The sequence below is a fragment of the Larus michahellis genome, chromosome 4 (genome assembly GCF_964199755.1).
Source record: "Larus michahellis chromosome 4, bLarMic1.1, whole genome shotgun sequence".
Lineage (NCBI taxonomy): Eukaryota > Metazoa > Chordata > Aves > Charadriiformes > Laridae > Larus > Larus michahellis.
Window position 1 is genome coordinate 51,847,883 of NC_133899.1, and position 576,716 is coordinate 52,424,598.

Sequence of the window (576,716 nt, forward strand, 5' to 3'; positions counted from 1 at the left end):
CGTGGTCAGGCTGCTGGCGCATGAGATCACATCCAGCACGGCTACTCCCTGGAAGCCAAAGTGTTGCTTAGTAACCTACTCATGGAAGTACCAGAAGCATTTTTCAATCTGTCACGTTGGCGAAAAACACTGGCTTCTTGATTTAGAGGCATTCTGCTGCGCGTAGCAGGGCTGTGCTCCATTACCTTGCATCCCGTGCTATCTGCAAGTGAGGAAACGAACCTCCCATTTAATGGAGGGGCTGGGGGGAGGGGGTGAGGCACAGAAAATGTTTGCCCAGGATTGCATGTGAAGCCTTTAGTCGGTTCTCCTGGCATCTAGGCCTCATCTTAACTCCCTTCCCGTGGGAGATATTCCCTCCTTATGAAAGTGCACTCCAGGGTCCTATAGCAATTGGCCAAACAGGACCCTGCAGCACCTTCATCTATTATGAGACATTACTACAATAAAACATGGTGTGTCATACAGAAAGTGGATGAGGTACTGCAATATTTATGTTGTAAGCCTCAGTGTCATGGACAATTGCTACAGAATAATGTATGTCTCTTTTTAATGCAGTGGAGTCACAGCAGCTTCACAAGAGAACACAGACCATCTGGGATTACATGGTTACCTCAGTTATTTTCAAATTATTCTGTGACGGAGAGTTAAATGAAAAACATCCTCTCATTTAAAAATAGACTGTAAAGGCTTTTAGGTTACTTCCCTTCCCCTCTTAAGAGTAATTCGATTTGGGAGCAAAACATCCAAGAACTGTGTTCTGACTTCAGAGGCTTGCTCCCTTATTTGGCAATAGCTTATTCTTAAAAATGGCTTCAAAAAGTAACTTGAGGGCTTTTATTTGAGGTACCTTATTGATTTTGCTATCAAATATCCTCAATTTGGAAGTGAAAAGGTATTTTACATAATGTCTAGCTTTGAACTTTGGGGCCCACCTGAGCTCTTTCCATCCTACTTCTTGTCATCAGAGAGAGCAGAGCCATAGTCTGCTTCCGGCCATGATATTGCCCATTTCTGTGGCTTCCCTCTTTTTGCCAGCTTGTGTCCTGGAAGCCCTTTGCAAAAAACTGAAGGGGTTTTATAAGGGTCATAGAAGGTCCAGAGTGGTCTGAAGACAAGGTCGTTAGACAAGTGTTCCTGAGAAGCTCTTTTGGCCCTCAGAGAGTCTCTTACCTGGGATGATGCTCAATACTGTGGTGATGAAATCATCAAGGTTTGTTTCTTGTGCAAAGCCCTTTTAGTGCAAGGTCAATGACACACACCCCAGTTGTGGGCTAAAGCTTGACTCAGCTTAAAGATGAAAAAATGTCTCACAACGTGAATCATAGAATCATTTAGGTTGGAAAAGACCCTTAAGATCACTGACTCCAACTGTAAACCTAACACTGCCAAGTCCACCACTAAACCATGTCCCTAAATGCTGCATCTACAAGTCTTTTGAATGTCTCCGGGGCTGGTGACTCAACAACTTCCCTGGGCAGCCTGTTCCAATGCTTGACAACCCTTTCGGTGAAGAAATTTTTCCTAATATCCAATCTAAACCTCCCCTGGCACAACTTGAGGCCATTTCCTCTTGTCATATTGCCTGTTACTTGGGAGAAGAGACCAACCCCCACCTCACTACAATCTCCTTTCAGGTAGTTGTAGAGGGCAATGGGGTCTCCCCTCAGCCTCCTTTTCTCCAAGCTAAACAGGCCCAGTTCTCACAGCTGCTCCTCATATAACTTGTTCTCTAGTTCCTTCACCAGCTTTGTTGCTCTTCTTCGGATGCGCTCCAGCACCTCAATGTCTTTCTTGTAGTGAGGGGCCCAAAACTGTACACAGTACTCGACGTGAGGCCTCAGTAGTGCTGAATACAGGAGGACAATCACTTCCCTAGTCCTGCTGGCCACACTGTTTCTGATACAATCCGGGATGCTGTTGTCCTTCTTGGCCACCTGGGCACACTACAAGCTCATATTCAGCTGGCTGTCAACTAACACCCCAGGCCCTATTCCACCGGCAGCTTTCCAGCCACTCTTCCCCAAACCTGTAGCGTTGCAGGTTGTTGTGACCCAAGTGGGGGACCCGGCACTCAGCCTCATTGGACCTCATACCATTGGCCTCAGCCCATCAATCCAGCCTGTCCTGATCCCTCTGTAGAGCCTTTCTACCCTCAAGCAGATCAACACTCCCAGCCACCTTGGTGTGGCCTGCAAACTTACTGAGGGTGCACTCACTCCCCTTGTCCAGGTCATTGATAAAGATATTAAATGGAACTGGCCCCAGTACTGAGCCCTGGGGAACACCACTGGTGACTGACCGCCAACTGGATTTAACTCCATTCTCCACAACTGTCTAAGATTTGACTCACAACTTGATTTCTGAGGAATTTCTGAGGAAGTAAGTACATTCCTGTGGTCCTTCCTAGTCCAACAGATACATTTGGGTGTGGGATAGAGTAGCTTTCAATTTTATTGCACAGTTACTTTTCTATTGCTTGTAGTTTTAGAAATACAGAAAGTTATCAAAAAATGTTCCTGATGATTGGTGTGTGGCCAGTGAAAGAGCAATTGAAGACCCTCTGTTGGTCCAAGTGCAGAAATGTCTACATCACACAAATATTCCAAACGAACTGGCTTCTCTGGGGGCAGGGAGTGTTTTTGACTGGAGAGCCAAAGACTGCAAAGGCTGTTTTAAATCTTAGAACTGGCTGTGCCAGCTCAGGACTGATGGAAATCTTGCCCTTGTGATGCTTCACTCTGTGGAAAGAGGATTCAGAGAATCCCTAAGTGTACAATGCATCATTTGTTTGAAAAGTAGCAGGGTATCTATTTCCAGTCTTCTAATACCTTGACCTTGAAGTTTGTTTGTAATTAAATATTCTTGTCTTACCAGTTAGCCATTGAAGCAAAAGAGTAGGCTGGGGATGAGCGGGTGGACTGGGTAACTTCTAGGCAATATTGAGAAAACACATCCACTCCCTGCATTCACAGTGGAAGAGCATCTCTTTCTTCCGCACTTTCTGCACATCCTGCAAAATAAAATTATTTGAGCTGAGAGTGATTTTAGAGTTAGCTACAAAGCAGAGGGTATTCTACTAATGTTCGTTCTTCCGTAGTTTTTGAGGTTTCTATCTGCTTATACACTTACAGCCTTCTTTTCAACATTGAGGATGATCTAGGTTATCTCTGTCTCACCTAACTGGGATCTCCCTGCCCTTATGGAAACAACAAAATGTGGGTTGGAACCTGCCGCACTTCCTGGCTGTACATACCCCTACCTATACATGATATATGTGTATGTTGAGTGACCGAATCATAGTGGCTTTTGTAATGCATTACCTGTGGTCTCAAGTTGGAGAAAACTAGGAATACTTAAAACTTAACCTGAATAGAAAATCAAAGAAAAGACAATACAGCGGAAGAAGTTTTCTTACTCTGAGCCACCACCAAGTTTTCTACAATATGCCAACTTCTGTATCCCCTAAACAGCCTTTTATTGTCTTTACAGCAGCGGAGAACTTTACTTTTGTGTCTTTACTCTGAGCTGGAGCAATTGGTGCTCAGTCTTTTCATAAAGTGCTGTTGAATTGAAAAACTAACCTTGACACGGCTTTGCCAACTTCCATAGCTTCCCACCAAAATAGTCTAACGCCAGCCAGTGAATAGCTTGGAGGAGTTTTGGGTGCTGCTGACTGAAGCGTGCCATTAAAATTTTGGTCTTCAAGGCAATAGTGGTAAGGAGGTTTTGTATTGATGCTTGTGAGAAAAACCCAGCAGTCTCGGATGAAATCAACTGTCCTGTTAGTCACATGGTAAGTACAGAGGCGAGCCAGAATGACTGAGTAAGGGAGAAAACAAGGACTTCTGCCTGAGGAATCCCCAGATACACTCTCACATCAGAAGAAAAACCCCTTTGTGACCGATCCTCGGGTGGCAAGTGGGCTCACAAGGCTGGAGAGACATGTCACTGTAGTGTGTTTGTCACTGTGTCTTCAATTATGTAAACGTACCAGAATAGGAGAAAAATGCCCGTCATTTCTTTCAAATACCTTTTCAGCTATGTACACTACCTCCAGGTTGCCTGTTGCTACCCCCTGTGAGGCCTCATTGGAGTTTACACTATGCTGCTTGGTATTCGTTTACTTTTGGTGTAAAGCCACAGACTAAAGTTACAGGTTTGGGAACCAGTACATAATTGTAAGGACAGTTTCTTGTGTTATTTTTTTCCCTTTCCCTCCTTTGTACAGTGTGAACCTTTCTTTCGAACTCTGAAGTGACTGTATCGTTACAACGTGTGTATGTAGAGATTTGTTTTGACATGACTTGTGTGGAGGACCTTTGCTCTTCTTATCTCATACTCAGTTTTAGTAAGTGCTTGATAGCTTTCCCAACCTTTTGTGGGGGAGGAGAGCTGGTGGGTTGGGTTCTTACACTTCAAAACGTGGTGGGTTTTGAGGGAGATTTGCCCAGCTTTACCCAGAGTGGCATGAGAATCCAGGGTGCTGCGACTGTTCTTCAGTCGCCCTGATCCGATTTCTTCCAGGAAAAACAGATCAGTCTCAAAACCCTCAGAAAAATATGTTGCTTAATGCTATAAGCCAGCGCTGACCAAGAAGGCCCATCAGTTTGTCACGTATGGAAACTTGCATGGTGTTTCTCCCCTGTCTGAAGGTGTCTATCTGAGCACAGAGTGAATCATAGCCTTCGCTCATGATTACTGACATTGTTCATGGATGCTAATGGAGTTACCACAGCTTGCACCAGCCAAGGATCAGCCCTTCTTTGTTTTGGTGGTTAGGAAACCCATGAGTGAAATCCTACGGGGGTTTGAGAGAAGAGGGCAATGTGTGTTGGAAACCTCTCAACTTTGCAGGATTTCTTTGGTATTCATACACATTTGCAAGAATGTAGTCCAAGCATCTTGTACTGTTATTAGTAACTTGTACTGTAGTTTGTTAGCAGTGTTGACTACCTACGTAGCTAATATTCTGTTGCAACTTAGAAAAAGTGTAAACGATTGCAGAAAACAGGAGTTTAGAACTTGTATGTACGTTTTTGTTTTTTTTTTATATTAAAGCACTTCAATTAAAAGTACAACGAAAATGCTCCCGTAGCCTTTGTCATATGTCCAAACAGCTGTGTGGAAAGAGAGGGGAGTGCTCTCTTCCTGACTTCTTCCCTGTTTGCTTTGGTACTAACAAAAAGACGTGGTCAAACTCTGGGGGAGGAATCTGGGTGTTAAAGTCTATTCAGCAAACAGAAGAGGTCCGCAATGTAGTCCAGTATGTGTTATCAACTAATGGAGTCCCTGCGACTGAAGCCAAAGCATCTGAGGTATCGCCAAGCCATTACTAGGTGGTGATTCACACAGATGTGAGTAGTTACAAAAGGGGTGGTAACTGGGGAGGAGTTGATGAATGACTCCACTGTGTAATATGTTAGAATTCCTTTATTTTTGCCACAAAGTACCTCTGAGGTCACTGGGAGTCTTGTTGATGTAAGAGCGTAGGAAAAACATCCACAGTCCAGGATTATTTCAGCAGTACTGGAAAGTTGTGGGTTTGTGTACCAGAGGAAGGGTATTGGAAAACACACACAAGCAACAAATGGTCCTCACCACACATCCCACCATCACAGAAATTGTTTTTCTTCCCTTTCCCTCTCCCACCTTCCCCCCCTGCCCCCCCCCGAAATGTGCATATCCAAATACTTTTCTGGATCACACCACTGTGGGATCAGCACGCGTAAACAGACGTCTCTAAAGCAGCGTGTGATTTGGTGATCTCAGCTCGGCTCTTAGTAGCCAGATGCCCGTAATATGAAAACAACCATCAAAACCGTCTCTTTTGCTGGCACTGTTTAATCAAAGGGACAATGGGAGAGAATGGCAGTCTTATTTCTACAAAGAGCCCTTCAATGTCAAATTTGCCATACAGTAGAGTAGCATTCACCTCTGTGGCACAGACCACAGCCACTCCAGAGAGGAACAAAAGCTCTCAGACAGCACGCAATTAATCCAGCATCTATTAAACCAAGCACGGGTAATTTTGAAGGAACGTAACAGATTTCTGCTTTAAATTATTCTAAGCACTATTTTTTTTAACTCTACATGGTACACAGAGCTCAAAGTACAAAACAGAAGGCTGTGTTTCTGGCAGCTGTTATCTTTCCGGTAGCTGTTTTACATCCCCAGCATCTCATAATCCTGAGACAAAAATCAAGTAAAGCACAGCAGAGGAACACCATTAAATTGCCGCTGGCTTTCCTGCTGCCCACAGCCATGATCAGGTGCCCAATGCGGGAGCAAACAATTAGTTCTATGACCAAGGGAACTAATGAAATCTGGTTTCCTATGGATTTATGACAATATGTTGCCTTGGTGCCAGAGACTTGAGGAGTCAGTCTTTCTGCTAATATCTTGAATCCAGATGAGGATTTTACCAGCTATAGTCTCTGGAATGGCTTAATGAACTTTGAAGTGGTGACACATTTAGAAAGAAAGATGTATTGCATGCTGTATACAGTAAGAGATGAAATTTAGTGGTGAGAATTTACAAGATAATTTAGAAACACAGATCAAAACAAATATAGCTTGTCTCCGAAGTCCTAAAAATGGGACTGCTGCTGGTTTTATTTCTGTAATGTCTGTCTACACTCTTTCCAGTGCAACTCTATTGAATAATAGTGTGATTGCCAATGGGGTGGTTCCAATAAAAGACACAGAGTAGTTGCAGCGGTAGAGTATAAAGGTGTAAATAAACAATATGTTTTCGCAGACAAGGAAAATTGCCCAGAGATCTAAGCTGGACGTGTATTTTTTAATCTATTTGCAAGTGATTTGGAAAAGAAGATGAAAAGTGAGGTGGGATGTTGACTGAGAATGAAAAACTGTTCCGGGCAGTCAAAACAAGAGTTGACTGTGAAGAGTTGCAGAAGTTTTTCATGATAATGAGGGACTGGGTTGTAAAATTACAGATGAGATCTACTGTCGATAAATGCACAGTAATGCTTCTGGGGGGAAAAAAAACCAACCGCCCTAATTATACATGCATAATGAGGGGCTCTAAATCAGCCATCACTGCACAGGAAAATCATCTCAGCGTCGTCGCTAATTCTGAGAAAATGACAGGTCAAGGCTGAGCAGGTGTCAAAAAAGGAAGTAAAACATTAGGAATTACTAGGAGAGGAGAAAAAAAGAGGAGAAAACAGAAAACATCGTCATGTCCCTGCATAAATCTGTGGTGTGGTCCTGTGCTGGGTAGTGTTTGCAGCTTCTCCATGCCCCCACCCTCCCATCCCCGCAGCCCAGCACGCATCCAAAAAACCTGTAAGAGAGCCAGAAGAGGCACAGGAGACAGCCAGAAAACATTGGCCCTACGGGGCAGCTTCCATGTGAGGAGAGAACAAATGCGCTGGGACCCGTTGGCTGTCAAGAGAGATGGCAAAAGAGAGGCGGGTTTGCTGGTTTGCCAGGAACCAGCCGCCGCGGCGAAGGCGCTTCACCTTCAGCCCCAGGCGTCCTGAAGCATCTGGCTTCTGCAGCTGCGCGGACACAGCCCTGCTGTGGGATGCACGCTTGATATGCACCTTGCTTCTCATATTTTTGGCCCCCCAACCCCCAGCTTCCCTTAGAGGTCGTAGTTAGGGAAGGTTATTTCCCCAGCCAGCCCAGTACTTTGGTTCTCACATCTTACATTAGCAGGGTTTGTTTCTGTTCCTGGGTATGTGCCCGTACCAGGGGAGGAAAATCTATTTGACACTTTAACTGTAGTCCTTCTCGAGCAAGTTACGCTCTGCCTGCTGGCTTCATTCAGTACAGCTGATGAAAGGTTATCAAACAGCTTGTGGTTGAAGGTTTCAGCATTTTTCTGGCTCTAAACCTGTATGAAACAGTTAAGTCCTAACTCAGCAAGCTACATCTAAACTCGGGGGGCGCAAACACAGCCCCACATAAGCAGAGGGTGAACCTCCCATCCACTGCTGTGGGACCAGGATTTCATCTCTAAGTGTAGGAGCTTCCTAAGAAGCCAAAACAGTGATTGCAAACACTGAAGGTGGCCTTTCGCAACAGCAGAAATTAATTTAATGGCTTTTTATTATGTGCTCCCAAAAGGCCCTAGTGCAACTACCTGTTTTGATACCACAATAGCTCACTGCTGTGCCGTCTCTTCTTTAGTGATTTTTTTACATGCCCACCTTATTCCTGGAAAATAAGAATCCATAGGAATTGAAAGACCCTCCTCCCCAAGACTGCCTGCCTGTGCTGAACGGAAGAAAGACCCGTCAGTCTGGAGGAGAAGCTCTGGAGAGCAAAAGTACCTCCCTGGCAGCCTGACCTTGGCAAGGAGACAGGGGACTCAACATTCACGACAGGCAGCAGCTCCCTTTAATAAATATTTCACGCCAGAGAATGGCAGACTTGGGGAGAAAATGGAGGGCAGGGTTCAGCCTGTGACGCAAGGTGATGTGACCGGACCTTGTCTAGCAGGGCTGGAGGCCACCTAATTGGCATTCCCGCACCATGCTTACGAAGAGCATTCTGTAGTCCTCTGGGAACGCAAAAATAATTAAAAGGCCCCTCAGCACGCAGTGTTGCTAATGGGCTATTGCCTGCCATGTGATGTTTTTGTGCTCAATTAGAGCTGAGCAACACAGACTGCTAAAAATTCACGTCTCCCTCCAGGAGACACCTGGGTGGACCAAGCCTCCTCTTCTGCTGCGTGACGGCCCTTGGTTATGCATTGCCCTGCAGCATTTGTGATAAGGAGCTGAAGGGAGAGGCGACGGCTAAGCTTCGTGCAGCAGAGTACACACCACTCTGTTTGCCGTGCTGCAGACTGAGCTCCGGCGTGGGGAGCTGGGGCGAGCGGAGCCGGTGGGTTCAGAGCAGTCATCGTAGCACACCCAGGCACCTCCGCGGTGACCTTGAGCTGCAGAATGACTGTGCATATGGTGTGAAGCAAAGGCCCTGGATCTCTTCCAGGCGAGAGCTCGCTCGCGCATCGCATGTCTGTGCGGACTTCTGGCTTCTCCTAGCGCAATGCGAGGCTTAGCCGGTGCCAGCTGCGGCTGCCTGGCAGAAGAATTCCTCCAATACCCCCCCTTCCCTTGCGCAGATCCTGTACAAGATGATGCTGAGAGACCTATCAACACCTTTTCCGTTTTTCTCAGGAGGGATTTGGCCACCTCAAGGCAATTTCTCTCTGCAATTTCAGATTTGCCTTCTGTCCAGGCACCTCTTTTATTTACCAGCCCTGCTGTGGAGGCTGCCTTGCCAGGTCTGCGTGCCTAATGCCTTGTGTCTGATGTTCTCACAAGCTTCGATTCGCTTTGCAAGCCATTGGTGCTTCGTTCGGGCCAAAACAACAATTTGTCTCCAAGGTATGGTCGGTTGAGTATTCATGGGCTAAACTTTAGGTAATTAGCATTGTTAATGTTCTCTGTGTGATATTACAGCTGTGGGCCTCATTAAAATGTTCTCCTGGGAGAAGCCAGGCGAAGAGTCAGGTGTCAGCTTTGCTTCATGTGGAAAAGCCTGCCTGTTATTCTGCGAGAATTATTTGTTTAAACACAGGATTTACACATGATGGTGTATTTAATCCCCAGTGCTTCTGACAGTCTGAGAGGTGGGCTGAGCTGCTGGCCAGAGGGAGAGACTCAGCAGCCTGGACCTCCGTCTCTTCTGCCGAGGAAAGCCTCGGGCCTGTGGGCTTGTCCCCAAAACACAGGCAGCAAGTCCTCCCTGGTGTCCCCCCCGTCTCACCCCATCAGAAAGCCCTGTCGGGTCCTGTCCGCTGCCCGGCCAGCCCCAGCCCCAGCAGCTGCCCTGAGCAGCCAGAGACTAATGAGCGCTTTTAAAAAAAAGGAGAAAGACGCAAGGCCACCGTGGAGCTCAAGCTGATCTGAACTGAGGGAAGTTCAGACGGTGAGAAGAGAAGTAGAGGTTGCATTTCATTCTCTGGGAGACATTTCCCATTCTTGCTTCCAGGGAGGCTCCAGTGGGGGAGGCAGGAGAAGGTGACAGTTCTCCCCGCCGCGGACTGACCTCCCTCGGCATGGGTCGCCACCCTCACAACAAGTGCCAGGCTGTCCTTTAGCATCATCCTGGGGCTGCACATCCCCTCGCGGGGAGGGGATGGCATGGCCTAGGGCCACCTTGCTGTGGCACCACCAGGACTAGTGCTGACCATCCCACCCTGCCTTCGTATTTTATACAAGAAATGGGAGACTTGAGCATGTTGCCGCCTTGGGCAGGGGACTCCAGCAAGAAGAGGCCTGGAGGAGTCCATATACCGCTGGTACCAGGCATGGCAGGTCTGTGCTCTGCAGGCTGCTCTGCATTTGCTCTGTGACCTTCCCGAGTCCTTTTCCCCAGGCCTGCCAGCAGCTGGTCGGGCAATTGTTTATGAATGAGAGCTGAGCTTCCTCAGCTGAAGGTGGTGGCTGTGGACAGATGTCTGTGCAACACATGGGCACGTACCAGCTGTTTGCAGGCTCTGAGCACAGGCAGGCAGAGATGCCCATTAACAGAGACAGAGATGTAGAGCGATGCGTGCTGGCTCCAGACCTGGCCTGCCAGTAAACGCACAGAATTTAAAGCATACATACTGGTGCTGTTGGTTTTTTTTTTAGGGTTTTTATCTTTTTTTTTTAAGTTTCACTCAGTATACCCCTCCGTATCGCTTACTGGGGTGCCTTCAGGGGAGTATGGAGAGCTCTGCTTGTGCCTGGGCAGAACGGCCACCTATGTGGTGAGCTTGAGTGCTCAGTCCCAGGCAAAGCCTTGTGTTTTGAGATGCACCTGTGACTGTCATCTTCCCACCGTCTGAAATCAATGACTTCAGCCTCTAGGTAGGTTTCTCTAGCAACAGATTTTTGTTGCTATTTTCCTTGGGGGGTTTGGCAGGCTGCTCAGATGGGTGATGACCACGTCTGAAAGTCTCTCCCTTCCTTTCCATTTTAGTTAGTTAAATGTCCTTGCTTCCCACGGATCTTCTTTCTGCCAGTGGGAGTGGTAGGTGGGTGGCTGGAAAAGCAGAGAGTTGGAGAGACACAGTGGAGGTATCGGGTTCCTGGTGTGAAGAGAAGCTGAGGGCCTTGGTGGGAAGGAGGGATGGCGATGGGCAAGTAGGAGGAAGACAAACAGGATGGAAAGTGGGAGAGAAGAGACCGCAGAACAGGGATGGAAGATTACCTGACTAGGGGGAGAGGATTTGTACAGTGGGATGCTGCTTTGCATCAATTATGCAAATCACCTGTACGCATTGTGCATTGTTTTCTTGGGTTTGCTGTTTTGGTAGAGGAAGGCTGGCTGCTCCCCATGCTGCTGCTGCAGCCACTATCAAAGAAACAATGTCCTTCCCAGAGCTCCATCACCCACAGCTTCATCCCACAGCTGACACCATCAGCTGTCAGCACCCAAACTCAGATGCAAATCAGCACAGCCGCCTTGGTGTCTGCTGAGTTAAAAAACAAAACAAAACAAAACAAACCCGTAAGGGGGAAGAGGAAATTAGGCTTTGTCTGATGAAGACCTGTAGTTCAAAATCTTTCCCCAACACGCCAGACAATCCATGGACTCACACTCTAACACATCATTTTCAGGTTGCTGTGGCAGGGCAGAGTAAAAGCGAAGATCCCCATCTCTCTGGAAGAAAAAGTGGTGATGGGGGTGTTAATGGCCATCTGTCTGTCTTACCAGTGTCATTTAATAACTTCTGTTGCATTTCCTGCCTGGTTTTAGCTGAGCTTCCAAAGGAAAGAAGACTAGTGCCGCCATGAAATCATCGGCTTCCAGCTAATGCTTTCTAAGCTCCTTGGTCATTTCAACCAAGTATGATAAAACCATATAGCTGTTAGGGTCTTATAAATTTTATGAAAACAAGCAGATGAGCAGGGGAGGGAGAGGGAGTGCAAACATCTTGTTAGTCCTTTCTGAAGGAAAGGATGCAGCGTGACATTATACCATATTAAACTCTAGGGAACGAGAGGAAAAGATTATCAACACCCCAGCTGAATGGAAAATTGCAATTGGAGCCTGCATCTTAAAGGCAATGGGGAATCCCATACAAAGCAATAGAAAACCCATAGAAAACAATGCATCATTTCTTCTGCTGCTCATGGAGCATCATCTCTCACACTGTGTTTGAAAGATAAGAATGTCTGTTGGAAATTTCACTGTGAACAGCACCAGGCCAAGAGCACAGGAGGGTAAATGTAATTGCCTTGGTCTGCTTTTCTGGTAAACACCTCAGCTGGTTCATACTGGAGTACCTCTGTTGAGTCTGCCATGCTGTTTTACACCTGCTGAAAATCTGACCCATCAAATTTTCAGCCGAGGGAAGTGTTTAGTTCTTCTTTCACTAATAAAGTGTAATACATCAGCAAAATTAGCTGTTATACCAGGCCCTACCTGCTCTTTTATGAACATTTCACCAGAGCTAAATCCAGTCAGCATCCCTGTTCTGGACCTTCTCAGAGCTGGGAGGAGCCTGGGGCAGAGGAATGACACAGTATAAAGCTTAGGAGGATCCAGTTTTTTTCTTGGGCCTGTCCAAATATCCATAGTCCATCCACACCCAAGCCTTCAGTGCTTCCAGAGGTGGCCTGCATTTCAGCAATATGACTTGTGAAAAGAGGCGTCCTTACTCGGGAAGAGAGTTCTGCACAGCACTCTCCGCCCTTGCACCACACAAACGGCTCTTTGGAAAAATCTGAGTCCTCCTGTAGCTAGGGAGTGCAGCCAAATAAAATTGCAAAATTTGGGTCCACGTTTTGGCTGGTGCCCAGTCAGGGTATTCAGAGTAGAGCTTTACTTTGGGGGACATCGCAGAATTCAGAGGCGGCACTTGCTGCAAAGCCTGTGCCATACCCAGACGTTCGTTCACCTGGAGCAGAAGCCATGGACAGAAACTCCAGGTAAGAATGGGAATCACGTAAGAAAAACAATTTTGTTTCAGGAGAATTCAGAGCAGGTTTTTATATGGTGGTAGAGGCCAGAACAGTGCGATATCGACTACTAACATCTTTACTGATAACACTAACTTCGGGGAATCTCTGGGCACAGGGATTTTATCCAATTTAAATGTAGCTCTCCTGCGTTTCCTTTGCTCTGAACTTGCGCAGATGAAAGGAAGAATAATAACTATCTCGCAGACAAGCAGTTCCACGTACCGGAGATTAGCAGAGGCACTGGCGAGGCGCGGGGCTCCTGCCGGGTGCTGACATTCCCGCGGCGCTGAGCAGAGCCTGCATCCAAATTATTCTGAGGAGAGACAGCTCTTCTGCAGGGGCAGCACCACCAGGGCGCCAGGGACCATGCAAAGGGGTGCTCCTTACTCACAGCTTGCCCAGCGCAGGAGCATCCGGCTCATTATCTGCCCGACCGACGGACTCGTGCGTGCATCCTTTCCTGATGCTCTGCTGCACGTCTGCGTTTCCGTGTGCATCTGTGTATCTGTTTCAGGGCTGACATGTTCGTCTGATGATACATATTTAAATAATGTAAATAATTGACATGCAATAAGGAAATGTGCTTTATCAAATGAAGCGAGACCAGGCAAGGCCCAGCGTCAATTCATATTCATACGCTGTGCATTTCCTCCCTGTTTAATCTGTGTTTTAAAGGAACCTGTCCCTACTGGGAATTCCATTGCCAGCCCTCACTGGCTTCGTTTTGTGCATAGTATGCCTTCAAAACTAATCCACCCTCAAAGCCAGAGGCTCATGTCAGCTTCATTTTGAGAGTGAGCATTTAATTTCTGCTTGCTTCTGTCCTTTAAAAAACCCCCAAGATTTAAGGTAATAAAGGGGAAAGAGCAGGGAGGGAGTAGAGGAACAGCAACCTGACTCTCCATCCATCCATCACAGCTAAAGCCAGCATTTTATTACGAAGATGGATTTCTCTTCGCCCTCTCTCTACCCTGTGCTGACATTAGGACTCTGTGTAAGGCTTCCGAGGCCCATTTCTCCTGGGTGTAAATTCAATGCCCCTGCACTTCTTTCTCCTGCCTTTAAAAGTTCTTCCCCCCCCGCTTATTTTGCACTGGTAGCATAAAGTTTTGAATGACAGAACAGGGGCTTAATTTGGTAGTGCCCGGTGATCCTGACGGCAAGCGCTGGGCGAACAGTACAAACGTTCCCCAAATCCAGCTCGCCTTTGATCCAGCCGTTGTGTACCCTTTTCAGCCTCTGTGCCTCCGAACGCTTGTGGCATTCCTTCTTTGTTTTGGGGAATGTGTGGAGCGGCGCTTTTATTAATTGTGCGGCCGCAGCCTGCGAACAAATTAGCATGTGTGCACAAAGGTGCTTTCCTGGCCACCCTATCCGTGCAGCTACGCTTAATTGGTGTGAGCGTGGCGAGGGAGAAGCCGTCAGGCAGGCACTGCATTTAGCTTCTCTCTTTCTTCCCCTCTCACTCAGGAATTCAGCTACGTTATTGTTGAATCGGAGTCTCCAGGCGTCTTGTTTAATTTATGCTGCAACTTTCTTACCGTCCCCGGAAATGCAATTGGAAAGAAAAAATCCATGCGGAGGATCTTTAGGAGAGGGCGAGGGAGGCTGCCGATGGTGATTATGCAGTGAGACAATCAGCATGAAGAGCGGCTAGTGCCTCAGAACAAACAACTTATTGGTAAAAAATGGCAGCTTTGATCAATTTGTGTTTTCATTTGCCTCTGTGCGAGGCTGTAACCCTTTAACTTCAAGTCCAGCCATTAAACTCAGGCAGCTCTTCCTTGAAAAAGGGCTACACGGAAAAAACTCTCTTCCCCTCCACCTCCCTGTTTCAGGCATTTAGGATTAGCACAGCATCTCCGAGGTTATGCCTGGTGTTTCTTCACCTCCTTCTGGCCCCGGGCTTTTGTCTTTGGCCTGCTCTGCTTTCCTGTGCTTTGTCCTGTTTTCACTCGCATACAGACCATGAAGAACCTGCACATCTTCAGTGTTTTGGGGGGGGTGGGTGTGGTGTGGTGTGTGCTGATGGATGCACTGCCGGCCACGGTGTGCACCCTGAGGAAACTGGCTGGAGCAAGACCCGACCTCTTCAAAACAGCGCGAGGGAGTGCTTTTGTGCACTTGGCCTTGGGTATTTGCAAAGCTGCAATCTGGAGGGAGAGCTTCTGTCGCCATGCAGGGAAGGTTCCCCTGCGCTTGCCTCCAGGGTTTGTACCTCCCGTGGGGGTGAGGGGGGAGAAGTCTGCAGCCATCCCTCAGCCATCCCTCATCCCTCCTCTAGGACGTCCCTAGATGGAAACCCTGCCACAGGAGGTGCCCTTGGCACCCCAGCCCTGGCAGGGGGGCAGTTGGCAGTGGAACAGCACCATCCTTTCCCAGCGGCACTGCTTTTACAGAGTCCTCCACGGTCCGTAGGGCTGCAGGAGAAAGGAGGAATTAGCATGCATGTCCCCGTGCCTCTTGGGCCCACAGCATCCAGGTCTCATAACTCTCCCTTTCTCTGCGCTGTCCTGATGCCTCTATTGTTTCTCATCAGCTCTCATTATGTTGATTTAACGTCTTCTGCCTTCCCGGGGCAGAAATAGCACTCGTCCTTCCCCTGCATCTTCAAGACAACGCTGTGCAGCTGCGGAGAGTCCTTGAGAGTGCATTAGTGGCAGCTCTGACCCACAACCATCTCTTAGTTATCTGCTCCAGACAAGAGATTGAATTCCCCAGTCCTACAGACTGCAATGAAATGAACGGGAGACGAGGGTCGTTACCTGGGTAAAGCAGAGCTGTAATGCTCCCTACAGAGGCACTGATTCAGCTGCCCCGCGGTGCTCCCACCCAGGTATGTTGATGGCAATTAGGAGAGTTGGTTTTGGTATTGTCAGAACAGTGCCGGTTGCCTGTTTGGACCATGTGTAAATGAGCCGGACCTCCGCAGGGCACAAAATGCCTGGGAGGTGCAAGACTTGGCTTCTCCACAATGCCTGGTGTTCCGGTGCTGTGTGTGTGCAATGCGGGGTATACTGCCCAGGCACTCAATGGAGAGGGAAACTGAGGCACGCTATGGTGTGCCTCAAGACATGGTGCAAGAACAGCAGGTTTAGTTTGTGCTGAAATGACGCAAACATGTGACTGTCCCAAGGCCATACACAGAGCATTCATTCAACACAAAGCTGTGGCTCACTTGAAATGAAGAACTTATCTTGCCGGAAAACACTGTTCCCAAAGTTGCTCAGAGATATTGCTGGACTCAACAGCTCAACATCCCTTGTAGAGTTCTTCAAAAGGTAACATCAAGCTCATTTGAAATGTGGCCTGAGGCTTGCTTAGAAGCTAGCTCCAGGCTGGGAAGTCTGCTTTGCCCACCAACACCCTGCCGAGTGCCTACTGCAACCTGCCTCCGCCTGAGCTGCCTTGCTTGTAGGGCAGCCCCAGGCTCCCTGCAAACCCAGGACCCCTGTGAAACATTCATCAGACTGAGTTCAGCTTTGTGTCTTGCACAAACTGAAAAGCCGAATCTATTTTCCTTGGTTTCACTGCAACGCCTGTTCTTAGTCTTTGCCTCTCATATGCAACGTTACTGCTACTCGTTTTCTCCTCAGGATGAGCCAGACGAGTAGTGGCATCTTGTCCTGCCGTTTCTGAACCCTCCAAAGTCTTCAGTAGGTTTTTACAGAGGTGGTCCCAGCTCCTCTAGTTTGCAGCTTTGTGCACCAGCTTCCCCTTCCCTCTCCCACCTCTCCCAGGAGCAGGTGCATTTGCCCAGATGTCCATCCCCCCATGGCTGGGTGATGCTCTGTGCTCCCCGGCTGCTGCATAAGCTGGGGCTGAGACCTGCTGTTTCATAAATGGGGCTGTGCAGCTGGAGGAGGCTGTTGCATTAAGGCAGGTACCATGAGACCAATTCAGGGCAACCTGAGCCAGGAGGGATGATTTTGTGTTGGTACTTGAAAGCTGATGGTAAAGCCAGTGTAGGAGCTGGAAGCCGGATGTTTCTGGGCTTTCCAGAAACAGGCACCACTGGGAATTTTGTCAGTGCAGAAGGTCGGGCAGACAGAGGTTCTGGCCTCGGACAAGAACCACCCCGCCAGAAGCTCTTCTTCATCCGTCCCCTTAGGGTTTCTGCCTGCTTGAGGAGGCAGGTAAGTCGTGATTGGGAGGAACTGGCACAAACACAGAGGCAGGGGAGACCAAGGGCAAGCAGATGATGATGGGAGGTGACATGGGAGTAAGTCAAAGACAAGAGGAGGGAGAAAAGAGGGAGGAAAACTCCGATTTAGCTTTTGCTGCAGTTTCTGGGGAAGATAAGCTTATTCTCAGCAGTGAAAAGGTTAATTCCCTTGACAACCTCTCCCCCTCCTTCACAAAGTCTATCTCAGAAATAATCAAAGTATTTAATTAATATTGCACTAGTCCAAATAAGTACAATCATCTTCCAGGAGTATTTACATGTCGGGCTATAATTAGCAGCCTCCTTGGCACCAGCCCACATGAGTTGACAGGTCAAGGTTTCCATTACATACTACATTTTTCCATATCATTGCTCAGTCATGAGTGACTATGAAATGAGTTAACCAGACTCAGCAGAGAGGAGGGATTGAGTGAGCCATGGTGGCGACCAGAAGAAAAGCAAGTGATTTTTCTTGTCAGGAATTTGCTAAGAATCATCAACACCTCAGTTAGATGACTGCCTCCTAAATTGTATTTTTTTCAAGTAAACTGGGAAGTGGAATTTCAACATTTCTGTATTTCCTAGTGATGATGAACCATTTCTTATGTATCCTGGGCAGCACCAAAAGAAGCATGGCCAGCAGGTCGAGGGAGGTGATTCTGCCCCTCTATTCTGCTCTGGTGAGACCCCATCTGGAGTACTGCGTCCAGCTCTGGGGCCCTCAGCAAGGGAAAGACATAGACCTATTGCAGTGAGTTCAGAGGAGGGCCACGAAGATGATCCGAGGGCTGGAGCACCTCTCCTGTGAAGACAGGCTGAGAGAGTTGGGGTTGTTCAGCCTGGAGAAGAGAAGGCTCCGGGGAGACCTTGTAGCAGCCTTCCAGTACCTAAAGGGGCCCTACAGGAAAGGTGGGGAGGGACTCTTTATCAGGGAGTGTCATGATAGGACAAGGGGTAATGTTTTTAAACTGAAAGGGAGGAGACTTAGATTAGATACTAGGAAGAAATTCTTTACTCTGAGGGTGGTGAGACACTGGAACAGGTTGCCCAGGGAAGTTGTGGATTCCCTGTCCCTGGAAGTGTACAAGGCCAGGCTGGATGGGGCTTTGAGCAGCCTGGTCTAGTGGGAGGTGTCCCTGCTCATGGCAGGGGGGTTGGAACTAGACGATCTTTAAGGTCCCTTCCAACCCACACCATTCTATGATTCTATATGATTCTATGATTCCCTGACTGAACTTCTTCCTCCTTCTGAGGTGGAGGGTAGTGCTTTGTTCATCCTACTGGAAGACTTCTCTTGTTCCAACAAGAAACAGATGGATGAAGGAGAGATGGCGCTTAAAAATGCCAAAATGTTCTTGAACGCCTTTTCCTCCTAGACCTTGCTGTTGGGTGCTCAGACACGACATAAGGAAACACAATTAACCTTCAAACCAGAAATGAACTTCTGCCTGCGGAGGGAAGTTATCTGGTTGTGATCAGAGCCTTTCGTAGGCCTTGAGCATTGGTGTCCCCACACTGCAGTTGCTGAGACATACAGTTTGTCATGTCCCATGCACGGCAGCTGTGTCCCATGCATTCCCATGTGCAGTTAGACAATGGTTGGGATATCCTAACACTGCAACTGAGAAGCAAAGGCAAAAATGAAACCTTGCACAACTTAAATACTGACACTCCCCTTGGACTGACCCCATATAATAAAGCTTAATTAAATCAAATAAATAAATTAACTTAAATAAATTAACTTAATTAAATTCTGCAACTATAGTAAAGAACAGCGTCACAACATTGTTTTTTTTTCCCTCAGGAAAGACTCCACTAGCGTTGCAGTGAAACTAGCTTAGGATTTTATTTATCTTTTCAATAACATTGCCTTTTGTTTTTTTGGTAATATTTCTGGGTTTTTTTCCCTTGTTTCAAGAAACCGTTGCTATAGATAATCTATATACATTCAAAGAAGTAACAGCTTTCTTTGGAAATGCCTCACTATAAGTCGGCAAGTAGTACAGGTCATTAGAATAAATAAAGTTAAAATTTTCAGTGAAGAAGTGAGATAAATGGACATTTTCCCCTGGAAAGGGATTTTTTTTCTGTCAGAAAAGGTTAATTCATCTAAACTGAAATTTTCCACAGGAAGATGACAACACGCTTGATAACAAACTGTTGTGAAACAAACCAGAAAACAAACAAACAAAAAGCTGATTAAAAAAGCCATTTCAACTTGAAATGTTCAATTTTGATCATCTTTAATGTCACACTTTAAACGGCTTTCTCTTAATTATGTTAATGTCAAATTGAATTATATAATAAAAAGTAAAGGTAGAATGAAATAATTTCCTTTTACCCAAGTCCAAAACTTGGATCAAAAAATGAAACTCAATTTTTTTTCTAACTTAATTCAGAATTAGTAGGCATTTTCTGTTTCATTGCATTCCACAGCAGAAGAATGTTTAAACCATGAAAGTCCCACCCTCAAGTGAAAAAAAAATAATCATTTGCTACATAGCTCTTGGGAGCAATGATAGCGCCTAAAAGATTCCTTGTGAAAGCATGAGATCTTTGCCTTGTCCCTGGAAGAATCCGAGAGGCATTTGACAGCTTTGTGATGCTGCAGTAAAAGGTACAGGAACTCGGATGAGGACTGCAAGGTTTGATGCTGGAAAAACACAGAGTATAGAAACAAAGGCTTTATTATTGTTATTATTTTACTCAAAAAAAATTATTCATAACTGTTCAAAATAGATACATGCATAAAGCTAGAAAAAATATCAATGAGCAAATCACAGAATCACGGAATGATAGGAGTTGGAAGGGACCTCTGGAGATCATCTAGTCCAATCCCCCTGCCAGAGCAGGGTCACCTACAGCAGGTGATTCCCACCTTTTCTCTTGCAAAAATGTTAGTGACCTTATTTTGTCACTCAGATATGCATGTTGCGTAGAGCAAATGGGTGGACAGAGGCCCAGTGAGGTGGGCACCCACACCAAAGAGAGTCCTCCAGTCTCCCTGGGTGCTTTTTGACTTTCTTGATGGAAATTCAGCCCTACATAATCTACAAGGGTTTTGCAGAAGTGATGGCTCTTGGTTTGGTACCACGTTCACTCCTCATTACCCGAGTTTCTGCTTGGACGTGAGCTCCAAAAACGCCTTTTCTGTGTTGCTCCTCACCGGCCTATTCAGAAGAAGACCCATGCTGCAGTTTGGGTGGGAAGGGAGAAGCAGTATGTTTGAAGGGGGAGGAGGGAAAGGAAGGATGAAGCGTTTAGGGTGCATGCAGATTTCAAGCTGTTGTCCTGCCTGGCTGCTGTGAGGAGGCAGGAACGTTAATTCTGACCCCCATCTACGGTGGCTGCTTTATTGCAGCAGCAGCTGGACAAAGATGCTAACAAGGAAAAGTGCCTCCTAAGGCAAGGGAAAGCCAATGAACATCTAGCTGCTGCGACGGGTGAGGAAACATAAATCAGATGTTTTTACAGTGAAGTTTTCCTTCTGAACCTCTTGCCTGGGCCACCCCCGATGCCTCACGCGTGGCTGCCACTGGTCCCCCGTGCTGGTGGCAGTGGACTGCCCTTCACGCCTCGAAACGCATGGGGCTCTATTATGCGCTCGCATGTCTTCCTCAAAAGTGGCACCATCTGGACCACCACCTGAATGTCATTTTTTCCTGCACAGCTTCTCACATGATTTGCCAGCTTGTGTTTGTGATTTGGAGAGGGGGGGTGTGAAAGGTGGTGAGATCTGGCACAGTTTTTTTTGCATAAGCAGCACTGCTGACAGAACTTTTCTTTAGGATTTAATTGATCTCTGCACCTCTTTGGAAACCTGTGCCACTCATTCGGAGGAACTCCCTAAATCTGTGTCCCTCAGCCTCCAACCAGGAGTAAGTGCAGTGCTGCGATCCCTCTAAAAGAATAAAGGCATTGACCAGCCTAAGGACAACCTCAGAAATAATAAGCAGCTTTTTGTTTGCAGTGCTTCTACAGGGAAGGGAGAGCATGCCAGGACAGGACTTGGAGAGGCCAGTCTGTGCTGGGTGGCTGGTGGTTCAGGTAGCGTAGACACCTACCCAGCAGCCTACACATCAGCTCTCACTGACAACCTGCTCCAAGGATGCTCAGGTAAAGCAAATACTGATCCATCATCTACAGTGGAGTTAAAGCTCTGCTTATACAAAAGTAACCAGGATCAAAACCTTCTTTTTCGGAGTTTGCTGTATTACAGGATGCAGGCTCCTGAATCAAATTTTGATTTCATAAATCTGACAAATCCAGACTGTTGGCCTGTTACTGCAGAGTACGTTCCTGTACCAGTGCTGCCTCTGCTGCCAGCCCGTTGCTGTACGGATGGCGCAAGAAAGTTATGCAAAGGCCACCATTTATAGAGGCTACACTCAGGTGGTACACACACTCTCCAGCTGTACAGGAGCCAGTTAGACCTGTTTCTCTTTCTGGGATGAACAATAACAAGTACATTGGACCACAGGGAGTGAAATTATTCACATACACCAGTAAAACACAAACAGGGCAGACCATACAACATTTAATAACAAAACTTCTAAAATACTAAGGTTTTGATACCAATAAATATACTACTTCATGGAGGGAAGCTTGGAAAGGTAAATTTAGTGCCTGCTGCCTTCACAGAGACCTTGAGGAAATGAGTTTATTGCATTGCAACCAATAAATTACAAAATTTCTAGTTAAAACCTCTTTGAAATCATGCTGCCTCACAGCGTATGTCAACCAAACAAGGGTTTTAAATGTTGTAGCATATGCAGACATATAGTCTCATCACTACATGTGCCATCAGCAGTGAGCTAACCTGAGAGTCACGCATGTCTCTGCTTTCCCTGGTACAGGGCTGTGCAGTTGCCACCATTGTGGAAGCTCTGCAAACACACAGATATTTTCTAGATACCTGTGAGCACTGATCCTCAAGGACAAGGATGTCTAGCTATTGCCTTACCTGTGAAGCTGATGGAGAGCCAGGAGCCATGGAGGGCGGCACCATTTCCAGGTAGGGACTAGTCACGTGGAGAATGGGTGACACCTTCACTGGTATTAAGAGAAGGATTTGCCATTTTCGTTCTGCCTAATGGTCAGCACGTTAAAAAGCAGGAGTGGCCAGTGTTGGATCCCACTCAAGGAAGGAGGAAGCAGGTGCCTTGCTGGGGAGGGCTCATGAAAGAGCCTACAAAATCTATATGCATACTCTATAGAGATACTCCCCATTCATATTCTGACTGCAACATGCACCTGCAGCAAGCCTTCCAACAAACCCAGGGTAAGGCAAACTTCAGGAAGACGTGTTTCTTCCTCTGCTAAGGAAATTCTTCACCATTCTCTGTTCACTGTTAACTCTGTCATTTTATCTGCTGCCCAACTTCTTTTTTTGTGTAAGGGTATCACCCTGCTGCCTCCCCACCTGCTCAGGTCCACCCTGAGAGCTAGGCGTCTGCTTATATACTTTTCTGATTGGGGGAACTGGTCACTTTAGGTCTACTGCGGCTGCTCCTCTCATTTTTCCAGACAGTGAGGCTGTATCATTGGCTGTATTGTCTGCATCCGCCATATTTACAAACAAGCCAGCCCCACCGTGCAACAGCCATGTAGCCTGGTGGCCTTCTGGTGGAGTCTCTGGGAAAGCTCTCCTAGTTTACAGCCAGCATATATATTTTAGAGACCAAGACAAAGAACACAGCCATTCCTAATTACAGGGAGGAGAAAGGGGTGTGCTGGACCATTCACAGCTGACTACGAGTAAGTGGGGTAAGGCTGTAGTCTGCACTAACCAAAGGGTTTGCTGTGTTCCTCTGGGAGCCAAGCAGGTCTAGGTCAGCCAGCAGAAGCTCTGCCAGCGAAGGGCCGTGGGTCTCAGCCTTTTATTTGAAAGTTAACTTCATTGCAATGTCAAGAGCTCAGCTGCTGGTTCAGCACAACCCTAATTAAAACTGTATCTTACGTCCCTTTAATGAATGGTGTAACAAATGGGAGTAGGCATTGATCTCATACCAAAAGTCCCTTAGTTTTGGCTGCTCCAGTAAAATATGAGCAGTACTTGCACATAGCTTCAAAAATAGCTCTTAGCCTGACACACAAATGGATTAAGACACACACACACACAGAGTTAACTCCAAGGAAACTTAAGGAAAAACATGCTTTTGATCAAGATGCTGAGAGAAGAGGTCCTTTTCCTTCCTAGGTACCTGTCCTAAGTTTGAGTAGAGGATGAATGGATGGATGGATGGGTGGATGGATGGGTGGGTGGGTGGGTGGATGGGTGGAATAAGACAAAAGAATTGCTTTAAATCCCTGACATGTTGCTTGTTTTTAAGAGAAGGAACAGTGTTTTGTGGTTTGTTGGTTTTGTTTTGTTTTTTTTTTTTAATAATCAGACACATCTTCCATGAAGTCCAGCGGGCCAACAATTGCTCTTTTCCTCTTAAAAATTGAGTCTTGGAGTGGTGCCAACTCTCAGAGAAGTAAAGTGCTAGCCAGTGGCAAGAAAATGCAGTTTGATTTATTGTATACCTTTAAAGTTAGTGGTAGGCCTTTTCTATGTACATTAAAACCAGCAGCCTTTTAATTATGGATTGGTGATTTCTAGTAGCCTTAAGATACAATTATTATCTGTCTGAATGAAAAACCACCTGGGTGGCAAGGCTGGAATATAGGCTTGCTGGTTTTGCCCAAACAAGGAGACTTTAATAACTTCCATGGAAGTTTTAGCATTATAAATACTGTAGGCTCCCACCCTGCGGCTGGATACAACCCTGTACAGCGCCTGTGTTCAGAGCACAGTGAATGACACTGACTGCAGTTTTTCAGTAAATAAATAAACACTGATTTAAGTTTGACTGTGTTCACACCCCTTTTATTTCCAGGAATGTTCTGACTTAGAACTTGACTTAAAGCAATGTTTATGGAAACAGTCAAATCAAAACAAATATTAGAGAAAGTTTGAGCAAACCCCACTGTAACAGTTGTATCCCTATTTTTGGGTGGCAGAGACAATACCAGGTGACCTGCGTGTCCAAGCAAAACTAAACAAAGATGCTTGAGTTTCAGCTACCCAATGCCAGTAGCAACCACTTTGCAAATGAGCTGCAGATCAAGAATTTCTCCAGGAATAACTCTCTGGCAAGTAAATATTTGGCAAGTATATTCAAATAGTGAATAAATCTTGGAGATACTGCAATCTACTTGCGGGCAATTTGTTAACAGAAGAAGAGATGGAATTCATCAGAGACATCTTTGCCCAGGAATGACAGGCTCATAGGCTAATAGAAATTAATTTTCCATCTCTAATATTGGGCACTACTTCTGCCTGGTATCACAGACCTTGACACTTCTTTGGCGTGTGCTGTTGAAAACAGCCAGTTGCTATTTGTGTTTGCTTTTAAATTTACAGTTTAGCCGAGGGGGTAGAGAAATACTTCCTGTTGGGAGCAAATTCATGCCTCCGCTGGGCCCACACAGAGTCTGCACCATGCTTTGAAGTTCCCTGTAAAACCCTGAAATGTGTGCATGGCCCCACCTGGCCCTGGAGGGAGGTGTGTCACCCGGTACGTGACCTCTCAGGATGTGGCTGGGGCAGGGACAGGTTGCCTTCAGCATGTTTCAGGTTAATGCCTTGCACTCTGCCTGCGTTTTCAAGTCTCCCATCATCACTGTTGTGTAGCTTAGTATGGATGATGGTATCCCCCTCCATGACGATCATAAATTGCACCCCTGATGCAAGCGACGATCCTGTATTCCAGGCCATTATCCAAGCATGCTGGAGAGGCAGGATGTGACCGCCAAGATTTAGACACACAGGCGCTCAGCAGCCTCAGGGGAGCTGAGCTGGTGGGAGGGCAGCAGGCCAGGAAGATCAAAGGACTTTCTGAGTCACAAGCTCATCAACTGGGTCCTTGCCTCCAAAGATGGAGACAGAGGGAGTGGGAAGGGGGCTCGCTGGGACCTCTTTCTCAACCTCCTCTGCCACGGGGATCTTCCATCAGCCTAAGTAAGTGGAGCAGCTCCTTTTGCCCCGCTGAGATGAAGCCCATTGAACCAGGTCGAACTCTGCTCCCTTTGCCGCACATATTGCCAGCAAAGACCCCACTGCAGCAGGTGCTCCTATGGTCTTTCAGGGGAACGAGTAAATTGGATCATTTCAAGTGTGCTCCCACACAAATGCTCAGCTGGGATGAGTCACTGGGAGCAGGCTGGTAATCTCAGCAATGTCTCATGCCTGGCTGCAGTGCTAGTACAGCACCGAGGGGAGCACACATCATCTCCAGATAAAAGCACCTGCAGGGTATACTATAGGAAAAAACACATTTGCCTTATTCACATTTGCCTTATTTTATGAGGAACTTGTGCATAGAAATCCCTACTTGACTTTGGAAATATCTGCTTGTATGTGTGTGTATGTATTGCCCAAGCATGATGGAAGTGTTGTACAAAGCTTTCTCTAACATGACTGCAGGATGGTTGTATTACATGCAAACAAAAGCGCCCTGTGGATATCATGCAAGCCCACTGTGTGGAAAAATGATTCCAGGAGGGAGTGGTCTAGGTGGTTTTAAGACATTTTATTGGAACTGTTTTCAAAAGGACCTTCACTCATTGCAGCCAGGTGCACTAATTTCCATCAGGATAAATGTACAGGGTTTTGAGAATGTCATGCGTGTCAATAATAGAATTATTTTCCGATCCTACAGATATAACAGTTTTAAAACCTTTGACGATCTGCTCTTCCTGGACTGGGCACAACTGCTGATTCCTCTTGCAGCATTGGCCACAACCCCTTTCTGATGGGAGTCAGTGCCCCTTTTCAGCTAGTGTGACAGAATTGAAAATGTGCCCAACAGGAAAGCTGGAGCGGGTTTGGCATTGACTCTGTCTCCCCTTGGCACTCTTGCTAGGGTAAATTTGCAACTGAAATTCCAAATTTGGCAAGAAAAGGAGGACCCATTTTCCTGGCAGCCCTCCATAGGTACTCAAGAGAGTGGATGGGGGGTGGTAGCCACGGAACAGATGGCAGTGTGGGATGAAGGTGGGTAAAGTGGTCAAAGATGTGCAATAAATAGATTTAACAAATATGTTACACCACAACATGTGTGACACATGCATGTAGTTTGCCACAAAGAGCACGATGCCAGGGCAATACCTCACTTACGCAAATAACTGGGTAATTGTGCTGTATGGATCAGCACAGCCCTTCTGTCTTCACATTGTTACATTTTTCCTGAGTGATCTTTTAAAGAAAGAGAAAGGCAGCAAAGCTGATAGCAATCTTTGAGAAACTGGCATACGAGAAGAGCCTCAGCTGTTCTAGTCGAGGCGGGGATAAGGCTGAAAAGAGACGTGATAGTTCACAAATATCTACACGGTGTCACAATGGAGGGTGGATGTTGATGCAAAGTGCAATTAACTCAAGACAATGCAAAAAAAAAAAAAAAAAACAAAACGTGAAGGGAAGTCCTTGGGGGAAAAAATCTACAGTGCTGAACACCTTTGCTATTTGTGGCCTACAGATGGCTCTCAACTGTTTTTAAACTTACTCAGAGATGGCTTTTTGTGCTTTATATCAGACGTTTGGTTTTTTTCCTTGCAGTAAGAATTCTTCAAGTATGGAAAAATGTGTTCCTGAGGGCATCTGCTAAGGTCCCATCCCTGGAGACTTCAGAGGCGTGCTAGATAAAGCAACCTTGGTGAATATTCAGTAGGGAAAATCCTGCTGATTACAGGGAGCAATGCAAGATGAGCTGCCAGGTCTTTTATTATCTATGACTCCATGACTATTGGTAGTGAAGGGAGTGCTTGCACAAAAGCCTTTACTGGCTTTATTTATGCCAAGGCTGCTTCCAGGAAGGGGGAATCCATCATGTCAGAGATGAATGCAAACACAGAGCTTTTTCTCTTGCCCTCTCTCCTTTTGGACTGTCCTTTCGTCTGACATGGAGACTGTGGTGCTCTGTGTATACTCTGCAACTTGATTTGCTTAAGACTCCCCAGAAACAAAGAGACACTGAGGGCAGGATCACCTTAATATAGTAACTTGACTGTTTTCTGGGAACTGCTTGCTTGGTTAGACAAGAAAGTCAGGGAGGGAAGGCCAAGTCCCATGAGAGTGGGCTGCAGCAATGCCCCAGTGGCCAGGCAGGGAGCCAAGAGTAGGACGCTGATCCAGGTCCCTTCACCTGCAGCCAGGGCACATCATTCCTGTGACACATTAGAAACCTCAAAGCCCTGGCAGATGAGTCGAAATGTGATACCCGAACCACAGTTACAGTGATGCAAAATTGCCGCCATATTCATCAGTTTGATAATACCCAGGGTGAGAAAGAGAAAGCCCACACAACCCATTTCGTTTCCTATTTGTTGCAGGTGGCTCTTAGCACTTCTCTTGCCATTGCTTCCACATTTTAGAAGCCTGTGGTTTGCTGTGCTGCTTTCCATAAGGCTCTAACACTCTCTAATTAAAGGATGGCAGAAGGCAGCTAAGCTCTGCCCGGGTTTGGCTGTGAGGGTTGTTTTGCAGAGGGGGTGGCAGGGCACAGCAGGGGAGTTCGGCATTGCGGCAGAGCACCTCTGCGTCCTGAGGCAGGTCACCACAGGAGGACAGGCATTTGGGGTAGAGCAGCTGCCTACCCGAAAAGCACGACATGCAGAAGCTCAGCAGTTTGGCGACAGGATAGGGCTTGCAGATTGCAGGTGGCCTACAGCAGATGATGCATCACACTGAGCAGAGAAAGATGGGTTTTTCCCATGTGTTGGATGTGTGTGTGTGTGTCTGAGCAGGGCTGGCTGAGGGTGTTGCTGGTGCTGGCAATACAAGCTTTTTCTAGACCGCGGAAAGCTCTAGTTTGCTTGAATTGGCCAAACCATGCCCAAAATTTGTCTGTGCCCCAGCATGGAGGATCTAACATCTGGTATCAGCCATCGACTGAGGGAAGGACTTGAGGCCTTCCCTGCTGCCATCTGTATAAACAAATATGCAGCTGCGCAGACAGACACACATATAGAAAATGGTGTCAGAGATTTCAGCTGTCCTGGAGGTGACAGAGCGGCCAAGCAGCCCTGAAAACCGTGTGCAGGCAAATGCTGCAGACGTGCTTTTGCCAAGGCGCTGCCACAGCCTGAGCTCAGGATGTGCCAGTCCTGCTCACAGGCCAAATTGCGCTGTGGGGCTGAGATTCCAAGAGGGGTGAGTCCAAACCCACATCCCCCTCTCCTTGTTTTTGTAATTGCAAAGCAGCTACAGCACTCAGTAGCCTTGCACATGGCAGCCCTTGAGAAGCATTTATTTTAGCGAAGAGGTGGATTCTTCAGACAGCTTAAGCAGGGAAATGTCAGTTTGACAACCCCTTCATGAGCTGCACAGGCCAGGAAGGGTCAGAGAAAACAAGAGTGAAGAGTGACGAGGGGGAAAGGCAGCTGAGAACCACAGGCGCTGAAGCAACGGGACGCAGGGAACATGCGGTGTAACAGTGATCCAGCTTGCCAGCAGCATGACACGTGGAGGAGCACCGATGCTCTGATGAGCAGAGCCACAGGATGGCTTGAAGGTAAATAAACAAAGCAATTAAGCCTGTCCGGCAGGACAAAGGGCTGCACATGGCAACTGTCTCAGTCCGATTCCCAAGATATCAAAGATGGACGCTTGTGTGTGCTAAGCAGGGGGCCTAGTTGGTGAAGGTATTGGTTTCCCGGGTGTGTACTGGTCCGTTGCTTTAGAATCAGCAAAGGTTACAAGTCCTGCAAGGACAAACGGCACACATTAAACAGAGATGTTCTGAGGGATGAAAGCATGTAACTCCCTTCAGCCCAGTGGTCCCCAGCTGCCACGGCCGGGCAGAGTCAGGGGGTCACAGGCAGGTCTGGGTTGCGGCACAGCCCTCGGAGCGGGGTCGCTGGTGGTCGCGTCTCATAGCTCTGCAGCTTCACTTGCACAGGCGTGCACGGGCTGACCCTGCTGAAGAGGAGAGCCTGGGCTGCTAACACTGCTCAGCTCTGGGATCTTTCACACCTGAGAGCTGCAGTCAGCCACGGGTCTCGCTGTCTGGTGAGGCAGCTCACCCAGCTCGCTGATGGGCCGCTTCCCAGCTTGTTTGGGGCGAGCGGAGCCTTTGGCAGGGTGCTGGCGCCAGGGGAAGGGATGCAGGTCACAGAGGAGATGGTAGCTGACAGCAGCACGGACGTGGGCTGCGGGGAACCAGGTGGCTTCAACACCCACCCGGCATTTGACAGAGCGTTCAAGCTCGGAGCGGAGCCTTTGTTTTCCGTGTTCGCAAAAGCTCGAAGGTGCCTCAGGAAGGGTTAACCACCCCCCTGCGGAGGCGGGGGGCCGGCGCAGGCGGCGGCAGGCGGGCTCCCCGCTCCCCGCTCCCGCAGCCCCGCGGCAGCGCCCGCCCGCTCCCCGCAGCCGCCGCAGCTGCGCCCCGGCCCCGGCCCCGGCCAGCTGGCTCCCAGCCCTGCCCGCCGCCGTCCGGGGCCGAAATGACACGTTCCCACTGTGCTGGGAGGGTGGGCGACAAGGAGTTCATGCGAGGGGAGGCTTCTTCTCACCTCCCCTGCCCCGGCTGTTTCACCAGCGCGCTGCGGGGCGGCACCGGAGAACGATGCTTCGTGTCCCCTGCAGCGGGGCTTCGCTGACCCCCTCCGCCCTTTGGGAGCTCACCTCCACCCACCTTCATGCTCCTCGTGGAACAGCCACCACAGCCCCGCCGTCACCCCCACAGGACTCTCCTCCACCCCGGGGCTTGTCCTCTGCCAGCACGGGGGTGTCACCCTGGAGGGAAACCTCTGGTGTTGGGCAAGTCCCCGCAGGCAGAACTTGCTGCCCTGGTCTGGATGCCTTCAATCACACCGTGGAGGTAGGAGGCCCTTCAGATTTTTTTTCCATGTAGAGGACAATCCCACAGGGCTTCATTTTTCCTGTGTTTGGCCCCAAATGACCTCTCAAGAGCAGAGTGCAGCATTTTAGAACCCCAGATGCTTTTAGGGGAAATGATGTTTTGTATAAAGCATCATTTGAATTTTTTTATCTGGTGTGCCTTAATCCACGTGGCATCAGGCTCACGCTGAACTATGACACAAGTCAGATCCCCACGGTGCTGGGCTATGAAACTATGTGGCATGTGGGAATAACCTGCATGTGGATGGACGTGAAAAATCTTGACAAGGATCCAGAAGGGACTGATCACTCCAGTCCAGATGTGGACTTCCTAGTCCATCCATAGAAGGTGCTGCTCAGGGCTGGCTGTCGCCTACTACTTATGGAACAGATGGCATGGTTTAAGTCCCCAAAGGTGAGAGAAAGAAGCTCAGTTTAGTATCTCTGCTGACAGATAGCAATATTCAAGGACCAATGCCATTTCCCACAGAGCACTGTCCTCTGCTACAAGTTTCAGGCTATCTTCTGGGCCCCCAGACAGGAATGCACTGGTAAACCCAGTGTCATTGCTGTCAACCCTGTATGGGTTACCTGGGCACTTTTGACCATCTCAAACAGCATTAGACTTCTTCAGGCACAACTCCTTTTGAGCCCCGAGCTTGCAAATTGCTCCTTAAATTCTGCCCGCTAACACCCACCCTCTGAATGGGGTGAATCTGCACTTTCCTATTACAAATGTGAGAGGGCAACCACACTGACACTTGAGGCAATAGCCATAAAGTCACATTAAAAGGCTTCAAGTAATAGCATTGCTGTGTAAAGCCAGCCTTTTGAAAAGCTTGTTTCCAAATGCTTAGCAGCAGGATTAGAAGGTTGCTGGCTCTTAGCTGTGAGCTTTGCAGATGCTAGGGGCTGGCAAAGCAAAATCTGTATCACATGAAAAAGTTGATCAGGTCTGACTCTCTCCTGCCGTGAGATTACTTTTCTCACTACAAAGCATTTCTCCTCACCAGTAAATTCAAAGTAAGTATGGGCATGAAGATAGCGTATTGTTCATCAGCTCACTGTTCTGCTGAGCAGCCGCCTCGCTTGTTCTCCGTCTCAGGTTATAAACTGTGTTGAGAAGCTGCAAAACTGCTCACAGCTTAAACGACGAAATCATGATAACCTAGCCTATCTTACCCTACTGTGAGCTCTACTTTAATAATCCTGCTTAATCATTAAACCACAATAAGAGCAAGCCAAGGAGTTTAAGGCAAGAGCCAAGCCATGGCATATCAGAACACTGCTCAAAACTTGAACACAGCACAGTCAGCTAGAAACAGAGGAAGCCACACAAAAGGGCTAGCAAGGCTCTTGTGTAAAGGGTCAGAAAGATGTGGCAGAAAATTCGTACCTGTTGGGAATGGCTGAAGGAGCCAGAGCCAGCTATGAGCTGCTCCTGGTAGTCAGGAGTCTGCAGTGCTGCCCTATTTACATCCTTTTCCCGGGAGACCATCTTGTTATCTAGCACACACACTCCATTCAGGCCTGGCTGTTGACATAGATGCTTTGACTAAACCCTTAGGCCTGATGATTATTGAGTATAACAGTGGTTGCTGGTTATTTTCCAGAATGCTTTACCCTTCACTGAAGGGTACAAAGACGGCAAATGGACACAACTTATCTTCTGCCCACCATGCTGCACATTGTCTTATGGCAAGCTGATTTTTTTCTAAGAACATTTCACACAGAGGTGAGGTTAAATTAAAAAAATATATGGAAAAAGCAGGAATAGAGACAATATAAAAAAACAAAACTTGAGAAGACACACTGCTTCTGTCACTCAGCTGGAGACACTGAGACCAGGGTGAGGCCAAGCCCTGCCCACGGATGCACCCAGGACTCGCACCGATTCCAGCAGAATTATTCACGCGCGCATACATGCATGAGAGACAGAACAGATTTGGTCCTTATTGCTTTGACTTTTCCAGGATGCTCAATTTATTTGTGCATTTCAGGAAACAGACCAGTACAGTCACATGTTCTGTACCTGGGTTCCCCTTCCCCCACACCGAAACAGAAATAATTGTAGGCTAAAAGCATCACCCATGCCAGAAGATGACAGAGCCAAATCCTTTCCAAGGCAAAGGACACACTGACATCACCGGGGTTTCACCTGAGTAAGGGCTGACCGAAGAACTTCACCACAGTCTGTGAGAATTTGGCTGAAGAGACAATGAGTCAATTTTGTATTTTCAGACCAAAGTAATAGACTGGATGGGGGAACACTCTTACCTCAGCTTCCTTGAAAGCGGGGAGTGATATGATGGGTATTGCTGAGATCGTTCCAGAATCTGTGTTACCGTGCAGAAAACTGACTCATTTTTGCAGTCCGAAATGGGGCATATTTTGTCTTCATTGTCTCGCTACCACCTCTTGTAGGATTTGACTGCAGCATGGAAGCATCCTGATAGAACTTTACAGTGCATCGTGTTGTTGTTACTGTAGTAACTTATTACTAGGCCACCTTGTGTTATCTTTATTGCTGCAGTACCTGGTACAAATGTACCACCGTTTGTCCGCACGCACCGTTATTACTGCCCGATTCCCCAAACTAATTTACTGCAGCATCCTGTTGTGTCTTATTGCTGCATTATCAAAATGCTACTTTACTGCAGCGGCCTGTGTTACCTTATTGCTACATTTATCCTGGTATTATTATGTCAGCTTACTGCCACTTTTTATGGCTGCCCTGCTACCATTTTATTACAGTACTCCATGGGATCTTAGCGCTGAGTTATACTGAGAGTACATTAATCCATTTGCTTTAGCCTAACGCTGGCTGCACAGGCTTGTCCAACCTTCCTAGTGCTTGTCCTGGTGCCGTTTCGCCACAGTAGCCACGAATGCTCTGGATACTCCATTATCCAATAACAGTGTACAGCCATGTTTCACAGCCATAGTCCTGTAAGCGTGGGAAGCTTTGTAGCTAGCTTGCACAGCATGGACATCATAAAAGCCTTCCAGACTGCCCTTCCTTGAAACAATGCCGTTTAGAACATAAATAGAGGTGGAAAGCTGATTTCCTAACTCATCTTCAGGACGATGAGGTAGTTGGAAGACATGGGGCGCTTATAAAGCAGCAGATTACTGCTTGCAACACCCAATGGGATAGTGGTGAGTGTACAAGAGTAGCATCACTTGGAATAAGCGATGCCATTAAAAAACAAAAATTCAAGAATACGATTCATGCGGAAGTAGTTACACGTTAGCATCACCATACGTGAAGTAAAAGACACGTGAAGAGCAGTTTGAATGTGTTCCCAGGGGGAGGCCTTGTCGACTCTCGTGTTTGTTTTAGAGAAATTTACTCAGGAAATGAGGAACAGAGCTTTCCTCTCTCCAGAGAATATGCAGCTCTGTCCGCTCAGCTAGCCATTACTGAGCAGATTAGCTTGCACGAGTGTGCATTTAAATGGCAAGCTGTTCAGCATCCAGGCCTCTTGATGTACGCCCATATGCATGCTCTCTGTGTCTGTAAAAATCCCCCCTCCATGCACTCAACGGTTCACAGTGTATTCCCCACAGGCAAAACACTGCAGCAGCCAACACGGCCATCCTGCAGGAATGGAGCAGGAAAGACAGAGCTCATGGGGCAGCAGCACATCTCCAAGTTGAAGTCTGGCATTGCCGCTCACTGCACAGACCATAACCTAAATTCCACCTGTCCTGTGTACCCACCAGCATCCTCCAGCCATACCCATGTGCGCATCCATGCTGCTGAGGAGTACCTCCATGGAGCTACCCCATCCTTCCCCCTGGAGAAGACCTGTCTGGTGTCAGGAACTCGCAGAGACCCCCTGGTAACACTTTGCTGTCTCTGCCCCTTGCTACACACCGGAGTTTCATGCTTTACATGTATATCCGGCTCAGGAATGCTCTGCAGACCAGTCTGGGGGTTCACAGGACAGACCTCCCGTCGGAAATGCCTCCGCCTAGACGCTGGGCAGCACTGGCAGTAGAGTAGCTTGGTGTGTGAGGAGCTGTTGGTTTACAGAGCTCCAGTGACGCGTGGCAATGGTGGGTTCGACACAGATAAAAACACCATCAACAAAGCTCTGAGAAGAACCAGTCCTTGCATTTTCCTAGGGACGATGTAAGGGGACATGTATGAATGCGCATGAATGGACAACCAGGCCTGTTATGCGAAGAACCACTATTACCCGAGGGGACCCTTTAGCTGGATGGGGAAGTGGGTCTTGCAAGACAGGTAAGCGACAATTTGGAGGGGACCAAACGTCCACTTCAGAGGCAGGACACCACATGAATGTACAGGCACACCCATGATGGTTCTGTAGTCCTGGAACTCGCTTCTGTGTCATGTATGTGTAGGACGAATTTGGTCTGAAGATGTCAGACAGTAGGCTGTTTATGGGAATAGATGCGTGTAAAGAACAAATATCATACTCAATATTTTACTGTACATTCATGCAGCTGTAGAGGGTCCTATGGACCTTAGGTAAAATCGGTAATAGGAGTTTTCTGGGGGGGGGGGGGGGGGGGGGGGAAATTATCAGAATAAGAAATGTCATGGGTAAAGAGGGAAGGTGCTTTTTCTGACAGAAACTACGCTGGCCTGATTTTGTGCATACATAGGCCTTAGATATTAGAATAATACTTGCCTCAGAAGTGAATATTGTCAATAGCCAGCTGTCTACTTAGCTAGATGGCTTTGCCTAGGTCGGTATGCAGACTTGTAGCCATATAGCAATTTCTACCACCTGCACAAAAAGCCAATTTGCCTTGGCGTGAGTGAAGAAGACCAAGAAATGTCTGTTCTCACATATGCTTCAGATCTGAACTGCTTGCAAAATACAGGAAGTTTTGTGGCACTGACTCAACTGAGTCTTGAAATTTTCATATATAGACAATATAATGCACGTGAATGCAGTCCACTTTCCTATCTGCAGGTAGCATGTGCGGGGTTTTTAATTAAAGTCACTGCAGTTCCATCCTCACCCTAACCTCCATACTCCCAACAGTTTGAAACAAGCTACTGGGTCATGTCCTGCAGCTGTATTCATGGGCTGTAGGTTAGATGAGTTTTAGTGGAAGCTCATTTCCACAAGTGGTACAATTTCACTCTTGCAGTGGTGCTTCTCAGTGGGGTCAGTTATCTGAGCTTTTTATCACAGCTGGGTGTGCTGCTGTTCAGCAAGGGTTTACCTGGCACCCGGCACCCTGCCCATTCACTCCCTGCTTCTGCCGGTCCCATCTCCATCAATTGCCTCCTCTCTGTAGACTGAATTTTGACACCCGCCCACATCAGTGTTGCCTTTCCCTGTATACACGTGAGCAGGTTTTGGCCCTCCACGACTGGAGTTGGAGTTTCCTCTAAGTGGTTCAATCCTATCTACTTGGAGTAAAGCTTGAACATCCGTCATTGAGTAAGTATGCAAAACCTTAAATAAATAGAAAATCAAATACAATATAAAACAACTCACTTTTAAATACCGTGTGTGTGTGTTTGTGTGTGCATTACACATCTAGAACAGGACTTTTTGAGCATCAGGCAGACTCTGATCATGTTTGCACTACACGCACATGCAGAGCGATTCCGCCGACATCAGAGGATTTGCACCAGGATCAGAGTCTGACTCAATGGGGCAGATCCTCAGGCGATGAAAACCACTCATGCTCTCTTGACTTCGGCTGAGGATCTGGCCATCATCTCTGGACATGCTACATGCTATTGGAAGGACAGTGAGTGATGAACTTAAATAGTGCCGTTCTTTTTTTCGTTGCTTTAAAGGAGAGACATAGGAAAGAAAAACAAAGCTAAAGTCAATGAATCTGCAGAAGAAATGCATTTGAGATTTTGTGAGAAGAAGAAGCAGCTTCCAGCAGATATTTTATTGGATCCAGACGACCACAAGAAAGGGAGCAAGTAGAATTGCAGTGGTGTCTATTACAGCCATGTTTGTGCCAGGGAGAGAAGAGATGAAGGAAAAATAACGATCTCTCAGCTCTTCTTTCTCTAAGTTGCGGTTGGGTCTGTTTCCTTAAATAACAAGACAGCAAGCCCTTGCCTTGTCGACCTTCTTCATAGGGTGACGTGTGCTCCTCCAAACTCTGGTGGGAAACAAAGTACCTGCAGGGAGCTCGGCGTCCTTACAAAGCCGCACAGGCAGGAAAGTGTCGATGTAAACTGCAGGGAGAGGCGCTTCCCCGGCGCTTGCGCTGGCTCAGGCTCTCTCCCCGGCGGGGACCCGCTCTCCCCGAAACACCCCGTCCCCGGCGGCGGTCCTGGCTGTCTCTCCTGCGGGGCAGCCGACGGACGCCGTCAGGAGGACTGCATCAGGCCGGTGAGGCGCTTGCTCGCCAGAGACTTTCCCTGGAGGGAGGGAGAGACAGACAGACAGACAGAAGAGACCCGGAGGCGTGAGTGATGCTGTGGGATGGACGGTTTGGCTGCGATGAGGGGCAGGGGCCCGCCCTGGCCCTGCTGACGGCAGGGCAGGCAATGAGGGGGTCGAGCGTGTCCCCAACGTTTTGGGTGCCTGCGTTTTTGCCCCGGTGGGTGGTTTGGCAAGGAGGGGTTTGGCTAGTGATGTTCAGGTGGCTATCGCTCAAAGTAGTCAGCAGTGCCCTGTGACACCACCTCATGAAGATGCCTCCTTTCTCTCTTACATGGGAAGTGGTCAGAGCAAAGCCCTGTCCTACGCTCACCCTGGCTCGTCCTGCCGGCCACGGCTGCCACGCAGGGCACCAGCCCAGCCAGGGGAGGGCTGTGAATCCCAGTCTGCAGTGAAGGCTGGGATGCCCTTCCTACAGCCTATGAATCAGTAACGCCTGCACATCACCATTGGAAACAGATCTAGGAAAAAAAGTGATTTTAGAAACAGCTTAGCCTGTCTCTGCCCTGCTGCCACCCCACTTTCCCCACTCCTTAGACTCTTGTCTCCTCAGTTGCTGTTTGCCCACTACTCCCTGGCCTTCCTGCCTTCCCCATGCCCTCCTCCAAGCCACCACGCAGGTGTGGGGCTGTGTCAGCCTTGCTCACGCGCTGCTGACATCTACATCATTGGCATCTACATCAGCTTTCCCACCGACTGGTGGGACCAAGGACCAGGGAGAAGGACACCTGATTCAGAAGTTCTGAATCCCTTCACTGGTTTAGGTCATGCAGCCCCTGCTTTCACCCGGAGCAAGGGTGGACCTACAGCTGGTCTTCTCCATTGGCACTCAGTGAGAAGGGTACATCCCCATAGGGGATACTGATGGTTTTGCGATTACTGACCCAACAGTGAAAAATTGCTTCAGGTATTGCACCAGTTGCTGTGTTTCTTTGGTTAGCTTTCCTCTTGAAAAATTATGTTTTTCTTAAAAGAAAAAATAGTCTTGGTTGAAATAAACACCCAGGGAATACCAGAGAGCTGTGGAATACCTAGCAGATCTTAAACAACCTCCTCTACATTACTATATTTAGCCAAGATTTCCTTTGCAATAGAAAGCCTTACTAATTGTTGTTTGAAAGACAGATCCACACAAAGAGCAAGAGAAACAGATTATACAGTGAGTATGACTATGTGCAAAATGTAGGGAAATTTGAAATGTAACATTCAGTGGGTCATCTGAATTAAGCCTTGTTTAACAAGTTAACGTTCTAGGAAAAAAGAAACACCCCCACCCCCTCCTTTGATTTCTAATTTCTCCCCATTTAGGGCTGTACCAGAAGGATGTAACAGTTCCCTACAGAAGCCACATTTCATTACTCAGATGTGTGCCTTTTACCAAATAACTTGCTTGGCTGCACAAACACACATGGCCTAATCTGGTCGCTTTTTATGTATCGGCAGTCGGCTGCTGGAAACACTGCCATCATTTGGACTGCCCTGCCCGGGACGAGAGCGCCACGGTCATGGCTCTGTGGCTCCTACAAGTCTCTACAACGGAGCTCGCACCAAGGGCATGGCTTGGGAAGGACTAGCTCCCTCCCAGAGCTCAGCAGACACACCAGCACCGCTGCCCTTTAAGGCATGTGTGCTTTCTTTCACTATAAAACAACATTTTTTATTATGATTATTATTAAATGCACTTCTGGGAAGCTTGGCCCAGGACCACCCCGGGAGGTGGCCAAGTCGTCCGCAGGGCAACATGGCAGCGCACGGTGGGCTGCAACCCCAGCTGCCATTTTGCTGCCGTTAAGCAATACCAGAGAAAGAGTGCCAAGGAGTTTTACCAGTTCCTGAATCCAATTTATAGGAAGAAGAAGGTAAAGATGTGGATATTAATTTCTGGAAGAATAACACTGCTGGTTTTAGGAAAAAAAAAGTCAGTTCCTACCAATAATTGTATATTTCCTTAAGAAAAAAACCCAAACAAATAAGCCTTGGGTTTGTATAATGACTATTCAGTCAGACTCTAACTAACTAATCTGTGACAGGCAGTTTCTCTTGTTATCTTCCCACAGGCAGGCAGCTTGGGGGTACGCCAGCTCCCCGCGTCAGGGTCCAGCGGGGGTGAGGAGCAAACGCTGCTCTACATCCAGCCCCAATTTCGACATGCACGTGTTCAGAGCGGGAAGGGGGAAATGCCGGTGCTGGGCCAGGCCGAGGGGAGGGGGTAGCTGACAGAAAGGCTGCCCTGGAGAAGGTGATGGATTGTATATGGAGCCCATGCCTGTGGTTTGTGCAGAGCAAAACCTCGCTCGTAGGTTTGCCAGTGACAACTGCTTCCCTCTGCGGGCAACGGCGGTGGGCTCCATCTGCAGCTCCTCCCGTCTCGCAGGAAAAGGTGTTAGCCTGGCAACCCAGATCCGCTTGCTGGCTCTGCAGCAAACTTCCCGCCTGCCGGCTGGGATGAGTCCCCAGCACAGAGCCCGGCTGTCCGGGAGGATAACTGCGTCAGGGAAGTGTGAGGTGCCAAACAGCCTCGCGCCCGGGGACACGCAAACAGATGGGTGCGAGAAGCTCTGTCTTAAGACAGCGAGAAGCAGCCAGCGATGTTGTCTGCTCGGCTGTCATATCCACCTCTGTGATAAGACAGATGGCAAAAGGATCCCTGGAATCACATACAGGGATTAATGCTGTGAAATTTTTGGCTGCAACCAGGAGCACTGGGGTGTAAGTAAGTGTAACGTTCGGCTTTGGTACCGAAGCAGCCCCCGACTACAGCCATACTGATGTAGAGGATTTTGTTTCAACTCAACACAGAGACAAGCGTCAGCCTCACAGCGTGGGGCTGAGCGATACGAACATCTGCCAGCTGGAGGTGGGTGCAATGCAGGCAATCAGTTTAGGAGTCTCCCATCTTAGCGATCCTCATTAAAAAAAAAAAAAGAGGATCAGGAAAAACCTGCATTTCATTAGGAAAACTGGTATCTGTTTCCTGTTACTAAAATGCACAACAAGGGAGTAAACTGTTGTGTCACAGGTGGAAATGCTGGATGGGATTGACTTGCTGAGGTAAATCAACATGACTCAGTTAACTGTTTTCAGAGACCTGCTGAGATTTACACCAGTTGAGGGGCTGGTCCGTGCCATCTCTGTTTCTGGTTTAGCCCTCCAGGGCTTCTGAGGCACAAAGTCCAGCAGGAGACACAGCAGCTTTGTGCTAGCTGACTGATAGAAGCCAAAGCGTAGCACACGCAACAGCTCTTTCAGGGCGGCGCAGACGCTCACTCCCCAGGACCCCCAGCCTGTCCCTCCAAACCCACCCAACCCTGCTCGCCGGGATGACATCCACGGCCAGGTTGGCATCAGCGTGCCTTAGCGTCATCACTTTCCTGTGTCCAGGAAAGAGGCGTCCGGGTGACTGGTCAGAGACAGCAGAGGCAAGACGCACCCCTGTATTTTTTGCAACCCTGTGACTCTTCCCTGAGGCTTGCGTGGCGTGAGTGCCCGAATCAGTCAGGTGAAAGGCTGCTCTGAGAAGCTGGAGGTGGCTAAATCAGTTTGTAGTTGGATGCAATATATGCCAAAAATGTTCAGGCCGAAGAGGTCATGTTGGGTCTCATGCGATACTTGGGGATTCCCTTGGGGAGATCTCTGACAGAGTGAGGAAGCTTCGGATTATTACAATGTGAAAGTTTGGCACAAAGAACACCTAGTTTCTTTAAAAAGGTTCAAGGAAAAGAAATGATTTTTTCCTTCCACACGTCTTTGTTTAGCATGAAACCAATGGCTGCCCCTGCATTTCTACCTCTCCTTTCCCCACTGAAAGAAAATGTCAACAGCTCCTGCCTTATTTCCAGGAGAGATTTCACCTAAGCTGTGCTGGCGGGGGATTTGGAAAGCATATGATTTCAAGCTCAGCACATTACAGTGCTTCTTTTACTCTTTCGTATGCATATGCTGAATAACTTAAGGCAAGATTAGAGTGGATGTAAGGAGTAAACTTTTTACATGGGGTCTAAAGCTTATAAAGAAATCCCCAGTCCTCCAGTTGCAAAATATTTGTCACTGCTAATTAGGGTTACGACAATTAAAAACCCAGACTGTTGTCGCTCAAACAGCATAGCACAAGCAGTAGGGCATATGTTGTAGGGCATATGTTGTGTGTCTTGTTGGATGCAGGAAGGCTTTCTTTTCTCTCATTCCCTGCAAAGAGCTGAGCTGTAACACAGCTTTCAGGCAAGGATCACGAGCAGCTTCAACTGCGTCTCGGTAAAGGTAACGTCTGGTTTTCTCTATGCAGCTGAACAAATGATTTCTTTTTACTCCTGAACACTGGCATGACGGAGGCTTAGTTTTTAAAGGCAGTGTAAAAGTCTGAATTTGGAGTAACCTAAGGAAAACATCAGGGAGTTCTCAATAAACCCTACGAAACTACCCCCCAGAATCTGATTTCCAAGTATGTGGCTCATCCTACTGCTTGGCTACATGTCAGGCAGAGGACCAGACCTCAGCACTTGAGGACCATCAGGGCTCTCACTGAGGCCCAGTGAAATGAAGATTAACCTGTAGGTCATGGGAGATGCTTTGCATCTTTGATAGCTGAGCCTTTGCTGAGCAGCTACTAAACTAAAGTGTAAAATGCAATTAGCGATTATTTTAATGAAGCAGAATTCAGCAATTTAATGTAGGCAAGAAGCCAAGTAAGAGGAAGAAAAAATATGTCTGGGATTTGACACAAAAAGGAGACAGCGCTCCTTTCAAACCTCCTGTATGAGCCACTGGAGTTTCCATCTTGCTCTTTGCTTTTATGTACCAAAACCAGCACTTTGCACAGTTGGGAGAGAAGGCATAGGCTGTGAACTATCTTTAAAAAATAATTTTAAATAGGAAGTTTAGTTTTGTCCCGTACCTGTGGTTTCACACAATGTTAACGTGCTCTGCCCAGCACAGATTGCAGTCTGTGTCTCCAGCATGCAGACATTCATCCCCACCAGCATGCACGAGCCAGCACTCCCACGCATGCCATCAACAACTTACCTGAACACCCAGGCAGGATTTATCCCATAGGGAGCTTTGTGGGTGCAGCGATGGGGGAGAGGAAGCATGTGGGGAGCTTCTGGTGTGGCAGCACAGGTTCCCCTTTCTGCCATGTTGATGCAGACCAAAGCGCTTTCGCGCTGACTGTTCACCTCCACGCTCTCCACCCACCTGCTTAAGACTTTGTCTGCTATAGCTGACTCCACTTTTTGCTTTCTATCCCTCTTTTCCATTCAGGGCTGTCCTTTTCCCAGCCTGCTGCCCAAACTGCTCCAGCCAGAAGCATCACCTTCCTGGAGGAGAAGCCATCTCCTGGGGAGCGGCATTGCCCCATCCCTCTGTAAGAACCCCAGCGGAGGACTGGAGCGCATCTGCATCTCCACTAGAGATGAGCAAACCCTACTTCCATCAGCTTGAATATAAGGGGTTTTTTGCATGGTGACAGGCACTGCTCAGATTTCCTACATTTTAGCTAGCTAATTTTCTACAAGAACTTTGGCAGTGGGCAGACAATGTCCTGCCACCAGACTTTATTTCTGAAGAACGAGATTGCCAGGGCCCTAGCCCTGCCAGCACTGTTTGGTTTTCAATGTTATATTCAACGGCAGATCTTGGGGAAATTTTATTTTTATGTCATTTAAAAAATATTCCTTTTATTAGATTTTTTTTTCATGAAAAGATACATTGCAAACATGAGATAAAGTAACATAAATTAACAAAGTTAAATATGAAACAGAGTTAAAAACATAAACAATAAAGGAAAATAACTTAGTTCAACACAAAAAAATAAACACAGAAATGTAAATTATGAACATATATAACATAAATTAGCACACAAAACATGGCGGACCACACCACCAATTACATGCTGACACAGACTGAACACGGGAGCTGCGAAGTGGCTGTAGAGGGTAAGAAGGGGAGCGGCTGCTCCCGGCGTGGAGGGTGCTTACCCATTCTCACCAGCGCCGTCTCACGAGTTATCCCCGAACTCCTGCAGAGTGGGCCCCGCTCCTCTGGTAAGGCTTGGCTGACAAGCTAACCTGAGCTTCTCGCCATGACCGCTGCTCGCAGTGAAGCTGAGCCACCATGGGTTAGGTTCCTACATCTGATATTGCCTTTTTCTCTCTTCCAGCTTACATCGCCATGGGAACTGTTCAGAGCTGCACCCCAATTAAAATGGGTATTGTCCATACCCACTTTATTTTGTGAGGATTTCCTAAGCTCCCTAAGCGAGGTGTTGAACTCTGCTTTGAGAAAACACCACTGTGTACAGCACAAACCGGGAGCTAACACAAGCCCTGTACTCACCCACTCCTAGAACAGCTTCGTAACGGTTGGGGCTCTCCTCTACCATCCCACCAGAACCAGGAGGAAGATCCTCTTCTGCTGTGGAGCAGTCTGGGCTCCTTGTATCTGAGAATGTGTTCAAGCCAATTTTGGCATTAGTTGAAGCAGACTACGGACTGCTTAAACTTACCACACTGAAGGAGGGCACTTCAGCACAGCCCTGCCAGGCGGGCAGCCTTGGGCTATGGATCCAGGGCCCGGCCCTCCCTCCGACAAAAAGAATGGGAAGACAGACGCACAGATGGATCACTACAGCCAGTATAGAATGGTGCAGTAGAGTGTTCTTTCAAGCCACCTCAGAAAATGCCCTTACTGCATGTTGCTGGTCTAGCTCTCGGGCAGGGTGCGATTCTGTTCTTTCCTTTGTGTGCAATGGACTCAGTTTGTTTAATTCCCTTCAGTGGGACTGGGACCCAGGTACCGAAATACTTTAACACAGGAAAGGTACCTTCCTTCAGCGGAAAACAGAAAACACATTGGAAATATCAAACCCCTCTGGAGTATCAGAATAAGCTTGGCTGAAATCACAGCAGGGTCTAAGCCTGCCCTCCCCCCAAACACCTTGCTAAGGTCCTGGTTCGGTATCTGCAGCTAACAGCTAGACCCGCCTGTAGTGGGAAGGTACCAACTTGTATCTTCCAGACTTTGTATGTGGATGGAATAAGACAGTAAATGAATAGTAAGTATATCCTGAACTCCCTAGAGCGCCTTTTGTCCAGAAGGATCCCAAAGCACTTCACAAACTGTACACGCAGGGATCACTCACCCACCGCTGGAAGGTAGCGACTTCAGGGGCGAAAGGCAGCTGCCATTCTGCGCCAGCAGCACTACACAGCGGTGTTTTTAGGAAGGGAAGTGAAGAATAACTTATCCACTAGAAACAACGAATACTTATCTTTCAAAGGAGCCCCTGTATACAGAACAGACTGCAGCGCACATGCAACCCATGCAGCCCACTGCTTACCAAACTGACAAGCGTGCAGCGTAAGCCTACACAGCGCAGAGATTTTCCAGGTAAGCTACTATGCCCAAAGCAGGAATAAAAGCGACGTATTCAAGCATGCAGCAACCAGTCAACACATGCACTGTGCAGGCCGTGCACCCGGTCCTCCGCACCGTTAGCTACTGACACTAGTTATTGCATGTAAGAGAACAATCAGACGACAGGTTGGAGATGTTGACTGGATCCCCTCACGCTTCGGGTACGTTCTGATGCTTTCTATCACCTACGTAATGCAAGTACCTTTTCCCAGTAAAAGCCAGTATTTAGTAATCACTGGAACAGTGGAGCAAGCACATTTTTTTTTGAAGTAAAATGTCTTCCAAAGACAAAAATAACCCTTTTCCCAGATGTCTGTTCTTGGTGCCTAATCTAAGAAACTTTGGCATCTATTCCTATATCCTTCCCTTCTCGCTGTCTGTTCTGATACCCACTTCATTAGCATCTTACTGTATCACCTTTTTATACTTTCCAGTTTTTCTACCACTATTCTCGACCCATAATGGCTTAAACCTTTGTCTTTATTATATTGCAGGTCATGAATACTTTTCATGCCCTCAGATGCTGTTATGCAAGCTGGTAGAGCTGGGAAAATGAAAAAGTGGGAAAGCTGGTAAGTATATGACAGTTCTATGAGATTATCAAGGAATCAGTTAAAAAGTGAGCCCTGATGATATCAGGCAGCAATTCTTTCTCCAGCCCTATGCCTGCTTCATTGTGTTCGTGGTTAGTATTTGTAGATACATCACAGTCATACACAGCTGTGCAAAATATCACACAGTTCACCCAAGAAAGATAAGATCCCATCAACACATTTCATGTGTGTGACAGCATACTCACAAATTAAGAATAGGACCAGGACAGTTAGAATGCGACTTGGACTCTGATCCAACAGCAGACAAACCGAGAGGACATAAAAACCAGCATGAGGCAGTAGCAGTGGCCAAGGGATGAAGCTGAGGATCAGGAAGATGGGAAAGCGGCAGCGGGGAAGAACAAGGGTAACAACACGGAGCTGGAAGAGAAGACTGCTGACATCATCCTGGAAGGGACAGCCAGGCAGGCAGGGTAGACATTAAGGCTTTCATAGCTGTATAATGAAAATTAATAGATATGCATGGAACTGAAACTAAATGTGTTCACTGGGTACTGAACTGGGATGCACTTACAGTCCTGAGCCAAGGTTAGTTCAATAAGAAATAGCCAAAAGATACCAGAAAATCAAAGCAGAGGAAATGTCACCATGAAAATGCCAGTTTGCACCACTGCAAGGAGGAGGAGGAGGGCGTTTCAGGCCTCAAACAGAAAGCATCCTGGCCACTGGCCTTGACAACTATATCAAATACAAGATCTTCAGTCATATTCCTGCTCCTGGAAAAGTCATCCCTAGGTGAGAAACCAAGGTGGGACACTGGCTCTACACTCGGTAAGGATGTCATGTGGGACTTTGTCTCCAGTGCTTCTGGATAAGGATATAAACCCACCCCGCTGCTGCTAATGCAAGGACCACAGCAGTTCCTGCTTACCAACTTTTGCTTTCTGCCTACTGCAGCTCTGTCTTGTATGGCTAATGAAGCTGGGCCAGTCTGTCGATTCAGTTATTCACCTATGCCCGGGAACTGAGACAATCTTCGGTCTTCATTGACTTGCTGTCCTGTACAAAATGTCCCATCCATAACATCCAGGATTCTTTAAAGAAAGCTCATTAGAAAACTTTTATTCTTATGTTCTTGATCTACAGTCTCCTTCCTGTGCAGCTTCAACACAGACCAGCTCTACCTTCACCTTATTCTCGTTTTGCACTGAAATGAATTTACCACCTGGAAAACCTCCCTGCTTCTTCATACCTGACTCCTTGATGCATTTCATACCATAGAATCATAGAATCATAGAATTGCTGAGGTTGGAAGGGACCTTTAAGATCATCAAGTCCAACCTTTAACCTACCCTGACAAAAGCCACTTCTAAACCATGTCCCTAAGTGCCCCATCTACCCTTTTTTTAAACACCTCCAGGGATGGTGAATCCACCACCTCCCTGGGCAGCCTATTCCAATGTTTAATAACCCTTTCAGTGAAAAAATGTTTCCTAATATCCAATCTAAACCTCCCCTGACGTAACTTGAACCCGTTTCCTCTCGTCCTATCACTTGTCACCAGGGAGAAGAGGTCAGCCCCCATCTCTCTACAACCTCCTTTCAGGTAGTTGTAGAGGGTGATAAGGTCTCCCCTCAGCCTCCTCTTCTCCAAGCTAAACATGCCCAGCTCCCTCAGTCGTTCTTCATAAGGTTTGTCCTCCAGGCCCCTCACCAGCTTTGTAGCCCTTCTCTGGACACGCTCCAACACCTCAATGTCCCTCTTGTAGCGAGGGGCCCAAAACTGAACGCAGTACTCGAGGTGGGGCCTCACCAGTGCCGAGTACAGGGGGATGATCACTTCCCTAGTCCGGCTCACCACACTATTCCTGATACAGGCCAGGATGTTGTTGGCCTTCTTGGCCACCTGGGCACACTGCTGGCTCATATTCAGCCGGCTGTCAACCAACACCCCCAGGTCCTTTTCTGCTGGGCTGCTTTCGAGCCACTCTGCCCCAATCCTGTAGTGCTGCATGGGGTTGTTGTGACCCAAGTGCAGGACCCGGCACTTGGCCTCGTTGAACCTCATACCATTGGTCTCAGCCCATCGGTCCAGCCTGTCCAGATCCCTCTGCAGAGCCAATCTACCCTCAAGCAGATCAACACGCCCGCCCAGTTTAGTGTCATCTGCGAACTTACTGAGGGTGCATTCGATCCCTTTGTCCAGATCATTGGTAAAGATATTAAAGAGAACCGGCCCCAGCACCGAGCCCTGGGGGACACCACTTGTGACTGGACACCAACTGGATTTAACTCCATTTACCACCACTCTCTGGGCACGGCCATCCAGACAGTTTTTTACCCAGCGAAGAGTACACCTGTCCAGGCCATGAGCAGCCAGTTTCTCCAGGAGAATGCTGTGGGAAACAGTGTCAAAAGCTTTGCAAAAATCCAAGTAGATAACATCCACAGCTTTTCCCTCATCCACTAAGTGGGTCACCTTATCATAGAAGGATATTAGGTTTGATAGGCATGACCTGCCCTTCACAAACCCATGCTGACTGGGCCTGATCACCCTGTTCTCCTGCACGTGCCGTGTAATGGCACTGAGGAGGATCTGTTCCATGACCTTCCCAGGCACCGAGGTCAGACTGACTGGCCTGTAGTTCCCCGGATCCTCCTTCTGGCCCTTCTTGTGGATGGGTGTCACATTTGCCAACCTCCAGTCAGCTGGGACCTCCCCGGTTGTCCAGGACTGCTCATAAATGATGCAAAGTGGCCTGGCGAGCACCTCCGCCAGCTCTTTCAATACCCTTGGGTGGATCCCATCCGGCCCCATAGATTTGTGCACCTCCAGGTGCTGAAGCAGGTCCCTCACCGTTTCCCTTTGGATTACAGGGGCTTCATTCTGCTCCCCATCCCTGTCTTCTAGCTCAGGGGGCTGGGTACTCAGGGAACAACTGGTCCTACTGCTGAAGACTGAGGCAAAGACTTCATTAAGTACCTCAGCCTTTTCCTCATTCTTGGTCACTATGTTGCTGGCCCCATCTACTAGAGGACAGAGATAATCCTTAGTCCTCTTCTTATTGTTAATATATTTACAGAAACTTTTTTTGTTGTCCTTGACAACAGAAGCCAGGTTTAGTTCTAGCTGGGCTTTGGCCCTCCTGATTTTTTCCCTCCATAGCTTCACTACCTCTTTGTAGTCCTCTTGAGTGGCCTGCCCTTCCTTCCAGAGGCCATAGATCCTCTTTTTTTCCCTAAGTTGCAACACTAGCTCCCTGTTTAGCCAGGCCTGTCTTTTTCCCTGACGGCTTGTCTTCTGGCACATGGGGACAGCCTGCTCCTGCGCCTTTAAGACTTCCTTCTTGAAAATCATCCAGGCTTCCTGGGCTCCTTTGCCCTGGAGGACTGCCTCCCAGGGGACTTTGTCAACCAGGCTCCTGAAAAGCCAAGTCCGCCCTCCGGAAGTCCAAGGTAGCAGTTCTGCTGACCCCTCTCCTTGCTTCTCGCAGAATCGAAAACTCTATCATTTCATGGTCACTGTTCCCAAGACAGCCTCCAACCTTCACATCCCCCACAAGACCTTCCCTGTTTACAAACAACAGATCCAGCAGGGCACCTTCTCTTCTCTACCACATCTCTTCTCTAGATCTGGTGTCTTCTACTATGCTGACATTAAAATAAATGTCCCGAGTCTTTTAAGTCTCACTACAGGCTCACATTTTCTCTAGGACTTAACTGGAGGGCTCCTTTTCCCGTTAAGTATTATGCTCTTTACAGACCTTAACAAAGAAAGACAAAATACAGCCTGTAGCTCACCCTGTGCAAGCATGCATGTCATGCATGCCGTAGCTGCTACGGCAGGCCTGGGCACATCACACCTCTGCATACACTGTGCTGGGCCGCTACTGCTTGAGGAAGGAGATCGGGAAAAGAAAACACACGGAAAGGGATTTCCTACAGACTCCAATATCCAGCCAAAAGTCTGGCATTTGCATCTTTGACCCCCCCACCCCAGTCCCGTGCGGCACACTCTGGCTGAGGCTGTTGGTTTTGCCTGGAGCTGCCAGCTCCTGCCATTGCTTGGGCTGAGTTTCCTAAGGGGCTCTGGCCAAGAAATGCCTCTTGCTTGTCCCAGGTTGTGCAACTCTTCTCTCTGTCCTCAGGCAGTGGAAGAGAGGCACAAGAGCTTCTTTACCTTCTTCAGGTAAAGAGCTTTTTCAGTCCATGAACGTAACGACTAACAGTGTGCCACATCAGTCAGTTCAGACAGAAGTTTTAAAAATTCTGAATAAAAAATATATCACTGGTCTGGCCACTCTCTTGTCCTTTAAAAGCACAGAGATTGACAAATCTGGCCCTCTCAAAAGCTGTACATGTGTGTGCACCTTTTGTTCTTAATGAAATGTCAGCTGGGAATAAAATGCAGGGACCTTCTCAGCATTAGGTCACCACCTCAATATTGAGTCAGAAACTTTAAGACCAGTTTTCTTACAGGGGGAATTCCTTCCTTGGAATATAACAATTTTTGGAAAGTTTGAATTCAAGTCTGAGTATCATACCCTCAGCAAGTTTGTTGATGACACAAAACTGGAAGGAGTGGCTGGCACACCAAAAGGCTGTGCTGCCATTCATCAAGACCTGGACAGGCTGAAGAGTTGGGTGGAGAGGAACCTAATGAAGTTCAACAAGGGCAAGTGTAGGGTGCTGCACCTAGGGAGGAGAAGCCCCAGGCACCAGTACAGGTTGGGGGCTGACCTGCTGAAAAGCAGCTCTGCAGAGAGGGACCTAGGAGCCCTGGGGGACAACAAGTTGACTGTGAGCCAGCAATGTGCCCTTGTGGCCAAGGCGGCCAGTGGTATCCTGGGGTGCATTAAAAAGAGCATGGCCAACAGGTTGAGGGAGATCATCCTCCCCCTCTAGAGTAGGGTCATTCTCCCTCTCTGCTCTGCCCTGGTGGGGCCACAGCTGGAGTACTGTGTCCAGTTCTGGGCTCCCCCGTTCAAGAAAGACAAGGAACTACTGGAGAGAGTCCAGCAGAGGGCTACAAAGATGATCAAGGGACCGGAGCACCTCTCTTATGAGGAAAGGCTGGGAGACCTGGGTCTGTTTAGCCTGGAGAAGAAAAGACTGAGGCGGGATCTCATCAATGCTTATAAATATTTAAAGGGCGGGTGTCAGGAGGATGGGGCCAGGCTCTTTTCAGTGGAGCCTAGCAACAGGACAAGAGGCAATGGACATAAACTGGAACACAGAAAACTCCATCTGAACATAAAGAAAAACTTCTTTACTTTGAGGGTGACAGAGCACTGGAACAGGCTGCCCAGAGAGGTGGTGGAGTCTCCTCTCCGAGATATTCAAAACCTGCCTGGATGCGTTCCTGTGCAACCTGCTGTAGGTGAACCTGCTGTGGCAGGGGGTTGGACTAGATGATCTCTGAAGGGCCCTTCCAACCCCTACCATTCTGCATGATGCTGTGTGTGTGATCACGGCCCAGGCTTATCTAAGTTACCTGCGGAGGGTAGTATCCATAAGCTTAATCCCTGTTATTGCTGGAGTAATCATTGCTGCTTTTAGAGATAATACTCAGAATGATGCAACAAAGGAACCCCCTCCTCTTTCCCCTGTTATTAAATGTAAATGGCCACCAGCACAAGTTAGGCAGAGACTTGGTGGCTTCCTTTGCAAGACAAAAGCAGCAGTGGTTTCCCTAAATGTACTCATTAAAATATATTTTCCTTCTACTCTTGGCCCTGAAGGATCATCTCAGCTTATGAGAACTAAGCTTCTGTCTATCTGATTATTAAATCATTTCTAAAGCAGATGGGAAACTACAGTGGTTTAAACAGCTAGGCTGAGACTGCAGGGCTAAAAATAGTATAGCAGGCTCCTTTTAATTAGTAAGATGATCAAATATGACAGAAGAGAGCGATGTAGATATATGGATTTGTGTGTATGTGTGTCTTTAAAATTAAGTTATTACCTCAATACCAGGTATTATTTATAACATATATGATACATGATGTCTGATTTTTATGATGCCATTTATCTTCACTTGGGAGAGAAGACAGGCTAACTCTGCCTTCATAATGTCAATCCTTGCTGTATTCAAAAGGAAAATTGTAATAAGATAAACCTGCCACCATGCGCAGTGCCATCATTTTTTTAAATGAGGTGGATTAGTAAGTGCCCCGATGCAATAGACTGCCAGATCTGCAACTCCCTGAGATCAACCCTTCCCCGGGGCTCCCGTGGAGAGCATGGAAGAGCCAGTCTAGCTTTACACAGAATCACAGAACCACAGAATGGTTTGGGTTGGAAGGGACCTTAAAGATCGTCTAGTTCCAACCCGCCTGCCATGGGCAAGGACACCTCCCACTAGACCAGGCTGCTCAAAGCCCCATCCAGCCTGGCCTTGAACACTTCCAGGGATGGGGCATCCACAGCTTCTCTGGGCAACCTGTTCCAGTGCCTCACCGCCCTCACAGTAAAGAATTTCTTCCTGATATCCAATCTAAATCTACCCTCTTTCAGTTTCAGGCCGTTACCCCGTGTCCTGTCATTACACATCACACACCTGTGATTTCATGGCACTGGAGCCTGGCATAGGGCCGAGGGGTCAGAGACCATGATGCCTATCCTACCACTGTGCTGCCCACTTATTTTTGAGAACTCTTCAAAGCATGAGGGAGGGGAGAAAAATCTGCAGCCCCTCTCCTCCAGCAGTGCTGGGCGACATGTACCCTGTAGCGATCTGCTCCATCATGCAGACGTGGCCCTTTGGTGTTCACCAGATGACTGATAACCATGACGTTTGGTCCTGGGACCACACAGCCGCTGCCCAGGCTGTGGTGGGGGGGCTGCCATGAAACACACACTGACGCTGCAGCTGCAGACCTCAGGCAGGTAAGCTGGGGAGGTTGCGGATGTCTGGCACGTTGGGCGCTAGGTCAGACAGATGTTTCCTTGCTCCAAGGGGAGCCCAGACAGGGAGGCACTGCAAACTAGGCCCTTAGCTACAGGAGGACCTGGCCAGTGGTGGGCAAAATCCCCTTCTTGGCCTTTGCACAAAGGTATCAGCTGATACTTTGAAAGGACCTGGAAGTAAAAGGTGAACCATCGCTGCAGCAAAACCTTGCTCTCAGTGTCCTGCTTAATGCGGACCGCATAGCACCTGGCTTCCAGAAAGATTTGGTGCAAAAACTCGATGCATTCATTAGTCATGAGCTGCCTTCTCCTGGTCAAAAGTGCCAAGCCAAGAAAGATGAGGCAGTGGAGTCTTGCAGGAATTGAAGAGCAGTATAAAAAAAAATAATCTGTAAAAACCTGTACTTTCTTATTCCCCATTGATCCCCTTGAAGGTGTCAAGCCTCTGGCTGGCTAGTGGGGCTCCATGGTGTCTTTCTAAAGGATGTCAAATGGTCTAAGGTTAATCTCTGTCTCCTGGGTTGTAACTCTGAGATGAGCAGGAGCCCTGTGGGTAAGACGACTTCCACTTGCTCCAAGTCTGCAGTCCCGAAGCCAAGCTGCACAGCTTTCCACACGGCACAGGAGAGCAATTCGGAAGAGCTGAAAGATTTTTCTGGGGAGGGGTTTAACCCAAGTAAGAGACAAAAAGCCTGCAATATTGTTTGCAGTTTGTCAACAAAGCTTTCCTGTTTCTTTTTCTGAAGTGTTGCATTGTTTTCCTGTCTTTCTCAAACAAGAGATGGTGAGATCCAAGCAGCTAGAACAGGCAAAACTAGAGAGTTTAATTTTTTTCACTCAAGTGAAGACTCGCTGTCTAAGGAGTTGGGCATATCTGGCATTCTGGCTACAAAAAGGCCTTCTCTGGTATGGAAAGCACCCCTCCAAGTACAGCATCAGCAGCAAGGAAGGGGTCATGAACCACAACCTCCATGCTCCTGCTCTGGCTCTACACCACCTACATTGTTAGAGGAACCAAGTTCCCCAAATCTGAGTACAGCGATGCAAAAGGAAACCATGACATCATTAGACAGATGTTTTCCCTGTGTTGCTTATCTCAGCTGAAAAGTTATAGCAGATTTTAAACAATTGTAACTGCTTTATTTGGAGAAACAATGAGCTAAAAATTATTCAGGGGAGGTTCTTAAAAGGCCTGAAGTGCTAGAGTACTACAGGAAACAATAACAGATTGACACTGGAAGGGAATTTGCTCTGTATTTTAAAACACGTTTTAAATATTCTTATGACCTTACCAATAATCATGGTGGTGCAGAAAGAAAAAACACAACCAGACTATTTTATTGCCCACTGTAACTGTCTTCGAGCTATTCTTCGACTAATAATTTTTCCTGATGTTTTTGCTAAATGACATAAGTCTTCAATCAAATTCTGTTCTTGAAATCCATATTTAAATCTTGAAATTCAAATGCAATTTACCTTAAAATTCACATTTTTATCCAAACCCAAAGTTCTGCAGTTCCGCCCTGAGTTTTGCATTACAGTTCCACTTCCCATAGCCGCGGCAGGATTCCCTGGGGAGTGGGAAGGCTGAGGGCACGTCTGGCTGGGCAGCACCCACCAGGCTGGCTCAGGCCTCCGGGAGCTGCCCCCAGCAGGCAGCGCATCCACCAAAGCACCCAGCACTATGAGGCCCGTGGCCCAGAGCACGTGCTGCCAAGCCTTCAAGGACCTCAATTCAGTCATTTCCCAAAATGCTGTGTCACCTGCCACAGCGATATCTGAAAATTTCCCTGGAGGTCTACTGTGCCCTCCCAGAGGCAAACAGAGCAGCCCAGCCTGGAGGTGGCCCAGGTCCACAGCCGGTCTGGGAGCCACAACTGCATCTCAGCAACAGCTCTCTGAGGCAAACAAACTTCTAGCCCTGGTTGTTCTGGACATTTCTCTTACAGCCATCACTGGAAATCTGACCTCATACTTTTCTGTTTACAAAATCAGTTTAGGGCCCCCTCCTGAAAAGAGCTGAGTGTTCGAGCTCTGTTCCAGCCAAACCTTAAGCATATGCTTAACTTCAGCACGCCTGTGCAGGGTCAGCTTGAATATGTGATCCTGTAATGAGCAATCACTAAAGTATAGTGGAGCTCAGGGAACGAGGGCCACTGTATTGCTGCACTCCTACACAGTCGGGGAACGACAGTGCATTTTGGAGAACTAGAGCATGCAGAATTAACTTTGTCTTAATTTAGTCCCCTGAGTACGCCATAAAGTTACTGCTTTGGTAATGCTGTCCTCCGAGGACATAATGACATGCCAACATAGTGACTATTTTCTCATCTGATGGTAGTGACAGACTGCCATAATGCAAAGTATAAAAAATTCAGACCCTTCCTAGTTCTGGTAGCCACTATGCCATCAGAAGACAACATTTTATATCTGTATTAAGAAAAACGAAATAAAATTTTTACGGTATGCTATCTGGTAAGACAAAAATGAACTAAAGTGCCAACCAATCTACAACAATTTTCTTTACAGGTACTTACATTATAATTCTACCATCGTAAACTCAGCTTGTCAAGTTACCCTTCAAATCAAATGCAAGAGAAAAATCCATCCTTGGCTGTGTTACTATAAACCCAGCCAGTCTAGTAAAGTGAGAGTAACTCTTCTATGTATTTGGCAAATCTGGAAGCAGAATTTACCACTCGGTGTAAATATTTCTGCATAGTTTGTTTAAAAAAAATATCTTGCCTATTCCTCTTTCTGGCAGACTCTTAGAAAGTAGTAAACATGCAGATGGGCACAGTGATATATTTTGTATCAACATATTTTAAATGTGTGCATATGCATTAGCTATATAAATACATTCCTCAGGAAGTCTGCCAGTGGATATACTACAAAGCTCTGCGTGTTACATTCGGGTTTGCTAGTGCAGTAGCATGGCAGCATCAGAAAGAACCCCTCTGGGCTTATTTGCTCTACGACAGCTCACACTTACCTGCGTGGCTTCCCCTTTTCTATCTGTACGTACAAATGCTTTAATATTTATATGCTGTGTGTATGTATATAGCATACATAAAAATATACATACATACACACACAAATGCAAGCATATGTACTGTATATACACATAGTCCAATGCCTTCATTATAAAGCTGTTACAAAGCCATAACAAGGTCTATGACCTTTCTATGAAATAACTGTTCTGTACAGTAGCCTCTACAGGAATCAACCGCTTGATGACTCTCTGCTGTCCCAGTATCACCTTACAATACCTGAAGACCACAGCAGTATGCTAAAACTATATGAGGTACCAAGTCAAAGTGTTCTTGATACTGAGCAACACAAGAATAATTCCCCACTGACCCAGTTGCTGCATCTCCAGCTCCAGCCCTGTCCTTGTTCTGTGCCACTCCACGCACACAGCCCGTCCCACCCCGCGCTGCCCACTATCCCTGCTCCTCCACCACGCTTGCAGCATCTGCCTCTGACCCTGCCCCCTCTCCCTGCTCTTCCCTTGCTTTAGAAAATCTGCTGCACACGCAGATCCCTGAGAGCAAGTGGGATGAGTGGGTCTTGCTCAAGCTCTGGGGTGCTGCCCTGGGGGGGCTGGAGAGAAGCAGCCCCAGACAGTGCCCGACGCCACCCCATGCTGCAGCATCCCTCTGCAGGCAGACCAGCTTCCCCCACCGTCAGACTGGCTGGAGTTTGGAGACTGGCAAAGGACAAGATAGGAGAGGACATCCGTCTGCTGCCCTTGAGATCCCACTGTCCCCTTATCTAAAAGGTTTAACGGTGTTGCGTTTCTTGCCGTTACTGTGCTCCTTTTCCGGTATCGATATCATGAACGAGTCAAAGGGTATCACCCATCACTATTTACATGAGCACTGGCAGACGGGGGCAATGGAGGAAGCGGCTGCAGAGCTGTGGGTGGATATGTATGTGTATATACATACGGTATCATTAACCATGCATGGAGGTCAATACGGATACTGTTGCGATGGCACTATGAGAACCATGCTCTTCTACTTCATTGCGCAAGGAAAAGCCACAACAAATACTGTAGTGGGAACACAGCAAAAAGACAACCTTGCATTTAATTCTAGACAAAAATCAATTTGCTTTTGCAGTGATGATAAGCTAGAATGAGCATTATGGAATTCTGCTTCCCTTCCCACCCCCCCTTCTTTAGAGCTACTATTTAGATGAGCTAAAGTATTAAAAGAGAAGCTACAAAGATGCTAGCTGCAAAAATAAAGGATGAAATAAAAAGTTAAGCATCCACATTCACCCCAACTAAAAATGAAGTTCTGAGGAAAGGGAGGAGGGAAAAGAAAAGGAACTTACCACACTGCGAGTGAACTTTTCTAGAGAAGTTCTACGACCTTGCTCATTCTCTGGCTTAACAGGGAAAAAAGTGGGGAGAAAAAAATACAGAAAAAAACCCTTCAGCTTAAATGCAGTTTTTTAAATCAGCAGCAAAATATAAGGAAGCAGCAAGGGGAAAATGTTGTAAAAAAATGTAAAAAGCAGAAATCAATGTTTGCAACAGCAAACAGAAGAAACCAAAGCCCCTTAAAGAATGAGAGACATCACTACTTTTACTCTTGGAGAATGTCACCTTTTCTCCTGTGAGTTTTTTGGATGGTTCAAACACTGTCTGTGCATTGCTGTGTCTCACAGCTATTGGTATTGATTTCTTGTTCATTGAATTTTCCTTCTGTGGCTGTTTGAGCTGGGACCTCTGATTCTGGTTAACATCTGCCAAACAGCTGATCAGAGGCTGCCATCTACTTGCTTAGAGAGATGAAAAAAACCACAGCAACTTTTACAATATTAAAAAGCAATGTGTGAGTGAATACAGCGCTGGAAGAAAACCACCATCGCCAGGGAACCTTCACTCCTCTATTTATCCAGAGGGTAGAAGCACATTTCCAATGAATTTGGCTACATCAAACCATAAGACAAGAGTATGTAAGTCTGTGCAAGGCCATGGAAAGACACAGGCAGATTTGGCGCACTGATATTTTTGCGTCTGGAGTACAGGACTATTCATACGCAAGAAGACATTCAACTTCACTGTGAGAAGACAAGCGTGTGCATCATGGCTTTATTAACTTATTCCTGAGAAGGTTGCTTACTGCAGTGCTTCGTTCATTTGGCACAAGGGAGATCTAATTGTCAGTAACAAGGAAGGACTAAATAATTTATTGGCATGTCTGCTAGAATATCTAAGAGAAAAAATTGTTATGAAGAAGAGAAGAAACTCAATAATATGAAGGAAAGCTCATTACAGTCAGAAAGTTGTGGGAACTGCTGATTTGTAGGAGAGAAACTTATTTTAATGTGGCGGGCCAGTGAAATGGAGGTGATAAGATGGAAGTAAAACTGCAGCAAAGTGATAAGGAGGTACATACAAGGGAAAGCCACAGTAATGATGGTGTGTGACAGTGCACTGGAAATAAGCATTGCACTGGAGGTCCTCATCAGAGGTGCCTCCCTGCCATATCATCTGCCACAGATTCAGCTGCAGTAACAATGCCCACGGTAAGGCACCAGCGCAAAAAACAGATAGGGAAGATGTAAGGAAGTCAAAAGCATACCAGATAATTTGGATGAGAACTTGTGTAGGTGAGTCTAGGCAAAGCCTTGTGATTCTTCTGCATGTCCATCACAGCTGCCATAAACAGCAGCCCTCTGACATCTACAAGGTTAGTCTGAAGCCCACCAGGCAGAGATGGGGCTGATTCTCCCTGCCGCATCACCAGAGATGAGACCAGAACATAAGACCCTTTTAAGACAAGTAATATTCTTTGCCTAGAAGGAAGAGTCAAGCAACCTCCCCACTTACAACCATTTGAGGAAACCACACCATCAGCTCTGATGTCCCAAAAGAGGTATCAAAAGTGAAAGCTAGAGGCACATCATTTTAGCCAACACTGAGGATGGAGTCAAGGCCTCAGAGCACGTACCAAGCGACAAACATGTCATACCCAGTTCAGTGCTCCCCAAAGAAGTATTTAACATGCGCTAACAGGAGAGTTAGTTGCCTCTCCCTGCATGTGAGAGAGAAAAGGGAAAAGAAACGTCAGCCTCAACTCTTCTGCTGAGTGTAGCAGTGCAAGTGCTCAGAGCATCACAGATACCCTCCCTGAAGGAGCCTCAGGGGTGTCCCCACACCCTGAGTCAGCAGAGGTGACAGAGCGAGGCTGCGGTCCTGCTGCCTCGGCTGAACACATCACAATGAGCGGGACTGAGGACAGCTGTGCATGGCCATGCACCGGGCCTCTGTGCTGGTCTCCCGCAGGGGTGGCAGGACCCACTGTCAGCCAGGGCAAAGGCACACTTTCACCCAGGAGAAGAAACACCTAGACAAAGGACAGAGTGCTCTGTGAGGAGCATGGAGCAAGGCACTTGGAGTCTGCGGCATTGCATTGCTGCAGGCTGGAAAATCAGTGTCTGACCCAACTGCATTTTTAAGTGGAGCTTTGGCGTGCACTGGGGGCAAAGGAGAGCCAGCTGCTGAAAACAGGACACACTGTGCCTCTGCACTTACCGTCAAAATTTAGCGTCTCTGTTTTTGCTAGCAGCAAGGTGATACAGCTTCCCGCCCAGCAGGAAGGCAGCGCAGCGGTCTCCAAAGATGATGAGCACCTTGTTGGGGTGCTGAGAGCTCGTCTAGCACAGGGGGCCACACTCAGGGCTGCTTCCCTACCATGGCTGAAGACATGCGTGGGGAAGCAGGCACAGAGAGCACCGACAGCGTCCCACAGAATCGCCTTGAGGGCACAGGCTGCCACAACCCTGCGCATTTGGCATGGGGACGGCAGGCGGGGACCAGCTGGATGCGTGGAAAGCTCATCCCCATAGCATCCAGCTCTGAGTCAAAGCATGACATTTTCTAGCAAAATAAAAAGCAGCTGAGGCAGGCTGGCTGAGGAGTGATGAGCCGGCTTGACCAGTGTTCATGGCCGTGGGTGTGGGTGCTGGCTGTACGGCTCTCCGGCTCTTCCTGCCTGCTTGCCCGCAAAGCGTGTGGCTGGCAGCCGGCTGCGGAGGCAACTGCCTGCCCACACCCCTCCAGCGCAGTGCAGAGGTGTGGAGTCTGCCTCGCACAGCAGAGGAAGGAAATTCAAAAATAACGAAGTAAGAAAAGAAATAGAAATAAAAAGAGGCAGAGTCAGACCTTTCTCAGCCCTGTGGGCAGATCTGGGGCCCTGCGGAGGAAGTGTCTGGCAAGGCTGCGGACCCCGGCGCCCTGCCTGCGGCAGCACCACAGCAGCCTTTGCACAAACGCACACCTTTGCGAGTGCAAAGGGCAAAGGCAGAGAAACACATGTGCATGCCAGGTCAAGCAGTCCTCCTAAGTGCAAAAAAAAAGGCCATCTTTCCCACTAAATACACCAACAGACTCTACCAGCTAATGTGCATTTGGATAAAATATGAAACAACCACCCCCCGCTGCAGATGGAAACCTCTCAGCCCAGGTAGGTGCAGAAAAACAGATCTCACCACTTAGGGGCCATTCACTAATTACTGACTGTCTCCTCAAAAATTTCCTTTTTTTCATGATTAATTATTTACCTAGCCATCCCAGTTTTATGTTCCTTTGTGTAGATTTTGCTGGCACAGAGCAGTATAAGTAGAAAAAAACTTAATGAAAACCAGCTGACACTGATTATTAAAAGTAATTACGAGAAAATTGCTCAGCATCTTTACAACGTTCAAGCCAAGTTCTGCTACTGAATCAAACTGGTCGTGGGTGCCCCAATGGGACCAAGTCAGGGACAGAACCTGTGGTAGGAACCTTCCTGGGCAATACAGAGCAGTCAGGACAGGGGGTCTGGATACAAGCAATGCTTCAAAAGGTGTGTGCTGAAAATGGAGCCTGTCCCTCATGGCATGAAGCTCCTAGCCATTGCCTTGCTGACACTTTTTGCCAGGGTTCTGAAAAGGCATTGGGAAATACATCCAAAAGCTTGGTCTTCTGAACTGCAGGTCTGCAGAAATCTCTCCCTGCCTCCCTCTCTGCACCCCAGGACTCATTTTGTTGGCTATTGAATCCTTTTTTTGGTATGAGAGTTTGGGGTGGGGTTTTTTTTTGAACTTGCTGAAATCCACGTGTTCCAGAGGGAACGGTGTCAGCGAAAATAAAGGATAACCACTTCCCTGACTCTGGCTCAGGAAAAGGTCAGGAGCAGGTCTTGGGCTTCTCAGGCAGTCATGTACATCTGTCGAAAGCGAGAAAGCAAAGGGCATGTACACTGCAACCAAATGCCTGGAACAGTATTTTCCATCTGTTTTGTGTCCATTTGCACAGGGCCACAGAGAACTCACCCCTCTCTGAACCAGCTGCAGAGGAAAACAACGCTCTCAACCAAGCAAATACCAACCTGCTCTTCCCCTGGTACGATGGGGCTCACTCTTGTGGCTTTGCAGCTCGTCTGCACGGCAGCTGTGCCTGCCCTTCCGTAATGCTCCCTGGCCTGCAGGCAGGGATGGATGGCAGGGAGCCATCCCGTGCCAGGCTGCCATGAACACCCGAGCCGAGACAGCTCAGCTGCTGCTTCAGCTGGCAGTCAAGTGCCCGCTAACTCGGAGATGCCCACCACTGTCATCAATTCACCTTTACGGGGAGTAATGGGAAGTGCCTCAAGGTCTTTTCTGTTCCTTTCTCTCCCTTCTCCTCAAAAAATAACTAGCACAGTACGTCTGGCTGCTCCTTCACCGTTAACAAAGCTCCTGTGCACCCCCGCCTCCTTTCCATGGTGCACTAACTAATCCACGCTGCTCCTTCCCCAGGGAATAAAGCCCTGCTCTGCCGCCAAGTCACCCAGCCCAAACTCCTCCTTGCCTCAAGCGAGAAGGTTTGTCATGGCACTGGTTCTGACATGAGGCTCGCTGCTGTCTAAGGACATCCAGCCACCACCTTGGCTGCCGTGAAGGAGGGCTGGGGGGCGTCGTGGTGGTGATTACCTGCTGTCAAGTAGCCTGCAGTAACGTGCGTATCAGCAGAAATAGGAGCAGGTCGATGCTTGACTCTGCTCAGCTCGAGTGGGGTGTGTTGCGCAGATACACAAATAAAATGCGATGAGTCGGTCGGGCATCTCAGAACCATCCAGCCCTTCGCTGCTGAGCCGGCCACTTCCAGCGGACCCGTGATTCCTATCTGCTGCAGGGGGACGGCTGGGCATGGAGGCGCAGAGCTCAAATTGGGCCGGATGTACAGCCGTTCCTCCCGAGAACAGGGCTCTGTCCTTGTCCCTCCTCTCCTCCAGCCTGGCAGGGGAGGAGGACTTCTGCGCGAAGCAGGGAGCTACACCCAGCTTTCCCCCTCTGCAGCACACTGCTTCCAATCACACCCTTGCTGGAGGCCAACCTCATGTTCCCCGCTGAGCACCATGAATCTGCAGGATTGAGGCCAATAATACTGTGGTTATTTGTAATAACGACACTGGGAAGAACGAGGGGGAAAAAAATCTAAAACGGATTAACGAAGTATGCATGCCTGGTCTGTACTCTGCCTATGTCCACTGTCTTGCATCAGTTAGTGGTGTGAACAATATGTTCCTTTTATCCTCCCTGGTGCCCCTCATAATTCTGTCATTGTATCTCAGTCCAGACCCATAACTTCTTCTCCCTCCCTCTCCTCCATTGCTGCACTCCCGGAGCAAGGAGGGGAAGCTCCCACATCTGTGGCTATTGTATGGTGTGGAAGAAAAGTAACTCTTTGAACTTAGAGTATCTTACAAATCTCAAAATGTCAAGCATGTTTCGAGGCACTATTCAAGCCTTGCCACCTCTCCACTGAGCAGGTCACTATTATTTTTCCCATTTGATAGGGAAAAGGATATGGAGCAGGCAAAGTTGAACCTTCTTTTCCCCAAGGTCACACAAGAAAGTAAGTGGGGGAACCAGGGGATGTGCATGGATTTTGTGGCTCCCAGTCCTGTGTTTTAGCCACACAGCCAACCTTTTCCCTTCTCCTGCCCACTCAGCTTGCCACAACCGAGTGCTGGAGTGCAAAAGATCCCAAATGACATAAACTTACCCACAAAATATTTATGTGTGAATCTCAAAGTCAGAGAGACATTCATTTCCTTTGTGCAAGCAACTCTTTTAGCCCCAGTGTATCATGCTGTGCTTCTGACAGAACTTATTTTCAGTAATAAAAATCAGGCTATGTCATATCGGTGTGGTATACAGGCAACGTTAGACAATGTCTTTAGGGCAAGACATGCTTATGCCCCAGAGAGATGTACTCATCAAGTCTTAAAAAACTGCAGTGAATTTCTACTCAAAGCAGTGAACCCAGCCCTTTGTATGCAGGCTGTAAACCAAATCCTCCATCCACACAGGCTCTGATATGCCACTGGGTTTCTCTTTTCCTTCCCTCTGCTTTCTAGCTATTTAGAGGAATTTTAAAGGGATGCCTCCTCAAAGCTGCACTAGAGGTACTGAAGATCTTACCATGTAGCTCAACGTACAGAAACTTCATGTTCTTTCTGTCAGCATCTCTGTACCTACACTGCTTCAGAAATGTTCACTGGCCCAACACAATGCAATGAGACTGCAAAGAGCTTTACAGATTCTGGAGTAACATCAACTCCCCTCCCGCATCCATGTGAAGCTGGTGAGCAACCCACCTGCACAGACCTACTCCTGCTTTTCTGTGCACCTCGCTATGTTTACTAGTGCACCCACGGCTCTTTCTAAAAGAAACCTGATTCTTACTTTCACGGCTGTGTTAACATGACACCAAAACCTGCTCCTCCGGCAGTTTGTGGGGGGACGAGGATGTCACGCTGACACATCCAGGGCTTGATCTGACAGCGAACAAGGATTGCAAAAAAACCCAACCCACCTCCGGTTTGAATGGGCTCAGCTGGGAGGAGAAAACTCTCCTGCTTTGCAGCACATGAACCCTCACGTGTTCAAAAGAGACTTGGGGGTGGGACACACCCCGTTAGCTGATAGGGGTAGGAAGATGGCAAAGGTTTTTTATGCTTTATACCATCAGAAGACTTTGCCTTGCACCTCCTTCTTTCCCCACAGCCTCTGAACTCTAAGTCAGGTCTAACCTTTTCAAATGTAAGCAGCACTGGTTGATGCTGTCTCAAGCCAGACATTTTGAAACACAGGGCTGACTGTTGCCCTCCATTACCTTCCCCTAATCCACCTGCCAGTAGTCCCAGGCACAGGAGACATAGGGGTTTGTCTTCTTTTGTCACCATATGCATGCTTTTAGGGCACACAATGACAATCAGGACAAAAATACCACTGGGATTTCATTGTATTGTGCCGATGCAATGTAATTTGGCAGCACACAGAGAATGCAGCAGAAAAACAGCAGGGAAGATGGTGATGGGAAACCACACGCTCAGGCTGCAGGAGTCAGGAGTCAGTTTATGTACGATCCTGGAAGCCAAACGCAAGTGGGACATGTACACGTGTCCACGCATGCACATCCACACAGTCTGACACACAAACTTATGGGAATAAGTCAGGAGGTGCAGGAAGCATTTGAACACAACCATAAAGGCAGAGATCAGTAGCTTACCTCTCAGCCCCTTCAGAAAGAAGGGACACTTGAACAGGAGCTGCCGTAACTCTACGTAACCACTCCTTTGCTACTCTGAGCTGGGGGGTCCTGGCAGAAACACAGAGCTGGCAGAGCACATGCAGATACCAAAAAGGCTAAAAAGAGCTCAAACCCAGTTCTCCTGTGAGAAAATGTGTCTGGTATTCTTGATAACTGCATAGGTTGCAATTATTTCTCATCTCCAAGGAAAAGGAACAATCTCTGGGGAGCCAAAAGCAAGGGAAAGGGAGAAAAGGAGCATGGGAATCACTGCAGGGAGGTCTATAGGTAAGGCATCCAAAGGGAAGAGCACATGGTGAGGCTAGGGAGGTGAACACCAGAATGGGAGAATTTTGCACCAGTAATGAACAGACTGATGGGATTTGCTTCTCATATCACACACCATCTTTGTTATGAGGAAGAGGCAATTTTAATTGCCCGCACTGAGTTTGGGAGACAGCTGTGCGAGACAAAAACTTTTCCATACTATTTTTACCTTGGGCCACCATGTTTCCCCAAAACACACGCTGAGGCTGTGCATATGGATGCCGTACCCTGTGCCCCAGTGAAGAAAACAAAAGTGCTCATTCCTTTCTTAAAAAAAGGAAAAAAAGAAAAAAGGAAACAATATTTTCATTTTCACACTAGCAGCAAGCAGCAGGCGAGAATCAAGAGGTGCTAAGAGATGCAAGCACGTCCTTTCCAACAGATACCTTCTTCTTCGCCAGCAATAAGTCCTGGTAAGCATTCGAACGGAGGAAGCGCGCATAGCTGTCACTCTTCATCAGCTTGTAAATGTGCTCCTGTGGGACGGGAGGAAATGAGAGACAGAGAATTGTTATCAAACCTCATTTAGACATCACAGGGATTTAAAACACAGCGAATTAGAAGGAAGAGAGACTGATCAAAGTTCAAATTAAGTCTGCTATTATTGATTATCTGTGTTGTGGCTGTGTACATGAGGGCCATCCCGGGGCAGGACCCTGCTGTGCCTGGGGCTGTATGAACACAGAACAAAGAGATGGCCCTCACCCCAAAGGCTGGCACACATTATTCAGTAATCAGAGTTATTCTGCAAAGACTGCAACTCTCTGAAGTCCCCAGATTATAAGCAGTTGTCTAGCCAGGCTGAAACTACTGGGATGTCTCATGAAGGAAGAAATAAACACCAGAAATTGTCCCATAGATTAGGCTTCATTTTAACACTCATAGATACTTGAACTACCACCCAGCACTTCCCTCCTCTTCATGGAGGGGAACTGATACTTGGGCACATTTCATCTTCACTTAAGACACACACTTAAAGCAAGCCAACCTGTTAACGTCCTGAAAAAGCCTGTATCTCTGGTGACTATGCAGGGAGGTTTTACGACTAGCTCAGATGTGGATGGCTACATCATACATATAAAGCTATGTCAGGTGAGTTCCTACCACAGGGTCTTTTTTCTCCTAGCAAGTCAAACTACTGTTACCAGTTTGCTCTGAGAGCACTTACTATATGCATCTTCAAACGTACAAAGTCGTGTTTCATTGCAGCAGAACTTCATGCCTAACCTTTTCTGATTTCCTTGCTTAGTTTTACTTTCCTGCTGAGAATCCCTTAACACAGTCAGCTCTTCTTCTCCTAATTATCCCTGGATTTGTAATAGATATTATCCCAAACACCAAGAAAATCAAATCAAAATACTCTTACCAAATAAAGACTGAGAACACATTAAAGGAACTCAAGAGAAAAACAGGCACCCTGGACATTTCTCTTAGACTTTGCCCAAGGAAACGCTTTTATAAAGTTAATGAGCAATTTTATCTATACTGATTTATACAATGTGAAATATTCTCTCCTGCCCTAAAGCCATTGTACATGAAACTTTAGAAGAGCCAAACCAGACTGAAGGCGCATAGCTTATTTCACAGTGTTAACAAGCCAAGCAGAATTCCCTTATCTTCACCATCATGGGTAATTAGTGATGACCTGTCTATACATAGAAGAACTGCTTAATTCAGCTTTCTTGCGCTATTCAGTGTAGTCCTAAGAGGGGCATAACTGCCACCGGTTTTCCTACGACACAGCATAAACGTATCCTTTGAGCTACAACCTGGTGTGGAACGATTTTTACAGGTTAATTTCCATACTTGCTTTTAGACCTGACAAATCCTCATTTGTGTGGCACTATCTAGCTGAAGGATAGCAGAAGATTTTGCAAAGAAATGCTCGTATAAAGCCATTTAGCAACCGTCAAGCTTTCTTGCTGCAGAAAAACACAAGGGAGGGCACAGTTTCATACTTCTCACCTACAGCACTGTCATGAGATTTCACATCCAGCTGTGGGACATTTGTTCTATTTATTCAGGACAGAATGAGCCAAGTATGCACTGAGACAAGAAGAGGGAAAATAACGCATGTCATGGATATGGCCATCGAAAGGTTTCTATTTCTCTGGTGTGAATAAGGATTTACAACACCGGCTGTCTCTCAAATACTTCAACTAGAAGAAACTTGGGATTCAGGTGATTTAAACCCAATCATATTGCAACCAGTTCACTTGTACTGTTACCTCTTAAGGTCTCTCAAGGAGACTCCGTGTACTCCTCATGAGTTCTTCATAATTACGTGGGGAAAAAAAACCACCTAACTGTATACCTAAAAGTCTTGTTCCTTCCTTCTCCAGGACCATGAGGAGACCAATGAATAAGCGGGGCAGCCACCTTGTAGCCCATCAATAGTAAAGGGCCTGAGGGGTCCCCAGAGCCTCCCTCCTCTTAGTGGTGCTCTCTCGCAGCACCCAGTACATGCAGGGTGCTGGTGGGAAGGGGTGTGGAGGTGGCCAGGAAGGTGCTGTGGGGCTGAGGTAAGGCAGTGCATGACAGGGGTATATCGATTAACATTTTGGTAGACAGGTGACTAAATTTTTTTACTACCTTTCGACTGCAAATGGTTTCTTTACCTGTGGTCAGATAACTGGGTCTGCTCTGAAAGGCAATAATAATGTGTTTGGAAAATAACACTCAGTTTTCATTGCCACGCAGACAGATCACATTAGCTGTTTGCAGGCTAAGGAGAACACAGCAGAGCAGAGCCTCGCTGGCCATACAACTCGCTGGCACGCCAGCAACAACTATCATTCTTGCTCATGTCAAGACGACTTCATGTATTTGACCTTAAAACAGTATAAACTCAGTATCTGGCTGTGGGAAGGGGGAAAAACTACTTCGATCCTGAGATGTAATAAACAAACCACAAGCCAACTTCTTAACTGAAGCCCTTCCCTGAAAAAAAGGACTATTGCATACCCACAGCCCAACTGCCACCGCAGTTAGCTAATTGGTATGAAGCATTTTCTCTGCTTTTCACATCTTGGAATCACTAAACAGCAACACCGCTACCTTTCAGCTGTTCGCCAAAGGTACAATCAAAGAGGGAATAACTATTCCTAGGCCTTGAATGCTAATGAAGAAAGAAGGCTGGGCACAGGGGAAGGGAGGGACACGCATAGCTTCAGAAGCAAGCTTTACTGCTTAACTGCAAGACTTGAGAGGGCTTGCTTTCAAGAAGCTCTGGACTGGAGGCACACGATCATTTATTTTACAGCACTGCGTTTCTGAAGCACCTACTGAACGTCTGAGCCAGTTGCTCAGGTCAGCAAAGACTGCCTTCCAATTTGCAACAGCACAGGACAGCTTACGTTGCTGCAGCCAAAATCCCCACTGAGACTGCACCATGAAGGTTCCTGCTAAAATTGTGGCTGCAGTGTGCATTCAGCCCAGTTACACAACAAACCTAGCTGCAGGACAGGAAATGCCAGCGGCTGGGACATTTGTTTTGATCTTCAGCCTACTCTGTTCTTTGCCACCGAGCTATTTTCTGCTACACTTTCTGAAATCTGCAACTTTCTAGGCAGAATTTACAGCTAATGTTTAGCAGCTCCTCATTTCTTAAACACACTGAAAGCTACTGGAGGTCTAGCAACTGAGCATATTCTTCTGAGGAAGCCCAAGCAACGAGCCTATCGACAGAGATGTCTGCACAGATTTAGCTGCTCTGTGAAACTTGGGCGAATTGGCTTGTCCCCTTCTATCGTGGATTTTTAACTCACTTTGGATAATTGCAACCCACTAGTCTCTCACTTCTTATTTTACTGAGCAGCTGCTTTTGTTCCTCCTCTTTATCACATGGTGGAGAGGGAGCATAACCTCACCAAAAAGTGAAATCTCCAACTGCAGCCAGCATTTCTAGTGATGCACTTCATACACATGCACGCTCCCTGACGTACCTGACACTGCTGGCAAGAAATCTGAGCCTTCCCATCCTTATGCTGAGAGAACTCTGCATTTTGTAAAGTTGTTTATTATAGGGTAACGAGCTCATTATTACTGTCTCCGTGAATACACAAAGCAAATCCACTACTTCTGTAATTCTTAACTAAGAGGCTACAGCTCTGGACATTACAGTCCCCTGCGCTGCGAGCAGTCTGGCCAAAATTATCACTGCAACGTTTGTTTGCAAGTGCCATGGGAAGCTCCTGTGCCACATCTGCACAACAGCAGGAGCAACATCTCACGTAGGCAGTGTAGCATCTCCCAGCCATCGCTGGGTACCACTTCCCAGGTAGGGCTCAGACTCCCAGCTCCCTGCTCTAGACTTAAACCAGCAATCCTTCAGGGAGACACGTTGCAAAAACAAAAATTCAAAACAATCCTCTAACAAAAATTGCCCAACTGATCTATTAAACCATTAAACAAGGTAGCACCCTGCTTTTAAAAACAGGCAGAAAGCGGGAAAAAAAAGCCTTTCAAGATTTGGCTAGGAGCTGACAGGCATCATGCGTCCCACTGGCCTCCCCTGCAGCCTTGCCAGCTATTTCTGAGCACCACGCCGCTGTCTCAGGCCACTGCGGTGGCAGCTGTGAGAGGAGACAGGGACTGACTTGACATGTGCGAGCAAGCCCTGGCGAGCTGGCTTTTTGAGCTGACCGGTGACTTAGTCCCCCACAGAGCGTGCCGTTGATGAGTGCTGGCTGCAGCAATGCTCCCCTGTGAGGATGGATGCGCATTTGGAAATGTCAGTCTAACATGGAAGGTGACACAATAACCTGTTTTTGTAATTACGGTGGATTTCGTCTCCAGGAAGCAAACAATTCCCTTACAAGACTCCTGCAAGGAGAGCAGGTTTACTATCAAACATCCCCAGAACTGTTGCTCCCCAGATCCTGAACCAAGGCAAGAGAGGCAATGGGGTCTTTTTGAGAAAAATGGAGACCCCATTTCATGTTTTGGGCACCTGAATCACATCTCCTCCCACATCTATCCCCTGGAAAGAACTACGCAGTGGGCCTGAGGGCTATACAGCTCCACTGGGAATCTTCTCTGTACCTAGGCTTGTATCATGATGGTTACACTTCAGACAGCGTAGCCATTCCACTTGCCATTGCGACTGCATGATATAAAGGAGAACAAACACTAAATTTTAAAAGGGGAAATGTTGTCACTTCTGTGAATTAGAAAATGAAGGAACCAGACAGGTAAATCACAAAAAAAATTCTTTTCTACAGTTACACGAAATCAAGAGGAAATCCCGCCCCAGCTACAGCTGACAGCTTAAGTGCAGGGAACCCTGATAAGATTCAGCATCTCTCTGCTGTTTTCCTTCCACAAGCTCTATCTTTGGAAGGAGATGAAGGACAAGCTCTGCAAATTTTCTTGACAAGAGGGGAAAGGGGGAGGAAAAAAAAAAAAGTAAGTTTGCAATCCAGACGGGAACGTGGGAGGTGGCTGAGATAGCAGAATCTGTCTCAAAGCTGCACCTGCTTCATATCAATGTGCTGCAATGTGATCTCAGGTCTCTCTCCCCCTTTTCAGTCAAAGCACAGTGACCCTGAGGAGGGCATGGGTGGCAGCCAAGAAGGACCTTGGGAACACCTGAGAAATATGTAGGAAAAAAACCTGAATAATAAAAAAAATAATAACACCACCTGACTTGCGCAAAGCACCTGGCAGACCTCAGGAATTGTGTTCTCTGTTAAGAACATTTCTTTTTAGCAGAAAATCTTGCTTCTTTCCTCTGAAAGGTGTGTATGAGACAAGAGCAGTGCTGGTGGTTAAACACCTATTTCTAATCCCACCTGTACCTTACCCACCGTGACATTCTGTGACACACTGGAGACTTTTTGGGGGTTGTAAAGGCCAAGCACAATGTTCTCATGACCTTTGAACACCATCTGGATTCCAGAAAGCCCTGAAATTTTAACTTGCGGATACAAAGTTTTCCCTTTCTGTGCCTAAACACAGCCTAAGCTTCAGATGATGAGGGGGAGTAGGGGGAAATTGCAAACTCTTTGCTTGTTTCAAGCACAGGTTTCCCATTTAGCACACTTTTAGCCCATTACAGGGGGAGTTACACTAAGGCTGTTAAGATTCACTTGAGCCTCAAGAGCCCACTTTGCCCTTCATAAACTGGCAGAAACCTCCTCACTCTAGCTATCCCACTCACGTCTTTTAGATTGTTTTGGAGCCTCCCTTCACCCTGTCACCAAGACCTAGCATTAAACTAGTGAGAGATGACTCGGAGACCCCTTTGTATTGCAAGCATGTGAACACCAGCAACCACCCCTCTGGCCAACTGCAAGGGAGATTTGCAGAATGTCAGACAAATCCATTAGAAGAAAAGCCCACAAGCAACGTTAAGCAGCAGATTAAATAACTAAATAAATAACAGCAAACTGCAATGAATGTTAATGTTTGTTCTACCTGTACACCGGGCACTGGGGAGGAATCTACTGCAGATTCGCCCATGAGAGAGCAGAGCCTCAGTGAATGCTTTGTGGCCTCTGCTGGAAGGATGATAACAGATGCCAGCTGAGGACCTGCCGGGGGTTTGCTTTCCAAAAAGCTGTCTCCATAGCACAAAGAGGACATGGGAAGGAGAAAGCCAGGAGATGCTTTTCTGAGCACACGGTGTGTGATCGCTGCACCTTCCAATTAGACTTGGCAGCAGCCTAGTGCCTTTCTGTCGGCACCTCTGCTCTGCACAGACATCCATGGCAGAGGGGCTACTGGATCTGATTCACTCTGCTGTGCTCTTCCCAGATCACCCTCAGGAAACCTGCCTCACCGGCAGGACCCCCTACCACACCACCACCACGATATTCCAAAAACCCAAGGAAAGGAAAGGAGACCTGCTCCTCTTTAGCAGTTACTGGTGCCACTACTGAATGCAACAGTTTTTAAGAGCAATTACGATCAATTGCCATTCAGTCTGCCAGTGCTCAAACGCACTTTAGAGAAAGCAGGAAAAAATGCAGCATCAGCTCTGGAAATTGAAGTAGTTGGTAACAGGCACAGTTGAGACGAAGCAAGCAGCGAAGACGCTGCAGAAGAAAAGACCTTCACACTTACCCTGACTGAACCTGATGGGAAAACACCAGTGAGGGGGGAGGAGGCAGGGAAACACGGGGATTTTATTCCGATTCCCCTTAATGTCTCCAAATCCCCACTAAGAACGCCTCTGGCTCTGCTTATTCTGGTCCCTGCATTTAGGATTTTACTCTTCTCAGAAATGCTGTACCGCCTGTTTGGAGCTGTTTGCATGTACTGAGCAGGGAGGGCCGCCTCCCGAAGCCCGGCTGGTTCCTGGCAGTACTGCCATCTAGCAGGGCCAGGGGTAAACGGGTGCTCTGGCTGCTCCAGCAGCGCTAGGCTTTCCTTGATTTATAGTTTAGCTAAAGAGATATTTCAGGTTGGTAAATGGCACATAAGGGTCTTGGCCTGAGTGTGAATTGCTCTGGAAAGTCTGAGCAATATCTTTTTGGCCACTCTCAAGTTATTTAAGCGACACAATAATTTACACCCACAGTTTTAGACGGTGCATTTTCTTCACGCTCAACCACGTTGGTTTTGTTACTAAGGAAAAAAAAATAAAAAAGATGAATAATTATACCGTAATATAGACTAACTAAAAAGCATAAAACCTCTTTTCAGGCCACAAATGAAATTACACTGGGCTGAAGGCACAGGAACATAAGAAAGAGCTTTAGCAGGAGGGATAACTGTAAGCAATGAGAGCTCACTTTGAGTAATACACAGAAATCCTTTGTTTAGCCCTGTAGATACACGGTTGGAAACACAATGTAAATCTTTTGGGGGAAAGTGCAGTGATAAAAGTAACACATAAATTTAGCTTTGGCTCCTCTGTAAATGGATGAGAACTGGTTTGCTTCATACCTTCAAACATACAAATGGGAAGGCAGAGCTGCCGGGGGGTCGGTGGCAGACGCAGTGCGGAGGACTACAGAGGTGAAGGGTTGTCGAGCGCTGCGCAGTTAAGGGGTCAGCCTGGTACTGCAGGAGGATTTAGTCCTAAATATAGCAAGGGCTATCCTGGGAGACAAGAGCGGGCTGACGGGAGTCTAACGCCATATGAGCAGCTTTAGATTTTGAGAACAATGATCATGGCTAAGAGGCTGATTCTCGCAATATGGGCCAAATCCTGGCTGCTGGCAAAAAGCCCAAGTCAACAGGTTTTGCTTGGTAGGAGGGGACAACCTGGTATAGCATTTGGAAGATTGGCATCTCTTTTCCAAGCAATACAATATCTAGGAGTTGCAACAACATAGATGGGTTTTTGCATTCCTATACGTGCTGTGGTACAGCCACGAGATGAAACTACTCAAGCTTTTGGCCAACACTCTGACATTTGCAAGGCTGCCTGCAGCTTCCTCTCTCTGTTTTCTCTGGCAAAAATCCTGCCAAGACGCCGAGTTATGCCATGGAGAGGAACACACAGAATCCCTCACATAGGAGAAATGAAATTCTGTTGCACTGGGGCAGTCTGTGTCCCACAGGAGACGGTGACAGAGCAGGACGCAGCCCTACAGGAACAAGGAGCTTACAGCTTCTGAGTAAAGGTGGCTGTGCGGAGGTAAGCATCACCAGCCCTGCCTGGATGCCTACCTAGAAAATATATGCTACATTAACAGCCTTTCACGTCTCATCAATATTTTATCTGTAGAATATCTACTGCTAGATCACCTTTAAGTGATCGAGCTCAAGCTCTTGGAGTCCATGCTACAAATGCAGACCAAAATATTGCATCTGTTTGCAAACGAACATCATCCAGACAGCACAGGACATTCACACCTACTGTGGTCTGAGACAGGGAGATGTGAAACGTATTGTTGATAAATCTCCCCAAGGGTTTTTTTTTCTTTAAATTTAGAAGGGTGAACACTTTAAGAGATAACAAACCCTTAAAAAAATTAGAGACTGCAGTGTTCCTGCAGTACGTGGGTTCGGCAGGTGTGGAACTGAGTCATCTACAAGAACATTCGCCCACTGTCCACAAGAAGTGGACTCATTGAATCCCGTGGAGAAGGGGATGCACTTGCAGGCACTTTCACCCCCTGCCTGGGAGAAACAGAATAGCATCAGCTGCTTTCTGACCTTCACACAAAGAGAAAACGCTCTTGCTCTGGATTTGACATGCAGCCATTTCTTGCACACTACTGGCACAAAAGTCCTCTAGTCTGAGTGCTGAATTCAATTTTTAAGCAAGCTAGAGACTTACCCATATAAACCTTTTAAAGGTATTTTTTGGAGCTAGGAAACATCTGGCATATGAGGCACTGTTATTGCTTGTGCACGTGGTACTAGCCAGCTTGGCAGGATCAACCCCCTGAATAACAGGCAGACTATTGTCCTGTGGGAATACGCTGACTGTTCTTGTCACCCCATTCTCGTGATCTTTCCTTTGGAGAGATCTGCTGTCTTCTGTCACTGTATGTGCAAGGAGAGAGAGAGCTCACTCATAACTTTTTCCTAGCCCTTTTCCTACCCATGTGTAACAGAGGGGTGTTACCTTGGACAGTCGTTTGATCTCCGACGCCTTCTGAGACAGAAAGGCAACAGCAAAACGAAGGCTGGATGTTAGCTGTTTTTCATATAACATGACTGCTAAACCACGAATGAAAATGAAAGGCAAAGGATAAAAGAAGTTCTTTCTAATGTGTGATGTGTATGTACACAAAGAAAAAAATCTCGTGAAAGCAGTAAGACTGAATATCTGCTCCAGTGTAGACCTCTGCTTCAAGCCCTTTATTTCCTGCTTTGTGCAGCATCAGGCACACCAGCATAAGCCTCCACCATCGCTTTCCTATTTTTGCTCCAGCCACCTAGAGTGCTCCTCTGGGTATATTCATGGGGATCTTGGTTTTAGATCCTGTTTGGTTGTAGGTTGCTTTGTGAAATCTACAAGGGAAAGAACTTGCATTTTTGGTTTTGTGTGTCACAACTACACAGCAAGAGTGAGGTTTCAGATAACAGCTGTTTCTACAGTCATTGTAACCTACATAGAGGGAAGGCAATAGGAGTGCAGTGTGAGGAAAGATTTTCTCCTCCACTCCCATAGAATCAGAGCCAAAGGAGAAGAAGAGAATAAAGGCCAAGTCCTTGTGCAGTTCCTAAACTCCACAGGAAGGTCCAGGCTGTCAAAAACCTCAGAAGCCTCAAAGGAGGCTTGGGCACCATCCATGTGCATTATATAGAGATGCAGTGCTGCAGAGCTTTCAATTCCCCACAGCCCAACTGCCAGGTCTCTGTGCAACGCTGGCTCAGGTGGACTTGAGCCCCGCTTCGAGGCAGAGCACCATGCCCCTTGCTGACTGCCCACACTGCCAACCAGAGCTGCTTTGCTGTTACCTCAGTTCTCCATCCTTAGTCACCAGCCTTTACAGACATGCATGTAACTGGGGTGACTGTGTGAAACTTCAAGAAAACAGGAATAATGTTTCTTCAAGTTCTTATGTGAAAAGTGATACAGACGCACAATGAATCATTATTTTCACCTTTTCCTTCCACGCTGTGATTTTGCTCAAGACCTACAAAAGGAGTTCGGTGTGCCCGCTGAACAGGAACCAGGCATACACTCCTCTATATGGCTGCTTTCACATCCTGTGCATGCTTGAAAAAACAAAGTCAGTGGAAGAAAGGTCACCTCTCATTTTCTCTTCTTGGTAGAAAATGACATTCCACTTCCAAGAGATCCTTGCTCACACTTAGAGTTTGTTTTTGAATTCAACAGGATCCTGCCAAGTTCTATCAACGCTCCCACCTTGCTGATGGGACCAGAACGCAACCTGAGGACTGAACACTGATGAATCCTGCAAGGGCTCGTATCTCTGTCACAGTCCAGAACAAACTGAACCAACACCTGGGGCAGCTGAGAGCATAAACTGGGTCCAAATCTGGGGCAGGTACATTTCTGGTTTGAGCAGCCTGGAATTTGGCATTATGGTCTAAATCTGCTCTGGAATTAGCCAAGGATCTGCACAGTACAGTTAAAATCCCTGAGCCGGGATTAGAACTGAATTTCCCTGAATCATCTCCACAGAAACAATATCCAATTAGCTCAGGTAAAGGAATGTCCATCTAAAACTCTGTTTTATTTATTAAAGAAGAAAAAGAAACAAAGTAAACAGGAATGTAATTCCAAAGACAACTATGTGGCTTACCTACTTTACTATACCTGGCTCTGAAGCCTACCAGTAAATGCCCCTACAAGCAAACATTACTATCAGGAGACACAACGCATTCTTGTGATACTAGTTCCCAACACCAAGGGATTAAAGACTTGCTGAAGGCAGAAAGACATTTCAGAGAGGCAAGGAGATGCTTGAAGGTGGGGGGAAAAAAAATGTTTAAAAACTAATAATGTGATGTACAGATAAGCCATAATTGTCACACTCACCACTCTGGGTTCCTATGTTAAAGATGAATTACTTTGGCTGTCAGCAGATTCATTAGCCAAAAGAGGCCTTTTGGATGGACCCAAACCTATTTACTTTCCAGAGCCGGCTGTGCCTGCTTCATATTGCAAGGCCCCACACTGGTTGTTCAATGATGCTGATAACTCCTGTGGGAGCCTACATCCCGCTAAGTAGTTCACTGTTTAATTGAACTGACCTTTCCCGACGGTGCCCCTTGTATTAAAAGCTGCTTTACTCCCCGGGGAAAATGGTTTGATAATCACAATATTTTACTCAGCGGACAGTTGTTTAAGAGCAGAAAATAATCAGCTGAATTGGCAGGCTTGCCTCTGGAGGGGCCCAGCGCTAAAATGACAAAAGGTGCCACAGATCAAGACAACTGGCAGAGCCGACGAGATCAGGACCGAGTTGGGAGTGGGAGCTGTGCTGCTCGGGGATGGGGGCTGCCAGCAAACCTGGATGGCTGGGGGAGGCGAGGGCAGGCTCAGCTGGCACAGCACACCCTGCTCGGAGCCAAGGTGAGCCGGCACAGCTTGATCCCCCCATGGGACACCCAGGGGATGCAGAAAGAGAAGGCGGCTCTGTACAAGCAGAGCGGTGCTGGGCTGCAGAGTGCAGCAGCAGCAAGGGACACAACAGGGCAAATATCGTAAGCTGAGATGGGAAAATGGCAAAACTCTTGCTTCTGTAATACAGAAACCCATCTTAGCCAGAACTCTATCCGAAATAATAAATGCAAGCCAAATTCAGGTTTGGATTAGGAGTCCTTTGGGTATGTTTGGAGCTGAGATTTTCAGTCTCACCTTCTTAAATAGAGGAACCGTTTGCCTTCAGAGCATGAGTGGCCATAGGATGAAGAGGTCTCAAGTGAGAGGTATGTTTGTCGGAAGCCCCCTTTTCTCCCTGTTTTCTTCTAGGCTAGCTGTTTTACCAGATGGCTGTGCAGCATCTGGGAGAGCTCTCTGGGGCTGGAAGCCAAGGCTGTGCAAAGAAGCACATCCATGTAGACTGTTAAGCACCTGATAAGAGATGATGCTTTGCTTTCTACTTACAGTTATTCACTAGCCTAAAGTATACTGTGTGCTGCTACACCTTCCCCTTCCCAAGTACAGCAATGTGTTCTTTCCCAATGCTTTTTAAACAGAATTGGCACTTTGTGGGTCTCCCAGGTCAGCGTAAGGGCTAGAGTGCCACATCACCACCTCCCATTTTTCCACGGCATGAACAGCAATTTCATTTTCTCAGTCCAGCCAACCCTTTTCTCCTCTTGGTTTTAGTGTCAGAGCTGCAGGCATTCAAAGAATGCGCTGTTCAGTAAACTAGTTTTTTTCTTGTTCTTTATTCACAAGGACATTTTGGTTGTTTTCCTCTTTGTGCTAAAGCTACACAGGGCAGGACAACACTCTCATTTTCACTCCCACAGTGGGGTGTTTTGACTGGTTGTGTCTAGTTGAGTCCCCAGGAACGTGGGATGTGTGGGAGCTCTCATGGGCTCCTGGTGCCAGTGTGCCCAGTTAAGGCAGCTGGGATACAACTTGCCACAGATTTGTGGAAAACAGAGCCCCCAAGGTGGCAGAGCCGACCTTGGGGAGACACTGGGATGGAACCTGGGAGATTCAGAGCATATGAGGAGGGGACCTATATTGGCTCCCTGGAAGTGGACATGTGAATAAAAACGTCCCCTCTCCAGAATGAGCCAGTAAAGGCCTACATCGTTCCAGCTCCGCCAGGGCACTACGCTTTTCAGCAATGTCCTGTTTCCCCCTGCTTTTGTTAGACAGCTTGCTTAGCTATCCGGTCAAGCACTCAGAAACAGCTTGCTTGGAGAGCTACCAGAAGTCCATTGCACAAGAAGGTAACTGGGTTCACCTTCCACATTGCCCTATCCTCTCTTGGCACAGACTCAGTTTCCAAGAGGACCACAGCCGGGCCTCAAGGTCTACCTTCACCCCATACTTCTGTTTCCGTGAACCAAAACAGTTGAGTTGAGGACATCCGTCAGCACAAAAATCCTCTGAAATAAAATTAACCCAAGGAGCCAAAATTGCAGTCTAACAGCAAGAGCTCCAGCTTGATTTCATCAACTCCCCTTTGAATGGCAATTACGTTGTGAACTGATCATTTCAAGTCTAAATCCTCCATGTCTTCTTCTGATTAAATACTCATTGTCTAAACATCCATCTTCTTCTCAGCACTTCTACTTATCAATTTAATCAATTCCCCCATTTTTCACCTATCTGCTTCAGCCTGCATTTTGCCATCATAATTTTTTTCAGGTAATGCAAATTTGCAGATGATCTTGTTCACTACAACTGCAAAGCAAAAAACACATCTTAGCCAGAACGTCTTCATGCTCCTGCCTTTCTCAGCTTTAAAAAGAACGTTTAAGTTGCCTGATATTCACAGGGGATTGCCTTGAAACTTTGCATGCATTCCTTCTATGCTGGCCCCAAGGAGCAAGATTGCATTCAGGAAAATACAGTATTTGATGCTGGTTTGAAAAATTCATCGCTTAACGTTGTATAAGTGGTCCACAACATCTCCCCTGAGATGGAAATATTTTGTTAGTGGAGCATTTTGAAGAACTGCCTTTGAATGCCAATTTAAAGAAAATATAAGAACAAGGATTCTTTTCATTTGCTGTTGGTTTTACTACACTCTTTTGATAAAAATGATTACAAGGAGGATATCTTTTAATTGTGTCAGTGGTAATATTTGCCAAACGATCCCTTCCTCCTTTTTCTTTTTTAGCCTTTATAAAATGACATTTTCAGTTTTTCAGAAGGTTATGCAGCTTTATCCTTGCTCGTAGTGGTTTTTCTCAAATTATCTGTTTTCCTAAAGGCATTTTCTGTATACAGTTTATCTGTAAAATTTCCCTGATAAATCTGGGGCCCTTAGGAGGGAAGGATTAAGCTCACTGCACTGCCTGCTGTCCTATCATTATTCTAAGGTATTGTCTGGTGGACAAGTTTCTAGCTGTGTTGGAGGAAGCTGCTGCATCTGGGGTTTGGCAGGGGGTGATATAATTAGCTATAAATAAGAAATGATAAAAAAAAGTGTATTAATTGGGATTTTGATATGATATCAGCCATTCTGTAAATACGACAGAGTTCGGTGACAGGGAGTACAGAGAGCCAAACCGAACTTTATAGCACTCTTCCATCCTTGCTTTCTCTGAGACATGGCTTCAGCTCGCTGCGCCTTGCAGACTTGTAAATTTTGGAACATTTCTTCCCAGAGGAGCATTAGCCTGTTATAACTGATAGATTCAAAGAAAATATCATTTACGCAGCTTGAAGAGGTATCCTCAAAGTCACTTACAACTCTGCCTCTCCTTTTTCTTACAAGTGAGCAGTGACAATGTGATAGTGGAATATCACAGTAAAACAGAGTTTTATTAGCAGTAGTTCCATAAAATCAAAAACAAACCTGTGCGTCTTCATATGTGTATCTCCCTGGGTCTTTGACATTTTGGCTTGTTTTCTCGTAGCTGTGGGAATCCAGGTTGATAGCACTTTGGGCTCCGGGAGCTAGAAACTCTTGCCAGATTTCCTCCACTCTGGTGGTTACGTCCTGTAAAGGTTGTTTCTTGAGATCTTGGACAGCCAACCAAAACCTGTGCTAGGCAAAAATTGAAAGGGGAGAAAAAAGAAAAAGAGAGAAATCTAGGTAAGACTTTATGGATAAGCCTGGGCAGCGTCCCAAAGCACAGACGGAGCACCTAACCCCGCATCTAGCTGAATTCACAGAAGACTCTCCATTTAGCACGATTTCAGGGGAAGGTGTGATATACTTTTACATCAAACCCTTACACTGTGGCTAGGATCAGAACAGCGACTTTAGGAAGTGACACGTTCTCATTCAAACCACCCCTCCAGAAGTGTGACATTAGGCATGCAAACAGGAAACCTCTGGAGCTGATGCAGCTGGAGGAGGGGAGGGGGCTCTGCCTCCCACATCATCATCTGGAGGGGATGCAAAATGCAGAACAAACTTAATGTTCATATCATTTCCAGGGTAGAGTTGTAGCACTGGCACTTAGAGGAATCTTTTTTTTTTTTTTAACTTGTAAACTGACCAGCATCTGACCAGACGGATGCCATGGGAAGAGATCAATAGAGAACAATATAGAATTGTTATGCCCATACTCCAATTTTACTGGGATATTTTCTTGACTAGACCACACTCATGGACTAAAATAAGTTCATAAACATTGAGAACATAATCTCTTCGATGGCCAAGAGCATAATCCACATCTCAATCTGTGAAACAAATATCCATGGAATGTTTTTAAAAGCGTGCCATGCGTTATCTTTTACCCTGGGGAAAAAGAAGGGTATTTTGTTGGTGTTGATGGTTTTGTTTATCTTTGACAGAAATGTGCTCGTTCAGGTGATTAGTTCAGAAGACGCATGGCACCCAGTAGCCTTTTGGTTTGGCCAGCTCAGCCTTCTTGCAAGAAGATATTCTCCGCAGCCTCTGGCCTGGGTATCCATGTCCTGTGACCCAGCTGAGTGGGTACAATAGTGCTCTGCAGGGAGCACGGAGGGATACAGAGCAAACAGGTACAGAAAGGAACCTTTGCACAACAACCAACTTTTTCCTACCCCCCGGCAAAGGAGCCCATGGCTCAGGGATGACAAGGAGGGCAGGGCTTGTCTTGGCCATCCCTGACATGCACTGTGCAGACTGTGCAGTGGGGACAGGGTTTGTCCGCGTCACTGCTTGTTCAGGGCATCTGCAAGAGCTGCACAACTTGGAAAATCCTGTGTCCCCACCTTGTCATCATGTCACTACTAAATAAACCAGTTGAACTTTAACTGAAAGCCTCATTTCTCACCCCAAATGATTCAACGGTCCCAGCCTGCTGACGCTAAGGCAAATGTTCCCCCATGGTGGAAGGAGGAAAATACAGTCTCTCCCAAACTAAAATCCTGTTGGCAGTGAGGGAAGGCGGATGAGCCAGCAGCATGGTGCGTCCTGTGCTGTTTTTGACCCCCACTTCCTTGCAAGCTGCAGCAGTACCTAACCACCCCAGAAACATCGTAATCAAATGAGGCTGCTAACCCATTTAGCCTGGTCCCCCTACCTGCAATGGAGGGAAACGGCCAGTTTGGAAAAAAAGGACATCTGCACCATGTGCAAGGCCAGCCTAAATCCTCCTTGCTGGCCCCTGTTCCTGCCCTGTCAGGCAGGCACGCGGGGTGAGGATGCTCCCTGCACCCCTGCCTCCAATGTGAGTGGGCCGCATTTGCAGGTACACACGCTTTGTCTCTTGCTCCACTGCCACTAAGTCAGCCCCATCTTGCGCTCTCCCGTGCTGCTACCATCCCTCTCGCCCAAATAACGCGCTTGATCCAACTGCGAAGCCTGTGAGACAGAGCAGGAGGCTGTGTCCCTGTGAGGGGGCTGGCACCCCGTCCAGGCAGGATGCACTGCCCGACCCTACCAGTAGCTCGCAGAGTGACTGCCTGCCCTTTGCAGCGCCACTCCAGACTGCTGCAGGACTGCTGCATGCACGGGGACTAATGCCACCGCCCTGACTCATGCAAGCCACGTGGTCATATTCCTTCATACAGTTTTCCCTGCTCCCTAGCAAGCTGTCAGTAAAACAGACTGGGGTATGCTCAGACACTACACCAGTACCAGCAGAGTCCTACACCGGTGGTGCTCATACAGTGATGTTCAGTTTTATAAACTGAAATAGTTTGGGGATGGCTGAGGGGTGTGTGTGGTTGGCCCTTTTCCAGCTTCGAGATGGTAAGCGTGCCTGATGTCCTGGCCCTGCTATTTGAACCATAAGCGACCCCCCCACTTATCACATGCCTGCAGAGTGTAAAGGGTGGCACTCACAGTGCAACGATCTGATGCCATATGTGGCTTTCTTCACTCCGAAAATACTTTATCATTCCATTTCAGATGGGATGGGAACACGTGAACGCAGAAAAGGCATAAAGAGAAAAGATGCTAATCATTCCAGAGTAACTGGGACACTTCAGACAAGCACTTGGCTAGAGAGAACATTTTCTGCTGGCTTATCTTCTGCCCCTGGAGCCGGGGAGGCGGGCTGGGAAAGCACGCTCATGAGAGAACCGGGCACACTGTGAAGTGACAGCTTGCCAGAACAGGAGCACCATCCATTTTAATAACCATTTGGCTCAATCTGAAAACCAACCAACCAGACCAACCTGACACTAACAAGAACAAGCTCTTTTTACTGCAAGCGATTGTGAATTCATGCCCAAGGCTGGATGTCCTCTTCAAGGCAAAGAGGAGTTTTGTCTTGGTAAAAATTTCAAAGTTATTCACTATAGCTGGTATCTGAATATTAAGGAACATCAAAGAGGGGTACCCAGCCCTGCAGCCTCGACTCCAAGGCAAATTCTCCGCCACGAGGAATCATCCTGAAGCCAATGCATAAGCAGGGCTTCCTACGGGATTTATACAGCATTTACAAGAAAGGAGCAGGTATTTCTGTCCAGGAAAAGAGCAGACATACAATAGCTGTGCTGGAATTTGTGCTCAATTATAAAGTGCAAATGTAATCCCTGAGTCAGTACTGCAATTTCTGAAGCACAAGCTCAACTCCACGCTCACAAGGAGGCAGGAGAAGATCCCACGTTGCCTCCCCCTTTCTCCGTGAGGCAAATCTCCGGTGGACTCCTCTTGCACAGGGCAGTGGAGGAAGGAGATGCCAGCATGTGTCCTCTCCGCAGGTGCCTTATAAGCAGAGCAGGACTGGCATGGGGACTGTCTGCACTGAGGGAACAGCAGCATTGATCACAGGTTTTTTGCCCTTTAGAAAACAGCATGTAAGATCTGGAGAAGGCTGATAATATGGTGTCCTAAACTGTTGTCAGAGGTATAAACCATTCCAGCCTCATCCAGCATGTAATTAAGCTGCTGTCACTCGCAGGAGATATCCCGTAATGGTGCTTTATCCTACGCAGCCCCCTGAAGGCACAGAGAGCTCATGGGTTTCAGCATGCCTGCTCTGCCTCCCTGCAGGGCACTGCAGAGGTGCTCTGGCACTGTGGGCTGCTTTTGGCAGATGCCCCTCAGTGAAAAGCCTGCTAGGGAAGGACAGGGGGTTGCTTCTGAGGTATGCTGTAAAACAGAAATTAATTTTAAAACCCGATCAAGAGGCAAAATATGGATGACTGCAGAGACTGAGAAGAGATTGTCAACATAAGGACAGTGTTGTATCCCCAGCTTGGGGGAGGACATGATACACTTGGCTTCACAGTGAAATCACCAAGTGACTTTCTGAGTTCAAAATATGAGCACACTCCTCTCTCCTTGTCTCCACGTAGCTCTACGTAATTACCTGGTGCACCTCCCATCTCACATCTCTCACCATTCACAATCTTGTTCTCCCTTTCACCAAGAGAAAAAACATCACTTTAACATCACAGTTGGGAGGAGAAATGAATGCAGGCAACAGACATAAATCAACATGCAGTTCAGACAGGGGAAATATTTACATCTGCGTGTTGCTTAACAGCCAGGTCCTTGGTATGGGGAGCTTGGTGTGGTTCAGACCAGTAGAAACCAGTCCTGCATGGGGCACGCTGGGGACAGGGGGCTGCAGCAAGGCAGTGTGCTAAGGGCACGGCAGAGCGCTGGTCCTTCACTAACGCAGCATTTCCAAGGAGACCACAGTGCCGGTGCGAATGATGGCAAACTTCCTCCTGCCCAGCCGGCCTCCCCCTCCCTGTCCATCCTCCTCGCTGTCCGCCCACCCCACGTCCAAACTCTAAGCGCCTCTTTCTGCTGCCATTTCGGGTTTTTTTTTGGGGGGGGCAGGAAAGGCCTGTCTGTAGTTAGGCAGCACCCGGTTGTTGGGCAGCAAGTAGACAAGATGCCAGCGTGCCCGGAGAGATGCCAGCACCTCACTCCAGTCTCCAAGCGGAGCCCGGGCACAGCTCCCCCCATCCCATCCCATCCCATCCCATCCCATCCCATCCCATCCGGGCGGCGGCAGCCACGACACGGCTCCGGCAGCGGGACCGGGACAGGCTGCGGCGCGGAGCTGCGGCGCCCCCTGCTGGCCAGCCGGGGAGCAGCCCCGTCGCCCCAGCCCAGCCCAGCCCAGCCCAGCCCAGCCCAGCCCGTCCCCGTGTCACCCCTCGCCCCCTCCGGCACTGCCCCTCGCCACCGGCCACCACGGAACAAGAGCTCAGTGCACAGCCCTGTGCCTGCCGTTCTGGCGGCTTCGGGAGAGGCTGGAACCTTCCCCTGTAAACGCTTTTTGTTTTAGAGAGGAGGGGTCTCGGGTGGGTTTTGCTTAATAGATCTGCTCTCCTCAGCGTCCAAACTTCTCATTTCCTGATGAAAACTAAAGGAAAAAAAAAAACAAAAAAATCCCCAAAAAAACCCAAACCAACCCAAAACTGGCAACAAGTTTCAGCCATTAGGGGTCATATATGATATAAACACCTTCTGCAGGTAAAATTCTTTTCCAGATAACTTGATTTTCAACATATGTTCACAATAACACACAAAAGGCCTGCATTTGTGCATTGCAAGCTTCACAGTGCATTCCCATAAAGCATCATGTGTTCTCTATTTAGGTCTATAAACAGGTGTGCAGCCTCCTTTCCCTTCGGGTAAAATTCCCATGTCCCATATTCCCACTTAGCTGTTTCTCTTTCCAGCTGACACTCTTTGAAGTTGGGGGAAAAAAAAAATAAATCAATCCATCAGTTAGATGAACATCTCAGCAATCTCGAGATGTCTCGTGAGATTTCCAGGTCATAAAAAATGTATAACAACTCTCTGTTGGCTTTTATTTTTTTAATTGAAGCGTGGCATTTTGTCTGCTGTATTTTGGGCACTTCAAAAATCAACAGAGTCAAAACAAATTGTAGATGAAAGATAGCAACAGAGAGGAGAAAGAAAAGAAAGCAAGAAAAAGAGTTAAAATAAAAACAGAGAGAAAAATACCCAACTGACTGACTTTCCTGCTCTCACATAAATAATGGACAGCCAGTAAATAAATAAGTTACAGAGCTCAGACGAGCCCAGGAGACTGGTGGACATGATCCTGCAAGTTTATTAGAACACAGAAACACAGCTGGAAGGAGACCTGGGAGGTCACCGAGTCTAGTCTGCTGCTATCTCTGGCAGTGCCTTGCTCGAGACACCCACCGGGACCAATTTTTCTCAGCTAGGAAGATATGGAAATACCCCACCACAGCCAACCCCGTGACTTGGGACTTGCGCCACTGGGTGTAAGAGCAGAATTTCTTCCTCTTGCTATACCGCTGAATTACATTAATTCAAGGCATTCTCAACTGCACGCTTCACAAAATCTCTTTTCTAGCACTACCAGGAATTTCTGGGTTTTCCAGCATTCACTTTCTCAGATCTGCCTTGAGGACAACGCAGGGGCCTATGGGACTCCTGCCAGTGTTAATGAAGATCATGCTGACGTTCCCATGAGAGAACACATCCCCACTGCAACAGTTCCCACATCTCTACATAGTTACTGGGAGAAGAGTCCTTAAAAGATATCTGAAATCTAATTTTTCTAGCTAGATGCTGCACCCTCAGAAAGTTCCTTACAGCTTCCCAAGGTTTGGGTGGGATGCATCTCACTTAACTGTAGATGTCTACCGTGCAGACACTGTCATTTGAATCAGTCTCTCCAGGCTTATAGATGGTGGAGAGAGACAGGCACATTACAGTGCAAGTTAGGTGCTTTTAGTTTTGTTTCCACTTAAAGCTGAAAAATCCTTCCCTGGTGATTCACTGACTCCTCTTCAGCTTCTCCTCTCTCACTCTAAAGGGAGCCTGGGTGATACGGAAGAAAGCATGTGCTTCCAAGCTGCCGACTTAGGTGAGACAGACGCCAACCTTGCTGTTTGGTGTAACTTAAATTTCACTTGCATGTTTAAGCATCCAGCAGTTGCTTTCCCTTCTTCCGCACGCTCCTAATGAGAATTTAGGAGCTTTCTCTGCCACACGTGAACCTGAGGGCCACTTTCTGCTCTCTAGCACCACTGCTAACAATCCATCCTATTCCAGTTTTCCTCATGAATGCTTCTGCCTTTATGTCCTGTTGTTATTTAAAGCTTTAAGCAGGCTTGCTAATCCTGATACAAAATTAGATAATAATGATACCACACAAGCCAATACCATGATAAAGATACCATAAGAATGACAGCAATGTTACCATATTAACTATAACGATACCGGTGTCTTCCAAAAAGGATGTGGGATTTAACCTCTCTATCCTGATTTGCAGCCTCCCTTTGCTACAAGACATCTCAAAACCAGCAAGATGGCACGTCAGCAGGAGCAGCAGCTCTGACTGACCGAGGAAGGTACGTGCTCGCTTTCTAACAGTGTAACTTTCTCTACCTGCTTGAGCAGGACGAACATGGGGGACACCCTCTAGTCATAAAACCTGCTGGATTTCATTCCTGCAACTGCAGGTATATTTCAGAAAAAAAAAACATTTGAGGAGTATTTCAATACAGTATATTAATTTTGTACTTCAGTACTATAATTTAATTGCAAATAAGCACCACTGTACTTAAATGCAGTAAGCACGTACAAGTGCAGTGATAAATTGTCAAGCTCACTTATGTAATAACTTTCAGATTTTTAAAAATGACAAATTTAAAGGTGCATTGACTTTTCACAGTTTTGCTGCTGGCATGCTTTCTCTATTTCTCCTCAGATGGCAAAAATATGATGAATATGATTGTCAGTTCCAATGTCGTCTAGAGTCACTTTCTGGGATTTCCCTTTCAGATCTCGCAGGCTAGCAGACTGCACTGAAGTGGCAATTGTTCACAAGCTTTAGTAATGTATTTGGATTTTCTAAGTGAAAAAAAATAATGAAACACAAACTTAAAGGCTGTGCAATCAAGTTCTTAGCTGGTGTAAACTGAGAACAACATCAAACCCGCTGCTACCAGCAAAGGCACCAAACCCAACTGACTGCATGTTCAGTCGACAGCAGATTTCCTCATCCCTAGAGCAGGCACGGAAACCACAAGCTCCCTGTCTGTCTCTGCCAACGACCACTGGGCCTCCTGGAACAGGACTTCCCCCGAAGAAAGCTCGTGAACTGGTCCCTGCACCCACCCATGTGCCGAGATGGCACCAGAGCACCACAATGAAGCCTCTGCACTGTTATTCAGATTGTGTAAAAAAGTGTTTTTTACTGGATGCCACGAATAGCTGGGGCAGTCACATTACTGTTGGAACCTTCTGTGTCTCCAGGACTGAGCAGGGGAAGGAGAAGGTGAGGATCGTTGCAGATATCTGTGAAGTGCCTCTGACCTGCTGTACCTCATTTAAGGAGCGAGGTTAAGGATCCCGCACACAAGAGCACAGACTGGCCCCCTGACACCAACTCAAACCCTCGCCTTCAGCACAGGCCCGTGGCTGCAGCCTGCCCTGCTGCCAGCCACTGTCTTCCTGCTTCTGCACAAATGGATGAACGTGGCACTAAATCTGGCTGTTTGTCATGTGCAGGCAAGACTCCAAACCATAACCTCACCCACTGAGTATCAACCTCTACCTGTTCAAGGCTGCCTCTCAGGGCTGGCACAAGCCCTCTCCTGTTTTCTTTGGATTTTGCAGCACCAAGCAATGAAGTTAGCATTTAAATGCCTGCAAGCCCGAACCCCAATTCCAATGTTTGCCCCAGCCCTGTTTCAAGCATAAGCCCTGGAACCCAAATTTCTCAGAGCTCACTGTAGTATATTTGCTTCTGCTGTTATGGGACCTGTCGTGGTTTGGCTGTATCTGGCGGATAAGCAATGCATGAGCTCTTCCATGGACCTCACCCTCTCCACTGCAGGAGAGTTGCTTTCCCTTAAATGAACCTCAGGGTTAGCGTTGGAATTAAAGTTAAGATTCAAGACAAGGATGATAAAACCTGTGGCTATATCCTAATTAATGCTAGGACACGCAGAGGACTTGGATCCTTGTAATGTAGGCAGTGCTGGGGGTTTAGCTTAGGGTCTACAGGGGACATCTAGCTAGGCCTCTCTCTGTCAGTGTGAGAAGATACCTGGTATCAATACGGGAAAATGGCTGAATGCATTAGTTCTCGGGTACACAGGGGTGACTAAAGAATCCTAAGGCGCTGAGTTGAGCATTTAGTTTTGTAGCTGGAAGGGCTGAAGAGACAGGCATGCTCTGAAGGATTGTTACCCCAGAATGAAGCACGCTCTTGGTATTTCCAATGTCTTTTCACCAATTCTGCAATGATTGTGTACCTTGGAGCAATGTGCTAGAGACAGAGATTGGGTTTAGAGCAGTGTTACGGACCAGGCCAGAGGGGCTGGATCTTCTAGGAAAAGTTTTGTCTTCACCTAGTGTTGGTTCACCAAAAAAATGGCAACTTATTACTGCTGCCTATTCCTGCTGTAGTTGAAGTAGCAGAATTGTGCATAATAGATTTACAGACTTTCAGTCTGATGCAGGATCACATGGGTGTCTACATAATGTCTCATAACATAAGTTTTGTCTTCTTCTCAACATGAGAAGCCAGGTACTTGGAATGCCCACACAGAGAGAGTGCTATTAAGGTGAGAGTCAAGCTTTCAAATAGTTAGGAGGTGCCAGAAGGAGAAGTAGCTGCTGTGAACCTGATTTAGTGAGTGCCAGTACTGCAACAGTTTTTAGCCACGTGATCACCATACTATGTTTCCCTCACACAACCCCTGGCACAAACACACGTGTAAATCTTATATATTGTTAGGGGGCTTAATAGCGATATGCCACACCTCATCACATTACTGCAACGTTGCAAGCCTTTGCATATGATACTTGACAACACTGGCTCTGATAAACACTGCTCCTGAGATTACTTACATAGTTCTTGTACAGGCATCCATAGCAGTGCAAGGGACCAAATCCTGCCATTCTCAACTTTATTCAAACGGGTGTTTTTAGCAGTTCAAGACAGAACAAGCATTGTATTTCACCTATGCAAGACAGTAGGATTAGCCCCATTCATTTAGCTCAAGTCAAAAAAGGTTTCACCTGAGGTTTTCTGAGCTGAATTCTGATTCCAGGAAACGAAGGAACTGGTCTCGTCCTACTGGGTCCTTCAGCACCTCATCCATGGAGAAACCCCATCTTTTCACACGCTGCTGACTGGGTTCTTTGCTGTTTGGAGAGAGAAGGGAAAAAACAGATGGAATGTGCATTTCTGCCTGCTGTCCGAGCAGCTGCTGCTGTTTCTGCTAAGCAGCAAAGGGAGGAAGATTATCAGATGAGGAGATGCTGGTTTTTTCCTCAAGATTTTGCAGAAATAAATCTTAGCAAATAACATTAAAAAAAAAAAGCTATAAAGACTAGGGTCATCATTAAAGCAACTGTATTATCTAGGTGCTACATACACGGCAAAATGAGATAGACAGTGAATTATATGATTTTCAGAGTAACTTCTGTAGGTTTCATATGAAGGACAGCATACCACAGTTGAAAGATTATTTATTATGTACTTCTTATATAACTCATTATGTATCTTATATATCTATACCTTGGGAATTTCTTATATGTCAAGGCATGAATTTGCCAGCAGTGTTCCCTGGGCCTCTGGTGAGCTCCAGAACGTGAGGTGAGCTCCTTGTGTCCCACACAGTGCTGGCTGGTCACTTGGAACTGGCTTCAGATTTTCAGTTCCACATTTGCATTAAAAAAGGCAGTTTCACTAAGAAGTAGTACGGACAAGATTTCTAAAAATGATTACTGGTTTGTGGTCTTTCATTTTTCAGTGCCTCTGATTTTTGGATGCCTAAGTTTTGGAAGACTAAGAAGCATCTCCTTCCTCCCCTCCATGTTAATCAGACTCTTATTTTGTGTCTCAGCTGGGACACTGAGATGCAGAGGCACCCAAAATCACTAACAGCCTTTCTCCTAAATTATTTCTTAACACAATCCCACTTACATAAGCTGTTGTTTGAATTGCCAGACATGTTGCAGAGATGCCTATGGGGAGAGGCAGTGCCTGGGAATCACAATGAGGATCCTACGAGACAGTCCGCATCAGAGCGTAATCTGGGCTCACAAAGTGTTGGAAAGCTTCTGGTGTGATGGCGTCATACTATGAGACAACCATTAAAATACAGCTCAGCTGCTCACATCTGTGACAGTAGAGCCATTGTTAACAGTACATATCTATTAAACTACATGTCTCGTCATGTCCACAGCGATTCCTAATCCTGGAGCCTTAGGGGACAGTGGCGATCTGTGCTGAAGACAAATAAGCCAAAGGGGTAAATAAAATGCCTGCTTTGATTTCCTCTTGGTGTAAAGACTAAGCAAAATTGATGGGCATGTCCTCACTCGAAGCGCAGAGCACTCGGGATGGCTTCTCCTGTGCTCACTCAGGAGCCAGCAGCGCTGCGGACAAGGGCGCAGATGCCAGCCTACTTGTTAAGTGAGCCAGACCAGCCACAGGGACACAAAAACCATGTTTGTGCAGAGCTATGCACGAGCTAAGCTCAGGGAATTTCCTGTCGAACCCAGAGATCTGTAGCGTCTCTTCTTAGTGCTGCACAGTGCTCTAGCACAAACAAAAAGGCCAAAGCACTGTCTAAAACTGAAGGCTTTCCATGGCGTTTCCAAGTCCTGAGTGCCCTGAAGGATGAACTGCAGTGGCACAGGGCTGTCCAGACTCAGCAGCTGGCCTTACCATTACAAGTGAGACGCCCTTTGTTTTCCTGAGCAAGGGCTCTGCTCTCCTAACTGAGGAAGCAGCTTTGCAGGCAACACAAGGGCTACCGCAGCTCTCGGGGATCATTTAATTATTCATGCAAGTTGCAACTAGATGCAGATGCAGTGAGTTTTCTTACAATAGAGAATAAAATGGCAATACAGAGCTGTTTGTTCTCCAATCTCCCAACAATACAACTTTCTCTTTTTCATCAGCAGGAAAATCACCTTCCTTAACTCTGAAATCATAGCAGAAGCCAAGCATTTATTTTAAATTCCTACGAAGGCCGTGACATTAGGTTAATTGTATCCTTCAGGGACACAGACATCTTTTCTGGGATTTGCAGCTACCTCAACAGATGCAGAAATAATGGATGCCTGGATTGCCTCGTGGGTTGGGGTTCCTCCAGAGAAGTATTTTGCAGGGGCTGTATCTGGTTCTAGCCCTGCTAGGGAGGATAGAGGAAACGAGAGAAACTGACTAAAAAGGAAACCCAAAATACTGAAATTTTGTGAAGAGGGGTAGAGATTACGGAACTAACGGATTTCTGTAACTACCAGAGAAGCAGCTGAAAACACCTTTCACATCCCAGACCACATGGGTTTTAAACAGGGAAATAAATTGCTCTTTTCCTGGAACGCTTAGGCTGGTAGCATCTTAAACTTTACATTATTATTCAAGAACAGACAGGATTAGATTTGGCATTCTCCTTTCAAAGATTTGCGGAAGTGAACTCCCAGTTCAGATTTGGTGCCGAACAGCAGCAGCTGAACACCAGGAGAAGCTGCTGAGCACTTGCAGTAGTTGGCCACAAGATGTGAGTGAGCAGAGAAGGTGATACGTGGCATGCTGATGTCATTCAAACCTGCTGTGACAGCTGCTAGGCAAGAGGCAGGCAGGACAATTCTAGCCCCACTACAAGGGCTGTGGATAGCCTGTGATAGCAAAAAAATGTAGACACTGGCCAGACTTCCCTTGCAGCAGAATCAGATGGCCAAAAGATAATCTTAATTGCAGTGATGGGTTTGTTTTTTTGGAGAAACTTTCTGAGGTGCAAGGCATTGGAGGTCCTACAGTCATTCCTCCTTCTTTTCATCTATTAGACACCGTAACAGAGAAAAGCCGAGCTTGGTCACTAACAGGTAAGGCACAAACTCACTTTGTCAATCTGTTATAATTTTGACCTGCCAAGTCCCACACATTATGCATGAGCTACACTACTCTGGCTCCTGTGCCAAATCCACCTCTGCATAGCGGCCACTGCCCTATAACCCATCCTCTTCTGCCAGTGACATCTTTCATGGGATCCCAGGACAGGAGCACGGCTGGAGCACGGCAGCTGGGGGAGGACCAGAGGGCAGGCTCTCAAAAGGTCAGAGGAGATGCGCTGGAACAAGTATCTCTTAGGAGTATTGTGTATCTGCGGACTCGTAGACCTGAGTCTGTGCCTGCCCTTGACAGGCATGAGAACATCTGTTACCTGACTTACAGAGTACCACACATCACATCATATGGAAGCGGAAGGGCTGAACAATTCACAGAAGAAGTGATAAAGCATAAGCTCCTGTTTAAATTTTAGCTATGTATTTGTATCTTGTAAAGCTACAGACATCCAATTTCCTACCCAAACAGGGCACTAGGAAGAGCATACAAACAAAATGGCAAGACAACTCCAGTATTACTTAAAACTACCAATTCTTACCTCATTTCAATGTCCCACAACGCTGCATCATCACTTATCCAGGGATTGGAAGGCTCAGCAGGAGTTATAAAGGGGTCATATTCCACATACTGCTCTGTGTAGGCTATTAAGCTGACAGATACAAGAAAAAAAAAAAAGAATCAGGGCCTGGATGCTCAGTCATGTCAGAGAGGTACAGCTTTTAATTTTTATTTTTGTGTGTGTGTGTGTGTGTGTGTGTATGTGTGTGCTTCTTTTTATTTTTGTAGGGATTGGTCAGCAGAAACTACAGGAGTCCCTTTTCCCAGGAATGGTGCATGCAAGGATTTCTCTGCGAACACCCATCAGCTCACTGCAGTAGTTTCTTCAAGCTCGTCTCTGTCGCGATGCTCACAAAAAGCCCAAAGAGGCAACGACTGGATTACTATGGGAGGGTTTCCCCCAGAGAGCCACGGGATGACTATGAAGCGCATGCCCTCCTCTTCATTTGTTGCATGTTGCTATGCCCTCTTGCCTTTTTGGTTTTTGCAGACTTTTGCAGCCACTTAACTTGATGCATTATGAGTAACTCATCTAAACAGGGTCATGTGCTGTAGCTAAGAATACACTTAAGTCTTTGGAAGATCACAGTCCTGAGCATGAAAGCTTCAGGCTATAGATTATTTTTTTTTAAGTTGGCATACCATTTAGTCTAATGTCACTATTGTAAAATACTTCAGCAGTACTTTATAACAATTAACTTAGAATGTAGTAAATGATATGCATGTTGGAAAAACACCTGGCCTTTATACTGGCTTGCTTCATGAGGAGTCAGATAAGACCTATAGCCTCTAATCCTCACTAGGATGAGATTCAAAGAGCTTCCTGGAAAAAGGACTGTGTCTGCTTGCATAAGTGATTCAGGAATTCCACTGAGGTTGGGGCTAGAGGCGCATTTTTACAAAAGAAAGACAGCATATATGAAATAAATCAAAAGAAATTTGTCCTAGTCTATATTGGAAATACTCTAAGGCACTTTTTAATTTTTTTGCCTAGGTCTGCCAAGTAATTAACTAAGTTAATTGAGTCTCATCATACTGAGCGACTAATCTACTTGCACTGTGATTGTCCATGCTAAACTTTACCTCTGTCTTCCACACCTCAAAAAGGCAGAACAATGAAAAGACCCTGTGAAACAAAGGGTCACAAAAGGCAGAAAGTTCCCCTGACCTGCTCTACAGTAATTATTTCTTTTTGTTTGTCCTAGCTCTTATCATGAGGCATTAAAATCATACACTTTTGTAACCACAGCAGGTTCCCATTGCCCCTCGGGGCACTCAGGGCTGTCTCATCTCATTTCATTAATTACATTTCATGACTGCTGTGGGTCAAGGGTTGGAGGAGGGAGCAGCGTCCAATTTCAGAGAACAGCAGCAATCCCTGAGACATCAATGAGAGAAAGGGTTGGTTAAAAAACACCCCAACAAAAAGGATCAATCAGGAGCTATCTGCTGTGAAACTTGAATTGCTCCTAATAAAATAATAAGAAGGCATCAGAGGTGCTAGTACAAGTACTAGCAAAAATAAAAGGGGAAAAAACTAAATTAAATAAAACAAGGGGGAACTGCTAAACACATTTTGCTGATTCAGTATAATGACAGCAGCAGAATCATTGCCTTATTGTCTAAAGGAGGCTACAGGCGGGGGACTCCTAAGGGAAAGCATTTCTGTCAAAATGCACACCTGGATTTTTGGCCTTTCAGGTGATGCAATGTAATTCTGGTAGAAGAGGTGGTGGGAAGAATTCATCAAAGGGTGCAGAGCTTGCCTTGAGAGCCCGACTGTCTCACAAATGCAAGGGCCCTGCTGAGCCCTCACAAAAACCTTGGGAAGCTGAGAGGATAACACAGATTTGTGACACATTTTCATCTAGGGAGCTGAGATTGCTCAAGTTTTCCCCAGCCATTTCTGTGATGCTACACGTACTGGGATCACACCAACACTGCACAGTGCAGTCAGGGAAAACAGTAGGTATAATATAATGACAGTTTTGCTCAATAGTTCTCAAATCTCATGGCCCAGTCCTAAATCTGACAACGTGCAGGTCCCAACTGGGGAGAAAGGATGTGGAAGAAAGGAGGGGAAGACCGTTTCCAAGGTGTCTGGAGCAGCTGAGGGATGCCTGCTCCCACAGTTGGTGCAGATCTACTCCAGGAAGGGGAACAGGGAGCAGGGGGGAACAAACCAATGAAATAAATGCCAGCTACTGAAGGAGTTGTAGTTAATCTTTTGAGAGCCTTTCCATTCCTCTTCAGCTGGACAGGGGCTACCCCATAGCATAGCATGCATTCATGGAAAATGTATGTGATTCGCCTATCACTATTAAAATTAATTCCTATTACAGATTAGACAGCAGCCTGTTTCCCCCACCGCCCCCTGCTTTATTTCCTCCTTGTGACTGCCCTTGTCCTGCCTGAAAGTGCACTTGCACTGTACTGTAAAAATGGCAGGTGGTGCCGCTGTAGGCTTGGCTGTTGAAAGAAGCGTGCCGAGATGTCATCTCCAGCACCCCGACCTGCCACGCTGCCACTTAAACTAGTCCCAAAAGCAGCATCCAGCCTGAAAAGTGACTTGCTAATAACAGCACCTCCTTAAGCAGAGATTTGTCCCTGGCGTGTGCATTCAGCATTTTACATCAGGTTTTCAGGCCACACAGGTTTTTATTTCAGGCAATTGTTTGACTTATGTCATGCACATTCATTCCTCCTCACCTATCCCCACCCCTGCTAAGCTGCTGGACTCAGCAGCCCCTCTACTTCCCTCTTGCCTGCTCCATGACCCTCCACATCCAAGCTGCTCTTCCCACCACTCTCTACACCGAGCCCTGGGACCCTCCAGCAACGCTGCCACCCAGGGTCATCACATAACGAAACACTCTTAACAAGATATAGATATCATGCCTGCCCAGGGAGGTGGTTGAGTCACCAACCCTAGAGGTATTTAAGAAACGTGTAGATTTGGCAGTTCAGGACATGCTCTAGTGACAGAGATTGTAGGTTGTTTTTTGTGGTGTTTTTTTTTTGTGTGTGTGTGTATGGTTGGACTCGATGATCTCAAAGGTTCTTTCCAATCATGAAGATTCTATGATTCTATGATTTTCATTCGTTATAATTTCAAACTGAAACTTTCAAAACAGGAGAAAAGAACTTTTTGATTGTTCTCAACTTATTTACTTTTCTCCTGGTCATCAATTTGCACAGGTTTTGATAGCAACATTTTCTTCTCCAGTTTGGGACCAACAACAACAACAACAAAAAAAAGCCTGAGCCCTTTTAAACCAGGAAAATTTTCTGTCCAGTTTTACTGAAAACTACTAGGGTTTTTGTGGCATCGACAATGTTACATTTATAGTGTCAGTAGCTCCTTATGAACTAGAACAACAGGTATGTTATGTGGAGAGGATTCGATGTTCACAAGTGAATGAGTTTTACTGAGTCCATCTTATTGAATAAATACCTACCGAGAAAAAATTCAAGCAGAACAGACCTGCTTGCTTGTAAATTACCAGCCTGGAAATTACTACTGTCTCAGTATATTAAGGTCATTGTAAGTAAATTCAGTAGAAAATGACATTTTTTGGTAAAGCACAAATGTATCTTCTTAATAAAAAAGAATGAGAAAGCCCAAAACATAAATACGAATGTGCTAATTTCAATCGTACAATGTAGTGTACGTGCAGGATTTCAAGGAGCCTCTGAATATTTTCTATTTAATTGGATAAATTTTCACTTTAGTTGTTAAACTTTATGAGCCAATAGGAACTTACTTTGGGGGTCTCGCCATTTAATTTGCCTAGTTTAGTACACACATGCTAATTACAGGTGCAGGCACTGCAAAGCACATTTCATATGGTTTTTAAATTCCTCTATTATTTCTCTACAAGGCACCAGCCCTTATCAGGTCCCTCATGTTCAACACAGTTTTGCTCTAGAAGTGATGTTACTGAAGAGCACGCTGATCCCTACATTTGTCTCGGTGATTCCCCTACCAAAGAGCATAACTTACAAGAATCTAAGTAAAGGAGCTGTCATTCTCTATTAAATTTGAGCTTGGTCTTTACCTATTCGTACTTTCCTACCAGAACTAAATATTCTGCACGTCAAATTGTGCCTTGATTTGCCTCTGTGAGAAATCCACCTCTTAAAACACTGCCTTGAGTAGCCCAGGAACAACCTCAGTACTTCCCATAGGATTCCATAGGTATAAGTGGGAGCAGAAACCGGCCCTACAACACCAGTATGAACGCGGACACGAACACCATATGCAACAAGACGAAAACGCAGCTTCTTCCCCAGATCTGTGCCAGAAAAACAAGAGATGAGCACAGAGAGTTCACCCATTAAAAAAAAAAAAAAAAAAGGTATTTTCAAATTGAAACAGGAATGCCTTTTCTGCAAATAAACTCTAGGGTTGTGCAGGGGTGGGAAACAAAAGTACTGCAAGGGTTCTTTCTTTTGTGAATGATATTTCTTTTGGTTTTACAGTACAACAGCATGCTCATTTTTCACCTACTTTTTGCCAGTGGCAGGAGAGCAAGTGCAGAAGTGTCAGTGGTCAGCAGACAGGCAGCACAGCCAGTTAAGGAAGGGGAAGGACTGATGAAGGATTGAAGGGGGAACCAGCCTTTGTGCATTCCTGCCCGCTCTCTGTTTCTGGAAACACCAAACTGGAGATGAGGAAATCATGCAAATGGGGACACTCACCTTTCTGCTACTTTGGACATCTTTAAACAATGTCTCTCTATCTGCACGTTCAGAAAAGTTATCTGAGGAGAGAGATGACAAGGACATTTACAATCCAGGAGCTCTACAGCATGCATTGATCATATCCCAACGCACTATTGATTTCTCTTTCCAAACAGCTTGAAAGTAACTTAGAAGGAAATGGGACTCTTCCCTAGGTATTAGAAAAAGCTTATTAACTGCTTCCAACAGGAGTCTCAATTTCCTACGGCAGAGACCCAGGGGAAGCTTCAGAAGACATAATTAAAAGTAGGAAAGGCACATATTTGAGGCCGAGGTTCCTAGACTACTCATGGTGCAACGTGATCCCCTTTTTACACCACACTCCTCTCTTCCATTTCTCAAACTGACTGGCATCACAAGACCAATAATGGTTTTACAGCACATTAGCACTCTGCTATCAACTGGTTCTCAACAGTAGTCTGCAGCCTATGTGCTCATGATGAGTACTTCACAGTACTCATCAGCCTATGATGGAAAAAAGCTCAAGAAATTTAGTGTTGAGGTTTTGTTCAGAAGACCACCCTGAAAACAGCTGCCTAAGAAACATTTAAAACTTTACTAAAATGCTAACCTAGAGATTCCTGCCTGTAATTCAGTGAATGCTGCTCGTTACAGCAAAGGAATTTCGAGGGAGAGCTCCCTGTGCTGGAGCAAAGTTGTGCGAGGGCTGGCCATTCCTTGGAGTGATGGTGCAAATAACTTCTTTCCAGTTCCCTAAAAGTTCTGACTGTACAGTCTAACAGTCATGCACCAAATGATGCCTTTCCTCCCTGCCCATCCCCAGCCTGTGCCCCAGTATGCCATCTTCTTCCCTCGTCTTTGTCACTGCCCACTTTTCAGATATCCTCAGTGATCTGAAAATTAATCTGTCTACTGGTCCATAGAGAGAGCAATACTAGATTCAAAGGTCAGTATTACCCATAACACGTATCATCATACAGCTGCACTGCTCAATTAATATATAAATATATCTTTAAATACTTACTACTTTGCATAAAGTATGTGAAGATCAAGGACAGGTGATGCATAGAACTGGTTTTGCTGATATCTCCATAACTTCGTATGTGGGTTTTTTTTTTCCAAGATAACAGTTCCCAGAGAGTTGTGATACAGACATCTACTTACTTGTTTCCGGAAATCTTCTTTTGTAGTTTTGCGTACAGGTTGTGAGGGCACATGTACAGGGCTTTGGGGCTGAGACTCCTCTGTAACCCCATACACTGACTGTGAGGAACCAATAAACAAACAGAAGAGATTACGGCATTTTTCCCTGTTATGCAATGAGGAAAAGTGCAGTATGCAAACCAGTAAGGTAACAAGCCAGCAATTTCCTACTGTTTATATCCATACAGGTCAATAATCATTCAGCCTGGAGCAAAATTTACAGATCGGGCTGTGCTTGCAGGCGCCTGCACTTGGAAAGTCTGCAGGCATGTTAAGAAATGGGTTTATTTTAAATGTTAAAATGAAGCTGATAATTTTTAGGAGCTCTGAGGGCTGTGTGTGTCAAGGCTTGTAGGATGAACACCGGGAATGGTCATTGTGGTGAACCAAGCAGAGAAAGAAAAGATAAGAACCTAATCCTATGTCATTTTCTTCTGCTCGGTTTAATGTCATATTGTAAAACTACAAATTGAAGAAAGAGCTTAACCAGGTGTCAATGGGTTAAGTTCAAATGAACCTCTCAAAACTAAAACCTGCAGATTGACTTGTAGCCATTCATTTTAAGGACAGAGGCCTGCACTGAAAGTAATATCAGTTCCCCTTTCATTTAATGCTTTTGCTTTTTATTTAACATTTATAAGAGACGTGTGAATAGCTCTGCTGCAATTTAACTTCCAGTGGAAGTTCAGGAGTCTGGTGTCACCTCCAAAACTAATATGTACACAAAAGAGCTATACCTTGCTGGAAGTCAAAGGCACCCAAGTTGCTAATGATCCAGCCTTTGAAATGATTAAGGCAAGTAAACATCTCTGATAAATCTGTGCCCAAATAATTTCTGAAAATGGGACCTAGGTACTTTTGCCAACTGCTTTTAATTTTATGGGAGTGCAGAGCCAGTAGACATCTGCAACACAGAGCTCCTTAATGCCCTTCTCAGCTGTACCCAATCACCCAGACTGTACCCCTCTGATGGCAAAACAGGAATACTAAATTCACAGATTAGAACAAAACACAATTGATATTTGCAAAACACTTTTTTTTTGTTCCTATCGGGAAACTCTGATCTACTGTAGGTGTCAAGTGTGATTTGCCTTTAAAAAAACAAAAAAAAACCCCAGAAACTCAAACTGACCTTTTTCACCTTCTGTGGGTTTTTCATACGACGACATTTTCTAATGTCCATTTCTGTGGTGTTCACACAGCCCGGCTGAAAAGAGATGGCAATCGTATTAGTCCTCCGTTTACAATCCACACACTACCTTACCTTTCTAAAATATACCAAAATATACTTGTCCAAAATTCTTTCCTGAAGTTTGCGTCCCATCAATTATGCTTCCTAAACAAGAGAGTGCATATACCCAAAGTCGGCATCTCAGCATCAAATCCATTTACTCATAACTTTGCCACCAAAAGGAAATCTCTCAGCTAAGAGGAGAGCTTTTTCTAGGAGGTCTGAGCCAAACTGGGTAAGCTGCTTTTCTTTTGTACGCACAATAAATAATCTTCAAAACTTAATGTTTATCACGTATTTCCAAATCAAGCGTTCCATGCATTCACACGCCTAGAAAGTCTTAAAATAATCTTGTAGACACTGAGCTTGTTTTGAACTGAGAGCAAAAATCCACGTGGTGACTTTAAAGGTAATGTCTTTGTGCAATAAATGGCACAGTGTTTACTAGTATCAAAACTTTCCTGTCAAAACCTGGAAAGTCTCATCAGTAAAAAAGAGCTTTACCACAGGCCTGTGCACATCCCAGAATGCTCTTTCCTGGCTGTCCAAAATCTTTCTTTCTGTTTTATCCTTTTTCCTGTCGATTCTGAAAACAAAAGCGTAGACATATGAGTCAACATACAAGTATGCTTTTCTTTGTTACTGTTCCTAGCTGGGGTTTTAACCCCGTGACAAAAAAAATTCATAAATACACTTTTTTGTACAGAAATGTCACAGTCCCACTTGCAAGGCCATGTGCCATGAACAAAATATCACTGATGTTTGCTCCAATATGTATCAAAAGAGATTTTCCTATTAAGGTGGGAAATTTATTTTAACCTCTGCTTTTTCATCTGGTGAGGAAAACGACCTTTCCTGGTACTCCGTTCCCAGACCCTGATTTGGCAAGCTGGGGAAGTTCATGTTTGTCTTTGGCTCTGTCCAGAGACACACAGGGACCTCTTTACTCCAGGTGAAGCTCTTGGCTGCTGCCAGACGGAGGTCCATGTCGGGAGGTCCCGTTGCACCCTGGTGCCCCAGTAGCACTGCTGGTATGACCATAGACTGCGAAGGGGCAGCTATCCCAGGCATTCCCAGCAGCAACATCACAGGCAGCACCTGAGGACACCCTCCTCCGGGCTCTGCCCGCCCGCCGTGGGGTTGGCGGAGGGAAGGGTGACAGCACAGGTGGCCAAACTTGCTGCATGGCCTCGTGCAAGCCAGTGCTCACTCAAGAGACGTGCAACTGGGCCAGCACAACTGCAACCCAATAATTTCATCCCTGATGCAGCCAGTGAGTCGACTCACTCGAAGTACATGCAAAGGCTGCCGGGGGATGTTCAGAGCAACTGCTCCCCTGTCTCTCGGCAGCACTGAGCAATGTGTGTCTGGTGCCCCACTCCCGTGCTCAGCTCTACACAAGCACAGCAAAGTCACCACTGGCTTGCAAGATCTACCTGGATGAGGCACAGGAAAATAGGAACCGCTTTCATCTCCAGAGGAGGATCGAGAAGCTGACAGTGTCCCTGTGCTGGATTCCCGCACTGCTGCCACCCGGAAGAATCAAAAGGGTGGGGAAAAAAACCCATGCGAGCTGGGATTTCTGACCATTAGGTTCTCCCCTCTCCTGTTTTTCTTAAGGAGGGGCAGTGATCCTTAGCTAAGTCTGTGCTGGGAATGTACCAATGGGGGTCTGAAATGGAAGTTTCTGAACACTCCTCCCCATAAAAAAACCCGAGTCCTCCAAAGTTTGGGATCACTCTCTGGATATCACCTCTGCAAGGCTGGGATGAGAAACCAGCTCTGTACAGGCTCTGTACCTGCTGTCAGACAGCAGTCACTGCACTGCGCTGAAGAGCAAACATGGACACCAGCCCAAAACCTCTTGTTTTGGAGTGAGTCCTTCGTGCCCGGCCAAAGGGGAGGGTGAAGTCTTCTGCCAACCTCACACCACACAGTGCACACAAACTGGAGGGGCTCTTTGAAGGCTCCATGAATTGTCTTCATGGGTGCTTAGTGCTGAACCCAGGTTCTCGGCTCAAATCCCCAATTCACATTTTAAACTGCAAAGACACAAATGTGGATGCAGTTTTTGAGCCATGTATGTGCAAACGAAGACACGGAAGGTGAAGCAGAACTTGATATGTAGGAGGAGTGTTTTCATGTATTTCTGTTTGGTTTTCCTTTTCAGATAATTCAGGACGGTGAATTACACTGTGAATTCCAGCATTGCCTTGTTGGAAATCTGATGACTGAAGCATTACGTGAACTGGGAACCAAGAAGCTGAAACTAGCCAGCAAAAAAAGTTGACAGTGGCCAGTCCATACTTACGTTTCAATGAAAACATAATGCAGAAAAGATGACTAAGCATTAGTGATCACATAAAGAATAGATATTTACATTTCTTTCTTAGGTAATAGCTGTATGCTGTAGACAGAATGCAGAATTCTGTTTTGACTTAAGGTTGGTTGTTGATTTTTTTTCTTATCTTGACAGTAAACTTTTAAGTAACTGAAAGTACAATTGCTATCGTAACTTCTAATTTTCTCTTCCAAACAGAACACTGTCATTCTGGTCAGAAAAAATCTCTTAATTACCTTGTAATTTAAAGGGTAATTACTATGTACTTAAATAGTGCATAATTACAATATTATTAAGTAAAGAATTAATCAAAATTCCAAAGAGTTAATCAAAGATGGAGACACATACCTCGGCCACACCCTCAAGCAATTATGTTCCTTAACTTTTTAGCATCTAATGCTGAAAGTGCAAATTCTTTCTAGTGGTACAGAATGTCAGTACTGGTGTTCTCATGCACCAACTTTTCCATTTTATAGGTGACAACTACTCGCATGAAACAGACATGTAGGGGTTTAGACACTAGTTTGTAGACACAAGTCTACCCTGGACCATACCCATTTTGAAGCAATAATGAAAACATGTTCAAAACATTAAGAGGCTTCAAACTATTTTCACAAGGGGAGATGAGGAAAAAAAATGTAGGTTTCAATTATGAGCTGAGAAAAGCAAAAACCCAAATACTAAATCTAAGGAAGTTTCATATAAGTGGTACCCAATTTTCCACACTAATTTAGTAGCACAAGTCAGACTACACAGAGTAGAGGTACAATGGAGTCCAATGGGGACTGGTATAAAGGAGAAAACCAAATCCAGTCTACTGTAAATACCACCCTTATAATCACTTTCAAGTGGCAGTATTTTTAAACTCAGAAATACTTTACAAGCATGGAGTAACGCAGACAGACGATAAAGTTCTGTTCTCGCCATTTACACAAAACAAAAACACTACACAAAAGTAGAAGCAGAACAGGCAAGTGAACTGCCCAAGCTCCCATGATGAATCCAGTTCCAGGAGCTCCTGACCAACATTTCCATGTACAGATAATTAAATCCATCTTTTGGATTCTGGCACAAACCTTCAGAATTGGCTCTCTATTCTTTCTGGTCTGCTGGTGATTAAAATTCACCAACACCTTCTGAGCTTAGTCGCAGTAAAGACTTTGACAGAAAAATATTATCTTTACAGAATCCCCTTCCCTTCACAGCTCTAAATACTGGGGCAGTTTAGTGCTCCAGGATTACTCACTTCACTTGGGCCTCAGCTTGCATGAAGATGAATTCCCACTTTCTTGCAAATGCTCTCTGAAGTCTTGCTAAGTTTTCCTGACAAAAGATGAAAATAGTAAGAACAATTAATCAATTAATCCCTGTAATTATAACTGCTGCTTAAGAGCACAGTTAGTGTGTAGGCTGCTTAGTTTATTCCTTTTTTTTTTTTTTAAGCTGGAAAACTGAAGACACGGAAGTCGGAGTTGGTTTCAGGTGAACTATCCTGCAGGCAAAGCAAGGCTGTAACACATCCTTTCAGGCTGCAGCCAAGAGGGCCCTGTCAGGGAGAAGTAATGGAGCGTGATGAAGACAGCCTGAGCTCTGCTATGAAAATAGTGATGGACTTGTTCCCAAAAGATAACACTGAGAAGCTTTGTGAAGCTGATGACTTTCATTTCTGATAGCAGATGGCTGCCACGTGCACGTTTCCCTCTCATCCCTACTTTCCCTTCCTCCCCCCCCCCCACTCTCTTCTCTTCAGGCTTTTTGCTAAGGTGCAAAGCCTGAGCATCCCTTGCTTTCCCCAGTCCTGCTCACCGCCGAGAGCATCACGCAGCTGCACAGCACTGAAGGCTGGGGATTGCCAGGATGATTCATAAAAGGAAATAGCTTGTTTGTCTGAACAATGAACGTCGCTCGCTGCAAAGACTGGGTCCAGATGCAGCCTCGCTCTGCGTCTGAAGTAAGAGCTCTGGTCCAGACCCATTACAGAGAGCGTCGTGATCTGAACATTTGGAGGTGGATGTGACTTCATCACAACTCAAGATAACTCAGGACGTGAACAGAATTTCAGGCTCAAATAGCCCCCCAAAGCCACATATCCACACCCACCCTGACAAGGAGGCCTAGGAGACCATTAACCTGATGCTCTTCTCCATTACAGCTGGTTCAACTGTTGCAAATTTTCACTGAAATGAACACTATTGATTTTCTTTTTACACCTGTTCCCTTTATTTCAAGAAAGTGCTTAAGCACATGCATTTCAATGCTAGAAGAAACCTTCCTCCTATTTATTTTGAACTCTTGTATAACACAAGGAATAAAGCTTGGCCCTGTTACCACCAAGTCCATGTAAGAGTTTCAGTCCATATAGATGGAAAAAAACAGTTAAGCAAATGATTTACAGCTGTGCTGAACCGTGATGATTTCCTTAACTGTGGCTACAAGGAAGAACTACTTGTAATTATCTGCAAAACCAATTTTTTGTGGGTTTCTTTTTTTTTAATTTTATTTTAAATTATGTTCACATGTGCCCTCTGGAGTAAATATGCTGAAGCCAATGAAACATCCCCAATTGAAGCAATATTTGAATCACGCTTACGTTTGGCCAATTAGAAACAAAATGGAATGCAATTATGCAAGCCTAATCATATCATCAAGACCCCTGCTCTTCCAGTTAGGGGTCTGGGGTTAGGGGTTGTCTATGAATCCTGCAAGCAGAACCTAAAAATGAGAAGATGTCCCCTGAGGTGCTTTGTAGAGACTGTCTGTGGAAACTCCAGGTCAGTGCCGATGCCCACGGGGAAGCATTCTCATATCACATCTCCAAAAATGTGTATTAGATATACAGGGCTCCTTCCCACTCCTGTTTCTCTCCCTTGTGCTCAGCTTATATCTCCATTGCATGATCTGCTTCAGCGCCCATAATGACTCGGAAGAGTCGGTGCCATTCTTATCTGATTGTCTCTAATTAAGAGAGCAAAGTTTGAATGCAGAAGCAGTCTCTAATTGTGCAATGCAATATTCACAAGAAAAATGAGAGATTGCCAAGATCTAATTATTTGCCATCACTGGAGCATTGCTACTCTCAGTAGACAGCGACGTGCAAAAGTACTTAGCCATAGCCTCGCTGCATGTGTGTGGGAGTGTGTGCGCTGCTGAACGGCCTTTTGTTGCTTTATGATAGATCTTTAGAGTACTTACAGTTAATTGGTTGGCTCTAAGCAATTTTAATGGTTTTAATAATGAAATCAACAATATTCAGAAGCAAAAGCTCAGCAAAAGGATGTGTAAATGCATGCAGATTATTATATTCCTTCCTTTATGCCCATACTTCAAGATTAGAACTCTTGGGAACTCCGGATGCATTTCCAGGGTGGACTAGGTAAGTGGTGATTTTTGCATGCTCTTCACTGGAAGGATGAAATGGCATGTATATATATCCACGTGCACAAAAGCCCCAAAATGTGGAAGATAAGGAAGAGGGAAAAAGTTCATACATGGAAAAAAACCCTAAAATATCTGCAATATAAATGTTTTCATTGTAATAAACACAAACCCAGAAGTCCCCCAGAACCAGCTTTATAAACAAACACTCCAACAAAAACCTTCACATTTGAAATTCAGCTGTTACACTGTTGAGCTAGCAAAAAAAAAAAGTCAATATAATAGAAAGAAAAGTTCAGCTGGTCAGAACATTACACTCACACCAGCCCTGCCCCTCCTGCCGCCATCTTCCCACTCCTATCCAACAAAACCCTGCACAATCTGAAGCCAAGGTTGAGGATATTTTTATGGATAATCATTTCATAACAGAAAACATGCCCTGAATAAGCTTGCGCAATAGTTTTTATATGGCATATTGAAAACAGCGCAAGTCTAAAATCTGAAAAATTTCCTTTTAAGGTCTGTAACTAGATGAGTCATCAGCAACTTAATTGCCCAATAATGCACCCGAAAGTCATCATTTTCATGTGTTAATATCTGCTATATAAACCAGGAACTGTTAACTGGAAAGAGGAAACCAATGTAAACCTCTATGTAATCTCCCCAAGTCTTGGCGATCTGGCTGTACAGCAGATGCTTTAATTTGAGATGTTGCAAAGCCGGGGATGTTCCCCAATCATGTTCCAGATCAACCTCAATACAATTTTGACAACTGAAAAAAAAAAAAAGACACAGTAAAGGCTGACCCCAAGGCACAAAATGGCAGCACTCAACTGGCAAGCAAAGCTCTCCCTGCACCCCTCAGCTTTAAACTCTAGCAGCAGTGTACCTACGGCTTCATAATCCGCCAGCTCCAGCCTAGCTTTGTTCTGCATCGTCCGTTTGCAAAGATAGATGGCTAAAGGGAGAAACAGAAAGGAAAACAAATTACAGACAGATTATTAGTACTAGATCTTAAAAAAAGAAAAAAGCACCCCATGCACAGTTTGTTCTCATCAGAAAGCAACATGAGGCAAGGAATGAGAGGGCTGAATACCCAGCTGACGTTACCCACTAGTAATCTCGGAGGCCGTAAACATCTGGGACATCTCATTTAAAAGTGCTGAGAGTAGATGCCAGGACCTAACAAGATGTTTGAGAAAGGCACAATTGCTTCTGGGGCTGGTAAAAGATTTAGCATTAGCAACCTGTTCCCCTCAGCACTTTGGGGATATGCCTGCCAAAGCGAGCAGCCCTGCACTTCTTTTCCCCTTTCGTTTAAAAAAGAAAAAAAATAATCAGGATACTGAAATGAAAACAGAAATACGGGCCAGATCTTAAAGGCAGGATCTGAGCGTTTTTTTTTCATATGCTTCATCCACTTATTCTACGCATTTCAAACTGTTAAGAAAAGCCTTCTCGCATTTCACCATAGGCAGACACTGCAGAAACTGATGTGGTTTGGGATTCTGAGGGTCACGATAAGCCCAGTGCATGACACCAAACCAGTCCCGGGCTGCCTGCTGGGAAAGCCTCAGCTGGACTGCTAGCTCACCCCATTTCCATTAGAGGCTGAAACACAAGGTCCCCAGCACATCCTGGGTATACAGCCAGGTCTGAACTCTGCGCAAGAGAGGTGTCCAGTGCTCTCATTTTGGGATGGATTTAAATGTGCATTCTCGAGCTTCCTTGTGTTGTGCTCTCTCCCGTGCTGCAGGGCCAGGTACTTAACTGCCCATCAGCATACTAAGCTGGAGCGGAGCAGAAGGCAAAGCATCATCTACATAACACTGCAATAAATCTTTTGGAGAAAATTTCTGCTTTTCTTTGAAAACTATGGGGCTTTGGTTTCCTGATAAATACAATTTTCTGACACCGTCATAGATGTTTTCCATTGGAAACCTATTCTTCTATTTAAAAATATATGTATAAAAACATGCTACTCATGTAATTCTATTCTATGCTATTCCTACAATTCTAAGCTTCATAAAACGCGTGGTAACCAGAGACGATCAGCTCATGTGTATGTGTATTTATACATCTGAAGAGCAGTTTCATCTGTAAACCATTTACAACACCAAATAAAGTGAGAGTCAGTCATCTCACAGTATTTCTTCATGTTAGGCAGTGACCTGCCATTAGCAAGTTAGTTCCTGTCCTGTGAGTGGATCCATGCAAATAGAGAAAGTATGAAGAGCTGCTGGGATTTCAGTTTTATTTGGGTCTACTGCTAGTTTGGGATTAATTCCTGGGAAGACTCCATCTGTACAGACCTCTGATATGCAAAGACTGATTATAAGCATATGTTAGAGATTTCTGGGGCAGATGAAAGTCTGTCACTACAGGGCTCAGAGCTAATGCAGTTGCAGCTTGTCCAGCTGTGGGTCAGCTCATATATGGCTTTATTTTGAAGTGTACCATTCCACTCAATGCCCTTGCAGTGCAATAATTTGACTGCAAAAGCAGTCAGGTATTATAGGAAAAAGCAGAACTTCCCTCTTTGGATTGTTATTCTAATATTTAGCACAGTTCAGACAGTTATATATGGTGACTGTAAAATCTGGAAATTATTTTGCATATAATGAACAACATCATGTTTTCTCCTAAGCAGTTCCCTTACTGGGATAAACACGCAAGTCTACGCTAGCTTCCCTGCAGATGAGGGCTGCAAATGAACTATTACATGACAGACACCATTGCAGGCTACTTCTCCACCCCAGCAAATGATTTCCAGAATCCACAATGATGAATAATTATTGCCGGGGAAAGAAAAAAACCCTGATTATTCAGGGAGGAGTTCTAAACTGATCTTAGATTACAAGATATTTCAAAAGAAGCACTTCCAGAAGCTCCTGTTTTATGAGCACACACATGGATTCACTTCCTCTTCCAACACCACACCAGGATGCAACAATTGATTTTATCATTTAACTGTGAAAGAAGTACAGTTCTGCAAAAGACAGCAACATTGCATGCAGACAGCAAAAGATAACAACACTGACATATTTTCTTTATGTATTATCACTGTCTGCAGGCACTCACATGTTTAACACACCATGTTGCAGTTTATTAGCTCATAAACCATGCTCAGTCTTCTCTTTTTTACCAGCTGTCAGCTGGTAATCTTAAAAAAATGGGAAAAAGAAGTCTGATGTTATATATCAAAGAACTTTAACTATAGGTTGCCGTCAGTTATATACTGGTTTATTGATCAGCCAGATGAGTGCCCAGATGAGGGAACTTTTTATTGATCAACATATCAGATTCAGCTACAGATCAGAGTATGTTCTCCCACAAAAGCAATACTGGTATTATTTAAGATTCCCAAGGAGCAGTATTCTGTTTGCCATAAATCCTGCTGAAACGAACAGAGCTACGGGAGAATGAAGGTAATGGTAGGTAAAACCTTGGCCCCACTGAACTCGATGGCTACAGCTCTGTGGGCTTGAGACACCCTGCGATTTTGCTTCACGTACTTGAGATGGGCACAAATCTGCCTCTGATGCTGCAGTCTGACAAGAAATTCTGCTGATGAAGGCTTTAGATGGCCAACAGTAATTATTTTACAGACAATTTTTTCCATCACAAACTTTCTGTACTAACTTTCTACAATGAAGTAAGTATACTCTCACCATAATCTGTGTTTTCTGGTTCCCAGCAGTTTGAAGGCCAAAAGTACGGTGCCTAAGAAACAACATAAGCATTTTTCTAATTTAAGAGATGAAAAACAATTCAGATGCAGAAAAACATTACAAGTACAAAAGGAAGAATCACAAATTCTATGGGCCAGCTTCTGTCCTGAGGGGAAACACTGCCACAGATCTCAGTAAACGCGAGGAAGCTTTTCCAGGAAGGTATCACCTTTAACGTTCCTCACTGCAGGTAAATAGAGATGCTGTAATACAAGCACCTCTTGAGGAGGATGTCCATTATCCTGATGATGTTTTAGACCCTGTTGCCATCTCATCTGAATGTGGACCTCTTATCATCTACTCCAGAACCTCCTCTTTCCCCAGGAGGAATTCAGAGGCACCTAGAATTTTATTTTTTTTTTTTTTTTTTAGGAGCAGGAGAATCCTTATAGCCTTTTATATATGCTAAACACCACTTGTTTTTTTGGAGCAGGTACCAGTGTAGTTGGCAGCCTAGAAAACATTTTACTTTTTAAATATAACAGATGTCAGAGGTCAAAACTCAGCTGATTAGTCTCGTTCTGAATGCAGAAGCCCTGCTAAGCTTACTGCTTTTGTTTTCTATCCAGGTCTGCATATTGCAGTTGTTACAATTAATTACAAGATATTACCTACGTGTGGCTGTATTTCAGTTTTAACATGAATGAAAAATAATGTTCCTGTGATCACACAAATTACAAAACACGGTTTTGTGTTACTGATGTAATGCCACAAACGGGCATAGGATATTACACACACAAAGACTATTCCTTGCACCAAAGTACAGTGAGAAAACATGGAGGGATCAAACAATACAGGATTCAATGCTCCTCACTGATATATATCTTACGAACTTCACAAGATGATGAGCTACTGTTGGAAGGAGGGACTGATGTTGAGGTAGAAAGTGGCAAGAAGAGACTAATGGAAAAGAAAAATGATTCTATCGTGTTATTTTTGCAGAAAACGGCTGAGGAGAACTGTCACAGGAAGTGACAACAGGCAAAGAATAAGCAAAAGTTGTAGAAAAGATAAGGAAAAGAAAAGTCAATAAGCAGTCAAGACAATTTGATGATGTAGTTTACATGGGCTTAAAATAACGAAAAGAAATTAAATTATACTCTGCTTTTAAAATCTAGCTTCTGAGACCTGCACAGGACAACTTCTTACGGTGTCATTCTTTTAAAAGAGAGACAAATACAACTAAATGGACAATCGGTATTATCCCTGCTTCTGTCAAGTCTTGCACGACAGGAGGAATAGGACTTTGAGAAAAGCAAGGGAGCTGTCATGAAAAATCTTAGCCTGAATGATGCCAAGTAACCAGAAGGTGGGGGGAGATAAGGGGAGGTCTGTGATCTCCTGGGCTTCTTTGTTCACGGTGCCATTGGTCTCATGTGATAACACAATACCACATTAGAGCTGCCAGGCTGGTGAGGGGTCTGGAGACCAAGTGATATGAGGAGAGGCTGAGGGAGCTGGGCATGTTTAGCTTGGAGAAGAGGAGGCTGAGGGGAGACCTCATTGCCCTCTACAACTACCTGAAAGGAGGTTGTAGAGAGGTGGGTGTTGGCCTCTTCTCCCAGGTGAATAATGACAGGACCAGAGGAAATGGTCTGAAGTTGCGGCAGGGGAGGTTTAGGTTAGATATTAGGAAGAATTACTTTACTGAAAGAGTGGTCAAGCACTGGAACAGCCTGCCCAGGGAGGTGGTTGAGTCTCCATCCCTAGAGGTATTTAAGAAACGTCAGATTTGGCACTTCGGGGCATGCTCTAGTGACAGAGATCGTAGGGGTTTTTTCTGTGTGTGTATGGTTGGACTCGATGATCTCAAAGGTCCTTTCCAACCATGAAGATTCTATGATTCTATGATTAGCTGTAGGACAGTGAGCATGAGCAGCAGCAACATCAGATGCAAAGAGGAGAACAGGCTTTTCAAATAAAAACTAAATAAGAGAAAATAAACGTAAAGGAGAAATGGGAGGGTGAACAGAAGAGAGGTCACAGGAAAGGTAAGGGAGCTGGCTGGGATCACTTAACAGAAAAATACAAATTCAGCCAGCAGGATTAGGCAGTAGGACTCCAGGTCTGAATTTATTGCTTTTTTTAAAGTTATACAATCTGTCCAAAAGCAGTTGTTGCAGCACAAACAGTTATCTAGAAGGTTGACAGCAGCAGTTTTTGGAAAGGACATGGAACTCAAGTGCAGGATGCTTTAAAAATTGAACACATCTGGAGGCACAGGGACACTGAGGGATAGAGATGTCCCAGCTTAGGTGACTGCCAAGGTTACAAATCTTCTGTAAAAGAGCCAAAGCCTGAAGCTTGCCCCTTCCCACACCAATTGTGACCAAGAGAGGATAAAAATTTGAATTTTCTGCTATGCCAGAGCTTGAATGTCCGACTCCAAAGTTTGCCTTGGTCCATTTTTCACAGGAGGGTGGCTACTCAATTCTGTATCAGAGTTAGAACCTGAAAGTCATTTTCTTTCTCCTGGTTTTGTTCAACTCTGAGTACAACAGTGTTGAAATCACGTATGAAAAACAATCACAGGACATATCAGTTCATTTACGTAAAAACTGGGTCAGAAAGTAGAAAAGAGCAGATCTTTATGAAGGGACTACATAACATCCTAAGGCCTCTACCAAGATAGCTTCAATCCCTGTCTTCATAGACCTAATGGATGCTTAAGGATAAAGAGCGGGTAATTTCAGCAGTATTACTGCAGGGACAGTAGAAGGGGCCACAAGGAAGGCAGAGGGCTCACCAACCTGGAAACGATAGAACGTCCCATCATCTTTCAGGGTAAGGACGTGGTCTGAGATCGGAAAGACATAACCCTGTGCAGCGATAAGACTTCCCAAGTGTATTGCTTCCCCTGTGAAAGAGGGAGAACAGCAGGGATATGTCAGGAAGACACACACTGCACACTCTGTTTGCAGCAGCAGCCCTGGCAATGATTCACATGAAGACCTGGTGCACTCATGCCTCTCCGTACCCACACCGCATCCTGACACCTTCTACCACACAAGGCAGGAGAGCAGAAATCAGCCTTACAATACAGAAGAAACACTGCTCAAATGTTTAACCTGCTGGTTTTACGTCTACAAATTGTCACACACCAGTTCTAGAGTCTGAAATCCAATTCAAAGCACATTATCCACCACAGGTGACAGCTGACAAGAAGCCTGTTCCATCAGTGAACGCCACTTGCCTCTATCAAATGCGACAAACACATACAACACTAGGTCAATAGCAGGATGTTTATTCATAAAGACAAATCCTGACACTGCAGCATTGCCATTTGTTAGAGGAAATGGTGCTGAGGTAAAGGGGAGCATGTATCCAACAACTGTCAGGGCAACCTTCACAACCAGAGGTACATCTGCACAGATTTTCAGCCAATGTCAGCTGTGAAAAGCTACATCAACTTTCTCAGACTTGCAAAATACACATCACCTGCTCATGTGCCCCCAGGCAGATAATAAAGTTACTGTCTGCAGCTGAAATTCAGATTTGAGACTTGACTGGACTCATGAGAAGGGATGTGTGTATGGGGACGCCCTGGGTGAAAAAACACTGCCTCTGTCTCTGCTTTTACATGGTGACAGTAGGCAGCAGAAACAAACCCGGAGGTAAGATGCTGGATTTTTTTTCCCATTTCAGAAAAGGAAAAGAAACTTCTGGACCTGCAGATCTTTCCTCCTTTTTCCCAATCTTTCTTTTCCCAGTAGTTCTTAACTGCGCCAAAACAATTTTCATTTCTCTGAAGAGTGAACTCTTTGAACTGGACCCATACACTGATCACTGTTTATGGCTGATTATCCATTTATCTATCTGCTGTGATAAATTCGCAGCCATCATGTGGTCCCACGATGGTGTCTGTGTCATCCTTGGCCAGTATGTCCTTTCAGTCATGGCTACCTTTCTCCATATCATGAAAACCTGTCACTGCGTTTGCCTGCTTAACCACATCCACCACTTCTTTTCTATGTCTGGGAACAACCTTAAAATCAACCAGGCTTTCTTAGGCAGCAACAATTTCACAGACAGGCTAAGACTCCTACAAAGTGCTTTTTGGTTGTTGCAGTGTAAGGCATTAGACTTAATTAAGATGTTGATTTTTATCTCTTTTCCCTCCTCCTTCCCTCCAATGCTTAAATCAACTTTGTTCTACTGGCATTTTAGACCGCAGCAAAATATTATCTACTGTCTAATGGCAGACACAATACAGATGAAGCAGCTGTTCTTCCCCAGCTGGTCACCTTACCTGGATCCTCAATGCTGAGGTTCTTCATAAGCCACTGCACAATATCAGCACCTAAAAAAAAAAAGTGAAGAAAGCATTAAATGCTGAGACCACAAGGTTTGAGAGCCATAGAAAGAGATAACATTGAGACAGATACAGTAGAACTGATGTGAATTTTATTCCCTTTCCATTTTCATCTCCGCTGGGCTTTCAGAACGTTTTTCCTTCTTGTGCCATACTCTAATTACACAGTTATTGACAGGTACTAAGTCCCAAGAAGGATTCCGTGTAATAGGAGCCTTGATATACTTTAAGGCAGATATTACTCTAATGGTTCCATGTAACTTTTTCTCTCCCAGTTGCTTCTCTCTCATTTTAGCATACAGGGAGTTACGTTTCTGCAGGTGCTAGGTAGCAAGGAGGTGAAGGAAGTTTACTGGTACCTTGCACCTGTTACATCAGGGGCAATAATCTAGAAGTACAGAACCAAGTTATCAGTCAAAAAAAGATAGAGGAAAGTCTCGCTTATGTCAAAGACAAGCAATGTCTTGGAGAAGGAAGTGCGATTCATTGTCCCTTTAACTGAACCACTGTTGAGCTGTCACCTTCTAGCGATCGCACCAGCAGCATGGTGGCCAGGAGCAGAGAAGTGAGTCTTTAAGGCCCATGAGGTAGCTTAATAGGTTTTCAGGGCCCATCAAGGAGTACAAAGCTTGTTGCTATTCTTATAAACAGCACAAAGATCTCTAGGATTGATTCTCTGCATGTATACTACCTCTCTCTTGCTCCCATGAAAGTCATAGAAGTGGAGAACTTGTCGCTGTTCAGTAGAAGCGAAGGCCTTTTATCAAAATACAGCATGACAGGGCACCAAATTTAGTTAAACCCCATATTCAGAAAGCTAAGCCTAAAATGAAACATAATGGTGTGTACAAGTCAGCTAACATGACTTGTCCAAAGTCAAACTCAATCAGCAAAGGCCCTTGGAGGCAATTTAGCAAGCTCGTGCCGAGTTATGGCAGCCTGCAGCACAACATAACGACGTGTGTCTGGATGCAGTCCTAACACTAAGTCCTTCCCAGCATACAGTCAATTTTTGAGAAATATTTGCATTCACATTCTTAATACTTAGTATTACTAAGTAATACTTAGTGCTGTGCTTTGTGAGAGATACATTGGTTGAAGACAGCATATGAGAAAAGGAACTGATCAACCGTATGGTTCCGGCTTACTAAACAAACCCTGGAGAACCTCATTTGCATGGAGCACTTCTGAGATCAGACATGGTGGGTACTTCAAGAAATAGGATACGCCACATGATGCCTGTTCCAGAAAAGGTCTGAAGAACATTTTGCTTTCCATGGGCTCAGAGCATCCCCACACCCTCATAAACTTTAAATACAACGAAGGCCAGGAGTCACAAGTATGATGTGCCACAGAGAGAGAGGAAACAGGCATTGCTAGTGTCCCAGGCCCTTGCAATACCCTCAGGTCTGAGTGACTCTCCCATACAGGTGAAATTCACACTAGAAATGTGGGTTCTAGCCCACGCAGAAGGGGGTGGCAGCTCCCGCTCCCCGGCCAATGCAAGTTGACCCACAACTCTGCAAGGCGCACCAGTAAACCCTCTCCAGGCAGACTTCAGCAGCAAGGAGGAATATGGACCTGACCTCCCTCCTCTCCCACCCAGGGCTGGTGAAACAACTTACTTGTCCCCCACAGGCAATCAACAGAGCTCCTGAAGATGAGGGAAGCATCTGCTTTCACTTAAATACTGGGCAAACAGATGTGACCAACAAGCAGCAGCTGGGCATTGTCTCAATCTGCCTCGTAGGTATCAACAAACCAGATACTAAAGCACCAATCTCACAAGCTTGTACTCTTAGCTCTATAGTCACTCTCCATACTTCCCAACTCCATCTAAGAGCAATTCAAATTGACAAGATCCTACTTGGAAAGTTATTCCAGAACCCTTTTTTTTTCCCTTGATAGTTCCTCCTAAGGGTTTCTACAGAGGGCTGACACATTGCCTCCCTACCTCCACTTCACTCAACCAACCAAACTCCTTTAGTCTCCTCCCTCTACTTTATCATTCAGCAACTTTTCAAATTTAAGTTCCGTTTCTCTGCACTGGGGTCACCAGAACTGCAGGCAGTACCTTGCAGAACATCTAACCAATGCCTCCGGCAATGGTGACAGCACTTTCCTGCCTCTGCATCCTAAAGTCCCATCATTTTTTTGAGAATAGTAAATTTATTCAGAAAAAAGATGTCTGAGGGATCCAAAACTACCTGCTAGATGAGAACACCTCCAGTGAACAGTGCTAGCTGAATAACATATGGGAGAAATGTTCAGAGCCAATAACTGTTGTTTTGGCAAGTTTGTTAATAAAATATTCTATTTTATAAACACTGATGTTTCCTTTTGCCTTTTACAAAACAAAAATATCCTAAAGATAGAACCAAACATTTGAGGTTAGAAAACCAATCTAGAAGACTCAAACTGAAGTGCTTCCGTATTGTTAGAAACAAAACAAAACCTCACAAAATGCTGTCTTTGTTTCAAGTAAAAACAGAATCTTTCTTGCTTTTTTTGTTCATCCCCCAAACTAAGAAGTCCACTATTTCTCCTGATTTTGGTCTCAGATTACAGGCTTGCAGTGATCTCTTAGGCATTGTATTGCCAAGTGATGCAACAGCCGATATCTGAAAATCATCTAGAGTAGCGCATTGCTTTGCTCAAGGGAGGTAAAGTGCATTCTGCATGATCCCTCTTCAGATACACAGGAATACTTAATGCAGGATTAAGTCCCACTCCATTTTTACACAGAATTATCACGTCCCGAGCTCTACACCTCTTTTGAGGAATCTATTCCATTTTCATCAAACTACAATGAAAAATTCAAGTACCGGTGAAAGCCGGTTGCCCTGTCTTTCTTCCCCCTGCTATTAAGATTAAAAAAGAAAGGTTTAAAGGGGCAAGTAAACTGAAGTCACTGACTCAACCAGAACTCCCGTGATCAGCCCAACCACTCCGGAATATAAGCAGGACTTGAGAGCAGGGATTTTAATTTGTCTCCGTTAAAAACATGAAGTCATTCCTGAATGTTGCCAAGAGCCTGGAAGATTTTATAGCTGTTCTCCAGTTGTCCTGAGGCAGACAGATTATCTTTCTGCTGAGTTTGCTGAACCATTATTTATCACCTGCCAAGACTGATTACTCACCCTCAGGACAATGACAAGTCTTTCCTTCCTCTGTTAATTACTGTCATCATTAATAGCCATGTCACTAATTAATATTCAATCATAATGAACACTCTTTACTGCCATCTCCCACACCACCTTCAATTTTTAGGGTTACCCTCACACATTGGCTTTTCCTCTGCTTGTAGCTCTTTCTGTCTCCGCAATCTACTTTTGCCCACCTAGAAACACTACTTACGCCCTTTCTCAGATAAGAAAATTCAGATTTATCCTTATAAGACACGGTGAAGACTTGAGCGAGTCTTTTACAAGGCTCTACTCTGTCAGACAAAGACACAGATTACTTTATCTGTAAATTTTCCAGAAAACTTCATCTTAACCTTTCCTGTAGGTTAAGCCTGACAGACAGTCCTCACATAACTCACCATCCCAAAAAGATCTTTTCTGGCAGATTTTCAGATTCCACAGTTCACAAGCTCTTTCAGAAGACACCCAAGGGAAACACTTGACCCTGACATGTTTCCACTAAACACTAATAGAGCATTTGAGATCTTCTGAAAACAAATAGTTGGGCATGTTTTCATAACAGAAAAAGTTGCTGTATCCCGGTAAAGGAATGGCTCCCATCTCCTCTATGCTCCTCTCCATACATCTACATTTCCTCTGAATCAGTATGCTCCGTTCAAGGATAGTCAACAGCCTGTGAACATCTATTCCTTCTCACCTATAATGAAATGTATCTTTTTGCTTTAGGCTCTTCTTTGAAGCTGAACTAGATCAAGGTGCTTGATACCAACAGAATAGTTGTATTTTTTATGCTCAAACAGATTCACAATGACCATTTATCCATCTACCTGGTTCAGAGACACACTAGCAGTTTTACATTTCTTGCTGTCTTCTCCATTTTCTGTTCGGCCTCAGTGATCCTATAATAGTAGCTAGTGTTCTCAGAACGCCACTGCCTGTCAACGTGACAAATGAGTGGCCAGCCATGAAAAGATAAATTAAAAGAAAAAAAGTTCACAAGGTGTGAGGCCATGGGCAAGATGCAGTTAATCAGGTAAGTCACCACCACTGTATTTGATACCTTTTCTAGGCAACCTAAGTTGTTCTACCTCTTCCAGAAAATCCAGGAATTGCTTGGAAAACACAGAGCCACCTATAATCAGATTCGCCCATCTTCTACGCACTGTGTGAAACAGCAAAGGGAGACAGAACACCATGCTCTCCTCCAGCAATTTCTAAAGATGTGCTGCTGGTTCTGGGCAAAGGAGCCAGGACCAGTGGGGTCTGCTTGTCATCCAGTGGACGGGGTGTGTCCCTGACAAGGCATACATATGTACAAACACACACACATGTATAAAAATAAAAAACACAATAGTATTTCTGACACTTCAGCAAACACGCGCATCTTTTGCATTTCTTCTTAGGCCTGATAAGACAACTGCATTTTTTGCTGAGTGTCCTGAGGTGGCAGAGCTGGTACCCACTGCTGTGTGGAGCTCCACAGTGATTTGACATGGGACATCTCGTGCCACAGGTGCTGCACCAGTGACCAGGGACTAAAGTCTGTCCTCTCTCATGGGAGTCGCTGAGCTGAGCCCTGAGGTGGGATGCTTTGGATCTCAGATTATTCACAGCTTCACATTGCACTGACAAATACTAACATTGAAGAAAATAATGTCTTAAAAACAATTTAAAAAATACTGTCTGATCATGTTATGAAAGAATTTGTCACGTATACATCTCTACAGGAACGGACATAAGATTGCTTGGTTATTTCCTCTGTCTTCTACCAGTGTTAGTGTAACCCTAATATTGCCTGAACATACCTTAATGATTTTTAAAAAACATTACATATTTTTGCATAGTAGTTAGGGTTTTATGTTTGTTTGGTTGGGTTTTTTTTGGGGGGGGTTGTTTTGTTTTGGGGTTTTTTTGTTTGTTTTTTTTTTTTTTTTTAATTTTACAAAAGGAATATGAAAACTGTGAAACCTTCAGCTCCATCTACACACCCCGTGACACACACTATGGGCAAACAAGCTCTGTGCCTAGCCTCTGCTGTCAGTCATCTCCAAACTCAAGGTTCAGACAGTATTTTGTTGAAAAGGTGAAAATGTGTTCTCCTTCCTGTCACTTATTCTTGAAAACAGATGAACCCATTTTAGCAACAAATTTTCCAAACAATTTGCTCCTGAGCTCAGACCAGTCTTATAATATTTCTATCAGAAAAGCGAGACTAAAAAAATAAAAATAATCACAAGCAGTCAAAATGACTCATAAGAATACATGCATAGGTGTATGAGCAGCCACTCAAGCTGCTTCCTACCCTGCCAAACATCGCAATCAGACTATTAAATGGTAATAATGTGTTTTGGTCCCCCCAAACAGCACTGGGTCCTTGGTTAATCTAGGATGAAAAGATTAATTGATTATCCACACTTTTACCACCGGGCTTACAAAAATAAACAAATGAACATCATCCATGATAAAGGGCAAAATGATTTCATACAAAATTTCTCAAGACCTCCAGGACTCCCTGGTACTATTTTTCTTACACAGAGCCCCCCACTGACTCACAGAGCGATTTCAGCTTGGTTGGAAGTGTAGACTCCTGCTCACAGGAGGGATTTAATGCAAACCACTGATTTTTTTTTAATTTTTTTTTTTTTTGGTGGGGGGGAAAGGGGGGAATATCTAGGTCTATCCCGTGTATTCTGTTACAAATATTGGGGAAGCACTTTACAGAATTTGCCTACAATAAGCACACAAATAAATACCAATGCCAACTAAAAATAAAATCTCAGCAGTTGACTCAGAAAATGTGGTAATTGCAGCTCTCCTCTATCAGCATGTGGTAATTGCACCACTCAGTGTCAGCAAGGAGCATCATCAAAGCTACAACAGCTTAGAGCTTCTAGCCATAGCAATTTTCCTTTACATTATATTCACTTTAAATCTTGTTTGTGAATTATTAACAATCAGCAGCAGCAGGAGTGTTACCCCTTTTTGATCAAAGCCGCCAAAGTTTCTAAGGAGTCTTTTTGTTCATCGTAACTTTTGAGTGCTTGAATTTACAATTTACTTTTCTTGTAACAAAAAATTTGAAAATATCATACTTTGTGTGAAGTAAGGATGATGCTTGGTAGAAGGTGGAAAGCAGCACACTGAGCTAAGTTGCACGTGAGCATTCCAGGACGACAAAACGATGACAAGGACAGAATATTTGTAAATTTAATGGGTTCAAAATCTCTGATCCTCTGCCTTTTCCTGACAACGACATGGGTTATTTATCACTGCATTTGGGCTGATACGACATTCCAACCATTTCTTCATCCCTCCTCTGTCTGCTTGACTGTTATCTACAGAAAGCTGTTCGGTATGATTGCGCATTTATACCAATGTCACTATTTCAGAGATGAGTCCCATATAAATACTAATCATTGTGATTTGTATGTTGCTTTGAACTTAGAAAGCACGCTGTACCTCTCTTGCATGAGTGTCCATTTCTGTGTAAGCAAAACCATCACAGATTTATCAAAAGCCTATTAAGATTAACAACTCTGATGTTTGACTCGTGCGCATTCTTGTCCCTGACACCAGGCCCTGAAGCAAAATTAACAGCAAATCTATTCATAAATTCTTTCACAAAAGGGAGTAATGACCCAGACTTGCAGCTGCACTGAGAAGTGTTGATAGACACTTGTGGTGTTGGGAGAGTGACAGAAGGTAACCTTCCAAGGAGAGAGACAATGGCACGGGCTTCGGTAGTCATAGAGGGGAAAGAAGATGAGCAGCTGAGGGCATTGGCTCAGGAACGAGACCAGGGAGAGGGCAACACACTGGAGTCACAGAGCTGCTCGTGTGCTCTAACTAGGAACTGAATAGGCATTTCTAGCAACTGAGTGCTAACACACTTTGAAATAGCTTACAAAGTAATGGGCTGCAAATTCACAATTTAACCATCAGCACTGCAGTGTAAATTCCATCTTTGTCTCCAATATGTCTTTTACACATAATGCGCACACACAATCTCTCCTGCCTGCATTTTAAATATAAACGGATATGAAAGACAGATTTGGATTTGCAAAATCCAAATTCCTTGCATACTTTCACCCTGTTAGTAGCTCCTTCTTCTGAACTGCTATTTGGAGGGACTTCTGCCTTCTCATCAAACGGGCCAGGCTACCAAAGCACGCATACGCTCTATGATGCAACCCATAGAGGGAGATTTTCATAAGGCAGGAATCAATAAACGACCAGACAAGGCAGAACAGAGCTATGCATGGGCTAATTTACCCAGGTAACAAAGATAAATTAGATTGCAAGATCTCAGAGATATCACGGCCAGACCGCTTTCATTACTATGCTGCCCATCTGAAAATCATTCAGTACATGGTGTGAAAGCGAGGAGCAGACAACATACCCTAAGACAGGCTTCTGGCTTGCACCAACAACACTTAAAAGCAGGCAGCCAGTGCTGAGGAGCAGAAGGATGCCGCTAGCTGAGCGCCCTGTGTTTAAAATGATTGTTCTACAGTGGCATTAGTAAGGCTGAGCTAGCAAACCTCTTGATGGACACACAGTTAATCCCAGTGAGAGAGGTCTGCCAGCACAGATTAAACCAGGTCCCCAACTGGAAAAAAGCAATAGCAGCAAAAGGTCTTTTTCCAGTTGACCCGCACCAATATGAAGCGTTTGGTGGTACGCCAGCCCCAGCCTTGTTCTCACTCTGCTTCGACAGAGCTGTGGCACATCGGCCCAGCACCTTTCACTGCTTACGCACCGGCATTTGCTCGCACCAGGAGATACCAAGCAGCGGTCCCACTGCAGGAGCGGCCACACTGATTTATTTGTGCTAAACATTCCTCACCTGCCTTGGAAAACCTGAGCTGCTATCAGGTCTGTGCTACCTAGAGACAGGCCCGGCAGCAATAAACATCCTGACAGACCCAAGCACATACATACACGCACCCTCCAGAACCCAGAATATATCATAACCCCTGCCCTGCCATACCCCCTGCTGTTGCTTTGCTTCACTAGAATTTGGCCTGCTCTAATTTAGAGACATACTGTGTGACCTGTGTCCAAATCTTGTGCCCTCCTCAAATGCAACTCCGAACAAACGACTGTCACAACAAGTACGGGGGGAAAATGGCAAAACAAAACAGATTAACAATTTCACACTTTGCGACGTTCCATGCCGTACCCGTTCCTCCTGTAACACCCCCAGAAGACGAGCACATTGCCTTGAGTGCCATTATAAAGGTACACAAGAGGCAGCAAAACTGTACCTTGCAGTCCCAGCCTCCCGGCAGCAACAGTTAGAACATTTAGCGGTAGCATCAGAAGTTACCTCCTTTTACAAATCGCTAAGAATTGCAGATGTACCTTTACACCTACAATTGATCATACATTTACAGTGGCTTTTCAGGCTGCTCTGCCTTTGCGTTACTCAGACTACTGAGGTGGCTCGTATAGCTTATCAGTTTGGCTCTCTGCCATATAGTAGTAGTTAAATGCCGCTCCTCACGCTGTCAAAATGATTCAGCAACAAAACAGCAAGGGAAGCAACTCCGAGCACTGCTGGAATTGGGGCTTTTGAAGATTCCCGTGTCAGATCTCGTTAGGGCCAAAACATTTTCACTGCTACGCAATTCATGCGCACAGCCTTTAAATCAAAGGCAATTTTTCTGTCATTTCAATCATATATATTAGTATTTTTAATAGCAAATTTCCTTCTCCAGAAGACAGGAAGATCAATAAAATGTAGAAGGTGACTTGTGTATTTCAGCATGTGACTATCAGGTCGCTTCACACTGCGTCCTCGTTCACAGAGCGTGTTCTAAAGGCTGTCACATCAAGGTCCTCCTCGCCCTCACCAGCGCTATAACAGTTTCCCTGCAAAGGTGTAAATGTCACCGACTGCTGCAAGACAGTAAAGTGCTCTGAAAGCTGCAGCATTTTAATGATTTTGGCACAATATTCATTCACTAGGAGATCTGACCCTGTAGCCCTCACCTATGCCGGGTTGCTATGAATTTCCACAGTAATTCTGTTTGCAAAATCACTCCATTTTTAAACCTCCTAAAGAGCTCTGGCCACAACAGATCTCTCTCTCACAAGATCAGAGACTTCCATGTTAACTGCAGCAAAATTATTTTCTGTTCTCTCTATTAGAGATAAGGATAATTAGCATCACCTAACTTTTTAAGAAACTAACTTCATGCTGACACGTTGCTACTCTATTCCCACTCATTTTTCAGGAAAGACTGAGCATCACACTCGGTGTTTGCAGTGATGCAGTAACAGTCACATTACCCGGAAAATGAAATAACCCGACATCTGTAGTTCTTTCCCCTCCAGGAGTTAGTTGTCCTGAAAATGAAATAATCTGTACTGTACAGATTTTTCCCCCCCTTTCAATCACATATAACGCAGGGCGCACTGGAGTGCAGCTGGCCTCACTGGAGCTCTGTACTGGTGCAGCTGTCAATCAGGGACAATTCTCCAGTGAGATTAACATTGCACATATAATTTATTTTAGCCAACGCTAACACCAGATGAATTACGATCATAGAGCAATTGCTGACAATGTACTGACTGCCACGCTCAACAAAGAGACAGTATTGGCACTAATGCTGGATGTCATATTTCAAACGGGGCTTCTTAAACAGTATGTAAAAGGTGCTTATACTGGCAAGGAGCAGCTGATTTTGCTGGCAACAGCTTGATACTGCATTTCAATTTTGGGCAGAGATATGTATCAGTGAGAATTTTAAACGTGCAGAACAATTTAATGATAACACTGAAACAATCAACAAGCACAAGTCTGTTAGCATTCATAGTTAAGTAACAAGTTCAAAATGGGTCAATTATTTGTTCTTTCTTACATTTGATGTATGTCTCAGGGCTGCGCACAGTAAGAGAAGCTGTAAGAACAACAATCAGCTTCTCTTAAATGCCTACATACTAAAGTTGCGTTTCCTGCCTGGTAAATACTCCATTTTATCAAATAACCTCTGAAAGCAAGAAGCATTTAAAAAAGCTGAAAGCTGCATTAAATCCATAACATTCAGTCTAAATAACTGAATCTACTGTCAAAACACCATGTAGCTTAGAACTGCAAAATATCTGTCTGTGAATTTTAGAAGGCGTTTTTGTTTCCATACTAAGATGGAGGGAATCTAGGAAAATATTTTCCTTTCTTCCCCCCAAGAATCTGAAGACCAACATTTTATTTAACTCCTTTCCATGTAAGCATGGGTTTGGACTTGGAAAAGTAGCTCCTCGGAGAACTCGGCGGTGCAACACCCGACAGCAGTGGGACAAACCAGACAGTGCTGCTGCTGCTGCTTTCCTATTTCCATCCAACAACGCCTCGGCCTCAGGCCCAGCGGCTTCACTCGCTTCTTTCTGGAAATCTCATGAGGGTGAGAGAAAGTTGTCAACTGTCGCTGCTGACTCTTGACAAAACCCAGTCTGGCACGTCGGCCACTTTGTGTGCTCTGAACTCTGCCAAGTCCTGGCGAGCGTGGCAGGAACACCCTCAGACCTCACAACGCTTCTCAGCGGGCACAGTTTGCCTGGGCAAATTTGCAGAGAACAGCAAAACACATTCTGGCACTATTCGTTCCAACATAGGTAAAACTCAAAATCCTCCCTCTGTACACCAAAAGCTTTCTTTAAAGCCAGAAACACTGTATTCTGTAAGGGCTTGGGAAATATGATAATTCATCAGATGTTTTGCCATGATAAAGGAGAAAAGGCTTAAAAGAGTTTCAGAGAACAGAGTTTCACAAGTGATCGGAGAAACTAGAACTATGTGAATACTTTAACAAAAAACCTTCCTGTAAATATTTAAAAAAAAACAAATCACAATAAAAGCAAATACATTTCACTTGTGCTCACAAGACTTTTGTATTTGCTTTCCAGTAATAACAACTGTTTCACATTTATATTGTAATATCCTCAGGGTCCCGCCAGTAAGTGCTGTGCCAATACAGAGTTAGTGCCCTGCCTCTGAATTTTATTACAGCAGTAAGCTGACTGACACGGATGTCAGAGCAACTGTTTTTCAGCAAGCAGTGATGGAAAGCAAATGCTGGTTTTGTAGATGTGAGCATATCTGCTGGAAACCTACATTAAAAAGTCCTGGGCACTGACCGCAGAACAGGGACTCTCTCACATGGATTTTTTGTTAAATCAAGGCTTTTTTTTTTTTTTTTTAACCATAGGGTTGGAAGGGACCTCTGGAGATCATCTAGTCCAACCAGATCAACTAGTCCAACCCTCCTGCCAAAGCAGGTTGCACAGGAACGCATCCAGGCGGGTTTTGAATGTCTCCAGAGACGGAGACTTCACCACCTCTCTGGGCAGCCTGTTCCAGTGCTCTGCCACCCTCAAAGTAAAGAAGTTCCTCCTCATGTTTAGGTGGAACTTCCTATGTTCAAGTTTGTGCCTGTTACCTCTTGTCCTGTTGCTGGGCACCACTGAGAAGAGCCTGGCCCCATCCTCCTGACACCCACCCTTTAAGTATTTATAAGTGTTGATAAGATCCCCCCTCAGCCATCTTTTTTCCAGACTGAAGAGACCCAAATCCCTCAGCCTTTCCTCATAAGAGAAGTGTTCCAGTTCCCTTATCATCTTTGTAGCCCTTTGCTGCACCCTCTCCAGCAGTTCCCTGTCCTTCTTGAACCGGGGAGCCCAGAACTGGACACAGTACTCCAGGTGCGGCCTCACCAGGGCAGAGTAGAGGGGGAGGATGACCTCCCTCGACTTGCTGGCCACACTCTTCTTGATGCACCCCAGGATGCCATTGGCCTTTTTGGCCACAAGGGCACATTGCTGGCTCATGGTCATCCTGTTGTCCACCAGGACTCCCAGGTCTCTTTCCACAGAGCTGCCCTCCAGCAGGTCAGCCCCCAACCTGTACTGGTGCATGGGGCTATTCCTCCCCACGTGCAGCACCCTACACTTGTCCTTGTTGAATTTCATAAGGTTCCTCTCTGCCCAAATCTCCAACTTGTCTAGGTCTCTGTACGGCGGCACAGCCTTCTGGTGTGTCAGCCACTGGTGTGTCAGCCACTGGTGTGTCAGCCACATTTTAATTTTTAATTAAAATTAAAATAAATTTTCCCAGGGCTACAGATATTCTTAGAATCATAGAATCATTTAGGTTGGAAAAAGACCTTTAAGATCATCGAGTCTGACCACAAACCAATGTTTGTCTTGAAACAAAAAGGACTGTGCCAGACATTTTACTACGGGGCGGGGGGGGGGGGGGGGGGGGGGGGGGGGGGGGGGAGAAAAAAAAAACAACCAAACAAAAAACCAACCCCACAATCCTATGGCCACCAGCTGAATTATTGAATTATTCTACACTAGTAATTTAATGAAGCCTCTTCAAATACTTTCAGAACACATTCGTGGCCAGCAGGTTGAGGGAGGTGATTTTGCCCCTCTACTCCGCTCTGGTGAGACGCCACCTGGAGTACTGCGTCCAGCTCTGGGGCCCCCAACATAAGAAGGTCATGGACCTATTCGAACAGGTCCAGAGAAGGGCCACGTAGACGATCAGAGGGCTGGAGCACCTCTCTTATGGGGACAGGCTGAGAGAGTTGGGGTTTTTCAGCCTGGAGAAGAGAAGGCTCCGGGGAGACCTTATAGCAGCCTTCCAGTACCTAAAGGGGGCCTACAGGAAGGATGGGGAGAGGGTTCTTATCAGGGAGTGGAGCAATAGGATGAGGGGTATCGGTTTTAAACTGAAAGAGGGGAGATTTAGGTTAGATATTAGGACGAAATTCTTTATTGTGAGGGTGGTGAGACACTGGCACAGGTTGCCTAGGGAAGCTGTGGATGCCCCATCCCTGGAAGTGTTCAAGGCCAGGCTGGATGGGGCTTTGAGCAGCCTGGTCTAGTGGGAGGTGTCTCTGCCCAGGGCAGGGGGGTTGGAACTAGATGGTCTTTAAGGTCCCTTCCAACTCTAACCATTCTGTGATTCTCATTTAAAAGACATATTGCCCCTTCCCTCCTTTCACCTTTTTGCCCATTCTCCTTCCTCCTTGCCCCAAACCCCCGGCAGGTGGAGCTCACCGAGCATCACCAGCTCCGGCACGGCCTCCAATGGCACAGAAACAGCGCTGGGGCTGCCCGCCCGCCACCTGGATCGCCTGCGGCTGGCGGCAGGGGCTGGGCAGGCAGTGCCCCCGGCCGGCCGGCAGGTGGCGCTGTTGCCCAGGGAATCGGGGGCGGTGCGAGGCGGCTCGCCCCGGCCGGCGGGATCGGCGGCTGCCCGGTAGCCGGTGGCCACCGGCCCTCCTCTGGGTACAGCCCAGGCTCAGGGGGCCCGACCCGCCGCCGGCTTACCGCACGCTGCGAGGGGGAGGCTGGGAAATCAGGTGGAGCCCGCACCTGTTCTGAAAGCACCGCTCGTGGTCTCACGGTGTGACTGATTTCGCAGGTAATGACAGTCAACGCAGGCTGCAGGCGGAGAGGAGCGGGCACCGTCCTCTCCCCGCCCGGGGAGACACATGGGAGAGAGAGAGAGAGACAGAACGTCTCCACTGAAGTCACTCACAGGGTACAAGAGAAGCGAGATGAAAAGGTCCCAAGAAATCAACAGGCAGAATTACAACATCACAGCAAAATACAACACGTCACACCATCAGGTTGTATCCGAGAACAAGCGTGGAAAGGCAGAGAAAGGCCTCCTTTATCTCCTGTCTATTTTTCCCTTTCGCATTCGCAAGGGTACACGCTGAGATGTGCGACACTCCTGTTTTTTCCTCAATGGGTCCCCAAGAAAGATGGTGACAGATTGGACACGGTGCTCCCATCGCTGTACCATCCACCTGGGGAGAGCCATGGAGCGGTGGCTGTCGCCCAGCCCAGCCAGCTCACAGCCTCCTCCCACAGTAAAGTACATACACAAATATTTGAGAGACACAATGGGAATGATGAGCTTTTTGACTTCGCCGTAGACCTTGCCTTTTATAAACGTATTCCACTTCTGTTTTACTGGAGAGAGAAAGGAATATCTTCGGATCTCAGAAATGCAATCAGATAAAAAAAAAAGCCTGGACTCAAGAGGAAAAGATGGATGAACATCTGTCATTTGAACTTTTTTTGTCCTCCCAGAGGAACACAACCCACGCAAGCCCTAATGGGTTAAAGTTATGACCTTATGAATTGAACTGAATCATTTAAGAGAGGGGAAACATAAGCAGCGGGAGATACAGAATTCATCAAGAGGAACAACAGTTTTGAAGAAAAAAGTGTTTTGAAAGTACTACAGCATATTCATCCAAAGAACAGTACAACGGAAACAAGTAAAGTCAGTTCCAAAACAGATCATGTTAAACCCGGGGGAAAAAATGAGACAAAAGTCACTTCTACCTAACAAAATATTTTGTCACTTTGAGAGGCAGGCACTAAAAATGAGATAAAAATACAGGAGCCTATGGCTTTGTCTCTGTAAATCCATACAATCTCTCCTAAAGAGCACAGGTCAGAGTAATTTGCTGGATTGCTCATGTATGGTCACAGCTGCAAGAACAAGCATGAAAGTGATGTGTGGAATAAGTGGGACCAGAAACCCCGCTGCACAAAAGCAGGGTAACTCAGTGATGGTTAATCATGACATCCAATCAAGCATAACAATACTGAATACATGTATTAATGTTATAAGTACTACACAGATCTCAATACAAAAAACTTCCAAAGGCCATATAAAAAAAAAAATAAATCACAAATCCAATCAACTGCAACACAGGAAAGGCCTCCCAAGTGGCTTTGTATTTTCTATGAAAATTTACAGTTAGCAAGACCCAAACTCAGAGTTATATTGGAAAAGAACTGTCTTCAGTGGGCTACTGGGAGCAGTACAACTTTCCACTGGAGTCTGTAAGAGTCAGCGCATCTACCTGAAAGTGAATTAGAAACATTTAAGATAACGAAGTCCTTTTCTGCAACTCATTGTACTTGACTTCTTCATCTAGTACACTGGAGCCTGGAATCAGGGACGTCCAAGCTTCAGTTCTGGTACATTGTTGTACAGCTTTGGAAAGAACATAAAATTACATGGCTGAGAAAAGTGTAATAATAATATTCAGGTGTCTCTCAGCAGGGTTATAAAGATTAGTGAATTGATGTTTACCTAGCACTTTGAAAACATAAAACACCATACAACTTCACAGTGTGTTGAACGTTAATACTAATTCCTGCCAGTGGAGTTCCCCAGTCCTGCTCTCCTGTGCAGTCTCTCCTCTGTGAATGCTCATTTCTGGTTTTACTTCCACAGACTGAAACCTGTCGGTGCTTTGCAAATTTTGCTAGCATTATGCACAGAGCAAACCACAGCGGGTCTCAAGGCAGGTAACGCAGAATATTGTTTCCAACCTGAGAGAACAAATTGAAAGCGCAATATTTACATTCCCTTGCCAGCTTACTCGCAGACTGTCTTATGCAAACACGCTCAGTCTATGACAAGGCCATACAAATCTGAAACCAAGATGCCAATCAAGGAACTTTATCTTGACAAGATATTACTGTCTAGTACTGGGCAGGTCCCTTTTGTAGGGCCCACTTACACTACGCTCATTCAGCCAAGGACCATGTCCTTTATTTGACCTATTCTTCTTACAACAGCGCACAGCTTCAATGCTCCAGTCTCAGACAATCAGCTCGCACAGCTTCACTCCATCACTGTGGCTATCTGTGCTGCAAACTTTAAGCAAAGGCTGCTAGATTATGGCTAAACCAGCAACTTGCTGCCGGGAGCTGGTCTGGTGAGAGGAGAAGAGATTAAAGCAAGAGTTGATATTTGATTCTGAAAGTCATAAGAGTCTTCTATTCATTTAAATTTGAAAACACAGAGAGAGGTATATCACAGATGCGGGGATGACAGCCTTATGATAAAGTGCAGTACAGCATGACAAATTATTGACCCACTTCTTAAAGAAGCATCTCTCACACCAGTTTCAGCTCACCTTCCTGCAACACACCCTTCCAGTATCTAACATTGCAAGCCACAATCAGCATCTCCAGCTTTCCCTCTATGCCTCATTGGAAATAAAAACCTTTCTTCAAATTACACCTACAACACCCCAGAACGCTGGTCTAGCCAAATGATTGTGTTTCTGCTTTTGATAATGTGACTAACCCTCCTTAGATTTAGGTCTGGACCTCACAAATACCTGGCTTAACAGGAACAGCTGGCCTTGTGAGGCTCCCCTGAGGATATCGGTGCCCAGTAAACAACAAGCATATAGATACATCAGTCAAAACTGATATCACAGAAGCCTCCAGAAAAATACAGAAAAGGCCAACAAACTTGTGGCCTCACGAGTAGACCATAAACAGATCAAAGAAACACAAACAATTTAAACAGTTTAATGTGGTTGAACTGTTCTCCTCTTCTTCCTCCAGTGCATTGGAAACGGAACTGCGGCCCCAATCTAGACAGGTAAGCCAAGGGAGAACAGATTTATCCCTTGTTTGAAACGTAAACACAAAATGGTAAGATGTGTTTATTTCACAACCATTTCAGATTAAGTTTGCAGAAAAGTGGCTGATTCAGGATATGCAATCAAATCCAGGAAGCAGAGCAGTGACGGCAAAGCAGAAAAACCTACAGCAGGCTTACCATGGGCAACAAAAAAGCAGGTTTCAAACATCTGCAGATGCTCAGGAGCTAGACAGTTGTTGGTAATGCCTGTCTGAAGCACTATTTGCAGGGATGGCCAGCTTATGCCTTCTGGGCCACATGGCACTCCTGTGGGATTTAAGTGAGATTCCCACCCTTGCACAGGAGCTTCCAGGTCATCCGAATCTCTGACTGGAGGAGAAAGGGTGCCTGCACTGCTAGATTGCCAATGGAGCCAGCATGGGGAGGTGGGTACCATGGGAGGCCATGAGCACCTCCACCTGCTAATCGCTCTTCCAACTCTTACAGTTCTGAGGCTCATAAAATGGGGTCAGGAATTTGGCTGCCTCCAGCTTTTTGGCATGATTCCGTTGCCCGCTCCATAGCGCCAGTGCTGCCCAGCTAGCCCAGGGAACGCTCTGACCTGTCACCACATCAGGCTGTCCTGCCCGGGCAATAGCTGGTTGGGTTAAGTCCTGGTATCAAGGAAGAATATAATTGCCCATCAATACAGACCATTTTGACCACTAATGAATTCTTCCCCGAGAGCAGCATACCAAACCCACAATACGCCCTGCAAAAGCAGATGCTAATGAAAACAGCCACACTGTTGATGGGGCTTAATTGCTTGGTATTAATGGAAGAAAAGTTGATCTATAGCAACAACAAATAGGGAGGGGTTATCACCTTGCTGATATCCTTTTTTGCGGGAAAGCTATCAGTGGCTATCAGGAATGGAGATAAGGAGGTCCCCAGGTTGGCTTAGATTCAACTAGAAATTTTTTTCCATTAAGATCTCTGCAATTTTATCATCTGGTTGTTAAATGCACATTTTTGTCTTAAATCTATTTTGGAGTAATTATATGGATTATGCTGGTTTAGAAGACTCCCTTTTATGAAACAAAATTGTTGGGTATTTGTATGCTGTCTGTAATTTGGTATTCTAAAGTAATAATTCTGAGAGCAAAACAATGCCGCTCCTTGCCTGCTTCTCCTTTTCTTCTCTCTGGTTGTTTGCATCCCTTTGCCTCCCTGAGTACACAAAGAAACGGACCTTTCCCTCAGATTATTACTGGGGCGTGGCAGCCTAATAACCATTCATGCTTTTGAGAATTTTCCTTAGAGAGATTTGTTACATCTTTTGACTATAAAAGGATGTCAACCCCAGATAAAATACCAATGCATCAAGAAGGTGTCCTACAGAGAACCTTTCTGTGTTTTTAAAAGATGATGCTGGACACAAATTTCAAAAATACCAAAACAACTTAAGACTCCTTTGTTCCATTTTCAAACTGAAAGGCCCTCATGAGCCTGCATCCTATCAGCTTTCAACAACTATGTATTGACATAATAGTTAGAGCCATTTTTTTAACAGCAGACTTACTTTTTCAAAGGCACTTCGAGTATTTCACCTAGTCACGTAGATATTGGAGAAGCCTGCCCTTGGTCTCAAGCATTCAACCCTTTCTTGAGCTGCCATATAGTCCCAGACTAAATTCCATTAACTCATCAGGTTATACTGGTGAGACACTGGAACAGGTTGCCCAGAGAGGTGGTGGAGGCCCCATCCCTGGAGACATTCCAGGCCAGGCTTGGAGGCTCTGAGCAACCTGATCTAGATAAAGATGTCCCTGCTTACTGCAGGGGGGCTGGACTAGGTGACCTTTAAAGGTCCCTTCCAACCCAACACAATCTATGATTCTATGCTTTCTTTTCCCTTTACAATTCAGCAGTCAGCATTTTTTAAAACAGATTGAGACTTCTGGGAAAACATGGGCATATTTTTCTCTGTTTACACTTCAGTGTATAATTATACATTTTTAAAAAACCCGTCCACAACGTGTAAACATTTTAGTTCATACACAGTAAAATAAACACCTATGTAATTCATATCAGTCTTTCAGTCCTGCAAAGATTTCTTCTAAAATGATCAACGTTATGTATCAAAATTGTCCCTTAAGGGTAAGCAGATAATTTCTTGCATGAAAGTCATCACTAATAATTAGAACATTAAAGGAACAAAGAACTCTATAGTTCCTGTATTTGACTAACTGTAAGCCACACACTTTAGACCCTGGTGGACATTTGGGGTTTTTAGTACATTCCAGGCATATCTATAAATCCAGAATCTAAAAAAATTAACAAGTTTTGCATCAAAATGCCACCATTCAGCATGATCCCAATCAAGCATGAAAGGCTAAAACGCATCCTTGAGACAAGCACAGCCCAGAGGTGAGAAGAGAAAATAGGGGTGATGGCAAGTGGCAAACAAGGTCAGTACAGCAGAACAGGTCGAGCGTGTCCAGGTGGGATGTGTTAGGATAATAAAGGGAAAATAATTTCCTTGAACTACAGGAAAAGATGAAACTTTAAGCATGCCTACACACTAAGGGCAAGACGTCCTGGCTGCTGAAGGTAACCAGTGCAGGATCCTCCTGCGCAGAGCAGCTGGTTCTCCATGGCCCTAGCAGTACCTTCAGCTACAAACGCATATTCTCAGCCAGCCTCTGCATCCTCGGTTAAGTAACTGAGACGGTTACTTGACTGTCTCTCGTTACATTAGTCAGGTTAGAAGCAAAGGACTACTTTAAATGTTAACCTGAATGTTCTTTCAGTCACGTGCTCAAATCCAGCTCTATGAGAGCACACTTTTGTCTATGTCACACGCACCAGGTAAAAAGTACATTATGTGTACATTTACAGGATTTTACATATGCCAATGTAAAAGGCTGAAAAATTTATAATCATATTCCAAACTACTTCCTAGAAGGCTTTTTTCATCTTTACTGTGAGGTAAAAACATTTGTTTTGCATTTTTGAAAAATAAAACCGCAATCAAATCCAAACAGAATGGCAAAACACCTGACTGTGTCCACCACTGAGTCCTTCCTAGCAGACAGCTGGAGACCGAGGAACATACCGCCGCGGTATTGCTATACATGGCTTTTTTTTCTTATATGCTACCCTAGATATCCACTACAGTAGCCACGGCCTGAGAGAATATTGGTAGGCGTTGGTTTGACTCAGAGTGGGCATTACTTAACTACATCACTTAGAGCCTACCTTTTGCAGTTCATACCTGCTAATTGTTAAGAGTCTCACCTCAGAGAAATCTCCCATACGCTCACGTCTCATTAGGTGAGACCAGTCCCTTCAGCAGCTGCAGGTTGTGAGGAAAAAGGCAGAAGCAGGAGGGAAGGGACAAAACTGAAAAGGGCACGCCTTATCTTCTGTCCCTCCCAGCGCCTACAGGGAGCTTGCAAAGGTATTGCCTTCACCATAATGGTTCCAAGGGCAGTTGCATGCATGGATGTCCAGAGCAGCCTGGCTTCACTGGAAGCTACGCTTTTAGAAAACGAGTATCCCAACACCAGTGGAGATCCTGCAGAGTCTCTCTCGTGACTGTCCTGCAGAAACCCACCTCAGAATAGAGCACTTGCAGCTAATTCCCTAAACAGACGCAGTGCGGCCCCTCCAAAGCCCCTTCAGCAAATTCTCACCCAAAATACGGTATTGTACATTATCATCGCTACTACAGCCCTACCTGGCAGCTCTGATTATTTGCAGAGAATAGTCTGTATATTATCTTGTGCCCTCATAACATACCATGAAATTACTATCTTCAACAATCAACGCTTAACCTGTAAAGCTCAATAATAAAAACGGTAAGTTTTATGTGACAAAAAATGCAGCTGCCGTTCATGTTAATGTGCAAGTCTACATAGGCTTTCATTAGAGGTAGGACAGTGGAATTCAATAATACCACTCAGGAAATAAAGTTTGCTATGCAATGAGGCAAAACAGGATGAACTCTGCAAGCAACTCCCTCCCTTAGCAAAGAGAAGGCAGAAACAGGCTCTGAGACTCAGTCAGGCTGATCAGGCACTGCCAAGTGACACAGCTGAAGAGCAGATGCTACCTTCCTTTAATTTAGCAAAGCCAGCAAGGTGGCTCAACAGACCCATGCAGACATGACGCAAACCAGCTGCAGGCTCTGCCTCTCGCTGTGGCAGCATATTAATCCATCTCTCTCAGTACCACCTGCGAAGGACACCCCTCCTGTTCTACAGGGCAAACCTCCAGGTCCATACTAACCATCACTGTTATCCAAAGGTAGCCTGAAGTGAAAGTATGTAATTGCAGGTGACCATAACAATCAAGATGCGATGGCTTTTCAACCACCCGTCGCGTACCCCCCAAAGTTCCCATTCTTACGTGCTGTCTTGCTACACATGCCTACTCTAAAGAAATTTTAATGCCTGCCCTAAGAAATGTGGACTATTTTAATCTGCCTCTGCCCAGGATCCTGCTTGCTGTGTCTCCATCCTTCTCCCAGCCATAGCGAGGAAAGGGACAGTCTTGTACCTAGGTCTCCATGTTCACTTGTGCTACAGTCTTCTTGCCTATCACCAAGCAAGTGTCTTAGACCAGGCAAGTCACTCTTTATCTTCACTACTAGTGTGAATGGATATAACAAAACCTCAGAAGGGTGCTGTCAGGCTGCACAGTTGAGCAATCTAAGAGAGAGAAAGCCCATACAAAACCACAGGCAAGGAGCTCAGCTGCTTGCATCTGACCTGTCTTAAACTTCTTCGTTGGTAAGTTAGGGTGGTTAATCCACATTTTCATTCCTGGGAAATGAAAGGCACTAGAAACACGCAAAGGCTTTCTGAAAGCACTACTTTGATAATCATCAATGTACCTGGTACGCACGTTGTCAGAGGCTGCTCTAAGCACAAGAAATGGCAGAGAAGAAAGTGTGAAGCTGGGAGGAGAAAGAGGACACCAGAAGGTAGTGGGGGTTAATGGTACCCAGCGCAGAATGAAATGCTTGTGGGCTTGAAGCAAACTGCGGTGGATGAGGCTGCACAGAACCTGCCAGTTGCGGGAGGCACCACACCTAAATGCAAATAGAGCAGATGGCGACTGAAAGGTGAACTAAGAGGAGGAGCAGGATTTCTTCATTTTAAAAAAGAAGCATTTTTAAAAGGTGCTGGTAAGGCACCTACTGCAGTACACAGATACAAACCTCTAACAAAGTGCTCCTAAAACGGGCAACCCCTTTTCCATTAACAGACTAGCCCAGGAAAGAGGAGCGGGTGGTGACAAAACCAGGAGGCTTTTTTTTTTTTTTTAAGATCTTTTCTTTTGACAGCATGGGCCCTAACAGAGTCAATGCTACTTAAAACTACAGTATTTGCAGACTGACAAAGCTCCAGGCTGACATTGCACACGCAAAGCTTTTTTTTCCTTGGTCTGGTACTCTACGCCTTGGTGTGACTTTTCCAGTGCTCACACAATCTGCTTTTATAGTGTTGGTACTATTTTGAGTCATATAATGTAAATCTCTGTTTCAGAAAATGCTTCGTGGCCTAAGACTATTTTGAAGAAAATTCATGCAACCCATCCCTGAATCTATCCAAACGGGCAACAAATCCTTTGACTGATGAAGAGAGGTAATGAAAGGGAATTTAATCTTGACATTCCTGGACTAAACAGTTGACAGGCAAGGACTAGAGGACTCGGTAGCACAGAAGACAGCTGTTCCAGAGCTGTGCCTAAATTGACAGAGTCTAGACATTATGAATGAGAGCTCAGCAGAGCTGGAGAAGCTTATGACAGCAGAGGTGGGAGTCCAAATTTTAATGACTCAATTAAAGAATGCCACACTGAGCTATTTCTACCTCCGTGTCCTTACAGCTGCCCTCCTGCTACCGTGGGTGTAATTACATAAGACGCACAATCCTTTACTGGAAGGTGGAATTATTTAAGGAAAACAGCTGGCAAATTTAGAGCTAAGTAGGAGCACAGAAACGTCAGTGCTGAACCGAGAGTGTGTCAGACATGACCCAGATACCTAATTAGAAGTTATGCTGAAATCTAACTTGCACAGGGCTCAAGAAACAGGCTGCCTGAATACAGCTGAAAGGCTGCAAGAGATACGTTATTGAGCTTTATTGCCCTGATTGCATTAGACGCTGCTCTGATCTCTCCTCTCTTTCTCAGCTTTAATTTCACAACACTGACAAAATTGCCAGGGAAGAGGAGGGGAGAGCAGTATTACAGAATAATGATGCAAAGAGCCTTACCTGTGAGCTCCAAGGGGAGTGCCAAGGTTGCCGGAGAGCTTCCCCCAGCACAGAGAGGTGGGAGCTCACTCGGCTTCATGTCCATCCATCCCCACCTGACCTGCTCTGAGCCAGCACCTGGCCCCGGGGACTGAGGAGCCAGGAGGGGGATGCTCCCTGTGCAGTGCTGGCTGTGGTAACCCCTCTGCCTCAAGCACCCCTGCATCCCCAGAAAGTGCTTGAGGAAAAAAAAATGGGGAAATGTGGAGGAACCCGCAACGCCCGAATGCTCCTCTGTCTTGAGTTTATTTATGTTCACACACAGAACAAGAGTCTGCAGCCGAGTCCCAAGCCACCAAAAGGATTAACAGTATAAGGGAATATAACACATTAATTAAGAATGGCTCTACGAAAGCTAACTATAATCAGTCAAAATATTACTTCCTTAAAATACAGCACTCTGCAAGAAGCAAGCTCTGGCTATGTATATTTTAATTTTTCCTTATGCTATTCTCCACCACAGCAGAGAAATACGTTCCTTTGTGTTTTTAAATAAAAGTATCCAAATACAGAAGAATACGCTCATGGATCTCTGCTCAGCTGTCTTCTACAAAAAATCAGGGGAACTCACAGAGATATTCAGTTATCTGAATGAGTGAGATGGTTCCCATGGGACAGCCCATACAAGTTAATGGGGAAGAACAGTCTGCCAAGAAAGATTGTAACATGCCAGTGTGCTCTTTTATTGGAGCCAAGACATAAAATAATGTTTGTAGACTAGGTATGTCTCTTAACTTGATGCTCAAGGACCATTGCTGACAACAGGAGCAAAAAGCTTAACAGGGAACAAATGAGCAGTATCTCATTGTCAGAGATCACGCTCAGATATGCTAACATGCTACATAAAAAGCAGAAACTCATTAATTTGTTTATGTACCATGGATAAAAACAAAGATAACAGAGTGCTTACCAGACTCCTCCTTGATGGGCATCTTCCTGTTGGGAATTTGCACCCAGGGGGAAAACGGGAAACATAAGCAGTCAGTGTGGTGCCCCACCTCTGAGAGGGAAGGTGGTTGTGGAGCAGGATGAGGGACGTTACATTACCCCTGTATTTGGCACTAGCGCAGCGATTAATGGAAAACTTCAGACAGTTCTGGTGCTCACTGTTCAAAAAGGTTGTTAAAAACTTGGGAAAGGGTCCAGGGGAGAAACACAAGAGGAACTGAAGGCCTGGAAAAAGTACTCTGTAGTCAGACACACTTTCGGGGACACAATTTAATAACCTCACAAACAGAAACTGAAGTGGCTATTTCACTGCCAGTGACTAAGTATGTTTTTGAGGAGAACAGCTACCTTCATTGTCAACCCTAACACTAGGTTCAATACCAGAAGGTGATCTGGACAAAGTCAGACCAGAAACAAGAAATAACTTTTGGGCATATTACTACTTTAAGGGTAACAGAAACTTTTCTAAAGGTTACAGCAGATTTTTTTATGCCAGGCGTTTTTAAAATTGGATACTTTCCTGAAAGACATACAGTTGTAAAGAGGATTTGAGGCAGGGAAGCTGTATATAAGCAGACCAAACCAAAGGACCACCACAACCTCTTGCTGCACTGGCCAGCACAATGCGCAAAGGTCACCATCCCTCCTCTGCCCACCTACGGTCAGCCCTCTCCTCCTGGGAACTGCACTGAACAGTTCAAGGACACACCACAAGACTTGTGAGCCTCCACACCTGTGTCATTTATTGCTGGGCATACGGCTGCAGCGTCAGAGCTGATGCCTGTCAGCTCCCACTGGGCACAGCACGGTGCCCAGACACACAAAACTTGTAGCAAAGCAAGTTTCTGACATCAGTAAACAAAGGTGCACTGACAAGCTCATTTTGGAAGTTTTTTTGTTGTCTTTTTGGTTGTTGTTGGGGTTTTGGGGGATTTTTTATTTGTTTGTTTGTTTTAAAGTTTCAAATTGTCATGTGTTTTCAACTTCTAGGCATGTATCATCTCCAAGTACATCTCACAGCTCTCCAAGAAAGCAAGCCTCTGTGTCAGGCACCCAACATTCTTTGGAGCTCTAAAATCAACCCTTCCTACTTTAGAAAAAATAAAATAAAAAAAAATCCATAATGCAATATCCATGTAGCAGTGACGTAAATGATGAATAAAAGATGCTACAATGCAAAACCATAAATCACATTTTAACAGATCTAGTCTTATGAGTCTGTTTTTCCTACTTGACAAAAGAAATAAACTTTGATGTACATGCCACTGCCAATTCATTAGTTTCAGCAATAACAGCCTTGAATAGCCTTGTGATTGAAATTTTATCAGAATACAGTAACCTTTATTTCTTTCCCACAGCTACTGCTTTTCCCTTAGAAAGCGTACCTGTCACTGTGTCTCTAGTAGGAGAAAAACACAGACAGCATTCAACAAAATAATACCAGATATTTGGCAAATCTCTCATTTGCTAAAAAGCGTGGTTTTCAGTCAGTCTATCCGATTCAGGAAATAGGAGTGAAATTTACTGAATACTTAAGGGCAAAGGTAAAATATCAAAAGAAAAAAAGAAAAACCCACCAGAAATTATCCACTCAGGTGAATTTGACAATGATTTTGCCATCAACCAGCAAACTATCAAGTTTAAAAAAAAAAAAAAAAACAAGAAAAAAAGAGACACAATCCAATCCACAATAAAAATAGGTACAAAAATAACAGAATAAGACACATATAAGAAATATAACACAAAACCCTACAATAATTGTATGTAAAACCTTCCACTGCTACGGACATACATTACTTTTCTTATCAGTCTGTGTTCTTTTGTGCATGTGTGAGTATAATTAGCATTTTGTATTTACCAACTTCTCAAAGTTTCCTGCATGTTATATTACTCCTTCCTACGTAAGAGTTAATCTGCAATCCTGGCCATATTGTGGAGGTATCTGCATGGAGAAAATTCTTATTGTGCAAGTGACCTTGTAGTGGAGTACAATCCTGAGACTCTCTTCTTGCAAAGCATGCGCCCATCAAATAGGAATTAACTGAACAAAGACCTAATTGCTTACTTTTATTTCTCTGCAGGACCAAAATATAATTTTCTTCCCTGCATGTGGTAGTGAATCATACATCAAAAATATCCAAGCTCATCAATTCACACCATACTCAAAACAAATCCATGGGAAACCAGCATGCAATTTTGAGAGATTTATCCACATAGAAAAAAAAAAAAGTTAAAGAAAACATTTAAATGTATATTATTTATAATGATGGATATGTGTGAAAAGCCTGAAAGCTTTTTTATTTTTCTGTTTGCCACCTCTGATGGAAGATTCTAAAGCCAAATCTATGGCAGTCTCAGGTGCTGTGTTGCAAATACACAACAGACCAAAGAGCTGAGTATTTCTAGTGGAACAGGCAGAATAAAACAAGTATTCATCAACTGTTCAGGGAATCCACACAAACCAGGTAATATGGTTTGTCCACTCTAGCACTAGGCCAACCCCCTTCAGCTACAGCATCTTCTGGAGACGTACTTTAACTGTCTCCAGTGCAGCTTTTAGCGACAGTGATTTCTGACTGGTGCGCTATTTATGGCTGGTAAAAATAAGCTGGTGCACTATGTAATTCTTTGCACTATTTAAAGTAACAATCCAAACCCAACCCTTCCTTTCCACCCCACCCCAAAAGGTACATTAATGGTAACTTAAATATTGTAACTGAGATATATCATACATAGAAGAATCACTCACCTAATGCATGTGTAAAAGAATAGAAAATAATTCATGAAACTGGATTTACAGTTACTAAAGTTAACTTCTGCATTTCATTAGAACACCACATTGATTAAAGTCAGGAAATTTAAACTCCAGAACAAACTGCTGTGTTTTGCAATATAAGCCCTTTAATTAAAATGCAAGTAAGAATCTGCTCAATAAATAATGCCCTGAAAATCACTTCGACTAAAAAAGCCAAAGAATGATAGATAAGAATGAACGGAATATATGCATGGAATAATGAGGCAGATGTATTCACCAAATAGTGAGAGAGGTTTATTTCTCTAATGGCTGGAATAGCATTGAATTAAAGCAACAGCTTCAAAGTAACAGTTGCCAAACCACACTCAAAGATTTGCTCCTTCACTTGGCTATTGATTACCATTGGGCACTTACATACCATCACTTCTGCAGTACCTCAAGGTAAAAATGGTTTGTCTAAGGGTGAGATCTTCACTTACGCCTCGGTGGGTACGTGGCTTCCCAGGCGCAGCGGGAGCAAAGCTGCTCTGCTGTGTATTTGATGCTTAGCAGCCCGCAGGAGTGTTGGAGGCAGGGCAGAAACAAAGCAAGAGGTGTGAAAAAACAAAACTGTGTTGGTAGAGCCTTCACCACGCAACCCCCAGGTTGCCGTGAAGTGAAGACAGGAGAGGTGAAGTATTGCAGCTTGAGTGCAGTCTGCTCAACACTCGCATCCAAAAAAAATCAAAGCCACGCAGTACTTATAATTAATCTCTGCTCTTTTGCTGTGTCATTCAGATCTGGAAACAAACTTTTGTAATAACGCTGCGCTTTTGAAGATAGCAAGATGAATGCAGAAAAGCATTAATCGTTCATTCCTATGAATTTCTACAGGCATTGAAATATTGTTGACTTTTCTTTTTAATGCTTTATTCATTAGCCACAATATTCCATCAGCTAAATGCTGTGTTTCAGAATAAAACTGCAGTCAGCAACAAGAATGCTCTTAATATGTCACATTTTTTGTTATTGTGGCTGAATTACCAATTCATCTAAACACTGGAGTTCAGCAGGTAATTTATCATCAAATCTGTCTCCATTCCAGCTTGTAGTCTCTACTGGAAGACTGAAAAGGCCTAAAAGCAATTCTTGGAGGAAAAAATAATATTAAAAATCAAACCATTTTTAATAGACTTGCTTTGTTCCAAGCTCATAGCTTCCATTTGATGCGTTCCAGCCCAGTAATTTTTATGCTCATATTCTTCAGTAAGATAAATTATAGTTTCGTGTTGTTCTAACTTCTGCCCAGGTGGCTGGAAGGTCATCTTGGTTTTATTTTCCCTTTTGACAACATCTCTGGTGACTAGGAAGAGCAGACAAGTCACTGCAGAAAGATAAAGCTAGGCCATTTGGCGATTTTTGTGATTTTTCATTGTATTTTTATTGCCCACAAGAAAATCCATGTAGCACGATTGCTTAAGCTTCTGATTTATCATAGCTTCACTTGATGGATACAGAGGTTCAAATCCAGCAACGACAAGTAGGACCAGGAAGGACCTTCACAATTCTAATATAAGGGAATTAAATTCCTCATAATATTCAGGGCTTTTAGATAGCATTTGAGAGGCTATTTTACCGACTGAATACGAAAGTCTTAGGATGTGTTTCATAAGCGTCTGCAGTAGCCTAAGCCAAGCTTTTACACACCCACTGCTGTGATGTGCATTTTGTACAGTGTTTTCCACCTCAGGTGTGTCTGCTTTCGAGTGCTGTCATATGAAAGTGCGTGGTTACGTAAGATGTCCAATCTTGGCAATTTCAAAAGTGATGCTTAATTTCATCTAATCATTTAGGATTTATCCTGTAATGTGTGCACACATTGTCAAGGGATGCGTAAGCTTCATGTGATGTATGATCACGCTGGCTAGTGTGGAGATGAGCAGTCCCAAAGGGAACGGAGAACTATGAACGAGACACATAGAAGTGGCATCAACGGCCAGCTATGAAAACCATCCTTCCTCTGAAAACTCAGACTACCTGTGGAGTCAGTTTGGGCTGGGATCATGCCACACAGCTAGGGAGGACCACTACGTGGCATGAGCTGCACACAAAAAGAACCACACAAGCTCCACCTGAGCTGGGAGAGCACAACACCAACACAGCGTGGCTTGCGATGAAGGTGAGCTTCATGAACTGAACTAGAGCTCAGTCGCAGCAGAGGGCAGCGATGCACAAACACCAGCAGTCCTCAAGCTGCACAGCACCTACAAATGCAGAAGCCTGTCCTTGTTTATTTCTAGCATGCAAACACTAACCTCTCTGGGGCTTACTTTTAAGAAAAATTGCACGCTCTTTATGTGTATATGAGTGTACACGTGCATATGCACAGAGAGATATATCAAATATTCACTGCTTAAAATACTAATTCTAGTTGCTTTCTCTTATTTCTTTGACAACCGTATCTTATTCAATTAATCTGCTATCCCCCTTGTCCTCTGAAAATCAAATCCTTTAGCACCGTAACAACAGGCAAGAATCGCTACACTTCAGAGAGCTGATTTTTGACTTTCACAGAATCATAGAATGGTTCGGGTTGGAAGGGACCTTAAAGATCGTCTAGTTCCAACCCCGCTGCCATGGGCAGGGACACCTCCCACCTCCCACGTCCCCTCCCCCAATCCCTCTCACCCTTTGAAAGGCAGGAAGCTGGATGCTCTTAAAGAGAAAAGGGAGGGAGGAGGGAGCTGTGGATGAAGACAGTATAACTCTTTGGCTCCTTAACTGGGTTAATTTGTCTCCTGGCATGGGAATAGAGAGTTTAAGAGAAAGCTATAGGAAAGAAAAATTGCAAGGCATGCACTACTTGTGTAATAGTTGACATGTCTAATGCGATGTGATTCACAGCAGCTTTGAAATACTAGATTAAAAGGAATAACAGCCTTCTTATTGAGGGAAGGGTGGATTACATTTCCATTGGGTGCAATTTGGAGAAGAGATGCATAAAAGAAAATGTAAGTTGTGATGAAGCAGCCCAGTCTTGACTTGAATTAGTTTAAATGCAACTTGCTCAGAGCAATTGATTTCTGATGAGAAATAAGTGGGTTTGTATGCTCGACCAGCGTTTGCAAGCCCGTTTCCTACACACAATTGCACAACACTGTTGAATTTATTGTGTAGCATCTGCTGTACATAAATGTGGAAAACCACCAGAAATGATACAGTACTATATCTGTGTATACAAATATACGTAAATTTTAACTCAAGAGCACATTCTTTGTGTCATTTATAAACCAGTAAACACTCAAAATTATTTTGGATATTGACCTAAGTTTGGCAAAGGTTTTTTTCTTGTTTTGCTTGTTTTAACTAAATGGGCTCACTCATGTTTAATCAAAAGACTGCATTTTGTTTAGATTTGGGACTACATACATCTACTAACTTTGCCTGAAACAGAGTCAATACTGCATGTCAAGTCTCCTGTTTCTCAAACCAAAACTGCAAAGGAAAGGCAAAATAAAATAAAAGAAAAAAAGAAAAAGAAAAAAAGAGATTGGCCTGGGCTGGAAGTTCAGACCCGGACACTCATTTTGACAAATGTTTTGGCTGTTCAGGTTCAAAGACCGGTGTCACCCCAGACACAGGGATGGCTGGTTTAGATCTATAATGAAACCACCCAAACATTCAGGGAAATCTGTATTAGGCTCAGTTCTCCTATTAAAATCCTATGGTCAGATGATGCAAGCAGCTGGACAGGCAGCCCAGGGGAAGCCAAATCCTTGTGCAGCCAAGTTATGGAGTTATTTGGTCACAGCGAAAACAGTTTCTGTAAGGCACTGAGGCAAGTTCTTCCCCTGAACAAAAGCATTAAGAAAGCGAATGCTGTGGCAAAGTGCTCAGCCTTGGAGCCAGCTCTCCAGGCCCTGCCAGGTGATGGGTGCTGGCTCTTGTCAGCACCGCCAGTCCTAGTCCTGCTCCCCGCACCACCAACCTCTTTCTTTGTACAGTTCCTCAGAGCGAGGACCTTTCAAACCCTGGAGATGAGGAAACTGCTGTCCTCCCTTGCACCTCTGGCTACCACATCTGGATGAGAGATGCATTTGAGCTTCTCTGAAGGGAAAAGGCAATGAATGTCCAGGTTGTTCAGCCTAGAGAAGAAAAGGCTCCGGGGAGACCTTATAGCAACCTTCAGTACTTAAATAGGGCCTACAGGAAAGATGGGGAGGGACTCTTGATTGTGCACTGTAGTGACAGGATGGAGGGTAATGGTTTTAAACTGAAAGAGGGGAGATTTAGGTTAGATATTAGGATGAAATTCTTTACTGTGAGGGTGGTGAGGCACTAGCACAGGTTGCCCAGAGAAGTTGTAGATGCCCCATCCCTGGAAGTGTTCAAGGCCAGGTTGCATGGGACTTTGAATAATCTGGTCTAATGGAAAGCGTCCCTGCCCAGGGCAGGGGGGTTGGAACTAGATGATCTTTAAGGTCCCTTCCAACTCTTAACCATCCTATGACTCTATGAACACCCTCAGGCTGACACTGTGGGAGCTTATTTTGCAATGGGTGTACAAAGTTGTCCAGCAGAGTTTGGCTGTCCTGAACTAAGCCATCAGGGAACACTATCAATAATAAATTATTTCTTTCCCAGCACTATGGGATTTCCATACTCCAGCCAAATTCATTTTTTTTGAGTGAGTGACATTCTGATGTGTTCCGGGACAACTCTGAAGGCATTTGCCAAGACACATGCTGGCTTCTTCGAGACACATGCTGGCTTCTTCAGACAAAGACACATGGCAATTTAAACTTGGTTTAGATCATGAGTCTCGAGTAACGACAGGCCATCTGGCACATTTCAGTAATACTGGCACTTTCTGCTCAGAGACATCTGGGACTTAAGACAGACATGGCAGGTCAGGAGTGAAACGCACTGGCAGGGCTGTGTGCACAAAGCTTGCATGGCAGCACTTAACCCAAGCCGGTACGGCCAGGACATCACCCAGCAACCCATTCACAGCCACAAAGGCAGCTTTGGGGGCAGAGCAAGAAGACAGGCGAGCATTGGGGTAAGGGTCAGCAGCAGCATGTGTGAGCGAGATGCCAGCTAGGGGACGGCTGCTGGAAGGAGGAGGTATCACTCAAAATGAAGCTGCGGGGACAGGCGCCTGCTTGAAGTCAGTGCGTTACGGGTCAGAAAGAATCACAGAATGGTAGTGTTTGGAAGGGACCTTCAGATGATCATCTAGTCCAGCCCCCCTGCCAAGAAGCTGTATCAAAACCTCTTGGGAGGAGGGCAGAATGGTGCAAGGCTTGTAGACTGCACATCTCCCTTGGGTTGCAGTAGCAAAGATGCTGGTACACAGGATCACACACTACACTGGACCAGGAGAAATCTGGAATGAAGTTGGGGGTGGGGGGCAGATTGAGGAGCATGAAGGAGGCTTTTTGCACTGGAAAGCTCAGCTGTCGCAGCACTGACTTCTTTCTGACTTTTCTGGCTTCTTTTGATAATATTGTATAGGGCCAAGTCTAAATCAGTGGGAGAAGAAAGGATACGCATTTGATCCTCCTACCAAACAGGAGGTTAGTTTTAAGATACAATTGTACGGAAAGCAAAAAGAAGATCAGAAAGCCAGTTTTGCTGCTGGTTAGTATAATGAAATGTTCTTACTGCAGTCTGATGACTGGGAAAATAGAGAATTGCCAATTCATTTACAGAAACAAAATCATTACTGAAGAAATTGTTTTCTCACTAAAAGAGAAATGTGCAACTCCATTGGCAGCAGCTGCCACCATGTGCATTGGCTGAGGACCCAGTCCGGGCATGCACTACTCAATACCTGCCCTCAGTCAGTTTTTCATTCCACATTCTAAACTTGCCGTTGGACAGTCAGATACGTGCACACAGATGCCACACAGACTGGTTTCGTCTTACTTTCATTCTCTACGGCTTGCCCATAAATGTGAAGACTTAACCAAGAAGATAATGGTGTGACGTGTCCTCCTTTGACTGACCTACTTTGAGCCAAAAGCTGGGGAGGAGGATACACAAATCTACTTCTAATGCAGATTAAATCATGCCTTTGGCACAGCATTCCCATACGGACTCATCATACATTTAAAAAAAGGTTTTTTCATCCTTTTCCCAGATTCATGTTTTCAAGAGGGGACCATTAATGATAACTCCCCGAGGCTCGTTCTCCCCGTGTTACACAATGCCTCATTCACAACTTAGGCATCAGGACAGATGAAAGCAAAACAGAGATGAGCGGTTCTTTCCCTGGTACTCAAACTTTAAATCAAACACCCCCTTTGCTGTACTATGAACAGAGCTGCCTGTTTAGAGCACCAAGATGCCACTGTAATGTTTCTTTTTCTTTAAGATTTTACATTTCTCCTGTGAGAAGCAATTACAATAGAAGTGTCAAGCAAAAATAAACCCCTGTTAATCACAGTCACTGGGAGCCTGCCAAGTAAATCACGTCTCAGTGTCGCTATTCCATTTTTCAGGTAGAAATAAAAAGTGTGTGAGAATGCCAGAGTCTAGAAATTAAGCTCTTCCCAAGAGGGGGTCCAAAGTTTTTGAAAATACAAGCTCTTCTCTTGTGTTCATGACATTGAGTGGAATTATACAAGTGCTAAAATTGAATATCGGATGATCATAAGAATAATTCAGGTTGGAAGGATTCTCTGGAGGTCTCGTCTACTCCAACCTCCGTCCAAAGCAAGGCCAAAAGCAGAGTTAGGTTAGACTGCTCAGCTCCAGCTGAACAGCTCCAAAATGCTGGTTCCACAGCTCTCCAGGCCACCGGGCCCATGCTCAGCTGCTCTGACCATAAACAACTTTCATCTTAAATCTAGCTGGGACTTCTTCTCCTGCAACTTGTGTACATTGTCTTTTGTGCTTCCACCATGTGCTTTTGAGAAAGGGTCTGACCCTGTTTTCTCTACAGCCTCTCATTCCCTTCAGCCTTCCCTTCTCCAGACTGAACACACCCAGTGACTTCAGCTTCCATTCAAACAGAGGTGCTCCAGCTCTTTACCCATCTATCACAAGTACTGAAATCATATATAATTTTTTTTTGTTTGTTTTGGTCTACAACTAGGCAGGTCTATGCATCTGAAAGGAGAAATGAGAAGTGGAGAAGATTTTGGGCTCTGAGCTGAGCCATTATTTTCCCCAGACTTTTCAAACTCAGAGGTTTCATGCACTGTCTGGTGCCTCACAAGGGAACCGCCTTCAGATCCCTTCACCTGAAGGGAATGGTAGTGAGCTTGTTCCCCTCCAAATCTGAGAATTTTCTGTGAGCTTTGGAGGGATGTTTTCTTCTTATTTTATCTTCATCTTTTCACTATTCCCTGTGCTGTGAGAAAACAGCCATTTCAAGGTGACGTAATTGCAGCTGCTCTTCCAGAACAGCAGAGTGCAAGGGGGCACTTTCTATTGTGCCAATGGGCTGTCAACTGGGGTGGTACCTAAAGATAAGTATAAACAGTTTAAAGCTGCTGTGAGGTCTCCTGTTTCCTTCTTTTGAGTAATGGGTGGTGGGTTGATGACCAGATCAATTGCTTAATCAATGCTATGGATATTAACAGGAATATCATAAACCCATTTTAGCAGAGTCAATCTTAAGACATCCAGTCTGTGTATTGCAGACTTGAGCTTATGGAATGAGTTTTCAAATCAGATAAATAGTTATTTTCCCCAGGAACCGTGAAGAACAGTTAGCTCATGCCTGATCCAGCCATAACCTGCAATTTAGTAATGCAATTTTCACATCTCATTCTAGATTCATGTTTCTTTTCCACTGTAAAACCCTAATCCTGCAACTGTCAGTTACACTGACTCACCACCCTGGAATCAATTTCAGACAGAAGAGCTTGTTGCTCAATAAAAAAAGGATTAACTGGACTGAGCCTCATTTAAGTAAAAACTTAATTCCAATTTCCACATTCCCTGCCTATCCCCAAGAACCCTGTAGATCTGTATTCCATTGCTGGAGTTTAAGTTGGACATTTCTTCTGTTACAAGGATATCAAATCACACCCCTGAATCAATCAACACAACCTCAAACTCTACTAAATCCAACCATTTTCAAAGTAAAGATATTTTTGAAGTGCTTCAGCTCAGATATGCTCCGCTGCAGGGAACCCCCTTTGCAATGGCTTGACACCAGCTGTATTGCCAGCATCCCTGTTGACAAGAGATATTTCCCCATTATTTTACATCAGTATAAAGACCCCAAGAGGGGCCGCTTTGAACTGCCAGTCTTCTCTCAGTTATTGGTGTGCTGTCTATGTGCAACACAACTTCCACATTTTTAGTGATCATCTGAATTTTGCTGCAGTGAAGTTGCAGCCACAGAGAACGAAGCTCTTCACTTTTCAGAATAGGAAGGGAAACTTCCCTAAACAGACTCATCCATGTGCGTATCTGGTCTGATTTGGAAAGAGACTTTGCAGGACAGAAAAAATCATATTTACTTTACAGAGATACACAAAATCATATTGTAAGTCACAGGAGTAGTTCGATATGTCATACTGGATAACAGTCTACTGGTGGAGAGAGGGAAAACAATAGCTCTGTGCCACTGTAGTGAATACTACTATCAAATTATCAAAAACAGGTAACAGAAGCCCAAGTACAAATCCTCCAAGCAATTTACATTACCCTCAATAAACTCATCATCTACCAATGGCAAAGTTCTTTGTTGCACCGGCAGATATTTTGTCTTGAAAAACATGTAGGAACAGTTTTGTACTTGGACTCACAGCTTCTGTACCATCCACACTTTTGTACACATAGCTTGAATAAAGCAGCACACATGCATAAAAGGTATTTCACATTCCTCTACTTAAGATCAAAGTCTAATAAGAGTATCTGGGTACGAGAGAGAAAACAGTTTCAACTTCCTTTCCTGAGTTCTTCCCTAAGATTGTCCTACCTCCATCATAGGGAATGACTCTGACTGGTGACACTGTGATAGCCACAAAAGCTATATAACATTTTTTAATAACTCACCTCAAAGAAATATAAACTCTTCCTTACTTAAAAAGAATTAAGAAATTACTTAAAAAGAATTAAGAAATCTTGGTTCAATACTTCACTCCCTAACAACAACATGCAGAAAAAATAAGCAGAGGGGGGCATTTTTTTTTCCTACGTTCCTTCTTTTTTGTGGCTTTAGCAGTGTGTTTCCTTAGAGCCAGCAAGTACCAGCTCACGTTCTCCTCCCTGCCAAGTGGGATCCTTACCGGTGACGACGCTGGGGATTTTGGACAGAAAGCTCTTGACAGTGCGGATGGGAACTCCACCTGTTTTGTCATCCTGCATTCTTGTAATGATGTCTTCAATCTGTCAAAAGGAAGGAAAGACTTAGTGATGTATGCAAAATGGCGACTGTACCGTTTATAGACCGTGAGTGCTTTGGAGCCCTGCTCATAGGCTGGGCTTCAAATATACCATGTGTATTACTGCACAAACACAGACCTAAAGATGCAGCTACTGCCTCCCAAATTTAAACCCTGAGACTAGAAACCATGTGTCAACATAGATCGTCTTGGAAGATGGTGGTTGGATAGTGACAATCCAACTGCAACTGTGCTTTTTTTGCTGACCAGGGATGACAGAAAGGTGTTGTTTGGTCCACATGTAAATTGGGTTAGACTCTACTGCAACCAGCATAAGGAACTTCGCGTCCAGTCCACTGTCCCCTCTTATCCCACATTCATTTTAATCCTCGATACTGTGACCTTGGGAGGGCTTTCCTTTTCCAAAGCATCCCAGACAGTCATCAACGGCCTACGGCTTGAGAAGAGCATGATACAGAAAAACTGCAGGACAATTTCCCCTCTCTCATGCAGTTGGCAGGGATGATACGTGTCCATCGTCATCGTATGAAGTAAACAACCAAAATTTAAATAATCGTAGAGAAAAAACTTATTAGATTTTCACAGCCAAGCTAACTTTTAATTCACGGGCACATACATAATCCATAACACACAGGAAAATATACAATCAGCCTCAAAAGCCATGGCAATCAGAGGATGTCATTACTGGGGGAAGGAGCTTAATCCTCTGCCCATTTACTTTGAAACGGGAAGGGATTTTTGCTCCTTTTGAGGCTACTCCCCCTGCGTTTACTTGAAGGCAACACCAGGGAGAACAAAAAGCTGAACATAAGTACAGTGCATAAATTCAGTATCTCCAAAAAATCCCTTTAAGTTAATAAGGTCTCAGAAGCTCAACAAAAGTGAACATGAAGTCGCTGGCTCTGTTAGCTTGAGCAGTTGACAGCACAGCCCTGCCCGCTGCTGGTGACAGCGGCCAAGGCCGATGGTCTCCAGACAGGGAGCATAGCTCTGATTTTACCTAAAGATTTTCTCCTCACAGATGCTACAAAACACAACCTCAGCAGATCGGTTACTTGGTGGGAGCACGGCCCCTCTTTCTCCTAAAGGCAGTCCAAAAGCTCAACCAGCTCTCTTCAACTTCAGAAAACCTGCTTCATTTAGATGTGCAAGTGCGTTTCTTTCACACACTTAACACCTACATTTCAAAACAAGTTTAATTTAAAGTCTTCCCAAGGCGGTAAGACAAACTCCCTGCCAACTTCAGACACTGAATTTGATCACTGTGTTTTTAACCTCAGGCTATCACTTAACTGAACTGTTCGCACCTTGTTTATATATTATTTTTAAGTTAACACATGCCCTGAACAAATTGTCAGCGGGAATGAAGTCACAAAGACGAAAATATCCTGAGATATTTAATAGATTACGTGAGGGTTTGGTACCTACAGTTAATTTGTGATAGAATAATGCCACTTTTCCCCCAATCCAAACTCTACAAAAATTAATACCGCCTTTTCCCCTTCCACCTGAACTTTATGCAAGCTTATTTGCTGATCAAAACAGTTTCTTCCAGTCTGAGGATAGCTGGAGGAGGAACGGCTCCTCTCAGGCTGGACCATAAGCATTTCACAGCACCCCATGGTATTGAGAGGAGCCCGACAGCATCGTTCATCGCAAACCCAGACCTATGAGGCTACAGCACTCTGACACCAGACCTGCCACGGGGACAGGACAGCTTGGTTGCCTGCGAAGGGTGGACCAAGAAGGTCAGCCAGACTAAGACCCGCTTCAACAAGGCAATGAAAAAGCGTGTGACCAACTAGTTATATGCCTTCATCTGTATGCACTTGCAGCTGCCATCAGGGAGAGATTTTTCCACGCATATTAGGAGGAAACTACTCTGGAACGCATTTTGAGTCCTATGTCTCCAGGAACACTTAAGGGCTTTAAAAACTGCAAGCATCATTTTTGGTAAAACTGGTTTCTTTTTTTCTATTGCAATGAAAAGTTCAGAATGAAAAATGAGCTAAAATAATTGTTTTGATGCAGGAAAATAAACTTCTTACTCTTTTGCTCACTGTAAACTAAAGGAACACCAGACATGATTTATGTCATTATCACCCCAAGAAAAGTTCCATTTCAATCAAAATAAACTTTTAATTACGTTAAAAGCAAAATATATTGTTTTTACCTAAACTATCCCCACTTCAGGCAATCAAGCAGGCACTGGTGTCTCAAATGTGGCCATTAATTTGAGTTTCAGTAACACTTACAAAAGCCTATTACAATTTTAAATCAAAATTTAAAAAAACTGAGATAACTCCTTCCCAAAAGGCTCCTTTCTTCCTCTTCTCTTCCAGGCTGCCTACTGGCACTTTCTGCTCTCCTTATTTCTGAGCGTTGGATGTTTCTTCTCTCCTTGGCTTTCTGCTCAGATGCCATACCTCCTTCTTTCCCTGTCCTCTCATCTGATCCAGACACGACTACACACGTCATCCTCCTACAGCACGCCAGCATTTGCAGTCTGCTGCCCCTGGGTTTACAGCCACTGGTTGTACATAGTCTTTCCATTCCCAACACGCTTTCCTTGTGCTCTCCAGCAAATTTCTCCACTGCTCAAAGGGGACAGCATAGCCTACTCAAAGAAACATTTGATGATCATTTTATCCTTTCTTAAAGTTATAATCAAGTTTGAAATAAAATATTAAAAACCTATATTTAGCAACCTATGTCAAGTTTTTGTTCAGTCCACTACAAACAGAAGATCTGACCCTTTGTACCAGCCTTTGTATTTTGCATCCAGCCAACATTTGTAGATACTACTACCCTGGATCTAAATTCCTGCCTAGCTATGGAAATGTTTTGTTAAATAAGTGATATAGTGACAAAGTGGGGGAAAAAAGTCATTATTAGAGCTTCAAGTGTGGAGAAAAGCAAAGAGGGAACATCAAGCGTGAAGGTCACTTTCATCGAAGCTTTTCATCTTAACTTTTAACAGAGTTACCTAGACGCTTCACTGCTACTGATTCTCCCTTCGGTTTCTGCATGTCATTAAATAGCCTTTAGGTTTCCCTGACTAGCACTCAGGGAATAAGAGTCCTTGGATAGTTCATTTCACTCAGCCAGGAGGCAGGAACTGGCAAAACCAAGTGTTCCTCATATTTATCACTCCTAAATGAGTGCGCTCCAATGAATCAACTTCTGCGCAACAAAAGTCATGGTAAGAACAAGAGGTAATGGACAAGAGGTAATGGGCACAAACTTGAGCATAGGAAGTTCCACCTAAACACATGGAGGAACTTCTTTACTTTGAGGGTGGCAGAGCACTGGAACAGGCTGCCCAGAGAGGTGGTGGAGTCTCCAACTCTGGAGACGTTCAAAACCCTCCTGGATGCGTTCCTGTGCAACCTGCTCTAGGTGACCCTGCTCTGGCAGGGGGTTGGACTAGATGATCTCCAGAGGTCCCTTCCAACCCCAACCATTCTGTGATTCTGTGAAGAACAGGCATTGTTTTTTTTCTATTATGGCGGTCACTGCTATTTCAATCTGGGCTGATTTTGCATCAGTAAAGGGAATGGTTACTCTTCTCTCCAAGTGGATTCTGGGTCAATATCTCCTGAGAAAGCCAGAGCAATTTATGTATCTGCTGTCACTGTTAGCTACACACTGCAATATATGCCTGACAAACTAGATCTTGCCTTTCCTCCTGACTGGTTGCTGACAACTCTGCTCCCTACATTTGTCCAGAATGATTTTATTTCACATTACCCCACTTTTCAACGCATTGAAAAGGGCTTTTGGCTTCAGGGGCGTGTTATCAGTGGAGACAGGTCTCTACAGTAGGTAGTTTATGAGAGTTTACCAACACATTCTGTTACACAGAATGTGCTGGGGATTTAATGCATACGTGGGATTTGCTGGTACTCATTAGACCTCCTTCTTTTCCACTGTCAGCACTTTTGCTGACCTAAGGAGGGTGAAGGTGTGATGCAGAAGACCTTGAATTTCTGTCAGAGATGAGATGTCTATCACTGGGAGATAAGAAGTCCCTTTTCTGAGGCAAGGGAGAATGAAATATTACATTTGTTGATGTGGTAGAATAAATAAGTCATAGTACAAGAACAAAAGTAACAATCACAGCCTGTCAGCTTTGGGTCAGTGCCACACAACATCCCTAGTGTCACCATTATAAGGGGGAAAACAGCTCTCGACTTTGCAGTCGCTTCTCTTTCTCCCAGTGCCAAAATAAAGCAGGCACCCAGACCGCAGCAGGTCAGCGTGCACAGCCTTGCTCAGCTCTGGAAGCACCCTGCTCACGGCCAGGGCTGACCTTGGAGGCGACATGCTGAGGGAAGAGCAAGAAACACATGAAAAACAAAAGCTAACAGCTTCCACCTGCCATGACCCCATGCGCGGACACCAACAGCATCTTACTGGAGCTACCCAGCCGAACGTGTTTAATTGCGATTGAGCGATTACCACATGATGATGTCAGAGGCCACCAAGGTCCCATTTTGCCAGCTCATTTTTGTGAGCTAGCGAGGGAGGTAGTACCTTTTCATATTCTCGCCTCCGAGTTAGCTGCACATAGTCCCTCGTACCCTGCAGGTGAGGTCCTGCTTCCTATGTCTGAATATTTCAGTACGCACCAGGTTCCTGTCTGATTACTCGCAGCAGGTACCCTACTCTTGGGGATCACTGTTACCAGCTAACCTGTGGCTGGAGAGTCTCTGAGCATCGCTTATCAGTGCCAACATTAACCATATAGGGTTGGATACACAGCTCTGTGCAAAGCCAAATATCCTCTTTGCCCTGGCAGATGAGAGCTCTCATGAATATCAGTGGAGCTGGATGATACATGGAGGAGGGCATCAGCCTGCTGCCAGCTAGCATGATGGCAACAATTATAAATACATTTGATCTTTTACTCTTGACTGAAATATATGTTTAAAATAGACCATTTCTCACGTTGCCAACCCCTATGGGTCCGATAAGCACCCCTGACCCCATCAGCACGCCTCTCTCGTCTGCACCTGCTGAATCCTGCCACACAGCCCCACACATGCACAGACAAGGAAAGCTAATTTGACAAGAAGTCTGAAGCCAACTTGCTTCACCAGTCCAGATAATTTCACTGCGCTCAAACACAGGAAGAGTGGGGGAAGGCACTTGTACACCTCCCTTTGTCACCCTCGAGGGAGAAAGGACAATCTTGTCTCCAAGACAGCGCTGGAGAGCAGCAGAGCGGCACCGCCAGAGAATTGCTGTGTGACCTTCAGCAAACACCTTCATCCGTCTCTGTCCAAGTCTCCTCTCCCGTATAATGGAGATACTACTGAACCACACAGGGGCAGTGAAACTTAATTCAAAGATGTCAGAGAAGGACTTGGAGTGCCTCGGATAGCGGATGCTACATGACTATGAAAGATACGCTCCCCATCTCTGACACCCTTTCAGAATCCCAACACAACGGCAACAAAACCAAAGCGTGTCAGAGCACCGATGTGTCAGCCCGCAGGGCCATTCGGCCACTTCCCACATGACTAATTTCCAAGGACTGCTGAGGGCAGGAGCACTGATGGAACTTGTCCTTTTCCCAATGGAACTTTTATCTCTGCTTCTTTTTAAATTTCAGAGCTCATCTCAGATAGGGACAGAGTATTCCACATAGCTCCCTCATGCTTGACAATGTTCTAGGGAAGAAAGAAAGGAACAACTCTCTTCTTCAGATGTTTATTGGGAAGGTGAAACAGAGCTAATAATGTCACCTTGAGACTGGTAATGTGCTTTAGCATTTATATATCTCTGTGGTGAGCAGAACGGGAGGATACGAGTGAAGCAAAAACCACCAAGGCGCTGGTCATGACTATCCATATACTGCTGCTAACATAACAAGATCTTCACAAAGTGAGTATCTACTCAGCAAGTCATCACAGGTTTCATCACATCAATTGAATTAATCAAAACGATGCTTAGGGAAAAACTGCAACACTTCTTATTCAGCTACTGAGGTGCAACACCAGAGTCTGGGGAGAACCAGGCAGCAGCTTTTTGAGCAGACCGTGCCTCCCGTAACACAGCCTACGCTCTCAGCTCTGCACTGCGCCCCTGGACTGCGTTATAAGAAAATGTAGTGACAGAAAGTGGGAGCTGGAACTATTCCCCTCAGGCAGTATATACACAGTTGGGAAACAGGGTTTAATATTCAGCAGAAAAAAACCAAAGCTTAACAAATTAATTCAGCAAACAGAGATTCTCCAAATGAGCTGAACTAATGCAATTTTCTCCCTCCCCAAAATCAAGCTTTTTAGCCCATCAGTGTCAACAGTTAGAAGCAAAAGACATCAATGCGTCAGTGTTATGCAAACTCAAATTTTTCATTAAAAACACTTTGACAGACAGCTCCCGATGAGCTCAAATTCTACATAAGCTATAATTGCTTAAAAGAGGAGGCTATTTTGGCATGTTAGAAAGCTGTGTAAAATACTAAAAGTGAGCTCTTGTTTACTGATTGTCCAACTGTAATTATGGTAGCAAATGCTTGGGCCTCTGTTGCATTTTACAGCGTAACAGAAGTTTCTTGTGAATGGAGTGGTGCATTTTTTCACTATGCTTTTTACAGTTATGGTAAAGATGTCACATATATACATGTAATCAGCTTGAGAGATCTTACACCACTTAAAGCACGGCTGCTCTAATTAGAAACCTCAGGTTAGCTGCAAATTAGACCAAATATTTACTTTGCTCCATAAGCAGAAGTGTTAAGCTTTTTATGACTGTAGGAAAGTATCATAAATATCCAGTGAAGATGATCTGAATTTTAAATAAAGCACTCCAAAGGAAACTAAATGGCTGTAGAATTATCACTGAGGCATGAAGCAAGTCACATTTCAGTGAAAGAAATTATACCATTACTGGCATACAGTACGTATTGAATCACTTTTGTGTGACTGTGTCACTTTTGTGTGACTTAGGAACTACGCAAACACATATGCAAACCTATGCACAGATACACGCATAAGTGCACAGATTGTTTCAGCCAGGGAAACTGTAGGGTGGAATCATCTATAAACTGTTTCTCTGTGTGCAGTCTGAATTGGAGGAACCACTTCGGAGAAAAAAAGAAGTTCAGTCCCTCAGTCCCCTAAACAGTGCTGCCAAGGGAGCCACTGGTGCTGACAGCATCTGGGCTATTGGTATCCGTCAGCCAGTGACAGCACTGAGCCTCCCAGACCCTTTTACACAGGTCACTGGTCACCTAGTACTAACTACTTCTCACCGTGCCATCCTCAGCAAGATGTGAACGGATAACCCTGAAGGGCTCCGCAATGACTATCTGCAGACAGAAGACCAAATCAAAACAAAGCAGCAGCGTGTGTTGATGTATAAAGGAATAAAGTTATAACAGGAGATTTAGAGCTACACTCATGGTAATATATTCACCACAGTCCCCTTACGTCAGTAATCAAGAGGGGCTGAGGGGGAGCACAAGAGCCTGTGCTTTCCTTTGGCAAGCTTTTACTGAAGTCACCGACTGCAGGGACTGACAGCATCGTACTGCTTCACTCCAGCCAGGGTCCGACGCACGAGTTGCTGTGGAAACAGTAGAGACTTTCTTTTCTGTTGCGTCACTGCACCTAATGTAAAACTATGCAGGTCTCCAGATTGCTCATACAGTGATGAATGAGAGCAAGTGGAGCAGACATGCCTACCACAGCCCGAATGGGGCCTATTGGAGAAGTAGTAAACTCTGTACATGACACCGCAGAGCTCCTTTGTGTGCCCATTCCCATGCGGGCATGCACATTTGGGGGCCCTTGCCATCCCCGCTGCAGGCAGGGCACCAGCGTGAAGTCCATTAATCCAGCCTCAGGAATGCCTACAAGCAAAGCTGTGAGCCAGCTGCCATCTGAAATAACATAGTACAAACTGCCTGAATTGGCAAGAGCCAGAAGCAAGAGAGTTTAGTTCAACATCTTTGATTTTGCGAGTGCTTCTGTAGGGGGTTAGCTCCCACACCCTGAATTTCACTTTGAGTTCTGGCCATCAACTAATTATTCTCATGCAAGACAAAGTTGTGCTGGAATGACCGAGAAAGCTTCAGGAATCTTAAATCCTCCAACAACACTGGGCTGTGTCTCCAATTTGTAACATGATTTGAGGCGAGTTTTTCAAGCCTGGTTAGAAGTAGTACATAAGACTTTTAGTATTACACTAGATTACAAGAAACAATCAATAATCCTAGCCTGTGGAGGTCTATGCATGACCTGGCGTGAGAAAGCGGCACCTCCCTCTGCCCTGTGATGCTGAACTGCAGTTTGATAAACACAGTACTTGCAGAGGAAGTTCACTTTCCTGTGGAGAACCTACTATAATGCACTTCCAGATGGAAAAACACCAAACTTCTGTGGGTCAACAATCTGTTCCTACACAGGAACTTGCAGCTCCCCAATCTTGATAAAAATTAAGAGCTGGTTTTAAACTGCACCCAAGCCACCTCAAATCCACAAACCCAAGCAGACTCCCATTTGCACCTTCCCAAAGCTGGGAATTGGACTACATTCGCAAGGCTCACCATTCCCCTCCGGATGCTGAGCTGCCACCTCCCGCTCCACCTGCCTTCAATGCAAGGCTGGGGAGGACGAGACTACCCTCCAGCCATCTCCTTCACAGCACCACTGGCATATGAAAATGAGCCTTCCCCTGCAACAGGGTGGAAAAAGTTGTTCCTGGGTCTGTCAGAAAATAAATTATTTCAAACAATGCTGAGCAGGTGTAAAAAAGACAAGTTGTTCCTCATAAGCAACATTTTCCCCCCTTGCTACAAAAATGCGGCAATTCCTAAATAATTAATCTGAAGTATTTCATTAAATATATTATTTATTGACATGAAACACAGAGACATAAATATTAAGCAGATAAGAAGTGGGGATAGAGTTGGTGGATGCCTGATCAGTGTTTTGGCATTGCTACCGCTGTCTTTAAAAATCTGAGTAATGATGAGGAGGGACTGTCATTGTATCACCTCAAATACTCCGAGAGGACTCTGTCGTTCTCTGGTTCTCACTTTTTTTAAAAGCAAAACATGTTTTCTACCTGTCTAGCAGATCTTTTACAGGGAGCAAACCCTGCAGTTGAGATAAAAAAAAAAAATTACATTCTGTGCGTTCCTGACTATATTCTGCATACAGAGGAAGAAAACAGAAAGAAACTCACTCCCATGTAAAGTGACTATTCTTTGTTAAAACTGTAAGGCCTAAATTTGCACTTGGATTTAGGCCCCACACCTGAGGGAAGATTTGTGTCCATGCCCTCATGGAAGGGCTGAAAGGTAATGGTAGCAAAAAGAAGGATACGTGAATCATGAGACAAAGACTTCATACTGCAGACTTCTTGCTTCAATCTGAGCTTCCGCAAAGCACTACCAACTGCAGGCAAAATCAGGTGAAACTATGTAGTACGAACTGGAGAATATTATGATATAATAAGAAATGCAGTTCTGTATTCATTTTGCAAAGCTTCATAAACATGTTCCTAAGTTCTCCCACACTAATGAAGCTATTTGAAGCCATTCAAAAAACGGTTCCTAAGCTATTTCCAGTATGAGATGCAGAAGTTTGGTTTTGTTGATCCCTGCAGGAAAGCTGTATCACAGGCACCGAATCTCCACTGCTACCTTCCCCAATGAATTGATGAGGGAAACTATCCAGCATATCCCTTCTTTCTATTTTGGTAGTTGATGGACTCCTGTGGCTTAACTAAAATAAATTATGCAGAAATATATATATACACACACCAAATGTTTCTTTTCAAAACAGCAAAAAAGTGGGGCTTCAGGAACTGTTTTTTCTGCCTTTTTTTTTTTTTTTAAGCAGTCCTCTGCGTATATAATACTGTGTCACATAATACAGTGTGACAGGTCATTTCATGCACCATTTAACTCTTTGCACTGCAAAGTGCCACACCACAATAAAGATTAGATACACACCCCCCCTCACCCCCAAATGCTGTGAAGTAGATACAAAGCAGAGAACTTTGTAAATGACAGGAAAAAGAGGAAACCTTATTCACCATCACCAAAAGGTTATATTTTGCTTCTCTCCCTCTCTACATGATAGCGTCACCTTGCATTTTTCCTTTACACGTAAAACTAAAAAATTACTTAAAATTATAAGGACAAAGACACAGAACCCCCCCCAAACTTTCCACCCAGGATTTAAAGGTATCACTGCAACAGGAAACGTTGTTTTCCTTTGAATTTCTGAACAGAGAGCAGAAACAGGCTTTGCGAAGATTAGTTTGTTGGAGAGTGAAAGAACGTAGATTGGGTTTTATTTTGTTTTCATACCTCTACAAACTGTTTTCTCTCCATATTGCTTTTTAATGCCTTTTAAATACATCTATCAAAAAATCTCTTAATTTTATGACCACAAAAATCTACAAGATCACCACCGCTGAAAACTGAAGACCTCAGTTTAGCCCACGAAGAGACAAAGCTGAAATGTTTCGCACTGTAAGACTTTCTGTACTAGCGCTGGGAAAGAGTTCCAGCCAAAAGGCAGTGATGGGCAGGGCCAGTCTGTCCACCCATACCGTATCTAAACACTGCAAAGTAAAAATGACATTTTTGTAGTGAGGTGATAAGGTTCGTGCATTTGGCAATCGTTGAAAAAACATTTTTCAAGTGCTCTGCTTCACTCTCTGATATGTTAGTGAGCAACAGTAAAGTGACAAATATTAGAGAAAATTTAGAATAAATCTGAGCATTAATCAAACCAGATCTGATACTGTCTGACCAAAGTTATCTTAATTTAGGATTTAATTTATTCAAATATGCTAAGTTATGCTGATAGGCCCATTTGCACAACATAGGAGTCCCAGAGCCTCTTTAACTGAGCCACTCAATTGCTTTGGCCCTTGACTTTGATAGCAGCTATTGCTAGAATGAGAAAACCCAAGCCTTACATATTGCTAAGTGGAAGGCATGCATTAAAACACACATATGAGCCTCATAACATGATCATCATTACCGGATTCATTAACATTCTCATGCACTGCAACTACCATTTATTATTCTAAGACTGACTGGTGCTTTCCCTTTGGCAAAGCAAACGTTGCAAATCAAACAGCAGTTACAAGTTCTGCCGTGATTCAATTATGGTCCTCACCATGGGTGAAGTTATTTACTTCAACACCAATTTTATGATTTATTCAGTGGTTCTACCACTGTTAGCTCTGTACTTTGGTACCAACAATATTGTCAGTTTACTAAGAGGAATACTTAACAATTTATAATAATACTTTGGAAAAAGAATAATTTTCCCTGTTCTTAGAAAAAGAGATATCAAAATTCTTTTTCCCCAACGAAGTTTCTCTTCTTCTGCTAATATTGAATCAAGGAACACATTCACTTGCAGTAAACTTGGGGCAGTTAATAAAAATTATACCAAGTCTGCTTTGCATTCAAATCTCAGCATCAAACTGCTGTTTGATACAACTCTGGCATTTAATGTGTCTAATGCCCAACTAGGGCTCTACTGTTCCTTTTAACCCCCTGTTTTATAATACATATTGGAACCTTTCCAAAAAGAGCCAGAGGTGCCCCAGCTCTGCAGAACACAAGTGCACTTTGGTGGAATAGAAACAGCTACAACTTCAGTGAACCCTGCGGAGACACCAATTTTAAAGACAACTACCTCTTGACACCTAACAAGTATTTTTCTTAATTTGGAGAGCAAGGAGGAGAAGAGTTATCTATAGAATGAAAGTCAGAAATTCTACAAAGAAAGATATTGTTTACTTTTGGTAGATTATTACTATCTTCTCTACAGGGGCCTGTGTAAGAGACAAACAAAGACACCACTCACAACACAGAATTACCCAGCGCTCTCACCTGCCTCTCCTGCCAACAGACAACACAAAAGCCTGCAATGCTAACTAATGCTGTTTTACTCACTGAGAAAGGACAGAACAGAATAAAAAGAGCAGATACCACATCCTGTGGCTACGGCTCAGTGGCTGTTTCAACAGGTGAACATATCAAATGAGAGTGAGCTACCTCCATAATATGAAATAGCTACTCCTGCCCTTTTTTTAATATCACTGTCATGTGATACCTGTATCTATACACGGTTTTGGTTTTTTTTTCCCTATTAAATGCAGAAAGTATTAGCTCCAAATCATAAATAGTAAATAATCCTTTTGCATGACACAGGTAATTTTTTCTCATGGATTTGATGTTCAATTAACTATGTTTTCATGGTGTGGAAGGAGAACATCTAGCACAGGTAATGCCACCATAAACGTATTAAATCTTATTACACATAAACAACTGGTTGTACAACATGGTCTTCACTTCCACTCTGCCTGACTTTCCAAAGCATTGGTTTCTGCAATAGTATACTTGTGCTTGTAGAATATTGTTTGATTAAAAAAAAAAAAAGTTAAATGCCTATAAATCTCAGTTGTATTAGCCTACAACAATGGTTAGCCATAACATCTTTTCCACCACAACTGCTTGCTGCCAAAAGGTGGAATTATTAAATTCACAACTATGTTGCAAAAGTGGATTTTTTTTTTAATTGTTGAATGTCAGCTGAGGGACAGATGGGGTATTTGGTCATAGCTCATAGCTGTCTAATGTACCAAAACAGAGTAACACACTAAGCAGCACACATGAACAACATTTTAAGCACGTAAGTTGCAATACAAATCACAGACCACATTAAAATTATTTACCTTCTTCATTCCAAGATGGAATGGAAGCAGCTCTACACTTGGATGGGATATACATTTCATGGTTTTAGAAGTACACTGAGATCGCTGTTTTATGATGTTTTAAGTTGTTTTCCTGTTCCGTCTTTTTACAAACACACTTAGTGACCCTCAGAGATATGACTTTGACTTTTAGATACAAAGGAGTTACATATTAGCAGGCCTGACTTGTACCTCTATGCTGCTAAATCTTATTAGTGCTCAAGTCTGACACTAGTACTTAATGGTAAATTATTAACAAAAGCGTAAAAGGGGTTTTCACTTTGCTACAAAATCATCTTCTTACCAGCTAAGGTCATTACTAAAGTCACTGAAGTATTGAAATATTCACTATTGAGGCAGACTTAAAGTCTTCCTGTTCCATCATTTTCTCAGAAATTATCTCTTAATTAAGTTTCTTTTCTGACTGACTGCAAAGTAACATAACTATCTCTAAAACAGAATTAAGAGACATCTAACACTTTCCATCAACTCCTCTTTCAGTGGGCTAACATTTTGTAGCAATATAGCTATAGGTCTATCTATAAATGGACAGACACAAAAGTACGATAATAATTACTGTGGGTAAGAACAAAACTTCCTCATCTCACAAGAATAATGTAATTTACCCATAAATTCTACCCCAAAAATAAAACTATGCAGTTCCGTGGCAGTGGGTCATTTGTTGGTTTGGTTTTGGTTTTCCTTTTTTTGTTTTGTTTTGTGGTTTTTTTTGGTGGGTTTTTTTTGTTTGGTTGGTTTGGGGTTTTTTGTTTGGTTGGGTTTTTTTTGGTTTTTGTTTTTGGTTTGTTGGTTGTTTTTTTTTTTATTCACATAGTAAGGAAAAAACCCAACAACAAAACAACCCAAAAAACTTACTCCAGAGCATTTTCTCCTTTACGTTCCTCCCTCCTCGGCAGCCTCTTCTGCCCCTCATCCACCTTGGCTTGCTCCTCCATCCAGCTGACAGTTCCTGTCCCTGAGCCCCCACCACCTCCCTCCCTCCCTCAGTTGTGCAGGCTGCCCAAGGACTTGAGCACGTGCAGCTCTAAAGGAATGAGAGGTATATGCACTGAAATACAGTGCCGCTTTTAAGTCTTAACTGTCTTCATCTTTCTGCACGTCAGAACCAGACAAGCGGCTCAGCAACCTTCAACCTGGAACTAGACTGTACAGCAGCAGCAGCGAGAAAGGAACAGCTGGGCTCTGAGCTGCGTGTTGCCATACAAACTCCAACTGGTTATTAGGTTTGGGAAGCTTATGGATGCTATTAGTCTTTGTCTGTTAGCAGAGGAGATTAGCACACATAAATAATCAAAAACTTGTCTTATTGTTTGTCCTTCCATTAGCTGAACACCATAATTAGATGTTTGCTGTTAAAAGATCCTAATGATGTGACTTGGGGCGGGGAGGGGGCTTTGGTTTTTAACCTACTAGCAGAGAGCATTTAAGCCAGAACCTAGCTTGGATGAATATTTTTCATTGTGACCAGATCCTGAACCTAAAAATTCACTCCTATTTTTCAGGTAGTTCAAGGAACAAGCTTTGCAGTATGCTTCAGTAACTATTCAGAGCAATTCAGCAACTCCCTTCTTTTGCTACCTGCTCTCTACAATCTAAGAGTGGTTTCTTGCTCTGACATGATGACAGTTTCTCTGTAAGACAGGGAAAGACCAAATGTGGATCCTTCTTTTAATGCATGAATATTGCAGCTTGTGTATAGCTAAGAGTACTCATTTCAAATAAAACACTTCTCTAAAGACAGATGCAGATGATTCTCACCTGTGTGAATGTGCATGGCTAATGAAAAATAGATGCACGTGCACATGTGTACACCATAAAAAGAACCCCAAACAACTTCAAATATGAATGTGAGTGAACTTAATTTTTTTTTAGACTCTACCATGTTTGAATGCTATGTCTATTCACATTTCCACAATCATGATTAAATGCAAAGGGTATACAGTGAACTTCTTCTCCTTACAACTTTTAATACAGAGCATTCCTTTACAAGTGACATTTTATCTCCTATATAAATGTGACTAAATAAGAAACTTAAGAAAACTCTGAAATAAGTAGTACTGACAGATTTTTCTCTATTTATTTTACTGTAAGTCAAACAAAAGTGAGTAAGCAGGATTTGGTACTTAATGCTAACAAATTCATCAAAATAACCCAACACCAGTGAAAAATCAACAGGAATTAGACAGTTAGTCCCCATCTAACATGTCTTACGACGCCAGTTGTCTGAAGTGTGAAGGCAGGAAACAAAAGACAGCATAAATCTGTAACTTAAACAGGGTGGTGGGGGGTGGTGGTGGAAATCCCTTATACCTGCCGTCAACTCAGCAAGACACAGCTCTACATTTCATACCCAACCAACCAGGAAGATATTAAAAAGAAAATGAGTATCAACTGAATACCTGGATAAAGAAGAAGAAAAAAAAAGATTCTCTACAAGTCTTCTTCAGTTTCTGTGCCAGTTATCAAGTGGTCCCTATTAGTGCTAGGAAGTATGCATGAAAAGAAACAAGACCTGACAGCCTGGAGATCAGCAGCTCAGGCTCCACGCTGGTCTCTGCACCTGCTTCGTCTCAGCGGTGCACAAGGGCTCCGCAGGAGCAGGGCGAGGGAGGATGGTGGAAGGCCATCAATAATACATGTCTGAGCAGCCAGAGGGAAGAAAAAGGGAACTGCACGCTGCATGGCGATTTCAAAGCTGGTGTTCTTGAGAGCAGTCAAGGCCATTTCTGTGAGCATGGCCACCCTGTATTTAGCGGTGTCTTCCAGTACATAAATGAGCTGCTGGAAAGGGATTACTTTAAGGTACATCCCAGACCCAAGCATCTCTCCAACACGCTTACAGAGAGATGGGACAGTCTCTACCAGAAATTCAACACCAGTTCTCCTTTCACATTCTGGACCTGAGTTCATATGCAGGGAGGTCTGACAGCATTCTCACATTTGACAGTTATCAGAATTTGGCTCCTGCTATATAGGCTACTAACAGGTTTGCAGATCAGGCAGCTAATGCTGCAAAAGCTTTCCAAAAGCCAAACAATCCACAGGTCTCTGTTCTCTGATGTTCATAATCCTTATTCAGAAAAAGATTCAGCGCCAGCTTCCACAAATCGTTTGGTCATTTCCATTGCTATCCTGCATCCTGATGTATCACTCTGTGGAATCAGCAACAGCCTTTTTGATTCTCCTGGGCCTAAGGACTAGTACACTTCAACATACCTGAGAGCAAGCCTTTGTAGCATGTAATCACAGTAGTGACAGCCTCTGAAGTTCAAATCATCCTGAGAGTTTAATGCTCACCTTTCCTGGTATTTGCTGTTTCCCATCCTGTCTAGATTTCTGTCCTTCCCGCTACCTTGTTGCCAGCAACAAGTGACCGGCCACAAGCATTTTGCCTTTGCTTCCAAATGTAACAAGAAAGTAGTTTGGATCCTCTTACTTCAGTACATGCAGCTCCTCCTCGTCAGTTCCCTGGGCTTCAGCAAAGGTTACTTCCCACCTTTTGACATCTTTACCTTCAAGTGCCTCAGTCTCCTCATTGACTTTGTCAACCTGCTCCCACTATGCATTTGCTCCTCTGAAAGTACCGGAACGAGTCACTTCCCAGTCCCAAGCTTGGAGAGCTCTCTGGGGAGTACCACACACCTACAGGAGGAGGAGTGCTCCAAAAACTCAGCTTATTCAGTCTTGCTGACTATATATTTGATTCTCCCTCTAAAACTCACAGTTTGCCAAACCCATTAGCCTACATTTGGTGGTGAGGGGAGATATCAGATAGAATTACAATTCTACGGGTTCTACAAAAACAAGTGATTACATATTAGAGAGACCTAGTTCATCTCTCATGTCAGTGCCACAGCTGCAGGAATTGCTGCAGTGAGCACTCAGCACCCTTTTGCCTGGAGACAGCCCACACACAACTGAGACCTTACGTATGACCCATCTATATGGGAAGAGCTCCTGCTAAAACTTGCGTCAACTTGGAGATGCAAACCTGAGAGAAGCTGTGCTTCTGTTGCTCTCCAAACCACCTAACAGACCCGCCTTTCTTGTCTCAGTAGTCCTACAGTGCACCCAGTTCAAGACCAGCATCAGTTACGTGCTTCCATGCCAGTTCAGAGGTATTTGTTCTTGCCCCTGCATTGGCGTATGCTGCCCTCTCTAAGCTGCCAACACAACTAGTTGTGAATCAGGACACAGAAAAAAACTCTATCTGGTTGTACTGTACAAAGTTGGAAGGCAACTATATCTAAACATATCAGTTTGGGAGTTCTAGGAGGAGGGGTAAGGGAGGGCAAATTCGTGAACCGAAAAACAGTCTAGAGTTCATTATTTAAAACATATCTGTTTAGCTGAGAAAAATTCACAGGAAGCTTGTCCTCAATTTCAGACAATCATGAAAGTTATGTTGTTTTCAGTAAGAACAATAAATATTTCATATCTCAATCATAGAAAAAAAAAGTACTATTATCATCTTGATAGGTAAGTACCACTGGGTACCACCAAGTTAATTCACGTTGGCTTAGCATTAAGCACATTGTACTAGAAACTTCAAACACTGCAGCAATCCATATTTGTTGCTAAATATCTACTGAAATCGGAACACTCATTCACGTAGTATAAAGAGAGGTGTGCCCTCCCCCCACCCGCTTTCCACGCCATCATTTCATATGTCAGATTTAAGAACAAGTGATACTGAATTTTTGACATCTCCAAATAACTTCAGTAGAAGCTAGGGTTCTTCCCTGTTTTTAGAAATGAAACTGTTCAGTCATCATATAGTACCTTTCAGCGGTTCTCTTTCTAATTCTATGTGGGTTTTCACGTTCATGGGAGTTTCAATAGAATTTGACCATGAAGTCTTTCTTTATGAAAGACTAAAATATTTTAAGAAATTATCCCTTTATTATTAAAAAAAATAACTCTTAAATGATGGGTCTTAGATTTTCCACATCATTTACATTCACAGATGTAAATAATTATTTTCTGATCATTTTCATTGACAAGTTTATTAAAGTTTGTTTATGAGCATTTCTATTAAAGTGAAATAACTCATACCACTGCAGGTATATGCGTAGTTTGTTCACTCCTCCCAGCTCTGTTCCTACATACATTGCTCTTACAATATAGCAAACTGCAGAACACTTCCATATCAATTTATTGATAACATACTGACAAACTATTAAGTAGATACTTAATGTTGGGTATTACCCAGCAAATTTAAGAGTTTAAAGGATCTGTGAGAAGTAGGAGGCAGGGATATGTTCATGCAAAACCACCCAACTAGACTGGTTGCCGCTGCCAGCAGCCACGCTTTGGCTGATCAAAGTTTTTTGAGCCAACAACTATTGCTCTGTGCTCTGCACACAGAAATACAGAAATGAATTATCCATTAAGTGGTATTACTCTGAATTGCTTTTGGCTTTTTCTTTACTACAGCCTTCCCCAGATCTTGTGTGTTATTTAAACCTATACTAATGACGTTTCACTCACTGAAATGCTACATGTAACCTGGTGCATTTGCCTCATCTGAATGATGCTAAAGGCAGCTCTTGGCATGCCCTAGTTGCTGAGCTCAAAACAAACAAGTCTTTTAGCAATGTAGACACGGGGGTTCAGTTGTGTATGCCTCTATCCAACGCTTAAATGGAAATATTAAAAAAAGCCTCTTTTTAGATGGAGTCCTCTGCTTTGTTCCTCTAGGAACTGAAAACTAAACTAACGTAAAATATCCTCCCCTCCCCTCTCCTTTGAGGTCCCAGTAAGACACCCGGGCAGTGGCTGCAGACGCAGGCGGAGATGAGCAGTGCCTGGGTGGGGGGACGCTGGAAGAGACACTGCTTCACAGAAACCTGGGCCGATATTTTTAAAAGCCTGCACTTAGTCTCTGATACTTGTATTCCTATCCTTGCTGTTGCTTTACCTGCTAATTCTTTACCAGAATTTCCTCCTGTGGAGGGAAAAAAAAAGCCTCCCTTTCCAGCAGTTTATTCAGCCAGCCTCAGTGGCTGAGGTCAAGTGGGGACAGAGCCCCAGCTCCCTGCCAGCCTTCTCCTGTGGCCTGCGTTGCCCTCCAAAGCAGGGCAAACAGGGCTGCCCAAGCAGCATCTGGGCTCAAGGCGCTGCCTCTTAAAGTGCGCTGTTGAAGGACCCATCTTATGCTCCGTTTTCTTGCACGAGGTCACGTCACAATCTGGGCTCTTAAACCAGTAGCAGCCCTTCTAGAAGTTTTTTTTCAATGACGATATCAAGGAGTTGCAAAAACATGTGATTTAGATGTTTTTTGCTTTTTAAACAAATAGAAATTTAGGAAGAGTCGATGTTCTGTCTTTTCAGCTTTGTCTGTCTGCACAATTTTTAAAATAACTTGTGACTACACAAGTTACAGGATGCTGTTTCGTACAAACTTCTGCTGCTTATACTGCAGTAAATCACATTTATGTCTTAGGGCTATCATCACTAAAGCATAAGCAAACTACAAAAGCAATTACTATTACTATTAACACTGAGAGTCCAAAACTTAGTCCAGGGACATTTTTTATTGCAACTGCCATGAACCTTGGATTTTTGCTCTAGTTAACTGAATGAGAAATGAACCTAAAACTGTATTTTGGGAAAGGAGAGTTGCCTTACAAACCTGCTGCTAGCTAGGTAAGAAACAGTCAATGACCTTCACAGCTGGTTGAGGAGTAACAGAAAAGCAAGCCCCAAGAAGATACAGAGCCCCACCGACTCACACACAGGCCAGGGAATTTAACCCACTGTTTGCTCCGAGTCACAGACAGCAATCGGAGGTGAAGAAGATAATTGCTTGCTCATCTTTTCTTAGATTTTAAAGGTGCTTCGCTAACACAATTAAAATTGAATGCCCAAACATCACTTGAATAAACAAGTAAAAGCTGGAGCAGGCCCTGGGCTCTCACCATCCCCAGTCCTCCCTTATCCCAGCCCGTCTCAGGGACAGGGACAGGCCACCACCGCTCCAGCAGCTCCCCGAGACTGGTGGCTTTTGCCAGTGGGCGTTTCCAGCCTCTTCACAAAAAGAAAAGCACGCACATTTGTGGGTAAGGGTAAGGCGGCCCCCAATTCTTACCTGGGGACAGGCTGTGCCGCCTCCTCGGTCCTGTTCAAACCTGCTGCATGGGTTAATGCAGGCGAATCAAGTTAGACTCGCCCATGTGTGTGGGACAACTAATGGAAACAGATGCAGCTTCCTGCACAGGCACAGCAAGTAAAATGTCTCTCACCTAGTCAAGCAAAGTATCTTTAATTAGAAACACACCTTCATGAGAGTCTTAAAAAGGGAAATTCAATTTGCACCTAACTTGAAGGCTTTTTACATTGCTTAATTAGGAGCAGCTATCCTAGCTAATGAAAACTAAATACCTTCTTCACATGCTCTTACTTGGGAGGTCACGAAGTGCAGCTGCATGTGCAATCATGCTTTCACAAGAGCACACTGGGGACAGAAAGCAGCAAGGAAACCTGGAGATCACCAAGGGCTGATGCTCCCACTGCAGCGGCTTGTTGCAGGGCGCCCATCCGAGCCCTCTGTGCAGCTCTGCTCTCTGGAGGACTTCACTCTCCACAGCTCCTTTGACAGGCTCTTTCAAGAAATGAAGAAATGGCATTTCTCATGCAAGAAACGTTTCCAGCTGAAAGGGGCAGGTTCCCCTAAGCATAACACCATGCCTCAAAGGGAAAGCTGTTGCATTTCCTTGCCCTTTCTCCATCTCACCATACTGACCAGCAGCTCAGTATTTCCAAGCTCCTGATCCTGGGCTGCATCAAAAGAAGCGTGGCCAGCAGGCCAAAGGAGGTGATTCTTCCCCTCTACTCTGCTCTGGTGAGACCCCACCTGGAGTACTGCAGCCAGCTCTGGAGTCCTCAGCACAAGAAGGGCATGGACTTGTTGGAACAGATCCAGAGGAGGGCCATGAAGATGATCAGAGGGCTGGAGCACCTATGCTATGAGGACAGGCTGAGAGAGTTGGGGTTGTTCAGCCTGGAGAAGAGAAGGCTCCGGGGAGACCTTATAGAAACCTTCCAGTACCTAAAGGGGGCCTACAGGAAGGATGGCGAGGGACTCTTTATCAGGGAGTGTAATGATAGGACGAGGGGTAACAGTTTCAAACTGAAAGAGGGGAGATTTAGATTAGATATTAGGAAGAAATTCTTTACTGTGAAGGCGGTGAAACATTGGAACAGGTTGCCCAGGGAAGTTGTGGATGCCCTATCCCTGGAAGTGTTCAAGGCCAGGCTAGATGGGGCTTTGAGCAGCCTGGTCTAGTGGGAGGTGTCCCTGCCCATGGCAGGGGGGTTGGAACTAGATGGTCTTTAAGGTCCCTTCCAACCCAAACCATTCTATGATTCTGTGATTCCCTGAGAAGAGAGAAACATTCACAGAGAGTGTGGGGTTGCTGCACAGTTGCTCTCACACAGCTCTCGAAATCATGCTCATAGTTTCTAGTAGTCCTAATTCCCTTCAGAAATGCCAATGGACACAACATCATGCTGCAGGGATTGCAAATTCACAGGAAGATGATGCAGGGTGCCTGTTGCACACACAGGGTGCTTCAACTCACCTTTCCTGAATGAATCACGGCTGCAGCAGCTTTGGATATTCGTGCCTCCACCTGTGTGTGGGATAGGAGTCATAAACTCCCCCCAGCAAAGTCTCCAGAAACAAATCTGTACTTACACTGCAGTTCACACACTCCTGTCTTAGCGTAAACACCACCTCAGAAGAGATTTAGGGTATTATGCTGGGCTGTGAAGGGGCACAGCTAAGGCTTAGAGCACATATTCTTTCCAGCTCTTGTAGAGAGGGTAACATCCAGAGTAAAAGTAGCTGAAGCCACTCTAGCAAGATCCCCCTCAAGCTCATCCCTAGCACCCTCACCTTGTCATAGCCTGCAGTGGACACACGCAAACACAGGCATTTTTGTTTACGTATTTTCTGTTCCTCCTCTAGATCTGACTTCCGGCAATGCACTGATAAGTGCTTCTGAGGAGGATACCAGTTTACCAACTAAACCCTTAGTTCTCCTGTTTTCAAGCCGTTAACCCACTTGCAATCAGACTGCAACAGGTATGGCTGTTAGTACGTCTCTTATTGTGCAAATGATTTTGGAAACACTAGCCTGTAAGCAGTGAGTCATGGCAGTCAGTTAACTTCAGTTCCTAAGTGGCATAAACCCCAAATTTAGTAACTTGAAGGCCTCAGAAGGCTGGGTAGATCAAACTAGAGCAAATGTGTCTACAGTGTGGGACCCTTCACCTCTCTTCTCCCATAGGAGAAAGCCCATAAGCTCAGAGTAGGTTCACAAAAGCCCCAAACCCCAGCACACGTCTAGGATCTTCATATCTCACGTATGGCACATCCTTTCTGCACAGTGATCAGAAAACAAAATGCCTCACTGCTCTCAGTGCCTCAGCCTCCTTTAGAGCCTCCTGCCACTTGAGCTTCCTTTCAGCTACTCAATTTCAGTAATTTTCTTTTGAGTACAAGTCTTTTATTGAGAGATAATCCGTCCAGGTCATCAAAAAAGTCCACGCTAGCAAAAAAAAAAAAAAGAAAAAAATCAACCATTTCATTTAGAGACCCCATTTCAGAGGATTTGCCAGTTTTCTTTGGCTGCATACTTCCTTGGCCCATGGGGGACATATGTACCATCTTTAGCAACAGTTTGGCAGCGTTGCAGAATCTTTGTCAGTGTTTTGAGAAGTGACTGATTAATTGACTACAGCAAGACTGCAACTTGCTGGTCACATCACTACCCTGGCAGCCCAGATGATGAAAATAAAAACAAGGGGAAACAAAAGTGTAACAAGAACAAAATACAGCACCTTTTTCGTCACTACTACTCCATACCTGTCAGCTTCTTCCCACTCAAACCAGATTTTCACTTTAAGTACTCACAACAGTGAGAGCATACGATGCAATTACATATGCATATGCACTATATTATCCTGAACCCTCTTGTTTTATTCAACACCTAGATAACAGACATTTCCTCATTCAAAGCAGCATCTGAACACTGCATACTTACTTTAAACGAGACCTCAAACTATTTAAATGTACATCAAAACATCAAAGGCTACTATCAAACTATGGTCCATTTGACAATAGCATGTATTTAAACTACTTAAAAGCCTAATGGAAAACCGTAGAGTTACAAAAAGTACCTTTCTAGTGCAATACACATTTCCATAAAATTATTAACAATTAAAAAAACCTCACCTTCCTGTGGCAGCAGTGACCTAAGAAAGCATGTTTATTAGATCTGTTATTACTGGCAATATTCACTACACCAGAGAAAAGAAAATAAAGCTCTTGTTCTCTGCTGGAATTTCACACAGTGTTTCTCAGTGAGACTTGGAAAGCCTGAAGCAAGCCCATGCTTTCACTGGCAGGTGAAAGCCAGCTGGGTCTACCAGGATTCCTCTTGCCCTACGGTTACAGCAACCGAACCACAAGTACATAACAGGAATTTCTCAGTTTCAGAGCACAAGATAAAACTCATACCAGATTTACTCTGGGCTGTTCAACAGCACCTTCCCCTGCCTTGGCACTGTGCTCCATGTAATTGGTCAATATATTACCTTTATCCATTTTCAGTGCTACAGTACTCAGATGTAAAACTACAGATCATAAATAACAGCACAAACATACAAGTGTACCGCTCAAGAAGTGCTATGTTGCTTCATTTTGTTATCAGCATAAATTTCAGCATTGTATACTTCCTGGACTCCTCTTATCACAAGTACAGTGCCCTGCCATTCCTGATTATAATTCTGTAACTACTTTAAGAGCTAAGTGTATATTTAAGCTAATTTAGGCTAATAAAACCAGGTTACATTCCCTTTTCCTCTCCATGTTAATCTATGCTGCATCCTCTACCACAGTACTGCAGATCTGGACATCAGCAGAGTGATTTATGACCAGCGATGAGCTGTGCTGCAGATCAGATCCGAGTTGTGTTGGCAGATCAGTTTGGAAGCCTGGACTGGAACAAAAATGTGGCACAAGGAGGGAGGCACGCTGTCAGAGCTGGGCACGTGTATGCATCTGCTTTTGTGCATGGTGATGGCCACGGTGGGGAGGAGGTCCAAGACTGAAGTAGCACAATTGCTAAAAATCAGGATTAAGATGCATTGGAAGAGCTGTGAGGGAAACTCTGCACATAGGCTGTCTGCATCGTACCTGACTCAGAGCTCTTAGTCCCATTTGTGTGAATGACATTCGTCAAACACTCAAATGCAACTGTTTGTGGAACAATATCGGTGTGACCGGGCTGATTCAAACAGTGTAAGCAACTCTCCCCTCTCCAAGTAATTTCAGGATGAATGCAGTGTTTGCAAAACCTGCAATGGGCTTCAGATACTGCAAGAGGCATACAGAGAGGTATTAGAAAATAAATTATTAAGGTTCTTTAACTGTTGCACCTAAATAAAAATAAACCACGGAGGGAAGTGCAGAGAATGGTGCAGCGGAGGCCCAAGCTGTTCTGCACAGCACGCTCCTCCCTCATCTATTACTCTCCAAGATCACACAGAGCACCTTTTATACTGATCAGTAAAATTTACATTTACTAATGAGCCCCAGACACATATCAGCAGCAAACAGAAGCAAAGACGCCACTGGGAAGGAACCCAATGAAAAAGGTATGGCAAAAGCAAGGCACATGCTGGCAATGGCAAAGCAGCAATGGCTGCCCTGGGAGCCCACCACTGTGGCTTCAGGCAAGGCTGCAGGCAGCCAGGGAGCAGAGGTGGGAGGCCAGGCTCTCAACAGGGTGAGGGACAGTAGGTGCTGTGGGCCTAGATACTGAACCATCAGTCTGGATAATCACTCAAGCTCATTAACGGAGCTGCTGAGACTTCCTTTGTTCCCACACGTCACTTTGGAGGCAAGCTGGCTGTAAGCGCAAAGCACTGTGAAATTTTTTGATCAGGAATCAGACTCTCCAGGCAAACACTGCTCAGTCCCAATGACTCCTCACGGGCGACCCCATCTGCCTTGCTTCCTCCAGACTTCTACCTCTGACAAAATCTTATCTTCTTCTCTCTGAAAGATAACCCCGAGGCAAGAGACTCTTCCTCACCTTTAAAATAGATAACTTGTCAAATCCTCCAGTCCCGCAGTTACTGTGCACTACGAATCTGAAGTGACAGCTTTGCTCTGCCCCACACACGAACAGGAATACCCGACACAGGACTTTTGTTTAATTTTTCACCACAGACCAGAATTCAGCTTCTCTTCAACATTTTCACAGGGGATGATGGGAGGACAAGCAACTGTCTTAAAAGCTTGCAGGTATGAGCTTTTCATGATGACAGCACTCATCTGCGTAGCTTCTTTAAGTAATAACAACTAAGATATTTTATAATAGCTACTGTACAAGATGATTCCAGGGGATACGGCTACTACGGAGTAATCAATCCCATAGGATTAGAGGCAGTCTGCTGAGCCTAATGCCTTAACATCTGAGAATTATTCATCATCTCATGATAACCACATTTTCTCTAATGTATTATTACTTATATGTTAATGGCACCCTTGCAGCATTTAAAAGCCTGTCACGCCCAGCACCACACTGCCGTTTATTTCCTGTATGTATACCGCTTGCTGTCATCAATGTCTCTTCTCAAGCCTTTTTAGCTGTTGACCCAATTTAATGCCTTGCTGGAAATTGTCTTCCTAGCTGTAATTACAGTAAAAAAGGACTTCACAATAAATGCATTTCTCCAGTGCCCATAACATCTGTTAACTCTTTTCTCAATGTATGCGCTTGCCTGCTAGACATGTTCCAAGAAGATACACATTTGGTAGCATAAATTCTGTGTTTCCCCAGTAGAATTCACCTCTGAATAAATATTTAGATCCTAGTAATGAAAACCCAGCTAATGCTTTTGCTGGCAGTTTGCAGTGCTATGGATGCTTAGAAAAGAAATTGGACATTATAGCAATTTGTAGTGTGTTACCCAGAACACTGCAACCCAGCTTTACCTCAGTGGTGATTACAGCATGGCCATCAGTCAGTTTAACCTAATTTGGTCGGTCTTTCTCTGACAGCTTGACACTAAGATTGCAACAAGCCCTATCTACGACATGAGAAATAGCAACATACATGAGAATAAAACAGCTCGTACACTACACTCATTAGCAATCTCTAAGATTACTTTAGCTGAACGACCTTCAGGTATAGCCTTTCTGACTCTATAAAGTAATACATGTTTGGGGTTTAGTTGAATTTTCTTGTGATTCCCAGGATTCTTCCCTTTCTGCAACTCAGATCTACATTAGAAATAGATAAGAATGCTGACAACTTGCTGGATGATCCTGGTAAGTGATCATTCATAGTATCAGATCAGGCATCCCCAAATATTAAAAAGTCAGACAAACAGACCACTACTGCTTATTTATTGCCCACCACTCCCTACAGAAAAAAACATGTTTTGAAGGGAAAAGGAAACTGCATTGAAGGTGCGCTTGTGGGTCTCTTCTTGTGCTCTATGTATTTGTAAGAGGAATATCATCCACTCCCGGCCTCTCTTCAAGGAAAAGTATTTCCCTGCCCATATGAACATATTGGAGGGATGAGAACAGATCAGCCATGCCAGTCCCCACAGCACGTGTGACACTAGACAGCAAAGCTTAGACTGAAATGCTCTCTACCATTTAACTAACACCTTTTTTACGATGGGGTTGCAAAGTGATGAAGCAGTGTCAGGCAAGAAACAAATATTACAAATGAAAACTCACCAGAAGACAGAAAGCTTGTGCCAGTCTTGCACTAGCTCTTGTGTTTATCCCGAACTCAAATAGAAAATCTTTTCTACCAAATAATTAATACAGAGATGAAAGTGGTTACAACAATACAGTCCCATGAGAACCAGTGAAAAAAAAATAATTAAAAAACCTACCAGTCACATGTAGGCAAATGCTTGATTCTGACACAATCTTTGTTACTGCTAACAACTGTTAACTCTGAAGCAAGAACCATTTGTTTACTTTGTAAATAGCACCCAGGGCTTCCAGCCATGCCTGCCACATGCATGGAGAGGTATAAATGCTGCCCCAGGGCAACTGAGTGAGTGTTTGAGGGTTTGTTGATCTACCCAAATACAGCTTTGTGATGCTAGTTAAACAGCGTTACATATAGTGCTGTATAAGCTAGTCATATAGCGTCAGACTGACAAGACACAGATTATTCAACCTGAAAAGGAGTATTAGAATGAACTTCATTTCCTCAGACTTGAAAGAGGGTAGAAAAGACTCATCGTGCCCTTCTTCCTCTTTCACATGAGGAAAAGGGACTGCTTGGGGAAACGAATGCTCAAAACTTAGAATCAAGAGATAAAAATCCTTGAAGTAAATTATTACTGTGTTTCTCCACAAGTTCCTCTCTTCTTACCGTCTTATTTTGCTTTTAAATGCATGCATTGTTTTTCACTTAAAATTATTATAGTGCGACAGGTTAATCAAATCTCATGCTTCAACGCATAATACGATTGCCTACAGGATGAAGAAAGCACTTCTTGCCCAGTGTATTTTACACACAGTTGTTCTTATCCTTCTCCAAAATAGGAAGAAAAATAGGCGTTACAAATACAGCCAAATCGTACAAATTATGACAAATCATATGTAGGACACTAATCTGCACCGAAGAATTATGAGAATCTTTTTATCACTTCTACTTGCTCCTTTTTTAGTAAAAAGAGATAGTTGGAAAACACTGAAGTTCTATGAATTATTAACAGAAAATTGGTAGAAAAATGTTCCTAGTCTCTGCCTTCTCTATTTTTAACATACACTTAACGTGAGTTCATTCACAGCCTGTTGATTAAAACTAGTTACACGCAGGTTTTGTTTCACCTCACATTAAAAGATTATTTGTAGCTACAGCATGACTAAAAAATATCCTCCTCTGCTAAATGTGCAAGTATGAAATAAACACCATTAAAATCAACTTATTTTAAGCAGACATTTTTGTGAACTGTGGCAATATTGGCTAACTTTCATTTGTTACCCCCCACCCACCCCCTGCTCAGTGGCTAGGCTAGAATTTTTTCTTTTTTTAATCCAGTGCCTTGCCTTAGAGGCATGTCCTGTGCAAGGGGTAGAAAAGGTTAAAGTTACACTCAGGCTGTAAAGTCAGACTCTCAGAAATTAAGGAGTTACAGAAAACAAGGAGAACACAGTTAATGACTATTTGTTTCAAGCAATTTGCTCACTGCTACACAGGAACTCTGTGGCAGAGGCAGAAAGCAGCTACATGGGCTACCATCACCCTGCCTTCTCCTTCTGCCCGTTAACCTCATCCTCTACACATCTGTTGCCTTCTACAACAAGTCAGGCAGGGCCTTACGGGCGAACAGCTAAGTTCTGAGAAACTCCTCGGAGCAGGGACACACGTGGTAAAAAAGGTGCAGTTGCAGGCAGAGGAGATGGAGATAGAGGAAAAGCACTGAGATGAAAAGCCATCAGCCTCTTCAGGAAAAACACGTAGTTGAAAGGCCACAGCTGAATAACAGAGAGGACCAGCCCCTTCCAGGTGGCTGCAGAGCTTGTCCTGTCCCCACCTGCTGACAACTGCCCAGCTCATCGCATGACTTACTAGGAGCGCTTCACTAAATAGCTCCCAAGTTCTACCGACCTACCTTGTGTATCGCCCAATAAATAACTGCTTTATGCTTTAACGTTGAGAACACCCTCCTTGCAGAGCCTTCATGCACAGCAAAATGTACCTCAACAAGCTGACCCAGACAGGAATGGTTACAGGGTTGCTGTAGAAAATTTAAGGCTGAAAAGTATGGGAACTGCTCCCACAATAATATCTCCACACGCAAACTGTGGCTAAATACCTATTTTTTGCAAATCTTTTTGCAGAGGAAGGAGTGGAAGAATCTAAATGTACAAGGATCCCGAAGATTTATCAGATTTACATAATAGTTAACAGATAAAATCCATATGGAAAACATCCCCTGAAGAATGAATTTTACTTTTCAAACATAATATGAATAATATATGACATGAAAGTGGGGCAGAAAAATATACCTATTTTTTTTCTTTATAAATATCACTGCACAGATGGCAAGGGGCTCTTATTAACCACAGGGACAATATTCCATCATTTGCACAATAATCTAAAACCTTAAGAGCAAGACTATAATACCAACATTGTGTTACTATCCACAGTTATTGCCTAAATTGCCAGCCAACCTGTAACGGCATCACTTCAATTTTGCAGAAAAAAACCTAGACACAGTGGAGAATACGTACTGGATAGAGTTATTCCAGGCTGTTTACTAGCACCATGTCATACAAACCGTCAAAAGGTTTGCATGGATAAATCAAACTTATGACCAGTGATGAAATTCCTAGAAAAAAACCCAGAATATCTTGTTAAATTAGCTTAGAGGATTTTCATGGTGGGATGTTAAGGTTGTGGTGTTCTCCAGTCCCTCTCCACTCACTGATCTGAGTGCCTGAAATGAGGAGGTTTGGGAAAAATAGTTTTCATGAATACCTGATTTCTGCTTGTATCCTGACCAAAACTGGGGAAAATTTCCCATGCTAGGTACAAGGAGCTAATATAATAGCAGTAATGTAAGATTTATTAATTTATTTTTTCTTACTGTAGGTAATTTGGGACCCAATTCTGCAAGGTTCTCACGTAGTGAAATGATAAACTGCAGAGTGACACTGCAATTGTAAAGAGGATGGAAGAACACATGAAAGCGATTCGCTGCCACTTCAAAACCTCACCCCAGAACAAGAGGTATATGGGGCCTCTGTAGACACTGGAACCCTCTCTGGTGGCTTCTATTAGACAGATGCAGAACGACTCAGGAGAAAGTATAAAGTTCCATTTGGTACAGTCTCAGAAATCATGCTTAAACTCCCAGGGCTCAACTCTGGGCACGACCACGGCTTGCCAAAAAAAGTTTTGAGCATTGTCATAAACTGATCTGAACCCAAGTTCACATCTGGTTCCAAATGCTCACCTGACCACTTTATCTCCTATCCAGTTTTGGTGGAATGGCTAGAAGTGTGGCCGTTTAACTGAAAGACAATAATTAAGCTGTTTTCTGGTTCCTTCCATAAAATAGAAGGCAATCTTGGAAAATGATGGAAGAAAAACTGTTACTGTTAACATATTATTTCTGTCTTGAAGGAGGAGAATATGCTTTTCCCGACACATTGATTTTTTCCCACCCCCTTAATATGCATTTAAAGCAGATTTTAATTTGAAACACTGAGGTAAAACCCCTGGTGACCTTTCAAATTCAGGAAGAAGCAAGTGCAATAATTGATGCAAGTCCCTTCCATCATCCTCTTCATTTTTTCTAAATACAGCATAAAATGCCAATTGATTTTGTTTCAGTTGCAACCCTAGTACACATTCCTGGGAAGCTAAAGTTCAGAGTTCCTTCCTCTGCGGTTCCATAGGAAGCTTTTCCATTTAAATCCAGACACATTTATTGAAAATGGTGCAGAAATGGCAGCTAAGCAGAGTCCAAGACAGCAGAGAACATTTTTAAAAGTCTGCCAATATTAAAACCTGCGAGAAAAACATTCAGGTTTTTTACTTTCTGGAGAGTGTGCACTTCTAAGAATTCCTTCTTTATCTGTCAAAGCTTACAGATCACATCTCTTGGGAACAGCTAGCATTTTAAGACTCTTTTTCTTCTGAGTTTCTGAAATTAGGTCATTCTTTTTACTATTGTCACCTTTTAGCAGAGTCAAGCTTCTTTTATCAAAACCTTATCTTCTCGCAACATGCTTCAGAGAAAACTTCCCATCAACTTCTCTTCAGTTTGGATTTTCTAGGGAAACTTGCACAACTACTAAAAAATTTTCCAAATATAGTTTCGATATTAAAAAAATAAATCCATTATTAGCTGAGTTACTGTGCTTCGAATCAATGTATTTTTCCTCTGGAGCTCAACATTTTACAAAAAGGACCTAGCAGAGCAAGCGCCTCGCAGAATCTGCACTGTTCTCATTAGACTTAGCTGGTACCACATTTCAGAAAGCTGCTGAAATAGTAGGAATGATTCCGACCATATTCATGCCATATCACTAGTATTTTATTGACTTCACCAAACTACTCGAAATTTGCATCAGCATAGGTCAGCTAATACTCAGGGCACGTGCGCCAAGTGGAAACAGGGATACCTGGGCTTATTCTGCACTGAGATTTCTGGGATTTTTATCCAAAGTCAGCTGCGCGTGAACCTGCAGCACTATCTTGTGCTGAACAGGCAGTAAGCCCTGCAGCGCTGCACCGTGTCCTGCTGCCATGGCTCCCTGCTCGTGGGTGGATGCCCAGCCCTTGCTCCAATAAGTACTGTAGACATTGCCTCATGACCACTATCTCTGTGCTGATTAAATATCACAGGATCCAGTTCAGCAGCACAGGAATCCTATTTCTTGTTGATTGAATCCTGTTGGTTTTATTGGAATTAGTCCAGATTTGGACAAGCCTAAAGCAGCGATGAATCAGACGAAATGCTTCCGAACTCTAGTCTGCAAAAGACCAAGCTCTACCATCCCTTGTTTTCAAAACATGTTTGGGGAGGGGTTTTTTTGTTTGTTTGTTGGGTTTTTTTTAAAGAAGATTTTCAGTTCTTTACAACTCAAAGACTTAATTATTCTGCTGGGTAAATTAGGAACACATACTGGTTTGCCTCCTGCATAATCCCTTCAAAGAACTCTAACATATTTCCCAGTCCTTCAAAACAAGTGAGCAATTTCAAAATGTCAAGCTGAATTTGGCATGAGAATAAAATTAAGAAATTGCCTTTTATTTTCATCACATCACTGTAGCAAGGATGCACACTGCAAATATTCTTCCCAAATAAGAAAACAAGCAATGGAAAAGTAACTAGCAATTTCTTCCTTCTGTGTAACTGTAGCCTCCCAGCAAACAATTTTCCAGCTGGCAGCTGGTCTGCTTGTACCATTTTCTTCCTATTAGTCCTGGTTTAATCTCAGAGATATCAGGGCCAAGTGGGACATGGCTGCTACACTGATGAGATCTTCCAGTTCCTAGCTCATGGATGACCCACCAGGGCACAGCACCAGCCCACACACGCTGCTCCACCACCACCAAAGTAAGGCCAGGCATCCTGATAGGAGAGCCTGAGGGGGAAACGCAGGACTTCTGCACTGTGGTTGTTCTCCAGGGAGCACGCACTCTGGTCTAAATAAGAAGCAACAGAAAAGTAAATTTCTCCATTTCCAAATCATACGATGTTCACATTTTCCATTTCTTGGTAGTCTCCACAAAATCCTGCTCTCACTTGGTGGGGACGCGAAGAGGAATAAGTTAGACTGTTAGGATTTAGGAACGAATGTACCCTAAAAGGCAGATGTCTGTTAAGAGGCTATGCATGGACTATATGATTTCAGAGACCCTCCAATGGAATTATGCACTGTATCTTGCACAGGGTAGGCTGAAGCATGGAAAAGTGCTTACAGATATACCATGAGCCATGAGAAATTAACACAGTTATTTTTGAGTTGTGACACTCGCCAACACTTTACTGAAGAGCAGGAACCTTTTGATGGAAATGGTGTCTGTTTCAGGTATGCACAGCAAAGCACGGCTTGCGAGCATCACTCTGCTCCAGATCAGCTCTAAAAAGGAGCTGGGAGCTTTCAAAACTGGAGATCAGGCCATAAATACACCCGTATGTTATTCCGTCTAATTCTTCTAAAATAAAAGCAACCATGTAAGTGATGAGGGGGCCTAGATTACCTTCCCCACATAACCGTTTCCTGCCGAGGACGAAAGAGGCAAGCACAGAGACCAGAGGCTATAGAAGGATCAGATTAAATGCTTCTGTGCAACACTTGAGCAGCTGGGGAGCTCAATGGATGACTTCTCCGGCCTTTTTACGAAGTACAACAGAAAATGCAAGAACACAAAAGCAGTGGTGCTGGGTCAGACCAGAAATCCACCCAGTCCTGCACCCTGCCTAAAACACTGATCGATAGCACATGCCTAGAGAAAACTGCAAGGACTAGGCATTTGCAAAGATGGTTCTTCTAAATCTATTCCTGTGCACTAATTGTGGCTCATGGACACTTTATTTGGTACTCAGGCTCGAAGGAAAATTAAAAAAAAAAAAAAGCCTCCTTCCCACTGACTGCAGAAGAACATCTCTACAGGTACAGAACTGACAGAGCAAGTCTCATCCTTGGTCCAACTGCCCCTTGTAATGCAGTAGTGTTACAGCTGATAATTTCATGCCACTTCAACGTTAAGGTATGCCTTCCAGCACTCAAATGAGTTCATAAAGCTACTTTGACAAACGAAAAAAAAACGAGCAGAGGAAGGAGTAAATCACCTGCCCGCAGCCATGAGAAAAGTCAGCAGGAGAGCAGCAAATCCATAGTTTAGTGGTTTGATTCTGCTTTAAAACCAGAGTCTATCCTTAATTTTATACTTCACTCATGAAGCCTTCAAAAAAAGCTAGAGAAACTGAAGACTATTATTGCTTTCACATTATGCCTGAAAGCGCCATTTGCATGGCTGTAGAGACAATGACATTACAGATGGTGACAAAAATCAAGGTAATGGTTTGTAAAGTGGTGTGACTACAGGCTGTTTAGCTATCCCTTGCCAAAGTCATCATTAAGGTCTTCATTCAGAAAAGCATGACAGCATACCCACACCATTCCTATTAAGTAGGGCATTTAAGTGTGTATTTAACTTTAGGCATCTGCCTAAATTCTGAATCACTTATTTTGGGAGTCAGGTGTAGGCCCTTTCAAAGAGGGATGATTTGCTGACGCGGTAACTACATAAGATCATAAAATGTAAACACAAAGGAAATAATTCGGAATCTTTCAGGAATAATACCATCCCACCATACAAGCTAACTGGGCAGGGCCTCAAGCTGAACCAGTAGAGGGAACCCACATGCTGCACACTCCGGCTGCCACCCAGCAGAAGTGAAGTTATTCATACACAAACACAGCAGTGAGTGCTCCTGCTTTTAAGCTGCAGCACAGCCTGCTTCTGCTAGAACATCCTAGAAAGACACAGCGTTCTTAGCTGCCTCATGGTCTACCATGGATATACAGACATTTCAGTCTACATACATGGAATTTCTTAAATTCATTTTTAAAGGACAAATATATTAAATGTAGTGTGTTTGTACAGCATAATCTGATTTATCTCCAACTTTACTATTTCATTTGCCTTATGCCTGTCTTCTATTACACCACATAATCTAATGTTCACGGTATGCACAATGATGAAGAACACCTGAAAGGAAGGAAGACACGTAAGGACCCAATCCACAAAGTTGCTATCTTAATATTTTATATATAGAGAGCTGTTTGGTACCACATTTGTACTGTTTTCTCACTGTATATATTGTTTTGGGAGTGGGGGGTTGTTGCCATTGATACAGGTTTTTCTGGCACAAAAAATGTACAAGTGGGTGTTTCTCTCGCACTGCCTGAGAATTTCTTCTGCTAAAGTATTTCGGAAGAGCTACAGTGGGTTTCCCATGAGTTTTCTGGCAGCCTACACGAATCTCTTTTCAGCATCTTGCACTGAATTTCCATGTGAAAACAGATTACCCTAAGACAATTACAATGTCAACTGATTAAGAAACTCCTGCACTGTCTAGAGTTGTGGAATTTATTTTAAAAGGACAATGAGGACTTTGTGGACAAGTGAACACACTTGAAAGACTTTAGAAACCTTGAAAATTGTTTTTTTCTTATAGCCTCACATTCTGTGGGATAGAGCTATTGGCTTCTCCCTTAAGTTAAATTCAGTCAACCACAAACCACGTCTTTCCTGTTGGACTGTCCACAGCAAAGTTTCACACACTCTTTCCACAAGAGTGCATCTGTATCTATTCCTCCTGCAGGTGCGAGCACTCCACAGATACTCCACAGAGTGATAAAGGCAGCAGAGCCATGTGAAATGAGTGCATGGAGTCAGAGGAACCCTCCACCGAGTCAGACCAATAGGAACTTCGCAGCCACTTTATCCACTGCCTTCATGACTCTGTAAAACATGATCAGCCCTCCTTCAGCCTTCTCTCCAAACGGAGGAATCTCAGTTATCTCAGCACCTCCTCATAAAATGGCTGCTTTATGTCCTTGATGATCTCAGTTGCCCTTTCCTCTGTATGTTCTCCAATTCCACCATGTCCTCCTTGAGACATGGGCACCAGAAACATTAGCTTGCATAGACTTCATATCAGGGCAAAAGTATTTGCTGGCTTCCCTAATGTAATTTCTATCAAAAAATCTGTAATTCCCTCCAGCCCTGTTCATCCTCAAAGATACTCTGCTGCCGACACCTGTTGTCAGCAGTGAGGGTAGTTTAAAGGGGAGCGAACACGGTCTAGTGAAAATACTCTCAAGGCCACATCGCAGGCAGCTGGATTTCATAAACTGAAATGGGTTATATCCCCCTCCACCCCCAGCAAAATAAAGGAAACAGGAGAAAAAGAAGGATTTTTTGCATGGATGCAAACCCAGAAAATTTGTCACAGGTGTTACTTGCACAACTCCCTGATTCGCCTGGAGGCAAAGGATGAACTCAGGGGGTTAGGAACCATAAAGTGAGAAGTTCATTCTACTAATGTTTATATGGGGAAAGAAAAGTAGAACCCTCTTGTATTTTTAGACCAGAAACACGAGGCCATAACTTATTACATCAAGCACTGATGTAGGTTTGGGGAGGGGAAAAAAATAGTAGGTTCTGGCTTAATTTGGAAGGACACTGGATGAATCCAAAAGCAGCAAATCCAAAAGGTCTGTGCTTCTGTAATTTGTAATGGGATATTGTAATAGCTGGATAAAAGTAGATTTATATGGCCTGTATGTAATTTAGATCCAAAAGGAGAGCTAGTGTCACTTATAACGAGCCTTAGCTGTGAGGTATGTCCCCCATTCTCTTGCTTGTCAGGCATTTCAATTATCTCGCTTGTACTTAGTTATAAATAAAGCTGCAAGGAGATGTTCTAATCCAGGCTGCCTGGAAAAACCAGGGGCTCAAAGGAGCCAAGATTCACGTGTATAATTATTGCGTTTTAACTCAGAACTACTCAAGTCAGTGATTATATTCATACATTTTACTACCACAAAAGTGCAGTTGTATTTATCCCACCAGTGACACTCAATAGTCACCGCTCTCTCTTGATTTGAAAGGCAAAAAACTCTAAGACATCCCCAATTTCCAACAGCTGGCTTTCTGGCCAAGGGAAGTTCAGCCTCACTCTAAAAAAGCTCATCATTTCAGACACTGACAACTGTGCTACTCTCTGAATTGCAAGACACTTGTACTAATATTGACTTAGTTCTACAGCCGCCTTCTTTCTCCTTTCATCTCCTCTCCATAGTTTGTCCTGCGCTTTGTCACATGCAACATCTCTCTCATTTCAAAAGACTATTATATGAATAAAAAATTTTATAGCATTCATAATGTAGAATATATCTATTTTATGCTTCATATAATACTATACATACGTATGAGATAGCACCACTTACATATTACCAAATTAAATGGATTCTATTTTGCTGCTTTGCAAATATATTTCCTGGCAAGTCAAAAGCTTTTTACAGAGAAGATTACATTCCTGAATATTAAATTCAACGTACAGTAACAGGAACATTCTCTAGTCCTTTCTCACATACTTACTTGCAGGCAGCCTTTGCTAAGATTTATCTCTTGTTTGTTAAAACTCTTTTTAGCTTTAATAAGCTACAGTTCCAAAATATTAGCTACAATTACAAAATACAGACGCTCGAAAGTCAATTCTTGAACTGAGAAGACTACTATTTTCTCACCTGCACATCCCTCTAGACCATTGAGATCCCAGGAGATGCAGCTCAGAACAGCAGCTTGTGCACAGAGCCTGCCTAGCAAAGGTAAGGGCAATGAGCGGAGGGGAGTAAATACCCAACCTTAACACCACCCAGAAACAGGGCAGCCTCACCTACCTGCAGTGATTTCACCTGAGCAGTTGCCTTCCGGGAGCTTTCCTAAAGATGATGTCTATAAGTAGCCAACCAAGAACCACAAAGTACAGATAATTTTAAACTGGGCAGACAACCACCTCTACCTTTAAAACGTCTAAAATGCAATCCTGAAAGGTACAAAACAATTTTAAATTACCAGAGGACGCCTTCTGTTTTCACCTCTTGAAATTCAAAGAGCTAATTAATAATGTTTTGTTTTTCTATGACTGGAGGGCAGGTTAAATTTAACCTAATTCCTCTGCCACAGAAGGTGACAGCATTTAAAGGCACCGACACCAGCATTTTCTTACTCTGTTACTTAACACTTCTGGATGTACAACTTTCCAGTAGTATAAGGAAGCACATACTGCTCCACTACTAATTTGTTTCAAATTTAAACTAGGAATGAGATCCCTCATGGTAACCTCAAATATCACACAGCACTTTACCAAGTACCTATCTTCCCAACAAGGACACAGGGCTTGGATCCACTGTGTACTTTTCCATCTGACATTGGTGTGTTTACAAAATTTAATTACCCTTCCATGACAGATGGGAACTGCTACGTCAATAACCGGTACGACTCTGCTATAGTGTCTTTAGGACCACAACAATGCTCTGGCCGGTTACTGTATTTTTCCACCCTGGGGGTAGTTAAGCACTGGAGGAGGGTGTTCCCACAAAACTGAGAATTGTCTAGCCAAAGGGTGTCCTGAAGTGGCAAACAGCCAAGGTAAGGCCAGGCCAGCTCCCAAAAAGGGTTTTTTTGGAAAATGGCCTCATTAGAATGACGGTGCGAACGTTGGTAGATACCTCACAAAAAGGGTGCAACTTGTTAGGAAGCTGTAAAAATATTTTTCAAGAGTGCTGCCGTTCTCAGAAATTACACTTTGCCTTAAAAGGCTGCTGAACCAATGGTTATTATTGGCACTCGACAAATAACATAAACAGTAACTACCGTAGAAATGACCTGGATTTATACCATGGAAATGACCATCAGCTATGCTGGTAATCTGTCTCCTGAACTGTCTGCTAAGCAAAAAAAGGTAACTCCAGACCAGTACAATATTTACACATACACATAATATTGCTAATTGTGTGATTGCCCTGCTAGAAGAAAGAGAAAAATGGAGCTCCCTCATAATTTCTTGAGTTTGGAGCACACTTTGCAGTTGTGCTAAACTATGAAACAACAGGGACAGTGAAGGGATGTGAACGAATTGGTTGCCCTTGCAAGAGATCCGCTCAAACGTACCATGTACTTCCCAGCTTAGCATAAGTGATGAGCAAGCACATATACATACACACACGCGACCCTCCCACCAAGGGATATATATGCATTTTATAAGGATGAAGGTGTGCCCCTCTTTAAAGAATGCTTTGCAAGGAGGGCGGGAAGCAGAGGTTTTGCCATTATTCGTTATTATTTATAACATTATTTTTTATATATATTATAATATTGTTATATTATAATATTATTGCATTTGAAAGCATCTCCCTAAAAACATTTTAATTGCTTACCAGCTACAAATGAATGTATTGCAAGCGGACATAAATATAGATTCATTTTGAGGCAATTGGCATGATTACTTTCCTTAAGTAATGAAAATTACAATATAAACCAAAGTCATAAACTGAATGAAATGATTGACTCCTGAACCACCATCCAAGCATTAAAATCTCCAAACTGGTAGTAAAACACTTTTATGTTCAAGTAAATATTTCTTCCTTCTACTGATGCTTAAACCTAGGAATTCTTGGTGGAAATTGTTACCACGGGAATTTTTTATCAACATAATTAATAATGAAAACAACCACAAAAACAACTGCTAATGATTATGCTATAAATTTAATTAATAGCAATGAAAAAAGTGACACTTTAATTGACTCGAGTGTTATACACAAGTGTAATACAGGACAGTCAGGCAACCATGGGACTATATTAATCCCTGTGATAATAGAAAAACTGTAAGTGGGAGGGTGAGGGAAGACATATTTTTTTGCAAATCATATAAACACCAAGAATGTCATCTATATTATTACTAATTTTTATGCGTTCACTATAAAGAGCTGAAGGCAAGTTAAAAGTTTGATTAGGTGCTGGGAAGACATGTACAGAAAATACTTCATAAAAGTATATAGTATATATATAGTATATATGTACAGTATGTAGAAAGTATAGCAGTTATCTGAAAGATGCTCTAACGTCCCCAAACAAACTCATCGTGAAAGAGAAGGAACTGGAACTGGAAGAGCAAAGAGCCACACATGGTAAAAGTTGTTAGTGCTACTAAAGCTGCATTTATGTAATTTAAAAGATTCAGAAAATTAGTGCAGAAGAAACACAAGTAAGAGTGAGGAAACAATTTCTATCTTTAATAAATGTAGGGAGGATGGATTTGCCCTGAGAGAAGTCAGAAGGACAAAGCAGCCCTGGAGCAGAAAACAGGAGCTTCCCAATCCCCAACGAGTTCATCTATTGGAGTAGCTGGGGGGACCATCTTTCAGAATTACCTAGAATTTCCATTTACAGTTTTAGATTTCCCCTTTGTAACACTGACCGTAGCTTTACATGCAAGAATAGAAACCGATTTGCTTAATTTAATCTGTTTTTGTTTAAGCTTGCTCTGTGATATTATTGCTCTCAGGTAACTTGCAACACTCTGTGAGCAATGTATCTCCTTAATAAAGGGCTGAGAATTCAGCAGCACGTCTTCTGCTGCTGTCTGATTTCACACAGCGCTTACCACTGAGCAGAACTGCTGATGTTTGTTTTTTTTAAATGGGGGGAGGGGCGGCAGGGAGGATTGCACAAGTTGGACTTCAAAATGGCATAGTACATTGCCATGCTCCACAGTTGGCATTGCTTGAGGAGAAGCTGTGGCCTTGGCTCTGCAACCTGGGGTGGGGACCTCAGTTCCACACCCTCGGGAGCACCATCCCCAGAGCATCCCCCTGAAGGCAGCACAGACCAGCAGGAGTCCCCCAAGCCCTCTGGGGTGCCCGCAATGGCTTCATCACGCACAGCACTGTTCTCCCTCCTTCATGTGGTGGCTCTGCTGGTGTGGTAACCCTGCACCTGCCCTTCTCTGCTGTCTCCTGCCTCCACAGGCCCCTCCCGGACTTGACAGGCTTAACAGTAGAAAAATACAGAGATTAACTCAGATCATATTTCTAGGTATGAGTCTGGAAAGACAAGGCCATAAAGGAAACAAACACAAAACACAACCTGAGCATCCACTGAGGAAGGAGCCACCCCTTGGCTGGTTCCACCACCCATTGCCAGGATCTCTTCCATCACGCCAAGCCCCACGGACTCACACTGCGGAGAGTGACTGCACTCTTCCTGAGCTCTGCCTGCACCTCTCCATCCTTAAATTCCTCCAGAGGTAAAGTTTGGATATGAGCGCGAACGCCTGTGGCTGCGAATGCCTGGGACTCAGCAGCTGGGGTCTGAGTTGTGATGTCCCTGCCCAGTACTCCACTGACCAGGAATGTAAGCGCCAGGGATGAGTCTTTACCCAGGGTCCTTACTCTGGCTGCTGCTCTACCCCATCTCCAGTGCTCCTTCTGTTAAAGGACTATCATTGCATTCATAGTAAGTTTGACACCACGCTCAGTTACACAGACTTTCTGCAAAACTCATTTGGGGTTAGTTACTGTATTTCTGGTGTGATCCCGCAGACCAGGGGCTGGGTACCTGGTTAATCCCACTGCCTCATCCGGCTTTCCACCTTCTGAGGCAGGAAATTTTTGCGCAGGTTCCTCTGTCATGCTTATCATCTGGTTTTCTATTTTCTGAATCCTCAACTGTTTAATTAAAAGGAAGCTGATAATTATAGAATTAAAGTTTAAACCTTTGAGTTATTTCTTGACAGTGCTTCGTTTGCTTATTTAAATGAGGTGCCCGATACGTGCATTCCAGCTACCCAGCAATCCTGTCTTACAGTGCTGAAGAAAGGGACCTGTTTTGAAGGTTTTTTTCCTGTGATATTTTGAATCATCATGACAATTCTTGAAGAACAGATAGCTATTTACCTCCTTGACACAAAACAGAGGTGGTTACTGTATGTCTGTATGAAGCAGGCTCAGATAAGAGCTTTTTTCTGGCTTCCCTTTCTGGGGATTGGGTGTGCTGCTAATCCTTACGATTCTCTCAGTTACTCCAGTGACTGACATGTTACAGAAACCATCTAATACCCCTAATCATCTGTGAGACAGAGCTAAGTGAGCCACTATGAACGCTGAGCAAGGATTTGTCGATTTTAAACTTCCAGAATTAGAAAAATTCTGATATTTTGATACAAAGAAGGGGTGTCTGACTGAAGAATAACTGTTCTCACAACAGTTTAATTTCTTATATACTCTCAGCTGCTAAAATATTATTATCCCTTCTTACACAATATTACATTTCGGTGTGTTTGGTGGAAAAGCACATTACTTCACAGAACGCAAGTGTATCATCAGAGGGAGAAGTTACTAGATCTGTGTTTATATCTCTTTTAATGCAACTATGGACACTAAGGCACTTCAGGCAAAATCCTGAGGGGTCAAAGAAAACTCAAAACAAAAATGACCGAAACATAACCAGGTATATACAAGAGAGAGAAAATACTGCCATTTAAACATAATATGCTTGGATATATTTCAGTGCTTTCCTGTTACTTGAAACAACTTGCATTATCTTTGTAAAAATGCAATAGTGAAGATGAGGAAGATTATCACATAAGGTTTCTGTGATATTATATTTTAGAATTAATATTCTGATTTTACATAATTAAATCCCTTATAGCAGACCAAAAAGAAAGACACCTATCAAATAGTTGGCTAAAACAACTTTTTAAACTTTCTCTGATTTCCAGAAAAAAGTTTCCACAGAAATAAAACTAAAGAAAGAAAACATTCACAGTTAAAGTCAAACACCAGAAAATACGAGGCTGTTAAATGATTCTCCCTTTTGCTACCAAACATAAGTAAACAATGCTTTGAAATTATCAAGTCAATGTTTGGATCAAAACTGCAAATGTTTTTTCTCCTGTGAAGGCATTTAAAAAATAAAAGAACAAAAATAAAAATAGTGAATTGTTGTTCCCAGCCATTTGTTACATTAGTGTTTCCCAAACATAAGATGAAGTTAGCCGGAAGACTCTTATGGTAGCCCTCTTATGCAGAATTCCACCAGACTCAGCAAGTTTGCCGTGTCAGGATCCATGCAAACATCTTCCAGCAACTCTCCTCAGCTTTGCTCTGCGGTCCCCTGTCTCCTTTCATCTGCATTTTCTTTAAATCTTGGGATTCAAGAAATTCCAAATCTGAACGCAGCAGCCTGCCCTGGACTTGGTCATGTTGGCCTTTTCTCAGTGCCATCATCTGATCACTCTGATGCTCTGTGAGTTTGATGCCAAGACAAGCCTAGGTAGTTTTAAAGATGTTCACTCTACAAATGACCACTTTGGGTGGACAAGGTCTGAGTTAAGAAGGCCATGACATCCACAGCTTGATAACTAAATAACGAGTGGTCACGATGGTACGGCCCTCCAATCCACAACACCTTGGTAAAATTCAGTTGCTTTCAGGTTTCAGTTCAAACATGTAAATCTATACACCCACCTGATTGTCATCAGCTTCCTTACATAAACACAAACCAGGATTCAATATGTCATACTTGAGACCTCAGGACATGGATACTGTACATATAAGTGAGAGGTGCAGTATCAAGGAATTTACCTTCCTTCAGTAAGCAGAAAATCTGTTCCATGCTGAATAAATTTGCCTTTCAAACTACGTGACATAGCTGAACCACCCTCCAATGGCTGGCGTGCTCATATATAGTTTATTCACATGTATAAGTAAGCAGATAAAAACCTGACTGTGTGCACAGGCAGAAATACTAGATGTAGTTCAAGTGTCTTGTGGGACCACCGACACAAACACCAGCAAGCGCCCATGACACCGTCCTGACTCAAGTCAGCACTCCTGCTCTCACTGCCCCAGCCATGGGGACAGCAATCACAGCCGTGCTCTGCAGTCACCACGGGAGCAGATTGTACGCAGGTGGAACCACCTCCCACAAGAGCTTTGGTTTTTGTCAGCCTACCCCTGCAATTCTTGGACTCCGTTTTTTAGAAGGCTCGTCTGAGCAAGAAGAAACAGCACAAAGGAGAGTGTTTGGGGTTTTGAAATGTTTAGTCACTACTGTCCTCAGAAAAATGTGAACTTGTCAAGCTGCTGAACACAGGCTGGCCACGGTGGGCTTCAAGCTTGGTATTTCTTTTATGGCAATCTCTCATGGGAAGGCAGGAGAAATACTCTCAAGTAATATGCCACGTCACTGGCGTATTTCTGTTGTTTAGACAGTAAGAAATGGGTATGAGCTGTAACAGGCACTAGCCAGCTACCACTGAAAGCCCAAGTAGTATGAGTCTGGCACAGTCACCTTTGTCTCCCTGTACTACCAGTGCTACCAGGTATTGTTGGTGATCACCTGGGGCTCACGGATTTGGAAGACTCCAGGAGGCAGCAGACTCCAGCTCCACAGGCATTTCTGAGCGGCTGGGAAAAGCCCAGCAGTTGCAGTGCCCTCCAGCAGTCCCAGAGCATAAGCTCCTCCAGCATTAGCCAGAGTCTGGTGGGGCAGAGACTGAGAAAGGGAACTTGGGTTAAAGAGTCCTGCCAACTTCAGCTGCCACAACTCCAGCTTCAGTATGCCTGAGGGACTCATCCTTTTCCTTGTTGCATATCTGTAAGACAGCACTCATGTTTGTGCCTGTAAGAAATAATCATAGCCATCATCATGCCCAACTACTTTTTAGTCAAACTAATGACATATCTGGAAAATACAGAAGCTCCTGATCTTCTTACATTCAATTTAAAGACATATATTGGGACTGATCTGGGTAGTGCTGCCACACACAGATTGATGGACAGATACAACAAAGTGGATGACAACCCTTCTTTATGGCCCGAGAACTTCCTGTCCTGTGGTCTCTCTGCAGTTACTGTGGGCAAACTGATTTAGCTGGGTAAGACTGTTGAAAAGCATGACTCCAAGGCTCGTAGTCAGCACCGGCCCTCCTCAGGAAAGTTCTGATGGGCAGTTCAACGATATTCTTATGAACAGAGTAACACTAACGCTCTCTCTCTGCCCTCCCTCCTTTCTCTCCCCTTGCCCTCATCCAAATCCTAGAGCAAGAAGAGTCCACCAGGTCTCTGCCTACTTCTGGCCATGGTATGAGATGGGTTGTTTAAAAGTATCTGTACCTTTGGCAGGGAATGGAGAAATAAAAAGAATCCCTGCTTACAGAGGGTACAATGTCTCCAGAGGAACAGGAGTTGGCTTGTGGTAACTTGGGTTATCTCCTTTCCCAAAGTGAGGTCTGACAGCACCAAAAGATGCAGTCAGATCCCACTGCTGAAGTACACACGCTGAGTGAGTACTCTCAAGTGATTCAACCCAGTCAAATTTTCTCTACAATTTATTATAAAGGAAGCATTTTACACAACAGGAATGTCACCACTCTGCACCTGGCATAATTTGATTTCAGGAAGTCCCTTCTTACTGATCTTAGTTTTAAATTAAACCAAGTTTTGCAAATATTTCTTGCTTTAAGTATTTCCTGCCCTCACCGCACTTTCCCTTCATTTCCCTGAGCAGGCTAGGTATCCTCGTCAAGTAAGAGCCTCTTCAGTAAGCAAGAGCATCACAGGTTGCTACACAACACAAGGACATCTGAATAGAATTTTTCAAAAATCTCCACTGCCCAAGCCTCCTGGTAGCACAGGGCTGTCCCCCCACCTGTATCCCCCTCTCTTCCAATCCATCCACCACAGAAACCAGAAAAAGCAACAAATACTCTTGTGCCTTCTTGAAAATAATAAGCCCGATCTACGCTGATCACACAGTCCTAACACAGTAATTAGCATGACATTTGCTAGCAAAAAGCAAACCTTCTGACCAACAGCCATATGCCAATAGTTTCCAAGTCTGGCAGCTCAAAAAAAAACCACCTCGCTATACCCATTTCCCCTTCAAAGCTGGTAAAAATACATTTTAATTATAAAAATGTACAAGGAAATGCTTAGCAAATAACTTACTGAACTGCTGTGGTTCTTTTGTGTTACACCTATTTAGCAGTCAGGTGTGGCTTCTGGGTTTGAAATATTCAAGGAGAAAGGAAAATTTCTGTTACAAAATATCTGTGGACATTAACCTAAATGACAGACATCCTCAGTGGAATTTCCCTTTCATAAACATCACTTATTACTTATAGCAATAATTCAACCTATAAACCAAAATACTAGTCTCCAAAGACTATTTCTTCATTGCAGTTACAATCTCAATGAAAAGCCCAGAGCTTTGCCTGGAAGATAACTACAGGCAAGGGGACCAAAAAAGCCACGTTACTTATGTGAGCTGTCAAAATGTGAGGCACAAGAGATTTTGCTTCCATTCATACTTCTTATTTAGGACTTTTGCTTTTCTATAGCTCTAGAATCAGTGATTATGTAGGCATAACAATTCAGATGAGATTTTTCTAAGCTGACCCTTACAACACGTTTAGCAAGACTGCGTTATTTTAAACATTGTTCTTTAAATGTGGCTTCTGCCCTTCAAAAGGCTTTGCAGATAACAAGCTACAGGAATTTTTTTCTCCCATTCAGTTTCTCACTCGATATATTAAAATATAAAACCCAAACTACAGTGTAAAGATAAAGAAGCAACTTCATAAAGCATGGGAGGAATTTAAATAAACTCATTACACAAATCATTGTATTAGGCTTACAGAGGCCAATCTTTTGTTTAAAGGAAAGGAGATTTATATTTAGTGAACGGTGAAGATAGGGAAGCAGAAAAGATTTGATGTTACAGACAACATACAGAGTTATTAGACAAATCGTAACTGTGCAAAAAGCTGCAAAGAAAGCCCTCAGCCTTCATCTCCAGAGGTACAGCAACCCCATGCTGAAGCTAAAAGCTTCTGCAGCCCAAAGGAGTAGACCTGGCCTCATCCTCCCTTTGCCCCTCTCTGTCTGGGAGGCACCTCACGCAAGGCTGATCCCTGCTGTGTTTCCCCAGGGAAGATGATGTGTCTCTCCAGCACCTGAAGACCGAGACCACTGCTAGATCCATTTCTCTCCTTTATGCCCTCTAGTTTCTTTACATGCAGACATACACCTGTCCCCACGTAGCCAGCCATACACATGTGGACACCGCGGCAATTCCCCCTCTGACTGTGGGAGCCAGCTTCATGCTCCTGGGGCAGACAGGCTGAATTTACGAGCTAACTGCTGAAACAGGGACAGGAGGTTTCTGTGAATTGGGGTAAATGACAATGGTATTTTTATTCATATACATGTATAAAAGCTATCATTAAGGTGGGACTCTGAGCATTGCTAGGTGCCAGACTTTGCCCCTAAGGTGGACTTTTCCCTCGTTCTTCCTCCTGTGTCATGGTAAGAAGGGTGAGAAATCACCCACCAAATCTGACGCTTGGCTCAGAGCTGTCTTCAAGCTTGTAATTTCTTGCAGTCTCCTGCAACCAAACCATTCTTATTTATAGCAGACGTTAATTATTGTTTCCTTATCATCAGGGTTACATGCAAACTGATTTGTGCGTCTGTAAGCCTCATGTTGGTCTTTGTTACTTCGTTTGTTAGTGACTAATTTAAAATGTTTCATTAAGCCTGAAACAAAAGAACTGAGGCAGGAGGTTAAACCATCACTGCGGGATTCCTCCATTCTCTGACTCCTGTTGGTATTTGAAGAGGACAGAAAATCCTTTGGACGCTGCGGATGTAATCCGACAGGCCAGTCTCTCCCCCACGCTGAATTTACAACTTCCAGTTGTAGCCTTTGCAGTCTGACATCCCTTTAATCCCTCTGCACGATGGAACTGCCATGTATGGATCAGGCCATGCTCTTCAAAACCAAGGCACGTATTCCTGCTCAATGTAACAGAATATACTATGTTATCTTCTGCTTCAGCAGGGCCACGCGCTGGCTTTACACATAGACTGCTATCTTCGCTAAAACCTGAAGCAAGATGTGATTTGTTTTCAAGGAATAGCATGACGTCAACATCCTTCAAAAATCTAGATAATTTCATAGACATCATCTCCCAGGCACCCTTGAGCCACGGCTCTAATGTTACCTATCCCAGATGTTTCAACTTCATACTCCACTAATAAAGGTTGTTCTATAGCTTTCACTTTATGTCTCTACAAACCTCCATCTCCTCTGCAAGTGCATTTGCATGAATACAGGTGCATGGAAAGATGGCAGGAGATTCCTCTCTCTTTTGCTGAATCACCTGTTTGTTCAGTAACCTTTTCTTTTGGGGAGGGGTGGGCAAGGATTCATGTGAAGGGGAAGACGGATCTCTCTCCTCATTATTATTTTGTTTCTGGGTTATGGCAAGGGAAGTACTTGACCTGATCTGCTGCTTGCCGAAATGCTAAAGACATGACCTGAAACCACACAGTCTTCTAAAAATCTCCCCCCGTCTCAGTCTACTATTTGGCACCTATTTCAGATTGTTGGAAGAGTATCCCCCCTGGTGAGTTTCCAATAGCTGCTGCCATGGGCCCAGCATATGCAGTAGAATATATATACACCACCAAGGGCACCATTAGCTACCTGGGGCAACACATCAGTCTAAGTGTCTGTCTTTTTACTGTGGCTCTGGCCATTCCTCTCCCTTTTTCATTTTCTTTCTCTTTCCCCGCCCCCCCTCTCTTTTTTTCTCTCCTGGAATAGGCATCAACTTCCACAACCATGCATCTGGAAAATGAATATTTAACGAAACTTAATGAAAACTTCCTGCTCTAAAAAGCATTTAAGCATTTCCAAACCCAACAAGCTACATCACCCATCATTTTCAACCCATGTAGATGTCCAAGTAATCAGTTAAGGGTGCACAGAGTGGTATTAAAATCCTGATATCAAACGAGTCAGTTGTTTTCCATTTACAATGTGCTCTATAAATTACGTAGGTTTTTTAACTTATCTAGAGAGGTATGATATGCAACTAGGCCTAGTAAATCAGAATTTTACTGTTAACTCAGTATTGGGTTTAGAATTTCAGATTAAGGAGTTCAAGTACTCTTGCCCTATAAACATGTTTTCTTTTTCCAGTCTCTAGGTAGATACCAAGCTATGGGAAAAGACTTACACATCTCAAAGGCATTAAGATTCTTTGATTCAGCACACATACTCCTTTTAGAAAAGGAAGACGGACTGTAAATTTACAGATATTAGTATATTCTACCTAAATACATACTTAAATTTACCAAAAAGAAAAACTGCAACTAAGAGAAATCCTGACTACGGCAGAACTGCCTATGAAAAGTGGTTAGGATTTTGTTGTTCCCTTCTTTTGCCTGTTTCTCTTCTACTTAGAAATCAGCAACATGTCCATATTACTACAGTGTGACCTGTAAATTTCCAATTTAAAAAAGCTGAAAAATCTGAAGAATAACTGTGGATGTCCTTTTCTGAAATTGGCGGTCATGTTCATGTTCCACTATTAGTGCACTTATTTCTAAGCACCTTCTCTATCTCATCAGAACAATAATAGAAAAAAGGTTTATGTTGGAAGCAAAGATTTGTTTCTCCTAGAAATCCATTATCCCTTCTGTCAACCTGTCATTTACCTTTTCCTGTGGAAGCAGTGCTGTGGAATCTGAATGTTCATACAGATTGACAATATTTTCACTATTTTTAACAAGTCATAAGGTCAACTCCTTTCAGAGGAGATAGGAAAAAAGGCCGAAAAAACTTCTGATAATTTATTCACCTCCTATTTCACATTGGTTAGTATTCTCTCTTTCTGCTTCTTGAACTAGCTGAAAATACTTAAAGGGTGTGTGTCAGGAGGATGGAGCCAGTCTTTTTTCAGTGGTGCCCAGGGACAGGACAAGAGGTAATGGACACAAACTTGAGCATAGGAAGTTCCACCTAAACACAAGGAGGAACTTCTTTACTTTGAGGGTGGCAGAGCACTGGCACAGGCTGCCCAGAGAGGTGGTGGAGTCTCCATCTCTGGAGACATTCCAAACCCGCCTGGACGCGTTCCCGTGCAACCTGCTCTAGGTGACCCTGCTCTGGCAGGGGGCTTGGACTAGATGATCTCCAGAGGTCCCTTCCAACCCTATGATTCTGTGATAATAAAACCTGAGACACAGATAATCTACTTTCAAATGCTTTAAAATAAATGTAAATGCATGAAAGCTTAATACAATGAAACAAAACTGTCTGCAACAACAGGACCTATCCTGAGAAATTGTGACTTAGCGCTGCTCAGTTTTCCACAGAATCCTCCCAATCTCTGCCCACGTTGAACTCAGTGATGAGAGCAATCTCATTTGCTGGCATTATAACTTAGTACGGTGACAGCACAAGATTCACCTGCCTTTACTGATGTTATGTTAATGTGCCTTTTTCCTAGACTCCGTGTAAGACCCTCCATGAACTTGGAGCCTTCACCGATGGAAGGACAGTGGTCAGGCTGGTGGGACAAGGCAAACCCAAGATATAATTGCTGCCTGGGGTTGGTCTGTTAATCACAAAAGCGCCTCTAAGCACCTACTTGTAGGGTTTCTAGGAGACACCTCAGCAAAAGGAGCGACAAGAGGTCAAAGTCAACGAAGAACTCGGGAAGCAAATACTTTTTCCTGCCTGTCCCTCCTTAGATGTGCATGATAAATGAAACTCCCACAGGTTACTGCTCCTACACTTTCCTCCAGCCAATAACTGCTCTCTTGAAGAGAGTGATTCAAGACAGAGTATTTAAGCCTGGTTATATAGCATACATTGTACACCGACGTGTGCTGCTTTCCAGACACCTTCTTTCATAAAATGCAATAGAACAATAACAAAAGAATAAAACATTTATGAAATAGGAAAGCTTAAATTAGTGTTTCTTTAAGGGAAGCAAAACGTGAAAGTTCTTGTCTGCTGGTTTGCCAAGAAATCGAACTTGATCTCCCTTACAGATGCTTTATACCAAGGTTACTATGCAGTTTGAATGGAAATACTGTTGATTTCTAGCAGTAGGACGGTGCAACCAGCTCTGCTGAGGGCCCAGCCTCAGTGATGACCTTGATCTGTCGCCAGCCTTGACTCTTGAGCTGTGAGAGGGACAGACAAATACTGAAGCCAGCAACTGGCACTGCAGCTGAGGAAATCAAAGTGCTTTATTTGTCTCCCATCCCTGTTAATTTTAAGTGAACAGAGGAAGGGAAATTATGCTACCACTACAGGCCAAGAGTTGCAGTTCTAACATCGAGTTGTTTTTTTAATTAATATGATTAAAATGCATTTTCTATCTAAAAATAAATTGAATATTCAGACTTGAATAACTGGAAGATGGGGAAAGGAGAACACATGCTCTAAAAGACTTCCAGGAAATCCTTGACAGCTTACTGAACCTAGTTTCCTTAAAAAATACTTCCTTGCTATTACTAGAATTGTTATGTCATCATACAGGATCCATGCAGATGGACATCTCCCTCCCCAACTCTCCGATGCCTCTTTCTCAGCCAGACATCAGATTTTTGTGGAGCCATGAATTCCTGTACAATATTGCTTGCAGGTGATGAAAAAACAACTCTGGCTGCCCTTATGACGTCCGAAATGTATTTAATGATTAAACAATGTCAGGGCTTTCCCATTTTCAGGACAAGACATAAAAGTAATTTTTTTTTTAATTACCTGTATCTGAAGTCACAGTTTAACACACACAGACACACACACACAGAGATACATACAAACACACATGATTAAGGATTTTTTCCCCCTGTAAGGCAGAGAAAAGCAAGGAGGGAAGTTGGCAGATACTGTCATGACTGGCAGTAGCAATGTTGTGGCACTAATGCAGGTAGTCGTTACTCTGCCCTTTTCTTGGTCTTTAGAAAAAGAACATAATGACTAACAGCTGCTTTTTAAATACTTGCAAGGTAATTCAGCCACAACCATGGCAAATGCTATACATAGGGATGCAGTTCTTAGCATCCCCGTAGTACCTGACTTCTACTACCGTATTGGGCACAGAGGAGTTAAGTGTTTTACCCATCCTCACAGAGAGAATCAGTGTCATGGATAAGTGTAATAGGAATACTGGCCTGTACCTGTAATCACTGAGAGTACTCCCATTTCTTTACTCCCTGCATCTCCACTGTGCTTTCATATTCAGAAGTCCTTTCATTTCACCAGTACCGGCCACCCCTCTAACAGTGACATCACTTAAATTAATAGCGAATGACTAAAAAATATTCTCACTGACTCATTTTCCTTAATGAGACAATCGGTCTTATTCAGAGCAGTACACACGAGCTAAATAAACACACACTTATTGACTGCAACCAAATCGTGGCATACACTGTGAACAGATTTATTTTCTTCCAGATTCTTTGTATAAATAAAAAAGCAGATGTTACTTTTCTTGATCAGGTATGACTGCCTCTGTCACTGTGTTATGCTGCATGACGCACATGGAGATACTGTTTTCATTGCCCTCATTAGGATGCTCACATATAAGCCTGTAAGGCTGGTTAACTCTGTCAGCCCTTATAGCAATTGCAGGGCATAAAAGGCTGTTCTGAGCGGGTGTTTTTTCAGCTTTCTGAGCATGTCTCTTAATCTACGTGACCCACCACACAGTGGAAACTGCATTTATGCAGAATGAAAGTATAATTCTCCACCTCAGGAAGAAATTCCAGGACAGCAAAGAGGCATCCATCAGCGAGCAGAAAATTCATTAAGCAGTTCAGATTTAAAAACAAGATCACGACTCATCATGGCAAGTTTTCTTGGGGGTGGCATCCTTTGGCAGAGAAGGGAGAAGGAGCTGGGAGGTCACATAAGACCATATGTTGTTCAGCTAAACCAACAAACATGATTTATTGGGTAATTTACAGTCCTTGTTCAGGTTAGTGCAAACTATACCCAATATTTTACTAGCTCCAGGTACAAAAGAGCAGGGCAGGAGGAATACCTGGCACCTATTTCCAGGGCGTGTAGTGGGAGGTGTGCTGAGGAAGGGGTATGGTGCCATGCCGTTCTGGAAGTCAGCATCTGCTTTAGAGGATTCTTTATCCTTGAAAAAGTGCAAGAAGATGGGTTTTCACACTGCTCTGGCCTCTCAGCACAACTATACTAAACAGAGTGATAACAAAACTAAGGAGTGGAACAACAAAAAGAGCCTTTCCCCAAAACCCAGCTTATGTGCTCAGCCAAGCCTCAGCACCAGCAACGTGGTTCACTCTCCTGGGGACTCCTTGCACATGGGCAAAGAGTATCCCACCAGGGCATTTCAGTGGCTGTGGAAATGTGAAATCTGGAGTTAATCTTGGCCGGCAAATGGAAGACTTCGCCTAACTGAAGTCTGGGAAAGCCTGAGCTCTCCTTACACTTTCCCCATTGCAATACAACCATACCGACAGAAGCATTTTTCTTTTTTAATTCCCCTTAATTTCATCTCAGCACATCTTTGCCTAACAAGCATTTTTCCTCTTTTGATCCTGCTGCGTCTCCGTACTTGCAGGACCGTTCTGCCCCTCATACTTTTAGGTAAAAGTAAGTTAAGCCTGAATGCTATTTTGTGCTGTACAGCAGATACCCTGCAAGAGCAGTAGCTGCATAGTATATAAAGCCAACATCCTCCATGAACTATATTCCTGTGGGCCAATTTGGTCCATGAAGGTCTCCATAAAAAACACAGACATGGGATGGAAGGCATTCAAGAGCCAAAACTGTAGTAGTGGCCAACCACAACCTGTGCAGAGAAAGTGAGACAGGTAGGGATCAGGAACTGACAATTTATCTTTTTTTTAAAGGGAAGTGCATCAGGAAAATAGGAGATCTACCTCCCAAATTAAGCATCTAACTCATCTTCGCTAGATGACACTATGCCATACCCCACCTTCTCAGCTTGGACTCTCGGCATTCTTCAGTGTCAAGGTGAAGACCAGGCATTTCAGAAATTTCAGCTGTAAAACAGCCAATCTTCACATGTTAATAAAAATACATAGTACTAACGACAGGAGATGGATCGACAGCTCTGGAACGCTTTATGTGTTCATCAAAAAGTCGCAACATTAATGCAGACTTCTCTTGTGAATCACGGTCCCACTACTAAATGTCTCAAAAAACAATCTACTGATAAAGTCCGTGGATGAGTGGGGAAAATTCACACCATTGACTAGCCAAGACTTAGAGGCATTCAGCACTCCATGCTTTAAGATAACTCAAATATTTCTTATCCTAGGGATTGTGCAAGGCTGTTGTACTTCAGACAACACAGCATAAGCAGTTCATAATGCAATGCTTCTATAAACAAATCAGAGTCTGCTTTAGAATGAAAATTTGTGGAAGACGGTAGAGATCGGTTTATTTTGTGTACTGCAGAAGTATGACTTAATTTCATTTAAAAACCTGCTTTTTTATGGGTTTACTTCTTTTTTTTGATTAAAAAAAAAGCTAGTACTCACAAATAGCATCTTTTTACGTAAGAAAAAAATGAAACGAGAGCATTCCTATCACACTTTTAGAATTGTTTTCTCTTTACCAGCCTTTGAAACAAATTTAAATATCAAGCTAGTTATTAGGTAATGATGAGAGGATATTTACCTTTCTATGGTGTCTGAAATCCACAAGACTGTCTGCTGCAGCTGGGAACTGCATCCTAAACTCTTGAGGGAAAATGTGTAGTGAAATTAAGTCCTGTGACCAATTCATTTGGGTTCAATGGACTGAATTCAGAGCATCAACTATTTACAGCAGGACTCTTTTATAACCCTTAGTAATAATAGTTTGTCCAGCAAACTAGAGTAGCTATATGAGACGCAGACGCTTAGGTTTAATCCTGACGGCAATTCTGAGAGCCAGGAGAGACGATAAAATAAGTATTCGTGTAGTTGCAGATGATACGGAAAAGATAGGCCTAACTCTCAGCGCCTGGTGCCGGTAGCACACATGGACAGTGAGAACGGGTAGCCCCGTACTTTGACCTCTGGTGCCACGAGTGGTTGGACTGAAATAATTCACAGGGCTACAGATGACTCACGCTCACATACTAAAGATAATTTATTTTGGTAGGGAGGATTTGTTTAACATCAGGCCAATGAGCTTGTTCTGAAATTTGCCACACAGAAGATGAAATCCCTGACTAATTAATGAACTTCTAGTTTTCCACTTCCCGCACACCACAGGCTTCCTCATTAGGACAAAGGTGCTGAATCTCTGCTACAGGTGAGGAAAGTTACATGAAATATTCTGCTTTTCAGTGAACCGCGCATATTGAATTGGCTAATTGAAGTAGCTTTAACAATACAGTAGCACTTTCCATTCCCAGAGCACTTTACTGTTGCAGAAATCAAAACACTTCACAAAGATGCAGGTTACAAAATTCCTAGCTCTGTATGAGGCTTGGAATAAACTAGCATATTTCTGATCAAATGCTCTTGTGTTTTTAGGCTGACTTCCACCAGTCTGTGTGATTTGAAAAATTGTAGCTCACAGCTACAACTTCTGTGAGGACACATTAATTTTGCTTTTCTGACCTCTAAGTAAAAGGGGTCTTTGTTTTTTTGTTTTATTCAAGTAAAGGGAATGTAGTGTATTAGTGGAGCATGAATTATCTAGTAATCTGGTAAAGTGTGATGATGAGCTCGGGCACCTCTGACACCCCAAGTATACTGCATATGAGCGACATTTAGAGTTAGTCACAAACTGGTAGCGTAAAGATGACCCCACAGAACACCCCATTCTGGAGGCTTTAAAGAACAATTTAGACAAGCTTCTGCCAAAATTTGTTGAACTGATTTGATTTTGGAGTTTGGTATGTCTTGGTGACCTTTGCCCTTCCTCAATTTCCTACATTCCAGCAAGCATAGGGAAGCCGTGGAGTAGCAGCAAGAAGGTATAAACAGGGAGATGGCTCCTGCAGCTACAAACTTTCGGAGAACAGCATCAATGGCCACATTTCCCTGCACTGTGGCTTGGGTCAAGGACTAGTTTTTGCTCTGTGTTTATGCTGTGCTTAGCACAACAGGCTCTTAGTCCACTACTGCTCTCCTCAGTAGTACACAAGCTCACATTTCAAGCAGATGAAACACTATCCTGATTTTCCCTTTTTTTCTACTCCCATAGTCCCTACCTCTATCTCCTACCCCATAACAAAGTTATACTGCTTCCTTACCACATTTTCTGCTTGAGTGTTTTACAGACATCTCCCTACCCTTCAGATGCTTGCACCTTTGAATCATAAAGTCTCCAACTCATAGATTTGTGCAAAATTCTCAGTACAGTCAAGCTACAGTTAATTAGGATCTTTAAAGGTTACCATAATTTTTATTCCTGTTATTACTACTAAAATATAATGGATTCTTTTCTCAGTTGTCCCACTGACAAGTCATTTATGTGCACACTGCTTCTGCTAATTACAAAATAAGGAAAATAATTCTGCCTTATCATTACAAGGCACTTCTCTTACACCAAAATCTCAAAAGGGGAAAACAGCTGGCTTACAACTCAGTGGTAATTCCTTCCACAACAGAATAAAAGAGTATGAAGAGAGAAGAAAACCATTCTCTCTTGGTTTTCACTCCTCTGACATTACAAGAAGCTTTTCAGTATCTGGTCTTAAGCGTGTGCCTGCAGAACACGTGTATGTTTGAACAACACAGTAACATCTGTACAAAGAGTTGCTTTGGCCGGGGTCCTTCAAAGTCCCATGTTCTTTATTCATACCAATGGAAAGGATGAAATTAAGATTCTGATTGTTTTGAGTGACAATGGCAAGTGCAATGGAACACTAATTGTATAAGGAAATGTTAATGGTGTCAAGTATGGTATACTGGAAATCACCTTTAAAAACCGAAACACACTGAATGTATAACATCCATATTTTGAGCCAATTCCTCCCTAGTATATTTTAAACAAGGAAGTCTAATCTGGTACAGTAATCGGCAAGCTCTGCAATCACAACTGGAAATGAGCGGGCAGCACTCACCCCAGAGAAGCTGCACAGTAGCGAGGGAGATTCTGCACAGTTCTCAAAAGGTATCATCCAAAGTGCTCTAATGGCGAGACCCCCTGGGCTCTGCCGCCACCTCCCAAGGGGAACAGCAGAAGCCCATCGCACGATGCATTCACGACAGAACTACAGAAAATACAGGGAAACAAGACAGCAGGGAACACAACACAAAGGCTTGAGGGTACTTGGTAAAATGGCTTAGTGGATTTGTCTCATTTTTAATTTCTGGGATTCTGAACGATTGCGTGACTGTATACAGAAGCTTTGCTTTTCTCTTCATGTCCTGCAGCACTATGTACAGCACAAAAAATCGCAGCATGTCTGATTAGAATGGCTTATGGCATACATTAATAAATGCTCCTACGACAGACCAGTATTTCTTTTCACATCAACCTCTCACCATAAAAGTGATCTGAGAAAGACCTGGAACGGTCTGACGCACTGCTGAGTAGTTTTTATTCCAGCCAAATGGAGAATGTGAGAACAAAAGCAATATAATTTTAAAGAGAGAATGAGAGCAAACCCAGAATACGCAGATAAACGGCCACTCTGTTGGCAGACGGTAATAATGAACACGGAAGCACTAGAGTTTGTAATTTCCCTTTCAATTAGCAAAAGGAATGAACACCATCACAAGCAGATCTCTATCCCCAGCCCTGTTTTCAGTGGCCTGTGCTGTACAATGTTTCACTGAACAACCCAACACTCCTACACAAATAAGGGATCCAAATGCTTAGTCAGGGGATGGCTTCCCAATATTCCAAGCAAAACCCTACCTTCCTCATCAGGGCTGCATCTGCAGCTTACGCACCGATGGCTATCGCAGCATCCTCCCACCGACCGAACTCATGCCTGCGAAGTGTGTCCATTATCTTTGACATTTCCATCTCTTCAGGTGTTCATTAATTTAAAAACCACTTATGCTTAAACAGCTATTTCTGCTTCACACTCCACCAAGCTTGGATCTATGTCAAGAAAAAGAATTATTTCACTTTACAGAAAAACACACAGAAAAACATCCAAAAATATCAATGGAACTAGAACTTTTTAAATCACACCAGGAAAAAAAAAAAAGAGATGGACTAACCTAAGAGCAAAAAAGAAAGAGGCAACCAGTTAAGTAAGTTACTCCACTCATTTCACTCCATTTTTGATGTTCACAGGTAAAAAAAACAAACCACAAAAACCACAAATGGAACAAAAAAGTGTAGCACATCTTCCAGCGGACTGAATTGCTTTTGCCTGATGAATACCTGTGAATCAAAGCGCACGGACTACTGCCCAGAACTCATATCAAATGATTCTTGGAATGCATTCACCTTCCTTCTCCAACTCCCTAAAACGCTGCTATCCCTTTTTTGTTGCTGCTACCAACCATGGGAATTTTTTGACAAAAGGATGAAAAATAATGGCATGGGGCCTAATTCATCTTTGCACTCCATCAGTTTTCAGCACTTTAATTGCAGTGACTTCGCACAGATATCCCCCCTTTTGAACGCAGTCACTAAAACAGGCCCATAAATTCTGTTGCTGTCTTGCTGGTGCATTGTTATTTGACTTAAACCAAAGTACTGGTATGAATACCACTACGGACAGAAGAGAAGGCAGCACAGACCACTGACAGTATCAGACAGCAATAGCTCAGGCATTTCTAATGTTAACAGCACTCAACTGATGTGCAAGAGTAAGGTGACAAAAGCCTGTTTATATTCTGCTGTTTGGAAGCAATGAATGAGAATTCCCCATAAAACACGGAGCTCCTGCCTTCTGTTGCTGAAGCCCAGTTGTCTGACCAAGACTCATTTGTAATGTGTATATATATATACACATACACACAAAACCACATATAATTTCCCTTCTTTCTTGATACAATTCCAATTATTTTCTCTTCTGCTGTGTCTTCTTGTGGAGCATTGACCAAAATACTGTATTTTCACTCCTCATATTTCTCCTCCACTGTATTTCCTCGAGCAATAACTATTACTTAAGTGACAGCTTTTACTTTTATCACCCCAAGTAAACCCAAGGGTTCAAGTGTTGGCTTATAGTATATAGCTCTGATCATATGTAACTCGGGTAAGTGAATAGCCTGTTTCCAAATCCTCAACACAGAGAGTCCCACAATACTTAACCTTTTGCATAAAGAACAGAATAAGGTTTCTCTAGCTTCATTTTAGACGTATGAAGAAACACGTGGTTTTTCATGAGACAAGTGAGAGCTCCTAGACCCGCATACAAGCAATGCTGATGGCCAATGGTCATGAAAATCAGAGTAGTGTATCTTTTGTAACTAAGGCACAAAATATTATGGAGTTAATTCTATTATTGACAATAATACACACTTTAAAAAAGAAGAAAAAAAGGCAACGCCATTTCACTTTCAGATCCTAGGCTGAATATGAGAATCTGCCAGGTAAAAAAATTATCTTATGGATGGGCACACCGACAAGAAAATACTGAGGACAAAAAGAAGATAAAATCATGATGTGTCATTTTTTAATCTTTAATTTAACACATGGAAGGAGCAGATCTGAAGGCACTTATACAAGATGCTGATTAAGGAAAATATACAGGCTCTAAGACCTACTCTAGTCCCAGACTGAGAACTATCCCAATCTAGGCCGTGCCCCCCTGTCCTTTCCTTTTTCTTTGCTATTACTGAATTGTGCTGGCTCTCAGCTAAAATGCGTTCCAAGCCAAATACTTCCATCTTCTGTTTAACAAAGTTATTCAAACAACCTTGCTTTCTTTGACTGCTTGTTGCTCTCCTGCAGCACTTCCTATCACCAGCTGGGTTGCTCCCTGCATTTTAGCAGCCCCTGTCAATAACTGACCATCTGAGATAAAGGGTATTTTTCTGACTCAGGCTAGAAGGGACAAGCTACAACAGTGTTTCCCTGGGTCACAATGATGGCATATGCCTGGGATGGTGGACAGCAGTGAACAAATGATGGAAAGCTGGGAGAAATACCTCTTGGCTTTGCCATGGCCGCCTTTCCCACGAGCCCCCAGCTATGACACATAAAAAGGATGGAGAAATACACAAACTGGCACGCAGCAAGAGCAGCGATAGGGGACCACACTACTGGATGACATCTCACCAGTATTTCTGCACTAGAACATGGCAAAGAGATGCATGTAAATGGACCAAATTTTACAGGCAAATATTTAATGAAACCAGGAGGAAACCATGATCTTACTTTTGAAGCCCTACTATCCGCTCTCTACTCCCCATCATTCATCTGGTGTTTTGTCTAAACACTGCAGTAAGCGTGGGATTTACCTGTTACGAACAAAACTGTAATCTGAGCCACACCATCTTTCCAGGTGCTTGTAAAACCACAAGTACGTGCACAGATCGGTAACAACTGCTCACCTCCAATCCCGCATGGCTGGAAGGGAGCTCGCTCTTTTCCCCTTCATGCAGGAGAAGGACCCCTCAGAGAAATGTGAAAATGCATCGTACCTCTATCTCAATTTCCATCTCCGAATCAAGAACTAGTACATGAAGCAACATTGGACATGTCTTATTGTTATGGTTCAGATTAGGGAGCATCGGATATAAGATGAAACACCTCCACTCTGTTCTTGGAAAAGAGGTGATCAGCTCTTACAGCAACTGTTAGTACCATTAAGAAGAAAGGCTTTGCTGCTTGCTAACTGCCAGGTAGCTGGGTAGGCTAAATAAACACTGACACTATGACAGACTTCACTGAGTAACACTGGCAAATGCATGGATTTACATCTGTATTTAAATCTGAGTGCAAACTGAAACATTGCTATTACCAGGAAAATAAAAAGCCTAAATGCGATGATAATACCCTAGACTTGGCAAATGGAAACGGGGGCAGATGGATTTTTCTATTTACTTGGCAAGTGGACATTATACTTTTTGACACTGGCTGTAAACCAAGTGAAAAAAATAATTGGATAAGTAGCGATTTTAAGCAAGACTGCTGCATTAAAGGACACATGCTGAGCAAGTGATGGATTTCATTGCTGAAAAGATTGGAGGCTCTTAATGGATTGTAAAAATGCTATTACGAAAATGGTTTAGAGGTCCACCCTCTAGAGAGATGTCAGGATATTACTTCCTACACACCAATTTGATCCTCAAGGGTGTGCACATATATGCACATAGTTCTTTAAAATGGTGATTTGCTGTGATGAACATAGAATGTACGTCCACTAAAAAGCAATAAAAGCCTATTTGGTACCTCACGTGAAATGAGTTGGTACTCTCAGACATCTTTACAGTTACACCTACATGGATGTGACTTTAAATAACTGAGTGAGATTTCAGCCTTGGAATAGGATCGCACGCCACAAAACTATGTCCAAACCTGATATCCTGCCTTGCATGGCACCGTAAGGCATTAGATGTTAACAATCCACTTTCTTTTCCATCATCCATCTCTACAGTAAAGTGCTGATGGGCTGATGATCTTTTCAAACAGAAAAGATTACATAGACGTATAAAATTTAAAGATAAGAAAACTCCAGGAAAAAAGTGCGCATTTACTACTTGCATGATTGGGAGAAGCTCTCACTCAGAGCTAGGCATCTGGTTTTGGTTGCTAGCCTATATTCCCAAAGGGGTTGGTCACAAGGGGTTGGTCACAAGTGCCAGATACAAGACATTAGATGACTTCTTGTGGATGCAAGTTATTTTTAGTAGCACTTTAAAGTTCAAGAACAGTGATACATTTCTGAGCCTGTCTCCATGTTTGGTACTCTGACTGTCAGCCTATGCAGGGTGGTGAAATATGGAGTGGTCTAAACATATTCACATCTCCTCTGCCACCCCTTGGAGTGGTCACAGTCAAGTAACAAAGGAAGGACAGACTGGGGAAAGCTGGTATCATTCAGCAAAACAATGAATTTATTTCCCCATTAGACTCCTCAGACCTTGTACTAGTCAAAATTGTGGGCGTTTGTTTCCTGAACATCAAGATTTGTTCTAGTTGCAGGTTTTTCATCACCCTCATCAGTACAATGTCTCTCACTCCAAAAGGAGATTCCCCCACTGGCTGCACTTCTAGTGAGTCAGTACAGAACATCAGCTTTTTTCATAACTTATCAAATGTGTTAAAATTATCGTAGAGGTATGTAATCTGCATAGTCGTGCAGATGACTCTCTCCTTGAGAGAGTTATTTTCAGGTTTCATTTTTCCTGAGGAAGCAATGCTCGCATGGTAGTATGGTCTACGCATCTGTCTGTGTCTGTCTGTCTGTTTTCCAAACCTCTTACTCTTCCATTGGCCAGTCTCAACCTAGTTAAGCAGACTGGTAAGAGGCCAAAAAATGTCAAGTTTGTAGATGTATTTGGGCAAATACAAATGACCAAGTGCAAGAGTCTGGAAACCCTATTAGCGCCGCACTAACGGAAAGACAGTGAGGGGAGTGCAAAACTTAGCATCACTGGACAATTACCATCAAAGTAAGTTCTGTGGGTTTTGTCTCATCATCTTTAAATCATCATCTTTAAAGAAGGATCGTAATTTCAAATACTACAGCAAAATCTAACCACAACAATACATCGCAGGCATTCAACCCAAGTAATTATAACTGATGCCTCTTTTCCTCTTTCCCTACCATAGTAAGGTAATGTTTTCCTACTATCCACACAGTATTCACCTTATTCTGAGCCTTAATAGCTCCATCTCATCGATGACAGAGGAATGATATAAAGCTGCACAAGAATAAAATTAGCTCCTACCTGTGCAACAGAGGACATCTGAAAGCCAAGACCTTGAAAAATTCAGGAAAATATTCTAAGAAGAGAAACTTGTAATGTCAGTGACGATACAAGTAAACTTTGCTGTTTATTTTCCCTCTGTCCTAAAGGTGGAAGGTAAAAGAACCTACTGTCATCTGCCAAAGCTAGTCCTAACTTCCTAAGGCCGCCTTGTGGTCACTAGCTTGTCAGTGAAGACGGCATAACTTGCAACAGGAACCAGCACCAGGAGGTTCCCCAGTGGGCAAAATACATTACCCAGGCAAAGACCAGCAGCAGTAGCTGTCTGCAGGCAGAGATTAGAGGAATCAGGGACTGCTCTGCCTGCTTGGCAGCTTCACTTAACACTTTCTGACAGCTGACTTACTCCCTCTGCCAAGCTCTGCAGAAACAGGGTATCAGGAGTTTGCAGAGCAAGGTTACAAAATAAAAGAGCAAAACAAACCAGCCATCTTCAGTCGTTGCTCGTATTCTTTGTGGTTTCATCCCCCCCTGACATTCCTTCAGCAAGACTTCCTCTTCAAAAGAATATACATTTCAAAATAATATATTTAAATGCCGCCATTTTTATTAATATGGCAATTATAGTCATGACTCCTTAAAAGAGCATGGATTCAAAATTCACAGGAATTTGCAGTTCAGAAAATTCACAGTTCACAGGTACTGAACTTTATGCAACAGTTGTTATCACCAGCTGGGAATGCTAAATTGCATTGTAAGAGCCAAACTTGAAATTTCATGACACAGTTTTCTTTCAAAATATGCCAGTTAAAATAAAAAGTATTTGCCAAAACCATGGTTAATTCAATTAAACAGACAGATACAATTTCAAACTAAATAAATGACTATTTGCTCCTGTTTTGTCATCTTTTTTCATCTCTAACTTGTTTTTCAGTAATTCAGATTTTTTTACTAATTAGTTTTTTTTAGTAATTTAGACTTCCATGTGTTTGAAACTTCTTATATAGTGGTTCAAAACATGTCTCATAGCAGATATCTTATACAATCCTAGCAGAAATTAGGAGAGATTTACCAAATAACAGGATCTTCCCTTTCTGGGATGTATACACATGTTATAATGCAGTTCCAGTAATCACATTTTGATATTTTACTAAATTGCAAGGAAATCTAAAATAAAAATAAAATCTTGTGTATTACTGTGCTGAGAACACAGTTCTGGTGTTAAAGGAATACAACAGGCCAAATCAAAAGAGTTTATATAATTACATGCAAAATTACTTTAACCATGACATGCAAAATGACTCTAATAGTCTAAGACTGAATGCTCATGATTTATGTATCCAAAATAGCCACAGGATCTGTGATTTTTCTGGACTGCAACTGAAACCTACAAATTCTCACTAGAACCCTGTACGGGTTTATATTTCTCATATTTCTTCCAGCCGCTATCTATCACTCAAAGGCTCTTCAAATTTTCTTTGATTTTCAGAAAGTTCTGTTCCTTCAACAAGATTTAATTTTAGAACCCTTGGATAAATGTTCCTGCACGAGGACAGGCTACCTGCAATGATCTGTAAAACAATGACATCAAAATTTAGACTCTGAAATTTCATTTTATATAAATAAAATTTATCCTGAGGCAACAGCTTGCAAAGTCCCATACTCCATCTTAGTTTGATTTTGTACAGCAAGACAGCAAAACTATTTGAACCAACATTTTACGTATTCACTGTGTCTACCTATTTTGGTTATTATCTGAGGATATTAAGATTTAACTATTTAAAGTTAACTGAAAGTACTCACTAGTTTAGTGCCAGTACATAAGAGAATAACCATTCTGTAGGGAATGCACCTAACTAAAAACCTAAATTTCATGGAAAACAGAAGCATGTGGATTTAACCCAGGAGATGAGCATGTGTGTGAGTTGTCATCTGTGGGAATGAGCGAATGGTGACAGTGACCCGAGATGAAATTCTAGCTAGTTACTGGAAGATTTACCACCGGAGTTAAAGGCGTCAGAGTTTGTCCCTGGAGCATGAAAAACATTTCGAAGGAACATGACAAGTAGTGCTGCAAGCATGGAAAATAAAAGAGGTGCCAACGTGGCTCATGGGAGGTCCTGATAGAGACTGTCCCTGGGCTCCTCCCTTCCCACCTCTGCACACTGAGTGAGTACCGCTATATCTAATTTAGCGTACCAGGACACCGAGTCCCTCCAGACCAGGGCTGTAGACAGTTGCCTTGGTTTCTACTTGCTTAAAGAAGTTCCAGGAGATCCTGATTTTAGATAGAAGCAGTGTAATCCAGGTTGGGGAGCAACCTGTGGAGGACGTCTGGTCCAACTCTGCTCTCAGAGCAGGGCTAACCTCAAAGGCAGGTCAGGTTTGGAAAGCTCCAAGGACAGAGTGTGCAGAAGCTAGCTAGGCGCCTGTTCCAGTGCTGAACTACTCATGCTTTTGTACATATATTTCCTGTAGGGCATGAAAAAAAACCTCTAAGTCCCATTTACAAACTTACAGACAATAAAATATTTCTATCGGTAGGATACTTTTGGGCTAAATAGATAAAGAATATAAAATCAATGTCACCAAAGATCAAGGATGCAATATAAGCACAAATAATTCACTCTCAGCCACTTGGTTTTTGAAGGCTTTCTACACATATTTTTCTGAAACAATGATATTGCGGCACATCTCAGCAAAAGTAAACTATTAAAATAGCCTCATCTCTGCTTCCGTATGCTTTCAGGACTGCCTTGCTTTTCTTCCACAAAAATAAGCACGGGTTTGATTTGTGGCCTCTAGCCCACCACAAACATCCTAGGGTGCTGCAGAAAGCAGCTGATACTCAGATGACCGTCTGCTTTCCCCGAGCTGATATACAGACAGACACTTAGAAGCACTGCAGTTTTCTGAATCCAGTTCTCCTCACCTGCAAACACGGTTGTTCTAAGGGTGTGGAAACAGAGCCAGGAAAGAAAAGAAACTGAGAACACGCAAGCAACTGCCCAATGAACTTGAAAAAGGCACAAAATCAAAATTTAGGAGCGGACTTCATATCTTCATATGGTGAGGATCCTAGCTGCAAACCTTGAACTCTTAATGGGTTTTATATATGATCCTCCCATGAAGAAGAGAATACAGGCTAAAAAAATACAGGGCTGATCTCATGCTGAACGGTGGGATGCCTGGGGGGACTTTCAGTAGTTAGCAAAGATGACATAGTCATGCTCAGGACATCTTTGTTAGGAATGACACAGACAAAGTGGCCGAATCCTTGGTGAACGAGACAACGAATTAAGAGAAAACAGAGAGCAGGCACAAAATTCCCATTTAATTTTAGTCTGTCGATATTAACATGACATCATTCTGTGCGTTTAAGCAAAATATTTTGTATATTTCAATGCACTGCTGATATATCTAATTCTAGCTTCATATTATACAATAATGCTATGCCTTTTTTTTTTCTCCAAACAAATACATGACTCAATTTATATTCCATAGACATACAAATGGAAATTGCTTTCTATCACAACAGCTAGTAGACTTTTGTAAAGGAAATAATAGAGCATGTTTTCAAAAGAATACATTCACAGAATTGATCCTTCCCACTCCAACCACGCTACTGTCTGGGCTCCCTGGTAATGCTCACTGTTCTAGAGCTGTTTAACGGTTTCAGAAGTACTTATTAGTGTTATACCCAAGCTGAGGCACAGAAGAAGATGGGAGTGATGGGGGGAAAAGGTGTCTCCCACTCCCTTTGCTTGTTGGCCTTCATTCTCCTAGAGCTAGAAATGCCCACATTCCCAGTGAAGCTTCTCAAATTATCACCGCCCCTTGAGGAGCCACAAACGAGCCAGAACATTGTACATGGTCGAGGGAAGGTCCCCATGGGATGCACAGGAAGCCTGTCTTCCCGAGAGGTGAGGAGCAGTATGAACTGTATTTCCATCCCATGTCCAATGCAGGGCAAGGTGCAAATACACCCCCCATACACCAGAATTCCTGCCAGGTACCATCTTCTGCCCAAACACAGCTCTGATCCCAAGGCAAGGTACATAATAATCTTATACTGGGCCACACTGGCACTTCTTGCCCATTAAAGTTTTCTGACTGTGATCATCACCAGATTCTTTGGAGGAAGGAGCTGAGCTCCTGTAAACGCAGTTCTATGCAGAACTCAAGCAGCTCAAAACAAACAGGCTGTAGAGTAGATTTCTTCTACGTTTTTTTATGATAGTCTCAGCAGCTGTGCTGTGCGGTAGAGTAGATTTCTTCTACTCTACAGCACAGCACAGCTGCTGAGACTATCATAAAAAAATTTCTAATTGACAGTGTAAACTTCCTCTCTTACTTTATGGATCTTCAAATGAGCATACGTACACGTAGATTTATGCACTTCTATGTGTACTCATATATATGTATATATGAATATATTCATATATATGTATAGATATATAAATACAGACATACACAAATATTTTGATCTGAGTTAGGTTGGAATATTGTTTTAAAACATTATATGACAGAAAGGTCTCAGGATGTTTATCATCCAATTCTGTTGACAGGCATGTGGATTCCCCCAACTATTTGTGCAGTTTCACTTAGGTCATGTCCTACACCTTATACTGGTAGAAGAAAAAGCTGAAAGCAGAGACCTGCAATGGTCCTGGGACTGTCTGTTCCTCAGAATGCAAACTTGTTAGTGCTTTTTGAGAAACATTTTGCTGATACACACTTAAATGAAACATCTATGAAATGAGAGCCCCTTAAGGACCCACACGGCTTCCCAAAAGGATCATTACAAGGAAGCTGAAATCTGTGCTGATCTGCGTGTAGAAAGGAGGATGAATGCTCTGTGAGACATTACAGAAAGCAGTAAGGTTTCATTTCCAAATCAGGCAAAATAGATGGCAACAACTTCATTAACATCTTATTCACGCAAAGCATCCAGCAGCATATGCAGGACATGGTATGTAACGCTGGCCTCATTCCGAGATCTGTGTTATGAAAGATTATCTCCATATGTCCCTTCACTCCGATACGAACTGTTAGCAGACTTGCAGTGAACTTCTGGCGCTATCTCAAAGCAAGCCACAGTGGCTCTTCTTTATCTTTCAAAGGACAGTTAGGTTTACTAATTGCTTTTCAAAAGGCCAGTTTTCTCCTGATCAAAATTGCTAATGGAAAAGAACATAATCATATACTTCTTCCACCATGGTCATCTCACTAATGTTATCATCTCACTAATTTTATTCAACAAATATGAAACACATGCAGTTTATGCACCAATGCAACTTTGATTACATGTAAAGAGAAGTGTCAATCTGTTTCCATTACCAACAACCTGTATATATTGTGGATTTCTAAGCTGCCTTGTTCACTTTTATCATTTGCTTATATTAAGGGAGCTGCAGCGCATACAAGCTTTCAGGTTTTGGGTGATTTCTGGAAGAACAAAGATGATTTAAAGGCATGAGAGGTATTACCTGGCAAGGACAGATTAAAAATTAGCAAGGGAAGTTTGGCCCAACATGTCCCTGAAAACAGGGATTACAGAACGTACCATCCCTTAGGATGAAAACAAATGGTACATAAATGCAGAATTGAAAATGCTGAAATAGAATTGAGGCAAGGAAAGAACGAGAACAATTTAGGAAATCTTCCTAACAGTGGGGTCTGTTAGCTCCAAAATCTGATCCACCTGGCTGCTTGATAAATGAGGTTTGCAAGTGACAAGGACGTGTTTTTTCCCTTTTCTCCACTTTAAACACAAAAGTCAGCAACCCACCTGAAAATCCCAAACCTTTCCTGAAAATCTACACTAAAAGGTTAACTCCAGCTACTGTTAAAATCCATTTCATAGCAATTTCCCTTGCCTGACTTTGGGAAGTCATCACAGACCAAGTCACTACGTCCTGACACTTGAAGAGTACAAATCAGGAAATTTGTGAATGCGTAAACTACTTTGATTATTAGAAGTCCATCCTCAGCCCTTCTCCACCAATACCATGCTGTTCCTCAGACCATTGCACTGATTTCCATAGGGATGATACAAAGAGATTTGCTGTTAATATAACTGGAGATCACTTATGCAAGTGTTCCTGTGTATATGGCAGCAAAAAATTTGGAAATATTGCAACTGAAATGGAAAGATTTGAAAGTCCCAAAGCTTGCTTTGCCAAGCTGATGTAGAATGCATTTCATGCACAGTTTTACTGAAGTTGCTGTTTTGAGCTCTTATGCGAGTTACAGAGAAATTTTGCCATTCGTGACCATTACACACATCTCTTCCTAAGCAGCCGTTCTTATGTTGTTTTAATTTCTTAGAAGATTTTTATAGGATTACAGGAAAATTCAGGTAGGAAGGGACCTCAGGAAGTCTCTAGTCCAAGCCTCTCCTCAAATCAGGCTCAGCTGTGAGGTGAGACCAGGTTACTTTAGGCTTTGTCCCATTGGGTCTCAAAAAACAAGGACAGATATGGCATGATCTCTCTGGGCAACCTGTTCCCTGTCTGACTGTCCTCACAGGCAAAAAGTTCTTAGCAAAAGTCTGAGAAACACCATTTCTTATATGAAAGGTGTATCAGAAGGCATTTGCGTAGATTTGCTTCATCATAGCTGGCGTTCTCTCTTCATTTATTTACCCGTGAGCTGCTCTCCACAGGGTAGTTTCACTATTCAACAGCTCTGCCAGGTTAAAACGAGGTCAGCTCTGCTGACAAAGGCAGGGCTGAAACGGTCCTGCGCTCCAGCCAGAAACAGGTCATCTCAGAACACCTCCCCATTTTTAGCTCAGCTAAAACGAAAGTTTTTCAGCATTTCAAAGGCTAATCCAATTTAGCACATTGTAAAGCTAGTAGTGTAAGATGGCAAGCAGGCCAGGAAAGAGGCAATTAAAATTAAATTTGAGGCAAGCTTTTCCCAAGTGAAAGGTGGGCCTGTGCTGGCTGCAAAGTCCACTTTCTTTCTGGGAAGCTGGTGGATCATGAGTACCTCTATGTTCAGTCTCCAAACACCACACAGTAGTTTTAAGTTGTGATGTAGTTCACTGATGTTTTGGGTTTTTTTTCCTCCACCAAATATTAGAGCACAGACCCTGTGCTAAGGTGAGTGAATGCATCACGCAACACAGCTTAACATCTGTATTGAGGACAATGACTTCAATCATCTCCACAATGGTGGGCTTAATGGATTTAACATTCCCATCCTCTTCCGCTTTCCAGACAGCCCACACAGGAAAACTTCACCCCAGCCACTTGATTTGTTACAGTCACTAACTTCATAATCCACAGTTTAGGCAAAAGTTACCCTACTCGTAATCCAGAATGACTTTACCTAGAATTGTTCTTTTAATGTTAATTTCATAGAAACATGTCTAAAAACCACTTAGACTTAAGCTGGGGTGCATCACTGAATGTATCAGTATTCAAAAGATCCAACAGTTCAGAGAAAGGCCTTTTACAGCAGTGAATATTATCCTTGATTATTACTGAGCACCAGCATACCCTCTCAAACATCAGACTGGCACCAGTCCTGCAGTCGGCTGAAATAGTATCTCCATGTGTGGCATCACTCACACCCAACCACAAGACACACGGCATAAATTAATCAGGTTTCTGGTCTTCTTGCACATACTTGTTCAGGAGCAAAATGTGTCCTGAATGGCATCTGTTGCTTCTCTTCCTGGATAAGATTAGGAGCAAGTGTTTCTTTCAATAGAAGGATGAAGGGAAAGAAATGAGCGCACAGATTGTTCCCTCTGTCAGCACTTGTGCAGCAGCTACTCGGGAACTTATCAGAGACAAAGCCCTAGTTCAAGCCAGCAACTTTTTCTTCCCCCAAGAGAGCGCATATTGGCATCTACAGTATTTACAACTTCAGCAGGTCATGGTAGGGATAACACAAGGCTTTTCTGCAAGAGAAAAGAAGGCATAAACATGTTGTGGGAGTTGCTTGCTACACCAGTAGCTCTGTGCATTTCTCCCAACAGCAACTAAAAGAGGGGGCTGGGAGGGCAAGAACAGACTCCTTACAGCACAGCTTAAAAAAAAAAAAGGTGGAATAATATTTCATTAATAACATCTTAGATAAAATGCATTCATCATCTTGCTTCTCTCTGTTGACACTGTAGTTATGCATTTAGCAAACTTGTAACAAAGTCTACAGTTTCAGAGGTACGTAACTTGGCCAGAAACAGTATGCCAGCCCTTATTTTCGTAGACAGGCCATTAACTTGGTAACAAGTTAAAACATTTGCATTTTAAATTTGACCATGTTTTGGCAAAATGCATGAATATCATAAGCTCTTTTGTTCTGCATATCATAAAAGCATGTATAAAAGCCCTTATTTTTTAAGCTTATAATCAGTTCGTCAGCCATTACTCTGCAACGTGGTGAGTGCTCCTGGGAGAGCTGGGAGCGTAAAATCAATCAGGATTCTTCACAGCGCCTGTAGTGAAAATTCCTGACATCTCTATGAACTCCCCAAGCTTTTAGTTTTCTTTGTTGTGTCTTTTAGAAATCATTTGCAAAGGCAAAGAACTGAAACGTGCAGAGCTTATACCTAGGCAGAGTCGGGGTGAAGAAGGAAGGAGCACACATCAGTGCAAAGGCCATACATTTCACACTGCTTACTGTTGTTATGCTCTGGTTTTATTTTTAATTGTTTTATTCTTTTGTTAGATGTCCTTTAAACTACCTTTTCCCCTACAATATTATAAACTGACATTCTACTTACATGTCACTGGTGAACTGCACACTGCGCCTTTGGCAGGAATCGTACTCAGTAATTTTTCCTCAATAAATGAATGATAAAACACTGCTGTTAGTGAATAACATAAAAATGCCGGTTATTACCAGCCTTACTGCCTGCAATTATTCCTGTTAGTACTGTAATGGTAATTTACAGACCTATGCTGCCAGTTATAGGCCAGATCAGTGGCCCACTAATAAGCCAAATATACAAGAAAGTCCATAGATAATTACAACTTCACGCTTTGATCTAGGCTAGGCCAGAATGCACAGTTCAGACATGTAAGATGAGACAGTTTTGAGGGCAGAAGCAATACAGGTAGATCCACAGACCAAAATAAATGCACAGAAGTAAACATCAGGGATAGTGCAAATTCTGCCACAGCACAACATTTTCATCTGTGCATTTTATATTTGATGATATTAACATCGTAACTTTCCATTTCAAATGTTTAACCCTTTCTCACATATAACTTTGTTTCTGTCCTTCTGCTTACGCGTATGCATAAATGTAGGAGGATGGATGATGGGATTCAGTCGTCTTCATCTCCCCGCTCTAGTCTAACACAAGTGCAGGAAATGCAGCTGTTGCCTTGGCTCTTACACTCCTAGGCAAACATTTTGAGAGACCCACAGGAGTTAGATGACATCTTCCATTAGATGGAACGTATCACTTGGTTGCTTCACACGTACCTACTTCTTTCAAAACTCCAGCTCTTCTGACTACGATGAGCAAACAGCCATCTCAACAGGAAGGGAAAGGGCTGAGACCACTGCTCCGTTCAGTGGCTGCACTGGTCAGCAGGACAACTCCACTGGGAAACATCAAAAACTTTCAAATGATGTCTGTGATGACATTTAGTTTCCCTTATGTCTTCTGAAGACAAAGAGATACAGATTACTTGAAAGGTAAACTGGAAAAATTCCTAAAGGTCCTGAAAACACAAAAGGCACAACACAGAAGGATTTTTTTCCTTCTCTGTTATGCTTGCAACTCTATACGCATCAGCACCTCCTCAGGTCTTGGACATCACCTTTATCAACACCTTCCTTGCCTTGCTTGATTCCAGCTCACCTTTCAGATTTCGGCGCACTGCATGCATAAACATTCATTCCTTTCCTCCTTCCTTTTGCACAGAAGCACGACCATGTTGCACAACACTCAAAACAACTTCCGAATCACACACCGATTTCAGGCTGTAGCTCATGACAATTTGTACGTTCAGCGTCTCCAGCGTCTCTGCTCTCCATTTCAATTTAACATTTGCTTCTTGTTGGCCCATTCAGTTAATCTTGTTGCTGCTAAATACAGTAGCCTTTCTCTCTGCAAATCCTGCCATCTGGAACAGACTTCTACTTATGTTTCAGCAAATCACTTGCTTTTAAAAATCTGTAAGCATATCTTAACTCCTCTTGATCGAAACTAAATTCCTTTCTTTATCACTAAGAAAGTGATAAAACTGCACGTAGGGCTGGTTTGTCCGTTATACCCAAATATACTCCTAAACTGTTGCCATGAACCAACCTCTTCAAAATTACAGACACACAAACGAAAACCCAGATCTTTCAGACTGGGTTCACCTCTTCTTTTTTTTTTTTTTTTTTTTAAACAGACCATATGACAAAACCATGAGGCATCTGGGGATACAGTTTGCATGAAAGCTTTTACACAAAATAAAGCTGTCTTACTCTCTTAACTGGCCAGTATTGCATGTTCTTGGAATTAGTTGTGATGAAACAAACAGCCTCCAAATAAACAGCAAAAGTCAGTTATTTGTGTTGCCTACTTTGAAAACATTTGCTTGAAATAGAGCAATTAGTAATTTGTCAAACAAATGGTGACAGCTGATAACTGCTGCTGATATACTGCCTGGCATTACTCTCATGTTTTAGAATCAAAAAATAGACAGTAATGTACATATATTTCAACACTTTGTGCATTACTAGCTATCTCTTTCAAGACTCAATATGCTATCAGAATTTTAACTGAACAGACCTTGCTTTTTTAATATCATTACTCTGTAAACATGGCATTATACTAATTCAGAATATAGCATTAGCCCCGGCTGTTGGACAGATAACAACATGGATGGCAATGAAAGATAAAGATGAAGGTCTTTGGTCAAGATTCTCGAGCGGTGAAGCCTGGATGCATTAGGCCAAAGATTTTTATTCGGAGTCATAAGCTGAAGAGCTAATTTCAAAGACAGCATCCATTGCCCTAATGAGTTAGGAATTGAGAGCCATGAAACATATTTGATACAGGTATGAACGGCTGTCAAAGGAAAAGTATAGCAGCTTTAAGCAAGAGACGAAAAGGTATGGGGTACTAAGCCCTTTTCCTAGCTCTCAGAGAAAACCCTTTTATCACACACTGCTGCTCTCCAGTTGATCTGGCCTTCAACCAGGGTATGACTTCAAATCATTGCCATGGAGATAGGTCCATGTGTGAGTTATAACACTGAGCAGCTCCAGTAAGACAAAAAGAAACAGCCATAATAAGAGAAAAGAGATGGTACCACCTCCTGCCCCAGGTGCTGAGGTGCACAGCACAGTCCGCAGTCAGATTTTTTCTGGAGAGCTGCTCCATCCTGGCTGACCTTGCTTGGTGACCTCGTCAAGGGCGAGTGCATCGTGCCAGTGTGTGTAGCTCTGGCTGAGATCCGATGCAGGACTGCAGAAGCCTTCCAGCTCCTTTTGTGGGGTCTTCAGGGCAGGCTGAACTTGTTTTTATCTTCTGCGCTTTTAAAAGCTGCATTCATGTTACAAAGTAAAAATATTAACTTGATTTCCCTTATAGTTATGGTACTATAACAATGGCTAAGACACTATATTAAGAGATCTGTTTTCTACTATATTTTTTCTTATTTTCTTACATTTTTATCTTATCTCTGTAAATCACGGAATGTATGAATCACCTGCCACAATATGACTATCTCCAGTCTCAAGCACAGGAATTAAAAGTACGAAAATAAAACTCAAAGTTTCTTTTCTGCCATAGATGTAAGACTTAGTTCAGGAGAACGCCAATGGAATAAAGTTGCTACTTTTATCCTTCGGGCACACAAAATTCATCATTAAAACTTATCACTAGAGAAAGGCTCTGAAAGCAATATAGATTTTCAGATGGAAAATTCTTCATGAGACAAACAGGGAAAAAAACCCCCATAACACCAGTTTAAAGCTAATCACAGCCTGAGATCTGAGAGAGAGAACAGTACATAGGAGGGAAACAAAATAATTGAAAAGCCCTGGCACAGGACTCTTATACATGGACAGCACAGTACAGTAAGCTTTATTAACACTTGACCTAAAGCAGTGCCTATATGTGAACATCTATACTGCAGTGGATACCTTTTGGATAGGCATGTAACTCTTAGTGTAACTGCCTTTGGAAATCTCAGCCTGGAATAGGCTACAAAATGGGAACATTAAGCCTTCTCTAGAAAACCTCATACAGTGTATGTGCAAACAGTATTATGTATATTTCGCCTGGATTCTAAATTTCTTTGACATCACAAGAAGATCTCTTCCCCTAAGGATCTGGGGATTATAGCTCTATGTTTGGCATGTTTGTATTTGCTTTAGAAATTAACCTGAAAAATAGATTCCAGGTCCTTTTTACAAAGAAAGTAACTTTTACATTACTGTCTATAGATAAAATGTTGCCACTAGCTAAAACTCAGAAACGATCCTTTCGCAGGCTTGTAAATACTATCCTGACCCATTACACAGCTATTCTTCATAAGGAAGGAAATCCCAGCTCCTCAGTTCCATCTCTGCATTGGAAGTAGTAGTCCTTATCAGATGTGAAATGGGCAAAGGGATGAATTAATGTCACTCGAACTGCACAGAACAAGAGAAATGAATTAACATGATGAGTATTTGCTGCTCTCAAGGCAGCAAATTGCAGACTGGCTGAATACAAATAAAGAGACAATGCATTACAAAAGATGGCTGATTGGTTATTCTTGACTGCCAAAAAGCTGCTCAGGATGCACTGAGAGAAAATTTCTGCAGCTAGGAAAAAGGATTTCTGCTGCTGGTAAGAAGAGAGGAAAGGAATTACTCCCCGCCCCCCACAGCTTAAAATTACCTAAAGGTTTTGGTGTTAAAAACAAAGAAAAAATCACATTGAATCCGATTAAAGACAGATTAAATTACTCAGTTGTATGTACTTATTGATGAAAGAGATGCTGTTTGGTGACTTGGGAATTACTTTAAAATGCATATTTTAAAATACCTTGCTTGGACTTTCTGGTATTCTTGCTTGTGCTTCTTCGCAAAGGTAAGAATAATACAGCTTAAGTTTAGTTTTTGTTCATGTGCTGCATAAAAAAGGTTATTTCAATAACCTCACTGAAAAGGCACTGTGACTTTTCTGTTAGGAACACATCTGAAGAGAGCAATTTCTTTTATTTTAGCCAAAGATAATGTTTTAAGTCATTCTTTTTTCATCTGTTTGGAAGAAACACCACTAATTTTACTAGTCTTCTACCCACAGTGCAATATTAGAAGCTGCCCAACAGTGGCACTACATCCGATTTTGAAAACCTTGAATGAAGAGAAGGAGACAAGAAGAAAACAGGAAGAATACTGCAACCCCAGAAATAGCTAGAAATTCTGGATTTAAACCTTGCATCCATTCCTACCAAAGCCTGAAGAAAACCACAAATATCTCCTTTAAGCCTTGTTATTTCTAGGTTTCTCTGTACAAAGAAGAGGTGGAAACATTTAGGCAGTCACATGACTTTAGGACACCGAGATACCTTATGCAGGGCACCTCCACTGCACAAACATGTTCTTGCCAACTTCATCAGTTGATGGCACACTTGGTGATTTAACGGAGTTGCCCAGCGGCATCCCAAGCAGTGCCAACCCACTTGGGCTAAGCGCGGCATGATGGTGCCCAGATCTGTCGTGAGTCCGGGCAGAACAGTGAACTCAGCCTTGCAGCAATCCAATTCCGACAAATGACGTCTTCAAAGCACATAAATAAACTTTGCTAATAATAATACCTGTATTTATAATGTATCCTTCCCCCAGGAATCACAAAGCGCATCACGAATATTAATGCACTCTCTGTAACAGACTTCTTATTAGCAGTCCCAGGATTTATACCCCAGTACAACTGGCAAACAACATGTCACTTGAACGAGAAGTACTTCAGTGGCATCATCACTTGCTGGTTTAATGTAACTACTCTGTCTTCCTTCAAACTAGCATTTAGACACAATCCCTGTGCTTTTTGAAAGAATAAAACAGCTGAAGTCTCATCTTTGGCTTAAAGGCTGTTGGCTAGGTTGAATGAAAAGGCTATTTCACTAGAATTGATAACAGCTGGGAATAAGAGTTATCTAACAGCAACATCTGGGAACACATGAATACCCTTGGATTTCATCCTGTTCTTTCAGTGGTGAAATTCAACTGAAGCTGTAAGGCTATAAATCTGAGTAGAATAATTGGACTGTATTGCCAAACATGTTTATTCTCTTAAGGCCACCTAAGCTTTAAAGCTAAAGTGACATTTGCATCATGATTTACTGAAATCATAGTTCATTTCAGCAGAGTGGTAACTCCCCTCCAGAACTACTGGGACACTAGGTTGTTGCTATTACCCATTTTTATACCCAGAAGATACAATTTGCCCTCAATTATTTATCCTCATGCCCACAGAGCGTCTGATCTAAACAAAGTGATTTTTTTCCACCATTTCATTGACAGGTGTGTTTTCTGTCCAGCCAACCACAGGCACAAAAGCTGGCATCTTCTTTATGACCAACACTTAATGACCTTGAAAAAGCCTGCAACAGCAACCTGTGGGAAGTCTGGGGAGATCAAAGAAAGAATTCAAGTTTGTATTCATTTGTGTGTCATCCTATGTCTAGCACTGTCTGCAGTGATGCTACAAGAACCGCGTATTACTGTTATGCTCAGCAAGCACAGTAACAGAGCTGCAGAGGCCAGCAAACAAAACACACTGTGCTACACTGTGCACTCTATCTCTGTCAGCAAATTGCCAGAAAACCCCGGAGAACAAAAATTATATTGCGTACATCTAGATAAGTTTCTATCCATAAGTGGGACCTACCGCTTGTGATACCTACCAATGATCAAAAAACATTTTGCCAATGCATATTTGAGATAGATGGGGGGTGGGTGGTAGGTTCCACTTCACCTATCAATCAAAATAAATTACTTCCAGGGTGGTACTACATGGAGTGCTGTTATGCAGCTGCTTAACATTAGATTTGGTGAATACTCTAATTCATATAAAGTGCCAGGAGATTTTAGGAAATTAATATGAAACTGAAATCAGGCGCACCCATAGATTTAGAACTTACTTACTTACAAAGCTTCTTTAGTGAGAGCTGTTATCCAAGACCTCAGGTTTATGTTTCAGGCAGGAGATTCCACCCTTTACAACAAAAGGTTGTGGCCCAGGCAGGCTACCTTGTCTGGAGAGATGAGGAAAGAGAAGCCAGGCATGCTGACAAATCTCAACACTGGCTGCTTTAGAATGTTAACAATCATGAATAACTAACTATCTAGCATTTATATTTCTCAGGGGATTTTTAAGTATTTGTCTACTCCCAGCTCCCCACGCAGGACAGCAGACAAGCAGCAAGGTGAATAGCAGGAAGCCGGGGAGAACCCCCGAGATCCAACTCAGGATTACGTGGGCTCTCTAGGAGAAAATAACTAAAATCCATGACTGGGGATAAGGAATTCCAGCCAGAAGCATCCATTCTCTAGAGTAGGGACAGAAAGGTTGCACTTTGCTTAGCGCAACCAGTTTTGTAATAGTCAAACAGTGCTTCAAAAGTGTATCTGGAATGATTCCCAGATTGTACATTTGATCCTTTAATTTAAAACTCCAAGAACGAGGCTGGACACAGAAGCAATGAGAAGGATTAAAAGACTAGTTTCCTTCTCCCTCTCCAGTGCTGTTAGAAGAGGGTGAGTCACGTACATCTTTTCTTAATCACTGAGCTACAGCCCACAACCCCCTTTTTTCTTCCCCCACTTCCCCAACGCATCCCCTCCCAAACCTGTCTGCTATTACCTGGCAAATACAAGACCAGCCCTTCCTGTGACAGATGTGTACAGCTGTCAGTACACAGCAGTAAAATAAGGTGCAGTTTCCATTTTCCATGACAGATCCTATAACTTTTTCTGTGCTAGGCAGTTATACAATTCAGTACTCTTCCTGGAAAGGAAGTTAATTCATCCAATTAGAACAGGAGGTGAATCAACAACGCTGTTATCACAACTGAAATGTGTCCAAGATGCTGAAATGAGCATCCTTACTGTCACACTGAAGGGATGTCTGTGCCATTTCTCATGTTCAGGACACAGAGGGATGCATTCGCAATGACTTCGGTTAATTTACCAGCTCCCTCTCTTGTCACTGGAGAGAGAGAGAGGCTGCTCCAAGGGGAAATGTGAACAAGGAAAGTTAATTTCTTTTTCTGAATTGCCCTTTCTAGGAACCCTACGTATCCTTGCTGTCACACAAAGTAATATCTGTCACCTAAGTCTCAAGGTATCCCTTGTACATATTCCCTGGAGAAAGATTACGGAATTTGTGATTTTCTATGTAGCACCCAGGGGAGCTTGTTTTGCCATATTTCAGGCCTCCCAAAATATTAAGAGCCTATTTTAACACTTTATGTTTTGAAAACTATTCATGCTGAAATTCCTAAAATAGTCTGTGAATCCACTGGGCGTTTTTTTGGAGTAAGAACACAAAGAAGATTAAAAATTACTACTCTAGCCAGAAACATGAGGATTATAAAATAACCAAGCCTTGAAAAAAAGAGTGAACAAGACAGAATAAGAAGTTCACTGTCAAACATGCTTGGCAAATGTGCACGTGATCTCATGGCTATTATAGGTGAAATGGTTGTTTAGATGGTGGTTTTCTGGGGTCTTCAGGAGCAGAATGCACATTCTTTAACCCACGATGCTTCTTCCTAGCAAAATGAAACCTGTAATTCAGTTACCACCAGAGATAAGCAATGTGGCGCATCCCATCCAGCAGAGGGTAGCTTATATGTTTCGTAATAGCTTAGAAAAGTATTTGTAGATGTTCTGATGTCTCTAGAAATGACTGTCCTAATACAAGTGTCCCATTTTCTGATGCACTTAGACGCGCAGCACTGATGTACAGAACCTCCAAGCAAGATTATCCTGATGTATTTAAAACATGCTCACATACGGATATGTCAGCGAATCCGGACTCCTTAGCCTCCTCATTTTCAGCACCATGTCAATTTTAACTGATTCTGGCTGAGCGAGATGGCAGGTTGCTGAAAACACTGTCAGCAACTGGCAGGCTGACTCCATTAAAGTACTCAATATTGCTAACATTCGTTCAACAGGACTTAAAAATGCCTCCCCTGCGAAATCAAATTCATAAGGTTCTCCCTCACGCTGCCCACAGCGTGAATAGCTCACAGATTTCAATCCACACAAGTGCAGGGCTTAAGTGCTCCCCTGACCCTGTTTCAGGGTTCAAACAAAAATAAAATTGCAACTGGAAAAATTACTGGAACCACAGAGGATATCATTTTGACCATTAGTCAAAAATCTGCTTAAGTTCATGCAGAACACAGGTGATCCACACACCAGCTTTGTAATGATATGCACAGTGAAGCCGCGGGTGGGGAGGGGGCTCCCAGGTTTTAATGAAAGATGTTTGTTGAGCTATGGCTCAGCATTCTTGCATTAAAAGCATTTTTAAGGCTCAGAATTGCTCTGCCGACTCCAGACAGCTGAAGGAGATTATGCCACCCAGAGTCCGGGGTTTGTGTTTGAATTTCATTTGCCTTCAAAGTACAAAAGTAAAAATGTTTTCCTGATGCTGGTAAAAACCCACCCAAAACCATGTGTATTTTAAAAACAGAAATTATGAACTTAGCAGCTATATTTAAGAACACCTTATCCCATCACCAAAGACAGAAAGGCTCCACATGGGTGGCCTTGGAAGAGTCTATGAACATGCAGAGGTGGACCACTGAATCTGTGTCTCAATCTCCACTTCCTAATCTGAGATCAAATGAAACCCCAAATCCTCTACTTGGTTCCACTCCATGAAGCTTTATGGCCTGTGACGCGTACCAGCTGGAACAGACAATGCTAACATCCCTGCTTTTAAACCTACTTACTTGAGCTGGAAAACTGCACAAGGCAAACATTTCCATCATCTCACAGAGAGCGTGACTTTGGGCTCACTGAAACCCTCGGAGGCAGCGTCCTCACTTCCCATGCCAGCTGCAGGAACGTAATGACTAATTTATCTCTGTATCGTTAGATCAATAACGTGAGCAACCTACTTCAAGCAAGCCTGACTGTAGCTTGGTAAGAGCTCAATCTTACACCATCTTTCTTCACCCAAAGCATTTTGCATTCTGCTAGTGTTTAGGCTAGACTCAAATACTTAGCTCTTCAGTGGGATTGCTCTATTTCTGTACAGTAAGAGCTCCTTGAAGAAGGAAAGCAATTAACCTCTGTGGAATCTGTGGAACATATAAATCTTCACACATTCCTTTTGAATTTATATACAAGTTTTAAATGTCCAAGTCACAACAAGAACCTTACGAGGAAGGTGACTTGTTTTTTTCCAGAATTAATCTGTTCAATATGTATGTGAATGTCTGAATAGGGTCTCATCAGACAGCAAAGAGAACAGACAGGGTATACGTCATTTACCATCAACACATTCTACAGATAAAGTATAAAATCAACCTGCAAAATGCAGATCATCCACGTAGTACCTCACCTGAAAATTTCCAGCTTTGGAAGGCTGGAGCTTTTCCCCTCCCTTTACTTTTTTAAGATTTTGATAGCATGACCACTTTCACAATGAATTAATTTTTCTGTACACATTCCGTCCTAACTTACCCACTGAAGGGTGGATCCAGTTGTGCAAGAAATAATCCCATTTTCTTGGGAATCTGCTTTTCTGAGTAAATACCCAAGGAAGGTAATTGAATATTTCAGAAAAGTTTGGGTTGTAATTCTGGGGGCAAATCTATAAATGCCCTTCTAGGTCGATTCACATGGACACTACAGGGATATATAGATTTGCTGGATTAAGTCAAGCCTATCTGAAATACTGATAAAAACACACTGTCGAGCAGCACATCATCAATACACAGGAGAACTGAAATGATAATGGCTCAGCTATCAATGCCATCATCTAAGAGAACAGACCACTGAAGCAAAACCTCTGTGATGAGTACACAAGCTCCATCCGTCTTCACACTGAAGTATGAATAATTTCCCAAGCAGTGGTAGGACGTTAAGTTATTGCTGCTGAAGTCTCCATCACACCTACCATAATTCCCCAACTGTCCCCTTCTAAGCAAAAGGAAAAAAAGGCCCTGCAGTTAGCACCCCAGTTTGTTCTTCATCCATAACGTCTTCCCAACCTGCCATTTTGCTCAGAAACAAGAAACTTCTTACTAGTGCTGTAAAAATAAAGACATTTCATTCTGGAACAGACAAAGAAGTCTCATTATCCATTTCTGAAGCAGAGCAAGAGCTGTCCAATCCTTATGACCTTTAAAACAAATCCCAAGAAACATTTGCTTATTAGAAGCTGTCCTGAATTCCCCAAACACCTATAATGAATAAGGGACAGGAAACATTTATATGAATTACAGTTTCACTAATTTACAGATTTATACAAGCTTTTAATAGCTTACTAGTTAATAGCAATAAGTTAGCTAATACTACCTGGCAGTAGCTCTGTGCACGTGACCCTGCCCCAAAGCAGCATCCCACCTGGCAGTGCCCGCTTCCTACCCAGTAACTCCCTCCCCGTCATATCACCCCTTCGGCTCCCAAAATATGCATCACACCCTGCTGGGCCTACCTGGGTTTCTCAAACCAGTGCCCCCATCTACTAAAGCCCTTTAGCCCCAAAAACTTCCAGATACCCTCATGCCTCCAGTCCCCTCTCAGATCTCTCCATCCTTGGCCTCCTCCAGTTAGTCCATACAGCTAGTCAAGCCCACCCTCTCCTTGACTTTCTCTGCAGTGGTTTTAGGGGTGGTTCAAAAAGGCAGAGTCAGGCTGCTGCTATGAAAAACCCACCAAGGCATAAGCTGGAAAGCAAGAAAACCAGAACAGGTCTGGGAGAAACCCCAGGCTGTACAGCAGCCCCATCTGAGCAGCGGTCTCCGTTGACTTGTGCCGCTGCAGCCTGGACAACCAGGCTACAAATTAAGAAGGTGGTATATAATTGCAGATATAATTGGAGACATTACACTTGCAAGACCAGGAGCTGGAATACAACTAATGCATCTAAGAAAGCTGATACATGTCCTGGAGGCAGCTTATACTCTATTCTATCCCTAAGTAAAAAAGCAGGCAGTGCAGGGAAGGAATGATCACAGCCAACCACTCCCCTTTATCCTGACAGACCCTTTTATTTCTGTAGGGCGCCTTTGCCGGCATAAGAGTCTCCCTCTGCTCTATAGCCTGAGGATTAGAGAACAGCCAGGCAGTTTACACAAATGCCTTAACTTGACATCAGCAGTAAGTCTCCTTAGTTTCAGCATCTTTTATTACCTTTGGTTTTTATTCCTTTTTTTTTTTCTTTTTTTTTTTTTTTTTTTTTTTTCTTCTTTCTCTTCAGTTCTGCTGAACTCTTTTCTTATTGGCAATCAGCAAAGAATTGCAAGCAATTATCAGAAGAGAAAGAGGAACATCTGGAAATTGGTATGCATCATACTAAACAAGCTTTACAACGGATTCCTGCATTACTCATCTTGATTTCATTGAATATAGTTGATCAGACAAGTATATTTTATTCTGTATCTAGGCCAAAGTTTTAACATGATGTACTGAGCTAGCTAGCTAGCTAGGTGCTCATCAAACCTCGAAAATAAAATTGGTGAAATCATGCCAAATGCAATTGAGTCAGATGAAGCTGGAACAAAAAACTGCACAGTGGCAGAGTGCTGTTCATGTTCTTCTGAGTCACACACCACAAAAGGTATTTAAAATATAATGAGACTTCATGCATTTGGAAGACAGAAGGCAGTCGGGTTTTTAAAATTATGCCAGCTTTATAATAGAGATGCAATGAAAACTTGACTGCATTTCCTGACCAGCAAACTTTCTGTCTCAGTAATTAAAGCCTCTTGTATTACTGTAAAATAAATGTAATCTAGTTTCAGGCGCTTCCAAAAGCAGCTGGTTGAGTTTACAGGATGAAGCATATAGAATCCCCCTTCCATGACTAATACTCCCAGAAACCTGGAGCCCCTACAGAGATGTGTATGTAGAGACTCTAGTGGCGATAGTATCTGGATGTAAACAGCTGGATCCACTGAAGGCGACGCAATAAATGCAAACACATTCCTCTTTCTCTCTGAGAGTGAAGGAAGACTTAGCATTTCACAGAGGCAGCTCATTCATTTCTGTTGCTGAAGCTCTGCCAGTGGACACTTCGGAAGAAATATGCCAAAGGGGGATGTCCGAGTGACTGGGCTTCCCAAGCTCACCACCTCCCACTGTCCCCACAGCCCTGCGGCTGCCTCTCCTCCAAAGGACCTTCTTCCCCCAAGCACTAACACTCGGGTACCCCAGTATCCACATCAATTTGTCCTCACAGCCAGTCTGTGCAAACAAACCAATAACCCAAGACACTCATGTGGAGGTAGCATCAAACACAGATTTTAAACTAGAACCACAGGTGTATCCAGCCTCCGGATCTACCAGATAATTGTAGTTTGATACAATACATTATAATACTGACAGTAAAATAGTAGAGTTATCTGTTCAACAGCTGAAAACTTTGATGATCAGTACTACAGTGCCCAACCTTCTGGCCCTCTGGATACTCTGTACATTTGTTTGGACTAAAATATCAGTAAATTACTCTCTCTCCAGGAGAAACTGGAAAATTAGTTTTAGCCTCAAACAAATACCCTGGTACATGACAGGCATTGTTAGCCAGTCATGCCAGCAGAGAATTTAGAAAAAAACCAGCATCACCAAGTATTCCTCATCCTCTGTTCTGCAAAAAGTTGCCACAATTAGAACAGCTTGAAATAAAACTCTCGAAGGAGATGCAGTGTTTTAACCATCCTAATTCTCTAGCGACCCACACTTCTCCATCTTGTGAGATGTGACTTGTATATCTATGCATTTGGAAAGTGAAATGCTACTTGGTTCCCCAGGTATGCATAATTCTTCTTGGGTAATGCAGTGGTAGAGGTTTGGATCCAGAATGTTTACAGAGTAAGGAAATGTAATTCTCCCAATCCCCCTCCTGCTACTGTTGGCAGGCCTTTTTGTTAGCTGCAGCCATCAAGCAAACATTTCTGATCAAGAACTAAGCTTAGGAGAAAGTTTCAGAACAGCCTCCTTTTTGCTGTTGATCATGATTGCTTTTCGCAGAGTAACCCATCACTTGAAGCCCAGCATTGCTCTCATGGGGAGAAGAGGGCTTGACAACTTGGTCTCAAGGAAAAGAAATCTTCCTGCCAGTGAGTAAGTGCTGTTGTTTTCCATACATTGTTCTGCTCCACTCTAATCACAGCTCTCTTGTGCAAGAGACCTGGGTGAATTCTGAGGAACAGACAAAAAACCTCAATCAAGCGCTGCTTACTAATATTTACTCAGAGCTACCAGCAACTTCATTTAGTGGCACTTGTGTCCCAGCGAGCACGTGCTGCACAGATGCAACTTCAGAAATGAATTTGCAGGAAAACTCCTCCACACGCAGGTAAATAAGACAGATAAGAGTCTGATGGCATGAAGCTCAGCCTGATCTCTGCAGGCTTCTTCTGCATCAGTGAAAAAGCGATTAATGGTATGAACTGCTTTCCATCACCAACTTTTATGCCAACAAACACTTTTTAAATCAGAGTGAGCAAAGTAATATAATTCCTACTTTATAAATGGGAAACAAAAATTGGAGCAGTGATTTATTCACAGAAGTTAAGGCAGAGAGACACTCCAGCACTGTTCAAGCCTGTCTGCATCCCTAAGCAGGAAATAATAACCTGTAATGTGCAAACAAGGGCTGTTCCTCTCTCTAGATAACAAACTTCTGAGGACATTTCAAGCACAAGCTAAAACTTGCCCCCCCCCCCCCAAATATTTAAGTAAAATTTATGGAGACAGGCCGTAAAATGTATCTGTGAAGGAAGCTAGCTCAGTAACTATTGTAAAATAAAAAACAGAGCCTGTCTCTTGTTACAGCAAGCCCCATATTTCACAAACCTCCAACACTGTTTGATGGAGCATCCGGAACTGCACTATTCATTTACTATGGCAGGGGAAGCATAAACAAACTCTGCCTGTAAAGTACTTTCAGCAGAATTACATGTTTTGTTCCAAAATGTGGAGCTAGATTCCCTGTGACCTTGTATCTTCTGCAGTCATTTACATCAGCATGAAGCATATTGATGGTGTAAAGAACCACTTCTTTGATGTAACAGCATTTACCTACATGATACGTCATAGGCACTGCTGTAAATGTCTCAAATGGTGCAAGCCTCTTGTGTTTTGATGGAACAGTCCAGTCAATCTGTTGGGCAATTCACAGGCATACATATTAAAAAACAAACCCAAAATCCATTGTCATTAAAAATATGCCTATATATTATAAAGAAAGTTTGGATGTGAAGACGACAGCTAGAGAGGACTGTCAGTCTTTATTAATACCGTGTAAAGTTCACAAATATATCTAGCACTTGGAAACACTATTGAAAGAACCCTACATTATAAGACCATGCAAGTTTAAAGCTTCCATTTTAAAGTTTTAAAGAGATGTCAGAATCACAGTTGCTTCAGCAGCCTTAATCCAGCTATCAAGCATACTTTGGAATACGAATTTTAAATGCTCAAATAGTTTTTTTCTATGGAGTCCTTCCCTCAATCAGTGCACAGAAACTATAATTTCTATAGCCACTGGACAACTATTAAGTGTGACTGCTTTCTCATCATACTTTTATATTTAGCCGCAGGTCTTGCATACTGCACACTAGTCACATTCTGCTGAGAAGCTTGAAGTATTAATTTCCTGCTGACCGTGCCTTGTGTAACCATCACAACTGAACGCAACTGCTTCGCAAATAGAGGTTATTTTTTTGCATTGTATCCTCCACGTTTTACATATTTGTAGCTGATGTACAGAGAGAACAAGGTCAAAAATACATCTACTGACTTTCAGGGACCCCAGCTGAGAAGCTTATGATGCTGGTTCATCATCATAAACTAAACGAAGTTTATGGATGACTTCACTTGCATTTGCAGTGCTTAACCTTTCTGCAAACCAGGACCCCAGTCTCATCCAGTAAAAGAGGATCGTATCCTTACTAAGGAGCAAGAAGTTTGGTTCAAGCCCCTTCAGGAAAATGATGCAAAAGGCAGAAATAGGATGCAGTTCTCCAGGGCAGCCCTCACCTACCTGAACCATATCAGTTCTTCCCGCTGACTTTTGCTTCAGTCACTGTGCACTTTTCAGTTGCTGAAGCGAATAAAGTAAGTGAAACAGCCTCTGTTCTGTACTATAAATGAGACCAAAGTATTGTGGGAAATTCAGAGTGCAATCATCCAGTTAGAAAGACTGTATCACAATTTCGAAACAACAGGGGGGAAAGCAGGGTCATGGAGATGCTCTACCTTCTGGCATTTCATAGTTTTGTGAGCACTGGCCTTTATAGGCTTAATAGTATTCTTTGCAGCTATGTTGCTACCTGCACAACAATCTAGGCAGTTCCATGGGTTTTTAATAGAGCAACTTTTTAAAAAGCCCAAAGATTCCATCACATGGCATAAAATCAATACGCAATTCTGTTTTAAATCTTGTGGTAACTGTAATAGAGTTAGCCTTTTCCTAGACACTGCAGGGGAACCCAGGGAGTTCAGGAATGAAGCAGGCTTCATCCTTGGTGCTGGTTTTAGAGTGAGACTCAGCTTTGGAGCCCAGGGCTGCAGAAGTAGGGACAGTGATGCTCAGTCTTGTGAAATCTTAGATATTAAATTCAAAGAATTTAAAGCACATGGCATGGATGTCCACCTAAATGACACAAAGACTAAAACCTTAGCTGAAAGTCATAACCCTTGCTCCAAAGCATGGGACTGCTGGAGTTCTTCAAAGGAGAGTCCATGAAAATATCTACCCGGGGAAGAGAAAATATTCTTTAATTCTGTTTCAGAAATGAGCTGTCTGTTCAGACGCATAATCATTAGCACAGAAAACTTCAGCCTAAACAGTGTGACAAAACAGGGCCTTCATAATTAGGCAACAAGGATAATAGTATATTAGTGTTTTCCGGTCCATAATGTGTTTATACACTGTTGTTTCTTCAGTCTCCTCTGAGGCATCTGATCTAACTACAACAGCAGCCCTGCTTTGAGCAGGAAACTGGACTTGATGACTTCTGGAGGACCCTTCCACACACAGCTCTTCACGTAGAGACCAATCCTGCTTTTTTCATGAGACAAAGCGACATCAGCACAAACTGAAGTATTATAATCAGTGACTCCAAACTCTCAGCATGAGAAGTCATCAAATAAAATGTTTAGAAGCTTGAGCTCATTGATGCCATGAATTTCCCAAAACATGTCTTTTCACTGTAGGTAATTCTAGACAGGAAACTTTGCGTTCATTTCTTAAGTGCCGCTTTGTTAGCCAGTGACTAGGGGTAAAAGTAACTCATCAAGCTCTTATGATCTCTCTCTGCCCTGAATGACTATCTGAGAAAAACAGAACTGTCTAGGATCTCAGTCAATTTACTCAAAAGAAAAAGCAACCCAGGAGGTACCAGATTTACTATTTCAGTGCTGTTTCGCTAAACCCACTTAAGCTGCAATGAGGTTCGCCAATTTGTCATTTGGTTCCCTGTGTACTTGGGGGCAAGGTGCACTTACTCTATATGTAACTGCATCCTTAAGCTTGACTGAAACGTGCTTTTCATCCAACATCCTGCAGAGAATTTAAACTTAGCTGCTTTCATTAATGCAAGCGCCTATGCAGCTAGAATTTCAGATTAAGCCCTTGAAGCACTGGGAATCATTATTCTTCTCTCCTTGGGCTTGCTATAAACAAGCAGAACATGAGGAGAAGGAGGAGGGAAGGAAGAGGGATGGTAAAGAAGAGGAAGAGGAGTTAATTTAAACATGCCTTCCCCATATAAAAAGGCCTTTCTGCGCTATAAAGTAAGTTGTCCGATCTAGAGTTTATCTACAGTGTGAGCTGGACTGTTAGAGTTATTTGCAGAAGATTAAACATATTAAAAACTCCTGATTTTTAACTTTGAGGATACAGTACATTTTCTGTAAATCGATAACAGAACAAGGGAAGCAATGCTCTTCCAACCAACAATAATGCTCTTCAGTTATAAGACATCAATTTCTTGATATTATATATATTGATGAGGGGAACTTAGGTACAGAGTTAAGAGAAGAGTGAGGGTGCATTCTGAACAGATGCCCCCTGAGTCAGGATTGCTGCCCACCTCGCTCACTTTATTACCAGAATCTTAAACTATGCCTCATTACTGCAATTCTCTTCTTTCATGTTTCCACATACAGACAAGAGTGAAACCAACTAAAACTCTAATATTTGGAATACCACAGACGACATCCTCCCCCAATACTATTAACTCTTTCCAAACAGATAAATATTTAATTAGAGCAATGCAAGTGAGAGGGTGGGAGAGAGAATATCCCATAAGGAAAAATTTGGAGATGATGAATGAAGAGGAAAATGGCACAGTGGGGAAGCACATTTCAAAAGAAAGGCTGCACGTGTCAAAGGCAGGATGCTCTTAGGAGGACAAGTTCAAATGAAGAAAGTGGATCTGAAATGAGGGACTGACAAGCATAATGGGATATGAAAGCAACAGGATTTGGCTTAACACAAAAATGCTGGGTCCTGAGTGCTATTATGCATATAAATGTAACTCTTGAAGAAGGAAAGCATGGTCACTGCTAGGCAAAGGAGAAGTTGCAAGGGAAGCATGAAGGATACTTTTGAAAAAAGACAGAGACACATATTGCAAGAACGGTAAAGAATGACGACATGCTAAACAGCAGCTCTCAGTAATCTAGCAAGGCTTTTCCAGGATAGGGGAAGAAGAAGAAAAATGTATATCCTAAAATCATCTGTATTTCAAAACAAAACAAAACAGCAGAGAAGCCATGCACGAACAAGAGCAGGGAAAAATCCAGCTCTAATCTATCTGACAGGAAGCAGAGAGACTCCTGCCTGAGGAATAACGCTCTGGGCCTTATCATAATGAATTTCTCTGTTTAGCATTAGAAGAAAGCTTGTCTTTCTGTGATTCTTTACCACTGTTGCATGACTAATGCTTTCAAGCACTGTTAAAACAAGCTACAGGACAGGCATCCTTTCTGCTGCTTCTTCATATTCATCATGCAACACATACTGTTCTCACTGGGAAGCTGGGTTTCGGAGGTGTTTGAATCGACCTTAAGCGACCAATGTGCAGTATGTGCAGCACAGAGGATTTATACAAAGCACTTGCCCTCCAATGTTTCTCTATTCTCACAACTGAAATGCCAACTAGTGCCTTCTTCCATCATTCCTCTTATTTAAAGCTCCACATCTTCTTTCAGCATCATCCAGAGGCACAGAAAGCATTACAGAAATAACACTACCCAACTAGAAAGCGGGACCTTTCTGCATTACCCCGTTTTCTCTCTCTGCTATCTGAAAACTTCAAGGGCATCTGAAGTATGTGCAAGGGAGCAAGTAGGAAGTCTTGGATGTGTTAAAGGAGGAATGACTGGTAAATGCAATACAAAGAGTTGGAGAGTGTGGCTCCACTTTGCACCACAGCCCGGCTGCTGGGCAAAGCAGCCCATCACACAGTCAGTCCCAGCTTCTCCCTTCAGGCACCCCAAGCAACATGCATTCCTGGAGAGTACTCACTCCTAACACGAATGCACAAGCCTTCTGTTCCTCCTCTTTGTCCCTCTCCCCCTCACCTAGATATTGCTTCTTAGTAAAAGTTTTACATCTTCAATTGTTTAGACTTACTTCCCTGCAAGCAACAGGGACTGACTGGTGCCTTTGTGACACTGGCCTCTTAGTGACATCTGAGTGTAGAAGGCCTTGCCAGCAGGATCAAGTTGCCCCATCTTTGCTCTCAGTCAGAAAAAGGCTTGCTTAGAAAGATTGATGAAAGGGCAAATTTAGTCAAGCATCCCTTGCTCTGGAGTAACAGCAATTGCTCACAAATTTGCAGCACAAGTTATTCAATCACTAAGAATTAAACAAGGTCAGGTGGGAAACTCTAGAAACGCAGGTCTGGGAGAGAGGATAACATAGGATGAGGTCTTCCTTCAGAGCTACTTGGAGAAGCACAGGAGGCACCTGTTTGCTTCCCAGCTAGGAATCAGTGGCTGTGGCAGGGCTGGGTGGGATGGAGCTGCCGAGCAATGGCTATAGCCGGGCAATGGCTGTAGCCGGGCAATGCAGAATGCAGAGCAGTAAGACTGCCAGCACACTGCAGCAGTGGAAAAGGCAGGCTTGCTGCCTCCTGTCTTGTCCCAGTGCTCCAGGCTCTCCAAGTTTGCTGCTTTATGTTGAATGAGAAATGAAAAAGCAGAGCTGGGGAGGAAAAGGGAGCAGAAGGCATTTAAGAGACAACTGATGCTCCCTCCCCTCTATGGGGAAAGCTGTCTTCCAGTTTGGAAAGCTGAAAGGCAATGCAAGAGACCAGTGTCAAAGGGGACCACAGTTGCCAATTTCTTTGTGTGAAGTCTGGCGAATGTTTATGTTTCTCGCTTTGAGGTCAGTGACAACTGTACTTTACTTCAGATGTCTTCAAGAAATAGACTAGATGAAACTGAGCATCTGTACACTATCACACAAGTTTCAATTCTCAGCTTTTGCCCATGCTAGGGAAAAAAAACCAAAAACATTTAAAGTTGCCCTGGAACCAGCTGTGCTGTAACATGGTGGGTTTTGTACCCACAAGAACCCATATGAAGACTGAATGATGCCTCAGCATTTTAAATGAACAAAAGTGCAACCCTGGAAAGAACGAAAAAACACAGTACTCAAGAGCGGATGCTGCCATGCAGCCATAGAGTATGCCATGTACAACACACAGCCTTGCTGTGGTTTATTAACTACATTTGTATTAATACAGACATGAAAACCACAGCGACCGGCATCACGCTGCCTGTCAAAGCCTCTGTTATACAACAAGGTCCCTAAATCGGGATCTCTGCCTAGGATTCGCAGATCTGTTAAATCCCATGCATCTGACACAAGACAGAGAGTTGGCTCCCCTTACATCCGTCTGCAGTGCAGCTGGGACCTCCCGCAATTCAATGCTGGCTCCTGCTCCAAGGCCCCATGCCACAGTCAATCACATACCCCGGCTCAGGGGGCAAGGCATTATCATAGAGGAAAGATGGCCAGGTCTGCATTTGCACAGCACCTTATACAGGGACCAGCACTAAGGGTAAAGAAATAATCAGACAGAAATAATCAGGGGACGTAAAACTGAAAAACGGCTGCAGCTGCTGCACACCACAGTCCCCTCTGTCTCTCCTTGCAGCAAGTACCTGCCTGCAATGGCAATGATAGGGCACTTGTCAGAAAAGCCTTACTTCAGAAATAGTGCTCAAGTATTTGTACCATTAGCCCAGCAGGTTGCCAGCTTGTATTGTTTCTCTCATCTTAGCCCGATTCACACAGCTGATCACTTGAAAGCCGTTAATCAGTGTCCCAAATTCCACCCACTGATGAGCCCTTGTGCACAGTTTTCTTAAGAGGAAAAAATTAAACTTTTTAATTAAGTTTTTTTCATCAAAAATCCAGTCCTGCTGATAAGGGTCAGGAAGGTATGCAAAAGTAATTACTCACACAATCTGTTTTTCACACACTTGCCACTCTCTTCTGGGGCATCTAGCCTTCCTCTTCCAATTCATTAGCACCCCTGCCCTGCCCGCACTGCCTCAGGAACAGCATGCCCCTGTTTTCCTTCTTGCAGATTAAACGCTTCGGTACATTCACAGGTCAAGAATTTGGATGCCTTCCCCCTTCCCACAATCGCACAAATACATCTACATTTGTTGCCTGTTTGCAGGAGGAATCCAAGCCACACACCTGCCTGGTGAGCTTAATTAGCATGTCAGACAAAAAAACAGGGGGGAGAAAATTTATTAAGAAGTTATTTTCAAAATTGCAGCCACCTGCTAGACAGTAAAACTCTTTAGCCTTTCCTCAAACAAGGAGGGACGGCTCAGATCAACCTTCACCTCCCGTCTGCCAAAGGTACAGCACCAGTCACAGTTAGCGCTAACTCAAATGCGAAGTTTTGGAACTTAAGGGAAAAAGCCCAAAGGCAACATGACTACCTACACCACAGTTACGTGTCTCCTAGACCCTTCAGGGAAACATCAAAGATTGATAACAACTCTCGCATTTTATGATGACCATTTAACTTTCAATATTTCCTACAGCAGATGATGGGCATCTCGGTTTATTATTTTTGTCAGAAAACACTATACTGTATGGTTTACTGTATAACTTGTGTTGTTCACCACTGTCAAAAAGAAAGCAAGTTAAATCATCAGGGCAATCTATTTGCACCTCAGCTGGTTTGATTTCATTGCTTGCAATGAAACCACTTCCCCATGAGGGAAGTGGTAAGCACAGTGCTCGGGCATTTCCCCCCCACTGCTCGGCCTACAGATTTTTACAGGGAGAAGCAATACTGCTTCAGCCCATTTATGAAATAAAAACCATATTCCCCCAACTCTGGGGAGGAGGGGCTGCCACAGGAAATTTGCTGCAGGAAATCTTCAGCCTTCTGGCCAGTCTCTGACCTCCTTTCTATGGAAAAGACTGTGTCAAGAACCAGTAAGTTATGCAGCAAGGTATGAGTTCTCACAAATAAATCGAAGGTATGCTATCACTCTGGATATCGATACCTGCACTGGAACATCCCTTCACCAACTGAAAAGTGAAGTGCTCACCTGCCAGTCTGAATTTTCTTATCTTTCTTATTCCACAAGCAACCCACAGGATGAGACTGGCGGCACTGCAAGGTTTCTTGTGCACGTACCCATCATGCAAAGGTAACTCAGAGAACAGCAGCATATCCTGCTTACGAGATCATGGTCGTATGATCTCCAGCAATGTTCCTACCCAGCTTCTTAAGCCAGGCAGCCAGTGCGATACTGTCGCATATGGACAAAGTTTACCAGTCCTTGAATATTTCAAATGAGAGACTGCAAAGTGGCTTCAGACTTCTCAAACACGAGAGGAAATAGGCAAGTTCTAAGAAGGATGGGAGCAAGGTGTTTTTCCCTCAAATCCTTTCTGCCTTTTTGTGAACAATCCCTACATCCTGCTTCACTAGACCAGAAATCCTACCACCACCATTGTAGCTTTGAACTTGGAAGAAAGCTTCTGGACAGAAAATACCAAAAACCTCCATTCCCCTGGCTATTGCTTCTCTAAATTGCTTGGCTGATGTTGCTTCTGCCGACAAATCTGGGCACTGTCTCCACAAATGCACCTTAACACCCAGCAAACTGGCCACTGTCATGATAGCTTGCTGTGTTACACCTCAGCAGTGTAAGAGGAGGCAACATAACCTGCTACCACACAGAGGACGCTCCATGTGTCTCCCATTTTCAGATTACGCAGTCTGCAGATTCCTGCAATGAAACCTATTTCTGGAAACCTATGTAAGTAGTCCTATTGTAGGGGAAAAACAAGTGGCACCTGTCTCCACAGTTCAAAGACACTTCAGGTAGAAAGCCTTCAACCAGTACGTTTAAGAAGGTCAGGTTATGCATTCAATTCCATGACTTCAAGCATTGGCATTTGAAAATTTGGTCTTTGCTTTTATGAGATACAATCTTTATGGTCAAGGTCACAAAAACTTGATGGAGTAGCTACAGTTAGGGTTGCCACCCCAAAGTGTCTTCCTGTTTATATTTCATGTACTGAAAAAATTCTCAGTCTTTTACTCAAATCTCACTTTCAGAATTTCTGTTTAAGGCACTTTAGGGGTACAGTATTCCTTGGCTGTTTTGTTTAAGCTTTCAGACTTCCTGGCATTGGAGGAGAATCTGCAAATTTGAGGTTCATAAGGTGGCTATTAATACATTATTAACATTGAGTCAACGACTCAGCATTCGTCTGCTGCATATATTTCTCTAACCACAGAGACTGAGATTAAATGCTGACTGTACAAATGCTACAGTTTCCTACATAAAATATTCTGTAGATTATGGGTCTGCATGCATTGCTAGATCTGAAATAAGATTAATCCCTTTAGGGTAAAAGTAAAGGAAGGATGAAAGTCTCCTGACCTACTTTTTCCTTCTAAACTTGAAAGCAGTATTTTTACAGTAGCCTTATCTACCTCTTCCCAAAATACACAGCAAATATTATATCCTTGACTGTGTCGTTTAATTTTTTTAAAATACAGCTGACTTCACATCTTTGACTAGATTACTTTCAGGAAAATCTGGTTCACTGATTATGATTATTTTTATTTTATAGACTCCAAATAAGCTCCCTGAACCTTAAGGTGCCCCAGCACCTTTGTGACTCTCCAAGGAGGTTTATTCCACAAACTCATAAATCCATCCACAGACAGACAGCATCAGGGACATCTTTTGTTTGGCTTCTGCCATGTGATTTTTGCCCTGTCTAATTTAAATGATTTCCTAAATGTTTATGTATCTCAGACATGGCTTCACCGTTGTTTGCTAGATGTTACTTTTTATTTGTTTTTAAGGTTTTTTTTACCTTGCTTTTCTTGAATAACTCAGAAGCAGTTATCCAAGATCCTACTAAGTTTTCAAATTCCCAGCTTAAACAATTAAGGATACCTAAGTGCTCAGCAGTCTCATAAGCACAATTCTGCCACAAGTTGTTGCTATTTAATGAACTGCTGATTAGAGAGTGCTCTTTCCCTCTGCCTCTCTCTTTAATAGTCCCTGGATGGCCTTTACACACAATTTCCTTTCCAGTAATTCAAAGCAGACGGTCAGGCACCACTACACGGTGAGCAGGCATGGGAGCACATATATATACATGTATTTGTGTGACAGATATCAAAGATACATAGAAATAAAAATTAATGTATATCAAAGATAGGGAAGACTATTCTATGGAGGCCTTTGATGAAATAACAGCACAGCAAGAAGAAACAAGATGATCGTTTATAGCTATCCATGAATCCAAAGAGCAAAAAATGAAGTGATGGACATAAGAGAGCACACTGGGGCTGCATCACCTGTACATAGTAAAGGATCCTCACTTTTCATCCCCACTATTTTAGCAGGCCCCAGATGTATCCTCTATCTCGAAAATAAGTGATTAAACACAATAGCACCATTTTGGAGGAAGAGAGAGAGAGAGGCAGGCAGGAAGGGAGGGAGGGAGGAAGCACTACCACGAAGCTGCCAGCCCATGTCAGGACCACTACTAGTGCTCCATTTCTCCTAACATCTTTAGATGTTTCTTAGCCCTTAAAGCAGTCCTCTGGCAGGCAGCAGGCATGGCTGCAAGGTGGGAGCTTGATCCTGTGAGCGAGGGCAGAGGCTCACACCTCAGCTGGTCATCTACGCTCCTCCTGTAGGGAGCAAAACAGGGTCAGATGGAGCATCCCTTAAACGTGCCTCTTTCTCTCCAGTAACTACATGGTAATGCAGAAGAAACACAAAAAAGTTATTAAGTGGGAATATTCAAACACCTGCCACACAGATTCTTAAAGTTGGATGAAACTAATTATCTTGTGTGTCACGGTTCCCTTCCCCTCTAACAGAGCACTTATTTGTCCATTAGGGAAATCTGAGAAGTCCTTTGAAGCCCCTGGGTGAGTTGCTGCACCACAGAACAGCACAAAAGTTTGTGCCTTGAGGGCACAAACTTTTCCTGCGACAGGCTGTAGTAGTAGGTGTTGCATTCAAGTCATTTGCCTTCAACCTTTCCCTGGGAATGGATAATCACGTGGCGTCTCAACTAACATCTGTGCAGTTCTGGACAGACTTCTGCACCACTTCCAGCAAGTGGCTCTCCAGATAACCAACCCTTCCCCAATCTCCTAAATCACTTTGTGACCAGGTCAAATGAATGCAATTTTCTTTACTCACAGACATGTAAAAAACTGTTGCACTTTCACTCAAGACATTTCATTTGCCAAGCTCAAAAATACTCACTGTCTTCAGCAGGTGAGGGGAACAGGAATAGAAAATTAAAAATGCTAAGTGTAAATAGAGGGTTTTTATCATCGCTGTTCAGCAGGAAACAAAATTCTCCTGTTGTGACCTGATTCAAGGGATTTAATTCATTAGGAAATATCCCATCTCCTGCACAGAGTAGCAGGAGCCCAACTGACAGCTCTGTGTAGCTGTGCAGACCTTATACCCACCCACTCCACTTGCTGCCAAATTCAAGTCTCTTTACTCAGGCAAAGGTATTTCTCATCAAGTGGCAAATCAAACACCAACTCTACAGAGAAATCTGAAATGGGGGCACTGACAAAACTAAAAGGCAGCAACTTTGAAAACAAATAAAAACGCAGTACTCCTTAAGAGAGCAGAGAGTTAACGAGGGGAAATCACTGCCAGTGGAAATCATTCAGGCAAATAAATTAGAGGGATTTAAGTGGTTTGAACGTTTGTAAGAACATGACTAATATTTGCATTTGAATTGTAGTGGACTCCATTTAAAATAATCAACTTTTAAACCAATGACGCTAAACTGTACCCACAGTGGCTTTATTGAAAAGCAGAGCATGCAGGCATGGGGAAAGGACAAACTTCACAGGACATGAGATGTAGCCCTGCACCATCATCCAGCCATGCCACGCAGCCACCGGTGGCAGCAGCAGAACAGTAAATACGTGAATGCCAGTACATATACCCTACTCTGCTCCAGTATTGCAAAACGTATAGAGTACTTCTGTGTGAGAAAATTAATTGCTTTTCTGTGATTACATGAATGACTGTGCTGAGCTGTGTATACTTGCACATTCAGCATCTTAGTGTAAGAACATGCAAAGTAGGAATTCAGAGTAGAACCTGCTTTTATCTTTTGTTTCCCTATCAGTAAAGCAGGCATAGCAATCTCCTACCCCACAACATAACATGTGGATTTATCAGTACTTATAAATTGGTTTGAGACTTCACCTGCAAAAGAGAGGATGGTGAGAGGGCATTCAGCTCCTCTGAGCAAACCAAGAATGAGCAAGTTTAAAATCAGCAAAAATAACTCCCACAGAGAAACTCCAATAGTGGCAATACTGTACACCTTGATTACCCCTCCAGAGAAACCAGAGCTACAGGCAGGACACTGACCTAACTAGATCCTACTAATAACTATTCTGAACATGAACTGGAGAAACTGTGCAAGGACGGCATACTCGCACAGCAGAATACCAAACTGCAATTTTATTCAACAAGAAACAAACGTTGAATTTTTTAAGGTCCTGGATATTAATCGTAGATTTTAGAGAGGTTTATGGAAACAAAGAGATTTAGCTGATCATACGTCCTTGTATTTAGCAGCTGTCCCTGAAGCCACTGTGGCTACCTCCCTGATCAAAGTCTGAATTCTCCACTGAAGAGGACAGTCAGGGAGACCTGCATTACTGTGCCCCAGTATTGCAGTAATGGAGAGCAGCAAAAGACCTACAAGTCAACAGTTCAACTGCTATTTAAACAGCATCTCATATTCTGGTCGGCTATTTGGCAGTCTCACTGCTAGAAATGTCTGCTCACGTGTGATCTTGTGCCGACAGACAGTACTCTTCTTCACAGTGCTGAGCGCTGTTAAATATTGAGCTTACTATGAAAGCGAAGGAACTACCACCCCATCCACACAACTACACATTGCTATTCACTGCATGCTGTAGCTTAGCAATCTCAGCATAGCTCCTCTATTCCCATCAAATTTTGACCACACAAAATTCTTTTGTACCCGTGTACAGAGGAAGACTGGGGAGGGAGGCACATTCTGGATGGTTCACCTCCCATCGTTGTTTTGTCTGTGGAATTTGTGGTTCAGGGTATACAGAAAAGAGACAGAACAAGTATTAGAACAAGTATACCTGTGCAGAAAGCTTTTCTTTGATTTGTGTTGGTTTGATTATAAAGCAAAAAATGAAAACACTCCCATGCAAACAAAAGGAAAAAAAAAAACACACCACCAAAACAGAAAAAAACCATAACAACCACAAAAAAAACCACCATTTACTTGAACTGTTACCTTTTCTAGGCTTAAATGACTGAGGGGCTCCCACAGGGAAAGCAGCAGGGCAGGACAGACTGGCACAGTGAATTTTGGCACAGCAGCTCCCTCCCACATGCAGAAGCCCTGCATGTCCAGGAGTGCCATTTCCGCAGGAGCTGCAGCCTTCCAGCTCCAAATTCTCCTTACGAGCTCCCGTCCTGCAGTGCCAAACCTCTCCGCTTCCACCACTATTGGGCAAGTACAGAACAAAATTAAAATGCACCTTTCTCATTTCTTTATGGAAGCAGTAGAAGAAACAAACCTGAACAAAGACAGATACTGATGAAACACTGAATAAATTAGAATATTCTTTCTATAATCCTTTACAGTTAGAGTTGTCCTAGTTAGCTTTAATAATTTTTTTAAAAATAGCAGAAATTTAAAAGTGAAAAAGTAATTTTATTATCATTGCTTTTTATTCCCCTTATTTATTACCCCCCTCCCTTTTTTTCCTCATTGTTAGAAAAAGTCTAAGAGTCCCTCAGGTACCAAGACTGGTCAAATGTGATTTTTTAACATTTGTCAATCCAGTTATTCATCAAAATCAATGAAATTTGTGGTTTTTATAAAAGAGAAATATATGCTTTCTTGCTAGTTAGCTGGAATTCCTTCCCTTTTAAAAATTTTGACATAAAAAAAAAAACCACCAATGCCAGTGTAACACAGTAAAACTTTGCTTACAGTTTAGAGCATCTCTACAGTAGGAAAAACTTCCAAAGCTCAGCAGGAAAGCAAATATATGTTCATCTGACATATCTGAAAATCACCTGCGCAAGCATAATGACATTCATGTCACCGAGATGTGAAATTGCATCCACCCCTATCAATTTTCAAGTCAGTCATAATAATTTGTGTAAAATTCAAAAATATCAAATACAAAAAAACAAAATTAGATCTCAGGCAATCAGAGAGTCAACATCTTTTTGGAGGGTGATAGGGAAGGTTGTACCAAAACACTGAAATACGGGAGTGGTCACCCATGGTGAAATCAGAAGTCTGTCCAGCCCAATACTGGTCTTCTGACGCTAGACAGGAGCAAATGTCTGAGGAAGAGTGAAAAAGCCAGGACTAGCATATCACAATACTTTGCCAAAACATTCTCCCAGTCTCAAACAACTTGTCATTAAACTTTCTTTTGTTTGATGGGGGTAGAAATGAGATGAGATCAGGATTCATAGAAAATGTTCCTTTCAATGACAGAATAATTTAAAAAGAAAAAAACCCCACAGAATAAATAGATTTCATTTAAAAAAAAAAAATCCTGTATCAGAACAACTAAGGCAGCACAGTTCACAAAACACCTAGCGTAAAACCCTCAAATGAGAGAACAGCACATGTGCGTTTCAGTTTAATGCAGGACCTATATATAGAAGGAAGTGGGAGTATTAAGTCATAGTAATGCTAAGAGATATTACAGTCAAAGAATATCCTCCTTCCACCTCAAATAACACAGCTGACTTGGTGTCAGTTATAATTGTGTCTGAACATTAACAGAGTTTTCACTAACGTAATGTTATTATAATATATTGCTAGGTGGAAGAAAGAGGAAAGTGAATTCAAATTTCTAACTACTGAGATTAAAGACCCCAGATCAGGCAATAAAAAATACGCAGCTGACACTGGACTGTTAAGGAAAGACCCAATAGCATTTCCTTACACAATATACAGCATGAAACCCTACTTTGCAGGCAGAATTTCCCTACCTTCCCCCCCATCAAAAATAAATAAGCACCTGTAAATGCTGATAGATCTTACGTGAGAGTATTTCACTGAAAGCACTGCCCTGGGATGGGCTATAAAGCATCCCTGAAACAAGGTGATTCATATCAAGTACCTCAAAGGGACTGTGTTTTGAGTCTACCTACAGCCAAAACCTATATCTACTACGGATAAAAACAAAACATTGAAGAGCGCCATTTCTCCTGCAGCTGGGGGGAGAATGGAAGGAAACCGACCCCAAACTACAACACTGGGAAGAAAGAAGAGAGAAAGCAAAGTAGGGGTTGGACTAGATGATCTTTAAAAGATCCCTTCCAACCCAAACCATTCCATGACTCTATGAATTCATCACACATGCCTAGAACTGCACCTCTGTAGCAGATTATTGTGTCCTGGTTACCTGCTAGACTCCAGCGCTCTGCTGGGGTAGAAAAGAAGTTGCCTTGGAGTTCCTAATAGCGATTTTCTAAAGCTGGAGGTGAAATGTTTTATCTAAAGTGCCCATATATATCCATACACTTGAAATTAATGAAAATAGTACTGCTCAATTTTAATTGCTTAAATATTTCCATTTATAATGGCACTGTATTTTTCCACCACCGACTTAAAACGGGAAATACAAGAATAAACAGTTACCAGAACAGATACTAAACATTATTCATTGCAAACCTATATTTAAAAAAATCAAACACAAAGAAACTAGCATACAGTTGAGAGCTTCAGATTCCAGACGGGCATAATTAATGCAGAAAGACTCATCCGTTGTAGTAACACCAACTGCACCAATACTGTGCAGAGATGCAAGATACAGCCCACTGCCCGGACCACGGGCAGAACAACCCACCCAGCTCCACAGCTGCTCAATCTCTGGGCAGGAGGAGTTCCCATGCTGACTGATGCCACAAATGCCTGTGAGAGGGAATGTGCCATCTCCCATTCTCATCTGTGAATTTGCCCTCCCACTGGTGCAACAAACACCGCTCAGGCCACTGGAATGCTTCTGCTTGTGGTGTTTGCTTTGGGGCACAGCAGAGAAGAAAACAAGGAATGGGAAGATTAGAGTGGTGGGACGAAATACCTTTATTAATATTTTTAAATTGACCTTGATTCAATACTGCTTTGGGATTACACACATTATTTCTGCCTGCTCCTAAACACTTACAGCACCTTTCTAACACAGAAATAGATTTTCTATTTAAAACGTACTACTAAGATACTGTGATAAACAATGCAAGAGAAAGAAAATGCAATTTCTTTCTACTCTAACTTCTGTCTTACACTTGGTAGTTTTATTAGTAGCTTGCATGTACGGAAATGCATTAGTGATCATAAACATCATCTTGTATTCCTTCATTTAATTCTACTCTACAGTAACAGGGCACATAACTGTGCACGCTTACTGGGGTGAGAACAAAGTTAACATGACACTGAATTTAAAAAAATATATATGTGCTTTTTATGATTTTAAACATCATAACATCCCAATTCTTCTGCTGTTCTAGCCTTTGTGTTTGCACAAGAAAAGTATTTTTCTGTCATATAAATTATACCGGAGACAGAAGTCTGCTTTGTTATTTTATTTGATTTACCAAAAGTGAACATTAATTATTCAGCCCATATAATTAACTCCCAACAGAGACAATATTCTACATGCAGGAAGACTCTGCTTTGGGCAACTGAACTGAGTTAAACAGTTCCACTTGAGCGACTTACCAAATAATTCAAACCGGGAGTGGGTATAGGAAGCATGCAAGACACCAAAGCCTTCCTTTGTTACACTTATGCTGCGCATCGTTAGAACACTCCATTTTTCATCCTTTCTTTCCATGTGCCCTCCTTTCATTCCTGCTCACTCCACACACAATGGACACATCCTCCTTCATCCCTACCCTCCCTTCAGGCATGCTCCCAGCCCTGAGCAGGTCACCACAGATGCAAGGAAGACATTAGAAAATTCTTTCTAACATAAAGTACACTACAAGATTGGCGTACATTGCTCAGGTTATATGCACCTGTGGAGATAAGGAGGTTAAAAAAAAAGTACATCAGGAATGACGTGGTTATAGTTGATCCTGCCTTGAATGCTAGAAGAGAACTCTCATTTTGCTTCCAGCCCTATATTTCCTATTGTATCTATGATATGTTTTACATGGTTAGGTTTATGTAGGCAGGCAAATTCTATGAGAATAGATATATATAGATATATATAGTATATATGCAGCTGTGTGTATGTTTATGGACAGAGTATCACCATTGGGGATTTTTGTTTTCTCCAAATTTTAGACTAATTCAACTATTAAAAACCATTACTTGCACAAATATGATGAATTCCAAGAAAGCGTATTTGCACTTTGAAAGCTTCTTGAGTTTAGCAAGATCCAGAAAGCCATGAATGATGCTTAGACCTATTCAGAAAACATACTGTCTGCACATATACATGCAAGGATGAGTGAGAAACAATGAAATTAAATAGCGAGACTGACTGGCTCTGTTCTTCCCTCCACTGATTTTATTTAGAACCTCTCTAGTGAGGCGTATCCATAAACCCCTTTGAGCCTAGGTATGCTTTATTTTTCCTGACTTTAACAGGCAATCTTTCTTCCCAAGCCCTGAATTTGGAGCAGTACCAGCTCACTTCACAACAGTGAGAGGTGACACTGAATTTGAAAGTATTCAGACGACCTTTAGTTGAGCTTCTTCAAAGATTCTGCAAAAAGCTGTTAAATTTCAGAAGGTATTTGACAAATATTATCCCTTAATCTGGAGATAAGCAAGCTAAAGTACAAAGCAGAAACATAACTTTTCCAAAGTTACCTGCACTGGTAAGACCTCAGGTTTCCCCAGATACATTTCCAAAATCTAACCCACTTGCAGCATGTGTGACATTATATCTTCAAGAGATGAAGGCAGCTTTGATTTTACTCATACTTTTCAGAATTCCTCCATCCTTGATTTAAATCACTGGCTGAAAATCCTTTTGTCTACCATGACATTTACTTTTTTCACTCATCCTGTGAACACATTTTACATCTCTATTATTAATGATAGAAAGCACAGACAATAATTCTTGCAAAAAACTGAAACACAGCATAGAGTATTTTGAATATAGACGACTGGAGAGAAGAGAGAACACAGAGGATTGACGCAGTTCACCACATGGGTCAGATTCAAATTCAGCTTCAGGTCACAACTGAAGGGAAACATGAATAACGGTATCGTGAGCTCAGTCTACACGTCATTAAGATGAGAAAATCAATTTGGCACTAGGGGTCATCTCTTAGTGGACTAAAACAACAGCTTGTGTTAGAGTTCAGCAAGGAGATGAGCTAGAGGATGGAAGCATAGACTGTGTTAGCAGATAGTTTGCATGCACCAGGCAACAAAAAATTTCTCACGTCAAGAGTGCTACGTTTACTCACAAGTTCTCAACATATAAAAGTCACAAAACCAGAAAGAAACCCATGAAATAAAATCTTTAAAATACATTTAAAAGGGCACAGCAGCAAAAGTAAAGTGTTTTATCCCAACAGCTCTATAATCAATGCAAGGTTTTTGTAAATTATAGAAGAAAACAAGTATAATTCTTCTACTCATTTCTTTTCACGCTTACTGAATAGTCAGTTTTCCATATAATTCATCACTTTTTCTAGTAGTGTGATGTAAAAGAATTTTTTCCTATATCCTCATAATTTACATCTCTTCCAGAAAACATCTTATATACTTTTCTAGCCCCAGCATTTGAATGAAGCCCTTGCTGAAACCAGAAAGCCGTTGTTCTCTTTTATTTATCTCTCAGAATCATCATCTTCTCATTCTACTTGACCAGCGTCTTTCAAGCATTACCTTTCAGGAAACTACCCAAGCCTTGTTTAGCATATCATTTTATATGAAATAATCATAACTGTCTCTAATTCAAACTTCATTAAACAAATTCCTTGATTTTGTTTAAAGGCTGTAACTGAAAATACTTGTACTTGACAAGTTTTGTTAATAATCTTCCTTCTAGTAAGTACCTCTTGGGAACTAATGTTAGCCTTTCGGGTGATCAATTTCTTATCCAATTTCTAATTCTTACATGAATCTCCATCTTCCCCCCTGCATCCCCATTTCAAACGCTTTAATGAAGTCCACAAAGATAAGCACTACTGCACTTCTCTCCATAGAAAATTATTTATTCTCAAAGAAATCTATAAGGAGTTTGGAAGAATCTTCCAAATGCCACTTTTCACTTGGCTTTGTGTCTTTAATTAATCTTCCCTTCAAAAGCGAATCAAGAGCCTCACATTTGCCGAGGAGCACATGCAGCCGCATGGTGAATCCAGCCACCATGGTGTGCAGAACAGAAACTCTGCCAACGAGGCTGCTTCCGTGCCTGACGGTCACTGCCACACACAGCCAAGACCACATATGCATAAAGGCTGAGCAATGCAGAAGGCCAAGGGGCTTTTGGGGTGTGAAAAAAAAAAAAAAAAAAAAAAAGAAACACGCAATAACAGCAAGTTATGGAACAGAATATTATCTTTGCTGTTTAGGAAAATCAGGGAACACATCCTAATTTCCTGCTGTCTTATCTCATTCCTCTTCTGTTGTTTATCTTCCATAAAAATCACAGAGCAGTTGTCAAATTGCTGGTGTAGTTCCCTTGCTTGTGTCAGCACCACATTCAATAAGCTTCATTTGAATGTAACGATTTCAATATCAATAGCAAGCAAGCATGACACTCCTCCGTACTCTCAGCCAGAGCAGCAGCGGCATGGAAAAAGCTCTTTCTTTAGCACCTGGATAAACAGCAAAACCGCCTTTGATGTTTTTCTTTGAAGTCAAGGCAGAATTAGCTTTTTAGTAGCATTAGGAGTGACTCATTCACTCTGGATGCCAACAAGGATACTCTGACATTTTTATTTTTTTAATCTTTGTGCTGTCAGTGAAGAAACAGCTCTCCTGCTAAGTCCTCCAGGAGTAATGATTATTGCCTTAAGGACTCTGCACCCACCTCAAACTTTCTGATCCTCCCTTAAAAGGGTTAAAAGAATCCCCCGCAACCCGTGCATTAGCATTCACTCTAAGCTAAATCCAAACACGGATTGGTCAGACTGTTCCCAACAGTCAGACCCCATGAGCACAAGAGGAGGCCCTTGAATGCACGGCTGGCAGCACCTCCAAAAACTCCATGCTGTGGTAGCCCAAACCACAAATCCAAACAGTGAAAGGGGACACGTGCAAAGAAATTATCACCAGCAAAAGCCCTATATTTCAGACACCTATTGATCTACACTTGCTATTCTGATAGCAGTAAGGATGGATTTAGGACCCTACAAATTCCATTTACATCTGTGGCCCCTTCTGTTCTCCCAGTGTGAAGAAATATGAATCATTGGTGTGGGAGTTCAAAGGTCTGCTGACATTTCTTCAGGGATAACCATCCATGCAACATGCAGGTGTCCAGTCAACATTTGCACCTCTCCACTTAAAACACCACCAAGTCATCAAGACCAGTATTTCTGCCAGAAAACCGATCACTGCAGAGATAAAGGAACAATTTCTTCTGATCCAGACACATGCTCCCACAACACCCGCAGATACACTGTCCTGTACAACTAGGGCCACTAATGATGTTGGTGGAGGCTTAATTAGTGGGTCATGGGAAACGGCTGTTCTTTGCAGCAGATGGCAAGAACTCCTATCCATCGTCAAACCAGGACCAGATTGTTACCGTAATTGCTGTGTTCTAAAGGAATCTTTCAGGCAAAGTAAAGACTGGCATTTCTTCAGATGCAGAAAGACGGAAAACCCCTGCTGCTCTTTTTCTCCCACAATAGCTGATAACGAACCGGATTAGAGAAAGGCAGTAATCCCAGGAAACACAGGATTTGTCACCCATGAAGGACAAGTATTGTGGCTTCTCCTTAGAAAGTGAACAAAATAATTTTTTCTCTACAGTGAAGAAATACTATTACCCTTCACGCCTGAGATATTCTTCCTGTTCCATGGGATTAATTTCTGTGTATTTCAAATTAAAATTTCTGGTTTTAAACATAGCTGGCACCTAGAGAAAATGAAACACGGTGGAAAAAAAATCTATGGATTTTCCTAACTAAAAAAAAAAGAAAATGTCCCAAATCACTGCTTTGCTCATTTTTTTAACTTCTAATATTTCGGTTTGTTTTTGGGAGGAGGCAGGAGTGGTAGTACACATTTTGTTTGGGTTTTTTTACTTGAAAAGAAAGATCCAGTGATATGTCTTATTGGAATTAGGCAGGAACAAAACTTTCACCATACCACTCCATGAACACACCTGCTTTGCAGCTTGCATTCTTGAGCCTGTCCTACCTGGCAGATGTTACTATCGCTAATTCTGCTCTTTTTTGTCAAGTCAGTGTATGAGGTCAGTTCCTACCCTGGCTTACACTCCCATATACTCTACTGATGTCAGAAGGGTCCCAGGTTGTATAATAATGTTGTGCGATGCTGTTAAGTGCCATCAAGTAGTTGGTCCTGATCTTCATCACATTTACTGTGTAAAGAGCAAACATTTGAAGCTCTGACCTTTACTATTCATATGGTGTAGTTTCCTTTATGTTTTGTATATTTACCACAGTTGCTTTTCAGCACGCAGAGAATGGTCCAGGGGTAAAATTAGTTTAAGACTCGGCTTCAGGAATCCCACTGAAAGGTTTTGGGTATCTCAGGTGGGATAGCCTAATCACTGAAGTGTTTTTAAAAAAGACTTTAAAACTGAAAATTATTTTAAAAAGTAACACGACAAAAAACACATTCAAAAATTTTAAGTGTTTCTCATTGACCAAGTTCACAAAATAACTGATAATAGGCAAAGTTGTGCTGCATCAGAACGACGTGGGCAGAAATTATCACTATGAAGATGGCTGTAATTTTCAGATCAGCATCTACTTTGGTACCCCCCCAATTAAAGAGATGGGCAGTTGCTACTGCAGGCAGACAGTCCACCTGATCACCATCTTAAAATTGAGAGCCAAGATAGACACTGATTTATAACCTGCAGGAGCACTCCTCTTCGCCCTACCTACCATTTGGTTACAGAGAGTGGAAGACTTTTCAGAGATTCCAAAAGCTTTGGCTATTTTGTTAAAAGTCCACAGGAGAAGGCGAAATACAAGTTAAAATTATTCAGAAAAGTAAGTTCAATGCTACGAATCAACTGGGAAAAGTATACGAGTTTTCACAACAGGACAACATGAATGAAAACTGTACAGTTCAAACTGACAAATGGCAACACATTGGATACTAAAACCACATGCATTGTGACAACAGCACAAATTGAACATATATTCAGAGTAGATCTATACAGAGAAAACCGATCATGATAGTAGGAAGGCTATCAAAGCCAAGACTGAAATCTAATACAGGGTGAGAACAGAAAAGTTAGGACCAAGACTTATACGAGAAAAAAACCTGACTGTAATAAATCAATACTATTGCCAAACTGACAGAGAATCAGGGGGCAAACCAACATGAAAAAATGAAACAACTTTAGAATTAATTTAAAAGAAAGAAACATCATCACAAATATATCTGCAGATTCTGAAACAAGTTGGCAAACAACAGAACCAAAATTCCGAGTCTAGCTTATTCATGGTTTTTAATAAAACCTGAGGATGTCTCTAATTAGAGATGTCACTCAAACAAGAAACACAGCTTCACATAATACTGAAAAGTATAAGCAGAGTTCTACAACATTTACATCTAAAATGAATGCAAAAAGTTGCCAAGCAAGCCCCACAGGATAAAAACATGAGAAATAAACCATATTGGGCAGACTTCTCCACACTGCCTAAAAATAACGCACACAGAGAAAGCACGCTGGAAGCAGCATCCTTCCTGTGCAGAATCGTGATATTTAAACCATAAAAGAATTTTGCTTTCACCCCTAAAGTTGAAAAATTACTATCTTCACAAAAGGACCATTTTTAATAAACGCTATATTCGTGGCAGATCTGAAAATCAAATTGCCCCTGGCATAGAACTGATTTCTGCAGTGCCTCTAAGGCAGATCCAGGCTTCAGTGCCTCGTTGTCCACACACACCCAAGGAACTGCTGCTGCTGTTGCATCCCGCAGACGGGACTGTGAGAACCACTGGTTCTGAAGAGAGAGGGGAGCCTGGTTTTCAGTTTCTGAGCCACAAAAGCCTTAGAGCCCGGAAGCAAGGGTTGACTTACAAGCAGCCACTTCTACCACACCGCCACCGTCTTACCGCACTACTCTCTTTGGTAAGCCTAGGTACCGACTCTCACAGGTGGTACAAGAGCAACAGCGGACAGAGCACTAACTACAGACATTTTCCAGGAGACAGAAATACATCCTGCCACCTTCCATACGGCTCTGAGCCAGCTCCAAACCATACCTTTTAGCGTGCAATATCTGAAAGGTTCCCAAATGTCAAGAGGAATGGTTAGACAACTGGGGTTGAACATCTAGGAAGCTCTGCAGTCCTTCCAGAATGAAGGAGTATACACATCTCATGCAAACTTGGAGGAACTCTAAACTACAGGGTTACAAGGACTTTCAGAAGAAAGAGCCTCACATAACCTTCTATGCTAATCCAGAAGTCCACTACTTTCCTCCTCACCCCTGTCACAATAGTAGGAAATAGAGATGCAAATCTGGTTTAGGACAAACCTGTAGAGAACTTGGTGCACAGAAGAGCGTGGTAAAAGGCTGTGGACTGCATGGGGCAGAACATGCATTTGGACAGGAATCTGCTACATCTTAGCAGGCTCCTAATTAGCAGGTTATTCTGCAGTTAAAGTATTTTTTACAGAAGGTTACAGCTTTGTCTCAGTTAAGTGCCCAGGAAGATATTTCATTCCAGACCTCAAAATCTTACGAAAACAGTCAAAACCGACACATCCTCATAAAAAGTTTCATTTTCAATGAATCAGCACTTTGAACAAAACTCTTTCCCCCACCTCTATGCTAAACCTTTGTACGAGCATCCATGTTTTCTTGCAGATCTCAGACCCTTTATTGTATAAGCCAAATTCAAAATTTGTGACTAGATCACCTGCTTAGCCTGGTCAAACATCGTCTGTCTCCACTGGAATAGGATCTTTGCAAACAATGAAAGTCACTAATAGAGAGGGAGAACCAGCAATTTATTATATTTGTCTTCCTAGTCAACCTCAAATTATAAAATGAAACAAAGATTGCCCTTGGAAGTAAGCATTCAGAAGTTCAATATTTTCATCTCAATGATATGCTGCCGGGCTGCTCCACTTCTATGTATTTTATACATGGTAGAAAAATGTGGGCACACACAAGCAGTTAAATGATCACTATTACAATTAGATATAAGCTTGCCAGAAAAACAACATTTCTCTTGCCTACTGCTAAATGCAGTTTTAATTACTGATTGCAAGTTACATAGGAGTGCTGAAGTCAAGATTTTCTGTTCCCCTGATAACAGAGTATGTCTCACAACGGCCTTCATGGCCAATTTCTCTCATCTTGTTCAAGTGCATATAGCTGATTTCTGGTGCAAAAATTCTAAAATTACAAATACTCAGTCCAGAAGTTGAAGCTTTATAGCCCCAGACTCCTCTATCTGTTTTTTTCTGAGTTTCTCCCAACAGCAGGGCAGGAATTACATTACTTCATTTTTTCTCATTGAAAGATGTCAATCTGGGAAAACACAAATTGCTGTGGGAAAAGTAGAAAACAGAGAGGATGTGATTAACTGAATACAAAATGAGTTGCACACATTTTCACAATAACTAACCCTCTAACTAAAACTAAACACAGGTTTTCAACCAAATTCGCAGATTGCTCAACAGCTGCTATGTATTTTTAGGGACAGAAAACCAGAAGAAACCTCGCAAGTCTATTCATTCAGTCCCTTGCTTTTGCAGATGATCTTTTGTAAGGAAAGTTACAAATTCCATGTTTTTCCTACTGGAAAGCTCTTGCGCAGCTCACTCCTTAGAAGTGTCCTTAAAATCCTAGCTGAAATTTTCTTACAGCTATCCATTACTGTGAGGGTGGTGAGACACTGGCACAGGTTGCCCAGAGGAGCTGTGGATGCCCCATCCCTGGAAGTGTTCAAGGCCAGGCTGGATGGGACTTTGAGCAGCCTGGTCTAGTGGGAGGTGTCCCTGCCCATGGCAGGGGCGTTGGAACTAGATGATCTTTAAGATATCTTACAACCCGAACCATTCTATGATTTCCAGATAGCCACGCTTTCTGCTCAACTGAAAGGTTCTTCTCTCTTGTGTGGTTACCAGCTCTCAGCACACGGACTTTCCAGTTCTCTGATCCTTGCCTTTCCTGCAAGCCCTCTTCTGCATCACTTCCAGCTTTAGTATACTTTTCTTGAAAATATGAGGTATTAAAGATGAGGCCCTGATGGAGAACTATGTTTATGTACAGCATTTTCATTCCTTAACTAGAACATTGTATGACCTTACGTTAATCTGTTTTGTTATGTCATATTAGTCCTTCATGGCTCCTTTTACAGTTACTACACTCTGATCCTCTTCAAAGGATGCACTTACTACAGATGAAGGAAGAAATATATGGTTTTCATTCAACATGCACTGGCTTGCACCTTGGACCAGTCAGTCAGTTCCATAGATTTTTATTTATTTATGTATTTATTTATTTACTGCTCTAATCCTCAAGCTCACCCAGCTCTTTCCAGCATCCTTCAGTCCTTTCCCACACTGACTATAGCTGTTAACATTGCACCACCTGAGCATTTTGTACTCAGGTCTTCTGGAAAAACACTGAACAAATTTGTTATTTAGAAACTATCTATAGACTTTTTGTTTAGTAACTTTTTTTTTTTCCTTTCATGTTTATCTGCCTGAAAATACAGATGTATCTGGGTAGTAGCGTGCCCAAAGGAAAAAGAGCGCAGCCATAGCAGAGTAGGAACACTGGAACTGTAATGTCTGGGGAATTCTTTCCCAGCGCAGACATGCAGAAAAGCAAAACACTGGACAAGAAGAGCAGAAAGGCTTGCTATAACACACAGATTTAATCTTTAAATAAAAAAAAAAAGGTAAATCTGAGAGGGTAGATTAATTTTCAGCAATCAATACTCATTATTGTATCTGCCTTCAAACAGGAACTGTAATGATTTAGATAAATATCTAGTCAGGTCATCTAGTTTCACTGCAATTTCTGGAAGCACACTTGCTAAGGTCTCCTGGGAATACTATTTTGAAACTTCCTATTGTAATCTCAACATCTTTACCTCCCTCTGGAGTGTGTATGAGAATTTGGTCTGCTCGGAGAGGTCTTGCAATGAAACCTAAAATGTGTGCAATTTATGTTCAAAATGTATCTCTTCAACTTTTACTTCATACAAATCCAAACTGACATGACAGCCAAGTGCAAACTGAGGTAACAAAACAGACCAAGACAATTCTTACTAAATCTTATTTAATTTTTGTTAAATTTATTATTAATTATTATTAAGTTTTAAAAAAATTAATTTAAGGTATTATTTAATCAGGCAACAGAAAACCACTGGAGCCAGGAATGGAAGTGAGGAATTGTGAGCGTGTGATAACAGCTGACATGTTGCAGCCATCAAGTGAGCTTCTGCCACAGACAGTGCAGTTTTGGCAAAACAAATTTATTACCGATCTGTCAGACCTAGAACATACCTGTCTACAACACAATTTTCAAGACAGAGATTGATTGTATTTGTCATTGCTGGAAACATCCTTTTCCAGTCCGGACTAGGTTATTTACTTTCATAAAGATGTTACAAGGTGGAGGGGTTTTTTGGTTTGTTTTTTTTTTTGTTGTTGTTGTTGGGGTTTTTTGACTTTTTTTTTGTTTTGCTTTTTTAAGGTTTCTGCTGGCAGCTGGGCAGAGACACAGTCTGTGAGAAAGGGAAAAAGTTTACAGCTTTTAAGGGATGCCCTCAGTATGTTGCTGGGGGCAGGTGCTGGGGAACTGGTAACATTTAGCCTACTCTTACCCTACTATAAATGCAATACTCAAAGCAGAGTAAGCTACCTCCTGTTTACCATGTGATAAGCACACCTAGAGAGAGGTAGGAACTGGAGTGTAATCAATGAGCTGTGGATCCATGGCATAGCTTTCTTATTACCTACACTACAGACATAGCCATACTGTCAGACAGTATCTCATGCCTAAAATTTTATTTTAAATAACTAATACTATTTTAAATAACTAATACTATTTTAAATAACTAATACTATTTTAAATAACTAATACTATTTTAAATAACTAATACTATTTTAAATAACTGCAGACATAGTGTTTTGACTGAGGCATGTTCCATCTCACCAAGTCTAGCGCTGCATACAAACAGCACCATATGAATGTTAACTAATAAAGAGGCAAAAAAAACTTTTTCAGAGGCCAAAGCAGCACTAAAGAATTAGACATGACAAGGAGGTTTTTTTCACTGATTTAAAACTAAGAAAAAGAAAAACTGCCAAAAAAAAAGGCATTGCTCTTCTTTTCTTAAGTACCTCGTTTCTAGAGGAATCACAAATAGCGCTAAATGAACCCTGCGGTATTCAAGTCATGAGACACACTTGCACCCCAAGGATTCAGCCTGCAAGGTCTGCAGATGAAAGCTTCCTTGGAAGCTCAGTTCCATACCCCTGTAGCCACATGAACTTATTGCCTCCCACGGCTGAACCCCAACTTGGCCAGAGCTTTGAGGTGGAAATGCTTAAGACTTCTCTAACATGAACTTCCCACAATAGGACAGAATTTAGAACTTAAAATCAAAAAATCTTGGGTTTATAGGGATTAGAAACTCAAACCATAATTTTTAAATCAACTCAGGACAACTAGGGAAGATGGAAAAGAAATGAAAAAGTTTGTGCAATGTTTCCCCAAACCTTGAAGTCCTCAAAGACAATTCCTTGCTTCTGTGCTCAGTAGCAGCTGACAAAATCTGCGTAGTCAAACTGTTTGTCTTTCCAAAAACAAACCAAAAAATTGCCTTTTTCTTTATTCACTCTTACTTATTCTTAGCAATACATCCTGTTCTTACACATCTTTCAGATAGTACAGGCAGGATGTGATTTGAATATATGCTGGACTAAGAAAGGGCAGATGGAGGGCTTCTTTCTTTCCCAGTCTAGTTTCTTACTGGAACTCACCACAGAAAGTAATGCTTTCCCTACACCTCTACTTTGTGGGCTTCGCACTGCTCTCAGCTCTGACAACTCAGGGAAGCATAGCCTGTGGCTGCAGTGTTTGTATATCCCTATAAACTGTTCCACAGCTTCAAAAAACAAGCATTTATTATAACAGCAGAATAAAAAACAACTGTTACTAAACAATACCAGAAACAAACAAAAAGCCTAGGCTAAAAGTCACAACAAAGTCCATGAACCACACAGGAGAGCTCAATCTGCCATCAGATCAGCCTAAAAATAAGAAAACACTTCAGAATTAGAAAGCCCTAAAAGATATTAAATAAAAAGGCCTCCCCCCAAAAGCAATGCACCTCTGCAGAAGGTCTCCGTAAAAGCAGAAAGGAGAAGTTAGGAACTAATGGACCCGCAGGTACCAGAGCTCACAGACCAACATGATGGTGATGAATAGCCGCACACGAGCTGCTAACCCACGCCTGACATCCTCCGCTGCATGACGACTGTGGGAGCACCCGGGAGCTCATTACCTTCCCATAATAGTTAGCTCTTGCCCACAGTGGAAGGAAATGAATTTTGAACTGAAAAATTAAATGTTCCTGAACAGATGTGTAATTCCACAGCAGACAATTTCCTGCCCAAAGGCACAAGCCTACATTAATTTCACAGGGCAGCTAGAAAAAGGTGCTGCGGCTGACTAAATCCCCTAAAGAAAGATATACTCAACTGTCATATGTGTTTTAGAAGTATGTCCACACAGGTACCCTCCAGGTTTCTAAATAATCCTAAAACCTAAACCAAATACGCCATCTTTCATGCATTTCAGGCACTCATATACTCAGTACCCCCCAGATTTCTAAATAATCCTAAAACCTAAACCAAATACACAACCTTTCCTATATTTCAGGCACTCATATACTTAGTTTTGCAGGGCCAGAACTACTCAAGCTTTATCTATGCTCACGCTGCCTTATGAAGCATCCACACAACATCTCAAATAAGTCTGCACCATTCCAGGCTCAAAACTTGTTACCACTTCCATGTCCGAAAATTTTTGTTTTGCTGAGCATTGGAGGACCTGGACAGAAGGCACTGGAATTCCTCCACAAAACATAAATTGAGCATGGTTCTTCCCTATCAATCTAGTGAGTCATGCAGGTATTGAAAAATACTGCCATTTTCAAAGTATTCCCACGGAAGATGAAGGTGATGCTGCCAATTGCTGCAACACTGATAGTCACTAACACAAACACGCTCCTGCACTGGCAGTGGCTCAACGATGGCCAGGGTGAGCCGGAAGAACTTGTCTGCGAGAACTTTTGCAGGGACTTCTCTTTGAGCACTGTCAGTCAGTGAGCCGTCACTTCCAGATTCAGCCAAATGGCAAAGTGGGGAAGTGCAGCAGATCTGGCAGTTAAGCTACACCACTAGACGTTTTCGGAGTGCTCAGAAGGTGCTGCTGAGACCGCTCTGATTGTACCCATCCACCACAGCATTCACATGCCAGAGCTCCTCCAAAATACCTCCTTGCAGAGTGGCTTTGCTGCTGTTCCATGGAAGGATTATATGAGCAATTCTGAGATAATAAATTCACAGTGGCAGTTTTAACTTTGATAAAAACCCTTTCAAAATTTCATAAATAGCCTAATTAGCAGGTGGGAAGAAATGATTACCTGAGAAATGTTATCCTCCAAAACAGTATTTGAATAGGCTCATTTATTAACAAGGTTTACGCAGCATCACTTCTGTCTTCTTACTGTGTTTTATCTCCTGAAGATGGAATGATTTAGTCTAATTTAAGGATTAATATGAGAGAGTAATTTTGTAAAACACATTTGCCTGTCATACACAGGTGGTCAAATCAGCTCACCTCACAGCCCCTTCTAGTCTTAAAGTGTATCTACTTACTGGAATTACCACAAAAATAAACCAGATTTTGCAACGAGTCACTAAATAGCGTAGATTGCCACTGTATTTAAAATGATAGTAGGTGGTAAAAACAGAGAAAGTCTCAAGGCAAAATTATCCTCTGCTCAATACAGTTCCCTCTTTCGAGGTCTTCTTTGCTTGGCTTTGCAGTATCAGAAATAAAATGTGTAATCCATTGTAGGAGGTATAATTTCAGTATTTCGTTTTCACTAGTTCATATAACATCGCTGTATTTTAGGAATAATCTTAATTTAAAAAGGGCAGTCAGACTCAACCTGGGTTAGGGCAGAAAGTACGGGTATACTGTTTTTCTGCACAGGAAAAGATCTCACTTTCCAGGCAGCTCTATGCAACTAATTATTTGCTTATGTCTTGATACATTATTGTGCTAACTGGGCTGGTGGTGTAGAAATGGATGATAAATTCTTACTTTAAGAGGACAAATTTGGGCAAAAGCCTTCTACAGGGTCTAGCAGAGTCTCATTCCAGTAAGCCACATGGAAAAAAAACCCCACACATCAACAAAAAAGCAGCAAAGAAACTCTATGGACTGTATGAGATTGGGAGAGGGATAAAATGCCAGAAGGGAAAGAAAACCCCCTGCAACTGATCAGATGTTGCCTATCTGGTGCTATGACTCAGTGCAAAGAAGAAGTAGCCAACATTATTTAACAACAAGAACTACAAGCTTCAGAGTGGTAGTGTGGTGCCCAAGAAGGAGTGCTCAACTAAAAGCTCACTGGGGACTCAAATTGGGCACCATTGCATGAAACTGCTGATAATCTGGTAAGAGATCTAGGAAAGAGAATGAAACACAGAGGGAGGGGAATGACTGAAAGCAATATGCAAAATTCCCAATAGAAGAAATTAAAAATTTGAAATTTAGGAATCTGATCAAAACAAAACAAACACCACCACACTGGCCCATTTTTTTCCTACATCTTTTTCCCCTTTGGGAATGGGAAGAGAACCTAAAAAATAAAAGTTTTGATCACTAATCCATTTTGTAAATATTGTCTGTGTACTTTAACAATGAGAATAATTTGCTTCCATATACCTAAGGTAAATTAGATTCAATTAGTGATCATTTCTATCCCTTAATGCTCCCTACTCCATGACGGATTTCTGCAGTTCAGAGAATATATTCTTACAGCAGAGCTTTGGACAGTACTTGAGGAGGTCAAAAAATAGCTATTCCTGAAGATCAAAGGCCCACTGCGCTATTGGCACCGCTCCCTCTGTTAAAAATAATCTCTAAAATGAGGATTACTTTAATGATCTGTGTCATCACTGTTGCTATGACAAAAAAAAATGGGTTAGGCAGACAGTGAGTGTCACTGTGCAACTCCCACTTTTTCTGTTTCACTTCAGCAAACAAAGTACTAACGACACTCTCCACCAGTGTCAATGAATCACACCTGTAATTGGATCCAACTATGATGAGCTGTTCCTACCTGGCTGATGGAGGATAAAAGTATTCCGAGGACATTCAAAATGAAAAATAATCCGTAGCAGACGCAAAATGTTTGCAGATTACCCTTAAAAATGGGTAGCTGCCCTCCTCCTCTCAATTTGCACCATACCACTGCACAGTCAGTCATGAGATAAGTTCTACCTGGGACACTGAAAGACAGAGCTTACTCACTGACAGAAACCTTCCCCAATTCCCCAAATCAAAGCATCAAAGGGTTTGCAGTTAGAAACAGCAGTGAGAAATAACAGTATTTCTCCCCTGACCCCCACCCCAGCAGCCAGAGGAGAGCAGAGGCGGCTCAAATTTAGCAAAACACTAGTTAGGTTTATATGAACTATGGTACCACCTCAACAGAAAATTACACATTTCTTACTCCTCCCCACAGAAAATGGAGGTTGCAGGACTGAATTCTGAAAGCAACGTGCCTCTGGAGAGTAAGAACTTCTCATCTCACCTCCTGCACCAGTCCTCATGTCCACCAGTCCACCAGTCCATACTCTCCAGTATTCAGAGCAGCCACTGGATTGTTTATCAAACCAGGAGGATGATAAATGGGGATGTACATAACTGGATGGCTGAAAGGGATGGGCATCGCCAAAAAAGATCACCTTTCCCCAAGTCAGTTGAAATACAGCTTTAATTGTAAAAATAGAAGGCATCATTTCTTACAACATAACAGATTACTGTTTCTACAAGTGAAAAAGCTTTAAAAAAAAAAAAAAAAATCGATTGTTATGAGAGTATTAAGGCTACTGCAGCAATCCCATTACCTACTGTCCTAAACTGAAGATGTGTGCCACTTGTAATGTTCCCCTTTTGAGGGTCACACTCTGCCTAACCATGTGGTCATACGTTGTATCTGAAATACCACCATACATCAGCTCCATTTTGCCAGCTATCCTTGATAAGTATTGCAGATTTTAGTATGGTTAATATGGAACTGTGTAAAAAGGATTGCAGGATTTTTAAAAATGAGAAATCAAGCATTTTCCTCATAAAAGTGCAAATTTAATTTTATGTACCATAACTTATTAAGAATCAATACTAGACATTTTTCCCCAGCTTAAGAAGAATCAGTTTCATGTTCAGTCAAGGACCAAACTTTAAAAAATTCAACCTGTAAGGGAAGTTTTGGAACTTTTAAATGTATATTTTGTTAATAAACCTACCTGCCCTTACAGAGTCACCCAAGACAAACGCAGAGAAAAAGCAATATGAGCACTAGAAAAAGGCATAAAAATTATTGCAGTTTACCTTTTTCTTGCCCATCTCTACATAACATGAATAACGTTTGCAGAGCTGGAATACAATCACAACCAACAGGTTTTGTAATTATCAAATGTCTTAGCTTCAATGTACATTTAATCACCTGCAAACACCATTCACTGTCTCACGTACTCCTCCACTGTGAACATTATCCTATAATTAAGCAAGATGAAAGTAAACAAAGTCATAAGAACATGAATCTTATTTTATGCAGTGCAGTCTTAAAAAAACGACTGAAAGAAAATCCAAAACCTGTCATCCCTCACATTCAAAGATGGCAACACGACCAAGTGAGGTATCTAGAGACTGTAAAGTATTTGAAGTGTAAAATGCCAACAACTGGTAAACTTGCAGTATTCATACTGCAAGTCGGATTATAGACTTCTTTAAAAATAAATAAATAATCTATAATATATGTCTGCTCTAGGCACAGCTTTGGGTCTCCCCAGGCTCAACCAATGCAGTATCTTCTCCCTGTAATTGCTTGGGTTAACGATACAGAAATGCAAGTGCTCTATCTTTGTTCATTTTGAATTCTGAGTATGCTATTACTTATTAATCCCTCTATATTTCTTTTATGAAGTGCTTTTGTTAATGATCCTATGCTATATTGGGAACGATAGGACATAAGGAAAATGAAGACATAAAAGCACACTCATGAAAATAGCTCAAAACTTTACAGAATTATATATCCACGTATTTACTGATATGAACGACCTTCATAAAAGGAAGGCAATTGTATAAAGCTACAAAGTTACCCAGCAGCTCTCAGCATATAATATGAATGTACATTTTTGATCTGAGGTTTCATTACCTGAAACAGTAGACTGACTTGGACTTCATTACTCTACAGCTCTGTACATTTAATAATTCCAATATTTGGCTGGCAGTTGTTGATTTATCTGTTAAGAACAACACACCAAAATTACACAAGAAACCACTAGGCGACTAGTCGGTCATAAAGATGACCTCTAGTTAACCTTACAATAGCAAGCCACGTTGATTCCCCCGCCATGTTTTTGGTACAGAGAAATTAGCAGCCAATGACACAACTCTGGTTCCGAAGACTGAGCAGTTGTTTCTGCATCTTTCACCCAAGCCATCACACAGAGGATAACGTACCTGCTCAACGTGAAAAGAAAACCCATGCTGTCTGCCAGCCTTACATGATCACAGAATACCAGGTTGGAAGGGACCTCAAGGATCATCTGGTCTAACCTCTCTTGGCAAATGCACAACCTAGACAAGATGGCCCAGCACCCTGTCCAGCTTAATCTTAAAAGTGTCCAATGTTGGGGAATCCACCACTTCCGTGGGGAGATTATTCCAATGGCTGATTGTTCTCATTGTGAAAAATGTTCCTCATGTGTCCAATTGGAATGTCCCCTAGAGTAACTTATCCCACTACCCCTCGTCTTTTCCATGTCACTTGCAAAAAGGAAGCCTCCATCTTTTCTGCAGGCACCCTTTAAATACTGGAACATGGTGATAAGGTCTTCCCTAAGCCTTCTTTCCTCAAGACTGAACAAACCCAGTTCTCTCAGCCTTTCCTCATATGGCAGACTTTGATCATTTTTGTGGCCATTCCCTGGACCCTCTCTGGCCTGCCCACATCTTTTTTGCACAGCAGGGACCAAAACTGAACACAGCATTCCAGGTGTGGCCTAACAAGCACTGAATAGAGTGGGATAATGAATTCCTTATCTCTGATGGTGATGCCCTTGTTGATACAACCCAGCATCCTGTTGGCTTTCTTTGCCGCAGCAGCACACTGTTCACTCCTATTGAGCTTGTTGTCCACCAGGACCCCCACATCCCTTTCCACAGAGTGGCTCCCCAGGCGGGTAGATCCCAGTCTGTGCTGCACTCCTGGATTATGTTTTCCAGCTACAATACCTTACACATGATCTTGTGGTACACCAAAGAGATGCCACCACACAAAACTTTGGTGAGGCCCCATCTGAAATGCTTTTTAATCAGGTCACTCCTGTTCGAAAAGAAGTATCTGAACTGGAAAAGGTGCAAAGAAAGGATTTCAGGATAATCACCAGAGTGAAGAGCACATTTTTGCTAGAGATTACAAGCTTGACTTGTTCAGTTCCTGTGGACTGAAAGCCAAGAAAAGCCAGGATTGCTCTTCCAGCATAACCACTGGGGAGGGAGGAGGGATGATTAAGTCAAAGGACAATGACAGTAGTGCAGTAAATGGGTGTAAACTTGCCCATTAAGAAGCTTACCCTGGAAACGTGAAAAGGATTTCTAAACAGGCTTAAACTCGAGATTGATTACTTTATGAAAGGCATTATATGAGATGCAAAAGCAGGGATTGGAGTCAGAAACCCTTATATTCTCATACTTTGCTAGTTTTACACAGTTCAGATCAGGGCTTCCTTCTCCCTCCCCACCGGGGCAAGAAAAGGGCAGATGGGCATCCTCAGGGCTCCTGCCTCCTCTAGGCACACTCAGCTCACCCCGCAAGTCCAGGCTGCTCAATGATCCCAGCCACCACCTGAGCCCCAGTTCCTGACTTGTGCCTTCTGCCCAGCTCCTGAAGAACCAGGAAAAATTCCTGCACTGCCATCTGAACCACGCAAGGGTCTGTGCAGACTCATGGCACAGACTCAGGAAAAAATTCCTGAGTTCCTCAATAGTCTGGAAAAAAATGTTCAACAGCAGCGCAGCACAGGATAAAGTCTGTAACACCACCAGGAAAACTTACACCTTCACACTTTGCTTCAGACTTCTTGCAGACTGAATGCTCCAAGGCATCTTCCAGATTGCACACATTTTCAAGCTTTTTTCCAGGAGCATAAGGAACAATTAAGCAAAAAAAAAAAAAAGATCTGAAAATTCAGAGCACAGTTCTGTGACACAGGATGAACTCTGTATCATGAGGTCAGTCCAGAAACACAGGGTATTTTGGATCCTGTTTTCTTTTTCATGTAAAATGACACAGCTTGGATAATATAACTTCATTAACTGGGTAGCTGTATGAAATCAGGCAATGCTTATCATCCTTCTGTATCCAAGACCAAGCACACAGCACCAGGTGCTGAAATCAGAATGTTATTTCACTGTGATTATTTTTAATCTTCCAATAGTGAACAAAAGCTGATCTCATTAAAAGACAAACAGGGCTAGATGACTACTTGAGTTAAAGGAAGAAACAAAATTAAAGAAAATAGGGACCATGAGTGTTTCTGTCGAACTACCACCACTCTTCACAGCCAGCACTTGTGTACTGAACACTGCTTCAACAAGCCAGAGTTAATGTATACCACCCTAACATCTTCAGTGGTTTGTTCAGACCCAGGGGAGCTGGAATTGCTGAGTAACAGAGCTAAATTATTCCTGCTCCTTAATAATAAGCAGCCTAATAATCCCCAAAAGGAGAAACAGTTTCCAGTCATGAGGATGATCTTCACAGGTGGTGTGCAAGAGTTAGCCATACCAGCAGCCATGCAGGGAAAACTAGGGTAAGAGTCCCTGCCTACATTTAAAACTGCCATAGGTAAAATAAAACTGCAGTATATCACATGTAGTAAAGGCAGGGACAGCAGCACAAGAAAGGCGGAGAGTGGAAAGAGCCTTGTCCAGGGCCTTCAAACATCACGTGGCCACAAAAGTCCTGGGGCATAGAGCTTCCCCATCAAGCACCCTGGAACAATACTTGGTTGAGATACTACAGAAGTAAACGTTATCACTAAAAAAGCTCACTGGAGAGATTTTGCACCTTACAGCTATATTATTACACTCAAATTTCTGAACAGAGAAGCATATAAATTACTATTTTATAAACAAAACCTTCCTCAGCCCTTTACCCAAGTCCCAAACCAATGAAGCACACTGGTCCTTTCTATAGGACCCGACCCCGACCCAGATGCCTCTGACTCCCAGAGAGGTATTCAGGAACATGCATCAAGCAAAGGATTCAAGTGGCTAAAGAGCTGCACTGTGGATGCTCTGCAAGGAGAGCAGTGTGTCACTGTGCAACAGGGAGAGAACAGCTGTGACTCATTTCATAGTCTACTGAACATGAAACGAGTTTGTTTCCATCTGTGATAAACTGTGCTACCCACTTGCAATACATATTAGGCATTGCTGCTATCCTGTCTTCTAATACCACAGTAAAAATTAAAGACTAAGCAGCAGTAAGTTCTCCTGTTTCTGTTGCATGAGACAGTGACACAGTGCCACTGGTCTCATTTTTATACTCGGTCATCAGCCCTGCGAAAACAGAGCGCCAACTGTTGGTCCATGGTTTGTCAAAATGCCCCATTCGCATTGACATCGAAGGCTTGTTCACTGCCCATTGCAAATCACCAACTAAGACACAGAGAGGGATGTACATTTCCAATCGTTAGAAAAAAATATTTTAATAGTTACTCAAAACACGCATCATTCTTCTGGCACCAGGTTGCGAGACCTAGTAGCCTGAAATTACCCTACGCTTCTTTCCAAGGGACTGGAGCAAATCTTGCTGTCGCGGCAGCTGAAATACATGAACCCTGAGAACATTTCAAAGCCAAACGTGGCTCCCTCATTAGGCTCCTCTACTCACTCCTGTGCAGGCCAAAAATGATACATCCTCACAAGTTCTCTTAGCCATCTTTCTATCAAGTGGACCTAGCGCAGCACCAGACTCCACGGCAATGAAAGCTGACTGAGCCAGCATTAGCATCAGGTGGACGGTGACCAAAGAGACACTCTCACATGTTCATGGGGTTAGAAGTCTCCACACGGTCGATCTGCTCTTTGAGAGTGAAAATGAGATGGCATGTAAAAGCCTAATGAATACACATGGATTTCAGCAAATATTTAGTGAAGTGGTATTCAAATTAATCATGAAATGATATCATGAAACTAAATATTTTGACAGTCAAAACAGTTGGTTTCGCTACCATGTCACCCTTCTTGTGACACATGCAATTATTATATCATTTCATGTCGTGACAGTCAAAATAATTTTGTGTGTTAGGACACAAGCAGATAACAGCTGCTTTTCTTTCCAGTTCTGAATGGAAAAACCTGAAATATTGTGATTTCTAGCACAGGGAAAATTTCAGTTTATGGCAAACTCTAACTGTCAAATCTTGGCAAATCAGTACACTATCTACCTTCTCCTCAAGAAGTATGTTGTTAGAAGAAAGTTTATTAATGACTAAATAAAGCTTCAACGGAAATTCGCAGCAAGGTTTCAGGGTCGTGTGCATTTGTGCTACCATCGTGCTCGTAGTATACTTGTTTTATTCACATTGCAGCAGAATATCATCAAAATTAAAGAGAGAAAAAAAAAACAAACTACTTTTTCTCCAGACTAGTACATTTAATGGGCCTCAGAAAAACAACCTTTATTTTTCCCTTTGCTCTTCTATCAAATGCCAAAGATGTGACAGATGTGGTATAGCTGTCGGAGGTTCCCAAACTGTGACACAGTTGTACCACAATCTACCTCAAAGTGGTACCCAAACACTGCCTCAACAGCCTAACTTCTCCTCTTAAGCACAAGCTCAGCTAGGTACAGAGCCAGGAGCCGCCGCTCCTGACAACAGTAGCATCTTTAAAAAATTGGCTTTCCTGAATTAAATTTGCAGTGTAGGACTGGAAGTCACAGCATTCTGAAGTTTAACTGCAGTCTAAAAATGATTCCCCAAGCATCCTCAGGCACATCACTGTCTTTCATCTGTCTCTCACACACCCTTACGTTTCCTCACAATTTCATCTTGGTGCCTTTTACAGGCAGACATAAAGTAAGATTTCATATAAACAAATCCAAACACCTCAACAATATTAAGCATTGTGCTTCACAAACCTTTTTAAAAAAGTAAACAGACATTAGACCAAGTGTGCATCCTGCCTTTGTATCACACACTGCACTGGTTTCTCAGGAATCAGAAGGGCTGAATTTCATGGAGTGTTGCCAAAAGTAATTTTAAAAGGAAAAACAACTAAGCAAAATGCAGGGGTCAAATACGGTGGAAGTTTTTAGACATTTAAGAAAATCTTTGCTTTTGGGGGCAGAAAAAAAAAAAAACAACAACAGTGTGCAGCCCAAACACCAAAACAGGGCTTCCCAAGAGCACTACCCCCCAAGCAAGGTACAGTTTCCTGCCAGAGGACCAGGACACGGCAGTGCTGGCAGAAAGCAGAAACGAAAGCCCAGGAAACCCACTTCTTTGTTTCCCCATTTAAGCAGGCTAGATCCTAACAGGCAGTGTCAGAGTGCTGAAGAATACCTTTAATTTTTTGGCATTTTACTAGGAAGACTTTTACTCTGAAACTTGTTAGATACACAGACAAAGTAGAAGTGCTCAAGCTTGGATAATTGGAAGCAGGGTGAAGCCCTGTGCTTGGGAAGGAGTGCCTTCCCTTGAGGAAATTCTGCCCCAGCTTTGCCTATTTCAGAGGCCAAAAATTTTCTCTGGAGACATTATTTTTACGAGCCACCGATGATTCATTCTTGGCAGAGTGATTTAACTTTAGTCAGCAAAGCTGAACTCCAGCAAGAAGAGGAAAATCACCCTGGTCTTTCTGTCATTTTGATGGCAGAACTGAATAGCTTCTTGTTAGCAAGTCCCCTCCAGAGCATCGTTGGATGTAAGGAACTCTACAAACACAATTTACCAAGGACACACTAACGCTGGCAGTAAGAAGCTCCTTTAGGGGGGTAGCTATCATCATTAGACAGGTAATCCCACCTCCAGGATCTTCTGCAGTACAAAGCTCCTACTACTCAGCTCGTCTCCAAAGGTATAATTACCTTCTGGAAATGAAGTGTGGTCGTATGGGAGAAACTTCTGGGAAAGATTTAGTTTCATACAAATCAGTTAAATGCTGAAGGCTTTACATGTGCTAAAAGGCTTTAAAAGTCCATGTCATTTTGTGACCATGTCATTTTGTTTTTAAGCAGCAAATATTTGCTGTATAAAAATCATTACCTGATTTAGTCTTTTATTAGCTTTGTCACCACTCCAGAGAAATGAGATGATCTAAGACCATCACAGTTACTATTTTACTAAGGGACAATATATGCTCAAAATTAGCAAACACCTCCTTCTTAAGACCTATTCTGTGGTCTTATGAAGGTCTATTCTGACTCTGGCAAAAATCATTAGAAGAGATCTGAGGGCATGGTAATCACCTCATTTTTCTTCAGCTAAAATTACTTATATATAGAAAAGAACTTTTGCTGAGAAGGACTAGCAGCGCTAAAGACAGCATGTCAAAGATAATGACTTGCACAGCTAACCCCCATGTATCACACTGCATATTTACCCCTTGATGTAATAAGATCTGTGTTTCTCTAAATAAGAATTCATCAACACTAATATCATTGGCAGAAAGAGGGCAGAGAATGTAAGTCTTGTAAATAGGCTTTATAAATAATATCAGTAATGTTTTTTTCTTCCGATCTAGCTTCCATTCCAAAATCCATTTGTCGCAGTTCAATAACACAGTAATGCTGGCAATCTACAGCACAGGTGATATATTTAAAGAAAACCCTACCTCCAACTAGAAGACCCATGCCTGAGGAAGCCCTTTCATCACCGCAACCTCCTTCCTAATCTCAGATATTTTGGGGAACCTCAGCATCCCTAGGTGAGGCATGGCCTTCCCAAAGCCCAAACTAGACTTTCAGACATCTTTGGTGGGTGCACAATTAGCACGTGTCTACAGAGACAGTGGTCTACAGCTCCCAGATCCAAGCTGGCTCAGCAGCAGCTCATAAGCAGTCAGCACACACGAACACATAGCTCACTCTCCAGATAAAGCTCTTTCCAAAACTTTATGCCTCCCAGCATGATCCCCTGCTGTAATAGAGTTGCAAGGGATAAGCCAGAAGGCCTCATGTTTTCACTTCCAATTGAGGGATCAATCTCAAGTGTTTGGTGGTGAAATTGGGACCTACACTTTCCTTCCTCCTTCCCAGTCATCTTTGCTTGGTCTTGCAAAGCTCTCTCTTCTCCTGGGGGAGTGAGAGAAGAGGATGATAACCCTACAGAACTCAGATCTGCATGGCTGCCTCATGAGCCCTTTCCACAGTGAGTCTGGTGCAGCCCAAAAACATTAGTGTACCCATGTGTCCAGTGGCCACCTGCTCAGTATCCATGATGAGTGCACACAGTCACCAGGGAGTACAGAAAAGGAGGCAAGGGCATTCAGGTGGCCAAGGGCAGACAGGTTTCTGTCAGAGGTCCTCCATACTTGCTCTAGAGCCTCTCATAATAGCAGCGTACTTCCGTGCACGGCATGAATCACAATCTGTTTATCCTTCTTCCCAATGGAAATTACAGACCTGTTAGAATCATATCACTAAAGGGACAGAAACTGTTTGCTGCGGTTAAGGAGATGAGCCAGAAGACAGCTGAGCAAGTTGAAATGTTTGCTAACACAAATATTTCAGATGGTGTAGCAGTCTATTAGGAGAGTATTACATAGCCCCGTTGCTTAGAGCAATTTGAAATAAACTGGAAAAGTTTCAAATATAACAAACACGAGACTATTATCAGAGCAGCAGAGATCTTGGAATTTGTGCCTCACAGACTATCAGACAAACCTGTCCTACAGTCCCCTGTAATGTGGTTATTTAATTCCTTAAACTCTAATACAGAATGGTCTGATTTTGTAAGCATTTTGGAAAGCAGGAAGGGTAGGTTTTGAAACAGCAAGAAAATCCAAATCCAAGTGAATTGTAGACATATTTTGCTGTGGTTCATTATGTTTTTCTATAACTCGACTTTAATTCCATTGTTTAATTGCTTTAAGGTAAGGATTGCCCATTTTCTGAAAATCCACTAGATGGGTCTTCTGTAAAATACTAACTTTTTAAATTCAGAGGAAAGGTGGGGGGTTTCAACTCAGTACACGTTCCACAGAAATTATATGACCAATTTACAGTTATCTACTCTTAGGATAAATGCCTACTCATCTCTTTGCCATACCATGAACCAACAAATGGAAATGAATCCAAATTAGCTACGATCACCTCAGTGCAACCCCCATTCATGCCTGGAACTGCTCTGCCAAGTCAAAGCCCCACATACTTCACTGCATGATAAGGAGTGAAAACATACTTAAGTCACGTTTTCCACTTCAGAATTTAAAAAAATTAATAGCTTATGCTGGCTAAGAAAGTTCATGTAGTCATCCAAACCCCCCATCTCCCAAAAAGGAAGGGAAGGGAGAGAGTGATGTTCTTGCTATAAATTATCACAGAACTGGTACATCCTGGCAAAACATCTTCCAGTATAAATTAATTTTAAACTACTGTACTTTCAGAAGTAGACTACTCTGTATCATGCCCAAGAGCAAATATAAAATCAGCAAATATAAACCAGAAAAAACTTACAAGACTGTTGAAGTTAAATATTTATTTTTCTCTTTTCCCTTCAACATTTACTTTTTAACTGTTTTATTTCTATGTTTGAGGGGCCACAGCAAAAAGAGCATTTAAGTATGAGGTTGAAATTGCATTTTGTTATGGGGTTTTTTTGTGTGTTTTTTTTTTGTTGTTGTTGGTTTTGGTTTTTTTGGTTTTTTTCTGGGAATCAAATTGCTTCTTCCACAAACTCCAGATCTGAGTTACTGACAGCCCATTCTTAGCATCCTGATTTACTGCTAATGATGACAGAGTAGATGAGACCATTCCTAAACACCGGCTAAATAATCAGCAGAACAGCTTTATTCAAAACATCAACTCCTTGCCACTGCATAATTTTTCCCCCCCACTTTTTTAAAAAGCAACACATCATTGGTTTAAACCAAAAAAATAAAATAAAAAAGCAAAAACAAATTCACTCCTACCCTAGGTTTTCTCCCACCTTTGCTGCATTTAGCACAGCAATCAACAGAACATCGAAGCCTTTGTGAATTTGTCCTTCAGGACAGCAACAGATAAAGCCATTATAAATTCCAAATAGAGCTTTCTGGATATAAAAAAATTAAACAGTTGTTATATATAATTATTATTGATATACATATTCTTACAAATCAATACTTACTTTGAACCAGAAAAATAGCTGTAAAATTATATAGTTAATGAGAGAGTTTCTAGTAAGTGGCTATTTTAATCCATGTCAGGACAGCTGCAAAAAGTACCTTTTGAAAGGTGAGAAAACTCAAAGTAATGAAACTGAGCTGACCTGGATTGCACTTAGCAGACATTGCTGAGAAGAATAAACAGTTGCCATTTATTAGCCCACACTTAACCACACATCTCTCCTACTCTATGTCTAAATGGAAACCACATTGTTATTATGCAGTAGCTATTATTTAGCTCCTACATTTCAAATTAGTTTAAAGTGTAGTCACAGAGGTTCAGGCCCATGCAAATACTACACCCATTAGTTGATGTGGATTTCTTCATCATTCTTTCCTGCAAATAAGGGGATCTCCAATGAAGAGACCACAAAGGATTCACCAAAGAGTGGATTCGAGCTGAATGCCAAGGTGATTCGTGATCTTTGCAGAGTAAAAGAATGTTTACAAGCAGAACAGAAGGCCCCCAATCAACCGATGAGGGATTTTCTCCTATCAATTTCACTGCTTACATAGCATTACATGTGCCTCTGTTTCATGAAATGAATAATGAAGATGCATACAGGAGAATTGAGAGCTTTAGGTTGGCACTGGTTGACAGAAGATGCTCACGCACAAAGTTGTGGTTCAGTGATAATAACCTGCTGCATCCCAGGCGCAGGAACGAGGGGCAAACGAAGATGAGGAAAACATGTCCTTGCACCAGTTGAGCTTTCCATTGGGTTACAGTGCAACGACTCTGTGAACCAGCAACGCACACAGCCCTGGCTTCCTGGAGTCCCGACAGGCATCAGTCTTCTGTATCTGGAAAGGCTGCACAGCTATTCCCCATCCTGTAAGTGCTAAATGTCAACATCCATTCTTCCCCATGAAGCATCATGGAGAAGAGAAAACCAGAAATCCTGATCTACCTCCAGAAGGACACCTGTGGCAGCATGACAGCAGCCACACACCTAGAGACCGCATCAGAAACTTCTGAACTGGCCAGCAGCAAAGTCTGTGCCATACTGAGCCTGGCCCAGCACATACCAAACTGAGAAGTTTCAGGATCTTTCCTACCCCCTGCCCAGTGTTTGTCTTCTCAACCTACTTGCGGCTTCATCAGGTGAGAAAGCTCTGAAGCCCTTGTTTTTGGAACTGCTCAGCACAAAGATTTGGCTGCCTGGGACCTGCACATACCCACCAGCCCAGAGACAGTGGGCTCAACACAAACAAAAAACAATGACGACAAAAAAAAAAAAAAAAAGACTTTTAAATTAGTCTGCACCAAAACCTTTCAAGAAGCTTCTTTCGTGAAGGGTTTAAAATCAATAGAGCAGTGCTCTTGCTATAATTACTCACTGATAGTACAGGACAGAAGTACAGGCTGCAATGGGAAGAGAGGCAGAAGGCCAAATTCATTCCTGACGTAAGCAAAGAGGTCGTACAGAGGACAACAAAAACCATAACCTCTCTTATGTGTCTGAATCTGACCCACAGTGCTCAAAGATCACTGCTGCTGATCACTCAGACGAGACCATGGTGAGATTCAGGCATCTAAATTAATCAATGAAGACAGAGAAAACCTGAAATGCACCATTTATCCATTTTGTGATTTAATTATTCTTTTAAGGAATAGTTACAGCCTTAATGGGGTATTTTCAATTAATTCAAATGGTTTCTGAAGGTCTTGCGTATGCTCCATTTTTCTGATATAACTCATTTACAGCTGAGGGAAGCCTCCACTTACAAGGCTACAGCTCTCCTCTTTGTCAGAGTTAATAGCAATTCCTACCGCCAACATTCAAGCTGTCAGTCAGACAGACATTTGCTATAAACATCTTCATTTCCTTTTATTTCTGCAGACACCTTTAAACCGCACCACCTCTCAATTCATAAGCCATGTTAGTGCTGTTACTGTAGTGCAACATCTCTCTAGACAGTCTCGCATGAAATTAAATGCCCATTTAGCAGCTTACGAACCTTACAGCAGTTGGTTTATTTTCCCTCTTTATTGTAACAGAGCAAGAAAGAACAGCAGACTGTTACAGCACCATATAACATAGCTTCTCTATCAACCCAGTGGCATAAAATTAAATTACCATCTGAAAGATGAAGTAAAGCACTCATTTATATCTGACAGTTTTGTGAGGCTACTAGGCAAATAACCGCTGCAGACAGATTTATGAAAATCAGGACAGCTCAACTTGCCAAGGGTTAACCTGTTCATGCACCCAGGCCTAAGCCTTTCTCTTCCTTAAGGACTGTTTAATTATGTATACCAAGCGCAATAGCTCCAGCAGGAAAGATTAAAACAGACTTTCACAGCCTAATGCGAGGACATTTAACCAGAACACTGCAAGGCTACAGACCAACGTCTCCCACGTTCATGAGTCTGGCATAAGAATCAGGGTAGGAATTTCATTACACAAGAAAATAAATAAAATAAATAAGTCTGAAGGGTCTCAGTTACACACTGAAGTGATGCTTGAAAACAGCTTTCATATGAAACAGGATTATCTGTTCCTGAACGTCTCATGAAGTGCTTAAAAAGTGCTTGGATGCTTTTGAAGTACCAAAGAGCGTATGCAGCATGTACATCGAGTGATATTTTTCACCTGCGTGGAAATAATAAGGCCCTTTACCTTAAAATTGATTTTCATGGGGAACAAAAGCCCTCAGAGCCAACCATTTAGGATGCTTCATGGCACCCCTCATCATTTATTCCATCAGCAGTTTGTCCTCAATACATAATGATTAAGAATACTTTTTGAAACACTCTCAACATCACCCACAAATGATACAGGACATCCTTAGCGTTACGTATTTTTATTTCTGCAGTATAGTCTGCATTTAGTACATTCCTTTGACCAAGCCACCTGAATCCCATCCACCCTGTCCAGCCTGATCAATGCTGTTTTGACATTCAAAGTTTCTGAGCGGTTCAATAGTTAATGTCTGGGGGTGGGGGGGAGGGCCAGGCAGCAAGACAACACACAACCCACCTCCATCAGAAAGCCCAAACCAGCTTACTCCTCCTAACAAATATATAATTATGCCATGGGAACCTGCTCCCTCTCTATCCCCAGAGAGGACCGAGGCCTCACAGAACGCCAAAGAGCAGAAGAGAGTTACCCTGAACTTGGTGTATGATGGTTCCATGTTCTGGGTGATGCTGCAAGCCCTGGATGATGCCGAGAAATCAGCAATAACGTGGCACAGCTTTTCTCACTTGTGCCGCTCTTTCTTTATCTGACTACTGTAGCATTTTCTTTTACAAATACTGTAGCTACACATTTGCACCAAGCTGAAACAATCATGCATATGAAGTGTGGTTCTCTGCAGAACGTACTAAAATTATTTCTGGACTGTTTTCCCATTCCAGACAAAATGTGGTTAAAGAAAATGAAATTGTCTATAAATTAATGGAAAGCAAAAAGAAGTCATAAGGTGGTGCAATCAGATAATGGTGAAAACATCCAAAATATTGTAGCAAAAGCAGAACAGGTGCATAAAGGAAAGTCATTCTTTCTGCGTCCTTTCTACCACCTCCCAGCAGAAATGCCAAGCAGCTCTAGATAAAGACCTCCTTTTTTTCTACCCTTTCTACCCATCACATTAAATTTCAGAGAGAGAGAGGAAGCATCTACAATTTTATTTTACAAGCCCTCTGGAAAAATAAGATAGATTTCTCAAGCAACAGGAACTCTTCAAGTCTCTTTCATATCTTTTCTCTCACAAATAGATGCCTTCAGGGAGCCCCCCTCACCCCCCTTTTAAGCCCGAGTACTGATTTAAAAATCACTAACTCCAGTCTGACAAGCAGCAGATTCCCAGAAGCCCAGGGTATATTAACATGAAGCTCTCCAGCAAGGTCTCAGAACTTTCCAGCACAGTTTTTTGTGGGTTTGGCGTTTTTTTTGTTGTTGTTTTTTGTTTTGGTTTTGGTTTTTTTCCTGTAATTTAAGGTGAAACTGTTACAACTAGAACATATGCCCTAAGTGGGTGGTAACATGCACAGGGGACTCAGAGCAGCCTTTTCTAGACTCCGTTAGCTCTGTACTAAAAGCTGCATTTTCCAAACTCTGTTCACTGCAGGGACTCTATTAAAAATTAAAACAACAAAAATATAAAATGCTACACAGAGCCAATGTAAAAATTATGGTAATGGAGCACATGTGCTTATTTAGTGTAACTTTTTAATAAAAATTAAACAAATTCTAAACAGCAAACTACTAGCAAAGCAACAAAATTGCACAGACCCTCTCCGTGCCACCCTGCAGTTTACTGCATTCTCCTCTGTTCTTTTCTGAGCCCTTTTCAAGCATTCAACAGCAACACGGAGCTGACCAAGCACTTCCCTGAACTCATTCATTTCAACTGCAGCTTTCTTCTTCTGAACACCAGAGCAGTGTAGTTTGCTGGCACTTACATTCACAGAAAGCAAAAAAAAAATTAGAGCTGTATGTACGAAAAGTTATTGAAATTACAGCTGGGCTTTATTTGTGGCTCACATAAATTGAAAATTAATGTTACTAGACCACACCAGCCCCTCACACCTGAGTGCTCAATCTCACATCTGCCTGCACACAGCAAGCCCGTATGGTAGAGTACATTCCCATCAGCAAACACGTTATCACCACGAGCTGCTCGCTGTATCCCTATGTAGAGAGCTCTGGGCAACCCAGTTTTCCGTCAAGCAGGAAACCTGCCAAACTTAGCCAGCACTGCACGCCCTGTCATTAGGGGCATACCTTACTCCAGAGATTTAGAAGTGCTAACTGCTGCTGTCCAAATAACAGAGTGCCATCTATTCAGAGGAGATCACACTTCTGAGCACATTACTAACTGCCAGCAAGTTTAATTTAAATCTGACACAGAAGTAAGTAGCTGGGCTGTCAAAAATGCAGGTTCATATTGTTTCCTATGAAACTATAACTATGTTACGTGCAATATAAATGCATTTCTACACTTGCTTCATCTTTTGTGCTCAGATCCGTATCTGAATTCAGTAGGTCAGCTCTGGAAAGTGGTGATAAGTCACTGTTGATGCTTATTCCTATTCAAACGGCAGCATGCCTGAGCATTCCCTTCTAAGGACCTGGCTCTCACCATGATGAATGCTGCAGCAATTCAGTAAAAGAGCAAATTATAAGATGAATAATACATAAAAACAGTTCTCAATAGTGAATATCTCACAACATTTTACACTTACTCTATAGGCTAAGGAAACAGCAAGGAAACAGTTGAAATTGCTTCCTAAAGGGGTGTCAGCTGGTCAGTGGCAAAGCCAGCAACAATTAAAATTTAAGCCCGCTGACTATTCTTCCAGCATTCAAATGACCATGTTTGTGCATAATAAGCACTACTGTGAGGTCTCTCTTCTTTATCCCTTTTTCCACAGCCAGCATAAACCAAACGAACCTGAAAAGCTCAGGTTAAAGGACAACAGTAAGTCAAGAGTGAAGTGCATTCGTACAGCAGAGTAATTCTTTTTTCCAATACAGAAGGAGCACTTAACTGCATCAGCTCATAAAAGATGTCCCCAGGAACAAGGTACATCACAACTCCTGGAAAAGATGCGAACACAAACCAGAAGGAAAATAAATGGAAAACTGAAAGGTTTTGACTAACACCTTGTGTTGTGGTTTTCGTTGTTTTCTTTTTTAAGAGATCCTTCTCTTGTGAAGAGCCCTTGAAAGTGAAAAAGCTCAAACAATCCCAAGTCTTTTCCTTGCATTGGCTTACAGGACAAAACAGGAAAACTGTGAAAAATGTAATTTTGTAAGCTCGAGCTGGCATCAGTTGTGTCTGACAGTGCATCCACGTCACTTCCGTGAGTCCTTCTCACTAAACCTTACCCACAATATGAGGCCCAAAGAATCTCAGCTCATCACAGCAAGGGCACTTCCAACGCATAAGCATGCCCTGCTACAGTTTCCTGGTATAGCTCTCCTGGTGATGAGCAACAGTTCAGTTAAAAGGATCATAAGCAGAGGCTGATCAGCCCCCCCCCTAAAATTTCACCATTTCTAGACAAGCACAAAGCAGAGAAGACAAATTAGATACAGGTTAGCGGGTCTTGCGACATCACAGACATTTTCTTCAACATTTCATCACACAGGTGTGACTACCGGGTCATGTTAAACAGAGAGAAACACGTCAAATGCCTCACCTTAAAATCTGGGATTACTACATCATTATTAGAACACAAGTGCTCCTAAAACATTATCAGAAAGGCCAAAGCTCTGCATAAATATTTTGTGGTTCAGGGTAATGCGTTATCATCATTGCAAAAGCATTCCATTTCCTGGACAAGAACAGAAAAATCAGGGAATTTTTATCTAAAGTTCAGAACTCAAATATTAAATTACAGATGCTGAATATGGCAAAATGCTTACATGCATTTTCTCAGCTATTTGTGGTATGCTAAAGCAGTTTTGTTTACTCTGTTACAATATATGGTAGGCAGGCAAATCACCAAAGTTCAGTCTTATTGGAGCTTGTCCTTTCAACCCTTCCATCAGCATGGAAGTCAGTCCTTTCAGCCTCTCTTGGGTAGCACCACAAATACGATCATCATAGCGTGGAATTTTTCCCCAGCATTGAGGGGGAAGCACTTTGCCACTGGCACTATTATATTTCCTTTAACATAGTTCTTGGTTTTGCATCCAAGTTTGAGAAGGAATAACAACAGTTTATGTTGACACTGTGATAAAATCTTAGCCCTCTCAACTGCCCATTCACCCCGGTTTCTATTTCTGAGAGCACTTCCATGTAGGTGTACCATGAGTTGAATGAAGATCCTATTATGCTTGCAGTTGCATTTATGAACCCTAGCACTGCCCCAGAAAAAGAGGAAAGGGTACAGCCTTGTTACAATATTAAAGTAACAATCTAGGGGTTTGGGGTTGTTTTTTTTTTTTGCTGTAGTTTGTTTTGTTTGTTGGGTTTTTGGGTTTGTTTGTTGGGTTTTAAAAAAATATATATGGTCAAATCATAGGCTGGAAGGAACAAGAGCATGAAATTAGCACTGCTCATATACAGCAACCTGACTCCTGCTTTTATAACAAGACTGAGCCATGGTATATAAAACGGATTTTGAAACTTTTTTTTCTGCATTCATTGCTATGAATATGACTTAGAAAACACAAACTACGCTTGAAATACCATAGCAGCACCATGCTTAGTAGCAATCCCAAGCCAAGCCTGTGACAACTGTGAATGACGCAAACCGTCCTGACAAAGCATTGAAACATACAGATCATCTTCATGTTCCCAGCACCTCACTACCGCCTTTAGGAACATATAGCAAAGCACATTGGGCAGTACTGACAACCGAACACACTCTCAGACCAGATGGCTCCTAGATGTGTTCCCCAGGACAGAAGCAACAGTGCCCTTGAACATCCACCAGAAAAATCCAGCTTTCCTTTGAGGAAGACGTAAATTGTAAACACAATAAGTTACAGCTGAACAAGAAATAAGAGCATGCAAAGAGCACAGCACAGACTTTTGCACTTAGCAGCACTGGAGGGTTTCTCCTGGCTAATCATTTTGATACTCTTTTCATTACAGATTTCCAATATGTCTGTAACAGAATTTCTGATCTGCTGCACCTGAGTACTGCTGCATCCAGCTCCAGTTTGATGCATAGTACAAAGGGCTCTGTTTGCCGCAGAAAGAATCAAACCACTACATTTTAGATGCTTTAATCCTACAAATGTCCATTTGAATCTTTCAGCACAGATCCATTATTAACTAAAATGCACTAGAGTTCATTTTATTTTTAATTTCTGAACATAACTTCATGGTATAAATTTATTTTTATTTGTATTATTTCTATGTTTCTGTTGTATCAACCATAGCATCAAGTGTCACTGCAGTTTCAAAAAAAAACAAAAAAAAAAACAAAACACCCCAGTAAAATAACTGTTAAGCCTGATGATATAAAACTACCAAATGGTAAAACTTGAAATGAAATATGCTAGTGTTGTCAAAAGGAGATATTACGACATGTTTAAACTAAGTTTTCTGAATTATCAATGTGAAAGGCAACAAATTCACAAACCTCCTCTTTATGTTAAGTAGAATTCCCAATTCTCCAGCCTTTATGGATGGCTGGCCACATTCAGGTTTCTCCATAGAGAAAAACACAGATACGTGTGCCATCCAGGAAAGCAGAAAACAAATCTGCCCTTCATCTTTGTAATACAATGTTCAGTAAATAAAGATAACCATAAAGACTTGATTAAATACTGCAAGTTTTAAGATTTCTACTGTTCAAAATGTCTGAAGTCTTTGAAAGTCTCATGCAAGTAACTGGTAAGGGGGGCTTTCAGAAACAGTATTTCAGGCAAAACTTTACTGGCTGCCCAGAGATCAGTCTGTGTGGGGTTTTTTTATCCAGAGTCATTTCATCATGGTGTGAAGGCTAATGAGAACAAGAGTTTGTTGGACTGAAAGGCTCAAAGGTGGTTGAGTCAATTTATAGTCGCTGAAAATTTCTTTTAAAGAAAGTTCCCCAGGTTTAAGGAACTCCACTCAGTGGCAAATTAGGATTCATAAAAGTATTTCAGCACCCAGTTAAAATCAATGGTTTTATGAACAACATTCGAATAGTATGATTTCTGTAGACAGAGCACTTCACCGATGTGTTCTTGAAAAATGCCGCACATTTTTGTAGACCGTTCTGAAATAAGCTTTCTTAGCCTCAGTCTCATCAAAAAAAGGGGACAAAAGAAAAAAGAAAAAGGCTTCAACTAATTCAAGTAGGTGAGCGGCTTAGGTAACTGCAGGCCAGGTACAGAAGGTCACCGAAAAAAACTTTACCCAGTATATAGCGGAAGTCAGAGTTTTCAGATCTTCACACCAAGGAGAGTGGGGAAGACTACAGATGAGCCAGGCGCCAGCTGCTGGCTAACCTCTGCCCCGTGGGAAAGCACTGCACTCGATGCTGCTTGAGAGAGCTACCCTCAGCTCAACAGAAATAAGACATTTCAAAAATGATTAAGCAGAATGAAGAAAGAAAGAAAAAGAAGAAATGCCTTCAAAGACCAAACTTAATAGTCTCCATTAGACTCCTTAGTAGTCAAATGGAGGGATTCAACGACGGCTGCTGGTTTGACTTGTAAGACATGCCAGTGCCTCAGACATTGTTCCCTTCCCAAACAGCCCATGCACACGTGGTGGGGCCCGAAGCATGGTAAGGTAGTGAACAGCAAGCCAAGGAGAGACCTTACAGCTCACTGGCTTTTTGTCACCAATTCCCAAGGATACTCAGAGATGAACATATGCTTTCAAAGTGATGTAAATTAGCACATTTACACAAAGGCTATTTCCACACTGCCCCTGGAAAGGCAGCCAAGGTGTAGGCACACAGCTCACCATACCACACCAGGCACTACCTTGCCTGGGCAGACAAGCCCAAAGCACCAAGATCAAATAGCACCACAGCATACAGGAATGGAGGAGCTCTTAAATTGAAATGGGATATCTTTTCTTCTGGAAGCTTATTTGCATGGCAGAGTCATTCCTGCAAGAGCCATCATATGACACTGTTGATACAGATCAGCTGGATATAATTGCTACAGCCCAGAAATCACCCCTCATACTTTCATCACATCTAACTCAACTCCAGGCATTTTGGTGGTTTCCACTGAGGGGCGAAGGAGCAAAGGAAAAATATCTTCATCCCTTTTGAAATAGAAAAAACCAAAACATTCTTCATAATGATCTCAACGTATCTCCAATACTAACAGTATGCAACAGGCAAGTAACAAAAAGAAGAGCAAGATAATGACGCGATAATTCCAACTCCTTTAGGTCTTGATAACAACCTGTGTACTTCAGCTGCATAGGAAGTTGTGTCTCTCATACCCTTCTTCCTGACAGTCCAACAAGTGAAAGGATTATCATCTACCCAACCAACTTGCAAAGAAGGAAGTGCCACCAAGTCAAAGAAATAACGGATGCAAATGTCTTCAAGAAAATATCCTATATTGTAGTCAATAAATGCAAGTAACCATAGAAACATGTTGTTTTGCGTATATATGCATAAATCTGGTTGTACTTAGGGATATATACAAGTTAGAGTATGTTTCATCAAAGACAAAAGGGCTTCCATTCTTGCCAGGCTCACCATAGGCATACACTGGTGAAAGAGAGAAAAGGAAATGTAACATAAGATAGTTACACATCATCATTGGCTAGACCACATCTCTACAAAATGTGTTCTTCAGAAATGCACTAACAACTGAAACACAAAACATTTCTGAATAAAATAAGCAGTGTTAACTTTGCATCAGTCAAAAGTATCTAAACTCAAATCTTGGTTACACAGATTTCACAGGGAAATTAGCCTACATTTGAAGCATAAGTAATAAGTAAATCTTGCAACTTACTAAGCATGACTACCCCATCCTCAGCAGGTTATGCAAAGGTCAGCAGACACCGGCAGTGCATCTTCAGTGTTACAAGAAAAATCATCAGTTATTTTTTTCTGAATAGATGACAGCTTCACAACAGACATCAGTCACCAAAGAAGTCACCCATAAGGTTTGACCGGCAGTTAGCAGGCAGAGCCCAGCACCTGACACAGTGCCAATGACCCCAACTACTACACCTGATAGAGAACATCAAATTTCTGTGGTTAATCTACTCACAGCCTTTGGGGGAGCAACCTGTCCCCAAACTGTCCTCTTGAGAAATATTTGCTTCTGGTAAACCAACAATATCCATGGTGGTTAAGACACAAAAAACCTAAAACACTAATAGTGAAGTAAAAACACATAGGTAAGATGCATTTTGCGCCACTGCATAGTCTGAAATAGATAATTTTTCTTTTGGTAAAAGTAACTAAAACGCCTCTTCAGAAGAGCATACTAACAACACCAGATGAATAAAGCCACTGCCAATGCACATCGCACTTCTGTTGTACTGATGGTTGGGCTTACGTTCTTTGGTGCAATGCAAATATAAAGCCAGAAAAAGTTTCACAGAATTTCATGTATGGAAAATTCATACTTTGAGGCCATTGTATTTCTCTTTTCATATTTCATACATATGTTTTGTATGAAGTAGAGAAAAGTTTTCAAGAGGAGTCTAAGAACTTATCCACCTAGAAAAAATAATCCAGAAAATTGATTTTCAAATGGCAATCTGTTTTATATTGACACTCTTGTTCCACACTAACTTTTTTGTCTAAGATAAGTTTGTCCAATTTGCAATTGGATTATGTGAAATTACAGAAAGGGAGCGTAATATCCAGGTTGGGAATAATCATAAAATAGCTACTGCACTTGAAATTCTCAACACTTAGATTTCTTAATATCTTAGATACACCTTCACTGTGAAGACAACGTCCCCCGATTTTTACATTCTCAATATCATGAAAAAATGAAAAGATTTTCTTTGGAATCATTTTCTCAGAGTTGAGAGAAAACTGATGAGAGCAAAGGTCAGAGGGTAGTGATCAGGGGCACAGAGTCTAGTTGGAGGTCAGTGACGAGTGGTGTTCCCCAGGGGTCAGTACTGGGTCCAGTCCTCTTCAATATATTCATCAATGACCTGGATGAGGGGATAGAGTGCACCCTCAGCAAGTTTGCTGATGACACAAAGCTGGGGGGAATGGCTGACACACCGGAAGGCTGTGCCACCATACAGAGAGACCTGGACAGGCTGGAGAGTTGGGCAGAGAGGAACCTTATGAAATTCAACAAGGGCAAGTGTAGGGTGCTGCGCCTGGGGAGGAATAACCCCATGCACCAGTACGGGTTGGGGGCTGACCTGCTGGAGGGCAGCTCTGTGGAAAGAGACCTGGGAGTCCTGGTGGACAACAGGATGACCATGAGCCAGCAATGTGCCCTTGTGGCCAAAAAGGCCAATGGCATCCTGGGGTGCCTCAAGAAGAGTGTGGCCAGCAGGTCAAGGGAGGTCATCCTCCCCCTCTACTCTGCCTTGGTGAGGCTGCACCTGGAGTACTGTGTCCAGTTCTGGGCTCCCCGGTTCAAGAAGGACAGGGAACTGCTGGAGAGGGTGCAGCAAAGGGCTACAAAGATGATAAGGGGACTGGAACACCTCTCTTATGAGGAAAGGCTGAGGGATTTGGGTCTCTTCAGTCTGGAAAAAAGACGACTGAGGGGGGATCTTATCAATGCTTATAAATACTTAAAGGGTGGGTGTCAGGAGGATGGGGCCAGGCTCTTTTCAGTGGTGCCCGGGGACAGGATAAGAGGTAACGGGCACAAACTTGAGCATAGGAAGTTCCACCTAAACATGAGGAGGAACTTCTTTACTTTGAGGACGGCAGAGCACTGGAATGGACGGCAGAGCACTGGAACGGGCTGCCCAGAGAGGTCATGGAGTCTCCAACTCTGGAGACATTCAAAACCTGCCTGGACACGTTCCTGTGTAACCTGCTCTAGGTGACCCTGCTCTGGCAGGGGGGTTGGACTAGATGATCTCCAGAGGTCCCTTCTAACCCTATGATTCTATGACTTCTGGTAAAGACAGTAGGCTGCAAAAGGTCCTATAGGCCCATACATGAGGAGTCACAGACCTCCACCTATACAGGCACCCACACCAGACAAAAGTGAATGAGAATGTGGACATTTCTGATTTAGTACTAACTGAACTTTACAAAAGTTGGGGCTACCCAGAAGTTGTCCTCTCTAAGCATTATACACGCCTTACACAGCTTTACTGTCCTGAGACCACAGTGAGTATGATCCCCACCTCCATGCTGTTTAAAACTGGCCACGAGTGAAGCTATTAGAGTCCTTATCAAGGGTATCTGCATTTCAGATAATCACTCAAGCAGTAGCACCACGCTAACGCAACCTAAGGCACTGAACAAATCATTCAGGTCCCAGGAAACATACTCATTTATGGTGCCACCCATTAAGGGTCAAACAACAAGGAAACATGGATAAAGAAAGAGTAGACATACCAAGGCACAACCCTGAATCTTCTTCAGGCTCTCCATGTTCATCCTGCATTTCCACTATAAGAGCATTAATTATCATAAGTTAATCACATCCCCGAGGCATTACAAGGCAGCAGGCAATGGCGGATGCCTCTAATCCCTCTGGGGTGTAATTATTTCTTAACCACTACACTTCAGGGTTACCTGATTGCCATTATGGAAAATTTTATACTCTCTCCTTTCTCAGTCCAAGCCTTTTAAAATTAAATACATCTCTGACCTATTTTACACAATCCCCATTCTTCCCATTCTTTCCTTTAACATGCAGTGTGGGACTTCGTTCTTTTCTTTAGACAGCAGAGGAAAGCTAATCTTTTCTTTTTTTTTTTTTTCCCCTCCACTTCATGGCATATCTGGCACAGCATAAACTACTTGGAGGCAGTATTTTCAAAGGTGACAGACTGGATTTGAACAGGGATTTATTCATTGCTTGATTTAGGAAGGATTATGACCCTCAAGCTTCATAATGAAAAGTTTATAAAAGACTTGTTGCTGTAAGAAACCAGGGTCAAATATATGCAGAAATGTTTTCCCGCTACAGCTTACTACCTTTCTGGTGGAAGGTATTTTTGATGTGATGATTTGTTCCTCTCAAGTTGCTTCCATATAATGAGATAAAACAGGATGTGGATCAACATGAATTTTTTTTAATTATGAAGCCCTCATTGCTTTGTCCATCTGCAATCTCAAAATCCTGAAGGAACAGTCACAAAAAAAAAAAGCACAAAAGAAATCTCACTTGAGAAACAGACCTTTCTATTTTTAGAGACCGCCAATGGCAGGTGAAAATGCCATTTTCCTCACCATGAAAGACGAGGATGGGAATATAAGGAATTTTAGAGAATATCAGAGAAATGAATCCTCCTTTCCTCACCCAGCCCCTGGCAGAGCATGCCGACAACTTCACATATTACACCCAGGCCTCTGAATGGGAACAAGCAGGCCAAAGTCAAGGCTTTCAGACCAGGACATTGGCATTTCTAAGTCTCTTCTGTACCTGTCTATGCAGCTCTGGCAAAGTCTGCAAACCAAAAAACTGCAATGACACAGTTCCCGCATTGACACATGTACTAGAGCCGAAACTGGCAGCGCTCTCATGGCCTTGGTGGGACTGACATCAGAGAGTGTTCAGACACCAGCAGAGAAGAATGAACTAGATTGCATTCGATCTGATGACAGAAATCTTGGAATATGCTAAAAACATCATTCTTCCTCTTAAAGTTTAAAGATCTCAAAAACTGCTAACATTTCAGGCTTTCCTCTCCCCGTTTAACAGGTTTGAGACTCTTATGCATTGTTTTGTTGAGTTACCACATGAGATAAAGGCAAAGAATTAGTAATGAAAGCAAAAGGGTGAAATAAAAAGGGGAAAGTACATTTCAAACTGAGTCTGCTTGCTCAGCAAGAACCCAGGCAAGAACACTGTCGGTCTTTGGCAGAGGCAATAAAATAATCAATAGAACTGTAAGATGTCATTAGATGTCAAGTACCTTAGCCAAATCCTATGGTGTCCACCATCTGATCTTGCATCCTGAAATTTTTCTCTCTCTCTCTAAAGTACATTTTTAGAGAGGTACTCTAAACAAATGCTTTCCCTTGCACTATTCAGCAATAACGCATTGACATTTTAAACTATACAGGAGTCCAAACAGCTGATCACAACTATCTCTTGCTAGCACTGTAGCTATTTGGCATGGTAGCAAACGGATTTATCGAGCATATTTTATTTATGTGATATGCCAACTGGATGGTTACAAATACTGGTTTTATTTGAGTTTGACCATTTTAAAGTATTTATTTAGACACTAAGGAAATCTTAAGTATTTAGGACCTTAAGAGTTCTGATTTTTGAAAACGACACTCAAGAGTTTCCAGTCTAAATTCACTGAGGGCTCCAAGGCATCACATCTTTACAGTATCTAGACACCTAAGTAAAAACTTCGGGGCTGAGTTTTTCAGAGTGGTGTTTTAAAATTCTGATTACAGGATAAACCTTCATCTCTTCTGCTCTACTGCTGGTTGAAGTTGCCACCCACAACGTTTAGAGTAAGCTCTGCCAAACTCTCTCTAAGGATGACTGAAGCGAGATGAGAGGGAAACTGTTGCTGGGAAGGTAATTTGCCTGCACGAATTCTCCTGAGAAACTTGGGCTCATTAGGTAGAAACAAATAAAAAAAAATATTGTCTGCAGTTCATTATTTTCTTTAAGGTATTGTTGATAGATCTCCTATAGATATCCTACAATAAGATTTCAGATAAATTAGTACAATAGAGGCAAAGACATTATTTCAAAAATAACGATCTAGCCTATGTAACATGGACTATGAAGCAGGAATCTTTAGTCTTTAGTCTGTTAGTAAAAAGTTTGAAACGGGATCTATCAATGACTTTTAAAAGTCCTTCCATTTTCTGTTCTCCAGGGATTTCTTGTTGCATTTCTATAAACATTAAAATGAAATGCTGATCTCCTCCATAATGAAAGATTTTCTTTTAAGAATAATGACCAAAACACAGAAAAGTGCTTGAGTTCACTGACTTGCAAGTCCACACCAAAGTAAGGTTAATGTTGTTTCATTACTTGGCTAAAACATGGTGGGAGGGGTCCAGTTTCAGCTAGTTAAATATATATCAACTTGGTATTCCAGGAAAACAGCAGCACTGACAGTTTTTTAAATCATGAAAACTGAAGGTCTTATCTTTCAAATGGCTTCAGCTCCCACAAAATTACACACACCACTCTAGAAGCCTGAAAACAGCATTTTATTAGGTTGTAGGGATTTTTTACTTCTCTGTTTTAGTTAGTTGACAATGTTTCTTTCTCCTCAAATGGAGCAGAAATGAAGACAGCTCACGTGGACAGGAGGAGCTCAACACACTGGTAAAAATAAATGGTTCAACACATATATACAGCCTCCAACCTCCATATAATTGTTCTGAATCTGGCACCACGAGGGTAAATAAGAAAAAAAAAAAAAGGTATTTCGCTTTTATTAAGCCAGTGGTAATCCAAATGGTGTGATTTGGTGGGGTTGTCATTGTGTAATTGAGAGCCAGTCATAACAGCAAGACCGTAACACCTTACTTCCCATCAGAATTGCCATCTCTGGCAGTCTCAGGGGAGAGTGACGGACTGTGAAAAAAAAATACAGATTTTAACCATCTATTGTAAAGTACGTGCAAACAGGGAGGAGAACCTCAATAAAAGGAGAACTCTCAGAAGTTTCACCACAGGACTTTGAACTCAGACACTATCACAGTAGAAACTTCCACGAATACATCAATACTTTGAGGGGGAAAGAAAGGAAAAAAACCAGAAAGCAGCTGTTGGAACTCAGCATCGTCTCCTGTTTCTGTTTGCACACCTCAAGACGGTTCAGGTCCAGCCTGAACCGTAGGAGAAATATTCATTAGTTTCTTCTAGAGAACAAGTTCTCCTTTAGAAATACAAAGTGTTGATCATTTCATACTATTTGCCACTGAAGAGCAAGGACTCAGCAGTTAAGAACATTTAATACCTGGTGGAGTACATACACCTGCTGGCTGCTGAGCACTAGGGAGTATGATGAAGAGGAGAGAGCTGGTAGAGGTCAGCTCCACAAGCCAAAATGCCTGTTCAGAAACACAGTCAATTAATCCCAGTACGCTGCAACCATTTGCTCCACTGGCTTTAAACTGCAGTTCCACAAACCTTAGCTATTCAAACCACAAAGTTACTTAAATATTCAGATTTCTGTCACCACTAGACAGGAGACAGACAGGCAAATTAGCTATGTTTTAAATTTGTGTAGCAGAAAGAATATACAGTTTTTTGTTAATCGGGATTTCAGTTACTCTTTCATTTAATTTCTAGTTCTAAAGGAATACAGGAACAATTTTGTTTGCTTTAAAAATTATATCTATGTGATAAACACCTCAAGAAATCCAAAACATTACAACCCATCAGGAGGTGAACACTACTCTGATTTTACAAGGCAGCTGTAATTAAAGTATTAAAAGCATCTTCCCTTGGGATAGGGCTCCTTCTCTGCCCAACTCGGAATCAGGACTGAGCTCAAACCATGGGCCATTAGGCTAAGTGCTGCACAGGCACAGGGAGAAAGGATGCTCCTCTTCTAAAGAATAGGTATAGAAAATACGCACAGAGGATGCTAGAGGGGATGTAGTAATGCTAACAGACTTCTGCAGAGTTGTTTGGGGTTTTTTAAATGCTTTAGAAGTTAAGGCTTTTAACCTAAGTGAGGTAGGGCCAAAAAGAAATATCAAATGAAAGAGAATGAAGGGAAGTGGTCACAGACAAGAGGCTGTAGAAGGAGAAAAATATTCATATGCACAGCAGGAACTGACTAGTTTAGCTAATAAAAAAGGAAAACGATAGGTTAAAAGCTAGTCTTAGTCTGCCTAGATACAGGAAGATAGAAATATAGTGAGCGATGTCTTCAATTTATTAATGCAGATTTATACTGGTGATTACAGAAGAGAGAGGGGGCTGTGCCGAGGGGCAGAGCTCCTCCAGCAGTGCTGACCCTGGGGGGCTCCTCCTGAGGTCCCTGCCTGCAGGGCCAGTGGAAACCTTGCCTAGGACATGGGGCAAGCTTTAGCCAAGACAGGATAATCACCTAGTAAGTTATCTAGTCTTCAAAACTTACAAGAACTTTATTATTACCGTAAATTTGTAAGATTATACTACTTAAGTACAAAAATGCTTTCATGCCATACAATTATGACTTTGTTTTAATTCCAGGACAGCGACTCTAGAGGCGCATCTTCATTTCATTTTTGCTATTTTTGTAGTGTCTTGGTTTTCCTTGGCATCAGAACAGAAAGAAACGCCAAAGCCTTCTCAAAAACAAAACATGAGTTGTTTTCTGGCAAACTGTACTAGCGAGAAGTCACTGATAGAGGAAGGGAATGATATAGGAAAAGCAGGGCTTTTGATATTTTTCATTGAACAGACTGAGGCAGAGTGAAGTCAACAGAATTGAAGTAAGAAAGAAAAACAGAATCCCAGATCTGTGAAATTTCTCTCTGCTACCTACATCATAGAATATTTCTCCCTCTCTTTTGAGATATGATAAACCCTACACACATGCACACATATATATTCATATACTGTACCTATGCAAAAACCAGACATATACACACGCATAAGTATGCACACACCCTCATGTTATACATGCAGAAATATGAATATTGTACATACCTATGTAGGCTTTACTGATAGAGGACATTTTCTGCACTGCTTATATCTAACAGTCCAATAGTTATTCTTCTTAAATTTCTTCTTCCTGATTAATTTCCTAGCACATTAATATTCAGTAATTACATATAGAGGATTTAAGCTTAAAACAACTAAAAAAAAAATAAATTTGGCCCAGTCTTCTGCTGCAAAATCATGGAGAGAATCTGTACTACTGCTGGACACGACCAGAAGGATTCAATAATCAAGATGTAAAACAATTTTATTGCATAAAGCAAATTAGAATGATGCCCTAGAGTGATACCACCAGCTGCCAGCCCCTTCCCACAAGCTGTGACAGAACATGCAAAAGGTAGTTTTACATATGTCTAGGAGGAGCTACAGCCTTTATTTTTCACAAATCCCTTTTGCCCATTTTCAGAAGCACACCTAAAGAACCACGGACGGGTTGGCCAGGAGGGAGCACAGGAAGGCATTTCAGTTTCTCCCAGAACAGGCTACCACGGACAGAAAAACTCCCTGGACATCAGGTCCCAGCCAATGCAGCACTGTCCTCCTAGAGAAATTCTCTCCCCAGCACCAAACCTGAAATTCACAAGCTACAATTCAGGGCCCGTGTCCTTTGCTATATCATCTGGCATTACCAAGAAGTGCTTGGCTCCACCAGCTTTGCAACTACTCTTCAATCCTCTGTAGGCTGCTATTAGATTTCCTCTTTGCCAGACTCAACAAGCCCAGCTCCAGCAGCCTGCCTTCACGAGACACGTGCTGCAGGCTCCTGATCATCTTGGTAGCCCACGCTATTTGGACTTGAAACTCTCTACTAACAAGCTTGACCTTCCTAGCTACCTTTCACAATGGCTGTTTTAACAATCATATTGTCCTAACTTTGAAAACCACACAAGAATGTGCTGATTCCTACCATACCTGACCTGGCGCCTCAGTAAAAACAGACTAACTTCTCACTTATCTGAATCTCTTATTTCACAGCTGACACTCAAGGATAAATATAACTAAGCAAACATCAAAATACATACTTATACACACATACACACTTCATTTACAAGAAAATTATTTAGAGCAAAATCCAGTAAGCCTTTTCATTTGTACTAGCACAAGTCCTGATCAAAAGCTTCCTAAAGTCAAGGGGAGCATATCCAATGACTTTAATTGGTTTTGGACTAAGCCATTAACAATCCTAGAGACAGCCAAATCTGAATTAGCATTTTTGCAAGGAAAAGTCCAATTAGCAGGCAGGAGAACTCCAAAGCAGATGCGGTGTGTCTCTTGCTCAGTAGGGTATTAAGTCAGCTCTCAGACTTTAATGTCAGCTGAATACTTATTTTTGTTAATGTTAGTAACGGTATCAATCCCAACGTCTGGGACAAATTCCAATTTGAGTTATTAAGTTTTGATCCAGCCAAATCTTTCTACAGCATCTTCGCATACAGAAGACTTTTGCAGCTCTCATATTGTTATTAAGCAACTTTCAGCTTTGAGCTCTATAGGTACTCAACCAAGAGTGGCTGCATTTCAGTAGTCTATGAAATTATTATGTACAGTAAAATCTCCAGAAACATTATAGGTATTTATTTAATTTTAATTTGAACACATTAGTTAGAAAGAAGCCCCATTCTACAGAGGCACATCCAATTCAACAAATTTAGCTTTTATTTTTTAACATTATTACCACTAAATTACTTTCCTCTGGAATTATAGTAGGCTGAAGCAAGATAATAATTTTGGCTGAGACTAAACTACATACTGAAAGCTACTGGCCACTTTAATTAGTTCAGCACTCACAAAATCATTAAAATGAAAAAAGAGTAGAGGAAACTAAGAATAAGCTGCATGCCACACACTTTATTTCCTCTGTAGCTTCACATTGCAAGTTCGATGACAAAGATGTTAGTTCAAGAACAAAAGTTTCCAAAGACGCTGCTTTTGCACAAACAGACAATCCAAAACCATGACTAAAGACACAGAAACTTAAAAGGCAGGGCACAGAACAGAGACAGCAGCATGACCTATAGGGAGAAAAAGCACAGGTGATATGGAAGGCAGCAGGACAGCTTACCCTTTACAGCTCATATTATCAAACCTTCCTCCCCATTCCCAATATACAAAGCCACCCTCTGCCCCCAGCATCACTATGATGTCAAAAACCTCAGCTGACCTTCAGTGTGTTCACTACGCAGAGCCTTTGCATTTCTTTCTTTGAAACTTTGCTCTGGGAAGCTCTGTTGACAGAGCCAGACAGATTACCAGGACCACTGATGCTGTCAGTATTACTGATGCTTCAGCTGCCTTGCATACAAGTAAGTAGCATCAACTTCTTTTTCCTGAGGACTTCAAACATTTTCATTGTGATACAGGCACAGGTCAAACTTCTGTATAAGCTAAGAGACCTGTTAGCTTTAAAATGGGTCCCCAGCTTCCCCACATACCACCCAGGAACCAAGGCAGGCACAGATGGACACAGGTCAGTAACACGCAGACTAAGCAGCCTCCTGGACACCATCCTATACCTATTCTCATGCCACACTACTTACAAAGATCCTCTTGTGCAGATGAGCTGGAGGAGGCAGAGACAAAACATGCATGTCCTAAGGTGACATTCCCTGCACCATCTCAGAGCAGGAAAAGCCACCAACCTGTTTCTCTTGGCTCTTACAGAGTGTCAAAAGAGGAACTTTTGAGGGTGCAGTTGGGAACACGAGCACAGACTCTGGCTGTACTTCATGCACACTTCCTTCAGCTGCCCACCCTGGGGAAGCACTTGCTGCATCAACAGAGTAACCAGGGAAGCAGAGCAAGTTGTCCCCCTGTCCCCTTGCAATCCCCCTGCACGTGCTTCCTTTCCCCAGTGCCCCCATGCTTGTTTACAGAGAGTATCACTATCTCATCAGGCTTCAAAGTATCAAGATTCACTGGAAGGTGGGTGGGCTCTGTCCTCATATGCTCAACCTGCTGCCACGCAGCAGCTGTCTTACCTTACGCTGCCTGCCCAGCCAGTCATAATAAATGAAAAAGGATTACCTACAGCATTTTCCTCATATTTAAAATTGGCTTTGAGGGACCTGTTAACCCATGCCATTATTCTGTCTCCTTGCTTCTCCATGGAGCAAGACGTAATCCTCATGTTTCCGTAAATTATCATGATGAGGTATTTCATGAGAGGCTTCATTTTAGCTCTGCGCATGCACTGCTTCCAAAAGACATATTTTGCAGATTACCACTTAACTACTAGCACCACTGCCAGCAGATTTGTGGTCTTTTTTTGATATGTCCATCCTGCTGCATGGAGCTCAGTACACAGAATCGGACAAACATATCAACTTCATCAGATGCAAATATTTTAATTTTTTTCCCCCCTCCTACTGAAGTCTGCACTAGCCTCTCAAAGAAAAGAAATAACTATATTACACAATGTTCAGATGCTGGAAACTCATGACGGCTTCTCATTCATTCAGAGGAGGCACTAAGGTAGCTGACTTGAAGGGAAGTACTAAGCCACAAAGGAAGTCGAGAGTAACAAATGCAAGACAGGTTGGTGGTAACATTTGGATTACAACACCGAAAAACACAACTTCATGAACTCAGCTGAGCTCTACAGCAGCACTGATAAAGTACATTGATTCTCTGCTGCAGTCCAACACAGCCAGAACAAATATTCTGACCCATTTCATTGCAGGGCCCCCTCTTCACATAATAGATTTGATGCTAGCAACTATTTCCCCTTTAAGAACGAGCAACTCTAGGATGCTATTTAATCAGGCCATCATCTACCCTGTGCATTCCCAAGTGAAGTAAAACCAGCAAATTATTCTTTTCTCTCTATTTCAAAGACAAGGGGGAAAAAAACACAATGAAAACACTAAAAAAAGCCATTAAAGTAAGAGACAACTGATTTTGTCATCAAATTCTTTACACCTTGGACAACAGTACTACCCATCTGGGATTTCCAATGCCTTTAAGAACCTTAGACTTAACGATTCTGAGATGCACTTTAGCAACCAGTACAAAACCCCAAAAATGTCAGATGCGTAAATTGAGGCCACTGTATCCCAAATGATTAACCCAAAGTGATCTAATATTCATATTTCCCCTAGAGTATGTCTCTTTGTTTTCGAGTGCTGTCTTGAGACTCCTTGGCAGAGAGGAAGACTACAAAGTGCAGCTGAGCAGTTCTCTTGCCTGAACTGCTCTCAAGACAGCACTTTGAAACAGGAAGAGACAGGACTCAGGAGAACATATAAATATCTTATAAGGTGCTGGAACACTCAGCAATTAATTTTTCAGCAAGGAGAAGCTTTTATTTCAGCAATGTGTAAAAAATAAATTTTGAATTCCATACCCACTCATGCTCTGACCCAAAGTAGTAGTAGAAATGGAAGAGTCATGATTAAGGAACCTGCATAAAACAGGCCAAGAGCCCCTGCTTTTACTTAACCTGATCTCCACAGCAATAAATGAGAGCTATATTTCCATTACAGAACTCTGTGGAAAATTTTGTTTTCTTTCTGTATGAACTTAAGAGAAAAAGAGCACTCTGGCTTTAATTAGGACAAGAAGGGGGAGTGAAAGATCCTGAAAGCTTTACTTGCTTCAGCACAGAAATACTTTTGTCATCTGGGGTAGGTTAGAAGCCCAAAAAGATTAGCCACAACAAACAGGAACATCCAATTTCTATGCAAGCATTACCTTAAAAGTTACAGTGAGCCAGATTCAACACATGATCTGATGGGGAAAAGAATGCTCCTCCATCCCTCCTCTCCTTCCTGAGCACCAATTTTGCCTGAGGCTCTTTCTACACAATTTTAACCCATCTCTCCTCAATATATTGCTCTTCCAACATGTGGGACTACTTGCCTTGTTCCAAGATCTTCTCTGCTGTCCCGAGTAAACAATTAGTGATAGCCTCAAACAGCTCCCTGATTAGTTGACCTGCTATGTCCGCCAAGATCTGGCGGACAGCTTCGGACATGCACCTAAATGATTTGCTACACATTTCCACTTTCAGTCAGGAAGCCACAGATAAGAGAATCTGTTTCTTGTGATGCTCCTGGAAAAATCTCCAAGATCAAGAAGTCAACAGACTGGAATACGAATTCAGAAAACATTGAAGTTCCCCACTCTCTTGATCTCACTTTAAGAAAGAAAGAAAGAAAGTTCCCACACCACCGGCACAAACTACCACTGATGTAACTGTCCCATAAAAAGGATGATAAAAAGATTGCTTACAAGATTGCTTTTCTAAAAAATGTAATGGTTTTGACATATCGTTTAATTCCACAAAACAGAAAATGTATTTGTAAAAAAAAAAAAAAGTCATGGGAGGAAGGAAAAAAGCCAACAGAAGTCAGGAGTCCAGCTGTGACGAAACGCACCTGATGCAACAGCACTGCATTCAAATAGCTGTTCTCAATGAGGCAGCAAAAGAACTTAAATCAAGGCAAGGTGCTGGGTGGATGCACTGCAATACTTGAGGTAGTTTAGGTTTTCATGTTTGGATTTTATAAACACACCACCAGGAACCCAATAAAAATCCTTACTGATACCTCGTACACAATTCATAAACAGTTTCTTTAAATAAAAAAATTCTCATCCTGATATCCCCAAACAAATGTACCTCACAGCATTTGCTTCCTCTGTGAATTATAAAGCCTTTTTATAATGATTCGACTATTTGTTCAGCTGTTTGCAAATTTACTGAACTATCAATGAACAACAATTCCTACTAAATACTGCAGTTGTTTCTTTCAAAGGTCTCATCCTTAGGAATCCAGGAAGATAATACTGATTTCCATTAGGTAAACATTTTGTCAGGAGTAATTCAAGTTTTGTACACTAAGCATTCCACAGAGGTAAAAAAGGATTTCTTGGATCAGATTCCAGCATGAAGAATGAATGCTTAATATCTAAGGCAGCAATGTTTGAGGGGAAAACACCCCCCACAAAGTTCAAACTTAGTAAATACATATGTACATAGACAGTGAGGTCAGTGGATTACCAAAGACAGAGCATCACAAAACAGATGAAACAGTCGGTGCTCCAGGTAAAAGCAGCCACACTGAGTGTCACCGTGTTGCTCTCAGCAGTTACAAACTCCTCACTATAGGTAGTGGAAAAGTCCTTTTCCAGCAATCCCCAATTACTCGATTAGGCATTTGCAATCACACTCACCACCAGCTTCGTTCTGTTCAGTTGTCACTGGTGTTTTTCTCTGGGTTTGTTTTGTTGCCGTTTTTGGGGGTTTTTGTTTGTTTGTTTTAGGTTTTTGTTTTGGTTTTGTTTTTTAACAGATGCAGCTAGTACTTAGTGAAGCTCTGACTTCATGGATGGCAACAACAGAGACAATGAGGGGTTCCTTGTACACCTCACAGGCGCTCTCCAGCTTCAATCTAGGACTGGGTTTTGACCTTTCCAAGAGCTTTTCTCAAGTTCTGCTGAAGTGAAGTTGAAAGATAACTCAAGATCTGGGTGTGATTTTTATGCAAACTGCTGAGGACCAGGGGCACTAACAGAAGAACTTCTGAGAAGTCTCTTCAGGAGCTAAACCTGGTGAGGTGAGGTGGAGCCTAGGCAACCAGAGAGGTTCCTTTGTGCTGAAGCTTCTGCCTTCTCTTCTAAGTTGCTAATTTCCCATGGGATCAAACTGTCAAGTCCTGTGGATACAGAACCCAAAACCATCAGAGCCAAGATGGACAGACTGGTATTTTCTAGACATCTCAACTCATACTACTTCAGTGTCTCCAGGGTAATGTCTTTTGCAAGGTGTGCCTGTCTGCTACAAAAATCAACTGCAATTAAATGATTTACAAGAGACCCACAAAGAGGTGGCAAATTGTCATTGTTGTCTTGTCTTATGCTTTCGATTCAAGTCTGGCTGCAAGGCGTAAGCCTAGAAGCTAAAACAGCTGCCTCCTCTCTTGTTACAATCTCCATTAACCAGTTCCCCAGCCTAAGGATTTTGCTTGCCCTGTTCAAAATACTCTTGGAGTGGCACAGCTGCCACAGAGAAAACTGGTCAACTGCCATAATAAGTATGCAAAAAATTAAGACACAGGGAGAAAATAATTGAAGTAATGGAACCAGTTTATCCATTCCTGCATGTTTTCGTAATTCATTTAGAAAGAAGCATCTCAGCTGCTTGTCCTTGAATGCCCCGGGGAAGCTCTCTGCAACTTGACATATTTAAATGGTTTCTCTGGTCATTGACTCTTTTTCTCTGCACTTCAACTGAATGCATCAAAACTAGGGGACTAAAGCAGTGCCCACCATGAGGCATGTGCCCCAGGACATGACCATGTCTCCCTTAGCCTGGCAGATGGACTCAGTGCTATTCAGACAACAAAGGCCTAAAGGGCACCCAACCTTCAGTTAATTTCCATCAACTTCAAATAGCTACACCATGAGAATGGTAAAACTGTCAAATGAAACACCTGTGGAAAAAAATTAAAAAAAAAATCAGGAAACTGCAAAATGGAGTAGGATTACGTAGCTTCAGTGTGCCTTCACCTGCACCTCAGAGGTGACTTGGGACCTCATTCTATGGCCAAATGTTTCTCAAATAAAACAAGTTTACACGACTAAAGACAACAACGACAGCAACAGACTAAAATTAGAGCTTACTTTCAGCCCACAAGTGGACTCAGATACTTTTAAGACTGATGAAGAAACGCTTTAAGTACTTATAAATATCTCTTGCAATTTTAAGTCAGCAAATGCTGTTTTTTTAAAAGCAATCTTCAGTCTTAACTCTCTCCAAAATGCATCACCCATCCAGGTCACTTATCCTTTCTGCCTACTTTTGGTGCATTCTACTTCAATCCTCTATTTTTTCCTTTAAACGCTATTACCCATGAATGTCAGACACACATGCACAAAACAGTTTAGCAAAGACAAAACCAGATCATAGACCACCACGACAAAACTTTTAGCCTGTCACAATTTCATGCAAGTTTGGGTCAAGGTCTTTCCTATGCCTCCTGAAACTCTCAGGCATCTCTTAAGTGGGAGGAAGAGAGCACCATTGATGTTAAATACACTATGAACAAATTAAACACAACTTTTACTGTTGAAAGGGAAAACAGAGGTTTCTTTCTTGCATGCAGAAAGGAAAACTTGTTATAACTCAACATGTTTTAAGAGCTTTCCAGTCAAGAATACTTAAAAAAAAAAAAACCCTCTACCAAAGTAGGTCACCTTTCCTTGCAAGAGGACCAAGGAAAAAAGCACTTAGGCTCCCTGTTTCCAAAGAACAGATGCTTTCACATTATTAAGAAAACATGGGTTCAGTCACTGTTTTTTCCACAGATAACTTTCCAGATACAAGGCAACAGCTGGACCATCTTTAGCGTACAGACAACAGTAGTGCCATTATTGTAGCTCTGTTGCTCCACACATAGAAAAAAAAAATAATTAACACAGCTCCAGTTAATTTTACTAGTAAGAGCCCAGGGGGGAACAGTGCAAGTGAAAAGAACCCAGTGCTGCCAAGCTTTATGTGACATTTTGTGCAAGTTATTGAATGAGCTAATTCGTACGTAGCTACAAGCACATGTTTAACAAAATTGTGTGGATCTACTGATGGGGAAAGGCATTTAATTATAGCATCAGTGAACAAAATTCCCTTTATCTGGGGCATCATCAAGTCAGCTCCTGCAGCCATGGTCATGCCAACAAGCAGAGGAGAATTGTGCTCTCAAATACAGAGGTTGTTAAACACCCTCCACAGCCCCCCAGCTCCAGGTCTCCTTGCTAAAACCGCCACCTAATGCAAGACATAAGAAAAAAAAATAAACAAACAAACCAAAAACATGCGAAATGTTAAAAGAGCCAGAGGGGAAAATGTTTAATATGCAACGGCCAACAAACCCAGTTTAATCAAATGGGTAAAAAAACATAACTCAAAATAGCTTGTAGAGGAGGACAACAGAAGTGACACCTGCAGCACTATACTCTGAGAAGACTCTGGTACACAAAACCATTTCCATCTAGAGCTTAGAAACATAACCACAGAACCATTTCTATTTAATTTCAATCTCACAGAACCCCATTTTTACAAAATCAAAATATGAACAAAATTAGAGTTGATCTGCTTTCTCTCTCAACCAAGAAATACATCTGAATAATTCATTAACACGTTCCTTGGTTAAATTCTTCTTCTTGCCTATTCCACTCATTCTACTCTCAATTAAAGCATTAGAAAAATACATATAATATTTTGTCATTTCTTCTTGTGTATGCCACAAATATGTACTACTACCTTCAGAGGCACTGAATTATCGGTCCAAAGTATAATTTCCAAACACTTAAACACAAGGTAATATTAACGAGCTCCATTATCATTAAAGAAAAGCAAAGTAGGGAGACATCTTATTTAAATGAACACCTTTGCTCCCCACACACCGCAGCCCCAACATATAGCCTTTGAACTAAAATATTGAATATACTCAAGAATGCGAATACAATTCTTTAAGCAGATCTGTGTGCTTCAGAGTCTGGTTAACCAGTTACTTTTCATTCTTTTCAGTTCATATAACTTTGGAGAAACAAGGAAAAAGAAGATACAGGACAACAGCAGCAACACAACAGTGTGCAATCACAACAGTGATTAAAAAAAATGAATAAAAGTAACCGCTTCCCCTCGAACATGGTATGACAGCTTCTCATGAAAAAAAGGAAGTGTGTTTCAAATGTCTCAGGGTGCAAACCATGAGTTTTTAAATGGAACTTCATCTGCATATTTTCATGGTCCTGCACATGTAATTCTATTTATTGAAATGAATCCTCCCACTCAAACTCTATCGCAGAACCTTATGAAAGAAGTTCATAATCCTCTGAAGTAATATTTTATTAATCAGGATAGAATAAGGGTTTAGCTGAAGTTCTATTACAAAACAAAAAAACGTGGTTTCATGTGCATTTCATCCAATTCCATCTAAACTCTTTTCTCTTTCATCCTAATACTAGGGTTCAAGACTGCATCTGAAATAGCCAGAAGCTGCTTCCTCGAACGAGTTGGGCTGGCAGCTCTCTACTACTTCACTACTTCATGTTGGTTTGTTTTTAATAAATGAAACAATCCCATGGTTAAAATAATGCTTTAGGCAGAAAGAAAACATTCATATTCCACATCTTGCCCAAAACAACATGCAGAAGTAAATCAACAAACATAGGGAAAATAATCCAAGACCATAACTTAAAATGCTGACAACAACAAATACACAGAGAATTACATGAGAAAGATGCTGGGGGAAAAAAAAAGAGAACTGTTTCCAAAAATGCAAGGCACTATGTGCTACAGCTAGAAGAGCATAATCTTACCCTCTAGCTGAACCTTCCCTTTTTATCTCTGTATTCTAAATTTGCACTGGTAGCTTTGCTAAAAATATACTTTGAAGTTGTCATAGCTATTGGTCCTGGCTCATCTTTTTTCTGCCTCTGAGAACAACTAAAGTAATAGATCACTGTAATTAGACTTTTATGGGTGCAAGAGACAGCTTCTTTCAGTTACAAACAGGAACCAAGAAAAGATGAGCCAGAGAGGAAAGAAAACTACATAAATTTAAGACAGACAACTGCTTCTGAATATGGAGAAAACTACAAAAAAAAAAAATAGGTATAGGCTTATCACCAAAATCTCTAACTACAAGGAGGGATACAATACCCAAGAGCTAAGGCCACCTTTACACTAGGGCTAAGGCCACCTTTTCCAAGAATGGAAAGACAGATTCATATGCGTAAAATGCAAACCAATTATTCTGTGCATTATTTGAATGGAAAGATTTAAGGCATACAGGATAGTAAGAAAATATATCATACATACACACACACACACACACATTTGTATCTTTTTAATATCTTTTATATACATTCTAAGAATGTATCTCCTATACTAGCCTAAACAATATATCCAGGAAAAACATAAAGGTTATCTGTTCATCATCATTACTTCAAAGGCAGGTAAGTGTGTGTGTGTGTGTGTGTGTATGGATTTATATATCTAAAAAGAGAAACAAGAAGATAGTTATTTGAGGGTCTACCTACCTACAAAATTACATGCGTTTCCCTATTTGTAACTGATCTGAATCTTTAACCTCAGCTAAGTCTTAACTATTACTACAAGACATATGACGTAAAGAAACAAACAACCACAAAGTGTCCAAAAGCCCTTGCAGCAGGTGGATCACCTCCATCTGACTCTAAAAACATGTTCCTGCCACTTGTATGACAGCTTTATTTGTGTCTAAACAATGATGCAAGTCAGCTTCTGGAGTCCTCTGGGCACTAACTTCTTGCAATTTTACACTAATGCCTTAGATCATTAATCATTCATACATGTCTAACAGACACAGAAATCAAACCCACCTCCCCAGCTTTACAGCAAGGTTCCCCTGACAGATACAGCCAAGGTCAGCGGCATTAGCTTTGTTCAAGGACACCGACACATGTCAAACTTCAGCAGTACAAATTGTTTGCTATTGCATGAATAAAGGGTGTTTGTAGGTATTTTAGACAGTCCCTATTCAAGGGAATCTGAAGACGGTACAAACATAATGTTAGAAAGACTTCTTGGCTCATTGCCTCTCCTTCTCTACTTTTGCAAGAAAAGATGTCACACAGGCCTCCTCAAAAACATGCCTACACCTATCCTAAAACAAGCTGGCTTCTTTGAACGCACTATTACATGCAGTGGCTGCCCCAGAACTCCACTTTTCTGAGAATTAGGAACCACCTCCTAATTCCCAGACTGCATTTATTCATAGGAAATCTATAAAAAATTTGTGTGCACGCCAGTACTATCCTCAGCTTTGTAACATCTCCCTGCCTGACATTTATCCCTTAGAGCACTCTTGCAGAGTAATGCATCTCTCCTACCTCAATTTTGTTTTGCTCGGCTAAATAAGCCACTTGTTTCTAGTCCCTCCTGTGTAACCAGGTCACGTTTTCTGAAGAGAGGAGATGACAACAGAGAAGACTACACCATGACCTAGATGAGGCCATATCACCGGCCCTTTGCATAATACTACTGACACCTATCACTCCCCTGGAAATATTTCTCCAAGGCACTCTGTGATTGTATTTGTGTTTTTCACTGCCGTTGCACAATGTTGGACCATGACTGTCCTATGACTTACCAGCATACTTGGGTCTCTCTTCTCTGCTGCTCCTACCCCACAGATAGGACTAAATTTAACGCTGTGATTCCTCTCCCCAAGATTTTGTAATATGAGGTATGGAAAGGAGAATTATTGAACGTTACACCTGTTATTATAGGAAATGCCAAGAGGGAACCTCCTAGATAAAAAATATCCATTTCTGCCTTTACTGCAGCCACAATTTAACAAGTAGCCCATCTTGCACACAGGCATTTCCCCCTCTCTGTGCAACACCTTATGCAAAGTTGTTGACACAGTAAGTCAGCTGGATAAAGCAATTAGCAAGGCTTCAAGAAATGGTCAAATTTTGTTTATATCCAAGGCACCTGAGTATTTGCAGGAATAAATTAACCGAAACCTCCTTTTCGATGTGCAGTACAGAAGTGCAGAGTTAAAGTTGTCCTGCTGCCTAACCTGTATGTTAATACATCTTGGTAACATGACTGGATTTAAATTTATTTTCCAACATTAACAATGCTAGTTTGGGGGTTACTTATCAAAAATTGTGTACGTTTCAATTCCTGAAGTACTGATATGTACTCTCAAATTCAGTCCTAGTTTAATCCTGGGTTACTGCTTTTAGACTGGAAACAGAATAAAAATCAGGAAGTGTCGAGCAAGATGGCTTAAAATGCAATAAAGTAATCTCTAACGACAGTACAGGAAAATCTCTGGGTGAAGAGTGAAGACTATAGGTCTGCAGTGTTATGTAGCACAACTTAAGAGCAAACAAATAGTAGTCTTGGTGTTCTGACTAGCTCCAAATACCTGTGTTACTTTTTTTTTAACCAAACAGCTAATTTTAACGACAGTCTCTTCCCCATCTTTCTGCTTTGCAGTCCATACATTTTTTGCACGCTTACATCTGTCTTCCCAACTGCTTGTTCTCCCGTTTTCCACCCTATCACCACGTTGGACCAGGTCTGAGAGCAGCAGTCCAGCTATTTGCCTGGACTGGAGCCCCGGAATCTGCCTAGAGAAAAGCTGCTAATGTAAGGTTGCCTTTTTCTTTTTTTTTTTTTTTTAAAATGATTACAATTCAGATCTTAAACCAGAATTTAAAAAGAGAGTAAGGCTGCCAAGTACCGAAGGTAGCAAACAACTGGGATTTTTCTGAAAGCATCTTGTGGCAGCTGCAAGTTTGTATTACATTTACTTACAACAGTAATTGCCTTCAGAAATTAGATTTTCCTGCTTGTTCAAAAGATTTATGATGAGTAACCATAAAAATTCAAAATTTAACTCACTAAGTGCCAACTTTAGCAAGCAGATATAGAAGATGTGTCTGGCAAAATTAAGCAGAGATGTAAACATACCATCTGATAATCCAGGTCAATTCTTTGATGATACCCTTTGATACCCCTCAGAGCATGCATGCTCACAGGGGTTCTAAACATTCTAACAGTATGGTTTGTGAACTCTTCCCCATCCTAAGAGATCTTTCTCAGGAACAAGTTCACTTTGCTATCCATTCTACATTTTAATTTCTGTGTTTTCATCCTTCTTGTTATATTCCCCAGGTACTCCTAAACAATTCTTCCTTATTAGCATTTTCAGTTCTTATTTGGTCAAGCCCGAAATATTTCAGTTTTTCTTTTCTCTCAGTGACATGACAATTTTCCATCATCCTTTCTGTAAGAGGATTTGATTTGCCAATTTATTTTGGTAACAGGTCGCCTAATAGGTCTAGTGCCAGAAGCTGTTTGTCAACAGTTTGTCTTTCAATACAGTCTGCAGAAGGTGAACTTTCAGACCCAGATTATTGGAATGATGAGCCAAAAGGCCCCTGGGACATAGTAACTAGCACTTGGAAGCCAGAAAGACAATAAAGAGTGGCTGGATTTCAAGAGAATGTGACAGGTGTTTAAAATCAATTGATATTTTCTGTTACTGTTTGCTTGGAGTGTATTTCTCTCCTCTCACTGGCTTTTCATTGCATTTTTTTTTCCTTCCGTGCTGCAGCACCCACACAACGCTCAGAGACTGAAGTGAGGACTGGGATGTCACTCACTTCCACAGAAGCCCTTGTGTATTGACATTACCTGCTCCCATGAAAAGAAGGGTAGCGCATTTCAAATAGTCTTTTTGAGCACTGCATACTACTCTTCCAGTAATAATCCCAACAAAAAATACATCAGCATCTTCTGCAGATGTGGCCAGACTGATTAAAGAGAACATGGCTCCTCTGTTTTACTTGTAGAGCAGCACTTAAATGGTAACGCAATTTCTGCAGAGACCTTAAATTTTTCATTGGATATCACTATGCCACACAAGATAAATGACAGCACACCCTTACTGCGGCACTACCCACAGCCCTGTAACCAGCCCAGACACAGACACAGAATCTTAGTGGTTGGAAGGGACCTTTGAGATCATCAAGTCCAACCACATAAAAAAAAAAAACAAACCACACACACACAAAAAAAAAAAGCACCCACCAACTAAACTCCACACCCACAACCCCACACACAACACCCCACCACAAACCAATAATCTTGGGCACTAGGGCATGCCCTGAAGAGCCATGTCTACACGTTTCTTAAATACCTCCAGGGATGGTGACTCCACTACCTCCCTGGGCAGGCTGTTCCAGTGCTTGACCACTCTTTCAGTAAAGTAATTCTTCCTAATATCTAATCTAAATCTCCCTTGCTGCAGCTTCATACCATTTCCTCTGGTCCTGTCGCTATTCCCTTGGGAGAAGAGGCCAACCCCTGCCTCTCTACAATTTCCTTTCAGGTAGTTGTAGAGGGCAATGAGGTCTCCCCTCAGCCTCCTCTTCTCCAAACTAAACATGCCCAGTTCCCTCAGCCTCTCCTCATAAGACTTGTTCTCCAGACCCCTCACTAGCTTGGTGGCTCTCCTCTGGACACGCTCCAGCACTTCAATGTCTTTCCTGTAGTGAGGGGCCCAAAATTGAACACAGTACTCGAGGTGAGGCCTCACCAGTGCCGAGTACAGAGGCACGATGACTTCCCTACTCCTGCTGGCCACGCTATTCCTGATACAAGCCAGGATGCTATACTATATACATGTTTGTATATACAGGACTAAGTACTGAGACATACAGAGGGATGAGAGGAAGCACAAATCCTAGGAGTAGGATGCAGCTTGCTTAATTATAGGTTTCTACCATATGACATAAGCACCTGACAGCTAGGTGTTGAGGCACCCATGATAGTCAATGGAGAGCTAGTCAATAAAGCTCATGTAGTTTAGGGTACAATCAATTTTAACAAGGGTAGGGTGAGGCAAATCACACCCTAAACACTACTTACCCTAATAAGTGCATCTGCACTACCTAATTCACACACAGATGTCTCCCAGAACAGTAGGGCAACACTGAGCATTTTGGATTAAAAAAATAACATGCCTCACAATTTGATAAATATCAGCCCCCAAAAGGTTAACCCTGAAGGTAGAAGAAAGTAAGACTTATCTCATTGAGACCATCTGCTGTAGCAATCAAAGCAGTTAGAATCCATTTGCTTGCAGGAGTCCATAGAGAATATCACAAACTAATTGGAGTCAAAATAAATTAGTTTATTTTGTTCTGCATGGCCAAAATCCATCCCACTCAGTTTTACCTACCTAAGTAAAGAGAACAGCCTGTTCTAGGCCTTTCTCCATAAACAAAACAAAGATTGCTCCAAAGGGACACTCAGCACCGCCTAAGACCTGATTTGTCCTTCAATGTGTGGATTTCATGCTAGTGATCAAAAGGAAAACCAGGCTACAACAAAAACCCTCTTAGCTTATTAACTTCAAATTGGCTGCAGTAAGTCTCAGTAAAGAAAGCATGAACAATTTGGGGTTGTACTTCTAGGGCTTTCCTCCCTCATAACCCACAGACGTGACAGTTATGACAAGCAACAAAATAGGTGACACTTACAGCAGGAATTACTGTGGTCCTATTATTGAAGCCCACCCTTATTTCCTCTTCCTTAGGGGGACCAACAATTGCATCTCAGGATTCCTGCTATAAGCAAACCTCTTCTTTTACTGTGACACAACACCAACCCTCAACTGTACAGTATGCTGGCAGATCATGGTCTGTATTTCAGGGAGTCCAGTGCAGTGTTTTTCTCATTCATTACTGGCAATCAAGCCACTTGAAAGGAAATGAGAGATGAAGAGCTAAACACTCATTTGGAGAGAGGAGAAATAATCAAGAGAATAAAAGTCTTGTCTCAGATTTTGCATATGATTTCTCAACACTAAGGAACATATAATTGATGTGTAACACATATAACTAATATCAATCAGTAAAGTAGATTTAGAAAGTCAACCAATGGAAGTTAACTTTGAAGAATAGGTAATATTAAGCCTATTCATAAAAGTAACAAAAACCCTCAACAAAGAAAAAAAACAAACAACTGACAGACATACATTAGCTTAATACTGACAAAACAATATAATATTACTGAACAATGCATGGGGCGTGCTATTCTAAAAGATAACTGTGTATTTGACAGAGGACTATTATGAAGGGCTGATGATACTGACGTCTGAGCAATACCAGTAAGGAAAGATGGATCAAATGGTATGAGTACATTCCCCATTGATACTGCAGAACTTGCAACCCTTATTCTACAACAACAATAATTAAACACTAAAAGGCAAAGAAATGGAGAAATCCTTAAGTAGAAATGCCATAAGATGAACAGAAAGTGAGGCCCATTCAAATATAACGTTTTTGAGAACAGGTAAGTGGATTCTCTGCAGAGTCACAGATTTAATGCCCTAATTCTAGATCATGCAACCAGAAACTTCTTTCATATCCCCGTTCCACTTCAACTTGCTGGGGTGTTGGACCTCTCAGCAAACAGGTTCCAAAAAGATAATCTGACTAACCGACTACCGCTACTTCCAAATTAGCAGCCAAAGTGTGTTCATAACACATTCAAAACAAACAAGCCTACACATTACCCAGAAAATTTTCCCATGTTAACAATTCCAGATTCCAAACCAAATATGCAACAACTAAACCAAAATTATGGTTATCAAAAAGTAACACTTTAAACAACTTATGCTCTGTACAAAACCTAAATTATTTTCTCAGCATATGAAAGTCATCAAGATTGCAGTCACGCAAGCAGAAAACAGTACCATGGACACCCAACACATTTTAGATTCTTATAGCTATTTTGTAAGGTGTAAAAACATAAATTTTACCCAGGGCTGTACTACACAAGAAAACTTGATGTGAGATAGCATTGTAGCTCTTGAGTTAACAGAATGTTAGCTTACTTGAGCCATGCAAGAGATTTTATTTTTGTCAGAACCATACATCACTTTCGCATGCTATTTAAGAAACATTCTGCAAGCTAAATAACATATATTTACACAATTTCATTAAATTACAAAAAGACTATATTTCACAGATAACAGATACATCTAACCCAGAGTAAAACACCTTAGAAAATGGGTCAATAGATTGCTTTCCTTCATCTTTTATACTACCTCCAAAGTACTTCAGAATAAGATTTTATCATGGTGAAAGAAAGTTCTTTGACACCGTGCATTGCTATTATTTTATCTTTGTCCAATTAATTTTTCACTAGCACTTGAGAGTTTTCTCTTTTTTAATTTAAGAAATGCAACGGGAGAAGTAATAACAACTACCTGCAAAGAATCGAACTGTAAATTATGCAACAAAACCCACAACATGGAAACAGAAAAAAATGTACTAAAATATTGTTGTATGCCAGCTGCTTTATTCTTAGCGTGATAAAACTTGGAGGGTACATATAATTACTTTAGCTAAACTTAGTAAACTTGAACGATTAGGTAAAGTCACCTCACAATCATTCACAAGAAGTTATAAATTTCAAGTTATTAGTTTGCCATCAAATATTTTATACTAACAAGCTTAAATGCTTCCACTGAACAGAATAAAACTTCCAAGCTCTCAAACACTATGGTTTTAAATACCTACTTTCCTGAAAACTATTTCAGCTATTCATCCAAGCAGCCTGAAACATACCTTGGACTTCAAAAGGGGCATGGGATCCTTTTACAAGTCAACCACATAAGAGATTTTTTTTTTTTTCCCCACAAACAGCTCCAAATCCTTACCTTTCTGTAGACTATCATATTTGGAGAACTGTCCTCTGGGTCAGCGGTTTCCACAGTACTCGGATCAGTGGGTGCTTGGGCCATGTTTGCCTCTCGTTGGTCAGACTGCAAGGACAGGAGCAAAAGTCAGCATCACTCCAGGCTGCAGGGGAGCATGGCAGGGACACACGACTAGCTCCAAGGCAGAGAAATGAGGACGGCAGAGAGGGAACAACACTCCAGACTTCACACAGTGCAGGATTTTATCACACTGTGTCAGACAGTTAAATGCTTTGAACTGATTTGTCTAAAGCACAACGCCCCAAAAGCGAGGACCACCAAGTCGCGTACAGTTGTGGTTTGGGTCATCCCATACACACATTTCTGTGGAGCCACGTGGTGACCTTTCCTAGTCCAAGAGGTAACATTGCCCGTTACAGACACTGGCATTAAAGCTGTTTGACAAGCTCCATTTCTTTAACATTGGAAGTATTGAGATTTCCCATCTCAACATATTTTATTAAAAATTGAGACAAAAAAGTCTAAGTATGTTCACACATGCATAATTTACACATTCATTCCAAAACCACAGTTCCCCACTAAACTGCCTCCCTTATTTAAGGAACAAGATACTTTCCAATTCCTTTCTCTACCCACTTTGCACATTCCCACAGGCAAAAAAGTGCCCCAGCATATAATATACATACACAGCATACAATTATATGTATAATACAGCCCCAAGCCATTCTTGCTGTCAGTTATCAGCTCCCAAGGACAAGTCAACTGCCAGAATTGGACAACCTCAGACCGTACCCCAGCTCTGTCCTGTCTCAGCAGTGAAAAGGCTATTACTGTAACATGGCAGCTTCCACTGGAGCCAGAAGCAGCTGAGATATCCCTTTAATCAAGGGATAATAGAGACCAAGGTTAAATAATTTACATAAATCCATGTAAATTTACTTCTTTCTTATAAAGGATGCATGCACACGCACGACTGTGGGCACAAATGCATTTGTACATGCACTTATCAATTTTGAAACTCAGTAATATAATTCTAGCTCAAATTAAACAATATACATACGTATCACCTTTCAAAGGCATGTTCAGACCAATTTAGACACGACTTCATATTTAAAGGACATAAACTTATTTTAACTCCTATTAAACTCTCATATTTTCCTAGAAGCCCAAACACTGGACTGCTGTGCCAGGTCACGAGCTAAAAAAGAAATGGAATAAATTATCTAAGTAAAATTATTAGATGCAAAAAATTAAATAAAATGGTGAAAGGTAAAGTGTTTTAAAATTATAGCACTTTGAATGATTTACACTAATGTGCATTTTCACAGCACTTCTTAGTCATGATTTCAAGGCACTGAAGAATTAGGCTCTAGGCATCATCACTCAATTGAACAAAGTAGGTGGAGATTTTATGTAACTTTCTGAAGGCAACTACAAAGCAGAGTTGAAAGCCTATGTCAAGTCACACGAGTTTCAGCTTCACCTGCACTACATAAAGACCACGTTCACTCCTTACATTATATCTGAGATTATACACGCATACTTTAAAAGAAAGCAACTGCAACTTTTAATTGAGCAATGCTCCTTTAAAGTAGAAATTTCCAATTTCTAATCAAAAAGCTTTCTGCAGCATTACTTTGTTGCGCTTCACCCGTTACATTATTCACTTTGAACGTCCACGTTTACAAATTCTGTTGCTCTTGTTATACTGTCAGCTCACTGTATCTTCTGTGATACTTCAGGATTTTCCCCCCATAGCACATCTTGAAGCTTTTCATCTACTCCAGTGCAACAAGACAAAAACATCTTGCACAATATGCAGTAGTGGCTGTCACACTGTTTACAGTAAGAACAAGGGAGCCACCAACTGCCTCTGAAGATCTACAAAAGGTACTCAATACAAATAAACCTGTTGTTGGAGGACAGAAATTTGCAAAAGTGCTTCCCACTGGTGGCCAGCATATCCTGGGTTTCAGTCAGGAGCAGCCAGACCAGGGCCGCTGTTGTAGGAGTGACAGCAGGATGGATGTCACAGGGGGCAAGGCTGGAGACAAGGCAGGACTGGGATGCACCTCAGAGAAGAGACAAGTGTGGGCATCCCTTCCATGCAGCCTAGGCACTGCTGGTGCTGGGATGAGTCTTAGTGTGGCCCCTGGACCAGGAGTCCCCCACGGCCCTTGCAGAATTGTCAAGGCTCTGACCATCACCCAAGTTTCTTCTCTTTCTTTTAGACTGCTTTAAAAAAAAAAAAAAGAAATCCTTTACACCTGTACTTTTTAACATATGGGAGTTGAGTGGAGCCCAGCCCACAGTGATGCAGGACTGCTTCCCTGCACTCCTGCCATGCCAAAGCCTGGTTTTCAAACCAATTCACAAACAGGGCATTCTCACCAGCCTGAGGATTGCAGCACTGATTTCACACCCCACAAATGCAGGCAAACCGCCAGCCACACAGCAGCAATACCTCTGACCAAGGAGCAACATCGGCAGAGCCACAAAGGAGCACCGCTCTGCCTCTGCCTGGGCACAGACCACCAGGGAGAAGGGTGGAGAGCCCAGAACCAGGGCTCCAGTGATGGACGCTACCTGCTGTGAACACAAATGAGACCACTCATGTTCAAAGTACAGGGTTTTTTTACCCTAATACTATGTTAACATGCTGCATTTGCAATCCTTTAATTAATATAATGGTATGTGAAAGTCCACATCTGACTTGCAGAGTTCTCTGTTAAAAAACAAATCAACAAAAACCCGTAGCCTGGTGTGAAAGAATTGCAGGATTAAATTTTCAAGGGATCCTATTGAAATCTATTCTTTCTACACAATTTTTTTCCTCACTGACAGCCCAGTCTACTCAAGATGCAAACAGAAAGACAACCCTGTGTCACTAGACAGGTTAAAAAAGAGTCTGCCCTCTGAACCCTTCTCTAAGCACATGTTCACGACGCAACAGCCAGAAGAGAATCCAGCTCACTCTTATACAGACATTTCAGCTACACCGGGATGAAAAGGGCAAAAATAAACATTTTATTCAGGTTTTTAAAAAAATTAAAAGTACACAATGCACAGCCTCCAGTTAAGAGCCTTGCCAATTACTATCTGAAGACTACCATCAGCTCCTTATTCTACAGGCAGCTTACTACATTGCCAGTGGCTAACTCACCAGCCTGCATCCACACATCACCAATCTAAATCCAAATGTGTATCTTCAAAAAATGAATGGTCTCTGAATTCCAACTCCCAGGTTCAAAAGATGCTGTTTTCCCACATCTGTTTTTCTGACAATAGCCACGCTTGCAGTAATCCAGACTCCTCAGCAGCAAAAGTGACAAAAATTGAAAACCATTTGTGCTTGCCATTCTCTCACTCTGCCACACACAAGGAGCAAACCCGCGTCTTCAACTTCTTGTTTATGGATAACACGGCCTATGAAGCCTTTAAAAAAAATACTCCCAAAAATAAGCTAAAAAGAAAGCGTGCATTTGCCCCTTGCCGATTTTTCCTTTTTTTAAATTTTATTCTTTATTCTAGAACAGTTCTGCTTTTTCCTGAGAAACATAATCATACTGCACTAGGTAGACAGCTGTTGACAAAATGCACTGAATCACAAGAGTTTTATCTCTCTCTCATCTGATCAGGCTCCTCAAACCTCTCCCAAAAACCAGAAGCTGCAGAGATAAGGCTCCCATACGTTACAAAAGGATCAGTGAACTCCTTTGAACTGGAATAACCAATTTTAAGAATGCCCTGAAAAGCAAGAAAACAGAAAACCGTTTTTTTTTTACCACAGCTCGCCTCTTTGGAGTTTATGATACAGGGGTTTAATAATAACATTTCAAAGACAACAACCTATATGTTTTTCTGCATAAACACTGTCAGTATTTAATCTCTATGTATATGTAAATTCAGTGAAAACAGCTAAGCAGTAAGAGCTTCTCCTTAATGTTCTAAAATACCTTGACTACTGTAAGAAAAGACTATTGTAAACAACACTTCTGTAAGAAAACTCTTATAGGCACAAACACCCATGCAATTCACAGAAATTAGCCCACAAAGGAGTCCTTATAGACTCCGGGTTTTATAGATAATAGAGAAAGAAATAAGTACAATGTTAGAAGAAATTCTGCAAAACAAGCTATTTCTCGAAAACATCACCAGCATTTAACAACCCAAATACAGGGTCATATTTAGACTCTAATCCTGCATTTTAATAAATAGCCAACTTAATAAACAAAATTCATAGTACAAAACATTTCTTGCACATCAGAGAGAAAACGAAATAGTTTGTTATAATATGCATGAATTTAATCCTGGAAAACAGAATCTACTACATGAATCCCCATGAAAACGTCCATTAGCACCGCCCGGCTGAAATAAAATTTTGGGTGACAGTAAGTGGAAATTACCTTTATGCTATGTATTTCAAGGGCACCTTATCATTCACATGTAGTGCTAATGTCAAATCAGGAGATATTTGGAACTTTAGCACATAACCATAGAGTAAAACATAATTTCATGTCATTAATACCTAGTTAATTTCTAGTTAGTGAAACACATCAAGACTACATGACTTCTACATGCACAAGAAATCACATCACCACATGCCTTGCTGAACTGATAATTACCCAATAGCAAAAATCCCTACCTGCTTTGCTGGAATATTCAGACCTAATAGATCATGTTATTAAGGTGACAGGAGGGAAGAGACAAGGGAAAAAAATAATCAGTCAATCTGAATTCAATTAGTCCCCATTAATATTAAGTCGATATTTCACATCTATTACAAAAGTCTCTCTAGAATTGCACTGGAAAGAACAAAAGTTGTAGCTCCATTTTCCTCTCCTGGTTAACTATTACTTCATTAAACTAGGACTTGGGCACGCCAAGCAAGGTGTGTGTACTAGAGGACAACCAACTACAGCAACCAGAAGATCCCCAGGTCCAACCTGGGCGATGCAGTCTGCTTTCAACCGGTGTAGCTCGGTCAGAGCACTGCACAATTCACCTCTACTCTTCCTTCAGAGGTAAACTCCTTTGACTAGTGAAATAACCTGCCAAATGGGAACTGATACAACATCCACCTGAATCAGACAAAAGCTGGGAAGACTGGAACTGAGATCAAAACTCCACCATCTTCTCCAGTATCCTTACTGGAGAGGAGGGGGAAATACTGGTAGTATACATGGCACTGCTGACCACTGTGCTCAGCCAAACAAGACTCTGCAAGCATGTTCCCCTCCTCAGACTGATGTTGAGGAGGACACAAGGGCTAGTGAAACAGGGGCTGGGCATCCCCATGTAGGGAGCCATACCACAGTTAGTAGTGACAGACTGAAGGGTCTTGTGCCACTCTGGATACTGCAGCGCTGCTCCCCTGCATGCAGAAGCAGCAAGGAGAGTCTGCTTTCGATCAGTGAAGTACAGCTCCCAAAGCATCTAAAAATCCTTGCCATGACTGTTTTGGACATCAAATTGTAACTGAAGTTACTCTGAAAATACTTTCCCAGTGGAAGATCATCCCAGACCTTCTGCCCCTCCTTGCAAGTGCTGAGCACTGCAGTACTATCAACAATATTCAGGCTGTTGCCTTTTTTTAAGGAACCAAGTATAAACAGCCCTAGCAACTGCACTTAATGTTCGAATTTTTGCCAAACAAATTCCTCTTTGTTTATGAGAAAGCAGTTTTGTTTATACTGTGAGAATTCATGGATTTTAAAGGACCCTATTCCTCTTTTTGCTGAGGCTGGAGCTCACAGGGAGCCCCACGCTGAAGTACTGGAGCTCAATGCTTCTCTTGCTCTGCAACCAGCAGTATGAAAGATGGGCGCGCATCTAGGCATGGAAACAGCAGAGACTCTTTTGCCTCACTCTGCCAGAGCAGCAAGAAAGGACCCAATTCTGGGACATTCCCTTTTTCTTACCTTTAAGGAAACTGGGATCCTGATGAAGACTGGGGTTTCCAATTTTGATTACTCTCACGGAGATTTCCTAAAGGTGCAGTCTCCTTCCATACACTTACCTAAGTGCTTCCTGTGAAAAACTTGCCTCAAAACATCTTATAGCTATGTCTACATTTCCACACAGTACTAGGGCAGGAAGCAAGCTCCAGGCTCCTGATCATCGGCACTGCTAAACTGATGTTTTGCTCCCAGGTTCTCTTTCGCAGACCTCCAAACCAGTATGTGGACATAAATCTGGGAACACAGTTCTCACCCATCATCACTTCTTCCCAAGAGTCAGCGTGGATGACTTTACACAGGGTTTGACTTCCTGCTTCTTATCCATTCCTCCAGCAGTCTCCCAATAGATTCTGCAACCCCACACAGCCTCCCACCATGTCCCAAGTCATGTGACATATAACTTCATCCTTCTGGTGGGCTGCAGGACAATCTCACATTTTTTAAAACACTGTACTTGGGGAAAAAACCCACACATAACAATCACTGTATCTTCAGGCCACAGCAATACCATCTGGCGGCCAGAGGAGATCCCTCTGGCCAAGGATATGCACTATGGCCCCAGCCACCTCTTAGACAGGACTAGCTCTCACATGAGGCAATGCAAGCCACTTGTTTTCCTGCAGATAGACACAGTCTACACATTTAAACTCTAATCACATGTAACCTAATGTGAGCAGCTGGTTTCTGTATGTACTCCTCTCCAATCACTTGCTGTTCCCAATCATGCATGTCCTTTATTAAAACGAGTAAATATTCACAGTGTGGCAGTCTAAGTAGAACATTGCTAACCAGGGATCACCAAGGCCTTGTACCACCTCCAAAAAAGGGCGCGCTCTGTGGTGTTGAGCAATTTTCTCTCCATCTGTGACGAATGCCGTAGTAGTCACTCTGTCACATAACTCTATAACAGAAGACACTAAGGATGGATAGTTCCAGTTGTGTTAGCCACAGGTGACCCGTCTCAGTAACCTGGCAGATTATCAGACTGCGTCCTGATAAACGATGGAAGACAACTACCTTCCCCCCCTTTCCCCAGGGAGCCACACCCCATTTTGATTCTATATATTTCTAAATCTGCAGATATTTGTTGCATTTCGGAATGTTGAAAATACTGTCCACAAGTGGTTGTTACATCCAGGAAACCTAGGGGTGGAAGCCAAGACAAAGTAACTTTCTTGGCACCTGACACTGACTAGGTCCCAAGTTCCCCAATGCCCAATTAGAAGCATTCTCTCTCTCTTTTTTTTTTTTAAATAGACATACGCACTACCAATGTTCTGGTCTGACCACCCAAGGTGTACTGGAAGCATTACTGACTTAAAAGGAAGACCTTTCACACTTTCAGAGTTTTCAATATATTATTTGACAGACAGATAAACAAGGTGAACAAGACAACCAAATAGAAAAATGGAATGGGGATGGGTGGTAGCAAATATTGACACACAAATTACTTATCAACAAGGCAAATTTTTCCCTTTATGAAATCAATTGTTGAAATGGGCACTTGCATACCAGATTTACTTTTAATGGATCAGAATGATGTTATACCCAGGAAGAAACTGCCTCAAATACCTCCATCCTTCTTCCAAAGAATTCAGAACAAAATGGAGTATCCACCTGTAATCAGTCTACCTTCCAATAAAAAAATACTGCTGTGAGTGCAAGAGCTCCTGGAAAGGCTCTGAGCCAACACACTGTTACCAGGGATAGCTACAGAGAATATAACAGCAAATATACACTGAATATTTAACTGAAACAAGTGTCAGTACTATACGGATTTAGAAATGCAAAGAGATAGATATAGCCCAACTTTGAACTTCATCTGAATTGGTGATCCTAAACTACTGCAGTATTTATAAAGTGCTATCAGTCTGCAAGGCGCAGTTGCAAAGGACAGCGCTGAAGCTGTGTGTTGCTGTTTTACAACAATGCCAACTTACTGGCCAAAATCATTCCCTGTGGTAAATGAGTAACTGCACTGATGATACAGAGCTTGAGGATAGACTTCTAATCTCCTCCAATATAAGTCCCTCTTCCTTGGATCAGTTAAGGTGTGCTCAAAGCATCTTGTCCATGAAGTTGGTCCGTCAAATACACCATCTCTGAAAGTGCCTTGTACTATACGCACCATAGAAAGTATTAATTACAACTACAGTAAGCTAATTCTAGCTGGTGGACTACATTTTCTATTTTACACTGTATCCAATAAGTTGAAAACAACTGAAGAAAACTGATTCAAAGAGAAAATTAAATGAGAAGCAGCACATACTAATGGATGCTCTAATACAGGCTTAGAAGAAAATCAAAATATTAAAATAAAAAAATACAGGCCCCAGTACCTGGGGGCCTAGAATTACTCCATCTAAACTCCCTGTTCCAAACAGAGCTTGCTAAAATAAATCTCCCTTCAAGTAGTCTAATGCAAGTCGATACAACAACCAAGACACCCCTGCATTGATTAGTGACTGCACAATCTCATTTAAAACACCCCAAGGTGCTCAGAGTTCTTGCTGGTTGTTCATTTTCAAGAGGATGGAAAATTGCAAGTATCCTGCAATCAAATTAAATGTGAAATTTGCTACCCAAAAGCACAGGAGCTTCTGAAGATGCAGCACCATACAATACCCTCGGTATAAATGAACACAACTGGTTGCATCCCGTGTACTTCAAGGACGTGATGCAATACACTATGATTTCACTGCCCTGCTGTTTATCACAACAACACACAGCCTTTTCAGATGCAAACTACGTCCAAATCATTTGGGTAATTGCCATGTAAAAAGCATCTAAGCCACTCCTGAATTAGCTAGCTCAAGTTCACGCACCCACACAGTGCAGCAGAGTCTACAAATCCCAGTGCAGCACTTCATCTACCCTGAACTCCACAATGCCATAACTGTACTATTATAAATACCAATATATGCTACATGCATTATAAATACTAATATAGTTTACTACTACTGCTGTTATACTATAATACTTCTATAAAGACAGTTCCTTTAATTGAGCTAATACGTGGCGATGCCAGACTACCATTACACTAGTGAAGGCATAATCTAAAACTAGTTGCTCATCAGTGACAGAGGCAAATATTATTTTCTCTTACAAAGTGATAAACTAAATCACAATGAAATTAAGTGACTTCCCACGTTCACATAATGGATGACAGAGCAATAAATTGAACATATAAGCCCTGGCTTTCCAACCATTAGTTATCATTTGCTCAACACGCATCCCCATAGCGCAGTAGGTCTGTAGTAATCAATCTGAGGAGCTTTTAACTACTCTGTGAACCTTTCACCGCTAATGCCAGGTTCTATAAGCGCAGTGGAAAAAATGAAGTATTGTCCCTTTCTGCTGGGATGATGACTGTAATGTCTAATTGAAGATTCCTGGCAAAAATACAGCACTAATTCCTCTTCACCGTCTAACTACCTCATGGTCCCCACCACCCCCACATAGGTGAAGTGCAGTACCAGTGCCTTACCCCGATGCTGCTGAGCCTAGGAGCAGATAGCTGTTTCCAGCATGACAATACAGAGCTCACGGGACATCAAAATGTCAGAAACTTATTGCTTACTGAAATTTTAATCTACTTCTCTTTCTCTCTCTCTCCACATTCTTTGCCATCAGCTACAGAAATGTTAAAAAATAGTATGAGATCTGATGTAACACAAGTGGGTAGCAGCAGTCTCTCTTGACTCCACAATCTTCCTAGAGCTTGACAACCAACAAGTAAAATACAAATTAGCTCCTCTTCACAGATAGAGCACAACAGCAGAAATTAGCTCATTCTCCAGTCACCACAATACCCTATCACTCCAGCTGGAAACAGTAACTGAAATCATGGAAAAGTCTTTTCATGGTAAAATTTATGTAGATTAAGAAAACACTATGGATTCACTAATATAATCCTTTAAAAACTTTAAAAGTCACTATATTATTCAAGGAAAATTGTAGTCAAACACAGTTTAGAACTCTCCATGATACATCTATTACTATCTTTTCAAGGGGCATAAACATACACCAAATTTCTCAAAGTACTTCAGACTGCGTGCATTCTAGCTACCTCTAAATCCCCATAAATCCACCATCTCAAGGACACAATGTGCGCACTGGTTTCCTAGCTGCTACGCAGAAAGTTAAGAGACAAAGAGCAGAGGCAGAAATTTGCAGGAAAAAAAGTTGGAGATGTAGGAACATAATAATTTAGTTCAGAGTATGAAGACAGATGTTCAACTATACATAAGTGCTCAAAGATGCAAAGAGGAAATTTCGTAGCCTGAGGAAGTCAGATGTGTAACTCCACCGGAACCAAGAACATTTCAATTCTGACAAGTAGAAGCAATATTCCTACCCTGAAACAGTCCAGAGCTGCTTGGGGAAGTGGACCTGTTTGTTCATACAACCTCCTTTCTAGAGACCCAAGGTGTGCTTGCAGAAATGTGACTGAAGCTCCAGGTGATGAGCACACACAACAGAACACCCGATCATAAGGGCAAAACTGCACTCTTTTAAGATTGGGCATGGGAAGAGCAGCTCACCCTCATTCTGCCACTTTACAACTGCAGGGTTTGATTTAGGTATCAAAGATATCCCTGGCTAGAGCCTCCAGCTTTGTTATCTCTCATTCTTGAAAAGCTAGAGACTCATATGGTTAATTGGGGACGGCAAAAAAATAATCACACCGCAACACCCCTTTATTTCCATTAGGAAGCCTGACCGACACCATGGCAAGATTCAGAAGTTTCACCACAGACTATAGGATGACACACTGCAGCTATTTTGTCTTCCTGCTACTCCACATACAGCAGCTCCTTTTCTTTCCCTGCCATCTGCAAGATTGCTGCAGTCTGCTGGGACAGGGCTGCCCTCTCCTTTTCTCCCCTTCCTGGCTGCTCGAAGGGACGGTGACAGATCCTAGCATTTCCACTCAGCTTTCCTCCAGCTGCCTCAGAAACATTTACCAACACAGAGTTACTCCTGCAAACAAACAGCGCTCGGCTCATCTCTACCATACCAGTGGGCTCCACCAGAATTACATGCTAGACACTGAAACACCTTGTGTGGGGTTAGCAGGGAGGCAACTGCTGCTTTAAGAGGACACACCTTTTCCTCTTATCCTCAGGTGTCACTGATTAGAACAGTTATCTGCACTACCTGCAACACAGGGACCATCAGAGAGAAACTAAGGCAGGCAGTGTCAACAATGACTATATGCAGCTTCTTATTACGCCTTTTCGTAGAAGAGAAGGGTAGTAAGAAGAAACCAGAAAAAAAAAAAATCAGGTAGGTGAACAGCAATCTTTAAACATCTATTACTGATAAACCTCAGTAGGAGATGTGCAGCAAATAACTATTTCTTTCATCTGTTTCTGATCACCACTATAGTTGAAGATGGAAAAAATAAGGGCTATCTAAACTCCACTACACTTGCAGCCTGTTAGGAAAGAAAAAGGGACGTTTGCCATTAATTATTCTATTAGTCAGGTCATTAGAAAAAGGAATAGCTCATCTAAAAATAAAGTCAATAGCAGCTGAGTCTAAACAGTTTCTTCAGCATTTAACACACACATTCAAGCAATGAACACTATTATTCTGTGCTTGTAACCATATGCCCCCAAGTCAATAACTGCTCTTCAACATCTGACCTCTTTTTAAAGCAGATTTACAAGAAAGTATAGTGAAAGTGTTCCCAGTCAGCTGGTAAGAAAGTATTATGGATCATAACTACACAGCAAACAATTGCTAGTCCTTCCGATCTGCAAGATTAGGATAAATCTGTCATTCAATTAAAAAAAAAAAAAAGAAAGAAAGAAAGAAATGGATGATAGCAAATATATACAACCTTCCACTTCAAAATAAACCCAAATCAACCTTGGAGAATATTTATATTTACGATTATATCAAATGCCTTAAATCCCTACAGCTTTGAACTACAGTTAACCTCTTTTGCTATGTTCTTCAGCAAGCAATTACACACAACACTATACCTTTACAGAGCGCTTTCACACTCACAGCTCTCAAAGCACTTCCCACAGAAACACACAAACACAAACGAAACACAGCTTTCTTTGGGATGGGAAGCCACTGATATACAGTGTAATACGCCAACACAAAGGTGAGTTTTACAGTATGGCTTTATTTATCAAAGACAGATTTTCCTGCTTTCTGATCCCTACACCCTGGCAGTTAGCAAACAAAAAACAATCAAGAGCAACCATGCATGCCCATAATCTTTAATTTCAGGGAAGCACCACGCTGCTCTACAGCACGCAGGCTACCATCGGGATGCCGTTCTAGCAAGCCCCTTGCGGGTCAGCTGAAGCAAACCCCGACTTACCCAGGCCGTCCCAGCAAGGGCTGTGTCCAGCAGTGAGAGCAGTGCCGGTGCAGACGGGACGACAAGATCAGAGCCACAGGCGTTGCCTGCTCTTGGAGCAGCAGCCCTGACTGCTATGATGCCCACACCGTACAAGCGGCAGCGTGCCGTTACCTATACAAAAACCTGCATCTTCCTCAAAAAAAAAAAAAAATACTTGAAGCTCCTTGCTGGCCCTGCAAACCTCTTCCTCTACGCCGTCGCAGCTAGCGACTAAGGAGATGCTTTTAGTGTCACAGGAGATTAAGGCTCTGGGAGGAGAGCGCCTGGCAGCTTTACTCGCACACACCGATCCGTCTTCACGCAAACGCACTTTGCCAGCGGATGAAAGTCTATTATTGCCACACGCTACCCAAGCGAAACACTTTCCAAGTTTTCCCACGGGGCACCAGCTCCCCCTTCAAGCCGTACCCCAGCGCTCGCTCGCTCCCCCCCCTCCCACCCCGCCCCGTCCCTCCCCGAGGCCTCCCCCCGAAAAGCTGCGGAGTTTCAGAACCCCCCACCCAGCCCCGTGTCCCCCACCGAGCCCCGGCTCCCCGGGCACAGCCCTTGTACCCTGCTGGGACACCGCCTCCCCCGAAGCCCAGCCGAGCCCCGAGGGGAGAGGACAGCCCCTCTCCGCCCGGAGGGAGCCCAGGCGCCCGCAGCGCCCCGGGCCGTCACCCGAGCCCGGGCCCCCTTCCCCGGGGCCCCCGCAGGAGGGCGAACAGCAGCCGCGGTGCGCTCGGGGGGGACCCGCACGGCCCGGGAAGGGGCACAGTGGCGCGGGCCGGTATATATGGGAACACACACACACATATGTATCTATATATATAACACACGCACCGCCCTGCACCTGCCCGCCACTACCAACTCGGAGCAAACTACCCGCCTCTGGGCCGCCCGGGCAGCCCCTCCCGCCGGCCGGGGCTCCCCTCTCCGCGGCGGGACCGGAGGCTACGGGGGCAGAACCGAGCGGCAACCGCTCCGCCACGCAAATGGGGATAAAGAAGGAAATAACGGGGCCAGGAGAAGCCGCTGCCCCAGCCCTGCCTGCAGCCCACTCCCATTACCTTAGCAACCGCGCCGCCGCCGTCCCCTGCCGCCCCCCCCGCTTCGCCTCTCCTCAGGGCCGGTGGGGGGCCCGCACCATGGCGCCAGCCGGCGGGCGGGGCCGGCGGGCAGCCCCGCGCCTCTCCCAAAAAAGCCTCTCACTCTCCTCAGGCCCCCTCAGGCTGCGGCGGGGACGGCGGCGAGGGTGACGCTGCCGCCGGAACAGCCGCGGGCAGGACACAACCGCGACGGCGCCCAGCCGGCCCCTCGCTGCCTCCGCCCGACCCTCCGCCGGGCGGGAGGGCGGGGGCGGTGGCCCGGGCGGGGCCGCGGGGGCGGTGACGGCCCCGGCCCCGCAGCAGCAGCGCCCGCTGCGGGCAGCCCGGGCCCACGTTTCCGCGCCCGGCACCAGGGGAAGCCACTTCCCCCTCCCCGGCTTGTATCGCCCCCCCCCGCCGCCCCCTTGGCCGGTGAGGCGGGGAAACTTCCGAAGGCGAGTTAAGTCCACCGCGGCCCGAGCTGCCCTCACGGCCGGGAGGGCTGTGCCGGGGAGCGCTGTGCCAGGGCCCTGAGGGCAGGCCTCCGCGACCATCCCTCTGCCAAAATTTCTCGCGTTTCTCACGTTTGGTGTCCACACGCAGGACTTGTTTCTGAAGTTGAAACTCTTGACAGCAAGGCGGCCAGCTGCGCAGGGGAAAGGCAACTTGGCCAGCTTAAATACCCCGTCGCAAAACCCCCGTGCGGTGTCTGTATTCCCCCCTTTCCCAGAATCCCGGGGATTTACCTTATTTGGATGTTACCAAAACCAGGCTTCTATTTGACTAGCCTGCTGATCGACACCAAAACCCACCTTGTGCAGGGATGTCCCATCATGTTATGGTTGTGGCCTGGCCTGGCACGCTGACTTTCTGGTGCCGACTGGTACGTGAAAGTGCTGCAATAATTCAAACCATAAACTCTGAAGAAAAAATTAATTCTGGTGCAACTCTGCATCGTTTCCATTTCTGCTGGATCTGTATCTCCATCTTTCTTCACCCTTCCTGGCTACTCCTTCCTTAGTCTTGCAAATGCCAGGTTCCAGGCTGCGCAGTTTGCCCGTGCTCACTTCTTATAAAAGATCCTTCATCATTATTTCCTGGTTTTTTTGGTCAAAGAGTTTGCACTCCTGAAATGTCACAGGATATTTTTTCAAGATTTTTTTTTTTAAATAAAATTAATCTAAGAATATTTCCATTTATTTCAAGTTTGAGTTTAAACTGCCTGTCATTCCCTTCAAATAAACCAAAGCACACGATACGTTACTTGCCACACAACAACGTTTTCAGGCAAAGGGGGGAGGCAGAGAGTGGCTACCTATGAAACACAGATATTATTCTTTTCCTGAGATTTTCTCAGCAAAGCATTTCAAATCACTAGTTACATGAAGTTATATCAAGTTGTGCTGGGGTATGACTTCATGTCTTATACCAGCTCTATCCAGGAAAAGCTGTTTCTCCTCTGTACTACATGGTCTTTATTCTGCCGGCTGCCTCAAAGGAATGAACATGCAGTAGTTAACAGATCTAAGTGCTTAAGTTTATCAGGTTAACTCAGACCGAAATGCAAGTCCTAGAGAAACGCCATTTTCAAAATACAGGATTGATAGATAACATTTCACCTGCGTCTTAAAATTGCAATTCAAAGAAATTATGCAAGTAAGTTTCCTGGCAGCGTTTCCAGGCCAAATATTACCATATTATGGTAGCACACAATGCTGAGAAAGAAAACTGACTGGAAACATTAAAGCAAAAGTGACCACTGTGCTTTTTTTAAGCATGCTCAACAGAAAAAAATTGTTACCAAAAAAGTACAAATAAAATGAAAGGCAAATGATAAATAAAAATAGGTTAAATGCTGTTTCAGTTTGGGATAATATTTCATATCTTATTTCCACATTTTATACACTAATTAAATGAATCTTTGTCTAGTGGGTTCTCTCAAGTAACAACTACTGTTTGCTCTCTTGAAGACTATTGAAGATTTTCATGCATTAACTACTAAAATACATGATACATAATTAAAACCGAAAGAAACCAAGCTAGGTTTTTATTTGCATTGATCCCTACGCTGAAAACAATGCAGTCAGGCTTGGTTCATCACAGAGATAATTTCTCAGTTTAACCTCTTTCCCAGCGGGAGAGTCCGACAGTTTGATGAGTGTGATTAGAGATGCGGGAACAGTTCCATTTAGATCAGTGGGACATCTCGAGTTGATGTAGAACTAAGCACGTACAGAAGTGTTTGCAGAAAAAGACCTTCCATCTGAAACGCTTTGTTAACGCTCAGTAAGTACTGGGGAAGAATGAGTGGCAAGGGACTGCTACACATTTTTCCAGCCAGGAGGACAGAGTTTTGTTGTCCCCTCTCCGCTGTCCTTTATGATGAGAATTTAAAGCCAGAAGAGACCACCATGGTCCACACCCACTATAGAACATCACCTGTCAGTAATGATACATCATTAAAACCAAAAGAAGCCAAGCTAGATTTTCATTTTCACTGACATTTACACTGAAAATCTTTGGTCAGCTTTACTTTATCATAGAGACTTATTTCAATGACAAAAACACACCTTTTATAAATTTAGCCTATCTTTTACTGGGGACTGCAGCAGCAGAAAACTTCCCCACACCTAGTAATAATCTCCTACAGTTGTACTATCCTCGTGGCTGTAAGGGGGTCATCTTATCACCTTTGAAAGGTACAGCTTTCAGCCGCTGCACATAGCGGCTATGGCACTAGAGTTATACGTGCTCACAGGGCCTGTGCTAACCCTCTTACTCGCAGCTCAACTGTGGGAGTCTCCAGGGCGTTTCACGAGCTTCTTCACATGCTGGAGAGAGTCACAGCACAGCATGGTTCTTCTGTGATTGTCTGGAAAAAAAAGGAGGAGTAGATATGGCTAACTTTCTGCCAGGAGCACCCTCCTCTCCTGGTGCTTGAAGAGAACTCTGTAACGCAGAAGCCGGTACGGCCGCGGAGCTCCAAGATAGAGCCAGTGCTTTCCTCTCAGTTTGCAAACCAACAGCGTTGTTGATCCGATGACTAAGTGTTACCCTGTAGCACTTACTTCATAAATATTCAACAGTTGTTAATTACAAGAAAAAATGGAGCTGCTGGCTCGGGGGTGGGTGCTGAGGCTTCACTGAACCGGTGCTTTTCCCCCATGACGGCAGTAAAGCGGAGTAAGTGCTTCTCTCTGGCTGAGTGCATGTAAAAAGCAAAGACGTTTTCAGAGTTGTTCAAGGTAGGCTCTATTTTTCATAAAATGTTTAATTTAACAGTGACCTAGTTTTACAACAGCTTTCAGTGTCTTGGCTTTTCTTATCTCCTGTGTCTTAGCCTACATCATTAGAACAACAGAGCAATAGGCTTTACAGACTTTGTTAAAGCAAACTAAATAAGACCTTAGCTGGTGGATTAATTCTTCTCTCGTATTTTGTTTCAGGCAGTTGCTATGGCTTGGTTTCTTTGTAGTTTTAAGGAGGTTTTAGCATGTCTTTTATGTCACGTGTTGTAGATTTTATTTCTTAAATGTCAGCTCAAAGCCTTTTGCTTATTTCATGATGATACATTCTTGAGTATCAGGCCATAGCAGCAATCTTGAATTCCTAAGTCTTTTTGCAGAAGGATCCTTTGTTTTGTAAACATTCAATTAATTGTATGGAATTGTTGGCTAGATTACCTAGCAAATCTGGAAGTTTACAAGCAGTACAGACTCATGCTAGCATTCAGTGGGAGCAAGTTGTGGGGTACTGTTAATTTTGCCTACCTTACTTCACCTAACTTGGGCTTCAGAACGAAAAAGTTATTCTCCATCTTGTCATTGCAACAAATAACTGTCAGGTCAAGTGATGTTCACTCTTTCTTTTCCTGTGCACTGCATACAGTATTCTCAGCTATTGTATGTGCTAAGTTCCGTATGGATTCAACAGAAAAAGGAAGTAATTATAAAAAAATCACGTTCATTTCAGCCATGCAGTCGCAGAACAAATTAGGTCTGCAGAAAGATGCCTCTTCCTTCCACCTCCATCTCAGGGACATTCAGGAAATTTTGTCGTTGGAGAGTTACGTACGGGGAGCCTTGCTCTGCTGAGTCCTTCCTGCATCCTTCTATGGAGGGAAAGCCAGCGTAGGAGATGCCACCACATCTGCCAGGTTTACAGGAGTGCAAGTGCTTTCTCTACAGGGAGAATTCTCCTGTGGGAATCTCTGCCCACAAGAGGCTTCCTTTGATCCATGTTAGCGTTGTTTTGCAGAAATTGAACATGTCAGGCTGAAGAACGCAGGTAACATATACTGGCAGTTCTTGAGCCATGAGTTAAACAGCATCAAGCCAAGTGTATACTTCTACATCAACAAGGATCATGCAAGCTAAAACAAAGACAACTTAATAGGAACCATTCAGAGACAGAGTGCACTGGCCTTGCTGAGCTTCACTGAATTCCTCCCTTTTTGCAAAGGGATTTCAGCTGTCTTTGCAAACATGAAATTTGTGTCAGCTCTAATGCTTCTTAAATTTTGCATGACTTCTGACAAAATTCTCCATGACTTGTTACCATCAGGAAAAAAAAAACCACGGTGGTGAAATTCAGGCATGGAGGAACTTGTGCCTTGGATGTAAGGAAGTCACAAAACCAAAAGTATTGAGAATAATTTTTTTGTATAAAGCTAAAAATATCAGAACACCATTAGTAATAGTCCCTCTGTTCATTTTTACCAATAAAGAACACTGTGGAAAAGCAAAATTCACAGTCTTTGCAAATGCACCTGGGACAGTCTCAAAGACCTTGTTTGCTGGAAGTATTAAACGGAGGTTCGTGTAAGAATCTTTGCCTCATACTGTCTTACCTAGAGTCCCAAAATGGACCAAGAGCAATACAAATAATCAGAAGGGGAAAGACTCGGGTTTCCTCAATATTCTGGTTCTTGCTCAAGCATAGCAGAGGCACCCTTGTCTCTCCTGCCTTGGAAATCACACACCTGAACAAATCAGAGGACTGGCTGAGTGAGGAGATCAGCAGGCTCATTCTTTCCTGTGCTAAAAGTGGGTCTTTGGAGGGGATGTTCGGTTTTTCTGTCTTTAACAGGGAGGAATATGCTAAGATCTCTCCACCATTTTTTTCAGTTCTCCAGGAGATCAGTTCCTCAATATCTAACAATGTTTTTTCTTTTCTGTCCTTTAATCAAGAACAGCCTTCTGCCCAGACTCCATCAGCCTTATCAGAACATGTAAAGTTTTCCTGGACCAGGTAGGGCCTCCACTTCTGTCACACTGAGTGGCCAAGTATTATGAAAGCTCACTGCCCTAAGTGGCAGAAATGGGTGCACTTCCATTGAATTCATGCTTTCTCCAGTCAGTCTGTACCTACTGGACTGGAAAAGGTGTGCAAGGAATCATTACTTTGAATAAGTCACAAAGTCCTTGGCTATTTTCTTCTGCCATACTGCAAGTTTCCTGCGGACTTTTTTCTGTTTGAAATAGGTTTTATGATGATTAATTACATAAGCTGTGATGGGAGCTGCTGTGCAGTGGGAATGAGGAGCCTGAAGTGTGGAGGAAGGCATGAAATGTGTTTAAAAAAACCCTTAAAACTAGCAAGACACAGCAGGTGCCTTTCATAGCCCTGATCATGCTGTTTGTATGCGGTATCCCTCTCTCACCACTGTTTATCTGTGTCTTATTAAACCATGCATTTGTAACAGCAGAAACTATATCATCATCTCCAACTTTTGAAAAAGCATTTAACATATGGAAGAAACTGCAAACATCACCATAAAACATGTTTCTTTTCTGTACTTGGATGATTTATAGTACCCACCAACACAGTTCAAGTATTGAAACGCATGTCTGTGTGTTTGTATATCTATATATTCTCTTTGTGTACGCACACGTTTTTATATAAAAAAAATCTTTTCTCTAATAGTTATAAAATTTTGCAGGGTGTTGATGATTTGTCTAAATCACATGGTGCCACTTCTCCCTGTCTGGCTAATTTATGTAGCTAAATATCCCAGTGCATTTTCTGGTTTTGGCAGGGGAGTTTGACATTTGACATTTGCTATTGGTGAACATTCAGATACTTAATTTTGCTTCCTTTTTTTTTTGCTATTAACAGCCTGAGCAGTCAAACATTTCTACAATTTGAATAAGAAAAGTCCCTAAAACTCACTTTCAAATTCAAGTGACTATTAATGGATTACTTTTCAATTATTGTTCCAGCTTGTCTGCTGCTGAGAAAGTACTGCACATGGAGGCGATCTGGCTGAGCGGGGTCAGTTGTTCAGCACTCACTAAAATGAGTGGGAGATGGGAGGCAGGAGGACTCAAAAAACAGATATTAGCCCAGGAAACATAATTTTTCTAGGCTCTCACTGGAGACGGTGGGTAGAGACAGCTGGAGATTCAAGGCTGGAGCATAACCTCAGATGCTCAGAGCTGTGCCAGAAAGAATCTTTCTTCCTCTCTGCTGAGTGCAAGATGACCATAAGAAGGTTTGCCTCACTGGACTCAGTCAACCTTTCCCAGTTTTGTGAATCCCCTTTGCCTACCAAGCCAGGAATCCACCTGCCAGTTTTGCAAATCTCAGCAGTGTGAAATATGAGATGGATCCCAGGGCTCAGTTCTGTTCTCATCTTCCACCTCTCCGGCCAGAAGAACTCCACTGGCAGCTTTCTCCTTGAAACACACTCCTTACGTCAATACTCAGCCTGCGAAGCTGTGACAATAAAGACACTGATACAGCCTGATTCAATTAAAACATGTTTCAAACTGTTCTGCTTTGTTAAACTATAACATGAGAACAACACATTTGCACAATGCATAATCCAAAATAATGCATAGGGCCTATTTTAAAAAACAGGAGTTTAATTATATTTTTTTCTAATTATCCAAGAAACTGCTTCAGACCTGCACCACCATTAACGACTCCACAAATCTTTAAAAGATGTAATATGCATCATGTCAGAATCTCAAAGAGCATTATAAACGCTAATGGAACAGTGAGTCCTCAAATCCACTTGCAGGTAAATAACTATGGCTGAAGTGTTTCATTTCATGGACTGGCACAAGGCTGGCTTCTTATTTTCTATCTTTTTTTTATGTTTCAGCAAAACCACTTTCACTCACTCCAAGGAGATTTGATGAAAAAAGGCTTTTGCCCATGTTAAATATATTCTTATAACTGAATATGCCCATGTTTTGAGGCTATTGTTAAAAATGTATCAGGGAGATGGGCCTTGGTGACAAGGATACGCCGTTCTGTGAAAATCTGCCCAAATTTTGACAAGTTACAAAGTCTGAAATTTTCAACTTGTTCCTGCTTACATTCTTAGAGATTGAAGGCTAAATTTCCCAGAAGCCGTTTGCAGTGATGCATATTCAGAATAGTATAGTTAATTTTAACTAAACATGTAAATTACTCAGGGGAGGGGCGGAGGGGGGGGGTGTTCTGCTTCTTATTATCAAATTGCAGCACAGAAGGGGACTGAAAATCACTGAGTCTGTCCCAGTGCTCAAGGTAGACTCAGCTATGCCTAAGTTACTCTTGACAAGTCCTTAAAGACATTCAGTGCTAGAGATGCCATAGACGCCCCGGGCAATTTAGTCTAACGTTTAGTGAACCACTATCTGTATAAAGTTTCATCCTAATGTTGAATCTCTTGTTAAAATTGGAGCCCATTATTTCTCGTCCTCCATCATGGACGTAGGAACCAGATTATCACTCTTCTCTTTGGAGCAGAATTTCACTTTTTTTAAGACCCATTTTTCCGTATCAGGTTAGACAGCATCAATTTTTTTTCCTTACAGCTTGTTTTTTCAATGCCTCGCCATGCTGATTGCCTTCCTCTGGACCATCTCCACATTTTTCCTGTCTCCACAAGTGTTCACACCGCTCTCACTGACACCTCACCAGTGCCGAACAGAGCACCCTACGCCTGCACCAACAGTCCAGGGTGGCGTCCCTCTTTTTGCACCAGCCCAGCATTATTGCCTCCTGTTCAATTTGTAGTCTAGGAAAATATTCTCACTATTTTCCCACGGATTTGCTGTGACAACAGTTCTTTGCTGTCCTGCGTTTCTGCGGTTCCTTGCTTGTGTCTAAATGTGGCTCTTTCTTATTCATATTGAATGCTACCCACATTTTTTCAGATCATATCTGCAATTTATCAAGATCACTGAATTTTAATCCTGGCTTCTAACATACTTGCAGTCTCTTGCTGCTTGAAATTATCTGTAAATTTAATAATGATTCTCTTTGTGTCATCATCCAGCTCATTAATGAGTTTAATGAATACTACCAGACCTAGAGCAATCCTCTGTGGAACTTCCTGCAATTCCTCCTTACATTTTGAGAATGAAATATCTATAACTGCCATTTGAGTATGGTCTGCTAATGCAACTCAGCATCACATTTTCAGCACAAATATTTGCAAGTTCACAATTTACCTTCTGCAAAATACTTGTTTAAAACTTATTCTTTCTTTTTTATTTTCCTTTTTGACAGGAAATTCTTTTATTAAATATTAATGGGACTCAGACTTCAAAGGAGATAGATTGAGCAGAGGTGAAGCAAATTCAATGTTTCATTCAAATACTTAATTGTGGGCAATATCTTGAGGTGCACTTTTATTAGCATTCAGAAAAGGTAGTCACTCTTTAGATATTGCCTGGCTCTCATTGTCCTCACTTCCAAAAAGGTTTATCAGATTTTAGCTCAGCAGTTGACGGCAGTAACACACAGGAAAGCATAAATATTGAAACACGGAGAAAGAAAGTCCTTAATACTCCATCAGACCGCTTCACTTTGAGTAAAAACTTTGTATTTGCAGTGACTTCGAGACCTTATGCTGCAGTTTTCCTCCTTTGAACCCCATATTGTGCAAAGGAGTAATACCCCTCATGACAGTTAGAACATATTTAGAAAAGGCCCACAGATCAGCTCATGTGGCTGTGAGCTATAATCTACCCACACATGCTAAAAAAACAGAACTCTCTTCACTCTGTTGTAATCAGCTGGTCCTCCTCATCCTTTCAGAACACGAAGTAAAATCTCTCTTCTTAGATGCTCAACTATTCAGTTTTTGGAATGATCAGGAAAACACAAAAGTATTTCCAGTGTCTCTACCTCTCCAGCAGGCTGTGTCTTCATTGCTTCTGCATGTCTCATAGGTGGACTTTCCAAACAGAATAGTTCTAAGTAAAATATCAAGAATCAAAAGTGTAGCAACCACCTCTGGAGATCTAGCCTAGCTGGGAGCTCAGACGTCACCTTGAAATAACAGCCAAGTTTCTGTTCTTTATTAGATCTCATGCTTTTGTTTTGCTTTGTAGGTCTGAAAGCACTCAATGAAGATGAAACTTTTGCCATCCTGTCCACATCTGCATGGAGCTGCATGTTCACCCAGTGCCATCCCCGTGGATGTAGCCTCCAACAACCAATCTAGCTCACCAGTCCACTGGGATGAGGAGCGCAAGTTCGGTATACAACTGATCTAACAGGTACCTGCTATCAAAATGCTCTCTCCTCACCCAGGTCCTAGCCACACGTTCCCCACACTTCCATCAGACCAATCTAGTGGCCCTGTAGCTACAGGACACGTCAATTTGGCTAGCAGATCTGATGGAAAACAAAGGCAACAAATGAAGATGACTCTGCAGCTGGAACAGGGGGGCATGACTGCCTTTGAAAAAGGCTACTAGTTCTTAGCTCATTTTAGATGCAGCGCAAACTGTTACCTCTGCCTTCTCTCTGCATATTTATCTGCTTCCTACCCTCTAGCCTCCACACATAAGCCCCTGCCCACAGGTTTTGTCGTCTGTTTTTAATTATTTTATGCAGTTTTCTTTTTTAATCTACAGTTTGAAATCCTGTGCTCCATGACAAAACCCAGTCTCGGCTCTTCCCTGGCTGTTCATCTTTTTCAAAACAGACGTACTTGTTTGGTCTTTGCTAGACCAGTGTGTACATTAATCTTCCAGTCAATTTCACAGTAATTTAGATTATCAGAAATTAATTCCAAACAAAGCTAAAAATACTTTGCTCATTCTCCAGCTCAGCCTTGAAGGACCATGTTATCTGACGGGGATGGTGCACAGACCCAGGTGGTAGGATTGCTCTCCTACACGAAGTGACTGGTTCGCATTATGACCTCTGCTGGGCAAAAATTTAGGTCCTCCTCTAAGACAATGTCCCAGACTTCCTCTATAATCACCAGGCGGGCAAATAGTTCACCAATTTTAGATGTAGATTTGACGATGGGATGCGTTGCCCTCTGGAGCTGACACCAGCTCCTCCTTCTTTTGGGGAGGGCCTGGACAACCAGCTCAGACCAGCTGTTAAAGGGTAGGAGATGGGGAAGAAGAAACTCAGACAATGGATTTTAGACTTGTTTCTGCAAAGCACTCTGAGCTCTCACAGAAGTTTTGGACAAACCATTAGCCTTCAGGATTGTTTCCTAAATCTGAGGAGAAATGGACCATAAAAAAAGTGGGCTGAACCATGCCTCACTTAATTCTTAGGGGCTTAACACTTCTTTTTTGGCAATTAATGACTGATCCTGTTACGTATTTTTAATAGAAAGCGGTAAAAATTACAAAGGAAAATGCAAAACTATCCTAATATTGCAACATCCTTATAGACGTCATGTAGGAGATCTCAAGAAATCCAAAGTTTCTAGCTTTGCAGCCACCACTAGAATGAGATCATGAGACCAGCAGTTCAATGGATAACAGTTTTCATACACAGCAACACAAACTACTACACTAGGAAAAAACAGGACCGGCTTCAAAGATACTTCTTGCGCACAGCATTGGCTGCAGGCACAGCAGGCTTAGTCTGTCAGTAATATCAAACAATTTTTCATTGTGACTGACCCTGCAGATGAAAATTTGTGGTGCCTGTACACTGCATTTCTAACTGCAACTGCCAGACTCTCAGGAAAAACTCCTGAAAAGGAAACTGATAACCACAAAGAAAACATGAGAGACGAAAACAGAAGTGAGAGAGACTAATCAAAACCCCAGTTTTTATCTTTCTGACCCCTTCAATTGCTGCCTTCACTATGCTATCATGGTCATGATATAATCCACTGTACGGAGTTATCTTCCTAGTTTTCACCTGATTAGCTTAAAGCCCTTTTTTGCCCCCACTGAAGTGTTACAACCCTGGGTATGCACCAGCATTTTTAAAAAGTTCCTGTGCATGTATTCATGTTTTAGCTATTGCAGTTTAAGAAGAAAAATTTGTCAAAGTTTTAAGACTGCCTTTTCAGAGAGTTACAAATAGCTGGAAATTATCTGGTTTTAATATAGCAGCTAGACCCATCTCCACATTGGAAGCATTTTTGGTCCAAGCCAGCTTACATTTCTAAGTAGCCTTACGCAGGGAAAAAAAACCATGGTGGGGCATAGAGGCCATGGGAACGTCCTGTAGTCTTAAGCTGCCCATTGTCTATCCTACAACCCTACTTACACAGAGAACACTTCTACAGCAACTGTTGAAAAATATCCAGAGACAATGAAAAAGAATGGAGAGTAAAATCATAGAATATTAGAATGTGTTGGGTTGGAAGGGACCTTTAAAGGTCACCTAATCCAACCACCCTGCAGTAAGCAGGGACATCTTCAACTAGATCAGGTTGCTCAGAGCCTCATCAAGCCTGGCCTTGAATGTCTCCAGGGATGGGGCCTCCACCACCTCTCTGGGCAACCTGTTGCAGTGCCTCACCACCCTCATTGTAAAGAACTTCTTCCTAATGTCTAATCTAAACGTACCCTGCTCTTGTTTAAAACCATTGCCCCTCGTCCTATCGCTACATGCCCTTGCAAACAGCCCCTCCCCAGCTTTCTTATAGGCCCCCTTCCCCCACACTGGAAGGCCACTGTAAGGTCTTCCCAGAGCCTTCTCTTCTCCAGGCTGAACAACCCCAACTCTCTCAGACTGTCTTTGTAGGAGAGGTGCTCCAGCCCTCGGATCACCTTTGAGGCCCTCCTCTGGACCCACTCCAACAGGTCCATGTCCTTCTTGTGCTGAGGGCTCCAGAGCTGGACACAGTACTCCAGGTGGGGTCTCACGAAAGCAGAGTAGAAGGGGAGAATCACCTCTCTGGATCTGCTGGCCACGGTTCTTTTGATGCAGCCCAGGATGCAATTGGCCTTCTGGGCTGCAAGCGCGCATTGTTGGCTCATGTCCAGCTTTTCATCCACCAGTACCCCCAAGTCCTTTTCTGCAGGGCTGCTCTCTATCACATCATCCCCCAGCCTGTACTGATAATGAGGATTGTCCCGACCCAAGTGTAGGACCTTGCACTTGGCCTTGTTCAACTTCGTAAGTTTTGCTCGGGCCCAGCTCTCTAGCTCATCCAGGTCCCTTTTCAGAAGTGTTGCACCATCCGGTTTTTACTATACATGTAAATACTACCCTTTTACAAAAATTCCCCAGAGCATCACAGGTTTTACTCATTCTCTTCCTTCTTCAGTGCTTCTGCCTTAATGTTAACAGGTACTACAGATTCTGATAATATATATGTACGTAGGCTATCAGCACCTTGCATTTTGCCCAACCTCATTATTAAGAAGAAAATTGCAATGTCCCCTTTGTAAGAAATGCACTTTCCTGTTTAAACCTGTGCTTTCACAGACCTGGGACATTGCATGTAGGCTGCTGTTTACTGCAATTGACAGTCTCGAGAAATAAAGACCACAACTAATTTACGTTCCAACAGGATTCCTTTTTCTCATTCTCCCTTTATTTGAGAAGCAAATGCAGTGCTGTTCGCAATGGTATTTTCCTACCTTTCATTTTTGAAAAGCAGGTAGTTTTGTTCTTATTTCGTTCTCTTAATTGAAGCTCAGTCTGAAGGGCACCATTCATTCATTCATTCATTCTCTACTGCCACGATACATCTCTCCTCAGATATTACTCTGTCCACGCGCCCCCCACCTCCACTACTCGCCATCATTAGGGTCAGCTCTGACCCTCCATACCTGTACAGAAGCATGGCCTCCTGCCGCGATTGAGAGACGAGATGTCTCTTTGCCTACACAGTGTATCACAGTTGTGTAGAATATGGACATGGAGTTGGGCATTCAGTTTTGGTTCAGTTCAGAGATGCTTCTTGTCCAAGTTCCTTCCCTGGCAGGGATGGAGAGCCTCAGCACGCAGCCTCAGCTCTCATCGGTTACCAAAAGAGGACTGCTGGGATGTACTGATTTTTGAATGCTGTATGGGCTTTGGACTCTGAGGGGAAAGTCACTGGGACGCCTCAAGTTTGTTAAAATGCCAGAGATGAAGATCCTCTCCTGGAGAGCAGCAGCCTCTCAGCCTCTGTAGAAAGATGAGTACAACCACAAGCAGCACCTGCCAAGCTGATCCTCCTCTCCTGTCTCTGCAGAGAGTTGCTCACTGAAGCACACCCTAAAGCAAAAAAATTAATACTTAGAAAAACCCCAAACCTCCTATGTGTTGTCACAGCTAAGTTGGAATCGGGACCTGAAGCTTCCAAAACTCTTGGTGTCCTGTGAATAACAAGAGAACAAGAAATCTTTCAGCAGTCTTCATATCACCCAACACACTGTTTAATAACACTTTCCAAGACTTCCAAGGAGGATGGATCCTGATACAACCCTGCTTGTCACAGCACCGTTTACGGTCACGCAGTTACTCAACTGCCCAAGGAAAGCAACTGAGACCATCTAAGTGATTGCTGGTCTTGAATTCCACAAACCTCCTGAAGAACATCTCACAGCAAGGATTTCCATAGGTTAGTTCTGAAAGGGATAAAACTATCCCCTTCTCTCTTTTTTTTTCCATTTGGTTTCCTCCCTTTGCTTTCAGCACTCTCCTGTTACTGCACTCAGAAGCTTGCACAGGACCCACATGTACTTTCTCTGTATTACTTAGCATTGTGCAAACCGTATACACTAACTTATCTTCTCAGTAAAATATGCAGGCTTCACCTGCTCCATCTGTTCTCATATGGAAATCTTGCCAGTCTCCAAATTATATTATTACCTGTTTTGAGGCCGTTCTATGTTTCATGGATTTTTTTTCTGATGGGTAGCCAGAACTGAGGGCTGCATCCTGGGAGAAGATGAGGTAGTTTTCCAGAGGCAGATGTATTTGCTATTCTTAGCTCTCCCAGGAGCAGCAGCTGTATATTTTCTGCTAGTTCATATCCCAAAATTCTTTCAGAACATGATTTTCTCTCCGGTTCCCAGCTCCTGGCTTCCTGGCCCCAGCAGGAGTTTTGCCTACCAGGGAGAAGCCCGGGAGCAGCTAGGACAGGGCCACAAGGAAAAGGGACTTCAGGGCCAGGAGAGGCAGTGCCACGTCACCTCCTCGCTGTGCTGTAGCTCCTCCAGAGCCCTGGGACATTGGCCAAAACAGCACTTACCTTGCAGAGACTGGCAAACCCCACACATTTCCTGACCTAATGGGGAACATCAGCAGCTCCGCCTGCCAAAATGCAACGTGCGTGTTTGGGGCTCGTGGTCCGAGCCTGCCCCCACGACAGAAACCAAATCTCTGCGGCCCCAATACTGCAAATCAGCACGGGGCTCTTCCTCTCTAAACGGAAGGGTTTTAAATGGTTGTTAATTGCAGAAATACACTGTCAATCTCCCCATTAACTGTTTTGGGGATGGGGTAATGCAACCACTCCCAGAAAAGCTGTAACCAATTACTTCTGAGACTAATTCCCTGCTTTGTATCTCAACAGGAAAAGAAGCTTCCTCTCCTTCATATGATTAGGTGAGCATTCTGGTTTGTAATGTCACAGAAAGATGTGTCTTAGGATGAAACTTTAGTGTCCCATACTGTGCTAGACTTGTGGGAAAATACATTTTTAAAAGATCATTTCACGCTTTTCTTCCATAATGGAGGGGAATACTTCTTTAGTACTTCAAGTAGCTGGGGAGAAAAAAAACCCTATCCCTTTTTTCCTCTCGGGGCCCCCTAATCCCCTCCAAAAAGGGTAAATATAAACCCATCAGAAATAATGATCCATTTTCTGACATGCTTTATTGCTTATAGGGACAGACCCAGTTATTTCCTTTGGATTTGTTTGGAGATTAATTAAACATAACCTGTATTAGACGTTACGTCTCTGAGCATCTTTCTTAGCACTCTACTAGAGGAGCTAAAAACTGGAATACACATGTATTATTGTTTAGCTCCACCTTTGACAACATATTGTAAAATAGGGTCTCAGGGAGAGCAGTAGGACCTAAAAGATGGGACAATTTTTCCCAAGATTCAGGCTTCTTAGAGGAGCTTGCAAAAGCTGTCTCACCATACTCCCATCCAGCAGACAGGCTGGGAACCTGCCATCAATCTTACTCTTGCTCTAGACTCAGCACTGCTTTGACATTTCGCGAAACTTTGAGCTGAAAGAAACTAAAATTGCTTTTTTGCTTGCTAAAGGAGATGTATCAACAGTACGTTGTCATAGTAAACTAAGGATGAGAAATGGCTATATTCTTATCTTGCAGACATCATTTGTCTTGAATGTATTTCCATCTTCTTGAAGTGCAAAGATGCACTTTAAAACGCAGAGGAAGAGAAAAAAACGTAAGCGACCAGGAATGCCATAAAATGACCTGATTAAAAAGTGGGCATCTTAACACAGCTTCAGTCAAAGCAGAGATCAACCCCATGGCCCAAAGAAATGCAGCAGCAGCTGAGAGGCAACTGTGGCACTCAGCTGAAGCAGCGTGTGACAGCTGGGTGAGGAAATACAATTTGATAACTGTCCTGATGTGCACCATCTTGCCCAAATGAAAGGCTCATTAATGCCAACAGGAAATAGAATCATAGAATGGTTAGAGTTGGAAGGGACCTTAAAGATCATCTAGTTCTAACCCCCCTGCCCTGGGCAGAGACACCTCCCACTAGGGAAACCCTCCCTGGTTGCTCAAAGTCCCATCCAGCCTGGCCTTGAACACTTCCAGGGATGGGGCATCTACAACTTCTCTGGGCAACCTGTTCCAGTGTCTCACCACCCTCACAGGAAAGAATTTCTTCCTTATATCTAATATAAATCTCCCCTCTTTCAGTTTAAAACTGTTACCCCTCATCCTATTGCTACACTTCCTGATAAAGACTCCCTTTCCACCTTTCCTGTAGGCCCCCTTTAAGGGGGAAGGCCACAACTGGGTCTTCCCAGAGCCTTCTCTTCTCCAGGCTGAACAACCCCAGCTCTCTCAGCCTGTCCTCATAGGAGAAGTGCTCCAGCCCTCGGATCACCTTTGTGGCCCTCCTCTGGACTCACTCCAACAGGTCCATGTCCTTCCTATGTTGGGGGCAAGACTCCAGATAGGGTCTCACGAGAACAGAGTAGAGGGGCAGAATCACCTCCCTCGACCTGCTGGCCACACTTCTTTTGATGCAGCCCAGGATGTGGTTGGCTTTCGGGGCTGCGAGTGCACGTTGCTGGGTCATGTTGAGATTCTCATGCACCAACACCCCCAAGTCCTTCTCCTCTGTAGTTTTTAGTTTTAATTAACTGCAGCTTTTTAATTTAGTCAACACATACCTGTAGGAGCAGTGACTCAAGGACTTGGTTTGTTTGATTTTCACTCAGCTGTCAAGGAAGATACAATATGGTTTGTAACTACTAATTTTTATTTGTGCAAAGATGTAAAAATCTGTGCTCCAGGGAAACGTGTTTGCTCTTGGTAGTTGCTACTGGTCAGAGCTGTGGGGTCTCATCCCACTTGCAGCACCTTGGCCCCATGAACCGGGCACTTCCCATGCACAGCAGGTCCACCTAGTGCAACAGCTCTCCAAACCCCCTCTCTGCAACCTCTGATGCAGATACATGTAGGTACACACCCAATCCACTGTGTTGTCCTATTCAGGTACTGCATCATTCATGATGCAAGCATTGAGTAAATACTTAATAACAGTAATAAAAACTGCTCTATCAGGTAAAATAGTGAACCACAATATTGGAGATAACTTCTCTCCAAAACTTGAATTGTAGAGAAAAGTGTAGATAAGTGTCACTGACCAAAGTCCCCGTAGCCTGGTGACAGAGCTTTGTAAGGAATGTGGTGGGCAACTTTTTAAATGTCAACCTTATGCAAGGTGAGCTTGGTGCCAAACAGCACTGTGTGGAGTGGGGAGCACTAAGGTCATCAGCATTTTTGGCCATCCCTGTTAAAACCAGAACCGATAATTTAGACAGTCCTGGTTTTCCTTCTAACTTAGTTTTAATAGCTGAAGCTCTTCAGAACATAATTAATGTTTATATATCCACTTATGACAGCAAATTACTCAGTTCCTCAGAAGACCATTAACTTAAGTTTTTTGCCTCTGTGTATTGTAACCCAAGATTCACAGCTATTAGATTCACCTAGAAATTCAGAAGTTGACAATACGTGAATTGTAATTTAATAAAGAAAGAACAAAAGATGGACAAATTAATTCAGATAGATAGAATAAGAAATGATCCAATCCTTTGCTGAAGTATCTAAAATAACACAATTAGAAGTAAGGATGTCTGAGTCCATCCTTCTTTAAGTAGTTTCCACCCCATTCACTCTGACTTGGTATTTCCACTTTATTCCATGGAAAAATCCCCATGACTCCGAAGTGTAGATGGATTGTGCTTTTAACTGTACACTGCACACTTTGACTCCACAGATGGGGTAAAGCACAACAGTTCTGGCTCTGTGTTTGGGGATCCTGTTATCTCCAGGAATCCAAATCACTAATAGTAACAATTCAAGCACTGGATCACATAAAACATGTAGAAAAAAATTAAACAGATCTTGGAGTTTCTGTACTGAATAAAAGATGGAAATGTGCACAGAAGAGTGCACATAGAGCTGCCTTTTGTTTTTTTCTTAAACTGAAGTCACTATGCACACTGCGTGATGTCAGAAAATGTTCTACCCCTACTAATATTTGTTTCTCTGTTAAGGTTTCCTGGAAGCATACGACACCACCAACATTGCAGGCCAGATCCTCTGTTTCCCTATTCTAGCTTTGCAATGAATTGATCTATGCCTGCTTCCAGTTTAGGATCACTCTTCGTGTTTTCACTACCTTCAAATACAAGTAATATGCTCTAAGTTGTGTTTTTAAGGTATATAACTGACTGGTCAGTGCTTATTGGAGAGGGTTGTGTTTGCGTTCCAAGGTGCCACCTTTCCTTTTCCCCATACTATATTTTGACAGTCAGTATTGTAGTTTCCTGTTGTTTTCACTGTGATGAACACCAGGAGGTCTAGGTGATTTCAAGTTTTCTATTCTTCGTAACAATGAACACAGCATCTTCCACAAGCTGCAGGACATGAATGTACAGGGATCGGTTTGGACGGTTTCAACAGATTTTTAGGTAAGTTTGTGCCATGAACCTGACTCAGTTTCCTTACACATTCCTCTCTAGGTTTCCTTCTGGATTTCATTTCTCCAAGTCACTCATAATGGCCACTTGAATGCAAATCATGAGTAAGGTATTTGATGGCTGTAGAATAAGCATATCCATTCCACAAATCCATCTGTCTCTCAGTGCTGGAAATCCAAAGGTTAGCTGTGCTAGTGGTGGCACCAAACGGGACCAGTATAGTAAAATACTAATTCTTTACACTGCAATAAAAAGCCAAACTCTTATCTCTACAGAAAACAGGCCAGAGTGTGGGAGGCGGGGGCTTAGAGAGAGAAAGAGAGTGGAAGAGAGATTAAACTGCCTCTGGTATTCAATGCCGGTAGATGACAGCTTCAAAAATATTTCTAGCGATATACTTGGCAGGCGCTTGTCTGTGATTTCCTTCTCGATACATGTAAACAGCAAAAGCACACAAACGGACTCTTATTAGATGAGATATAATTATCCTAATTTTTGTACACGTACAAAGATGGTTTACAAGCTGGCTAAGGCACAGCTCCCATCACTGCCTCCCTCCACGCCAGGGCAACCTGCCCTTCCAGCAGCTGGCACTTACCAAGCAGAAAGGCAAGACTTGAGGCCAGGCCCTTTGGCATGACAAACTGAAGTGGTTTGTGTTCCCCTGGTCCTTTCACAGCACCTGCCATCCCTAGGTTTCAGACAGGTCCTCCCTTAGGGGCTGAGTTCCCACTCCTTCTTAAAGAAGTGCAAGTGCCTCTGTACTCCAAGATCCTCTGAAAATCCTCCAGTCACAGACCCACAAAGAAATATAAACCAAGTGAAAATTTCTTCCAGTGCGCAGAGACAGTTTGTCTCTGCGTTTGAAATCTAATTCCCCAGGAGAAAAATATTAGATTATAAAAAAGAGCATAGATAGATGAACTGAAAATTGGGAAGTAAAAAAAGCAAATGATGAGAGGGAAGGATGGAAAGAACAGAAACAGGAGAACGGGGAGGTATCAAAAGGGGGAGTGTAGGAATAAAAGCTGAAAAGTACCCTTACACTGTCTTTCCATTGCTTTCTACTTGGCTCCTATACCTTTTTCTCAATTATTTGTTTTGGTTTTTCTTTGCCTGAAAAGTCAATAAAACATTTCTAGAAAATTGAGGGAGAAGCAATGGAGACATCTGAGGCAGAATGGGTGCAATTGACTACTGCCGGCTCTGTGGTCCCATGTTGGCTGTGCAGGAGCTGCGTATGGCCACCCCCTCCTTCTGATCTGTGCTGGACACCCAGCTCAGGATGCTGGGGGGAGAAAAAGGCAGGGTGAGGGTAAGGGGAGAGAAAAAGGACTAGCAGAGGAAGGGGAGAGAGAGGTGCACAGGGCTTTGGAAGGAGGTCCTGGCATGGGGGAAGGTAGTCAAGCCGATGAAAAGCATAGAGGAAGAGGCTTGTTGGCCTGGCCATGCTGCAGTGGCTCCAGGCTGGCTGAGGAAGCTCTTCAGCAATGTATGGCAGACATTCACTGCTGGCCGAGCTGCTGCTTCTTGTTCCAACTTTATCTGGGGATAAAGAACAAAGGCAGGAGAGGAGGGGAAGGAAGGAAGCAGGGAGATGCCTCCTGCCACCTTCTAACATCAAATGGCCGCAGGACTTCAGCCTGGGCACCCTTTGAAGTGTGACTGATCCTCATAAGCTACTAAAGTGGGCAAAACCTTTTTATTTAAAACAAAAAAAGTTACATCAAACTAATGTCACCATTGGGATGCAAAGTCATAATCCTCGCCGAAGCCAAGTGCTGCTGAATCCAGCAGAAGGACATCCATGGCTCTATGGAGGGGGTGGGAAGGAGGACAGCGATGCCCTTTCATCACTTTTCTCCCAATCCCAAAGATTTGCAGTGCGTCATGAGCCTTGCCAATCATTTGAAACTTAGTCAGCTCTGGATCACCTTTAAAGAAGTGCATATAAAACAGGAGGCGAATAAAAACAAAATTCAACCCCACTACACTTGTTAAACTCTTTGGGTACACACATTTTTCAGCCGGGCAGGGACTTCAGATAGGACGGATTACCAGTCTGGATAGTGATTTAACTTTTTTAATTGACCTTACGTACTACTGCCACAAAAACAAATACTATATACTTGTAAACAGGCTGAACCGAATCATAAGCTTAACAAAATAGGAATGACTGCCATGCAGTGAACTCTCAGATATATGTGCAAAAAGCACAGTTGCAATTAAAATGTGATATAGTAACTCAGCAAGTAGACTGATAAGTAATGCGTTCACTGCATTAACTAACCTCCTAGCTACATGAATTAATGGTAATTATAGGTATCATGAAACAGAGTCAGACGGTATAACTGCACTGTAATTATATTTGCTGTATTAAAGTGTGACCCTGGTATTACAATGAGAAATGCGATGAAAAGAAGAAAAATCCCAGCTCAGGCTCCAAGCAGGCGGAACAAAGCCACAATGCTACTTATTCAGCTGCTTTCACTGCCTCCCCATCTCCCTGCCAGCGGTATGTTCCACACGTCTCTGGAGTGAGAGTGCTGGTGCGTGTATTGGTACCAGTATTACACACACACTGCTCTGGCTTAATATCATCCCTGGAATCACTACTCTGTGCCATTAGCAGTGACAGGCAAATTCCATAACAGGAGCAAACTGTCGGCTGCACAAATTCTGTATTTTCCCTGCAGTACATTTAGTTCTAGCAGGCTTAATGTTAAATGCACACATACTGGGCTGGTGCCAATGCACTCTCCCCATCCTGGTCCTTTCTGCCTAAAGCTAAAGAACTGGAAGGAGAAGGAGAGAATGTTTTTGTTGGGTTTATGGTTGTTGTTTTTTTATATATACTGCTTTTGCAGTGGCAAAGCTTGCTGATTAGCTCTGTGACCTTTCCAGTGCCAAGTCAGCTCAGAAGAGGCATGGGAAACACATTAGTACACACTGAGAAAAAGAGAAAGAGCTGGAAGGAAAGAAACCATGGGAAAGTAGCCCCCAAAGAAAAGAGCCAGGATGGAAGAAGAAAATGAAAGGAATCTGGTCAGAAGAGCAACAGATAAGTCACAACAGGACTTACAGATGCTCCTTCTTAAAAACACACATTTCAGTCACAGGCATGGTATGCTTTGTCCTTATTCCCAACCCTGGAAGAAAGAAAAACCTGGTTGAACTTGTGTAACACTGCCATACAGTGCTGCCAGTGTCCCCCAGGCTGCAACCCCACCTCTGCGGCCTGAACTATCCCATCCCAGCGCAAGGCCACCCTCCCAGCATGGCCCAGTTATCACCATCCTTAGGGCAATCTCCCCAGCTGTATTCCCTTACTCCTGTAAGTCCTGGCAGGGCTCTAGCCTACAGGGTGGTGAGAGGGTTGGAGAGCACAGCTGCCCTCGGTCACTGGGATGCCTGGAGCAATGTATATCACATCATCTCAAAAGGTGAACCCATCCACGTATTTTCTCCCTTGTTCTCCAGTTTTTTAATAGCTCTAGAAGGAAGGTTTCTTATATGCTAAATACAATGACAACTAGTTGCTTGCTTTTGGGCTTGAGAACTGGTGTGCTAACTGGTGTCCTCCTCCTTGGAAGGGGGATATTGTTTTTCAGACCACAAGGGAGACAGAGTCAGAGACCAGTCATGACGATGCTGGTTAGATTTTGCTCTAATGGTCACCATAGTTAAATTTGGTGAGAGGCAAATTTCCTGTGTTTAAAAAAAATGAAATGTTTCATCTCCCTCAAGCAGCCAGAAGGGATATTCTTAGACATTTTTCAGCCTTGCCCCGATTTTTTCCTTTGAACTGGCTAAAACCATCAGACTAATACTTTGACAGCATTTTCAAGACCTGTCTCATAATAAACACAATAGGTTGATTAATAAAATACCAAATAACTTACATGCAAAAGCCTCAACATATGCAAAAGACAGTCCTTGTCCTTCTCTTGCTTCAAAGTAGAGCTTTTCTTTTTTGTGACGCTAGTTCAGAGCTGTGTGCAAGCCTCTCCCAGGCCAGCTCGCTCCTTTTTGTAGAGGAACAGTTTTCTTCTGGATCCATTTATCAACCTTCATCCGAGAGGTGTCTGGAACTTTTTCACTACTAACTAAATTGATAAATTTGCTACTGAATAATTACAAAAATAGCTCCCTTCAACTGAACAGCAGCAGAATGGACTGCAATGAATCACAAAAATAGATCTGTTGGCTTTTGAACATGCTTCAGCAAGAAAAGTGCAGCTGAATTTGATAAAATACAGCCACTTTCTCTGCTGACTTGCATAGTCAGGAGAAACTGCCTTTCAAATCAGGTGAATTTGAAAGGAAATCTTTGATGCAACACACAGAATAATGTCCTGCATAACTGAGAGAGTATAAACAAATAAACGAATGCTGCTTCTTTACTGTAACTATATTTAGGTAATATTGAATGGATGATTTGAATATTTAATGTAAGGATTGATAGCGGGGACTGTATTTTTACTCTTGATCTGCAGAGATACATCATTATTAATTAAAGCAGATACTGTACCTGCTGGAGCCAAATAGATAGCACATAATATTTTCCATTTCTTTATCCTTAAGGTTTTTCAATCAAATTTCTGGAATATGCAGAGCAGTAACGCCGTTTCTGAAGAAAAAAAAAAAAAAATCTAACTATTGATTGATGTAGATGGAAAGATACAATAATTATTTTTTTTACCTAGGAAAGTAAACCCTAAGAATTTGGTTTTGGTTGTGTGCTGTTTCTGGGCATTACTTTTGCCTTACTCCATGGAACAGTGTTAAATTCCACAAATCTTTCAAGTGAAAGTAGCTTTGCCTTACTGCATGGAACAGTGTTAAATTCCAGAAATCTTTCAAGTGAAAGATTTCAATCTAAAACTATCAATCAGAAAGGGATCCATGTTCAGTTTTCAGTCTTCCCTCAGCCCCCAGTCTTTTTCTGATCTATTGATGTAGCTTCCACCTGCTCTGACAATCTTCAGCCATTATTTCCCATTCCTCTTTTGGCGTTCGATAGCAAGGGAGCACAGCGTTGACCATTACCTGTGATGTCCTTCCAGCACCAACCTCATCTTGGATGCATGGACTATCTGTCCTTCATCAGCCCCAGCCACTTTCAGATGAAGATAATAAATGCCAGAATGAAAAGGCTGTTATGAGAATTATGTGCAGTGCCTTAGAAAAAACATTACATTTTTCAAATGCAGTTCATTACTAGCAGCATGCCCGAGGGCCGTTGTCCTAGTTTTCCTAGTTTCCAACTCGGAAGAGCATCTCTGCTTGGGCACAGTAACCTCTGACACTTCGTAACTACAAAAAAAAGCAACATGGAAGAATTGCAGATCTTTGATATGAACACGTATGGTGTGCAGTAATGACAAGGTGAAAATCCTCACTCGCAGAGAGCTCACCTTTAAGGACTGAAATGGAAACCGTGTGTGCATTCTATGATTCGTATAGAAGAGGGTTGCTGGTCCCTGCTAGTATCGGCTTATTATGGCACTGCTGTCAGGGTGGGCAGTGAAACCTGCTGGCTCGGCTTACACCATCGCTGGCTTCTTTATCCCTGCTTGCAAACCTGATGGAGAAATATCTTGTCTAAAAGGTGAAGGTGGGCCCTTCTGTTTTTAGGTTCCCAACAGCAGTGTCTAAGCAGGACGTGATTAACAGAAGGAGCACCTCTCCAAAAATCAGGTGTGTGAAACAGCTCAGCTGGCAACAAGTGGTCAGAGGTCCCAAAGGCTGACCTTAGATGAAGATCGAGTTGGGCATTTGCCCAAGACAACATACATGCATGAGGGAGAGATCCTCAAGGCTCACAGCAGCCGGAGGGTGCCGGTACAGTGGCAGGACCGCTTCCCAGGCAGCAGGACACGAAGACCAAAGAAGCTCCCCTTGACCTCTCTGGCTGCTTATCCTGCTCTGCCTGTCTTTGCAACTCTGCCAGATAAATCAGCTGTGTACGTTATTCCTATACCACAGCAAAGCCGAGCCTTGTCCTGAGAGACACCAGCCCTGATCATGGGTATCTCTAATGGGAACTAACAGGTATTTTATCTGCTTTAGCGCCCTTTTCATAAAAAATTTACTAAAATCTAAATTTTGGACCTCAGACAACTAGGGGTCCTCCAAATGCATCATAAAAATTAGTCTTTCACATGTATTTTTTTTGCCATCCTCCAAAGACCATTGGTTGCTCTTCCCATCACTCTCTGTTCCCAGTATAGCACTACATTCCACAGTTATCTCCTGCAGGAATCTAGATTTTCATGCTCCATCTTTATATTAGCCTTTAAAGTCCTTTGGTACCAGAAATGCTCCCAGTTCATTACATTGAAAGATACAGGAATAAAGGAAAGCAACTAAGTTTCTGTGAAGCAGGATCAATTTGCAGCAGATTTATGTATTTCAACTACATGTAGTGCTTACCTTGTATCCAGACCCAGAGTCACAGAGGATCATGATACGAAGTCCTGTTCATTTCCATCAGCCAGTTCTCTGAGGTCCAGGGGAGGAATGTTACCCACAGCGCATGTTGGAGGACTTTGTCACATGCATTTCTAAACTAAACAGGCTTCAGCTATTGAACAAGACCTCTGACAGACAGAAGAAGAGCACTGAGGGGAATTTTAGGCTTCACTTTGCTCAGCCAATTAATATAATATAATGCTGGCTCCCCAGTGCCTCCCATCCTGCATAGTTATGAAGGCTAAGTCTACAGAGAGACTTTTCCTTCATTCAAAATGCAAATCCTCAGAGCCCCATTTTCAGCTATTGCCTAACTTCGGAGATGGCTGAATCCCTGTGAGGCCTAAGATCCCATCAGTAAAGCTCTCTGGTTGCTTAAATTTATGCCTCTGGGCCTGCCCAAATATACTCAAGTCCTGACAGCACTGAATAACTCAATATTTCAGTCCTACAGGGATTCACAGATAAGCTGTTGCTCTTCTAGTAGCTGTATCTGCTAACTGGGATCCCATAGGAATTTTGACAACCCAAAGCTAGCACAGACCAAAGCTGCAGGAAAGGGATGGTGAGGTGGTATAAACTGCCACTGCTATAATAGGGAAGAGGGAGGAAGAAAGAGGAGCAATGTATTTCCAAAGAGCTGGTTGTGGTGTGTTTCTGTCACTCCTGGACTTAGCAGCAAATCCCTATTCTAAATCTTACAGAAGGAGGATTTCACTTACCCAGTATATATTTGGATAACAGCTGGGGCAGCCACCTAAGTAACTGATGCCCTGGATGAGTAGCATGAATGAAGAAGGTGCCCCCATCATTCAAAATTAAACATGTAGCTCCTGCTCCTCTCATGGCATTTGCTGCTGACCATCTCAGAGGGTCGCTGACTCTGCATGGCAGCTTTTGTGGCTCTAATTAGGCACCTAAATATCCACTTAATCAGGCTGTTCATTTCACTGGGCATCAGGGCACCTGAGAACTAAGCACTGAAACAATAAAATCAAGTTCTCCACACAACTTGGCCTCTACTTTGCAAGTGAGCTTTGCCTGGGAACCCGATTTTTCCACTCGGATGATAAAAAGCTTGCAAAACAGCAAATTAGCCCTCTGGATTTAATTATGCATATACATTAGTAATGGGAGTGATTGCACTATCTTAGTCACATTGCACAGTGTACTTACTTGAAACCAAGCTGAAGAATTACCACTGGCAGCTACAAGAAGACAGACCAGATAAGAGGACACCAGGTGTAATTAGGCTCCAAGATTGTCTCACCTGCTCTGGTAATTAACGGCCACAATTCTCACCATGCAGATCACGATTCTCTCCACCACTCCCCTCTGATGAAGGGTTACTATCAGATTGTGATCGATCTGCAAGACATCCTCTTGTATGAAAGCTAAATAGCTGCAAGAGGAAGTTTATCTCCTTACTGTATATTCACTAAAAGCTTCAAACTACCTGACTGCTTCCCTGGAGCTACCTATAGAATATGGGCATGCACTGGGTATTCATGGTCGTATGCTGAAACTAGAACCTAGGGCTCATGTCTGCAGTGTCAGTCCTGCACTGCTGTCCAAAATAAAAATCAAATATGCATGGAAAAATTCCTCCTTATCCACCAAGAAGTCCCAGGACACAACCCTCATCCTGCACTAAGCCCAGCAACGTATTAGAGCAATACGGAGTCCGAGCCGGCTGTTCACTCAGAAAATTATTTAAGTTGAACTGAACGTGTGAGGCAAACCAGAAGTGTTCCCCATGGGCACTGTGTAGCGTTACGAAGTACTGGAGATGGTTTGTGTGTATGTGACCAGCGCAGGCTTTGAAAAGGAAGCTCAGTTTAGTCTGAATTTGTGTGGAAACATCCTTTTATTCCTCCCTGGTGCAAACACTTGCTAAGGCACAGCGCTCTCCATTGAACGCAGCTTCCCCTGTTTTGCTGTCAAACCCTCCCGGCCCTCTGTGGTCTCTCCCAGAACAGTCGGCACTGCCGCCCTGTTTCAAAATAGTCACTTACCTCCCACGTCCTTCTCCTTTCTGAAGGCCTGCAGGTGTTTTCATCTTCTTTGACACCATGCCAGGTTTTAATTCCTTGATCCCAGCAGTAGCCTTGGAGGTCTCCAAACACACCCAGTGTCCTCCACGCTCACCCTCCTCCTGTCTATGATTTTATAATTAGTAACTCAGAAAATAGCAAATAATGGAAATTTGGCACAGTTATCCTGTCATTTGCCTTAAACAGATACAGTCAAGTTTAAAGATCCATAACAAATTACTGAAGAAACATGTTTTCAGATGACACAAAAATACCACATTCAGAGAGGGATGTGTAATGGCACTTGGGAATGAAAAAAACAGACCCTACATTCCTGAAATGACAAGTCTACTGTCAGCTTGAGGTTTTATTTAAAATGATAAGTAAAATAGCAAAATTTAAATAGTTGAATTTCATGCAATATTGACAACACAAAAGAGAAATTCTTGGGCAGGTCACAACCCTCTGTGCCAACACGATCCAAGTCAGCTGCTCGGTGGCCAAAGGGAAGCACAGTTTTGGAGTGCGTACGTGTAAGTGTGTTCAGTGATCTGGAAGAAACACCAACCCTTTTGGCAAAAATGGTGTGTCTGTCACAAAGAATAGGTAGGTCTCACGAGGTGAGGTGCTGATGGTAAGGATTGCCTGACCTATGGAGCTAAAAGCATGTAGGGGAACTCGTACCAGTTCTAAGGCTAGCAAGCAGATCACATGCTTCAGCTGCGGGGTGTGTTGTGTACGGGTGACAGGGCAATAAAATGACTTGACAGAAGCTGTTTAATGCAAAAAGGTTTTACTATCTGATTCTCCATCATCTTTCGTGTTATGCTGACATTTGTCTTGGCAAAGAGAGTTCAAACTGAGTGCATAACACGACCTCTGTCTCCAGTGAGTGGAAAACTCTGAATAGGTATGTATGTGCTCAAACCTATTTTCCATAAGCGTAAGCAAATATAAAGATTACATGACAAAGAAGAGTCAACGCATTTGTGTATGGAGTTTGAGTGAGTGACACCAACACAAGAACGAAAAACGATCAAAGTGCCAGTCTGCATACACACATGGTAGCTGGGAAAAACATGTCACATTTATACTCAACAAACGTTCTAGAGATGTGTGTTTCAAGTAAAATGGTATGCTACTGGATAAAACATGCTCCTGTCACTTTTTCCTTCTATCTGTCCTGTAAAGCCAGGACAGCCATATGATGATTTGTTTGCATCGACAACTTAAACGCCTTTGGCCAAGACCCTGGAACTAACAGAGAGGATTTTTGAAGGGTACAAAATCTGTTCTCCATTTACCTAAAACACATTCCTGTAGTCATAAGTGTGGAATGAGATAATGCCATTCAGCAAACTGACAGATCGCACAGAATCTCTTTGCCCCTTAAAGCAGAGACAAAAAAAATGCATACACAATCCAAGATCTAAATAATGGAAGGGACTTTCAGCACAGTTAATTAAAGCATTGAGGTTGTTATCTGCCCGTCTACACAAATCACAAAAGGAAATATAGTCCTTCTTTCAAAGGTCCCAAATTATACAGAACAAAAATGCATTCTTTCCTCTTCCTTCCCTCTCCCCCAATCTACCCTTTGCTGCAAAGATTTGTTTTTCTTCTGAAAAACACATCTATTTCATCATCCACTTTTAAATATTTATTGGTGAATTTAGTGTCCTTTAGTATTCTTTAGTGTTCCAGCTTCCCCCATCATTTTACCGGTGCACGTTAATCCTGATTGATTGATTGGTGAAGACTAGGAAAATGTTGCGCTTTTTCTTTTTTCACCCTTGCTCAAATCAGTGTGATATAAACAATGTCTATAGCCAGTGAAGCCTGTGGCTCTTCATTGGCACAAGGAGAAAACACAGCCAGGACTTACTGGCCTGCGGGAAGCTCCAGCTGAAACAGTGGTAAACTTCTGCTGCTGCCCTTGGCAACCACGAAGAGGACAAATATACATGTATGCATATGTATACATGTGTGTATATATATATACACACACACACATATATATGTATGCACATTATATTACACAGGGTAAAAGAAGAGGAGGAAGGCAGGTGAATTTGTAAAGTGATGGCTCTCCCTTCAGAGAACTATCTGAATGGCAAAACCACCACGGGAGAACTCCAGAAAGCTGATGGCAGTGCTGGCCAGAGGGAGAGCCATCCCTGGATGGAGTGCTGGTGGGGTCCGTTCTGAAGCAAGTTCATCGCAGACATAAGAAACCACTATCTGAGAGCAAGGCGACGCGTAAGATGAAATAGCAGAGCAGAGATGGGCAGACCAGGCAAGCGCTGCCCTCAAACTGGCTCCCTGCATCCCCCTGCTGAACTCGTTCCTGACATTTAAGAGCTAACACTGCCAGTGCTAGAAAGAGGGCAGAGCTTGCTCCCAGGAAGCTGGGAGAAGACAACTGCCCTTTGGGACTGCAGGGCTAAGCAGTGTATGCAGGGAAAAAAGGTCCAACCATCCTTTTCCAGTTCAGGGGTCACCTGTGAGCTCTCCTAAGAGGTGACCTAAAGATAATTTATTCTGCATTACACTTCTATTAAGCATTAGTGCCCTAATTAAAATTAAAATGATTCACAGTCCTTTTTTAGTTTTGTTTCTGTGTTATCCCAGCTAGTGGTGGCAAATAGGATGAACGAGGGATTTTAATGCCCCTTTATAGGTCTGACAAGAGACAGCTTATCCGCTCCATCCTATCCCAAAGGTCCTGTCCAGCTTTCAGTTCTGCTGCCACATCAAACACTGTTGGCTTTCGTGGCCAGATTTTCTTTGCAGGGTGGAAAAGATGACAAAGGACAAAGGGAACTTTTTCCCTCTCAGCTCTGTGCTGGCAGGCAGCTTCAGCCTGCCGACACTGAGTTGCTGCACAGTCAGCCCCGGTGCGGGCATTGCTCCCTGAGGTGCTGCCAAAAAGGACTGTGGTGGCCCAGCTGTCCTGCAGAGGAAGGGTGGGCCCCATGGTGAAATCTCGGAGCAGCACTGTGCACCGGCCAGTCACACGCCCAGGGCTGAGTCGTTTTCATTGCATGAGACAGTGCAACTGGAGTCCCAGCCAAATACTGCAGGCAGGCAGCAAATACTAAATCACCCTAATTAAACAACATCAGACTTTGGAAACTATGTGCCTGATACTAATGTGACATCTCAGGATGGAGAATTTCATGTTTTCCTCTCCCTGAAACCGAAATTCAAGACCTAGATCTTGACCCCCAAAGGAACCCAGACTTCTTTGCATAGACAATCTAAATCATTACTACAGTGAGAAAAACCAATGGCATCATAGGCTTTATCAGATATTTCAAAGCTCCTTATTTTGCCTCAGATTGCTGAAGTGCTCTTTCAACACTTTACTGAACTATTGAGTGGCTGGTTTATAGTTTGACCTCAAAACCAGTCCGGATTTCAAATGAGTTTCAAACAAATTTCAGGCAGATCAAAACCATATGACGATATGTCTTGGAAATGGCTGCTCACAACTTCCCAGAACAAATCCCTGGGGCTTTCTACAGCTTTTATCCAAACAGTGGGCAAATACTGCGATTGTTTGACGTAGAATCTCTGGTACTCAGCCTCCACCACCCCTTCAAAAAAATAACCTTGAAATACAGTTTTCAGAATGGATCCAGAAAAATTATAAATATAAAAGATAGCAAATATACTAAGCTGAAGCACTAATTGCAGTCCAAAGCCTAAGGATATTTAAGATAACAGCAAAATCAGTTACGCTCATATAAAATAAACTAGATGAAAAAGCAAAGAAATAATGATAAAAAAGAGACAAGAGTAAAACAGAAAGGTTGGAAAGAGGAATGCTAGTGTGAAGTTTCAGGTCTCTGCAGAGCTCAGTTTGTATTGTGTCCTGGGATGTATGTTCAGATTGAGCAATGTGCACATCTTGCTCTGTCTACAAGAAGCAGCAAAAGCTCTGCTGACACCTTGCAGTCAGCAGCTATATCTATTTTGGGGCTCCTTGCAAACAGACTTTGTGAAGGAGCAACGAGGAAGGGAGCAAGAATAAAGGCTATCACCTCCACAATCTACATACATCCAAGTGGGAGTTACTGCAGTAACAACACGAGCAATACAAATCCCAACAGAAGTCCTGTCAGTTCTTCTTACAAGTGTCCCTTAACCTGATTCTCTGCTCCACCTCCTCCTTACCCAGGCAACAATTAGCATTAATCTGGTAGTGGTGGATCACAGAAGATCCTCACAGAGAATTTTCCACAGTTCCTACAGGGAGCTCCGCTGAAGCAATAAAGTCACTGGGAAGACATGGATGACCCAGCATACACATTTCCATTTAAGAAATCAGCAGTGCCTGTCATTGCCAACATTGGTCAGGAAAATCCAGCGTAAACAGGATACTTGCTAGTATTAAGAAGATGAGTTGTGCCCATGAACAGTGGTGAATGGCATCTCTAACTGCCTTGTGGTGTCTTTATTAAGAAGTTATGCTGAGTGACCATATTCAGGTCACAAACAAGCAACGGCAACATGAGCTGTGGAACGAGTAATAACGTATTCTGTAGATCATGATCATCTTCTGTATTTTATAGCCACAGCGGAGTGTTTGTTACCAAGATAACAGTTAAAAAAAAGAAAAAAAATCTATTTGAGTCACAGGGCAATGAGTTCTTTTGCTACAGTGGTCAATTTGAATTACAGTGAGTGTAGAGCACAAATTATGATAGACAGTGTGTGCCATTGTCCCCATATTTTTAGGAAGCACCATTTCCATCAATTTTCTTGGTCTTGTAGGAAAATCTTTCAGGTCACTTATTAAATAAGATGATGTCTTCCACTTCTCTGAGAAGCGCAAAGGTGGCTAGTAGATAACGAGTGCATATCATAGCTTAAACTTGCATAAAGGAATTTCATACTAACTCTGAAAAGAGGATAAAACCAGCCTATGTTCTAAACATTTCTGAGGGCTCCCAAGTGATGGCACATCAGTCAGGAGTGAGCCGGTGCCGCACACCCAGAAGTCCCCACGATGCAGCTGTAGCAGTTGCCGGTCCAGCAGAACCAGGCATGTGAGTGGGGACATCTCTTCGTGACAGTGCCCGGCTTTCCCAGCTGCGTCAGGGAGCGCCAGCATGATGTCTCTGAGACGGTTTAATTCAGAGCAAATAATCTCAACTTCCAGAATGGGGATGGGGTTGCAAGAGTATGCCTTAATCCATCCCTCTCTGTTTCTGGGGAGGATATGCAAATATGAAACGATTCCCTGGCTTAGCCAGCAGTAAGTAAAATGCTCTAAAGCTGCTCACCATGGCTCAGGCTGCCAGGAACCAGCATTAGCCACTGTCTCTGGCAAACGCTGTAGTTCCCCTCTCTGCGGGGGGAGAACCCTGCCAGGGTGTTTTGGAAGTCTTTGTGGCTTCTACAGTTACTGGATCGTGTCATGAATAGGTCTGGATTTATTGTCAGACTTGCGATGCTTTCAGCCCTCTCTGTGAACACAAGGTTTTTTGTTGCCTTTCCAAAAAGTAGAGCTGCTAAGCAAGAAAATTGCTGGGAAGGCATCCTTAAGTGCTTCTAGTCCTGGGGAAATCATAGCAATCACTCTAATAAAGAAATTTCACAGAAACTGTCTAGTAACTTTGTTGCACTAACTGCACACTACCAAGGTTACTTGCAGTAATTGGACCATGCTACAAGCCATCTCACCAGAATACCCTGGATTTTCTGCCGCCTGTCATTAGCTGATACAAGGCTCAGCCATTCTATCCTTATCCCACTTGCCACATTGCTCTGGAGGGAAGGAGCGGACACAGCAGAGAGGGGGAGGGCATTAACAATGCAAAAGTCCTCCAGAAAGCAGATTGGGAGCTACATTTATTAATTTCTCTGCTACAGTAATTCATATAAATATAAATCTGACTTACTGACAGTGGACAAATGCTATATGCTAAGTCTGCTGGCAACACATAAAACTCCCTAAGCAGGAGAGACCGGTGAAGAGGTTCTGGAGCTGCATGTGGGCAGAAGCTGCAAACTGGCAGTGGCTTTCTCTGACATCCCTCTTCAAAGGGGATGCTGCCAGTCCTGCAGCTCAAGATCAGCACGGAGGGAGGGTAGGCTGATAAAGCAACACCATATCTAGCCCACAAGATAATAAGCAGAGATTGAAGCAGTATGGAAATTCTACACATATAAAACATTAATGAAATACAGTTTGCTTTTGCACAAAAGAAAAAAAAATGAGACCTTGGGGAATTACATTAATTCCCTTAAGATTCACTTAATGTGTATGTTACAGCAGAGGCACTTACTATTAAGAACAAGCCATTTACTAAGATTTTCTTACATTATTGTAATTTCCTTTTTTAAATGGCTTGCTTTATTGGAAAACTTTCCTATTAAAATTGATTGTTATGAGTTGTCCTTCTTGTGTAGAAAAAAGACAGTCAAATATGCAAGGCAAGAGGATTACAATGCCCCTAAGTTTAAGCATGTGTTTAAGCACTTTGGTGGATGGCTAAAATGTTAACCAATTTATTGGGACTGAGCCTTGAGCACAGGAATACTTCCCATTCATCCTTAGGGGGAGCTCAGCCACAAACGTGTGCGACAGCGTCTGCAACGCAGTTCAAACTTCTCGAACAGCAAGAGCTGCCAAGGTTGAGATTATAAAACTGATTCATGCTTAGGTCTTCAGGAAAACAACAAGTCCTTAAGAAATCAACAATACCAGCATCAAAATGCTTCATTTAACAGTCATGATCAAAAGGAAACCTTGTCTTCGTTTTTCTTTTTTCCTCAGCATGGACTAATGCTGTAGTAAGAATTCTTTTCTAAAACTGGCAGGTGAATGCAGGTTCAGTTTCATCTGATGGATGCTATAATTTTTTTGCCCCCTATAAAGGTGTATGGTTCAGCAGTTACGCCACTGATGCTCCCAAAGTGGAAGAGGGTGATGCAAAAATCGGGAACTGACAACTGAGGTCATCTCGTGGTTTTACTATTCTCCCAGCTTGCTAGTACTACATGCTGCCCTGCTTCATGTGCCACTTCCATCTCCAGGTGTGGGGAAAGATGGATGAAATCAGGAAGGAGTCTGCTGGAAGAGCCAAAGATTGGCAGCAGTGCCCACCACAACCAATCTGGGGCCTCCATAGGGACAGCCAGACTGAATGACAACTCGAAGAGACTCCAATATTTCTTAAACCTTCAGACCTTTTTTCATTCATTGTTCAAGCAGGACCGTACAGCACAGGCTAGTGGACAGGACTGCTTTTGTAACAGGATGGTTTTGCTATAACACACTGTTAATGCTGAATTTATTTGTAAACTCTGGGTTGGTCTCTGGTATGTAGCAACTGTTTTGCACATACGTAAGCATGCAATTTGCTAAAAATAGGTACAGAATTAAGTCAATACTACCACAGTGTAGTCAAAACCGTTATTTGGCAGCATGCGGCACAGCTCTCCTGCCAATTTCTGCAGCTGGGGCAGGGATGTGGGGTGGACTCCATACTGCTGACCTCCACACATGGTTACAAGTTCCCTTCCAACCTGCCTAATGACGAGAACTTAATCTGGAATACGCACAGAAGGAAAAAACACTAAATGTGATTGTGCCATTTCAATGAGCCTAATTAGCTAATAAAGGTCAGTCTCATTAGAAGCTCTTCAGGGAAGGATCCACTGAAAGAAATTAAACAGCAAAAGAATTTTAACAAGCTGTCCTCCCTCGCCTGCACCAGACATTTCAAGGAGGACTCAATGAGAAACCAAATTTCTTGAACAAGTGGTGAAGGAAGGTGTTGATACACAGGCATTCTGTGACAATAAAAATGCATCTCTCAGCTGTCAGAAGATCATTCAACGTCATGGGAAGGGGCTCTGCTTACTCTCTGCACAGGAGATATTGGCTGCCCTGGGTCCATAAAGCAAGCTCGGCTCTGAACTGCATCTCCTGTTTGCCTCTCTACTCCCCAGCACCCGGAATCCCATCTCCTTCCCTGTTCTGAGCAGTCGAGCTCCTACGCAGCACCCTGATAATGCCATTTCTTTTGGTTTCAGCACATTCTGCCTCCTTCAGCTACGGGTTACTAAGAGTTGCTGTCTACTCATGGGTCTGCCATCCTACTGCTAGGATAACTCCATTCACGTATTCTTTCATCCCAGTAAAAACCACTCATGAGTTATGTCTACCTCCTACTTCCCTCCTCAGGAAAATCTACCTCCAGGAGTCATAATGTGTGACGGTACAAAAACGTGCAACAAAGTTACACCAAATATTATTTCAAAGCATAGAGCAGGTCTTTGCCATGGTCTCCATTTTGATCACCCCAGCTAAAGAAGTGCTATTAGCTTTTTCCCTGTTCTGAAATAGGTTAGATCAAAGCTGTAGGTGGGCTGTATTTCCTCCCATGTTACTAGAACTTCATACAGCATAAAAGGGATAAGGAACAGGTCAGACCATTTTGGAAGATGGAAGTTTAACTGAGAAAGGGACTGACACCTCTCTGGCTTGCACTGGGCACTGAAAAAAAATGCAATGGTGAGGAAGAGAAAATTATTCTGTTTTTTACATTGCTAGGCCAGAAGAATCTGGCAGCAGCACTCCTGTTGCTGAAGTATTTTCTAGTTCCAGATGTCTTCTCATCTTCTGTGGTCCTTCTGCCACAGCAGATCCCAAAAACATGGGGGTTTGAGGGAATAATGGGGAGACAGTTGTTGCCTTGGACCCAGAATACGCACTGGTGTTAATGAAGACTCATAGCACCTCAGAGACTTTGATACCTATACCTTTTTAATGAGACATTAAGATATTTTTTAACTAAGCCACGTTGATGGGCTCCCATAGGCAGAGCTTTACCACACCTTCTTGTTTAAGACCAGAAAAATTTGACCTAGTCCGCGAAAACCCCAACCATCTCACTGGGGCTGGGCTGATGCTGAGACAGATTTTCCATATTGACAGTCACAGGAACAGGACAGTCATTGTATCAGCCTGTCCATCCCACAGACACCTACTGCAGATCCCTACAGGAGGTACAGGCAGCTCTCAGCAAAGCAGAGTAGTAAATGTACAGGAAGGGTGTGAGTTCAGGGGACCTTCACTTCCATTGGGGACTAGAGGAAAATAGGATAGGCTTTCCCCCACAGGGCCATTGTCCCTCCTGTGGCTAGACCTGCTTCAGCGGAAAGGTCTGGAAGAAGGGATGACTGGTCCAAGAGATCTGCGCATAATAGATGCATAGCTGCTACCCAGAAAAAGAAAGGGATAAAGGGAGTGCCATTTCTTTAACGACAATGTAGTTGAACTTCCTTACCACCCATCCTGCAGTGCTCAGCAGGCCCTGGGGATCCTGAGTCACGCTTTTGTGTTTCTCTGCTGGACACCTTGCCCATGGGATGGAGCTGATGGCAGCTGCAGCATCATTTGCTCCCGTTGGGCTCTTCTCTAGATACTTTGTGCAGCTCCAGGGAAAAAGAAAGAAAATAATTGTAAAAACCTCCCGAGCATCCTTTAAATGCTGCTGTCTGTGACAGAATGCATGTGGGGGTGTCTTCCTTCCCCTACTCTGGAAAGAAGAAATATGTTTTGAATTTGTTCATTATTTTGTAGTAACCACAACAAAGATGAAGAAAACATATTCAAGCTGATTTTTCTCAGGTAGCCAACATTTTAAAAAATTCCCTGCAATCTTCTTCCTGAAGTGGAGAACAAGCGGAGGAAATGGGGTTATCAAGCAAACAAATGAAGCAAACCCCCTACGTTCAGATGTTTAAGCTATTTCCTGTCAAAATGCTTTGATTTTCTTTGCTTTGTTTACTTTTTAATTTGTTCCTAAAACCAACATTTAACACCCCCCTAAATATTCACCTTAATAGCCAAATTTTACAGAAAATGATTTGGATTAAACAATCTTGACTAGCTCTTTTTATAGCCACGGAGCCCTTTCTGACTGATGCTCTGCCTTAGTGCTACAGCACTAAGTTATGGCTGTTGTGGAACTTGCAAAGGTAATATTTTGGAAAACCCAGGCTTTTACATTTGCTTGTTTGTTTTTCAAGACAGAGTTTAAGGGAGTTTGAGGCCCTGAAGTGGCCTCTTCGCTCCCAATTAAGTGGTAGCTGTTCATGGAGGCTGGTTTTCCCACCTTTTTTTTTTTATACAAACACATTTGCTAGCCTTTTTTCTGGTAATATTCAGCTTTGTCCCTAGCTGGCCAGAAGCAGCTTCAGTGTTGCCTTACCCTGTCCCCATCTCTGCTTTCTTTGCGATTTTTGGACACAACCTTTCTGGCCAGGGATGCGCAGCCAGCAGGCATGAAGCAGGGAGCGGCTCCACCCAGTGGGTGCAAGCAGCAGGCACCGCACAGGCGTCCTCAGCAGAAAAGCGCAGAAACCCCGAAACAGTGAAGGAGTTCGAGGGAAGGATGCTTACCCCCTTCCCTCAGCTGGGAGAGATCACATCCCATCACGTCCCTGTCTGACAGCCGCTCCAGGTGGCGCGACGCAGTTGGGAAATCAGATCCGAACCCAGAGAAAAGCTGTACCCAGGACAGTTTGTTACTTGTGAAGCTGAAGCTGGATGCTGGTTTGTTGCATGGGCTCTGCCCTGGCCAGATGAGGAAAGCCAGGGTCCCTGGGCGGGGGGTGGGGGGACCCACAGCGGTGGGTCAAGAGCCCTGGTCAACCAGGAGCACGTTGGGCACATAGCCCTGGCAAGGGAATGATGGAGCCACCACAGCTGGGACAGGGAAGGCTACCAAAAGTAGCAGAGTGCAAACGTATTTGTGCTAGTGTGACCCCATGAAGGCTGGCTGTGAATAAAAGCAGTCCTTAATTTCAGTAGCCCAGTATATTAAAGTTTTTGTGTTGAACACATCCCTGCAAAGCAGAACCACAACCTACTGATAGATGAGGGACAGGAAAAATCACTTCTGCTCATGCCCTGACCCTTCCTTCGTATGCACTTAGGACCAGGCACAGGCAGGCAGGCTTTTGTATCAGTCACTACAAGTGGTTCTGCCGACGGATGATGTGAAGCCCGGGCAGAAGTGCTCCTGCTCTGCTGACTCACCCAGGCAGGCAGTCCAGGCCAGCCTCATTAATGTCAACTCTGAAATGTTAACGGACGAGTCCCCCGGGGAGAGGATAATAACTCAAAGGAAGGACAAGGCCAGAGGATATCTAGTTTAGAGAAATACTTCAAGGTTGACCGTAAGTACAGGACTATTTTCAAAGGAGGTAAACTTGGACAATAAACCACCGAACACTACAGGTTACTGAAAAATAGTTGTAGAGTGGGATTTCTGCCTACTCCTTTCTGCAAAGGGATAAACCTAAGGGAGATTTAAAAAGTGTTGTGACACAAACAGCTCTGGATGGAAAGAGCTGTGCTCCTCACAGAAACTGTCCAGTTAAGACTCAACCTTCAGATGTACTTTGCAGGAGACTAGAATGGCTCCAGACCACCCCGTGCCAAAACAGCTCTTAGTTCATGATCTAATCCTTGTATTTTTAGGCGAGAGTCTGCAACATTAGTCTGTTTCCTGTGGTAGAGCAGAGCGCTGTTACTATTATTATTTGACAGCTTTATATACTGCAATGGCTGCGAGAGCATCAGGAAACTTCACCTGAGTTGTACAAGGTGCTGCACAGATTTATAATTGATAGTGCCCCCTTGAAGCATCTCCAGTGCCTTACAACAGGCAGGCAGAACAAGCGTTTGCAGCACGTGGTTCAGTTCAGTTCGTAACAAAGCATGTCAGGTACTATTCTCTGCTGACCAGGAATCGAGATCAGAGCTCTTTGATGCCTTCCTCCCTCAGATTTGGGTGCATGGAGGGCCTGGCAACATCAGGCAACTTCTTTGCTCACACTGTTACTCTCATTTGTCACTCTGATCACCTCCTCTGCCTCCCCCGGGCTGCTGGGAACACGCTGAACATGCCACTGCAGGGGACAGGGGAGCACTGGAACCTGGAACCACCTGGGGTTAGGCTTTCACATAGGACAGGCTTCTCACCCCTGAGAAGACATGGGCCAGGGGAGGAAGGTAATGAGCCAGGGGAACCGATCCCTAGCATGCCTTCACTACAGCATTAAAACAAGCTTTTAAGCAGGAATCACCTCTCCACATTCACATCAGGTTTTAACAGTGCTTCCAACCTGGGCTAGCTGACATGGTGTGGACCATGTTCTCAAGATAACTGTTGTGTTTGCATAATTAATAATCTACTCACCTTGGCAATAAGGATGTACATGAAACACATTCATTTCAGCCCTACAGCACTAGACTTTATGAAACTGCTCCGCAGCTACGGCTTAGATGAATAAAATGGTTGTAGGAAGGTGAAAGGCCTCCCAATTGCTATTGCACACACACGTGTTCTCTGCTCTGTAATACTGTGCAGTGCTGGCTATGCACTGCCTAAGAAGTTCTTGTGGGACTGATGAGCCTTTTCAACCTGGCTTCAAACGCTGAGAGCTCTGTAGGGCAGAGAAATGCAATCTGCCAGAGGTGGCCAAAGAGTCCATTTTGGTCCAAAGAACGAGCCCAGCAGGAAGATGAGATGATGTGTGTCAAGCTGTCCCCTTGAGTGTCAATGTGATCTCTGGACCAGCCTTGCTAACTGCATCACCTTTGGCCTGCTGGCAGGTCCTTTGGCTCCTCACAGTGCAGCTGATGGGCTCCCTGAGAAGAGCAGCTAGGGAACCTGAAATAATTTGCATTGGCTGAGCATTTGTCATTCTCTCTAGAAAGACCTTCAGCGTTTAATTACCCTGTGTCCTCCTTGCTGGACTGCAGCATTTGCACACGTTACACAAGATAAGGAACAACCTCGTGCCATGATGGCAGTAGTAACGGTGCAAAGTGCTGCAGCTGTCAGGAGGACAGACAGGACTCTGCATGAGTTGCTACTGCTAAGTTACTCTACTGCCTCTTTCCCACCATGACGTTAGCAGGACTTTGGGGGCATGCATTTGCTCACTAGGCATCAAGTACACAAATTAGATCCTCAAGACTTGCCTTACAAGCAGAAAGATAATGAGGATGAAAGAAGCAAAGTTCATCAGTGAAAGACACTGGCTTGGCAGGCTACATGTTGGTATTGACTCGCCTTCATTTTGAAGTTAGGAGTGGAGTCAGCTTTTGGTAGTACCTGCAGCTTTCCTGACACACGTTTCCTTTCAGCAGAAGCGAGACAGGCGCCGGAGAAGGATGAGCTCCCGGCATCAGGAAAATGCAGTTTTGTCTCTGATGCTTGCTGCATGTTGCCGAGAAGACTAGAGTATACTACATACCACCCCGTCACCAAATCTTGCACTTTGGCTTTGCTCTGCGTGCCCTGGGGGGACCGTTGAGATAGACTGCTCTTCAGCCAAATCTGTAAGGACAAATTTTTCACCACGCATCAAGCAGCCTGTTCTTTTTCAGCTTGCTCAACTGAATACAGCCGAGCGCTTCACCTCTGAGCTTGCTGTAGGAAAAGGGCTGAAAAAATTTGATAGTGATGGAAAGAGACATACACAGGAGGAAAAATGGGCTGGCCTTCAGGATTTTATTGGGGCACTGTCCTACAGAGGATACACCTCCTCCTGTTGCCCTTTCTTCTTAATTAATGTGCTCACTGTAGCTGCAAAGTCACGGTCCCAGGCAGCAGTAGCAGCCTCACACTGCGCTTGGATGCTCCTTGGGTCCAGTGAGCTGCCAGCTGCCCCAGGGAAGAACCCACTATGTGTGGCAAAAGCTCTATTTTATAAACCCTGTGAGCAAACCAAGTTTCCAGTTGTTCATCTACAGACAATACATTCCAGCATTGTTTTCATGGTTACATAACTTTGCTGTAAGTTTCAAAAAACAGCAAGCAGTTTTCTTTTAGATGAGGAAGACTTGCAGCAGCAATTTTACAGATGATGCTTATAGGTTAAACTGACCCCACCACCACCTTATGCCCAGCTGAACAACTGAAAACTTCATCCCAAGAAACACTAAGGCACAGCCAGCTATGTTCTGCATCTGCTGCTGCTCTAAGATTAGCGACCACATCCATTAGCCCGCAACAGTGGATGTAAAAAGCAGGAACTGCACATTTCTTATCACTTGACAGCTGATTCCACCCGCTGAGAAGAAGCTCTGCTGTCTACAGCCTTGATTCAGCACAGCAGGAGGAAAATGGCCTATGACAACCACACTACACATCTAAAACACTTTACAACCACAAAAAGGTAGGAGGAGAAACAAGGACTAAGCAGAGCTGCCACTTATAAAAAGTTAAAGGAGCATTCTCGAGATGAGAGTGGGTTTTGCAAGACCAGGATGTGCAATTTTTCTCATCTCCAGCCTGCATCTCTGGAAGATGTGACACAAGAAGAGAAAAGGGAAATCATGCAATAAGACCATGACATGCTTTCTTTTACCAGGGAACTTCTGCCAAAGTACCAGCATACTCTTTTCTTTATCATGACAGCTATGTAATATTAATAGCATTTACTAGCTGAGAAACACAGTTACCCCTCAGAAACACAGCTGCAAAACCAAAGATAAATCAGCCCTGATTTCTTAAAGAAAGAAATTGAAACTTTTATGCTTGACATAACGCGTGGACACATAGATTAAAAACTATAATTGTAAGCAACGTGAGCTTGTTCCCAGCAGACAGCACTCAGGCCAACAGAGGAGAAGAGTTTATTACGATACCCTGGGCTGCAATGCAGCCCCCAAGTGTGTGGCTGCCCCAGCTCTTTCCATGAGGCCAGCAGTGATGCTGTTCCTGTGCAATGCTTTTCATTAGCAGAGCGTGCTGGTCCTATAGAAGCCTTTTTATAAGCGGACTTGAAAACACATCACGAGGGAAGTGGGGCTCCTGTGCCCGTTCTGCTCACTGGGAACCTGAGACAGAGACGCGAAATGACTTGCACAAGATTATTCCCCCCAAAATGACCACCCTGTTGGGAAAAAATCACAAACCTCCAGAACACTTGCCTGTCCTTGTAACCAAGGGGCCAAGCTTTTCACCTAGGTGTGATGTAGAGGGGCTGTGTCCAGCTCTGCAGGTAGAAGAGCGGGGAGATACTAGTGTTTTTCTTGCCCATTGGGAACAAGCAGCCTCCTGGATGCTAAAAGTGGATGATGACTTTTGGGGAGGGGGGATTATTGGAAACCGATCCCAAGAGCAACACAGTCAACGCCGTCAGCACAGCCCTGAGGAGCTCGGGGTTTCGCCCTTTGGTTTTAACATGCATTTAGATGCAACCACCATGAAGGAGAGATGTTCAGCCGGTGTCTGCTCTTCCCACAGGGACCGAGAAGAAAGGGAACGAGAGCAGTAGAAGGGGAGGAAAGCAAATAAACCAACCAAAGGGAGAGGGGCTGTGTGTAAAGAGAAGGCAGCGACAGGATATGAAGGGACCGTGACCTGGCAAGAGAGACGCCCTGGCTCTGGAGAGCCCGGGGCCTCGGGTCAGCACCTCACGCCTCGGCCCTGCCTGGCCTCCAGCGGGAAGAGCAGATAGTCGGGGCGAGCTGGGCTCCCTGCACTGACTTCCAGCCTCGGGGGGGTTCTCCGGGGGCCGCGGTCGGGCAGCGGAGCCCGGTGCGGGGCAGTGGGGCCCGGCCGCTGCCGCCTCCGGGCGCCCGTCCGGGCGGCGCGGGCGCTGCGGTTGGGGGCCGGCGCCAGCAGAGGGCGCCCGCGCCCTTCCCTCCCGCGCCCCGCCGCTGCGGAGCTTCCCTGAGGGTGGAAAACGCGGGCCGGGCCGCATTCCCTGCTGGAAAGCTGCGACGCCCCGGCTCCCCGCCCCCGCGGGAAGCGCTCAGCCCGGGGGCTGAGCCACGGAAACCTTGCCCGAGGAGAGAGCGGGTGCGCAGGGCTCACCGGAGCGGGGCGACGATCCGTCCACGTGGGCCCCCTCAGCACCGGCGCGGCTCCGCTCCCCTCACCGCCGGGCTCCGGCCGCCTGACGCTGCATCTCATGGCTTTACTCCTTCTGGGCCAAAGCACTTTCCATGGCATACAGCCCAGCCTGCAGGTAGAGGGTCTCTCGGGCAAACTCCTACAGGCCACACCACCTCCTCATCCGTAGGGTCAGTGTAGGAGCCTCCCTCCCTTTTCTCTCATTTTACTTCACAGGAGGGGAAAAACCCCCCCCACATGGCTTATCAGGGCATTTCTTCTCTGCAGCTCCGCGCATCTTCCCCACCGGGCCTCTCCACGCCGCTTGCTTGCGAGGCTCTCCGACCCCCTGCGAGAGGAGCCCCTCCGTCTGCCATCAAAGGGGTGTCAGGCACAGGGAGGGAAGGACCGCTCACCCCATCCAGCATGGAGCCTGCTTCCCAGTCCAGCGCCGCGTGTCTCCCGCAGGTAAGTTTGCGTGTGGATGCAGACCCAGACTGGCGATTGTCTGGGACAGGTAAGAGGACAGAGCGCCAGGCAAGGCCAGCTCGAGAAGCCTTCGGAGGTGTCTGAAACCTTAGACAGGCTGAATTGGCAACAGCTGAAAGTAGCCTGGTTTAGAGCAGCAGGCCCACTTACAAAACAACATCTCTAAGATGCAGTAGACATGTTCTGGTCAGAGTATGGGAAGTGTGCTTATACAGAAGTCCCACAGATAGACCTGGACTGATTTGTTGTGGTCATGGTCAAAGATCCTGTGTTCAGTAGGCTTTGGCTGGAAGAAGCCCTAACTGAGCTGCCATGGGAATGGAGAGCACATGGCACCCTGTGTGTTGGTCCAGAGTGCCCTCTGCCACCTCTCCAGCTCAGGACAAATACTTACAGAAAAGCTAGCATTTCTAACAAAGTTTCTACCTCTACCTAAACCCTAGATCTACAAAAATTGCTAGGCAAAGGTCAGGCATTTCTCAGGCGTTGAATTCTCCATCTTTCTAATGGATTTTGTTTTCAGACTATGGTCAGGAAAACATGCTAAAGACAAGACTAGTATTTCGTGGCTCCTGCCCACCTTCCTCTTCATCATTACAAAAGTTAGTGTTCTCAACCATGTCTGATCCCTCCTACTGCATCAAGCTACCTCCCAGCTGCCTGGCAGGCCACAATCTGCGCTTCTTCTCCTAGTTCCTGTCTGCCACTGAAGGCACACAATGTTGCAATCTGACAGCCACGCAAGCTGCCAAAATCCTACCCAATGTGAGCCGGCACATCCTGAATTCAGTGTGGATCTTCCTATTAGCTTCAGCCAGCATGGACCAGAAGCCCTCTCTGCTGCTGAAAGTCCTTCCCAAGTCAAGGGGCTTTTGCCCCCATCCAAGCAGCTCCCAGCCATTGCAAGGCAGTTCCCAGAACTAGCTGCTTGGTAACTGCAGCAATTGGAGAGTTAAACAGAAGCAGCCTTGTGGCACTCAGAAAGCCACTTGGACCAGGCAATTTCCAAGAGCACTGAGTACGTCTGAAGAAATCATAGCACTGACAGGAGAAGCGGTTAGGTCCAAATTATTATCTGAGGCCAAAGGGTTTAGTAGAAGAATCCTGAAGCCAAATTGCTGGCTCTGTCTTGGCAATAGCTTACCACTATCTTTTGCCTTCTTAAAAACACAGAGGAAAGCTGCCACACACAAACATTTTTATCATTGTCTCTCAATACCCAAAGTACCTGACACAGCAAGAAGAAACCTCTCCAAGGAGCCCAAACAGTCCTGAAGCACATTTTGGAAACAGCTGTCAGACCTCATGAATAAAAAGTAAATTACAAAGTGCATTAGAGTATCCCTGTGTCAGCTAATACCCTACTGAGAGTTTCTGGCTTTATCACAGGCATCAGGTATACAGAAAAGATCTTATTAGGCCTAGCTTATCCCTGGGGAACACAGCAGGATTAGTCTCTGTAGGGTAAGTGCAAGTACTTTGTTTTACCTAGGCAAGAGAGATTTGTGATTTTTTTTCCCACCTGCAAGGTCCTAATGTCAGGCGTGCTGAAGAGCTGTGCTAGGCAAGTGCTTCTCTACTGCTGTCCAGAGCTTTACACCATTACTGCAAGCCCAAAGGGAAAACAGTTCCTTGCTGATCAACTGCCATTTGACTTAATTATAATCCTCCTATACCTACCTAGTTTCAGTCACATCCTTTTTTCCCCATCAGCTGGCAATGTTCATCACTGTTTTCCCTATCTCTGCTGGAGAAGCTGTCCATAACACATGCTGGGATCTGGCTAGGTCAAGGGGTTGTGAATATCCACAATGCGCTTGCTCAGAGCGGTGACATCCAGAAGAAAGGCAAATGCTCTGAATAGATAACCCAGGCACTGACCTCTCCTTTCAGCCAAAAGTGGGGCTGAAAACTGGCTTGCAGCTTGTCAGAGTGTTGGGAGGCCTCAGACATGGTGAGGTGTTAACAGGGGGCTCCCAGGACATCACACCAGCTAGGGACTCTTTGTGTCCCTCAGCACACCCCTTACCTATTTTTCTGCCTGCTGTCCTGTCCTCCATTCCAGGGATTAGTTGCAGGTCCTTCCCCCATGACAGCTCTGTGTGCCCCAAACCTGCCTTCTCCCCATCCTGTTTCCTTTTATTGGATTTTCCACCTTCCCCTCCAAGTGCACTGCAGGATTTGGTAATCCTCCCTGGTTTTGGGATCTCTCCTTCCAACTTGCCTGCTAGATGTTAGGCTCCCCATTTGTTTCCCCGTCCTAGGAGCTCTGGGCACACACATCCCTGCATTGCTCCCACATCCAGTGGTTCTGTCCCCAAGCTTTTCCCCATGCACATCATCCCTCCAAAGTGTCTGAAGACAAATCAAGACTGTTCAATAGATTAAGGTGTTCTCTGGGAGGAATAGGAGCAGGTGGATGATGGAATCTGGACTTCACTGTGAAGAAGGTGGTTGAAGTCTCTATTTGGCAGTGCTGCAAAAGCCAGCACAAGCCTTTTCAGATCTACAACTCTCACTCTCTTAATCAAGCATCCTCATGTGTGGGCTGTAAGCCATTCTGCTGTCAGTCTTTTTTATTGCCATTGGTTCCATTTTTGACTGGAATATTCACCGAAACAGCAATGGATAAAAAGGAGCCTAAATGACAGTGACCAGGCTAGAAATTCCCATCCCTGAGTCAATGCATATTTTAAGTCAAATGAAAGAGATCTAACAAGAAAAGCTGGGAGAAAATACACATTAAGCTAATAGTTTTATAGTTAGGATGCTTCCCTGGGAGATGCAATACCAAATCCCCTTAGAGATAGGAGGTGATGCAGCAGAGTCTTTCAGCATCCTGGACAAACTCTATACCCACAGGGGTGTTCGGTAGATGGGAGGTAATTACTGGCACTTTCGCCCTCTCTCTCCCTTTCCACCTCCCACATTGTCTTCTTGCTGGAAACACTATTAGAGGTCTTTGAAGCAGACATCAAGTACATGGACAAGAAAGACTCAGTACATACAAGCGCCTGCCTATCCTACTGAAGGGCCATGAAGGAAGCTTCTTCCCCAAAGGTTCTCTAGGAATACTAGGAATATAAACTCTCATGGGATAAAGAATGGGTGAATGATTAAAGGACGGGAAATAAAAGGTGTAAATAACCAGCAATCTTTCACAATGGAGGGAGTTCACCAAGCCAGCTTCAGAGGGATGAGTGTTGAAGGCTGCGACGTTCGGTGGACTTCGTAAATTACCTGGCAAATGAGTGGGTAATAAATGTGGCAAACCTCCTGGTGGCATGAGGATATGTTGAGTAAAAACAGAAGGCTTAGCTGTGAAGAGCTGAAAAACCACCATATGCTACCAAGTGACAAGGTGAGAAAACAGCAGAAAAACTGCAAACTAGTAATTCGAAATAATGGACATGGGAAAAGTAGTGCTGACCTCATTACATCAAGATGGGCTCTTGAGCTGATTCTTAGAAATAACATCAACTTAGTTTATGTTCAGTAGCAGTTAGAAAATGAAGTGTTCGGAATACTTTGTGAAGGGGTAGAGAACAGGATGGATAATGTCAGGATAACACAGTGGTGCGTCGGCATCCCAAAGACTGCATGCACTTCTGGTCCTGCGATCTGCAAAAGGACTTAGCAGAAGGTAAAGGGCTAGAAGAGCAACAGGAAAAAATTTGCAAGTGCTTCCATACAAAAAGTAAGACTAAGGCCAGACTAAATTTGGAAAAGAGACAACCGAAGGACGATACAATAAAGGCATTTTAAATCATGAATTGTTTGGGGACAGTAAATAAGGAGTGATCATTTGCTGTCCCTGCTTGCATAAACTGAGGAGAGTCACATCAACCACTGGGTGGAAACTCAGCATAAGCTAACGGGGGGTTAGCTGTAGCGTCGCTGTGGGACTGACACAGGGAGTTTACAAGCTTACACGGGTTCTGAAAGATGTAAAACGAAAGAAAATCCACTGGGGGCTTTTGCATACAGTCATGACCTCTATGGTCAGGAAGTCGCTAAACCAACTTACTGTAGGTATATTGTAGGGGAATAACACTGTACATGTGCCCTGTTCTTGTATCTGTAGCTAAACACCCAGTGAGCACCAAGCCAGGCTGGCTTCCACCTCATCCACTACTACCAACCTGCTGACAGTTTGTATGTGCCCTGGATGGGGAGTGCTGCTTCAGATCAAGTAAAATACTTGCTTTATGTCAAATAAATAAAAACAGATTTATTTTTCATTTTAATAAGAATTTATTAATATATCTGGTCTCAGAAATTGAACCAAAACTAGCTCACAGCATAGACACAGCAGCACAAGAAACTTTCAGCTGCCATCAGCAAGGCGTTAAATATATAGATGCTACAGACAGGCCAGAGGCATAATATCCTGTGTCTCTACGTTTTTATTTTTTATTTTTTTTTAATTTCAGAATCAGTCTGGTTCTACCTGTGATGCTCTATCATTCCCTGAAAATGTGAAAACAAATTGATTTGGCATTAACACATTTTTCCATGGCAGGCAAACACAAACATGCTATCACAATTTAAGAAGTCTCCGCAAGACTGGCTGATAAATAGCGTGACAAGTACTGAATAGTTTGATTACCAAAGCCTTGTATGAACAAATAATTAATGGATTACTGTACATCCCACAATTTGCTTGCCAGGTAGCTCCTGGTTTGTGTTATCAGACCAAGACCGCAGAGAGCTTCTAGGAAAGTGGATGTCACTAAAATTAAGATGTCCACAAAGGTTGCTACTAATTTTGAATACCTTAATTCGTAAATTCATTGTAGGAAGTGCTTTTTGGTCATGCCTTAGATACAAGGCTTTGGCCTCATAAGTACACAGTAGCAGTTAAGTGATGAGCGCGTGCCCTGAAGACTGGGAGTGCAGAACTACGGAGTACTTTGGCAGGGGAGCTTTGTGCCGTCCCCTCCAGTCCCACATCAGAGCATTGACAGATCTGGGAAGTGTCTTTCAACCCTGGCTCCCCAGTCTCAGCTCCTGACACTGCTCATGTGTGTAAATGCAGCTTCCTGATCCTATGGCTTTAAAATAATGCCAGCATAGACCAGTACATATGAAATACGCTACAGCCTGCTAACAGTATTGAAATTATAACTCCAACAGGACATTTTTACTGACACTTGAAAAAACAGGTAATCCAATGAACTGGTGGAAAACACCGACTAAGAACCTGGAATTAATGTTTGCTGAAGCTCTACACCCATCTTGTCTGACAGGTACCCCTCGTGCGGGTGCATACCATATAATCCTCATTTCAGTTTTCCAATTAGAGTAATGCAGTGATCAGCTCATTTAAAGCTGAGAAACCAATGGGAAACTGAAAAAGAAAGGTTTATCCTCATTTTTTCTAATCTAGTAAAAAAAAAAAAAGATTTAGCAATTCCAAAAGTTATGGGACAGGGGCACCTGGATCAATCATTTCACTTACCTAGCCAAAAATAATGCCTTTTCATTTCAAACAAAAATAAGGTCTAATAAAGATATTTGGTTTTCTATTGTATCTCACTTAATATTATTCTTTTTAACTGATAAAATTTCCTGTTTTGTTATACTAAGTTTCTACTTCCGTTCAAACAGACATAGGCCAGGCTTGTAAATTAATCAAATTTAAAAAAGGAATACATCATCCATCATTTTCTGACATATGAATGTGGACATCAGAAACGTGACTTGTTAAAATACATATAGCAATCTGTATTTCAGTAATTAACTTATCCCCTGATTAAGAAAATATACTGTTATCACAATACAAACGGTCAATGTTTAGTTGCAAATGAGCATGCTTCAGTGAGAATCAATGCATCCTTCTTCAGCAAAACATGTAAAAAGTCTGAGCACAGGACAGAATAAAACATAACCTTCTATAATGGATTTCTGTGTATCCAACAGCAATTACGTGCAACTGTTTAAGTAAGCTTCATTTAAGTCACACTCCTGGTTTATTTCTTACTGCAACATAACAAACCCAGAAATGTTCCTCCAAATCCATCAGTACAGTGTGCAGCTAAAATACAAGCCAGAGCCAAAGCGCAGTGGCTGGTGGATGTGCAGGGAACAACTCCCCCGTGGACTCGCGCTTGCCCAGTGAGCAGAGGCAGTGAGCCACCCCGGCTCATCACTGCTCGCAAGGGAGAGGGGCACCCGGCCTCCCCAGCACAGCCGTCCCAGCGGGCGCCCAGCAGCCTGGCTCTGGAGCACAGGATCCCTCATGCTGGCTCAAGCCATGGTGTGAGGACACGTATCCCGCCTGGGGCAAAGCCCAGCAGGCTCCTGGGCTTGCTGCTGGCTGGGCACTTCACCTGCTCAGCCCCTGTGGGAGATCCCACTCAGGCTCCATCAGCCCTGTTGTGGCTTTTAGAAATCTGGGCCCGTTTTCTTGCTTTCCAACCTTTTTCCAGCGCTCTCTGTAGTCTCCAAAAAGGACTCAGGTTCTGCTTTCTCCCCTGACTTATAGAGATGCTCTTCTGAAAGTGCAGCCCTTCCTTTTAAGCCTTCTGTTTTGAGACAATCATGGCTACAAAGCCCACAAGTACAAAGCTCTGTAAGGGGAAACCCTTGTCGCTCCCTGTCACATGGGGCAGAGGTGAAGTTCAGGAGCCAGCAGAAATTCAGCATTTCACTTACTTTGGCACTTTGTGAAACCAATAACAGCCTTTACCTCTGTGTTTAGACACTGCCAACTGATCTTTTGAAGTCTGCCCTGTATAATACCACTAAAATGTAGTCAATGTTAAAACAGACTAGACCGCAAGTGGACAGTTTGCCTTAACACCCTCTGCCCTTCCCTCCCCCCCCCACCCCCGCCCCGCCAAAAAAAAAAACAACACACCACCCAAAACCCAAACACCAAAAAAACCACTTCATGAAGCTGAAGCAAAATTGCTCGAAGACTACTCTGTCACTTCTCACTCGGGACACTTCAGTAATAGAGAGAGACTGGTGTGTGCTTACGTGCAGGGTTTCACTCTGCCTCTCCCTTTTCTCTTGTAGTGAAATGGTCGCAGTCTCACAGAGAGCAGCCCTGGTTTTTCCTGTTCTGCTGGCCACTGGGTTGCTGGGAAAACACCTCCGGGGCTCTTGTCCAGGCTGGCTGTTGCTACTCTATTGACTGTTACATGAAGAACTTGTCTGCCTTTTCTTGACCTCAGACGGGGATGTTTTTGCCTGCCAGCACCTCTCTGAGGCACTTCCCATCATTTCTGCTCATTCCAGCCACAAAGATGATGTGATGCCGGTAGCACACTCAACCCAGTACGTGCTGATTCTGATGAGTCTGCTCTACGTAGGCTGAGATACGACCTGTGGTTTGACTGCCTAATAAGGATGGCTCAGTTAAAACAAATCTAGCTAAAACCTACAGGTTTTTAATGGAGAAAGCCAGCTGAGATCTAATTGGGAAATCAGGGCAAACAAATCAGAGCTGTGGAACTAATGCTAGTTTCAGCGTTGGTTTTAGGCTGCAGAAGCCTTGAAAGAGAAATCACAGACAAGAGGGAAACTCATGTTTTCTATGCTGTAGGTGTAACCTCATCAAGCTTCTCATCAAGAAGAGGCGGCAAGTTCTTGTTTTGGGCCGTAACAGTTAGCAGAATATGGTGCAGCTCTCAGATGTCTGCCCTCCATGAGGGACTTCCAAGTCCTCTTGGAAACTTCACACATGCAAAATTCTCCAGTTTCAACAGTCCTAAATATGGCAAAACACAGGCAAGTATCAACATTAAGAGGCAAATACTCAGTAGGCAAGAAGCTGGTTCTATGTACTCCTCTCTGCCCCTTCTTTTTCCCTAAGCTGCATGGTGAGTATGAGCTGAGGAAAAATGTAAAGCAAGAAAGGTCATAAAACAATCTGCCAGTCAATAATACTATTAGGACTTGCAGGTTGTGGTGACTGACGTGTATACCAATGTGAAGCAGGCACAAGGAGGAATGGCATTTGGCAAATGCTTGTGCACAGCTTGAAAAAACCTAACCTCTTAAAAAAAAAAAAAGTGTTGCAAAGAATGTTAAAAGCAAATAGATGTGTATTTATCTTATCCCACTACTAGCATCAAATGTGATGGGTCAGGCAGGAAACAAGAAACTGAAATCTCCCCAAACTGCCATCCGTGCCATGCCTGCAGCAGAAGCTGGCACAGCAGAGCCGGGCTGAGCTGAAACCCCGGAGCCACAACGTGCCAGGCAAGCGCATACTGGCTGTTTCTGCTCCTGTGGGTAGACACATCCACGGCATCATCTCTGGCACATAGCTCTTCGGGCATGGCACAGCCTGCTCTTTCCATACAGATAAGTTATCAGCTGAGCCTCCCAGCTCCAGTTAAGTAAACTCAATCTTGTGTGCGAGATGCAAAGATGATGCAAATGCGCCTCGACCCCTTTCACAAAAACCAGGCGAGCAGTCACCCATTTGTTCAGCCAAGTGCTTCCATTGCTCAACTCAGTCTCAGCCGCGGGCAGTCACGCAGGACCAGCCCAGCAGCCACTCTTGCTGCACCAGAACAGCTGTCAGTAGCCACCAGGCAAAACCAACAAACTCTGCTGGAAGAGAAGTGTGCAGGAGGAGGTGGGAAGAAGCAAAAGGAAAGAACAGGAATAAAGTTTAAAACAGCACCAGGACGAGTCCCTGTTTTTTTTGCTCCCATGGCATGAAACCTCTTTTCAGTTACTAGCTGGTGGCATTTGCCACCATCACAACGTGAGGTTAGGAAAGAACATTCAGGCCCAGTCCTTGAACACATCCTAGTTTCAGTCTCTGACTTCTTGGTGTGCCAAAAGCTGACAGGTCTCCACATGCTGCCAAGCGCATCGCCAGCCCGGCAGCTGTGCCTCCCCGCCTCCTGCTTGCAGGCAGTGCAGAGTGAAGCAGAACCAGGGGGCTCAATCCAGGCCTTGATTAAAGCGTGGATAAGTGGTACTGAGCACAGAAATGAGAAATCCCTAGAGGAAAAAAAAAAAAAAAAAAAATCAGAACTGTACTGTAGGAAGTTCATTAGGGGAGCAAGCTCAGCACACTCCAAGCCGCAGGGCCTCCTTCCTGCCAGGCTCAACAGAGGGAAAGCAAATGTGGGTGCTCTGCTGCTGGCCCCAGGCAGGAGACGGCCTGCAGGCTGTCAAGGAGGGTTCAGACTCCTGCGTCATGAGCTCTTGGAGGAATGTAGGCAAAACGTAGCCTGCAACTGCTGCTGAGGTTACACGTTTCTACTAATAACACTGATAAAAACTTTTTCCTGATGACAGTCATGCATTGCCCAGAGAGACTGTGCAGTCTCCATCCTTGGAGGGTTTTTATCAAGACCCAACTGGATAAAGTCCTGAGCAACCTGGTCTGACCTCAGAGCTGACCCTGCTTGTTGAGAGGCTGGAGAACTTGAGACTTCCTGAGGATCCTTCCAACCTGAGTTACCTTGTGATAGATCACAAATTCTGTAGCCCCCAGCCCTGAGGTTTGGGAAGGCCATGCAGCTTGCTGCAGCACCTGTTTTACTCCCTGCAGGAGCTCTGACTCGAGTTGGCCACTTCGCTGTGCCACAAACAGCCCAGCCCACTTTAAATCATTCAGACACCAAACATGTGGGAGAAACACAAGCTGGCTGTGACACACTGAAATCACCTGGAGGGAGACAGGTCCATGCAAGTGCAGGAGAAGCCAGAGAGAGGCACTTGCCTGCTGTGACCTTGCATACCAAGTGGGGCAAAACCCCCAAGGGCCCCTGGCAGCCAGCTGGGTCTCCCCACAGCTGAGCACGACCCCCCCAGACTGTGGCAGTGGAACATGGGGTCTGCCTTTCCCAGCCAGTGGCTGCAGCCAGTCTTTAACACAGAAGGGCAGTGTAGGTAGCTGCCATCAGCCACCACCTGCCTTGGGGAAATGGGGCTCCAAATCCACACCTTGGCCTCCAACAAGTCCCAACGCACAAACTCCTCAGCCTCGCTCCCCTCACGCCCAGCTGAAGCTGAAGCCTCTACTAGTGGAATGGGCTCTTACTGCAGAGCTCTGAAGGAAGTACTTCTAGAAGCTTTTTTCTCTTCCAGCATTACCTCAAACAGCACAGCCAAGATTTGCTCACCACAGCTAATCTCAGGAAGAGGTGAGGGCATCTGTACAAGCCTTATCATCTCATTGCCCACCTCCTGTCCATTAGTAACTGTTTCAGCAAAGCCCATGTGTCTGCTCCAGCTGTAGCAGTGGAGGAGGGACAGTTCTGGATGCCATACCAGGTGGTTAACAGCAACCGCCCCTGTTCCCCTGCTGTCTTGCAGCAAAGCAAGTTGCGCACATACAGGACTAACACCATACTGAAGTGTCTGCTAGGAGACAGCCGACTGCTTTAAAACAGGATTTGTTAACTGTCTACCCAGAAGGCGGCACTAGGAAAGAAGAATTACATAAAGGTTTTAAAAACAGACAAGACAACCCTCCCAAGTTGTGCCTCATTCATGGGGACCTTTCCCACAAAAGGAAGAAAACGTAGACAAGGAATACAAATCTGTTTCTGGGAATATAAAACATCACTTGCTTGGGAGAAATGGGTGAAATGGGAAGGCAGCCCCTGTTACCCACGCTCCTCCCACAGCCACCCACCTTCTGCTTAGGCCAGTAACTACTCAGGCTGTGAGGAGATGCCTGCAAGTTAGATCTTGCCCTGGTCTAGGCTGACCACGTGTGCATGGTGGAGCGTGGGAACCTCTGGCATCAATTCATTATGGGCGTGGGCAGGGCAGCTCCTTGACCTGCAGGAAACTTTCTGCTTCAACTCAATTACCAGTGTCCAATTACAAATGGTAAGACAGCATCTAGTTTTCTTTCCAAGATTCAACCCCTATTTTTCAATCAGATGCTTCTATTTGCTCTTGCTGCGTCAGAGCTCTCTTGGTCGAGTACTACACCGATAGAAAGAGACAGATTTTCTTTCCCCAAGTGCCTTTTAAGGACCCATGCGGTGAACCTGGAAGATGCTTTCCTGCAGACCAACCTAGTTCCATGTTTTTGAGCCATGCAGAACGGTGATCCACTGGGCCAAAAAAAGCTCTGTTCAAAACATGTCCACGGTCATATCCCAAGTCAACGGAGGAGATCTGGAAAACAAAACAAACTGAACTCCTATTGTTGCATGCTCACAGGTTTGGCTCTGGGATGCTGAAAGCTATGTGTACTCTTGGGCAGATGTGCCGGCAAGGTTGGGTTTGACCTAAATCAGCTTCAATTTTTCCTGACAAATAATAAACAAAGCACTACCCCTCTGTTACCGTATCAGTCTGGTGAAGCTCAGAGTCACTGTTAAAGGTAGCAAAACCTTGTAAATGGAGGAAGAAAATACATTTGTGCAGTAACAGAAGTAAAAAGACACGGGATGAAGGGCGTGCAAACATACCGAGTAACGGCCTTCAAAGGGATAAAAATTAGAAAACTGATAGAGAACAAAACTCTTCTTTCGCCAAGCACTGAGAAAAGTGGTAGAAGAAGAAAGCAGAAAGAAATGTACATTCTGGAAAGTCTTAAACAACAAACCCAACAAAATCAGAAGAAAACGGTTTAGAAGAGCCTTTAAAATGAGTTTTATTGTCAGAATTTTACAAGTAGCCTTCAGTGGCATCATACAAGAAGAACTCTGTTGCAAAACTCTAATAAATAGTCTGCCCCAAGTCCCAAAATATTTTTTGAAATAAAATAAAAACCAAACTTAAAAATAAAAGAGAATAAAAGCAAGACTTCAGGATGCTCAGAGATGTTAGCAATATTTCCCATTTACAAATAATATCAGGCATTATATAAATCTCCTTCATACAAGTCATTAAAAAACCCAAGACATTCTAAACCTTTACAAAAGCACTCCAGAAATAGTTCCAAAGAGATCCATTTCCATGACAAAACATTAGAGAAGAACTCCATGGGGATTAGCATCACAAATGAAGTTTGAGGTTGAAGTGTAGTGTGTACTTGCGTGGAGCAAGATTAAAGAGCATGAAAAAAGGATTTGAAAAGAGCATGGAAGTTTCCATGACAAGACTATGCCCGATGATTTTAATCTGTCTATTGGAGAATGTGGTAAAGGGGAGGGAGTGGACGCTCTTGAAATTAACCCCTAAATATACTGCACTTTATGCAAGGCAATATTAATTAGGGTGGTGACTGTATCCTCAGAAGGGAGTAGAAAAGGTTTCTCAGCACGCTGCGCAGTTCAATGCCTGTGCAGACTGCGCCGCTTGAAAGTCGTATTCTGAACACCCAAAAGGTATTTTCTGGAGAGGTAACACATTGTGGCAAGTTAGCTGTTCCTTCAAAGAACAAGAAATTAACTTTCCTGGCATGAGGCAGTTTGGGAAATCTCATGCTAGACATTTTCACTGGGGATTGGGGATTTCAGAGCTCCAATCCTATCCCAGTACTTTGAAAAATATACTTCTCTAATTCACCTTCACATATTCCTCTGCCTACCGTAGTAAAGATTTTATAAGACCTCTCGTGTAATAAAACACAAGCTGAATAAACATTTCTCAAATCTGTTGTGATTTGAGAAGTCCAGAGAAATGGAATGGGAGGGCAGGTGCATGGAGATGGTTTATGTGGGGCTTCATGGAAACAGGTCAGGGGAAAGAAATCTTAATCTCTTTACAACTTCAGCCTAAGTCTTCTGCACATATGCAAGTACCGGATTCCCCTGGAAGGGAAGGGGACTATACTTAAGTGGTACAGCAACAGTACTCAGTATCTCTCAGCCTGCCTGATACAGTATGAACTGCAGCATGCTTAGTTTTGCTGTTTGTAAAGTTACTTGCAGCCATTGTTTCCACGGGAAGCAAAGGCTACCAGAAATGCTAATGCAATAGATGTGTGATAATATGCCTCACCCATGGCTCCTGTCTCTAGTCTCTCTCCAAATGTTATGATGCTGGTTGTACTGTACCATACACGATGGACACGCGTTCTCTGTAAAGTATGGGAAGGTAGCACTAGCAATCAAGCGCAATTTGCTAAGGAGACACCTAAAACATTGCATTACATCCCCTTGTCTGTGGCATACTTCAGAAAACAATGTAAGAAGAGCAGTAAAATAAACATTTCTTTCTAAATTTCTAGATGTCGTAATATTTGCCAAAGCTGCAAGGAAAAGCAGATTACCTGAAACAGAGAGAAAGGAGTTAATGGAAACAGAGGCAGATGGAGCAGCAAGCCTGATCCCGCCTCCAAATCATTTTGTACATAACAGATAAAGAGACAATGTGCAAAAAATAGACATTCACATTTTAGCAGTTAAACTTTTATTTTACCTTTTTAAAATTATTTACTTTGTTTTTTTTCTACAAAAGGCAGACACTGATTGTTGATCTGCAATTGTTCTGAGTGCGCGCAGAGATGCAAAAAAGGGTTACTGGAGGATGAAGGACAGAGAAGTGCTCTGACTATACTTTCACATGTCATGATTAAGGTGGCATTAAAGCTTAAGTCCCAGTAATAATATTCATAACAGATAGTTTCCTGCCCCGTACGCTGTTGTCAGTTCATATCAATTGTGTTGAAAACCCATTCGGTGAATTTCTTCAGTTTCTCGGTTGCATTCTGGGATTCCTCCTGTAACCTCAAGTTGTCTTCCCGCAAATGTTGCACTTCAGCCTGAAGACTGGCCTTGTCCTCTTTTTCCTTAGGCATGAGGAAAAATACAGATCTTAGTGGAAATTTTAGGTCATGCTTCCTACCTATATAGAGAGGCAAGAGTCGCTTAAGAGAGCATGAGTCTCATTTTTTATACGGATTTTTTGTGTGGTAACACATGGTTTTTATATATAAGGGACATCTGTGACATTTCATTCCTCACTTCTTGCTTGAATGAGCATGACTTCTCTATATTACATTCTAATACAGAAGCTGGCTCCCCAAGTGGTGAAATAAAATTGGGCATGCCGTGTTTTGTATGTACAACTGCTGATGGTCAACTAAATAAGGGATAGGAAATACTCCTGCAAATACTTCCCCAGCTAAGAGACTTTTTATCTGGCCACAGTAGATCCTTCTTGGACCAAAGCAGGCAGTAAGACAATACAGGAAGTTTCCACAGTAGAAATTATATGTTTAGATAATACTTTCACTTTTCAACATCAGCAGGATATATTTACACAGACTAACTTCAAGCCTTCTGCAGTGTCACCTGAATTAGGAGCGGAGGTACTCCGAATCACCCTCCGAATTTAAGCACAGGAATCAGATGCCTGCTACTTTAGACACTCCACCCTAACCTTGCAATAATGAGAAGTATGGCCTGAGAAAAGTAGTAAAGAAATGTTGTCTTCTTATACAAGGACGAGACTGTCACAGGCTCAGACACAGCAAAGCAGGATTCCACAGTTATTAGCATCACCTATCAGCACTAAATATGTATCTTACAGATTTTCCGTAGATGAAATGTTTACCTTCCTTAAATCCTCTTGCAGCATCTTCAGCAAACCTTCCAGTTGGTCCACTTTAGAGGCGAGAGTTGGAGGAGATTCTTTACTGTTGAAAGCAGGAAACAAGAATATGATTTACTGTCTTCACATAGGGCAGCTAACAGCCTTGACTCTACCAAGCGGCTTTATGTAGGTATGCACTCAGGTACACTAAGAATTCACAAAATGAACAAAAAGAACCTGACAAAGAGTACATGGGACACATGCAGCACATTAATCAACAGAACAAATTTAACTCATGATTAACTGGGGCCATCCCATCACATGACTTCTCTCTACTTCTACTCGTCATATGTGCTTTGAATTACCATTGCTTTGGAAGCATTCGGGAACATCTCAGACAATAATGGACCTGCAAAAAGGTTCAACTGTACTTACAATTCTTCTATTTTCACTACCCACCACCATCTTCATGAGAACTTACGAAGAGTTCTGTGAAGCCTGAAGATGGCTTCCAAATAAAGATACTCCTACTCTTTTCCTCAGTTTGTAGCAGAGGAAGCCTGGGTATCTGGTGTATCTACTTACCCTGTATAAGGCTTTATCTGTGCAGTAAGCTGGTCCTCAGCCTGGTCACTACTGGAGGCAACGCTCACAGGTCTGTGATTTTCATCAGCAGCAGCAAAGAATGAAGCTCGCTGAACTGAGAAAGCAAACATATAGAGAAAAACAATGGCAGCAGTAATGATCATCTGTTCATGCACAGCGCAACAGCTACACTGCAGGATCTCAAAGCAATCTAAGAAGTCTGTCTCAAGCAAGAGAAGATGATGATATGACATACCAATATCCACTTGACATGAGCAAACTGGCATTTGCAAGTGTTTGTGCCAGGTTCTTCACTGTATGGGATTCAACAAGCAAGCGCTAGCTCTGGCACAGCAGTGGAAGCTCACGCAGATCGTGCATCACCCTCAGGCTAAGCAGCTCTCCCGGAGGGAGATGCTAGGGAGTGCAAAGCAGAGATACCCCAGCAGCGCTCGCAGAGTCCACCCAAGGCCAGTTCCAAGAAAGGCAAGAAGCCAAGCTGGAACAAGAAGAGCTGTGCAGAACTTCCTGAGCACAACTGAATGACACTACTCAATAACTCAGTAACTATATTTAGCTTCCTTCACTTCATAAAGGATCCCTTTTTTCTTGAGGAAAGAAGAGCTCACTGTGCGCAATTTACATGCGGCCAGTAAAATGACCAATGTAATTTTTCAGTACCCAAAATTTTTTCCTTATGCCTTAAACAACGTTTTCAGATTGAAACATGAAACCTCTTTGCTGCCTTTTGTCTATACTTTTTTGGCCTGTAACAACTGCTCATCTGTTTTAACACATCTCTAAATCGCTATCACATGAGTTGTGACTGTAAACTACCCACCATCCCTACCTCTGGAGTTTCCTAGTACAAACACTAACATAAACACTTTTTAGTTTAATAAACTCTCCCACAGCAGCTGCTGGCCTCTTGCTGGAAATAGAACAGTATTGTTTTTTTCTGCTTGGTAAATTTTTATTCTTTGCTTTCAACAAGGCTGAAATTAACATGCCTTGGTATTTGATGGAATTTTTCCGGCTTCTCTTTTTTTTTTTTTCCTTTGAATGAAAATACTGAAGGTTGGTGTAGCTCAGAGATCCAAGCAGCTTTTGTTTCACCTGACCACAGATATCACTATCTGTAACTTTGTGGGCTTGTGCTGAAGACGCCAGCCAACTATGTAGAACAGGGGTGTCCAGGATCACAAATCAGAATTTAGGCTGCCTGGTACTTGTCAATCCCTACTGGCACCTGGCAGAGACTAGAGACTGGGATTATACTGACATCCGACAGCTGTTCCCTCTCCAAGTCAAATCCTAGTATAACAGCAGTGCGGTGAAGGTGTCAGCCCAGCACATTACCCCAGCTTTTCTTCATCTGACCTGCCAGTTTGTTACCTTCACCACACTGACTCTGTTCACACTTCTAGAGAGAAATACAAGTGAGTTTGGCGTCTACAAAAGCGAGAGATTCAGGTTAATGAGGACAGCCAAATAAATCTAACCAAAAAAGGGGATCTTTTAAATAGAAATTGCCGACAACAGCGAAATGCATTAAAATCTGGGTTTCATCCCTATGTGGTGGTGAAAAAACCATCACTACCAATTCATCTCCTCTTGAGGATAAGACTCGCTTCAAATACTCTTTCCCAAGACTGCACAGCAGAAATATGAGACATGCTGATCCTACAACTCCTATGGCAATAGAGCAGAGCACACATGTACATCTTGAACTCCAGCTTTGACGTGCGCTGTCTTAATGATGTATATGGCTACTACCAGAGAACAGCCAAGAAAGCAAGTTACTTCACAGCCTTCTCCAACCATGCAGAATAACGTCTAAAAGATTCAGGATCAGCCAAAACACTTTGATGAAGGTGGGACAGCGTTTATGCAGAGATTAGGAAAAGGCACTTCTGCTTAATGCACTTAGAAGACTTTTCCATCAGATTATAGTAACTGTAAGGTAAACTCCCTTTGGGCTGAAGCGTATTTAATTTTAAATTCAAATACATCTAGGCAGCTTACAGTTCTCTTCAGTTTACTAAGTGTCAAGGAGATGGAAAGTGCCGTAGGATGAAACGACACTTAGGTGCAAGTCTATGTATTCAGAGTATGCAAAGGGAAGAATGGCAATGGAAAAGGGTATGCCAACAAGGCATACTTCCCAAATTACCTTGGCAGCGCACTTCAGCTGCACTGCAGAAACTTCTTGCTAGTGCAGTAAGCAAGCAATCATTAGTGTGCTCATAGGCTTTTCCCCTGCTATTTGACTTTACTTTTGCACTTTCGTGCCAGATGTCTTTCCACTCTAGCTGTGATGTCTGCAACTGCTCTGCATGAAATGAAAACTAGCCAGTTTCACAGAGATTTGGCAAAACCGTAGCACAGAGGGATTCCAGTATGAAGAAGAAATGGTATCTGAGTATTACATACAAAGTTTTAGGCTGTTATGAATTGAGTTGCTATTTTAAATGAGCTTAAGCTTCAGACTAAGTAGAAACAGTAACAGCAAAAGCAAAAGTCCATATTAAAAACAAAACCAAAACCAACCCCCCCATTCCTTAATGAAGCATGCACAAAGGCCATCTTTTCTAAGTATTATATTCTGAAAGCTTACCTTCAAAGGCTTTGGCAGCATCTACCAAGTTTGACCAGTCCAGATCAGAGGCAGAATCAGGCAATGGCATAAGACCAGGGTCTGGCATAGGCTGCCGTCTTTGCTCCTGGATATCTGTGAGGGAGCTGTCTGAAGCAGAAAACTCTCCTAAAGTAACACAGAACAAATTATGAACTTCATTAAAAAAACTCCCAAATTCCCTTCCTAATGCTAAATGCATCCCTATTTCAGATTTTTCTAGGATAGCACTTTTGGAACCAGGTCTCAGTAGAATGTTTGATCAACTGTAGCCGACCAGATACAGCATGTTACAAGCCAGTTTTCTGAAACAGTGCTCCTCACCAGGACGTTCGGCTCCCTCCTAACCTGCCTGAATCTTTGCAGCTTAGCACATCAAAAGCCAATCTCTGCCTGCCGCCAGCACTGGTACTCTTCTACCCAGCAATTTCTGCCTCTGCACAAGCTGAAAACACTTTGGAGCTCTGCAGCTTCTACGCTCCCTGGCACCTATTTGCTCCTATAAAAATACAAAAACTGTAGTTTTTTTTTCCCCTCCTCTCTTTACAACCTCATAAACCAATGGGAGCAGACTTAGGCCTTCCAAGATGAATCAGAACAAGAAAACCCTTAAAATGACTTCCAAAGCATTGCACATCTCAGCAGTTTAGTGAAACCTCTTGATCTTTACTGAAAAATACTACCCACACCCACCCTTAAGTTGGTACATGGCCTGCTATGGAAAAAACACTGGCAAGCTTGAAAGAAGGGTGTAAAGGCCCTGTAATTTTTGTGCAAACTGATGCCTAGCAAAGTGAAACACCTGAATTATTGCCACTAATGAGGGAAAGATTGTGAAGCAACAATTATCTACTTTATTTCAGTTTGCTGGCCGGACAATCAAAAAATGTGCGATGCCTCATCAGTCAGCACACGTGTAAGCACAGAAGCAGCAACAACTTTCTTCCTCATGCCCTCTTGTCAGGGCGTAAAGAAAGTTTTGAAAAATTTGTAGGTGGTATTAGAACAACAGAGCTGTAGGGGTGAGAAGATGGACTGGGCACCTGGGAAGAAGCTGCAGAGAGAAGAGTATAGGAAAGAGTCCATTTGGACCACAGAGAGCAGAAATACAGTGTGGCGGGCAGGATACAAGCCCATTGGAAGACAAATGCCACTAGCTGTATTGTTTATTTTTGTGTCCCCCCTCCCCAACAGTATAATAAAAATGGAACTTCAATAACTAATATAACTTTTTAATAAATTCAGCTAAATAATATTGCTGCCTGGGAAACAATGACCAGAAATGCTACACTGCATTCACTTCTTTGCTCAAAAATCTTAAATTTTTTTTTTCTCTCTCTGTGCGTACATTTGTCTGGCTCTGTACATTTTATAAATGCAAGTTCAGCTCAGTACTAACACTGAGGATTCTTGTATTATCTCCCCAGAAGAGGGCAGTTATTTGGGAAGTTCTTAACATGAAAATATTTATAATTAGTGAAGAGATACACAGAATTAGAAGAAAAAATTAACCATTTGAAAAGTGTCTTGTTTTAAAAGTGTGAGTTCAATTGTTAATTAAGACAGATGAGTAAATAACATTTTTAGTTCTTTTTTTTCCCTCTTCAACACAAACGAAGGTGCTCTGGAATGGCTGTTCTTTATTACTGAGATCTTTGAATTAAAAGAATTTTGAATAGCTGGAAGCCAACAAGTACTTGTGATATTAAATAGCCAACTCTATTTAATCCTTCTCTCAGCAAAGGCAAGTGTGTGTGGGGGACAATTCAAGTGTCACTCAAATAGCTGGTCCTATAATGATGCAGGTCCTACATTTTGTAGGCAATGGAAAAATCTTATTTTGTTGACAAATGTAGAAAGCTTATGTGCTAGCAGAAGTAATTGGTTTGGTGTGGAAAAGACCATGAGAGTGAAAGGTTTTGTGGTTTTCTTTTGGAAAAATACAGGCATCTAAACAAAAAGAGACCAAGTGCTGCTTTCCACTTCTACTCAGATGGCATCATTAATTTTCTGACCCCAAGCCCTCAGAAGCCAAATCCACCAGCCAGTTAAGAAGGGTAACCAAGACTCAAAGTTATTTTAGTTCATATAAAAAACAGAAGTGAAGAGAGCTCAGTTTCCTAACTCTTATGCAAGAAAGATGTTATGCAGAAACAACAGCTCATGAAAATGTCAGGTTCAACATGGAAAACTGATGCCTGGTGATCACAGACAGATGAAAAGAATTTAAAATAGATTTCTTCAGCAGCCTTCACTGTCAAATGTATCTTGTGTATCTAAATACAGACCGTGCTTAGGACCCACTATAGTGAGCTGAATCTATTGATAGTCTTGTGTTTTCCTCTTGAAACATACTAAAACATGAATAAATCAGAGCAGATATGTACTACTTCAGCAAACATTGCAGAATCCTACACTGTGAGATCTGGCTCTATTTCTGGAAAACACATTTAGTACACATTTCGTTATGAGGTACAGCAGGAACCTGTGAAAATTCCCTTTCTCACCAACTGAGACATTCACAAGCAGCAACACACAACCTATCAGATAATCCTACTGAGACTTTTCAGTTAACTAATGGGGGAAAGCTGAGCGCCTTCTTGACAGCAGTTTACCAAGTAACTTTTTCTTGGTAGCTGTTGATGTGTGCCTAAAATAAGTAACTCGAGTCCTGTAAAATGAATAGGGTAAGGGCGTGAATTTAAGAACAGTTGGTGCAATAAAAGCAGTACGTCCGAATGTCCACTAGTATTTATCCATTTTTAATTGTTGTTTTCCTAATAGTATTTTGTTCCCATAATCCCACACTAAAGGAACCAACACCTGAAGTTGTCACTGGTGGATAACCAGGCACACATTATTTGCCCATTGGTCCAAATGACTCCTGGAAGACATGGTGAAAACTTACAGCCAACGAGGCAAATTTTTATGCTCCCTCCACAAGGTAACTGCATGACCAGTCACGTAGTCTTATACCCACTGAAGCGAGGAAAAAAAATTCCCATCCTATTTTATATTTTCAGGCATTTGACTTGACTCTCCTTATTTTAGCAAAATCAAGATGGAAGTACTAATTGCTGTAATAAACATTATCCCTTGACATGATTCACAAAGGATTCCTTTGAAAGGAAGAAAAAATGGGAAATCCACTTACCATGTAGTGATTTCATTCCCAAAGTATACGATGGTCTCCGTAATGGCAGCGACTTTGGGAGAGAAGGGTATGTGCTGGTGAATAGGACATCATTTGGCATGGCTTGGTCCAAGAGCGAGGCCCGCGAGGTGAAGAAGTGGTCCCTTTGACCACTGTAAATACTCTCATCTGACAAAGTCCTTTGCAAGGCACGCCTTGTGGTAGGAGTGCTGGGAAAGGGAGACTGACAGGACAGAGTGTGTGACTATACGTTCATAAAAACAAATAAAAAGAAATGAGAAAAAAGAAATCAATAAAGAAACTTCTGCAGTCTATGTCGAAATCACTTTTTAAAACTTTTTGGTTTTTTACATAAGAAAGTAAGTGTTAACATAGTATTTTTTTCAGAGTGGATAGGAAAAAGAAGTAAAGGAATCGGCTTTGAAGGAAATTATAACTAAATAACATATATAGGTCGTTTTTAGCCTATCTCACATTCTACTTTTTAAAAACCCTTCAAACTTCTCCTGAAGTGGAAACCTCAGGCAGCCGTATGGGTTCTAGAGCTGACGTGTAGCAGAGATAATGTTTACAGAAACAGACTGAACGCAGCATAAACCAGTGCTCTCCCTCCTGCCTGGGGGAGGCTGCCTTCCTGTGGGCAGAACACCAGCAAATGCCAACTAATCAGAAGCCTCATATTACTGAACAACTTAGGAACACTCACCACCGCTTTGAATCTTCAGAAGAATTTGAATCAAAATTAACTAAATAAGTCCCATGAGTAAGAGAACTTGTGCCTTACCCCCACCATCATCCCAGCTTCCTCCATGCTCCACAAAGGAGAAAGGAATGCTGTGGTTAGCCTGGAGTTACGTACTCTGGCCAGTGACAGTGAGCTGCTATCAAAGAACACATAACCATTCCCATCAGCAGAGCCACTGATTTTCATGAAACGTGTAGCAACATAACTATCTCCAAGACATAACATTTCTTTATGGTTTCGTTGAAATCTGGTCCAGAGGCTGTCATGGAAAAATGGCAAACAGAAAGGAAGACCTCGCTGCCTTCATTTACTCTGGTGGCAAGTTTAAACAAAAAAGGAGATAATATGATTTCCAGGAAGAGCGATTAAACATTATAGAAAGTTGCCGATTTGCACATAAAAATAGTTCTTTCTTTTCAGAAAGAGGTAAACAGACGGTACTCTATTCCTGTGATCAGAATCCCACGCTACAAGGTGGGAGAAGAACGTGGAGGAGGGTCTATTGGTACTGTACAGTTGAAGACAATCTGACATTTCTTTTGCCAAAATGTTACAAATTTTAATAATATTAAAAGACTGCTGCATGTTTTGGTTGTATGATTAAGGATCAGAAACAATTAAGATTACTTCCAAAAACCTGCTATCATCAAAAGACAAGGAAGGAAAGAGAAGCCATGTCCCACGCCAACTTTCTATTTCATCAAATCCTCCCTTCTGCATTGCCTCCCGCAGGACACGACCATGACAGTATGACCCTTGCATATACAGTTAACACTAAAAAATGACAACTTCTGATACACAGCTGTCACTATGATACATTGAAAATCAAGCTGCTTTTTTTCCCTGAAATCTAAAAGCTCTATCAGCAGGTTCATGTTCTGATCCAGTGAAATCTCCCAGTACCCGTCCTGAAGTGGCAAATGAAAAGAAAGAGCTGCTACATCGAGCAGCATTTACTCGAGGGTGGTATAGTTCACTTAGTGTTAAAGAATTAGGAGCTGGAACCACCGGTTAATATCAGACGTTGAGATTAAAAGGCTGCACAGATATGACCATCTGATGGAGTCAGAACAGAGGCAACACAATGGTGATAGAGCAGAGGGAAGAGAAAAAGAAGGGTGACTTGTCTGAGAAGACATAATGCATAAGTAGTAGGTAAGGAGATAAGCAAGGCTAGGAAGATAATAAAAAGATGCACAAGACACACAAAATCACAGCCTAGAACAAACTACCAGCAAACAAAGCCTTTGGCAGCCAACAGACAGGAAGGAGGATGATTTTTGGTCTTCGTACAGTGAACTAATGAAGGACATTATAATTCTTTTTCTTTTTTTTTCTTTTTTAACTGTCAAAAAAATTTATGCCATAAGAGCAACTTTTTTTGGAAGATAAATCATGCAGTGGGCAGAAATTACAGTTACTTTTAAAATGGAAAAGATTTAATTTATTCGTGTGAGAGAATGTTATTAACTTGCTGAAATTTATCAAAAGTGTAACCTGAGTTAACATACTTGTTGCAGTCACGAGGAAATAAAGATCAGGGTAAGAATTGATTCACTAACCCCCAAAGCAGAAAAACAACAGACACAGACACTTCTCACAGTCTTCAGGTCACCTCTAAACAGAATGGAATTTCTTGGAATGAGAACAATCCCCTTGCTCAAAACAACGAACAGGAGACGCTCATGTTGCCCATGTCCCACTCCACTCAGAACTACCACAGACCTAAGAAAAAGGTATCTCGCCACTGGCAAGGTTTTTTTCTTTTCTCCATCCTCAAAGGTAACATCTGAAATAATCTGTGTATGGAACCTAGCACTTACAAGTTTTAACAAGCCACTTTGGGTTTTTACAAGCAAAGAAAGAAGTTGCAGCTCTCTCTTCTGCATGGTTGCTGTGGAAACCGTTTGGGCTCTAGGTGATGAGCCTGAGCTGTTAAACATTGACTATACGTGGAGACTGCAGAAAGGAAGAAGTTTTCTTCAAAATGATGGATTTTTAAAATTAATATATGCACTTTTCTGTTATTATACACATTTTGAAACACATCAGGAAATGCTTCTAACTATATATTCTGTATAAATATTTGCTGAAGTTTAGGGAGCATTCTTGGTCCTTGCATAGTAACAGGATTAGAGGCAGAAAAGTGTGCTTTTTGCAAGGAGTCTGAATACTGTCAACAAGTCATTGCCTTGTGGTGCAATCAGAGAACAATTCAAATCCATAAGACAACACTACAGGATTTTCCATGAGCCAGAAGTCCTAAACGTTCTTTGCAAGTTGACATAATACTAGTCTTAAATTTGCACAAAAAACTGTGATAATATTTCAGTGACTGTAATAATGGAACTGTTCTCCAAATGTATTTCTGTGGTAGGTAAGTCTGTGACAAATGGATGACCTTTTGTCTGTAATGAAAATTCAGGGAATGCCTTGCATTCTATTTTCCTGTTATGGGTGAGAATAGAAAAGATCCTATCTGAGAAACTCTTGAGTCCAACGCAAAGTCCAACCGAGTAAGCTCTGTATGAATGAACACTTCAGCTTTGACTGCTTTGAAAGCACTCAGCGTTTTCTACACAGAAATCTGAGCTTCATGGCTTTCAGCCTCTTCCAAATTGTGAAAGCATTTGCTGTATTAGTTGATATGCCTAGGCAGCAATGAACTGAATCATCACATTCTTACAAAGTGTAGCTTTACACATTTCTATGTTGTAACAACAGAACTATGACTTGCATCAGAAGAGGACCTGTGCAATGCTCTTCAGGTATTCTCAGATTTCACTTAACTGTGACAAGAGATAGCCAGATGACAGACTCTCTCTTTAACATACCTTAAAATTCTTCTGGGACTCAGGTGTTGGGCTATCAAGATCTATCAATTTCTTCAGCTCTTCTTCAACAGTGGACTTGGATGCTCGTTTGGGTGATGCTCGTAAATCTCTTGCTGAAGCACGCAGCCGAGGGTGGGCCATTTCATTGCCATCACTCTGGTGACGTCTTAAATGAAATGGAACAGACACATTCAGGTCTCAAAGCCCTGGGGCAGGAGGCATGAATGAAACAAGAATTATAGCACCCTCAAGATTTCCAAAGAAAAAACCTAGGTAGGGGGCATGGAGGAGGGAAGGAGTTTCACTAATACAGCAGAGCCTCATCTTAATGAATACCTGTTGAAGCAATAAACTTGTTTAAAAACATCAACTAGCAATACACTTAAAGGTTATCATAATAGATTTTCCCAATAAGGGACTGAATTTATTAAAATATTGTGTATTTTGTACAAAACTAAAAAATATAAATGTCTTCAATGAGCCCAAAAGCAGCAAATCCCTAAGTTTCTTTAATCTTTTAACTAGCTTTCTATAAATGCAGTTATCACAAAGATTCACCATCTCCTTTTGACAGCCAGTTATTGGCATCATCTAGGGATACTGTGCTTGACCCAGTAAGAGTCAAGAAGGGTTGAATAAATTACTTTGAAATGGGTTTTCTGAACCACTTGCTTTCCAAGTCATACTAGACTTAAAAAGAACAATACTTTCGCTAGTAAGCTGTTTCTCAATTTCTCTTCCGAAGGAGATGGTTGCATATTGTAACGGAGAGAGATCTTGGCTTGCTTTAAGCCAGTTAGACTGGATACTGGCAACAATCTTAACAAGGCGACATGGGAGTGCCAAAGAGCTAATGCACAGCACGCTCGGCACTACTGCATGTATGACAGGCTTAAGGAAAACTCAGGCTCTACGTTAAGAGGATTTTTAATATTTGCTCAAATAGCAATTGGAGTACCCTTTAAGAAGTCCCAAGGAAAGATAAGTTTTAATAGGACTGAAATCCATACAGCTCTCTAGAAATGATATAAAAAAAAATTTTTTTACAACTTAACAGGGAACGAGATTAGCTAACTATCAAATATTTAAGCCTAACTGCAGAACTCTAGATTACAGATTAAGTTCTACAAAAGACTAAGCGTTCGATTAAATGGACTTGAGCTCTTCTATACAGAGAAGTGTCACAGATACCAATGCTTCTTTACAATTAAAGCAAATAATCAAACAAGAGAACCAAAAAACAGTCTTACTTTCTTGAATCCATAAACCCCACTGAGTTTATTGTCCCTTCTGGCTTTTTCCATCCGATCAGATACTTGCTAGTAGCACCCTGGCGAGGGTAGAAAGTCCTAGGACCAGATGAGGAGGAAGAGGAGGAGGAGAAAGAAGGTGCGAGCTGGGGAGAAGTAGCAGAATGAAGCTCCTCTTTAGGTGAGCTTCTGGCACTGGTGAAAACAACTGGGCTGGCAGAATGTCGTGAGCTCATGGTACTAGGAGAAAAACATAATAAAGACAAAATTTGCCTCAAATGTGTATATATGCACCTTGATTTTTAAAGCAGAACTCTGGGCACAAGATGTTACTCTTATCATAGAATCACAGAATTGTTAGGGTTGGAAGGGACCTTAAAGATCATCTAGTTCCAACCCCCCTGCCATGGGCAGGGACACCTCCCACTAGACCAGGTTGCTCAAAGCCCCATCCAGCCTGGCCTTGAACACTTCCAGGGATGGGGCTTCCACCACCTCTCTGGGCAACCTGTGCCAGTGTCTCACCACCCTCATGGTGAAGAACTTCTCCCTAACGTCCAGTCTGAATCGACCCATCTCTAGTTTTAATCCATTCCCTCTAGTCCTGCCATTGCCTGACATCTTAAAAAGTCCCTTCACCAGTTTCCTTGTAGGCCCCCTTAAGATACTGGTAGGCCACTATAAGGTCTCCTCAGCGCCTTCTTTTTTCCAGACTGTACAACCCCAGCTCTCTCAGTCTGTCCTCATAGCAGAGGTGCTCCAGCCCTCTGATCATCCTCGTGGCCCTTCTCTGGACACGTTCCAGCACATCCATATCTTTCTTGTAGTAGGGGCTCCAGAATTGGATGCAGTACTCAATCATGGGTAGAGTTGCAAAATCAGTCTGCTCTTCTTAAAGGGCCTTCCACCAATGTTTCATTCAAAACATCTCACATAGTAATGAAAAATTTTGTAAGCAACTTCTAAGGATGCAATATACCACCGACCCCTTGTTTCCCTTCACAAATGGGAAATCTAGGGTTCACTGTCATTAGGCACCTTAAAAATAACACAAGAGATTGTAGCTGAATTAGCAAAAAGAACCCAAGTCCAATTTGTTGCTGGAATTCCTGGCTGTGGAAGAAAACATATTCTGAAGGAACTTAAGCAACAGGAAACATCTCTTTAAGACCCCAGAACAAACCAAAGAAGAAACCCACACATCTTTCAAAAGAGGGCTTCCTGGATTTTGACTGGAAAGCAGTTACCATTTGAAAAAAAACCAAAAAAACAAAAAAAAAACAAAAAAAAAGACTCAAATTGAGAAGTCTGAGCAGGTCTCTAACATATATCACAATTCGTCTAGACAGAAAAAAGAGTTGGGCTGACCAAGTGCAGGTTATTGTTGGAAGATGGAGTGTGGCTTTAGATGGGAGCTACTCTTCAGTTATGCTGATATTCAAAACTGACGCATCTTGCGTAACACCAGGAGCACTAGGGCTTAAGACAATATTTACTATAACAACCTTAAAAGGTCAGGCATTTCTTAGTAGAGCTACAGGAAAACTTTGTGTACTGCCTTATTACTGAAATAGCATTTTATATTTGGAGACCAGTTTTCTATCAGCTCTCTATACAACTTAGCCACATTTTCATCCCCATATCCAACACTGCAAGGAAGGAATTTGAAACAGATGGCCCCGTGGTAAAGAACGGTTTCTGACTGAGAAATAAAAATTAGCTGGAAGGCTGAATAAAGTCATTTTTCTTTCTTAGCTTAACCGAAAACTCTTCCCCACTCTTTTCATATCTTGATTAAACAATGCTTTTTCACATCTCTCTCTCTTACTGAAACACAAAAAAGAATTTAAGGTTAAATTTATGTTGCTACCTGGGAAAATAGTCTCACCTACATTTAGCCTTATAGCAGTCAGTTATCTAATCTATGCCACTTGTCTGGCTCCTGCTGTAGTCAATGGAGAAATATCCTTAGGAGGTGATTCTCCTCATCTAAAATTAGGTGCCTCAGATACACAGGAAGAATTAATGCTTTGGAATTACTCCTCACTCTCCATTGACAACAGATGGCGTCTAAAAAGTCACCTTTAACTACGTTTCATTTTCATATGGCTCAAGTTAAGCGCCATGAGTCCCAACAGTAAAGTGCTGTGGATTTAATGAGGAGTCCCAGTGGACTGTGGTCTCCCCACCTCAAACAGCACCGGCTGCTGCAGCCCACGCTCCCATCTAATGTACATGGAGGTGGCTGGGAAGTCCCTCACATCAGGGGCAAGATGCATCTCCCCATACGTATGCAGATCAAATGACAATAATACAGATTTTGTATCATAGAATTATTTTTTTTTTCTTCCCTCCATCTGTACATTTGAAAGGCCTATACAAAAGGTGGCAGATTGGGAAAATATAGGAAGAGATTTTCCTGTCTATCAAGCCCATGTATTTGGTGCTGCACATCACAACACTCGTAACGGATATAAGTAAACATAATTTATGGCAAGAAAGCAGAGAAAAATAAGAGCTAGGGGGAGAGGCAGTAAATTTTTCATTCCCCCTTTTCCCTTCTTTTTCAATACCAAAAGAAAACTCCTACACATGCTGAGTAAACCAGCCCATCTGTGAGGCATCACCACCACAAAATTAAACCGCCAAGATTTAGGGAAGATGCACGTTGTTGAAGAAAATGTATGGGGCTTTTTTTTATTTTTTTTTTTTTTTCATTTTTACCCCCTTCTAAATACACTCAAGAAGTGGACCAGTCTTTTGCTTCAGTGTAAGAAACGCGAAGTTCTGATCTTGTTTCAGAATTCTTTAACCTATCTGGCAGTTTTCAGGGAAGTGCTAGTTATGAGAAAACATTTCATGATAAAAACCACCAACAACTAGACAGGACGGTAGTGTTGATCCTTAAATATTACTAGGCAAACAGGGTAAAAAATGATGTTCAGTATGCTCTACATAAAACCTATATATAAAACACATGTATATATTAAAATAATTATAACACATAATTAGATATAATATTGTGTATACACATTGTGTATTTTAAGTATTATTATTTTAATATTTGTTATAATATGTATCATATAATAGATGCCAAGAGCAGCCCAGCAAATAAGCAAGAAAATTAGCATACAGTTTTAAATACACTTTTCTTTAAAGTGCATTGCATATTTTGAGCTGTGGTTTTCCAATATAGTATTTTGGGAGGATGCTCTGCTTCAGGAACTATGCACAGACCTGTGGATACGACTGAAGCTTTTCACCCTACAAGTAAAGACAGGCAGGGCAATGGGACACCGCCACACTTGTTAACTGAGAGTGTATCTGGAGAGTGAAAGGCTTTGGATAAAGTCTAGAAAAACTAAATCGGAGCTGGAGCACTATAGTAGTAATGGGAAGTTATTAAGAGTCTTCGACACCAGGAAGCATGCAGAGGAGTCCTCATGCTGTAACAGACACCTGGATTAGCTTGATTATATCTGGAAGAAATTCAGTCCTCAGTCTCAGGACACAGAGATAGCCACTGTTGGTCCCCCACCTCCCCATCTCAATTATCGAGACATCAAGGATTAAGGAAAAATCCAAAAACTACATGACAATCTACAAGAACTGCAGATGAGCCATTCATAAAAGTATTCTACAATCATGAAATAATATTTTAAGTATCTTAAAATTATTAGAAGTAATGAAAAAGATACTTGTTTAGAAATAGCCACGATTTTCCTTTTAGTTTGGTAAGAGGACCATAAGAAGTCATGTAGTTTAGGTGGAAATGAAAGTTTGATTTAATTTTTTTTCCTAGGGAATTCATGCCATCAGCGCATACGGCTTCATTTAATGACATTCAGCTATAATGATGCTGTATAATTACTGGCCTACATAATGCAATTCTCCTGGGATGCTATGAGAAATCTGCACAATCATCAGGAAGGACTTTGGGAATGGGGGTGGAGAAGAAAAATAAAACCCAGCCAGAAGCTCTGCTGTAAAAGTTAATCACTATAATTTACATTTTGCCACCAATTCTCAGGTACAAGTTCTTTTATGCACCATCAAATGATCTGAACGCTAATTATCGCTCCTGTCTTCTACAGACACAAACACTCTGATTTGTGGTTATTTTCTTTTCTTTTGTCACCGAGTTCTTTTTAGGGCCAAATTCCTTTTCTTCTTGCTCAGAAATCCGACTCTAAAGACATTACAGACATTCTGGCATCCACAGGCAAAAGGTAAAGAAGCGAGAAGCAACAACGGATAACAATTTAGAAACTGATAGAGAAACACACCAATTAAGCTGTTCATTTCTCACGAAAAGTAGTCAGTTCAGAATCATCCTTTAGCCTCCCCTCCTTCACCTCCCTGATGCAGGCAGCTGTGGTTACATTTTGGAAGTGCCAGTTCAACAAGCCTCCAGCTCCAAGCTATTGTGCCTCCATAGAAAGAGCTATGGGAGAGCTGGGAGCAAACAGCTGGAGCCAGGGTCTCCTCAGGCCCGCACTGCTGTTCAGCGCGCAACCACCAACAGAGGATGTCATGAGAAACAAAATGAAAGCTTTTTTAGCCCAGACTGTGCCTTTGCTTTATTGTGAGGCATGAAACACATGTTCTAGTTTTCAAAAATAAGAAATAATAAAGAAGGAACACAAGTCAATCTGTTTTTTTCTCCACCAAAATAAATGATGTGGGTGCAAGGATCACAGTATTTCTCAAGTATCATGCCCTTACATGTGTTCTACAAATTGCTACTACTCCTCTTTCCAAAGAGCTGTGTTCTTAACATCTGATTTTTAAATGGAACTGGAAAAAAGAACCCAATGCTTTTCTCTAGCATAAAGCCTGGGGAACCTTTATCTGGAAATTTCAGTAACAGCCCCCCAAAACCACTAGAGAATCATTTCAGTATCATCACATAAATTAGTCCAAATCAACCAGAGAAAATACCATGTTTGGAGACACAATGCTATCATATAATCAACAATGAGACAGCATCCTGGACTTAAGTTTGCAATCAAATTGAAAAGTATATCCATGGAAGACAAAGATGAGAGCTGTCAGGGTATGCCTGCCCTGCAAAGACAGGTTTCTATTAAATTTTCTCAGCTTTTCTACTGAACTAACCCTATTGGGTGTCCAGAGAAGAGGAAACCAGAACCTCAGCTGTACAAAGATGCCATTAGGCACACCTTTACAATAAAGCTTCCAAGAGTTACATGTACGTTTTCCAGGCTTAAGTCACTTCTGAAAAAATCCTTCCAAATGGAAATGCTACTAACAACTTTATTACAATCAGCATTTTGTACAAGAATCTCACATTTAATGCTACTGCTAGTTACATTCAGACAAGTATCACAGGGCACATGGCAAATTCTAATGAACGTTAAAAAAATGCATATAAACATACTTGTCTTAAAATTAAAGGTATAAAACTGTAGATGACCACCATATAGATTTTTACCTTCAAAAAAGGGGCACATGCTAACATTGCCCAAAATCTAAGTAAATCCCTCCGCATAGTTTTTTCTACAGACTTGCTCAAGTCCTTCATGCAAGCACAGCTACTGGAAACACCAGTCTCAAAGACCTGGCTGGGATTTATACCAACTGAACATAAGCTCTAGTGCTAAAAATGGCCAACCACAAGAGGCAGAAAAACAGAGCAGGACCAGCATTGATAGACTGTTTAGTCAAAATTACCATGACAAAGTACATGGAGACTGTTCACTGCATTAGAGTCTCTATGACAACCCCCTGTTTGCAGCTACTGTATGAGGAGTTGTTAAAACTGTCTGATAAACATCTAGCCTTGTATGAACGTAGCTTTGCTCGAAACAATTAACAAAAATTGCTTCAGACTTACAGCCTGTAGGTATTTTAGCTGCCCACTCAAAACAGATGTGCCTTAAAAATAAAAGTGCAACACTCAGGCTCTGCAAGGCCAACAAATTATGATGATCACACATCTTCCTTGAAAGACCCGTGTTTTTTTCTTGTTGCTAATGTGACACAATATGAGTATTTTTCAAAAAGCGCACTGAATACTTCTTGGGAAATGGGTTAGGAAAATGGTCTAAAATATTTTCTGCCTCTTGCAGCTCTGATTAAATTGTAAAGTGTGTATCTTCCATCTGAGGTGTTCAAGCACATTATACATGTACTTGATATTGCCAATTTTACAAGTGGCAAAACTGAGGGAGAAAGAGAAGGCGACTGCAATGTGTCATACCGACAAGCTTGCGGCAGAATGAGATTAAAATCTACACGATAGGACTTCCAAGCAACTTGCTCTCAGCCTTGATCATACTGACTGCAGGCAGATTTCTAAACAAAGACTGGGGAAAAAAATGCAAAACATCTGAAACGCATACTGAAAAAGAACCTCATATTAAACACACACATATTAAATATTATGTTCATTAATAAAATGAACTCATCTCCTTTCTGATCCATATATGACCCGCAGTTTTTGCAATATATTCCTTATAAACACATCAGACTTGTCTGTCTTATGTTAGTTTAGTAGCAGCAGTATGGAATATGCTCTCAAAGACATTCTTTATTGTCATAAGCAGTAGCAGATGCGAAGACTAAAGGTGGTCTTAATTTTCAAGCATTCTGCACAGCGAGATCTTTCAAAACACTGGTTAGCATAAGTAGAAACCTCTGTTCAACATCAGTTTCTCACTGTTGATAGGCTAGAGAGTGAGAATGGGAAAACGAGTGTGGAGGGGTCAATCTCATAAGAGGTGAAAATTACCTTGTATGCGAGACGGCATCACTAAGACTATAAGCACTATTCTCCCTCGTTAGAGGATTGGAGGCTGGTTGACTCTTGCTGTGAATATCCAGACTCAGTGAAGACTCGGTCTTTCGGTCTATGTGGCTCTCTTTTTCCAGTGTCCTGTCTGCAATGGAGACCACTTCGCTGGAGCTGTGCCACAGGGGTGCCACCTTCTCCTTTGTTAGCCCCGTACGGGGAGATGTTGCTGCTCCCAGGGAGGCAGTGCTGCCATGGCTAGGTCCGTAAGAAGTGGTATCTATGCCACTGTCGGCTGAAGTCCCTTGAAGGTAGTTGTAGCTGTTCAGCTCTGACTCGGTGCGCTCTCCGCTGTCGTACCATTTCTCATCACTGTGAGCACTGGAGGCATTGCTGGAGAGAGTATTGCTGCTGGAATGGCTGGAGTAGTGGCTGTCAGACTACAGAAGCAACAACAATCAGAAAAACCCAACACTTGTAGGTTTATTTCAGAATTACGGCAATAAAAAAGAAAAGGAAATAAACGATTACAGAAGTCACCACTGCACAAAAGGAGCTCTTCTACCCTTGAGATATTGGATAGGTACATTGACGAGAGTAATAAACTCTAAAAATTTCTTTCCGACACAATGCATGTGCTCTGTTCTGGGTGCACATAAAAAATAAATCTTTCATATGGATATAGAAGCCATGTCTTAAGTATTCAGGGAAAGCCTGAGTTGTTTGTATTTTGTCTTTACATTATTCTGCTCAGCCCAGTCCAATGAAATTGGCTGAACTGTGTAGACTTTGCCTTTGTTTATAACCACTGTAATTAAAAATATTCTGATTTTAAGAATCCAATGTTTTATAACATGAAACATAACTAATCCACAGAAAGCGCACATGTTATTTTAATAATCCAATTACCTATCAAAAGGTTAAAGCAGGGCAAAATAACCACTGCTCTTCTCACCCCTTTGTAGTAGGGTGTATTTCCTCCTCAGCAGGAGCGTTCTTTGCAAATGACCACTGAAATGCCATTTAACTAATCTGAAATGGTTTTCCAAAAGGCAAAATTGCAAGAAAGGAAGCTTTAATGCAGTGCTTTGAAGTTGTCCCACCAGCGCATGCCAGCGTCTGGCTGGTTTGTGTGTTCTGTCCTCGGTTACAGACAGCTGTTATGAAGAAACCGGAAGCCCTCAATTCCATAGTGGACACCGGTGGAATATCCCATTATAGGAAGAATGTCTTGCCATACACTCATCATTGCTTAGTAGCTCACCTCCCTTTGGGCTATTTATATCCATCTGAATTCCTTAATTTTAGTTTCCATCTATAGAATGATCGCTCTGATCGCCTATATAATCAGAACCAGAGCAGTTTTTTCATAGACAATGGCCTTGTTTGGTGACCAGATGGCCCAGGAATAAGGGGAGGGATGGAAAGGAGACTTAGAACCACCTTTCCTATTTGTCTGCCCCTGGAGTTTTACTGAACAGGCACAGGCAGAGATCCCAGCCAAGTATAAAAGATTAGATAGTTTCTGTTTTCACTGGAAAAGAGGGAAAACAGACAGTGGATGTACAGTGGACAGAGAGCAAGAAGTTTCAGCATTTGCATTTCTTATTATACTAAAGAAAGAACTGGCAGAAAAATAGGCGGAATATTAAGCTGACCTGGACTTATAGTTATCTGCAATTAAAGTTAGTGCTCTTCATTAGGAACTGCATCACTCCCCCCCATCCATCTGTCCACATAATAAAGACTTTAACAATGACTAAATGAGAAGAACGCAAGCATTAATAATCCCAGCACTGCACTTTGCACGCAAGCTAATGAGTTATGTATGACATCATTATACGGTCAAATACATTTCATGGAAAACAGGACAATCTAAATATAAAAACTAGTTTGTGCTCCTAAAAATACGAAGACAGGTGTGGTGGTGTTGGGATTTTTTGGGGTGTGTGCGTGTGGTTTGTGTTTCTTTTTTCCTTTTTAATAAATAATAAAGATGTGTTGTTATGAATTAATATCCTAAAAGCAACACTGCCAACTGTATTGAAAGAAGAATGCTGGTAAGCAGGAGCAAGTAACAGGAACCAATTAAAGACTTTCTCACACCTAAATAAATGCAACTAATACTTTCAGCATAATCATGCAACACAACTCTGTATTTTAGCTGACTGTACAAATAAATAAAAAAACCCAAGTGATGCAGCTTTTTAGGTAATTTAAAGTTTAAAGGGTGGGGGTTTTGAGTCTAGTGACTTAAATAATCTTCGAGACATTTTGAATTTATGACCATTCTCTCTGTTTGTACATCAGGAAGCGACAGTCTCCAAAAGGTGTAAATATCTAACTCTGCAAAGACAGAAAAGCAGAATTTACCACTTAGCCACTAAACAGAAATAAAACAAGAAAGACTTTTTTCCAGCAGGATTCCAGCAGACTTTTCAGACAAAGTCTTCCAACACTGTGCAAGGTAGGTTATGGAAATGAAGTTGCACGAGATGAGGAAAGTGGAGAAAATACAAAACCAAAAGCAAGATCACTATTCTGTTCTAAAGCAGCAGCCTTCCAAGTCTTGCATTAAGAAATATATTAGTAAACTTCAAGTCTCACATGTGAGGCCTAGGAATAGTTCTGCAAACTCCCACAAATCCTCTACTTATCACAAGACAACAGACAAGACATTGCTGTTCAACTGGCAACAAAACTTTTATTAACTAATAAATATTTCAGTAGGCTGTGCTTAGCTTCTGTAGGATTCAGAAAATAACAGGTCTGCTCTACTGCTTCCTCCATGTTCTAGTAAGGAACAGGGCTTGAGGATGTTTTTTCTTTCTTAACTGACACTCTAAATATAACTTTGAACAACACTTTTGGTATCAAGAGCTTATGAAGCATTGAAACATTAAATTAATTCCTTTTTTAGGGTAACTTACATGACCCTGCTTATTTGGAGACAAGTGAACCACAGGATCCTGTCTCATCAGTCTTCCGCTGGGGCTTTCTCTGAAGGATGGCAGTACTTTTGATACCGCTGGGAGATGGCACGTTGGTTCTGCAATACAGCACACAACGATGTACTGAAGGGCACATGCAGTGCAACAAGCTAAGAAAATGCGTAACCTAATTTTACACTGCATTTTTTCCCAAGACTACCATTAGCCAAAAAACTTTGGATACCTAATACAAAATTCATTCCAAATTAAAAAAAAAAAACAAAAAACATATTACAACAAGACAGGTGAGTAAGTGAGGGCCCAATTCCTGCCTGGCGTAAATCATTAAGACTTCATGAAAAACCAGCAGCCACCGCCCTGGCTTTTGTTAGAACAACCTGAATGGTACCATGCCTTGTCCAACAGCACTGTATCAGAGCATTAAAACAGCAGAATATTCATTTTTCACAGTGTATTGACATTGTATCTCTATATGCACGTTGCTTGTGGACAAGAGATTAAAAAAACCTGAAGATCCACATTTCCTTTAATTGTATTCTACGCAAGGCAGGACAATAGCGAAAGTCTACAGTGATCACTTAAATGAACACATTTTCTCCACAACTAGTACACATATTTCCTGTCAAAGTTAAGGTGAGTTAAATAAACACTTTCTAACTGAAGAGATAGCAAAAATCTGTTGAAATCACAATATTCCCTTAAAAATTGATGTCTGTGAATGTGGAAACTGCATAGATGTACAAAAGGAATATTTATTAAACTAAACCTGATGAAAGTGTATGGAATTCTTATCGCTGTCTTACATGGACGCTCAGAGGAGTGCTCTTTGACAGTTAAACTTATTTTTTCCCAGGAGATAACTATGGAGGTCTAGAGCGTATTCAGACACAGCCCATCAGGCAGGTAAGTGCCTTCTCAGAGCCCAAGGTCAGTATTTTAAAGAGCCTCTCTGAGTTGTGACTTTTTATATGTATCTTCTCTCCTGTGGTTATGCAATATTCTGCACTGCTAAAAACACTGATTTTTAAATAGAATATGTGCGTATGAACATCAAGTACTTAAGAATATGCATGGAAATTAGCAGTGCTTTCCCCAACGCAACTACAGTTCAGTTTGTTCTCCTTGATCTGCAGCATTACTAGCTTTTTAAAAAAACAAATTAATATTTTTTTAATATTAAAAAAATATAAAAAAAATTAAAACTTGATTCCCCCGGCAAGTGGTAGCAAGCAGTGTTGGTGCACAGAGAACAAAGGTCTTCTGTAGCTAAGAATGGACCACAAAGGAGTGAGCGTGGGGATTCACTGCACCTGATGCCTTATTTACCTTGAGACAGATTATCCCAAGGGGAAATGTGCTTATTTGGCAAAGAACCAAACTTTCACCTAGATTCACCAGACTGGCAATAAAGTCTCCAGTCAGAGATGCAGCTTCCAACTGCGACTCTATGAATGCAGGACAATACACAAGAGATAAAATAAAGGGATTATGTGTCAGTATGCATTTCTCAGCCTTTGCCAAATGCCGGAGCCATCGCTTCTACCACACAATTTTTCCTGTTCTTTCCTGTTTATTTATTTATTTATTTTGTTAATACGGTGACACCTGACATTGTACAACAGAACTTGCTGGCAGCTCCACGCAGTGCCAGCATCAACACCCAACTGTTGGTCTGCAAAAGTAATGCTGAGCAAAAGATCAGTTTTACATGCATCGTTACCATCACAACAGTATCAAAACATATGCGATTAAAAATCATTCTGTCAAAATCAGAACTGCAGATGAGTATAATCACAGCTTTTCAGTGAGAGGTATGGGGGGGAGTTGTGAGGGAGGGACTGACAGATGGCTCCAATAACAAGGCACAGCTCACTGAGGCTGTGAAGGTATGTGAACAAAGTACATCTCCGGAGCTTGAGGCTGCCATTTGCCTTAAACTCCTGCTGATCTCACTGAACCTTATTCTGTGTTCAACGCTAGTCCATTTATATGGAACAAAAGCTGTGATGCAGTAAAATGATGCTCTATGTGTACAATAGAAAAATTATCGAATTGTTTAATCTATGGTAACAAAGTTAGAAAAAACCAATGTAGCAATCTTGACCATGGTCGTCATGTTGGATCAATGTTGTTTGTAGACAGGACATTTCATGGGTGTCATCTCATCGGTATCCACTCAAGTCAAGTCATAGCTGTAGCAAAAGGTCTATGTGCAGAAACTTCAAATGAAGGCTTAACAATGCAAATTCTCAGTACCCAGCTGTTTTATGTAGTTAATATGTTCCCTCAGCTGACAGCTTAATTGCCAAGTGCAATGAAAATGTATACACTGGCGGAAGGCGATTACCAAGCTATAGATTTACTTCACTATTTAAACTTTAATTGCATTTTTTACATTTTTGTACATGGTATTTTTATAGCTTCAATGATCAAACAATCAATTTGCATTTATATAGCACCGTTTGAAAGGGAGCATCACAAACGCTTCAGACAAACTAAGCAAAAAGTAAACTAAGCCAAGCCACTCGGGAGAGTAGGTGAGGTCAAACAAGTCCTCAACCAGCAAGACAAATTAGTAAGTGTGCCTACCCAACCTCTTCTAAACAGACAGAGCGTTTCAGGGTAAGAGCATTAAGGTAGATTTAGTTCCGCCATCAAATGAAGAACTGAAATCAGTTCTTTCTCAGGTGATGCTCATAGATCTCAAGGAAACAGACTGGAGAAGCTAGTATATGCTCCAGACCTAATTATTCATCCTGATGAACAAGGTTAACTTTCAAAGACACTGAAAACACGGTGCTTAAGAGGGTTTTCTCTCTGCATGGAGAGATATTGCCAAAGTCACCTTGTGGTTAGCACCACTTGCTCATTGTAAAGAATTAATTACCTACCCATCTGGTCAGCGATACTGTCCTCACTTCTTTGCCAGCTGGGTGTGGATTTGCCGCTACCACCTGTATCGGATTGCGTGTTCTGCCTGTCAATGGAAGCAGGGGATCTACGGCTAATTCCAAACCTGTTGTGACATCCCAAAAAACAAAGCAGTGAGGGATTTATAATGCTTTTCCATTAAATTTTTGTGCCAACTCTCAGGACCCATTTAGCACCCTTAATGTATAAGATTACAGTACACAATTTATTGAGCACCTTTGATCAAGAACATCTGGTTACGGTGCATAGCATTAAAAAAACCACACCAAAACAACAGACGAAAACATCCAGAAATAAAATTATTAGTGTTCATTTACATAGATGTTTACATGGAGAGGTAACCAGACCGTTACACGGTTACAGAAAATTGACCACAATGAGTAAAACTTAAAAGTTTGGATAAAAGCCACATATGGAAATGAGGTGTGTTTATTGGGAAAAGATATCAAGAATGGATCCTTTTAACTGGGAAGGCACTACCTCGAACTAGTCAATGTGAGCATCAGAAAGTTTGTTGGGACAATCCCGTGGATCTCAGCCACTTTCCTGGGTTCTAAGCAAAAGACTAGTAAGGTCATACCTAGGTGATGCAGACATATATACAAACAATATAGGTTCATTTGGCACTGCCACATATTTTAAATAAGTGTTTATAAAATTGACTGTATTAGTTCTGGATTCCCAAAACCCGGGGGTTATATATTCTGTAAATTATTAAGTTATTTGACCATAAAATAATTTGAGTTGGTTATTGTAAACTAAATACAGTTGTAGGAAAGCAGTGAGACAAGTACACCTACTGCTGTAGAAGAAAGCATACAGAGCAAAAGGAAAACTGCGTTCAATGGACTTTGTTTGCAAATCCTGCTGGATTAGTCAGATGGATTTTGGAAAGTTCAATGAAGATACAGTAAACTCAAGAACGATCTAATGACAAAGGACACACACAGTGCCTCTGTGCCGTACCTGTCTACATGCCCTATATGCCTAAAAGCCTGTAAGAATTAAATCTATAATTCTGTATTGCATAAAAATCACTTACAAGTCTATATGAATTATAATTGAGTTCAGAATTAGCAGAATTAAGAATTTGTCAAGAATAATGCATTTCCGAGGTGCTTTTTTTTTTTGTACCAGACATACCCTGAAGGCAAAACAATTCCCAAAACTCTACATGCACAGAGTAACACCCAAAAGAATTACGAGCCGATATATTCTATATATATCAAGCAGTTTCTCTATCTCAAAGTGTCTAACGTAATAACAGAAAATAAAATACTCAAACTGTGCTTTCTACTCACTCAACTCACTACAGACTGCCCCACATGACCTCCAATGTCGAACGGACATCTGCTGCCAAACTGCCAGAACAAGTTCAATGCGGTTGTGCCATTTGAAAGGTCATGTACTTGTTAACTCAGACGAACCCACCAAAGAAACATCGTATGACTCAGAACAACAAAATCTCACTCCCACCCCTAAAGACAAGCAGCTGGAACACGCCTGTACATGCAGCACAGCTCCAAAATGCCACATTTTGAAATTCGGGCCTTCTAAATTTTAACCAAACATGACCCTACTTCCCCCTTTTGTTCACCACTCCCTGGTACAGTCAACATACGGTTTGATGAATAAAAAAAAGTGAAGAAAACCTGGGTATATTTGCCTTCTGAATGCAAACAATTTACACTGAAATTGCATGAAGCGAGTAATGCTTTTCCTTTTCTATTCACACGGACTAGCTAGGATTTCACTTAATCAAATACCTAAATCAAACATGATGAATTTGATACCAATTCGACAGGTACATAAAAAGTCCAAACACAACATTTCAAAAGCTGATTGAATCTTTAAACACTGATCTGAGGTAGTTTTCAAACTTTAGGACTTGTATTTTGGGAAGAATATCTTTTCAGGATAAAATAACTAGAAGTTGGTATCTAAAAGAAATAGCCCAAACCCCAAGAAACCTCGGTGTTATGAAATCGTGCTGCACCAATATTTTACTTTCTAAGCATTGTCCTCTTACCTAAACCCCATAATGTTCGTACGTATAAAAGCAGTCAGGTTTGCATTTGGCATATTTTATGGAGTGGGATCTTTTTTTCAAGATTAGAGATACACAAAATCACCACGTTTCTCATTTTATTTCATTAAAATCACTGCTCTACTAATTAAGGAGCAAGAAACGTCTTTAGATGGCTCTTTTTACACAAAGTGGGCTATCTAAAAGCAGGAATAATAAATGCAGGTGGCGCCATATTCTATACTGCTTAAATATATAAAATATATAGTCTAACACGGTATGTAGGAATGAACCCAAAAAACTCAAAGGAGAAATCAATCTGGATTATAAGATCAGTGAAACTGTTTAAATATTCAATTTTATATATATGTCATAAGAAGAAACTCATTACTTCAGTATTTTTTAATTTCGTTTTTACATTCTGCAGCCCATTACTACATATACATACCTTCAGGTAACACAGGATAAGTATACAAAACGCACAGAAATAGATCAAGACCAATCTGGAAGTTCTTGAAGTCAGTGAAGTTTTTGCCCATACCCAACTCAGGATATGGACCAATAATCTGGAAGAGGCAGCAGTTACTGCTCTTACCGATGTCTGACAGACGTTGGACTCATACCCATGCTTTCCAAATCTGGCCAAAAATCTATCATGCAACAAAAAAAAAGTGCATACACAAATTATGCAGTTGAGATTTCCTGCGCTGGGAAATCTCAGAGACTGGCAGACGTAGAGCCCACTGGAGCCTCACCTGGGGAAGATTACCTTCAGGACGTGGTGCCCCCTCGGCCCCTACTCCAGTCCATCTTTCTCTCCAACTTCTTAGCAATTGAACACTACAATATCTCTCCCCTATTTTAACAAGATATACGGGCTGATTGTTGAACAGCTCTGCCTGGTACATCAAACATCGCTACAGCGCCGCCCTGAATCTGGTCTCTCAGACAAATCTCAACAGAAGATGGACAGGGAACTGCAATGATTTTTAGTAATGTGACACATTACTTTGCTTATTGAGGCAAGGGAAAGTTTCCTGCATAATTACATTTTTCATGTTTTCCATTTAGCCTGGTAGAAAATGTTTGGAAAGTCCTGAGTAAATATGATTCGTGTGTATGGACAGACAGTATGAGAGGCAAAATGCTCTTCCTATAAGAATAGAACATAATAGTCAAATAACTGGACTTTAATAAGTGATTTTTCTTTTTTTTTCTTAAAAAAAGCATCCAATAAGAAGCACGCAAAGTTCACGTATTAATTACTTCTTCCATTATTCCATTGAAACAGGGTTTCCTTGCACCAAATTAAAACTTCAAAACCAAAAAGACTATATACGCAAGGTTTCTAGGACACATCTCTGCTGAACCAAAGAATGCTGTAGTGAACGTATGTGTATAATTAACTTAAAAGATGGAAAAGTGTTGGGATGGGTGCTGGTGTGCTCTGAGGCCAATTCAAAACAAAAATCCCAGCATGTCTGAAAATCCCTTCCTACTCAAGCTGTTATGGTTGTGATGGTCAAAGGACATATGGCAGCAATACCTTTTTTGTAGAGCAAATGACGTAGTTGGAAAAGAGCAGACAAGATATCGGGAGCACAAGCTGCTCTTCAGAATTCAAGGCAACACAAGTGCTGCTGGCATGAATGAGCCTGGAAGTACGCAGTGTATAAAGAGGTTAAGTGCTTTTTCCAGCTGCAGAGCTCTGGACACATTTCTATTTAGTTTCCTTACAGCAAAGTTTAATGGCTTCAGAGCCAATCTCCTAATAGTCAGCATGACTTAAGCACAAACTTAAATAATGACCCGAGCAGGCCTGATATTCTCATGAATCAAAGCCTTTATGAAGGCATGCAGCACGGAAGAGAAGGTCTTTTCAGAAAGCCTCACACTGAGCTGCAAGAAGGACAGGGAAGACAAAGCTTCAGTGCTCTGGAGCAAGAAGTAGCCCTTGTTCAAACACATGCTCAGAACAGCATTCTCTGGCCCAACACAGAGCACTGTCCCCATAACAGGCACCTAAACAGGCAAAAGACAGTGCCTTGTGCTAAGCAGTTCCTGAAAACTACTAATTATTTTTTTTTTAAATAGAGAAAAAGACACTTCTACCTTATAAAAGACCCAAACTAGAATGGGATTACACGCAATGACCTGCAACGTGCTCAAGAAGACTTCAGAGAGAAGATCTGCAGTGTGAACTATCAGCAGTTTCGACACTTCATCTTCTCTATAGGAAGTAATTTGGAATGTGGTAGACAGCTCTTCTGCCGCCAATTATTTTTTTCCCTACTTGGAGATGCTTGATTTATTGTTCCTTTCAGTGCTCTCTGAAAATGATACAGATTTAATTTCTTCCTCTACAAGTTGCCCCTTACGTTGACACTGGATCACTTCAGAGTTTGAAGATTTCTGGGAAGTTGGAAGAAAGCACCTTAAAAGAGGATGACTCTGAATATGTGAAAAAAATGCCAGCTGTGGATTCCTTATCACTTTTGTGCCTACAGATCTGAAGCCTTAGTGGCACTCAACGCTACCTTGCTCCAACTATTAGCACAGACTGCAAAGTCCCAAACAGATCATTTATTTTATTTTAGAATCGAAGCCTGTAAAATGAAGCGATTTGCAACATGAAACCAGTACCTTTACTGAAGATTTTAAAATACATTAAGGTCCCTTTGTATAGTAACCTGAGCTGTTGTAGACTAGGATCAGAGAGAGAGGTTAGGTCGCAGAGGGAAAAGGTGGAAGTAAGGGATTTTTAAAACAGTTTTTCCAAGAAGCATGACAGTGATTTTTGAAAACAAGCATGTTTTTAATGCACATAAACAACAGCTGAAAGGAGGCTGTGTAAGCACTCCTTTAGTTCAATATACAACAAATGGAACAGAGAACAAAAAACCTGCCTAAAAAGAGTACGAAAAAAGTCTGGTGCCTACCCTTCTGGCATAGATTTTTGTCTGTATGTGCCCCCACCAGAGCCAGTCTCACTTGAGGATGATAAGTTGCTTGGAGAATTACGGCATTGTTGCGACCTTGCTAAGGCAATGGATGAGACTGTGACGTAGACATCGGAACCGGGAGACAACCTGTTCAGAGCAAATGAACCAGTCAAATCAGCAATACTGAACAGCAACATCATAGCGCAAAGCAAGAAGGACAACATTATGCAAACTGTCACATCAGCAAAGAACATGGCACCATGGAGACAGCAGAAATGAAGTCAGTTGAAGGATCAGACATTTTTCTCTTATTAACCTATTGGAAACCATGGAAAATCAGCTCTAAAAAGCTGAATGCAGAGGAGTAAATGAAGAGAGGCAAGTCTGGGAAGAAATTCCCGACACACACTAGGAAAACACCCCATTTTCTCAAGTCTTGATTTGTTTTTACAGATTGCTTGTAAGGAATAATGAAGCATGACATTCCTCACACAAATAACAAACAGTAAAAATATTTCTAATTCTCAAAACAGACACTTGCCTGAAATTTAAACTAACTGTAGTGAGCCGTCTCTGTGAACTCTTCCAAGAGTATCAAGCTTATTTCTATGCCGTCAAGCTTGTCCATATTAAATCACAAGGAATAAAAAATGTAACGTGATTTATAAATACCTTAACCCCACCCCCTAAAAACTTAACATTCTAACATAAAAACATCTCAATGTATCAGAACTCTGTTTGAAAATACAGACCTGAGTCACATGAAGCCTTCTCCTGTCGGAATAACCACACAGCAAATAAATGGGCTAGAATTGCAACACCTGTACCTGGGCAGAATGGCTGGAAGCAGCAGGCTTATACTGCTCAACTCGTATATCCTGTTCTGTAGTTAAAGGCTTTTTTAGATCATTTTCTCCTTTGTGCATTTTGTTTCCCAAACCCCAACTGAATTCACTGCTGCCAGCTAGTTCTTTGCTCTACTTGGTGGTAACTGAAGCCATTGAGAACTTCTGCAGTGATTTAAGTGGAATTTGAATTATGCCATCCATGAACATCAAAATCCTACTGTGAATGCAAACCTTTATTCATTTTAACTGGGAAAAATACTATAACTTACACGAGTTAAATAGCAATTTAACATTTAAAAAATGCATACTGACTTCAGTGAAACACGCGGAGTTGTCTCGGTAGACAACTGGGGTCTGGGGATTTACAATACCTTAGCCCAGCTGCCTAATTGGTAAAGGAGTGGCAGATTTTAACCAGCTCTCATCACAATACTGTAAGAACTTTTAAAATTCAAAAACTCTTTTGAAAATGAAAAAAACATTGCACTAATTAATGTTACTTATGTATGTGTATATTTCCAAAGACTGGGTGTGTGTACATGTATCAAATGTGCACTTGTCCCCCTCAACACTTTGCAAAAAAGCAGTAAATAAAGTCTGAAAATGGAAAGAGCAGTAGGACTGGACCAAACATCTTGATCATCTGGAATTTCATAAAGCGCATATGACTAAGAATAACTCTTCTTCCCAGACAAGAAAGGAATGATCTAACGCCTGACCATCACAAGTACCATACCAAATCCAGCAATTCCTTTCTAGTCTACCAAACCAAATTGAACTTCTCACATCTATCAAGCAACAATTCTGAAGTATTTGATTGCAAAGAACACAGTTCAAGAGTTGGAAACTTGGGGAGCCATAAGCCAAGCAGTTCATTTTCCCAATGACACTCTTATAAAGAGAAAAAAAAAAAACAGTTCAGGCAACGAAAATATGTGCTTTCAATAGCATTCACTCACCTGTGTGGGCACACACGTTTAAACTCAATTATGCTTGCAGAGCAACACACAGTTTAAAAGCGTGACCTTTTTTCCCAATACTAAATTAGAATTTATGGCGAGGAAACCAATTACTTCTTGAATAATTTCTCTAAAATGATTTCCTGTTGGAAAATGCTTACATTTTCACTTCAGACTCAGCTATGCCTTTTCTTTACTTCCTGTGCCTTACCAAAAAGTGACAGCACTGTTCAGAAGGAATGTCAAGATTTCAGAACTATGTCATGGAGTTATAACTCATTTACAAAGATGAAAGACCTCGAGGGCAAACAAAATTGTATTATAAATGTAATCTGAACAACAGCACTGAACAACCAGTCAGGTAGGACATCCTGTTATTTAAAGCAGCAATACATTTTGTTGATACAGGTCACAATAGCACTAAAATCTTTAATAGTGAGAGACATTTAATTTTATGTGAAACACACAAATAAGACAAAAGAACTTTAGAGTAAATTAGTTCGAATTGACTTTTTGAGCTGCTTTGAAATCTATTGATGAAAGGCACTTCCCAAGACAAAAGGAGTATTGTGTTAGCAGTACGCCCCTATAGTTAAGATATTCTGTGCTTCTCTTTTATTTATAATTAAAAACCAAACTAAAACAAGCTATTATCTATTTCAAAAGACAGCTTTAAGAAGAAATTCCAAAATGGTTAAGCGCTTGAGTCCCATAATTGAATTTAAAAATAGGCCAAGCGTCCATTGCATTAAACAGATACAATTACATTGCAGACAATTGAACTGGGATTACACCACGCATGACTTAGTTCTAACAGATCTAGTTCATCCTGAAAGGACTGGTTGAGCCTTGCCAAGTATGGGAAGAAAATCATCTTTTGTGAAGGCAGTGAGTGGGATGGGCATACTTTTGTGTTTAGTATGACAACACAGACATCGAAAGCATCCACCTCGCTCTTAACAAATTAATTTCCATGTCATTAGCTGTAATTTTCCTCACGTCTTCAGTATGCATAGGTATGTAATATACACATCACAAGAAAAACGTCCGTCTGGCACACTTTGTGCCTGTGGCCTAAGGCAGTCTTTAGTTACACGACCACACACAGGTGCCTTCTCCCTTAGGACCTCTGCCCCATGCACTTCTATTCCGCGCTACACCTTCTCCTGCCAGAGCTGCCCAGCTGGGAAGCAAAGGAGGCAGAAGTTGGCAGAAAAGGAAGGGTGACCTTATAGTCAAGGCATTTCAGCGCTGGCTTTGCAAACTGAATTCTGATCTTGCACTTGCTGCAGCACTCCGATATGACCACTGGCATATTTGTTAAAGAAAATCTTTCATTCATTGTCACTAATTGCAAGTTTCTCAAAGGCCTTATTTGATTCCAAGGCCCGATTTACTTCTGAGCTGAAAACTTACGGAAGCAGCTGAAGTCAATTGAAGCTGTAATTTGAATATATAAAACATTAACAATGCTGGGCACACTTCCAAACATGAGATGCCCAAAATAAGACACAGCAAGTGATTAGAACATAATTTCTGTCTCTAGCTTTGTTCTTAATCTGAAGAGGGCCAAAGACATCTCTTCTCACAGAAGAGTTTCGAAAATTAAGTTTAATTAATACCCGTGAAGCATTCAGAAACTACAGTAATGGGCACCACTGTAAAGCTTAGAGGGGAATTAATAATTGCATCTTTACAGGAGGATTTGAATGCCATCCAGTAAATAAGGGATGGAGTAATGAAGAGGAAAATAAAATATTAAATAGCGCTTTTAATGAGCTGCATTCACTGTGTGAACTGAATGAGGCAGATGTACTCTGTTAAAAGAAATTCTCATAATTTAATCAAAGGAAGTATCAGAAAATACAGTTACACAAGAGTTCTGAATAAAATTGCACAGCAAATCTTAATTCTGGCATGCTTACCTTCCACGTGTTTGATTTTTGCACTCCTAATAATACCGCAAGATGTGACAGTTCTCTGAAAACACTGACTCAATGCTCTCATGTTAAATAGGAAACCAAACCGTTCAAAAACGAAAAAAAGAACATTGGCAATTTTGGGGAAGGGGGAGAGCGAATGAAACAGAAAATGCAGGTATGCTGTCATATTGTACCCTCTCACACCACATTGTACACCCTCTCAAGTACTTTTCTTCAATTTGACCATTGCATTTCAGAAAATATGTATTATAGCAAGAAAAGATATAGACGTAGGCAATGGAACAACCAGAGACAGAAACTGGTTTCCGTATGAAAAAACACTGAACAGCCTATATGGCTCCACAGATTACAGAGAATTTTATCATATCTGCTTCAATCCATCCAAACACGAATTATATTGGACCAAGTAAACAACGATTATTCATTATCCCTCGTGACAAAAGAACAATTAGGAGACCTGGAACTATCAAGAGACCAATTAGCAGGCCCCTGGATGAAGAGCTGCCATCCACAGCTGTTAAACACAGCAGTACAGGTCCATCTGGCCCCAGGTGATCTCAAAGTGCAGCCAGCCAGGAGACTGTCCGACCTGGTAAGGATCCTTTCTTTATACCTGTAAGCATTTCTTATGCTTTTCCCTGGTCCCTGCTGATGGCCGCTGCCAAACAGGAGAGATCAACTCTTGAAATGACACAGCATGGCTCTACTGAGGTGTTTTTGGAACACACGAGTTTGGCCATCCAGCCAGGTGCACCAACAAACCTTTCCTTTTCCACGGCTACATCCAGCTCTAGGTCCTGGTGCCGGTAGGAAATGCATAATATATAATCTCATGTTAGTACATGTTTTAATTTGACGAATGTGATAAAAACTTTAAAGTAAGAAATCCTCAGACCCTGTGAGGCAGGCAGTGCATGTGCCACAATGCTCACTTGACAGGTGGCAAGATGAGCACAGACACCTGCTTGTTTATACTAGGAAAAACGTCGCTGATCAAAGCTAGGCAGCAGCAGATTAGGATTTTTATATAATGTGGAAACAGTTTAAACTAGAATCTATCTGCAGGAATTAACCCATAAACTACTACTGGTACAGTTACTGTCACTGACTACACACAGGCATCGTTCAAAGAAGCATGCAGGTGTAGGGCAAGACTGTGCTCCAAAGTCCTCGATAAGATTTAGAAGCAGTCTCAATGAGTATTGTTCTGATACTTCCATGCAGTGGAATTTTACAGCCAGTGCTTGACTGCAGTTATGCCGTAATTCAGTTTTCCATTTGGTTTAAAATATTGACTGTGCTCAGAAATTTGCAAGTTAGAGCCTTGAGCTTCCATCCAGAACAGCACTGAAGTGCACGTGAAGTGCATGAGTCCAGCAGCGTGCTTTGCTCACTGGTTCGCACTCTTCCCAAACGTTTGTTCAATCAAGTTTTAGTTAAGACTGGTTCCAGTTTACGATAAGTTAATTAAGAAGAGATTATCATCTAACACTATCTCATCTCCTTTCCCTGCACATTTATTTCTTAGTAAGTCTGGAAACCAAGTGTACAAAACAAAAACTGAAAACTGGGAGGAGAAAAAAAAATAATATCAAGCTCTAAAACGACATCTTCTCCAATAACATTAGCTCTGACGTACTTCACATATATGTGGTTTATGGTATCACTCTGATATTTATTCTGGGTTATAGGCTACATAGGGTCCCGTGTGGACTAATTAATGTTGTGAAAGAAGCCATAACTTGGAATTTATTGCATTTGCATTATTAGACTTTTCAGTCTTTAATGTTGCGGTAACATTAGAGATTCATTTTAAGATTTATAAACTTTTGGTTATTTTTTCCTGCCTACAAATATGTACATCAATCATTAATACATTCAAGGACCCAGGATAGTATGAGAAACAGGGAGAACTGAACTATAAGCTAGTGAGTTGGATACATGAGGACAAACCAATAAAGGCAAGTTTAAGTACTCTGCTGATGAGGCAGAGGACTGGGCATTTGTCTGCCTTCTCAGCAGACTGCCAAGCAAGTCACTCTCCCACCTACAATACCAGGTCCCCCAGGGAGGCAAGATATTTTCCCATATATGAAGTGAAGTCCCCCTGTTCTCTGGACCAGTAATGCAGCTTTTATCTGTTTTTAACATTGTTAAATGGACTAAAGTGAAAATATCAACTGGGGCAAAAATTATTATTTCACTCAGTATTCATATTTAGAGACGCTAGCTATACAAAGTGATCATCAGTCAGATATCACTAGTAGGTAACGCCAAGAGGGTTACACCTGTACTCCCAATACTCTGAGAACACTTTATACTCAAAGAGGGAAACCCTTGTCTGTTAGGCTGGTTTTGTCTAAACTAAATCCCTCAAAACTTCAGGTTTTTTTTTTCTGAATACTTGATATAAGTCATGGATTTATTGCTGATATGTTACCATTAAAAGGAGTACCACATCAGGTCTGATACATCAGAAATATTATAATGCCTCTGTTTCATTCTTTGAAATCCCACCCTCTGGAGTTACGGCTAACGATGGTACCGACCTTCTGTTCTCCTGGGCAATGGCTACCAGCGCTAGTTCCAAAATCATCTCAGATTCGGAACTCAGAGAGACACATGGATGAATTTACTACGGCTTTCTCAGCTGCCACGTCCCTTAAAACATAGATCACAAACTATAGATTGCTGTTTCTTAGTGGCAGACGAGGTCTGCCACCACCGTCACTGCGCCTGGCTCCCTAAATGAAGAACGTGCGGTCAAAAGGCCAGAGCACAGAGGGATAAATGCCAACTCCAGTCTCCAACTAAGTATTAAGATCAAACATCAGCAAATCTGAACTGTAGGTTGGCACCGCAGAGACACAAGTGATAGCTAGTGATATCTAGACCACAACCAAAGATTAAAATTGAGCTTACAGCTTTAATTTTGTACTGAAATGACTTAGTGATGCTGAGCTTCATAGGTAAGTTTCCAGCCCCACTGACACTTAGCTAGTACCTCCTTTTCGAAAGTGAAGCTCTAATGGTAGTAAGGAAATCTAGGCTATCTGTACTGCTTTGCTAATAAGCCGTAATTACAGCTGCTTTTTTTCCAAAAAACTCCTTAAAATTCTATCTAGAACATAAATACTGCAGAGACTGGTTACTGCAAAGTAACCATTTTGTATATGGTGGGGTCATGTTTATAACCATGTTAATGAGGGCCCTTTTTGGATCACAGGGACCACAAGTACAGATTCCGGTACCCATATTACAAGGTTATCCTTGGTCCTCCGTTTCTCCAACCAAGAGCTGAGCAAAGAATAAATCGTAGGGAGCAAAGGCCAGCGGAACACCGTCGCTGTGACCTGCACCAGAAGCACTCAGATTCCAGCACCTCCTCATAGCTGATTTTTACACTATGGAAAGTATGAAAGTTAGTGGTGTAAAATTAAATGAAACAGTAGTTAAGAGGGCTACGCAAATCTCATCTCTGTTGATTTTAGAGATTTTACACAATGAGAATAGAAGTATCTGAACTTGCCCAAAAGCAAAGGTTTCTTTTATCATGCAGAGAAAATAAAAATGAGTCTTGGAGCAAGCTTAATGCCTTTTTTTCCCCCTCCAGTAGTCCTTTAAAATGACAAAAATGTATTTTTCCTCACTTTAACTGGAAACATGTTACCCTTATGCAGCTGCTATTATATTTAAACTTGATCCAGCCGAGAATAACATGTTTAGCAGACCAGAAAGATAAGAGAGAAGACATTTTTCAGGCATCCAAAAAAATTCCCAGCCAAACTTAAAAGCTACTTTGATAATATACTTTTAAGGATGAAAAAATCCAATAGAACCCTTTTTGAATAATAATAATGAAAATACTTAAAAGAATGTCTAGAGGAGAAAAACCCCAGCTACATGCCTTGAAAATTAAGGAAATGGAAAGTCAAAGTTTCACTTTTTGAAAACAAATGCTGAGTATATGGAAATTTAATTTTCACTTTGCAAACATTTGTCAGGCCGTAACCCCCCTCTAGAAGCATTCAGTGACTGGCAAAATCTTGGATGCTTTAGGTGTGCGATGTTGCCCATATAGGATTTTATGCAGAAGAAAGCCACAGTTGTTAATAACCCATCTCTCAGTGCAGCCAAAGGCTCAATCTCCTTGGCACGAGTTGGGGAACAGCCAACTCAAGACTCCAGACAAAGCTCTTTGGTTAATAACATGGAGAGATGGAAGTGCCTGAAAAAAACAGCAACTCAACTGCATCTGATCTTCTGCCACTGCCTCAAACTTTGCCCAGGTATCGCTACGCCTTCCATAATTTCAGAGTGACATTCTACAGCACTGGAGAGAGCAGAAAAAACCCATCACCCCAGCTCCTATTCCTTCAAATTCACAGCTGAAGACAGGCAGATGCTAACAGGCAGACATGGCCTGAAGCCACGCAGTTTTTATGTTGGTCCAAATATACCATTAGAGAGCTAAGTCCGGTGTCTCACTGGCTTCTGCAACCTTTTTCACAGACAAATTTATCAGGTTGTCTGTGAAATTATTAGTGCTTTCAGTGTTGCAAATCTTCTTTTGCAACTCACGCTGATGGGAGCTTTAAGTACACATCTACTGAACTGAAATAAAGCTACAACTGGGGGGGCACTCTCTAATCAGTTTGAGTGCAGAAGTATGATAGTGTCTAACGGTAGCGTCTAATAAAAAAGAACGTAAGAAAATGAAGTCTTTAGCAACTATTGCAATTTCTTAACAAGGTGTCCTACACCGAAATGTCAATTTCACCTTGGCAGTTTCTTGGTCTTGGCTGTACCATCTTTGAACTGTTTTTTTATCCCCAGTTCTTCAAGATGTGAAAAATGCTTTCAGTTAATTCATTAGAACTCTTTAAATTTTCTACAATATCCATCTTATTTCCACTGCTTTATATTTTTCAGCAACGTAAAGTGTGATTAGAATCTGTCTACAGCTTCTTTTTTTTAAGGAATTGTTCAAAATAAGAAATACAAGCTACGAGCTTGTTTCCCCTCAACAGATCTCTTTGTAAATGCAGAGACAGTGACAGATTTGTATAGATAATCAAAACAATGGCAGTTCATTTGAATACTATCAAATACATCTTTTTCCATGAAAGAATGAAAATACTGTGACAGGATGTGCCTGATACCTTTTATCTTAATAATAATCACTTTCTTGTTTAAAAAAGACATAACAACAAAAAACCCAAATCACCCTGGAGAAATGCAAACTTAAACCAATCTCTTCTCTGGCCTAAAATGTTCAGAAACTCACAAATCAGATAAATTTGCTTTCTCTGCTTTCTTGCTGTTTAGGTACGCTAATTCTCTTGCTAAACACCCTGTTGGATGCTATTGCTGCCTTGGGAGCTCTAGGTGATTCCACCAAGTCTATAAGCAAGCTAAAATTCTGATTTACTTCTTCAAAATCCAGAAGTCCAGGAACACTTAGATCTAAAACTTCAATTGTAACTCATTTAAAACTTTAATAACCATACAGCAGTTTTAGCATACCACCCAACAAAGGGAAATGTAGCCTAACAATCCCGTAATGCTTCATTTTGTGGTTCATCATGCCAGGAAAGGTATTTCCTTTTGGCTACTCTTTCGCTCATATTCACGTTGGCTTTTGGCTCATTAAAACCAAGACTAAAAGGAGTCTTCAGATACTTAGATAATATCTATTGTGCTTTTTTCCAGACATGATTCTGAGCAGCAATGTAAAGCCATTAGTGAAGAACACACGTACCTCCGGCTCTCCAACGGGCGCCCATCACTAGAGATGCTTCGTGGGATGTTGGCTGCTCGTTCTGGGGGTGGCATTTTCCCTTCTCCTTTTCCAGAGCCAATCCTAGATGTTACTGGACTTTGTATCTGGGATGGTACCTGAGCCACATGAGGTCCCTGTCCTTTGCTTGCATTTCGCTGCCATTTGTTATTATTTCTGAAGGGAAATTTGAATTCATACGACATTCCTTCATTCACTTTGTATTCCATCACTGGCATACGGTAGTTTTCTGAAGAACTCCTGGAAATGAAGGAATTTAACATGCTGCTGTAAAAAATAAAATAAATATATCCTGTTCACAAGGATAGAAACCTGAAGAGAGAAGCTGAATCAATTCTATGAAACAGTACCTGTAAGATTTTGCTTTTTAGAAACATGTATTTAACTAGTTTTGATACTATTCAGCTGATTATTGGTTATAAAAGCTAAAAAAAAAAAAAAAATCTGCTAGAAGGGTATCTCCCCTTCCTAATTTAAAGAAGTAATGGGCTTTAGAATTTGCCAGCACACAGACAAATAAGACACAAAATGTTTGTTCTTTTTGAGATAAATCTTCCTGATGCACAGATACCCATGAAAAGACAACATTTCCATCAAATAATGCATTACACTTCATTTTTAAACATCTTTGGCTTTGGAGTATCTCAGCTGATAAATTTGCACATTATGAAAACAAAACACTTGCTAAAAATTGTGGATGCCAAGCCCAAATGATGCCCTCTGCTTCCTGAGGATGTACAGGAACAGGACAGCATAAAAATTGGAGTAAAATAGGACATAAGCTAATGCAGTCCACGTAAGATGCAGGGCAAACTTCCGCATACATTGAAAAGGGAATTCGAAGAGTAGATGTGACCTTGAACTTCGGTAAGGATAATTTTGGCACTTCTCTTGACGAATGTAAATACCTCTACTTAAGTGAATTTTTTATTGTGATTACTTTGTTTATTTACACACATTGTTATCTAATGGGAAAGCAAAACAAACAATCAGTACAAAATTTTCTACTTCTAGCTCTTCCTCTAAGTGATTACACTGTTAGTGCTGAGAGATATCAATATCCCTTCCCAGCTACAAAACAAAACAGTTAACTTGTTATCCTGCCATGCTGACATTAGCAAGTTGTGCAGTCTAATAGGAGCAGACAAAGTGAAAGGGGATGCTGAGGTTCTGCTGTCCACACTACACACATTCTGTGGTTTTACTTTGGTCTATCCTCTAGTCTTGACCTGCAGATTAAGTTAGCAGCTGGAAGGCAGGAGGTGTGCTTCTGAGGCACGTGTAATTCAGCTTCATCTGAAAAGAAATGTCTGTGTGCTCCCAGGGCACTCTGTGATGTGAACCACTCCATGGTAGATGGAGATGATCAGGAGATTTGTTTTCAAAGTCCACTCACAACCTAACTAAAATCTCGATACTCTTGTTTTTTCTGTTCTCTTCCTATTTTAAGTCTCTGCTACTCTTTTCCTAGCTATTACATACTTTAGTTGTTTGGGTTTCTCTTTTTTTTTTTTTTTCCCCAGAGATAGCTACAGTTTCAGAAGCAAGAATACACAATATCTTCTTGCTGCTGTGTCCTTAACTTCAAGGTCAGCAATCAGTCCACTAAATGAGTTTAGTGGCAATGTTTTAACGACCATCTTTTAGTAGAGATATAACCATAAGAAGGCCCGCCTCTGTGTAGGGCATTAGATTGTGAATCAGGGTATTTGGATATATTTTTGTATCTGCTACTGACCTTGTACATGTGCCTGCTGGCAAGCCATCTTATCTAATGGCACCCCTGCTCTTCCTCCAACTTCATGCCAGCCGATTTATTAGGATAGGGACTGCTTCTCATATGAATGTACTATACCAAGCAGAACTGATCTTCATTTTAGTTACGGTCTGTAGAAGTTACTGAAATACTAAATGACCTCCAGGGGACACAACGAAAGGGCTCCAATTTTGTAAAACTGATTGCCAAAAGAGAAATTACTTTGTGCAAAGATTTAAGTTGAGTCTCTGGTAATGTATGTAGGATAGCTACAAATTCAAGCCACAGTTCCTAAACCTTAATGATCTTGGACACAGCAAGCAGGATAAAGAGTTGCTTTATGAAATTTTATAACTAGGCAATAACTCACCATGAACATTTGCTCACTACAAGACAACAACAAAACTCACTGATGCCGAGTATAGTATTTCAAGAAGTACAGTAATTTGTCTTTCTGCTATGGGTTTGGATATACTAAAGCTAAGCCTGCTTTTGGCTGTACTTAATTTAGTTCAGGAATAATAGGATCTGTGCTTTCCACACAGATTTTTCTGCTCTAATCCTTTTGCTATGATTGCAGCTGAACTTTCCATTTGCTTGGGCTGCTAAATACTGTACAAAAGCTTTCCAAATACCTCATGGGTGACCTTATGCCACTGCTCATTTTAATCCCTGACATGTATTCAATTTTCCAGTGACAACTAAAGGACAAATAAAACTCCTTTTCTCTCTGGTCCTGTTTTGCTACCAGTTGCAAAAGGAGTTAATATGGTTCACAGTAAAAACAAACACGGATTCTTCTCTTATGCAAGTACAAGGTCTTTGCTCAGAGACACAATTTCATATCAATGTAATAAATATGCAATGAAGTTTAGCCCCAACCTTAAGGATACACAGATTTAGCATATACCCCTACCAAAGATATTTCCTGATTAGAAAACAGCAGTGTGAGCCAGTCTCTCACTGCAGGGAACACACTGAACTTTGATAACTGTACTTGCTTCTTTTTGGCAAATCTAGCCTAAACCTTGAGCTAGCCTGCAGGCAAATTTAGTCTATTAAAGATCATTCCATTTTAATCATATAGCACTTGCAAGATATTAATACGGGATGTCAGGAATATGGGAATCAGATTTAGTGATGTGGCTGAACGCTACAGACAACTGCAGAGATTTCAGATGGGAACAGAAAAAATTATGAAAAGCTTTAGTGTGAGTTCAGGAAAACCAGAGGGACTTAATGTCCAATTTACAAAAAAAGCACATATTACTGCTTATTTCTGATCAAGCAACATTTTAAAGCTATAAAAGCAATAATACAGTTGACACAAGCCTCAGGCTTAACGTGGATGAGAAGCCAGAGAGATGCAGCAAGATCTACTACTGAGTAAAGAAGAATTACTATCTGCGGCAATTTCTCTGACCAGATCCACACCTTTGATAAACTCTCATCATTTACAGCCTTACTTATTTGTGAAAGTAGAGAATTTAAGCCTATTCTTAGCTTTCAAGAATCACATCCACAGACATTGCAAACTACCAAGAAATGGGAAAGTAGGGAGGGAAATGTACAATTAATTCTGATGTATCATAAACACACAACTGTAAACAAAAAGGTGTTTGATTTCCATGTTAAATTCCATGGAATTTAAAGGATACATGAGGTTCCTCACAGATTTTATTAAACCGGTATTCAATTAATATTTTGTAGGGTCTGTAGTCTGAATATGGGCAATTTTTCCTGCCCTCCTTTTTCACCTTACAATACTGGATACTGTATTATAACCATGCCATGTTTTTTGGAAGTTACCACTTATTCTGTGGTGTTTCTTTCACCCTGACCCTACAAATCAACATATTATTTCAGCCCAAACATAGCTATTATACAATACCTGCGTGGCGTGCAGTCCTCATACGGAGGGACAATGACGACCTTCACTGTTACTGATGTTCTCAGCAGATCAATCATTTGCTCGTGACTCAGAGTGGCCACAGCCACCTTGCAGATTTCCACCAGCCGGCTGCCTTGTCGCAGTCCTGCCTGCCACGCGTAGCCATAGGGCTCAACGTCTGCCACAATGCCTTCATAGTTTACGTGGAAACCAAGCTGGCCCAGACCATTCCTACGCAGAGTCATCTCCACTGTTTCACAGCCCTTAGTCACGAGCTGTGAATTGAAATGAAGACAGAATTTAATGCATGGAGAGACCTTCAGTGCTAACAGAGGTTTAAGGGCTCCATTTTTGTACAATCAACCAACTCTCAAGACAATGGTCGGACACAATCAAGGAATATATATCACAGTCCTGGGTACACAATCAGCTGAAATGGGTCTCATCACTCAAACTAGAATTTTCAGTAGAGTCCAATTATCCAATTGTCTTGAAATTTTTACTGAAACCATATGAATTTTAGGAGATACATGGCAGCACACAACAGAAAAACCATATGGTGTTACACAGGCATCTCTACTTTATCTTTGACACTTCAGTAACCAACCAACCATTCTACAGCTCCAGCTGTTTGAGTAAACTGTAAGATTACTTTTAGTCAGAATGTGGTGGCAGGCAGCTATCAAGCACAGTAAACTGGGGTCTATGCCAACTCTTCTATGTACCATGAGCATGAATACCATCAAGAGCAATTTAATAGGGCATGGTTTCCCCTTTTTTCTGGTCATTATACAACTACAGTTGTGAAATTACAGGAAAGACAGCAAAACATAACACCTTCTTTCATAACTTAATTGGATAAAAAATAAGCACGGACAGATGTTTTATAGACAGATACCATGATTCACTGCATTTTATCACATGCATTCTGAGAATATCTGAAGGTTGTAATAGTGATTGGGACTGCACCCTGCTGGCAACGTAATAAGTCAGTCTCAAGGATATTACAGCTTCATTTGAAACAAGATACAACAAGCCTATAAAACAGAGAAAGGAAAGGAAAACAAGGAAAAGAAATAAGGCAACACTTCTGTACTTATTGTGTGGGAGTAATTTATGCATCTGAAGGCCCTGCTTTTTTTTGGTTTTAATATATTGAGACATTTTTGACACACACATGCACCAAATTGAGGTTTGTTGATATCCGATAAAAGTGAAAGCAATATTGCATTTGAGAAATAAAAAGCAGGGAAGTACAGATTTCATGATATACAATTAGAACAGATTTAGGGATCCCAAACATTACTCAAATTGAAGCCTTACTCTGCCACGGGGTGAGAGGAGAAAGCAAAGAAGGGGAACCAAACAAGAGAATACATTCTAACCTCCAGCCTTTTGACGATCTCTTTGATATCATCAATGTTGCTGATGAAGCTCTCCAAAGAAACACATTCACCTCTTTCATAGAATATTTTGATATTTGTGTCCGTTGAAGTCCACCCTATCACATCTCGACAGGAGCAATTGAACACCACGCTTTTCGTGTCATGTTCAATGAGGACTACAAACTCATTAGAGATGCCTAGGAGACAGTCTATTTCCATACCCTTGCTGTAGTCTTTTGCATGGACACTCCATACAATAGCACCAGAACTATAGATCTCTGCTCCTGGATAAGGCTTGGACTTTTCTTTCTTTTTTGAAGCAAGTGAGATGAAGGGGAACTTGCCAGAAGGGTCAATAGGTGTGTTGGTGACATTCTTCTCTGCCAAGTCTTTCAAGTACTCTTGACGGGTCCTGGTGGCCATCGCACGGAACTTTTCTGATTTATGAGCAGCATTCTCTGCATTAATGACTTTGGCTAGTAAGAAGTCCCTGAACACATTCGATTTAGGAAACGTGACACCTTTTGGAATAGGTGGTCCAAAGGATGGTACATCTCTGGATCTTGTTACAGCAACACTAAGACACAAAAGAAAAAGGAAGATGCAGAGTGTTCCACTGTATGCAAATTCACTGGGTTTTGAATAAAGAAAACACATTTCCTGTTTTCCTTAAGCCCTCATTTTTTCTCTCCTTTTCTCAGCAATATGCCTGTACTTATATTTTAATCTTGTTGGTGTGGAGATTATGCCCCCCTTACCACTTATTTTTGCATCTAGGCATTTCTGAGTCATTCACAGTACCACAGCTTAAAGAGAACTTCAAGTGCAAAATTGTGCTCTTTTGATAAACTAATCACTCACATATGGCAGTTCTGAATTTTGTTTTCACTACAAACAGAAAATTTCTAATACACACTATTACAAAGGCTATCTTATAATTTAGCTACCTAAAGCTGAAAGGCTCATCTGAAAGCAATGCAAGTGTAAAAATCAATACCAGAAATATAGATAAAATGGACACATTAAAAAGATAAAGGCAATAAAGTCGTCTCACAATGCCAGTTTCACCGAGAGAATCATCTTCTGGTGACTGAATGCATATATACATGACACTACTAATCATGTTTTAAATTTCTGGACTGAAAACTGCAGTAGCTGATATTGCAAGCTAGTGACACAAGCAGACTCCAAAAACACTCGAAATAAGAAATTTCTTAGAAGTTTGGAGACATATATTATTAATAGATGCTTCCTTTTTCAACTCTTCCTTTTACTTCCTGTACAAAGTGATGGACTGACAAAAAGATTGCCTTAGGCAATGCCGATGAGGTTAACTATTCTCCCTGGTCAATTCTGTTTTGATACAGAGCGGATGAGAGTTGTTTGGCATCACTGAAGATTTGCCATTCCAGTCCAGTATCATTCACTTAGCAGTCCATCCTAAGAAGAGACTGACCGCTGTACTTCAACAATTTTGAGACAAGAAATGCTCCAACAGTTTGAATATGATTTGCTACGTAGCTATAACTGAATCTGAAAAAGCATTAACTATTTTTGGCCAAAATATCACGGTAATGGAGTTTCATAAAGAAAAACAGGGTGGAATTTGAGCACACTAGAAATGTATGTGGTGTTTCATTTGAAAGACTGGTGGGTATTATTTTCACACTTTGTTCTAACTTATCTGAATCCTTAAACATAAATCAGAGAAATGCACCCAAAAATCAACAACTGAGATTGCAGAAATACTAGTAAAGGGTTCATTTTGGGGGTGTGGGGGCACACAGAAACACCAAAAATAAAAATTAAGTTACACAATCTTTAAGCCTATTTTCTGTTTTTGGGTGGTGGGGTGTTTTATTTGTTTGGTTTTGTTGGTTTTGGTTTTTCTAATTATGTTTTCTGGCAACTAATACTGAAAGATGTCATCAACTGTTATATTTGCTTCAAATATATCGAAAAGTATACAATGAAAAGTATACAACAGGGGGTGCTCATGATGCAACCATCTGACTCTTGATCATCTTCAGTGGCCCTAAAGGGTCTATTGTTAAGAGACAGAAGCCTCAGCGTTAAACACAATTACTGGATGTAATGAAAAACTACCAGTGACATTTTGTTTGATTAGGTTTTCAATATCATGAATCACAGGCATAAGAATTTAATCTTTAACATATGCAGGAGAAGTTTTAAAAAGTGAATGATGCTGACAGAGAAGCCAGGCTTTTGAAATATTGTTTATCTTAGTTGAGAGGGAGAATCACTGGCCAAGACAGTGCTTGATTTTATTCCTTTTATGTAGTTTTTAATATAAATTCCAGTACATTTTTATGCTATACGGCTTCCTGTTTTGTCTAGAATTATGAATCTATGAAAGTGTTCCAAATAATTCAGCAAAAAGAGGTCAAATTTACTTTGAAAAGTTTCCTAGAAAAACTTTTCATAATGGAATTCTATAAATTTAAATCAAGTGTTTGCACTGAGAGGATAAGTAAAGAAAGGATTTTAATCTTAAAGACAGTATACAGAACATACAATGCTCTGGCGGTCTCCTGTATCAAAATGAACACCGACACTCACAGGTTTTTTTCATACCCGCTCACCCTCCCCTTAAAGTTTAAGCCTATAGCATCGCTAAAGCTAAAATTCTGATATTTTATTCACTAATAGCAACCAGTAAGGTTCCAGCCCTTGTGGTTGTGAAGACTTGAAAAATGAAAGCAATTCAGTAGGCTGAAGGTCCAAAATAGAATCCTGAGATATTTAAATTTATTATAGTATAGCAAGTATAAATCTTTCCCATGCCTTTTAAAAGGAAGAAATGGAAAATATGCAGTCGTATTATTTAAAATAATAACCACAAGCAGATCTTTATCTGTGTTTGTAATACCCAAGACAAATGGAAAATGCATCTGTAGCCCTTGTGGATGTATTTCCTACTTTCCCTTTACTTCAAAATCAGTTTCCATACAGAGTAAGAGTCTAAAGTTTAAGAACAGGCTACGTCTACAAAAATTACGCAGCAGTGGAATTTGTCAATAAGCTGCCTTAAAATGGGCATCAACATGAACATGTCTGCTCCAGGAGAGTTTAATGCACGTACAAAGTTCAGCATCAGTTCCAGAAGTGCCGCGTGAGCTTTACCAAAAACTTAAGGTGAGCAAAAAGCCTTTAAACTATACTTACTTGAAAAACTTGAATATACCACCTCAGACAGTGCAGTCTCAGCTCTTTCTCTAAATAAGCACTTGACTGAATGAAACACTTAGGTGAACGTTTGTCTTTCAGTAAAGACAAGTAAATTCTAAGGCTACCTCATTTTCAAGATAAATACTCTAAATCAATTACTCTGACACCTCATATTTTAAATAAAGAAGCTTTAGAAAAGATTGCTGATATCAGTCAATATCTAAAAATAAAAATACAGTAAGAGTTCAGGACATAACAAAGGTAAGAAGTTTTACTGATCATAAAAAGAAGGGTAACTCAAAAACTTTATTTCTATATGCTTTCAATTTGGTTTTAAAAATATGTTAAATAGGAATCTAATCTTGCAATTCTTTATTATAGTTACTATCCATTACCATTTTCTATTTTAATCATACTGACTTTAAGGTCACACCAAGTTGGTTTTTTTGTTGCATAATGCTCTGGAATTTCTTTGTTGGAATGAAATGAGATATAAAATGAAGGCAAAATATTTCCTAGATCTTAGCTTCTCTCTGAAAGGTTAGTCATACTTTTTTACTGTCTTAATTTCAAAAATGGAATATAAGCCCAGATGAAAAAAAAAAAAAAAGAGTGAATTATTAAGAATCAAATTAGAAATATTCTTCTAGCATACTCTTAATGAAGAGAATAGAAAGGACATGAAAATGGCATTTTAAAACCACTCCCAAATGCTTGATTCTATATGTACATATACGTGTGTGTGTGGACACACATACTGCCAGGACTAATTTCCTCATTGGGTGTGTTTCTTTTACATACTCATATGCGTCTACTTTTTAAAAAGGTTTCTGAATTCACATGACCCAAAATCTCCTCGACACCTATCTTTCGTTATGTTTCCCTACTGAGAATTTAAAAGAAGAATGACACCTCCCTTTGCATTCAAACTCCATGTTTTCAGTGAAACTAGGGATAGCTACCTGTAACAAACGCTGTCAGTACAGGGACCATGCACTCTTACAATGACAAAGACGTGCTGGAAGTGGGATCGAATGTTCTTTGGGCTGAATGGTTGTGCTCCAGGCTCCTGGAAAACTATTGTCACAATATCATTTCCAATATGTCGTTTTCTCAGAAGCTTTAACAGAAAAAGAGATTCATAGGTTAAAACACAGCCTTTTCACAATTTTCAGTTATTTATTTGTCATTATTATAAATTACTATTGTTCATTTTTTTTTATTCCAAATCCTTCAAGCTGGAAACTGAATCAGTTGAAGATTTATATGACAAGTACCGGAATGTCAGTTATTCACCTAATAAATTTCAGGCTGAATTTAATCCTTAAAGTGCAACGGATTTTGCTGCAGAAGGTTGAAAAATCACATCAAACGCACTATGATCCTGTTGACATAAGACATGAACTCCTATTTATGTAACACAGACGTATTACTGACATTATTGCACAGTATTCACATTAAACACTTTAAAAATCAGAAGTATCAAAAGTGAAACTAGCCCTCTCCGTGTCAGGAAAATGAGCAAATCAGCTCATTGTAGGTACATCACAGGCAGATTTTTCTCCATAGGACTGTCTTCTATTTAATTATTTCTTCACTAGTAACAAGTAAAAGTTGTCCTACATTTTTAAAAGTTCGGCTACTTTTGAGATGGAGGAAAAATTAATTTTAAGTAGGCATGGTCCACCTTACCTGTTGCTTGTTGTTTGGAGTATATGGCAACATAGTGGAAACGTGGAACATAATTTCATAGTCCTTGTACGTTGTGTACAGAGAGTGAGTACCCGTTGAATCAGCTTCAGTTAAAAAAAAAAAAAGAAAGAACAAAAGCATCGTTGAAAATAAAAGTTTTAAAACAAATTTTTGTTATTATCAAAGAAAATCATCAGGCAAGACAAGAATTCCTACTCATCCTTGATCCTAGCTGAAATGTCAGCAAGTAAAAACTTACCTGGAGTTCATTCACCTGCCAAAGCAAACAACATATATAGATGGCATATATAATTTTGCGTACTTTTCCCAATGACGAACTTGTTAGAAATAGGGAATTTATACCAGAAAACCCTGAAGAAAGCCTATTTAAGCATGAAAAGTGGTAACAAAGTCTGAAGTAATTTTCAGACACCACCCAATATCTCAGGCTAACCGGAATGAAACTGAACCGGAAGGAATGTGAAAAGGACTTCAGAAAGGAAGGAAGGCAGATACTGCAAATGAATACCATGCATAATTAAGTATCAATGGACACATAACCCACAATATATATGAAAGAACAGAATAGCTTCTTTTAAACATAAATATCAGGACTCTAAATTAACTGTAACAAAGTCAGATAAAACCTTCACTTAAACAGGTGCTTTATGGATAGGTGCAGTCAAAAACCCGAAGAGGATGGTGGCATGCTTACAGCTGAGGATGGAAAAAGCCCACAACAATGACATTATGATGCTAGTATATTAATCAAAGGTACTCTCACCTGTTTTGGGTTCTGGCCACCCTATTTTAAAAGTTATAGAAGAAAGAGAAGGGATCCAGAAACAGGCCACAAAAATAATTATACGTGGATGGAGAGACTTCCATGTGGAGAGAAAATGATAAAAACTAGGATTATGAAGTTTAGAAAGAAAAAAAGAAGAGGGGATATTATTAAAGTGTTGGATGAAGACAACACTTGATTACAGACAAATTGGGAACTTCTGTTTTTACTTTTTTTCTCTCTCTCTCTCAAAAAAAAAGAGACCTTGAAAAATGTTCCATTAATTTAAGTAGTAATGCATTTAAAGCTGAAATAGCGAATATATTCTATTAAATATAACTGCTGTCCACAGTGCAAAAAGCCCGGTTTCAAACAGAATTTTAAAACTAACAAAATTTATATATGGAAAAAAGCATCCTGGTTATTTGAAGTTATATAAACATGCTACTATATTATATAATCCAGCTATTTATAGCAATATATTTTAAAAAGCTGTTAAATACTACACCTTGGCATTTTTTATTAGCAGAGAGATCCTGTTACTAAGGAGATAATAGCTTAGAGATTCATGAGGCATTTACAATAACATAAATACACAATTTATTTACTCAGATTTTGGGTATTAGCTTTGACAAGAAGTTTTCATTTTCTGTCAAATTCAGAATCATTGAATTGAGGTAGCTTTGCTGTAAATGAAAAACCACAACACCATCCACAAAATGAAATGGAAAGTTTCCTACATTACAGCTGAATAGAGATTCTGCATTTCCAAATCATCTATATAAAACAGAATGGGAATAAGGTGGGGGGCAGGGAGATTCCTAGAATTTTGTAAGAAAAAAAAAATTCAGTTAGTGTTTCAAGGAGACTGGGCTCTCTTTTCTAGCACTCGACATTGCCCTTATGAAAAACTAGCTAACTGCTAAATATTTTCCTTTTAACACTAATTACAACAGCGCGACAGCTGAAAGGGAATAATTTCATCTTGCACTCTACTGTCTGTCTGATCATTCCAACGCACACTGAAGGAGGCAGATGCACCTGGAAGTCCCCTAAACATCAACAAACTGGCTTTTTTGGGTCTAACTAAATATGGTAATTTGTACATCATCTTTCATCAACAGAGCATACAAAAATATTACAAAGAACTGGAAAGGGGGAGCAGGTGCAAAAAATAAAGGGAAGTGGGTAAGAAGACAGACAGGGGAAGGAAGGCCCCAAAAGAGGGGAAGGGGGCCAAATGGGGTTGGGGGGGAAGAGGAAAAGAATAAAGCAATTCTGACAAATAATATGCCAAAACAACACCTATGCATTTAAGCCAAACTTTCAGCTTTCCTGGACAGACTTCATTTCAGGCAGAAAGAGCTCTTTCTCAGAACAGCACTGGTTCTGCAGACTAAGTAATAAGGCTACAATCCAAGTGACACATTTAATGGTTCCAACTATTTACAAGTACTTCACAGGTTAAATACCTGTTATTCAAATTCAACTACAAAGAGAAGCCTGTAACCATTATGGAGTGCGTATCTTTCTCATCATTCAGATTTCTTTGTTCTTACAAGTCCAGAATACTTTTTCTGAAGTACAACACAATAATTACAGGTGTTTGCTTTAAATCAAATCACTGCCATTGCAGTAAAAGCCAAGACTGTGCACTGGAGTAGTATCCATCATTTCAAGGTCAGAACTGTAAACTAGCACTGCAATCTACTTTGATTTGCTTGTATTTAATGGAGGCCTGAGGGAGCTACAAATTCATTAGCACCTTTTCACACTGAAGACATCCCCGCCTCCCCCCATCAGCTTATGGCATACCTATGGATGCTGCCTTCTCAGTCTTGTCCCATTACTGGACTTTGGTACTTTGCTGAGGACTTGTCTGATCTTCTTTTCCTTCCATCCTTATTCACCTTTAAAAATCCACCTTATTCTTCTCTCCTTCCAATGTTTCTCAGTTATCTTCACAAGGCCTGTCTTAACAGACTCCCATTTAAGTGTTTTTTCCAACACCAACAGCACTCAAAACTGTGACCAATGCCAACAGCGTACTGCTGATAAATTGACCTCACTGAAGCCACAGGACTTCAGTGTCAGCCTGCTTCTATGGCAGCTTTTAAAACCTCTGCACTAGAAAACTGTATAAAAAGCAGTACGAGTAGAAAATCTAACTCACTGTTTCAAAGGGGAATAAATAAATGATAAAATAAACAATACTAATGAGGCAGGAGAAGGAACAGCCATTGCTAAAAATTGCAGCAGTGCTTGCAATTAAAGGCACAAGAAGAAGTTGTTTCAGAGCTTAATGTTGTTCCCATCTACCTTGGCTGTTAAAATGCCCTGCCTTACTTCTAGTTTCTCCTAGTTATTGGCCCAAATTCAGCACCTGTCAAACCTGCACTCCTTTCTGTTATACACACGGATTACGCCAAGCACTCATGTTCAACTTCTGTAGTACCCAAGTTCTTTTACGACACTATTTCCTAAGGACAGAATCCTTTATTTCTGCTTCTTAAGCAATCAAGGAACCTCTGACCTTCTTTGGCCACTGGTGTCCCTGCAAATGTCTGAGACCCAGCAGCTTCCACGTAGTTGAAAAGATGTTAAATAGTACAAGTTAAGAAGGTAATCGATCTGTATTATTTCATTAGAAACGTTGGGGTTTACTAAAAACCCCTAAATGAAAAGTCAATTTGAAGTCCATTAATTCCCTAAATTTTTAATCTATATATCTTTTGTGCTGTTTTTATGTTCTTTGCATGTCTTAACCAAATGTCATGCAGTATAAACATCTAATACAGAAACCTACCATTATTAGCTAAGTTTATAATCTCATCAAATAGATAGTTCATAAACTCCTACAACTCCCATTAATCAATCTCCTTCATTTCCTGCGCCAACCACTCTGTGGACACACATGCCAGGTTACCAGGCGTAGCATTACCCAGCTGATCCCATTTACCAATCTAAAATATTGAGAAACAAGACTAAATGAGGGGGAGAGAAATAGAGCATGCATTACAATTAGAAAATAAAGTAAAATGACTGAAGTTATAATTTGAAAGATTACTGTGATGTTTATTACTTTAAAGTGATGCCCATAAACTTCCTAGCAACCGTAGGATAGATGACATTTTCAAGGTCTGTTTCCTATCCAAAGTCTGCAGGCTGCCAGGAGATAGACTGCTTCCCCTCTGGTAATTCTAGAAATATACAAACAAACTTTAAAAGTAGCAGCTCTTTTCCACAGTGGCGCTGGCAAAGATCCAAAGCTAAAGCCCTTGAAGGATCCAATATACTTAAATAGGCTTTCAGTTAATAGGATGCATGAGATTCCTCTTTTTAAAAACTGGCTCTGTTACGGATACTTACCAATTAGGTCCCTAATTCTAAAAATTTCTAAGAACAACAACTGTTCTGAAACTGCATTTTGCTAGAGTAACTTTACTTTTCTAACTTTGCATAAATTAAGAACATCTTGTGAAAATTTCCAGAGTACATACACAAATCAGCTTTCCTCCACACTGAGAAAATCTTCCATCGTGTGTTACATCACGCATCTGCTTTTCATAAGTTGCAAAGTATTGCCAAAGCTACAGGAACGAGCAAAATAGCCTACATAGCTCTGACCTTTCTTGCAAGTTAATGAATAGACATTTGTTTTTAAGAGCATCTTTGCAATCAACTGTACTGACATTAAACAGAATTTTTATGCAGGAACATTTCCCAAGTAATGAGACCACACGAACTATTTCATGACAGTGACCTCTAGCAACAGAAGAGCAGAGAGCTGGAAAAGGGAGAAGCTCGCTTCCTAGCTGTAGACCTAGCTGTTTCAACAAAACCCTATAAACCTAATTCATGGTAAAAACCACAACCTCCTCCCTTTGCAGGCCTTTTTGTGTTAGGGCCAAGGCAGAAAGGACTGACTGATTACTTCGGGTAGCTATTGAAGATGTACCACCTGTCTGTATTCTACCGTTCACATATTCCCCATAACAAAGATGCAGCCCTTGCAGCCATCTCTGGTCTGGCATTTTGCCCACCTCAAGGTGGCTTTTTTTATTTTTTTGCCATTTCCTATGCAGAATATGCAATAAGGGTTTCTGAATGTAGCTATCCAAAGAGCTTAGTGTTGTACCCCCAAAACAACACGTTCTCTTCCACCACTTCCAGTCTGTGCTTTGCGTACTGGCAGAAAGGAAAACATAGCACCGTCAAGCTATATTATAAAAGTTTGTTGCCATTGTTCACATTTGCTGCTGTCTAAACCTGCTTGTTAAAGAACTCATTTATGCTGTGTAGCCACGTGTTTCCTCAGTGAGCCTGCAGACAACATAACCCAAAAAACTTCAGACAATGTAGGAGTTCCTAAACAGTTCAAACTGATGAGGTCCCAGGCATGTGAGACTGTAAACCTTGAATGAAAGAAAATGTAGGAAACCCTTTGTGAAAGAAGCAGTTTCCACTCAGAGCATTCCCCCTTCCTCTTGTAAAGCTTCTCTATTTTTTGTATTTTTAAATACAGAATGGAGCTGGTAGGTCTACTGGGCAATGTGAAAGACACATCAGCTCTCAACATGGAGTAGAAAACCTTCATTACCAGAAGACAACTCTTAAAACCAAGAGAGATTCAGGCAATTAAAAATTTACATACGTGTCCATTCAAAAGCTGCTACATTGATAGTACATAAAATCAAAACCTGACAAAATTCTCTCCCTGAGTCAGAAGCAACAAGAAGGAACTCAAACATTACTGGAAAATTCTGCTCTTTAAAAGAAAATTTCAAATGAGCTTAAGACACAGTTACAGCTTTCATCGGCATATCTGAGCAGATGAGTCAACTCTTAATCATACAGCATTTACATGTACTAGAAACCAGCATGTGTGGACTGACACCAAAAGAGGCTTTTTTTTTCAGATGTCTTAAATACCTAAACCAGAAGAAAGGGAACAGAGGATTTTACTTTAACTACTGAAAGTAACAAGGAGGTCAAAATATAAAACCAGAGGCTATGAAATAACAAATACTTTATCTGTTTTCCATACACATTTGATTTTTGACCTAGCTTATTTTTACAACTGATAAAATAATGCTTTGGAGCTGCAGAAAAGGAAAACCCAGCCTGACAATTTGTGTAATTCCAGTACAGGCAAGGAAATGCTACAGCAAGAAACTGCCTGCATCTCATCTGGAATCATGTATATAATCCTAGCGACTAAAATTAAGGAGACTGAATTCAAACTTGGACGAGTGCATAGGAAGGTTACCAGGTAATACTGCGGGGGGAGAGCGGGAGCAGAGAAATCCACGTCTCCCATACCAATAAGAGAGACTTGGCTTATTAAGGGTAACATCAGAGGAGACACAACTGCTGTGTGTGCATGCACTCAAGGGAATAACCACAACAGAGAGAATATAAGTATTGCAACTAAAAGAAAGCTGTCTCAATGGTAAATGTGTGTGAAATAGGTATTCATTTAGGTTTAAAACCACAGGAAGTTTTATGACCCTCTAAGGAGTCATGATTAGGCTGATCAAGACAGCCTGAGGAGATGGCAATGTGATCCCTGTAAGAATCAGGACACAAGGCAGAATGGCAGAGCACTAAAGCACAGCAAGTTACTGTACTTGTGATAGGAGATTCATGACAAGAGCACAGTTTTTGCTGCACTGAAGCAGATGAATGCTTTTCAGCTTTCATGAATCGACTCCTTGTTTAATTTCCTTTGCTGCAAGTGGGCAAAATAACAAAAGATTTCCATAGGAATTGGTTAGTTCCAATACTCAAAGAAAAGGCCAAAATTTTCCTCTGAGTATTTTTAAATAGATTTACAAATTGAATATAGCATGCACTAGCTGACAAACAGGTATTTCACAAGCTTGAGTCCAAAAGTAGGGAATTTCTTTTATAGATACTGTCATCCAAGATCATCTTTTCCACTGGATTTTTTTTTGCAATATGTTTTACTGTTAAAGCTGATAATATAACTGCCAAAACCAGTTTAATTTCCATAACTCAAAAGAAAAATCACCGAGGGCGGAATACATTTGATAGCAGGAATAAGACAAAACTGCCTAGAAGAAAAACTACGTGCAAGAGATACAGCAGAAAAGCACCTGATCAACTTGTCAAGGTGGAGTTACATAGATGGGTTCTCAAAACTTTTCTTGAGGCTGCCTATTAGCATATCATTAAAAAAAATTATGACATACCAACTGCATTGATTACTCTCATGATGGATTTGCAATGCTGATAATGATTCCATAGTTACTGGTTTCTTATTGCAGCTTTGGTGATAATTTCCTAACAAATTAGTACAAAAATCCAGTAAGTATCAGGGTTGAAAGACCATATGGGTATGGGTCAAATTACATACTTGCTCTGCTTTCACTTCCAATATTGAGCAACTGCCTTCCTATAGCAAAGTGGTGATTTTTAAGACCTCTCTACAAAATGTCAGTTAGCAACCATATGATGCATTTTGTTCACTTATGGGAAAACAAATGAAAAAGCCTTACTCTTTGTATCCAGCTGAGCACGATACTTTTCAAATCCCTTGAGTCGAACCCGTTCTCCCAAGAGCTGAAGAAACTCCTCAAAGGCTGGACCTGCTGATTCATTATTATACATTTCCTCTTCTGTGCTTTGCCCAGCTTTGCAGTACATGATACCCACCTTAAGCTGGTAACTTAACTGCAAAGGGAAAAAGATGAAAATGTTATATGTACACCAAGTGATGCAGCAACTTATTTATTGAATTCACTTCAGAGTTTTTATTAAACCCATAATTCACAAAGCAAAAACCCCACCTAATTACCAGTCTAATTTAAAATGTTAGTCTAGTTCCAAATACTCTCATTGTTTTACACCGTAATTGCCTCGATGATGGCATATTTAATCTGAAGATGTCAAAATGCTTCCTGAACTGAAACATACATTAGTGTGCCTGATTTTCAGGAGGACAACACTGCAGCAGGCAAATGATGAACGTCTTACACTGAGCCACGTGACAAGTGTTGGCTGAGAAACATCAGGAACTCAACTCTCAGGCTGGTTCCATGGTTGCTATCCTATACTAAACCTTCCATGCAGAAGGATAGGGCACAGCATGTGCTCATTTCCATAGTAAGTGACAAAACTAACATTCCCTCACTTCAAAAAGAAGATAAAGATTATTCACCTATCAGTGCATTCATCTGTTAGCAATGTTGGAAGAGTCCATGGCATTCAGTTGGCCTTCTCTGACTTAAAAATGCAGTAACGAAGAAAACAGCTAAATTGAGAAAACCTGGGAATACTTTGAAGATACTATATACCACCATAGACTTTCAAACATATCTGTGCTTTTTGGTTTCATTTTTCCTCTAATTTGGTGTTTGACGTTCCTAAAACAGCAGAAACTGTAGATTTCAATAAAGTAATTTTTTACACAACCATAATTGTGATTCTTCAGAGCAAACTATTCGCGCCAATTCCAAATTGATGCACACACAAAAGGACCACATCTGTGCCCTTTATGTCTAGACCACAGAAGTTACAGAAGGGAAGAAAGCAGCACCCACAGCCATTTACTGCCATCTCCAAAACCAATTTCATAGGCAGGAACTCTGACTGCCAGAGCGCAAAGGAGAGCCTTGGAGTTTATGCATGTAATTCATCTAGTAAAAATGCATACTTATTGCAGGGTAAATAATCTTCCCTCCCATGCACGAATTTCTGCAGAGGCTCCATTTTAAATAAATATCAAGCAGATCCGACAAAGCAAAATCACAAGAAAATCTATCAAAACTGGCATGAGATGTACAAGTTTGAGCTACAGTTTATCAGGAAGTGAAAACAGTTATTTGCAAAGGCACTGGAAACAGAGTGATCTGAATATACTCTGATTTGCTCTCAAAGCTTCTGTCACAGGCTGTGACACAAAAAGTTTTGAAAGTTGCTGGAATGACACACTTAATTAAACTGAAATGCATTAACTTCAACTTATTATATTTACAGTGAGATAATATAAAAGCCCTTAAAAGTGGTCCTACTCTGTCACTAGGACCACTTTTGGAACTTTACTGTATTTTTGCAGCTTTACTGTATTTTTCTTTTACTACCAAGGATCAGTGACGCAAGGGATAAAGTATTAGTAGTAGGAAAATAAAGAGGGAAAAAAGAAGGGTAAAGATCAACCCGGCTTGATTACTCACACTGAAGAAGTTAAGCACATGTAATGATTCACAGTTCTAGGTTGTGTCTTTTTTACCCTCCATAACGTCCCCCATTTTATCATCTGACACAACTACCTGACTTGCATCTTCTAAATATGTCCAAATTTCTTATGATAAAATATCGTATCTACAGCATAGAATCACAGAATGGTTTGGGTTGGAAGGAACCTTAAAGATCATCTAGTTCCAACCCCCCTGCCATGGGCAGGGACACCTCCCACTAGACCAGGCTGCTCAAAGCCCCATCCAGCCTGGCCTTGAACACTTCCAGGGATGGGGCATCTACAACTTCCCTGGGCAACCTGTTCTAGTGTCTCACCACCCTCACAGTAAAGAATTTCTTCCTAATATCTAACCTAAATCTTCCCTCTTTCAGTTTAAAACTGTTACCCCTCAATCCTATCGCTACACTCCCTCATAAAGAGTTCCCTCCCCATCTTTCCTGTAGGCCCCCCTTAAGTACTGAAAGGCTGCTATAAGGTCTCCCTGGAGCCTTCTCTTCTCCAGGCTGAACAACCCAAACTCTCCCAGACTGTCCTCATCTCAATATATTTCTTATCAAAAAGAAACATTCACAGGCCAACTTCCAAAATTGCAACTGAAAGGAATAATACTGATTAAAAAAAATTATCAATTTTTTGCCTTGAAGTCATGTTTCTATTTCCTTTTCTCTCATTGTTAACTATTTTAAATGTTTTCTGTGTAACTATAAAGGAAATATGCTCTTTCAGCACTACAGACCCAACCAAAAATATTCACCTTGAAGAATGAACACTGCATAATTTGAGCACCAAGATATTAAGACTTGAAGCAAAGACATTTATTGTTAAAACAAATACCAAGCACATACAAATTAATGTTACAATTTTATTATTACGATTATTTATTTCAACTCCCTATTCACTAAAAAAAAAAAACCAAACTAAAGTTCAAAACAACCGTCAGTGTACACAATGCTCAAAACAATCCCGACACAGATGGATGGCACATGCTTTTTTTTTTGTGGTGATATATTCTGCATGATAACTGTTTAATTAAGATTTAAATTTTTTCTGGAATCACAGGAGCTACATGGGATTTGCAGGTACATTTTTACGATCTCTGCTTAGCTAGCAAACTACATGATCCCACTCACTGCAAGCTGATTGCCTCACAGAAGCCAAACTTGGCCAACAGGCTATGTGCTCTACAGAGAACCTGGACCAGCTACTGGTGACACGTGGGAAGGGAGGAGAGAGGAGGGGAGCGAGGACGGGTGGCAAGAGGTAGCACTGCTGCTGCTTCTGCCAGAACAACTGCCATCACTTCCCATATCATCAGTAGCAGGTCCCTTCTTGGACCATTCCGGCAACATTTACTTCTCAGATATGCTCTCTTTCCACTCCCAGCGAAATGTTTCATGGGACCACAATGCTTTAGCTGCACTGCTAATTACAGTAGTTTCTAGTAATTTAACTTAAGTTGGGACAAAGAAAAACATGCTCACTGAGCATGCCTACACAATTTAAGCTTCGAGTGGGGGAAGTATTTTTAAGGGCATAAACATAAATGGGATCTGCAGCATCCACGAGCAACCAAACAACTGTCCCTTATTGCTTCAAAAATGTCAGCCTAAGAAACTAAATAAGGGCTACAGAAAGAGCATGATATGCCTTCTAGCTGTGTTCTTAGATTTGCTGAACTTCAAAAAAAAGAGTTTCATAAGGACAACACAAGCTGGTGTTCCTGAATCAAAAAAAGCGGATCCGAGGGAAGAAAGGCATGCAGTCTCCATTACTACACCTGCTTCTGATAAATCTACGGTCCTTAAAAGTGTATTAACTCCAAGTAAAAGCTAAAAAAGGAGTTGAAGAATGAATTCTGCTGTGGTAAAACTCCTAAAGTAGCAGCTTCATTTTAATAATCTTAAAGTATTTACATATTTATATGTGGGAAAAGCGCACTCCAAGTATTTGTCTAGCACTCAGTGAAAGACAGCAGAAAGCACATCTTGGATTTAACCAGTCAGCAAGTTCATATTATAAATACGGAATTATATTAAAAACTGACTGACGTTTTGCAGTATTTCTGTGAATAAGGAATTGCCATAAAGATAAACTTCTTCTGGAATAAATCAGTAATTGCCCTGATATTCAAATTTTTAAATCATATTTGGAAGTAAACCCAAAGTAAGTTACCATGAACTCTGCATTCAAGGCAAAGATTAGTAGATGGTAATTAGCCAGGAAGCTAGCGCAGCCCTACGGAATGATTGGATTGCTTTTTAACACAGAACCATTCAGATGAATGCATTTTAATAAAGCCAATAAAAGAACAGCTAGATGACAAGCAATGTGGGCCATATGTACAGAACAGCAGATGTTCCCGTGACTCTAGCAATCCAAGGGGAAGTAAGGATCATGCAACCTGACATACAACACCAGTACAAAATTGGGGCAAGAAAAATATTCCCATTCTGACACTAGATGTCATATTCAGATATTGAAAAAGTTCAAGAGACAGAACTCAGCCATATTAGTGATAAGAAATTCAGAGAAAATATGTTGCAGTGAAAGACTTGAAAAGTGCAATCTGTTTAGTTTATCATAAACAAGACCAACAGATGATTTAATTGCTGCATACAAAAACCTTTGCTGGAAAAAATCTCACACCATAATGACTCTTAAGATGTAACAGAGAAAGATATCAGAAGTCTGGAAGTCGAAAGCAGATAAATTCAAATAAAGAACTGCAAATTCTTAAATATGAAAACAACCAACTGCTTTAAAACCTCACTCAAAATATATAAAAAGAGAGCCTATCTTAATCAAAACTGGTGCACGCAAATTTGCTCACTGAAGGGGCTACTGGGTGAAATTTAACTGCTAAGTCAGGCTAAGGTCACTTTATAATCTTAACTCTTAAATTTACAAAACATCTTGTTTGCTATATCAAACAGGCACCTGTTTGTGCAGTAATCAAACAGTGCGACACTCAGCAAGAAGTGATAAACATTCTGTATACCTAATTAGTGGAGCAGCTGTTACCCAAATTTTTCTGTTAGCTTGGAATTGATAAAAAAATGCAGCTTCTAATTAGTACAGAGTGTGCTTATCTTTTTCTGTTAGAAGTGTCAAACTGTTTCATTACCACACAAAACCAGAAAATACTTTGATGTAGATAATACAATTTTAACTATCACTTGTCCTTAATGATTTTCAAAAGTTCAAGTAGTAACAGAAAATCATACTATACGCTATGCTGTGGGAGCTTAATGACATACAGGATATGAAATAAACATAATTTAATCTCACACTTTTTTAGACATAACTGACTTCTGAAGCAAGTTACACTAAATTACTTTTCAAATTAGGTATTTACTGGAAATAATTCTGGAATTTATTTCTTTAATTAGAACTTTTTGCTAGATTTTTTTTTTGTTTGTTTGTGAAAGTCTTCCCATCAGCACTATTGGACTTGCAGACTCTCAATGGGCATATCTGGAAAGTACCGATCCTTGAATCCAAAGGCTCAGTTATGGAGCCATATTAAATTAAATTCCAACTTTGGAAAGAGACCGAAAGATATCCTTGAGTCTTCAAGTGCCTGATAAAGTTGATTCTGGATGAAGGGTAGATTAGGTTTAGGCTCAGATAACAAATCATAAATACTGAATATGTGCATATTTGGAATCACTGCTCTAATCATCTAAGGAAAACACTCAGGCCTCCAACTTACTAGGATCTCATCATGTGAAAGAGAATAGTTATAGTAAGAAGCATAAGCATCTAAAAATTCCGTCCTTCTTTTAGCAGGCTATATGGTAAACCTCCCTTCCTCAACCTTGCTGTCTGCAAGCGCATCGCAGTGTTGTTCTCTGTGGGAGCCAATAAGCACATGCAGGAGATACAGCTGATACAGAGTATACTTGAATTTCCAAGAGACATTTAACAAAGTTTCCTCTTCAGAAAGTCTTAAAAACCCTGAATAGCCAGGGTACAGAAAAGGAGCTCACTTAGACGCGTAACTTGCTAAAAACCAAAAAGGAGCTGAAGAAAATGATCAGTACAGTAAGGCAGGAACGTGAACTTGGATATACAGTATTCGACACACGCTTTAGCAATCTGATAGATGAGATGAATAGTAAGGTAACTAATTTGCTAACGTTACCTAATTATTACTCTACAGTACTGGAGTTGACAACTGGCTATGAGAGCTACCAAAGGAATTTATGATGGTGGATAACTGGGCAGATGAACCTCTATTCAAGTAAAGCTTGAAGTGATCTATGTGGTACAAAGATACCCAACTTTGTATCCACAGCAACGAGTTCTGACACCCATAAGGAACAAGATCTTAAGTGCTCACGAAAAGATACTTTCAGTGTTCAGTAGTAGCCATAATGAAATAAAAGTATCAGTTAATATTAGAGAGAAGAAAGCATAAGAAAGCATAGTAAACCAAATTTTTTCCCCATTTTCAAAGCTGCACTGTTTTGAAATAGATGTGGGAGAGGAGGAGGGGAACTGGAAAGCTCCAGAGAAAGGCAAAAGCATGACCAGAAGTACAGAACAACTTCTGCATGACAACTAACTAAACTAGTACTCATCAAGCTGGTAAAGCAGAGGGGTAGGATAGAGAGCCCTATAAAAGCCTACAAGCTATCAGGAGCTAGTAAAGCATCCCTCCATGTTCCTCCTGTTCTCATACCCTTAGCCAGGCACCACCGTTGGTCGTGGTCGGTGACAACACTGGGCTGCACCTACCTTGGGCTGACCACAGATAACCAATTCCCAGTTAGCATGGATGCTCTGTGATAGCCACAGCTACCCATTTCCTCATCCTCTTGTATCTTGTTCTTAGTGAAAGAGATGAGGTTTGAAACTAACTAGAGGAAAAGGTGTTTTGCTCAAGTTTTGCTTCTGGTAGGTATTTATTTGGGGATTCTCTATCTTGTCCATTTTAACAACCAAACCACACGGAGGCTGACAAAATCTTCATAATAATCACTTATAAATCTGTTCAGAATAGCTACATGCTCTCCCTTGTGAGGCAGATGATGATTAGACCTTTTTCAATTTTATGATGGCAATGTCAGATTGACAGCAAGAAGAAATAATAACATAGATACTAATTCCATGCAGGAAAGTCTGATCACGAGAAGCAAAAAGGACCAGGAGAAAGAGAGTCTCAGTACTCAGAGCTGTTAAGTGTCACTGTCAAAGTTTTTTATCACTTTACTCATGGTCTTTCATATTTTGATAAGTCTAAGCTATACAGCTAAAGAGCCTCGGTTCCATCTTTAAGACACCAGGGGACTATTACCTAATTGAAAACTGCTCGCATGAAGAAGTGGCGTAGAATATTTTGCGATGTAGCTTGGTTTCAGGGGAAGGAGAAAGAAAAAAAAGAAAGAAAAAAAAGACAGGCAGTACCCTAGCAATGGTTGTGCCAATACAATATTACAACAAAACATATAGTAACATGGGAGATTTCTAGTCTCATTATAATAGCAATAAAACAACCAGAACAGAACTCACTCCTCCCCCAACTCTCTTTGAAAAACAATCACTTAGTCTCTTTTAAAGTAAATCAGAATGGACAATTGCCGTAATATTAATCTAAAACTTCAGACTACTTAGACCAATTAACTTGATTGCATACATACCAAATGTATATACCAAATATTCTGCAAAACCTGGGGGAAAGACATGCAACAACTCTTCCTACAGATGACAAGCTTTAGTTTAAATGAGGCATTTTAATTGACTGCCTCTAATCACTTAAAACTAAATGGCAATTTTGCAGTTTATGGCAATAATCTGACAGTTTACGGCAATCTGTCTTGTTCTGTAACTCTGCACTTACCCCTTGTTCATCCAGCTTCATAAGCTGTTCTGTGACTTTCGGAGTGTTGAAGGCCAGCCTTAGGCAATGGATATTCAGCTCAGGAACCACATATTCCAGCACTTCTTTTAGGGGAAGTCCCCTGGCTGTGCAATGCTTTGCAGTTGAAGGGATAGCATCTTCCAGCACGGAGCCTCTTAATGTCATAAGCTAAGCATACAAACAAAACTAGCTTATATATTGAATTATGCACTGAGAAAGGGTTGCTTAGCAATAGCAGTGGAGCAAAACGTCCTGTTTTTCTAATTCTCAATAGAGACTGATGACATTAAGTAACTTATGTTGCATGAAACACACTGATACGCAATATGTCACTCACTCTGATAGCTAAGAGTAGTCAGAATATTTCAAATGATTTAACAGATTTAAGTTTTAGAGGAAACTAATACCTGGAGAAGATTAGCAACAGTATTTCTAGCAGAGCATTTCCAAGTAATAAAAGCATGCTTCCCAGGTCTACCTGCTGTCACATAAAAGAGTGGAGAAAGTAGTTTTCCTCCTCTTTGTTTGCTTGTAGCTAATAGAGCTCCTGTAAGTTTCTCAAGCTTTAACCAAAACAACCTTCACAGTTTCCTCTGTATTGGATGTTACGGAATAACTCACTCACTGATAAGCTTACTTGTATTCTGTGTAATATAAACATGCAGCATAACTCTGTCAGGAGATTCCTGGATTATGAGTAGTAGAGGAGACAGAAATCTATTATTAATGTTGAAAAGCACACAAACCCACACATACCACCAGGTTTTGCCTGCTGACTTCTAGCTTTTTTTACTATCATTCCTGAACTGCTTACCTCACTGGTTCTGAATATGATCCGGTAGTTGTATTGAGGTCCATTTTCTTTGATTTCCTCTGGCTTCTCTCTTCTTATACTCACAGCTACTGGACCCAGGTTCTCATCTGCCCCAAAATAGTTCCAGTGTTCTTGCATACAAAAAAAAAAAATAAACACAGAAATAAGAGATAAAACTCCATCTTAGCTTTTACACTTCAACTGTATTTTCATGCTTAGTTGTTATATTGGAAATAAACTGCCCGCGTAACTAGGGTCAGTAAGAGCATGTCTTCAGTGGTACCAGGATTTCATTCTCGTGCTTCAGCTCTCTAATGAGCTCTGTTTATACAAGAAGGCTGAAATCCAACATTTCATCTCTGCTTAAACAGACCTAAACCAGGATACACCTCTTACATTGGCTTGTATATCAAAATCTGTTTCATTCACATTGAGTACAATGAATTTCCCCCCCTTAGAAATAAAAACAAGGAAGCCAAATGCACCGAAGTGGGAAACTCAACACTCTTAAGTTAAAATGGGAATGGCAAACAATTGTACTTAGCAAAGGATGTAATTTACTTTTATACAGAAAAAGCAAAAAACAGTCAAACAAGTTACCCAATTATAAAAGGGGAAAAACTGACGAAGCTGAAAAAGAAGTTACAGACTTGTTCATAATAAAAAAAAAATAATAATCAAAGCATAGTACCAAAGAAAAACAGAATAAAGCACAAGAAACATAGGGACTAGCATAAATATTTAACAGTGAAGCACTGAAGAACCATAGGATTAAATTTAAAGTGCTAAGAGTTGAGTCTAAAACTAGCCTCATTGGGACGATGGCAGAGAGGAGAATACAGGGCTGGAGAAATTGCTCACTAGCTCAACAGTAGATTATTTGAGATACATCTTTATATTTGTTTAACTATACACATGTGAAGCCAAGCTTTACATGAAAAAATATTAGAAGAGTGCATTTATAAAAATTAAAGCTTAACGATTTAAGAGATTGGTGTTGAAGGCTCTTCTATTGAGCCTTCTGAGTATTATGAACTATCTTGACTGATGACAGAGGTACGTTACCATGAATGCAGCAACATATAAACAAAGTTAGGATCATTGAATTGTTTAGATTGGAAAAGACCCTTAAGATCATCGAGTCCAGCTGTTAACCTAGCACTGCCAAGTCCACCACTAAACCATGTTCTTAAGTGCCACATCTACTAGTTTTTTAAATACCTCCAGGGATGGTGACTCAACCACTTCCCTGGGCAGCCTGTTCCAATGCTTCACAACCCTTTCAGTGAAGAAATTTTTCCTAATATCCAATCTAAATCTTCCCTGGCACAACTTGAGGCCATTTCTTCTTGTCCTATTGCCTGTTACTTGGGAGAAGAGACCAACCCCCACCTCGCTACAACCTCCTTTCAGGTAGTTGTAGAAAGCGACAAGGTCTCCCCTCAGCCTCCTTTTCTCCAGGCTAAACAGCCCCAGTTCTCTCAGCTGCTTCTCATAGGACTTCTTCTCTAGACTCCTCACCAGCTTTGTTGCCCTTCTCCGAACATGCTCCAGTACCTCAGTGTCACCCCTGTAGTGAGGGGCCCAAAACTGAACACAGTACTCAAGGCGCAGCTTCACCAGTGCTGAGTAGGGCAGTACAATCACTCCCGAGTGTTGCTGGCCACGCTATTTCTAATACAAGCCAGGATGCTATTGGATTTCTTGGCCATCTGGGCACGCTGCTGGCTCATATTCGGCCAGCTGTTGACCGATATCCCCCAGGTCCTTTTGCACCAAGCAGCTTTCCAGACACACTTTTCAAAGCCTGTAGCGTTGCACGGGTTTGTGGTGATCCAAGTACAGGACCCAGCACTTGGCCTTGTTGAACCTCACACCACTGGCCTCGGCCCATCGATCCACCCTGCCCAGATCCCGCTGCAGAGCCATCCTACCCTCAAGCAGATCAACACTCCTGCCCACTGTGGTGTCACCTGCAAACTTACTGAGGGTGCACTCAATCACCTCGTCCAGGTCATTGATAAAGTTGATAAAGATATTAAACAGAATAGGCCCCAGTACTGAGCCCCCGGGAACATCACTTATGACTGATCGCCAACTGGATTTAACTCCATTCACCACAACTCTTTGGGCCCAGCCATCCAGCCATTTTTTATTTTTTTTTTACCCAGCAAAGAGCACACCCATCCAAGACATAAGCAGCCAGTTTTCTCCAGGAGAATGTTGTGGGAAATGGTGTCAAAGGCTTTCCTAAAGTCTAGGTAGACAACATCCACAGTCTTTCCCTCATCCACTAAGTGGGTCGCCTTGTTACAGAACGACATCAGGTTAGTCAAGCAGGACCTGCCTTTCATAAACCCATGCTGACTGGGCCTGGTCACCTGGCTGTCCTATACATGATGGTTCTCAGATGATCTGCTCCAGAACCTTCCCCAGTGCTGAGGTCAGACTGACAGGCCTGTAGTTCCCCAATCCTCCTTCCTGCCCTTCTTGTAGATAGTCATCACATTTGCTAACTTCCAGTCAACTGGGACCTCCTCAGTTAGCCAGGACCTGCTGATAAATGATAGAAAGTGGCTTGGTGAGCACTTCCGCCAGATCCCTCAGTACCCTTGGTTGGATCCCATCTGGCCCCAGAGACTTGTGTGTGTAGCAGGTCATTTCCTTAATTGTTTCCCCTTGGATTATGGGGGCTTCATTCTGCTCCCTGTCTCCCAGCTCAGGATGCTGGGTAATGGGAGAATACTCGATCTTACTATTAAAGACTGAGGCAAAGGCAGCACTAAGTACCTCAGCCTTTTCCTCATCCTCGGTCACTATGCTTCCCCCCAACATCCAATACAGGATGGAGATTCTCCTTAGCCCTCCTTTAGTTGCTAATGGATATGTTGCACGTATCTCAAGTGACAACAACTGAATTCAAACATACAATACCTGATAGTAAAATTTAAGAGCAACTGTTGAAAAACAGAATTCAAGCATTGTACAAGAAAAATAAGTCCTATGTCATCACTTTCCATATGCTACATATCTGCATATATGAATTTATACATGCACAAAAATAGAAAGTTAGAGCTATCTGAAAATTCAACAATTCAAAGAAGAAATGTGAAATTCAGTGGAATGAAAAAAAGATGTAACTGCCCTGAAAGGAAACATAACCATACTGCCTGAACAACTGTATTCTGATTACTTGTTATTCTTAAAATCAGAACTTTAAAACAAGAACTTTAAGAGCAGTCTAATATGAGCTATAGAGATAAAAAGTGAAATATTTTATTATCATCATCAAGAACTGCATCTTTAAAGATACTAAAAATAGATATTGAAATACACGCCATCCAAAGCGACGGCAGTCATTTTTCACAATGAATAATCACTTGCAGTGTTAAAAATTTGAGTGCCTCATTTTTTCTGCTATTTCTTTTTAAAATTATACTTACTGGTTCTTGCTATACTTTCCTCCAACACACTAAATGCTTTTAAAGTAGGTGCTCTCTCCTTGTGAGCTCACTTGTGCCCTAGAATCACACCTTTGCTTTCACACAGCTGTCCACCCCTTTAAGCCCTTGGGGGCTCTATTTTATTCCCCAGTATCTGGTATTTCATTACTCTTTCCTCAAAGTTTTCCACTTAATATTTCAGAGCATACAAGACATAAAAGGAACGTGCTCACAGCTTTATACAGCTTGCCTTCTACCAAATTCCTCCACGAGTCACCAAAAGCCAATACTCTGCACAGAGGCAATTAAGATTCAAAATTCTTTTAACATCTTGTGGAATGTCCTGTAAATATTGGCGTAAGTTTTGGGTGACTGAGTTAGTCGTGAGTGGGGAAATTATGAACAAGTTAGACCATCCACATAAGCCTAATTAAATCTTTATACTACTCCACTGATACGAGCCCTGTAAAAGCCACGGAGATCTTCTGTTGTTTAAAAACCCAAACCATTAGCACCCTAGCTTTTCTTCTCCCTCCATTAAGTAACTTGCTATTTTCAGAATGCTTATAGCTCACCAAACAGTTTATGCAGAGATGGTCAATGCAGATGCACAATCACTGAGAATGTGAGATCAATTTTCTATGAGCACATTAAGCAGCTTCCACAACCTGAGATAGCTTGGCCATCTCCACACTAAACTGCTTAGTGACTTAAAAACATTGATGTAACTTTTAAAGAAAGAAAATACGCTGGTAATACATACTAAGAGGGTCCAAAAATTACATTAGTTTTCTGTACTGAAAACTGCACAAATGATAAAATGTGTGTATCTTGTAACCAGTCTAGCCGGCAATTCAGACAGGGATTTTTCTGAGGATAAATTATTCTACATCTGGAAAAAGAATTAGGAAAGATAGTTAAGAGGATCATTTGAAGCTGCATGAAAATACACATGCAATTCTGTATCATTTCATTAAGCTTTTTATCTAGCTCCTACTCATTTTGAAAAACGCACTAAGAAGTGTGAAATTTTACACTTCTATGCTAATAGGAAGTGTCTTTTATCCTCTCTCCCTTCACTCTACACTGGGCAGTTGTCTTTCTAGCTCTCCTGTACATCTCCGCAGTCCTCTCTTCTATTCACATTGTCCTCTTCTCTATTCACATTTACTACAGGGTCATCCATTCTTCACCTTCGCCTTTATTCTCTTTCTCCTCCTCTACCCCACCTCTGTATTCATTCTGCAACCTACAGTATATACCCTCCTATCTGACTATTTTTCCCTGTGGTACAGAGTTTCTTGCATCTCCACCTGATTTTCCACTACATCCTGAATTTCCTTGCCTCCAATCATTTTCTCTTTCCTGTAGTAGGAAAAGCAGTAGCAGGATTTAAGTGCACAAAGCTTATTATCCAACCTAAAGGTAGTTAATTCAGAGTTCTATTGTAAAAACAAGGGCTACTTCACAACTATAATTCACGAATTTTATTCCAAACATGAATAGCACAGAAGACAGCTTTTTCCTCCACCCCACACAGAACCTCATTGAAATGAGCACTTCTCAAGCTTGACAGTATTTCATTTAAACTACTGTTGAAAAATTATTTCATTAAAAGACATTCAGGAGACAACTAGCAACAGCCAGAAATTAATTTGTAAATCCATGCCAAAAGGAAATAATTAATTCCTTGCACCTGGTCATTAAAACAGATTATACATTCTTTTAAAAATAGTTAAATAGTTATCATATAATTCAAAAGACACTTCCAGTGAAAGAATTTAAGTGATAATACTCATTTTCCTGGCAGATATTTACAAGTTTCCCTTGCAAAGGAAATCCAAGAAAATGCACTTGATTTTGAGCAAGGAGGGGTTTTTTTATGTTTTTATGATATTTACCTTTGGATATCATGTTCAATTGATGTATTTTGTGTAATCAGACTAGAAGTAAAAATCCCATTTAGCTTCAGAATGAAACTCTGCATCAAGCATTTTCCTCTAATCCTACCGCAGCATTTACAGCACTGGAAAACTCTACCCAGCAGTTCTCCGGAAACAAGACAGCAGCATTTTTACACATTAGTCCTATAATGTCTTCAGACTGTTGCTCATGACCAGACTGCTAACTGTATGTTTTCTGTAAGTCTAGCCACATACTTGAAAGGTAGTGATTTGGGTATAGAATATGCAGCAACTTAAAGCATAAGAGCAACGGGTTTTTTTATTGGCTGCCAACTGTTAAGGAAAAGCTGACCTACAGCTCATTTGTTATAAAACCAGCTCAGGAAACTATTAACTTCTCAGTCAAGTCTTTCATTCTAAGCCAGTAACTCAAATTTCTCCTAAATTGTAACGATGTTAGCGACTACTGCCTGCTGATGACCAAAGCTAAACGGATGCTCTGGGTTCTTTCCATGAGAACTGCAATTCTCAGACACAACTGGGGGGACAGAGAATCAACTGCTCCTCCAGAGTGATACGCTCTCTTTTTTAAGCAGCACTTCGACAAGCTGATGGAAAAAAATTTTTAATTCCATATAATTAAAGATTTCAGTCAAGTCACCATCAGCATCTCACCAAATTACCCTGGAGAAATTAAAAAGAACTATATCAATACAATGACTTTTATTCTTTTTTCCTTCTTTTTCTAAGACAAGAAAGATTAATAGTGTGGCTTTTTTTTGTGAGGAGACCTACTTTTCATTAAATCATGCTGACTGGCATCATTAATGTTTTTTAACTGGCTGTTCTTTATTGATATAGTCCCAAATTACCTGCCTTCTTATTTCAAGTCAGAATGAAAACAAACTAAAGGATTACAATTCTATGGGTCATCGCTTTTTATTCGTTACAAGCTTTAGAATTACTTCAGTAGTTCTCCAATTCTATGAGATTTTCCTTGTTTGAGATCTTTAAAAGTTATTGTTGCTGAATCAGAATTCTCTGCTTCATAATTTTAAGACTATAAAACTACCTGAGGCCTGCTGACTTGACTAGCTGATCCCACTGAAACTGTCTTTCGTTACTTTCTATTCCATTCATAACATCACAAAGATTCAACCTCCTCTTCAAATAAGGCAGTTTCTGCATCATTACTTGCTTCATGTTATAAAAACTTTCATTTACAACTGCCTGCCTTGATTTTTTTTTTCCCTATAATGCTGCTTTAAGTTTTATCACTATCCCATCTCCTTCAGATTAGTCTCACGTTTGCTTGGGGAAAGACGATACGCCGGATGGCCAACAAAATGTGTTTGGTACTTGTAGAACTGTGGGGTCTGGGCACATCTGATGAGGTTTCTGAAGTATACCTCTTTTCAGACAAAAACCTCTGGTAGGAACAACGCCCCTGGCTCTCGCTTGCTGGACTGAACACAAGCACAGCGAATTTAAAATCCAGTTTTAGGGCTTAAGGAAAAATAAAAATAATCACAGCTTCTTCTCTCCCTCCAAACCCACTCCACACACATACTGACACTTTTATATCTGGTTACCCCTCACCAATACCCTTAGGACTAGGTTATGTCAATTTTCTCTATTTCATCTTAATTACGACTAGAAAGAAAAGGAGATATAATGGTGACTGGCACTGTAGTAGCATGACAGTTGGTTTCCCTTAAGGATACGCCAAACTAATAAATCGCTGTTGCTCACACCTCCTTCCTCTTCTGCTGTTCATTCACATTTCTTACCTGAAACTAGGCTTTGACACTTCTCTGACTGCAAGGAAAGCTGATTTGACCCACTAAAACTGCAGAGAAATAACCAAGCAATGAAAAGCAAATTTATTGCGATGGCAAGATTTCTGCTTGGTTAGTGAACTGAACTGGCTTATCAAGATTTCAGAAAACAAGAGAACTGGTACAAGAAAGGGGGAGGAATAGTCTTCCCCTTTTAGTGCTGAAATGCTGTTAAATCAGGTCAGCTGTAACACAAAACTGCACCTTTAGTTGCCGATTGCAAAACTCACCAGAGTGATAAGGAATCAAATCGTTCCAGAGGGAGAGTTAAGAAAGTAATCACAGGCAAAGGTCTCTAATCTCAGGCTCTCCTCTCCAAACGTACCTCATCCTATATTATGCACCTGGTTCACTGTTCTCAGAAAACTAGTATTTTTCCTCACTCTTTTCTCTCCAAAGGACGTGGATCCGCACTCTCAAAAACCATGCAGCAATGGCTACCTCTCAGCCCTAGAAAGACTGCAGGTGTGATAAGAGCCACCCAACCAAGAGACAATGCTGGGAAGAGGTGGCAAGATACGGACATGTTTTGAGGCAAGGGGAAAAATGGGAGATGAGATTATTAGCTGTAACAAGTTTTTTTTGAACTGACTATGACTTATTTTAACCAGACATCCCCGTTGCATTAATCTGTATGAAACAAGCTCTTTTGAGCTGCTTTCACTAAAGAGATGAAACCCAATCCTGATCCATTGGTAGCTAAGGAACAAGCACCCTTCAGGTCAGTCATTAGACCAATCCTGTCCATCGGGAGGTACCACAGCAAGGCACACAATCCTGCAGAGAGAATTCAAACTTTAAAGGACTTTGCTCTGCACTCCTTTTTGATCATTTTCAGAATCAGGAAGAAGAGACAATGAGATCTGCATCTTGCAGTGCCAGCATCATTTTGGTGGGGGGGATATCTGGGTAATGTTTAAGTTTCGCTTGCTTCTATAGGTCAAAAATCTTTGATCTGGATTGGGTTTTTTTGTGTGCGTATGGTTGTTTGTTTTTTTCCTGCATACCTCCAATGCAAATTATAATCCTTGGTTTCAGTAGAACCATGTAATAGGAGAACTGTATTCTGGTTTTCCAGATACACTGTTGTAATTGCAACGTATATGTGTGTGTGTGTGTATAGTTATGTATATAGTGACAGTTTCTTTCTGCAGAATCCAACAAATCAGACATTTCTTTCTAGAATGATGGTTATAATGAAAATAGTGAGGAAGACAGATTTTCATCTTTATTTATATGATATTATTGACTTAAAATAAGTACACCCCCACCCCGTTTTGAAATGAATGATTAAGATACTAAAATGTCCAAAGATTATTGTAAATGCTAACTTTCCAAGCTGCACATTCCATTAAATCCTCAGCACATCAAGTCTTGATGAGGAGGGAAGAAAGTTCTCATATTTTAAGATTTTATTTCCTTTTTTCAATCTTTCAAATGCCAGCCCCCCCCTCACTCCCATGGACACCAAAGCTGTGTCTCAAGACATTTATGATTTGTAGCCACTGCTAACTGTTATGTATAACAGTACTAAAATCATCAACAACTTTTTACTCCAACACCGCAAGAGACCATTAGACATAGCATGTACTGATTGGTAAAATCTACCATGTTTAAGCACTGATGATTAAAAAAATACATAATTCTTGCAAATACTACTATACATCAGCTGAATTTTGTATGTTGGTAAAACAAAAAAATCATTACTAAAACACAAGGAGAAATAAAATTTACCTACCTTTCTGATAGAAGAATTTTCGATAGTAATATGCACCAAGGTCTACATGTTCAACAATGTATCTTTTCACTCTGTCCAGATGTAAAATCAGATTCTCCTTGGGAACTTCCAGAACTGCTACTCCGGCATTTGTGCAATGAGAACTGAGAGTCGACTCAAACGAGGCACTTTCACATCCACTGAAGGAACCTGAATTAGATTTGGAAAGGCTGATCTTCCTCTCCCCTTCCCCACCAATTTCATTACGAAAATAAGGACAACTCATCACAAGTTCATTGCTTTTATCATCCCCCTGGTCCATATTGAGACTTCCTTTTGAATTCAGGTCTTCAGTGCTGCCCATTGGAGAATTAAAACTTGCAGAATGCGACAAGGGGCCAGAGACAAGTGATGCGACAGCAGCAGCAGATGCACCTGTGGTTGTGTTCCTTCTTTTAATGACATTATGCCTGTTGATTGCTGCTTCATTTAAATCAAATAAAATACTCTGTACATCATAATGAGCAAAACACTTTGGGCAAGTCCAAGGCTTGACGCTATCTTCTGACCTGTTATCTTCAAGATCTGAAGACTTCCCAAGCTCCCCTTCACCTTTGGCATTGCGCAGCTTACGAAAAATGGACGAATCTCCCGTCTCTGATTTTGAGCGCCTCTTGAGTGGCTTCTCCCTTTCCTTAAAGAGTCTCAGGTTTTCCCTTTGAGTAATAGGTCCATCTATCACATCTAGAGAGAATTCTGAACCCTTGCTTCCACTGGCAATCAGGAGTTCACTGAGCTTAGATGTGGCTGGGCTTCTCTGATCAGATTTTTCATCTTTATAGCCCTTCAGTAAGTCAAAAAAACTTTCCCCTGAAGTTCCCTGCTTATCTATGGAAGATGTGCTGCCATACTCCCTGTGCAGAGACGGTCCAGATTTAAAAGTGGGTGAAATACATTCATCAAAACTATCCACATCAAGCTCACTTATGGTAATGTCACTGTTGCTGCGCTGTCTTATTCTGCGAAGAGCTTTCCTTGGGGAACTGGGATAGACATCAGGTGTAAGAAACCTGGAGTCTAGATTCTCAGATTGTCTGGTCTTGTTTTTAAGTGTGCTCTGGATGCTCTTTAACATGACGGAATCACTAGCATTCAGGTTAACAGAGCTTCCCTGACTCCCAGGACTGCTTTTAGAAGACATGCTGTCAAGGCAACTTGATGTTTCAATATCTTGACTAGATCTGCTTGCTTCCTTGATGTTCTCCTTCCTTGGGGGCCAATCGGCAATCCTTGCCCTGACCCCCATTTTAGGGACTCCAGGGGTAGAGGTAACATGATGGGAACTTTCATTCCGAGGAGGTCCAACTGGCGCCATGACTGCAGATCCTAAGCTGCCGTTCTGTGACCTAAATCGCCTCATATAAAAGTCATCCGAGTGGACTTTTGAGGTGCCATCTGTTCCGACTGATACCCCAGTGGCAACAGCCCTTTCGGTCTGGGACCGCTTCAAGCTGGTCATGATCTTTCAGTATGTTCGACCTTAGTAAGTTCCAAGAGAACACACACTCATTTCTGCTTTTTAAATGCACAGTTCTCTTTTGGAGAATAGTCTCCAAAATATACAATGGTTGCATGAGATCTTGATCATGGACATTTAAGGACACAGTTAAATGCAGGACGTCTAGAAAATTCAGATATTCAGTAGGTTTTGATAAGCAATAATTTCCTTTAACTTTTGCATTTTAAGTAGCTGCCATGCTCCAATACATTCAAATTGTTTTAACATCACTTGTGCTCCAAAATGTCAGAGTTGTAATCCAATCGCTTATGCTTCTTTTAAGCCTAGAAGAGAAAGAGGGAGATAAAAGCATTAATCATTTCATATATATTTTTTTGTAACTGAACCTATCAAAGTAATAATTACACAGAACTAATATTTCTAACAAACGTGCTTTTAAATCTTGTCGATCATCATCTCAAAAATGCAGAGCTGTGTTATATGGTGCTGAAGAGTTTTCTAGGTATTGTTGGTTTGCCTTCTGAAAAAATACTTTTTAGTTAGGTTAGTGGACAGTTTTACAAAAGGTAAGTAGGGAGCTAATTTCCTCAGCTGAAGGACACATACAGCATACATTTCCTGTAGAAACTATAGAGGAGCCAGATGAGGACTCCAAATTTTGTTTATAAACGCTTTAAAGAATTTACCATTTAAAGGTCATACATCCTTGGTTGCAATTAGGTATTAACAATGTCTATTCAACTTCTCCATTAATGTAAATAACTATGATATGCTAACAAAAAAAGGAAGGAAGTTAATTAGCAAAAAGATTACAAAATTATAATAGAGAGAATGGCTGTCAGTAACATTTATTCTGTGTTTTGCACAGCCTTATTTGCAGATTAGATGGATAGTCCAGAAAGTACGTATTCCCTCTGCCCAGATTTCACAATATGTATAAACACATACTTTTAAATAACTTGAGACGAAAAGTTCCATTTACTTCCCTGGCTAACAAAACACTGTCTGCCACAGCTCCTGTATGATCCAGCTTTACAAAGCCATGGAAATTAAATGCTTTCCCATACCTCATCAGTACCGAAGTGATTACAAAGCAGTTAGTATACTACTCTTTGAGAAGCTAAAAAAAATAATCCACAAAACATTCCTTGCTGGTAGAAGACAAAAGCATGAGACTGTCAAGATAGAATCTTGCATTGCTGTGTACGTCCTTTAACACAAAGAAGTTAATAATTTTCAAAGGCTGAACCAATTACACAAAATGTGGCCTTTAAATATTTGCCAAATGTGTGCAGAGAGATGCTGCTGAACCAGCATCGTGTTGACAATAGAGTATTGTTTAGGAATCAAGGCTTTCTGATGCTTCCAGGGAAACTAGTACTTTCTGTAGTCTCTTCTCAAAACTATGGAGTAACTTTGCTCCACACTAATTAAATATTAAGCCAGGGCACTTTCTGCCTCCAAAGGCAAAATGTTTTAACTTCACTTGCCATAGACAGCACCTCTTTGAAATAGCTGCTATTTATATAAAGCTGAACACATAAGGAAAACTTAAAAATGCAAGTTGAATGCATCACATACAACAAGAGCGGTGCAAGTGATCTAGGGTATTATTGTATTTGCACAGCTATTTACTAAGCACAGTTACTTTCCTTCTAATTCTGCTACAATGGTACTGCTGAAACAATATTTTTTTTCTACCCATGTAATTAGAATAACTTTAGAAAGGCAGTCTATCCATGCAGCTGTTGCAAAACTACTCAGTTTTCAGCTGTAACTTTTTACAAATTTCAAATGCTCTCCAGTGTAAGAGCTGATCAAGCTGGTGAAACAACTTCATGGACGAATCACATCAAGGAAGGAAAAATGCCAACACTGTGCGCCATCGTATAACCTAATGTTCTGTCTTGTGCTTTTCAACGGCATCATAGCAAGTATGGTTTATGCAATAAACTCTATGAAATGGGAACATTGCATAGCCCTTTCTAAAGAACTATATAGACTTGCTTTTATAGGGAGAATGGAAGTAAAATAGAATAAAAACTGATAAGGATTTAAAGGCAGGAAGACGACAGGCTAAAAGGGTTAGTAAAGGAAGAGTCCAGCTGAGGGTGGAACACAAAACAAGCAGAAGTACAAGTGACCGCTACCACACACTCCTCATAGCCTGCAATGAAAAGATTTCTGCCCTTCACTGTTCCTCTTTCCCCATCAATATCTCTGAAAGAAAAGTATACATCGCCTCCCCCTCAAGTGCTGGTCCTTACAGAAACAGATAACCTACTAGTACAAGTTTCTCATTAACTTAAGGGCAGAAGTCCACACAGTAGCCCTAAAAAATTCTCAAGCCTGGAGTTAACCATATAAGCTACCCAGGTGTTGTGTCCTGTCCTGCCTCCCCCCAGTTACTTTTTTTTACCTTTAATAATTTCAGGGACAACCATCCTAAATAAAGATATATAGCCATATAATCATATATAAGAAAATAAGTACTCTGTGGAATTTATTCTTGACCTGTTATATGTACGGTACAGTCATTAGTTACACGACAACACAGTACATTTTTCAAAGGAAGTACTTTCTCTGTTCCTGACTCAGCATTAAGGATGTCTCACTTTGGGGACCAGCTGTTTCATGTTCTACAGGTTTTTGCAACCGTCCTTTTTCATCTGCTGTAGCAGCTGGAATACAGGCAATAAATGTTTAAGGTTAGAGTTGATACCATACTCTGAAGAACTGAATTCCACCTTTGCTTGTGTCTATTTTTATATGAAATAAGTCACATAAGTCCATTGTTTTGGAGACTGTAACTGCCTGTCTGTTGTTGTTTCCCTAGCCTTTCCTATCCCCCTGTCTAATTGGAGACCCGACAGTCTTATCTAAAATGCTTGATTACCTTGAACCAAAAATAAAGTGAGAGTATTATATTTAATAACATTAAAAACTCCAAAAGTATAGGTCCTGAGTTTGCCGGTCACTGGACTTAATGGAAAAGAAATAATAATGGCAATCTGCACTTTAACATTTTCTCTCATATTCATTACTTGCAAAACATGACAGCATCAAAGACAAGGTGAATCATAGTTGATTTAAATGACCAACAGTTACCAATAACCAGATGATATTAAGAACTGTAAAACCTGCAGAAAGTTAAATACTAAGTAGCACAACTGCTAACACAAAATATGTAGTATATTAAAATTAGGTACAACTACAAAATAGGCAGTATGGTACCTACTTCTAAAGATGACAGCGGTAATTGTGAAGAGCAACAATTCCAATTTTGTTACTATTTCAATATAAAAAAATAATAATTCAAGGTAGAGCTATGAATATCTATACGAACAGACTATGCTGAGGACAAACTAGCATAAGCAAAGAAACTTATGCTTCTCCAATTCATCTGAACTTACAGAAGAAGCCAACAAAATACTCAGATGAACTCATACATATAAAAAGGCGTAAATGAAAACCACATGCAAAAACTTCTAAAAGAGGTACATTTAAATTTAGTAGTGAATATATCAATTAAAAACTAGTTAAGAGATCAAGCTTGGAAAATTAATGATCTGTTTATCAGATTGAATGCACTAACTAGTAAAGCAAGCCAAGTATCTGTTCAAAATAGGCCTCACATTCTTAGGACAAAGTTTATTTGTTATTTTTCACCAGTACCGGAGTACTTTGCATGTGTAGCTCATTTTAAATTGAGGATAAACAAATCTGTTTTCATTCTTTCCCTTTCTATTTATACCTCTCTCATCAACTTTGCTCCCTCCACCAAAACTGGGGTTCCAGCCATAGGACAAAGAAAGGACCATTCTGTTCAAACGAAAAGGTCCTTGTAGATCAATCCCAAGACAGTTTTGCAGTCCTACGTCATTCTGAAAAGTCAGGTAAGTCAACAGATCTTGATTTATTATTCCTTATGATTGAAGTTAGCCACCAGGAAAATCACAGAGACCTACCAGCCAATATTTCATTCAGAGGCCTTTGGAATACAAAGAAGCAAATATAAGCAGTGATAGAGAAGTGTCTCACTCAAATCAGCTCAGGATGGTAAAGAAGCCCAACTACAGCACACTAATCAGTCTTTACCTTGGATTCAGGTAGCCAAATAAGATAATTCAACATCTACTTGTCCAGATGAATGGAAAAAAGGAGATCAAGCCTGATGCATCAAAATTCACAGACCACCTATTCCAGTTTTTCCTGGATTTAGTTTATGTGAGATCATGCTGGTTTTCCTTACAAAGTAGTAACTTCACCCACAACCGAGTCTTACTTGAAGGATTTAATAATTACTCTTATCTGCTGGGAACATGCTGAGACTTCAGAATGTGGGATCACAGATGCTAATGATCCTAATACTCGGATGTTGACAGAGATTGATTTGGGGGCACCAAATTATTTATGATGCATAATATTCCAGAGGCAAGACTTCATATTTCACCATCAGCCCTCATTAGAAAGTGTCATTTTATAATTAAAAATTTGGGAATGAGGGAACCAGTTTTCAAATTCTAGAAAACTCTCACTTTTGCCAAGCCTCCATAACCCCTCTCTCCAACCTCCCAGTCAAAACAATATAATACAGTACATGGTCATAAATGCAACATATTACCAGGGATATTTTAAAATACTGAAAACCGTAGGATAAGGAGCAATTAATAGCATTTATAGCTGTAACAGCATTTTACAGCAAGTATTTTTTAAAAATGTAAATTAAATCATCTCTATTCCACAGGGTTTACTGAAGTTTAGCCAACTAGGAAACTCTGCAACAAACACACGTTAGCAACAGTAACCTTTGTTAACTTTTACCGGGAAAAGAACTGGCATTGCTATAAAACCTGAAAACTAGTAGCTCCTCTGAAACCAGAAAAATAAATGACAACAATGAAAAATATTTTATGTATGAAAGCTTTACCTATTTGTGGCGTATATTCTTGCCTGAATTATAACACAGATCAAATCCCGGGGGAGGAATATTCATTTATCAGCCAATTAAGTCATTATATGCACAAAATAATGTCTAATTTCATAAAATTAATTCCTCGGAGGATAAAAATTCAATTTAATCTTTAGAAATACTTGGCTTTATGTGGTTACCTATTATTAACTTTATCCTTTTCTTCCCAGGATTACTTTCATCATTATAATTGAAGGTTCATCTTTCAGAGCAAGTTTTTATCAACTGAAAGGCTATTTGAAGAATAGTGTTTTTGGATTTTACTACCTTATCAGTTTTATTTTTGTCACACTTAGAGGAATAGCTGGTTTTGTGTTAACTGAATGTGACAATTGCCAGCTCTGCACAGGATGAGAGATGATTCCCAATAGCTTTTCCTTCTCCTCCCCCCACCTCCCCAATTTATGTTATCTGCAAAATTTGCCTCTGATCTACATGTAAGCAAGCCTGTGTTTCTGCCTTTATTTCTCTGAACGTTTCCTTGCTCCTTAACCCTCAGAAGAGAATCTAAGGAAACAGAGTGCCATCTGTTGCCATGTACACAAGGATCAACTGCAATTTTTAATTTTGGGGGTTTTTTTTAGTACTTTATTTAATAGTGCTTTATTCTTAACTTCATTCTCTGCTGAAGTAGCTCGCATTAAAATATATGAACTTAGGCAAGGTTACATTGAATTACTACCATCGGTTTCTGCACTCTTGCAGTAATGCCTTTCTACAGGCAAACACAAGCTTCCTCTGCCACATGGTGAAACAACCGGAGGGCGTGCGGTCACTAGAGAAGGGTGCCGGGGTTGAGCTCACGCGCTGCGGCACTCGGCAGAATTTGCTCGCTCAGGTTTCGAGCCCTGCTAACCATGGTTGTAAACTGTCGGTCGGCTCAGAGCACAGCGAACCCGCTGGCCTCCCTGTGCAGAAGACCATGAAGTCACTCACACTCAATAATCATACTTGCTTGCAGTCAGTGGTAAAATGGTCATGACATAACAGGATGGTAAATTAAGCATAACAAAAGCTACCAAATTGAGACAGATATAGGAACGCAGGGGACAATAATCCCCTACCTGTGCATTTCAGCACTTTTTGCTCCATTATGTTCTCCTACTCGTTACTCTCCATGTAAACACTTGAATTTCTCAAACCAGAATTACGTCTTCTTTTTTCATATCAATTTTGTAACCATTAGCCAAAACAACGATATCACAACACTCAAATGTATAATTGTTGTTGAAGCAAACCCTTTAAAATCCCTTTAAACTGAGGCAGAGAGGGAGAGAGAGAAAAAGGTACTGCATGTGGTCATTCCCACTTCAACACTCACGTTCCATTTTGGTACCAGTGTCACTCATTTAGTTAATTAAATGCAGAATCCCTTTCCTGGAAGCTAACTTACAGGATCTAAAAAAAATACGCTGACAAGTCTTACTGTACATTATACTGTAGTCTATTCCTGGAAAGAGATTGTTAACAGCAATAGTTTATTTTTGATAGCAGCACTTGCTCTCTAGGAAGCAACTGTAAACCAGTGCCAAAACACAAGAGCAAAATATTTTAGGTCCCAGATACCATCTCTCAAGAGAAAAAAATTTTAGCAACTACAAAAGGGAGTTCCACTTACACCCCCCCATCCTGTTCCTTTTTTAAGAGATGTTTCTCTTCTGTGTTTCTTTTTGAGTTTCTAGCTGTTGATATGTTACATCCCTGAGTAATGGTTCTGGAGACAGACTGCTCTCTGCAGTGTGTGGACTCTTGTAAAAGTTACTTATCTGCAAAGCACCCAAATTAATCATTGACTAACTTCTGATACTGTGAGACTCTGACCTACAAATAGTCACAAAGCAAAACCAAACACAAAAAAACCCCAAAACAACAAAAAAAAAACCCAAAACCCAACAAAAAAAGAAACAAACCCCAAAGGAAATGGGCCAATACTTGCTGGTATGGGTATAGTTCAGCCTAACTGCCGTACGTTACAGTAAGCACCACGGATGCACTTGCCTGAGGTTTGCATCTTTGCTCATACTTCCATAGCAGAAAGGCTCGTATGCCACCCTCCTCCTCCAGCCTGGTCACGAGTTTGTCTCCAGCACAACTTCGGTACCAACCCAAAGACAGAGCTCAGGCTGTGGTCTCTGTGCTGCAGAGACCTGTGGTCTCTGTGCTACGTTCCTGTCAGCCACACTTGGTGCGCTAGCGCTGGCAGTCATCACCACACGTCTCATGATGTCCCACTAACATCAGAGTTGAGGGAGAGACCTCGGTCCGGAAGAGGGGCAAAGAGGGTGTTTAACCTAATACCTCTAAACTTCCTGTTGCTTGTAAGTAGTTTGGAGTGCAACTCAAAGTTAATTTTTCTAATGCCAGGTGTTAGACTGTGTCACTAATTTTATAATAGGATTATTAAAAGATATAAACCCATCATTTTGGTAGCATTTACAATATTTTTCGCAACACCATTTTATTCCTTTGCTCTATCACTGCAGTTGCTTGCCCCTAAACTCATGATTTGGCAAAAGAATTACAAGGAGCTGTTCTGCTGCCTTCATGAAAGTCATCGAGCTCCCAAAATTCCAGAGTACTGTTTCTCCATAGCCTGATTGATCACAGAGTCATACGTTTAAGGGAGAAACAAATGCAGCTTTTCAGAAGTGAAAGTTAAATTTTACCTAAAATTAATAGGCTTTATTCCCAGCAACCCCCTTATTAACCTTCTACAGAGTGTTTCATATTCACACGCATTCCTGGAACATGTTCCTGCAACTATTGCTCCTGCTTTCCTTTTTGCTATTGCTTTGTCCTGCTCCAAGTGCTGCTGCAACACTGGAGAGGAGAATTAGGAGCAGGGAGATTATTACCTGATGTCCACATGAGGTGGTCCCAATTCCTGCATGACCATCACTCCTTCACCTGTGCCCCAGGCGGCCTCAGCACCAGTCACATACTGTCTTTTCACTCTAAGCCCGGCTGCTGGCACCCTCAGCTCTTGCCCTCTACAATCCTTCCTCCTCAACCCAGGGACCCTTCTGCCACACAGCGGCCCTCAACACCGACATCGTCAATTTGAATTTCAGACCTCACTTTCCTCCCTCAACAAAAGCCACTCAAAAGAAACAGCTGAGCACCTCATCAAGCAAACAATGGTTTTTTTCAAGCTTCCAAATAACTAATAGCTATTCAATGAATTTGCATCCTTATCTACTGGTCTGAAAACACGAACGAGTCTATTACAGTTCATGAGTTCATGCATATTAGTAAAAACAACAGAAAGCAACTCGAAGTTACATAGATAAAAATCAAGCGCTATGTTTGTAAAGTGAAAAACAAGTTCAAACTACCCTTGAAATACAATATTTTGAAAGCAGACAGACAAAAAAATGCCTCCCCATACAACCTATTAAAAATGTCCATTGGTCTATCTAACTGGATAGCATACACAAAGTTATTTTCCCCTAAAAAAAAGGTGTTTTGCTTTTGTGTATAGGTACACATACCAAGCATATTTTTGTATACTTGTATCTACATATATTTACACACGAGATGTTAATGCTATCTCTCAAAAGCAAGTTTGAGTATACTATAGAAAAAAAGTATAGGAGGCTCCACAACAGAAACGTATTAGGTATTGAGATTATTCAAACTTTGGTCAAGTAAAGACAGCATAAAACTAGATACTGAAAATGATAGTCCAGACTATGAAGTCATAAAAGGGCTACAGAGAGTAAGAGAGAGAACTTTTTAACAGTTCACAGGCCTGAGCATATAGGGAAGCATGTAATCCTCAAATAATCCTTGCAAGAAGTACAGCAGCTTCCGCTTCCATAGACTGCAACACTGAGAAAAGAAGTCAATTAAAAACCTCAGACTTGCAAGCAAAACTTGGACAATATTTTGTACTTTTTTTTTTAATGACTGTGGGCAAATGGAACATTCAAATTGAAATGCACTCAGCTGCACCCTCCACAGCCTTCCACTATAAATCCTTTTGGAAAAAACCCTGAAAACTCAGTAATATTCTTTCCAACAAAATGCCAATTTACTTTTTTAAAGTGACAAGTTTTGTATTACTATACTTTTAAGCCCTCAAAAGAATACTGGTATATCAGTGTAAAAAAACTCAATTTAAAAGCATAGAATAAAAAAATCAAAAGAAATAAAACCTCCTTAATAATAAAGTAGGGTAAAAGAAAGGGTTTAAAGAAAAAAAAAAGTTATAAATATGTTCTTATTTAGATACTACAAAAATTAGTAAGCAACAGATTTTATATGAAAGCAAGAATAACTTCAGCAACTCTTCAGTTTCTCATGTTTTCCATTCTTTTCTTTTTTCTCTAAGACCATCAGCTTCGTACTTTGCCTGCAAACATTCAACTCACAGACAGGCAATCCCATTTATAAGCCAGACCCTGGTGTCCTTTCATTGGAAGAGGCTTCAAAGTTAGTTATGTATTAATTTGCAAAGGATTCTAAATCACTACCACCAGTAAACATCTAGACCAGTATTTTACTGACTTTGATGGATTACTATATGCTGAATTTCTCCAATATACTCCACCCCAAAGGGGGAAACTGAACATTGGGTACGTTCTTCTTTCTGGAACCACGTTTTGTGTTTCCTGAAGCGTACTTTATGCACACGTGCAAATAAAAACTATAAGCAGATGAAATAACATTGGTCTTCAGACAATTAAATTGTTCACGTAGAAGGCATGGCAACTGATTCAGTAAGTCACTACGTATTCTTTGTGCAGTGCTTATGGCAACCCCTCTCAGTCCTCCAATAGAATGGCTATTCCTCAACTAAAAAGGTCGTGATCTTTGTCCAAAGAATACATTTATTTACTATGTTTATTTTCATTCATGGGGATCATCCCACAGACCAAAAAGGAAAACCAACTTAGGTTACTATTTGACACACACGTTGTGTACATCTGATCTTACGAGGCACCATAAATCCACCAGAAAAAAAAAAGGTTTTAGGCTTCCAACTCTTATATAACATAAGCAGGCATGACATCAGAGCGTCATGGGGATAATTCACTTGGCTATTTTTGAGAAAACACATAAAAAGAGCTTTTTGTCCTTTGACAACCACATGTATTTCACATTTATTTCCCAAAATGCCATCTTTATGGCTACAAAGGAATAGACAGCTCAGCTTCCACATAGGACTCTATAGCTTTTCTAGTTAGTTTTCCTGTATATACTTGCAACGCCCTTTAAAATTAAGGCTAAAAGAAACATTATTTTAAGCAAGCCTTCACCAATTTTTGGGGTATGAAAATCTATCGAAAAATATGAATGGGATCCGTACACAACTGAAATGAATTTCTGAGTCCTAGGCATCTGGTGATAAAAATGAGTGTTACATTCATTAATGATATCACCTTAAAAACTGAAAGAGATGTCTGAAGCTTTCAATGTGAAATGCAAAAAACTGATGGCTATACCAGTAAACAGCTCTAAAAACCTAGCAGGGAACAGAGTACAACTACACAAGCTTTGTACTTTACTAAATGAATGAATATTCCAAAGGAACCCTCCTTTTGCATATGGGAATGTACACAAGAATACAAAACAAAAGACAGACCGGTTGTACAGAAATTATTATTCTACATCTAAAATGTTTCAAGTCCTAATAAGGGTGAATAAAACAGTGTGGAAAGAGAAAAAAGTTACCTGCCAAAATATGTAGTTACTCAGCAGAAATCTGCATGCTGCATAATTGCAACATGTATTGTTTAGAAAATAAAAGCTAGTTATAAATATTTTGGTTGATTCATTTCCTGTGAGCACTGCAGTACGAGTGGGTGTTCAGGCTGGATTTCAAAAGACTTAAACAGAGGAAGAACTCTTTACTTGTGGAAAACCAAGAAAGAGATTTTCATTATTTAGAAATTCTCTCTTGTGTAGATATCTCAGCAGTGACCAACAGGTAGATGACACCCTTTGGTTTCATGATGTAAGTGTGTTACGTTCTATAGTCCTAACATACACTATGTAGTAAAAGCAATTGAAAACATCCAAATAGAATAGTACCTAATTTTTTAAGATAGCTATACGAGTCACCCTGTGAAGGCACAGAGTTATCTCCAGTAACTACAAAGAGAAAATAATACCTAGCTGACCATATACATCAGTTCTTATGGAGTGATTGTGAAAACTGGTCACAACCCATTGTGTAAGGCAACCTACACCAAACTGCAATACCAGGGAGAGGCAACATAAGTAATTCTGGTCACGAATCCAGACAGTCAAGCTGGCAAAGCAGGATACAAACTGAAAAGAGCAAGTAAGGTGGCACTGACACCTAAAAAACACACTTTGCAATTTAAATAAGAATCAGTCTATTACAAGCACACATATGCCAGCAGTACTGGCACTTCATCCAGACATCTTTAAACAGAAGAGGCAAATTTACATGGATGGTTGAATGCTGCTAGTTATCTCAAAGCTTAAGTGTCTGACCTGCCCACTTGTCCATGCAGGTACACCTCAGGTTTCACAACACCATAGATGTCTTACCAACTGCCCTTCAGCCCAAGACCAGTGAATTTATTCTTTAGAAGATTTATTGTCTTTTCTGTAAGTTGGGCTACAGTATCTGGCAGAAACAAGAAAAATAAACCTATCTCTTTCTAACTGAATCCCAAAGATACATAGTCCAATGTGTCTACTTGAGGTTTTGGCATGCAAAACTAAGGAAGTACAATGCAAAAAGCCTTTTTGCCTTATGTGATTTTTTTTTCCCCTGGCTATGGTCAGTAAAAGGAACTATCTACATCTGTTCCTGGTTTACATGCATGCAAAACATTTTATAAAATGAAAACAGATTTGTAATCATTTAGATTCCAATACTAAACCTTCAAAAGCAAATTACCTACAGAAAGTACATGTGTGGGCGTATTCCTGTTTCACTGCATCAACAGCCTTAATCAGCCTTGCATACTATTTCTGATTATGGTTCATTATATAAAATCACGTTGATAACAGTTCAGCAAGACTGTTTCTTAACCCTTTCTGAAAAAGAGAAATACCATTCTTGCACTAGTTTTCAACCTTGAGGTGTGCACGTGGGGGGTGAGTACCCCCAGTCATGTGGGACTTTGTAAAAGCCTTAACAGCCAACTTTAAACCACGGGAATCTACTTGAACCATCCGCTGGTACAAAGGCTGTGGCTTGTCCCTGCGCTGAGCATGGTGACACCTGCAGAATCCTCCTCAGCTCCGCTTGCCACTGCAACCCCCGGGGCCTTGCAGAGCCTCTAGAGAAGGCAGAATCTGAAGGCTAATGCACCTCCCCACTCACACAGAGCTGAAACGATTCCCACAGCACCAGCTGGAGCCACATCCCTTGCTCACAAGCTGAAAGCTCTGCTAGGATTTCTCAGGAGTTTTTAGAAACACAAACGGTACTTGGAAGCCAAACATGCCTTCAATTCTGCTTTTCAATGCAGCCTTCAATGCTGCATTCTCTTAAGCATGCACACTTTCTTTATTGGTTTTTATATACTCTTCTATTACTTTGAAATGGGGATTTTATCAATATCATGTATTATCTCTTCAGCAGATCAATATCTGAAAACTACTTGAAAACATCAGCAATTGTGAAGCTTAGCAAATAGTTTCTTGGTAGGATTTCTGATCAGAAAGGGATTGGACCTGTGTTCCACAATCTGCTTGTTGCATTTCAAGATAAATTAGGTCTTGATTTCACCCTGTAAAGACTAAATGATTTTACACCCCCTTCCATTAAGGAAAGCTTGCTCAGTGACAATCATCACTGTTGAAAGCAACTCATCTTTCTGTACTGGAAGATAGTTTTTTTCCTGAGGACAATCTTTAAGAAAAATGCTTGTCTTCTATGACAATTTCAGTAGCTGATTCAGTATCCAGTGTGATGTTAGCACTGCTAAGTCTTTGTCATAAAGCAAAATTTCCCCTTGGTTATGATAGCAGCAGCATAGGGTCTAGTTTGACAAGGATCCTGAGGCAAAATCTACTCCCAAAACCAGGGGTTTGAACACAGGCAAACATAGTAATGTCACACTTAAATCAGTGCTTTGCCAGTACACAGAGACAGTGACAACACCAGCAGACTTCTAAAATTCAGTTTCTACATACTTTTAAGAACTCCGTTGGTTACCATTATTTCACTCATAAGCCCCATAGTGTCAAGCCGCAGCCTTTGAATCTAAGCAGAAACACAAATGTGAGAGGTGTCTCTCAAGATGAGACCGAACAAAAGCCCTTTGCTGCCATTGGTGTCAATTTCTGAATTTCCACAGGCTTGGTGAGAAGGGAGATTTCCAACAGAGGAAGAACCCAAGCAGATTGGGAAACCAGAGCTCCCAAAATAATTTATTCTCTTGCTGAAGGAAATCCTCTTCAATACCTACATAAGTTTAAGCCTCTAGGATTTTACACAAAGATGCCAGTGTAACTAAGCTGACTTATGTGCATGTATGTGTTTGGGGGAGGTTTGGGAGCGAAGGAAAAAAAATTAAAAAATAAAAAAATCAGACCCCTCAGCTCAATTTGGTTTGTAACCCTCACTAAACCTCCTCTAATCCTCGAGCCTACCACGAGCACAGAAAGAGATTACAGCAGACAAATCTATTTGGAGTAGGTCATATGCAGCAAAAAGCTGTTACACCTAAAATCATTGCATGGCTAGTTCTACGGGTACTTTTTTCTTTTTACTACTTTGTCCTCCATCCTAACCATCCAGTTGTCGTTTACCAAAGTCAGTGAGCCAAAAAATTGATTTTTGAGTCATGAGAGATGGCTCAAAATAAAAACACAAATTTAAAACTGCTTGGTGAACACGGATTCCTAAGATCACAGAAATGCTTCAAATACTATAATGAAAATATTTGGTTTTCTTCAAAGTAAAGCTTTTAGATAAATTCCTGCTCACCTGTACTTAATACAGACTTGTCAGAAGTTTCCACTGAGGACAAACGGTCATTCTAGTTGCAAATTTCAAACATCTAAACTGTGAGGAATGAGTAAATAATCTCTCTCTAAAATTAAACACATGAAACGTCTGATACTCTGGAGTCATGCATTACCTCAGAAGAGGGAGTAAAGTTGAATCATTTTTTCTTAATACAACGAAAAAATACAATTACTGGAAGGCAAAAATTCTGCAGTGGAGCAAAACAGATTTTTGAGTCTTTAGACTTCTTCACATACATAATTAAATGTCTGTTCTTTGTAAACCGTTGCTGTAAAAATATCACCAGAGAATTTTTACAGCCAGACAAGATGTTTCCAATTCATTTTAATCTTTATTAAAGATGCAACAACTGCTCAAGGCAACTCACCCTATTGTATTTGGTTCATAGGCCAACAGTTTAAAGTCATCCTTTCTTACAGGCTAACAGGAACAACAAGTAGTTTAAGAAGAATTCATAGTCCCGAGACAATTTGACTGCTTACATACGGTTCGTAATTCTTTATACTGCAAAGATAGGATTTATCAAGAAAGCAACTGAAAATGTTACTGCTACAGAATGTAATATGACATTGGGTAAGATTTCTCACAAGACATTCGTATTACCCATGATGTTCTGGACTGGTAAAAAATTGTTGCAAGTCTCCTATGTGATCATTAAACTGAACATAAGAAAAATAAATACAATAATTCATTTCACAAAAATTAGTAGATAAAAACAGAATAATGTAATGGGGAAAGAAGTCCTGCCTTGTAGATCTATTACAATTCTTGCAAGGAATCATTCCGTATGAGACACATCTGTTTCACGTGTGACTGATTTCCTACATTCTCTAATAAGATAACTTGCTAAAGACTGTGAAAGAAAAAAGGACCATTAGAAGATGAAAGGGAATGTCCTCCTGAATGGCTAAAGGAATAAGGACAGGATACAACGGAAAGGACTTTCACACTGTCACTTCCAGAGAGTAGAGAGGTTACCAACACTGGGGAACACTGTACACTGTTGTGTACAATCTGGAAAAGACAGTAAGACACCAAAGTCTGCGGATGATACACAGTTATTTGAGCTGGTAACAAAAGATTCAACAACAGCTGGAATGCAAAGAGTTGCAGAGATATCTCTTGATAATGACTGGATTGCATATGTCACTTTATTGCTGCTTCAATGTTGATAAAGAAGAGAAAGAGACATTCTCTAACCATACGTACAGAATGGTAAGGCCTAATCAGCATCTTGTCACTTAAGAAAACGTTTGCAGGTATTGCAGACAGATCTCTGAAAAACCATAGTTCCATGCTCCAGGGCACCAAAAACCAAGAAGAACCTTAGAAATTCTGAAAGGAAAAGGAACGGGGGGAGGGGGGAAGGTAGTTATGTGATATGAAGTCATGGTGTGTCTACTGAAATATTACAAGCAGTTCTGTTACCCTAGAAACAGGAAATTTCAAATAAAGCAACAACATGTATACATAATTCAACTATAAATCTCGTAACCATGACCTATGGATGCCAAGATTTAGAGAACTGAAAAAGTGGCCAGATAAATTAATATAAGAAAAAAAAAATCTCAAAGGGTTTCAAGTGCAAATAGTTCAACGTCAGTCAGACTTCTAGAAACTAGGAAAACATACCATTCCCACTTTCTCTATTCATACAAAGAAATATAACAGCTGTCCGATTCAGAACAGGTATTTTTATGTTCTTACCTAAGGTTTATTAAACTACCAGGTTTTATTAGTATGAGAAACTAGTTTAAAGGGATAGATGCTATTTATATTACCATCACAGATGAAAAGCAGTAGTAAAGCCCTTGAAGACTGTTACACTGGCATTGGCTATACGTTTGAAAACTTGACTATTACTTCTGTTTTGCAAATTTATCTCCCACAATCAACATGCTGCTCTACTGAAATGTTGTTGTTGTTTTTTTTTTTTAAAAAAAAAAAAAAGTGTCTTTAGGTCAGAGAAGCCAATAAACTGAGGAAGGAAAAAAAACCCACCAAGATAAGGAACATATTAGGAAAGGATGCCAATGGCAGTTTTGGGGAGGTACTGATTAATATGCAGCTTCTAGAAACTAAACTAATTTCAGAAATAAGCTGACTTCAAAATACTCATTTAAGACCTATTGCTCAGATGTCACCTGTTCACAAGACTGTCTGTCAAATCAGAAAAGAAATAAGCATTTTCAAGTTTCGGCATTTGCAAACGTACGCAATCACAGTAAGAGGCCTATAAGTAACAGGATATTTTCAAAGCTAGTTTGAGGACCTTTCCTATCACAGCAACTGCTCTAACAAAAAGCTCTTTCCCTGAAAACCTTGTCTGTCTTTACCCTATTGAAGCTAAAACATGAGCGTTTAAGTCAGATCGTCTCTGAATTGTCCCCTAAAGGAGACTTTGGCTCTCTCCTCACTGATTATAGATGAAGTCTGCAAAACCACACTCATTAGGCTAACATTAGCTAGTGTCAGTGGCAGCCTCCACAGCTCCCAAACAGAAGACCTTTTTGCAAAGCCATGTGAGATACTGGGAAGACGTAAATCAAAAACAGAGGAACGGAAAGGTACAAGACTATTTTAACAGTCTAAGAGTACCTGGATAATAAGAAAATAAACATAGAACAGAAAGGATGTGCCTGGGGAAGACAGAAACATACTAGCTTTTTTTTCTTAATGTTATTTATCCCATCCATTCATTTATCACAGCTAATAGTGAAGCTACTGCAAAGCTTTCCTTTCTAAAAGAGAAAGGAAAGCTTTGATTTCAAGGTGAAAAGTACATTATATACCAAGCTACATCATCAACAATACCTATCTTAAATTGAAAAATCTGCACATGCCAGGAGATGTTACAGAGCTGTGCACTGCTACTGTGCCATAGTACTGTATTATTTTTTTAAAAAAATCAGTGTATGATGTTGACATATTATAAATGAACTGTGCAAACAGTGCACTGGGAACAGACTGATATTGCCATTTTTCAAACCACGTTGTTTTAGAATTGATATCATAACTTCCCACTCTTAAAGTCATTGCATCAACCCCCACTAACTCTATTTTACTTAACTTCAAGGAGAAAAGTCCTCAGTTCCAAGTATGGAAAGAGAAAATATTTTAGTTGTAAGTATATGTGGAATGTGAACAAAGGAAGACAGTCCAGTGAGAAAAAAAAGCAGAAGATAAGCCAGACACAAGTCACATGGAAAGAAACTGGGATGCTGCATTAGGGCTAACACATGTGAAAATAAAATTAATGGACCTCCTTCCACTGCTCCTGCAAAAGAACAATGAGAGATTACAGCATCTGGGAATCAGGGAAGAACATCCCCTTGAATATATGTAATGTTCTCAGTTATAGGATGCTAAATTTTCCAGTTCATTACATTTCATAGACTGAATATGATGATTATTGCTCCTATAAGAATTTTTATTGAGATTGGATACATCTGATATCTTTGTGAAAACTATGCATGTTCCTAGTACAGATTAAAAAACATTACTGAGGTATATAAGAATCTTCTAATTCTTCAGTTCTTACTTAGCATTGTGTTTCCATCTAAATTACAGACTCCAAGTAAATTAAGGCAATCCTATCTGACTAAAGAATTAGTAGAAGAGATCAAATTAGCTTTGAAAAAGAAAGTTTATTTTAAAGTACAGTAATTCAAAAGTGTCATTTATTTCCATCGTTTAGACACTGTTTTCATTTTGATACTTTCCGCTGCAGTACATTAATCCGTACTAGTGATACCTACAGAACCCAACTCTCATCCACAATAATACATCCACATGTGTCCTCAAAAAAGTGGTCAGAGGACCCTTAAGACATATCCACAGAAGAAAACAACAGCATCAAGAACAGAGACCAGAGACCTAAAATTGAACTTTACAAAGACGGAAGGCAACCCACAGTGCAGAGATTAAGCAGAAGTTTGAGAAACAGAAACGATGATGAGAACTAATTTTGAAGGAGTGTGAATACATCCAGCAAGATTAGCTTCCAGTTTTCAAACTTAACATGAAAAATTAAGTTCCTAAACAGAAAACTGTTCAAAATATTAATAAATAAGGAAAGTATTTCTTAACTGAACTAGTTATGTATTAGCACAACAGCTAAAAAGTACGTAAAACACTATGAAAAAAAGAACTTTATCATCATTCCTATGTAGGAATGCCTACAAAAGCAGGCCAAAAAATTATGCCCACATTTGTGAGAAACAGAATCAGTGGATAACAAATTACTATATTGTTTTTTGAGCTGCTACTAATATATAGTGATGTAACAATCTGGTGAGTAGTCTGAACAGATGCTGACTGATAATGAGAAGAAGCAGCAGTAGCAAAGTGCTGTATTTCTAGGGTATTGATCCTAACAAATATTATTTTATATCAACAGCCTAACTTCCAGCAGAGAGAGGCTGTATTAGAACATAATTCCTGCAGCTAATGATCAATAGCTAATCAGCAGAGAAGAAAATGAGCAGAGAGAAGCCTTTGGTGTGTAGAGAGAATTACCAGATATCTTGAAATACTTGCGCAAAATGAAACACGTTGGCAACAAGAGTGGGGGAGAAAACATCACTTTAGTAAAAAATACAGTATTTTTATGCATGAACTGGCAACATAAATCATTATTATCCTTATCACTATTCAAATCAGAACATAAGTAAGCAGACAGTGTAGTACTACAATATTTTGCAGTTAAAATCAGTTCACATACAGTGGAAACTCTTGAAAAGACTCCTCTGCACTCTTAGAGAAATTGTTTAAGTAGTTTTCAAATGCTCCTGTGCTCTCAGGTAAAAGGGTTATGATTGCAAAACTGAGAGACACTACAAAAATGCAGAGTTCCTACAAGTGGTTTTAAAAGACTTGATTTCGGTAAGAGGAGGAAAAGACACAGAGACTCTCCCCCCCCCCCCCCCCGCCTTCTTCTGGTTATACTCACAATTGCATTATGACTTGGTGATCCTTTTAAGCAACCTGATTTATCACACACTGCTAACAAGTAGGAATGTCTCTTTCTGAGAGCAGAAAAAGCGTCTAGGAACTAACAGGTTAAGAAGTGTAAATCAAACTTCAGACTCATAAGCACTTGGCTTTAAAAAAGTGGACCGATTTGCTTTCAACCCATACTCACTCTACTCTTCTGCTTAAAAGCGCGTTATTGGCAGAACCTGAATTAGTATAATTCATCCCCTAACTTGTTATACCTTTAAAATGTAAATGTGGGGATAGGATGAAGATGACAGGTCTTCTACTGTTAAAAAAATGTTTTAAGTTATGTTTTTAGTATAACAAAGATGACTGCAAAGTCAAATAATTATTTGAAAAAACACTTTGTACGCAACCAAACCAAGCATTTCACCAGGCTGTACCACAAAAGAAGTGCAATAGAGAGGTATTAAATTCTTTAAGCAAATGGTAAAAAAACCCCTGTTCATCACTAAGGAACTCCTGTTATCAGCAGGCTATGTTTCTGGCCATACACTATTGTGGTATGCAGCATGCTATGCACTGCTTCTCTGGTGAAGTCATTAGCCAAAATAGACTTCTTAACAGTATGGATTTCTCCAAGGTAGGGGTCCTTTCTGTATCTTTTTACTTTGTAAATAGGAAGAAAGTAAGGCACAGTCAACCATTAATGCAAGACCGAGAAAAATCGAGCGTGAAGTTCATCTTCCACCTGAGAAACCAACATGCAGGTTCATTCAATGTAATTACACACATTTATTTTCAATATTCTTCTCATTACCCCAAAACCATAGCGTCACTTCCTTTTTCTCCAAAATCAAGGGCCAAAGTTGATTTCTATATCCATAAAATGTTTTATGGATTTAGTTGTAATCCTCAGTAGAAAAACCAAAACAATCAAGCCCTAGAAATGCAATTGGCATATACAAATGTGCACGCAGCATTAACAAATCAAGAATTCTATGGGGTTTCTTGTGAAGTAAAGACAGAAACTTTAGTCAGTGGCTCTGACAACCCACCCAGCAACCGGTTTTCTTTCCATGCTCCTTCCTAAGCATGCACACTGGAATATAGCAAAGCTTTTCACAATACACAAGAGAACAACTCTGATTCACTTATCAAGTAAAAAGCCAAAATAGAAACATGACAACCACGTATTTGAAAGATGGTGCAATGAATTGCAAAAGTAACCTCCTCCTCTAATACTTCCAAATTATGAAATTAATTTTTCTAGTCTACTAAATAAGGCACTGGAATTCTCTAGAAATGAAAACAGAAAACACTGGTTTGTCCAGTAACCTCTAATTAAACCACCTAACAAAACGTCAAGAATCAGGTGTCCTGCATTGTGAAATTGGGTATTTTGATATATTGCAGTAGGTAAACAAGCATTGTCAATATGAATGTCTCTCCCTGATTACTCACATAATTTGACAAACCTGACAAGGTTCGAAATCAACCTGTAACCTGCTTCAGAAAAAAAAAAAAAAAACAAAACCCAATGAAACGTACATTTTCAACCTTAATGTGTCATTAGAACTAAATAAAAATTATATAAAAATCCTATTACAGCAATAGGGACATTAATCCTCTCACATATCATGCCACCTTAATTTTTAGGTCAAATTTTTAGTAATCCTGTACTATGTTTTCATCACCATGTATCCACTACTTCAGTGACAGGAGACAAGAACGTTCTTAAAAGGCAGTGATATTTCAAACATTTATGGCTATGTGGATGAAGAACTTCCAGTAAGAGGGAAAAACCTCATTGAAACTGGAGAAGAACAGCATGAAACTAAATTTTTTCTCCACCTTTTGCAGAAGTATATTATTTGCTCTGGTTTAGTAACCGAGAAAGAATTTGCTACAGAGATTCCGGAGATTGAAGCACAAGTCCTGTGCACCATTAAAATCCTACTCAGAACACTCACTTGTGAAATCTCAGTAATACACAGAACTTGTGTTGTTATACAATTAGTATCCAAGTTTACAATACATTAACAGCTTTATCAACCACATTTTACCCAATACCCATAGCTCTGACAAGCAAACAGGGAAAAAAAAGGTGTACTAACATTACCTACACTTCCAGATTTTTCCAAACTGAATTCTGTCTCTACGACCCCTTACAAACTGAAAACTTAGGGAATTTCATCATTCGCAGAGTCCTGGAGCTGGCTCCACAGGCCAATTATTTAACAAATGTTTATGGTGCTTTAACAGCTGCTTTTCATTTACAGCAGTTGAGGCAGTTATGAACTGGAGGAGAGCATTAATCCTAATTAGCTTTGATCCCATCACCAAAGAGAGCTGGATCATCACTCTGCAGAAGATTTCTCAACTTAGTGCTTGATTAAGAGTTCCCCTGCTGGGAACTGTGTTTATTTTGAGTTGTTGTCTTTTGCTGCCATAAGCTTCCTGAATATCCACGTGTGTGTAACAAGCTTCTCAGAGACGTAGGAATAAAGGAATCAATAAAGTTACAGAAGTCTCCTGTCAAAGGTAATTGGTCATGACTGCAGTACTCACGAAAGGAGCAGTAGTCTGGGTAAACCACAGGAGTAGGGGTAGGTACACGCAAAGCAAGGAGCCTCCGTTCTACTTTCTACGATCTTTTGCTCTCCTATCTTGCCTTTCTTAAACTCAGTATTTTTTATGTTTTGTTTTGGGTTTGTTTTTTTTTTTTTAATCGGATTCCAACAATGATAAATCAAAGATAACTGAGGAGTTTCTATGCAACCACAGCTTTTTTTTTTGTTTTAACAAAGCTCCAACTTTCAAGATTATTGAAGGAACAAACTCCTCAAACACCACTGGCTTCAGAATAGCAAAGTGGACTGAAAAAGGTGGACAAAGCAAAACACTACTATAACCAAGCCTGCAGATGCACATTGCTCGGCAAAGCGAGGGGCAGCAGCATCTGTGGCCACCCAGGATTACAGGTATGGTCTAGCTTTTACCTCAGCGAACATTTGGACTTTTCTCCTCTACTTAACCACCAGTTTTCACAACAATTTACTCTATCCTGAGAGCTTTGCACCTCTGTCACCGATGGAAATCAGGAGCCAGTTAACACCTAAAGTGTTGGTGCATTTTATTTTTTTTTTTCCTTTTGGAGTGAGGGAGGTGGGGTAAAAGAAAGGGACTGATGGATAGGCAAGGCTGGTCACAAAGCCCTAACTTCCTTAGAAAACCCAAGCTAAACGCAGCCCCCTACAAAAGATTCCCTCAAAAAATGAACTGAAAGACTAGGGAAAGGATTTACATAGTACAAATTCTTGTATGTTGACAAAGAACAGAAACTTCAAAAGGAATACCTGTCAAAAGACCCAATCGAACAATGCTGAAAGGAAGGCTAGGAAATCTTTGCATGACAGGGCTGCTTTTCACATGTCTTTAAAATGTGAAGCCACTAGTTGCTAATTGATAAGAGTGAAGGAGATCCCACCCAACACCTGCTTCAGCAATTCGGTTTAACAGCAGTCCTTCACCAGCTTTGACAATTACTCCCACACTCCCCTATGAGAGACTAATGGTTTGCTAAAAATAAAACGGAGATTAGTGTCTACAGTGAGCTGCCGGAGATACACGCTATTTGACAGAAGGTGATATTAATCAACCTTGTGGTGTGCTGATGTCCGAACTTCACTTCAAAGGATTTAATCTCACATCTAGAGATTTGTGTGTCTGGGTACAATGTCAGCATGCAATATTACTTTTTGTTCATTTTATTTTTTTCTACAGACTGCATCTTAGCATGCAGTAATGTTCATACTTACGTACTGGGCAGTACTTCAGTACCAACATCAAGTCTTTGCGTAGAGAAGCTGCTAAAACCTGAAGTTTTCAAGAAACATGAGATGACAAAGCAGGACACAACCCCCCCAAATGTACCAGCAATTCATGACATTTTCCCTAGTACGTGAGTCTTGCCTTTAGCAAGCAGACCAAGACTTACCAAGTCAGGGTGGGAGGGAAGGATGGGGAAAAGAGCAGAAAATAGCTTTTTAAATTTTTCTGAATATGATATACAATATGGTTGTCAAAAACATCACTCAATGGCTTGTATGTAGGATGCAAGTAACTAAGACAGCATCGGCCTTCCAAGAGAATTGTCATCCGTTTTAAATTAAAGCTGAATAGTAATGAATAGACCATAAAAGCAACCAATATATAAACAAAAGTATTTTAAAATATAGTGTTCTTAATTAGTTCTGTAAGAAAAAGTCTGACTGTAAGATGAAAAAAAAACTATACAGATTTTAAGGTTTGCCATATGTTAAATACTAAGAAAAGGATCTAAATTTACAATGGGAAATATCTCTTTTTTTCTCAAATACAGAAAAAAAAGGCTCCATGTGATGAGTCAGGTACAAAAAAAAACAACCCACCCAAAAACCCACAAACAACCTTGAGCTTGTTTCATGGAGGCAAGCCAAACGAACTCTATACTTCAAATCTACAAGACAGCTGACCTATGTCACACAGAAGAAACACTTTAATTATAGTTGCTCTTAAAAGAGAGTGGCCATCATACAAAATGATGACTGCCCTACCTGGGTAAGTGGGTTAGGATTAAGTAAAGACTTAAGAACTACAGGCCTGGATTTCCTCCTCAAGGATGACAATAAAGACATTTCTGTCTGCCTAGGAAGATAAAAATAGCCAAAACTCCATTTGCTACTCAGCTGTATAAACCACATTTTAAAAAGAAAAGGAGACATCATGGATGAGACCACTGGCAACAAATACATCTTTCCTGTATAACTAGAATGCCACCAGATCATAGATGGTGGTGTCAGAAGATGAGGTCAGATAGAAGACATGAAGAAAATACGGACAACTCCGTAAGAAGAGAAAGGTGGTTTGTCAGAGTCAAGGGAACTGCAGCCCATAAGCTGCCTCTTAACTCAGGCTCCCTTCTGCCACACATTCACCTCCAACAGGTGATGTATAGGTTAAACGAACAATACTACAGCATTTCACAGTTCTTCCCCTGCCAGCACTGAGATGTGATGCCCACATCTTGACTTAATAATCGTGCTTGGGAAAAATACCCACCACTTGCAAGTCACGTCTTCTCTAGTGCCTTTTATTTAGTCTTATAGCTAGGAAATATTTTTAACTTTATCTCCAATATAAATATTTATTAAGTAGAAAACTGTTCAAAAGTTATCAGAAACAAGATCAGCAATATTTAACATCAATGCATCATAGAGAAAGGATCTTTCATTATAGGCAAGCTTCAATTGAAAGACAAAGGTATCATGTGATAAGGATATTTAACCTACGTAGGTTTCAATCCCACAGAAACTGTTAGGTTATATATTTATACCTCAGCATTTACACTCAGGCAAGTACCACTAAATAAACTGGGATGATGCACCGGACACCCCAAGGGAATCAAGGGGGATTTGCACAAGAGGGTGACATGGCCAGCCCAGCTGAAGTGCCTCTACGTGAATGCATGCAGCTTGGGCAATAAACAGGATGAATTAAGGGCTGCTGGAAAGCCATGACATAATGGCCATTACTGAAACTTGGTGGGATGATTCCCATGACTGGAATGTAGGGATAGATGGATACAAGCTCTTTAGGAAGGACAGGCAGGGTAGGAGGGGAGGGGAGGTGTTGCCCTCTACATCAGCGACCAGCCAGATTCGATGGAGCTCCACATGGGGAAGGACGATGAGCTGGTTAAGAGTGTATGGGTTAAGACTAAAGGGAACGTAAGGGAAGGCGATGTTACAGTAGGGGTCTGCTACAGGCCACCTGATCAGCAGAGCCAAGCAGATGAGGCCCTCCATAGGCAGATAGAAGTGGCTTCGCGTTCACAGGCCCTGGTCCTCGTGGGGGATTTCAACCGCCCTGACATCTGCTGGAGGGACAACACAGCAAGGCACCAGCAATCCAGGATGTTCCTGGAATGCATTGATGACAACTTCCTCCTCCAAATGGTAGAGGAACCAACAAGAAAAGGTGCTATGTTGGACCTCGTTCTCACCAACAGGGAAGGGCTGGTGACCAATGTGAGGCTCAGGGATAACCCATGGCTGCAGTGGCCATGAAGCGATAGAATTTAAGATCCTCAGGGCAACTAGAAGGATGTATTCCAAGCTTATGACCCTGCACTTTAGGCATGCAGACTTTGATTGCTTCAGGGATCCACTGGCCAAAGTGCTGTGGGACAAAACCCTAGAGGGAAGGGGGGCCCAGGACAGCTGGTCAGTATTCAAGGATCACCTTCTCCGTGCCCAGGAGCAAAGTATACCAACAAAGAGGAAGGCAGGAAAGAATGCTAGGAGACCTACCTGGTTGAAGATGGAGCTCCTGGACACGCTGTCACACAAAAAGAATCTTTACAAGGAGTGGAAGAAAGGACAGCTAGAATAGGGGGCATATAAGGAAGCTGTCCAAGCAGCAAGAGACCTGGTGAGAAAAGCTAAAGCTCAGTTAGAATTGAATCTAGCCAAGGAGATCAAGGGAAACAGCAGAAATTTCTATAGGTATATTAATGGTAAGAAGACGACTAGGGAAGGTGTGGGCCCCCTCAGAAAGGAAATGGAAGAACTGGTGACAAGTGATATGGAGAAGGATGAGGTTCTCAACGACTTATTTTCCTCAGTCTTCACTGGCAAGGGCTCCAGCCACACTCCCGGAGCCACAGAAGATAATGGCAGGGGTTGGAAAGACCTGCCCATTGTAATTGAAGATCAGACCATCTGATGAACCTGAAAGTGTCCATGCGACCTGATGGGATACACCCAGGGGTACTGAGGGAACTGGCGGATGAGGTTGCTAAACCCCTCTCTATTACATTCCAAAAGTCATGGCAGTCTGGTGAGGTCCCAACTGACTGGAAAAGGGGAAACATAATCCCCATTTTCAAAAAGGGAAAGAAGGAGGAACCAGGGAACTATGGGCCAGTCAGTCTCACCTCCATGCTTGGTAAGATTATGGAGCAGATCCTCCTGGAGGCACTGCTGAGGTAGAAGAATAACGAAGAGGTGATTGGGTACAATCAACATGGCTTCACCAAGGGCAAATCGTGCCTGACAAACCTGGTAGCCTTCTATGAGAAGGTCACAACACCAATAGACAAGAGGAGAGCAACTGATGTCATTTACCTGGACCTGAGCCTTTGACGCTGTCCCGCATGACATCCTGGTCTCCAAGCTGATAAAATACGGGTTTGATGGACTAACAATTCAGGGGATAAAGAACTGGCTTGACGGTCCCACCCAAAGAGTGGCTGTCAATGGGTCCATGTCCAAGTGGAGGCCAGTGATGAGTGGAATCCCTCAAGGATCAGTACTGGGACCGGTCTCATTTAACATCTTCATCAGCAACATGGACAGTGGCATAGAATGCACCCTCAGCAAGTTTGCTGGCAACACCAAGCTGTGTGGGGTGGCTGACATGCTGGAGTGAAGGGATGCCATCCAGAGGGATCCTGACAGGCTGGAGAGGTAGGCCCATGCCAACCTCATGAAGTTCAACAAGACCAAGCGCAAGGTCCTCCATCTGGGTCGGGGCAATCCCAAGCACCGATATAGGCTGGGCAGCGACTGGCTTGAGAGCAGCCCAGAAGAAAAGGGTTTTTCTTGGACGAGAGGCTCAACTTGAGCCATCAGTGTGCACTTGCAGCCCAGAAAGCCCATCGTATCCTGGGCTGCATCAGGAGAAGCATGGCCAGCAGGTCGAGGGAGGTGTTTCTCCCCCTCTACTCCACTCTCGTGAGACCCCACCTGGAGTACTGCATCCAGATCTGGAGCCCCTACTACAAGAAAGATATGGACGTGCTGGAACGTGTCCAGAGAAAGGCCAGGAGGATGATCAGAGGGATGGAGCACCTCTGCTATGAGGACAGACTGAGAGAGCTGGGGTTGTTCAGTCTGGAAAAAAGAAGGCTCCGAGGAGACATTATAGTGGCCTACCAGTATCTTAAGGGGGCCTACAAGGAAGCTGGTGAAGGGACTTTTTAGGATGTCGGGTAATGGCAGGACTAGAGGGAATGGATTAAAACTAGAGATGGGTCGATTCAGACTGGACGTTAGGAAGAAGTTCTTCACCATGAGGGTGGTGAGACACTGGCACAGGTTGCCCAGAGAGGTGGTGGAAGCCCCATCCCTGGAAGTGTTCAAGGCCAGGCTGGATGGGGCTTTGAGCAGCCTGGTCTAGTGGGAGGTGTCCCTGCCCATGGCAGGGGGGTTGGAACTAGATGATCTTTAAGGTCCCTTCCAACCCTAACAATTCTATGATTCTATGATGCTAACACCTCCTGGCAGTGAGCCACTCATTGATCTCTCCAGCCTCCATTAAAACATCAGAGTTGAAAACGTGAACCACAGATTACACAGTTAAATTTCATGTTTCGTGATTTTTCTTTCCTTCTTCAAGTTCTTTTCTTTAAAAGGACAGAGATTAAAAAAAAAAAAAAGAACCCACCAGAACAACATGACTTAAATGGCCTGCAAGGCTGTCGTTCATCTCTCTCTAAAAAGATTCTCTATAGAGTAACTGTGTAATCCCCATTGGGACAAACAACATCTTAGCAGAGTGGAAAAATTATTTTAAGACCAAACTGGCAAATGTCACTGTTACTGCAGAAATTTCTTTTCAGAACTGCATGGAGAAAAATATTACCAGCTTGTTCGCAATGAATGTCTCCCACATCATTATTTAGCACGCATGAAAAATAATTTGTTGATTCTAGAGCTTGTATTGATTCCAGATAATCTGCCTCTGCTTCTGCTTCATAAAATACTGATGATATATGCAAAGAAATTCCCTTTATTGTATTTTACCACCATCCAAGAGGTGTCCTAATTTCTATTTCACACAAAAAAGCAAACGCCTACAGAATATACCAATTTATACAGAGTTTTGTATACAATATCACATTTTCTTTTAATCAATTAGGATTCATTTTAGTATCTAACACAATGAAAAAGTGTTCTTATTTCAAACTTGACTGCAAAGTTACAGAGCAACAGGGATAAGCTTTTGATGCAAGTACTGGATGTGCCAACCAGGGTTGACGCACAGCTGGATCTGCTATTCACAAACCAGGAAGACCTGGCCGGGGACGTGATGCTCAATGGCAGCCTTGGCTGCAGCAACCTCAAACAGAGGTGGTTAAGAGCCTGAGGGGAAGTAAGGAAGAAGAGTAGCAGAGCACGTATCTTGGACTCTGGAAAAGATGACTTCACCTTACTCAAAGAACTAGTAGGTGTAACCCCATAGGAAACAGAGATCAGCTTGGCTAAATAGTAAAGCGTGACTGTGCTCCAAGGCAAAACAAAACGGTATACAGGAGGTGGACGCAGGCAGAGGCTAGCAAGCAGGAATTTGGAAACGCTGCCCAGGCACATAGGCATTGTCAAGAAATTCATATATGGGAACACCATCACATGGAATCATCAGTACTTTAAGACATCCAAATAACTTGAGACGAAAACAGAATGACTGTAGTAAGTGAAATAAGAAATAAACCAGAATGCTGACAAGAGCCAAAAATTTAAATGCAAGCTTATATCTTGATCCTTATTGCTAGCATTTTCTCAAGTTTTTTTTTTTTTCCTTTTTTATTTTTTTCCTCCTTAAAAACCGTGATGGAAGCACAATAAGAAACTTCCTACACTGCAGAGTCCAACTCTCAAACCACTGAATTATCTTCCCTCATTTCCCTTGGCCACCCAGATTTCAAAAGTATTCCATACATCCAACATCATGCCCTAACCCTCTAACACACCCTGATGTACAAAGATACTATATAATCCACTTCAGAAAGACCAACAGAAAAAGGCTAAGAGAAACATATTTTCCCCTTCCCTGCCCAAATTGATTATCCACTCATTTATAGACATGGGTATACCCTTCTTTCAGGCAAAAATCAAACACCCTAAAACTTGATTCCACCTTATATTACTGACCTGTAGCAAAATGTTGAATAAAACATATTTGCTTACAATACTAAAAAAAAAATTACCCCTGAATGAAAAGAAAAAAAATCCATATTACCGTTTAACCTCACAGTGACTGTAACTGACCCACAAAGAGAAAGCGTTCATTTGGACTTTGAGTTGGAATTAGCTATCAGTCAAGCTTGCTAAGAGGAAAAGCCTAAAGTTCATAAGGAACTGGCATAGTAAATCACAGAGAAGGTGACACTGTGGTTGTTTAGATGCAATTTGTTGGCAAGTTGCTAGAAAAACTATGTACACTTTTCTCTTTTATAGAAAGAAAAACAAAACCCAAACAAAAACAGAAAAGACAGCCAAAACTGTTGCAATTACACTGGCAAACATGGCATAACTAAGTTTTCAGAGTGGGCTGACAGCAATGATATACTTTACGTACAGAGATTAATTTTAATTTTTGAAGATGAAGATTACATGACTCAGCCTGTACTCATCATCTCTATGAAGACATCACTCTGCTGCTGAAATGTCAGCTCCTCAGCTTCAGCAACCGGCAAAAATGGAAATACAGCGTTTGCTTTCTTTCAAAACTTAGCATTTTGGCTTGAATTCGCAATAGCTATGTCCTTTCTGGAAGTTTGAAGTTAAGCCAATGCAGCACTCTACGCACCACCAAGTCACACAAAGAAGAACAGATGTATTTCCTACCGTCACATTCTGCTCCATTCAGCTACATGGTGGATTGCTCTAACTACTGTTAAGCCTGGTAACCGGTCCTGCTCCCCTCACCTTCACAAGCCAGTGCCAAAGACAGAGTTAAGCATACGAACAAAAGCGTTTCCTCATCAGCAACAATATGCTTACTGTTGTTAAAGACAATTATTTGCAGTTTTCACCCTAGCACACTAAAAGGCATAGACAGTACGGACCAGAAACCACTATGAGCGTAGAATACCATTTCATCACTTTTTTTGGGGGAGGTATTTCAGACCAGCAGTTTTCACTAGTGCCTGAAAAGCTGTCAGGGAGATAAGTATTCAAGTTGCAATGTATCACAATGCCATGTTTGTGTGAGCCCTGGTAACATCTCACATAGTTTAAGACTTCACTTTTTTGAAAGACTGACATTAGACATCGTACTCTGCACTTCTTTTTTTAGACGCAATCCAGATTTGCATGTTAAGTAAGCACTACGCCTCAAGTTAGCTTCATATTATAAAAAACAAGGTGCCACTCCTAAATATTTCATCACGTTTATCAATTCAATATTTTAGTTTCAGAATAAAAGCCATTAACAGAATTATATTGTGACTGAGGTTTTATTCTACATATAATACACTTTCAAACATAAGCAGCAAAAGAAACTAAAAAAAAAACACAACCCACCAAACATAAGCAGCAAAAGAAACTAAAAAAAAAAACCCACCTCAGCATGCATTTAACGATTACCTTGTGTTGTTATGGTAACTAAATATCTCTGAAGAAGCAAGAACAAAAGGGGAAAAAATCCCACTGCAAATCCTCCTGTAAGTTCTGTAGATATGTGTATTTTCTCCATTGTAGATTCAAAGGAATGTTGTGCGGTATTGCTCTAGCATCACATTTCCCCCGAGATATAGGTAAACATTTTAAAATGCTGAAGGAAATACTGAAGCAAAATTTGATTCCTCTACAAGGAGGATGGCTGCTCAAATCAGCTGTTCCATGAGACCATTAAATTCCCAAATCCAGGTGTCCTCTAAGAGGCTCCCAAGGAATCTCTTAGTGCAATTTCTCTAGAGCCCACAGCTGGAAAATGCCTGAAAAGCTTAGCACAGCTAAAAGGGGGCAAAACTATTCCCTTACAGAGATGGAGTTAGAAAACTATTCTCTACAAAGAAGAAAGAGGGACAAACCAAGACCTCTCTTCCCACATGCTGTATCCCCACTTGCAAAAGTTTTGCTGAAGTTATCCTGATAACTGATATCCAAGAAAAGAGAAAAGCTAATGAACAAAACCCAAAGCAATGCAAGAGTTGGTCTGGCAAGAACTGAGATGAAGTGTCAAGGAGATTTATTTGAACATGCGCATTTATCAACAATTTATGAATGGGGACAGGAATTTAGGATTTTAAGCAATAACCATGGACTCAAATATTTGCTTTAGCCAACCCAGAATAACTTTGAGAGTTTGAGGGTTGAGGAGTGTGTCCTTTTTTGGGATTAGAAGTCTTCAGTTTTAAGTTTAGTATCTCTAAAGCAAGTTTCAGAAAGTTTTTCATTACAGAATTACTAATAAACACATTTGAGTGTCTACATGTGAAGAAAGTTGACCAATTTTCCTGCAGAGGGGAAAATCAGATTAATAGTACGGTCAATAGTAGGAATCAAAGAGAGACTCTGTAAAGACTGTTATCTGTGGATATACTGTTTAAACACTTGAGAGTCTCTCTAGGTAAATGCAAACAATTTTACTTTTTTTTTTTTTTTAAAGTTCCTACTTCAGATTATTAAAAACCTACAGTTTAGTTTGAAAGAACAGTACATACATACACAAAAAAACAACCCCAAAACCCCAGAGGTTCATTCTTAGAACTTGATGAATTTTATCTGAAGTCAGTTGAAAGACTTAAGGGACTGCAATCAAGCACTTACAGTGGTGACTCTCAAATACACTTCACTGTAAAAAGCAATGTTACTAACCTTGTCAAAAATGTGATGGTAAGTCATTTGTACTGTCTACCAAGTACTGTTTTAACTACTTAACCTAGTACCTTGCATGTGCTTCACAAACCAGCAATACAATTCATCAGTGAGAGGGGTAAAAATACTATTGTCTTTAACGTTTGCAGCACGTACCATCATCCAACCTACCCAGGATTTTAGTAAGGTTACAACATATTTGCAACTTATGCGTTTCATGCTGTCACTCAATGCCTTGACTGTGGAGCCATCACATCCCTGAAGGCACAGCTTCAGCCAGCTTTTCCCAAACCATTTAGTGTGCTGTTGCGCACTGTAAGAAAGCATGTCATAGAAAGAGTATTTATTTAAACAACGAAAAAGGTACGACAGCATCCCTAATTGTGACCCTTAAGATACTTCAGCAACTGGAGCTCAGACAGAAAAATGCTAATGACAAATGTAACCTTGAAACATGGGAATAAGAGACAACTATTAATAGAAGGCTAATCTAAAGTCTCACTTTACATAATACACAAAATTGCAGTAAAGTCAAAGTTCACTAACATCAACAATGTACTTCAGAGCTCCATCTAGGCTGATGATGACAAGCATGAAAAATTCTCATAATTTTTAAAGCATTTTGTACCTAGAAGAGTTTATTCTTCAGGCCCTTGAATGCAGCACTTAATGACAATTTGACATTATCAACAGAAAGTTTCACCTGACCATTCATGGAACAGCTATAGCTTGCCTTTTTCCTCCTCTCTTCCTGGAGATCACGGTGAAAACATAAACCTTGTGTCTTTGTGACAGAAGAGCATCTGATCTGAATCCCAATCAAAACGTGCAAATTCTGGGGTACTAAACTCACCAAAACTATAAATATGCTCACACTTTACTTTCACTGTGATGCAAACTATTTTTCAAGGGGATATCTGAGGAAAAGGATAATGACTCAGGTGTGACTAACAGCAGAGGTGCTGAGAGCAAGGTTTACGAATACGCTTATAAATATTTTTCAATGATGAAATTCTTTTTAGGCCAAGATGTTGTGTTACTGGACCCAGAACCGAAGGACAGAAAGCATCATTCTCCATCTCTGGGGCTCACAAGATTACGAACACTGCCTCAGCTGTAAAGCCAGACATATCTTTGATCATTGATATATATATGCCTATTTATTGTCAGCATTTCTCTCAAATTTTGCTAAAAACTACAAATTAGAGTTCTGGAACCCTTTTTAAATCTGCTAGATGGGGCCTTCTATACCTTTTAAAAGATACCATTTTAATTATTTTTTTGGTAGTACAGACTTCAAAAGGCATATTATATTAGTGAAGGATAGAGGGAAGCTAGTGTTTAACTTGACACCAGTTTGGTGGTCCAGGCAATTCTAAGCATATGAAATCACACAAGATAAATTAAGCAAAGCTCACCGACTACTAAAGATTTAACTCAATCTATTAAACTGATTCTCGGTAACCTTAATATTCTTTCAAACCACTACTACTGACCCAAGCTCCCCAAAGGCACTATCTTACAAAGCAATTATTTTCAAAGAACTAAGGTGGTTCTCAAAGCTCTGAGAAATCAGTATACTAAGAAAACGACACCAAGCAATGAAATGGTTTCTGCCCATCACTGAATCACGGAAGATACCATCCTGCCTTACAGTCAGTGCAGTTCCACATTACATGTAATTATTTTACTACCTCCCCTATCACTTGGAAAGGGATAGGATTCTTCATTTAATCACATTTCAAATGGGAGCTTTTTACTCGAGCCATTTAATTTTTTTCTTCATCAAAACATTTACGATAAAGACAGTTTTCAAAAAGAGAAGTGACATAACAGATTCATCACTATTACCTAACTTCTCAATACAACAACCATTAGCAAAATAGGGTTAAGCAATTTAAACTCTGAACCACACCATATAGCTTTCCCCAGATGACTGGAGTTGGACTGAAAATTGAAACAGTGCTTTAATAACCTCAGTGAATCTTACCTTTATCCTATTAAGTGATTGAGAAACCAAGACAACTCTAAAGAGATCATGAAATGAATAACAGAGCGTAGAACTCAAGGGCATAAACAGATTTTTGTCCAGGAAAAGAGTATTTAGTAAAACCCCAAAGGACTCCTGTATCAGATTAGGAGAGTCACTTCAGCCACAACTCCCAGGTGACTCCTGAATTTTCTTAATTTGCTGGAATACTTTCATAGAAATTTGAAGAGTGCTGTCCGTTACCTAAAGCAACAAAAGCTGGAAAAAGCCATGAAGTTCAGTCACCCTTTTTAGTCAAATATTTGCATTAAATTTGCTATACAAAAATCAGCAACAATTTTTGCTCTTCTCTCAAAAATGTAAAAGCTGGAAAAACTCATCAATTTTATTGACTATAGTCATTTCCCCAGAGACCAGAAAAAAAATAGTATTTTATTTTAATTCACACATATTAAACAGCCTGGCTGATTTACGTTGCTAGCAGAATAAATACAGAGGGTCTTCTCCAAGAAAAGTCAAACCTTAGAAATGGAGACTGAAGTCACTCCTGAATAAGAAAACACACTGATTTCCTGTGGCAGACAAATCTCATCTTGGCATGTCACTTAATTTCTCTTTATGAGACATTGGAAGGGTTATTACCTATGATGATCAAATAAAGATATGTTTCCAGGAACATTAATGTCTCACATGCTTTAAGGAGATCAAACAACAGATTTTCTAGTGCTGTATTAATAAAGCAATAGTTGCATAACTGACTTGGCTACACTGGGGCAGAAATGTAGGATGCAAGTAGGCTTAGAGCATATCAAAAAGATGAGAGAGAAATCCTTGGGAGATAGAAAGAAGGTGAAATTCCCTCTTATTCACTTGAGGAAAGGGAATTTCTTCAAACTACAAAAGAAGAGTCAGTGAGACTGTGTAAACTCAAAGTCATCCTTCTGAATTAAAACCAGACTCATTAATACAGTATTCCTGAAGCAAAAATTTCAGACCAGCTAGAAAGGAAACAGTTAGGTGGATGTTTCAGCCACCGTTGTGCAACTACACTACCATCCTGTGAGGTATCAGTGAAGTTATGACAGCTCCTACCCTGCAAAAATAAAGTCCTGAAGAGAAGAGGAGACAACCTCCCATCGGCAAACCCTTCCCATCAGCCTGGAGGGAATGTGGAACAGACTGATGGCTCCACAGGGTTCCCAGGAAATTTCTGAGGCGCTCATCTACTGGAATAACAGCTCAAAACCAGAAACTTCAACAAATCACCAACTCTGAGGACCCTGAAACTTGAGACATACAAAAATTGGCTGATCTGAGGCATGTAGAAACACTCATAATGGGTCTCTTCCTGGGATATTAAGTGCAGTAACAGCCCTGTTTAGAAAAATCAGTCCTGACTCTGCTCTACACCCTTTTGGACGTCTCAAAGACTTGACAACCCAGGTGATGCAGAATTCCTGCATCAAATTGGTAGAGCTGGAGTTGTTCAGCCTGGAGAAGAGAAGGCTCCAGGAAGACTTTGTAACAGCCTTCCAGTACTTAAAGGAGGCCTATAGGAGAGACAGGGAGGGAACTCCTTATGAGGGAGTGTAGCGATAGGATTGAGGGGTAACAGTTTTAAACTGAAAGAGGGAAGATTTGGATTAGGTATCAGGGAGGGAATTCTTTAAGGGTGGTGAGACACTGGAACAGGTTGCCCAAGGAAGTTGTAGATGGAAGTGCTCAAGGCCAGGCTGGATGGGGCTTTGAGCAGCCTGGTCTAGTGGGAGGTGTCCCTGCCCATGGCAGGGGAGCTGGAACTAGATGATCTTTAAGGTCCCTTCCAACCCAAACCATTCTATGATTCTGTGATTTGGAAATATTTTTATCTGATATGGTCTTGGACAGGAACAAGCAGATTCACTGACAGTGGAAGAAAACTGTAACAGATACCAGCCAAGTGAATTGTTAAGAAAACCCTAAAAAAATACAGAAATCCCCACCAAAAAAAGGCCTGAGCAATGACGTTACCTCAGAGAACACTTCACAGGCTCTTTCTCCTTCTAAGCATTTCAGACATCTGGTACAGACATTTCTACTCAAGTCTGGTCTTTTTTTCCTGATGTTAAACAATATGCAAGGAAACCCAGGAAAGAAAAACACTAAAAATGGTGTATACTTGAGATGCATTTTCAAGCTTTTAACCATTTGCTAGATTTACTACCACCCTGGCTAAGACCGTACCACTGTAGGCTGGGTGTGTACAGGTGTATGGTTTTGCAGGCCATGGTTCTGTCAATCACAGCAGCATGATGATGCTGAGGGTAACTGCATATACTCAAGCCAAGGAAGAACCGCAGGTGGCTCCTTCCCCTCCTCTTTCCTGGCAGTATGTGCTGACGTGCTTTACATATCTAAGCTCCAAGTGCAGGTCCATTTACCCCTGTTAGGCCACTGCCTTCTAGATGGATGCAGAACTCCAGGTTTCAGATGTGAGCCCAAAAGGTCATTTTCAGACACCAAGTACGTATCACAATTTGAAGATCAAATTACCATGCTAAGCAAGGATTCCAAAACCAACAGCATCCTCTTTTTCAACAAGCAATTATATACAGACAACTACAGGATTTTTAATGTTCAAAAAAGACAAGACGATCCATATTTTTAGAACAATGCTCAAGTTTAGCACAGCAAGGCAGGAATAGAAATTGCTTTTAACTCCAGCAGCACAAATGTTTGTTTTAACTGATGCCAAAATTACCAACAGTTTACATCAACAGAAGAATTAACTTCATTTAAAAAAAAAATCTGAGCACAAAACAAACTATATAACCTACACTTGAAATATAATGGAGCATACCATTCACTAGTTTACTGATTTTCAAAACATGCAGGGACACAACCATAGCACAGAACATTCCCTTTCAGGAAAGTCATCACAGATCAGCTCAGACAGCTGATGTTCCGAGTGGGCAGCTGAATCCATTTAGCAAGCACGTATCAGGGTGAGCAACTCTACACCCTACAGAAGTACTGAGCAGCAGCAAGAGGTGAAGCGCAAAAAGCAGAGAAAAAAGCAGAGTGTTTCGAAGAGAAATGCAGAAAGCCATGGTAAACTAAATACTAGAACAGGGCAGAAAGTGCATCCAAAGCAACAAATTTGCCCAGGAATACTCATTCTGTTCTAGCCAGCACAGATATCACACAGCAGAAAATGATAAATGAGCTGTGTGGTATTTACTTAGCAGATACAGCATTACTTTCACGCCAACATAAAATACTTCACCCTGTCTGTAGCTGCCTTCCAAAGCTTTTCCATGTAATGTGAGCTACTCTGAAAAAAATCCATATGCATCAGAATAAGAGTTGCAACAGGAACCTGAAAGCAAGACACGTTCAGTTTAATTGGGAAGCTCCACAAGAGATTAGTACAGCAGAAGAGAAAATTAGGCAGATGTGTTAAAGTACAGTTATTTTCAGGCTCTGTATCTCAAAACCATAAAATGCATTTAATCAAGAAAGTTAACTCTTTGAAGTAACCAAAATTTCTAATATACTCTACTTTTTGAACTAGAGGAATCTCTAAGTTTTAAACTCCAAGAGTGTAAAACGTTGGTATGCCCGTTCAGCATTGTGAACTGCCAAACATATCAATATTTTAAACAAGGATAAACTGTTTTAAGGATAACTCATCACAAAAGGTACTCAAAAACACATCTGCAGCATTAAAAGCTGGGATATCAACACCATCTATCATGAAGACTGTCAAAAACTTCTATTACAGAACGTCATTTTAATTGACTACAACTTCCAATTTGAACAGACATACTTGTAAATTCTGGTTTGTTAAAGGAACGTGACACTGTAATAACAGTTAAAAAATTCTTCTCTATACATTATTCTTGTCATTTCCCATCTTCCTGCCCACCAGACACTGACATTTACTGCAACTCCTGAGAAAAGATTGGGCAAGTGAGAAACAAACCTAATAATTGAAGATGTCAATTCAAGAAGCTTCAGAAATTTTTTTAAGATATTTATATTATACCTATGAAACACATAACATGCACAACTATATTTCTGCACACATATATCAATGTAGATACAAGTATGTAGATGCTATATACATATTTAAGAAAGATCAACTATCTACATGCAGGCGGAAATCCTACATAGCTCACTGGACACCTAAAAGAAAATTCTGGCAAGGAAGAAGGACGAAGACGAACATCATTCTGCAGCAACAGTCCTACAACAATTTCAGTACAGTACAGTATTGGCAAAAACTCCACAAAATGTAATGAATATATTGCCAAAGGGTAAAAAGGTGGCAGATTTTACCAAATATAAAATCATATGCAGGAAGCCAATTGAAGAACCTCTTAAATAAATAAATGAATATTTTAAAACCATAGCTTTGTACATATATGTTAACATATTTACAAAGCTACTTTAGATATTTAAATAAAAGGAGAATCCCAAAAATCTGGTAAGCATCTTTAAATTCAGCCTTCTACAGCAGTGTTGTTTCAGGGAGAATGGTATGAGAAATAAATCCATGCATTTAACTAAAAACCTCAGTAATTTCATTCATAGTCACCTTAATTTTAGTAGCATTTCAGCATAATTATTAATACTTATGTACAAAAGGATCAATTAAGAGTTCTGACACGGATCATAATTTTTTATTATGCCGTTTACACTGGAACACGCAACTGTCACTTTTCATTTTTCCACTGTGCTGTAAATTTTGCTGTGCCTAATGACTGCTGGAAAAGATCAAGTTATAACACAGGTAACTGCTGAATTTCCTTGCAAAAAGACTGCCTATGCAGTATTACCATTAAAGCCATCACTGAATTTATTACTAAACCACATTAACTTCAGGGATTCAACTATTTACTCCACCACTCCTCACGACCGCCAATGTGAACAACAGTAATAGCAAATCAGAACACCAATTATTTCTTTTTTTTCAGATATCTTTGTATTAAACTAATAGTTCATTGGATAACAAAAAAAAAATGGGAGTCAAACACATCACTTCTCATGAGAACTTTTTAAAAAAAAGACATTTTGTTTTGCGCAAGGCTTTTCTGAACACTCTAAGCTCCAAAGCTCCACAAGAAGACTGCAGATACACAACCCTGAAGACAGTAACCACTTTTGTGGTTTGTTTTTAGGATACAGAGGAGCCATGTTAGAAAAAGGATTATCCCATAGGAAGATGTGTCAGAAGAAACTATGTAACAGATCAAAAAAAAATGGACAGACTTTTTGATTGTTACTATTGTTTTTCTTTTAACATTAGTCTAATTTAAAAATGGACTCAGACCAAACAATTCTGAAGTGATACAGCCCCGCTAGAAATATCAAATTCTTTTTTTAGTGCAAGATGCCTAAAATACACTAAAGTCCACCTTCCCTATTACCACAAATACTTTCCAAGCAATTTGGGTGTGAAGCATAAGGAAAGCAGCAGCTGTAGGCTAGGAGACAGCTGAGCATCTGGTGGAATCGATTTCCTTAACACCATGACATAACACACGCCATCCATTATAGAGATTATTCACTTTACAGATGTAGTGCGTTTTGTTTGCTGGAATCTACAGTTTCAAACGCTGAAAATTCTCATGGATGAAGCATGTGGTATCTTAGGGACGGGGGGAACAACATGACAAAAAAACCCCAAACCTCAGACATGCTCTCAAGCAGCTTCTTTAAGATGCACTAAAGCTCTGCAAACACACTTTCATCAGAACAGCCTACAGGGCTAACTAACAGTGAGTAATCATTACAGCAGCATGACACTGAGCTAAAAGCAGAAAATGGAAATGCCATTTCCCTATGGAGAAACAACAGCCTCATTCATTTTTTAAAATCTTCATGAAATACAGAGATAGATCTTAACACTTCTCTACAGGTAAAGAAAGGAACAGATGTAGAACAAGGGAGATGTTTTCTTCACTATCTATTCATATTAGCAGCTGAAAGACACCATACTCTGAAGGGAGGACTGATGACAAACAAGACAAGGGTGAATGCTAAATAGCTAAGGGAGAAGTTTTAGGGGAAAAGAAAAAGTTATCTTGCTTTTTGTTCAGTAACATTTTGTTGAAAGATTTGTTTTGAGAAATTAGGAAAGACTCAGTCAAATACTTTCCTAGTTTTGTTGTAAAGACAAGGAAAAAAAAAAAAGAACTGGAGTAATCTGTGGCATGCCTCTTGTACATCATAAAGCAGCTAAAATTAGCCCTTTGCAGGTTAAACTGTAGCAAAAAGTCGTAAGCATCCAATTAACTTAACAGGAAACGGACTGCTGGAACCAGTGCATAAATACTACAGGGCTCTCAGAGCCCCATCAATATCCCTCAGTTCCGAGTCTGGTATAGTCACCTTCTGGATTTGGCATCTCTGATTATTTTCACCTCCCAAAACTGCCAAAGGTCTGTACTACTAGAACATTCTTGTTTTCTTCTTAACACCATTCCATTCCAAAACTGTTAAACAGCTTTCAGCTGCAGTCATTTATTTTTTTTCTTCAAATTTGTGGGTGACAGCATTAGTCAGAAAATTAATTTAGAAAATTCATTTAAAAAATTAGAAAATTAGTCAGAAAATACATTTTTATTAACAAGACCTCTCAAAAAACACATTAAATATTAGTTTTAAAGTTGCATAAAATGTTTACAAAGATTCTTGTTAAAAGCTTAAAATGCACATTTCATTTAGCCATTAAAAAAAGCAAATAGTATTTATTATACATTAAGCACTACTATGCCCCGAGGTTTCTGCTTAGAGCTCTCACATGTAAATGCGACTGATAAAATGGATATGACTTGTTAGCCAAGGCAGAAGCAGCGGTTAGGGAAATGCTTCATCCTCTCTGGGCTGCAGCACAGTATCAGGCTTCTGCTGTTTCTGCTTATGGAGAATTGGTTCCTGGGAGAACGATGTTTAATTAGCTCCGAAGACATCCACGAGATACTCATTTTACAAACTGAATAATAATGCAAACGGCACAGGTAATGCTATCCATGGAGCACCATAAAGGTGACTTCTTCACTGCACAGTAACGGGAAGTCTCAAGGAGAATGGCAAGGAAAAAAGGCAGATACGGATGCTGTGCCACCACAGGTAGGTCCACATTCAAGATCTCAATGTCCTTTTACTTAAAGCAATGTTGTTTTACCAGTATTTTTTATATGCATTAATTCACACCCCTGCATTTTCTACCCATTCTGTATTACTGTATTATATTACTACCCATGACACGTTTATGCCGTGGCAGATATATTTCCCTCCTCCTTCCTCATAATCCATTGTCCTTTTCTTTTTAAGCCAGTAGCTAATAAAGTCCAGCCTTAGAGATCTTGCTGGAAATGGGAAAGTTTGTGAGGCACCCCAACTAAATATTTCTCTTCCCCAGTGACGAGCTTATGCATGGTAACACATGTCGAATAGCCAAATTCACAGTCCTTTCAAAACGGAGCTCTCTGAGAAAGGAAACAATTTCCTCAGTGCCATGTCTATAAGGGCCAGACATGCACATGTCTCAGAGCCATCAGACAGACTGGGGTTACATCTTTGCTTTTAAACACACAAAAAAAACACGTCAGACATCAGGAAAGCAAAAAAGGATTGATATTTTGTTCTTAGCCTACCCTTTCTCATACTTCTTGCTCCTTCAATAAAAAAGTAAGCTTAAATAAGTAGTAAGTAATTTCTGTAAACACTTACTTTTTTGTCTGGGCTAAGGACAAGAAGTCAAGATTCACATGGAAAGGACAGCAGCAAAATAATACGCTCCCTCTCCCCTACCATCAGCCATACGGGCAGACGGACTGAAGAACTGATCCAGATTTAAAGTATGCACCTAATTAATGGCTTTATGAAGACAAATTCGAGCTCATTTCTTATCCAACTGAACTAACCACTGGCAGCATTTCAGGGGAGAAGACAGAGGCAGAGGTGAGAAGTGACTGTACAAGAGTGACAGCCACAGCGTGGCTCTGAAATGCTCCTGGAAGTACAATGTGGAACAAATTCCCTGTGTAAAGTATGAAAAGTAGTTAGCTGGAAAGTATGCCGCCTTCCTTCTCCCAGCTGAAAACAAAGGTACACTGACCTTCTGCAAAAGACAGGCGGGAAAAGCATTAAGCCTATACTGTTACAGCTGCTTACAGACAGACCTCCTTTCTGCTCTATGCGGGAGAGCATAACCACGTTCCTAAATCCAAGGGTTAAACCTTTACTCCAGAATTCTGCCGCACGCCCCAAGCTTCCCAGGTGGCAGGCGTGCGTGTGCGTGCCCGTGCCCATCCAGAGGGGAGACGGGACCTCATATGGGAACCAGCAGGGCTGGGGGCAGCCGATACATCGCTACACAAGAAACACTCATTAATCTGAGTACCAATTGTCATTCACCTCTATGACACTCGCATGCAGGCCAGAGAAGAGAGATCTCTCACATGGGAGAAGAAATAGCTTGTCAGAAGCTTTGCTTGATGTACAAGCTTTGTGGGGACCACAGCATTTTGCCTGCCACCTTCGGTTTTATCTAAAACAAACGATCAAGTAAAACTTCTAAAACATCACAACCAAAAGACGAATCTGGAAAAGCTGTTGCATTGTTATTTAGACAAGTTTTTCTTTCATATACATAGATTATTACTATACAAATGCTCAATTAATTCTTCAGATAGCCACTTTTTGCTGCAAAATCTCTGCCTCATTCAGTACGTTAATTTCTATAGCTAATACAAGCACTTGGCAGAATTAGATTTACTATTTTAATTACTAAATCTAATGTAGACAATAGTTCTTCTGACTTAACTTAAAAATACGTCCAAGGAAAGGTCTTGATTGCAGCACAAGATGTGTGCAATTTGAGATACCCTACACACTGGTCCTCAAGGATAATATTATTAAAGAACTACATTTAGGAAGGGCTACCCCACGTGCTCTAACAAGCTAAATGTTCACAGCAGCAAACCATACCTTTAATGAAACTTGAACTGAGTTTTATGTGGGAGATAACTGAAGAGACAAGAAGTCATCATAAATGTAAAGAATTCTATTTATCACTCTTTTAGCATAAAACTGCTTTTCAGAAAAAACATGTATTTTCTTTCAGAAAAGTTTTAAATACAAAGTGGGCATTAACCAACTGCAATCATGCCTAAATGGAAATGATTTAGGCATGTTCTGTTATGCATGCACGTTAAAAAAAATAAATAATGTAACACATTCATATTCATTTAGCTGGCCACAAGCATTTTGCACAGTTTTCTGTAATGAATAGCAGTCAATGAATCTCTCCTGACAGATGATCATTTTATTTTCATTTTGAAATTCCTCTCAGCTTTGAGGTTTCACTGGAACTTCATTTACTACAAAAAAAGAAAAATTAAAAGTCATTGCTTTGCTGTCTACAGCGAAGATGGGATAGCATGTCTGCACAACTGGAAGTGCTGACTGAAGCTCACTCTGCACTAGGTAGCTCAGGTGCCAAAACCAACAGAAAAAAAGATATTCTTCTCACCGGTTGTCCCCTATATAATTTCCCCCTTCTCCCCCACCCCCAACTTTCACCATTTCTACACATATAAAGACAAATTCATGAGAAACAATGTAATAATTGCCCCTCCGCACCAGGTAATGTAACCTTCAGTAATATTTGTTACTATTTCCCAAAGCTTTTGCACTTTCAATCCTTTTTTGAAGTTACTAAAGCTTTTTTTTACATTATCTTGGTCTCAAACGTATCACAATATTCGAGCAAAGACAAAACTCACATCATTTTTGTGACTTTAAGAAATCAGTACGTTTAAGTGAAAACGACAGAGATAGCTGATAAAGACGTCCTTTTTTCTGTATCAATACAATAATCTTTAACAGTTTCGTGCTCTTCAAAACTTCTGCAATTCGTTGCACTCTATGATTTCCCAAGAACAGCAGCATTTTCAAATATGATAATACAAATATTTTCATTAATGCAAACAAAATATGTTTTCAACTCGCTTGTTTCCATCAATGTTCAAAATATGTTAATGGGTGACAGGATGAAATTAGAGTTTGACACATTACAAGAAAATGTAAGTGAATCCTTCCTAGAATATTCAGTAAAACAAAACCTAAGTCTTAAAGGTGAAAATCATCATGAAACCACCACAAAGAGATATGCCAACTAAAAGCATTTTAGAGCATAGATATTTTAAACATATAAAAAGGTAGGATTCTTCTACCAAAAAGTTTAAGAAAAAAAAAAGCAAAGCATTTTCTTACAGAGTGACATTCTAAAAATAAATACTTTAAAAACAAAAATAGATCACATATTCTGTATATCTTTAAAAGTCACATTATTGCCTGCTTAAAAAGAAAACCCTCATTAATCTATGGAATAAATAAGAAGCAGAACTATGGCAGCTATGGATCCAACAATGCCACGCGTTGCTGTCTCCCCTAAACAAGTAATACTGAGGAAGACTAATTTCCAATAGACATCTAGTTTGTTGCTGATTGATTTACTACGTGAATTATACTTAAATTGGAGCCAATGTTTTCTCCATGTCCATTAAAGCTCCTCTTTTTCCCCTTCAATACTACCTAGAGTCCCTACTGCAGTCATCCCATGCTTCCAGCTCAAATTCTAATCCACATGGCAGTATTTTTAGTTTCCAGTTACCTTGCTCCTCCTGAATTTTCATAGAGATTCAGTGACTTTCCCGATGTTTTCCTACTACAAGCCCCACCTGTCCACTCAACCTGCCAGCCATAAAAGGGGTGCACACATAGTGTAGTAACCAGAGTGATAAAGACACTCATCATCCCACTTAGTGACAGCATAGGTATGGAAATGAAACCACAAGAGAATTAAAATAAACAGATGACATAGAAGTACAGCCAGGAGAACCACAACAAATCAACCGCAATGTATGACTAGAATAAATCTCAAATCCAAACAGGCCATACAGCAGCAAGTATGCAATTTGCACTATGTAAGCACAGATGCTACTCAGTCTCTCCTTTTGTTGATAAGTCTGCTGTAGATTCATTTATCTAACCTTAACTACGCTGCACTAAAATATTCTAAAATGGCATGTGTTCACTATTAGCAAAATTAGCCCACTCTTCCACCAGCTTCACGGTACTCACTGCAACTACCCAGAACTCTTAAGCATAAGCCCGCATCTGAGTACTTTTTGGATGCAAAATATAATAGTGTGCAACGCACATGCTGTTGTCAACTGAAAATTTCCAGTTTCCTCAAGAAGTTGACTTAAGCACTTCATATAGTCTTATGTAGCTCTTAACATCCTAGACACAGAACATTCCTGGGTTGCTCAATCTGCAAGATCTATTCATTAAACACTCGCAACCCAAACAGCTGGCTCAAGAATTAGATTTCCAGCATTTTTAAACAAACTTTATTTCTTAGTAGCATTTTAGAGGGTTTTGATCCTGAGTAAAGAATTCTTGCAGACTTTGGAATAAACAGCATCTATTAACGGGCACTTAGCGTCCCCTCCGAGCAGTTAAAAATGAAAGGAATGTTGTTTATCATCCTAAAATAGCTCTCAGTTAAATACTAATCATTACCATTGCTGAAAAAGACAAATTTCAGTTGTATGCCATTTAAGTTCTACCCTTAAAATCCTGCGTATTACAAGTCCTCCCTACCACTGTACTTTGTGGTTTGACATGCATTTTAAAATTCCTCTTCTCATGATTTCTCAATTTCTCAGTTTCACAAAAATATCTTGCATCTCCTTGGAAACCTGAACACAACACAACAAAGGCTGCTGGCTCTAAAGCTTAGAAACAGGTTAGAAAGAGAACTGCATTCCCTTGCTAGTTAGGATAGGGTTCAACACTTTGTTTCTTCTTACTAATGCATCTAACAAGAATCTGTCTATCTTCCCCATTAATCTTCTTACTTGCCTTCACTGCCGTTCACTCAAATCCTACCGATTCCTCCACTACTAACTGGCACTCACCTTGAGGTTTAATGAGAGACATGGAGAAAAATGTAAGCAATTTAAGGAGGCTGCCAACACTCCACCAAGAAGTAAGCCTCCCCCTGCAAAACTGGCAAGAATGAGAAGAACTAAGACCCCTTTTGCAGACATAGATAAAACTATAATCTTAACCTACATCAATTGGTTTCTATACCAATTGCTCTTGATCAGCACAGGATATGAAGAACCAGCAGCATTGAAAGGTTGTCTTTTGCGTAGCAAAGCAGGTGGCAGGAGTGGATTCATCAGGTGTCTAACAGCCACAGCCCTCCTCCCTCTGTCCCCTGCTTGTGTTGTGGCGCCAGCATCTGCCCCACTCCTGTTGCAAGTTTGGGAATTGCGGTTTTGATATTAATGTTGCTACTACCAGCAAACAATGTTTGCCCCCCAATTCATCAGTCCTCTAAATACCACTCTAGTTGCAGTAACAAAAAAAAGAAAAAAGTGCTACTTCTCATTTTGAATGTAGGAAAGCACAGACACCCCCCCTTACTCCCAAAAAGGGACTCGTCTCCAGCCTTGACCTGTGCCACGTTCTGCTCAGAGCAGCACTTTGCTGCAGCACTGCAGCAGGTTTAGTGATGTTTCCCTTGCAAAGCCACCTTCACCAGTACAACAAAGCATATATTCCTCAATAAAAAGATAAAATTCTGAAGGTATTCTCTACAAATTATGTATCTTCAGTGGCATAAGATGAGAAAAATTTTCTCTCATGGGAATCAATGGTGTTTTCTCAAATGAAGCAGGGTGGGAAATTGGAATCATCTAGTTACTGCAGTTTAGTTGAAAGCCTTGCAGACAGGAACTAAGAATAACAAGCAGCACGGAAATATCAATATGAAGGGGAAAAATCAGGAAGAATAAGATTCCCTCCCCTCTGCCTCAAATAGGATAGAAAATGGCACACGAAAGGCAGAGCAAGAACTTCCTTCCAGGAATACTACAAGAGCAAGAGAAGGTGTTCAACTACACTGAAAGCTAACAAATTCACCAACAAAAAGGGCTACTTCCTCATACCTCTAACTAAGGAACAGACTGCTGAGGCATACAAGATCACAAAGCCAAAACCTTAGCAGCATTAAAGTGGAGAACAAAAGATAAAATTACATTTTAATATAAAATATTTGAAAACAAAGAGCTGGGTGAGATACAAGTGTTTTCAAGTTTTATGTGACGAGCTGATCTAACAGGATCCCAGAGAGATATACCCTGGACTATACTATTGTCATAACTGCCTATTGTAGATTTTTTTGCATCATCGTCCCAAGCATCCGTTATTACTCCTAATTGAAGAACAGATGGTCTGACCCAATATGGCAACTCCTGTGACCCTACATTTATCAGCAGGTGGGGAAATTAAGTTTTGAGGTCTCAAGCAAGCAAAGCAAGATTAACAAAAACAGATAGCTAAACAGGTCTGAAAGCCATCTAGTATATGACACTTCTTGAAAATAATATTCTTGAAGATTACATACGATGTATTTTCCACGATCTCTGTACTGAGAAAACAGCTTTTCATAAACTCCACCAGATGCAAATATGACTTAACTCCAGAAATATAATTACTAAGCTAATAAAAGAATATTTTTCCACGTTAAATTAGTGAAGCGTAGCTATTCCAGCTGTATAAAAACTTCTAATAAGGTCATCATACACCAGTAAAAGAAATGAAGAAAACAACATAGGCAAAGGAAATAAAACGCATAAGAAGGCATACTTTTGCCTATATGTTTTAAGTGCAGGTTGAAAACTTGCAGGTGCGCTGTGGAAAGCTGCATTCCCAAATCTGATAGTAGATGGAGAAGACACCTTGAAATAATTAATCCGCACAAGAAGAGGATCTGAGTTAGACAGGTATCAGCCAAGAAGGTAGTAGTAGCATATGAAAGAAAGTACAGTTCTTTTCTTTAAGTGAGTAATGTCCCTCCTTCTTCAAGAAATCTTACTGGTAAAAAGGCTGCTCTGGTAGTATGCGCCTGTATGGTTGGTTTCTTTAATACTCTATTGGGGGCGGGGGGGGGTGGAAATAAAGTGGATGAAAAGTTGTATGTTCAAGAGTCACAGGAGCTTCTGATGAGCCTATGTTCTGCAAATGTGCATATCAACCTCATTAAGTTGCTAGGAAATAATTATTGCAACAAAATAAATAAAAATTTCCCTTCCCACTTAGAAACAGTCACAGGGAATGAATTAATACACGTCCTTAAATTAAAAAGCACCCGAAAGAGACCAAAGCAACAGTGAAGCTGCTTACAAGGGCATTCTGTGTGAAGATACCAGAAAGATGCTCTTCAACCTAACTCGGAAGCAGCATTCATCTGGAATCAGCAACAGCAGACAACTAGTCACCATGAGAGAGCCTCCTTGCAGCACACGCCAGCAAAGCATCTCTTCTATGGCTAATACAATTTTATGATACCATTACCAAGGACAGTAAAGTACTTTGAGCATCCTATACAAATCTTACTAATTTTCTCTAAAAAAAAAAAACCAGACAGATGAGCTGATTTCTTGCACTTGGGAAGTGTAATGAAAAATCTCCAGATTATTCCTCAGAAGGAAAGCATAAGTCTCCAAGACATTTCTAATGTTGCAGATCTCCCAGATGCAGAGAGGAAGGCTGCTCTTATGCCCATCACCCCTTACCTACTAGAAACATGGACATCATTAACCTGCATCAGAGACAAACTGCTCACAACTTTCTGTATTTGCTAGTTCATAAAAATTTCACCACTTGGGAAGGAAGAGGTGGCGTCACGCCATTCATAGTGTTTGATTTTTTTATTTATGTGCCTTTTTTTTTTTAAAAGGTAATTTTCACCACAATCTTGGAACTGATTTATAGATAAATAGTTTTAAGGCTGTGTATTAATAAAGCCTTAAAATACACTACTGAAAGCTTTTTCACTGCCATTTTTCTTTTCAGACCATTCTACCAGTCATTTACTTTCTCAAGCATTATTCTCCTAATATTAAAACCTACTTCTAACATAACTTGTAAGCTGTAAAGTGCTCGACTTTTGTATGGCTGTCACTTAAACTGTACTCTCACTTACGGAAACCCTTTAAATGTGACTGGTTCAAGTCAAACTCCTCATCATTTGGTTACCTGACACACCTACTAGAGCTACAAATTTGGCATCAGGGATGGTAACTCACCAGGGTGCCAGTTAAAGAGCACATTTCACACAATCATTTACCACTGAATAACAACTTTCCTACTGTATACAGAAGTTAAAAAAACCTCAAACCTAACAAAAATTCATTCCACTATATGATGCTAAGCATCCCATTTGTGCGTGTCTCTGATGAGGGCACAGGCAGGGAGAGGAACAGAAAAGAACTAATTATGTTTAGCTCAAATCCATTATTTAATCTCATTAATTGAAAAATATTCAAAGGTATTCTTAAACATAGAGAAGTTGACATAGAAAAAACAGATCGAATGGGTGTCCGAAAATACCTTGGGGGGGGAAGCGAGTTCAATACATGCAAATGACAGCAATTGAATATATGAAGTCACGCTGTACTGACTTAGTTAAACCAATGTCATCCCTGTGCATGAATGCTCTTCTGCAAGGTTAAGTCCCTTTTTCAATTTATCGTGTTATTTACCAGGAATATTTTTACTCAGGACTGGTACCATCTTTTCTAAATTGTAGGAAAAAGAAAATACTAGACATTCCTATGTATTTTCTACAGTGAATTTATGATTTGACATTCCACAGCATGGACGCACAATTAACTGTGCCCCTATACAAGCTGAAGAAAATACTATGCAGAAACCAACTGGTTGCATACAGATTTCTGTATCAATCTAAATATACCTGCATTAAGTATTGAATTATTGGATGCCATGAGAAAAACAGGTCTGATAATGCCACGCTCCTGAAACTATTAAAAGAATTCTTATTTTTTCCAGTTCTTCCCAGTGAGTTTAAAAATACAGAGTAAACAAGCTTGAAGTGTCCATAACAGAAAATGTTACTGAAATTGATTAAAAAGAGGACTATTGTGAAAAAGAAAAAGCTGTGATCACACATTCCAGACAGTCTGGTGCAGAGAGCTGTAAGAAAAGAAAGAGATCTGTAATCATTCCAGACTCCCCTTGAACCCAAGCACCTTTCGGAGAGCAGGCTACATTCTCACCCCATAATAAGGGTTTTCAAACTGACACTGTACATCCCAGTAAGGCAGTACTCCGCTGTGGCCCAGTTCTGATCATTACGCCACCTGCAACATCTTCACCCCCCACTGCCTCTTTGAGGGCATCAATGAAAAGAGAAACAGGGCAACAGACAACTCATCAAAAGAGCTAGAAAGCAGAGTTAGGAAAAGATGAGTTATTAGGACACAAGAAAGCCCTTTAGAATCAAGGAAAATAAACATCTGCAAAAAGGAAAAAAGTAAAAAGTCTGCAGCATGCTCTTTAAGGCAATGTTTAAGAGTACTTAACAATAAAATCAAATATGAATCCATAAGGCAATAACAAACATAGTAAAATACAACACGAGCCTCATCTATAAATCTTCCATTTAATATACAAGTCACTGTGGCCCATCCCTTCTGGGTTTTTTAAAGCTTTCTGAGGTCTTCCTCTTGCACACACCACATACACACTCTCTAAGTTAAAACACACTGTTATGCTGTCACAGAAACTGTGCTATAAAACTTGCATTTGAAACTTCTGTTTCTCAATTTGTATTAGCCACAAAAGGTAAATTCTATCTACATTTTATAGCATAGTTAAATACAGATATTGTCACTGGATGCTGATGTGAATTAAGTCCACATTTCTGATTTAGACTACACCTTATTGCAGTTATTTTTAAGGAGGGAGGAATTTATGGATACATTTTTGCCTATGAAAATTTAAAAGGAAGTTCTCCAATTAAAATATTTTCCTTGTGGATACAGTAACTTGAAAAGAGCTATGGTGATACCTTGACAGGCACATGAAAGACACTGACAGCCAGCAGACTTTTATAAAGAAGAAAAGAAAATATTTTACAGTGATAAAAAAATGAAAATACCCATGTAAGAGTATTGGTTATACCCAGTTACACTTGGAATTGCTGTAAACTTGACTGTCATAATACAATGCTGAAGCTGTTTTCATTTTCCATAACAATTTAAAATGCTGCTGCTAAGCATCAAGGAGGTACTTGAGGTGCTAATGTTCTTACTGAGCCCCACTTTGAGGGTTTGATATAAACCTATCATGTATAACTTCTGTAAATATTAAACACAGCTGTAGGCACTGAAAATTTAATGTCAGTTAAAGCAGATTCAACCCATAGTTTCTGAAAAGTCTCAAAACTTAATAGGAGGCCGACTGGAAAAAAAAAACATCAAAATAAACTTTACAGTAGTGATTTTCACTGGCTGCTGTTTCAGATGGGTATTTGTATATTATTTGCTACAGAAAAACCTTCAAATTCCTACACCTGTGAATACATCCCTATTAGAATAGGTTTGTTTCCATATTCTTCAACACACAGCAACTTAAAGTATCCTAACACTGGCTGGAAAGTAGAATTATCAATATCCGTGATTTATACTAATTTAAAAAAACCTCTCCTGTATCTTCACACATAAGGCAGTTTCCAGTAACGTGTACAAGAGCTAAGCAAAAGAATTCTTCTCAGGCTCTTAAGAACCATTCCGCCCCCCTTCTCCCCCCCGCCTCAACCATTTGGTCACTCGGTGCTTGGTGTGATTCCCCATCCCTGGGCCACATACCAACCTAGGAGAAGTCAGGCATGAACTGTGCAAGACAAAGGACCAGAGCACTAAGGGAGTGCCTGGCTCCTGCTTCCAGTATCATTTGGAAATGGCAATGACAATCACTCACCACTTGACAGCCAAGTACATCTGTACCTGGATCATGGCCCAAAGGTGGGTGATACCAGATCTAGCAAGTCCTAGATTGCACAACCGGTGGAAAGTACCAGAATATCCCATCATCCAAGCTGTAACAGAGTGGAAAAATACTTGACAAAAGTCAATTATCTCAGACCGTATACGTAGCGATCCTTGTGAGACCCTGTAAGCTCTTCTGGATGGCAGCAGACTGTGACCAGCATCTCCCCTGAGCTGGGACACTGCTCAGGTAAATGCCTTGAGGATTAAAAGGCCTGGGTGAGCCAACCCCACCTTGAGTCTCATTATCAGACACTGAGGAATGCCAATGTATTGGGAGTATTTACTCCAAACTCAAAGAGAGAAATTTTAATTATAGGCTAAGCTTCTCTTTTGTCCATCTCTCCATATACACATTACTTCACTGGAGTCACCTGTTGTGATGGGACCTTTTGTCCTAGCAGTTAAAAACTCAGTTGTGACCCCTCGAGTGGTGTGTGTTTGTATTTTTGTGCTCATATGTGTATGTATTGATTTGGGATACTTTACAGTAAGTTAGTGTGAATCTTGCCATTCTCAAATCTGCAGTTAAGTTGCTGTTCCATTATTTGGTTAAATCATCTTGTAAATGATTAAGTGCTGCTAAAACTTAACTTCTTGATCTACCTCAAATTTTTGAATTGCTGCTAACTCATAACTGTATCAAATATTTCCCTCTGCAACACCGGAAAAATTCTGGGAGGAAACAGGTAGTTAGCACCAGCTCATGAAAAATTACCTGCCTTCTTTCAAGACAATTTTTCCATGAAGCCCTGATCCAACACCCTTGTCCTCATTAATCAGACACACACCTCTAAGGGCCAAGCTCTGAAGAGCATCTCCAGCATCATGGAGACACACGTGGCTGGGGCGGAAGGGGAACATTCAGAACCCTCTGCACATTTTGCAACCAGAGCACCAGGAGCATGCACAACACCAGCTCTACACAATATGATGCAAAAAATACAAACAAGGAAGGAGGAGGTTTACGACAGCAGCTAAACAGGTGCAGCCCCACTGATAAGAAGTCAGAGATCAACTATCATCCTGCCCAGTCTAGGGGAACACCAAGACAACTATATCAGATGCTTCCAAGCTGACCTTCAGATTTTCTTTTTTCTTTCCTTCTGATTATTTTGTTCAGCATTTTTGTAGGACATACTGAATTATTCCTACCCTATTGCTCAATTGCATGGTTATCAAAAATACTTTGGTCTACAGATGATGGACAGTCTCTAAATTCCACTACTGGTTCACACACCACAACCTGAGAACAAACAATGGTAAACCATATAAAAGCAATAGGGTTTTTTTAATGATCTCTTTTTAAGTAAACTTTGGGGTGTACTCCATCAAACTGACAAGCTGTTGGCTGCCCTTGCTTCTTGGCAAGTTGCTCCAGCTAAGCTCATTGCTAACCCATCAAATAATTTGCTTATTCCCTTATGTCTCCAGTTATTTTAAATTGAAATGTGACAGCACAGGCTCTCAGCCATTCTCCTGTTATTCAATACTTTGTACTGTGGCCATTTCCCCAGTCACTGACCTGCTCCTTTGATGTCTTCAAGTTCATAAGTCTGAACTTTTAAAAGTAAATTTAGTGCACTTTTTTTAAAAACTAAAACAGCATGATCAGATGAGATTGTACGTAAGAATTATACTTGTGAAACCAAAATAGTTTTGGTACAAGTACGGAGTGTTTACATAAAGCAAGTGGAAGAAAAAGGAAGCTGGAAGCTCCGTGTTTTTTGTTAGATGCACTGAAATCAAACCTTTTGCCAAATCCTCTCCCAGTTCAAATTCCTTCACACAAATTATTCCCTATACTTTCACATCTGAAAACCAGATCACTTGAAATACTATGAAATCCTTTTATATAAAATATGAGCAACTAAGCCAATAACTAAGGCTTCAACTTTTTTGTCACTAATGGGATGGGGTGGGTTTTTTTTTTAGACAGAAGAAAGGGTAAAGGTTTCTGTGTTGGACGCTTCAGTAATCTTGCTGCTATTTGCTGTTTTTACCACTGAGAAGTTTATGCAGTAAGCCATCTACATTTGCCATTCATTCCAAATACCAAAAAGCCTGATGAGAATTTTAAAATCTGAATTATACAGAAAGTAACAGAGCTCACAACTGGCATTTTTATGGTACCACTACTATGACTACAAAATTCATACGCTTGCTCTCATAACCACCAGCCAGCTCCCTCTCAAAGGACAGCTATTACAGACAGTCCCTTTTCTCCTGTAGTGGTCTGCAAACTGATTGCAATTTTTAGAGGGATGAGTCCTAATCCTTAACTGTTGTCTTGAACATTTGGAGGCCATTTTCAGCTATGCGTGCTGCACAAACTGTTCAGTTCAACTACTTTGTTGTTTATTTAATTATAGTAAATGAAAATCCTTCCTAGTTAACAGTTGAATACAAGGGCCTGTTTTTAGTACACAACCAACAAACATTCTTCCGTTCTTTTTCTACACAAAACTTAGAATAGAGAACAGCCACTATTCACTTAGTTAAAGAAAAACTCATTCACACAATTCTTCCCAAACATTAGCACGTGTACAAAAACACAATTGGGTAGTTGTTGTTACTGAAAGGTAGGAAGAAAAACAGAGTATAAAACCACAGATGTTTCATTCCAAGTAAGCAACAGCACAAAATCCACCCATTACCACTGCAGTTCCCAGGACTTTCACATACAGACCTGCCTTCCCTCTCACATCACAGAGGATGGGAAAGTAGGACTGTCTCTGGCTTGCCCCAAACCTTTGCAATCCCCAGTTACCCAATCTCCCGCAATTTAATAAGCCAGGCTTCTGTATCCCTTTTCTCTCTCACACCCCAATCCCTGTAACTCCAGCCAAACTAGCTAACTCAGCTCCCCGCTTCCAAACTTTGGCCCTACTTGTCTCCTGGTCCCCCCAGCTCAGCATCATTTTTCTGGCTTCCTGAAAGGAGAAAACTAAGGGCTGAGAGGAAAGGAAATCCCTTCTCCAGTACATGCTACATGTCCTCAGTAGGCCCACCCTATCATAAAGGAACTGCTGTTTTATCAGCTAAACACTGTATAAATTTCAAGAGAGAACAATGGGGTCCTAACAGGAAGGCTCTTCCATGAGCTATATAGCAGCTAGGGAAACATGAGACACCTACATCACAACACACACACGCAAAAGAAAGTAATTATAGTACTACACACAGTCATAACTTGTAATAGCCACGATTCCGGAGAATTCAATATCTCAATCTGAACAGTCTCCTAAAATTATTTAAGAGTGGAAAAATATGCAGCTGTATTCTCCTAGACTTTCATGGTTTTCTGCACTGTGAAACAATGTCGATTGTACGTGTCTGTAGTCTCGAGCTGTCTAAATGCCACCCCATTGATCTCTCCAATCTGTGTTAGGGACAAAACAGATACTGACATCTACAAGGCCCACAGGGGCCCCACGCTGAGCCCAGGACTGCAGTTTAACATTACAGCTTCAGCCCAGTTGACAGCCTGCCGCTGCCAGGAACATGGAGACTGAATCCTCCCATCCCGTGCTCCATTGCCCCCTTCTCTATTTCTGGCCCACAATCACCTCCTTGCATTACAAACACATTCAGCTTCCAAACCAGTAGAAAACTAACCCAGTAACAAGAATTAAATCAGTCTCTTTTTGCTGAGACGATCCATCAGATCAACTTACGATAAGTGCAAGAGATGGGGAGAGGAGCAGAAGACAGAGGAGTCAAAACTACTTCAGACCTTCAGGGTACTGCTTACCTGTAATGCAAAACTACCAGCCATAATTTAAGTTTATGGACACTTAATACATTTTACTATGTTGTAAAGATTTTAAGGACATGCGTATGCCTTCCAAGTTAGAGGAGAAAAATCAGAATACAACACATACATATGGAAAACTCCTGTTCAGCTACATTGAAATTAGCCTGCATTATAACTCTCAAATGAAGGTCTCCTTGTGAGTGCAAAAGACATCGAAGTGTCAACTTACCCCACAAATTCCTATTGAATAGCTGTTTGTGAAGCTGCTTATTTCCCTGAAAACGTACGTTTCTGAACTGGGAGAAAAGTCTCGCAATTCCTCTTACTCAAGCTGACGCAAGCTTTGTTATAAGCATGCATAGTCATTTATTCATACACAAAGCACAAACACCATCACAGTAGCCACACTACTGCTGACCCTACATTATGAGTTTCAGAAAAAAAATAAGACCAAACACAATGTTTAAGGAACTGATTAACATATACAATGTGTCCACAGTGTAAAAATCATTATTTCTAGAAAAGAGAAGCTTTGAAGACTGGCCTTCATAGTATTCATACCTAAAGAAGCAAATACTTCTTCAGCAACCCCAGTAAACCCCTACTTTCACGATTCCATGTTAAACAATGGATTTAAGTGCAAACAAAGATCTCAATGGGTGCCTATCTTCGTCTTCACACAGCTAGATATTTGCACAGATCTGCTTAGCTGTACTCCTCTGACAATCTAACTAGTTCCGAGACTGCTGGCAAACCAAGTTAAGTAGGCAGCTCAAGTCCCTACCTTTTCCTGCTGCTCAAAATTTCTAAACCAGAAAAACAAATCAATCCCTTAACTCTTCTCCAATATGGTTCTTACAATCCAGAGGGGAGCTTTTGGCTTTCATTCCTGTACTTATTCCCAAAACACAGCTGTAAAGTATAAAAATCAATTAATCATGTTTTGATATAAGACAGCTCACCCAGACACTACACAGGACAGATTTACTATTCTTGTCATTAAATAAAACAGTCAGAAATCTCCAGAGACTTTTTTTTTTCCACTAATGTTGACAGAGATGAGTACTGCTTTTATTATCGCTGTCTAAGCTTATAATAGAAGTATACTATTCATTTCACAGAATCACAGACCAAAATGACCAAAGCAAAATAAAAAAAAAAAGAAACTACCCCTGAGCATGGATCATTATTCTCAATTATGAATCATGAAAACCATATTACGTACTAAAACCACACAGTTTTTAAACTATTTATAGACTTCTCTGCACACACACATTTCTACTAATGCATTCAATTAATTCATATTAGGAATTTGATATTCATAGAAAAGAGCTCCACTTACAGAAAGATGGCTCCTATTGGAAATATCACAGGCATTTGAAGAAGGGCACAGGAAATCTCTCTTCAAAGATGCAGCAGCTGGTAAAATAGAAACAAAACTAAACAAAATATAACGATAAAATAATTTGTTTCAGACTTAACTAATTCAAGATCTAGGCAGCAAATGTGTTGGAGAACAATATTCCTGAAAAAAAGAAGCTCCCACTGAGAGCATCTGCCACAAAACCTCAGTAGTATCACACAGCAGTACTTCCATGGAAGAACGGTCCAAGCCATCCAGGACTTATAAAAACCAAACAAGTAACTACTTGTTACCTAGCCCCAGAAGTTTACCCTAGCCCCAGAACCTCCTTTTGTTACTCATTCCTGCTCACTGCTTAGAAATCAACTCCTCCCACCTTTCCTTGTCTTGTTCCTTCTCTCTTCTTCTAGCCCCCCCTCCCCCTGCTTTTTTTAAAAAGTCTGTGGCTCTTTCCTTCCTCCCCTCGGAGTGGCCGGCCCGGTCTCCCAGCCTAGTAGCATCTTCTCCTTTCTTTCCGTTCTCCAGCCCTCTGGTATTTGAGCCACAACTGTTTCCTCCCTCTGCTCTGCACTGGATGCCAACACAGACAGCACTACCAGTACCGAACAGATTGTCCCCACGCTCTCATTTCAGAGACCCACAGCTCATCGAGGCTGATATTTCAGAGGAAAGCGATGTGAGGAGAAGACACCCTCGGGCACTGAAGACACACTGAGGCAAGCTCAGGTGCCCCACTGAACCCTGAAAAGTCCAGCCAGGGCTACAAACAGTGACTGAAGCAAAACGAGGGTCCTTCAGCAAACTTCGGTGCCAGGAGAGTAAACAGTGTGCGAAATCTGTCCAAGCTAAAAGCTTTTGACAAAAAGGGCTTAAATTGGGAAAGCCTTTTTTTTATTTTTCTAATGGTACAACCACCTCCCTTTAAGTTACAAACGATGGGACTGCTAGAGCTACTCATCTAAGTAACTGTAGTTCAAACTAAAAAAAATAACCATTTTTTTCCCTGCCCTGCAAGCCTCGGAGCTCTGACCAATGAGTCAAGATAGTACTAACATTTCCAGAATGGCATTTAAGGCAAACGATCACCAATGCAGACCTGCCTTACAATACACCAGGCTGTGAAACTCAGCAGATTAAGGACTGACTGATGAGCAAGTCTGCCTTCTTTTCAGCAGGGCAGGACAGAGCACATAGCTGTAGCCAGCCAACTCAAGATACGCTACCCTCACTCATCAGGCAGAGTCACTCAGAAAAGGATCATTTTTAAGTAGTACAAAATCTCATGAAAACCCCAATATAACAGTTTCAAGAACTAAACTGTACAGTGTCATCTTGTGTGGGACAGTTTTATCCAAATGCATCAGAACCTGTGCTGCAACACAACCCACCAGGAAATATTTGATTAGCTGAACTAAGCCAGACACCTAAGAGAGGCCCCCTGTGCTAAACGAGGCAACACAAGCGCGTGTGCTGTGCACTGGAGTTCAGACTTCACAAACCCAACCACTCTCACTATTCCTGGGTGAAACACCCTCAAACAACCATCAAATCAGCAGATGGGGGGAGCCAAGACCACCCTCTCCAAAGGCGGCACCAGTTTAAAAGCATTCAGTGAATTAAGATGTCGGCCAAACTCAAGGATGTTCTATGTAAGTTAATAATTATTTCCATTTGCAACTTCTATTGTGTAAGCTACCTACTTTGTCCTCTAATGGCTTTACCAGCTGAGGTTTTTGGTTTTGCTTTTTTAAATCTGCTTGGAACTTTCAAGAAAACAGAACAACTATAACTACAATTTGAGTAGCAGGATTTATTATTTCAACAGCTGTTCACAAGTGAGATTAATTCCACTAACGATGGGGAAAAGAACATAAATAGAAAAGAAAAAATCAACCTTCACTCAAAAGCGTAACATTTTCCTAAGGTCAGTAACATAATTCTGTTGGCTTAGGTCGTGCAATTTTTATTTTTAGCAAATATCCTTAAATTTTCTTTACAGTTAAAAAAAGCAAACGAATGCAAAACTGTGCTGTGCAACTATGTTTTTTGTCCTCCAGTCATTTGGAATTATTTTCTACTTGTTTCACACTTAAAATGCCTTCCCAGACATGACAGATTAAACAGAAGCCCATGCATCAAGTAGAAGTTATCAGAAAACCTACAGGGGAAAAAAAATACTAAACCAGATTGAATTTGCATCTGTTTGTCTTCCATTGCAGTTCATTGTCTTGATTTTACCAGTATTGTCTATTTCATACAATTAAATAAAGGAAGAGATATAATATCTGCTTGGAGTAGGGGTTTTGTGCTGTTTGAGGGATGTAATTGTCAGAACCAGTAAAGGATGTTCAATACTGGTTCAATAATTCACAGAAGAAATTTGGCAAACAGCAACCATTTAGGGAAAGAGACATTAGAGATTTCTGGATAGTCTCCAGTCACCGTGGCTTCAGCTTGCAGCACATGTAGCTGTGCTACGGCTATTTGAACAGAGTTTTTGAAGCATGGTCCTTTACTAAATGGTTCCAGTCATCACAGGGGGAGACCTATCGGCCAGGCAGTCCCAAGATCTATATTACAGCATACATTTATAAGATACCTAGCAATACTGCATGTTGCTATAAGTTACAGCAAGTCTGCTCAAATCTCGGATATAGTACAACAAAAATAGTCACATAGGCTACTCATTTGCCTGGCTTTTTATATCTTTGCAAGCCAAGAACCTCCTTCTCTGCGCTCTTTTATACCGTTCTGACTCAGGCAAGAAGACCTTTAAGTCAGTCCTAGTCTTGCCCAGATAGGAACTGCAGAAAAACATCACACATGCAAGTAGGTGGTTCGCAATACCAACACAGAATTTGTTACTCCCTCCAAGTCTTCCCAAGTGAAATACCAGTCCAGCAAAGCTCTGCAAGACAGTTTTGGGGGTGGTGGGCTACAAATCGCACTCACATACAACAAAAAGTGAGGAGCATTATCTTTTTAATTTTGAAAAATAACACCACTGCTCTCAAATTCATTAAGAATGAGTTACATAATGGCGGCTTTTCAATAGCATGCTGGCTTGCACAGCTCACGTCTATTCTGGATCTCACCCAGGCCATCAAAGTCTACAAAGAAGGCTAAACCTATGGTGGCACATAGCACTGTGAGCCAATTTTATAATCTGGTCTAAATAACAAGGGATCCCAATACTCTAAGGCTCAACAAGGAAGTGGCAGAAGTTTCCAAAAGTAACACTCAAAATACATTCTCCTTTCAAAAAACCCTGATCTTTCTGTAAGAAAAATTAACACACAGTTTTATCCAGCGGCTTACAATAATGTGTACTAATGTATATAAATAACTAGTCTAAATAATTTCTAAACTATTAGTGATTTGCTTTGAGAACTAGTAAAACACAGATCTCAGGGCAATATGAAACAGGGTACGTGTCCTTTAACAAAAGTGAAGAAGTGGGAAAAGACTGAAGAAGTGGTAAGACAGAATTCTGATGCTTAGGAAGATTTGGATATATCGCTGGGGGAAAGTGAAGAGTGGTAAAAATCCATTTAAGTTAGAGGAGAAAGATAAATCACAGTCAGGAAGCCACAAACCAATAAAATATTCTCCCTTGGGTAAATGTCTCAGTGAAGCAGCAGGTGACACTTCTGATGCTGTTCAGTATGACCTAGAGATCCAAAACAACCAGTGCAGATAAAGCATCATAACTCCTGGAAAAAGAGAACTAAAGCAGTGGCTCAGTATAAAAAACAGAATCCATTTCAGGTTGGTCCAGTTAGAACTTGACCTGCAGTAGGTTTTGCTTCATATTTTCATTATTAATTCAGGTGACCAAACAGATGCCCCTTTGTGTGCCCCGGTGGAGGACCTCCTGCAGCAGGTGGTGAGGAGGCTGCATAGCATCAGGGAGGTTGAGGAGGAGACAGATAGCTGGTTCCAAGAACAGTCTGCATGGACCGCCAGCCAAACAACCAAAAACTCCCCCACCAGCACACACAGAAGGGGAGAGAGGCCAATAATGCAGAAGAATGGAAGCTTACGATGGCAAGGACCAGCACAAGGAAGAGACTTCCCACGAAGCCTGAGGTGCCCTTGCAGAACTGCTTCACTGCTCTGCAGGCTGAAGAGGAAAGACCTGTCACATCAGGAGAGACGCTGGAGCTGACTAAGGCAGCCTGATCTGCTCCCCATATAACAACCAGTGCAACTAAGAAAAGGCAACGGGTGATAGTAGTAGGCGACTCTTCTGATAGGTATGGAGGCACCCATTTGCCAGCCTGATGCACCCTCTAGAGAGGTGTGCTGCTAACCAGAGGCTTGTATCACAGATGTCACTGAGAGACTACCAAATAAAAGTTAGTTTATTACTGGATTTAGAAGTCTGTACCTGTCCAAATACAAGAAAGCACCATCTGCTTTATATGAAAACCACAAAGTATTGGCCTGATGTGTTACATTTTATATCGATCATATTCTTATAATAAAGAAAAATGACGCTGAGGTTTCTCCTGTTCTTGTTTATGACAGATCTGTCATTAGTCTGTATGCTCTTATCAATGTAACTCATGCACTAAAACACACACTGCAAAAACTCTCAGGCTAATAAAAGGGACTTAAGAAAATATTTACTAAATCTGTTTGATAATACAAGATATTTAGCTGACTAATAAGGAAATTTACAATGCTATCTTACACTCAGGGTCATCATTGGGTGGACTGTTCAGTGGATGAGGAATTGGTTGGATGGTCACAGACAGAGGGGAGCAGTCAACGGCTCAATGTCCAGATGGAGATCGGTGACAAGTGGGGGTCCGTACTGGGACAAGTACTGTTCAGTATCTTCATTAATGACATAGACAGGGGGATCAAGTGCACCCTCAGCAAGTTTGCTGACAACACCAATCCGAGTGGTGTGGTTGACACGCTGGAGGAGATGCCATTCAGAGGGACCTGGACAAGCTCAAGAATTAGGCCCACGTGAACCTCACAAAGTTCAACCAGGCCAAGTGCAAGGTCCTGCACTTGGGTTGGGGCAATCCGTGATATCAATACAGGCTGGGGGATGAAGGGATTGAGAACAGCCCTGCTGAGAAGGACTTGGGGGTACTGATGGATGAAAAGCTCAACATGAGCCAGCAATATACGCTCACAGCCCAGAAGGCCAACCTCATCCCGGGCTGCATCAAAAGAAGCATGGCCAGCAGGTCGAGGGAGGTCATTCTGCCCCTCTACTACACTCTTGTGACATCCCACCTGGAGTATTGCATCCTACTCTGGAGCCCCCACCATAAGAAGGACATGGACCTGCTGGAGTGCGTCCAGAGGAGGGCCATGAAGATGATCAGAGGGCTGGAGCACCTCTCCTATGAGGACAGGCTGAGAGAGTTGGGGTTGTTCAGCCTGGAGAAGAAAAGGCTCCAGGGAGACCTGACTGTGGCCTTCCAGTACCTAAACGGGGCCTAAAGGAAAGACGGGGACGGACTCTCTGTCAGGGAGTGTAGTGATAGGACGAGGGGTAACGGTTTTAAACAGAAAAAGTATAGATTTATACTTGATATTAGGAAGAAATTCTCTATATTTCTCCACTACCTGACAAATCCATAGCCTCTACATCTTGCAACACAATTTGCAGTTTCTTTGTATGTGTCTGTCTTCAAATCAACATCCAATCTGACTCTTGTCCCCAAAATTTGAGAACTTTATTTATCTGTTGTTAAAGAGTATCCTATATAACCAAAACATTCTCCAAGATCATCCAGATACGCATGTGCCACTAATAAAAATACTAATTACACATCTCTCAGAGGACAATGTTAGATTACAAGCAGAGCCAAATTATTTAGTGAACATGGGGTAAAAGTAAAAACAAGGTAGTAAAAGCGAGTCTATCATGACTAACAAAACTACCAAAACTCAGCTTCTTATTGATTTGTGCCCTATGCTTCAATGCTTCTTCCATCTCCACATCTTAATACTTTTAGCTCCATTCCCCGTGAACTGCTCACACCGTACACCCCATCAGGGCAATACATTGGAGTTCTCTCCAATCAAACTACCACTGCACAAACTATTCAGAACTTAATATAATTGAGACATGTATCTATCCATCAAACTGATGGAAATGAGAAGGTTCAAAAGCTGTTAGGAAAGCGTAGACATCATTAAAGCAAGTTTAAAAAACAGCACATATATACAAAGTAAGAGCATTTCTGTCGAGCATAGAAATTGTTTGTTTGTTCTAAACTTCCCCTATCAAAAGTATCTCAAACAAATAATAGAAAAAAAATCCAAGTATGTTTTATTTGTTCACCTTTGCAATGATGTATTTCCAAACCCTGAAGCTACAGAAGAAAGCATCTTCCAATTATTTTTTTCTTCTGATTTGAATTATCTATATTTACAAATTCAAATAACACATACTGGACATTTACTCTGAGTATACATTACGCTATACACAGAAACATTTTTATGTGTACAATCAACTGTTTTGCAGGAAAAAACATTTTACAGAATTTCTTTCTCAAATTGTTAAATGTCTGTAAGAGTTAGATGCAGAGAAGTCAGTAGCATGGCAAGTGGGACACTTCCATGATAAAGAACCACATAGAAAAATGAAGGAATGTGAGTTTATCGTTTCCCTGAATATAACATATGAAGAGCTGCTGTAAATGATGAGACAGTGAGCAACATTTATCATTCTGCAAAGCAAAGACTGAAAGGGCAAGCTGTGCCTGGCAGTAACTGAACTGCATCAGCAAAGAAGTACTAACAGCTGTACGGATTTCACAAATACTGGTACCTCTGTACTACCACACTGTAACCAACACTGAGAAGACACAACCACCACCACCAAACATGACACCTGCCACGTTGCTTTTTTGTTTCTGATTTCTGATTAATACTTACTACCAAAAACATTTCAATCTAGTTCTGCAGTTCCTTGTCAGAAGTACTTGCTGTACAAACACTGTTTTTCAAACACAAAATCTGAAATAGCAGGTCTGGTGCACTTCTGCTAAAAATAAACTAATACTGTAAGCCATGAAGCTAAACTGTAAAAAAGCAAGCAAATACAGATTAAGTAAGAAAAAGATGAAAACCTTTTTTTATGCCTATACAGATCAGCCAAAATAAAAGGCATGAAGGAAAGATATTTTTAAATTCATATTGGCCATGATTAGGATGATCCTGAGCTGCACTGACAATCTGAAGGCCAAGCAAGAGATGCTATTAAAATGCCTCACTAGTCAATTTAGAACTGGAGCATAATCACTGCACAGGTATTAACAGAGAATAAAATTGTTTTATAGGTAAACTGTATCTGTAGTTGAGATGACAGAACAGACAGAAGTCTCTGTAAGGCTCGTAGCCGACGACCAAACCCAGACCACGGCCTCAAGGGTTGGTTCTATTTGAAAAAGGGAATAGAAAGGTGTCAGTCCTCCATGGCTTACCAAAGGACAAGGAAGAAAACCTCTCATATTTTTGCCATAATGGAATTATGGTCCAAAAAAAGTCTGTCCGGAAAAAAAAAACCAACCTAGTAACTGTAGTCCTTTGGTTATAAAAGACTAAGCAGCATTTGTAGCACCTTAAAATTTTGGCTAATGGTGATGATTGTTAACACCTTCCATACCAGAATGTCTGAGTATGTATTAATACGCTCTTCCAATTTCCCACATGCACAGTAAAGCTTTAAGGGTCTCAAAAGGTTTCTTAACATTGATTTGCTTCAGAATTCACTCATTTAACAGAAAGGCTAAATCTCCACTTCCATTTAATAGGCAAAATTAGAAAACTGGTTAAATCCTGATTATATAAAAATGTTAAAAGAAGGTCAGCCACAATCCTCTTTGCTCTGTAGATGAACAATTCCAGAAGTGACCGTAGAGCACCGAGAAAAATGCAGAGCCATATTATTTGGTGAACACAGAGTAACAGTAAAAAAAGGTAATAAAAATGCAGCAGGCACACCTTTGGATATGTAAGCACAGGTATTATTCACCTGGGGTAAGCATAGGAAAGTTTAAGCCCTAACCATGAATGCAGGGGCCCAAAACTTGGAAGATTTTACATGCTGCAATGATTCACAGCTCTGAAGCACCCACCATTAGGTGACTGTACCAAACAGATAGTCAAATCTGATAAGCAGACCCATTACCAGTACTACCTGGCATTTCTCAATTCCTTGCAGAATTCATTACACTGAAGACCACGAAGATATCTGTATCCATCAATTTATACTCCAACTCTCATCAACAACAAAAAAAAAAGCCCATAACAACAAAACCCACCCACAGACAGCATTAGGAATTATTCTGGAAAGAACGCTGGTCCTTTATCATACCACTGTATAAAATTTCTACCTTCATTACCAACTGCAATTCTGTTCTTCCCAATTAAAGATATTGCAGAATTAGAACGGATAAGAGAAAGGCAACAAAGAATAAAAATTCCCTGATTCAGAAAGTCCAGAGCTAGAAGTCACCAGACAATAAGTTAAGACTACAACTTAAGACTACAGCTGCAAACCTGTCCTAGATTCCTCCATTTACATCTGTTGCTGTGCCCTCTGAGGCAGCACCACTCAGCCAGAGAGAACTTTGATTTCAACAAATACAGTAAGCTAACTGTAACATTGGATTTCTGGATGAAAGACAACAGCTAAGATTTCAATGTATGAGAAAATGCAACGAACTTGTCCAAATATTTAACCTGCTCTTTTGAATATCTTTACAGTATCTATAAAGATCATCATGAGCCTCAATATTCTTTTCTACATTTTAATAAAAGCGAAGCTAAAAAAAAATCCCAATTAGCCTTTACTAATGAAGAAATGACAACTGCTTTGCAGAATAATCCAAGAGAGCGTGCTTGGCCCACAACTTAATTCCACAGCAAAATTATATCTACCTTTACCTGCTCTTCTCTTTCAAGTTTTCGGTCATACCAAATCTACCTTTGCTTCCCTTTTATAGTCAAGGACAGATGCAAGGAGCAAAGATTTGCAAGGAACACACGTCTGTCTCCCCTTCACTCCCTCACAGCCAAGCATGTAAACACTTAAAGAATGCTATAAACTTGTGATTCTAAATTAATCCCAGCTGGGAAGGTGCTCAGGCCCCAGTCATTTTGGAGCTCATCCTCATCCCAAACAACCTCCTCCCAATAGCCAATTATTTTCAGAGAAGAGAGGCTAAGGCAGAGTTACCCCTTCTCAGAGGAAGGAAGGGTGCGCTGGTTCCCAAATTCAACCTTTCTGCTCAGCCAGCCTCTGCAAAGAGCTCCAGCACTGGTGCCAGAAGGAAGGAAAAGAGAGATAAAAAGAGGTGGTTTTGCTGAAGAAAATACATGCCTAAAAGCAGTAGAGAAAATAAAGGAAAGAACAACAGAGTAAGAGCAGAAGAAAATGCACAAATAAAAAAAATATAAAACTTAACTTGGAGTTTAAACAATGATAATCCAGTGCTTCCTCATCTCCCAGAAAGTCATATCTGTACTACTACATATACATGCACACACTTATAGCACCTCTGGGCTATGAGCTTTACAAACACATTACCAACAGTGCAGCAGCACGAAGAAGCAGTGGCTCTGCCCCTAAGGTATGAAGAAATCAAGGTATCAAGAAATTGGAGCCATGTTACACCAATACTGACAAGGCTGGTTTAAAAAAAAAAAAAAACAAAGAAAAAAAAATAATGTTGTCTTTTCCAGTTGTTCTTGTCACAGCTACCTAACCAGAAGCTTCCAAACAATTTCAAATGTGTGGGACCAAGTAAACAGGTTGACCCAAACAACAGATGAGGAAACAGCTTTCCTGCCTTTATTTTGTGCTTACGGAGTGGAGGAACTAAAGGCACCAAAGCCTGGACAGGCCAGCGCTGCTCTAAACACATCCCAGAGTTGTTGACACATCCAGACACTCAGCCATCCTCACGCAATCTGTGAAGGTTTGCACACACACAAAACACCCAACAGCAATGAAACCAAAAAAAAAAAATCCACCACACCACATCACAATTTAATTCTATCCAAGCAATTTCTCAACTTTAAAAGACTTTGCCAGCCTAGGTTTCACAGTTTAGAGAAGATTCTCCACTTGTATATATCTAAATATACATAGATCCAAAAATTTAATGAGAAATGTCACTCCTCCCTCTTTCTATTCCTATAGAAGACGTAACAGGCATGGGAGAGGTTGCAGCTCAAGCACATGTTAAGACTTTCAGCCTACTCCTGTAAAAAGGCCACATATAAAGCCGAAGCTGAGTATTCAGCTACGCTGATGAGTTAGAAAATTGTTTGCAACTTCTGCAAATTATAAGCTTCCTTTGTTTAAAAAGATACAATTATTTACATATGTTGAAAAAGACTGAGAAAAATAAGGTATTACTGGTATTACAGGTCAATATGATAAAGAGCATAGCTTCAAGGTACCAAAGAACCATATCAAGTCTTCAAATATGGAAATGATGGTATGAACTAATGAAGATTACATATATTCATATAACAACATATAACAAGGCACAGAGACCAACATGCTAAAAACCCCTACACCAATTAAGATTAACAGGAAGCACTGTTGATTAATTGCATAACTACTAATGTGAAAGCTATACAGCATCACACACATTATGATATGTATATACATGTATGCTATGTTATATACATAAAAAGACATGACTAATGCCTCATGCTGATGGGATCTGTAAAGCTAGCATCTACTGTGTAGTAGACACTGATCTTTATCTTTCATCAAATGGAGCAGAGTTAAGTTGTGGTCTTGCATTATGCATAAGCAGTGAATACAATTAGACTGAAAAGTAAGCTGATCTTCTCTGATCTCAAGTGGAAAGCATGAACTCTGATCTTCACAGGTGACAGCTTTGTGCATTACTCCAGTTTACTAGTTAGCTTCCTTGAATCTGCGTACGCAATGGAAAACTCAGAACACATTGCTGTGGCTAATCTTATGCAATACACTAATGCATAAACAAGCATGAATATCAAATAAGAGAGCACAGCAGTTATGTTACTTTGTTTGGCACAGAGAAACTGCAATTAGTTCTTTATTTTACAGTTCAAGAAGGATGCTGAAAAGCTGGAGGAAAAAAATTAAAATGCCTAGAGGAAGAACACAGAGAGGAAGAGAAGGAAGGAATTTGATCTCTCATCAAGCTGAGAGATAAAAGAACCACCAGTGACTGGAAACTACACATAAATAAAATCAGGCTAGAAATGAAGATTCTTTTGTTTTCAGATAGATGGAATCATTTACGTATTGCTCATTTCCAAATTCCTAGAAATCTTTTCACTGAAACTGGATGCTTCCCAAATAAATGTTATATTTTATCTTTGTGTATTTGTTCTGAAGCAGGAATTTAGGAAATCTAATACTCAGTGCAGTTGTAGTTGCACATGTTCTCAAAACACTTAACAAAGAAACCAAACATTTTCCATCTACAGATAAAAAAGCAGAGAAATAACACCGGTAGTCAAGGGCAGCACAGGAACAAAGTTCACAGTTCCCAATTCCAATTATGCTATTCTGCAGACCCTTCTGTTGAGTTTTTGTTTTTTGGTTGGTTTCGGGGGGGTTTTGGAGAGGAGGTGGGGGGTGTTGCTGGGTGATTTTTTTTGTGGGTTTGTTGGTTGTTTTTTGGTTTTGTTTTTGTTTTTTTTTTAATTCAGTCTGTGAACTTACTTTTTTTCCTTCTTCACAGATTCCACTTCTGTTCTGTGTCTCAGATTTAATAGCCAATTCTTATTGCTAACCTGCAAAAATGAAGAATATTTTACCTGCAGAAATCTGTTGCTATTTAAGTTGAAGCAGAGCACGTAGTACTTTAGTAATATGCAAGCTGAGCCATGCAGAAACTCAAAATACCAGGGTTGCTCGTTCTTCATCAGCCAATCTCACAAAATGTTACAGGATCAACTACAGAAATCATCTTGTTTGTTAAGCAGTGTACACTTGTAATCGTATTTAGTACTAAGCATATAGTTACTAGGTCTAAGTTATACTACATTCCACATTTTAAAGGTAGAAGTAAGAAAAATTCATCCACAGAATAACATACGTATTTAATCTACTAACAGCTCTCCACATTTATGCAAACTACAGAACTCAATAATACGAGTTTTACAAAACCCACTCAATTTCCAAGGCACAGGATTGCAGTGATTAAGCACCCAGACTCCCTGACAGCCTCAAATAGGTTATGCTAAAATCCATGCTGTTAAATCCTTACAATCTTTTTTAATCCAGGCAAGCTAGATTAAAGCTAACTTGGGTGTGCCTAACCATTTTGAGATCAGGAAGTTTGCAGACATAGCATATGTACTCTCATTCTTGGCCTGCCCAGTCAACAGCTGCCTGTAACAGCAAAGAAAGTGAATCGTTACAATCCATACCACTAAGTCATCAGTCATTCTGGACTAACAGAAAACTGCAATCAAAGCATAAAACCCTCGCCAGTTTACAAGTAGCCAAAAATTAATGGGATCCAGGCTTTTCTCTTTTCATTCACTCATATACGCTTGGTTTCTGAATATACAATTCTTTTGGTATCATACACAATGAAATGAAGGTGAGGCTTTTCTCATTAACACCCATTTCTTATTACAATGGACATATTTAGCTATTAAGAACATTATCCAGTTTTGTTGAATGCTGCAGTTGCAATTCTCCAGTTCTACAGTACATTAAATAATCTTCCAACTATCACATGCCAACTTCTGGTAATTCACTGCACTGTTTTTAAACACAGAAAAGGTAAAAACATACTAAGCGCTTTCCATTTCTTTTCCATGTAAAGATAGTAACTGTAGTTATCATTGCAATACCACAGTACATAATCATTACAGAAGGCAACTGTTAACTTGTGAACATACCCGCATCAATGAGAGTATCTAATACCCCTATTCCGTTTGTGTCTCAGGTGCACTGTGTGCACAGGTACATGGATGCACACAAAATACGTACATGCACTCCCCAAGCAACACTTAAGGAGGCCAAGACCGTAAGCACTAATTGCAGGGGGTTTTCCCTAACTTTCTTCAGATTCCTCAGGGAAACAGCTTGAAGTACAGACCTACACAATGCTAATAACAGAAACTATTTGTATAATCACCAACTAAACCTTGGGGAAATTTCTGGAAAAAGAATAAATATGAAAACCTGCAAAACTTAAGAAAGGAACACAACTCTGTACACCTCCTCCTGGCCACTCAGAGAAACGGTACCCAAACAGCTGCCGTCTCCCATTACAGGGAACACAGCACTATGTACCCTTAAGCGCATCTCTGTGAAAGAGCAAGGATCTCGGAGGCAAAACCTTTCCCACCCTAACCCACCTTGCGCAACCAGACCATATTATCAGTGATAAATGAAGCCACGGGGCTTCAACCTGTCAAAAGGAAAAGAATAGTACAGGTAAAACCAGCAGTTTTAAATGCTATCCTACAAAATATAACTTAATATCGGCATCAGCCACTCAGGCACAGGGACCAACCTTCCTCTTCCTTCCCCCCAGGCCTCATCTTTATTTTAAGTCCAGGACAAAGAGAAATAAGCAGTTTCAGGCTAAGTTGTATGCAGAATTTTACAAGTTTTATTCTGTCCATATCAACAGAAGAATGTGGGGAATCTAACAAAACTAAGTTTATGGTGCTGAATGTCTTGCACCTAAATATCTTTACAAATCCAATTCGATTCCATGTAAGCAAAAATCAGCTTTATTGGAGCACGTTACTGTTTCAAAAAAGCTACCTGTTATCACGGATATGCTTTACTAAAAAGTTTAATTCCCAACTGTAAGACTTTTCCATGAATTTCAGTAAACGAGACTGGATCTATGGGACCATGAGCTTATGAGCTCATAAACAACCAGAACTGTTACTAGTGCAACAAATGAAGTTTTAAATACAACTTTGTAGACATAGACTTGTTACAAGCTGGAATTTAACGATTTTAAAAAAATTCCACTGGGAAACAATTTCCATTAGTGAACAAAAATTCCACGTGTATAATAAAAAGGAACTTACACTCTTCAGTACGTATTTCAGTGGTATAACATGGTGACGCCATCACTGGCAAAATTAGTTTAATTACTTGGATGTTCTTTATAAAAAGGATATGACAGAAAAACAAACTGTGGAATCCAAACGTAACAAGGTGGAAAAACCATTCACTTACTTTCCACTAGTAAGTTAAATGAATAGCCAAGAGACTGCGTTTACTTCATCACTCAAGACAGCCCTTTTTCACTCACTGTCCATGCCCCACTAAAGAGTGTTCAGGATCAAAATGTGTCTCTTGAGACCACAAACTTCGAAAACAAAACAAAATAAAATTTTGTGTGGTGTGGTGGGAAAGAGACGGACGCAACATTTTCTCCTCTATCTGTAACTTTGAGAGCTACATATCAAAGAAAATCACAATAATGACTCTGTGTAAAAAGATGGTGCCAAGTGAAAAGGTAAGATGATTCCAGGGGAAAGATAAAATAATAAAAACAGCCTTTTCCAAGGGCTCCTCTAGAGCCACGAGGAAACATGTTTGTTTCCAATATATATGTCCTCTGAAGGAAATGTTTTCTTGCTACAACAAATCAAACCTCAGAGGCTAAGCAGTCCTCCACCAACACAATGCACTTTTGCTGACAGATTTCAGAAGAACAGATGTAAATTGACACTTTCGATACAACAACATCGTCCAAAACAAGTGCAGCAACAACTACAGGGCAGATCCTCTCAAATAAGAAACCTATTTGTTTCTTTAGACATCCCCCAGACTGATGAACCAACGTTACAAGGGAGGGCTTTTTCTTTAATAGCAACTTTTATTACACCACTTGTCACTTCCAGAGTGGATTTCCTTTGCATACCTTACACCTATAGCTTTCAAAATGTGTTAATAAACAGATCAAAGTCTACTCAGTGGAGGGAGCTGTGTTTCCGCTGCCTGGTTGCAAATCAGTTTAAACTGATCTAAGTTCATGTCTCAATGCTGTTCTCCCTGCAGTCCTTACCAAGTATTCTGGTCACCTCCATTCAGGCAGTGCTATGGCTTACACAACACGTTGAGTTAATTCAGGAAGTCAATTTGTCTGTAAAGAAATCCATTCCTGCCCATCTTTGCAAAACCAACACCAGTGCTCCCCATCCCTCCTCCCTCCATCCCCCAAAGTCACACACTGCAATTTTCCAACCTTCTTGCACGAGATCATTACACACCTGCAAAGGACTTGCATTTGATACAAGGCAGAAGCCAAAGCTGCGCAGGCAGATCTGCAGTATCTCACGCTTGCAGTGTACCTTTTATCTTTTCACAAACTCCCTAAAAGTAGATTATATTTCTCTGTGAAAGGATAGATCATGTACTAAAAGCCAGTAGAATCAGGCACATTCAGAATAATCATCCCCTTTCTTCCTTACAACACAAGTTTAGTTTCACAAGTAGATTAAAAGAAACCACCTACAAGAACTACTGTGTTTTAGGAAACGTGACAAAACCAGGCATTCTGTCACATCCTGAACAGAGTCCAACCTGCTTTTACGAACACTTCTACAAATACCTAGTAGAAATTCCCTGGAGGTGTTCAAGGCCAGGCTGGATGGGGCTTTGAGCAGCCTGGTCTAGTGGGAGGTGTCCCTGCCCATGGCAGGGGGGTTGGAACTAGATGATCTTTAAGGTCCCTTCCAACCCGAACCATTCTGTGATTCTGTGTGAAAGGGGATGAGGGAGTAGCCGTCTAGTCCCCTTTCATCTCTCCCTCCTGAAAAAAGCTCTCACGTATAGAGGACACATTCAGCAACAGACTGGGACACAGTCTGGCACTCAGAGGGCAGCCAGCCTACCCAGGTAAACCATCCTGCTGGAGACCACCCCCTATATATTCTGTAAAACACTAACGTGCTATCAGCAGTCACTAAGCCAACAATAATTTTGTGGCAACTAGCACCACTCCAAAGGGTGACTGTCAAACGATACAGAAAGTGGTGCTTGCTCTCTTACCTATTCAAATTCCTGAGAAGGCAGGCACATGCAGCTTTAGCAAAAACTCCTGGTGGCTGTCACGACCAGATTCAGATGAATCATAGCACGGTGAAACCTAGAAGCAGAAAGACCGTGGGTATGAACAAAATTTGACTGGGAAACAAACGGGTCAGGTCTTTTTCAAAAGGTAAAGGGTATTGTGGAAATTGTGCTTGTAAGAAGCCAAAAGCAACAATGAAGACTTAATAAAACCATGAACCTATGAAGTTTTTGCAGCTAACTTACTCATCTGAGAGAGCCTGCATGAGAAGTTTTCCACTATAACAATCCCAACCCTTCTTTTATCACCCTTTCTCTGAACCAAGTCATTTTCTTCTAGAACACATTCTGCCAGGCATTTGGAGATTCCATTTGGTTACACCTGAAATAAAGGGTATATTTCGCAGTGCTGTGGCCCACTTCTTTCCTCACTACTCAACATAAAGCCACACATGTCAAACACAAAGGAGAGCAGGAATGGGTTTATCTAAGTTACCAACTGCCGCCCTCTAAGAAGTCTCCAACTTGAAAAAAGTTTCAGAGCTGGTCCTTCCTATTTACCAGGTGCTGTAACGAAATCTGTATTGTTTCAGCATTAGCTTAAACATCTGACCTCTGTCTATTGCTACAAAAGGCTTACATCTGTATATGACAGGAGCCCTCTAAAATTAGACCAGGCAAACAGATGTAACCATGGAGATTTATGCTGGAGTCCCGAGAACTCTGCAGAGGCACAAGCTGGAGGCAGAGCACACACCACCAATGAATTTTTGTCCTTCTCTACTCCCACCAAGCTCACGTGTTAGAGGAGATATGCAGTGAATCATATCAACGAGACAGATTAAAACCCAATTCTAAATAAGGAGACTGGAGAAGACCTAGATCATTTCTTCAACCTGGTTTTCCCCAATCCAGTTCACCGCATGGCTACACAAGCACTTGTGCTGACATGAGGCAGAAAAGGCATGGGACAGGATAAGCAGACGAGGATGGCTGCTTTCAGCCGCAATGCCAGCTTAACCTGCACATAAAACCATGGTACAAGCACTGATTATTTTATAATAATGATCTCTGAAATTTGGTAGGCTGATAAGCAAATAATTTTAAGTCACCCATTGCTATTCTCCCAACAGTTATTTCTAGGTAGAGTTGAATGAAGTTTGAATACTTGGTGGCAAGAACATTAGCATCAACCAAATTCTTTAAGAAGTGCCAGACAACATTATCAACAGAGCTCAAGTAAGTAAGTACTGCTATCTTCCTTTAAGCTATTAAAAATAAAGATTTCAGGCTTATTTACAAAATATTGTGTGAAATTAAGACCTTGGAAAAAAAATGAGAGGCATCATCAAAAAAGCTGCAGTACCTGAAAAAGTTGTCATCAAATGCAGCAAAAGCAGCTTCCAAAAGGCAGAGAGAACTAAATTCATGTTTAAAAAGGTAACATTCCAGGAAGAACTGTATTTTAATTTTCATATTACCAACAAACTGAGCCTCTTTCAAGTAGAATCCCATTCTAATTTTGGGGTAGAGAAGTTCAATTATAACTCAGTCAAATGAAGCAAGCAAAAGGTTTAAAATCTACCTGTTTGTGATTGCTACTGACATTTTGGCAAGTCGTATGGGCAGCAAGTAAATAAATAATTTCCACAGATGGTGGCCTTCTGGTCAAGACATATTTTCCTTGTTTTATTTAAGGTGAAATTCTTCACCTATTCAAGCATTACTGAGATGCATCGTAATTCTAACCCAGAACTCTCCATTTTCTTTGGTGTTAAATTATAGACAAGCTATGTAAAGTCAACTTTTTTTTTTTTGTGAAAGATTGCCTGTGAAGCTCCATTGTGATTGGGAAGGCCGCCTACACAGCAGAGAGAGTGAGAAAAAACACACTTGCAGAGCTGAAAAAACATTGGTGTAGGCGTACCTAAGGGGGGGAGGGAAGAAAGAACTTGGTTCTGCTGAAAAAGGCTATTTTCTTACATCACCCTTGAAATCTAAAATGTGTTACTTGAAGAGAATTGAACGTTTTGTTTGCTACTTTCCAGATGTCTGTATGCAGTACTACAAGCAACATGAGGAAACCTTGCAGATCCATCCCCCTGATTTCAGAATCCATCACCTACCCAAGGAATGCTTCACTTCCCCACTTCTCTGCCGCATCCTGCAGAAGCTACTCTCACAGAGCAGCAAGTCACCTGCAGAACAGCAGTTCAAAGCTTTAAAAGCCTTATATAATTAATAACATTAGGAAGTACTGAAATTGTAGCCAAAGCCTTTTCAAAAAAAGGAGAAAGAGAATGCTCTCTATAAACATTAAGAATAACTAGCATTTATTCTCAGCAGAATCTAACAGTACTTGAAAATGCTGAAAAAATAGCTACAAGAAGTTCAGATGTTTTTTTCTTATAGATGCTTGAAAAAAAAAAAACAACAAACAAAACAAAAAAAAAACCCCAAAAGATTTTCCTCCCAAGCCTGCACAGACTTCACTCCATTCATCTCCCAAGAAAAGTAAGCAGGCCTTTTGGGATGCCCTTTTAATCAGTGGAAAATATCCTTCTCAGTTTTCCTTAGGAAGGCGATACACATTATTATTTCTAAATAAAGTAGTCTACATAAAGTGTTCTTGTGCCATCATAAAGCTATGAAAATATTTTTAATAGGCCTGTCTTTCCCTTCATAATGAAAACAAAGGCTTTTGACATACATGTGTTAGCTGATTATTACTGTAATTACTAGCAGAGGAATGAAGACAGCCAGGACAAGTTTCACCAATGAACTTCAACAAACATGAGATGATGCACTGCAGGGAAAAGAAGATGCTGCTGCACCCATGGCGTTGGACACCAGCCTGCAACCTATTTTGCGAACCCCCGTCACAAGGAGATGGGACTTCAGCACCTAATTCCCTTGCGTGTTCAGGCTGGTATTTTTAAAGCCCTGTGCCTAGCAGGTGAGTGAATTCCTGCACCCACAGTATGCTGCCACAACAGAGAACAGCCCACAGAGCAGTACTGCTGGAAGGACACCTCCAACCACAGCTTTCACAGGGCTCTTAGTTTCATCTCCAGCCAAACATATGCTGTCACTGAAGATGCTGAATGCCAGAAACTGATAAAAAACATTACTACAAAGTAAACTCCATTCTTAAACATCTTCTCAACTATATGACTGCTAAGCACTAATGGCTATTACTCCTACACATCAGAAACACAGGTAAGACTGGGTTTTAAAAAGCACCAACCCAGCTAACTTGCACAAACCTATATGGCAAGCAATGGCAGCACACTTAGAAATCACAGCTAAGCTCCCAAAATTACTCTTAAAACACAAGACAGTTGCTCCTGAAACTCGCTGAGGCACAAATTCTTCTGGGTCAGAAAGGCAGGAAAGGATAAGTATGAAAGGGAGGTATAAAACTCAGCAGCAGCAAAACCTCCAGAAAAAAGGAGGATCTGGAACAATGAATATGAAATAGTGAAAAACACAGAAGCAAGAAAAGAAGCAAGGCGATGTAGAAACAGGTACAAAAGAGTCTACAAGAAGTAGTACAAATTGAAATCCCTTATTCTAGGAAATTGGAGTCATTCATTATAAAAGAAGGTATACAGACTCCTATTAAATTTTGAAGTTATAGCCATCTTGACTTTCACCCTGTTGAATAGTGAAATGCTATTTATGACCCATTAATAAAGTCTCTCTACATACTAATACATGTATAATTCTAGTAACCCAAAAAACGCATGAAAATACTACACAACAAATGAATCACATACATAGAATTTGCATCCTAATAAAGCATATCCTTTCATGCTCGGCTTGTCAAGCTAAAGAACATTTGCTTCAAGAGTTACTGCCAGAATAATCTGATCTCTTGTATTCTTCCATAAATTTCACTTTTAGGTAAAATTAAGTTTTATTTCTTCTTAGCGAGAACAGAACAGCTCAAGGTAGTTTGGAAGGCTACCTTTTACTGTCAAACTCTAAAACCTCCAGTCAGACTAAGGCTATTAGGAAAGAAAAAACCCTAGAAGAGCACGGAGGGCTGTCAGGAGATTCTCTGTTGCTGCTAACATCAAAATTCAAAGAGAATATTTACCTTTTCCTTTTCAGACACTAAACCTTCATGAATTTCTCAGAGATAAGCTACTAACAAGGAAGAAAGCTGAACTAGTGAAACCTTTTTACCTTCTCATACCCTTTTGTAAAATAGTAGTATGGAAAAAGAGATCTGAAATTGAATTATACTTCAATTTTTGAATTAAGGGAGATTCAGCTCAGACAGGGGGGCGTGTCTGGATTTTCTCATTTTGTGTTGGTTTTTTTGCTCTCATCAAGGATAAGCTAGAAGTCTGATGCAGATTTACAGCATGAGACAAATTCAAATACCTTTGACATCGTAATTACACAGTATCAATCAAAATTAGTAACATTGCACTTAATTTATTAACTCTTTTGCTCCCCTGTCAACAGGAGTCAATTACTGTAATACTTAACATTTTTCTCAAAAGGGGTAATTGAATAAGATTTCATTTACTTTCATTTCACCTAAAAAGGCTTCTTCTGATGTTCACATCATCATTTTAGTGCAGTAAGCCATAACCTTTCCTTATTATTCAAAACTAGCACGGCTTACGCACTTTCACACTGAGGCCAGTTTTTCTAGCCACGCAGCATATGACTGTAATGGCATATAAATGGCTTTATGTTTACCTTTAATATAATTCCACATCCTGTAAGTAAAATACCTGTACCAAGAAGATACTGCTGACTGGGAAAAGCTTCTCATCCATGAGCTAATGCTTTTGTCCAGTGCTGAACTAACCGAAGTGAAACATCAGAGAATTTATAGAGCACAACCATGAAAATGTGAACTTCGGAGTTATTCCTGGCAACAGTAAGCACTTTACAGTAAGGAATGCAAATACTTAAGTTCGAAATGGAGAAAACCAACAACAAATGCAGACAAAGTCCACTTCCCCCCTCCCCCCTTACAGAAAGTAGTGACCCATCCTTTTTGCTGTCCAATATTCCTTCTTTAAAAGTTACGTTTTTCTCTTTGGAAAAGTTCTTTTATTGTTTGTTTTTCAGCCTAGCTCTCTGTCACAGCTAAGCTATAAGACGACTGCATTTTCTACCATCGAAGAAGTTACTGCTGTCAAGCAAAGAACTAATAATCTGTGTATGGCAGAAAATACTGGAGGAGCAAGGATAAAGGGCAAATTTAGCAAAGAATATTCAAATTCACAATTTGAAAGCTCACTCTTTTTCTGTTCCCTTCCCTGTTTCATATGTAATTTCAATCTATTTGACTGCTGTTAAAAGAAATTAAAAACTGAGCTGGCGTCTTGACTGACTTCTGCATTTGGAATTTTAAAGCTGCCTGTCATTGGAAACAGAGGAAGCATCATAGAGGATATGCAGCTGCTAGGAAGCTTTCCACTGATAAGGGTTCACAGTGCTTTGCAGATAAGGTAAATATCATTAAACCAAATACAAATAAAGGGAAATCAAGGCAAAAGAAAGAAAAGTTGTCGTTCAAGGTCATCCAGCAGCCAATTGTCAGTCAGAAGTATTACTCTTCCAACTTCTAGCCAATGGCCACAACAACTTCTCTTTATATGAAGGCTTTCATCAGCACTTTGATGAACTGATAATACACAAAATGTAAGCAACGATACATTTGCTAGACAAATTAGACGCCCTAAACAAGAAGGCAGAGAACTGCCTAACAGTGCACAAACTAAAAGCCATGAAGCGCCGTTACTGAAGGGCACCTGCACACACTGATCCAGTGGGTTTCCATTGGCCTGTACCAACATCTGTCAACAAACAAAACATGAAATCAAAGTTCCCCAGTCTTTCAAAATATACTGGCATATTGCAGAAACTCCACTATTTTACCCTTTACCACAAAAGGTGTTTAAGCCAGGAATATCCAAATGCAGATTTTGGTTAACTGCATATGTTCTGTGAGCACCACTTCTCTAAGCCTCCAATCCCCCCTTCACAGCACAACAGAAGTGTACACCATACCTCTGCTACAAAAGGAAGCTTCACAATAAAAGTTGTATAGATGTATACTGCCCATAAAATTCATTAAAAGAGGCATTAACTACATCACTATATTTTCAAAAAATCCAAGAGCATATGAAAAATTCCACTCCATTGAGAATTTATTCAGTCTTCAAAAGCTTTGAAACGGTGTCAAACTGAAAATCAGAGTCATCTCTTAAGAAGTTTCACACTCCATAAATCATATCTTCTTCTATTCCTAATTTAAAATTCAACTATGATAAAAAGACAATTCTTCAGCTAGAAAGTTTTTTGCATATGTAACCAAACTTCTGCTTTCCTATGTTACCAGCCTTTCTTCAAGAAAAAGAACACATTCATCCATGCCACCTTTCGGATTAAGAGGAACTCATTATTTCCATTTTACTGAAGAAGAGAAAAGTAATTCAAGGTATTCTCCCCTCCTGCACGCAAGGTTTCCATTTTCAGTGCAGAAGTCCCTGTTTTGCTTGCATTTCATGGGAACTGATAATGCATTCTTCCATAAAACACAAGCACACTATGTCGCCACCCCCATTTGACTCACATGGCAGACCTGGTAATTTCCATTAGAGTGGGGGTTTCTCTGCCCATTCAAGGAGCTTCACGCTCTTTGCCAGGTTAAGATAAAATTTAAAAGGGTTCTTTGCCTGTTTTCCCAGGAAAATTACAAACGGTTTTGTACTCTTCTCAGTAGATAGCTCATTTATCCGCATTTCAAGATACACTGTTCTGTAAACAATAGTTCACAGTCTTATCCTCTTGGTCACGCAACTCTTCAGGAAACAAAACCAGCATTTTTCTGTCTGTTTAGACAGCATCAATATTATTACAGCTTACATAAAAAAGTTTTGTAAAGAAATTATTGAAAACAGGCACAGTCTAGTGATCTGACCACAAGTCTAACAGCTCTGCATAATTCAAATAAGCAATTTTACTTGTCTGTTCTGCAATTTTCCCATTAATGAAAATAATATTTACTTCACAGGGGTCAGAATGATTAATTTCCATGAAGAGCTTGAATCTAAAACAGAGGGTAATTTGATAGATCTCTGAGGAGAGAGGGTGAAGGAAAAACAAATTAGATTTTATATTCATTTTCAAATGAGGAAAATATATGAGTTGCAGCACAACCAGCTACTTTTGCATTTCCAAGAATATTAGCAAAATTACACACAATAAAGAAAATTCAATGCTAATGTAACTTGTCTCATCAAACTACATAGAATCATAGAATTGTTAGGGTTTGGAAGGGACCTTAAAGATCATCTAGTTCCAACCCCCCTGCCCTGGGCAGGGACACCTCCCACTAGATCAGGTTGCTCAAAGCCCCATCCAGCCTGGCCTTGAACACTTCCAGGGATAGGGCTTCCACCACCTCTCTGGGCAACCTGTGCCAGTGTCTCACCACCCTCATGGTGAAGAACTTCTTCCTAACGTCCAGTCTGAATCGACCCATCTCTAGTTTTAATCCATTCCCTCTAGTCCTGCCATTACCCGACATTCTAAAGAGTCCCTTCACCAGCTTCCTTGTAGGCCCCCTTAAGATACTGGTAGGCCACTATAAGGTCTCCCTGAAGCCTTCTCTTCTCCAGACTGTACAACCCCAGCTCTCTCAGTCCGTCCTCATAGCAGAGGTGCTCCAGCCTTCTGTGTCCAGCTATGAACAGAGGCAGACTCTTCAACAACAGATTTTTATCTGAACAGAAGTTTTGGAATCTGCCATCATTCTTGTCCGTTCCAAAGTTGACACAGTTTCACTAGTAAAATGAGATTTAACATTTTGGGAACACAGTGCCCACCTATCCATGGGAAGGAAGGGAAGAGAGTTACAGAACACTCTGAACATACTACTTTTAATAACCCAAACCAAAAGAGAAATATAAGAAAGTACCTCATGAATCCAGAGACCATTAATATAGCTAACTATTAAGGACTCATGAAAGTCTATGCCCAGCTTCAACTGCCCAACTCAACGCCAGAAAAACTACCCAGTCCAGAGTGTACTACATAATTATTCAAACACTATTCTTAAGGTGGTCTCACTATTACAGAACCATTTGCACCCAAGCTGACCAGATATAGCTGAGAATCTGGTTCACACCTTTTCTTCTGTTGTTAAAAATAAAGTGATTTTGAATGTCTGGCACTCAGCATAGGCTTCTCTTACTTGTCAGGAAACATACACAAGCATGAATTCACAAATATGAACTTTTCATGCTTTTTTTTTGTGCAAGAAGCACTAAGAAATTACTTCAGGCAGATTACTTTGTGTATTTTAAATTAATTTCTGGAGTATGTTTGATAGATACTCAAAAGTCTTAAGAAAAACTGCCTTTGTCAAAGCAATTATGGCCAGAGTGTCATATGATACATACCACCTTGACACAGACCCTGATACTGGATGCATCATCATTAAAAGTACCACGGTCAGAAGGTAAATAAATAATTACAAGATTTAAGATTGAACCCAAGTTAGGGGATGTGTACAGAAGGAAGATAGGATTTTTTGCTATTATTCTTGGCAGAGGTAGGGAGCTAAAATACCTTATTTGTTTATCTACAAGTGCTAGAGTTAAAACACTTTGTAACTAACACCCTTGGATACAGAGAAAAATCCATTGTTGAGCAACTCACGATCTCAACAGGAATACCAAAAAGCTAGACACAAATTGAGATTTTACACCTCAGTGAGTATTCATTAGTACTGGGGCAAAAACATAACCTAGATGTAGAAGAGAAGCAAAATAGTGACTTAATGTAATGCCGTAGCATAAAGGTGATAATGCAGATTTTGTTGCGGTTTTTGTTTCTTTAAATGCAGAAAACTGAGTTTATTTTTACTTTACAAACAGATACTCTAAGGAAAGGTTCACGAATGTTAGTAACTGCAAACCTGCAGCATCAGGCCAATGTAATTCATCAGTAGTTAACAAAATTGCAGAAGCTAAAAAAGGCGTGGGGGGAGGCGTAACACTGGCAATTAGAGAGGCCAGTAAATAATTTAATATCCACCACCCCCCACCCCCCCCGCTCCCCAAGCCACAGAAACCCTGTGGAAGCAGCATGACACCTCCACCAGCAGCAGCACTCCTCCAGGAGGCAGCCACTGTGCTCTTGGCAGCTCATCTCAGCCTCAGCAGCAGCACCCTACTCGCCCACCACCCAGAAGCACCCACTATCCATGTCCGTTTCTTAATCAAATACACTGTGTACACCAGAGATTTACATTAAAGAGAAGAAAAATCTCTAATCTTATGCCAGACTAAAAAATTCAAATATAAAAGAATTAGTAACATAAGCACAAAACCTCTACCCATGACTAATGATCATTTCTTTTTCAGCAATTTCACAATCTAAATAGCATCTTGTGCTCTAGTCCATTTGAGTCATTGTCCATCACAGTCAAGAATACAGAGGAACAAATCAATTCTTCACCTGCTTCCTTATATCCTTTAGGGCAGAACATGACTACTCTTCTAAATAAAAGCCTTGAGAAAAGCCTGTTGCAGTGATTCATTCAAATAAACATGCCTGCAAAGGTTTACATTCCACCAGCTGAATGTAAAAATAAAAAGTGACCATAAATCTTGAGGGAAAAAATTAACAGACTGTTCTTTAGCTTTTCATAAAAATATCTGTCTGTTCCTATCAGACAACTGAAGTGTTGCACAGCTCAGTGAGCTGTACTAACAGGAGAGCTAGAAATCAGCTCTATTAGCTAGATGTTATGGACTCCACAACACATGTTGTTCCTTTGAATACGTACAAGTATTTAGTAAGAAAAAACTATGGTTATTCTCTTAAATTAAATAAGAACAAACTCAATGACAAGTAATCACTCTGAGATACTGTCCACATTATTCCTATCTAGAAAAAAAACTTGCATGCATGCCTGCAGTCAAAACCAGCAAATTTTATTTAAAATTTTTCAATTTCAAGATTACCTTAAAAATGTACTGTCTTCATAACACACAAAACTTCAAACTGTTCCACAAATAGGAAAATACTTTAGAGAAAAGACCATCTCAGCTGCATTGTGGCTATTTGAATTAACCACCAGCAGATTATTCCTCCCCCCCCCCCCCCATGTATATAAGATTATTATATGATCCTTAACATCCACTGGCAGTGTCTATGAAGAGCCTAAGGCAGGCCTTAAATGATTGCACCCAATCCTAACAACATGACAGTGGCATCACTACAAATGCATGATGGTTAGCTCCTGATGGGATTAGGAAAAGCATGGGAAAAAAAACATCAGTAATGCATCACATGGAATTCAAACAATCTAGAGCAGGGACGTGGGGCACAAGCAAACTTTAACAAATCCTGCTTATAAAAAACCAGACATACCATAAGTGGCAGCTGAGTTCAGAAACATCCTACTAAGGCCATACGGGGCCAGTCCAACCCATTATAAAGCATGCACACGCCAATGGAGGGGGAGAACTCTCTCCCTCCCTTTTTTGGAAGTGTTACCTTTCAGCTGGATCAACCCCTCACTTCAGCCCCCCTGCAGCTGCGCACAGCTGTAGCTGGAGGAGGTAGGGAGAAGCAGCCCGGTTGGAGCAGGGGGAGGACAGAAGCAAGATGTGCCCTTCCAGGGGCTGCACAGGCTCGTGTCAGGCTGGCATGGCCACAACTCCGCACCCTGAGCTTCCAAGGAGGAAAATTCCAATTCTGCTATGAAAATACAGATCCTATCCAATATTGCTACAACAATGATTACCAAGACAGAGGGCTGAGCCGCGAGACACACGAAGAAAAGATCTCATCCTACTGGCTTTATCAGTTACCCCAGACAACTATTGATCAATTTTGAGGAACAAAACACCTGAACTTTAGCTAAAATATTAATTTTACCACATACAAGCAAGCTTAAAATCTGTCAATACACTCCGAAGCTAGGTTTGGATATAGCTTGACTCTTACTCCAAGAGATTCAGCAGAAGCATTTGAAAAATACACAGCAGATCTAGTTTCCACACACGGCACAGTTTCCTTTTTTAGCATGACTGATGTAAGGGGAATTGAAGATGAGCTTCTGCAGTCCTGATGTCCCATAGATGGGAGACAAATCAAATCAGCCCAGACTGGTGCACTCTGTTAATGGACCTTCTCCTGACCTATGGCAAGCAATCTCGTAATTCGTATGAGGAACTGCTCTGCTGAACTAGTTTTTAGAAAGGTCACAAATGGTTATCTAGCAATTACATTCAAGAACAATTTGCCGTCCAGTTTTAAGTATTTGGAAAATACAGTATTAATGGCATGTTACATAGAAAGGTATTTGAAATTCAGAATAGAGATCCCCCATCCCATATATCACTTCATTATTCGGGTACAGAATTATTAGGAGTGGTAGTTTTGACTTAGTAAACAGAAAGGTCTTTTCCTGACAAGGGAACATTTCCAAATCTAAAGATATGTATTTTTTATGATATTTTAGAGGGTACGACATACTTTCTAAGATGGTGACCCAAATGGACTTCCCCATCGCCAGTATCTCAACCACTACAAGAACATAAAGCCAAAGCATTAAGAAAACAGCACTCTGCTGCACAGGGATGAGACCACAGGGAAGCAAACCCATACTCTGCACAGGATTGCAGTCATCACATGCACACAGCACTCTCAAGATGCATAGATTTTTTAACACATTTCTAAGAATTTCTGAAACATTATCTCCAGATAGATTAGTTGCACACTGCTTACCCAAAATAGCTGGTAAAATACCCTAGAAAAGCAGCCAATAATAACACAAAGTTTTCTCCAGAGCAGAACAGGCTCCTATCATGCTTCTCACTCAGTTCTTTCCTTACATCACAACAGGTCTCATACACAAAAATGTTTTCATACACAAAAATACCTTGATCATAAGCATTCCTCACATCTTCCTGGCTTTCTGAAATACTTTGGTGTCAGCAAAGCACTGGTAAGGGTTCCTTTCCTTGTATCTCGACTCAACACGTGAAAACCTCTCATATCATGAGCCTCACCCAAAAACCCAACTGTTACTTGAGTGCACTTTTCCAGGCAGAAGTGTTTGCTTTTCCCCAAAAGAATGCTCCTTGTCATCTCTGTGCTGGGCAGCAGGCTGCAAACATGGTTTCGCTAAGGAGAGGACAGGAATATCAACACAGCACAAGGCTCTGAAGGAAAACTACCTTACCCCAAAGAATGCCACCAGGCTAGTGTGTGCTCACAGATTCGATGCTTTGCCGCTCTTCTCGCTCAAGCATGTGGCTTAGTTCTGTGTTATACAAGTTACAGAAAATAAATCTTAATATGTTGCCAATCAAGTCTTTACTAACTGTGCACAGTAATTAGAGGAAAACTATTAGAGTCCATATGAAAGAACCATTTCAGGAAAAAGAAGTAGCTGTAATTATGAGCTTCAGAGGTAATTATCAGAGGTAATTAAAGAACGTCAATATAACTAAAACAAAATACCCCTTCAAAACAAAGGTAACTTAAAACAACAACAAAAACCCCTTCACCAATTAGCACAAGTCCTGAAAGCCTTCCTCCCTGCAGCAGACAGGGAGAGGAAGGGCCAGAGACACCTGTGAGGCCTGGGGCGACCTTACCCTCTAAGCAAAACCAAGGTAAACTCTATTCCAAGTCAGTTCACACCAAGAAAAAAAAACACGCCTAGTGTAACAGAAGACTAATTTGGCTGTATGTTGCTGAACGCAAAATAGATCTAGCTATTGAGAGAATATTATAGGAACTCTGCTCTAAGAAACTGTCTACCAGCATGTGTCTGCTGTGTTTACACTTAATTTTTCTGATTCACATTCACTAATTTGCCAACAAATGTGCCTAGATCTAGAAGTAAAGGGGAAGAAATGGGAGAACCTGTAAGGTGCCAAACCCCTCACTTTAAGAAATTACTGTCTGAAGCTTACTCTCTTTTTTCAGATTTTTTGGTGGACTTCAAAAAGTTTGTAAGTATGTTCTTACATTTGAGAAATACAACCTAGGGCTTTCAAACAACTCACCTTTAACTACAGCTGTTAATAGTCTCTTAATCACGCTTATATTCACAGCACAAATACCACACTGCAGGACTCACAAAGGGGATTTTTTTGCTGCTGTATTTTTGTTAGGTTCATTTCACAAACCATCTGTTTCTTTGTAAAATACATACATAATGGGCTATCTGCCTTAAAACAAGCTCTCGAGTAAAAGGTCCTACCTTCCTCCTCCTTCCTTTCAGGCCTTAGTTGGCAGATGGTCAAGAGGATGTTTATAGTAATAGAGGATGTTTATCAACCAACCTTCATAGGTTAAAGAGGCTGGTGCCTTAATAAAAACATTTGACAATGCCTTTTAGCAATCCAAGTACTGAATGTGTAATGCATTCAAAAAATTTAATTAAAAAATAATTGGAAAATAGTGCTCCTGCACTCACATCTACAAAGCTGTCGTCTTACACCTATTTGGGTCTACATCACCCAAAATACAACCTTCACTCAATCTCTGTTGTATTTAAGCACCACTTTAATTCAGAGTAAGTTTCAACAATACTCTTGGAGTTCACAGTCCCCAATGACTTCAGGGTTTAAGAACAAAATACTTATGAATTCCTGGTTGTCTTCATAGTGCAATTTTGATTAAACACCCTGTTGTTTTTTTTGAAGACAGAAAGCTTGGCAAACTTATTTAGCAGGTTACAGTCAGAGCTGCATAAACTTCGTAACACTAATCACAGCAAAACAAAAGCTATAATAGCATACTGGATTTGCATGGGTTACGGAAGACATTGTTCAACGTTACAGGCCAGGACTAATCCATATTCTACGTATAACTTGCTTGAATCTTCAAGCATTCCTTCCTTATGACACTTCGTGAAATATGAAGAATTATTCCATTTACGAGAGGTATAACCAAGGTAAGCAAGCTGAGGGTCAGATGGTCTCCCACTGGGGACACCCAGCCCCACTTCAGGCTCCCCCCAAGGCAGCCAACCCACAGCCCAATACCATACACTTCCACACATGCAAGATAATTGTCATCGTTAGGGGATCATACTCCATTTTGTGCTATTTGTGCATTTTAACAAGATTTCAGCTAGTCCTCCAATTACTCACTAATGGAAAAGAACCATCTTTTAAAAAAACAAAACAAAAAACCTCACACACCACCACACACTAAGGCCTGACTCCCCAAAAGGATGCACTTCCCCAAAAAAAGCACTTGAACACAAGCATCCAAGTGGCACACCAAACCCTAGTTTTGCCCTTCAGGGTTAAGCTGTCAGACTTCAATTCCATGCTTACATTAGTCTGGAGCAAAGTGGGAGCTGCAAAGGGAAGAAGTCTTGGCTTTTCCCACTCTCTCAGCCTTTTTACGGGCAACCAAAACCAGCTGGTGACATGGTGAGCCACATCAAGAGAGCCAACTCAACTGGAAGCTGAAATGCCACCTTTGTCAGGTTAGCTTTAACACAAGGCAGTTTCCAGCCACGTTCACTGAGTGGCTAACAGAATGCCCATGCTAGCAAGAGGCTAGGGGGAGTACAAAACGACAGTTTTTGGCAGTAACTGAGTCAATTCAGGCTGGATTCAAATTGCCCAGGGGGCTACAGTATTAATCATCTAAATTTCCACAAGTCATTTTCCCAAGCTTCTGTTCCTGTTGAGAATTTTTATTATCTTATGCCTAAGAATCCCTAAACAAGAAAATTGGATCTGGGCTTTTAAACAAGATCCTCTTCCATCACACCACCAGGTACACCAGGGCCTAACTCAGCACACCCAACACACAGCCATCCAACCACAGCCTAATAAAAGTGCATCTCACAGAGGTCAAGAGGACTACGATCCACATGAAACAATTACTACAGACATAGCTAGTCAAAACTTCAGGAGGGGGGATGGCAATACTGGTTATAAAGGGTAAGCAAGCATTTCTCAGATTTGAGATAGTGTAATAATCGAATTCCCCACCCGCCCCCGGGCATCTTTTTTTTTTTCTTCTTTAAATCAGTAGATCCAAGTCCTGCACTGTATGAACTAAGACTTACTATACATTGAGCTGACTGTCCACAAAGTGACAGCTCACAAAAACCTCTACTAAAGACTTTCACTTTTTAAAGATGTTAAACTGTATTTTATCTCCTAAAAGCACCATTAATAAAATATTGTTGTACATTTTTGTATTGATTATATTAATATATATTTACAAAGAAACTGCTAAATAACTTCTAAACTTATACACTTCTAAAAGAAAAATACCATCTATAGAAAGCCATAAAATAATGATAATTGACAGGTTCAGCAACTTTCAAACTGGATTATAAACATAATTGTCACACATATACACCATACTAATTATAAATATCTCATATATTTTGCTCTAGAGAACAAATTCATGTTTTTAAAACAAGGGAAATCAAAAGAGTATTAAGGATTTTTAATTGTCTGTGACCTAGCAAGGATAACTAGTGTACTTTTCACGGGGTATCATTCTTACTGATTGGAATACCAGTAATTTCCCTGTAGACCAAAGCAGATCTTATCAAATGACTACTATGCCCTGAAGAGGCCATAAATTAATAATGTTATGCAGTGACTTGATACTGTATGGGGGGAGGAAGAAAGTGGAAAAAGAATACACATGATGTCAGTGAATTGCAATTTGCTTCTGAACAGTATGCTATCACCAATTTCAGCAGCGACCGACAGATGAAACAGGTAGATGACTTGCAGGCTCCCACGTGAAGATACACAGCTCTTAAAAGAAAGTTTCCACGCAAGTCACATCATCTCAACGCCCTAGTATCTAGAAGACATCGTTAGCTCTGCAGTTACTGACAGCAAGTTACATCTTTTAAAGAGTGTCTTGGCTTTTCAAAGGGAAGCAAATTAATCTGTAAATTTTAAGCCTTGAAATATAAAGAATTGAGAGCATAGCTGCTGCAGTAACAAAGATACAGAAGGCCACCTAAGCAGCAGATGCACTTTATCAGGGAACCAGAAAATATGAAATCTGTTCCACGGATCAAGATATATACACAGAGACATCTGTACAGTTCTGTACTCATCTGTGCTCCTAGCGAGAATGATAGATCCTAAAAAGAATGGCAAATGAAGAAAGATAAAATCAGGTATGCAGAAAACAAAACAAAAAAATAATCAAAAAAGCATGTTTGTATATTTCAAAGTTATAACAATACAGGATTGTGTTTAACAAGTATTTGAAAACATTCTGTAAGTACCCTCAATAGACAACTCACATCTGTAAGAACCATTACTTATACTTGAGAACTTGTATGTAGGTATCTGAAGGACACGTACTGACCAACACATGTACCGAAAGAGAACATGATAGGTTAAGTAAATTATTGATGCTTCAGAAGAACAAGAGACGTACCAGGACAACACAAACACCATGCAAGTGAAGCAAACACCATATTTCTTATATTAGATGCAGTCACAGGGAAAGATCTGGAAACATAGGAGGCTCTTTCTTACATAGAAAGGAATCTCCCAAGGAATAAGTTATCATGCAAGCTAACAGGTCTCAGAAAAAAAACCTTCAAGCTCCTGCATTACCTTACTCCAATGTTAGGTGCTCATAGCATCTTATTCCAGCAGGTCTGGCCATAACAGAGGACTGGATTCCAGGGAACAGGCAGGGATTGTATATCATTTGGATAGGAGGGACACTTTGGGGCCGTATTAACATGAGAGCTACTTTAAAGAAGTGATCTATGTAGAAACAGGGCATTAAAGATACTAAAATATCTCACCATTGTGATAAAAGTTACAAATCCAGAGTGATCAAGAAAAAAAACAACAGTTTTTTTTAGGTGCAAAGACTATAGCATATATAAAACAAGTTGTCTCTCAAATCTTCAAGTTTTTCTTATTTTGTTCCTTATACTTTTAACACCTTTTTCCGAATGTTTCACATCCAGTGCTTGATGATGAAACAAGCATTTGCTTTGTTCTGTTTTAAGGGCAAAAAATGCTGGGAGTTAAGATTAAGGACCTATACAATGCACAAGAAGATACCAGATGAACTTTGTAAACTCAAACGGAAACTTTGCCAAAGAGATCCATGTATGATCTTCCGGCTGCACGCTTTTGGCAAGAAGAATGATTGGACCTCATGGGAAGACAGAAGCTGCAGCTCACCTGTGGTCTCAGCTGCGGCTGGAGGTGAAGCACTCAGTCCGCCTTGTGGGAAGAGCACTCTCCAATTTCACTGGGCTGGAAAAACGATGTTTCTTTCAGATATCTTTTGCTTACATTTGCAAGCCCACATATACATATATTCATGCACAAGACGCTGATAAGTCAGTCCAGAAGTGGTGGATATTTGCATTTCAGGTGCCCCAGACATTTCATTCACAGCTCTCATTTGCACCCTACTGCAATCCACGTGGCTGTTGCTGCTCGAGTCATTTATAGTAACCAAGCTACTCTCACCACCTTTCAAACTACAGGCTGGTCAACTATCAGTTCACCACCAACAAAATCAAGCTTCTTTCTACATCATGCTATTTCTCACATCCAAAGAAAATATTCATAAATAAAGAGGCTTTTCTTCCCCAGATATTTTTTTCATGTAACCAAATCTACATTACGTTGACTTAAATCCATGCTCATTTCTCATTTTAACAGACTTCCTAAAATGTAAATAAAATGCACGCTGTCATCTTCCTTTTAACCGACAAAATAAAAATAGAAACAATCAATGAGTGACTGATTTTGGAGGGCATTGCAGGACACTGCCGTGGCTCATTTATATTGACTCTTTTTCCTTCTGGGGAGGTGAAAGAAGGGAAATAATTATTTGAATTCTCATGCAATCCAATCCAATCAGTTTTACTCAAATATGTGCATATATACAGGCATTACTGTCACTGTAGGGGAAAAAGGCTAAATATCAACCAGAAGTCACACAAGATTATTTTAGGACCAGGCTCATTGTGTCATTCTAACCTGTAACCAGAAATTTAAAAAACACGGCAATTCAAAATACATCCTTTTGCCATGCAGATAAAAAAAAGAGGTAAAATTCCTAACTCCAAACAAAAAGGCATTACAATAGCTGGTGATCATGGTCTTTTCTCCCATGGGTATGCAGACAAATCCTAGCACCAAACCAAAACACTGAAATCATAGCAGCAAGTACTGGATCTGGTGAACTTGGCAAGTCCCATAGCTTGTTGTCACATCTAGAGAGAATACCAGAACTGAATGTATAAGGTATGAATACATTAAAGCCTGTAGATTTGGACAAACAAAGCAAACAAAAGTATTGTTTCTAATAATGCAGAGGTAATTGGGCAACTCTGGTAGACAACATTAGTTAAACAGTAAAGTTACAGGCAACTTTACATATACTTTACTCAACTAGAATCTCATGTTACCAGGCACACCACCCTGCCTGGCTTTACACATCCGTAGCAAGGCAAAGATTGCATTTACCAAAATTACTCCTAGTCATACAACACAGACAGCGTTGCCTCTGAAACTTTATGCCTACCACATGATGATCTTGCCATTACCAACAAAGCCACCGCTGGGAATGGCACATTGTAAACCAAGCAGGAATTTGGAAACACTTAAACTTACACATGTAACAGACAAAAGAGACAAAAACTACAAAGAAACAATTCTGCAAACCAAGCTCAAGGAAAAAAGTCTTACCAGTCTCAAGGGGAATGCTAGAGTTTAGAGATGGAGTATTTGTACATTGCAATGTTTCTATAAATACCTCCTTTTGAACAAAGTGTCTGATCTTTCTTTCCCTCCAACTTGTAACATGATAAATGCTGTCACCTTAAAACGTACTCTGAGCTCAGAGAAAAGGGGACAAGCCTGAAAAAAAGCAGGTTGAATTGGAGCAAGTTGTGAAACAGTACATGGAGACAGCTACTTGCTAGCTAAGTGTGAAGACTAAATCATAGATAAGTCCTCCTGCTTTTAAAGAAAGCGCTCATAAGAGTTACACCCTGAGAAACAATCATCACTTTTTTAACACATGACCTTTATAAAGGGTTAGATTTCCAGGTCTCAATAGAAAAGGATAAGGAAGGAAGCTTTGCACTGAACTTCTGGAACAGGCAAACAACAAGAATTACACAGCATTCATGTGTGAATATAAATTAAAGGCTACTGCAGGTTTTTGGCTTTTGTGGCTGGTAGAACTGGTCACTCGGCTTATCCCAGATTAAATAAAAGCTCCAGGTACAGATAACTTCCCTGCTTTGCAACAAGGGAATCCAGCGCTCCAAGAGGTTTGCCAGTTGCTCTTCACAGTTCCATTACTGTCTCAAAATCAGAACAGAACACAAAGTGTTAACAGTTCCTAAACTGGCTTCCAGAAACAAGAAAAATTCAGGTTAGTTTCTGCCTATGAAACCTTAGGTAACAATGCTACTTAACCCTCGACAAACTACCACTTTACAAAATCCAGATTAAAAAAAGCCAACGGACTCCTGCAATGCTCATGAGTAATTTTACTTACAGGAATATTCTTGCTGAAGCTAACTGGACTGTTCACAAATTAAATACGTGCCCTCATGTTGCTACCATCAGGAACTAACGTTATTCTCAGGGCAGATACCTTTTCTTAGATAAAAAACAAACTTTAAGCGATTTCACAATCTTAAAACAAGTCAGTTCTGGTAGGGGGGAGATCCAAAATAGAACATGTTATTTCAATATTCTCGTGCTCATCCATTTGTATGATAAATTAGCTCATCCATTTGAAGCAAATATTAAAGGTGACCATAAAATTATCATATTGGGGTTTGAACATAAAAGTATGCACTAACTAAAAAAAATCCTAAACCCCTCCCAAAAAATACCTGCAAATCAACAGACAATAAGCAAAAATATGTGTACCTGACTTGAGAAAACTTGCATGAAGTTTTATTTTGCAAACCTGTTCACAGATGTTGTCTGGAGTACCTTTAACATATCCATTTATTCCTTACTAATACTTTGTACTAGCGATTCTCTGCTTCAAATTCCAGTTAAGCTTTGCTACTGACTGTTAAGGTAAAACAAAGTTTCTGCTAAACTGTATAAAATGGAAAATATTTTAGAAGTGAACAATTTTTTTTCCTGTTTGGTCAAAGGAAAGCATCTTTGCTTTGAGTAAGCCCTAGGTAATTAGAATATTGTAGAATATTAGGAATTCAGAACAACTTTCAGGTACTCTGCTCAGGAAATTCTGCCCATTCTCAAAGAAAAAAGAAAAAGTTGCTATTTTATAGCTAAAAATCAGATACTTTCATGGTGAGTTTTCTTCTTTTTTCCAACATTGCTTACATTGTACTAAGACAATAGAATTTAGTCCCACCTGACAACAGGGATCATCAGAAATGCAGCCAAAACTGTATTTGTAGGACAGAGAGAGTTACAATCACAAAATTAGCCATTTCAGGTAAACAGCAATGCATAAACAAGGGTGTGCAAAGAATAAAGAAAGAAACTCCACAGCCACTGCTCTGCAATGTTCTTTCTGCATTACCACTATCATGGAATACCCAATCACCCATTCCTCAGTACTAATGAACTCTATATAATACATAAAAAAAAATATTCCCAGGATGTCCCAATTCTGTAAGCAGGAAAAGACTGCACCGGTTGTCTATCCAAATCTGAATGTTCTGTAGCAGGATTCAAACCAGTGAATCTCCCGGAAGACATCTGTAAGAAGACACACTGAGCATAAAACCTACGTTTCCATTTTCTTATACTCTGTTTTTTAAACCTAGAGTGGGAATGCAAAGTTTTTACTTGAAGGTGTATTTTTAAACATAATCTGCCTCCAAATTTGAAATGCTAACAGAGAAATGCAATACACTGATTTTGGCTACTTCAACCAAAGCATTTGTGGAAAATACCAAATACCATCCCCAATCCTATTTTTTAATGTACAACCCCCACCCCCCAAAAAACCAACCAACCAAAAAAAACCAAACACAGACCAAAAAAGACCACCCCAAAACCATCTCAGACATATTGCCTAGTTTTTCCTTTATAAGGATTAGGTTTGGGGGGAAAAAAAAATATTAGTAAGTAAACAAATTGAAAATGAATAATTTACAGTGCAGTCCAAGGAAAATATCACCCTGTCTGAAAACCAGTGTATGCTGGGCCTTTTACGAGAGGCTGAAACCTTCTAACTTGTTTTGCCAGTATAAAAGGGCTCTTTTATAGCTGTTAACCAACAAATGAAGCAAGGAACATCTCATCACTTCCCCATCCAAATCGCTCCTGGTTGAACTGAGAAATCCACTAGCCATACCAGACAAAATGAGCAGCGCTCTTTATTGCTTGAGAACAACTTTCACATGCCTCTCAAGAAAGATTAAATTTATCAATAAAAAGCCCACTTTCCGTGATGCCATGCTGCTATTGGTCCCAGGTGTATGTTCAGAGATAAGCATAGGTCCACCAGTGGGGCATAAGAAGGGCTAACACAGCCGCACTGGGATCACCAGGGCAGCGATTTGCTCTGGCTCATGTATGCACAGCTGCACCTCTCCCTCTTCTCTCCTCACTGGCAGCTACACCCAGCCCCGCATAAAAAAGATTCAGCTGCATGCCACTGTAGCTAATATTTTCAGATTGGGTTTGTGGGGTTTTTTTTATTATATTTTGGGTTTGTTTTTTTCCCCCCTGATAATTGATTCCAGATTTTGCATTTGTAGACGATAACTACAGGTTCCTTTTCAGTCCTACAGTCCAGGCAGCAAAGGGTAAAAGCAGATGAGCTAGGAGATACTCTTCTAGTCTAACTCAGATAAATTAATGAAACATCATGAGCGGGAGTTACAAACCCCTGATACTCCCTCGGCATACACCCTGGGTGTGTCCATCACATCAGTCAGACCTGGCACTCCCCATGGTCGCAGTTCTGATCTGAAATTCAAGAGCAAAATTGTTGTGGTTGGACAGAAATGAGGCAGAGACTGCCATATTCAATTTTCTTGCCTCACCCTTAGAAGATTTTGGAGCAATGACAGAGCTGTAGGAAGTGGTGCGAGAGCACTCCTAACTGCACTGGGCTAACTTCCCTCTATGGGGTCCCAACAGTGCAAAGCACGCTCAGACCAATCTCATATTAATTGGGTTTGTATATTCAGACCTTGATATTCAAATCGCCAGAATTTCATTGAAGTCATAGCCCTGTCAGTTAGCACGGAACCTATTCACAGTATGTTTTAGAGTAAACAGATGAGTCACTGAAATCATCATGTTCCTTGATATTGTCGTGCATTTCAAATTCCCTCCCTGTTCATGAGAAAAAGGAAACAGGTTAGACAGATGAATAAATATACCTGTTTGACCACAAATAAACGCATGCCTACATATCAAGTGCCAGTATTTCAATCTCCTTTTAAAAAGGAAACCGGTATCTCACAATATGGAGATTCAAATACACGTTAAAAGATGACTGCTATGGTCCTTCAACACCCTTCACATCAAAATACTTAAATCAGTATCTACATAGGAATTCTAGCGATCAAACTACAAAAATGCAGGTAATTTAAATAAGCCATTAGATTTGGACTGTGATAATCCTAAAAGCAGGATAGTTAGTGCAGAAGACTAGCTTGAAGCCTCGACCAACTTCAGTTTCTTTCCACACACCATCACACTATGGATGATTTAAACTCCTGTATCACTTGGGATTTTTGTCCCTATTTCTGAGAAATCCTGCTCTTCTCCATTTAGGAGTAACCTAAAGTGTGACCTATTTTTTTCATACCCACACTACTATGACCATTCTGCTGCAGTATTGTAGTTTTCCTTCTTTTGCGTGCTTTTCTGCACACCTCTGAAGAAACCTTCCAGAGCAGTCTCTATTCCCAACTATATTATTTCATTGTTGTATCACTTATAACAAATGGTAAGAACACATATCTGGAGAAAAAAGCACACGTAAATGGCAGAGGAAACAGCAACAAGACATGCCTTTCAACAAAATGAATGAAAAAATGCTTAAAAGCAACAAACTCATTTGGAAAAGGAGCTACAATAAGGCCAACTGTTAAGGCATATAGACAAACTGAGTTTGGAGATACTAAAGAAGAGGGGTGGAGTTTTTGTGTTTTAGTCTTGAAGACACCATATGACTGTAGTTGTTGCAAAACTGTCAGTGAAGAAACAGATCAGTCAAGCCCCCAACCCCAGCACATGACTAAGTATTTGGGTGTTTCAGTGGTTATTACCAAACTTTAGCCCACAGATAAATAATCTGCAGACCAACCATACAGCCCATCCATAACAAAAACAAGCCAAAAATTTTTGAAATGCAAGTGTACAAAGACATGTTTCCACAAGAGGCAGGGACATCCTGTAACAAGGATACCACAGGGCAGCAAAGAGGCCTGAAACTGTGATTTGCAATTGCTTTCATTCACACTTCAGAACCTGAAGATTTCTGCGTATTTCCTAGAAAGAAGTTTTGCCAAAATGGGGAATCCAATGCAATGGCTTTATTTCAAGGTGCATCTTATCCAAAAAGCTGACTAGAACACCCTGCAACTGGCACGCATTTTCTTAAAGAAAAAAAATAATAATAAAAAAAATTGCACATTTCTTTTTCAATGGCATGTCTGACACTAACATGAAGGACTGCAAGACACCTTGACAGTAAGAACCTCACGGAAAAGAGGGAAGAATCAACAGTTTGAGAACTCCCACATTTGGAAAATGACAGAAAACACCTCTTATGGAAAGGAGGGGGGTGGATATCAAAAACTGAGGACTATTTTAAACACCAGACAGCTCGTTTTTATGAAAAAATGTATTGTATCAAACGGGTAATTTTACCCACAATATGATGAAATAACATTTAAAGATTTATTTACAAGCAGAAACTCTTTAAAATTATTGTCTGCACCTCTGGCTTCCAAAGTTGTAAGAATAGATGGGAACACAATGCCCAGTATTATAAGCTTAACATGTATCCACAAATCTATAAAATACGGATTATAGAAACTTTTGCAATACCCAAGTTAAACAGAACACTTCAGAGCTTTGCCTCAGTCACCTGTAAAAGACAGTCTCCAGAAATGATGTAAAGGTATGATTAAACCTCCTCCGTTATAGACAGACAGATTCTTTCATCTTGTAACCAAGGTTTGAATCTGGGCTTGGACACCCACATCTGGTCACAAAGGGGATGTGCTCTTTCTTATTACTTAAGTTTCAAAGTTTCAGAGTACAACGTGTTTCCGGACTACGTTTTTTTTCCCCCCATAATATTAGCTCCCTAGAAATACCAACAAAAAAAAATTACTGCCAAATTAAATATTGTTCTCCAGCTTAACAGCTTTCCTTTCTTTTGGAATATCTCTTGGCAGTTACGGTTGACATGGTCACACCTACGCACCTCTGGAAGACGGACAGCATGCTATCACTTCTTTGAGCACCTAATCAACACAACCGGTTCCTCTTTTAATAATATATACTGTTATTTTCCAATTTCAAAAGAATTAGTGAAACCAATCAATGTCTGATTCGTAAAAAGTTAATTTTACTGTATAAACTCTTCTTCCCATGGATACGAGAGGAAAATACATTAAATGGCTATTTCATTCAGCATTTCTGTGTTCACCTTTAAAGCAGAGAATAGAAAGAGCAAGGATAATGTGCTATGCGAGAGGAATCTTTTTATGTAGCTCTTGGCTCAAGGAGGGATTTCCTTCATTCATTCTATTTTTAAAAAATCCATGAAACGGGGCTGAAGCTCCAGCTAATCTTATTTCTTTCAGATGTCAGTTCAGAAATAAGAGGAAAGATTTGCTTTCAACTTTGAGCAGCTCAGCTTGCAGGTCCCTCCCTGAGAGAGGCTTGGCTATTACTCACATCCATCCAGCCGCAATGAAGTGCTCCAACTCCCCCTCAATGTGACGATGAAACCCAAGAAACGCACTATATAATCACAATGGCAAACACCAGAAGAAGGATGTGGGCATGCATAAATACAGCACATCACGATTCTCTCTTCTGGTGAGCTACAAAATCTCACATAACAAGTTATGCCACCTGACTGTCTAAAGGCAGTTTGCCCTCAGCCAGTCAGATGGTAAATTAATGCTTTGTCGTGCCATACCATACAGATTCACACAAAAAAACCCACCACCCTCAAGATGATTTAGACGGTACAGGGTAAAGGAGTTATGTCTGAATAGTCACAGAGCGATTGAGGAACGTGAACACCATGCTTAGGAACAGCAGCTACATGAGATACAGGGTGTAACATAAAGGTGTTTAATTTTATTGTGAAACATAGTACTTCTGGATAGATTTCTGGAATAAGAGTATCAAAATGTTTCTCAAGGGGAATAAAAATTGCCCATGATTGTGATTTTAAAGCACACATAGTAAGAATTAAACACTATTAAATACTTCTATTACCATAGTGCATAACAAATTAAATCAAAGTAGGGCCTATTTTGTATTAGGTGCAGCAAAAACAAAGACAGTTCCTGAGATAATTACCTAAACTACTTGTCGCACTGTGAGGATTAGGCAATTAATACTGAAACTGTGTTGTCTCCGCCAGAGGGAAAGATGCCATATAGTTAAGGATGTACAAGTTCATTTTCTATTGTGCAATGCCTTGTTTGGATTGCTTGTTTCTATCTGATCTGCATAAATTCTGTAAAGTTATCATTTAATTATGCAGTACGCAAATCCCTATGCTTCAGTTGGTTTAAGCTGATGCAGTCAGAGCACAGGAATTCATCGTCTCCCTAGTAACACACACCTGATCCAGAACAGACTCAGCCACAGGCACAGCAACGCAAGCAGGCAAAAGCATTTTCTGGAAGTGACTTTAAAAAGACCTTACCCACTGGTGAAGGAAATCTGCTCCAGATGACTAAATTCATAGCCTTGGGCTTTTAAGCCCTCCACTCCAGCAATGCTCAGAGTGTTTTGCACCAATCTAAGCCAAACTACTACACCCATCCTTGCTTGGTGATGGTAAAAATCAAAACTGGCCGACTTTGTCATCACACCAGGAGCAGCAATCCAAAGGAAGTTACCCAGGGCTAACTTAAGGCATCCCTGAGAGCCACCTCACCACACTGTGACCTGGTGCTCCTCAAGCACCACTGCCTGAAGAGACCACACTGCAGGACACTGCCATCCTCTGCCCTGGCTGTTAAGCATCACTGCAGCCCAGCTCACAGCCCAGTTCCCATACCAGCAGCAGTCGTTGACCTCATTTTCCCTTTAAGTATGACCCCTGGATAAATACTGACAAATATTGCTGCTAACATTCAGGCAGAACATTCAAGTCCTTAATGTCTCCTGACTACATCTAAAGTTAATCGAAGGGGCGGGGAGGGAGACAGGAATATCAGTCCAGGGGCACCATGAGATCAAATGCCATGCAACTTCTCACGCTGCCTGAAGGTGAACTTCTTCAAAGACAACATTTCCCCTGAAAAGAAAAGATGCAGCAGGACTGCAATGCATTCAATACATCCAAAAGTCCTCTGAAGTGACAGCATCTATTTCTACATATGTAGTTTGAAAAAGAATGGGAACAAGAAATACAGAAAAAGTTCAGATGATTCTGCTTTGTTGTTGGGAACTACCACAGTCGAGCACCACAGACTCCTCCTAACCTCTCTAGCAAAACAGATGTTGCTAAGGGTTTTTTTATATGCAAATACCTCACCTTTAATCAGTTATAACAGATCTTGTAATCAAACTCTGTTCCAATATTCAAAATTGGAGCCTTTATTTCCAAGAAACAAGAAAGCTGCTATTTCATCATCCATCCAATTAACAGAACTGTATTCTTTTCTTACAAAGGCAAAAAAGAAAAAAAGTATTCCTTTCCCAACAACTGGTATACAATTTCTCAGCAAAGCTGCCTCAACTCAACTCTATTAATCCAACTCAGGTGCAGGGTTTTTTTTCCCCAAAAAAGGGTGCAGCAGAGCAGCTGTGAAAGGCAATATATTGATTATGACCACCATTCATGATGTGAAAAATTAACTGTCAGGAGAACGTTTAATGAATTAGTTCTGCAAACACATGAAAAATACTCTTTCAACTCCAATACGCTGAGTATTTACAACCCCCTAAAATTATCCCAAAGGCCAAATTACTTTACAAAATTAATTAGTGAAAAATCCCAGTGAACCAATTTTTACATGTATGCAAGAATCATAAAGCACATTTTTTCCCCTTCTGCTATAAGTAGCAGCTGTCCTATTTATCTTTCAGGCTTTTACTCCACATGGGGACTGTTTATACACAAACTTTGACAGAAGTGGGAGAACGTATTTTTAAGAGGCTCAAAAAAATAATAAAAAAAGGACTATGTGCTTCAACAGTTTAAGATGAGCATCAGAAAATAACCTTTTAAAAGAGCTATATGACTTTCATATTGTTTTGATCTTATCCCCATAAATGCTGTTGGCTAACTCAATTTAACTACAGAAAGCCAGGTTACCCTCTGGGAAAATAACAGATTAGCCTATGCTTACAAAAAGTGATTCTTTGAACTTTTATTTTTATATATATATATATATATTTCACCTCCAGAAAGACTTCCCCTCCCCACCGCCATCTCCCACACAGCCCTCCCCTATAAGGCTGTATTGCCTGGCAAATAAGACATAAAAGTAAAGCCCAGATGGCAGTTATTTGGCCAAGTGATAGAGCATGAAACAGCAGGCAATCAAAGTACTATAGTGAAAGAGCTTAATGGTTATACAGCTGCAGCGTGGTTTTCACACCCCATCTCAGAGTCACACAAAATAATCTGCTGGCCCTGCTGCCATGAAAGCAGGTGTCATTTCCTTGAATAAAATAGCAAGATTTAGCAATATTCAGGTATTTGTGAACCGTAACAACTGAAGCAAATAGAGATAACACCGGATCCCGGAGTTTTCAAGCTCCCGTCATGACAGAGAAGTGCGGTTCCCTCCTCTCGCAGTTTCTTCAGCACTCATTTCTACCACCCTCTCTTGGAGAAGACATTAAAAAAGAAACATAACAACAATCTGAATGAAATATCATCAGTTAAATCCACACACACACCCCTAAACGGATGAATTCAGATTAATTCAAGTCACATTAGCTAACAGTTCGCTATCGCCACAAGCCATAACCTGACAGACAGCTTATTTCCCCTCCACACCCCGTCCTTCTGGGTTACCTCTCTGTGGCTTAGCTGATTTGCACAGTGTCAAGTCTGACACAGGCTAACACCCTGAGACGGGAGGAAAGATGAGGTACTGGAGAAGCAGTTATGGAGGGGTTTTCCAACTCTCTCATAATGGGGTTTGTTACTTATAGATATATATTGGCACCTCTGATATCACTTACAAGTAAAACCTAACGGACCCTACAAAGCACATAAACCCTAAAGAAAAAGGGAACCAAGACACACAATGCTCACAGACATGGGGTGGAAAAAAGGCTTTATAAAAAAGCAAGCAGCAATGGTTTTCAAAGCAGAAAGTTAAAACTGCACAAGCCCAGCTTTCACGGGGTTTTTTTTGATAGGTTATCTTTAAAATCAAAAAGTTCCTGACTCTGTTTCAGAGGGCACAAACACAGTGTTTCCCAGGCTCTGCTGAGTCTCAGGCTTTTGTTCTGACAGTAGCTTCAACCGACTAGCACTTCAGACTTGGAGTTTAATCAAAAGAGGTTCATTTTTTAAAAGATGACAACATTAATATTACCTTTCAATTTCAAAAAATGGCAAAAGACTACAAGACAAAATAAAAAGAAGTAACAATTTTCCAAGTGGGCCCACAAAAGTTGCTAACAGGAAGAGGAAAATTTGTGCATTAAAATTGTATGAATACTACCCACGTTGCTCATGAGGGAAAGCTAATCTTTCCCTGTTAACATTCCGTTTTTAAACATTAACAAACATTTAATTTTTAAAAAGCTTGTTTGGTGTTATTTGGTACACATGAATTTTGGCCTATGAAACTGCTCAAGTTTACAAGGAAGCATGCCTTTCAGTGTAAACAATTCCATTTTAAACACCTTATGACTTTTCATCATTACACAAGAAGTTTTAAACCTTCTGTTGCATCTTCCTAGGTTTGCTTCCTGGTCATATAGTGTTGCCTCAAGACAGAACTACTGCCCAAACTGAAGTTCATAGTCTTTTACCAAGTAGTTGATGCACACAGAGTTCATTTTCCTCCTACCACTTTATCAAATATGTCGCTTATGTTAAACTTCATGAAGGGAAAAAAGTGCAAATATTCCAAAGCCAATTTTACTTTTAAGTTGCTAAGACTGTGAATACTTTTCATGTGATGTCATATTTTCTGTCCGTTGTCTTCCTTCTCCTTAACCTGGACTTATCCCATCTGAAAATAACTGCAACTCATTTGGTTTTAGTGTGCTACACAATTGTTTTGTTATGTTAACATCGGCTAGACTTAAACATTATTGACTATGTTAATTGACAAAATTCAACACAAATTACAGCACTATCTCTGTTAGTTAACTAAATAAAGCTTATATGGAAACTTCCTTGGTTTTGTTTCCCAGAAAAGGAAAAAAAAGCATGGAGCATGGAAGCCAAGAATTACAATGCAAATGAACAGGTTGATAAAGTAATTTCACATAATTTATTACTGTTTAAAAAAAATAGCAAGAGTCAGGAAGAAGGTATAAAGTTAAGCCAATGAAATGGTAAGTGATAAACTTCTAATTGTCTCTTGGCCACCAGCCTCTGAACTTTGGCACCACTGATAATTGTACAACGTCTTGAAATATGAGTTGGTAATTACTGTTGGTCTCTGTATACAACAATTCCAACATATCAGCCAAATCTTTCATCAAGAATGAATATGCCTTTTGTTTTCTGTAATTACTATAAACATTGTCCTGACACTGACCAAGATTTCCTTACTATAGAAAACCTATACATTTTTTCACAATAGATCACTCTGCTTTTCAATTCTACCAGGAGTAGACTGAGTCCACCACGCTGAATGTGCTGATCATTACGAAAAAGCAGTCCACGTCCTACTGCAACAAAGAATAAATTTTAAGTAGATTAAAATGTGAATTTACCCTGGAACCCTTTTTCACCTCCACCTGAAAGAAATCCATAACCCCCTCTTAACCTGTTAACCGTGCAGGCAATAAGAATGTTAGCATAGCAGAAACAGCATGTTTTGGCACTCTGTTACTAATAAAATGGACAGGTTTTAAAGAAGGTTTGGAGTTCATTCAAGAGAAAAAACCCTGCTGCTGCTGCTGTTACCCTGTTGTCACAACCTGAAAGAACATAAAGCCTCCCTTACAACAGTTCAAGTTATAGCTTTACAGTCTAGTTTACCTCCACTTTCCTCATACTCTTCTCCTTCTGTTGCATTTTCCATTTAATTTTTTGCAGCTACTTGAAAATTCTTGCTTCACCACTCATATTTTCCATATTAAGAGAAAGGTTTATTCCACATTCTATGTATTGACTTTTATATTCTCTGCACGAGCAGAAGGGTGTCTTACATTTTTTTCATATGATAAAGGCCTGCAGAAGTATTGCCAGATACATAAAACATAATGGAGTCTTACCTTCAGAAAAATGTGTAATGGTGTCTCTTCCAGCTAAATGGTGTCTCTTGCACGCTAAATTAATTTTTAACAATTTTAAGTGCTATTAACACTCTGAAGAAAGCAGACATGCCAAGTCTAATGCTGCAATTTTAGATTTTTGTGAACTAAATCACGTGGCCAAAATACAATCTAAAACTGCCTTCTGGCCTCTAATTCAACCACAATACATGTTTATATTACAGGATTTCTACCCTTACCCAAATCCCCTCAGAGAAACAGTCTGTGAAACTGTGCCACTATAATGGAGCTGAATGTTTAGCAGCTAAACCAAAATGTGTTTCACTTCAGACAAAGAAAATTGTACTGTGACAAGGAAGAAGCTGAAGGGTTTGGGTTGGGGTTTTCTTTCCTTTTTTTCAAGAGGTTCATATACTTAAGCTGCTTCATTTCTTCACCCACTACAAAGACATTGTTTAAATACAGTATAAAAAGTAATATTGCTGTGTGTTTCTCAAAAACACAAAGGCAAATTTACCGGAGAAAGCAAGAATTTATTGTTCGGTGGCAAAAACTTAGGATTTTAAAAAGATTAAAAACAAGACCTTTGGAGAGTAAGTTAATATTTCTACCAAAGCAACCTGTTCCTTCTCTCAAACTGCACTGGTGACAAAACTTCTGAAGAGGAAAGTCTCCTGTTTGTCACAAGCCTCCCACAGGTAAGCTCCCATAAAAGTGATGATTCTCCATTATTAGTTTTTCATCATATTCCAGCATTACTACTGACAAAAAATGCTACCATGCACATTAAATGCTTGCTAGCCCCCTGCATTCAGCTGACAAACCACCCGTGATTTCTCTTGCAGAAGTCTTGCTGAGAGAAGTACTCCCTGGTCAGCACCTTGGTAGTTAAGTTTCTAACTTCTCCCACCGGCTTCTGCCTCTAGCATGTTATTTGCACCTACTGGGTTCCCTCTTTTTTTTTTTTTCCAAAATACCAAAAAAATTAGAAACACAAATTCAAGAAGAATTCCACCTAGGGCTCTTATTTCAGGCGGCACATTTGACAAATACACTTCACTGCCCCGTGGCATGTGACAGATGGCAGAGCAGCCATCTCCACTTCTCTGCTGGCCAGCTTCTGCAGTGCAGCATCCTTGGCTCTCCCAAGCAAGTCTTTCCACCACACCTCCAAGAAGTCTCCTACCAAATCCCAGCCCAGATTGTCATCCACAGCTACCAGGGACACCTCCTCAGATGAATCTGCTCAGGAACTGCTGTTGCAAAAAAAGCTGGGTGCATGGTTAAAGGCAAAACCTGACTAAAAACCTACAGCCAAGAGGTTACTATGTTAAATGGACATCAGAAAAAATGGAGTGTGGGGAAAATCAACATCTGAGGTTCAAAACCAATATCCACTCAAATTTTAAACTTAGAGGAGCAGAGTGCTGCTCTACAGTTGTATGAAGTTAAGCAACTAGTACTGAAAAGCTTGACAACAAACAACTTCACCAGTTACTGGTCTCTTTAAAAAAAAAAAGCAGCAAGTTTTCATGGACTGAGTTGCTATATACCAGCTGCAAATGTTGGTAATAGCAGAATACAGCAAAAACAGTTTAAATATTAAAAAAACCCAAAACCAAATAGCCAAAACTGCATACATATGGCCTTTTTCTTCCTCCTTTTGGGTTTGTTTTTTTTTTGGGGGGTTTTGTTTTTGTTTTGGTTTTTTTTTTTTTTTTGAAGGTAGATAGGCTTCTCTCTTGTTTTGTTATTGATTTGGAGGAGCTAAAGATTAGAGGGAAGCAGCAGAAGAAATGATGTTTAAATGCATTTGAAAAAGAACAAAGCCTTAAGTTTTCACAATGCTGCAAGAATTACATTGCCAATTTTCCTCCTCCTACCCTCTATTATTTGGTGTGATATAATCACATATTACATACAGTCATTAATCAAAAGCTTCTCAAAGCTTTTCATAAACATCTAGTTAGGCCTTATAAAAGAAACAGTAGTTTTCCATCTTTCCAAACAAAGACGACTCACAGACAGGGACCTGACTGAAGACAATGCCACGTCTCAACCAGAACTTGTGTTATACATTCCTCACTGCTGTGCTGCCCGGAACTCACCTGGGTGTTCTTCCTGGTCTCTCTCAGAGAGCTCTGAAAACATTTACTATACATATTTAAACATACACTTTAAAACTATTTACCAGACCTATCTAACTGCAGAGAAACTGTTGTTGAAGAAAGCTGCAGGGTTTTCTTTGTATTAGGACCAAAGCATCTGAACAACAGTGCTTCTAAAAACCAGTGTGGCTAAAACAAGATCCCGAGCCCAGCAATGCACATTAAGATTTGTCAGAACTGAACATGCCACAAAGGACATTACCTTCAGGTTAAGCTTTCAGACCCTTCCTTTCCTTGAAAGCATACCACAATGAAAACGTGCCTGTACAACAAACATATACCCAGGCTCCATTTCAGCAATATTCTGATGAATATTTGGGCCCTTTAAAGGTCCCGTCCAACCCAAACTATTCCACGAACCATTCTAATATAAATCAATTAACACTACATAAAATGAATAATTGGGAACATCAAATCCATCCCCTGCATGTGAAAACAGTAGAAGACAAAGGTTGTGTTTTGAAAACAAGGCCCTTTGTCTTCCTTAGACATGCTATTATCACCTCTGCATACAATAAAAGCAACCTTGGTTGTCATCTTGTGCCCTACAGAGCAAGCACTGAAAGAAGAATCTACTCAAAGCAGAAAAGGAAAATCTAACTTAACTTCACTGTGCAAATCCAGGTCCCAGGCAAACTTGTTTTGCACCCAGTCAGTTTAGCTGGGGATATTAATATCCCAAACCACTTGCTTACAGCCAAGGATGACATGAGCGAGACCTAACCTACTAAGGGCAAAATGAGCCAGACAGGTTAGGCAAAGAGTCAAGCCAGCCTATCTTAGATAGACAGCACTCGCACAATCCCTGCAGCTGACATTGGGAAGATTGGGAGGGGGAACTATTTGGTGGTGGGATGAGCACAGAGCTTTTTTCAAAGACACCTTTGGTCTGTCTCGATGCGGCGTTTTTTCTCCAAGAACGTGAGAAGTCATACTGTGATGGCATGCACCAACAGGCGCAGACATCTTTCTCATCTGCACAAAGGTCTAAGATGAGGAATTGTAGGGTAACACTAATGAAAGTATCCAGCACTTTAAACCACATCATCCCACCTTCATAAAATTTTCTCAAGACAGGCAGAAAGTAGTCTCTAATAAAGCTTTGTATAGACAAACTCTCATTTTCACCATTCTATAATGTTTTATACTTTAAAAAGAACCACATGCCCAAAAGTAATTTACCAGATATTAAACTTAAAATTAAAAGGCAACACCCTTTTCTTTATGGTGACCTGACAAAGGTGAACAAATTAATAAAACTTCAAAAAAGGCATAATAAAATTTACAACATTCACTACGCTATAGTCCAAGCTATTATTAAATAGCTAGCATTGCAGTTGAAGATGCAATATGCCAACTGAAAGTTTAGAAATACTTTTTATAATAAATTGAAATGCAGTTAAAACATAAGACATGAGGAACCCAAGGAAACAAGAAGCTCATTTATGAACACAAGCATCTCAGAACAAGCCTAAGCATCCAATCTTTATTTCACTCCTCACTGCTCCTTATCTATTCACAGGTAGAGTCTCCCAATACCTGTAGAAAAAACAAATTTTCAATCATGAGTGAGCTACTAGGCAAAGGCAAATCTTTTGCCTCCAGTTCCAAAACAGGCAGTAGCTTTGACAGCAAACTGTTTGCTACAAATACGGCGGGGGGGGGGGGGGAGGCAGGGGAGAAGTAGCTAATGCCCTTCCATGCCAACACAGAGGTCAGATAACCCTGGATATAGCCCTGTCTGTCCCACACCACCACTTTAGTCACTTTAGTCTTTTTAGCTTCGTGACAAACTAAAGCCCTCGATCCTCCTAAACTGAGAGACAAAACTGTGAATTCCTAACGCAACAGTGCATTCAACACCAGTGACTGAGCACATTTCATTGCCATTTTTTAAAATAGGGTAAGAATACATGATGTTCAATAATCCAATTATGAGCATCTGCACCATCTTCACAGTAGCACTTGTGTCTACACTCTGGAAAATTATTTTTAGCATATTCATTTAGAAATCCATCCCTATCTTTTCTGTTTCTAGTCTTATGTGCTACTCTGTATCAACTGCAAGATTTCATTATCTACAGGGCTGGACACACAAACTTTAGCAATTTATTTTAGAAGAAGTAATTTTATATTTTTGAAATGAATATGAACATTAAAAGAGACTCAGTCATGTTCCACTTCATAATTACTCATTTCTATGAACATGTGTTGACATTTTTCAGCATATGGCCATTTTTTCTAAAGCAAAATCTAAGTTACATTTCATGTAAGTGACTTAAGCTCTTTCCCAGCACTCATGCTTTACTCTTATCTCTACCAGACACAGGACTGCAAGATTTCCTGATAACCACCCACTTGGAAGCAAGGGATAGAGAAACCGACACCAACCCGGAGACATTCTGCCATTCTTACTTTGCAAATAAGTGTATTTGGTGCTTAGAAGAAGCTCTACTGAATAGCCCAATTGCTCTTCGTTTTTTGGGTTTTTTTAAAGTATAAACAGGGAAGGAGGAGGATGCACAGCCAGTATTACCACAACACTGTCGCACCTCCTTGTCCAGGTCACATCAGCCTCCTACACAAGACCCTCCTTCCCTTAACAACACTTACATGCTGTGACTTTTTGTCTGCTTTACACCTTTCTTTCCGCAGTCGATCACACTCTCCCTCCCCACCCCACCCCCCCGTCTAACACACTACTCATTTCAGAAATATTTGCTAACTTCACGCTTACTTCTAGTTTTTCCTCTAGCTCTCATTTCAAGCCATCTGTAATAAGGAACAGTCCAATAACTCACTCTCATCAAATCTTTTTATCATAAAATAAAAAGAGAATATTAAATGGAATGGCATTCACAAAATTGATGACAATCCAGAAATGTAAACAAATACAGGACATCCTTTCCATAAGAAAGCCAAGGAACAAACAAAGTTACACAATGCATTTTATAAAAAGCAACATTTAGTGTTTAGTGAAGGCACGATACAGCAAACTTTTACAGACGTATAGCAAGCAAAACAAAATACCAAACAGGAATATAAAGAAAATAATGAATTAAATACACAGAAATGCTGTGTGCCTTTCAAAAACCAATTACAAATTTGATACAATTCTTTTACAGACTTTTACTTGAGTACATTCCCTCAAAAATACACTGTAATAGACTGTACAAAATAATACATCTCTCGTGTTGTGCTTATCACTAGTTTAAAGTGAAAACCAAAACTTTTAACTTTTTTACTTTAATTGCACAGGTCCCATTAGCCAATACAGCATTTTCTTGTCTTATGGATTTTTTTTTTTTAATAAAAAACCCACAACCTATCATAGGTCTCTGCTTTCTGGAAATAGCATGATGAGACACAGAAAGGAAGTCGATGCAACAAAACTACAGAAGATATCTCAGATTGTTTTTAGAAAGGAGAAAAAGGAAGGAAGGAAAACAGCTATTCAGGCTTAATTTTTACATAGCTTGATTATTTTATTATATTAAGAAGATATGCAAAAGCAAATTTTTATGACACCACAAGCAGTAAAATACTGAAGTTTCACACTGCACTGCTTGGCAGAAGATGCTGCATCTCAGCCACACAACCTCAATCCTCCCTTGTGTCCACAGTAGTATGTGGTAAGCAGCAAGTTGGATCACTTTGCTGCTCTGCCCAAGAAGCAAAAAAAAAAAAAAAAAAAAATCAAAAAAAAAAGTCTGCGCAGATCCATGAGCTGATGTGATTCACTGTCTACATGCCTACCTATTTGTGCTATTGCAAGAAAGGTAAGTAGAATGCTTCAGCAGAAAGAAATTACGTAGCGGCAGTGCAATTTTAGGTTGCTCCCATCGTGATGCCTCACCTGATGCAAGGGATCCTGTATTACTTTTGGCTGAAACCAAAACTACACAGAACATTGTCCAACCGCACAATCTGAGAGAGTTGCCTTTTGAACATGATGCACATTTAGAGAAAGTCTGGAATCAGTTCTGTAACCTACCACAAAGATCAAATCTCATTTTCAATACAGCTTTTAAACTTAATTTTATGACTCTTCGCCACATTTTAGCTAAACTACTTTTTTTGCTCATGGTTTCAGAACAATGCATTTCCACTAGGGAAATCAGAATCTGTATTAGAAAACTATGTAGTAGGAAATGGGATATTTAATGAAAACATTATATTCTCAGACATTTCAAATCCCATTGCATTCATGAAATAAGTCACATGATTTGCCTTTCACCCCATCTTTTGTGCTCACAAACTGTAAGTGCCTTATACAACTACCACAAAACACGACCTTAGTATTATTCCCTCTTGAGGTAGCAAACCAAATGCTGAATTGCAAAGCATCTAACAACACTAAAATTCTACTTAAAGACAGCAGCCAAATAGCTTAATAGAACCAAATAATACTCACTTTCAAAATTTCCTGCTTACTGAGCAAACTACTGAAATGCTTAATCTTGTTTTATTTTTGAAAGAAATCACTCACAAATTTCAATGTATTTTGGAAAATGTTAAAGTGTCTAAACGTGAAGAAACATCAAGCAACTGCTGGCTTTTATTTTTCAGCATTTCTACACTGAAAGACTAACTTATTTAATGTTTTTTAGAAAAATAACAGACTGAGTATCGTTGTTTTTTCCATCCACTCTTTGTGGCTTAATTCTGGAATCAAAAATTTTCATCCAAAGGATGGCATTCATGCTGCCAACCCACATACACTTTTTGGCAGGCTACAAAGAAGTCAGTGCTCCTCACAAAGCAGCTCTGTGCTACGTGGTGACCAATGCCAGTAAAATAGTACCCCAAAGCGAAGCCTAGTATATAAAATGTATGCAAGCATCAGAATCCATACTCTGAAAATTCATTTCACTTGATGAGTAATAAAGTCTTCAAAGGCCTTGTAACTCAAAAGAAAAAAAATTTACAGAGTCCGTGTCACCCCACACTAAATTTTTAACTGGAAAAAAAACCACGAAAGCATGGGAAAATACAAAAACCACTCACGGAGAGCATGAACAAAAATAGACTGACAATTCCAATGCAAGTTATTTCTCTCTCACATGCCTTTAAGTAATTATTGCTTTCAAAGCTCTTTGTCTATCCTTTGACATTGGAAACAGATGAGGAATTGTATCTTGAGCAGAAAGGAAGATTGGTTCATAAAAAGAATAAGAACAGCAGCACCAGAGGTCTGTGCATTTTTTTTTTCCCTTACAAATGCATAGTAAGTGATAAAAGATTTTCAGCTCAGCTCATCTTTTGCAGAGTAACGTACTTCTGACAGGACCATTAAAGGAAACATGGTAAGAGAAGCACTGTCTTCTGTTCCCTGCTTCCTCAAAAGATGATTCCCTGAAATCCAGTATTTCCATGCAGCTGAAAGCTTAACTCAGCTCAAGCTATTAGATGGACTTTGCTTCTCAGATTTCTATAAACAAATACTATTTTCAGGAACTAATGGACTTTGTTGATTAAATAGACTCATTAACCAGACATGAGAGTAAATAAATTTTATAGGTACAGTATGCAGCAACTCTTTTCTAGAGTATGAAGACCATAAGCACTCTGAAATATGCATATACACATATATAAAATACATGTTATATATGCTTAAAATAATATACATGATTATAATAATGTAGAAGCTGGCCATGGTGGAATAATGTTTAGCACATGAACCAAGTTCTCACCTTGTTTTGCATTACTACTTTGCTGTTTTAAATTCATACCTGGTTTTTATGCATCTATAAGCCAATTGAATCTGGATCAAACTGTTTGGCTCCAGAAGATCTTCTACCCCTACTCTACACTGCAAAGCAAAAAAATTACCATGCTAAATACAGGACTGCCACAAAGAGAAGGCCGGCAGTTACATACCAGGGGAGTAAACACCAGCTCAAAGCACATGTTCATGGTCACCAGCTGTACCACACATTAAAATAGTCTTCTGCTCATCATCCACATTGAACTCTCATCAACTCAAAATTTCCTTGTGTAAATATCTGTATATGTGCATGAAATTACGTTGTGTCAACAAGCCGTCTTAAGAGGTCGTAACACTATTTTGTGAGATCAGATTTCTGCTTATGGGTTATATTTTTTTTTTAAGAAGTAAGCCATTGTTAACAAAAGGCAACAATAAAGTAACTTATATTTTGCCAAATACAGGTTAAGACACTAATCAGAGCAAATGTACAATTGAAAATAAAAATGGCTATAATAATCATTCAACTATTTGCATACTCAAGATTAAAAGGTATGTTTGAAACTTCCCCCTCAGAAATTAGAAAAACTTTTTGTGAGGCTGTTATGTTACAACCAATTTAAAGTTTCAAATAAAAAATTCACCTACCTCAGAAATGCAAAGCCTGAAAAATGAAATAAATCTAAAATTGGAATTCTTATTACCAGTACTGATCTCAACATATTTTGTTATGGAGTACAACAAAAAAACCAACAGAAATAATCTTTGGCAGTATAGCCCTGTTCTACATTAATCGGTCATGGCAATAGAGTTTTGCGTTTAAATTCATCTGATAATGAAACCTTTCCAAACAACTGAGAATACAATGCTGCTGTTCTTAAGTAGTCGGGAGGCTTTAGTACAGTATACAGATAAGACCCTGAAATATCAAACAGACCTGTTCCTGATTGTCAGTGGAGATGAAGGGCCATATATGCTTAGCCAGCTTCAGGTTTTATGATTTTTACATGTTTACAATTCCCCCCCACTCCCCGAGTGGACTACTTCAAAAATGCTTTAGGAAGAAACATTATTTTCTGTTTTACTAACTTCGTAATTTCGGAATCTTACAAGCTATCCCTAAAATTTAATATGTAGTTTTAGAAGACAAAAATCCTTAGACTAAATCTTTCAACCTCACTAGCCAACTGCAACTTGCCAAGGGAAGTTCAGAAATAGAACCATTCATTAAATAAATGCACTGTTCTGCACCAGGCAGCCCACAGAGATTCAACTGCAATGCTAAAACCTGTAGAGTGTCAACTACCATGATCAGGTACCTAGTGAGGCTTGACCTCATCCACAATTAAAATGTGCATATACTATATTTATTTGTTTTCCTGAATGTGTCAGGGATGCCTCAGATTACCAGAATTCATTTCAAAATATTAACTAATAAACTAGTATCTTCCTCAAGTACAAAAAGTCTGCAAAAATTTCTTTACTGTCACGCAAAACTCCAAATACTAAGGAAAGTCTTCTTGAATATAGTTTCAAAATTAGAATTTAGTTTTATTATTATAACCCATTACACACAATAACATAGCGTACTGAGATAATACTGCTTCTGGTTTTAAAACTAACATTATTGTAGAAGTGTAACAGAAATGTAATTACTTAGTTACATTAAGCTAACTACAACAAAGAGAAATACATTTCAGTTCTTTTATCAGTGAAGAAGCACTATGCAACTATGGGTTTAGTTATTTTTAATGTAGGTTAGTCATATCACACTCCCTACTTCCTCCCCCAACATTTAACAGGAAATAAATAGTAGAAAGTAGTACTGCTCTTTATAACAGGGGAGAAGGTGGGGGGTTTTTTTTGCATACAAAAATACAGTAAGTATTCATCAATGATAGTAGGGCTTTACTCAAAATCCAGGCACAGCATGTAGCTTCCTGAATTTTATATTCTCCTAGATTACCCAAAATTACTCCGTTTCAACAAATAGTTGCAGCCGGGTAATTTGGAGGGACCATTTTGCCTCCCAGTAACTTCCTGGGTGAAGTAGTTAATTCACAGATAATTTTCAGTCCTTTGCAGTAGTTAATTCACAGATTATTTTCAGTTCCTTACGGCCAACTTGCAGTTTATGCTCAGTCTGCGGTTTACATGTCACCACCCTATTCACAAATTGTCACGACTAACAATTAGCATCAGCAGAGCAAGTCAGTGGCAATAAATATCTTACAGGAACCTTACCAGCATCAATTTCAAAATAAAAGATAGATACAAGTGAGCTAGTATTTAATTATGGAAATTTACCTATGAAAGTTTTTTGGTGTGTTTTTTTGGTTGTTTTTTTTTCCCCACTTTCATAAAACTAAAATATTCAAGTATTGTCGATAGATTTATCATTTATCTGCAGACCACCTCATCTATGAAAGCTGAGGCAGATTCTTAGAACTGTTGTTGAACTACAGCAGAGTCCCAGGACCTACCTGCGTATGGAATATCAAAAGTAGTAAAGGACAAGCAGTAATCAAAACATAAAGCAGGTAAACGGGTGGCATTCAGGTGCACAGGTGAACATGTCCAGTTAGGCAGTTTCCTATCTTCTTCAGGCTTCAGACAGACCCACATTTGGTCACTTCACAGCAGTTCTACGAGCTGGCACATTTTTATGGAAACTGTCATTTTGTGTTCTAGCACTCGAGCTGCCATTAAAGCAAAGTTTGGCTGATCCATTAAAACAGCAAAGAACTTCAAAAATAAAAATGTATGTTTGCTAGCTATCTGCAACAAAGATTTGGGAAATAAGAATTCATTTCAAGGCAAAAGAAATACCACAGGAACCTACAGAACAACAGGAGAAGCATTATTATATTTCAAAGACCTACTTATTCTATTCCTGAGCAACAATTATGTTGCTTGAGAGAACAACACTTATCTATTTTCGCCATCAGGCGCTATTTTCTAACTATAAAAGCACCTAGAAATAAAAGACTAGATGCTTTGGTAGAAAGCAATATAGCCACTGGCCACAGAAAAATAAAAACCATTCTTTGCGTACAACTAAAAGCAGTAAGTGTCCTTGTTATTCATATGATTTCATGCCCAAGAACAGGTCAGAAAAGAGGATTTTCTCTTTGTGGATACCAACATGAAACTTTGGAGGATTTGTTTGGTTTATCTTGTATTCAGGTAAATTTTTTCTGCAATACTAAAGAACACACTTACCTCAGAAGTAAGTATCACAGAGCATCATAGTGTACTTGCAGTTAATTTTCAAAAGCAAAATGAGCTTACACGGAACATTATCATCCACGAAGCACTAATTACGTTAGGATTATTATGTGATTTTTTAGAATATCATTCTAGAATTAACATATATCACTTGAGACACTATCAGAAACAAGTTAATTCATGTACTGCTTCACAAGTATTATATTTGGCATTTTACAACCCCAGAGCCCAGCCAACAGAGATTTACTATTTTGTATGTTATCTAGAAGTCTCAGAGAAACACTTCTAAAGGCAAACGGACTAGAATTGTTCTGAGTATCTTCCCCTTGCTATCTGAATGTTAACACAATGCCTCTCAGATATCCTCAAAATCTAGTGCAAATGAATATTTCACACTACCACACTGGCTCTCAGAGCATGCATAGTAGCCACCTCTCTACGTAGCACAGCTCTGCCACTGGGTTACTGATAGGTCTAAAATACATCTGTGTATTTGCAGCACATTGATTTCCCAGCAGGGGAGAAGGTGAGGAGGAAAGTGTAGGGAAGGTGGCACCCTGGGAGACTTCCCCACCACCTGAGCCCAGAAACAGGCACAGCGAGCTGCCTCAGCTGTATCCCAGTACTGCCTGCACAGGTAAACTTAATTGCAGTCACATATTTTATTCAACAGTTTAAAGTGTTCAAACAAAAGAACCTGTTAAGTAAAGCTGAGATTTACAGTACTTGTTCCTTTCAAAAACTTCATTAAATCAGCTTCTTATTACACAGCAACCATGAGGAACTGTTTACAATATATTAAAAATGCACCTTCCTAAGTGTAGCAAACAAGTTGGGGTGTGGTTGCCTCACAACTGGCAGGGAACACGCGTCTTACAAATATTTCCAGTTCTACTGTGCAGCAGCAGCTTGGGTTTAAGGCAGCACAATGCAACAGGTTAAAACGCATTCAGAGTTATCTCATGCCATTGCCACAACTACAAGGTGTGCCTTTTGGCTCTGCTAGAGACACTCTTTATTATTCATCTTACTTTGTTTGCCTGTTCAAAGGAAAACATCATCATTTCTTCACAATAAGTTATATAGTAAAGCACTGATTTCCATAAGGAGAAGTCCAATCATTTAGGATTTGCTCAAGGAGGCAATAAAAACTATTCAATGTAATAAATCCAAACAGTTCCAAGAATATACATGGAAGCTTAGAACAGCAAGATCTCTCATTGAAGGGTTTTAAAGAAACCAAATTCTGATAGGATGACAGCACGACAAATTACTTGGAAATTATAACCAATAAACAAATACAAAGTGGGAGGAAAGCAGAAGCAATAAGGTTTTTAAAAATGGTGACTAAGGGGGCAAAAAAGAAGGGAAGAGGATGATGCACTGATAACCTTTCTCAAGGATCTACACTTCAACCTATGCTCATAAACATGGAGTAAAGTGCCAGACACAGAAACTTCTGTAAACTTTGCAAAGTTAAAAAGGTTGAGATTCAGATTCAAAATTATCTGTAAGTCACTGTGGATAGCCACAGAAGGTTTGCACAGTGACGGGCTGATTGTGAAATAAAGTGTTAGATGAAATCCACTGGCAATAAATGCAATAGAAAGGGATAAATAACCTCAAGTGAATCTATGTATTAACAGGTTTCATATTTGTTGTTAACCCTTCAGAAAAAGATTTTAAGCCACTATGCATAATTCACTGAAAATATCAGCTTTACACCATCAAAAGAATTGGGATATTTTAGAAAGGAAAATAAAACAGAAATCATCACCACATACAATTACCGCGGTTCTTCTTGACTACTGTTTGTCACTCACATTGTTCAAAAAGATAATAGACGGACTAGAGAAAGTGACAAACAATCAGATACAGCACAGCTTCCATGCAAACAAAAATTATGGGCAATTATGGCCTTGGGGGGATAAAAAAAAAAAACACCAAAAAACCCCGACACAGCTAAAATCACGAAAACAAACAAGAAATAATTATCCATGATACACAACGACTGATGAAATCTCAGTAAGATAACCAGAGTTTAACAAGAAACTTAAGAGCATTTTCTTCTCCGCAATATATAGTTGTGACCACAGGACAACATAAAGGTCAGAATTATAGTTTGAATCAAGAAGTGCATCCACTGAAGATCAGGCACTTTTTAATACAACACCCCAAACGTGTCATCTCTAGTGCTGGTAGTCCTGAAGCTAGTAGAACACAGCAAAAATAACTGCTTACTGCAATATACTGTTTTCTTAAGTTTTCCCGCTCATATTAAAAAAAAAAAAGGGGGGGAGGGAGGGGCACTGTTAGGTACAGTTTTAGCAGTATTTCAGACTTAGATTTAACAGTCCCAAAAACTGATACATGTAAAATAGTTTTGATTAATAAGCATCTAAATCACTTTCAGATTACCAGAAGTGTTGTTCTCTCATTTTTCAGTACATACACTATTTGGCATTTCCTTCAGCATTTCCAGAACTACTTATTAAATCAAAGTTTTCTAGCCACCATTTGGGGCAGGGGAGGGGTGTGGAATGTCACAAGGGTCACAAATGAGTCACCTGAAACTACAGACTAGCAACCCAAGCTGAACAACATACTTCATTAAGGAAGCCCTACAAAACCTGAAACAAATCCCACACATTCCTGTATCTTCAGAAGATTCATATTAGGTTGAACAATGCATGTAATGGAAAAAGAAAAGGTTTAAAATAAAGCCTGGGATACTGACAAGAAGTTAAGATTCTTTTTCACACACCAAATTTTCAACTGCTCAAGACTTGCATTCAATCCTTACAAACACCTCTTATTTGTAAAGCACGTAATTTAAGATTATGCAATTGTGCTATGGCTGCCCCAAAATATTATGTGCTGAAAGCACCATAGTGTTTACAGACGAAGCTTGCCAAACAACCATTCCATTAAAACCACAACTCAACCACTACTTGAGCTAAACTTGTTCGAACTAGACTGAAATACAGATGTAAAGTATTATGTTCATACTAAATTGCAAAATAAATGCCAGGAAAACAAAAACAACACACCTGTTGGAATGCATTCACAGAAGCAATCTGCCAGGCACAGAGCTGGCACTGATACCTATGCTGTTGTAATATAAATTTGAAAGAGGAGAGAAAAAAGCAGAACAGTAAGTTTCATTACAGAAATACAGAGAAAATTCATAAATACCTCAGAACACTGAAATGAATGGAGTGACACACCCCCAACGCAGGGAAGAAAAAAAGAAAGAGAAGAGAACTAAGGAATCTATCACCTATAGATTTCAAGTACAGCTTAAAACATAACAAGATTATTCTCATCCAACAGCTGTATTTTGTGTAAAGAAAGTGACTTTGTCTCATCCCAGTTTCTAGCGTCCAAAAATGACCCACAGCAGCCTCAATTAACAACCTCATTGCAGAAGGATATAAAAACAAAAGAAGTACAGAAGAATTGTCATGGCTCTGAATTCTCTCAGAATGAGACAGCAGCTGCACTACACTTGCGAAGTTGCATTTGTTACAACCGATGTTCTTTTTGTTTTACAAATAAAAGTTATATTAGCTTTGAGACTTTCAGATAAGTGACTTCCTTTTCCAGTTTGCTTAGCTACTCTTTAAAAATATATTTCCTAGCTTTGCTGGTCTTTCAGAGAAGGCAACATATAAAGACCCAGAAACACCTAAAGTTACCACACTATTTTTAGGATGTGGTTTGATGAGCAAGTCTTTTGGTGTAGCTTCTTGCCTCTCTACTGCCTTCTCAATCGTGCAAGCACGTACGAGGTGGAGGGGGTAAAGAGACAGCAAAATGATTCAGTGACTTGTGCAGCAGTGACGTACCTGGGAGGGAGGCCCAGAAGCAAAATCTAGACAAGAGCAGAAAGCAAGGACTCCATAAGCTGTCACCGCCAGTGAAACAGGCCAGTCACAATGCAGTTTCAGGTGTAGATCTGACACATAAGGCACCCTAGTTCATCCCTAAGTATGTTGTGAGTCCCTTTCCTAGACTGTCAAACAAATAAATTCGGGAGACACATCTCAAAATCAAAACTGCAAAGGAGAGCAAGTGAAATCCTGGCCTCTAAAACGTGCACTTAAGCACATTTCAGTCTTAGGTGCTTATATGAGTGTAGAGCTTTCATATTAAAAAAACAACAAAAACCACCAAAACTATATTCTGTCTTAACCACGCATTGCTCCTTTGGGCACATAAGACTGGCTCACTACCATTCAGGAAAGAGGGCCATTTGAAACACAATAAATTAATGGGGGATATCTCTGTATAGTTTAGATTAGGTAGCAATTACTAAAAAGTTTTGAAAATTCACAAAATACCTTTCTATCAAAACCAGCCCAAACTGCAATTAAAGACAAAGTATAAACCATTTTAGGGAAGAATATCTGAACTCATTACACTGAAGGGCATTTCTAAGTACTCCTGAAAGAAGTTATTAACATTTTCAATAATTTTCTAATCTGCAAGGAGCAAAGAGGACCTAAACTATTGTTAGTTTATCTGTAACACCACAGTGTATGTTAAAACCACCTTTATTCTTCCTTCAGCTGTCCTTGTTTTAGGAACCATGAAAAAATCCACCTGCACACGGGCATATTACTTTCCCCTGCTCCATCATGTCAAGCACAGAAACTCTTCATGTTTATAAAGAAAAATGAAGCCAAATCCCCATTAGCATTGCAGGAATTACATTTCCTGTGGTAGAAACAAAAGAGCTTTAAAGTTACTGTACTAAGTCAACTTTGCCATGGGATGATCCTTCCTGTCCACCAAGATCCTTTTAAATTCTTACAATCTATTTTTTAAAAAGTCATTCTACTTTTGAGTCCATTAACAACATAGAGCCCACAAGAACAAAAGGTCAGAAACTGTTACAATGAATCACATGCAGCTATGAAGCTAATGAAGTCATGAGAAGTATCACAGAAAAATACAGCTATGGTTTAACTATAGACTCTGGAATAGCTCTTCAAAAGAAAAGGGAGGTTTCATTCTCAGCCCACTTCTGTTCAAGCCTCCTCAAAATGTTAGCTTTTTACTGCATGCCAAAAAATTATCTGGCAAAGCTAATATCTGACAAGGAAAAAAAAAATAAGCTTTTCAAATTCAAATGAAATGCATTTTAGGGTACTTCAAACAAAAAGTAACTTCCTGAAGTTATTACTCCGTAATAGGTATGACCTCTATATACTAAAACCAGTTTAAAAAATGCTCTGCTTTCCCCAGGTTTCATAGCCAACACGGCACTTGACTTTATTAGAGTTCAAAACAAACAGATGCCAAGAATTTCACCTCCTTTTCTTCAACAAGCTTAGTGTTCTGCCACCATATTATCTGTTCTGTGGAAAGCACTCTATGTCTTCAACTACCATTTTCCAGGTTTAAGCATTCAGAACGATGATATTTCACCTTATGCTGGAATGGAAAAAGACTGAATTTGACTGCTGTCTTTATCCTTCATAATTTCCTTTGTTCTTTCCACTTACACAGCAGAAAGCGGCACATTCTGTATTACAGTAACCAAATATCCACAAAAGAAAGTTTTATGCAAGTCAGTTCTTACTGTGCTTATCAATTCCTTTAGGTAGCTGCAGGTTCATAAAAATCTTCAGATTTTCATTCTTGTCAGAGTTAATATCTGGTCAAGTCC

The 576,716-nt window shown here is 41.8% G+C and overlaps 2 protein-coding genes across 34 annotated transcripts in view; both read right to left on the reverse strand.

Annotated features, from left to right (window-relative positions):
• Positions 1 to 31,942: 31,942 nt before the first annotated feature.
• RGS6 (regulator of G protein signaling 6) lies at positions 31,943 to 324,986 on the reverse strand. Of its 12 annotated transcripts, none has more exons than XM_074584757.1 (18): positions 324,696 to 324,986; positions 311,302 to 311,406; positions 147,719 to 147,818; positions 111,831 to 111,881; positions 110,332 to 110,438; positions 107,522 to 107,573; positions 104,744 to 104,808; positions 101,722 to 101,798; positions 98,639 to 98,720; positions 98,036 to 98,110; positions 96,865 to 96,963; positions 95,698 to 95,759; positions 90,977 to 91,087; positions 87,597 to 87,722; positions 78,018 to 78,204; positions 63,543 to 63,632; positions 55,596 to 55,649; positions 31,943 to 36,359 (listed from the first exon to the last, which is right to left on the reverse strand). In XM_074584757.1, the coding sequence occupies exons 2-18, from the start codon at positions 311,383 to 311,385 to the stop codon at positions 36,309 to 36,311; spliced, it is 1,473 nt and encodes a 490-aa protein (XP_074440858.1). In that variant the 5' UTR covers positions 311,386 to 311,406; positions 324,696 to 324,986; the 3' UTR covers positions 31,943 to 36,308. The 12 variants fall into 12 exon arrangements, with proteins under 12 accessions (XP_074440858.1, XP_074440859.1, XP_074440867.1 ...); XM_074584758.1 differs by lacking the exon at positions 324,696 to 324,986 and adding an exon at positions 323,605 to 324,110; XM_074584766.1 differs by lacking the exons at positions 55,596 to 55,649; positions 311,302 to 311,406; positions 324,696 to 324,986 and adding exons at positions 184,425 to 184,496; positions 184,578 to 184,632; positions 184,753 to 184,820.
• Positions 324,987 to 379,501: 54,515 nt separating this feature from the next.
• The window catches only part of SIPA1L1 (signal induced proliferation associated 1 like 1), a 219,458-nt gene continuing 22,243 nt past the window's right edge, over positions 379,502 to 576,716 (reverse strand). For 3 of the 22 annotated variants that reach the window (XM_074584772.1, XM_074584773.1, XM_074584774.1), the window contains exons 2-24: positions 576,630 to 576,716; positions 529,302 to 529,398; positions 513,257 to 513,333; positions 455,233 to 457,053; positions 446,310 to 446,440; positions 445,475 to 445,663; positions 437,930 to 438,104; positions 430,625 to 430,728; positions 429,895 to 430,052; positions 425,744 to 426,320; positions 424,359 to 424,633; positions 420,673 to 420,978; positions 411,159 to 411,308; positions 406,154 to 406,278; positions 403,242 to 403,360; positions 400,312 to 400,751; positions 393,558 to 393,797; positions 392,308 to 392,473; positions 388,729 to 388,972; positions 385,557 to 385,703; positions 382,940 to 383,054; positions 382,376 to 382,457; positions 379,502 to 381,608 (exon numbers count right to left, since the gene is read on the reverse strand). The exon at positions 576,630 to 576,716 is cut by the window's right edge and continues 16 nt beyond it. In XM_074584772.1, the coding sequence (XP_074440873.1) occupies positions 381,465 to 381,608; positions 382,376 to 382,457; positions 382,940 to 383,054; positions 385,557 to 385,703; positions 388,729 to 388,972; positions 392,308 to 392,473; positions 393,558 to 393,797; positions 400,312 to 400,751; positions 403,242 to 403,360; positions 406,154 to 406,278; positions 411,159 to 411,308; positions 420,673 to 420,978; positions 424,359 to 424,633; positions 425,744 to 426,320; positions 429,895 to 430,052; positions 430,625 to 430,728; positions 437,930 to 438,104; positions 445,475 to 445,663; positions 446,310 to 446,440; positions 455,233 to 456,730 (5,385 nt within the window). In that variant the 5' untranslated portion in view covers positions 456,731 to 457,053; positions 513,257 to 513,333; positions 529,302 to 529,398; positions 576,630 to 576,716 and the 3' untranslated portion in view covers positions 379,502 to 381,464. Of the gene's footprint in view, positions 381,609 to 382,375; positions 382,458 to 382,939; positions 383,055 to 385,556; positions 385,704 to 388,728; positions 388,973 to 392,307; positions 392,474 to 393,557; positions 393,798 to 400,311; positions 400,752 to 403,241; positions 403,361 to 406,153; positions 406,279 to 411,158; positions 411,309 to 420,672; positions 420,979 to 424,358; positions 424,634 to 425,743; positions 426,321 to 429,894; positions 430,053 to 430,624; positions 430,729 to 437,929; positions 438,105 to 445,474; positions 445,664 to 446,309; positions 446,441 to 455,232; positions 457,054 to 513,256; positions 513,334 to 524,987; positions 525,059 to 529,301; positions 529,399 to 576,629 lie in introns of all 22 variants that reach the window. The other 19 variants (XM_074584781.1, XM_074584779.1, XM_074584783.1 and 16 more) reach the window with 11 other exon arrangements.

What these genes read in the sequence shown, in the direction of transcription:
- RGS6 (XM_074584757.1), bottom strand. Translation starts at nt 311,385, where the DNA reads ATGGCCCAAGCACCCACTGATCCGAGTACTGTGGAAACCGCTGACCCA. An exon ending in GGACGTTCTATCGTTTCCAG is followed by an intron (nt 107,574 to 110,331) that starts GTTGGTGAGCCC and finishes GTTGTTTCTTAG; the next exon opens with GCACCGTACTTTTGGCCTTC. An exon ending in TATTGCTGGCGAAGAAGAAG is followed by an intron (nt 55,650 to 63,542) that starts GTATCTGTTGGA and finishes TTCCCTGTTAAG; the next exon opens with CCAGAGAATGAGCAAGGTCG.